Source organism: Lagenorhynchus albirostris, chromosome 13, assembly GCF_949774975.1.
Source record: "Lagenorhynchus albirostris chromosome 13, mLagAlb1.1, whole genome shotgun sequence".
In the NCBI taxonomy this organism is placed as follows: Eukaryota; Metazoa; Chordata; class Mammalia; order Artiodactyla; family Delphinidae; genus Lagenorhynchus; species Lagenorhynchus albirostris.
Genome location: NC_083107.1, coordinates 5,676,610 through 6,253,325, shown reverse-complemented (window position 1 = coordinate 6,253,325; position 576,716 = coordinate 5,676,610). Strand labels below are relative to the sequence as shown.

The 576,716-nt window shown below is 45.8% G+C and overlaps 6 protein-coding genes, 2 long non-coding RNA genes, 1 other non-coding gene and 3 pseudogenes across 23 annotated transcripts; 8 read left to right on the top strand and 4 right to left on the bottom strand.

Moving 5' to 3' along the window:
- Nucleotides 1-121,427: 121,427 nt before the first annotated feature.
- On the top strand, nucleotides 121,428-302,937 carry NPAS2 (neuronal PAS domain protein 2). Of its 6 annotated transcripts, none has more exons than XM_060168867.1 (22): nucleotides 121,486-121,527; nucleotides 168,215-168,491; nucleotides 200,679-200,732; nucleotides 230,484-230,632; nucleotides 238,087-238,178; nucleotides 245,145-245,234; nucleotides 256,520-256,640; nucleotides 257,630-257,743; nucleotides 269,853-269,971; nucleotides 270,717-270,799; nucleotides 271,519-271,625; nucleotides 274,459-274,606; nucleotides 276,961-277,045; nucleotides 280,148-280,289; nucleotides 280,811-280,911; nucleotides 283,596-283,685; nucleotides 288,805-288,951; nucleotides 294,478-294,675; nucleotides 296,482-296,657; nucleotides 297,000-297,092; nucleotides 299,584-299,749; nucleotides 301,604-302,937. In XM_060168867.1, the coding sequence occupies exons 2-22, from the start codon at nucleotides 168,454-168,456 to the stop codon at nucleotides 301,769-301,771; spliced, it is 2,481 nt and encodes an 826-aa protein (XP_060024850.1). In that variant the 5' UTR covers nucleotides 121,486-121,527; nucleotides 168,215-168,453; the 3' UTR covers nucleotides 301,772-302,937. The 6 variants fall into 6 exon arrangements, with proteins under 6 accessions (XP_060024853.1, XP_060024852.1, XP_060024850.1 ...); XM_060168868.1 differs by having other exon boundaries at nucleotides 121,492-121,527; nucleotides 168,321-168,491; XM_060168869.1 differs by lacking the exon at nucleotides 168,215-168,491 and having other exon boundaries at nucleotides 121,434-121,527.
- LOC132531770 (protein Njmu-R1-like) lies at nucleotides 243,502-244,690 on the top strand (annotated as a pseudogene).
- Nucleotides 302,938-303,620: 683 nt separating the features above from the next.
- LOC132531222 (uncharacterized) lies at nucleotides 303,621-305,930 on the top strand. The gene is made up of 3 exons (XR_009544046.1): nucleotides 303,621-303,784; nucleotides 304,496-304,568; nucleotides 305,625-305,930. It is a non-coding gene; the product is annotated as an uncharacterized LOC132531222 (long non-coding RNA).
- A 671-nt stretch (nucleotides 305,931-306,601) lies between these two features.
- Nucleotides 306,602-311,843, top strand: RPL31 (ribosomal protein L31). Its single transcript, XM_060168874.1, has 5 exons — nucleotides 306,602-306,652; nucleotides 307,049-307,155; nucleotides 310,233-310,358; nucleotides 311,332-311,444; nucleotides 311,773-311,843. Exons 2-5 carry the CDS (start codon nucleotides 307,049-307,051, stop codon nucleotides 311,802-311,804), a joined length of 378 nt encoding a protein of 125 aa, XP_060024857.1. The 5' UTR covers nucleotides 306,602-306,652; the 3' UTR covers nucleotides 311,805-311,843.
- Nucleotides 310,181-436,858, bottom strand: TBC1D8 (TBC1 domain family member 8). 9 transcript variants are annotated; one of them, XM_060168859.1, is made up of 22 exons: nucleotides 436,569-436,858; nucleotides 396,008-396,118; nucleotides 370,173-370,238; nucleotides 368,882-369,000; nucleotides 364,420-364,648; nucleotides 361,753-361,993; nucleotides 343,481-343,688; nucleotides 341,967-342,161; nucleotides 340,859-341,035; nucleotides 339,411-339,561; nucleotides 337,569-337,783; nucleotides 336,601-336,718; nucleotides 333,874-334,159; nucleotides 332,973-333,102; nucleotides 332,738-332,836; nucleotides 332,078-332,146; nucleotides 326,311-326,551; nucleotides 325,387-325,452; nucleotides 315,497-315,586; nucleotides 314,982-315,079; nucleotides 313,161-313,670; nucleotides 310,181-312,545 (listed from the first exon to the last, which is right to left on the bottom strand). In XM_060168859.1, exons 1-21 carry the CDS (start codon nucleotides 436,693-436,695, stop codon nucleotides 313,209-313,211), a joined length of 3,498 nt encoding a protein of 1,165 aa, XP_060024842.1. In that variant the 5' UTR covers nucleotides 436,696-436,858; the 3' UTR covers nucleotides 310,181-312,545; nucleotides 313,161-313,208. The 9 variants fall into 9 exon arrangements, with proteins under 9 accessions (XP_060024842.1, XP_060024841.1, XP_060024843.1 ...); XM_060168858.1 differs by lacking the exon at nucleotides 310,181-312,545 and having other exon boundaries at nucleotides 312,577-313,670; XM_060168860.1 differs by lacking the exons at nucleotides 310,181-312,545; nucleotides 370,173-370,238 and having other exon boundaries at nucleotides 312,577-313,670; nucleotides 395,963-396,118.
- On the top strand, nucleotides 353,782-354,253 carry LOC132531220 (small ribosomal subunit protein bS18m). Its single transcript, XM_060168873.1, has one exon. It carries the CDS (start codon nucleotides 353,797-353,799, stop codon nucleotides 354,226-354,228), a length of 432 nt encoding a protein of 143 aa, XP_060024856.1. The 5' UTR covers nucleotides 353,782-353,796; the 3' UTR covers nucleotides 354,229-354,253.
- Nucleotides 436,859-437,017: 159 nt separating the features above from the next.
- LOC132531803 (uncharacterized) lies at nucleotides 437,018-445,428 on the top strand. The gene is made up of 3 exons (XR_009544230.1): nucleotides 437,018-437,921; nucleotides 438,114-438,212; nucleotides 445,336-445,428. It is a non-coding gene; the product is annotated as an uncharacterized LOC132531803 (long non-coding RNA).
- Nucleotides 445,429-496,521: 51,093 nt separating this feature from the next.
- CNOT11 (CCR4-NOT transcription complex subunit 11) lies at nucleotides 496,522-513,657 on the top strand. The gene is made up of 7 exons (XM_060169982.1): nucleotides 496,522-497,477; nucleotides 502,462-502,626; nucleotides 506,260-506,412; nucleotides 510,252-510,454; nucleotides 511,622-511,824; nucleotides 513,161-513,257; nucleotides 513,334-513,657. Exons 1-7 carry the CDS (start codon nucleotides 496,655-496,657, stop codon nucleotides 513,529-513,531), a joined length of 1,842 nt encoding a protein of 613 aa, XP_060025965.1. The 5' UTR covers nucleotides 496,522-496,654; the 3' UTR covers nucleotides 513,532-513,657.
- On the bottom strand, nucleotides 499,477-500,085 carry LOC132531858 (frataxin, mitochondrial-like; annotated as a pseudogene).
- A 3,225-nt stretch (nucleotides 513,658-516,882) lies between the features above and the next one.
- LOC132531998 (small nucleolar RNA SNORD89) lies at nucleotides 516,883-516,996 on the bottom strand. Its single transcript, XR_009544261.1, has one exon. It is a non-coding gene; the product is annotated as a small nucleolar RNA SNORD89 (small nucleolar RNA).
- Nucleotides 516,997-518,096: 1,100 nt separating this feature from the next.
- On the bottom strand, nucleotides 518,097-542,965 carry RNF149 (ring finger protein 149). Of its 2 annotated transcripts, XM_060169984.1 has the most exons (7): nucleotides 542,360-542,965; nucleotides 532,661-532,911; nucleotides 530,298-530,366; nucleotides 527,659-527,741; nucleotides 525,331-525,427; nucleotides 521,891-522,089; nucleotides 518,097-519,226 (listed from the first exon to the last, which is right to left on the bottom strand). In XM_060169984.1, exons 1-7 carry the CDS (start codon nucleotides 542,814-542,816, stop codon nucleotides 519,183-519,185), a joined length of 1,200 nt encoding a protein of 399 aa, XP_060025967.1. In that variant the 5' UTR covers nucleotides 542,817-542,965; the 3' UTR covers nucleotides 518,097-519,182. The 2 variants fall into 2 exon arrangements, with proteins under 2 accessions (XP_060025967.1, XP_060025968.1); XM_060169985.1 differs by lacking the exon at nucleotides 521,891-522,089.
- A 131-nt stretch (nucleotides 542,966-543,096) lies between these two features.
- LOC132531894 (mitochondrial nicotinamide adenine dinucleotide transporter SLC25A51-like) lies at nucleotides 543,097-570,308 on the top strand (annotated as a pseudogene).
- The last annotated feature ends 6,408 nt before the right edge of the window (nucleotides 570,309-576,716 follow it).

The window sequence follows — 576,716 nt, the reverse complement described above, 5'->3', positions numbered from 1 at the left end:
GAGCTGTGGATAATGAAGGCGCTTGCGGACCTGGGCAGAACTCGGGCCCCCCTGCAGATGCACCTGTCTCTTCGCGGGCCTGCTGCCAGGTCCCTCTCCCGTCTCTGCTCACAAAAGCATCTTTGCAGCCCCCTGGGGAAATGTCGCTTCCTTTTTTGCAGTTCTGAAACAAGCTTGTTTGCCACTCAGCAGCTCTCTGATTTATGAACTTCCCAGCTCCGCATCTTGGCATGCTTTGAGATTGTAGAGGATGCTCTTAATGAGGTCAGGAGGGGAGGGGGGCCCCGGGATGGAGTCTGGTGACGGGAATCCTATCCCTGACGCATCCCAAGTCCCTGACCCAAAAATGCCAACCCCGTCGTTGACGCGGGCCCAGACTCCCACCACCACCACCTCCCCAGACAGAGCTGTGCCCACAGTGGAGCCCAGAGGTGTACAGAGGCGGGGGTAAGGTCCTGCCGCTACTCTCTCAGGCCAGAGAGTCTTCGGAAAATTGCTTAAACCCTGAATCTCAGCTTCCTCTCCTAGGATGGGGGTCTTTGAGAGGAATAATTCCGTTAATGCATGTGGGGCATGGCACGGAAGCAGCTCTGGGTAGATTATGACTGGGTTTTTTCTCAGCAGCTCTACTCAGTGTGGTCAGACGCAAGTCACAAATCAATTGTAGGATTATATCTAAGGGTACTTCTGCATCCCCTCCTTCCCCAGCTGCCCCTCACGGAAGCATGTAATAAAGGTAGTAATTATTACTAGTATAAGATCAGCCAACCATGACCTCCCCTTTCATGCTCTAAGCACTTTGTACACCTCGTATCATTTCATCTTCACACCATGTCATTGAATCTTTGCAAGAGTGTATCAATCTCATTCTGTCAGCAAGGGAACAGAGGGCTGGAGACCATGAGTAACTTGTCCAGGGTCACCTAGCTAATATGTGGCTTGAGTCTGAGGCCATCAGTTGTGACCCTGAGCAGGACACCTAAGTTCTCGGAGCCCCAGGCTCCTCGTGCAAACTTTGTAGTGTTGCTGTTTGCACTGAATGGTGCAGCGCACGCGCCTGCTGTGGGCAGGCAGAAGGCGTGACTCTTCTGGCCTTACTTGTACGAGCAGCTCCACTTATAGGCATCAGACACCCCTTTGCCTTGGTCAGCTCGGCAGACATACGTTGCCAGGGCCTGTTGTCAGTGGGAGAAACTGGAGCCAATGCTGGGTGAAGAGAACTTGCTAGAAAGGCTCCTATAGGCCCAGCTCCCTGGCTGTTGGTCCGATTTGTCTAAAACCCCCAGGTCTGACTTTTCTACTCGAGGCTCTTTAAGGCAATGGCTTCTCACCTTTTGGGGGATTATGTGTCCCTAAGGACTGTCTCCCCAGAGCGATGCACGAACATGAACAGTTTCAGGGCTTGGTCACCCCAAAGCTTCCCCATAGCCCAGGCTGACATGGGGTTTTAGAGGGAAGGACGGGAACTTTGACCCCATGACAGGGCTCAGGGGAGGGCTGCCCCAGCCCCTTTCATTTGAGGACCTGCCCTCCCAGAATGGGATTCACGCGAGGCACGCATGTCTCAAAGGCATCCTTCCTCTAATTTTACTTTTTTAAGGGGGGTGTGTTAGCTTTGCAGGACACCATTTCACATTCAGTGTAACTGTGGGGCAGCATCCAGCGGGCCTGCGGCCTCTGCCCGTCCCGGGCCCCATAGCCTCCTGTGCGCCCACACTCCCCCAGGGTTCACGAGGAGCCCGTGCTGGGGCCTGGCCATAGCGCTTTTCAGCACTCCATTCCAGAGCCCTCGCCCACATTGCAATGCAGCCATGCCAGGCAAGGCTCAGACAAGCCTCCGAGACTGCCCCTTCTCCCGATCCTGAGGCAGTTCTCTATAATGTTCCACAGGACTGTGCTTCCTGAAATTCCCACCCAAGAGCCCGTAGCAACAGTGAACCCCGCAGGGTATGCGGAGGTAGGCCAAAGCAGCCCGAACCTCAGAGTTCTTGGAAGTCTTCTGTTTTATATTTGGAAGTGATTCAGTGTTTGCATCTCATCCCATGATATTTCCAAGTTCACTTGAACATTTAAAGAAGTAACACTGATGCTGCAGGATGTGTGCCATGAATCACCTGTAGCTTGTCGACACTTCCTTCCCATATCCTGACTCCCCCCCAAGAACCAGCACCCAGTTAGTAGGAGCTTCTGGCTTGTGGGTGACTATTTATTCATTAGTCTATTCCTCGAATATTGGGGGAGGGTTGCCATGTGGAGGATGGCACAGAAGTTAAGCCCTGGAGTTCTGAGTCAGCTGGACTTGAGTTCAAAAATCTGTTTACTTACTAGCTGTGTGATTTTGGGTAAGTAACTTAACCTCTCTGAGTTCCAGCTGCATTATCTATGGCTATAACTGCATCTGTCACATTGGACTGTTGTGAGAATTAACCGAAATAATGTCTACCAAGCTTTCAGTGCCTTGCAGTACATTGTCCAATGCAATGCTGTTTATGTATTGGACCCCTTATATGTCCAGTACATATAAGGTGGCACCTTATATGGAATTGTTCACATGCAATTGTTAACTGAAGTGTTAAAAGTGTTAAGTCGAGAATCATAAACAAAGATAAAGATATTAAACTTGTGTGTTTTCAACAGCAAAGCTCTTTATTTTCGCATTCATGTTTCATTAATTTGTAAGTATTGAAAGAAATTATGTAAACGTGAGAGCAGGGACCTCCAGCCAGAGTGGGTTTGGGAAGAATCCCCGAGACTCTGGCTGAAGAGCACCACAGCTAGAGCGAGCAGAGGTGGTGGTAGAGGCCCCGTCCCAACACTGTGTGGGTGACATTGAGCTCATGGGTGGCATGAGCACAGATGGAGGCCCACGTGCCATTCTGCTAAACATTTAAAAGTTCTCAGTCAAGCTAACATGAAAGATAGTGGAACTTTCTCTCCTGACAAACGCAAAAGCCAAGTTTTAACATCGAATTCTTGGACTCGGTGTTTCAGCCTGGAGCACGGTGGCCTGAGAGGGCCGGCTTGAGGCCCTGGGACCAGATCTGCCACTGTTATCTTCCCACCCTCACTCCTTACCCACCGAGGGGGCCTGGCCCTGACGGCGCCATTCCAGCTCCATCTGCACCGCCTGCAAACAGTCACCCCTGGGCCACCGTGAGGAAGAAACCCAGAGGAGAGGCCGTGTGGACAGAAGGGCTTTGGAGCCCTGTGGGCAGCGAATGCTGGGTCTCAGGCATGCTAAGCAGGGGTCTAGCCCCGGGGTTGGCAAGTATGTCTGTAAATGCCCATGGGTCTCTATCATAACTGCCACGTCTGTCGTCTTGGGTGAGAACAGCCACAGTCAGTGTGTAAGTGGAAGAACGTGGCTGTGTTCCAGGAAAACTTTACCTACAGACACTGAAATTTGAATCTTATGTAATTTTCACGTCATTCTTCTTTTGATTTTTTTCAACCATTTAAAAATAGAGAAACCATTCTCAGCTCCTGAGTTGTATCCAGACAAGTGACAGGTGCCCTTGGCACTGGTCTAGAAGGTGAGCTGGAGCTCTGGGTGGACACGTCGCATGGAGCCCTGGACCTCTGACCTTGTGGGGTGTGGAGCAGGGCCCTCAGGGCACAGGGCCAAGGCAGGGGCCCCCCTTGCCCAGCATCAGGCTGGCACTGAAGCAGCCCACCCGGCAGGAGCTGTGGCGGTGATTTGCTCAGGTTAATGAGGGAAGCTGGTCGAGGGGAGCTTGTACCGTCGGCAAGAGTGGTTTGATGGTGATGCCGGCCAGGCCTCTTCAGCAGCATCGCCGGGAGCTGTCACGCCATCACTCACCCCTCACTTTTCTCTCTCAGACCCACTATTTCCAATATCCCAGGCCTCCTCAGGGACGTGAAATGTGTATATGTGGGTCCCTCTCTCTGATAAATAGAGCCACATGTCATAAACTCCCTGATCTCTAGAAAACTCATTCTAGAGCCCACTGTGGGTGGAATCGGCTCTCATCTCAACCCCTTTCTCCTGCCCGGGGACACATCCACGCAGGAATCATGGCCGCAGCAGACCCAGTCCTGAGGGCACCTCTGTTCCCTTCTTCCTGCTCAGGCAATGCGCTGACGCCCGTCTGAGGACAGAGCATTACTTTTCATTTCAGTTCAGCTGCTGGATTTCAGCTGTTGTCGCAAATGCTGTTGATGTGTTTGCTGGATAATCTATTTTCCGTTTGCTCACTTACCAGCGATTTCTAAGGCTCTTATGGAAATCATTGTTCGTCATCCCTGTATTTAGCCCTGAGCTGAACCAATCTGCTGGCTTCAAAGCGGGGGGGGGGGGGGGGGGGGGAGGAAGGGAAGGGAGGGAGGGAAGGAGGGAAGGAGGCGGGGAGGAAGAGAGAGAGAGAGAGAAGAAAAGAGAGGATAAAGATGAACTTTTCCACAATTTTCCCTTTTAAAAATAGCAACATACACTCCAGAGGTGGATGTGATTTTTGATAACAGAGGCAGTCAAAGGAAACTATTTAAAATCACATTTTATGTCTAACTGACCATGCGGTGATGAGCTACTTCGCCCACCATTTGACTCAAATTACCATGGGAACAAGCTGCACCTTCAGAGAGGTGCTTTGGGAAAAGGGCTCCGGCAGCCTGTAGCTTCTGCCTCAGCCCTGCCCTCCCCCAGGAAGGTGAGAAAGGGCTCAGCTGAGCCCTTCGTTGAGTTATTCATCCAGGGTCTCAATTCCAGCCCCCGGTGTCTAAAGGTCAGGACACTTTGGGATCCTTTTATCATTTGGTGCAGGGTCCGCAGGAAGATACATCTGATTTTAGTCTTTCTTTTCCTTTGGCACCTAAGAATCCAAGCTTAAAATGGACCATCCTTCCTCCTGCCCCCCAGCCAGCCCCCAGCTGTCCTCTCCCCCTCTTCACAACACTGAACCCCAGACCCTTTCGCCTCAGGATGCCCTCCAGAGGAGCTGGGCCAGCCCGTGCCCCTGACCCCCTGTAACAAGGATCTCCCCGATTAGAGCAGTTTTCGAGTTGACTGCATATGCGATGAACTTTCCATGCTCATGCCCAAGCCACACCTGCAGACCAGATAAAGCAGGACGTCCAAGGGCGGGGACTGGGCCTCAGTTATTTGTAAAGGCTGCCTGGCGACTCGCATTCTGTGGTCCCTGAGGATGACGGCTGCTGTGATGAATGACTCGTACTTAACTCTCACCCCAGCACACCCTGCTCCAGACCTGTGGTCCCTCCCTGCCCGCGTCTCAGTGAAGAGCACAGACATTCCACGAACAAGGCATCTCTCCGGGGCCCTCCTGTTTCCACCTCTGCATCCCTCTCTAGGTGATAAAGTCCACAGGGCCAGGGGCTGTGTTTATTTTGTTCACCCAGCACACCACCTGCCACTTAGCGTTTTTTATTGGTACAAATCATTGAGTGAAGAAGGACTTTGATAAGAAGCCATACTAGTAACCTTGAAGCACTGGATCTTAGAGACCTAGGGTTTCTGGATTCCCAAGTTGAATGGGTCAGCTGCTTGGAACAGAGCCCCTGGGAGGCTCATGTTTGCACGAGCCAGCTGAACAGGACTCTGCTCTCCTGTTCAGGCCTGAGTCTTTGGTTGGAGTCTGTGGTCGCCATGATTGCTCCTTGGCCTGACAGCCATCGGAGGTCCTGGAGGGACCACATCTGGGACTCTCAGAGGTGCTTGCATCCCCCTGGTGTCAGAGCCACTGGGCATTTGCTTTCTCACCTACCGTATCCACTATGTCACCTATGAGGTCCTCTCTACTGTGTCACCCATGAAGGCAGTGGCTCTGAGCTCTGGCCACCCACTGGAATCACCTGGGAGGCTCTGAAACGTCCCGATGCCTGGGCTACTGCAGATCGTTACATGGGAGTCTCTGGGTGGGGCTCAGGCATCTGTAGCTATTAAGCTCATCCAGGTGACTCCAAGGCGCTGCCTAAGGCTGAGGCCTGCTGGGCTAAGATGAGACCCAGACATGGGGACGTTTCAGAGCTCCCCCAGGTTGATGTAACAGCCAGGCAAGGCTGTGAGACTGGCTACAAAGTAAGGGTCCCTGTGTCCTGCTGGTTTCTAGGTAATGCATTTGTTAAGCATTTACTATATGCCAATCACTGCTCACATGTGAATTAACTCATTTAATTTTCACAACTGGAAGGGCTCTGATGTGGGTGCCAGTCCCCGTGCTGCTTCGTACTGGCTATTTAAGCTCTTTGTACCTCAATTTTCTCATCCATAACATGAGAACAATACTACCTACCTTACTGGCCACTGAAATAATTAAATACGTTGATTTATGTCAAGTGCTGGCCAATGGTAGGTCTCGAGTAGATGTTAGTTCCTTTTCCCGGGTTTCAGATATAAAACTAAAGTCTGGATCTCAGAGACTCAACGTGACATGAATTAAGGGAAGATATAAAAGTATAACAAAGTGACCCTTGCCTCAGGAAACAGAAGATAAGGTGGCCCCCAAAGTGCAGTTAGAACCAGAAAACTCAGATCCCAGTTAGAAAATTAGCAACTGTTTTGAGCTATCTTTTTTTTTAATTAATTAATTTATTTATTTATTTATGGCTGTGTTGGGTCTTCGTTTCTGTGCGAGGGCTTTCTCCAGCTGTGGCAAGCAGGGGCCACTCTTCATCGCGGCGCACGGGCCTCTCACTATCGCGGCCTCTCTTGTTGCAGAGCACAGGCTCCGGACGCACAGGCTCAGTAGTTGTGGCTCACGGGCCCAGTTGCTCCGCGGCATGTGGGATCTTCCCAGACCAGGGCTTGAACCCGTGTCCCTTGCATTGGCAGGCGGATTCTTAACCACTGAGCCACTGGGGAAGCCCCTGGGCTTCTTTATTAGAAGGACATTGTCTCTCAGGCCTGAGGGGCTCTGAGTCTGGAGGGGCTGCTGGAATGTGTGGCCTCTGGTAGAGAACAGATCCCCTTTACGGGGCAGGCGATGGGTCTGGGGTCCTGGTGAGCTCAGGCCCCAGGAGGGTCGTAGCCAAGGAGGTCCAAGGGGCTGTATATTGTCATGGTCTAGCACTTGGTCTCTGGTCACGCTGTTTGCGTTCACATTCTCCTTGCACCTTTTCTACTTTGCTTGGCATATACAGTGTGTGTGCCCAAGGAAAGGCAGCTTTTCTGATTACCTGAAGTCAATCCAGGAGTCATGTACGGGCACCTGCTGTGTGTCATGGTCAGGGCACTGGAGACTCAGAAATGGACAGGACAGACACAGTCTCTGCTCTCATGGAAAGTGGCCAGAGCTGGGTGGGGAACACTGGTTAAATAAGTAACTGCAAGGCTGGTGAGCGTTATGACGGGGAAAGAGGTGGATGCTGTGTGTTTTATAGTTCGGGACCCTCTTCCCAGTCTGGCGTCCAGGGCAGACCTCTGGGAGGCAGGGATGTTTGAGAGGAGACGGGAAGGATGGGCTGCACTTGGTACGTCGAGGAGACCGGACCTCCAGGAGCCCACAGCCCCATGCGGGCAGAAGCCGGTGCTGGGCCTGCATTCAGCGGAGGGCAGGGAGGACGGTGGTCCCCAGCAGCAGCAGTTTGGGCCCAGCTGGGGTCTCTGTCCTCAGAAAAGTTCATACCCCACACGGGGCAGTCCCTCCACAGCACCCACACGCTCCATGAGTCTATCATGCCCCTCCTGGCGAGACTGTCAGCTGTCTGTGTTTCCTGCTGTGCCCACGAAGCAAGGGAGTTTTCTTTTTTACGGATAATGGTGTTCCATGCGATGTGGCAGCCCTGGCAGGCACTTTCCTGAGTTTGTGCATTTCTTGTGGGCAGGCTGTCTGCATTTTTATCTTTGAAAAGACTCTTCAGAGAGTTTACTGTCTAGGGGAGGGGCTCGTGGGCCTCGGTTCAGGACGCTCTGAGGGGCCTTCCAGGGGTGTGTGTGTGTGTCTGAGAGAGAGAGAGAAGGAAAACACAGCCAATAGTCGTGCCCGTGCTTGGTCATGGGCACGACCTGCTTTAATTATTGGAGGGTCTGGCATCAGAGGAGATACCCAGAGGCCAATGTCTCTTCAAACGGATGTTGCAGTTCAAAATCATAGCAGCCCTGGGGTCTGGCAGGGCTCCTCCTGCAGTTATTTCCAAGACATTTGATTGAACTGGGCCCATTTCCTCCCTAGCCTGGCGCTGAGACTGCCCAGTGACAATGGACTGGGGTCTGATGCAAAAGAGGGAGCCCCCGAAGACCAAGAGAGACCCAGGAGTGGAGGAGAGGACGCTTTGGACGCCTTCTCTCTGGGCCTCAGTTTCCTCATCTGTAAACAAAAAATAATAGGACCCATCGCAGAGACTTGCTTTTGTTACCGCATTAAGTTGTATGGACCCTGCCAGGCCAAGGCTCTCTGCCTCAGGGCGGGACGGTTCTTTTTTTTTCCTGTTCGGGTTCCAGTAGGCGAATAACAAAACTGAAGCTGAGAGCAACTTGGCACAAGCGGTATTCAGTGGCCAAAGACTGGAGAAGTGGGAGCTAAGTTCAAGATCTTCTCGCCTACATCGGGAGAGGGATTTAATTTTAAAGACAAAAGGCAAAGGGAGAAGGGGTGAGGCTAATGATGGGAAGGCATATGCATTAGTCTACGGGGGAAGGGGCCGGGCTTTTTGGGGAGTGGGGTGCCACCTCCTTTTCATCCTCTTTTTGGTCCTTAATGTGTGGTCAGGGCCACTGGTAGGTATGTCATTTAATATGCTAATGTAATGAAATCAGTGTATAATGAGACTCAAGTTCTGCTGGAGGTCAGATGCATCACCTTCTTGATCCCAGCTGGTTCCATGTGGGTTTTTTGTTTGTTTGTTTCTTTGTTTGTAGTTTCCTTTCTTACCTCTGGACCCTTTAAGATTTATGTTCACTCTTGGCGGTGGGGGGGGGGGAGGTTGATGGGTTTTGCGCAGTGGGGGGGGGAGGTTGACGGGTTTTGCGCAGTGGGGGGGGAGGTTGACGGGTTTTGCGCAGTGGGGGGGGAGGTTGACGGGTTTTGCGCAGTGGGGGGGAGGTTGACGGGTTTTGCGCAGTGGGGGGGGAGGTTGACGGGTTTTGCGCAGTGTGGGGGGAGGTTGACGGGTTTTGCGCAGTGGGGGGGGAGGTTGACGGGTTTTGCGCAGTGGGGGGGAGGTTGACGGGTTTTGCGCAGTGGGGGGGGAGGTTGACGGGTTTTGCGCAGTGGGGGGGGAGGTTGACGGGTTTTGCGCAGTGGAGGGGGGAGGTTGACGGGTTTTGCGCAGTGTGGGGGGAGGTTGACGGGTTTTGCGCAGTGGGGGGGGAGGTTGACGGGTTTTGCGCAGTGGGGGGGAGGTTGACGGGTTTTGCGCAGTGGGGGGGGGAGGTTGACGGGTTTTGCGCAGTGGGGGGGGGAGGTTGACGGGTTTTGCACAAAGACCTGGAGCAGCTGTGGCACCACTTTGAAGATGAAATGAGTTAATACAATAAAGTGCTCAGAAAGGGCAGGCACTCACCAGGGGCTTGATAAGTGCTATTATTATTGCTGTTGCTGCTGTTGTTGTTTTGCTGTAGTTGTCGCCAACTTTTCTATTTCCTCTCCTTGCTATTAATGCTCTCAAGCCTGTGGAGGGTGGTCAGTGGCCTTCATCTGAGCAGGTCCAGCCCTGGAAGGCCAGGTCAGGTGGGGAGGATCCTATAGACTCAGCCCTCTCTGGACCTCTAATGACAACACCACATAGCCTCCAAATCCCTCCAAGCCCAGAACAGAAGCCAGGACCTGTGCGCCCTTGAAGCACATCCCAGAACTCAGCACTCGGGGTGTGTCTGCAGCACCAGGGACCGTCCATCCTCAGGGCGGCAGAGCCAGGGGAGCCCAGGAAACAAGGCCCTTGATGTTGGAGGAGACAGGAGATGAGCTGAATTTACACTTGCGTTTCTAAATTTCTGACGGCAAATTCTGTTTTGATGTATGCACCGGTGCTCTTAGCATCAGATTTAGCTCTCCTACCTAACCCAGAACATTTGTGATTTACTGGTTGGAAAATGGATGGGTTTGCATGCTGAGACAGTCTTACAGCCTCTTCAATAAATTCTTCATCAGTGGCTCTAAGCTCTTAGCCACTTCCCTTGCATTTGGCTGCTCTGTGAATTATAGGTGAGTAAATCATATTTTATAGAGCTCCATTCCTGCGGATACAGTCTGCTCATTTGTCTCTCTGCAAAATACGGGCTTGTGCATTTTGTGAAAATTAGCAGAGGAGTGTGTCATCTCCTTGGCAGGTCAGACTTTCTTGCTGGAATTCCTCCTTCCCCAGGATGCTGGTGCCTCCCCCCACCCAGCCCCTGCCCCATCACTCTGCATCTTGTCCCCTTGAGGCTCCTTCCAGACGGCCTTCCTCTTGCAATGGGTTGCCCTCCTAGCTCCAGCAGAAGCCTGCTTTGCAGCATTTCCTGGGAAGTGAATCCTAGCTTGAAGGGACTTTGCCTTCTGCCTTTGAGATCAGCTGGCTCAGTGGGTAGCCACCTGGGTGCAGAGAGAACTCCCTCTCCTAAATATCTCCCAAGACCCGAACTTCCCAATACACACGAAGGGTAACTCACGCAGGATGTATCAGCTTCCAAGTAGAGGGCAAGAGCCATGCAATCTAGGTACCCCCTGTTCACTGCCTCTGCAAGCTTCCAATAAATAAAGTGCTTTCCCCCCAAGATTTGAAGGCTCCTGTGATTCATCTCCTCAGGCTTGCCAAACAAGATGGGGTGGGGGTGGGTGGCAATGTGGGGAGCCAGGGTCACCAACCTGGCAGGGTGAGATGGGGGTTGCATCTAGAAGTGCCGTTATGGCTACCTCTGCATATAATCACTTCGACCGCTCTTTATTCTGTCTTCTGCCAGAAGTAGTTGTTTAAAGAGTCTCACGTAGGTGCAGTCACTCTAAATGCTGCATTGCTGTAAACAGCTCTGGAATCCTCTGAAAGCTTTAACCTTTCCCTAGACACCAAAATTGCTGTACAGGGAAATGCGTTTGTACTGCACTTAATAACTATAAAGTGTATTGATACGCATTCTCATGTGAGGTAGACAGGGAAGGAACTACTTTTTTTTTTTCCTCATTTCTTCAATGAATTTGTGTTACTTTAATTACTCTCACCCCCTGTGTAATGTACAGATCTCAAGTGCACAGTTAGATGACTTTGGACAAATGCATACAATAGTGTATCCCATACTCCTATCAAGTTCGGGAACACTCATCTCACCCCAGAAAGTCGCCTTGGGTTTCTCTTTGCAGGCAAATGCTCATCTCCCCACCCACAGGAAGCAACATGTATCACTGTAGATTGGTTTTGGCTGTTCCAGAGCTTAATAAAAATGGAATCATACAGGATGTACCCTTTCGTGCCTGGCTTCTTTTGTTCAGGATCATGTTTTTGAGATTCAGGCTTGTTGTTAGGTGTATTAGTTCTTTTTATTGCTGAGTTGTATTCTTTCCTATGGGGATTCTATAATCTGTTTACCCCTTAGATGGCTATTTCTAGTTCTTGGCTATCATGAATAAGCTGTTATAAACATTCTGTGCAGGTGTTTTTTGGTGCACATATGGTTTTTATTTCTCTTGGTATAATACCAAGGAACGGAATGCTGGGTTATAAGAGAGATAGAGGTTTAATTTTCATAAGAAACGCCCAAAGAGCTTTCCAAAGCAACTTCATCATTTTACGCTTCCACTGCTTTCAAATGAAAATTCTCGTTGCTCTACATTCTCATCATATTCTCTCAATATTTGGTGTTGTCAGACTTTTAAAATTACACCCATTTATAGTGGGTAAGTAGTGCCATCTCACTGTGGTTTAATTTTGCATTTCTCTGATTACTAATGATGTTGAACAGTTTTTCATGTGATTATTGACCATTTGTATGTCTTTGTTAAGTATCTGTCCGAATCTGGTTTTTAAAAAAGTGAGTTCGTTTTTTAAAAATATTGAGTCATAAAGATTTTTAGTAGATACTATATATGGTTCATTGTCAGATATATGTGTTGAGAATATTTTCTCCAATCTATGGTACTTTTTTAGGACAAGTTTTTGATTTTGATGTAATTCAATTTTAAAATATCTTTGCTTATTCCCGTGGTCATGATGGTAATCTTCCATGTTTTAGTCTAGAAGTTTTATAGCTTTAGTATTTATACTTGGATCTGCAATCAACTTTGAATTAATTTTTATAAATGTTGTGGGGTAGGGATCAAGGTTCATTTGTTTTTCCTGCATGAATATCCAATTTAGCTCCATTTACTGAAAAAAAGGTCTTTCCCCATTGAGTTGCTTTGGTTCTTTTGTTAAAAAATAAGTTGACCATATGTGTATCTGTCTATTCTTTTGTTGTTGTTGTTTTTAGGCCGCACTGTGCGGCATGCAGGATCTTAGTTCCCCCAACCAGGTATCGAACCTGTGCCCCCTGCATTGAGAGTCCAGAGTCTTAACTATTGGACTTCCAGGGAAGTCCCTGTATCTGTCTATTCTGTTTCATTGATCTATTTGTTGATTTGTATGTAGATATCATACCATTATGATTCTGTAGCTTTATAGTATGTCATGAAATCAGGCAATATGCATCCTCCAACTTGTTCTTTCTAAAAATTGTTTTAGCTATTCTAGGTCCTTTATATTTCCACATAAATTATAGAATAATTTTCTCTTATATTTTCTAGAATAATATTTTATTGATTTCTACAATAAAAGCTCTGTTGGATTAGGGAGAATTGATATCTCAGTAATTTTGAGTCTTCCCACCCATGAGCCTGTTATTTCATTCTGTTTATTTAGGTCTACTCTGTCTCAGTAATGTTTGAAGATTTTAGTGTATAGGTCTTGTGCATCTTTTGTTAAGTTTATGTTGAAGTATTTTTATTTCAACAACTATTGTTAATGAAATTATTTTTCTTAAATTTCGTTTTCAATTGTTTAATGTTAATATATAAAAATAGATTTTTATATATTGACCTTTTATCCTGTGACCTCACTATTGATTTATTCTGGTAGCTTTTCTGAAGATTCCTTTGTATTTTCTATGTACATAATCCTGCTGTCTGCGAAATGAAGACAGTTTAAGTTCCTCCTTTTCAATTTGTATGTCTTTTTTTTTTTTTTTCTGGCTTTATTCCATTAGCTAAGAGATCTCATTCAATACAAGGCTGAATAGAAAAGCAGAGAGCAGATTTCTGGGTTTTTTTACCTGTTTCCAATCTTAGGAGAAGTGTTCAATCTTTCACCAGTAAGTCTGAGGTTAAGCAGAGGTTTTCCACAGATGCTTTGTATCAGGCTAAGGAAGTCCCCTTCTATTCCTAGTTTGCTGAAAGTTTTCTTTTTTCTTTTTTTTCCACCATGAATGGATGTTGAATATTGTCAAATGTTTTTTCTGCAATTATTTAATGAGTGTAGGATTTTTCTTTTATTCTGCTAACATGGTGAATTACATTCTTGATTACGCTAAATTATCATTGAATTTCTATGATAAACCCCACTTGGTCATGAGGTCTTATCATTTTGTATTTGCTAATGTTTTTGTAAAGATCTTGGTCTCTGTTCACATGGACTATTTGGCTGATATTTTTCTTTTATGTAGCACATTTTTCAGGCTTCAGTAGCCACATAAGTTGAGTCAGGAAGTGCTTACTTCTTTATTTTCTGAAAAAGTTTGTGTAACCTTGGTATTATTGCATTCTTAGATGCTTGATATAATTCATCAGTGAAATCACACGGGCATGAACGTTTCTTTGAGGGGAAGTTTTTAGCTACAAGTTCAATTTCTTTAGCAAATAAGGGAAAATTCAGATCTTCTATTCTTATTTCTGTTTAATATTTGTATCTTTCAAGGTATTTCATATAAGAAGTTAAATTTATTGGTATAAAATTTCTATAATTTTTTTTTTTTTTTTTTGCGGTACACGGGCCTCTCACTGTTGCGGCCTCTGCCGTTGCGGAGCACAGGCTCTGGACGCACAGGCCCAGCGGCCATGGCTCACGGGCCCAGCCGCTCTGCGGCATGTGAGATCTTCCCGGACCGGCGCACGAACTCGCGTCCCCTGCATCGGCAGGCGGACTCTCAACCACTGTGCCACCAGGGAAGCCCCCATAATATTCTTTTATTATTATTTTACTGGCTGTGAGGTTTGTAGTGATGACTCTTCTTATATTCATGGGATTGACAATTTCCTTCTCTCTCATTAGTATAGCAATGGAGTCAGCAATTTTATTAATATTTTTAGAAAATCAACTAATTGATTTCCTCTATTTGTTTTCGCTTTCATTATTTTTGTTTCTTATCTTCCTTATCTTTTTCTTTCTACTTTCTTTCTGTTTAATTTGCTCTTCTCCCTAATGCCTTAAGGTGGTATATTATATCGTTGGTCTTAAATCTTTCTTCTTTTGTCACATAATCACTTCATGCTGTATATTAGTATCTCTCTCTAAGAACTTCTTTGGTTGCATTCCACAAATTTTAATATGTAGTAGTTTTATTGTCATTCATTTAAAATATTTCTAATTTCCCTTGTGATTTCTTCTTTGGCTCATAGAATATTTAGAAATATGTAGCTTCATTTCTAAATATTTGGAGATTTCTAAATTTATTGTTACTGATTTCTAATTTAATTCTATTATGGTCAGAGAAGATGCTCCTTCTGATTTCATTATTTTATCATCTATCTTGGTAAATGTCCCATGTATTCTTTAAATGAATGTGTATGGTGTTGGGTATTGTGTCTTTTAAATACCAGTTAAGTTGGTTGATATCCTTTTGCCTACTATTTCTATTGCACGTCTAACTATGATCATGGATTTTTCTATTCCTTTCTTTTTTTCTGAATGTATTTTGAAGCTCTCTTACTAACAACACATACATTGTCAGGTCTTCTTGATGAATTGACCCTTTTATTTATGAAATATATATTCCTCATTATCTCTGGTAATATTCCTTAAAGCCTATCTGGACATTTTAATATAGCTACTTAAACTTTCTTATAGTTAGTGTTTCCCTGGTATATCTTTCCCTTTCTTTTGCTTTTAACTTCTCTGTATCTTTAAAGTGTTTGTCTTATAAACAGCCTATAGTTGAATTTTGTATTTTTATCCTGTCTGACAAGCTCTGCTTTTTAATTGAAATGTTTAGCCAGCTCTGCTATTTGCTTTCTATTTGTCCCATCTGTTCTTTGGTCGTTTGCTCTCCTTTATTCCTTTCTTTTGAATTAATTGAATAATTTTTAGTATTCCAATATAACTGCTCTATTGATTTTGAGTTTTGTAGTGGTTGCTCTAGAGATTAAAATATGTATTCTTAAGTTATTATTTTTAGATGAAATTATACCATGTCGTGTAAAATACAAAAATCCTACAATAATATTCCATTTATTTCCATTCCATCCTTATGCTATTTTTAACTACATCTTAATTCCAGATACATTGGGTTGGCCAAAAAGTTAGTTGGGGTTTTTCTGTAACGTAACCCCAACGAACTTTTTGGCCAACCCAGTATTATAGGCCCTATAATATATTCTTAATATTTTTGTTTTAAAGAGTCAATTGTCTTTAAAGAAATTAAGAAACAAAAAAGTTTACCATTACTTCTCTCTTTGTTCCTTTGTGTAGATTTTGTGATTCCATCTGATTTTATTTACCTTCACCAGATGAACCTCCTTTAATATTTCTGGTAATGCAGTATATTGATGAATTCTTTCAGTCTTTATTTAGTTTGAAAATGTTATAGTTTCACTTTATAAAAAGCATGTATTAACAAAAAATAGAATTCTAAGTTGATAGGTTTTTTTATCAGCATTTTAGAGATAGCATTCTATTTCCCATTATCCTTATTGTTCTCTATCAATGTATCTTTTATATCTTCCCGGTTAAAAAATTTTCTATCATTGGTGTTTAGAAATTTTACTTACCCCAAAATGTAGTCTTCTTTTTGTTTATAATACTCAGGATTTGTTTACCTTGTTGGATTTGAACTTGGGTTGATATATTTCATCAAATTTGGAAAATTTTCCACCATTATATTTTCAGTATTTTTTTGCTCTAATATCTCTTGCCTCTCTTTCTGAGATTACAGTTACCCATGTGTTAGAAATGTGTGTCAATTTCTTTTCTGAACCTCCCATCTGTTTACTTATTATGTCCACATTTTTCTTATAAATCCTTGAACAAATATGCTACAGTTGTTTTAAATTGCTTGTCTGCTAATCCCGTTACTTGTGTCATCTATGTGTCTGTTTCTATGGACTGTTTTTCTCCTGGTATTAGGTCATGTTTCCTGCTTAGGTCATTTTTCCGGTTTTATTTGTCTAGTGAATTTTGAGTGTATGCTGTACATTGTGAATGTGATATTGTTGAGGGCCTGAATTATATTTCCTTCCTTTAAAGAAGCTTGCATATTTTTTTGGCTGACAGTTAATTTACTGACAGTGCAGCTTGATTTTAGGTTTTGGTATGATGGGCAAAAAGTAGATAGGATAAGAAAGAGTAGCCCTTAATAATTTAGGACATAGCTTTTCTGGGGTCTTAACTGAATGCTTAGGGTGTTCAGTGAAGTTTCTCCCCTTTGGAAACTTGGACCTCCAACATTTCCCAGCACTGTGCCATCTCTGGAATCTCCGTTCAGTTCCCAGCTCCCAGTAGTTGTTCTCTGCCAGGTCTTTCAGAGTCTCACCTGTGTATGTGTAGCTTAGCATTTGTCCATAGACTTAAGAGGTCCTTTATGCAGATTTCTGGTGCTTTTTTTCCTGCACAGCTTCCTCTTCTTTGGTATTCTGCCTCTGAAATTCCAGCTGCCTCACCAAGAACAGACTCTAATCTTTTTCCTCCACCCAATGAGAACACTGCTGTCTATTTCAGTTCCACTTCCACACCATGACTTAGAAAGTGTTCCCAGGCAGAAAGCTGGCAAAAATGTGAAGTTATTCCATGTGTTCTTCTTCTCACAGGGTCATAACCCTGCACTGTTTGTTGTGGCTGAAAACATTTATTTAAAAAATCTTTCCAGTTTCATAGTTGCTTATGGTGGAAGATAAATCCAATACCCAATATTGTGTTAAGGCCTGGACCGGAAGCCTCCATGAGCCCCCATTTTACAGATGGGAGTGTGGAGGCTTATAAACTCTATATGTTTTTGCCCCATTAAGGTCACTCAGGCTATGAGTGTCAGAATCCTGAGCAGAGCCCTGATTTCTATGTCTACTTTCAGATCTCTCTGTATCACACCTCACCTGGTGTGAGAACATGGCAGTTCAGGCCATGGGAGCCTCCTGTTCTCACCCCTGGTGTGTTCTGTATTAGTGCTTCAATCTTTTGGAGACTCTGGATAGCAAAGTGTGCGAGGTGGGCTTTGGGTCTGGCAGGCCTGTGGCGGAATCAGAATCTTCACTTACCAAGGGGTTGACTTTAAACAGGTTTCTTCACATACGTACCTTCATTTCCTTATCTGTAAAAAGAGGATAAAAATACTCACCTTGCGAGAGATTTATGATGATCAAATGTTTAGAGCTCAGCATTGTGCCTGGCAAAGACGCATGCTCCGTAAAGGTGGGCCAGGCCCACGCAGACTCTGTGGACTGGGGTTGATCACTAACAAATGCTGCTCTGTCTCTTTCCATGCACGTGGCAAGCCCGAGTTGTTTTGTTTATTCAAGCATTTTAAGGCAATAGCGCTTGGCAAGTCCCAGGTGTTACTAATATCTCTGAATCACTATGTAGTTCTATAAATACCTTTCCTAGATGTTATTGTTTCCCCTTATCTCACTAAAATGTAAGTCAGCAGTGAAGTTATGAATTACCAGCTCCCTTATTCTCTGCTCTGTAATTAAGGAAGTGCTAGGTGAGAGCCCTCGCTGAGGAAAGGGGGGTGGGTTAGTGCAAGCAGGCAGCGTGAATGCAGGAGGCTGCCTGCAACTTAGGCGCTACCTGGAGAGAGAGCGGTGTGGAAACCACTCGACTCAGAGTAGCGGAGCTTGGTACCCAAAGGCTGAAGGGTATACTCAGTCTCAGTCCACGAGCATTCTCCTTGTTGGGCATTAGCCTTGTAAAACCCAGTTTCCCAGCCTGGCAAGCACTTTGTTTTAGGCCTTAGCGTTTCATCAGCATCTCTTTTTGTTTACGCATGCCTACCAGAATCAACCAGCCCATTTCAGTTGTACCCCGTGTTCTTTATTTTAAGTTGGAGAAGGAATATCTTCAGTGAATTTGATCTTTTACAAAAGTCTAATTTCTTAGGACCCAGGGCAGGCAATCTTGTAAAGCTACTCTGCCTCTGATCCCATGGATTTTGAAAGACCTTAAAACATGAAAAATGCTCTTAGGAAGGGGAAAAAACACATAATTTCTGGGAGGGAAAAACATTGCATTTGTTTTCTTTGACCAACAAGATTACTTCTCCCTTAATTACTCCCAGTTCTTAGAAAGAGAGAGAAGTATAACCAGTCAGAATGGCATCATCAAAAAGCCTACAAATAATAAATGCTGAAGAGGGTGCGGAGAAAAGGGAACCCTCCTACACCATTGGTGGGAGTGTGAATTGGTGCAGCCACTATGGAGAACAGTATGCGGGTTCCTTAAAAAACTACAAATAGAGCTACCATATGATCCAGCCATCCCACTCCTGGGCATATATCCAAAAAAGATGAAAACTCTAATTCAAAAAGATACATGTACCCCAGTGTTCATAGCAGCACTATTTACAATAGCCAAGACATAGAAACAAACTAAATGTCCAATGACAGATGAATGGGTAAAGAAGATGTGGTACATATGTACAATGGAATATTACTCAGCCATAAAAAAAGAATGAAATAATGCCATTTGCAGCAACATGGATGGACCTAGAGATGATCATACTAGGTGAAGTAAGTGACACAAAGACAAATAACCTGTGATATCACTTATATGTGGAATCTAAAATTAATACAAACGAACTTATTTAGAAAACAGAAATAGACTCACAGACATAGAAAACAAACTTATGGTTACCAAGGGGAAGGGGTGCCAGGTCCAGAACATGCCTTCATAGGGCCTGTGCATACGAGTTACTTGACTCATCCCATCCCTGACGCTAGCGAGGACCCTTTCTTTACGTGGGAACAGGGTTGTGTTCCAACTTTCAGGAGATTGTCTGAATAAGAAAATAACGCAAAAGGCATGAGCTGGGAACTTCCAAAATGGCAGAGCGAGGAGCTCAGTGGGTCCTCTTCCCAACAAAACCACGTTTAACTGCAGAAAATGGAAAAACAGCAACAGGTATCCAAAAGTGTCTGCAAACCTCCATAAGGACATACAGAAAATGAAAAGGTATTAATTCAAGAAATCCACGAATAGTGGGTCCACTGTTCATGGATTTCTTGGACAGTGGGTGCTTCTTCCTATACCCAGCCTCATCATGCCTCGGGGCCTTCGATTCCAGGGTTCAGACCCTGAACCTCAGCTCCCACGAGTGTGATCACACCCTGGACCTTCTGCTCATCTGGAGCTACTCCTCTGTTACTGAGCCACTGAGCCTTCCTCCTACCAGCCCCACTGAACCTGTCCATCTTGCCACCTTTATCCCTCCTCAACACTGTTAAAGCAAGCACCTTAGAAGAGGAAGCCCTGAGAGGCTGAGGTCCACCTTACAAATCTGGGTTCTGCTTCCCTGGTCAGACATTGCTGCTCACCCACTGCTTCATCCTAGTGTCCACTCGGCCCCTGACCTCAGGCTTGGCCACCCCTCCCCCTTGAATAAGACCACAGATTCCACCTTTTGGCTTGACTGTGATTGGCCTCTCTGTAGAGTTTTTGCATTTACCCCCAGGCTCCATTTTTCCCCACATCCCACTGCTTAACCAGACCCCCCTACTTGGCCCCAGTTCAGCCCTGTGAGTCTGTACAGCTGGCCTCTCTCCACGGCGGGATCAGGCAAATTCTACTCTTTAGTGTCCTGAGACCCTGATCCCCCGACCCCCCCATCTATCAGCGCCCTTAGCGGGTCCTCATTACCTCCCACACCATCCCTAATTATCTTGCTTCCCTGTCCCTTCCAGCTGCCGCTCCACCCTTGACACTTCCTCCCTAACAAGAGATACCTCCCCACTTAACACAGGGGGAAGTGCGTAGCTGCCTCATGATGTGTATTGAGAGAGTGGGAATGCGTGTGTGTCAGAGACTTCTGAGCAGGTCAAAGCATTGTTGTGGAAGGAAGAAGAAGCCCCGCGATGCTCATTTCCGGCAGAAGTTCCATTTCCAGGCCAGGGGCTGAAGAGATGCTACCCTTTCACAGTCCCTGCCACAGGAAGGGGAGCATAGAAGCCTGGAGCTTAAACTCAGCCTAAGACCTTGAAAGCTTCACAAGAGGAATAGAGACCATGGAACCTGGCGAGCAGGGGAGAGGTAGGCTCAGAGGCCAGCAATGTGGCATCTCGTGGACCGTGATTTCTCTTGGTGGACGGATGGGCTCCTGCTGTCAGCATCTTTGGGAATGTGCACGGGCTCCTCTGTTAGCACTGCTCACTACAGGTTTCAGGATCGTTTTCAGGTCAGGTGAGGTACGGATTGGAGGAGAGGGCCGTTCCATTTTCTTGTGCTGAACCTCAGGTCTTCCCGGCACCCGGAGACAGGAGGCTCTGGGAGCATCAGGGAACGTTATTGTCATCCCTGAGGCTGGTGTTCCCGTGCAGGGCAGCAGCAGGGCTCACCCAAGCGGCTGGAGAGATGTAAACCCACCCGAAGGGCAGTAGAATCCAAGAGGAAGAGGTGGCTGCCATCGTGGGATGGGCTTCATCGTTTGTTTTCTCCGGCCTCGCTTTACTCCTTCCATGTTGAACCCTTCCATCCACACACCCACGTAGCCACACACACACGCCACTCACACACGCCGTCCTCAGGGCCCTGCTCCAGTTGTCACCCTCCTCTGGCACCTCCAGACTTTCCCACCCCTCAGCTCCATTGCCTCCCCGCTACAATATAGTCCAGCCTCCCCCATCCAGGGACAACCGCCTGCCAGTATTTTCTTTCCAATGGACCATTGGCCATCCCTCTCCTTCCCTCATCAACACATGTCCTGTAAGAGCCGTCTTCTCTCCTCGTCCTCAACCACTGCAGCCTGAACTTTGACCCTCAGCAAAATCACGCCCAACTCTGAGCTCCCGGATCCAGGGCTCTCTCCTGGGTTTTTGTCATTTCCACATCCTCGGCAGCATTTGACTGACCGCTTCTTGCAGCTCCAGACACCTCCCCCTGGTTCTCTGTTTCCTAACTGCCTTTTCCTTGTCCTCCGCCTGGTCTGCACAGGACGCTCCCCTCCTGACATCCCATAAAGGCCTCTCACCTCTTTTCTCTACAACCTTGACCAGAGAGCTTCCTCCCTCTTGCAGCTTGAAGTCCAATCAGAATCTCCCTTCTCACAAGCAGCTGAGCTCCAGACATCAGATTCCTAACAGCCCTCTGCACACTTCTTCCTGGAGGTTGGGAACCATTCAGGCACCTTCAGCTCAACTTGTTCAAATGGAACTTTTCTGTACGACCCTCCAGTGAAACGATGAGGCAGAGAAGAAGGAACCCCACACCCTCCTCTCTCGCATCTCCAAAACCAGTGTGCCATGTGGGGCTGTAGGTGCATCGAGTGACAACGTCACCCATACCGTTTTCTAAGCACAGGTGAGCCACGGTGCAGACCAGCCAAAATGAGACCAAAATTCTGACTGTAACTTTTATGGAAAACAATTGACCATGGTGAAAGGCTTTCAAACTAGTCTATTCTCTAGGTAATTACACGTTATGTTACTGCTAAATGTCCCAATCATAGAAACAATGCACTGGTTGGGTGAAGTGTTGTCTCTGTTGTATGCCAGCCCCGTTGTACAGCCCTCTTCTCCTCCTCCACAAGCATCAGCAACTTGGCCATCCAAACCCGTCTGGCACCCTTGCCTCTCCGTCCGATTCTGTTTCTGTGCAGCACCCGGGAGCACCCAGTTATTCCACTTTTTACTTTACCGTCCAGGGTGTCAGTCACAGACAGATTACAGGCGAGCCTTCAGCATGGGCGACATTTCTGTTCCTCATCCTCACGGCGAAAGGCATGATTTGACTTTTGCTCTAGTTTTCTTATTGATGTCAGTGCGGGAAGGAGCATAGAAATATATCCATGTTACAAGTCACAGTGCTTCCAGCAAAACACCACTGCAACAACAAAGGAAATTCATTTTCTCACCCTACTCATTGGTGCCTGATTTGTTTACTCATGGAGAGACAAGCACACAGCAGAAAGTGAACGCCTGCAAGCCTGCAAAAGGATTTAAATGGCGTGTATGTTCCCATTAAAATTCAGTCTTAATGTCACAGCAGGAAGGCAAAATCATAGAAGTAAATGATGTTGTTTAGAGATAATAGAGCTGCTGTGGGATGAAAGAAGGATGGACCAGGAAGGGGGAGAAGGAGGGCTTGGGGAGGCGAGAGAAAGATGCTGGAGGGGATGGGGGTTTGTGGACAGATGAGACCTGTGATGCTTACCCAGGCTAGCTTAGCCCCTCTGTGCTGTGTGAGTGCATTCCTGAAAGCCTTACCTTTCCTTTAAGAGAATTTTAAACCTTATGACTATGAAGAGAGAATTGAAAATTGGGGCAGAGATGAGTTCTCTAAATCTGCAGCCCCCTTGAGGTTCTCACAGGATTTCCTAGTGACTCTCTTTCCTGTTCTGTGAAATACAGTTGTAATGAAAAAAAAAGTTTCCTAACCCTCTAGAACACCTTTCCTTATGTGTTTCATCTGTGAGTGGATGCGGAGGTGCCTCCGGTACCTTCAAGTATGTGAACGAGTCCAATGTTGGACGCACAGCTGGCTGACCTGCTGGAGGGGTGCCCAGGGCTCGTGTCAGGGTGGAATCGAAGGTGGTTTGTCCAATTCATAAACTGCTGGGTGTCGACACCACAGTCAGTGCTCCTCTGGTTGCTCCGAAATGAGGGAGCATCATTTAAGTCAAAAGAGTAAGAAAGAGGTAGTGGTCAGCCACGTTCCCACGGGTGCCCAGGGGAGGAGGGACGCCGCGTGGTCAGACGGTCCTGGAGGCTGAGCTGTTCTGTCACCTTGATTCCGGCATCGACTGGTCCTGAGTTCAGTTCCCAGCTCCACCAATGACTGCTTAGCACCTCTCCAGGCCTGTCTCCCCCAGTCTAGGGAATGAGAGTGACAAGGGACACATCTTGTGAGAGCGTTGATAGGACTTTAAAGTGTTGTGTGTATAAAGTGCTTATCTCAGCGTGCCTGATGATGGGCACGTGCTCAGAACAGCAGTGGCTGTTTCCGTGGTCTTTCTGGTCTCCAGTAGAGGCCACCGCTCCTTAGTCTCTGCTTCTTTTCCTTTGCGCATCTTTCCCTCCGTGAGTGGCTCCGCTTTGCTCACCCCAGAGGTGGACACCCGACTAGCCTGGCCAATCAGCACATCCTCCCACTTCGTCACAGACATAGGTCAGGTGGGCTCGGGACCCTCAGGGGCCAACGAGAGCCTTCTTCAGCCATGCCCCTGTCTCTGGACTTATTCTCTGCAGGGTGATGGTCATCTCTGCCTTCCCTCTAGAGACAGTCGGTCTGACAGGGGACAGTCAGAGCTGAGAGATGGAGAGAGAGGATCGACAAGGCCCACGGGGTCCTGCCGAGCCAGCTGGAACAGCCAGCCACTGAAACTTTCCCAGCAGGAGCCAATAGACCCTCCTTTCAGCTTGAGCTACTTTAAGTTGGATTCCTCTCTCAATGCTAAAAAGCCCTGGCTACTGCATCCTGTCCTCCTATGTAGGGCAGAGAATGTAAGCGTGCCCACCTGCACTGTGGTGGTTGTCAACCCTGGTTATGCACCAGGATCACCTGTAGGGCTTTGGAAGCAATGCAGAGTCTAAGTCCCAGCCCTGGAGATCCTGATCCAACTGGAGGGCGTCTGGGCATCCTTCTGTCTTAGTAAAGAAAGAATGAGAAACCAGGCACCTCAAGGAAAATCCAGGGCATCTCAGTTCCTGTGGGGAGAAGGAGGCTGGGCTGTCAACTGAAGTTAGGATACGGGAATCAAAATAGAAAACCCAAAAGTTTTCTTGTAAAGAAGTCAGAGGAGGGCCATCCCGTCGTCGTCTTTGTTTTACCTGGTGACACTCGGGCTCTTTTTGATAAGAATCGTAATCTTCCATTTGATGCGAACAGAGATCTAATTATAGCATCTGAAAAGTAAGAAACCATTTCTACCAACCCTTAATTGAGGGTCATGCTGAGTCTTAGCAGTGGTTACTTTCTCCCACTGGTGTCACCAAATGTCCTTTGTGTGCGGGCACTTCCTGTTCGCAAGCCCCTCCCCCAGCCCCTGGAAGAGACCTGCCAGCCCTTGCTGAGCCGGTGTGTGTTGTCGTTCTCCATCCGGGGGGGATTCTCCCCACCGCCTCCCCTCTCCTCTCCAAAGGGCACTGGCACTCCTGACAGCATCTTTGTTCAGCCAAACCCTTCTCATGTTTGAAGGAGAAAACAGGAAAGTCTTCTTTGCTGTCATCCCGTGTCAGATGAGGAAGGAGGAAGGATTTTGTTTCAGTTCAGGCCTGATTTGATTAGCCAGTGCTTGGAATGAATATCTTAAGGCTCGTTTTCCTTAAAACCAGCCCCAGCCATCCAGCACGTGGGACTCAGCTTCTAAGCTGAAACCCGGGGTCCACTGTTATCATTCTACACCCAGTTCCAGTGTGTGTGGTTTTTCCCCCGCACCAAGTAATTCTCTGACACCAACTGGGTGTTGTACAATTCTACTCAGTTCTGACACTATTTACTGGAAGATGACGTCAGATCCTATAGATCAGGGGTCCCCAACCCCCAGGTCGCGGACTGGTAGTGGTCCTCGGCCTGTTAGGAACCGGGCCGCACAGCAGGAGGTGAGCGGCGGACAAGTGAGCAAAGCTTCTTCTGTATTTACAGCCGTTCCCCATCTCTCGCATTCCCCATCCCGCCAACCCGTCCATGGAAAAATTGTCTTCCACGAAACTGGTCGCTGGTGCCAAAAAGTTTGGGGACCGCTGCTGTAGATTAAGACCTCAGTCCTACAAGACCACCCCCTAACCCCTTCAGATGCCAGTTGCAAATCCAGGTCGTCACCTGTGCTTCTGACTATAGATTGGAGGTTCCAACCACCCCCTCCTTGGGTTCAATTAATTTGCTGGAGCTGCTCACAGAGGTCAGAGAAACATTTTACTAAGCAGGTTACTGGCGTGATATAAAGGGTACAACTTCTACCTGGAACAGACAGAGGGAAGCATTTATGCACAGGGCAAGGTTTGGGGAAGAGGCTCTCCAGTGCCTTCCTCTCCCCAAATCTCCATGTGTTCACCAAGCCGGAAGCTCTCCGCACCCCGACCTTTCGGGTTTTTCTGGAGGCTTCCTTACAGAGACTTGATTGATTCAATCATTGGCCATTGGTGACTGAACTCCAACCCTTCCCCAGAGGTAGGGAGTTGGGACTGAAACTTCCAACCCTCTAATTACATGGTTGGTTCCAGTGACAACCAGCTTGGGTGCTTCCAAAAGTCACCTCATTAACATAACAAAAAACACCTTTAGCACTTAGGAAATTTCCAGGGTTTTAGGAGCTCTGTGCTAGGAAGGGGACAAAGACCAAAAGTATATAATCACCATGTCACAGGGGTCTCGCCCTCACCCCTTCAGCCGTATCCAATCCTATGGTCAGCACCTTCTTGCTCCAAACTCCCAGACTCCTCCACGACTGTGAACTCATGAGTGTAATTTCTAGGCACTGGCTTCAAGGGGAAGTTTCTCAAAATGAGGTCCAGGGACTGTCCACACCCAATCCCTGGAGATGCTTGGTTTGAAAAAAAAAGAAGAAAAAGCCAGATCTGTATTCCTAGACCTCTCCCAGAGCAGTGGAATCAGACCCTCTGTGGAGCAGGGGCTGGGAATCTGCATTCTCTGCAGCCCCCAGGGCATTCCAAGGTGCAAAGTTTGAGCATCTCCATGGTAGCGGGGCCCCTGCCGCTCCTCCTTTCTCCTCTCCTGTGTTAAATACTGGAAATCAGACAGCTGGGCCCTGAGCCGGGCACCGGGAGGAAGCCGGGACCACTGCTGGTCTCCTGGGTGAGTGTCATGTGTTAGGAGACCAGGGCTGAAAGGCAAGAGGGGAAAATGTTCTTCCACTAGGCTTGGCATTTTAGAAAACCCTGTTTCAAACACCATGAATTTCGAGGCCTGAAAATAGTGATTATTTTTGCCCTCATTACCTTCTTTCCCTATTTAAAATGGAATCATTGTCAAAAGAAAACTGCAGCTCTGCACACCCATGCCATAGCCTCACACAATAGACGCTAAAAATAGGGCTCTGCCTCCGAGCTCGGCGAAACTCTGCAAAATGAAATATATATACACAGGCGTATTACCGGAGGTCCGTCCTGTCTTGTCTACTGACATCCATTTTGCCTTCTCTGTCCCCAAAATAGCTTCTCCTTCTTGTCCGGATGACCTCCTTTTCCTGATGTGCACTGGTCAGCGGGCAGTACGGGCCTGGACTGGCCCCCTTGGCCACTCTTCTTGGGTTTTCTATTTGGATTCCTGATCTAGTTAACTGGGGACAGAACCCATCCATCTGGAACCTTCTTGGCAAACATCAGCCTTGCCCACAGCTGTGATGACACCATCCCATTCTGCCCACCCTCACAAGAGCCCGGGAGGTGAAAAGCGCTTGGAGATTGACTTGAACTTGGGCCTGGCCGGTGGCTGCCCAGGGTCAGAGCAGGAGCCAGGTGCTGAGAGGCGGGTGGAAGGGAGTGGGCCGCACAGCGGAGCACCCGGAAAGGCGGATTACTACCTGGGAGCCCCAGATCAAGCCGGTGTCTGGAGAGCGGGAATTTCACTCGGGCAGACATATTGCTGCCTTGGCGTTCCGGCAGATCCTAACACCCGAAATAGCACGACTTCTTTTCGATTCCTCCTGGCATCTGCCCACAGCACCCACACCCAGGAAATGGGGGGTGGGGTCTGTTTGGACCCACTGCAGTGAGCTAGAACCACTTCACTCGCTTGGGCAATGAATGCGGTGCAGCCCAGGGCAGGGCTTTCACGGAATGCGTTCGTTCTCTCGGGCTTTTCCTTCTGTGACGGGGGCCCTGCTGTCGGTGTCCCATGTGCTGTCACACACACCCTGGTGGGGCTCTCCATCCCCCACTAATGTGAACCCGTCCCCATCAGCTCCACAGCTCCTGACCCGGCGTCTAAAAGCTGACGTGTCCCTCTCCCGCTCCCGGGCCAGGGGTCCCGTCACCTCCGCAGCCTCCCCTGCATCTGGACCGGGTTTTCTTTTTTTTTTTTTTTAACATCTTTATTGGGGTATAACTGCTTTACAATGGTGTGTTAGTTTCTGCTTTATAACAAAGTGAATCAGTTATACATATACATATGTTCCCATATCTCTTCCCTCTTGCGTCTCCCTCCCTCCCACCCCTCCAGGCGGTCACCAAGCACCGAGCTGATATCCCTGTGCCATGCGGCTGCTTCCCACTAGCTATCTACCTTACGTTTGTTTTCTTGTCTCTGCAGTACCACCCTGAGCAGCTCTCGTTTGCTCTGTGAAGCGGGCTGAGCAGCCCAGGGCTGACTCCCCTGCGGTGTCTTATTCTGCTGAGAAGCCGAGGTCAGTCATGTTAACCTCAGACTTTTCCAGTATCACCTTCTCTGGGCCCCTCTGGGTGCGCTGTCTCTTGGGCACCAACAGCTGTGTTCCAGAAAAGTGACGTGTGAGAGGGATTTTCTAAATCTGACCTTGTGCTGAAAGCAAATAATGATCTTAATAGTTGCAGAAGTTCCATTTTCGGGCCTAATTCTCTTAAGCTGCAGCTCACCTGCAAATTTTTAGTGGCTTTCCAGAGACCCGCACAGTCACATATACGCGGATTCTCTCAGTTACCCCTGCTGTATGAGAAGCCACTCAGATCTACTGGCTGAAAGTAACCATTTTATTATTTCTCATGACTCAGTGGGTTGACTGGGGCTCCGCTGGAAGTTTCCTCTGCTCGTCTTGCGTGGGGTCTCTCATGGGCTTGCAGTCAGATGGCTGGAACGTCCAGTGTGCCTCTGCTCTGGTGCTTTGCCGGGCCGGCTGGAAGGCTGTGGCCTCTCGTTTAACTCACGTGGTCTTTCCACGTTCCTGGCTTGAGTGTCTTCACAGCATGGTGGCTGGTTCCCAAGGACAAGCCCCACTTTGCAAGCCTCTGCTTTCATCCCTCTTGCTGACGACCCTTTGCCCAAAGCAAGTCACATGGCCAAGCCCAGGGACGTCGTGGACAGTCCCAGTGGGCAGTGATCCCTTGGAGCCAGAAATGTAAACCATCCACCCCACCAGTTATTCCACTGAGGCAGCCCCCTCAGGGATAACCAACTCTGACATACATGCAACACCATAAGCAAATCGTGGTGTCCGCTTTTCACAGAGAGGAAACTGGAACAAATAGAGAGCCATTCAGTGTAGAAGGAGGAGCTGACCAGCTCTCCCTAACAGGCAAATTCTCATTAACGCCAAAGGAAATTGGAGCACTCTTTTGGTCATTTTGGTTTTCCTAACTTTTTAAATTACACTTTAATAAAAAAAAATGCGCAGACATCATGGTTCATTGTTTACAATTCTTCCAGTCACTGGATTTCATTGATAGTAACTACATCACCTCTAGCCCACAATCTTCCTTCACACTTCCTTCCCCTGAGAAACAAGACCACCACGTCGGCTGGCGAATCCCCCGCTTCTCCTGCACATATGTCTCCCCTCAGAGGGATGTGTCTGTCATCAGATGCTGGTCTTGCCCTCTGTGTCCCCAAGACAGAAAACATCTCGTTGTTCCACACGTGCCCTGCCTCGGCCATGAGTATCCGTGATGTCTAGAAACCAGCACTTTAAACACTTAAATCAGGAGGAGGATTTGTTTTGTTTCGTTTTGTTTTGAAGAGACGTGATCCACTGTTTTGGAGACCAGCAGATAATAAGTTTGAACTTCAAAATCTCAAAAAGTAGATTCAAGGGACATTACTTTGAATGATAGTAACAGACAAGAATTCAAGACATGGAGTGTAACATGAAATAGCAACCGGTTTGCAAGGCAGAAATAGACACAGATGTAGAGAACAAATGTATGGACACCAAGGGGAGTTGGCGGTGGGATGAATTGGGAGATTGGGATTGACATATATACACTGATATGTGTAAAATAGATAACTAATAAGAACCTGCTGTATAGCACGGGGAACTCCACTTCGCTGTACAGTAGAAACTAACACAACATTGTAAAACAACCGTAACCCGATTAAAAAGCAAAAAACAAAAACACTAAATAGCACAAGAGCAAGATGGAGCTGAAGAAGTAATTTTTTTAAAAACTTTTTCTTAAGGAAAATTTGAAATATTTATATAAGTAGCAAGAATAGTGTGATAAACTGTCAGGTGCTCGTGATCCAGCTTCAATAATTACCAGTTTGTAGCCAATCTTCGTTCACCTTCACCTCCACCTGCTGTCTCCAGTCAGGTAAGTTTGAGGCACATCCCAGACATCACATCATTACATCTGTAACTGGTTCAGTGAATCTCAGAATAATTATGCTGAGGGAAGGGAGCTAGACAAAAAGAATATGTACTTTATGATTCTATTTATTTAAAATTCTAGAATGTACAAACAAATTTATATTGACAGAAATTAGACCGGTTATTGGGGACAGGAATGGAGAGAAAAGAGGGGGATGATTACAAAAGAACTTCAGAAACTTCTGGGGGTGACGGATGTGCTCATTATCTTGTTTGTGGTGATGGTTTCACAGGTGGCTACCTACGTCACAACTCGCCAAATTTCACATTTTAAATATGTGCTGTTCATTGTACATTAATTGTACCTTCGTAAATCTATCTTATCACATTAGGGTTGAAGGTTGGGTTTAAAAATAAGTGGAGTTTAAAAATTGAGTTAGATGTTTAAAATCATTTGTTTTCTTCTTTCTATTTTTATTAACATAAATATTTAAGGATATACATTTTCCTTTGAGGCTTGCTTCAGTTATAACTCACAGGTTCTGTTGTATAGTTTTTTTTAAATCGTCATTGACCTAATAGATGTTTAGGAGAGAGTTGTTTATCTTTTTTAAAATTTCAGGTAGAAGAATCTCTTCTATTGCTCTATTTTGTAATCGATGTCTAGGGTGAGCAGATGATCAGAGGATTTTGCCCAGTACTGTTCCTGCTTTTGGGAATTAGTTAAGATTTTCAGTATGGCCTATTATGTTATCAGTTTTCACTGACCCTTGAAGAGAAGGTAAATTCTCCATTTTCAGGAGATAGATTCTGACATGTATCAGTCAGATCAACTTTCTTAATTTTTACTTATTTTTGCTACCTGATATAAATTCTGACATGAATTAATAGAGTTGAAAAGTTTCCCGCCACAGTGTGTTTCTGTTCCTCCTTATCTCTCTTCTAACTTCTGCCTCATGGATATTGCTGGTACGTGATTTTACACGTAGATCTTCATTAACTCCTCTGTCTCCATTGTGTGACGTACCCCTTAGTGTCCTCCGCCCCACATAATGATTTTTATCATGAGTTTCCCTTTCTTTGAAGGCAGTCTGACAACACGTGCTTTCTTTTGGTTTGTGCTTGCCCAGTACACCATGTCCATCCTCTTCATTTTGAAACGTTATGTTCACTGTTTTAGATATGTTGTGTTTAAACAGCATAGAATTGGATTGTGCTTTATGATGTAAGCCCATTTATATGAGTTAATCCCATTTATGTCTGTTGATGTGATAGATGAGTTTCGTTATTTTTTTGGCTGCGTTGGGTCTGCATTGCTGTGCGCAGACTTTCTTCAGTCGCGGCGAACTGGGGCTACTCTTTGTTGCGGTGCGCAGGCTTCTCATTGCGGTGCCTTCTCTAGCTGCGGAGCACAGGCTCCAGGAGCGTGGGCTTCAGTAGTTGCAGCATGCAGGCTCAGTAGTTATGGCTCGCAGGCTCTAGAGCACAGGATCAGTAGTTGTGGCGCACGGGCTTAGCTGCTCTGCAGCATGTGGGATCTTCCCGGACCAGGGCTCGAACCCCTGTCCCCTGCATTGGCAGGCGGATTCTTAACCACTGCGCCACCAGGGAAGTCTTGTGATAGATGAGTTTTATCGTATATCTGTCATATTATTTTGTTCCCTGAATATATCGTTTTAAAATATTTCCATATAAGGTCTATTTGTTTCCTGAGGGGTAGCGGGTCAGGGTGAGGAAAAAGAGAGGAGAAGGGGGTGGAGGAGAAAAGGCCTCAAAAGAAGAGAAGTTCTGGTATTTAGAAAGATTTGTAATGTCGTTCTATTGATTATCTTTATAATCACATCATCATATAACCCCCTCGGACATCTGCTTTTTAAACAGTATTGAGCAATGATAAAATTAGTATGTACTTTCTTCCCTTTCTCCTGCCATTCCTCCACTTCCTGACTTTACTCAATAACATTATCTATCAGTTTTTACTTTGGACTCTGTGGGATAGGGAGGGTGGGAGGGAGACACAAGAGGGAGGAGATATGGGGATGTATGTATATGTATAGCTGACTCACTTCGTTATACAGCAGAAACTAACACAACATTGTAAAGCAATTATACTCCAATGAAGATGTTAAAAAAATTTATATGTCTACTATTTGATTCTTTAGTTTTAAATTCTTTCCTTTGTCTCCCTGGTTTTGTAGGTATGGCACTTATCAACTTCCTGTCATCTTTACTCGTTTCCCACCCCAGTTTTTATGATTTGTACTATTTCTGCATTGTCAGAGCACATAACCTTTACATTCTGTGTTGTTACTCTAATCGTCACATTACATTTGCTCTTGGATCTAAATTCAATATAATCAATGCTCACAGTGAGACTTCAGGCTGAAGTTTCTGTAGTTGACTCTCAGTGGGCTGAAGTTCATTTTCTGGTCTTTTCCTCAAGAAGGGCTCATGGGAACCATGTTTTCTGAGTTCTTGAATGTTCAAGTGGTTTGCTCTAGCCTTTAGAATTGTCTAACAGCTTGGATGATATAAACTTTTTGGTTTACACTTTCCTTAAATATCTTCTAAATGTTGCTCTATTCCCTTCTAATGTGAAATGCTGTTTTTGTGAGGTCTGAGTTCCACTTGATTTTTTCACTCCTTGTAAGCGACTTGATTTTTTATGCTTTACTGCCCAAAAGATACCTTCTTTAAGTCCAGTAACTTGAGTAGGCATGTCTTATGGGATAACTGTCCTGAATCAGGTTTCCCTAGTAAGTGTTGGGAACGTTCAATAAGTAGATTCAAGTCTTGTTTTATTTTAGGAAATGTTTTGAGTTATATTTAAAAATATTTGTTACATTGCATTGCTTTGATCTCTTCAGGGACTCCAGTTTTGCATATGTTGGTTTTCCTTAGACTTCCTGCCATCATTGTCATTTTCTCTCTAATCCTTTTAAACTCCTTAACTCTGTTTCATTTAGTTTGCATTTCACATTTCTGTCCTTTATGTCCCTTACAGTGTTTTCTGCAGTGACTCTGCTCCCTTTTTCTCCTTCCAGTTTTGTCTTCATCTGTGTGACGGCTTTATTTTTTTCTACTTCTTTTCTGAGTCTTCTAGCCCTACTTTATCACCTCGCATTGCCTTGTCATCTTTTGAGTTCCTGCTTTTGTGCTTTGTGGTTTTCCTTCAGAGAGAAAATTGTTTTGTTAAGGTTTTTTTTTTTGTTCTGTTTTGCTTCTAATTCATGGTGGAATGTTTGATCGTAATTTTCTGTCTTCCGGGCTGTATTTTTCTGGTGCGTGTTCTTCTGTTGACATGATTTGCTGCTCTTTGTGTCTTATGCTTTATCAAAAGTATTCTGTTTCCTTTTTCATTACATATAGAGCATATGGGTTGAACTTTCCTAAATACAGCTTGTTTTGCAAGAAGTTCTAACCAGAGGTGGGGCAAGAGCAGCTTTCTAGAATTCTTAAACCCAAAGGATCTCTCTTTCTCTGTTTCCACAGAGGTGGACTGCTTTCTGAAAATATTGTGTGACTCTCTGTAGGGTTCTGCCTCTTCAGCTTCTCTGAATCAAACCTGGTCCACAAGGGCTCCTGCTGCCCATCTTAGGACTTCCAGGTCCTTCACCAGCCAGCGCAAACAAGGGAAGATGAGCACCCCACCTTCAGGAAGTGTAGCTGTGCTCGCACTTTCTAAGCCCCACTGCCACGAGCCCCTAGACACTCCTGCACTTCTTCCTGTGAGGTTTCTGCTCTTGGCAGCCCTTACACATGTTTTAGCCCTTACACATCTCTAAATTTCAGTGCAAATTAAACTCCTTGAAGCTGCGTATGATTTCCACGAGGAGGAGTAAGCACCACCATCGTGCTCATTTCCAAATCTGATAATTTGGGGGAGTCAACGCTAAGCTTCCGCGCTCTCCTTCTCGAGGCATTTAGCCAGGTGCTGCTTGAGTCATGATGGGGGTCCAGTCTTCCTCCATCACTCTCCTTCCCCATCTCTGACTCTGGTAGCCCTGTTCCAGCAGGTAATGTGGTAATGTACATTAGTGAGAAGGACGGTCAGTAGGGACAACCAGAAGTGGTGGGAGCTTTAGCAAAGTGGAGAACACACGTGTCATCCAAAAGCCATCCATATCAACTAAGGGGAAACATGCACACACACGCACACACAGAACACACAGAACACATCGGCAGGCCCCTGGTGTGCCACCTGGTCTGGACTGTCTCTAGGGTCCTGCTCTGCTCTCCTGCATTAAGAATCCTCACCATGACCGCATACTGTCTTGGTGGCTTCTCTGCCCCGCACCAACCCCAAGGCCATCCTTCATGCTTACTTTCTCTGGTCACAATGAGTTTGTGAAGACACCTTGTTTTTTCCACCTACCCTACCACCCCACCTTTTGCCCTGCTCCAGTCCCACCTCATTCCCTTTAACAGGTACCTTCCTATCACGCAAGGCCTTAACCCAAGCAGCTCTGTGAAGGCTGGAGTTGTCCTGGGTGCACGCACCACCCCAGGGGCTCTGGTTGATTCCAGAGTTAGACTGTGGCCACCCCGACCTTCCAGTGCCCAGGCCCACATGTGGAGTGAGGAGACATTGGCGTGGGCCAGCCCTGTGCAGAGAGAGAAGGCTGGGTGAGCTTCCAGAAGGGGACAGGGATGCTAACATGACAGAGCGGCCTGGGTGGGCCCGAAGGAGAGCTGAGGACAGGCCCGGGAGAGGAGGCCGGTGCCCCTGCATGTCATCTGGGGCCCTGCACGGGGATTTCCAGGCTGCTGTGAAGCTCCAACAGCTCTGGAACAAAGTTGGAATGTTGCTGGAGAACAGCCTTGTCAGGACTAGGGGCCAAGTGTTCTTGGACACTTACCAGCAATAAACAGACTGCCATGAAATAGATCAAGAATGCTTTCCAATTAGGACAGTTGTGTGGGTTTAAAAAAAATTTTTTTTCCTGAAGTTAAGAAAGGGAACAAAATGCAAAAATCTGTTCTTTTCTTCCAAAAGTCTTTAAGTAGCAAATAAGCAAGGTGTCAGGACTGGGAAAACCTTCTGTCTAGGCTCCGAGTAAATGAACTTGCCTTTTGATAAAGAGCTTGAGTTAAAATTAAACAGATACATATGCATTACTTGCAATAGAATGATCCTGCATGTGGCGCCTTAAAAAGAAATCTGAACATTTTTCTGAGTAGGGCAAGCACAGAGACTCAGACAACAGTCCCTCCTCCAGAAATCCATAAACAGCCCTCTCCATCCACAGCAGAGGAAGTTTCTCAGAGTGCCCACCAAATGTCCTCCTGATCTTAACCAGATGGCCCAGGCCTTTCCCTGGGCGCTTCCAGACAAAGCCACTTAGGCTGCTCCTAGAGACAAAGCCAACCTCCAACAAAGTCAAGTATCTAGGACTGCTGCGCCTACCCCAGGTCCACCCCCATCCCTGGCGGTGTCTTCAAAGTCTGCAGAAACGTCTCCAGTCCTTATACCAATTACCTGTGTTGGGCCCATTTTAATGTAAATTTGAATCCAGTTTCAAATTCCAATTTAGATCCTGTGTTCTCAAGACACAGAATGGTGCCAGGCTCATGGTTCACGCTCAGCATACATCTAGAGATGATAGAGGATGTCGTTATACTTCACGTAGTAGATTCAGGAGAACTATGGAAACTTTGAAAGCATTTCTAACACACATTGCTTGGCTGTGGGAGATGGGTAAAGACAATGAACCATCATTTAGGCCAGTAGTTCTCATTGCTTTTTGGTCTTAGGATTCGTTGATACCGCTAAAAGTTATTAGCAGAAACTAACACACCATTGTAAAGCAATTATACTCCAGTAAAGATGTTAAAAAAAAAAAGTTTATTGAGGACTCCAAAGAGCTTTCGCTTATAAGGGTTACATATATTGCTAATACTGAAAATAAAACTAAGAAGATTCTAAACTAGTCTTAATTTATTTAAAAACGATAATGATAAACTCATTGCATATTAACAGAACATTTTTCCTTAGGAGAAATAAAACCAAAAATAGTGGGAAAAGTGGCATTGTTTTACATTTATCAAAAACAAAAAAGAGGGCTTCCCTGGTGGCGCAGTGGTTGAGAGTCCGCCTGCCGATGCAGGGGACACAGGTTCATGCCCTCCGGGAAGATCTCACATGCTGCGGAGCGGCTGGGCCCGTGAGCCATGGCCGCTGAGCCTGCGCATCCGGGGCCTGTGCTCCGCAACCGGAGAGGCCACAACAGTGAGAGGCCCGTGTACTGCAAAAAAAAAAAAAAAGAATGAAACTCATGCCTTGCTGTTGCGTCCTGTCTTCTAACTTCCTTTCCTTTCCTCTTTCCAACCGTAGTTGACTCTGAAAACCTGATCTCAGGGAGGTCAGCTTTCTCAACATGGCCACAGGTATTGCCCAGCAGAAGGCCATCAACAACCTTAGGGAGGGCTCTTGGGGCGCTTGGGTGACACCCCAGCCCTTCACTGTAGAAGAAAGGGCCCTGTCAGGTTGACTCAAGGGATACTGGCAGATACTAGAAACAGTCTGAGCAACGCAGACTCAGGAAGATAAATCACTTTTGCAGTGAACCCCTCACCGAGGGCAAGCTGTCTAGAAGTACGGTGGCAGGAGGTTGTCCGCCCCTGACCCCTGGATGAGTCACAGGGAGCGGACCACCCCGTGCATTTTTCTTTCACACACTTGCCTGTGTCATGACCGCCGCATTCTTATTCATTGCTTGTCTAAGTAGACAGACCACTTGAACCTCACTGTAGGGTCTGGACTGACTGGGCCCAGGGAAGGGAGGTGTCCTGTAGCATCACACACGGAGGTGAGGAAGAAACCAAGCACCCCAGGGCCACTGGTGCAGAACACAACTTCTTTGTCCCTGAGCAGTGCCATGGAATTGGATTTTCCCCCCGAAACCGCAACTCAGTCAGGCCCCAAAGATAAGACCATCTGCTTGACACATGGACCCCCAGTTCCATATTGTGTGCCTTCTGCCCTTCAGGGGCCCCACCCTGTCCCCAACCCCCTCCCTCCGCCTGGCAGCTTCGCCCTTTAGCATCTGGGTTTTTTTTGTTTGTTTGTTTTGTTTTTGCTCTACGCGGGCCTCTCACTGTTGTGGCCTCTCCCGCTGCGGAGCACAGGCTCCGGACACGCAGGCTCAGCGGCCATGGCTCACGGGCCCAACTGCTCCGCGGCATGTGGGATCTTCCCGGACCGGGGCACGAACCCGTGTCCCCTGCATCAGCAGGCGGATTCTCAACCACTGCGCCACCAGGGAAGCCCGCATCTGGCATTTTTGCCAGTAGAAACGCCCACCAGGTGTCACAGGCACTGGCTATCTTCTCCTACTGGTCCCCCTTCTCAGAAGCACAGTTTGGCTCATTTATACTTTTCCTCTGTGTGCCTCGTGATGACTCCGCCCTCCCCTGACACCATTCTCATCCCTTCCTTGCTACTCGTGCAGGAGTGGCCCATGGGATGGATCTCAACTAGAACCTCTGGTCAACAGTGTGAAAGTCTTCAAGCATAGGGTGGTGCTTCCCGACTAGCCAGAGGCCCTTTTTCAACTGCCCAAGCCTCTCCAAACATCGGTGCAGCTCCCTGGGAAGCAACATTAACTCTTGTTCCTGGAGTACCGCGTGGGAGCTGGGTGGGATGCTGGGAGATGATAGAAAATATATATTTGTCTCTGCCCCCGGTTCCTGGCACAGAGCTCCTAAAACTCTTGTAATTTCCTAAGTGATAAAAACACTAGCATCTTTTGTTCTAATGAGGCAACTCTGAGTGGGCTCCTAGAAGGGGGGCTGGTCCTGGAAAGACCAAGGCATGATTAGAAGCTTGGAGTTTTCAGCCCCACCCCATCCACCAGAGAGGGGGTGGAAATGGAGTTAATGATGGATCATGCCCGCGTGAGGAAGCCTCCATACAATCCCAACAGTAGGGGGTTCAGAGAGCTTCCAGGTTGGCAAATACATCCACACTGGGAGGGTGATACAGCCCCATTTTCCCCCAGACCTCGCCCTGTGTCTCTCTTCATCTGGCTGGTCACCTGTATCCTTTATCATATCCTTTAATAGACTGGTAAACATAAGTAGGCGTTTCCCTGAGTTCTGTGAGCCACTCTAGCAAATTAATTGAACCTGAGGAGGAGGTCATGGGACTCTCCGATTTGTAGCCAAATTGGACAGAAACTGTGAGGAACCTGGAGGCCTGTGACTTGCAACTGGCATCTGAAGTGGGTAGGAACAGTCTCGGGGGCGCTGAGCCCATAACTATGGGATCTGACACTCTCTCCAGGTATTGTGTCAGAACTAAGTTAGATTGTAGGACACCCAGCTGCTGTCACAGAGGATTGTTCAATGTGGGGAAACCCTGCCACCCGCTGCTCTCAGAAGTGTCGTGAGTGTCCTGTGTGAGCAGTAAAGGAGACTCACAGAAAGAGAAACACAGAAGGACGTGGAAAACTGGGATATGCGCTGCAGAGGAGACTTGTTCCTTTCTAGATGCATTTGTGATTTGCGTGATGTGTCCATTTCAGAGAGATCTGCCAGGAATGTTCAGGGGACTTGATTAATTTTGACCCAGTTTGGTATTTGCTTTAAGTTCCATTAAATCTACCACCTCGAAATATAATTTTCTTAATTAGGAATCTGCAGAAGGGTTTTTTTTAATGGGTTTTAGTGCATTTCCAGGATGTTAATAAGGCAAGAGCTCCGAGTGACAGCAGCTGCGGGCTCTTTGTGATGCAGTTATTATTTCCATAGTTAAAACCCCACTCATTGTCGTCATAGGGAGACCATTCAAACCTTGCTGTGAAGGGGACACAGGGTACCACACAGTCCTCCAAGACAGAGCTTCTAAACTTTTATAACGCAGGCCCCTTCTTGTGAATGTACAAATCTCACCCTGTTCCCACCCCACCCTCAAATCCTGAAAGGTCCCCAGCTGAAAATCACTATATATTTGCTACTTCCTTCACCCAAAAAACTTCTCTTGAGCTTTCCTTTGGGTTGTTCACACTGCAAGGACTAATAGCTTTTAAAACCTACTTTGTAATGCTAAATGTTTCTGTAATGTTGACTAGGCTTTTTTCACACCAGCATACATGGCTCCTTCCATGTCCCTGACTGGGGTGAAATCTGCGGGTGGACACCCTCCTCCTAGACAATCTCTGCTCTAAGAAGCAACTTCCTGAGAGCAGAGAGTTAGGGCTTTTCGTGTTGGTTTTGCAGATGTTTAAGCCTGGACCACCACCGCTTTCTGCAGGGACACAGGAGGGTAAGGGAACATCGGGGCTTGACGTGGGGAAGTAGCCGTTGACAACACCATCGAATTTCCTGGAACAGTCGACTTGGGAAAATCATCAGCAAATTAGATACATTAGAATGGGGGCGAGTTACCCAGGGCCGCTGGACCACTCCAGCCCACCCCACTTCTCCCTGCTGCCTGGGTTTTAGTTTCAGAATGAAAGGTTAGAAACATGCTCAGATATTGTGTCATCAGCAACCTTTTCGTTGTCAATGTTCTCATCCGTATTTGCAGGGATCAGCTGTTGCCGCATCACCAACTACCTCAACACTCAATGGCTTAAAGAAATACTGACTTACTGTTACTCACAGCTGAGCAGTCCATACCCTTTATTTACTGATGCTTTGATGTCTGGGGCCTCCTCGCTGACCCTGCAGGGACCGCCCCTCCCAGGTTGGCTAATTCCTAGAGACAGTAGGTGACTCACCTGCACGTGTACCTTTCACATGCAAACCAGCCAATCCAGAGCCCACATCCTAACCACCACCTTTATGGGGCTCCCACACTCTGGGCCACTGTCCTCTGCCCTAACCACCACAGGGCCAGGTACCAGACAACTAGGGACAGCCCTAATGCCCCAGAGTCCGCTGAAATTACTGGAACTAGCAAATCCTAAGCTGGATTACCCCGCCTCGATCATTCCTTCCATGGAAACCACAGTACAGCCTCTTGCTCACGTTCCCCCAACTCCTGAGTGACCCTGGTGCTTTCCCATGTGACCCCACCATAGTGTGGTGGGCCCCCTTCTCTTGGGATCTGTAAGTATAACAAACTTTCTTTTCAATGGCAGTCATCGCCCGCTCTGTTTGCCTCACCATACCTGAACCATAGTACAACCTATATTTTAAATCTACAGTTTACAAGTCAGTGAGGCAGCCCTTCTGGACTCAGTAGAGCACCTGCAGTCAGCCATGGGTCCAGCAGACAGCTCTGCCGGTCTTGACTGCACTGCCATGTTTGTTTGGGGATTAGCTGCTTTCTGGCTGTAAACTTCTAGAATGTCCATGGCTGGGCCAGCTGGGCTCTCCCTCCTAAGGTCTCTCTCCCTCCAGCAGGCCAGCCTGGGCCTGGTCACGGGGCAGTGGCAGGGAGTCAAGGGAGTAGACCGGGCAGGACCTCTTCCAGCCTCACCTTGGAATGGGCACACAGCACTTTCCCTGCATCCTGTTGGCCAAAGCAATCACAAAGCAGCCTAGATTCCAGGGGGAAAGAAATAGACTCTACCGTTTGATGAAGGGGCAGCAGTGTCACATTGAAAATGGCCTGGACACAGTGGAGACATTTGCCAATCACTCCACCACCACGTTCCTCTGCTCAAAAGAACAAAATCTCTAAATACAATTTTCCCTTGTGGACTCAAATAAAGCTATTGACATTTTAAATTAAAAAAGAAAAAAGGAGGAGGCGGCCTGTGTGTGAACAGCTCTTCACTGTTCCATTAGAACTAGAAATCGTCTCAGTGGGTGGAATCACATAAACATGAATGATTGGGACAAAATGTGGGAACCACTTGGAACACTTGTTAAAAATGCAGGTTCCTGGCCTCAAAACATCTAATTCAGTAAAACTCAGGATGAGGTCGAGGAGTCTGTATGCTAACACACACTTCAGGGAACTCAAGGCAGCTGATCCTAAATACATTTGAAAAATGCTGGTGCCAAAAAATGTGTGTGTGTGTGTGTGTGTGTGTGTGTGATAATATCTCCATTTTACAAAAAGGAGACTAAAGGCTCTAAGGCCTAGGCCTATTTAGTGACCTGTCAGGTTCACTTAGAAGATTAACTGCAGAGCTGGGATTAGTACCCAAGTCTCTTGGCCCTTGACCTGTGACGTGTGGTTTGAAGGGTGCAGAGAGCCCCCATTCCCCTTAAAAGCATTTCCTCTTAGGTCTCGCCACAGTGCCTGAGGGTCTCCCATCAGCTATCCCTGGGCTCCTTTTCAGTGTGAGCAGGGTTATTCCCACCCATTTCCAGACCTTGCAGGGGGTCTAGAATGACTTGGGCACTGGGAAGGTGGGGTAACAGGGAAGGCAGACATGTTAAAACCTGCTGCCCTAAAAGTCTCACACCTTAGCTTAAACTGATGTCTTGTATTAGTTGCTAGCTACCAGCTTAGTCCTGGGGGAGCCTTTTTCATCCCTTGAAAGCAAGCAGTGAAAAGAGCAGGAGGGAGAAAGGAGGAGGAAGGAGGACATTTCTCTGATTGGTCCTCTCTCTACACAAGTGATCCTTGTACTCCCATGATGACGGGGCCAGCGCTGTGCCCATTTTACAGATGGAGAAACAAGGATGCACAGAAGCCTACCCATGCTTCCAGATAGAGACTGGACCCCGCCTCTCCTGCCCTCCTCCTGGAAAATGACGATTTGACAAATAGAAATCCCCAAAAGGCTTCGATTTGGTGGTATTCCTCAGGACCCTGGAAGAGGTATTGATGGGTTTCTCTGGAAGGAAAGTGAGGAATCAGCTCAGTTTTAAGATGAACTAGGTCTTCAAGCTTGATGTGGAAAATGACACCCAGGACATACCCCCAGCTGGGAATTTGCGATAATACAGTTCTACCCCGACTGCCCTTAGACGTAGCGCAATGTTGTCAGGAAGACAAAAATGCAGCCCTGCACCCAGTCTGCTCAGAACTGTAAGCAACAGTGTCTGATCACTCCTCAGACTGTTGAAGGAAAACAGTCTTCATCGATTTGGCACTGGCCTCCTCTCTGAGTTGTTCCCCTGGGGCTCTGTGGCCACTTCAGACGGTGTATTAGTCAGGTTCTCAAAGAGGATATCTGTGGATGTTACATTATTACCTCTCAATAGATAGATAGATAGATACATAGGTAGGTAGATAGACAGATAGGTTCAGACGGTGTATTAGTCAGGTTCTCAAAGAGGATATCTGTGGATGTTACATTATTACCTCTCAATAGATAGATAGATAGATACATAGGTACGTAGATAGATAGGTGGATACGTAGGTAGATAGACGGATACATAGGTAGACAGATGGGTACATGGGTAGATAGATAGATGATACATAGGTAGATAGATGGATACATGGGTAGATAGATAGATAGATAGATAGATAGATAGATAGATATAGAGAGATTTATCTTAAGAAATTGGCTCATGCCACTGTGGGGCTGACAAGTCCAAAATCTGCAGGGCAGGCTGGCTGGAGACCAAGGGAAGAGCTGACGTCGCAGTTCAAGCCTGAAGAGCATCAGCTGGCAGAATTCCTTGTCCCCCAGGTACCTCGATATTTTTTCTATTAAGACCTTCAACTGATCGGATGAGGTCCACGCCCATTATGGAGGGTAATGTGGTTTACTCACAGTCTCCCGATATGAATGTGAACCTCATCTAGAAATACCTTCACAGCCACGTCTAGACTGGTGTTTGTCCAAGACCTGGGTCCCATAGCCTAGCCAGGTTGACACATGAAATTAGCTCAGAGCTGGACGGGGAGTAGCGAGATGAGGGTGGGGATCTGTGCTCAGAAACAGGCTTAATGCTGAGCTGGATGTGATGGGAGGAAAACAGCACAGCGGTGCAGCCCCTGCACCTGCACCTCGGCGGACAGGGTCAAGAGCTGGTGTGGCCTCCCACGCAGCGAGCTGATTCCTTCCGACTGTGTTTTGAGCAAACTGGACTCTTGCCGCCGGGATGAGATGGCCTGGCTCCCTTACCCCTCCGCCTCCTTGTGTGTGCTGGACACCCCGTCCTCCCAAAGGTACCCCCAGCACACAGGCGGGAGCACACACACAAACCAGCTCCCAGAGGGACCCACAGAGGGCCTCGGAGTGACAAGAGCCCTGGATTGCTCTGCATGGCGGCTCCTTGATGGTTGTGCATTCGGCCAACCTGGTCCCTGGGAGCCGCGGTCCTAGGAGTGCGACAGAAGAGCTGGGGCAAGTCCAAAGGGGATGCTTTCAAGCAGCGTGAAACCCAGAGAAATGTCAGAGCGTCGGACACAGTAGGAAAGCGCCTCTTTGTTCTAATGAGCTTCTGCCTCAAAGACGGGAGGGGGTGGGGACACCGTGTGGGGAGGTATAGGGGTTGGGCGGGGCTGCCAGCGACGCAGGGGAGGTGGAGGGAGGGGGCAGGGGGAGGGGGGAAGAGCTGGAGAGGAGAAGCGGGGGAGGGCGGTGACCCTCCGCAGCAGAGAGTTCCGGCTCTGGTCTCTATACAAGACAGAGTGAGCTGGGGACACGTCCGTCACCCGGAGCCCCGCGGGATCAGGGCTTAACTAGGGCCACGCTGGATGTCATTACCCGGATATTCCTGGTGACAGTCGGATATGTTTAGCCTCAGTTATCTGAATAACTTACTTGAATATCTCTAACCGGAGGTAAAATTTGATTGGAAAAGTAGAGAAATGTAAAGACCTGGGGAGGGAATTCCGGAAGCAGGGCTGGCCTGATGCAAAATCGGAGCTTGGCGCTTTGTGTCTTTCCCTGGACCCCTGTCTGCAGGTGACCTTCCCACTCTGCGCCCCGTCCCCACTCCTCAAGGACCTCCGTGCACCGGGGTCGCTCACCTGTGACTCCACTTGACCTGCACCAGGGTCAGCTGCAAGGTGATAATGATGCTAACAGTCACTGTGCTCTGACCATGCGCCCCTAACATATAGCATCTCATTGAGGAATTAAAAGTCCCATTTTACAGGTCTGTGACACACATGCTAGTGATTCAGACCTCCCTCCACCTCAGAAGTCCATGTCAGGGCCCCTCTGCAGTTCCCCTCGTGCTGTTTCTGATAAAATACTGAGCTGTCAAAGCCCAGAAGTCCTCAGTGCTCACCCGGTTGACCCCCTTCATTGTACACGAGAGGAAGCTGAGGCCCAGGGAAGTTGAGGGACCTCTGTAAGGCTGCACAGCTGGTTGGCGGCACGGTCAGGACTAGAACGCAGGCGACCGGACTCCTAGGGTTGCCAAGATTCCTGTTTGTGGAGAAGAGCTGATAGACTCATTCACACCGTGATGTTCAGTGATGTTCGTGACTGAGAACAGCTTAATCCCGCCACCCTGCATTTTAATCCCATTCTCTGCATTTTTACTGAGAAAGGAAACTGTCAAACACTGGCCAAGTAGGGCCTAAGAGGCTGGGTTAAAGGAGGTTAAAGTTAGGGGCCGAGGAAACACATTTTGGCTCCTCGGATCGTAACACATGGGCATCGGCTCTGATGCTTACTTAGTGGGCTAGAGCTGCAGAATAATTTACCCACCATCCTGCCTTAGGGTCTGGCTGGAGTGACTGATAAACTCTTAGAAGCTTTGACATGGGAGGGAACTCGGAGACTGTCCGATTGTGGAACGGCAAACGTAGCACCCGACCCATGGACGGCATACCAATCAATCCCAGATCCCCGGCTCCCATCACCGCTGAGAAGGGGCTGGTTCTGAATCCCTTTCACCCAAGAGCTCTAGCAGTTAATGACAGTAGATTCAGGCATTGTAATCAAACTGTGACTTGTGGACCAGCAGCCGTGGCATCACCCCAGAGCTGGTTAGCAATACAGAATCTCGACCTCGCTTCATATCTACCAAATCAGAATCTACCTTTCACAAGCTCCTGGGGGGTCCACATGCACAGTGAGTGTTCAGAAACACTGGGTTGGGATTCCTGCTCTGCTGAAACACAGAGAATATTCTTAGAGTGATGGCACAAACGCACTTTAGAAGTGGTAGCGCAGGGAATGGGAGGGTCAGGAGACTGAAGCCAACCCCGCTGGGGTAACCCATGTCCCTAAGTAGCTGTGTGACTGGAGGAAGGGGAGGAGGAGGAAAAAAATAGATCTAAAAAAGAGACAAAGGCACCTGAGCTATTTGGGGATCTTGCCTGATCCCGTACCTGACGTCTCCCCACACTGCCCGCCTCTTCGAGAGCTCGTCACTGGGTCTCCCCAGGGCTGGAACCCAGCACCACTGTCATCCCACCAGGATGAATTCCCCCTAATGTTTTGGTAAAATACAACTGGCCTCTTGGAATCCCCAGGCAAACCAGCCATGGCTCAGTTTGACAGAAGGTTATTTTACCTGACACAGGAGTGAGGTTCTTAAACGAATATTTGAAAAGTGGCCTTGTACTCTTGTTGAATTCATAGCATAATTTATTGGGAAGATCACAGGAAAACTGAGACCTATAAGAATGGGCACCCCAAATGCATGCTTGCAAAGCTATCTCCCAAGGAGCCTGTTAAACTCAAAACATTTAACAAATAAGCCAGCCAATCAGAATGGATTCCTGGCCATAAATTCTTGGGACTGGGAAGGCAGCCCTGCAGGCTGGGTTTCTATCAGCCCTGCTTAGGGCCCTGAGGTGTGCCTGACATGCTAGTTTCTTGACCACTGGTTCTCCCTTCCTCTGCGAGTCTGTTGATTAAACGTAGCAAAACCAGGATTTTCAGGACCCCTGAAAGTAAAATGACCAAGAATTCTGAGCTGACATGTGTGGTTACAGGGTAGACAAGCACCCATCTCTGGGACCGTATCCTCTCCCCGGCAGTCTAGGGAGTGGGCTGTTCCCATGGTAACCGGATGGTTTATGAGATATGAATTCAATCTTGTTCTTACTATCAGTGCCAGTAGAGTTGTTTTTTCCTTTGCCAGGCCTCTGAGTCCTGGAGAATGTGATGCCCTGGCCAAAGGAGAGAAGGATCCAGCCTTTGATTTCTAAGTCCTACGGGGCTCTTTATCTGAAAAGGGAAAGTTTCTGACGAATGAGTGACACAGGGCAGAAGGTATGGCTCAATCTTGGGGGGTGGGATTAATAAACAGTTTGGTGAGGGGGACGGTCCGCATGTGCTGGAGACCTGAGCCCCAAATATTCAGAGCGCCCATAGGGAAGAATGGCTTCTTGGAGGGCCGAGGGAGCCTGGACTCTAGGGTCTTTTTACCAAAGTGTGGTCCATGAACAGCAATGACCATCACCTGAGGACTCATCAGAAATGCAGAATCTGGGGCCCCTACCAGACCCATTGGATCAAATCTTGTTTAACTAGATGGCCATGTGTCTCATGTACACATTAGAGGGTGAGAACTTCTGTAGGTCCCACTGTTGGGGCCTTGGCAGTGATGCCAAGACAAACTCAGAGCAAAGGAAGAAAATGGGGCTGCATCATCAGAATGCTCCCCACTGGCTTTGGACAGGATACCTTAGAGCAGCAGTCAGAAGCCATCCTCCAGTTTCCCGGGCTGTGAAAGCACTAGTGTCTCCTTACCACCAAAGTGGAGGGGTCCTCCAAGACATGACTGAGATGGAATTTCCCATCAACCCTAAAGGTGATTTAGTGAATTTACACAATGTAAAGACACCTGATGTGCCATCCACCTGGGTGCTGTGGAGTCAGTTTATAGCCTTACGTGGTTAAATGGATTTCCTGACGAGTTGTGTGTGTGAAATACCTCTTCCCGACTATCAATGCATTCAATAGGTTTTCATTCTTTTTGTTGAAAATTCACCAAGATACGTGTAAGTAGTTTTGCTGCATAACAATCTCTAGATCTTCGTGGCTTAAAACAAGTGTTCCTTTCGTTGCTCAGGGGCCTCAGGCTCCCTGGCTCTGCTGGGATCAGCTGGGCTTGACCCCAAGCCACAGGTGGAGCTCAGGTCTACTCCATGTGTCTCCACATGGCCACAGCCATCCAAGGCATGTTCTTTTTATTGCAGATGGCAGAAACCAGGCATCCAAGCAAAACCATAATGCATCTGCTAGCATCACGCTTGTTCACATTTCATTGGCTGAATCAAGTCACATGGCCACGCCCAGGTTAAGTGAGAAAGTCTGCTCCACCCAGTCTATTGAGAAGCAGTGCAACCTCATGGCAAGAGAGGAGAGAAATGGGAACAGAAATCCCATCTTGCACAATATCTTAGCCCATTTCCTGCCTTGGTAAACCTAATGCACCCAAGCAAGGCTGTCTGGAATGCTGAAGGCTCTGAGCAGCCAGGGTCAACCCAGGACCAAGAATGTGGGCAGGAAGAGAAGGCTGCTTTCTCCATAGAATGCTGAGGGTGTCCTTTTAAATACGCCCTGCTCATTTCTTATTAACCTGATTTGAAAGTAGCAAAAAACAAAAAAAAGAAAAACAGTTAACTTTGGGATTAATTTGTGTAGTTCTGGTTAGTCAAGATTTTCCTGATTGAAAGCAAATGGCTTTATTTTCTTTAATATTCAATAATCATGAATTTTAAGGAAAATTTAGTACAAGTTCAGAACATGCTTTCTTGTTTTTTTGTGGTTTTTTTTGCGGTACGCGGGCCTCTCACTGCTGTGGCCTCTCCCATTGCAGAGCACAGGCTCCGGATGCACAGGCTCAGCGGCCATGGCTCATGGGCCCAGCCGCTCCGCGGCATGTGGGATCTTCCCGGACCGGGGCACAAACCCGTGTCCCCTGCATCGGCAGGCAGACTCTCAACCACTGCACCACCAGGGAAGCCCAGAACGTGCTTCCTTATAGAAAAGTTTCAAATAAATAATATATGGTATAATTATAGCAACAAGGATGATGGCAAATTTTATTGAATGCTTACTATGTGCTAGACGTATTTAATCCTCAACCAACCCTATAAGTTATATTATTATCCTCATTTTACAAATGAGGAAACTGAGACTTAATTACTAATTAATTCATTTTCTCAGGGTCAGACAACCAGCCAGAAGCATGAAAAGGCCTTGAAGTGAACATCTCTTAGCCTCATTGTTCTTGTCCATGAAATGAAGATGAGAATCCCCACCCTGATATTATTTGCTATAAAGGTAAAATCTGTAACAGCCAGGTATATTGTAGGCTTTCTATTAATGATGCCTGCTTTAAAGGAACACAGCTGCTTGACCTGTAACAGGAAGGCAATCCCTGCACCCCTTCCTCCCTGTAGGAAACAGGTTTAACTATTCTGATAATCAACTCCCTAGAAGGATTAACAACAGATAACAAAATTATTATTTGCTTCCAAGCTTCTCTCCAAAATGCTAAATAAGGACTTGCAAACAATATTAAGGTAAGATGGAAGAGTTTCTAAGAGAGAAGTACTGTGCATTCATCTCTTTCCTCTGGTAGGAGGGGGAGGTTCAAGACAAGGGTGGAAGAACTGAAAAGAAGTGGTTAAACTCGTATCAGTCTTTTCCTAGGAGCTAGCTGGTGGGATCTCTCCCAGGCTGGGGAATGGGGGCCTGACAGCAGCAAAAAGCCCACATACCAGAGAAATCAGCCATCACCTTATGTTTGGTATCTAGACTAAAGATGCCATTCCTGCTGCAAATCCATTTATAATCCCTAAAGACGTATAAAATCCAAAGACCATAAGAGAATGTCACCAGCAAGTTGAGAAGTCATAAGAAGGAACTTAACATGCCTCTTTGTGGAGTGTGTTTAAAAGAGAATCAACCACAGACCCCATAGCCATTGAAAGGATAAGAAATACTATGAACAAGTCCACATGCATAAGTTCAACAACTTGGATGAAACAGACCACTTCCCTGAAAACCACAAATTATCCAAACTCAACCAAGATGAAATAGACAACCTGAATGGTTCTATAACTATAAAATCAATTAAATGTATAGTTAAAAACCTCCCACAAAAGAAATCTCCAGGCCAAGATAGTTTCACTGGCCAATTCTACCAAACATATAAGAAATAACATTCAACATACACAATCTATTCCAGGGCATAGAAGAGGAAGGAAATGTCCCAACTAATTTTATGAGGCCGGTTTTATCAAAACCAGACAAAGACAATACAAAAAATTAAAACTGTAGACCAATATCTCTCATGAATTTAGGTTCAGGACTACTCAACACAAGATTAGCAAATTGAATTCAGGATTATATAAAAGGGGCTGAGTCAGGAAGAGGGTGTGACTTGGGCAAGACAGAACAAGAGAGTCTTTGGGGTGATGGGATTGTTCTACATCCTGATTGTAGTGGAGGTTTGCAGATCAAAGGTGTGTTTATATTCATGGAACTGTACATACAGAAAAAGTCAATTTTGATGTATCTTAATTTTTATTTTTTATATATTTTTTCAAAATAAAAAGTTTAATTAAAAAATCAATTGGATATAAAATCCACAAAGATTTAATTACATTGAAACACTTACCCAAAGCCCCACCCATCTATTGCACTTGTAAATACCACATTTCCCTGGTCTGGAGAGAAGGAAAGGTGAGAATCATCTGTGTCCTTTAAGCCAGTGCTCCAGTCATACACTTGCTCTCCTTGCTCAGAATTTGGATTCATTTGGGATTCAGTCTCTCTCTCTGCTCTTTCTTCTAGCACTTTAGAAGTAAAAAGAGTTCCTGTGAGTGCATTAATCTTTTGCATAATGTAGTGAAATGGCACTGGATTTCACAGTGATCCCTCGGACCTGTTCATCCTCTCTGCTGTCCATGGACCTTAACTTGCCTGCCAGGCGGCTGGAGGTGATGCCATTGTAGATACAAGACAGTCAGCCAGAGTAGCTTTTCCATGGTCAACATGAGCCAAAACACAGATATTCCCGATGTCAGCCGTGTTTTTCTGGAGTTGAATCATCTTATCCAAACTGTTGAGCACCACGGTCACTTATTTCCTGTGACGGCTGCCGCCGCCCAGCCAGCCCAGCTCGAATCACAGCGCCGACCGCACCACGCGCATCACAAGTGCCCTGACTTCCGCGTCCACCTTACGCCCGCGCGCCGGGGCTATCTTAATTTTTAAACACACTTAAAGTCCTATTTCTTGGGGGAATAGATTTCTTAATCAGAAAAAAATACACACCGTGGTAGGCATGGTTATTGTACCCAAATATCCATGCTCCCTGTCTTCTTTGTGATAACGAGTCCTCTGTGTGAGTGCTGGAAGGGCACACAGCTGCCCAGCTAGAGCCTGGTTCCCACCTCCCGTGCAGCTACGTGCAGCCCTGTAACTAACTAGGTTTTGGCTAGTGAGATATGAGTACCTCCTTGAAAAAGAAGGTAAGTACACCCTCCTTAACCTTCCCCGTCTTCTCCTGGAGGTGGTGCTGGTGAGCTACTCGCAGCCAGAGGATGAGGCCAAGAGGAGCAGGTGCCTTGGGTCAAAGGACAGCCATCTGTTGACGAAGGCAGCCGTGCAGGGCTAGCTGGGAAACCGGATGACTTCACAGAGTGGAGCCCAACCTCCTGTGCTGGACCGGTAACGTGCGATAAAAAGAAACTTTGAACTTGTATAGATTAATGCGTCTTGCCGTCTCTTTGTTAGAGCTGCTTAATCCTTCCCATAATTAATATACATATTCATTGTTGAAAATTTTCAAGGGTAAAATAAAAGTCATCCAGAGTCCTGGACATGGGAGACGGGATATGGGGATAGATTTCCTTTTCAGCCCTTCGATTGAAGTAACCTGCGCAGGAAACACCACTGTCCGGAGATGCCACTGCTAACACACTAATATTTAGCACCAGAGTAAAACCAGGTTTGCAGCCAAGTCCTGTTCAGGCTCTGTTCCTGTACCATCCCTAGTGAAAGGAATTAGTACAATCAAATAGTTAAGAGCTTGGTGTTCGGAGCTGGAAAGCAGTGCGTTCAAGTCCTAGCTCCACTTCTTACTACCTCTGTGACCTTGGGCAGGTGTCTTAATGTCTCAGAATTTCAGTTTCCTCTGCCCTAAAATGGGACTAAACAATAGCACCTTCCTCGTGGAGTTGTTATGAGAATTAAATGTGATGATAGACAGAAAGGTCCTGGCACGTCGTAAGTTCTCAATAAGTGGGAACTATTGAATCATTTTTTCATACGCTGCATGTCAACTAAGTGCCTACTGTGTGCAAGGCACGTTTCTATGCATTGGGCTGCAGAGTGACACAAAAAAGATCCTTGCACCCCTGGAGCTTACCTTCCAGTGGAGGCGACAGACGCCAAACAACATTTTAAAACAATAGATCTGATGAAATGAAGATGGATGGAGAGTGACGTTGTTAGTTGTAATGATAGCTCTGACTTGCATGGGGATGTTTGGATCCAGTATCCTCCCTCGGTCCTGTAGGTCATGCAGAAAGCTGTGCAGGTGGGTGTGGGCAGTGAGGACATTCAGGGACTTGTGCAGGAGAGCCCATGCGGAGCTCCACCCCGTGGCCTGTGCCAGGCACCCTGCTCTGGGTGGTGTGTGCGCCCTCACTGAGTGTGGAGGATGAGCCTGGAATTCTAAGGACAATGGCAGGCGACAGAAGCCTCTGGTACCGCAGCAAGGCTTCAGATCTCCCAGCCCCTCTCCCGGCAGCATAGGTCGATCCCCTTTAGGGACCACTAGCAAACAAAGTTAACTTTTCCGACCTAATGGATGGCAGGCTGTTTTCTTTGAGATGAATTTCTCTATCGATGGATCAAGAACTGAACAGCAGTTCTCAACCCTGTAGTTCATCAGAATCACGTCTAGATCTTTAAAAAGCAGCAACACACAAGCCCTCACATTCCCAGACAGTGTGCTTCGGTGCAGCTCTGGGATGAAGACTGGGCACGCTTGGCAATGTTCCGAAGTGGCTTAGATGTGCCCTCAAGGTTGGGAGCCACCCGCTCTAGATCTGATTTTCGTCCCTAAACCAATCACAGACCACCTGTTGCCCCCAGGCAAGAATGGTCCAGATGCTGTGACTCTGTAGGGCCGTCCTGTCACCCTCCCCACCGAAGTTTAGAGAAAGGTGACCATGATAGAGAAGGAACTAGGAACATTCCCATTGGAGAAGCAGGCTGCTTCCCCGTGGTGAGGAGTCCTTCAGTCATGCTCTCCCTATAGCCTGGGATGTTCTCTCCTCCATTTCTCCACGGCCTCTCCAAGGCCCAACCAAACTGCAGGCTCTCCCCTTCCAAACCTCCTCTCTGGCAACAGCAGCCCCCAAGAGCCTCTGCTTTCTTTGGCCCCTCTCGGTAGTAACTGAGTTTTACAGTTTGTAAAGGATCACTGCATATGTTACGTTATTTAACACTCTCAACACCCTATGAGACAAATGTTACAACCATTTTACAGAGGGAGAAGCCACACATTTAGATGGTTTTAAATGAGTTGCAAAGACCCCTTAACCTGCAACTGGCAGGTCTGGAGCCCAGGTCTTCTGCCTTCAACTGCTCTTAATTTCTACCCTACCTGGCAGATTCCTTTAGGCAGCATCCTACCACTTGACCTCTTAATTTCTGTGGGTGTCAAGGTTGTTAGCTTAACCTTCCCAAGTACTTGATTATAAACTTTGCATTTTGTTTTCCTCCTGTGTTGTCTGTTGTGATAGAATGGTTTATTCACGGTAGTACCAATTCGAATACATTTATTAAATTTATTTATTAAATATATTGTTCACCTAGTGCCTAATTGAAAATGATATTTACCAAAAAAATTATTTTTCATTTTCTTGGAAATATTGACTACACAAAGTAAGGCACACTTTTCTAGCTTTAGTTCTAAGTTCCAGATTTTGAGAACTGACACAGACGTGGGCCAGGCTAAGCTGGTCTTCCTGATTGGTTTACTGTGAGCATAGGAGGCTCAGGGTAATGAGGGTTTGCGTGCTGTTGTATCTTTAACAAGGCTCTTCATGCAGTCACGTTTTCCCCCACATCAGCTTCTATGTAGGCATTCATTTAGTCTAGGTGCCAGAAGGTCTCAAGATAGCAATAAGTCACTTTTTCTGGAAGGCCGGTGGCCTCATCACTTTCACATTTTCTTGCAGGAAAATTGCAAATGATTAACTGAAGGTACAGAGTCATCTGGAAGGGACATTCAAACGATTTGCACATTGAGTAAAAAACATTACCTTCGCCTCATCCTCCGGATGAATTTTTTTTAGGACCCATCACTTTAACATGCATTGATAGAAACGATCAGGTTGCAAATCTTTAAGCAATTGTTAATTTCATTTGAATCCCAAGGATACCAGCACAGAAGGTTTGGCAAAGGGCATTTCCTATTGTCCTCTCACATAGCTCAGATTTCTTCATCTTTCACAGCAATCAAGTGAAGCAGCGCTGTTGGATGTGGAGGGAACTGGTGGGCTGCCAGCTGTGGCATTGTGTGGACCTGGAGATATTTCCAATTAGACGAGAGTAGGAGGCTGCCTCTGAGAGAGATGACTACTCCGTTTGTGCTGTGAAAGGGAAGAGAATTTGACCCTCTGGGGAGAAAGTTCACCGTCGAGAAATAGCTACATTCCCATTAAGTCTCCCACAAGGGATCCATGCAGCAGACTAGACTGTAGACCTTCCCTCTCCACGGCTGAGCTGAAGCTGAGCACGGCGAGACCACACTGGGTCCCTAGTTAACAGAGTTCCCACGGGTGCTTCCCACCTCTGTACTTTTGCACAGTATCTCCTCCTACCCCAGATGGGAATAGCAGTGGACTAGACACCGAAGAAGAAAATATATGAACCTGAAGATGAATGCATAGCAAAATAAACTCTCCAAAATATATATCAGAGAGGGAAAAATAACTTTTAAAAGTTAACTTTTAAAGCCATCAGTGACTTCTGGGACAAATCAGGAAGTCTAACGTACATGCAGTTGGAGTCCCCAAAAAGAGGGAAAGAGGAAGAAGAAAAAAAAATGAAGAAATAATATTTTCAAATTTTATAAGAACTATAAACCCAGAAATCCATGAATAGCTACAAAACTGAAGGAGGATGAACACAAAGAAAACCATACGAAATCACACCACAATCAAATTCCTGAATCCCAATCGTGAAGAGATCATAAAAGAATCCGGACAAAAAAAGACATTTTAAATACAAAAAGAACAAAGATGAGAGTGACTAGATTTTTAGGAAGAAATGGAAAAAACAGAAGAGAGTGGAACAAAATATTTAACATACTAAAACAAAGAAAAGGATCAACCTAGAATTATGTGCCCAGTAAATGTCTTTTAAATAAAGAAAAACGGAGACTTTTCAGACAAACAAAAGCTAAGATATTCTTTATCAGCAGACTTGTACCGTGAAAAGTGGTAAATACAGTTCTTCAAGGTGAAGGAAAATGAAACCTTATGGAAACTTGTATTTATACAAAGAAATAAAGAGCAACAGAAAATTTAAACGTGTGTAAGTATGAAAATTTTTTTAGTTAAAAAATACTCCTTAAAAGATAACTGGCTGTTTAAAGCAAAAATAATAAGAATAGATTGTGGGGTTTATAGTATAGAAATAAAATGCATGACAGTAGCACAAAAGATGGGAGGGGAAATGGAAGTATATTTGTAAGGTTCTTATATGTGAGAAATACCATTAAAGGTAGGCTTTTATTATTATTACTCTTTTTTTTTGCCACACCATGTGGCATGTGAGATCTTAGTATTCCAACCAGGGATTGAACCCATGCCCCCTGCAGTGGAAGCACGGAGTCTTAACCACTGGACTGCCAGGGAAGTCCCAAGTAGGCTTTTATTATTAAAGATGAATATGATAAACTCTAAAACACACAAACACACACACCCTAAAACAAAAGAGATCGCTAATAAGCCAATGGTGGAGATAAAAAAAAAGAAGAAAATATATTCAATACAAAATAAGGAGGAAAGGAGAAAAAAAAGAAACAAAGGAGAGGTGGAAAATATTGTTTAAAAATAGAAAACAAATAAGATGATAAACTTAAACCCAACCATATCAATAATTACATTAAATGTGAATGACCTAAACCTATGTCGTCAATACACTAGCCACATGGGACTCTTTAAATTAATTAAAATTTTAATAAAATGGGGGCTTCCCTGGTGGCGCAGTGGTTGAGAGTCCGCCTGCCATTGCAGGGGACACGGGTTCGTGCCCCGATCCGGGAAGATCCCACATGCCGCGGAGCGGCTGGGCCCGTGAGCCGTGGCCGCTGAGCCCGCGCGTCCGGAGCCTGTGCGCCGCAACGGGAGAGGCCACAATTTTAATAAAATGAACAATTTAGTTCTTCAGTCACACTATCAATATTTCAAGTACTTAATAGCCACCTAGTTAGTGGCTAGCCTATTGGACAGATCATTTATAACATTTCCATCATCACAGAAAGCTCTATCGGAAAAGGCTGGTCTAAATACTCCAGTTAAAAGCAAAGATTATGAGACTGAATTTTTTTTAAAAAGCCATCTTCCAGAAGAAAACACATATATATATGAGGGTGGGGTAGGGTCAAAAGTTAAAAGATATAAGAAGATTTACCATGTAAATACTAACCGTGAGAAAGCTGGAATGGTTCTATTAACGTCAGACAAAGCAGATTTGTGAACAAGGCACATAACCAGAGATAAAGAGGACCCTTTCAAAATGATAAATGGATCATTTTACTTAATCTCTACGATATTACAGAAGACTTAAACATACTAAAGATGTTTGTACCTCATAACAGAGATTCAAAGCCCATGAAACACTGCACTGGACATACCCTCCTGCATGAAACATCATATGAACAAAATACGTGAAACAATGGCTTTCAAGCATTGGACATCAGACAACAGAGGATAGGGAGCCCTGAAGGACAGGAAATGAACGAGGTGAGCCCTGTGATTGCCTCATCTACAGGCCCTGCTGCAGGGATGGGGAACTCAGGTGGAGCCTGGTGGGCTCCCCGAGGGGAGGAGACAGAGCTAGTGGTCCAAGGAGATGAAAGTGGCTGCGGATTACAGGGCAGATGCCAGAGGAAAGAGAGAGACTCCAGAGATGGACAGCACTCCCCATCAGTTAGTAAGCAGTGCACTGAGCAGCGAAAATGTGTAAGCCTGGGGAAAGAGCCACCCAAAAAGATTAGGGGAAACATTATCTGGGGCTGATGCAAAACCAGGAATAGCATCTGCTCACCAGACAGGAAAACCTCATAGTTGAGAGGGCTTTGGATAGAATACTCAAAGGGTCTTGCCTACATAGTGTGCAAAAGCTAACCCTAAATTGATTTCACAGGGCTATACATATGTCAAAACTGATCAGATTGTACACTGATATGTGCACAGTTTACTTCATGTTAATTATAGCTCAAAAAGCCACTTTAAAAAAAAGATATATATGAGTGATTTTATGCCAGTAAATCCAACAATAAGGATAAAATGAACAAATTCCTTGAAAAACATCAAGTACTAAAACTGTCTCAAAAAGAAATAAACAACTGAAGAATTGGATATGTATTTAAGAAATTGAATTCATAACATTATAACATTCTCACAAAGAAAAGTATAGACATAGATGACTTCCCTGACAAGTTTTCTGAAACATTTAAGGAAGGAATACACCAATCCTATTCAAATTCTTTCAGAAATTAGAGAAGGGAACACTTCCCAGCTTATTTCACGGGGCCAGCATTATCCTGATACCAAAACCAATAGGCAAATACATTACAAGAAAAGAAAATTACAGACAAACATCACTCATGAACATAAATTCAAAAATCCTTAAAGAATTTTAGGAAATCAATTCCAACTATATGTAAAAATAATAACACATCATGACCAACTGGGTTTTATCCCAGGAATGCAAGTTTCACTTAACATTGGAAAATTCATCAATGTAACTCACCATACTAGCAAACTAAATAATAATGAAAAACCAATAAGTTTAGGAAAATCATTTGACAAAACTTAAAACCAACTTGCGAAAAAAACTCTCAGCAAACTAGGGATAGAAGAGAATGTCAACCTACTAAAAGGCATCTGTGAGAAACCTACAACTAACATCATAGTAAGAGTAGTGATGAATAAAGAGTACGCTGCCCCCTAAGTTTAGGAATAAGGCAGCGTGTCCATGTTTACGGCTTTTATTCAACATCACACCGGAGATCAAAGCCGGTGTAATAAGGCAAAGAAAAAAAGATATAAAAGGCACACAGATTGGAAAGGAAGAACTTCAGCTGTCGTTATTTGGAGACCGTATATTTGTATACAAAGAAAATCTTTAGAATCTGCAAAAAAGCTATTAGAACTGAATGAGTTTAGCAAGGTCACAGGATAAAATTCACAAATCAGTAAACAAAATTAACTGTACTTCCATATACTAGCAACAATTGGAAATTGACATTTAAAAATAATACTATTTACAGTACCACCAAGACCCAGACATAGTTAGGGATAAATTTACACAAAATATTTCAAAGAAATATACAATGTATACCGTAAAGCACTGCTGACAGAAATGAAAGAACACCTAAATAAATGGATAGTTATATCACGTTCACGGGAAAAAAGACTCTATCATTAAGATAACAATTCTCCTCAAACCGATCTATAGACTTAATACAATCCCTAATTATCAACAGACTTCTTTTGTAAAGTTAGGTAATTCTGAAATTTATATAGAAATGCAAAGAATCTAGAGTATCCCAAGAATTTTGAAAAACAATAAGAAAGTTAGAGTACTATAAAATTTACAGTTATCAAGACAATGTGGTATCAGTGTAAGAACAGATACGTTAACCAATAGAGCCAGAAAAGTGTCTAAATATTATATGCCCACATATCAATTAATTATTAACTAAGGGGCCAAGGTTATTTAATAGGAAAAAGAGAGTCTTTTCAACATATGGTCTATAACAACTGGATATTCATAATGAGAAAAAAAATGAAGTTCAGCCCCTTCCTCCCAGCATAAACAAATAAACTCATAATAAAACTCAAAATGGATCACAGACCTAAATGTAAAAGCTAAAATCATAAGGCTTTTAGAAGAAAATATTGGGGAATATGTTACTGACTTGGGAGCAGAGAATGGTTTCTTAGAAAAGACACAGAAAGCAATAACCATAAAAAGAAAAATTGAGACGTTACATAAAAAATTGAGACATTTAGGGGCTTCCCTGGTGGCACAGTGGTTAAGACTCCATGCTCCCAATGCAGAGGTCCCAGGTTCAATCCCTAGTCAGGGAACTAGACCCACTGGCATGCTGCAACTAAGAGTTCACATGCCACAACTAGGGAGCCCACGTGCCGCAACTAAGACCTGGTACAACCAAACAAATAAATATTTTTTAAATAAATAAATAAAATAAAAAAGATTGATGATACCAAGTGTTGGCAAGGACGTGGAGTGTGGCAGACAGACTTAAAGATGGTACCCAATGACCCCCTCTTCCTGGTGTTTCAGCCCCTGTGTACTCCCCTACCTTTGAGTGTGGATGGGACCTATGACTTGCTTACATCCAGTAGAATATGGCAAAGGTGATGGGGTGTCACTCTCGTGTTTACATTACATAAAATTGTGATTTCCATCTTGATGGCCAGCTCTCCCTAATGACCATCTCCTTTGCTGGGTTTGATGAAGGAAGCCTCCATGGGAAGATGCTCATGGGGCAAATGACTGAGTGTGGCCACTAGCCATCATCGCAGGGAGCAGAAGCCTCACAGCCCACAGGGAAGTGAATCCTGCCCACAACCACATGTGCCTGAAAGTGGATCCTTCCCCAGTCGAGCCTCAGATGAGCCCCAGCCTGCCAACACCTTAATTGCAGCCTCGTGAGAGATCCCCAAACAAAGGACACAGTAAACACTGCCAAAATTCCTGACTTGCACACACTGTGTGATAACAAATGCGTTGTTTTAAGCCTCTAAGTTTGTAGTAACTTGTTAGGCAGCAGTGGATGGAACAAATGGACCCATCATACATTTTGGCGGGAGTGTAAAACGTCACAACCAAGTTTGGAAGAGAGTTTGGCAATTCCTTATAAATATGCATTTACTTGAAGACCCAGCAATTGCACTCTAGGTATCTATCCAAGAAAATTTTTTTATGAACAGCCCCCTGAGGCAGGCTTATAAAAAGGGTACATAAAATAAACCCTTCACATTTTTCTCCCAGCCCATGCTTTCCTGGGAAATCCAAGTGTGGCAAAATAAAGGCAATCTAGCTGCGTTTCCATCCCCACAGCTCCTTACGACTCACCTTGGCCAAGCAAGTGAGCAGCGCTTTGTCAAGCTTACCCCAGGTATTCCTGCAGGTAGGTAAGCAGGTGTGGGAGGCTGAATGTTCAGTCGCCCACAGACCCTAACGTTATAGGTTTGTGGAGAAGCAAGAATTAACAATCTAACGCTTTGTTTCCAATACAACATGAATGTTCAAAATTAGCTTTAAATATTGATCCCTCCTGTGTTTAAAACAGTTCAGTAAGATTTCCATCTACCCTGTTTTCTTGTGATCGCTGAGCAGCGGCCCCATGTAGCTGGTCTGGCCCCTTCCCCATTCTGGGGTGGAAAGCTACTCATCTTTGTATCAGAGACATTGCTCAGTTTTCTTCTTCGGTGTTTCTAGAGCACAGGAAGGAAGAGAAAGCTTGCTGTAGGTCTGTGTGGCTCAACCTGGGAGCAAAAAGACAGCTCAGTGGGGTTGTGAAGGCTGGGGGTAGGGTCGGGGGCCGGGAACAAACACTGCTGTCCTGCTAAAGCTTCCTCTTCCTTCCTTGGGTCATCAGTGGGGACAGACATGGTACAGCCAGGGGCCACACTGCATTCAGTCACGCCTCACACATTTTTTTTTCTTTTTTGCTAGCTGCAAGAAACTTACTTTATCTTTATTTTTTATTGAATTACAGTTGATTTACCATATTGTATTCGTTTCAGGTGTACAGCAAAGTGATTTGGATATATATATATATTTTTTCAGATTCTTTTCCATTAGAGGTTATCCCAAGATATTGAATATAGTTCCCTGTGCTATACAGTAAATCCTTGTTGTTTATCTAACACATTTTTAATAATGCTGCGAATCTCTCCCAAAGCTCAATTCAAGTCAGAATGTGTGTATTCTCATCTACCATAAGGGGTCCTGGACACATCGAAGGGCACAGTGGGCTTTCTCCTGGCCCAAAATGTCTGCATCATATAATTTGTTTTTCTATCGACTTGCTGCTTCACTCCCTTGATCTCCAGCAAGACACATCACACCTTTCTATAACTCAGGACCAAGGAGGGTGTCCCTTGAGGTGCGCAGAGCCGCCGGAAACAGAGAAGCCCTTACTGGGGCCCACGGAGACCCAGCAAGCAGATGGTGAAGCAGCTGGCAAAATCAAAGTCAACTGGCCCTCAGCGATCTCTTTCTCGTCTGGCCCTCACATTTGCTGGGCAGCTCTCCTGGCCCTCACACAGTGCCATCACTGCTGAGACGGCATAGGACAGACAGACGCAGGCCTGCCCCCGGAGGTCGAACACTGGGATTTCAGTTTCAGAATCTGGCCCGCCCCGTTCAGTCCAATCTGACTGCCCCGAGACCAGCCCCTTTCTTCTTGGTTACAACTGCACCCACCCCGCCCCATGGGCCTCTGGAGCTGGCTGCTCTGTTCCCTGGTCCCCAAGTGGCTGCCCCACAAAAATAGCCCAGAACTGAGAGGTTTCCCAGGACGCAGGACTTTTAGTGCTAAATGCAGAGCATCCCGGGCAAACCAGGCTGAGTCGGTCACCCTACTTCAGAATGAAACATTACCTTACAAGGAAGGCAAGGAGGGGTGGAGAAGCTCGGAGCAGCTCCTCACCTGGACCACACGGTGGGTCCATGCACCCCGCACAACTGCACTTCCCTGCAGCGCCTGTGTTCACACACAGACGTGGTGGAGTGGAATTTCACAGGCTGTAGCCCAGAAAAGACAGGCCTCGGTGATGTCTGTAGCCCAAGTGCACAGCGGTCCAGTGGACCCAGACCACAGTGGGTCCCGGTGGCCTGGCCCACACCCGCCCCCCACTCCCTGATTCTGCCCTCAGAGTTACCGCCATTCCACCCTCCACCCACATGTCAGTCCCAGAGCCTGCCGGGTCATCCTGGACCTCTGGACGTTTGTTTAGATGGCTCCCTCTGTGCCCTGCCAGCTCCTCGTGGATGCCCACTTCTTCATTTCTGCCCCTGCCTTGGCCTTCACCCCTTTTCCCATCACTGTGCCCCCTGCCCTGGGAGGCACTAGGGGCAGTGGTTAAGAGCCCCTAGTGGGACTCAGACCCATTTGGGAAACTCAGGGGTTTCCCATATTGCTTCTTTCCGGGGGAAATTGGCCAAATTAGGCTCTTCAAGCCTCAGTTTGCTCATCTGGAAAATGGGAATAACAATGTCTACCTAAGCCCTCAACTGCCGTACACACTCATTTGTTTACAGGCCTTTATCCCTTGGTTCTTATATCCCGAGTGCCTGGCACCGAGATGTCTGTTGAACGAATGAAGTGGGCTGAAAAGATGAGGGTGTGACTTCTTCTAGAACTGGTTCCTGAGAGCTCACCCTCGGTAAACTTTGGAAGCTGTCGAAGTGACAGGTTTTGCCTTCTCAGCTCAGAGGGTGAGTGACCAGGACATTCTCGCACTCCCCGCGTTCAAGGATGGAATCCAGTTTGGCACACACACAGAGAAGAAGCTTTCCAAAGAGTCCATTCGACCATTGCACTTCTAGGAATTTTTGCTAAGGGAATCATCGGAGAGTTATACCAACGTGTCTACACAGGTGGCTAAAATCAGTGCCGTGAATCAGAACGAGGATTATAAATAGCCTAACTAGCCACAGTGGTTGGTAGTTAAATCGATTAAACATGGCGGTGAAGAGGGGCTGCAGCCGGGAGACCGGGAGCCCAGGTCCTGAAGCCGGACTTCCCAGCGTCTGTCCTGCTCCTGCCACGGACCAGCTGTGCCACCCTGGGCAAGTACTTCACATTTCTGTACCTCTATAGCCTCACGGTAGAGTGGAATGCATCAGGCTTTTGCTGTGGCTTAGCTACTTTAATTGTCTTCCTACCATTGAAAGTCCTATTGTAGGAGGTTAATGACATGAGAAAATTTTCACAAATATATTATTAATTTTTCTAAAACAGGATACAAAACTGAATATTTAGCACAAGCCTAACTTAAATGCTAAAATGTAGCTTTTAGAACTAGAGGAATAGGTGTGATAACCATCAATGGTTTTCTCTGGGCAGTAGAGTTACAAGCGACTTTTCTTTTGGTGCTTCTCTGTGTTTTTCGTTTTCTGCAATAAACAGTGTCTGGCCACATTCATGCTAAAATGATACGGTGGGTAGCACGGTGACCACGGGGAACCTTGAGTGGGGAAGGGCGCCCAGGTGTGAGTCCCTGCTCCCCCCAGCATCTGTGGGTCCACATAGCCCTTCCCCTCCCTTGTGGAGTGAAAGAGGGGCAGAGGCAGACCTCCCAAAGCCCCTCCAGCCCCGAGCTCCTCTGAAGGGCACAGTTCCTATGCAGAGATAGGCCAGCTGCTTGTAGAGAGACAGCATGGAGAGCAAGCTGGGTGAAAAAAGTTACCTTTAACTAAATGACGTGGAAGTCATTCTCCACACAAAGGCTGATTCTGACCTCTCTGTTAGTCCAACATGAAGGCCTGGGACGAGCCTCCCGCCCTCACCTAAGGGAGTTTGTAATTGATTGTTGAAGCGTTTCACGAAGGCTGCTTTAACATGCTTGTCAGATGATGCCGACATCTGATTCATCTTGAGGTTGGCGTTAGTTCGCAGTCTTTTCTCACTCAAGTGGAGGTTCTTCTGCTTCTCGGGTGATGTCACAGTGAGTGGTATTCGATTGTGTTCTGGGCATGTTGTCTGCTTGGTTTGGAGATTCTGCTTCCTCGTTAAATCTTTTTTTTTTAAATTTATTTATTTTATTTATTTTTGGCTGCATTGGGTCTTCGTTGCGGTGAGTGGGCTTCTCATTGTGGTGGCTTTTCTTGTTGCAGAGCACGGGCTCCAGGCATGTGGGCTTCAGTAGTTGTGGCTCACAGACTCAGCAGTTGTGGCTCGCTGGCTCGAGAGCACAGGCTCAGTCGTTGTGGCGCACGGGCTTAGTCGCTCCGCGGCATGTGGGATCTTCCCGGACCAGGGATCGAACCCCTGTCCCCTGCATCGGCAGGTGGACTCTCAACCGCTGCGCCACCAGGGGAGCCCTCGTTAAATCTTGTATTTCCGTAGGCGGTCACCTGTTTGCATTTAGCAAGAGGTCCCGGCCTACTTGGAAGGGCTGTGCTTCCAATGGCAGCCTTTTCTGAGCGTTTGGGGTGTTATTTTGGCGCTTGATGTAGTAGGTGCTGCTGCGGCCACCTGGGCTGGGGGTGGTGTGGAGGTGGGTGGAGTGCCTCTGGGTGCAGGACAGAATCTTAGACCTGTGGGGACAGAGAGGCTTCCTGAGCCAGGCTGCTTGTTGTGGTGGGATCCCCCTTGCTGATGTCCCCCAGAGGTCCCCCCATCGTGCTGTGGGCAACTGGAGTCCCAGACCTGATGGGGGTGAATGCCAAGGAGAGGAACTGGAGGTGAAGAAGGGGCGATTCTCAGGAGGATGCTGCAGGCAGACGTGTGGGCAGCCTGCAGGTGTGAGGTTCACAGCAGCTTCCCGCTGAGGACCACTCGCCTAAAAGTGTAGGCAGTGGACCTAGTAGGTGGCAGCTTCTGAAAATGCTGTCGGCTGAGACGGTTGGCAGGAGCTCCCAGGGTTTCTTGGGACTCCCACCAGGTCCCAGGTGAGCTCCTAGAAGTTCTGGCTGCAGAGCTGCAGGCTGAGATCCCCTGCTCTCTGCCCCTCCGGCTGTCCCAGTGACTGCAGAAGTCCCAATTCTGTGCTAAAACTCTGTGCTTCTTCATCTTGAAGCTGTGGCTTCTGCTTTCCTGAACTGTGTTTCCTTTCACCGTATGTTTCTGGTTTGTTTTTTTCTTCTGGGCTCAAGGAAGGAATATATGGCCATGCAATTGGGGTTGACCACTCAAATGTGAGGGAAATTGACACATGACCCTTAGAGGAAGAAGCTGGAAGAGGCACTGCACCATGCACTACGTTCTCTTCCCTCTCCATGCTCTGATGGCGGCTCTGTCATCCAGACCATCACTGGGCGCGTAGCTCGAGTGAGAAGTAAACGTGCCATGTGCTTGAGTTTGTTACAGCAACATAACCTTACCTATCCTGACTGATACAGAAACAATAAATATGGAGATAGGCCAAGACCCTAGTGCAGACACTTCACATCACTGCATGGGTTATACAGTTTGAAGGTGACATATAATTTCAAATTACAGCCTGAATGAGAAATCTGAAGGGGAATCTGCCCATCTGCTAAGAACAACAGCAACGTATAACTGAATCACTTTGCTGTACACCAGAAACTAACACAACATTGTAAATTAACTATACTTCAAAAAAAAAATAAAAACAACAGCAACAAAAACAAAAACACAGTTCCTCAACTGTCTACATTTGGAAGATTGGAAGTTTGGGATTCACGAACCTTTTTTCCCCCAGTCATTCAAAAAGTATTTCTTGTGCAACACCTATGAATCAGGTACAGGGGTGGATGTGAAGAGTAGAAAGATGAATAAATACAGCTCCTGTTCTCCAAGAGCTTGTCATCTAGCTCTGCAGATCGTCTGTAGCCAAGTGGAAGACGTGTGATATGTGGGGAAGGAATCATATTCATCCATTTCTCCAGCATCTGCCGTGCACCAGCTCAGTGTGCGTTGAAGCCTCGCCACAGCCCCGTTCATTGGGGATTATGGTCCCAGTATTAGACTTGAAGGAATCAAGGCTCAGAGTGGGCAAGTAACTCATCTAAGATGACCCAGCGGGTGAGTGGCAGAGCCAGAATTCAAGCACAGATTGGTTTACCTCCTAAGCCTAAGCTCTTTTAACACCCATGGCATGGTAAGTGTTAGAGACATGGCCCCGGTGCCAAGGGAACCGAGACTGGGCCCTCTGCTCTTGTCCTGTGGTTTGGGGAGTGTCAGATCAAAACACTCTGTCCTCAGACCAGCTACAGAAAGCCTTGGCGCAAGAGAAAAGCTTTGCTCCTTAGAATTCCCAGAGGTCCCCAACCCTTCAAAGGTGGGGACCTGGGACACCAGCCCTTCCTGTGGGTCTGTGTGTATCTCGCATGGAGGGAGGCTACAGAAAGTGGACATTCTCTGAGAGCTAATCTTCCACCAGGCTCTCTCCAGCAGCACGGATCTGCCTTCAGTTCACGGATTCCAAATGAAAGTGTCCTTCTAGCACCCAAGGAAGGAAGCATGAAGGCCCTTCGGTGGCCTCCCAGTAAGACACTAGGAAGCTTCCGGAAGCAAAAAAGAGAGCTGGAGGTCAAGACTCTGATGGATCCTGAGCCAGTGGGGCTTGTTGAGTATGTGGGAGGAGCAGCCCTGAGGCTGAGAGCAGAGGCAGGCTCCCCCGCCGCCGCGAGGGTTAGGGAGCCAGCGACGCCAGGCACGTCATGCGGCCCACACTCCTGAGAGGGTTCAAGGGGCACCTTGTCTGCATGGTGCCTCCTAGTGTCCAAAGTGGTCAGGGCGGGCTGGTCATCCTCATTTTGCAACCCAGGAAAGCTTGCCCGGACCAGTTAAGTGGCCCGCCCTGGTCCAAGCCAGAGTCCTTCCTCTGCACCCAGAGATGACCTCTCAGGCTTGAACCAGGGACCTGAACTTCACAGTGAAGTTTCCATGATGGTTCAGACAAAGATGGGGTGTCCTGCGCTGGGCTTCTCGGCTCTCCCGGGTCCTTCAGGCATTATCAACTAACGCTTAGCTAAAGAATCAGAAACGAGTATCAGTTTCCCCAGTGAGAGGGCTACAAGACCCACAGCATCCCATTTTTCAAGCCCTTGGGATCAATTAGTGAGTTGCAATGCCCAGTTTTGCATGGCCCAGACTCTGAGACTCATTAAAGGCCAAAGGGGGAATTTTCATTGTGGAAAAACCCGCTTGTACCTAGCTTGCAAGCGACTCTCAGGGTCCTTGGCACAGAAAAGCCAGCCTTTCAGATACTTGTATGATTCTTGCAGCGTGAGTCCAATGTGGGTAGATTTGCTTAGCGATGCAGTTGCATTTGCTTTATTTCTTGTTTATCCAGAAGGTGAAGAGGAGAACTTTTCTCTACTGACCGTAAGGGTTTCTCCAGAGAGAGTTTGGCAGCCTCTTTTATTCAAACATTATCCATTGATTTTAAAATAAAACAAAATAAACCAAAAACAAACCCGAGTTTGTTAACATTCAGTAGTCACCGATCACCAATCCAAGAGTAGCCTCCCTTTATTTTCCTTGTTCTGGTTTTATAATTTTTCTATTTTTGCTGTGTCCTGTGAAAATAAAACATGCTGGAGTTTTAACAAGACACGGTTTCCAGTAGATAATATTGGTGTGAAGTTAAACTTCATGTTTACTTGTATTTTATTTTTCAAATATTTCTTATAGCACCATAGGGGCTGCATTTATCACCTGCTCTATCCTTTGTCTCTGACTGATTTTCTAATTCATGATCAGCAAGCTCTCCGAAAAAAAAAAAAAAAAAAAGAAATTGTCAAGTTATAAAGGTTTTTCTTTTCAAGTCTATTTTAATTTAGTTAAGTATCATCCTTTCCAGTTTTCTCAGATATTCTCATCTAGGAATTATAAGAAAGGACTAAATGGAGTACAATTTTATATTTGTAGAGTATGTATGTGTGCTTTCAACTGCAATAATAAACTCAACTGTAGATGGCATAAACAATAAAGAAGATTTACACTCTCATATCACAGAAGTCCCAAGATAGGATAACTCCACGTTGGCGAATTCAGCAACTCAGTGACATCAAAGCCATCCTCCCTCTTTGCCGTCCTCAGGTTCCCCATTGCCTTCATAATACGACTGACTCGTTCTCAAGATGACAACGCCCAATAGAGGAAGAGATTGACTCTTCCTCTGCATCTCTTCCTATGAATGAGGAAACCTCTCCAAAAATATCCCAAGCAGATATTCTCTGATATCACATCAGCCAAAATTCATCTCCAAGCCTAGACCCACCACCAGCAAGAGGAAAGGGACAAGCCAATGAGCTTGGCAGTGATCCTGGTCTCCTAAAGTTGAAAGATTACCTGGGCTAAACCAGGAGGAAAAAGAAGGGATGTGAGTGCACACTCAGAGAGAACTGCTACACGTAACTTATTTCATTCAGTCCCCATAACACTCTTATGGGCTACCTATTGTTATCCCTATTTTAGAGATAGGAAACAAAAGCCTAGGAATTTCAAATCATTTACCTGATTACCCACACATAGAGAATATGATGGATCAGGAATTCAAGAATCGTTCTCCCAATGAATTCAGACTCAATTGGAACCATTTCACAACTTAGAGGTTACAGTGCTTCTCTGTTCTGGATCATTAATACAAAATTAGGCATTCAACATGTAAAAAGCTCACAGCGCAAAACCCACAGAATTTTAGAGTTGAGAAGGATCTTTCATATCCCACCTCCTACAGCATTCATCCAAGGGGTTTTGAGCATCCACCCAGTTTGAAGCACCACATTGGGAACAGCTGGATGTGCCAAGATGAATAAGATATGGCCTCTGCCCCCAGGACTCACAGACTAATAAGAAGACTGAGAAAGGCATACAAATAACAATACCATATGGCAGAATATGGTAAGTGCCAGGAGAGTTACCCAAAGGCATTAGGGTACTATTCGGGGGGGAAAAAACGTTGGCCATAAAAGTTATCATGGAAAAGACATGAAGTGGCAAGTTTCCTTGGAGATAACATTTCAACAAGCAAAGATAGGTGGGAGAGAAGTGGATCCCAGGATGGGAGCCATGCAGGAGCAGTAAACTGCAGGTCATGTGAACAAACATCAGGAAGTTAAATTTGACTGGAGGACGGGAAACAAATTACCTTGGAAAGCAAAGCTTGATCTTGAATTGAAGCGTTTATTTTTAGTGTGTGGGACTGAGGGGGGGAAATGAAGGTCTTTGACCAGGTGTGGCATGATCAAAATTGCCTTCTATAAAGATTAACCTGGGAATAGTATATATGGGAAGACGTTCTGTATATCTATTGGGACGCTTGGTCTGCAAGCCAGAGAAAACCCAACGCAACAGAGCTTGAACAACAGGGACATTTATTATCTCGTTTAAAAGATGCCTGGAAAGTTGGCTGGTTACTTCAGCAGCAGCTTTCCATCTGTCCTTCTGCTCCCCCACTCTCAGCGTAGCTCCCCTTGAGAAAGACGTTGCTGCAGTTTCCAAGTCTCTCGGTTGTAATCAGTAGCGTTCAGGGGAACAAGAGACAATCCCTCCCTGTTGTCCCACTCAGGAAGGAGGGAATCGCTCCCAGAAGACTTCCCCTCTCACCTCATTGGCCAGAGTTGAGTCAGATGTCCTGACCTAAACCAATCACTGATAAGGAGAATGGGGCCGCCATGACAGGCTTCATCAATGAATGAACACCCTGAGGAACAGAGAAAAAGAGTAGACTCGTCAACCAAATTAGGAATCGGCGACTATGGAAGAAGAGAGGAATGGATGCTGGAGAGACAGTGACTAGGGCCACTATGTGTTCCATAAGAGGAATCCGAAGCAAAAAGGCCAGCTAGAAGGCTAGGGCGCCAGTCCAACGAAGAAATAACGACTACTTAGACTGAGGTCGCGTCTACAGAAATGGGAAGCTGCTCTGGTTCGCGTATGACAGAATCCCTTGATTCATCATATGCACTGCTTGGTTATCTTCAGTGATGGAGAACGCTCAACCTCCTGGGGCTACCATGTTCCATTATTTAACAGCCATTGGTGTGGAGCTGAAACCCTCAGTCTTTTTTTCATAGGAACAGTTTCCAAACCAAGAATTCCCCATATTTATGCAATTGGGGTTTTTTTTTTTAATCTGAAATGGTCTTTACGTTTATTACCATAAAATGTAGTTTTGCTGGTTCTAGTACAACATTCCAGCCTGACTTTTCAACAACCATTGGTTAACTCTCCATGGTGTGCGGGTATTGTCGTAGGCACTAGGGGTAGACAGAGAATAAGGAGCTCACAGCCTGGTGGGGAAGTGGACACACGGACAAGGAATTATAAATCTAGTGTGACAATGCTATAACATGGAGTGGGTTGTGCAAAGTGTGATTGTGACAATGACTGATGTTGAATTATAAGATTATGACGGATGTTAGAGTAGTCTTGAGAGTGATGAAACAGCATCGTGGCCCCCTGACCCCCACCTCCCAGCCCTTAAATTCCCTTTGGAATTGTATCCCATCAGTGACTGTGACCATAATGTCCTAAGTTTAAGCAGACACAACTGTCAGTGGTTGATTTGATCAGGGTTGAGATGGGCTGAGTCAGGCCCAAATTGAGGAAATTACACTGAGCAACTTAATTTTCACTTTGCTCTGTGTGGAGCAGACAGCACTCAGCTCAAGTGGTTATTTCAACCTGGAGAAGAAAGAGATGGGTTGTGGTGGGGCTGCGGATGGGTTGAGAAAGGGGGTGAGGTGAAGGGGAGCTGAACAAGGGTTATCAAAGGGCCAGAGGACCCTGGAGGGAAGAGTGGTTTTCAAAAGCATGTTTTTCAAAGAAATGGTATTTCAAGCGGCTGCCCTCAAAATTTGTCCCAAGTCTCTGGTTTCTGTCCTTCTAAGCGTTTGTGCTTTATTGGACATTTATATGGGTGGGAACCTGTAAGTCTTCCAGGCAATGAGGAGACTCGTTGTATAATATCTCCTTCAGTATATTATTGTTGATGCAGGTTTAATTGTCTGATCTCTCAGTTCATCTATTCACGGGAGGATGGAGTGGCTGGGTCAGCATCTTGTCAAACAAAGGACTGAAAAATGGAAACACGGACCCGTGAGCCGGGGTTTGTTGTCGGTGGTGTTTGTTTATATGCGTGACTGAAATAATTGGCTGCTTTCTGAGTAAGTGACTCATTATCTTGGCGAGGAAGGCTAGGAAGGCTCCGAAGAGCTGTTGGAGCTTGGTTCCTCTCTCATTTTTAAGACAGAACGACGGCAATGGACGGCCAACAGGTTAAAAAGAAAGTTAAGGAACCAGGAGAGGGGTGAGAATACATGGTGCTCAGAGTAAGTGGTGCAGAGGAGTCCTCCTGATAGAGCTAAAAGATTTATTTAATTCTTTTAATTGAAATATGGTCGATTTACAGTATTGTGTTAGTTTCGGGTGTACAGCAAAGTGATTTGGTTATACATATATACATGTGTATATACTTTTTTTTGATTCTTTTCCATTATGGTTTATTACAAGATATTGAATATGGTAGTAGAAAGACGAGTGATGCTGGGAATATGAGAGGACACGACAGACCATGTTGCCCAAAGCCTCAGTTCAGGTCACTCAACTTCCCTTGACTCTAGAGGCTGCCTCCCCTGTAGCCCAGGAGTGAAATCACCACATTCATATCATAGCATGGTTATAAGAATATGTGTGGGAGCTTTGTAAACTGGAAAGTTCTCTCCATGTGGGAAGGGATCTACTTCCTACGAGGCCTTCTGTGGCGTTGATACATTTCTGAGACTGCCAGAGACTACAGATGGTCCCCCTGCGTCTGCAATGGAAGCACAGACATGGAGGCTTTCCCTGGACCAACCGTTCGATGAAGTGTCCCTATGCTGGCTTGTGGCCTGGGTGGCTAAAGCTAGTTTTACCTTCATGTAAGGGGGGCAAATACAACATGTTGTGCATTCAGTCAATGCATTTCTTGTGTATCTGTCATTGCCACATACGGTGCTCATGTACTTGATCATCTAGTCAGGAAGAGAGACATTATACTCATAATTACCTGTAAGTAGGGTGGCCCTATATCTCAGTCTGCTTGAGACAGTCCTGGTTTACTCCTGGGACTTGGTATAATTATAAAGAGATCTTCCTTTTAGTCTTGAGTATCTAGGCTTGAACAGGAAAATATATGGTCCTCCTACCTATACATCATCAGCGTCTCATCTGATTAACAAACTCTAAGAGTCTAACATGTCTCTAAAACACACATCATTCATTCATTCATTCAGCATACTTTTTTTTTTTTTTTTGCGGTACACGGGCCTCTCACTGTTGTGGCCTCTCCCGTTGCGGAGCACAGGCTCTGGACGCACAGGCTCAGCAGCCATGGCTCACGGGCCCAGCCACTCCGCGGCGCATGGGATCTTCCCGGACCAGGGCACGAACCCGCGTCCCCTGCATCGGCAGGCGGACTCTCAATCACTGCGCCACCAGGGAAGCCCTCAGCATACATTTGGAGTGTCTACTGTGTGCCAGGCATTTGGCACAAGGAGAATCTGGGAAGGCCACCTGGGTGGGGTGAGAGCTGAGCTGACCCTTACGTGGGAAGGAGGAGGAGACAAGCCCCGCAAAGAGCTGGGGGAGGTCCCTCCTGGGGAGGGGGGCGCGCGGTGAGGACAAAGGCCCTGAGATTAAAGGACAGAGAGGTCAGTGTGGCCAGAAACGAGGTCAGAGAGTGACCAGGGGCCAGATAAACCCTGAAGGCCATCTCAAAAGGTTTGGCTTTATTTCCTTTTTTTTATAGTTGATTTACAGAGTCGTGTTAATTTCTGCTATACAGCAAAGTGATTCAGTTATACATATATACATTCTTTTCTAAAATATTTTTTTTTAAATTTAGTTTATTTATTTTTGCCTGCGTTGGGTCTTCGTTGCTGTGCGGGCTTTCTCTAGTTGCGGCGAGCGGGGGCTACTCTTCGTTGTGGTGAGCAGGCTTCTCATTGCAGTGGCTTCTCTTGTGGCGGAGCATGGGCTCTAGGCACGCGGGCTTCAGTAGTTATGGCTTGCGGGCTCTAGAGTGCAGGCTCAGTAGTTGTGGTGCATGGGCTTAGTTGCTCCGCGACATGTGGGATCTTCCAGGACCAGGGCTCGAACCCATGTCCCCTGCATTGGCAGGCGATTCTTAACCACTGCGCCACCAGGGGAGCCCTAAATATTCTTTCCCATTATGATTTATCACAGGATATTGAATCTAGTTCCCTGTGCTGTTATAAGAGCTTCCAGCTGCTAACCCCAACCTTCCACTCCATCCCTCTCCCACCCCCCCTCCCCCCTTGGCAACCACAAGTCTGTCTTCTATATCCGTGATTCTGTTTGTCTTTCGTAGATAGATTCATTTGTGCCGTATTTTAGATTCCACATATAAGTGATATCACGTGGTACCTGTCTTTCTCTTTCTGACTTAACTTCACTTAGTATGATCATCTCTAGTTGCACGTTTGGCTTTAATCATGCTTGCAGTGGAGAGCTATTGGAGTGCTGTGCACAGGCTCTCTGACCGCGGAGTGGAGAGTTGACCGCAGGGATGAGAGTGGCCACAGAGAGGCTGATGTGGTTTTCCAGGTGCCCGATGACACATGGACCAGGACACTAGTGCTGTTGCTTCTCTTTTGTTCAAATGGTAGAGTTCAAATACTTGCATTTCATCTTTCCAGCCCTACCTCCCATGTAAAGGCCACAGAAGTTAGATTTCTAGTTAGCAGTCTGAGTCTCTATGTAACTCAGAAGTGTCAAGGGGCAGGGCGGGGGGGGTGGTCAAGGAAAATCCAACAGAAGGTTCATTTCCATGGAATCAAAAGCAGAGTGTCTGAGGCTCAAAGAGCCGTGGAACGTCCTGGGTGTCATCAATCTTGGCTTCGGACATCTGACGCTGTTTCCCGTGGGTCCTTTTGCAATAAAAGGGTGCAATGTAGTCTGAATAACAGTACAGTGAGGTGGATTCATTACTGGTTGGACTTCTTTACTGGAGGGTATTGATTTACGGTTCTGAGAAGTCTTGGGGGTGGGCATTGCTACCAGTTCATCCTGGTCATCATTCTCCTTAAGGACTTGAGAGGTGTGGGTGTTTGTTTATCCTTTTTGCAGATGCCTTAGGCCAGGAAGGATGAGTCATGTTTGGAAGACAGACTCACCATTCAAAGAGTGCCGGAAGTTCACGTCCTCCTTTGTACCAACCTGTTCCCTCCATGTCTTAGTAGGTATCCAACATAATGTGCATGAGAATCAACCAGAATGAGGTTTTAAACACAGGAGTCTGGATTCCACTGCTAGAATGTCTCGGGAGGACAGGAACATGTGATTTTCACAAGTGCCAACAGGATGCTGAGGAAGGTGGTCTGGAGTCCACAGTCTCCTCACTACCTTTGAGCTCCTTGAAGGCAGAGATAGTCTTTTCCTTTAGCATGTGGTACCTTTAGCATGTGGTACACACAGTAGGTGAGCACTCTGCTTGGCAAGGAATATCCTAACATCCCCAATGAATTCCAAGAGTCTCTGTTCACTGTTTTTCCCAGTGAGCTTCCTGGCAGTATTCTGACATCACCGCACACACCTCCTGCTTGAAGGACCAGCCTCTTGTCTCTGAGGCGCTCTGCTCTCTGGTTCCCCTCCTTCCTCTGGAAATGCTTCTCTTTCCTTCTCCAGCTCTTTCTCTGCCTTTTCCTTGGAAATAAACATTTCCCAAGGTCTCTTTTGCATACCAGTCACCCTACATGCTCATTTCATTCATCGCCCATAGTCTAGAGCAGAGGTCAGCAAACTGCAGCCCACTGGACAAATTTCACCCTCCGCTCCCCTCCCCCCAACTCCCACTCCAACTCCAGTTGTTTAAATAAAGTTTTATTGGGGCATAACCACACCCAACTCATTTGCATATTGTCCGTGACTGCCTTTGCACAGCAGTGACAGAGCTGCCACAGCGACCCTATGGTCCATAAGCCCAGAATATTCACGATCGCCCTTTACGGAAGAACCTTGCCAACGTGTGCTTCTGACTCTTAACAGTGTCCAAACACACTTTGCTCCCTGGTGTTCATTCGCGCATGCACTCCAGACTCTGGACAATGCAGCAGGATCTCCTCCAGCATAGCTAATCCAAGTCCCAAACTGTCTTCCTCCTCAAACCTGTTTCTGCTCTTCTTGGCCATCAATTTTCATCAGTTACCCCATCTGTGACCTACTGTGGTGAAACTAAACCGTTGCAGCCCATCAGTGGCATCAGGACCATGGAGGGACGAAGGGCCCCCAAGTTCAGTCTTTCAATAGTATCCATCATGGACACTGAGCTGGTTTTGCCTGTAAAAATCAGTATGACATCAGCAAAAAAACAAAACCAAACAAAAGACACTTGAATTCAGTTCCTTTTTCCTTGAAATCTGTCTCTAAGTCACAGTGCTGACATACTCACTTTAATGAGGTCCCTTCATGACAAGAGGGGAGGCAAAATTCCATAAACACGATAGTCCTTTCTCTCCATTGACCTAAAGAGCAATCATTCAACATTTAAGTGCTTCCTTCCTAACTTCTAATTGTTTGATTTGCTGCAAGACTGAACTATATATCACTGTAGAAAATGTAAGGACCAACACATAAACAATACCACAGTCCAGTTTGCTGAATAATTTACTTTTTCTGCTTCCCCCAAAGAATGCCCTTCTCAATGTATTCCTTCTCAAGTTATTGGAATGAAATAGAAATTATTTGGCCTATTAAATTCTGCAGAAGTATCGAGTGAACATACCAAGATCGCAGGCAATGGTGGGAGTCCCCTGTGAAAGCTCTTTGAACTTTGCTGGCTTTTTAGCAAAGCGGATTCAGAAGACTTTAAAAGCATTAGCAAAGACAAAGAGCAACTGCTGGCCCTTTGATTTGTCCTTTCATCTGTCAGATTCCCGTGCCTCTGCTGTTTGTTAGACACGCGTGATAGCTGCTGGAGATGCCAGATGACTGACACGGCAGAGCCTCCCTAGAAGACTTACAAGGGCTCAGTGAGCCCTGCTCACTTTGTAAAATCAAATCCACGGGGCCACAGAGCAAGTGATTCATGATATTTATAGAATACATGAATGTAGGAATGACACTCCCTGGTTATGACTTGCCATCAATTACAGAAGGAAGGAGCTGACCATTTTAGTGCCTGTCACGTGACAAGTGCTGTATTATTTCCTCAGTCTGCAGTATAGGCTGGATAAAATCCTGAGCCTTGTCAGAGACTGATGGCAAGTCAAGAAATGGGTTGTAATAATCAGATTTCTGCACACAGGGACTATATCATCCTTTGTTATACGGTGGAAACAGTCTTCGGCGCCAATGAGCTCTTGTTTATATTTGAATGATTGTTGGCAGTTTCAAAGCACTTTAAAATATGCTGTATCTGTATTCCACCCCATAAAGCTGTGGCCTATGTATTTTCATCCCCATTTGGTAACTAAAGAAACTAAGCGTCGGAAAGTTGCAATGGGTTGCCCGCGCACAGCTAGTGAGTAGTGGGTCAGGCGCTGAAGCTAAGCCCCCTGCCTCTGTGTCTGTAAACCTTGTCACCTGAATTCTCCAAAGAGCCACACAGCTCATGAGTGAGCAGGGGACTCACCACCCTCACCTTGGGCCCAAGCTACTTGCCACATTGGACTTGGCACTTTCTCTCTTACTTTTTTTTTTTGCGGTACGCGGACCTCTCACTGTTGTGGCCTCTCCCGTTGCGGAGCACAGGCTCCGGACGCGCAGGCTCAGCGGCCATGGCTCACGGGCCCAGCCGCTCCGCGACATGTGGGATCGTCCCGGACCGGGGCACGAACCCGTGTCCCCTGCATCGGCAGGCGGATTCTTAACCACTGCGCCACCAGGGAAGCCCCCTCTCTTACTTTTAAAGTTTAAATGTAACGTTTGAAAATGAGATCTGTGATCCCATAGCAAATCCCTTCTTCATGGCTAGTGAGTAATAATGAAAAGGAAATGATAAAACAGTTAAGTAACAACCAAAGCTCCAACACTGGGTCCCTTTAGGAGAGAGCTTCCCAAGGGACTGTCGTTTGGGCCCCAGCACATCCCAGCCACAGAGCAAAGAGCAGGGGTCTTTCAGCTTGTACCTCAGGTACCACAGGCCCTAGGGACAATGCAGGCAGCTCCCCCAGCAAAGCAGCCACAGGCCAGGCAGGAGGCCAACGACCTCACACCTGGCTTCCTTTCCCTCGCTCCTCGGAAGCAGTCCATTCTTGGCCAGATTTAATATGCTGTCCTGGAATCCAATCTCTGACTTCCTTGCACGAATAATCAGCGCTCCCTTCCCCACAAAGCGCAGCGAGGACCCTGGGGCCCTGCCCACCTGACGCAGCTACAATCCCCCAAGGTCGGAGATGCTAATGTCAGCTGCCCGGCCGGCCTTCCTGGCTAAAGGTGACTGATCCTCACATAAACTGAGACGCATTCCTGAAAATGGAAAACAACTTCATCAAAGGTAAATAACAAGGAACCTGGTCTTTGTGTCACATCCCCCACTGGAGAGAGGCGAGCAAGCAGTGGTGCCCGTCTCCCGTGGGCAGCCTCCTGGATCTTCCACGCGTACAAATAAGAAGTCTGCTCAATGAACTGGTCACTTAAACAGGCTTTTTCACCTGCCGAGTTTCCATTTAAAACACCGACAAAGCCATCTTTGCAAAATATTCTCTGGTATTTATCTCTTCCAATTCGCTTAAATTAATTGCTCTGCAATTGTTCTCAAAGCTGTGTGATGGCGAGAGTTTCTAAGAATTGAGTTTCTTCTAAGAACATGAGCTCTCTGGCTTATTTGATTTGCCAAACACAGCAAAGGAGCATTTTCTCGACACTTTCCCGAGATTTATTATGGGGCCACTAATTTATTCTCTGTTCAATTGGGCATCTCTAACCTGAGAAAGTTGTTAGAAAATGAATAGAAGAGAGGGACATGTGATCATCCTCTGTGAACAGGGTTCACTTGAATCAATGGAAACTCTTAACACAGTTTCCCCAGAATTTTAGGAGTAACAATGAACAGGTGACGGAGATGGAGCGTGAGATGATACTGCTCCCGAAAGAGTGGTTTCCTCATCTTTACGGACGTGCACTCAGCAAGCTCATTCCACCTTATTACACCCCACCAGGCAGACAGAGAGTCAAGTTCACCAACTCACATGTAAGGAGAAAAGAGAAGGCAAGGTTCTGGCTGCATCGACGCCAGCCACACTGTCAGTGGGTTATAAGAAGAGCAGAGTTGTTGGCTCAAGCCCCCTCCATGGTGGAAAGTGGTTAAGAGCAGGAGCTTGGGAGCCAGATGGACAGGGTTCAGATCTCAGCTCCAGTTTCTCAAAAAACTAAAAATAGACCTACCATATGACCCAGCAATCCCACTCCTGAGTATATATCCATAAAAACCAAAAACACTAATTTGGAAAGATACGTGCACCCCAATGTTCATAGCAGCATCATTTACAATTGCCAAGATATGGAAGCAACCTAAGTGTCCATCAACAGATGAATGGATAAAGAAGATGTGATCCATATATATCCAGTGTGTATACACACACACACACACACACACAGAGACATATATGACATTGAAATACTACTCAGCCATAAAAAAGAAACAAAATTTTGCCATTTGCAGCAACATGGATGGACTTGGAGGACATTATGCTAAGTGAGATAAGTCAGACAGAGAAAGACAAATACTGTATGATATCACTTATATTTGGAATCTAAAAAATACAACAAACTAGTGAAGAAAACCAAAAGAAGCAGACACAAACATAGAGAACAAACTAGTGCTTTCAAGTGAGGGCAGGGAGCGGCAATGTAGGGGTGGGCGAGTGGGAGGTACAAACTACTGGGTGTAAGACAGGCTCCAGGATGTATAGTACAACACAGGGAATATAGCCAATATTTTGTAATAACCATAAATGGAAAAGTAACCTTAAAAAAATTTTTTTAATTAACACCTGAAATACAAAGACTTCATCACTTAAAAAAATAATCCAAGCTACTACTTACTGGGCGGCCCTGAACAAGTTACTCACCTCTTTCTGCTTCAGCTTCCTCCATGGAAAATGAGAATAATAACAGTCCCTGACAGGATAATTGTGAGGACTCCTTGATTAATATGTGTGAAGCTGTTAGAACAGTGGCATAAACCACCATGAGTTTGCTAGTATTCTATGCACGTAGCAACAGAACAAAGATATACAAGTATTGCTAAGAAGGGGTGCTCTGAGACCCCCTTTGATGCATACATCAGGGAGAGGTCATTTTTCACATGCAGACATGACACTGCTGTGGTGGAATTCTGGTGTTTTTTCTTTAAACGTTTAGAAACTCTTTGGAGTTTTTTTGGAATGTATGAAAGTATTTATCACATATTTCTTTGTTTCTTAGCTTTGATGTTTCTCTTTCTTGTTTAATTTTTATTTTATATTGGAGTATAGTTGATTTACAATGTTGTGTTAGTTTCAGGTGTACAGCAAGGTGATTCAGTTATACATATACAATATATCTATTCTTTTCAGATTCTTTTCCCATATAGGTTATTACAGAGTATTGAATACGGTTCCCTGTGCTATACAGTAGGTCCTTGTTGTTTATCTATTTTATATATAGTAGTGTGTATATGTTAATCCCAACCTCCTAATTTATCCCTCCCCCCTACCTTTCCCCTTTGGTAACCATAAGTTTGTTTTCTAAGTCTGTGAGTCTGTTTCTGTTTTGTAAGTAAGTTCATTTGTATCATTTTTTAGATTTCACATATTAATCATATTATATATTTGTCTTTCTCTGTCTGACTTACTTCCCTTGCCTAGTATGATCATCTCTAGGTCCATCCATGTTGCTGCAAATGGCATTATTTCATTCTCTTTTATGGCTGAGTAATATTCCATTGTATATATACACACATCTTCTTTATCCATTCATCTGTTGATGCATATTAAGGTTGCTTCCACGTCTTGGCTATTGTAAACAGAGCTGCCAAAAACACTGGGGTGCATGTATCTTTTCGAATTATGGCTTTCTCCAGATATATGCCCAGGAGCTGGATCTATTTTTAGTTTTTAAGGAAACTTCATACTGTTTTCCATAGTGGCTGCACCAATTTACATTGCCACCAACAGTGCAAGACGGTTCCCTTTTTTCCACACCCTCTTCAGCATTTATTGTTTGTAGACTTTGATGATGGCCATTCTGACTGGTGTGAGGTGAAACCTCACTGTAGAAACTATTTGATATTTAAAGTAGACTAGTATGGAACTGGTTTGGGTGTAAATTTACTTTGGTTTTTTTTGTTTGTTTGTGTTTTGCGGTACACGGGCCTCTCACTGTTGTGGCCCCTCCCGTTGCGGAGCACAGGCTCCCGACACGCAGGCTCAGCGGCCATGGCTCACAGGCCCAGCTGCTCCGCGGCATGTGGGATCTTCCCGGACCGGGGCATGAACTCATGTCCCCTGCATCGGCAGGCGGACTCTCAACCACTGCGCCACCAGGGAAGCCCTAAATTTACTTTGTTAACCCCGTCTCTTCATAGAAAGTGTGAAGAGTCATCACAAGGTTCAAATCACCCAGTTCTGAATAATGAAAATTTTTTTAGATTCCTATTTTACCTGGTTTACATGTAAGAGACGATTTTGAAGCAGAGAAGGGACAGCCTCACTGGACAGCCAGAAATTACCATCTATCCCAGGATATTTTAAAGACACATTAATTTTATTTTCATTAGAACAATAAATATGCCCACTATAGAAAATGTGGGGAACTCAGAAAAGTAGACAGAAAAGAAGAAAAAATTTCTACTACCAGCTTCCAGAACAATTACCACAAATGTTGTGATGTGCTTCCTTCCAGTCTTTTTTCCATACATGGAATGTACAACTTTTGTTGTTTTTACACTGGAACTATGTTAAATAGAAGACTTGTCCTCTTCCCTTTTACCATAAGCATTTTTCCATGTTAGGACCATGCTTCAGATCCCGTCTCATAGCTCAGGATCCCATCTCTGTTTCTACACCAAGACCTCATTGTTCCATTAGAAATAAACAGGCAGCCCAGCTCCATCCTTCTGATGTGTGTGTGGGGAAATATATAGGCTTAGGTATAATAAAACTAGATCAATAAGATGTTATTTTTAGGGTTCCTAGCACTATAAATACATTTATTAGTATTTCAACATAAGAGTTAAATTACCCACAGTAATGCTCTTTTGTAACCAACTGTGGCAGTCCTAGTGTCCCGAGTGGTCAATTCCAGAGGAGATTGTGTTAATTAGCTTGGGTTCCCGTAACAAATTACCACAGGTTGGGGAGCTTAAACAATAGAAATGTATTTCCTCACAGTTCTGGAGGCTAGAAGTCCAAGACCAAGGTGTGGGCAGGGTTGGTTTCTGGGGAGGCCTCTCTCGTTGCCTTGTCGATGGCATCTTCTCCCTGTCTCTGCATGGCCTTCCCTCTGCACATGTCTCTGCCCTAATCTCCTTGTTTTCTAAGAGCTCCGGGTCTGTTGGATTTGGGTCCACCCTAATGACTTCATTTTAACTTAATTACCTCTTGAAAGACCCTATCTCCAAATACAGTCACATCCTGAGGTACTGGAGGTTAGAACTGTACCATATGAATTTGGGGGAGTGGGGGGCAATGCGCAATTCAGCTTATAACAAGATCTGTTAGGCCATGCTACTACAACTATGAGTTTGCATGTTTGATTGTTTCTTTTAACACAGGGATAAAATTCTTTTTAGTGATGTCAACTTCATATCTAGGCATCTGAGAGCTGAGACTGGGTCTGAGGTCGCTCTTGGCTACTCAGATCTCACCATAGTGCCTGGCACTTAACAGGCAACGAAAGAGAGAAGTAAAGGGGGCAGGAGATTTAAGTGCATGGACCCAATGCACGTCATCAGTTTGCTCAGGCCTTCAAAACTAAAAGAGGAGGGAGGCTAAAATACCTTGATTTGTGTTCTAATTCAGCTCCTCACTTTATCCTCAGTCATGAAGATATGCAGTGGCTCATTTGCCCAGAGTTAGGGTGAACTAAAACATACTGTTCTTATTTAGTCTGCGGGAATATTTTCCTCAATTCATGTGTGCCTTCAAAGACTTTTTCTTGTATGTGTTTAGTTTTTACATTGAAAATAAAAAGAGTAAAAAAAAAGAGAGAAAAAAGGAAAGGAAGGCTGGAAAGGAGGGAGGGAGGAAGGAAGGAAGGGAGAGAGAGGGAAAGGAAGGAAGGGAGGGAGGGAAAATTTTTGAAAAACCGAAGAGTCATTGTCTTGTATAAGTTATTTTTTCCCACTCTTGCAGCTATTAAGAACATAAGTATGGAGTTCATACACATTATTTCACCTTATCATCCAAAGTACCCAGTTGAATAGATGTTTTCATCAGCACTTTGCACTAGAGGACCTGAGGCTCAAAAAAGTGAAGGTAATTGAACAAATCACACAATTATTTGTGGCAGAATCAGACCTTAACTTTTGTCTTCCAAACCTAAGCCCAGTGCTTGTTCACCTCTATCCTTGGCTCTCCCTACAAAAATAGAGATTCACATGCTAGGCTCCCACGCCTTTTCTACCTTGAAGAACAGTAGGAAATTAGGGGAGAACCATAAACTAAAGGACATGAAAGTCAGACTCTGCATTACACTGTGTTACTCTGAGCACATTACTTCCTGTTACCCTGGGTTCTCGTCTGAGAGAGGATGCATTGCACACGATCATCTTTAAGGTCCCATTAGTTGTGTAAAGATTTATGGTGAACAGAAAGGAAGTCCACATACTGTTGGGAGGGCAGCGTTCGATAATTCTTGTAGTTAATTTCTAACAGGTATGTGGGCCTTTTGCTATGATCACATCTATCTTATCCCTGCTACAGCCCCAGTGAGAGACACATCAAAGATAAGCTTTGCCTGTTTCACACTTTTGTCTCCATTCTCCTGGATCTTTGTGAAGAAACTCTGTGTAGGATATAGCTGAACCTGTACTTCCTTGGAATTTTCTCCACTGTTAATTTAATAAACATTTATTGGGCACCTGCTACATGCCCATACTTGTCCAGGTAGAGAAGCTAAAACCATGAGTTAGAAATGATTCTCACCTTCAAAATTCTCACCGTTTAGTGGGGAAACATCTATGTAATGGAGAAGTTAGATGGCTTGAATGGCTAATTGAGGAATTGTAAATTTGCCCATCCAACAAAGCAACGAAAGCACTGTCAAAAATGGTCAGGGGCATCCCTGGTGGTGCAGTGGTTGAGAGTCCACCTGCCGATGCAGGGGACACAGGTTCGTGCCCCAGTCCGGGAAGATCCCACATGCTGCAGAGTGGCTGGGCCCGTGAGCCATGGCCGCTGAGCCTGCGCGTCCGGAGCCTGTGCTCCGCAACGGGAGAGGCCACAACAGTGAGAGGCCCGCGTACCACAAAAAAAAAAAAAAAAAGGTCAAAATCAACTATTTTAGAACTACAGATATTAACCAAAGACTTACAACAGTCTGAGAAACATTTGTTGAGGAAAAAAACTGAACCTCTATAAGAATGGCTCAGTGTGTTGTTGACCTACTCCCATTCTTCCCTTGATCTACTCCCATCCTTCCTTCCCTAACTCCATGAAACCTTTGAAAACCAGCAGCCTCACAACCGCAGTGGCTGTGAAAACCAGCAGGCTTGAAGCTACCAGACGGAGCGGATCCTGTTTGAGCACCTCAAGAAGTTTCATTCAGAGCATTGTCTCTATTTGATCTGTTTCTTACATTTCCTGGAAGAGGCCCATTCACAGCGTTTTCTCATTGTTTGGCCCGACTTGCACCTTGTTCTATGGTAAAGAGCCCTACCCTTAAAGCATTTTTTGAAAGTAATCAGCAGCTGCTACCTAACATTGCAGCTGCCTGAGGCTTCTAAGCCACTTGCGGCAAACAAGATCCTGGCTAAAAACTTAAAAGGTAGATCAGGAGCAGGGTGTCTATAGGGGGTATTGAAAAGTTCTGAGGGATGTGAGACATTCTTTCCTGGGGATCTAGAAAGTTGTACCTCTAGTTGGGTCTGTGTACATGCCTAGGAAAGACCTATGAGGGCTCCAGTCTCTCACCATGGGGTGACCCAGAGACCTTGCACAAGCAGGAAGTGAAGGGCAAGGCAGAGAACAATCTAAGTATTGAAGGTATGCCTCAACACACAAAGAGCCCCTTGGCAAGGGGTGGAAGACATAATGGTTCAAAGCATTTAAGGAAATCTCTGATCAGTCATTAGCTGAGCATGAAGCTAAGCAGGCAGAGACTTCAGTGAGCAGACACTAGAGGGAATATAGACTTTAAATAATTAGTCCAGGAAAGTCACTAAAAATACAAACAGGGACAACAAAGCCCGGGAACAGAGGAGATATGATTCCCAGAGTTGCCACATTATATTATCAAAAATGTCCAGTTTCTGGGGAATTTCTTGGTCCAGTGGTTAGGACTATGTGCTTCCACTGCAGGGGGCACGGGTTCGATCCCTGATTGGGGAACTAAGAGCCTGCATGCTGCACGGTGTGGCCAAAAAAAAAAAAAGTCCAGTTTCCAATGAAAGATTATGAAACACAAAATGGAATAGGAGAATATGTACCATGCAGAGGGAAAAAAAAATGCAACCAGTAGAAACTGACCCTGAGGGGGCTCAGATGCTGTACTTGGTAGCCAGAGACTTTAAATCAGCTATTAGAAATATGTCCGAAGAACAAAATGAAACCATGTCTAAAAGAATGAAAGCAAAGTAAGACAATGATGTCCCACCAAATAAAAAATATCAATAAATAGATAGAAATTATCTAATTCTGAAGTTGAAAAGTACAGTAACTGGAAATCGTAAATTCACTAGTCGTGCTCAATAGCACATTTGAGCTGACACAGGGAAGAATCAGTGAATAGAATAAAGATCAATTGAAATTATCCAATCTGAAAAATAGAAAAAATGAATGAATAAAAGTGAGCAGAGCCTCAGAAATGTATGGGACTTTATCAAGTATCCCAATATATGCATAATGGGAGATGAGAGAGAGAGAAAAGGGGGCAGAAGAAATATTTGAAGAAATAATGGCCTAAAACTTCCCAAATATGATGAAAGACATAAATCCACACATCCAGTACATTCAATGAACTCCAAATAGAACAAACTTAAGGAAGTCCACACCTAGACACATAGTCAAACTGTTGAAAGATGAAGACAAAGAGAGAATCTTGAAAACAGCATGAGAAAAATGACTAATTGTGGGAACAAGCGATCCTCAATAAGATGAATAGCTGACTTCTCACTAGAAACCATGCAAGCCTGAAGCAGTGAGATGATGTATTCAGAATGCTGGGGGAGAGAGGAAGGAAGAAAAACTGTGACTCAGAAATTCCATATCCAGAAAAATTATCCTTCAAAACTGAAAAATAATTAAGACATTCTCAGATGAACAAAAACAAAGAAATGTGTTGCTAGCAGACCTATTCTACAAGAAATAGTAAAGGGAGTCCTTCAGGCTGAAATAAAGGATAGTAACCAGTCATTTGAATCCACACAAAGAAATCAAGAGCACTGGTAAGGGTAACTACAAGGTAAATATAAAAGAGAGTATAAAGTTTTTTGTACCTCTTTTCTCCTCTTATGTGATATAAAAGGCAACTCCATAAAGCAATAATTACAGAAATGTGTTTATGAGCTTATAACGTATAATGACGTAATATGTATGACAATAGGGCTTCCCTGGTGGCCCAGTGGTTAAGAATCCGCCTGCCAATGCAGGGGACGTAGGTTCGAGCCCTGGTCCGGGAAGATTCCACATGCCGCAGAGCAACTAAGCCCGTGTGCCACAACTACTGAAGCCTGCGCACCTGTGGCCTGTGCTCCGCAACAAGAGAAGCCACCGCAATGTGAAGCCCGCTCACCACAACGAAGAGTAGCCCCCGCTCGCAGCAACCAGAGAAAGCCCACGCACAGCAACAAAGACCCAATGCAGCCATAAATAAATACATTTATTTAAAAAAAATATATATATATATGACAATAATACCACAACAGTGGAGGAATAGAATGGAGCTGTATCAGAACAAAGCTTCTGTATACTATTGAGATTAAGTTAGTATTAATATGAACGAGATTTTTTTAAGATGCTAATTATAATCTCCTGGGCAACCACTAAGAAAATAATAATAGTAATAGTAATAATAAATAAAAAATAAGTGAATTAAAATGGCATACTAGAAAATATCTAAAAATCTGTTTAACACAAAAGAAGGCTATGTTGTTATGTGTATATATGTGTATAATTGTTTATAATCTTTCTGATTAATTGGCCTTTTTGTCATTATATAATGTCCCTCTTTGTCTTGAGTAACATTTTCTGTGTTAAGGTCTCTTTTATCTGGTATGAGTATTGCCTCTCCAGCTCTCTTAGTTCTCTTTGGTTGCTACTTGCATGTTTTCCATTCTTTTACTTCAGTCTAACTGTGTCTTTGAATCTAAAGTGAGTTTCTTGTAGATAGTGTATAGTTGGATCCTGTTATGTATCCATTCTGCCAATCTGCCTTTTTTTTAAAAGTACTTAAATTTAGTGTAATCACCAATACGCAGAATTTACATCTGCCATTTGCTACTTGTTTTCTTTATTTTTTATGTCTTTGTTTCTCTTTCTTCTTTTTTATCTTATATGTCTACATTTATCCTATTAGTCCTGTTTCTCTGGAGAACCCTAATACGCACTACAATGGAATTAAATTATAAATAAATAAGAGAAGGAAATTTGAGAAGCTCACAAATAATGTGGGAAATAAGCAACACACTCCTGCATATATACCAAAGAGAAAAGTTGAAAAAAAAGTGCCCACACAAAAATTATACATGAATGTTCATAATCGTATTATTTATAATAGCCCAAGGGTGGAAACAACCCAAATGTTCATCGACTGATAAAACTGATGAATAGATAAATAAAACGTGACATATCCATACAATGGAATATTACTCAGCAATAAAAAGGAATGAAGTACTGACACACACTACAACACATACGACCCCTGAAAACATTATGCTAAGTGAAAGAAGGCAGGTACAAAAGACCACATATTGCATGATTCCATTCGTGTGAAATGTCTAGAATAAGCAAACCTATAGAGACACAAAGTAGATTCGTGGCTGTCTAAGCCTGGGGTTGGGGAATGACTGCTGACAGGTATGAGGTTTGGTTTGGTTTGGTTTTGATATAATGAAAATGTTCTAAGATTAAATTGTGGTAATGGTTGCACAACTTTGTGGATATACAAAATCCCTGAAGTTGTACCCTTTAAATGGGTGAATTTATGATACGTAGATTATATCAAAAGAAAGAACAGCAAACTCTGTGATAGGAAAGGAAAGGTGAGAAGAAGGAAGAGATGATATTTGGCTTTCTTCACAGTTTTGCTGGGCCAACTGTATCTCTGTCCCGTGTCTACAGCCCCAGCCTGATGAGTGCTGCGGAGAGAGGAGTGAGTGACACACCCCAGAGGAAAGGGGAAGAAGGAGCTGGTGTTGGAGTTGGGATGTGAGGGATGCCTTGACCTAGGAGGTGGAGAACAGCACGAAGGGTGCTCCAGGTCAAGAAAAGAGCTGCACTGAGGAACGGATGAGGCTGGGAGAGAAACGAGTCTCGGGTGGGGCAGGAGGGACGGGTGGCCAGGACCAGGGAGAGGAGAGCTGAAGGTGTGCTGAAGAGGCTAGATTTTATCCTGGTTTGGAAGAAGCCAGCGACAGTTCTTAACAAGAGCATCAGAGCTGCTCCTTTTTTTTTTTTTAACATGTTTATTGGAGTATAATTGCTTTACAATGGTGTGTTAGTTTCTGCTTTAGAAGATATACAGATTGCCAACAAACACATGAAAGAATGCTCAACATCACTAATCATTAGAGAAATGCAAATCAAAATTGCAATGAGGTATCACCTCACACCAGTCAGAATGGCCATCATCAAAAAATCTACAAACAATAAATGCTGGAGAGGGTATGGAGAAAAGGGAACCCTCTTGCACTGTTGGTGGGAATGTAAATTGATACAGAGTTGCTTCTTGAAAGATCATCTTGGCTTCAGAGTAGATGATGCATTGGAACGGGGGAGGGGTGGAGAGACGGAAATGAGTGAAACTTGCTAGAAGCCCGATGTAACAGCCCCGGAGAGAGAGCGTGGCTGTTCTGTCCTGATCAGAATGCAGCATTAGAAAAATTCATTCTTCTTATTCAGGCATCCATCTGTCATCTGAAAGATTCTAGTTTGGGCTGTCAGAGGGTGGTATTCAATTCTATTACTCAAAGAGAACATCACTCCTCCGATAAAAAGATTTGAGGGCGGAAGCTGTGATGAGAACGTAACAAGCTGAAAGAGAATGCACTTCTACACATCCCCTGCGTCTTCTTTCACTGGATACATTGGAAAATTCTATCACTGAAATAAGTTTCAACTCTATGATGGAAAGAAATGTCATTTTCATCACCGCTTTAATGGGCTCATCTTAGAGGCAGGGAGATACTTAGAAACATGGATGAAGGAGCCTTGTTGTCTCTAATTTGGGGAGGTGGGTATGAATTTTTGCAGGCCCAGTGAATCTGGAAGACTGTGGTCTGTGCTGTTCTTATCGAACTGCTTCATTTCTAAGGCCTCTATTTTTCTAAATGCTAAATAGATCGTGGTCTCTTATCACAAATATTAAGTAGCATGGTGAGAATTAATAAACTTCCATCGGTCAGAAAGAGAGTGTTGGGGCCAACAGATAAAAGACCTCAGCAGACATGACCATCTTTTAGGAAATCTGGCTTCTAGAGAAACTGTCAGTTCACTGAAGGGCCCCTATGGAAATTAATGGAAGCATTCTAACTGCTGTTCAACACAGAAATAGAATTCCAAATGCATTGGAAGAGAGGAAATCAACTGTCAGAAAAATACTGCTAAGTAACTAGACTCATTTTTTCCAGGAGAAGTAGTAGATAGTGGGAGCCGAAGCATTAGGAACTCTGATTTTCCCATAAGAATCCGTCCAAGGGGAAAGGATCGTCCATCACATCCCATGTTTTGATTTGTTATAGCGAGAAACCATCTGAATGACCTCAAGAAACAGAGGAGTTAATTAAAAATATTATAATACTATCTAATATTTTAAAGCCCTTATCATGTTCCAGAAACTGTGCTAAGCCCCTCCTGTATCATTGAGGCCTCACTATAACCCTATGAAGTTGACAATAGTTTTCTCTCTACAATACAGCTGGAGAGATTGAAGTTCAGAGAGGTTAAGGAGCTTGCCTGAGGTCACACAGCTCCCATTAGGCAGAGTCTCCATTCAAGTCAAAGTCTTGGAGACTCTGAGCCCCAAACTCTCAGTGACTTGGTTAGTGCCTCAAATTTTAAGATGCAATGCTGGAGCTGGAGCAAGAAAGCCACCCAGGCCCCAGGCAGGGCTCAGGGATGTCTCTCTGAGCCTTCACACTTCTGTCCACACCTCCTCACCCTGTACACCCCCACTGCTGCTCCCTCACAATGTCGACTCACAAGGGGTCTGGCTCGTCCTGGCCCAGAATCAGCCCCGCAGCACCCTGGCCATTGGAGCCCTGCTGCCAACCAGTGCTGTCTCTCAGGACCCAATGCTAAATTCCTGTGAAAAGAACCTTCCAGGTCCAGCTCATCCTCTCATCCGGTCTCACAGGTCAGAAGCCCCTGGCTGATCTACCCAGTGCTACTCTACCCTCATGTCACCTGGTCCAGTCCATAGGGCAAGGCAGGGTCCAGCCCAAGCGGCAGGAGGTGGGTAGGGCAGATGCCACCCCCCACCCCCAGGGGGAGAGGGTGAAGGGTGGGCAGGGTGGGCAGGGCAGGCAGAGCTCAGAGCTCGAGAGCACACCCGGAGGACGGAGCATTCCTCACCAGGACCTACTCACCGCATCCAGGCTCCTCCTCAAGGAGATGTGAGCCTGAGAAACTACAGGGTCTATTTTTTTTTAAATTTAGATCGGAGTAGAGTTGATTTATGATGTTGTGTTAGTTTCAGGTGTACAGCAAAGTGAATCAGTTATACATATACATATATCTGCTCTTTTTTAGATTCTTTTCCCGTATAGGTCATTACAGAGTATGGAGTAGAGTTCCCTGTGCCGTAGAGTAGGTCCTTACTAGTTATCCTTTTTTTTTTTTTTTTTTTTGCGGTATGCAGCCCTCTCACTGTTGTGGCCTCTCCTGTTGCGGAGCACAGGCTCCGGACGCGCAGGCTCAGCGGCCATGGCTCACGGGCCCAGCCGCTCCGCGGCATGTGGGATCTTCCCAGAATGGGGCACGAACTCTTGTCTCCTGCATGGGCAGGCGGACTCCCAACCACTGCACCACCAGGGAAACCCCCCTTTGTTTATTTTTTTATTGAAGTACAGTTGATTTACAATGTTGTGTGTGTTTCAGGTGTACAGCAAAGAGTTATATATATATAAATCTATTCTTTTTTCATATTCTTTTCTTTATGGTTTTTACTGAATATTCACTATAGTTCCCTGTGTCCAGGAGTAGGTTTTTTGGGTTTTCTTTAACATCTTTATTGGAGTATAATTGCTTTACAGTGTTGTGTTAGTTTCTGCTGTATAACAAAGTGAGTCAGCTATATGCATACATATATCCCCATATCCCCTCCCTCTTGCGTCTCCCTCCCACCCTCCCTATCCCACCGCTCTAGGTGGTCGCAAAGCACCGAGCTGACCTCCCTGCGCCATGCAGCTGGTTTTGATCAACTCCCAGCTGCCCTCTCTTCCTGTGGTTCTTCGGGGTCAGCGTCTTGTCAGATCTAATGACTAATCTGGAACATAAGGAAAATGAGGGGGAAACCTTGCCCAGCTTGTTATCGAGCACTGCAACGTTTGCTTCGCAGTCAGAGCTGGAAACCATTTGACCCCCAGAAACCAAAAAGCAGGTTGAGAAAATAGTAATAACAGGCGTTGTCAAGCCTCCGTCAGGAGCCAGTCACGTGACCTCCGTTTTCTCTAAATTGCATGAAAACCTTGCTACCTGAGGGTTATTGATGCTGCTTATAGATCAGGGGACTGAGGCATGGAGTGTTCACAGACTTGCCCGAGTTCTTAGTCCAGTGTTTCCTTCTGGCTCTGGCCCGGATCCTGGCCTCACGATGGAGGCCGTCTATTAAAATCACACACTCAGGGGCTTCCCTGGTGGCACAGTGGTTGAGAGTCTGCCTGCCGATGCAGGGGACACTGGTTCGTGCCCCGGTCCGGGAGGGTCCCACATGCCGCGGAGCGGCTGGGCCCGTGAGCCATGGCCACTGAGCCTGCGCGTCCGGAGCCTGTGCTCCGCAACGGGAGAGGCCGCAACAGTGAGAGGCCTGCATACCGCAAAAAAATAAAAATAAAAAATAAATCACACACTCAGCCCCTTCTGGTCCTTGAGATAGAAATAACCAGAATAACGAATAACGAACTGTGGCAGTTGATTTCTAACTTTTTGAGTGAGACTCAGCTGAGAGGCCTAGGCCAGGCCTTAGGAGCAGGTGCAACAGCGGGGAAGGTGTTCGCTGGGCGTTTGCTCTGGGTGGGACCCTTGCCCTGCGCACCCAACGGCTATGCTGTCCTGTGGCTGGTGACGCCCGGGACTGTCAATCACGCTGTCCCAGGTACCAGGCCAGGCTGGCTCTGCCCTTGGCCCAGATGTGCCGTGAACTTCATCTAAGCCTCCGCTGCTCTCCCCACAGACTAGGCTGATGACCTTTGCCCCGCCTGTCTCATGGGGCCACTGAGAGGTAGAACGAGGCACCGGAGGTGACAGCACCGCAAAGTGTTCTACCTTCTACTGTGACAGTGCTTTCTGCTGTGACAGTCCTGAAACGATATTGTAATTCATGACTGCAAGGCTCTTCCTTCCGCTTGCTTGTCAGTCTTGCTTGGTTCTGGTTTGAGCCAAGTGCTGTGGGCGTTACAGACCAGCCTCCCGCGTGTTGAACCCCTGGTTTGTGGCAGCCACCTCGACGATCTCATTTAATCAGCACAACAGCTCTATGGCCTGGGGACTCCTGTGACGATCCCTGTTTATCCAGTGAGGAGACTCAGATGCAGAGACTTTATGTCACTTGTTTCTGGTCCCAGAGCTGCGACGGGGCAGTGGGTCAGTCACCCCAGAGCCCACATTGAGCCACCAGGATCCGAGGTCTCGGAAGAAGCAGCTGCCTTAGGACTGGGAGCTGAGGGGCATTTTTAACCCACTGGACACGTCAGCCCTCAGGCAGGCCTGAGCCCCCTTGCCCTGGGTGCTTGCTTGAGAGGAAACCTCCCTGGCAGGAGTGGTTCTCCAAACACAACACCGCAGATGAGCATGGACACCTGGATTTAGTAAAGCAAAACTCACCTTGTTTAGATCTCCTCCCAAACCCCAGGGTTCGGTGTGAACAGTGACCCCCGCTTAGCAACAGAGACACCAAGCCTGCTTGGCTGGCACGACCTTGTTACTCAAAAACTATTCTGTGTGTGACACCTTAGACGTTTGGTTTTGCTTTCAAGCTGAGTACAGTTTGGGGGACAGATTATTTTATACCCTCACAGGTAAATGCCATTTTCCCATTAATGAAAGGTAACCTGCTGCCATCACCGTCCTGCAAGGCTCCTCCCTGTGTGCTGGGTCCCTTCTTCCTGCCTGAATCTGCTCAGCTATAGAAAGATTCCCCCTTGGCTTCGAAAAAAATCAAGTTGATATTTTGCCGAATTTGAATAGCAACCAGAAAAGAAGGTCAAGTTTTAAAAGAAGCAACGGGGGTGGGGGGGATTGTAATTAAATCCACTCTGGGCTGGGTACGGATGATTCATCTCACATAACATTCTGGAAACCACGTGACCGAAGGTATTTTTCTAAATAACCTCAACTGCTAGTCAAGTTATTCTTTAAATTGCATGCCAGCGACATCTCCGAACTGGTATTTTGCTTGGCAGGCGCTGAGCCTCTGCCACAGCCCGGATTTTCCTGCAGGCAGAGGCCGGCCTTGTTTTGACAGTTGTTTCTGCCGCCTTCCACTTCTGCCTGGAAGGATGACACAGCCGCACAGGCCCGGGGAGGGAGGTGCATGCTGGGCTCCAAAAACACAAAGGCACCTCTGCTTGGGTCGGAGGAGCTGGTCAGGGCCCTCAGTGTGGGCAGGATGAAGACTTAGGTCTTTTCCAGAGATGGCACTGCTGAAATTCCTCTTCCAGGAAGCTTCGATTGAAACAGTGAGGAGCCCCCGGGCAACTGTCTGCTCAGAACCTACTCTACCAGCAAGTGACCCCGCCCACCGTACCATTCCTGCCATCCAAAGGGTTCCAGAGGTTTCTCTGGTTAGTATATGGTGATGCCGCTCTAGGTGGGTCCTGGGCTAGCCGCCTGAGCCAAGCTGAGCCCATCAGAATCCTTTCTTTCTTTTTTTTTTAAATTGAAGTATAGTTAATTTACAATGTTGTGTTAGTTTCTGGTGTACAGCAAAATGATTCAGTTATACATCTATATACCTATTCTTTCTCATATTCCTTTCCATTTTGATTTATTACAGGATAGAATATAGTTCCCTGGGCTATAGAGTAGGACCTTGCTGTTTGTCTATTTTACGTATATAGTAGTTTGTATCTGCTAATTCCAAATTCCTAATTTATCCCCCACCGCTTCTTTCCCCTTTGGTAACCATCAGTTCTCTACGTCTGGGAGTATTTTTCTATCTCGTAAGTAAGTTCATTTAGGTCATATTTTAGATTCCACATGTAAGCGATATCATATGATATTTGTCTTTCTCTGTCTGACTTGCTTCAGTTAGTATGATCATCTCTAGCTCCATCCATGTTGCTGCAAATGGCATGATTTCATTCTTTTTTATGGCTGAATAATATTCCATTCTGTATATACACCACATCTTCTTTATCCATTCTTCTGTCAATGGACAGTTAGATTGCTTCCATGTCTTGGCTATTGGGAATAGTGCTGCTGTGAACATAGGGGTACATGTATCTTTTTGAATAGTAGTTTTGTCTGGATATATGCCCTGGAGTGGGATTGCTGGATCACATGGCAATTCCATTTTTAGATTTTTAAGGAACCTCCATACTGTTCTCCGTAGTGGCTGTACCAATTTACATTCCCACCAACAGTGTAGGAGGGTTCACTTTTCTCCACACCCTCTCCAGCATTTGTTATTTATAGACTTTTTAATGTTGGCCATCATGACAGTCCTTTCAAAACCAGGCTCTATCTTGGCCACAAAAGTGGGGAAAGCTGATCTCACGAAGGGGGGGTGTGGGACTTCCCTGGTGGCGCAGTGGTTAAGAATCCACCTGCCAATGCAGGGGACACGGGTTCGAGCCCTGGTCCGGGAAGAGCACACATGCCGTGGAGCAACTAAGCCTGTGAGCCACAACTACTGAAGCCCGCGTGCCTAGAGCCCATGCTCCGCAACAAGGGAAGCTACCACAACGAAGAGTAGCCCCTGCACACCGCAACTAGAGAAAGCCCACGCACAACAATGAAGACCCAATGCAGCCAAAAAAAAAAAAAAAAAGGAGAAGGGGGGTGGGGGTGGATTGATCAAATATGCAGAGAGGAGTGGGACTAAAGCAGAGGGATAGTGTTTGGATGGTGTCTAGGTACCAGGTCCCAATTCTCCCTGAAGCTCAGCTATCCTGAAATCCTGGCAGCAGAATAACCTTAAAATTAATTTCCTTTTCCTTTAGGCTAGTCCAAGTGGAGCTTCTGCACTTGCAACTGAAAGATTCCTCTTGCACTCATGACCTCACTGGGAGGGCCATGAGGGAAGGATGTTGTCTAGTCCTCTTGTAAATGTTGGTCTTCTCCCTGGGCCTCTTCATAGTCTCTTCCTTCTATGTGTGTCTCTGTTCAAATTTCCCCTTTTTATAAGAACACCAGTCATTTTGGATTAGGGCCCCACCCACATGACCTCACTTTGACTTGATTGTCTCTATGAAGACCTTGTCTTCAAATGAGGTCACGTTCTAAGTTACTAGGAGTTAGGACTCCAACGTATCTTTTGGGAGGAAGATACAATGCAACCCATAACCCCATACAATGGAATACTATGCAGTCGGGACAAAGAAGGAGCTGTATCTGCGTGTGCTGAGACCACACATATTATGTGAAAAAGCCAGTCTATATGTCTGTATCTTTTTTTGTTGTTGAAATATAGTTGATTTACAATGTTGTGTCAATTTCTGCTGTACAGCAAAGTGGTTCAATTAAACATATATACATTCTTATTCATATTCTTTTCCATTGTGGTTTATCACAGGATATGAATAGAGTTCCCTGTGCTATACGGTAGGATCCACTAATCCCAAACTCCCACTCCATCCCTTCCCCACCAACCCCCTTGGCAGCCACAATTCTGTTCTCTATATCTGTGAGTCTGTTTCTGTTTCATAGATAGGTTCATTTGTTTCATATTTTAGATTCTACATATAAGTGATATCATATTGTATTTGTCTTTGTCTGGCTTACTTTAATTAGTATGATAATCTCTAGGTCCATCCATGTTGCTGCAAATGGCATGATTTCATTCTTTTTTATGGCTGAATAATATTCCATTCTGTATATACACCACATCTTCTTTATCCATTCCTCTGTTGATGGACATTTGGGTTGTTTCCTTGTCTTGGCTCTTGTGAATAGTGCTGCTATGAACATTGGGGTGCATGTATCTTTTTGAATTAGATCTTTGTCTGGATATATGCCCAGGAGTGGGATTGACAGATCATATGGTAGCTCTCTTTTTAGCTTTTTGAGGAATCTCCACACTGTTTTCCATAGTGGCTGCACCAACTTACATTCCCACCAACAGTGTAGGAGGGTTCCCTTTTCTCCACACCCCCTCCAGCATTTGTTATTTATAGTATGTCTGTATATTTTGACCCCTCTATAAATTGTGTACCTGTGAGTGTGTGAGCACTGACATTAACACTGATACATATAGGTGTATTTCTTTAATTTCTGGAAGGAATCAAGGCAAGTTGACAATAGTTACCTTGTTGAAGAGAGACCTGAAAAAGAAAGGAAAGAGACTTTGACTTTTCCTCCGTATTTTTGACTTTCTATTTCTATATTGTCTGAATCTCATGTAGAGATACACAGATGTGATTTTGTGAGTGTGTATATATACATATATATATATAGACTTCTTTTCTTTCTTATGCTTTTCTGTATTCTATTAACAACGTAAGCTATGTATTGTCTTAAAGATGTGAGTTGATTTATGCATACGTTCTCAGGAATAGGTTTTATATGCCAAGCATAACCTACATTCTGTGTACCTGTCTGTACTTGTCAGCTCTTAAAAGCTTGTGTTTGCTCTTGCCCTCATATGTGGTGCTTAGCATGATCAGCCAGGGAATCAGGTCCTTTCTAGTGTTCTGGAGACGGTGATGGGGAGGGAGTGATGGGGAGGATGATGGTAAAGAAGACAGGTTGGTCATGGCTTAGCGTTTGGCTAGAACTGCTTCCTTGGACGATGAAAGGCTTCCTTTTTAAATACCAGAGATGCATCAGGCAAGGCCTTGGACATACCACAGGCTCTTACTCTATTCTGATACCTGTGGTATTTCTGTAGGTCTGGGAGAAATGTCTTTGGAAGGAATGAGAAGGCTGGGATTCAGCGCATCCTTTTTTCTTTTTAGAGAAGTCTCTTTAGGTCGGTCTTTCTCAACCGCAGTTCCAGGACCCTAAGGTCCTGAGACACCCACTGAGCGTAATCAATTCACTTTTCCCGCAGCTACCTAGAGCGGTTCTAGACGGACACTGCTCTTGGGAACATGAAGGGGACAAGCACTCCCACTGTATTCTTTGGGGTCTGATTCTCCTGCAGAATCCAGTTTTAAAAGGATGCCTTAGCATCTGCCGCCTCCTTGCCGTGATCCCATCCCACAGAATCAAACATCAACTTCCGAGAAGGAGCCAGGACTCACCGTGGCCCGTGTAACAGATAACAGCCCGGCCAGGCCCTCTGGAAGGTTCCAGCCCCATCCAGAAGGCGGGGAACTATCTGGCACCCCCGACGCTGGGACCTAGAATCTAGCCTGTGCTGTTCAAAACGGTAGCCGCTTGGCTACTTGGACTTAAATTCAAAATTCAGTTCCTAAGTCGCACTAGCCCCGTTTCAAGTGTTCAGTGGCTGCCCTATTGAACAGCGCACATTGGAGAACATTTCCACGACCACAGGAAGTTTTACTGGAGAGCCGTGACAGACTGTGATAGTAAGAGGGGCCCAGGACCATACCTCAAGGGAGTCCTTGCTCCAGACTCCACAAGGTCCACACAGGGAATCCCTGAGAACGTCCAAGCCCACAGCATGGAATGAGAGCTCTACCCAGCTGATCCAATAGTTCTAATAATAAATAATGATAACATAATAAGAAGAAGTTAACTTAAGCATAGATGTGAATGCCAGGAATTATAAAAAGTCCTTGGAGAAAAATCAATTGGTATTAACTCCCCGTCTCTGAACCGTGAGTGGGTACGTGGCCCCTGATGGTACTAGCACATTTGTCTCCCCTCATCCCTCTGTCCCCAGTCCAGCAGCTCTTTCCCTTCCTCTCCATCTTCACGGGAAGGACTCTTTTTCATGCACACTTCAGAGAGTCTGTTGGTCTCTTTTTTCCCAATTGCTCAAAGTTATTTTTCTCTCTCCTTCGTTTGTCAAAGAAATCTGGTAAATGTTTTGTAGAAATGCACACACTCTAGCTCTTCCCGAAGACATACGTATTTTTTTCCAATTCTCTTTATTGTGGTAAAATACATCTAACATCAAATTTTACCATTTGGACCATTTTTAAGTGGTATTAGGTACATTCACATTGTTGTGCTACCATCACCATCACCCACCTCCAGGACGCTTTTCATCTTGCAAAACTGAAAGTCTGCACCCATTGAACACTGCCTCCCCCTCCCCTCGTCTCCGCAGCCCCTGGCAACCACCCTTCTACTATCTGATTACTCCAGGGGCCTCCTATGAGTGGAATTGCACAGTATTTGCCCTTTTATATCTGGCTTATTTCATAGCATAGTGTCCTCAAGCTTCATCCATATTATAGCATATGTCAGAATTTCCTTCCTTTTTAAGGCTGAATAATATTTCATTGTATGTATGTGAAAAAGTTTTCTTCTTTTTTTTTTTTTTTGGCGGTATGCAGGCCTCTCACTGTTGTGGCCTCTCCTGTTGCGGAACACAGGCTCTGGACGCACAGGCTCAGCGGCCATGGCTCACGGGCCCACCCGCTCCGCTGCATGTGGGATCTTTCCGGACCGGGGCACGAACCCACGTCTCTTGCATCAGCAGGTGGACTCTTAACCACTGCGCCACCAGGGAAGCCCGGTCAGCCTTCTTGTTACTGATCTGTCTCCACTGTGTTTTACTTACACCTGTCACAGAGCAAATGCACACAGTTCCTGTGTGTTGAATTGATTAATTGAAGTGTAACCATCCCAGTGATTAAGTAGGTTAGTACATTTGCCCCCTTCACGTTCCCCCTTGGGGCTGATGTCTGTAAACACCATCTCCCCTGGAGGCCCTTGCTAGTCAGTCCTCCCAGTCACGGGGCCACCTTTTTCCTCTTGGCCGCCCCAATCCCATCCTTCAGGTAAGTCCCAGAACAAGTCTCAGACAGACCTGGGACCAGGGACCCTCTACTGAAGTGCTTGCACCTGGACAAACTCTCCTCTAGCAACAAAATACAAAGAAACGATAAGGGACTAAAAATAACTGCACTCACGCACAGCTGGGGCAAATTCCAGGCCAAAGGATACAGAAAGATAAAAACAACAAGAAAAACAGCCAACTGCCACTTTTGAAGAGCCAGGAGCACAAACTGGGTGCTGGGAGCAAACGCAGGGTACTGAGCATGCGCCCTGCACACGACACACAACCGAAGCTTGATGAGACTGGTGGCCGAAGTAGCAGCAAAAACAAAGCAAACAGCCTTGCTCACCAAGTCTTCGAAGCGCTAACAAGGTCTTTCTGGTGAAACATGAAATACTTCGGGAAGATAGGGGTGGAAAGCAAAGATATCCATCCATCCATCCATGCATTCCTTTCGGAGCTCAGGTGCACAGGGCTGAGTTAATTACACTTCTCGCCTCAGGGGGCACTGCCATCACAGCCTGGGGGAGGGGCCCCTCGTGTTCAGTTCATTCATTCCCTTTATCCCTTTTCCACACTCCCATCCCCTTCTCCCTCCTAACCTGACATGACCATTCTATTTAAAATGTGTCTGGGCTTCCCTGGTGGCGCAGTGGTTGAGAGTCCGCCTGCCGCTGCAGGGGACACGGGTTCGTGCCCTGGTCCGGGAGGATCCCACATGCCGCGGAGCGGCTGGGCCCGTGAGCCATGGCCGCTGAGCCTGCGCGTCCGGAGCCTGTGCTCCGCAACGGGAGAAGCCACAACAGCGAGAGGCCCATGTACCACAAAAAAAAAAAAAAAAAAAAAAAAAAAAATGTGTGCACTTGTTTGCACGGGCCCTTGAAGGTAGAAGATATGAACGGGTATTGACCCAAGACAGGCCAGGAATCTAAGGCTCACAGAGAGTGGAACTTCCCTGAGGAGGCAAGAATGATTTCAAGAGAAGAAGCGGGTGCCCGAGCTGCATAGCTCCCACGGTTCTCCTCCTCCTGGGACCTGGCCTCCTGGGCACACAACACCAATGCCAGCCTGTCAGGGAACGTGCCTGGGCTGTCGAGCCAGTGGGAGTTTAGGTCAGGTTATTGCATAATTTCTGTCCACTCTTCCTTCTCTCTCCCGGTCATCCTCCTTCCTGCAGAGAATTGTTCAAGCCCCACCATGCCTGTCTCATCCTATTCTTGTCCCATCCTGGATGTGGCCCTTTCCAGGTTTGGGGACAATCCTCCTGGCCCTGCTCTGATTCTGTGTCTGTGTCTCAGGCTTAAAAATCGACTTACTGATTTACCCAGGTGGCCAAGCTCCCCTAGTTCCACTGACTAGCTCCCTCTGCAGTCAACTGAATTACTGTTACCAACATTAGGTGCCCCTACCTAAGAGAAGATCTTCCCTGCTGTGTTGAATACAGGCAGTGCCATGCGACAGTGGCCAGTGAAATGTGGGCCAAAGTGACATGTGCTACCTCAGGGCAGAAGCTGTGAGAGCCACCATGCTCTTTGCCAAGCACTCTTTTCCCTCTGCCCCCATGACCACCAGAGGCTTGGGGTCCAGAATGAAGATGCTGTAGGTAGAGCCACAGCCAACACATGATGCACCTGCCACTGGAGTGAAAAATAGACCTTTGTTATTGTAAGTCACTGAGGTTTGGGGTTGTTTGTTACTGCAGCATATCCTAGTCCAGCCTGACTGATACAACCTCCACACCCAAGTCTTACCTTCATGGCCATGTGAGTGCGACTGAGACTGCTGTTGCTAACAGCTAACATTCACTGAGCACCCACTCTGTCCTTGCCTAGGCCTTTTACATACTTCCTCATGGTCCATGCCATTTCATACTGTGTTGTCATTTTGCAGATGAGGAAACTAAATACCAGCTAATTTAACTATCAATAAATCGTCCAAGGTCACAAACATAGTAGAGCTGGTTTTGGAACACAGATCTGACTCTAGAGAGTCAAATCTGCTGCTTGAATTTCTTCCAAGACTGACCACGTGCCTTCCTGTCACCAGTTTCCATCCAGCATGATACCTTCAACCGTCATCCCAAGCAGCTGATTCATGCCTCCCAGTGGCAGCCACGCCTGGGGTACCAACCCCTGCTTTAACTCAGTTCTCGCAGAGCTGCAGGATACTGAGAACCCCCTGCTCTCCCATCCCCGTCCTCCCTCCCTTTCTGCAGCTGGGGACATCCCCAAGCCCTGTCCTCATGGGGGCCGGGAGAGCTATGTCTGACCTCCAGGACTTGGACACCTTGTTTGGGTTGCTTGCCCCTGGCAGGGCTCTAGCCCAGACACCACTCTTCACCCCATCTCATCCTTCCTCTCCGACCCCCCTTTCCCCACCATCCCCTAAATGTGGACAGTTTCCATTGTTCTGTGCTCAGCCCACTTCTTTTCTCTCCGTGTACAAACTCCCTCAGCAATTTCAGCGGATCTATCCTTTCAACTATTACTTCCATGTGAATGCCTCCCAAACTAGAATTCCATGCTGACCTCCCTCCCGAGCCCTGGTCTTGCTTTTCCCCCTCCTGGAGCCATCTTTCAGGAGACGTGAGATCGGGACCTCCAAAATGAAGCTCACTTCTTCTACCCCTTTCTGGTGCGGTCCGCGTCTCCTGCCGTCTTCATTTCTAGTAAGAGCACCTGCAACTGCGTGCACCGCATTACCACTCATTCATTCACCCAACCTCCCCTGAGCACCCACGTCCTAGGAGGCCACGTTCTGTGACCCCCTTTGTCCCCTCTCCCGCTCTGCCACATCCCGTGGCAGCTCACCACTGTTTGCAGAATACATCCCCTAGTCATCCATCATTCTGTTCCTTTAAAAGGAACTCTCTTCACAACTGCACACAGAAGAACTTCAGCTCTCTCTTTCAGAAAGGAGAAGCTGAAATCAGAAATAGGAGTCTCTACTGAAGAAGGCCATTTGCTTTCAATTAAATGGAAATGATAAAAGAAGTCACTTACATGGGAAAGCACTTCTCTTATTTGGACGCTGCTAAAGTTTCTGTATCTTACTTTTAAGGAAGCTGAATATATAATCTAGTGAAGGAAAGTGCTGTGTTTAGCCAAGTAAGCAGTTGGAAACACGGGACTTTCAATCAGATTAAATGCCCTTCTCACCATCACGAGTGACGGATTTTCCTCCGTTGTTTCTTCCATTCAGTGTCAAGCGATAAGGACGGTCTTGCTAGCAAATTATATTCTACGAGACTATGTTTACCTGCCAGCGTTAATAATCATATTGCTATAGATGTCAAGGTTCTTGAGACGCACTTTAGGCAACTATGGCAACTCCTAAAACGTAATGTATTCATGTTTTGGTTCATCATCACCCATCCCTGAACTTAGAATGAACTCACAGCATATGTTTTCTTTTTCTTGTCTGCGGCTAATACCTCTCATCTTTTTATTCACTAAAATCTCCAGTCTGATTTCCCACGTTTGAAACTGCCCCTTTGCGCTCATCGCTGTGCTTGGACACTCACAAAACTTTCTGTTGAGCTGTGTCCCCCTAAAAAGATATGTTGACATCCTAACCTCCAGGACCTGTGAATGTGACCTTATTTGGAAAGGCGGTCTTTGCAGATGGAATCAAGTTAAAACGAGGTCATACTGGATTAGGATGGGCCTAATCCAGTGGCTGGTGTCTTTTTTTTTTTTTTTTTTTTTTTTGCGGTACGCGGGCCTCTCGTTGTGGCCTCTCCCGTTGCAGAGCACAGGCTCCGGATGTGCAGGCTCAGTGGCCATGGCTCACGGGCCCAGTCGCTCCGCGGCACGTGGGATCTTCCCGGACTGGGGCACGAACCCGTGTCCCCTGCATCGGCAGGGGGACTCTCAACCACTGCGCCACCAGGGAAGCCCAATTTCTGTTTTATTAAGCCACCCAGTTTGTGGTCATTTATTACTTCAGCTCTAGGAAATGAATACAGTTGTTGTTTTCTGAGCGTCTCTAAATGTAAAATACAACATCAAGTGTTTCTTAAAGACTTCAACACTCCCCACCCTACTCTCCAAGCCCCACCTGACTTTGCAGGCTCCACCCCGCACCTGCCTGTTTTCCTGACTGTTGTCGAATTTCGCCTCCTATCTTTGAGCATCAGGGGAATTGCCTACCTCAGTCATTCCCTGGATACCTAACACAGAGGTGAGAGTCTCTTGTGCCCCCTTTTCTTGGTGGTGGGGAGAGATTCACCCTCACATTCCACCTTCGATCAGCAGGGGGTCAGGTCCATGCCACAGGCCCAGGAAACTGTACTTTACACAAGCCAGTGGCCGGAACGTGACCTTCCTCTGACCTACCCTCCCAGGTGCCTCAGAGCCTGGTGTTACCGACCAGGGTTCTTGACCTGCTTAATCAACAGAAACTGACCAGAGGCCAGACAAGAAATTCAGACAAGGCCTGCTTGGGGTCTCTGCTACAGTAGAGGGACTGAGAAAAAGTAACAGTTGCCCTTGCTGCTCTCTGATGGGGGGGCGAGCTGATTCCTTAAGTGGGGTGAGGGTAGGGGTGTGTCCAGGGGTCGGACTGCAGGGGGGGCTTAGGTGGTCTGCCCACCCCTTGGTGGTGCGGTGCACAGGGATGAGGACCCTGCTTTTGCCCCCAGCTCCTCAGAAGTGGCAGCTGGGTTTTTGGTCTTTTTGTATCTTGTGGTCCATAATGTGCCCCAGTTACTTTAGTCCCTTATAGTGTCTTTGTATTCTGTTGCTGGAGGAGACATTTGTCCGGGTGCAAGCACTGCAGCAAAGGGTCCCAGGTCCCAGCCTGTCTCACTGGGATGTGTCCTCCCTCCTCCATGGCTCAATGCCATGGCTTCCTCCTGAGGCCACACACAGAGGACCAGCGGCGAGCGGAAAGCCAGCAGAGAATTTTTGCAGGAGGGTCGGGGGAGGGACACGACACAGGAAGCCACAGCTGCTGGGCACGGGGACTTAGGAGGGCAGCAATCCTCACCTGAAGTGGGCCAGGAAGGGGTGCCGGGTGACATGTCAGGGGGAGGGAACTCCTGGTCACTGCCGGGGAAATAAGACCTTATGTCTCACCTGCAGTGCTTTCACTTTCCTCTCCCTCCCATTAATACAGTCAACTCCTGGCTTGAAACCATCATTATTAAAATAAAGAGTGTTGGGCTTCCCTGGTGGCGCAGTGGTTGAGAGTCCGCCTGCCGATGCAGGGGACACGGGTTCGTGCCCCGGTCTGGGAGGATCCCACATGCCGCGGAGTGGATGCGCCCGTGAGCCATGGCCACTGAGCCTGCGCGTCCGGAGCCTGTGCTCCGCAACGGGAGAGGCCGCAACAGTGAGAGGCCCGCGTACGGCAAAAAAAAAAAGAGTGTTGGTATGCAGGGCAGGAAGCATATGTTTGAGTCTAACTTCTCTGAGCCTTAGACAGTCTCCCTAGGAAATGGTCACGGGCCCACTCCTCTTGCCTTGGGAGATTGTGCCTAAGAAGCCAGGTACTGCAGGTGAAAATGCTTTGGAGGTATAGAATGTTACACACGTGGACCTGTTATTTATTATCGTTGTTGTTATCCATCTGTTAATTAATAGAAGCTCCCCCACAGCAGGAATAGTTGGCTGTGGGTGTGATGCAGGGGGCAGCAGGGTGTCCTGTGTGTCACTGGCACGTGGTATAGAAGGATGCTGCACGAGCGAGTGAATTTTGCCAAGGGTCAGCCTCCCCATGGTCTGCTCCACAGCCTCCCAACATGCCTGCGGAGCCTTCCCTTCCGACTCTGCCCCCTTTTTCCAGGGACCAGCCCTTCTCAGGAAGCCAGGCTGAAGTCCACCCCTCTGGGTCCAGGCAGGACCAGGGAGATCCACCGGGGCTATGCACTCACCAAAGGGCCTTGGGCCAACCTCGCCGTCCCCTTCTTCATTTCATTCACCCATTCCGTGAGGTGACACACAGAAACGCCAAGTCCGGGAATATTCATTCCTGGAGACAGATGTAGCCAAGTCCGGGAATATTCATTCCTGGAGACAAGTCCGGGAATATTCATTCCTGGAGACAGATGCTGCCTGGTGTCTGACCTCGTGGGGGGCTGATCAGCGTTTTCTAGTTCCCTGGACCATCAGCTCTCTACAGGCATCTTGCCAATCCGCCCCACGTGGCAAATAAAAAGCACGTGTCCCATCCTGGCCTGATTCCCCCCGCTACCCTGGCTTTGTTAAGGTAGAACGGGGATAACTATGGTATAAACTGCTGAGTTGTAAGAGCTCAACTGAAAAATGCAACATACTACCTGCCATGCGCTGTAGGTGACATATATACATTTATGTAAAAATTCATAAAATCTGCATGAGCACTTCACACACACAGCACTCACCCCAATACCAAACCTCCCACCTCCACCTGCTCTTGTTCGTATCTTTATGCCAAAAGAGCAAGATATGTGGAAAAAGAACCTCTTCCTTGAGAGTCACCAGACCAGAGTTGCTGTGTTACTTTAAGCAAGTCACTTAACCTCGCTGAACTTCAGTTTTCCCATCTATAAATTGAGGATAATTCAACCTAGCCCACAGGATGGTTATATATATGTATTACAGAAGCACAAGCATAGTAAAAATCTAATGATGTCATTGCTGTTACTTGCCTCTTTCAAATAGATCCATAATTCTCTTAAAACCTTGGGATTTTTATGAAAGCTAAATAAGAAGAAATAAGCAAAGAAAACATAAAAGGAGTAGCTGTACCATCACAGCGCGGCTTTCTGAGGCTGCGTGCGGAAACAAGCAAGTCTGACCTTGTACATTGCACTTGAGACCCTGAGGCAGCACCCGCAGGGGTGCAGCTTGGAGTCGAAGCAGCTGTCACCTTCCCAGAGCCAGGGCCACCCAGGGGGAGGCCTGGGCACAGAGGAGGCAGAGAAGGTGTGGGGGGGCATTCCAGAAGCCCCCAGATCCTTTGGGGGTTGGGGGAGAAGAGTGCTCTCCAGACAGAAGACCCAGGCGCTGAAGCCATCCTCTGGCCTTCCTGCAGCTTTGCTTGGGAAGTGGGCCCGGAGGGGTGCCAGGAGCAGGGGCCAATGCCAGCTTCTCCACCAGCTAGTTTATACCGACCTCCCCAAGCCGGGGAGTGTGAGCTGGCAAACTGAGCTGCAAGTCGTTTCTTTTGGTTCCGCCCCCCGCTCCCCACAGGGTGGTCTGTTTCACACGTGGTAGCTACTGTGAGCTGACTTCAAACTCCATTCCTGTCTCGTTCGAATGTGCCTTCCAGCACGGCGGGAGCTGGAAAGTTTACATTTCCCAGACCTCTTGGCAACTAGGGTTCAGGCTAAGACTTGGGACCTAAGGATCAGATGGAGACCCAGGCAGCTGGATTCTGAACAGCGTTACACGGAGAGAGGGCACAGGTGCCTGTAAGCACCAAATGAGGCACAAGTGACAAGGTGCCGGGCCCAGCGGCCGAGGCAGCGTCTTCCTGGTCAGGAAAGAAGCATCAGCTGCCTTGGCAGCCTGTTCCGTGTGTGATTTTAAATATTATTCCTGTTAGCTTATTGCACAGCATGTCTTCATCCTTCCCAGTGATTCTGAAGGCTACCTTTACCCCTGCGTAGATCTCCTTCCACTCAGAGCGGATTCTGTTATCTGCAACTAAGAGTGTGGACCAATACAGTCAATTGCATTTTGCAGACCCTGAGATAAAACACACGCTTCAGTGTGCCAGGGAAGCTCTTGCTTATGATTTTCTTTAAAAGAAACGTAACCTGGCATCAGCAGATTGATATATTATGCCATGTCTAGTGCCCAGTGTAAATACAGTTAAGTCCCCTACATACGAATGAGTTCCGTTCCGAGAGTGCGTTGGTAAGTCCAATTTGTTTGCAAGTCTGACAAAGTAAGCTAGGTACACAACTAACACAATCAGCTATATAGTACTGTACTATAATAGGTTTATAACACTTTTCACATGAATAATACATAAAAAACAAACACAAAAAATTTTAAAAAACTATTTTTAATCTCACAGTACAGTACCTTGAAAAGTACAGTCGTACAGTACAACAGCTGGCATACAGGGGGGTGGCATTGAGCGAACAGGCAAGAAATAAAGATACTGTACTACTGTACTCTGTACAGTACTGTACAGTACACAAAAGCGCAACCCAGCCTCTTGTAGAGGATGCACGCACGTGACAACGTACGCCAGACACGTGAACTAACTTACGTGATTGGACGTGTGAACGCACGTTCGCATCTTTGAAAGTTCACAACTTGAAGGTTCGTATGTAGGGGACTTACTGTAAATAAAACCAAGACTTCAAAAAAGCATCGTTTGCCTCAGCCGGCAAGTTGAAAATAGTTTAATTCACAGAAGCAAGCGGGAAAGAAAGAAATCACAAAAGTGAAGGGTTGCACAAAATAGCATCTGAAAAGACTGGTTTTCATTTACCTTTTATATTAGGTGGTCATTCAGGCTAGACCTGTAACTTGCCTTTTATAAAAGAGAATTCACAATTCTAATTGGAGAGAGTTGCAAACCATTTAGGCTCTCATGTCAGACATCCAAATTTGCATCATTTCCAGAGCTAGTATCATCTTTACGATCATCTGCCTTATTTCTATTAAGTACACGCACATAGTTTCTTCTGCTGTCAATACCAACCACAGGAGGGAAAACAAGTGATACTAAATAAGTTTTGAAAGAGTCTTCTTTGATATTTTTGGGAAGAAGGCATTTTGAATATTTTAAGTTGTGTGAGACAGCCTGCTGTCGGGTGGGGAAGGGAGCCTTGCTTGCGTGAGATCCATCTCTCCATGGAAAAAAGGGTTCTATCCTCGGCACGGCTGCATCTACCCTGGCAACGCTGACGCACAGAATGTTATTGGAAAAGGTAACCTGAGTAAACTTAGTGTCTGCGTCTCTGCACTGTGAGAATGACACGCCCGTTAGGGAGCCTTTGCATCTGGAACCCTCGGTCTTTGATGAACCCGATGCCACGGATGAAAAGATGAGATGACTCAGACAGAGATGTCTATTCACTAGGAATAAACAGAGAAGAAATAACGACTTCCTCTCTGAAAACTTAACGGGTCTTGCCGATTGAAAACTGGACGAAATTCTGCTGACCGTTCGGAATTTAATATTAAAAATGGCCTCGCCACTAACCATCATAACAGAAAATTACCATATGGAAAAGTTATCGACGTGTCCTTTTTGGAAGCAGGAAATCACTGCAACATGTTCAAGCATCAAAAAAAATCCCATTAAACATGTTTCTGGGCGTTTTTCCTCCCATCAGGGTGAGACTAGCGTTCCCATTAACGACGGAGTGAACTGTTCTTGTTATCAGAATGGGCTGATTGCAGATGAAGGATATGAATTCCGCTCTAGAGCCCAGGCCCAGCTCCCAGGCCCACACAGGCCCGTTCCTGTGGATTCAGGCGCTCAGATGGAGGCATTACTTCTTTATTCCAGAAGCCTTGGTGGGTAGTCCAGGGCCCACACATCAAGGGGCTGGATAACTATAATTTCCCAGCAGTTTCGGTAACCTTCTCCCAGATCCGACTGCAAGTGAGTGGGCGGCGCAGGCAGGCGTGTGGGCGTGCGTCAAGGTGGGCGTGCGTCAAGATGGAGTTCGAGCCTCATGTCTTTAAACTGGCCTTATTTTCTTTCTATGGCGCCGGTGCACTGCAGGTTACTTGGATCTATCTTTTTAACAATCGTAGGGTAAGGGGCAAGGTGTGATACTTAATAATTGCCTAATGGGACATCCATCAGAAGAGAGAGGCCACTGCGGGGAGAGGCTGGGGAATGAATGCACACACGCCAGTCCCCCGAGAGCCCCGGAGCCCAGGGTTGGGGGTGTGTTCCGGGGTTCTCGGGGTGGGGGGGGCAACGTGGCCGTGACGGCCCGTGGCTGCTGTGGGGACGGGCACTCTTCTCATCCTGGGTCCTGCATTGTTCCCCATTTCAGTTCTATTCCAGTGAAAATGTGCGAAATTTCCCTGTTCCTTCCCCCATGGGGCTACAAACGCAGCAGGGAGAGAAGATTGTTGGGGAAATCTGGGGAACAAAGACAGGAGAGGGCCCAGAGCGGGGTTCTGAGTGGAAAAGTTCTCCAGCTGGTAGGTCAGAACAGACGGCAGATAATTGACATCTGATGGCAAAGTCGTGTCCCAAGAGCCAGAGTCCCAACTCCAGGTACCAGCTGGGGACGCTGGGCTCGGAGCCAAGAACAGAGCCTGGGCCGCAATTCACCCCCAAATGCCTCTTCTTGGGGCCGGGCATCCCGGGCTTGCACACCGCCCAAACCTCTGCTGTCCTAAGTCTGTGGTTCCTTAACCGCAGTGCACAGAGATTCTCTGAGCTGGATACAGGCTGTTCTTCGTCCCTTTCTTTCTTTCTGGCGAGAATTCAGAAAGCATTTGATGAAAAAAAATTAAAGAAGAGGAGGGTAGGGGAAGGAAGGAGGAAGAAACAATCTTATTCTAGGAAGTAGGGTATTAAAATGTGCCCAGACCAAAAAAAAAAAAAAATGAAAACACTTGTTGCTGTTACGGGGATAGTAGACACACATACACAGGATGAAGCCGTTGTCTTCTGGGGTAGGAGCTGGAGGCCACTCCCTCCTCGGAGCTCGTCTTGATGCCTCAGTCAGGAGAAACATCCAACCCTATTTTGTGTTTCCTCTCGCCACCGGCACCTGAGCCCTGTCTTCAGGACAGGCTGTCACCTGTACACCTTGGTGATGGACCAGCAGTGACTCCTCTGGTCCCATCACTTCTGAGGAGATGGGGGGATTTCCATCTCTCTGCCCACAGCAATCTCAGGAGGCTGCCACAAAGAAATAAAGGCAACTCAGAGGTGTTTGGCATTAATTTTAAAAATATATGTGCGACACCCACTGGGATGGGTATTATTTAATAACAGTAATAAGCACTGATGAGAATGTGCAGAAATTGGAACCCTTGTGCAATGCTGGTGGGAATGTCAAGGGGTGCAGTGGCTGTGGGAACAGTATGGCAGTTCCTCAAAAAATTAACCCTAGAATTACCTAATGATCCGGCAATTCCACTTCTGGGTCTATATGCAAAAGAAGTGAAGAAAGTCTCTAAGTGATATTTGTACCCCCATGTTGATAGCAGCATTATTCACAAAGCCAAAAGGTGGAAGCACCCCAAGTGTCCGTCAGTGATGAACAGATAAAGAAAATGTGGTCTCTCCACACAATGGACTATTATTCAGCGACTATTCGGCCTCAAAAAGGAAAGAAGTTCTGACACAGGCTGCAACTCGGAGGCACCATGAAGATGTTACGCTAAGTGAAATAAGCCTGTTACAAAAGGACAAATACTGTATGTTTTCACTTCTGTGAGATCCTTAGAACCACCAGATCCACAGAGCAGAATGCAGAATCGTGGTTTCCAGGGGCTTGGGGGAACCCCAGTAGCTCTTGTTTAATGGGGACAGAGTTTCAGTTTGAGAAGATGAAACAGGTTGTGGAGATGGACGGTGGTGACGGTTGTACCATGTGAATGTATTTAATGCCACTGAAACTGTACATTTAAAAATGGCGCAGTGGTTGAGAGTCCGCCTGCCGATGCAAGGGATGCAGGTTCGTGCCCTGGTCCGGGAAGATCCCACATGCCGCGGAGCGGCTGGGCCCATGAGCCATGGCCGCTGAGCCCGCGCGTCCGGAGCCTGTGCTCCACAACGGGAGAAGCCACAACAGTGAGAAGCCCGCGTATCGCAAAAAAAACAAACAAAAAAAAGGTTAAAATGGTATATTTTATGTTATGCATATTTTACTATGATAATATATACGTGTGTGTGTATATATAACATATATATAATATATATATTATCTATATAATATATGTATAATATATATATATAAAACATTTGTACCTGCCTGAAGCCCTTTGCATTTGGACTTGGGTGGTAAGGGATCTTTTAGCTGGGTCACTGACCCCCAATTTGTCCCCCTTCCCGGCTAAGGAGGATTAGAAGGATGCGGGAAGCCACAGGCCTGACAAGTAGGCAATAGGCCCCTGGGCACAGAGGGTCAAGGAGGAACCTCCCATCATCCCTTTTACAGACTCAGAGAAGTTAAGTAACCTGCCTGGCGACCCAGCTACTAAGTGGTGGTATGGTGACAATGGGACCTGGACTGCTTCAAAAGCCCTTGATCTTGCCACGGGCTCTATGCGTCCCCTCCTGCAACGTATATCACCCCCCTCCCAAATCCTCTTGCAGAGTTACCCACTTGCCATCATTTGCATCATCTCCCTAAGGGCTTCCTGAGTCCAAGTGCATTTTTCATGAATCAGTAGTCTGACTACAGGCCCCAAGTTGTGCAGTGCACGACCTGCACAGCTGAACGCTGGACCGTTGATAACACTTTATGTTACCTCAGGAAGGTAATATAATAGTTAACCAATGTTAGCAGCATTCCTTTATTGCAGAAGCTTCTCCTCTGGCAGAAAACCGGGCCTGCCTTAAACGGGATGCCCCATGGCCTCAGTGCCCGCTTTTAGATCTGACATGACACGCCTCAAGCGGCCTCTTGTGCTCCTTTGCTCTACCTCACCCCCACTTGCTTCTCTTTTGCTCAATAACGAGAGCAGGATTTAGGTGCTGCTTCAGGGATTTCTCAGTTCCTTCATTTGATTTCAACACAATTTCCAAAAGTTCTCAGTCTGCGTCTGCCAAAATCCCAGCGTTAGCAACCCTGAACCAGGACAGCCCCCATCTCACCAAATGATTCTGGGGGCAACCTGGGTGGAACCAGACATGGAGGGACCGTGGCTGGACCCCAGCTCCTCTTACAAGGAAAACGAACCTCCCTGGAGACAAATAAGCGGGTCGATGCTCTGTGGAGGTTCTCGGGCTGAGAGCGTCAATTGAGCTGATGCCACCAGGCCCCCCAGTCCCAGGGGCTCCAGGAGGACAGAGGAAGGCAGTGGATGAGCAGCCTGGGGGTGGGATGCTGTTCCCCAGGGAATCAGGGACCAGAACTCGGGGAGGCTGAGTGCATAAGTCACGTACAGCTCCTGACGCCTCCTGGTGTCCTGCGTACGCGGGGGTTAGACTGGGAAATGACTTCACCTCTCTGAGCCTCAGTTTCTCGTCAACAAAAGGAGAAATGCCTACCGCAAGAGGTAGCAGGAGTATTCAGTGAGAATATCCTAACACCTGGCACATAGTAAGAACTCGGGTGTTCTCAAAACAGTCTCTAGGTCTCCTCCAAAAACCAATCACCACGCGTAAAGCGCTCCAGGCCATGGACTAGCCAGGCGGCTCCATAGGAGAGGGAGTCGTGCATGACTCCTCTGACCCTGAGATGCTGGAACAGGCCACTGAAGCTAAACAAACTCTAAAATCCTCAGCTCCGTGTCTGGGATATACAATGAGAGCTCTGGTCTACTGGGAACCCCACGAGAGAGTGTTGGGATGTTTTTTCCCCTCTTGTTCCAACAGAGCATAAATTTTTATAAGAAACGTCCAGAATCTGCTAGCCAGTTCAGGAGAGCTAGAACAGTCCCTACTTAAAAAAAAAAAAAAAAAGAAGCTGTTGAAATAAAATGTTTCGCTCTCAGGCAGGGTACAGCTTACAGCCCAAAGCGCATGAGGTTTAATTTAAGACGAGACATTTCAGTATGAGGTGCAGCAGGAAAGGCTGTGAATTCTGCATCTATTGGATGCCATCCTCCCGCTGCCGAAGTTAGGATTCAGGAAGTTTCCTTCGCCAAGTAGGCAAAGGGGGTAGATAAGCCTGGAGTCACCCACCTGGGAGCCATCGGCCTACGGAGTGGACAGGACTCACAGCCATGAGGCCGTGTGGTGGATACAAGGGAGATGCAAGTTTGGGGAAGCAGAGTTGTTTCTGCTCCTACATCCAAAATAACCCTAATTGATACAACAACTTGAAGGTACTGGGCTATAAAAATTGAATAATACATTCAATTATATATATATACACACATAAAATAAAAAGATAGATATATTAAATACATGTATAATAACATATGCATGAAATATACATGTATGCTTATAAATATTATTTTTTTATGTACCTGAAAATGATCAGTGAGGAAGGAAAAATTCACACCTGGCCAAAGGACTCTAGGATGACTTCTTGATAGCACATGAACAAGACCTTGGGAAAGAGAAAGAATTTCAGCAGAGCAGGGAGGGAAAGGCAAAAGCAGAACTTGATGTGGGGACAGTACACGTCACATAGGTGGAATGCAGTGTAGGGAGTAATGGACAATAGGCTGGAGAGCTGGGCTGTGGTTGGATTCAGGTGGGTCCTGAGGACGCCAAGGAGTGTGGACTTGGTTTGGCGGCCACTGGAAAAGCACCGAAGTTGAGACCAGATGGTTATAGAGTCAGAGCCACGTGACGGCACAGCCACCAGCAGGGTTCTCACCATCACTGTGTGGTGGGGAGTTTCAGGCAGTCCTGGGGGAGCAGCAGGGAGATGGGGGGGCAGTCAGTGGGCTCAGGACGGTGGCTGTTTACCCACGAGCACAGACGTACTTTAGTACATCCACCACTGGCCTGGCTGTACCGGCGTCCACTGGCTCAATACCAGGCTCGTCGCAGGCTCTCTAAACCCGTACCCCGGGGCATGTGTCCATTTCCCCTGAGATGACCTGCTTCCTTAGTTGATGGGTTTCTTTCCAGGCCCTTGGGTGTCATCTTCTCTCGTACAACTCTCTTACAAAATCTCCTGCATGGAGCTCAGGGCACGGAGTTTTGAAGCCCTTCCTCAGGTCACGACTATGTTCCTTTTCTTCCACAATTCACATTCTGTAGTTACTTCTGGCCAGGTGGAATGCTAGCGAGCCCCCCTACTTAGGGCTGAACCACAGAAGAGAGAGACAACGGGCGTGGGAAGGAAGAGGGGAGGGAACGAAACACCAGGAGACGGGCACCTATCAGCCTCAGCGACAGAATGACAAGAGCAGCCGAGAGAGGAAGCGTTTAAAAGCAGAATTCAGCTCTCAAGCGCAGGTAAGTGGAAGAAAAGTCACATCATTCATAGGACTAGGGCAGTTGGGAGAATGAGCTGGGGTGGGGAGAAGAGGGAAAAGGAGAAAACAAACTGGTTTTACACAAGTGAAGTGGGAGACATCCAAATGGAAATATCGGCGGGCAGTTGGCAACACGGGAGGAGAGCTGTCCCAGAACCAGAGAGAAAGATTTGAAAGGCTTTGGAATAAGAACCACGGGACTCGATTCTCCCGAAAAAGAAGGAAAAGAGCCAGAGGCTGAAGGGAGAGCCGCGGGAGCCTGTTCACTTCTGGGGCAGCAGGAAGACGGGATGGAAGAAGGAAGCGGGAGGGGCACGGTGGGGAGAGGAGGTCGGTGAGGACGTTGGTGTGAAAGAGGCAGGATGCCGCACGAGTGGAGGAGGCTTCAAATGGGAAGAGACGGGCAGATATGGTACCCTTAATGGACCTTTTTCATTTTTCTGTTAACATTCTTCTGCCGACGGAACTCACATCCAGTGCAATTAACCCACTTATCGGGTACAACTCAGGGGTTTTTAGTATATTCACAGAGTTATAAAGTCATCACCACAATCAATTTTACAACATTTCATCACCCAAAAAACCCTATACTCTATCCATCACATCCCAAACCTAAATGCCCCCAGCAGTAGGCAACTATAATCTACTTTCCATCTCTATAGACTTGCCAGTTTTGGAGTTTCCTATAAATGAAATCCTCAGTTATTAGTCTTTTTTTAAAAAGTAAATTTATTTATTTTATTTATTAATTTTTGGCTGTGTTGGGTCTTTGTTGCTGCGCGCGGGCTTTCTCTAGTTGAGGGGAGCGGGGGCTACTCTGTTGCGGTGCGTAGGCTTCTCTTGTTGTGCAGCATGGGCTCTAGACATGCGGGCTTCAGTAGTTGTGGCACGTGGGCTCAGAGTTGTGGCTCGCAGGCTCTAGAGTGCAGGCTCAGTAGTTGTGGTGCATGGGCTTAGGTGCTCCGCGGCATGTGGGATCTTCCCGGACCAGGGATCGAACCCATGTCCCCTGCACTGGCAGACAGATTCTTAACCACTGCACCACCAGGGAAGTCCCAAGTTTTTACTGTTGATGAAGTCCAGCTTGCCTTCAGTTGTCTGTACTTTTGGTATCGTATGTAACAATCCTTGGACAAATCCAAGGTCATGAAGATTTACCCCTATGTTTTCTTCTAAGAGTTTTATAGTTTTAACACTTACATGTATGCATTCGATCCATTTCAGGTTAATGTTTCATACAGTGTGAGGTTGGGGTCCAACTTCATTCTTTTGTGTATTGATATCCATTGTCCCAGCACGATTTGTTACGAACACTATTCTTTCCCCGTTGAATTATCTTGGCATCCTCGTCGAAATCCATTGACCATAATTGTGAGGGTTTATTTCTAAGCTCTCAGTTCTGTTTCTTTAACGTTTTATACTTGCCATCCAGGCACTATCCTCACATTTTGATTTTTATGTTAATTTAGAGTACGAATGTCTATTTCTCGACGTGTTGGCTTAGGTCAGTGTCTTAGACCTTAGACCTCCAGCTCCCTGTGAGTTCAAACAACGCCCACGGAACCCACCTTGTACAGCATGGGTACAGCTTGCTGTGTTTACTAAAGCCCCTGGGTAATATGCCTTTTAACTTAATATCCCTCCCTGCCTGCTTTACTTTCTCTGAAGACCAGAGTCAAGCCAACTGGCTCTCAACACAGCCTGAAGTCACCAGATGCTGGCTCAGCTCTGTGCTTTAGACTTGGCCGGGCTGGACTCTGATGAAGAGCTGAATGAGGACAATGTGAAAGATGGGATGTAATATTTCAAAGCAGTTCATTTCCATGGAGGAGGATGAGGGGGGAGGGAGAGAGTGAGAGCAGGAGCAAAGAAATGACCAGAAGATACTGAGAGAAAGAGAAGGAATAAAGAACTAGGAAAATAGGGAGAAGAATTGAGGAAGGGGGCTTATTAAATTCTTATCAGTCACCTGGCCAGGTGTGCCCATGGCCTGCAAAAGTGCAGGGTGGTCAAAGCATCAGCTTGGGCAGCAGAAAGACCCCCGTCTCCATCCTGCCTCTGCTCCCGGCTGGCCCCGTTCCCTGCACCAGTAACGTAACCCCTCCAGATCCCATTCTGTCATCTGTCAAAGGGGATAATAACAAAACCATCCTCAAAGGGTGATTGTGAAGATTGAATAAATGAATCCCAGCTCGCTCTTAACCCAGGGGCTAGCACAGGAACGGCAATAAACTTAGCTCAAACCGTATCATTGTGGAACAGTCCCCTACCTGCGACATCACCAACTGTCTAAATCAGCAGCTCTCAAATGTTACATCCATTAGAATCTCCTGAAAGTCTTCTTGACCCACTTTGCTGGGGCCCATTGCCAGGGTTTCTGATGCAGCAGATCTGGGTGGGGCTTGAGAATTTGTATTTCTAGCAAGTTCCCAGCTGAAGCTGATGCCATTGGCCCGAGGAACACACTTTGAGAACCACTGGTCTGAATCATTCAGGGCCAAGAAAACAAAATGCCACCCACTGGCATCTCAAATTCGCAAGTGAAAACTCTTTAAAGAAAAGCCCTAGTACTCAGTCAATCCCAGACATAGACACTTTGCCTCATCTGAACCTCGCTAGTATCACAAAAAAGGAAAAGTGGCTTTAATTAGAAACTTCTGGAATGCAAAAATACAGTCAAGCCCCGTTGCCATGAGGAAAGCATCTTTCATTTCAGGGCAATCCCTCCTTTGCCTTGAAAGGAAGAAATCTAGAGAGACTTGTAATAGCACATGTTAAGAACATCGAATGAGGTTGTCTTTATTAGAGAATCATGTTCACTGTCAGTGCAAGCGTTAGAACCAAGCCATTGAGAAAAGCTCTTTCTCACCAAAACCTTGTAACAAAGCTTACTGAGAAAATAATGCTTGTCCATACAGGAAATGCATCTCCTCTGCCTACTTAGGAGGGGTTATAAATAGCTCCTTGGAGAACATTTTTCTATCATTAGCTGTTCACTTCAAGTGAACTGTGTGTAATGAATCTTGGATCACTAAATGTTGTTCCTGGGCAAAGTACATGGTAGATTATGCATCTGTTAGTATAGAAACTTAACTATTCGAACAGCATTGCTCCCAAGTCAGAGAATTTTAAAACGAGACAGAAATGGAAACCACTCTGAGAACGAGCTGAACATGCCCATTTTAAACAAACAGACACACATAAATACATTAAATGACCTCTTAGTTGAGTTCAATGGGACATGAGCTGAGAACAGCAAAAGACAACAGCCACTTGTGTGTCAACACAGCTGTCTTTCTGCCCTGCGTTTAAAGGGTGCTTCTTGTGCAGGTTGGAAAAGCGCATGTCTCTGCAGCTGGCCGGTCCCTTCGTGAATGGAGGCTAGGAGCAAATGCCTTACAGAGTGGCAGTGATTTCTTCTATGCTGTATGTGTTTTAGCTCTGACTCTACAATTGCTTCTGAAATCTGCTCAGCTAATCGCAGGAGCTGAGAGACACCCCATCCTCCTGGCACATTTACAGCCCACCCACGTCTGCATCCCAAGGACCTTCCTTCCTCCATCTCTTGGCATCCTGTGCACAAAAGACTTCCTGCGTTCAGTTTTCTGCCTGCTTTGGAGCCACTGTTCCTTCCATATCTCATAGTCTCACCACTTTCTACAGGCTGTGAAAGGTGGGGTTGCCTAAGTACTTCCTGGCAGCAAATCTGAGCTGAGCCAGTGAGAAAGGCTACATCCCCGGCCACTGCCTTCAGCAGAAGGATGGCCAGAGGCAACAGCTGAGCAAGGCGTCCTCCTTGGGCTGGCCCACCCTGGTCCCACTCTCGTGGGCCAAGAGAGGAAAGCTTTACTGTCACCCAAACTTTCCCTTTCACGGGAGGAATTTGCTTCCTTTCCCAACCTGTGACCTAGAGCCGGTTTGAAGATCACAGATGTTGACAAAAGGACACTCCCATCCTGGCCTTCACCAAAGTCCAAACAGTGCCCTTGGCAAGAGGCTGAGATGCCAATAACACACGTATGGACCCAGTGATTTTATTTCCTTCTGTGTTTTATCAGGACTAAGTGTTGCTCTTTTGCCAACCCCAAGCCTTCATTCTGGAATTCTATTTCAAGTACTTGGAAGAGAGCTGATTCAAGAATGGAGTAAAGATATTAATAACTGATGTATTGAGAGGAGAACAAGAGAAAACAGAGACAAGAAATGTGCATACACAGAGCAGCACATGCCTGCTTTGGCGCTAGTTCATTATCCAGCAGGATCTCATGGCGAGTGGATGATGCCATGAATATCTTGGTGCTGGCATCTGACATAGCCGAGTGCTGGATCAGGTGGCAGGGAAGGAGCACAGGAGCAGTGGTCTTCAAGCGAAGATCAAACCTTGGTCTGCCACGCATCCGCCAAGAGACTGACGGTACCTTGAGCCTGAGTCACATTCCTTATCTGTCACCTGGAAATCCTAAATCACTTTTCTTCAGGGACTTCCAAAGATGAAATGAGGTCACGTAAATACCTGGCATGTAAGTGTTAGACAAGTATTACCTGTTATTACTGAAAGCATTACTTACTAAAATATCACTTTAAAAACCCTCTTATCCAGACAACGGAATATTATTCTGTGCTAAAAAGAAATGAGCGCTATGAAAAGACATGGTGAAAACATAAATGCATTTTAATAAGTGAAAGAAGCCAATCTGAAAAGCTAGATACTGTGTGATTCCAATTATATGACATTCTGGAAAAGGCAAAATTATGGAGACAGTAAAAAGATCAGGGATTGCCAGGGTTTAGTGGAGAGGGTGGGATGAAGCCGTGAGCACAGAGGACTTTTAGGGCAGTGAAAATACTCTTGTACGATACGATAACGGCAGATGCGAGTCACTATACTTTTATCCAAACCTATTGAAGTATAACCCTAAGAGTCAACCCTAATGGAAACTAGAGATCTGGGTGATACTGATGTGTCAGTGGAGGTTCATGGACTGTAACAGACGTACCACTCTGGTGGGGCAGGGGGCAGGGAGTATATGGGAACTCAGTACTTTCTGATCAATTTGGTGCTCACCTAAAAGTGCTCTAAAATTAAAGACTATTTTTCTTTGTTTTGGAAACTAAATTAATTATATTGCATATATACAATAAAATACCATGAAGAAAGCAAACACACATATAGTCTTTGGTTGAACCATATACCATTCCAAGTGCTCTAGATTACATATACTATCTCACATAATTGCCCAACAGTACTACTACTATCCCATTTTACAAATGAGACAAGAAGTTAAGTAACATGCCCAAGATGACACACACACACACACACACACACACACATATATATATTTTAAAGATTATCTTAGAAGAGAAATAAATGGGACCTAAAATCAAACTTTATTAGAGAAAAGGTACATGAAGGGACTTCCTCAGGCGGCTTAACTGTAAGGAAAGATTATTCTCAAGTGCCTATATTGTCAATAGTGTTGCCACCTCTTTTTCTGGTGGGTGTGTGTGTGTGTGTGTGTGTGTGTTCCAGAAGCACTGCAATTAACTAGTGGGGATTAGCTGAAGCTTTAAGGCTCTGTCACCTCCAGGCTCCACCAGCCCAGATTTCTCCCTGGGCCCTCCATGCCAGCTTTGTAAGGGAATCTTACTTCATTCTTTGCTTTGCCAGCCACATGATCTAACAGGCACCAATGCCAAGTCCAGCCCTCACTCTCCCAGGCAAGCTGCATGAGGCCTTGATTCTCTCCTGGTGGCATCCTCAGGCCCAGCCTGCTGCAGTGACTGAATCCCTAGCCCGTACTTTTCTCTCGTTATGAAGCTTCTGCAGAACCAAGGCATTCAAATCCTAACCTCAAGTTCTAACCAAAGGCAGGTGGACATTCTTGAACCTTTCTTCTCTCATCAGCCCTGGCCTCTGAGTATTCAGTCTCCAGTTATGGGCTCTGAGGTCTCTTCTTCATCCTTATTCTAACCCAACTTTCCCTTCTGCCTCAGTTGCAACAATTGTCTTCCCTAGTGCGATGTTATTCTACTTGATGATGTATAGAATTGTGGGGATTTTTTCTTTTTAAGCGAAAACCGCTACTCAGAGGTAAGACTCCATAAAAGGACTTCTGGGCATTCGTACAAAAAAGAAAAAAAAAGGCTCTTCTGTCTTAAAATTAGTAAAAAACACGAGATGATGTCATCCGGCATAGAACACTGTCCTTGCTGTTTCTCCTAAAGTGTGTGTTTAATTTACCAACTATACATGCCTAATATGGGGCCCTGAGCTAGTGCTGTAGTTCTTGTAACCATCCACACCTTCCACCTGTGTGTAGCACTATATATGGACACTTCTACTGTACATACTTTGAGAATTTAATTGGCTAAATATTTTTAATTAGGATATGCCACAACTTCTATGAGGGAAAAGAATATCCGATTAGACTGAAAAAACTTTCAGTTGTTTCTCTGCTATCTTCATAGATTGACATAACCGACTAGAGTGAAACAATTTGATCCTCCCCTCCATAAATATTCACTTTTTGAAAAATAGCTGGGGTTCCTGGACATATCACTGCACCATACACTCAATAAAGCCATGTTCTTTTAAAGGACAAACCACGTGAAACTTCAGAATTTCCCCAAATTGGCAATGCAGTTTTGAGATGGTTCCTTTGTTCTATGCCGTACATTTTTAGTAATGCATAGATTTTGATCCAATGAGACTCTGTTATCTGGTCGATGAAAAATTCTAGCAGCAATGTCACCTCCTCCAGAAAGCCCATCCTGATTCTTCTGGCCTCATCTTTATCCCTGCCTTTACATTGTAAACCCTTCTTGTACAGACATAAACTGCTATCAAATTTCCCTCCATCCCACACAGGCCAAGCCCAGCCTGATTCATGACGAGCCTTCAACAAATGCCAATAAAAGGAACTGAACTGCCAAATGCAAAGAATGAACAGGAGGTAAACTTCCCTCTTTGACTCTTGTCTACATTTGGGGAAAGGGCATGATGTGCTCTGGTCCTGACTGGGTTCTCTGCTGCAGACTCCACTCCCCCTTATGGTCAGACAGGTGTCCTACCCCAGTGGAATTAACATTAGGAGATGGGATGGCGTCTGGAATAAGTACAACTACGTATACAACATCTCGTGATCAAAAGGCAGGAACCACACACTTAATAGGATATCCTACCAGGCAACAGGTAAAAACAGACCATAGCAAAAATATTTGTTGCACGTGGAATTACTTGCTGTGTTATTTCTGTAGGCCATTTGTTTCCTAAAAGATCGTTTAACAATTGTTCAACTAGTTCCCAAAAGGGAGAAGGAGGAGGGAGCTGGAATCGTTTTCAAAGCAAGAAAGGAAGGGAGGTGGCTTTAAATTCTGCATTAAATCCGGTTAAAGGCACACAACTTTATCCCTTAGTAGATATTAGTCACGGCCACGCTTTAAGGGCAGGGCAAAACATACTTGGCCGAAGTAAAGGGAGGGGATAAAAGAACAAAGCAAAATAAAGTTTTAAAATGTTCTCCTTTTGGAAAGGGAGGTACTTCAAGACCACAACGTGCCAAACGCGCCCTCCTCCTCCTTGAAAAGCCCTCCAAGTCAGAAGCAAGCCTAAGAATAACAGCTTCTCAGGATGCGCAAGGCTCCTGCAGCTGATTATTTTTCAGGAGGAGAATTAGACAAAAATAATACAAGAGGGAAATAAAGAGAATGACCTACTTTACAGGGGGGAAAAAGGAGCTCTGTGTGAGCGTTTTGATCTAATTGACAGTGCGGCGCTGCATGCCCAAATAAGGCGTTGTGGGTCGGGTCTGCGCGGTACAGGGTTTGTCTTGAACTCGAGCCGGGGGAGAATAAAGCCAGGGCCCTGGAACCGAGTTGGGGGCCCCGTCTAATGTTCAGAGGAAAGGCCCTAGGAGATTCCTTCTGGCCGCAAAACAGGAGTGTGATGGAAAAGGACCGGTGGGGGCGCTTTCCTCTCCAGGGCTACTTGCAGGAATGTGCGAAGGACCCAGGGACATCCAAAAAAAGGCTGCTGGGCGCAGAGCGCTGCGCCAGGCACTGTACCACTGTGATGTCTGGGAAGGGGGACCTCCCGGGGGTAGGAGACCTCGCCCCTCCTTTGGGCTTCTCGCCAGGCGCCTCCACGTGGGGAACGCCGCCGCCGAGGATGGAGTGGGGTCTGCTAGGCTAGGGGAAGCTTGTCACCGATCCGGGCCTCGGCGGGGCGCGGGGTCTCCCCTTCCCACCCGACTGTGTCTCGGAGCCCAGCAGACTATGGAACAGCAGCTCTTGGCTCCTGGGACTATTTATGTGCACGTGTCTGTGTTCGGTGAAAGCCTCCCTGTTTTCCTCGCGCGCGCCGCTCCAGCTTCTCCTTTTCTTGGATTCTCGCCTGTCTCCTCCCACAGAGGGAAAAAAAAAAAAAAAAAAGGTCACGTATGTTTGGAAAAATATGTAGGTCAGTGGAACATTTCCTGCACTGGTGCAAAATGAGAGGAGGGCAGCGGGGGAGGGGAGGGAGCGGCCGCGTGGAGCTCCGGGTGCGCGCTCCTGGCCACGGTCCCCTACCCCTCGAGCCTCTGCTTAGGAGGGGGGCAATGAGCCCGCTCCTTTCCATCCTTGACCCATTTTCCGGACCAGCTATGTTCGCCTTGAAAAAAACAGCGATCATTCCTCCCCAGCAGGCGGTCCTCCGCGAACCAAGCTCGCCGGCGTCTCCCCGGCCCTCGCCGCCTCTCATTGAGAAAGCGCAGTGGTCGGCGCGCAGAGACGCGCCCGGTGCCCTGGCTGGGGCTCCGCGAGCAGGCCCGCCCCGCTAGGACGGCGTGCAGGGGACCGCGGTGGCGCGCTCGTCCCCCAGCGCACGGGACAGCGGGGTGGCCGCGGGCAGGGCGAGGGTCGGCACGGGGCAGGGGAGGAAGATTCCCTGCCACCCCCATTGACAACTTTGACGGGACATCAGCCGGCAGCCCGCATCTGCCGGCCTTCCCTCGGGCCAGTTTCCCTCTAAGCACATCCCCGCCCCCGCCCCGCGCCCAGCCCCGACCCCTCGCCCCCGGCCGGACCCCGCCGCGCGTCCCCGGCAGCCCAGCGGAGGTGGTGGCGGCCTCGGGGCGCGGGTGTCTGCGCCGCCCAGGGAAGCTGGGGGGTCCGGGGGTCCATCTGCCCGTACGGCGCGCAGGGTGCTTGGCCCAGGCTAGGTCGCGGCCAAGGCCCGGCGTGCGGCCAGGAGAGACCCGGCCGGCGGCGGCGGCGTCGGCGGCAGCGGAGGGAAGGAGGAGGCGGAGGTGGAGGAGGAGGAGGAGGACCGAGAGGAGGCGGGAGGAGGGAGGGGGAGGGGGAAGAGGCGGCCGCGGCTCTCCCCGCCGGCGCTGCGTGCGGAAGAGTTTGCCGCGCGAGCAGCGGGCCTCCTGCAGGAGCCAAGGGAACCCGCGGCGGCGGCGGCCCGGGAGCCGCGGCCGCGTAGCTCCGAGACCCGCAGCCGCGGCGGCGGCGGCGGCGGCTGCTAGAGCAGCGCCTCCCGCCGCCGCCCGGGAGGAGCTCGCCGCGCCCGCTCGCCGCCTCGGCTCCCAGCGGCGGCGGCGGGAGGCGCGTCTTCCCGGCCCAGTCCGCGCCCGGCCCCGCAGGGCCGCCCCGGCCCGCTCCGAGGTAAGGGTCGCACCCCGGGACGCGGGTGGCCCGGGTGGAAGGACGTGCGCGCGGGGTCGCGGGACTCCGTCACCTGCTCGCCGGCGCGGTGGACACGCGGGGTGGGGAGGGACGCTTGGGCCCGGGGCTGCGCGGCGCGGGGGTCGGGGGCGCGGGGCGGTTGGGTCCCCACCCCCAGTCCCGAGTCTCGCGGCGGGGACATCGCGTCCTGCGGGACCGCAGCGGCGGCCGGGCGGGTGGGCGCCGGGTGCGTCTCGCCAAAGAGGCAGAGGACGAGACACCCCGAACCTCAGGGTCTGGGGTGCTCTGAGAGTACCTTCGGGGTGGGCGGAGGCCGTGCCCGGGTAGCAGCCTCGAGGGTCGCCCATTGGCCTCCCCGAGCCCCACCGCGCGCCGCTCCCCGGAGCGTAGGGCGTCGCGGACCCCCGGAGAGTGCCGTGCGCGCCCCGGGCACCACCTAGGTCGGAATTGGTTCCGGGCTGGAATGGGTGCCGAGCCTGACCCCTGGACGCCCGGAGAGCGCGTGGCTCAGCCCCTCGCGCCGCCGTGCCACCCGGAGCTCCTCAGGTTGGATGCCAGGGTGTTGTTTTGTGGGGAGGTGTGCCCCCTCCCAGAGGCGAGGAGGGAGGCTTACCTTTGACCTTTCCGTAGAGCGCCGCGGGGTCGGTAACGAGGGTGGTGGTGGTGAAGGGGGGTAGGGACGGGTACCAAGGGGCCAAATTAAAAACCAGCCCCTCTCCTCTGCCTGCCCCTGCTTAACTGCTCAAGGTAAGAAAGTTTGTTTTTAGGCTTGTGGTTCATAAATAATTAGTAACCAGTTTTGTTGATGAAGCAAGATGGAAACCTTAAAAATACGTACGCACTTCCAGAAAGTCTAAAAGCTCCCAAGGTTGTATCCAGGAGGTTTTAGTTCGGAAAGTTAAAAGCCCCTGAGTTCAACAGGTGTTCAGAAGGGGTCCGAAAGGGGAGAGCTTGGCGAGTTTCGTCTTTTTAGTACGTGCACCTTTGATTCATTAAATTGACTGGCCTGTTTCTTTAAGGTAAAATATTGAGTAGTTATTAACTTAATTAGCAGAGACGAACTGGTCATTCTTGGTTATTCAGAACCCAAATCTTCTTTTCCTTAATAGAAGGGTTTTCCCCATTTGGACTTCCCAGATAATTAGCTCTAAGGCAGTTCCTGGCAGGGTTCAGCCCTGTCCATCCCTCTGTCTGTCGGACACTAGCTAACTCAGTCCCTGATCAGTGAATTGACCAACTCATTATGACTTGCATTAAAACACAGCAAGTTTTAATTGCTCTTCCTTGGGAGGTGCTAGTTCAGAATTCAAGGGCAAGTCGTAGCTGTGTCTTTCTTCCCAGAAGATTTCTTGAAGGAGAAGTTTGCCAAAAATAACCCCCAAATGTATTTTAAAATAACTCCCCAATACATATGATGTTTAAATGAGCTATTCAGGCTTGGGCCACTATTTTGCAAAAGCAAAAAATCTGTTTGACTGCAGAGCTGAACCAAGACCGGTAGAAGTATCGGCATTTCTCAGCAGTCTACCTAAAGATTTAGTTAAAAATAAAGTGTGCACCGTAAAGGTTTTCAATAATTGTCTTCTGTCTCACGGAGAGATGTGGAGTGTGGATTAGAAGAATTGTAAATATGCTGTTTTTAGCCATTTTCTTCTTGGAAATCGATGCCTTTGTTTATTTGCTGATCTGTCCCACTGTAGCAGACGTAGAATCAGTTTTATTCTCACTGCTCCCCGTACTGACTCCCATGGAGGCCAGAGAAGGGAATATATTACAGAGGAAATATGTTATTAATAAAACGTCACCCCCCAAAGAGTTAAACATGCCAAGAAAATAACCAAGTGAGGCTTCACTAATTAGTGTGATGAAAAAAATTCCCTGATTGGAGAAGTGAGTGTTCAGATGGTGACTCAAGAATTCATCTTTCTGTAGAAAATGACAATTGTTTTTAAGCTCGTTTGATTCTTGTAAGCGTTTGGACCCCTTTTTACTATTTCTGGCTATTTAATTATGAAAATGATTTAAAAAATAGTTTAAAATGACGACATCATCTGATGTGTGTCGTTATGAAGTTGAACTCATCTTATTTTTGGAACAATCTTTCTTAACTCTTGGTAATCTTTATAGCTGGCTCTTAGCACTGCTACTAGTTTTTAGGTTAAACATTCAAAGTGAGTGATTTCTTTCAGATTAAAATAACAATGCATGCATATGCTCTTTATATCACCACCTTTATAGTAATTTTTCATAAGTTTGGCTTTTGAACCTTAAGCCTCCAGAGGGCTGTCCTTTTTCATAATTTCTAAAACAAGTTCGTATTTTATTCTTTCCGTGAAAAGTCAGTTTTGCCATGGTGATCCAGGCACCGACTGTCCCATGCTGATACCACGCGCAGGGTGGCATCTCTTTCCCAAGTGAGGTCAGGTTATGAGGTGTTGAAAATAGCCCAGTGACACCGTATTCTTGGCTTTCTTACAGCAACCGTGTAATTGGCTGCATCAGAGAAGCATCTAATTGAGTTTTGCATTTAAATAGTGGAAATGATATGCATTATTTGCTAACAGAAATATTTGATTAGCATGTCCCTGATCTTCATTCTGTGTGCAGCAAAGATAGGAGGTCAGGGACCGCCACAGTCATACTCCCCCCAGCATCTCGTCCCTCGGAGGCCTTGCTAATCATCAGTGCTCAGTAATAAGTAGGTGGAGGAAATGAGCTGACTTGTCGATGACAGTTATCCAAAGGGTAGAAATTGCTGAATGCTAATGGGGTACTCAACTCTGAGTAATTCTAGTTTAAATATGAAGATGATTAATAGCACCTTAGAGCACTAAATAAACACTCACTAAATGTGAACATATTTAAAGGGGGAATTCGTTTTTAATGCAGTCTTTATCTAAGGCGCTACTGTTTCTCACGGAATTCTTTGAGATTGGGGTTCACTTGGCATTTTAAGCAAAGTAATCTCTTAGGTAAAGTTCCCCCAGAGATCACTTGAAGTTTTTTGGGCCATAAGACAATGTGTGGTTTCCGTATGATGACTCGGAATGGAAACGAAAGTTTATCTTCTGTGTTGGTGTGAAAAAACAAACAAACAAAGGTATATTAAAAAAAAGTGGAGGGTGTGGAACATCACGTGTCACACTTTATAGCGCTGGCATTGATTGTCTGGGGACCTTGGGTCTGGGTTGGGACCTGAGATTCCGCATTTCTTACAAGATCCCAGGTGCTCCGGAGGCTGTGACACACTAGAAGTTTCTGGAATATTCTTAATTCAGTTCAGCCTGTGTTGACCAAGCATCTATTGCATAGTAGGCCCAGGTGATGGGGGAAGAAAGCACAGGGGTCCAGCCTGCCCTCAAGGAGCTAAAATGAGGAAGGGAGATTCTTTCTAGACTGAAATGAGACCCTGGAACACCACTCTTCAGCCGTGTGGCCAGAGAGGGGCCGAGGAAAGGGGCTTTTTCTGGTAGGGCTCTCACGTTGGTCATCCTGGATCTCTAGTCTTCTTTAGATGGAAAGCTCTGTGACTCGCCAGGAAACAAAATGCAGATATTGAAATCAGACAGACCTGGGGTAGCCTCCCGGCTCAGCTACTGTGTGACTTGGGGCAACTTTTTTTAACCTCCCTGAGGCTCAGTGTCCTGGTCAGAAAAAATAATGGGAAGAATGCTTGCCTCATCAAGTTGGTAGGATGACCAGTGAAGGACACAGGTAAGGCATAACAAAAGGGATTGCTTTTACTACTGCTGATGGCTGCGAGGCAAGGAGGAGAAGAGGGTCCTAAAAATATTTTCGTGCGTGGTTCACCAATTAAGAGATTCCATTTGGTTAATCAGCAAACCCAAGGTCGGCAGTAGAGAACCCCGCCTGGGGATGGAGGGCGGGCAGCTGTGCAAGTTAATGGGATGCACAGTGGAATGATGGGAAGCACCCACATCTCCACTCTTCCCCTGCAGTGTCCTGGCTTCTGGCGAGCCTTGGTGATACTCTTCTAGCAATATGTTTACCTGAGACTGTTCTTGGTACTCACCCTGTAGGTTCTGTTGATCAAGAACGACTGGTGTTTGTGGCAGTCAGGCACGCCTTAAAAATATGTTTTGGAGGGAAGGGCATTGGTGTGTCCCTGGCCAGGCCCTTTTAAGGGTCAGAGCCATCCGTCAGCCCTTAATCTGAGCTCCCTGAAGGCAGTGCGGAGCGGGTGGGAATTCACCACCCAACGCTTTTTTTTTTTTTTTTTGTGGTACGCGGGCCTCTCACTGTTGTGGCCTCTCCCGTTGCGGAGCACAGGCTTCGGACGCGCAGGCTCAGCGGCCATGGCTCACGGACCCAGCCGCTCCGCGGCATGTGGGATCTTCCCGGACCGGGGCACGAACCCGTGTGCCCTGCATCGGCAGGCGGACTCTCAACCATTGCGCCACCAGGGAAGCCCCCACCCAGCGCTTTGTACTTCATGCTCTGAGGCGATTGCTTCCTCCTGACGTCTGGGGAAGATGGATTTTGCAAGGTAGCAGTCTCCTTCACCCTGATTTTAGGAGGGGTAGTCTGGGTAGCACGCTGCTCCTATGTGTATGTTTGAGAGTTCCACTTATTATTTGCAAAGGAGATTTCTCTGCGCCCATTCCTACCCCATGCCCTGCCCAAATAAACCTTGAAAGCCAAGCGCAAGAGAATGTTAACGGCCTGTGTGACCCTGTGATATGCGTGAGGGAAGGACAAGTAGAGCAGTGATTGGAGCCAAAGCAGACCTCGGGGAGGGGGTGTGGTAACAAGGGAGGGAAGGCGGGGCAGGGAGCATCTGATCACTTAAAATGGAGATCACAGCAGAGGCGGGGCCCGAGGGTAGGAGGTGGGACCCAGGGCCCTGACTTTATGCATTTCGCTACTTTGCTGAAGGCAGTGGAGGGTTATGTCCCAGGTCACTGAAAATCGTCTGGGCTTCCCGTGGACACAAGCCCTCCTAAAGGAAGGCAGGTGACAGAGCTGAGCTGCGCGGTACTTCCAGCCTCTTCTGAACCCAAAGTGGCGCTGTGCAATGTCTCGAGGGATATCTGCGCCCCTTTGAAAGTCAAAATACTGAGAACTGGAGAACATTGTAAAAGTTATTTTTCTGTTACGAAAGTATACTTAATTTTTGGCAAATGTAGAAAAGACTGAAGAAAATGAAATTACCCCCAATCTCGAGGTGTTTTCCCTTCAGTCTTTTTTCTATGCATTAGAATTATTTTTTTTAATGTTAGATTTTTAAAAATAATATAATCTTTTAAAATTTTCAAATAATCCACAACTACTTCTTAGTGAAAAGAAAAAGATCCGCTTTGCTGTCTGGTCCTACCTAACCATCACCCCCTTTTTTCTGCTGGGTAGAAACCTGATTTCATTCAGGAATCAACCCTAGTCCACATGTCTCAGGGGTAAATCCTGATTGGCTGAGCAACCAAATCCTGATTGGCTGAGCAACCCAAACAGGGGCGGGGCCTCTTGTCCTCACCAGTGATTGGCTCGAGGTGAGCAGATGGCCCTCATCTTTGCCAATCAAACGTGAGGATGGGTTACTGGCGGGCTTCCCTGACTCTTAAAAAGAGGCGTGGGAGGAAGTGTCAGCTTTTCTTCTTATGGACACAATGCCTGTAAGTGGGGCAGCCGTCAGCCACCAGAGCAGGCTGGGCCAGGTCCCAACTGACCTGGGGAAGAATGCAAAGGTGAAGAATGGGGCCTCCACAGTGCCCTTGACCTTCCGAATTACCCAAGAGGAGTCTCTGATTTAGGACGTTTGGGAGATCCTGAAACCTTCCTGACCCCTTAAAGCAGGTCGAGTTGGGTTTTTTGTTAGTTGTAGCCAAAAGCATCCTAACTGACGCATCCCACAGCTCTCCACCCCTCTCAGGAGGTGATTGCTGTTAGCCACGGGGGTGTAACCTGCTAGTCATTTTCGCTGCATTTACATATATACCCATATCTGTACATTTTCTTTTTAAACCAACAGAACTAATTCTATGCGTTTTATTTAGTGACTTTTTGTGTGTGTGGCATGAGGTGGTTTTTTTTGGTCATTTCTTATATCTATTCTTTTTAAAGGTTCCACAGTAATATTCAAAAGTGTGGCTGACACAATTCATTTAACCCATTCCCTACTGTTAAACATTTATTGTGCTTTGTTTCCACTTCTTGCACACAGTGTTGGTATTAACTTCCTGATCTGTATATCTTCAGCTACATTTCAGATTGTTCTCAGGGACTACCAGTGGAGGATTCCTGGGTAAAGGGGCACACCTCTTGGAAAGATTGATAGATGCTGCTAAGGTATATGGCTAAAACAGTGTGGAAGGGTGCTGTGTCTCCGTGTCTTAACCAAACTCCAATGCATTGAACGTTCCGGGTAAACATGATTTTAATGGCCGTGTAATAGTCCACGCTAATTGTTCTTGGAGTGTCTCAGTGGTTTGTGAGGACACACAAGAGAATATTTGAAATGGAGGCTCTCCGTGAAAACTAACTAGACATGATCAACCTTGCAGTAATCTCCAAAGAGTTCTGAAGGGGTGTTAGGAGACACACCCCTCCAGCGATCTGTTTCCAAGGAGACTTGGAGGAGACAGTCTACCAGACCCTCCTCAATCCAGTCAGACAGTGGGCTGCCCAAGCGTTTCTAAGGAGCTTTGTTGTTTCTGGGATCCACAGAGTTTTTACTCTGACAGACGTTCTATCTGCATATACAGGAGTCAGTTAAACAAAGACTTCGTGCATTTCACGAAGCAGAGCTGAAATATGAGTTTGCTGTATGAAATTTTCCAATTCTGCGAGAGAAGACAGGAAAGCAAATGGGATGGATGAAACACATAAAACATGATCACATTTTTTCGCCTTAATTCAGAGAAGAAAATCTAATGTTTCAAGGAAGTTCCCAGGGACAGGGTAATTCCATTTCGAATCTGGTGCCTAATCATTGATCCTCACTAATAGCCCATTTCGGTGAAATTCAGATTTATCTTTAGTGCTATCTACAGAATGCCAGTATTATTTCAATTTCAGAACTAGAAGGCTTCAATTTTTCCTCTGTTCCGTTTTGCAAGGTTAAGGCCTATTTAGAAAGAGGCAGCATGGGACTTCCCTGGTGGCGCAGTGGTTGGGAGTCCGCCTGCCAATGCAGGGACGCGGGTTCAACCCCTGGTCCTGGAGGATCCCACGTGCCTTGGAACAACCAAGCCCATGCGCCACAACTACTGAGCCTGCGCTCTAGAGCCCGTGAGCCACAACTACTGAGCCCACGTGCCACAATTACTGAAGTCCCCGCGCCTAGAGCCCGTGCTCCGCAACAAGAGAAGCCACCGCAGTGAGAAGCCCACGCACCGCAACGAAGAGTAGCCCCCACTCGCCGCAACTAGAGAAAGCCCGCATGCAGCAGTGAAGACCCAGTGCAGCCAAAAAATTAATTAATTAATTCAAAAAAACCCTGTATGCCCTTAAAAAAAAAAGAAAGAAATAGGCAGCATGATAGATGTACACATCGCAGTGTGAACAGTCAGCCTGCATGTTGTCAGAGTGGGGGAAGGGTTAGACATTGCCTCGCAGCCTGAGAAGTTTTTGGGAGGAGGTGGGTTGGAGTGAGACAGGGAAGAGCCCATCCGGCTGCTGAGTTGATCCAACAAATCATGGATTTTCCACATCAACACCCCCATTTGTACCATCTACAAAAGACATGGCCTGAGGGGAAGGGTCCAGGGGAGGGACAGATTGGGAGTTTGGGATTGACAGGTACACACTACTATATATAAAAATAGATAACCAACGAGGAACTCTGTTTAATATTCTATAATAACCTAAATGGGAAAAGAACTTGAAAAAGAGTAGGTACATGGGGACTTCCCTGGCAGTCCAGTGGTTAAGACTCTGCGCTACCACTGCAGGGGCATGGGTTCAATCCCTGGTCAGGGAACTAGGATCCCGCATGCCAAGCTCCGAAAGAAAAAGAAAAAAAAAAGAATAGCTACATGTATAACTGAATCGCTTTGCTGTGTGCTCGAAACTAACACAACATTGTCAATCAACTCTACTCCAGTATGAAATTGGGAGTATGGTTGGCTTTGGGCTTCTCACCGCGGTGGCTTCTCTTGTTGCAGGAAAAGAAAGGAAACTAAAAAAAAAATAAAAGAATTCCTCAAAAATAAATAAAAAAAAAGAATTAACAAATTAAATAAAAAGACATGGCCTATGGTGTTGTCATCATTTACTACATAAGATGCCTGTTTCCCTGGAGATCGTGTTCTACTAAAACTGTGAAAACAATTTTAAACCCCCAGTATTGGTGTGTGTTTGTGGTGGGGTGGAATATTGCCAAGAGCAAATTGTTGTGTCACTCTGGGCTATCAGTTCCTCCAAAGACGCAAAGCAGAGATTACTCTTGACCTCACCAAGGCGTTCTTAATGGTCAGGGAGGATTTTATTTCTAAAACCCTCCCTTCCCTTTTACGTTGACAGAGAGAGAAACTCATTCACGGCAAATTTGCACAGGGGTTTTGTCGAGGTTTTACTCTCTCTCCAGCTAGAGAACTTTTCTTTTATTGCCGATCCTGTGTAGCCCTTGGCCGATAATAATCACTTGGATTTATGGCTCAAGACAAACTGATTTCATTTGAGGTCAAGAGAGCTTCTGATGTTTGAGCCACTTTTGGGACTTCCCCCCAGTGTGTCCACTCCAGCCTCTGCCTCTCAGCTCTCGACACTGAGGGGCCGAAGCGGCCTCGTTCTGCCTAGTCCTGGGATCCTGGAAGCACTTGTCACCCGCCACAGTCCCTCTTTGGGAGTCTGTCATTCACCTCCACGCACCAGGTTTACCAACATGGGGTGGCAGCTCAGAGAAAACCTCCGCCCTGGGACTGTCACCTTTACTTTCATTGGATCTGGAAAGGCTCCACGTTTGGAGGCTGTGTCCAGGGGAAGCCCAAGACCCCTCAATTTTAGAGTTAAATGCAGGTGGCCTTGATGAGCACAGACCCCTCCCCTGCATCTCACATCCCCGTCCTGACTCCTCCACTAGCTCAGGTGTGCGTTCTCACCTTCTCGGCCTTCACTCACCCCTCAGCAGGCTGACTCTTGGTTCTCAGAGCTCTGAGCCCTTCACTTGCTCTCAGGTGACTTAACAGGATGCTTCCGGGCAGGGCTGCATCCGTGACTCTCTAACAGTTCGGTTTGGACCCGGCGTCCCGGATCATCGCCCTGGTCCACATGTGTGCGTGTCATTCTTGTGCCCAAGCCTGGGCTCAGGCTGGTCTGCGAGCCCCCTTGCACCCCACACCTTGTGCAGGGCCGGCAGGTAGGCGATCACAGGGCTCAGTGGAAGAAACGAGAGTAGACCGTGGACGCTGGTGTAATCAGCTCGGCAGTGTCTGAGGAAGCTCAGTAGCACCTGGCTTCCTGCGCGGGGGCCGCCGGCAACTCAGGCCACCTCCCCACCTGGGGGCAGCTCATCACTCGTCTTCATCCTGGATGTCCAAGCACTTCCTTGGGAGGTTCTCTCGGCTGGATCTGCCCTGGCGGGTCCTCAGCCATTGCCTCTACCTTGGCTGCCCAGGGCCAGGCCACCATCCCCTGTGCTCTGAGAAGACACCCACGTCTGGGCAGTGAGACATCCGCCCAGCTTGTGCCCATTTATCTGGACCTGTGCTGTCGGGTCCATATGGAGTTACTGGGTGGGAGTGGCCTGTTTCTCCCGTCTTACCTCCCCGCCGGCCTCGACTGGTGGCGTTCTCCAAGCACACAGGAGAAGCTGCAGCTAACCAGCTCCAGAGGCTGGGATGGCCCCTTCCTGCAAAGACCTGGGAACCTGTGGGGCATGCCTATATTTTAAAAAGAAGAATAGTTCCCTCTGTGTTCCCAGTTTCTCCAAAACTGTGCTGTGTTTGCACTGGTCAGCTGTTCAGAGTGGCCAGCTGTCTAACCTCTGCTTTGTGGACCAAACCCTGGTTTCCGTCGTGCCACGTGTCTAAGTTCTTGTCTCTGTTAAGCCGCAGAGTCTCATCCCTCAGGTTGTGGGGTGGCATCGTTAGGAGGAACTCACTTGAGGCTGTGTTTGTATTTTCTAAAGTCTCAGGTTGGCAGCTCCAATATGTATATTGCAACCTGTTTATATGAGATACTTGTAAAAGCCTGCAGCCTTTTTCTCCCATGTGGCAGCATTGACCTCTGACCTGATTTTAAATCACAGCATGGGGTGGCCATCGCCATATGGATCAGCAGCATTTTTTTCTTTTTTTATTGAGGTATAGTTGATTTACAATGTCGTATTAGTGTCTGGTGTACAGTGGAGTCATTCAGTTATACATATATATACATTCTTGTTCATATCCTTTTCCATTATGGTTTATCAGAGGATATTGAATAGAGTTCTCTGTGCTCTACAGTAGGACCTTGTTGTTTATCCCTGCTCTGTATACTAGTTTGCATCTGCTAATCCCACACTCCCAATCCATCCTTCCACCATCTCCCTCCCCGCCTTGGCAACCACGGGTCTGTTCTCTGTGTCTGTGAGTCTGTTTCTGTTTCACAGATAAGTTCATTTGTGTCATATGTTAGATTCCACATATAAGTGATATCATATGATATTTGTCTTTCTCTGTCTGACTTACTTCGCTTAGTATGATAATCTCTAGGTCCATCCATGTAGCTGCAGATGGCATGATTTCAGTGTTTTTTATGGTGAGTCAGCAGCATTTGACAGTGACTTAGTGAAGACAGCTTGTGGCCCGCAGCAGAAAGCCCTGACACCCTGCCTGACACGGTCGCTGTGGCCAAGTGACCTCAGCAAGTCACATACACACCCAAACTCAGTCTCTTCATCTTAACAGGGAGGCATTGATACTGAAGGGGGAAAACCAAGAGGAGAGAATGTTCGTGAAGGAGTTCCATAAAACTGAAGAGTTGTAGTACTCTTCTTATCACTTGCTGTCGTGGCCAGCTCGTCATTCAAGCTCCTCCGTACCCAGCTGGGTAAACGCCAGCCCCCAGGTGACTTCTTTCTGAATGAAGTACTTGGTTTTCTCTCACACAAGGTACACGCTAGCAATTAAAAACACAATATAGGCCAGTGTTCTCTTGAAAGCTAACGTCATGGGAAAAAGTGAACTCCTTCAACTATAGAAGCCAAACACTTGGAACATCTTGGCGGTGGCTTGGGCTTGTAGTTTGCTTTCGAAAGCTTTTGCCATTTATAAGAACAAAGTAGCCCGATAACATTTGGTATCTGAAAATTCAAACTAAATCAGATAGACTCAGCATGTTCCCACGAATGCTAAGATCTTATGGGTTGTGTGGGGCATTTCACCACGATGAACGTGATGTGCTATTTCTTGTGACCTTTTGTTTCTTTCTAAAGAGGGTTGGCCTGTGGAATTGGGACTCAGCTCTGACCACCCTGGAAGAATCCTGTGACTTTCCTCCTGTGTCCGAATTCCTTACAGAGCAAGGGTCTCCTGATTTTCAGTGGAACCAGGAGTTTAGTCTTTGGACTGGACACACACAAATATGCCGATTCTGGTTAATAAGTTGGTTTTCATTGTGGAGAACTGTGTGGAGGTTCCTTAAAAAACTAAAAATAGAGCTACCATATGATCCAGCAATCCCACTCCTGGGCATATATCCAGAAAAAACCGTAATTCAAAAAGATACATGCACCCCAATGTTCATAGCAACACTGTTTACAATAGCCAGGACGTGGAAGCAACCTAAACGTCCATTAACAGATGAATGGATAAAGAAGATGTGGTATGTGTATACACACACACACACACACACACACACACACACACACACACACACACACAATGGATTATTACTCTGCCGTTAAAAAGAATGAAATAATGCCATTTGCAGCAACATGGATAGACCTAGAGATTATCCTATTGAGTGAAGTAAATCAGACAGAGAAAGACACATATACGATATCCCTTATATGTGGAATCTTTTCTTCTTGTAAAAGATTTAATTTTATTTATTTTTGGCTGTGTTGGGTCTTTGTTGCTGTGCGGGGGCTTTCTCTAGTTGTGGCGAGCTGGGGTTACTCTTTTGTTGTGGTGCGTGGGCTTCTCATTGCGGTGGCTTCTCATTGAGGAGCATGGGCTCTAGGCACGTGGGCTTCAGTAGTTGTGTGCGGGCTCAGTAGTTGAGGCACGCAGGCTCTAGAGCTCAGGCTCAGTAGTTGTGGTGCACAGGCCTTGTTGCTCTGCAGCATGTGAAATCTTCCCTGACCAGGGATCGAACCCATGTCCCCTGCATTGGCAGGTGGATTCTTATCCACTGCGCCACCAGGGAAGTCCCATGGAATCTTAAAAAGTGGTACAAATGAACTATTTACAAAACAGAAATAGAGTCACAGATGTAGAAAACAAACTTATGGTTACCCAGGGGGAAAGGGAGGGATAAATTGGGAGATTGGGATTGACATATACACTCTACTATATATAAAACAGATAACTAATAAGGACCCACTGTATAGCATAGGGAACTCTACTCATTACTCTGTAATGACCTATATGGGCAAAGAATCTAAAAGAAAAATGGATATATGTATATATGTAACTGATTCATTTTGCTGTACACCTGAAACGAGCACAACATTGTAAATCACCTATACTCCAATAAAAATTAATTGAAAAAATAAGTTGGTTTAGAGATGGAAGGAAAGGACCTACAATGGACTGAATATTTGTGCCTCGTCCAGAGTTCATATGTTGAAACCCTGATCCCAATGTGATGGTGTTTGGATGTGGGACCTTGGGAGGTGATTAGGTCATGTGGGTGGGGCTCTCGTGGATGGGATTAGTACCCCTATAAGAAGAGGCCAGAGAGCTCGGTAGCCCTCCTTCCACAATGTGAGGACACAACAAGGAGGCCGCCACCTGCAGGTGGCAAGTGAATCCTCACCGGAACTGACCACGCTGGCTCCTTGATCTTGGACGTCTGGCCTCCCGAACTGTGAGACATAAATTCTGTCGTTTAAGCCACTCAGTCTCTGGTCATTTGTTAGAGCCGCCAGAATGGACTGAGACAGGACCTCAGAGATCATCCAGCACAAGGCAGCTCACCTTTTCCAGGTGAAAATTAAGAGGTTCAGAAAGCAAAGGGGCCCCTCCCTGCTCCTGGAGCCCCAGGTCCTGCAGCCAGGCAGACCTGCCGACCCTTCCAGGAGGTCCTGTGCTTCCCTTTTTCCCTGAGACCTGAGGATGTTGCTCCTCAGCTGAAATCCAGCCAGTGCAAGGACGAGGCTTTCCCCAGCCTCGGCCAGTACGCTCACGCCCGGAAGTACTGGGAGGGGGAATGCCAGCAGCTGGGACGGGTCAGCCTCCCCCCAGGTCCGTCCTGTCTCTCGGAGCACCACGCGGTCTGCTCTTCAATGTGACAGTCAGGTAAGGGAGCCAGAGTCCCGGGGTTGAGAAGCCACAGCACAGAACTCGCTCACTTGCAGGATGAAGGATGAAACGCCTCTTTATTTGAACCACTTCCCAAAGTGCTTCTCACATCTGGGGGGCCGGGGTCCATGGTAGGGCTTTCCCACCTACGTGTCTTTTATGCCTTAACTTGGTCACCTGTGCCGCTTGGGCCTTGAGACAAGATAAAATATCACCGGGTCTGGGGTCAGGGCTGTGTCCACTGTCACTGTCGCACACGTGAGCGTCTTGGATTCGACAGCAGTCTCTGGAGGGAAGCGCTGTTTTATCCCCGTTTTATGTACAAGACGCCAAGGCTCAGAGAGGTTAAGAGACTATCACAGGGACATTCAGAGCAGGAATTTGGATGCAGCTCTTTAAAGAAGGACCAAAAATAGAACAGCCGGTTTTATTTACTTTTTCTGAAATGCCACTTCTGAGAAGCTAGGATATGTCTAAAACGAATTAAGCATCTTACATGTGACTTTTTTTTTTAAGCGGGTTTTCTTGAGTATGAGGTTATCATGGGGCTGCTGGAGTAGAAAACAACTCCAATCTGGGGTCCGTTTGCAATGCAGCTCTTTGGAGGCGGAGGCCGTGTGCGAGAGGGCACAGAGAGGCAGGCCGGCAGGAAAATCTCTTCTAGGGCAGAGTCATTATTCTGTTCCTTGCCATCTTTTAGTAGCTAACCTGCTTTTCAGAATGGTTTCTTTTGCTGTAATAAGGACTCTTAAATCAGGACACTCCTTCCGCCTCTCCTCGTTTTGTCTGGACTCAGGGACATCTTTCTTTGGCCGAACTCAACATAGAGTCAGCAGGAAAAGGTAGGGGCCGCCTGGTACCACATTTGCGAAAACACTTTCCCGTGAGTCTCATCATCCCGGACCTAGAAAACCAGCAGCTGCCTTATTGACGCACGAGCCTCTTGGAAGTCACCTGGGTTAACCTGAAGTGTGCCCCTCCACCACACACACACACACACACACACACACACACACACACACACACACACACACACACACACACACAGGCACACAGGCACACAGACACACACACGAACCTCAGCACTCAGCAGATGCCAAAAAAAATAGATGCAGGAAAGGTATTAAAGACAGGTCGTTTCTTCTTGATTTGACTCCAGGGGAGGTATCTACAAAGCCGGTCCACCTAACTTACGAAGGGCGGTTCAGAAAACCCCAATCCCACCTCCCTCCAGCTTTGGGCAGCTGTGGGCAGAGGGGCTGGGCTTGCCATGTGGGCTGGGTCAGATCAATTCTGTCCTTGCCTGTTCTCCTGTCCCCACCATTTATGGAAACAGAAGCAAAACCCCGACACAAGCATCTGTACAATAATCCGGTCTGTCCTAGGATTGGCACACGTAGGCACAGGCAAAAGCAAATGTGTTCCAGCCACTTTGCTCGGATTTGTACCACACTCGCTCCAAAGAGGAAGGATTGGCGATCCAGCACCTTCTCAGAGTGAGTGTGTTACCCTACCTGAGACGTTTCTGTTTTTCTCCACGATCCTGTGATAACATCCTTCTGAATTATTCTGGGCTGTGTATCGGTTCAGAGCGTTCTAAAAACAAACTGATTTAGCATTCTTTTTTTTTTTTTTTGTGGGATCTTAGTTTCCTGACCAGGGATCGAACCTGTGCCCCCTGCAGTGGAAGCACAGAGTCTTAACCACTGGACCGCCAGGGAAGTCCCTAAAAACAAACTGATTTAGGAAGGTATTTTGGTGATGGTAGGTTAAACACGTGCCTTGGACGATGAGGATGGAGATGGTGGGCTTGGGATTACTTGCTGTTGGGACCAACCATGAACTAATAGGGCCAGGAGTTAACTCTGATTCAAGGGGTACTGCGTTGTACCAGTTATGCAAAGGGTGGGCTATACCAGGTAAATGCCCTTTTTCATCAGTTCCCCACACACAGAACTTTTGGCATCTTGGTTTCAATGCTTTCCTGCTCCTTTGGTCTTGCCGTTTGCTCCTGTCATGAAGGTGGGTCTCCTACCCCAAGCATGGTGTCAGGGGAAAGAGGTATACGGGGTTTGGAAGGAATGGTTCACCCCAGCTTTCCCAGAGTGTGAAAAGTTTGATCCAAAAGATGAAAAAAAACTTTACAAAGAACATGAGATGAGGTCTGTGAAATGTGGGGCTTCTCTTAGTTCTGGGGCAGATTTTTCAAGATCCAGAATTAAAACCAAGAATACCTTTGAGCCCTTTAGTGTCAGCTTACCTGATGGCAGCCCTTGTGTTGCTATTTCTAGGAAATGATGATGCTTCCAAACACCTGAGTCATTCAGCAGTTGGTCCCCATCCTTCCGGAATTAATTAATGTTCTAGGGCAAACCTAGTATCCCAAAGAGGTTTGTTTTTTTTTTTCCCCAGCCAAAGAAGAAGCTGGAATTCATTTGAATTCAGGCAGAATGAAGAATTCATTCAGATAACTTGAGGCCCATAGTGGATCTATTTTATCTTCTGTCTAAAAGTTAGATTGTAAACTGCCACGTTTATCCTACTGTCCTAATCTCTTTGTTGCCGTTTTTTAAGACAGTTTACATTTTACTTCAGCAATTTCCGCTTTCAGTAACTATCTGGAAACTTCTGGGAAATATCTGGGGTTAGCTTCTCATCTGAGTGAAGATATACTGAATTTCCTTCAAACTGGTCCTTTTCTCCTCTTCAAGCTGAAGTGAAGAAAAATTGGGCGCGTGTAGAGAACATGGTGTGGAAGAGACTTGGATTCTTGCGGCAGAGTCTCCCTGGGAATTTGTCCTCCAGAGAGGAGAGTCGGGGGGCAATAGACCTGGAGGAAACCCCAGAGTCTCAGGCCACCAGCGCCATCATGTCACAGATGGGGAAACTGAGGCAGGACCTGGGCAATGGCGGAGTCCGGCGTGGAAGCAGGTCTCAGCGCCATGTTCTGAGATCATTGTCTGCTTCTCTTCACCTCCCTCCCCTTTCTTGCCCACCTGCCTTTCAGTGTACATGTTGATCATTTTTACAAAAAGGAACAGGATTACAGCTGTGAAAGAAAAGACAAATACGGCCTAGTGTAAGTCCCCAGATCGCCGCCATTGGTTTAGCTCATTTGTATGATTCCCGTAAGTTGGATGGATAACAATAAACATTTTTAATTTGCTTTCTCATGATGGCATGCACTGATTTAACTTCTTTTCCTTGACAATTAATTTGCATACTCAGTGCGCTGAGACAGAAGGCGTAGTGGCCCCAGGGCCAGCAGACCCCTGGTCTAGCACCTTTTACCCGTGGGGAAGTTCGTTATTTCTCTGCATCCTCTGAGAAGTTGAGAATACAAGGCCTACCTTCCGACAGGAAGACAGTCTTAGAACAGTAGTTAAAACAGCTGTTGAATGTTTAAGTAACACTTTTTTCTTCTCTATGGAATTTAGGATTTATTGAGAACTGTGCAGTGTTAGTACATGCAAAGGACGTTAAGGCAAACTGTTCTCGTCTATATCTGGGGTGTCTATATTTTGATATTTTACATGAAAAACAAACGTTAATGGCATTATTTTGGTCACCTCTCCAGACCCCCGGGCCTTTGCCCATACTGTTCCCCCCTCCTGGAACACCCTTCCTGCCTTTATCACCTGCTGACTCCTGTTCACCCTTTTAGACTCAGCTCTGGCCTCCAGGATCCTTCCCTGAGGGGATCTAATGGCTGTGCTCCGGAGTCCTACGAAACCTCTTGCATGTCTTTTTCGTGGCAGTATCTAGATTTTACAGTTTGGAAGTTACCAGCTTCTGTGGCTGTCTCCCCACTAGACTGTAGGTCCCTGGGAGTAGAGATCAGAATTTCCCCTTTGTCTTGCAGGAGCTGCTGTGTAGCAGACATGCTCCATCAGTGTTTATTGAACTGAACCGAAGGACAGAAAACTGTTCATTTGAACTGGGTCATGGGACCCACTTTAATAAAGTTACATCATTTCGTCTGGGGTAGAATGGATACGTGTATATGTATGGCTGGGTCGCTTTGCTGTGCGCCTGAAACTATCACAACATTGTTAATCACTATACTCCAATATAAAATAAAAAGTTAAAACAAATAAATAAAGTGACATCATTTAGCCATTTTAGGTCCTTGAGATCCTGTGTTGTATTCAGTGCTCTCCTCAGCCACAGGCTAATCCACTTGTGTTCACAGGCCCCGGTTCGTCAAAACGCAATCATCCACCTTCTGGTGGGCACTAGACAGTCTTTCCGCTACAGCCTTTCTTCTTGTCTTAATCCTTTTCAGCCCAATCTTCCTGAGGCTTTAGGGTTCAGAATCTGGAATTCCACATCTGATATCTCAGAGAGCGTCAGGTGCCTGTGAAGTCACATGTCCCATCGCGGTGGGGCAAGGAACACTGCGAACCGCATCCGTCGGAGAAGGTCACATAGGCTGGGTGAAAAGAGCGCGTGACAGTGGGTGGTCTGATTCCGTTTTAGTTAGAACATGGGAAAATGAAAGGAGTGATCTCGCTGGCAAACAGAAGTGTGGGCAGGTGGTAGAACACAGTGCTTACAAGTCATGGGGATGGTGTGTAGGCTGCCTGGGTTCAAATCCAGCTCTGCTCCTGGCCAGCTGTGCAACTTAGGAAAGTGGCTTACGCCCAGAACCTCCATGTCTTCCTCTGTCCAATGGGGATATGACGGTGCCTACTCTTTGCTGTTGTTCTGAGGATTAGCTGAGATGCTATATGCAGAGCCCCTAGGATTGTGCTGGCAGTGCAGTTAGTTGTCACTGTTCTGTTCTCTATGTTCTGTTCTCTATTTACCTATGAAAATTTTGGAAAAAGTATGAAATGTTTGGAGAAAGCCAGCCAGCATAATCCCTACCTGTGTGGCGGGCACAGCTACAGGGCTGTGTAGGAGACAGGCCGGACCAGTGACCGATTGCTGTGCCCAGTGACTAAGTCAATAGCCAGACTGACCCTGCAGAATCACACACACACACGCACGCACGCACGCACGCACGCACGCACACGCTCGCGGAGTTAAGCCCCCAGGTGCCAGGAAAACTGGAGTGTAGTCTCCCTGGGTATCTACATGCCCAAAGGGATGAAGCCCAGACTTTGGAAACATCTCAAGGTCATAAAAACCCAGACACAGGAGACTCTGACTTCCACAGATATTTTATTTACCTTCCAAAAGGTCAAGGTAAGAACCCAGGGTCCCTTTCCCTCCCATCTCCAAGGAGCAAAGGTTTCTCTCCTTCCTTTCTCTCCTGCACAAAAGCGGACAGAATCCTTTGTTTTCCATCCCGCGTCTCTGGGGTGTCATCGGCACGTGTAGAAAGTTCCCATCGGCTCTCATCACCACGCCCAGGGATCTGGGTCTGGGGGCCCACACTGCAGGGTCACTCCGGCTGCCTCGTGTTTCTGCAGTGTTCATTTATATAAAGCATGTAACTGTGAGTTGACAACATCTCAGACCCTGCACAATTTGACAGACAGGTCCATATAACTGGGTGTTTCGCTGGCCCAGAGAACCCTGGGTCCCTGTCTGTAGGACATGTCTGAGGACCGAGGGAGCTGGGTCAGCACAGCACCCAGGGTACATCGGCAGGACCAGGTGACTCCAGGTGACCTCACTGGCGTTCCTTCTTTTACCAGAGAGACCCCGTACATCAGTAAACAGCCAATTTTTACAAATTGTAGCTGGATTCTTTAATAGCAAAGTACAGTTCTAAATGAAATGACTCTGCCCCGAGCTGTTCCTGAAAGGAGTGAAAAAATGCTGCAGTCTGGTGTTCCCACTTTTGATTAGCCTCATCTGGGAATGTAATCCATTTTCTGATCAAAGTCCAAAGTCTCTGCTTTGCTGCAGCTTTAATCTTTGGCTATAAAGTGTCCTTCTATTACACACACACACACACACATACACACACACACACACACACACACACACACACACACACACACACACACACACACACACACACACACACACACACGTTACAGCCAAACGGGTTGGAGGGGGCGGGTAGGGAATACATATCTAGGTAAAAGACGTAATCAGTGCCTTCATTATGGGAAGGTGCTTGGACAGTTCAGGTAAATGTTAACAATTTTTTCAATGTTAACTTGTCAGTATGTTTGAGATATTTTATTCTGTATACTGAATTTTGTTCATTGTTGAAATGGTCCTAAGCCATGTTCTGTTATTTTTTGATGTTTATGTCAAGAAAAAGAAGAAAAATAATTTAAATTCAAATGCTTTTTGAACTCCAGTATTTAACTCATTTTTCAAAAATTTTATTCAAATATAGTTGATTTGCAATGTTGTATTAGTTTCAGGTGTACAGCAAAGTGCTTCAGTTATACATATATATAAATATATCTTCTTTTTTCCATTCTCTTCCACTATAGGTTATTACAAGGTATTGATTATAGTTCCCTGTGCTATACAGTAGGTCTTTGTTGGTTATCTATTTGATATATAGTAGTGTGTATATGGTAACCTCAAACTCCTAATTTATCCCTCCCCCACCCCCCTTTCCCCTTTGGTAACCATAGATTGTTTTCTATGTCTGTGAGTGTGTTTCTGTTTTGTAAATAAGCTCATTTGTATCTTTTTTTTTTTTTAGATTCCACTGTAAGTGATATCATATGATGTTTGTCCTTCTCTGTTGGCTCACTTCACTTAATATGACAATCTCTAGGTCCATCCATGTTGTTGCAAATGGCATTATTTCATTCTTTTTTATGGCTGAGTACATATGTACCACATCTTCTTTATCCATTCATCTGTCAGTAGACATTTAGGTTGCTTCCATGTCTTGGCTATTGTAAATAGTGCTGCAATGAACATTGGGGCGCATGTGTCTTTTCAAAGTATGGTTTTCTCTGGATATATATGCAGGAGTGGGATGGCTGGATCATATGGTAGCTCTATTTTTAGTTTTTTAAGGAACGTCCATACTGTTCTCCATAGTGGCTCTACCAATTTACATTCCCACCAACGGCGTAGGAGGGTTCCCTTTTCTCCACATCCTCTTCAGAGTTTATTATTGGTAGACATTTCGATGATGGCCGTTCTGACTGGTGTGAGGTGATACCTCGTGGTAGTTTTGATTTGCATTTCTCTGATAATTAGCGATGCATCATGAACTATTAGAGACATGCTCAACATAAAAACATGCTTAACTTCTTTTCAATTACAAAAAAGAAAGTTTCTGTGTCTGTTAAGGAAATAGATGACATTTATAAAGGAGTCTAAAGGATCCCTTTATCAAGGAAATGGATGGGCTTCTGAAGGGCTCCTGTGTGAATGAAATTGCTCTCAGAACATCCTTTGTCTCACCCATCAATGAATTGTTCAGACAGGTGGCAAGAGGAGGTCCTGTGAAGCCATACCAGAACTAAGCCGGTGCAGCCCCAGTGTCCCACATTCCCCAGAGGGAGACCCAGGTGGACGGTTCAGGAGGTTAGATACCCCAGAATAGAAAAGAGAAGGAGGCCTGCCTGGTCTGGTTCGGCCTGACCCGGCCCTGACATTCACACAGAAGGTCACATCAGCTTCCCTGTCTTGCCAGAGCCTTGGCTTAAAGATAGTTGTTTTTTCTTTAGCTCTGACCTAGTTAACCTATGGTTTGTGTCGTTAGGTCCATAGTCGGTAAAGTGGTTCACCCAACCCACCCAGCGTTTCCCAGGTTCCCACAGCGCCAGGCGCTGCGCTGGTGCTGGGACGCCTCCGAGGATAGGCACCCGGGGGGCTGGGGCGGGGAGCCTTGGTGCTTGGAGGAGCCCGAGGACCCTTTCACCCAGGATGCTTGGAGACTCGGGGGCTCGGATCAGCAAGTATTTTGATAATTTTCCTTAAGCACATACTTCATGATCGGAACACCAGTTTTCAGAGAATTAGAAGCGTTAGGTGTGCACAGACTCTACTGAAAAGCTCAGCCTGTCTTCACTCACTCGATCTCCAGCGGGGCTGAGGACCTAATGATTATGGACCGCGTTCTGCGTGATTTCCCGTCGGCTCTGCAGGTAGAAGTTGTGGGGTACGATACGGATACACTCAGGCCCAAAAGGTGCATTTTGAAACAACTACTTAATATCTTTCCTTTTCATTTAGCTCTCATACTTGATGAGTATAGAGGAGCTTCCAGTGGCTCCAATGCAAATGAGTGAGAATTCACCATTGATGCTGTGTGGGAAAGTCACATACACGACTTGGAAGTGAGGAGAGACTGTCTTATGATTCTCTGTGTTGGTTCTATAGATGCACCATTTTCCAGAGCAGTGGTTGAGCCCTTCGTCGAAATGTATTCATTCTCCTGATGCCGCTCTGATGGGTGAAGGAGATAGGGAGGCAAGGATGGGGAAAGCACGGGAGACCCTGGACTGTGGAAATAAACGAAGACCCGCCAGAGGAAGACCAGCCGAGGCTGTTTACTCAGAGCTGGCAAAGCGAGGCAGGCAGCCGCCATCACTCGTGTTGCGGCAGAGCCTCAGAGGCAGGTGGAGGGGTGGGAAGGATTTAGGGTGGAAAGAAGGCAAGCCTCCGGGGCTGCCCTGGTTAGAGGCTGTTAGGGCAGCTGGAGATGGGCTCAGGAGAAGCTGGGCGCCCTATGTGAACGGCTAGCGGTATGTATTTTATTTTATTTTTTTACTTTTTTGTGGTACGCGGGCCTCTCACTGCTGTGGCCTCTCCCGTTGCGGAGCACAGGCTCTGGACACGCAGGCTCAGCGGCCATGGCTCACGGGCGCAGCCACTCTGCGGCATGTGGGACCCTCCCGGACCGGGGCACGAACCCGCGTCCCCTGCATCGGCAGGTGGACTCTCAACCACTGCGCCACCAGGGAAGCCCTGTATTTTATTTTTTAATTTATTTTATTTTTATTGAAGTATAGTTGATTTACAATGTTGGGCCAATCTCTGCTGTACAATAAAGTGACTCAGTTATATAGACATTCTGTTTTTATATTCTTTTCCATTATGGTTTATCACAGGATATTGAATATAGTCGGCTGTGCTCTACAGTAGGACCTTGTTTTTCCATCCTATGCGTACTAGTTTGCATCTGCTAGTCCCAAACTCCCACTCCATCCCTCTCCCACCCCCTCCCCCTTGGCAACCACAAGTCTGTTCTCTGTGTCTGGGAATCTGTTTCTGTTTTGTAGATAGGTTCATTTGTGCCATGTTTTAGATTCCACATGTAAATGATATCATATGGTATTTGTCTTTCTCTGTCTGACTTACTTTACTTAGTATGATAATCTCTAGATCCATCCATGTTGCTGAAAGTGGCATTATTTCGTTCTTTTTTATGGCTGAGTAATATTCCATTGTATATATGTACCACATTTTCTCTATCCATTCATCTGTCGATGGACATTTAGGTTGTTTCCATGACTTGGCTATTGTGAATAGTGCTTCTATGAACATAGGGGTACATGTATCTTTTTGAATTATAGTTTTGTCTGGGTATATGCCCAGGAGTGGAATTGCTGGATCATATGATAATTCTATTTTTAGTTTTCTGAGGAATCTCCATACTGTTTTCCATAGTGGCTGCACCAACTTACATTCCCACCAACAGTGTAGGAGGGTTCCCTTTTCTCCAGGGGTGTGTATTTTAGCTCTCTCTGGTAGTTCCTAAATTGGAAGTGGGGGGTTGGAAATGAGGGCCACTGTCAGTTATTAATCAAATCCTGGCCATTTGGGGCTGATTGTTATAGGGGTCGTTTGACTTTTTGGGTTTTTGCTAAAGATCATGGTCTGACCTCCTACAAGGGATAGCAGGCTGGCTTCCTGGGCTGGTTACTGTAGATGCTGGGTCAGTTTCTTGGGCAGAGTTCTGTTTTTACATATTGTCTGGCCATTGTTGGTTTGTATATTTAGTAGCTCGGTACCAAACTAATGCTGGCTAAAAATAAGTAAGAGACCCAACGCACCTGTTGGTCCGGGGCTCTCGGGCTGACTAGCTTCCACCAGGTAGCAGCATCTGGACCCCACCAGTGGTCGCTGGATAGGGCCACACTGTGACCACGCTGCGATCAGCCTGGTGAACAGCTGAGTCCTTGATCATGGGGCCATAGACACTGCAGCATTTGCATGCCGTGTCTTAAACTTGGGATTGACATTAGCGAGCTGTTTCTCTGAGGGGCTCACGGTTCATCAGGCAGGGCCAGCCCCATCCCAGCTTTCAGTCCGCTTTGGTAGGGACTGGCTGACTCCCCTGACAATAAAAGATTCTCTCTGTGTCATTTCACTGCTGCTGTCAGCCATGACATGGCAGAGGCTTCTCTGGCCAGGAATGGAGTAGTCCAGATGGCTCTGGAATTTCTTTAGTAATCTCCTTCTTCTTTAGTCAATTTCTTGCCACTCCTGGAAGTTTGGTACCATGGCCTCCCTACTCTGCGTGCTGCGTCTGGCCTGAGGAGGAGGGATGCTGCCCCCAGTGGCTTGGCAGGGTCCATGCCAGCCCTGGGTGCCACCACTCCGTCCTGGCAGACCACGTGGAGTCTTCTAAGGTGGTTCCCCACCCACCCCCCAGTTTTGTTTTGTTTTGTTTTTTCCCAGTTTCCTCTTTTTTTTAACATCTTTATTGGAGTATAATTGCTTTACAATGGTGTGTTAGTTTCTGCTGTACAGCAGAGTGAATCAGCTGTACATATTTTTTTGTTTATATGTTTGGTGTGTGTTTTGCTTAGGCATTTACTGAAAATTCCTAGGTGGTGACATCATGGATAGCCAGTGACGATCCTGGAATCTTTGACTTTTCTAGAATTTAAAGAAAAAAGTGTTCAGAGTTTATAACATTAAGTTTTATATCAAATCTGCCTAAAGTATTTAAGTTTATAAAGAGACTCTAAAAATATTATGTAGGGTTTTGAAAGACATCTGCAAGTTTTGAAGAAGAGATGGTTTTAAAAAGGCATCTTTTCTCTTGCCTTTGTGTGTGTTTGCGCTTTTGCAATTAAACGACATCCTCTGAGTGTAGGAGGTTAGTCAGAGCTGTCAAGTTTTTCTTCTCTCCTAATAACAACTCTTGTGCCATTGGCTACCAAGAATAACAATAAGCCTTTTCTTAAGTTGAAAAAGAGTATTTATTTTTGTCACTGAAAGAACAACAAGTATTCATGTTCTTAAGTTATTTAAAGTATTTTTGTGAATTCTGAGAATAAGTCATTTGGAAGTTCAGCCACACAAAATAAAAATGCTTTAAATATGTAAGTCCTCCACCTGAAATATTTTGGTTGGTGGGTCTTGGCCTTTCAATAATAGTTAGCTATTTAGGGAGGACTAGTGTGTGACATTCACTGTTAGAAATGCTTTAAATATATTAACTCCTCTGCCTCTCATATTATCCTCACTTTATAGCTTGCACACTGAGGCCCAGAGAAGTTCAGCTACTTGCCCGAGGTCACACAGCCACGATTTGGACCTGGGCCATCAGATATCCACGGCAAGCCTGCGTGGACCCTAGAAGGTTCCACCTTCACGCTGTCAAGGCATTTAGTTTCTCTGTGGTTTTCCCCCAAAACATAACCTTAGAAAGGTAAAGAAATATTTACTATGAGTTTATTTAGCTCAGAACCCTTCAAGCTTTTGGAGTTTAAGAAATACTGATCAGTGGACCCTCTCCTGAAATTTGGCCAAACTATTGCATATATGGCTGCTGCTGTTTTGCTGTTCCTAGAGCTAAATCTGAGGAAAGACAAGTGAAAAAAACAGGGAGGATGATGGTGGTAAAAATAATCTATGATCACCTTCTTATCTTGGAGTTCTTTTTTTAAATAAATTTTTAGCAGACTTGCTTTTTTTTTATTGTGGCAAAATACTTAATGCCACTTAACTGTGCACTTAAGATGGTTAAAGTGGTCCATTTATGTTATATATTTTTACCACAGTAAATAAATAAGTAGGTTTAAAAAATTGTTTAATCCAGTGAGCTCATGGGTGACTCCTCAGTAAAGTGTGATGTCTGTAGGTCTCGCAGCTTAGCTTGGCCCGTGTGAGATTTTCCCCAGTATGTTACTGTTGTGCCTTGATCTCACAAGGAAATGAGAAAGCCTTAGTAGGATATGAAGACCTTTAGAAAAAAGCCAAGAATAGTGCAGAAGTGCCTTCTTTTGGAGCAAGAAGTGGCTGATTTAGTAGCTTCAAGAACCACTTTATTTCCTGCTGTGTTTGGAGAGCTGTAAGTGCAAAGACACTGGGGAGACACGTCCTCCTTGTGCTTACAAGAAGGAAAACAAAGGCTTGCTGAAGAAGGGGACCCCTGAGCCAGATCTTTAATCTGGATGGATCTGTCTCTTTAAAAAGTGAACGCCTTTAAGGACTTTCCTCCCCAAGGAAGAAGCACAGGCTCCGGGAGGAAGCCTGTACAGGTGGGGGGCCGCGGTGCCGCCGACAGACCCGGCAGACTCAGCTGGGCTCATGTTCTTACGAGGATTTTTGTCGATTTTGCGAGATTCTAGTTACAAAGCCACATGTGTCCTTAATAGTCTGCTCCAAACCTATTTTTTTCATAAGTCGTGATTTTTCTTCGAGTGCAGTTTTTCAGCATCACATAGATCATGTTCTAGAAGAAACGCGTGCCTCACACTTAGGAAGGTAATGCCCTGAAAAGTTCTTATAGTAACAGGGAATCGTCAAGATCTGAATCAGAGCTTGAGTCGTTGCCATTCTGGGCTCCAAGCGAACTCAACAGACAGTGAAAAGAGAATTTGCAGAGCCTTGAATTCCCCCTCCCACCCTCCAGTTTGGCAAAGAGCTAATAAGTCAGGTCACCTTAACATGGTCACTTCCGTATCTAGAGCATATGCTGTTTCTCAAAAGCATCGTGGCAAACGATAGGCAGGCACACATGCCGTCATGGGTTGAAACAGTGATCCTTTGCTTAAACATGGGGGTGTTTGAGAGAGTTCCTTGCATCATCAGAGACCGTAGATCTGGAGACACTGCAAGAGACAGTTCCCTCTACTCAGTGAGCACGTAGAGCTAGAGCTGGGAATTATTTTTTAGTTTAACATTCACGTGGTCAAGACATGTGCCCATAGGTCCAGTAAGACTTTCTCTACTTAGCTTTAGACTGGATACCGGTAAAAATAATTCAGTTTGGGGAAAAGCTTGTTGTTGTTTGTTCCGAACTGCCTTGACACTCATACTTCTGCCTTGAGCCACTTGGCCACAAGTCCGTGGGCCAGGCAGACGGTCAGCACACAGGGCCATCCGTGGCAGGTCATCTGACAGCCTTTCCCGTGTGTTTGTCTCAGGAATGAGTTTCCTCCCACATTTTAATCTAGGCGCAACCTGAGTTTAGAGACTTACTGGGGAGAGGAACATAGTCAGTTTCCTTCCCCAGTAGCTGTTACATGATGCATGTCTTCTAGGTGGATTCTTCTAGAAGCGTTGCTTCTAGATGCATGTCTTCTAGGTGGATTCTTCTAGAAGCGTTGCTTCTAGATGCATGTCTTCTAGGTGGATTCTTCTAGAAGCGTTGCTTCTAGATGCATGTCTTCTAGGTGGATTCTTCTAGAAGCGTTGCTTCTAGATGCATGTCTTCTAGGTGGATTCTTCTAGAAGCGTTGCTTCTAGATGCATGTCTTCTAGGTGGATTCTTCTAGAAGCGTTGCTTCTAGATGCATGTCTTCTAGGTGGATTCTTCTAGAAGCATTTCTTCTAGACCAATGGGGTGCCTCAGCTGAAAATCAGCTCTCCTTTCTCTGGTTTGGAGGGTAGTTGGGTGTTTTGGTTGTGTGTAGCTGAGAGCCTGAACAAAAGTAATTCAGACACCATAAATAGTGTCTTTAAATAAACTGTCACCTCCTGCTTAATTGTGACCACCAGTAAGTCCTGGAAAGGAGAGGATGATGACGGCGAGTCAGTGGGAGGAACGCAGTCGCAAGCAGAGACCAGCTGCGCATTCCAGCCCTGGCTCCCGTTGGCTGCAGGAATTGGAGCAGCGGATTTTATGTCTCTGGGCACCACTTCCTCATGGGGACTGAGCTACAGGTAGATGATCCCAAGGGTCTCTTCAGCTTAAAAATCTCTGCCTCAACTATAATTCAAATCACAAGATCCTTAGAAAGTGATAAATATGACTTTATAATACCTAATATAACAGAGTGTCTTTAAAAAGCATGATTACGTATTACAATGCATTTCCTAATCATCTGTAGGAAGAAATTAAAATAGTTAAATTCTTAACTTTACTTTAAAGCAAGGTTGCAGAAGGCTTCGGGTACTAGGAGTTTTCTCAAGGCTAACGTGCGGGGAGAAAGAGGTTTTGAAAACCTGGAGAGAGGTAGGGGAGAAGGAGAGAACACAGGGCCTGGTTCTGCCCCCATCCGAGGCCCCACTGTCAGTTTAGGGTAAAGGGAGGATGTAAACTTTAAATTTTGTTTTTCAAAATGTCTAACCACTTTCTCGGACCCACACAGAATAATCCCTCCCTCCCTCAGTGTCTCTTGTTACCTCTTTTTGCCTCCGTCACATTTTTGCTGACAGTAGTTGGACATTTTGAAAATCAAAATTGAAAGTTTACATCCTCCCTTTACCCTAAGTAGCCAATTGAAATTCCAAATAAACAGTGAAGCTTTTTTGAAAAGCAGGAGAAAAAGGAATATTTGCAAAACTCTGAGAGTAAAGAATATCTAAGCTGAGAAGAACAAAAAGAAATCACAAAAGAAAATACTGACAAATTAGACCTAAACTCCCACACTTCATTAAAAAGTGATCCAGATGTAAAGATGGCTACATCTAGAGAGGATATTTGCCGAAAAGAATGAAATCTTCAGTATAAGAAAAGCCCTAGATTTTAAAACTAACCCTCTAATCCAGAATTTTTCCAATTCTGGCCCAAGAAACACTTGCATCAGCACTAATGAAAAACATAGATTCCCGTCATCTGCCAAACGCTTCCAGCAATTTCCAGTGCACTGAAGTAGTCCATTGCCCTGCAGAAAAAGGAACGGCATATGGTTAATGGGAAAACAGTCTCTGAAGAATTGAGGAAGTGCAAATAAAAATGATAAGATCATTTTCCTCAATTAAGTTATCAAAAAAGTACTCAAAGGTGATCCCTAGGGACGTGAAAAGGGCTTCCGTGGCGTTGCTTGTGGAGGTGAATGCAAGGAAAGCCACCCGCAGGAGGTGTCAGGAGCCATTGCCGTCCTCACACTTTGAGCCCCGTAACCCTTCCGGAACCTCTCGTAAGGGAATAAGCCCAACTGAAGAAAAAGCCATGCCCACCACAGTGCGGTTGTGTTAGCAAGAAGTTGGAAACCGAGATGTCTGGAAAGCTGGGTGTGGTTCGGTCAACCCCGAGAAAACACTGGGTGGACTAAAATGCAGCTATTACAAGGACTATTTCTTGCGATGACAGAGTAAGATGGGAAAACGCATATCATGTTAAGTGAGAAAAGGACTCTACCAAGTTATATCCACAGCATGATCTCAACTCCATAAAATGTACCCACACTTAGGAAAGGAAACACAGATTGTTAATAGTGGTTATCGTGGGTCGTGAGTCAGTGGAAGAGTTGAAATTTTTATTTCTCTACTTTTCTGGGTCCTCCAGGTTTTTGAATGAGTATGCTTATTTATGTGGGAGGAGGTGGGAACACCCTCAAAAATGACATTCAGTGAAGGTGAAGAAGTGATGACCTGCTGCCCGCAGGTCAGTGGAGCAGGCAGTTCAGGGGGTCCTGCGTTATCTCGGGTGGTCCTTATGGCAGCTGAACCAGGGAGATATGACTGTGCTCCCACTTTGAAGATGAGAAACTGAGGTTCAGGCAGAGTAGATAACTTGCCTTGGGCTCCTCAGCAAGAAAGCGTTTTGGGATTCCCCCCCCAAGAAGGGATGCCCTTGCCATTTGGAGGAAAGAATTTTTCCCGATGGTCTCTACCCACCAGTGTAAGAACAGAACCCAACTGGACAGATGTTCGCAACTTCAGAGATCTCAGAGCAGCACCGCGTAGCCCATCAGACCCGCAAACCTGTCCTCTTGCTAATGTAGGGAAGCAGGGAGCCTGTGATGGGACAAGGCAGGAGGACATTCAAGCCCCCGAATTGCAGATGCAGTGGGGAGATGGGAGGGCTGCTCCTGGCCTGTGTCTGCCCCACTGTTCACGTCCGAAGGAGGAGGATGTGCAAGACAGAAAGAGCGACCGTTTGTGGCTTCTCCAGAAGCCTCAGACCTGCTTAGCGCTGGTTCCTGGCAGGGGAGTTCAGTGGGGAGAAAAGCGCTAATGGCTCGATATGAATTTCACTCATGATTTTTGCATATCACTTAAAACATTAAGCACACTGAAGCATTCATTAGCTTGTGGAACTTCCTGCAAGGAACAGGAATAATCGGAACCATGGATTTTAACCATCTATCTGTAAACTCCTTCTGCCATGCAGGGTGGAGAGAAGAGACCCCATCTACCTGCCTGTGGACTTCATGGGGCTGGTTCGGATTTCCTAAGACTATGGTGGTAACTGCAGTGAGTAGACTGTTGTTGTCGTGGGAATCCAGTGGCCCAGCGCCTGAAAGGAAGGCCCTCAGCTTTCTCTGAAACTTTCTTGGGAAAAAATAAAACCTAATCCGGAGGGACAGTTAATAAATCCTTAGCTTAGCCATGAAGTCTAGTAGAATTCATCACACTAAAACTCACATAGTAGGTCAACTTAAATTTACATTTCTTAGAATCCTCTCAGTAATTCATTCTCTACAGTGGGGTCAAGGCCAGGCTGGGCTTCATTCCCAGCTTTAGAATAGGCTTCATACAGTTCACGAGGAGGCCAGGGAGATCCTGGCGTGGAGAGGCAAACTCAAGGTACCATTCTGCTTCTCGAGGCGGGATGCACGAAGGGGGACAGGAGGTGAGGCACAGACTCATGGGGGTGCACCAAGGGGAGCACAGGCTTCTGCAGCCAAGCAGGGCGGCTCAGCTGCCTAGCACACCCCTGTGCCCCAGATGGAGGTGTAAGGACAAAACCCAGGTGGTGACCCAGGAAGGGAACAAGAGCTCCAAAGCACTGATGAGGTTTAAAAGATGGAAGTCCACCTCTCAGGTCTGGCCCGTGGGCCCTCTGTGGCCTGGGACGCTGTCTCTGAGACAGCCCTAGATGCATGGCGGGAGAATATGGCAGTGGGCCGGGGTTGTGGCTTGGCCTGAAGCATGACCCTGTCTCATGAGAGTGGCTGAAACACAACTCCAATTAGCAGAAGCAAATGAGAGCAAGTACTGAGAGGATGTGGGGTCGATGCAGAATCCATGAAAGAGAGACCCCAAACCAGGGTCTCAGGGCTGGCTTTCATGGCCCCATCCTGAGACAGGCTTTCCCTGTGATGGGGAGAACCCCCAGATCACACCCCAGCAGCACCAGGGGAGAGAGAAAGCCCTTTTCCCTGGCTTCTGGATACTGGTCCCAGAGAAGATTCTGATTGGCCTGGCTTGGTCATGTGCCCTCCTCTTGGACCATGGCAGCGGCGTGAATTATGATTGGAAAACCAGGGTCATGGGCTCAGTCTGGCAGTCAGGGGTCAGGGATTACTATGAGTTAAGTCTCCTCAAAACCATATGGCAGGAACCCCAAGGAAGTAAGAATAGACCAGAATGACTGAAGCCCCACAACGGGGTGCGCTGCAGACCTGCTTCTTCGGTTGACGCCCACTGTTTCTCCTTTTATCCTTCTGTCCTGCTGGACCTGTGCTGACAGTGCATGGCCGTTAGCCACGTGTGGCTGTTGAGCCCCTAGAATGTGGTGAGTCCAGACTAAGATGTGTTGTGACTGTAAACTACATCCTAGATGTCAAAGGTTTAATAGGACAAAAAGAATATACGTTACCCTATGAATAACTCTTTAAAACTGATTACATGTCGTAATGATAATATTTTGTGTATATTGGGTTAAACAAGGTATATTATCAAAATTACCTCTCTCGCTTTACTTTTCTTTTTTTTTTCCTTTTTTTTTTCCATCTTTATTTCGTGTTACTTTTCTTTAAATTGAGGTACAGTTGTTGTACAATATTACGTAAGTTACAGGTGTATAATATAGTGATTCACAATTTTGAAAGGTTATGTTCCATTTATAGTTATTATAAAATATTGGCTGTATTCCCCGTGTACAATATATCCTTGTCGCTTGTTTTATACCTAATAGTTTGTACCTCTTCCTCCCCTCCCCATGTATTGCCTCTCCCCGCTTCCCTCTTCTCACGGGTAACCACTCGTTTGTTTTCTATGTCTGTGAGTCTGCTTCGTTTTTGTTACATTTACTACTTTGTCGTATTCGTTTTACTTTTTTAACGTGGCTACTAGACGTTTTAAATTACGTAGGTGGCTCGTGTTGTATTTCTCTTGACGGCACTGTTGCTGACTATGTTCCTGTTTCTATCCTGGGGGGGATTCACGTAGCAAAGTAGCAGTTAGTCCTTACATGTACTACCCACGGGGTCATGTGCTTGTATTTTCCTTGAAATCATCTCCTGAAACTTCAGTGTGTGCTCCCTGTTGAAATGTTTGAGGATTTTACTAAGTAAGTCATTGTTTGGCCTGCATGATTTGTAGACAGAAGTCTCCCAAATTGTTTAGGCTGTCTCCCCAAGGCCCAGAATGTAGAAGAAGCTGGGACCGCATCGGATTCAGGGGGAGAGCAGTGACTGACAGATGTCACAACTTATGTGCGGAATCTCATTCTTGGATCCCGTCAGCGAAGGCTTGCATCTCCATTAAACCACTAGCGTTCGGAGTCGCTTTGTTTTTGCTCTTACAGGTTTTTTTATTTTTTAAAACTCCTTTGTTGAGTCATCGTGCATTTAGCCTGTAATCCAGATGTGAGAGAATGTTTCAGAGCTTAATCACAGTGGGAGCTCTCTGCCCACTTGTAGATCTCATTTTTGCCTCCCTGCCTCCCTCCATCCATCCTTCCACCCATGCATTTCTTCGTTCACAAGTAGTCACACCCCTGGTGTGCGCCTAGAGGCTAGGCAGGCTGCTGGCAATACAGCAGTGAGCCAACCAGGCCATTCCCCGCCTCTGTGTTCCTTCACATCTGGTGAATCAGTGGCTCGAAGCCGATTTTCCCCAAAACTCTTGCAGAAAAAGTATAATGTCTGTTATGGAAGGTCTCAGAATAGCTCAGCTTGCATAGGGAAGGTGAGGAAAGGGCAGAGGTCCAGGCCTCTCCCTTCCTAAAGGGCACCTCTGAAAACCCCTGCTCGAAATCACCCTTCTCTCTCCAAGCATGTTTTAGTTATTATGATTATTAGTTATTATGATTATTAGTTATTATTATTATGATTTATAATATATTTTGATTAGATGGATTAGAGCTAAGATCCCTACTTAATCAAGTAAAATTAAGGAGCTTTCCTGAAATTGACATATTGAGAGAAATACATCCCAAAACAAAGAAAAATCGATCCAGGTCTGTCTGGGTTCTTAGGAATCTTTTCTCTACGACAGGCAGTAGATTTCAGGTAATTCTCCCTCTGATTTGTAAATACCCAATAAAAATCAGGTAAGGCTATGAGTTAGGATTTAAGTGACACACAGTTTGTTTTTTGCTTGCTAATTACTCATCTTTCTTCTCCTGAATTAAACACATAGTTAATTTGCTCAAGTGATGATAACTGATGCATTAAGCCGTTGCCTACTTGCTGAGCAAAAGCTCCCAATGCTGTGTGCTCTGCCTGCCTTTCCCACGAGCCCTGGTCAGCTGTGCAGATCCAATCACAGGGCAACCTTTCACCTGCTGCTGGAAGGGGCCTCCTTTGATGAGCATTTAAATACATTCCATTTAGACCTTAATGAAACTAAATTCCTGAAGACTTGGGGTGACGAAAAGAAGGAAAGAAAACATTTTCCCCTTTCTTTCCCTTTAAGACTATCTGAAACTGATTTTTTAAAAATCTAACGTTTTCAAAGAAAAAAATGGAAATAATACTGCTCTGCAGAATTAAGCCCGTTTAGCACGCTCTGATGCAACTCCGTGTATTGTGTCTGCTTAACTACCACGAAATCAGAAGCAACATAGAACGAACCTGTTTTATGTGCCTGGGGAAGGGGTGTCAGAATCGTAATTAATTTGAATCAAAAGGAAGCCTCTGAGGGAGGCGGGTCCATGCTACATGGCAGCTGGACTACTGCACCCTGATCTTTGCGGTTTAGTTATGAGTCATTTAAAAACTTCAGAGCTGGAAGTAAGAAGACACCTGGGTAAATAGGCAGGGCAGGTGCTGGCAGGTGCTGGGGTGCCTTGTTGCTGGAATTAGGACGGCATGGGGTAGAAAGAGCAGGACATCCAAGAACAAGCGTAAGATATTGTCATTTCCTGGGATGCCCCTCAGTTTTCATTCATTGGAGTCATTTGCTAAGCCGTACTGTAGACCAAGTGGCCAGGACATAGACATGAGAAGCTCAGCCTCTGTTCTCAAGGAACGGGCTAGTGGGAGGGGCAGCCGTGTAGACTGTCACTCATGAGACGGCTGCCCTCTGATGTGGCCGCTGGGCTTCCTGGGTCCACGCCTATCAAGGTGAGACAGGACCAAGCCGTCCACCGCAGTGACTTGGTAAACTGCGGACAGGGGCCACGTAGGAGTATGTGCTACCACACACCTGTGTGTGTTCCTGAGCACAGGTGTCTGTTCCAACCTTCACCCTGCAGGTCGGCTCTCCTTGGTCCCCCTGAAACAACCACTTGCGTGTGAGTATCTTGTTCTCTCTATTACATCTTTTCTGGAGAATTCAAGCTGTCCCCCTCCCTGCATTGGAGAACCAGCATGTTGCCCTAATATTGTGTATTTGGCCATTACCTGTTCCAGGTGGGTTGGAAAGTTGGTTCTTTTCTTTAGGAATCTCCAGGAAAAAGTTGGTACTCAAGAAGAGGAAACAATGTAGTTTTTAAAGACGTCATGATTTGCCCGGTGTTAACCCATGTTTGCATTATGGGCAAGAGTAGGGGGATTAAGGCATGGGGACAGGGGGATGGGGCTTGTTTGCTGCCTGTCAGAGCTTTTGCTGCAACTGACAGTACTTCTCACCATAAAAGCCACAGGTCACCGGCCTCGGCCTCTGTCTTCCAGGGCTCAGGGTGCGGTCCACATTTAAAAACCATGACCTAGAGAAAATGAGATCTGGAGAAAGAACGTGATTTTCCAGGCTACCAAAGTGGTGGCAGTCATGAGTCTTGAACTTGGATCTCTTGCCCTTCCGTTTATTGAACACTGTCTTTCTCCCTTGTGTCCTCCCCTTTAGACTTTTGAAAAATGCAGAGAAAACCCACGATTTCCGAAATATGCTCTTGCGTGTATTAATTACCTAGTTTCCTCTCCGAGCAAAGAAAGCATTGTCACACTAAAGTTCTGCTGCGTGGGTAGCTGTTTCCAGTTCTCTGTTTCCCCTTTGTTTACAGGGAAGGCTGGCCTGATGGATGTAGACGGGATGGAAGTGTTAGGCTCAGGGATCAAGGAGTAATTCCAGAGAAGGTGACGGGAGCCCCGAGGATGCACATAAAAATTAATTACAGGAAAATACATCGTTAACGGCAGCTCTCACAGTAGGTCCCAGGGTGACTATTATGTGAAATTAATTAGTGCTTAAGTTTTTTTTAAGTCACCTTTTCTGTACTATGAAAAGAGTCCTAATTACTGACATCGGTTGTTTTAAGTCATTAGGGGTCATCGTTCTACATGTCCCTGTACTCATTCAGTCCTGTTTATTTGGATTTAAAGAACCTCTTCAGCTCTGTGGGCTGGTTTCCCTGTGCCGTAACTTGTTTGGTGGAACGAAGTAAGGCTGGCAAGATCAAGGTCTCAAGAAAACACGGTATAGGAGTCAAATAACAAAAATCCACTCATCTGTTGTTGAGTGGCTCCTTTTCTCCAGACACTGTGCATGGACCCTGGGCAAGGAAGGGGAGGAAAACCAGTAGAACCCAGAGCTTATTGACTGGTGGGGAGTGGGGAGGGGCATTAAACGGACGATCCCTAAAACCAACGTAGGGTATCGCATAGTGATGGAGAACTTGATCCAGTCTAAGGACAGGGAATGGCCTTTCTGAGGAAGTGACGTTTAAACCGAGGCCTGAATGGAGCAGTGAAGCAGAGAAGGGGGCGTTTCCAAGCAGAAAGAACAACGTATATAGAGGCCTGGGGTGGGGGGAGACCGAAATGTGACTTATGGGGCGGTTAGAGTTACGCAGGGACCAGATTACCAACGGCCTGAGGGTGCTTCTTCACCATTCTGTCCTGAGTTTAATGGGGAAGTCATGAAAGTTTGTGTGTTTGAACTTTTTATTCTGAGTAATTTCAAACGTAGAGAAAAGTTGCAAACACCGTCCAGCTAGCTTTCTCAGAGCCTGCGCTAAGAATTCCTGCCAGTGTTTTATCACACCTGCCTTACTGTGCTCTCTACGTACATAGGACTGTTTTTTACTAAAGCATTTGGAGGTGAGTTGCTGATATGGTGCCGAAGGACACATTCCTCTGTGTCCATTGTACAATCATCCAAATAAGGCAATTAACACTGATACAGTAGTGCCCTCAGAGCCTCAGACCCCCGCTGAAATTTTGCAGACCCTCCCACTCATGTCCCTGATGGTCTAGACTCCAGTCCAGGTTCCCATCCTGCATGTACTTGTCTCTTCCATCTGGGACAGTTCCTAAGTCTTCACTTGTTTTCTGTGGCCTAGACGTTTTGGAAGATGACAGCTCGTTTACTTTCTAGAATGACCCTCCATTTGGGTTTGGCAGATGTGTCCTAATGGTCTGATTCAGATGATGTGTTTTTGGCAGGAAAGCACAGAGTGATACAACACAGCAAAAGGCCAGGCCATCCATCAGCCCCATTACTAGTGACATTAACTTTGATCGCTCAGTGAAGGCTGTGTTGCCAGGTTTCTCCACGGAACTCTTTCGTCCTTTTAACTAATAAGTATTAAAAGATATTTTGAGGCTAGCTAAACTTACTGTTTCTTATGAAGGGTTTAGTATCCATTGATTCTTAGGTTTAGTATCCATTGATGCTTCTTGCTCGACACAGTCATTACTAGGGCGGTTGCCAGGTGGTAAGTTTCAAATTCCTTCATCCCTTCTACATGTAGCAGTTGGCAATCTACTTGGAGGAGGAGCTCTCCTTCTCCCTTATTCATTCATTTGTTCGTTCGTCCATTCCTTTGTATCAGTAAGATTTCGTGGATTCCTGCTTTATTCAATAAATTACAATTTGGATGTTCAGACTGCCCCTGGTTTGGTCAGTGAGAGCCCTCTCGAGCTGGTTTTGGACGTGTCCCCATCAGTCTTTGAGTGCGTCTTACTTTCTGACACAGTGAGCTGTTCCAGACCCACCCTGTCCTTTCCCTGCTCTGGTCCTGCAATCAGCCTGCGGCCCTTTAATGAGGAGCATCATACTGAAGGGCTCTGCGCTGGAGAGTGACCTGATCTGATGGGCATTTTTTAAATATTACCGTGGCTGCCTTTGAGGGGTGCCATGAGGCACAGGCAAGAGAATCGGGGAGGCCATGGGGAGGCTGTTTGCTGTCGCTCAGTCCGGTGGCTCGGGCGAGATCGTGACATTGCAGATGGAAAGTGGGGACGGATTGAAGGAAGACTTTAAAGCTAGAACTGACAGGTGGTGGTGGGATGTGGGGAGTGACTGCGGGGGAGAATGGAGGTGTCCTTTCCTGGAATAAGAAAAACGGGGCAGGGTAGGTCACGAGTTCCTGTTTGGGTCTGCGACCCTCGAGAGCTCTGCACATCCAGGCAGCCAGGGAAGGGGGCAGGTGGACACAGGAGCCTGGAACTCAGAAGAGAGACCTGGGCTGGAGCTATGGACCCGGGACTCATGAGGTTTGGCCACATATATGAGGGCCTCATGGGCAGGCTTTGAATCGGGCCTTCCTGGCTGTAACAGCTTCTCCCTCACGCTTGCAAACTGCGTTGTCTTCTTTCTGCAGCTCTTGGCAAGCGCTTGGCATTTTCACAACAGAGTTCAAACCCGGGGGCCTGTTTCCTGAACTCACCTTTGATCCATTTAATCAAGAAAGAGGAGTGTAAACAGATTGCCTCCCTGCATTACTCATGACAACAGATAGAACTGCCATGTGACCCAGCAGTCCCACTACTGGGCATATACCCTGAGCAAACCATAATTCAAAAAGAGACATGTACCACCATGTTCACTGCAGCGCTATTTACAATAGCCAGGACATGGAAGCAACCCAAGTGTCCATCGACAGATGAATGGATAAAGAAGATGTGGCACATATACACAATGGAATATTACTCAGCCATAAAAAGAAACGGAATTGAGTTATTTGTAGTGAGGTGGATGGACCTAGAGTCTGTCATACAGAGTGAAGTAAGTCAGAAAGAGAAAAACAAATACCGTATGCTAACACATATATATGGAATCTAAAAAAAAAAAAATGGTCATGAAGAACCTAGGGGCAGGACAGGAATAAGGCGCAGACCTACTAGAGCATGGACTTGAGGATATGGGGAAGGGTAAGGGTAAGCTGGGAGTGGCATGGACATATATACACTACCAAATGTAAAATAGGTAGCTAGTGGGAAGCAGCCGCATAGCACAGGGAGATCAGCTCGGTGCTTTGTGACCACCTAGAGGGGTGGGATAGGGAGGGTGGGAGGGAGGGAGATGCAAGAGGGAGGAGATATGGGAACATATGTATATGTATAACTGATTCACTTTGTTATAAAACAGAAACTAACACACCATTGTAAAGCAATTATACTCCAATAAAGATGTTTAAAAAAAAAAAAGGAGGAGGAGTGTAAACAGATTGCCTCCCTGCATTACGCGTGACAACCCGACCCCAGCAGACTGGGAAGACCTCAACAGTAATTGTCACACTTTGTGTGTTAGGGATTCTGTACTGAACTGTACATGTGTTAAAATAAACGTGTGTGCACATACGTGTACATACATGTGTAATATGCAGTACCTAAAATGATTGCCGTCAAAAAACACATTTTCTCAAAATTAAGCTTGACGAGGGATTACTGAAAACAGAATGTAGGTAAAGAAGCCCTAATAAGAAGACTTACAATCATGGCTTTCCCACAGCCCATCAGAGGGTGAAAGGAAAATACTGGAAGCAGAACGCCTGCCAACCCCAGAAGGCCGGCGTCAGATCTGCGGCTACGTGGACGCTTAGCACGCAAACACACAGCGGTTGTGTCACCCCAGACCCGCTCCCCAGACAAGCCGTGAGACGGGGCTCCGGCTTTCACTCGCTGAGTTCAGTCGTCGCAGTAGAGGTGGATGTTGTTTGCTTTGGCATTTTTGCCAAAGCAAATGTTTACGGAGTGATTTTTGCCTCTAAATCAGAAACGGCCAGTTTTACTGATGGTCGTGGGGCTGCTTTTAACGTTGGCTTTTGTGTGAAAAGCAAAGTTGAGGACTTGCAGCGCCTCAAGTTAAATTTTATTTAAAAATCAAGGACTGGCATTAACTGTAGCTGGGAAGCTGGGAGGCCAACTGGAAAGCGAGTGCCGTGCCAGGGCTGGTGCCATGGCCAGACGGGGTCCATGTAGAACGCATGGTAGTGGAGGGGGCCCGGGGATGCCGCAGCCCATGGCCCAACACTCCCCATCCCAGTGCTTCCTTATCGTGACCCTCCTGAATCCTTGGGAGACTAGGAAGGCGGGTTTCAGGTTTGGCTCAGAGATTTTACGTTGTCCACAGGCATCCTTTTTTCAGCGAGTCCCAGTCACTGTTCCTGTTCATCATGCCTGAACTGTGTGTAGGGTCTGGTTTCTACGCATCGCCAGTTTGGCTGCAGGTCTGTGGGGAAGGATGTAGACGGCGCTCCGCTTACCCTTAATGAGAGCCTTCCTTTACAGGGGTCACCACGTACAGATCCCGTTTTGTGCCCTCACGACCCGAGGAGAGGTAGCTGTCTGAGACCTGTGTGACTGTCTCCTTACACCGCCTTTTAGCGACATTAGTCACAGCTGCTTGTCTCGAGCTGTTAGTGAAACGGTGTTGTTGGGTCACAAGGGAGAGAGCCCAGCCTTGGGATGGGAGTAGCGCCTGCTCGCCGCAACTGGAGAAAGCCCGCGACCAGCAGCAGCGAAGAGCCAACGCAGCCAAAACTAAATAAATTAAATAAATTAAAACAAACAAAAATCAGTGGCATGTGAAGGACTTTAAATAGCTTTTCTGTCTTTCCTCCTGCAAGTCTAAACGCAGGAATGGGAAATTATGGACGCTAGGGTGTTGCATATTTAAATACAGCTGGACCATTTTCATCCAACAGTGAAGAAACGCTTTTGGTGCACCTATTTTATATCTTTGCCATTTTGCCCATCCTTATGTAAGTCTCTTCCATCTGGGCGCTCTTATAGCTCCTACTAAGTATCTAATTGATACAGAACTCCCTAGATTCCGCTTTGTAATGTGATCATTGCTGTACAGCTCTCTCTCGTAGACTCTACCCTCCCTGAAGGCACACTTCGGCCCTAAAGCACATCTTAATTTGTCACACTCCCTAACCTGAGCTGAACACAGCCCAGCACTGAGGAATTGCAAGAAATGAATGAATGAAAACCTTTCTACTGCATTAAGACTGGTCTTGTGAAAATGCTTTGCTGAGATGTTGTCAAGATGGGATGCGTATTGCACTTGAAATATCAGAAACTAGGTGCTTAGTTGGGAATTTGGTTGACTTACATTATTATGACTTAGCATCATATTTCTTTGGAAGTTATAAATAATTCAGAGCACATGTGGGATTCCTTTTATCTTTTCTGGCTTGTTGATTTGTGGGTAGTTTTTTTAAATTAGTTAATTTTATTTATTTATTTATTTTTGGCTGCGTTGGGTCTTTGTTGCTGCGCACGGACTTTCTCTAGTGGTGGTGAGCGGGGGCTACTCTTTGTTGCGGTGCGCGGGCTTCTCGTTGCAGTGGCTTCTCTTGTTGCGGAGCATGGGTTCTAGGCGTGTGGGCTTCAGTAGCTGTGGCACGCGGGCTCGGTAGTTGTGGCTCGCGGGTTTAGTTACTCTGTGGCATGTGGGATCTTCCTGGACCAGGGATCGAACCCATGTCCCCGGCATTGGCAGGCGGATTCTTAACCACTGTGCCACGAGGGAAGTCCCTTGTGGGTAGTTATTGGGCGAATAAAATATGAAAAGAGGAACGAGGTCTTATCTGAATGTCAGCTCCACATTTTGTGGTTATTGTTTAGTAATTATCAAGTTACCTTAAATCCTAGAGTCAGTGGTCCATCGAGATAAAACATTAGGAGTATATCTGAATTGCTCGTAAACTTCCTTGATATTTTCCAAAATATTGTGATATAATAAGATTCTCTGCCTCTGAAGAAGATATAAATAAAACCTCTACAGCATCTGATGGTGATGAGTTGAGAATGAATTTCCCATATGACCAGCTAGCAGCTCCCTGGAATAAATAATTCCCTGGGAGCCCAGCTTTAGAACATAGGCCAAGCCATTTCTGAGGCAGAGGGAAGATGACATTGAAAAATGGTTGCCGAGTCATTTATATTGTTCATTCATCTACATAACCAAAAAAATGTAGCATAGCACTGCTTTCTGCTGTAAAGAGACTGCTAAGCGTTTCAGGCAACTGTCAAGGCTTGTGAACGGGATTTACAGTGAAGGTAAAGAGCAGACGTTCTCAAAATTATTGATCTTGGGACCCCTTTACACTCCTAAAAACTGTTGAGCGTCCCCCAGTTTTTGTTTATGTGGCTTGTATCCATGGATATTTACCATCTTGGAAATTAAAACTGAGAAACATTTAAAATAATTTTTAATTCATTAAATAATAGTGAACCTGAGAAAACCATAATTCAAAAAAGAGTCATGTACCACAGTGTTCACTGCAGCTCTGTTTACAATAGCCAGGACATGGAAGCAACCCAAGTGTCCGTCGACAGATGAATGGATAAAGAAAATGTGGCAATATATACAATGGAATATTACTCAGCCATAAAAAGAAGTGAAATTGAGTTATTTGTAGTGAGGTGGATGGACCTAGAGACTGTCATACAGAATGAAGTCAGTCAGAAAGAGAAAAACAAATACTGTATGCTAACACATATATATGGAATCTAAAAACAAAAAAAAAGGTTCTGAAGAACCTAGGGGCAGGACATGAGTAAAGATGCAGATGTAGAGAATGGACTTGAGGACACAGGGAGGGGGAAGGGTAAGCTGGGACGAAGTGAGAGAGTGGCATGGACATATATACACTACCAAATGTAAAATAGATAGCTGGTGGGAAGCAGCCGCATAGCACAGGGAGATCAGCTCGGTGCTCTGTGTCCACCTAGAGGGGTGGGATAGGGAGGGTGGGAGGGAGACGCAAGAGGGAGGAGATATGGGGATGTATGTATATGTACAGCTGATTCACTTTGTTATACAGCAGAAACTAGCACACCATTGTAAAGCAATTATACTCCAATAAAGATGTTAAAAAATAAATAGTGAAAAGTGCATTGCATTCTAACATAAAAATACTGTGTTTCCTCAAACAGTATAATTTAGCGAGAACGGTGGCATCGTTTGAATTTTTGCAAATCTTTTTATTGTCACCAGAAGGGAGGTGTCACCTGTTAACATCCTCTGAAAGACTCCACTGCACACTCTTGAGAAAATGAGATTGAAAAAGACAAATAACGTCTATGTATTATTATAAAATAGTTTGGCTCTTCTGAAAAGGTCATGAGCACCCCAGGGGTCACTGGTCCACTCTTTGAAAACTGCTAATGTACAGCAGTTAGTTGAACCAGGATATTCTTGAACGTAAGAACCCTGAACTCAACTAAAAGTCTGTTCTCCGTGCCAAGGTGTTGACAGTCCCTGTGAGGAAGTGTGCTCTGCTGCCTGCCCAAGCTGGTGTGATGCTTGGGCCACCTTCAACCTTCCCTCTGTCCTGGGGACACAGTCTGGCCTCCTGTCTGCTTAGGTGGTGTGAAAGCTCTACTGACCTGCTCTTGTCCTCTGGGCAGCTCACGTGGTTCCCTGACCAGGGGTCACTGACGTGTTCTACTTTGTACGATACCTCTGCTCAACTCGGGCAACCTGGTCACACAGACCACCACCACGACGCCGATTGAAATAAGAAGGTGAGCTCTTGAACAAACAGAACCCTAGTCAAAAACCCAACCCTTTGGCCCTGTGTCAGAGAAGAATTTAGAAAAGGGGCAGCTCCAGGAGCTTGGGGCTGTTCACTGAATCTTCAACCTCGTGCACAAGGTCATGCTTCCGCTTGACTTGGCAACCAAGGGCGCTCTGGATAGGAAGGACAACTGGCATTTGGGGAACAAGGATCTCCTGTTTGGACCAGGACTTTGTAAGTTTTAGAAGGCTGGAACCCGGAGCAATGCTGCAGAGGGAGACCTTGAGCTGACTCCACATAGACCTGTTGACCTTCCCAAGTGCTTGCCTAGACTCTGGCCCTGATAACTGCATATTCCTGACTCTTTACCGACTTTGACTCCAGCCAGTGACCCGACCCCCAGCCTGACTCCCCAGTGTCCCCTCCACCCCCTCATCTGTGTTCACACTCAGCTCTTCCCCTTATGAATGGACTGTTTCTCTCCTCATTGCCTGGCATTGATCCCTGCTGTCTAAACACACAGTCAGCTGGAACGGAGCTGTGCCATCAGTCAGGGCTGGAAGATTGGACCTGGAGTGAGCAGCATGACAAAGGAGTTGAGGCCAGAAAGGATAAAAGAGAACAATCGATCAATGCAAAGGATTCCTGTCTACCTTCTGCTTTTCTCTTTGAATGCTCCTGACACAGTTTGTCATGAGTCACTTGTTTACTCTGTGATTTCATTCCCCTCCCTGGAAAAAGAAATACTAGGGAAGTAGAGCTGAGTTCATTTTCCTCTTATCCAGCCCCCTTTCTGCTTTTTCCAGCAAAGCTTACCCCCATCCGCAGGCCCAGATATTTCCGTCAAGGAACCTCTACGTCCAGCAGCCTCAGAGTTAACCTGGCATGTGGAGATGAACACAGATGCTGGTGCTTTCTCTTTGAAAATCGTGTCTGAACCTGAATGCAGGATGATTAGGCCACTCACTTGCCAAATAGGACATATACCACAAAATGTTCAGAATTATTACAGTGCCCCAAGGAAAGGCAAGAGGACACCTAGTAGTAGGGGTATCATTTTTGTTCATGTGCATCCCATCATTCAAGCATATTTACTGAGTGCTGTAACGTGCCAGACATTGATCTGTCTGTAAACAAGACAGAGATTCTTGCTCTCATTGTACTTACATTCTAGACAGTAACAAGCCATCATCCATCCAATATTCTGGATGAGATAAATCTTTTCTCTAGATTCTCAGTGGTCACTTTGGTGGTTGTAGCTTCTGTACTGTTTCTTGTTTGCCTTGGGGGGAGATGTCCAGGGAGCTGAGTATGAGTGAGGAAAACAGAGCTTGTTCTCTTTGATGATATCAGGCACACTGTTCTAAAGGCAATAGCTTACAGATTAAGTTATTTTGTAACCAGCGTGGTATCTGGTCACCTTACAACTAGTTGACTTTGAAAAGTTGCTCCAAATCCTCTGTTAGGAACACTGAAAAACAGCGTACTCTGACCTAAAAAAGCAACTTTCTAGATGGTCAGTATTTGTTTTCTGTGTGCTTGAAAAGAGTGTTCAGTCTCCCATTATTGGGTGCAATATTTCATGTATGTCCATTAGATCTCTGCCATTCGATGATGTTGTATATATACTAATGGTCGTATTGCCTGATATATCATTTATGAAATGAGATATGTCAAACATGTGAGTGTGATAGAAGAGTTGTCAGTTTCTCCTTATAGTCCATTACTTTTTGCTTTATATATTTTGATGCTCTGTTGTTAGGTGCATATAAGTTTAGGGTTCTTTAATCTTCCAGGTGAATTGAAACTTATAATATTCTCTGACCCTCTCTTATTTCTAGTTGTGCTTATTGCCTTAAAGTCTATCTATCTGATATTAATAGAGGCACACCATATTTATTTTGTTAGTATTTAGCTGGGATTTGTTTTTTCTCCTTTCACTTTTTAGTTCTCTGTTCTTACATTTCAGAAATGTTCTGGTAAACAACATTTCCTGTTTTCTTAATAAGCAAGTCTGATGATCACTTTTTTAAACTGGAGAGAATAGTCCATATCTTTATTATGATTACTGAGATATTTTAATTAATTTATTTTTTAAGAACTCTTTTTTAAAGTATTTATTTCTTTATTTGGCTGCACCGGGTCTTAGTTGAGGCATGCGGGATCTTCGTTGCCGCGTGTGGGATCTTTGCTGCGGCGTGTGGGATCTAGTTCCCTGACCAGGGATCGAACCTGGGCCCCCTGCATTGGGAGTGTGGAGTCTTAGCTACTGGACCACCAGGGAAGTCCCTTTAATTTATTTTTAATCATTTTATAGTATACTTGATATTTGTCCCACTCTTTCTGCTTCCTTTTTTCTCTTTTTCTTCCTCCTTTTGGATTTTTTCTTTTTCACTTCATTACATTTTTCCCTCTAATTTGAATTTATAATGTCTGTGCCTCTGAGTTTAATGATTACTCTAGTATTTTAACATGACTACTTACCAGAGTTCAATATTAATAATAGTTTTCTTCTTCCCACCGAACACAAGGACCTTAGAATGATTTATTACGTACATGCTGTTGTTATCCACCATTTTATTTCCATCTCTTTGCACCCTAAATGGGTCATTATTATTATTATTATTATTATTAGTGTAAAGCACAATATCTTTTCCCACCATTTCTTCTTGCCTCTTAGAACTCCCATCTGGGATAATTTCCCTTTATCTGAAGGATATCATTTAGAATTTAGTTTGGTGAGAGCTTGTTAGTGGAGACTCCTTTTTTTTCCTGCATCTGAAATCTCAATTTTATCTCAATTCTTGAAAGACATTTTTGTTGGGTAAACAACTCTAGAATGATGGTTATGTTCTCTCATCACGTTGAAGTTAATATTTTCTTGTTATCTGGCCTCCACTGTTGGGCTTGCAAAGTCTGGCACCAATCCAGTTGTTGTTCCTTTTTAGGTGTTCAATGTTTTCTCTCTCTGGCTTCACGTAAGATCACCTCTTTGGCTTTGATAGTCTGCAGTTTCATGGTGATTGTCTCTAGGAGTAGATACATTCTTATTTATTCCACTTAGGATCATTGGGCTTCCTGAATCTAAAGATTCATGTTTTTCATAAATTTTGGAAATTTTTCTTTTGAATATTTCCTGTTCACCATTCTCTCCAGTATCTCTTACTAGAACCAGTTTGACATGTATTAGATCTCTGTCTGGCAGACCTCATTGCCCTCTGTAGCTCTTAAATTACCTTTTCTGTCTTCCGTCTTTTTGTCTCTCTATTCTGCAGTCTAGATCATTTCTTCAAATCTGTCTTAAACTTTACTGATTCATGCTCCACCTGTGTCTCAACTTAATTTTAACCAGTCCATTGGGTAATTTAAATGAGTATATTCTTATTCTTTCTTCCTTTGTCAGAATTTCAAAATGTTTTGTCTTCCTTTTTAGTAATTCCTTGTTCCTTGTTTTTATCTTCAGGCCTCTTGTTTATATCTTTATACATAGTAAACATACTCATTTTATAGTTTAGGTGTGATCCCTCCAATACTTGGAATCATTGCAAATCTGATTATGCTCTTTATTGTTTCTGCAGGTGTCCTTTTTCCTTGCACATTTTGTAAATTTTGACTGGGCTCATATCCTTTGGAACTTGATCTGTGAAAATTTTTTGAAGCTTGGGTTAAGGTTACTTTCCTCTACAGAGGATTTGGGTTTGTTCTGCTCTGCACCTGAGTCCTGTCAACCTGAAACCACTTAAATTCTCTTATAGATTTTCAAATCACACAAGTGGAATTTGGGCCTGAAACCTATGTGAAGACCATCTTGTGATTATGACTGTTTGGAAGAGATGATTTTTCTCCTTGGGATTGAAAAATGCAAATTCCTTCCTGTCCCTTCTGTGTAATCCTTCTCATTCCCATCCACACTGATCATAGCCCTCCTTAGCTTTATGCAAGGGTCTCCTATTGGATTCCCAACACGGACAGGCTTTGTCTCTTTCCTTCTGCCTCATTCTACACAGTGTCATATCAAAGGTCAAGGTCACCAGGGTTCGCCTCCTAGGAGAACCTAGCTTCAACCTCATTTACTCCCAGGACCCCTACCTCCACTCTGTGTTTGGCCTGTACAGACTCCTGTTTTCTTATCAGCTCAGCAGTGATTTGGATATTCTTTTTTATCCTTCATTTTTAGTTGACTTCAGCAGAGGGTTGTCCAAAGTATCTGGAATTAGAACCATGTACGGTTAATCCGCGTTCTCTACTGTGAAGGCCAAGGGTCGCCATCTTGTCTCTCGCAGATGCCTCTTCCATCCAGTTGCTCAACCGAAGGGTGGCGTGGACGGGCCCCGTCTTCTTCCACATCCTTGGTCCTTCAACACCCCCAGCCCAGGCATCACTCTAGTGAGAGGGGCTGTACGGACACCAGCAGACATGGATGTGGCAAAGGCTGATGCTGCAGACGCCTCCAGGTGACGATTCCTGCAGGGGCTCGGTGCTTCCTTTTGTGCCTCTGAATTGAGCTGTGTGACCCTTAGTGGCACCTTGGACTTTGGAAGGGTCACGTCCTGTATCACTCAGGCCCGAGATCCATGACTCTTTGCTCTTCGTCACTGCTGTTCTGGCAGCCTCCTCCCAGGAGAGGCTAGTGTCCTGCCACACTGCCCCAGGCATCCTGTCACCCCTTTTCAGCACCCCGCCCCCCGGCTCTAAGGCAGGGGCTGGCATACAGCCTGCAGATGTATCTCACCCACAGCCTGTTTTTGTAAATAAAGTTTTATTGGGACACAGCCATGCCCGTTTGTTTTGCACCGTAATGTCCCACCCACAAAATTGAAAATATTTACTATCTATCCCTTTACGGAAAGCATTTGCTGGCCCTGCTCTGAGGCCTCACTAGGCTACTCTCCCCTCCTTCAGCTCCTCCCTGGAGCATCCTGTATCCAGATGCCCCTTCTGCATTACCTGCACTCACAGCCCCACCAGCTCAAGCCTTGCTCCCCCGATGGCTCCCTCCTCTCCTAAGCCTGGTCCTCATTTGCCCTTTGAAACACTAGAAATGCATCTCTGCTTGTTAAAAGACAGTGCGTGATGTGCCCTGAGAAACCCTCCCTTAATGAAGTTAGACTCTGATGGTTTTTGTGCTCCATCAGGAGCCTTCCTCCACCCTGGAATGGGTCTTCAGTTTCAGACCTTCTGGGGAAGACAGCTATCTTGCCTCCATCTATTTACATATTCATGGCAAATACACGTTTCAAGCAGCAGATATAGTCTTGGAAATAAGACAACAACAAACATGTAAAACACTATTTTAGTGAAGTTAAATAGCACTTAATGGCATTAGAGGAGCTTTTCTTTTAAAGCAAAATCTTGAACAGTGGAGAATTAATTTATACCGAAAACAATGCCTGTTTTGCAGAAGAGGCTCATCTATAGCTGAAGGAACACAGGCTGTTGATGGCCTCATGGCCAGGAGCATGGACTGTGGAGCCAGACCGCTTGGTGGCAGTGCCACTAACTAGCTGGTGACTGTGGACAAGTCACTTAGTCTTTCCGTGCCTCAGTTTCCTCATCTGGGTAAAGGGGTCAGAGGGCCACTAACATGATAAAATGAGATCAAATGTATTAAAGTACCTAGAACAGTACCTGGAACCTAGGAGGCCTTCACGTGTTAGCCACTATCATGTTATTTAATTTTTCTGACCTCGTGTTTCCTCATCTGTAAAATGGACATCACAATAACAAACTTCTGTTTTGTTTGAGGAGTAACCGTGATGGGTTCAAAGCACCAAAACAGGGCAAATAAATGGTAGACAGATACTATTTTTTCAGGTTTCATTAATATTGATAATTGTCCCATATCTCTTTTTCCCTGCTGAGGCTATCTGTAAGTTCCTTTTTTAAAAAAATGGATTCTAGAAACATCCTCAATATGGTGGGCCTTCAGTGACTGCTTTTGGCTTGTTCTGTGGCTGAACACTGCATGAGAAGCCCAGAAAGGTGACTGTTACCTTTTCTACCAACTCTGTTTACCCAGCACTCAGCCACCACCTCCAGGAAGCCATCCCAGATTTCTAAGCCCCACCACCTTGGCGCTTCTGTTACATCACACAATGACTTTATCTGTCTGCAGAGACAGAGACAGAATTATTTGTCTGCATATCTGTTGTGACTGGCAGACTATGTTCCAGTAGGTACCAAAGACCTACTGGTTCTGTGCACAAAAAAAAAATTAACAAATAAACAGATGCCAATTAAAAGTTCTTTGAGAATACACCTATCTTTAAGAATTGTTCAGTATGGCTCATTTTCTCAACACAATTTCAATCTTGCAAGAGTACTCTATGAATAGATGGCTTTTTTTCTACCTGGCTTCAAATTGCAGAGTTAATGGAAATACGCACACAAGATCACCAGTGATACACGCCAGTTCAGCCATGTTGTCCTTTAAGCTTCTGTGTTTTCTTCTATTCTTTACATTTTGTTCAAATGCCACTTCACTTATTAATGTCACCTCTAAATATTTTAGAATTATGTTATTAAGTGTTTAATTTTATAATAATTCAACGGGGATTTGTTTGGTTTACACAATAAGCAGGGTTGCTGGACCCACGTCATGGAAGGTCTGAGTAAACTCATAATCCCAGTCACCACCCTTTATATAGGTGTTGTGTCTTCTCTGTTGCTCCTTGTTGGAACTTTCTACAGCCTTATGGAGCTTCAGAAGTGCTTAAGGACAGAAAGTAGCTTCACAGTTCAGTGAACCTGAAAAATGGGAGGGGCCTCTGGTTGCTTTTTATCAGAGGGCGGTTTTAAATGTGTAATCAAGGCTTGATTGTCCAGCAAGTAGAGAAGAGTAGTGGAATAAAACCTGCACAGTGGAGTGTGACAAAGATTGATTACACTTGAACTTGCCATGTGCTGAGCACCCCACGTTGCCTCACCCAGGCTGGAGGCATGGTTTCTGCTTCAGCAGAGAAACTTGCAATTCTTATATAGCAATTACGATTTTAAGAGATAAAAATAAAGTAAGACATCAGTTTTCTGCAAGCTCTCTTACAGCCCTGCAGTGTGGTAAAGGCAGGGAACGCCCAGAACCCTGGGGCTCTTCACCACAGGCTGGCTGCTAACCTAGAATTTCGGGTGCTCTAATACCAGGTTCCAGGCCACAGCCCCAAGCGGGGTGGATAGACTCTTGTGACCATGTGGTGGGCCTCCTGCTGGATAATTTGTCTGTCAAGTTTGTAGTTATTGAAACTGAGTTTGGAATCCTGGACATGTTGGCAGGTTGAAAAGAGTTCTTTTCATCATTTGCAGAAGCAAAACCGTAAGCACGCATGGCATATACACACACACATGGGAATATTATGCAGCCATGAAAAGGAAGGAAATTCTGACACATGCTGCAACATGGATGAACCATGAAGACATTGTGCATTTTGAATTATGGTTTTCTCAGGGTATATGCCCAGTAGTGGGATTGCTGGGTCATATGGTAGGTCTATTTTTAGTTTTTTAAGGAACCTCCATACTGTTCTCCATAGTGGCTGTATCAATTTACATTCCCACCAACAGTGCAAGAGGGTTCCCTTTTCTCCACACCTCTCCAGCATTTATTGTAGATTTTTTGGTGATAGCCATTTTGACTGGTGTGAGGTGATACCTCATTGTAGTTTTGATTTGCATTTCTCTAACGATTAGTGATGTTGAGCATCTTTTCACGTGCTTCTTGGCCATCTGTATATCTTCTTTGGTGAAATGTCTGTTTAGGTCTTCCACCCATTTTTGGATTGCGTTGTTTGTTTTTTTGATATTGAGCTGCATGAGCTGTTTGTATATTTTGGAGATTGATCCTTTGTCCATTGCTTCATTTGCAAATGTTTTCTCCCATTCTCAGGGTTGTCTTTTCATCTTGTTTATGGTTTCCTTTGCTGTGCAAAAGCTTTTAAGTTTCATTAGGTCCCATTTGCTTACTTTTGTTTTTATTTTCATTACTCTAGGAGATGGGTCATAATTCAAAAAGTCACATGTACCCCAGTGTTCATTGCAGCACTATTTACAATAGCCAGGACATGGGAACAACCTAAGTGTCCATCGACAGATGAATGGATAAAGAAGATGCGGTACATATATATAATGGGATATTACTCAGCCATAAAAAGGAACGAAATTGGGTCATTTGTAGAGATGTGGATGGACCTAGAGTCTGTCATACAGAGTGAAGTAAGTCAGAAAGAGAAAACTATCGTATATTAATGCATATATGTGGAATCTAGAAAAAATGGTACAGGTGAGCCTATTTGCAGGACAGGAATAGAAACACAGCGGTAGAGAACAGACGTGTGGACACGGGGGTGGGAGGGGAGGGTGGGATGCATTGGGAGATTAGTTTTGACATAAATACAGTACTATGTGTAAAATAGCTAGCTAGTGGGAACCTGCTGCATAGCACAGGGAGCTCAGCTCGGTGCTCTGTGATGACCTAGATGGGTGGGATGGGGGGAGTGGGAGGGAGGCCCAAGAGGGAGGGGATATATGTATACACATAGCTGATTCACTTCATTGTACAGCAGAAACTAACACAACATTGTAAAGCAATTATACTCCAAAAAAAAAGACATTGTGCTGAGTGAAAGAAGCCAGGGTTAAAAGGACAGCATTGCACAATCCCACCTGTACAAGGTTCCTAAGGTTTGTCAGGTTCATAAAAACACGAAGTTCCATGGTGGCTGCCAGTGGCCGGCGGGGAGTTAGTGCTTAATGGCTACAGAGTTTCAGTTTGGGGTACTGGAAGAATTCCGGAGATGGATGGCGGTGATGGTTACACAACACTGTGAATGTGTACACTTAAAAAAGGCTAAGATGGGAAATTGTATGTTATGTATAGTTTACCGCAGTTGAAAAAAAAAAAACTTAAGAAGACACACACCCGACACTGGGGGATCACGCAGAGGTGGGTTTGAAGCCTCGTTACTTGGGCTCTCAGAAGGGTGAGAAGGGACAGCTCCTTTCCTGAGGCTGGACAGAATCAGACCTGTGTGGTCCCTGGAAGCATACACTTGTTGAGACCTGAAAGTGTGGGCAGGGCTGTGTTCTGCTGGCTTTGTAGACCGGAGGTGATTTACTTTGGCATTTTTAACAAAGATTTAAAGCTTATGGAATTTGCCAGTCGGCCTGGTCTGAAGGCCCCGGTTAAGCAGCGTGTACTCTTGTACTTAAATACAGAACAATGGCAGACGGCATAAAAGCTTTCCCAGGGCTATTTTCCCCTTGAAGTAACACAAAGGAAGATGGATGAGGCAAAAAACACCCACATGGAATCAAACACTGCGGAAAGCAAATTTCAAACCACATGATGTTAGCACAGAAGGGAAACGGAGACAGGTGAAAACCGTGTGAAGTGCAGAGGGTTCGCAAGTGAGGGCTCTTAAGCTATTTTTAGCACCCACAATGCTATAAATCCTGTTTTTCCGTGACACTCCGGTGAATTGAATTATTTGCGTTTCTCTGCTTTCACCACACTAATTGTTGGGTTTGATGGAATCAGAGCAGGCCTGCCTGAGCGGCAGCCGACCTCAGACAGAGAGGCCTACTTTGGGGTCAGCTGGGCGTTGCTGGTTCGTTGATCTGGTCCTTGTAGTGACACACTGGAGCCATAGATGCACTTTTCAGCATTTCTGCAGGGCAGACAGAACAATTGAAAGTTTTGCACCAAAGCTCGTGGCTGGTACCATTTTGGGGGGCCAGAATGAGCTGCGTGGAGAAATGTGTGGTCCCAGGCCGGCCCCTCGGGGCACCTCCGCTGCTCTGGACATGCGGTCAGCGGGTGTCACTGCCGCGCTCCCTTCTGCTAGGCCCTCAGGGCACGTGAACTCAGGTGTTGGCCTCTTCCTTTGGACCTGGCGCTCTGAGGAGGCTGTGTGTCTGAATCTCTCAGGGGCCCGGCACTCTGTATTTTAGTGGCGCTCCGGCTTAGTTCTGCCGCCCAGGCAGATCTGGGAAGCACAGCTTTTATCAGTTCTCTTCCATCGGTGGTAGCAAATAAAGAGCTTAAATGGGAAGCTGGTGCATGATGGGTGGAGAGGCTGGGAGGGAAGGGCGGTTACTAGGGGCGATGGGCCTGCGTGCTGGTGGCATGGCTCAGCTCTCTTAGGAAAGCCACACGGCGCTGGCATCCGTCTCCTCGGCCGTCTCACCTGTCTGGAACACACAGCCAGACAGGGCACAGGACCACCCCTGCTGAGCTCCTCAGGCCTTGGAGGTGGAGGAGGTCACCTGCTCTCCGGGGCTCAGGGAAGAAGTGCTGTGAAGGTGGGCAGGTGGCCCCAGTGACCAGAGAAGCTGATGGCAGAATAAAGAGGCTTGGCCTTCCAGGTGCACTTGACTTTGTACCTGGTCCCCCGTCAGGAGCCCCTCACCCCGAACATCCCTCATCACCGTCATCTTGATGACCCTGAGCCACCAGGCAGAGGGGACAGTTATGTTCACTTCACTCCGCGGAGGCAGAAGGGAGGTGCGAGATCGCCGTGGGAATTGCTACATCCAACATGGATAATTCATCAGCCTCCCCGCCCCTGGGTGGGCTCTGCAGCCCCACGCCTTCCCCGGGACTCTCATTTGAGAACTGCAGGGACCGTCTCACTATTTCACAGGGCCCTGCATCCGCGTTTCTGACGCTTTTGCACTCTGTGGTCATCGCTCCAACCTCCAGCGGTGACTATGCCACGAGTCTTGGTTCAACACCCTTCCTGACATGTCTTAGGGAGTTCCATCGTCTTCCTAAGATACAGGTTTACCTTCAGTTGGTGAACCCTCCTGATTTTACTCCAGCTTGTAGGAAGCGTACAGTACCAGAGACCAAGGGAAACAGATTTATCAAACAGGGCTGAAACACAGTGGAATACTCTTACAGCCTGGGGACTTCAGAATTTGTAGATTACCGGTGGTAGAGCTGAGCCCAGAACGCTGTGTGTTTGTGGACACTCTGGACTCCGATGCTGATTGCAAAAAGTGGTGATGACTCGGAGTTACCCGGCGTCCGTGGAAGGTTCTTTGGTAGCAGCTGAGATGGGCGGTCGGCAACAGAGGACGGTCTCCAAGGACTGGGTCAGTGCACGTGGCCGTGCAGGGGTCAGTGGCCCCCGGGCTCCAGATGCCAAGGAAGGCTGCGCAGGGGGGAAGAAAGGATCTAGAGGGCTGTCCCAGGAGCTCCGCAAGGAGACGGGAGCAAGATATTTATGCCTAATCAAGACTTCTACGGGCGGAGAGGAGATGGCGTCCCCATAACAAAATAGGCATGCTTTGGAAACAGCTGAGAACCCAGGAAACGAGCGGCCCATCTTTCCAGCGTTGGGTGAAAACATGGGACAGATCCGCAGCCATAAGCTAGGGGAAAACACCTACCTGAACAAAGAAACGAGAGAGAGATGTGGCTGCGTCATTTCTCCTTTGGAAGGATCACCTGGCTTGAGCCGTCAGTGGGAATTACATTAGGCTCAATAGAAATACACGCCTTCAGTGATCTGCCAACAGTATCCAGGTAACAGCCTTGCTTTGTTGCAAGAAATGTTTGCTAATGTTGTTGGTGTTGAGTTTGTCGATTTTCATTGATACCCAGCTCTAAGGGCGCGATGTTTACTTGTCTGAAGTTTATCCGAGTTCAAATAATATAACCTGGGTTTTAAATGCTCACCACTGATTCTTTAAAAAGGTATTGTGGGGCTTCCCTGGTGGCGCAGTGGTTGAGAGTCCGCCTGCCGATGCAGGGGACGCGGGTTCGTGCCCCGGTCCGGGAAGATCCCACATGCCGCGGAGCGGCTGGGCCCGTGAGCCATGGCCGCTAGCCTGCGCGTCCGGAGCCTGTGCTCCGCAACGGGAGAGGTCACAGCAGTGAGAGGCCCGCGTACCGCTAAAAAAAAAAAAAAAAAAAAAGGTATTGTGAATTTTTTAGAGGAAAATGCCCTCTAACCCTTTTCATGGAAGTCAGTAGAAAGTCTGGGGCACGTATGGGTAGATAGGAATAATTTGCTTCTTTGATAATATTGAAATGCTCACGATGTTGTGGACCACATTTTACTTTACGTGATCTTAAAGTGAAGTTAAGTGAATTTCACCTCAGTTTAAATAATCATCTGATCTGAGGGCTGTCGTTCTGTGTAGCCCTTGGACACATGAGAAGAAATGAGTAGAAGGGCCAGGAGGAGGGATGGGGGGACAGGAGGGATGGGGGGACGGTAGCATTCTGGCTCAGTAGGAAGAATTTTCTAGTAAGTTCAACTAACAGGAACTAGAAGAGGCTGCCAGAGAAAGCCATGCGTGCCCTCTCCGTGGAGACGGACCCGTCACTGGCTGGGATGCTGTGGGTGGCATTCAGGCTCCAGAGCAGGGGTTCTCCATTAGCAGTGGTTCTGGGTGGACGGGAGTCACCTGGGGGCATAAAGAGGCTGGGCCCACCCCCAGAGGTGCTAATGCCATTGGTCTAGGACACAGCCTGGGATTCTGATCAAAGGCGCCCGGTGTCCATCTGCTTTAGGTGGAAGCAGGGGACACTTAGCATCCCTCCTGCCACCCATGCCTAGCGATCCTTGTGTACCTGCAGCTTCGTGCACCAGGCGCTGCTTAGAAATGCAGGGTCTCAGCCCCGCCCCAGACCCACCCGCTCAGAATCGAACTGTAACAAGATCCCAAGGTGATTGGTGTGTCCACTGGCGTTTGAAAAACACTGCTGTAGACCTTTATTTGTCAAACACTTTGAACGGTTTCTTCTCATTTTATCTTGTGAAACATTGCGAGGAGCCACCAGGGCAGAGGCCACAGTCACTGTTGCCAGATCAGATGTGTTTGCCCGTGGGGACGTCGAGGCCCCGAGGGCGTCTCTCCCTCCAGGCGGTGCCAATCTCCTGATGCCTAATCCAGGCACACGTCCTGTGATGCCCTGACCTCAGCGCAGGCTGAGTAAATATTTGATGTGCTGAGAAGGAAGAGACAGACAAAGGGTGGAGGAACCTCGGGGCCCCTTCTGTATCAAGGTCTCAGGCCAAAGGCACCTGAGCTTACCCTGAGCCCAGCTGCCTGTTTCCTGATCTCAGTTCTGTGCTCGGGGCTCGGGGCTGTGATGTGAGGGCCCAGCTGAGGGTCCTGGTGAGGCAGAGGATGGGAGTGGATGCACACGGTGCCTCCCTCAGAGGTGAGAAAGGATGCGGGCGCACCCTCGGCCGGGGCTGGAGAGCGTCTTGTTTCTGATGCGCTGGAGTGGGGACCCAAGGCCGCTTTCCAAGTACTGACCCCCCGGTTGGGGAAGGATTGTTACTAGCTGACGTCTAGGAAACATTTTCATGGTAGGTGACCTTCTTAACCCCTCTCTGCTTTGGCTTCCTCGTTGGTAAAATGGTGAGCATTCCATGCAGCCCTCTGGGGCCCAAGACGCAAGGGGAGAAGGCCTGGGGGGCTGGTGGCCAGCCAAGCACCCCCAAATCAAACCAGTTCCTTTCCCTGCAGGAACTCACTGAAGAATCATGGCGGCGCTAGAGGCTGCCCTGCAGGGAAGTGGGAGGGGAAGGGTCACTAGAAGAGAGCCTGGGAGGAGGCCCTGGCGGCCCCGGTGGCCCCGACGGTCACCAGGCTTCTTGTAAGGACTCCTTACGGTGTAAGCCGTTTGCCCTCCACGTGTGAACTTGCAGCAGAGCTGGTTTGCCAAGTTACCCTTTGAAAGTCTGCAGGCTCTGGGGATGTTGTGATGCTCGCTCAAACCAGGATGGGAAGCTCGGTCAGTGGGACAGGCAGTAAAGACCTGGCCGGGCCCCGGATCTTGGGATACGGCCTTTCTCATCCCGGTGTTCACGGCGTCCAGCATCCACAAGCAGAGCGGTAGACGTGGGCATCTCGGTCCTCCCCCCCCGCCCCTCCCCCACTGAGGGGCTCTTGCCTAAAGGAGCTGCAGGATTCTTCCGGGGGCCGAACCTGCTGGAGGAGGGGGCTGGAGGGACAGGGGGACCCTGGCCCAGCCTTGGGGCTCAAAGCTCTGCGGGTCCTCCCTGCTCTTCTTGTCATTTGCTGTTTCCTTCCTTTTTTTTTTCTTAAACTTGTTATTTTGAAATAATAATAGGTTCCTAGGAAGGAACCTATTGTCTAGAGTGTCTAGGAGACAAGGCCAAAGCCAGGAAATGGCACGGGCACAATATGTGTGTATAGTCCTGTCATTTTACCACACGTGTAACGTGGTATGACCACCCCCATTCCCTTGATTTTTTTTTTTTGCGGTACGCGGGCCTCTCACCGTTGTGGCCTCTCCCGTTGCGGAGCACAGGCTCCGGACGCGCAGGCTCAGTGGCCATGGCTCACGGGCCCAGCCGCTCCGCGGCATGTGGGATCTTCCCGGACCGGGGCACGAACCCGTGTCCCCTGCATCGGCAGGCGGACTCTCAACCACTGCGCCACCAGGGAAGCCCTTTTTTTTTTTTTTTAAAGAATAGTTGTGGGATCCTCACAAACTCCAAAAAGACTGATTTCCTGGTGGGGGGAAGGAGCTATGTACATTTCAGATGAAGGAGACACAGTTCACGTTGTATCCTGGAGTTGTGTGGTGCAGCGACCCTCTGCCTGGCCTACGTGAAGTCACTCACGCGCACACGCACTTAGACACGCACACACGCACTATGCGCACACAGATGCGTGCTTTGTCTGTGGAAGACGTGGCTGTGTTGGCAGCCTTTTCCTAAGGCTGCTCCCTCCTTGGAAAGGAGAGGAGCCTGCTCTGTTGACCTGTCTTCCTTTTTAGAGGAGAAATCAGCATGAGGTCAGATAGCGATAGAAATGGAAGTTGCTTTCACGTGGAAGGAAAAACGACCCCACCCCACCATCGGGAAATGACTTAGAATCATTTGTGTCCTACACTTCCAAACACGGACATAGCCCTCGAGGACACGGAGTCTACAGTGAATTGGAATCTAAACTAGAGGAAGCATTTGCACCCAGAAACCATAGAGCAGACAGCCCACAAGTCTTGCCATTTTACCTGTTTAATATTAAATTTCGGATAGAGGGGTTAATTTTGTTTTAACCCCAGTCCAGAAAACAAAGGCTGGGATCCACTGGGGCCAGGTGGTGTCCTCAGTGACGGAGTTTATGCCGGACCATCGGCAAGCTCGGTCACAGGTGGTGCAAATGAGGTCCCGGGGCCACAATGGGTTCATGGTGTAGTCCTTGCCACTGACAGCATCAGTACCTGACAGGAGGCCGGAAGGCAGGTCCTTGACCTACATCTGACTCATCTGTTTGCAGACAGACATGTCAGAGCCACAAACCTGGACTTCAGGCAGCACATGCTCCAGGATACTAAGGATTTACGTGCCCACTGTTAAGAGCAGAGCAGGCTAGCACGAATGGCCCTGATTGCACAATCATGGATGGAGAATGCTCTGTCATGGCCAGGCTTTCCTCATCCTGCCTCCTTGTCACCTGTCTGGACAGCTGGGCAGGTAATTCTCACCCAGAAGAGCACATGGGCTAAATGAGCACCTTCCAATAGAAGACCACGTTTTTTAAACTGAAGTCTAGTTGATTTACAATGTTGTGTTAATTTCTGCTGTACGGCAAAGTGATTGGGTTATATGTATACATTCTTTTTCATATTCTTTTCCATTGTGGTTTATCCCAGAATATTGCATCTAGTTCCCTGTGCTCTACAGTAGGATCTTGTTGTTTATCCATTTTATATATAATAGTTGGCATCTGCTAACCCCAAACTCCCACTCCATCCCTCCCCCAACCCCTCCCCTTGGCAACCACAAGTCTGTTCTCTACGTCTGTGAGTCTGTTTCATAGATAGGTTCATTTGTGTCATATTTTAGATTTCACACATAAGCAATATCATTTGTCTTCGGCTTACTTAGTATGATAATCTCTAGGTCCATCCACATTGCTGCAAATGGCATTATTTCATTCATTCTTTTTATGGCTGAGTAATATTCCAGTGTGTGTGTGTGTGTACACATATATATATATATACACCACATCTTTATCCATCCATCTGTTGATGGACATTTGGGTTGTTTCCATGATCTGTTGATGGACATTTGGGTTGTTTCCATGTAGAAGACGACGTTTTATACAACATTTTAGAGTGTACAGAGTTATTTCTTATTCCACCAAAGGAAGAAACCACAGTCCAAAAAAAGTGGGTGATTCCCCAAGGTCATCCGGCTGCTCAGTGTGCATACCATAGCCCACTGAATCCTCTGATTCCACGTTCCCACGATAGAGGCCCATCCCTCACAGAGCAGTCCTCCTGTTTGGCCCTGGAGCGTGGCACGCAGCCCTGCAGCATTTTGTGAGCTTGTGGGAGATACAGGAGCAGCCCCGGGTTCCACGGGGAGCCCTGCTCTGGACTCTGCTCATCCGGCCCCTTCCGGGCCCCCCGAGGGCAGGCAGGGGCTTGAGAGAACTGGACCCTGGTTCTGGATTCTGGCTTCCAAACCCAGCTCTGGCTGCAGCTCCATGGGGCGTCTGGCAAGATGTTTGCTTTTGAGTAAAACCACGATATTTTTCAGTATTTTCAAGTTTCCTTGAGGCTGTTCTTCCCGAATTCAGTTCCTTCCTCTTTGTCTGAATCCAAGTCATGCTCTCGCCTTCTCCCTATGGCCATATGAGGGTACTTAGGAGCTTATCAGAAAGCAAACAGTACCTTGGGAAGACAGAAAATTCATTCACGGCACTGGTTGCATCTGTTTTTCTGCAACCAAGGTAAGAGACAACAGAAAGAGGAAGGCATATGCTTTGGACGACTCAGCACGATCCCGCCTCTGCTGCGGACGTGTTCTTCCTGCCCCTGGGATTCTTGGCCTCACGGTGGTATAAATCCTACAGTGTTGCTGTCTTACTGTGTTGCCATGCAACACTTACGAGCACGCGGCACACACACACACAACCGTACGTTGTTAAAATCGTAGCTCAGGCTTTGTTGTTTTTCATATAATTTTTCATGACCTCAAAATGTTTGCACGCATAGGGCCAGAGACAGACCACTCCTCGGGTGAGCTGGCCTGGTGTCATTCTGACATAGACATGAACTTAACTTCTACTCTGGAACAAGGCAGAATAAACACTTTAAATCATGTGAAGGAGGAAAGCAACTAGAGTGATTCAGTGAGAGTGTAGGTAAAAAAGAGAACATATTTCTAGAAGAAAGAGTTAGGAAGGACTTAATATTCCTTACTGCCATTTTATTTTTTTACAATAATATATATTAATAAGTATAGGGATGTCCCTGGCGGGCCAGTGGTTGACTTCGCCTTCCATTGTGTGGGGTGTGTGTTCGATCCCCGGTCAGGGAGCTAAGATCCCACATGCCTCGCGGCCAGAAAACCGAAACATAAAACAGAAGCAATAGTGTAACAATTTCAATAAAGACTTTCAAAGTGGTCCACATCAAAAAAATCTTTAATAATTATAAATGATATATATAATAGAGAACTTGACTTTGCCTAATGAAACATGGCCTAAGACCTTGACCTTTTCATTCTGAATGAAAGAAGGAAGAAATTACAATGAATATGTATTGCTTCTCCCTCTGAAAACAGTGAGATAACTTTTTTTTAAGGTTCTGATCCTTTTTATTTTATTTGTTTAACATCTTTATTGGAGTATAATTGCTTTACAATGGTGTTAGTTTCTGTTGTATCACAAAGTGAATCAGCTATACATGTACATATATCCCCATATCTCCTCCCTCTTGTGTCTCCCTCCCACCCTCCCTATCCCACCCGCTCTAGGTGGTCACGAAACACCAAGCTGACCTCCCTGTGCTATGCGGCTGCTTCCCACCAGCTATCTATTTTACGTTTGGTAGTGTATATATGTCCATGCCACTCTCTCACTTTGTCCCAGCTTCCCCTTCCCCCTCCCCATGTCCTCAAGTCCATTCTCTATGTCTGTGTCTTTATTCCTCTCCTGCCCCTAGGTTTTTCAGAACCAATTTTTTTTTTTTTTAGATTCCATATATATGTGTTAGCATACGGTATTTGTTTTTCTCTTTCTGACTTACTTCACTCTGTATAACAGACTCTAGGTCCATCCACCTCACTACAAATAACTCAATTTCGTTTCTTTTTATGGCTGAGTAATATTCCATTGTATATATGTGCCACATCTTCTTTATCCATTCATCTGTCGACGGACACTTGGGTTGCTTCCATGTCCTGGCTATTGTAAACAGAGCTGCAGTGAACACTGTGGTACATGACTCTTTTTGAATTATGGTTTTCTCAGGGTATATGCCCAGTAGTGGGATTGCTGGGTCGCATGGTAGTTCTATTTTTAGTTTTTTAAGGAACCTCCATACTGTTCTCCATAGTGGCTGTATCAATTTACATTCCCACCAACAGTGCAAGAGTGTTCCCTTTTCTCCACACCCTCTCCAGCATTTATTGTTTGTAGATTTTTTGATGATGGCCATTCTGACTGGTGTGAGGTGATATCTCATTGTAGTGTTGATTTGCGTTTCTCTAATGATTAGTGATGTTGAGCATCTTTTCATGTGTTTTTTGGCCATCTGTATATCTTCCTTGGAGAAATGTCTGTTTAGGCCTTCTGCCCATTTTTGGATTGGGTTGTTTGTTTTTTTGATATTGAGCTGCATGAGCTGCTTGTATATTTTGGAGATTAATCCTTTGTCAGTTGCTTCATTTGCAAATATTTTCTCCCATTCTGAGGGTTGTCTTTTGGTCTTGTTTATGTTTTCCTTTGCTGTGCAAAAGCTTTGAAGTTTCATTAGGTCCCATTTGTTTATTTCTGTTTTTATTTCCATTTCTCTAGGAGGTGGGTCAAAAAGGATCTTGCTGTGAGATAACTTTTTAATATTTTCATTTAAACCAGACCATCTCCTTTTGTTTTATTTATTGGTGGGTTTCCTTTTCTTTCAAAGAAGTTTGTGGAAATGAAATGTACTTTTGTTTACGTTCATAACGTCCAAACATCTGAGCGTGGCCATGGAATGATGATTTCATTCTGTCCTAAAGAATCTGATAGCTTTTTCACAGACTCGGGAATTTAGCACATTGTAAGGATTGACGACTGCGTGACTTTTATAGGCGAAGATAAGAATATAACCCCATTATAGGAAAGGAATCTGAAAAAGAATAGATATATAAGTGAATCACTTTGCTGTACACCTGAAGCTAACACAACATTGTAAATCAACTCTACTTCAATATAAAATAAAATTTTTAAATAAACAATGCCTCTAAAAAAAGAATATAACACCATTAAATATACTGAATTGCTTAGTTAAGTAATCAAGTAACTGGAACATGCTTTGAGGTAATGCTGTATTAATTAGTAAATGCATTGAAGAGTAGATTGGACTGACAGTCAACTGCTTTTAACAGCATTTCACGTTCACCTTTGCTAAATTTGGCTAAACATATAAAATTATTTAAAATTAAAAAAAAGAATCCAAACTTCCTCCCATTTTACCTAGAATTTCAAAGTTAAAAAAAAAGTAGCTAGTTGCGGCCTCATGGAAAGCAGGTGTATGAGAGTCTGTTACGCAGACTCATGGGTGGTTGAGGAGCTTTGCTTTGCAGGAGGATCAAGAAGGAGGGTGGGCCGTGAGCCACTCACACATGTAAAGTATGATTCAGTTCCCAGAAATGTTGTTTATCACCAACTCTTCCGGAAAATTCTGTTATGCAAGCTGACGTCCCCTGTACAGGAACCTTTCGGATTGCAAGGGAAGTTTAAAAGGGCTTGCCTTGCAGGCTCCCTGCTTGCTGGTAAACATCTTTGGAATTTGAAAATGAAGCTAATTGACGTCCATGGTTAGCATCTGTTATTGAAATGAGAACCTTGTGAATGGTTCCTGGATTGCTCTAATAATCCCAACCACCTGAGCTAACACTCCTTGAACTTTTGCCCTGTGGCTCACAATCTAGGTGCTTGACAGGTATTATGTCCTGAAATCTCAGCCACCCTGTGAAGGTGAAAGACCGGGCAGAGAGAGGTTCGGTTACTTGCCTGAGGTCACTCAGCTCCTTAAACGACAGAGTCACACTTTGAATGTGTTGGATCCTCCTGGGCCGTTGCCTTTTTGTCAGTGGTGGGGTACCCAGGGCATAACATGTGTGCTGAATAAGCATGTGAACCAAGGCCGGGAGGAGGAGAAAGGAAGGGCTGCTGTCGAGGCCCAGGGATGCCCTGGCCTCTTGCCTTTTCGTTCTTGAAAATGCCAAGGAGAAAACTTTTCAGAGAAGGTCGTGCCTGAAAGAGGTTGGGTGAATGTTCCCAAACTTGTGGGTTTTTAGATCTGAGCACATCTCCATAGTTTATTGTCAAAGCCTTCTGATACCTTTGTTACATAAATGAATACAGGGGAAGCAATGTCCAGCATCTTACACATCCGCGTTTATAGACTCGGTCACTGTGGCCTGGCCAGGGCCACAAGGCCACTGCTCTCTTGGGAGATTTCTGTGGGGCGCCAGGCTGACTTGGGTCTGCTCCAGGGGCACCTGTGAGCTCTTTGAGGGGTTGAGCTAGGGGCCTGGGGGAGCAGGACCTGGGCCCCAGCGTCCCCAGCATCAACCTCCAGGTTTGTGCTGGGCCCTCCTGAGACCTGATGTCAGACGCCGGCTCCGGGAAGTAGGTTAGCTCACTCGGGCCTCGGGGGAGACTCCCTCAAGGTGTCTGGTGCTTTGTTCGACTTCTGAGCCCGAGAGGCCGGAGGGGGTGGGCTTTCCATCTGCACAGCTGCGGTCACACCGAACACAGGCACCGTAGGGACAGTGCGGCAACTTCCCCTCCAGGCCGGGGCCCTGGGATGCGCCAGGCATCTGACTCAAGTCCATCCTTGCCCCAGCAAGCGCCTGGTTATTACCAGTAGTCAAGGGTGGAGGGAGCCTGCGAGCTGGGCAGCAGCTCCAAGGACGGCTTGCAGTATCTGTGCACACTGTCAGGAGGGCACACCTTTGCAAGAGAAGCAGGTGACTTCACTGCCATAAACGCACTAACTGGTTTGTCTTTGAAGACGGGGAAATGGCAGAGGGCGTCTACACTGTTCACTTCCTGCAGTTAGCTTTTTTTTTTAAGAACCATTTACCCACACTTTCTTTGAGTTTTCCTCATTGCCTGGGTCCTCTGTCTGCCCCCGAAGGCTGCCTGAGACCCCCAGGCTGGGCCCAGAGCCTCCGAGGGCCGGAGGGGGGTGGGACGGGGGGGGGCGCGAGAGGGGGCCGCCCCCTCCCCCGGCCGGCCCTGCCTTCACATCATTAGTTCCTCACCGGGGAAGAACCGTGCTGCGGCGCTGACCTACTTCTCCTGTTTGCCCACATCAGGCTAAGCCTGTTTAGCATGGACCAGAGGGGCCGGGCGGAGCGAGGAGCTCTCCGAGTCTACAGATGGCAGTCTTCGGAGGGAACGTGATTTAATCTGGTTGCCCTGTTTTCCATTAGTCTAACGGGTTAGGACCCGGGGCCCGAGGTGACCCAGGGACACCATGCAAGCACAGGGCTGCCCGGCTCCCAGGGCAGCCCCCCCGCCGGGAGCCTGCGTTACGGTGAATGACTGCTGAAGCCGCGGGCCCGGGCTTCTCTCCAAACTTCAGAAACAGATTCCTAAGTGGAAGCTCTCCCACCGGGCATCGTCTCTGCTGGGAATCTGCACTGAGCCCGGAATGTCTGCTGAGACACAGAGGGTGGGCACTGTGCTGGCCTTTGAGGAGGTTACCGTCCAGTCGGGGTGGAGGGTAGACAGCTGAGGCCAAGGCGGCAGAAACAGATGGATGCTGTAATGGGGCGAGAATGGCGGAGGTGGGGCAGGGGGTAGGGCCCAGACCTTGGATGGCGTGGGGAGGGCTGGAGGGATGAAGAGGGTGGTGGTGGCGGTGGCAACAGGAGGGTGTCACGGCAGTGCAGATGTTGGGGGGCGTGGATGGGGGACGACAGGATGGGGTGGGAGCAGCTGAAGTCACAGAGGCAGCTCATCGCTGAGGGCTTTGGATGCGTGCTTGGGGATTCAGGTGGGTCCTGGAAGCCGGGGGGTGCGTACCAGTAAGTGTGCGTGCTACACGCACTTTTATTCTTTTTTTTTTTGCGGTACGCGGGCCTCTCACTGCTGTGGCCTCTCCCGTTGCGGAGCACAGGCTCCGGACGTGCAGGCTCAGCGGCCATGGCTCACGGGCCCAGCCGCTCCGCGGCGTGTGGGATCTTCCCGGACCGGGGCACGAACCCGCGTCCCCTGCATCGGCAGGCGGACTCTCAACCGCCGTGCCACCAGGGAAGCCCTACACACACTTTTTTTCTTTTTTAAAACTTTATTTTGTTGAACTGTACTCGGTTTACAATGTTGTGTTAAGTTCTGTACAGCAAGGTGATTCAGTTACACATATATATACATTCTTTTTCACATTCTTTTCCATTATGGTTTATCACAGGATATTGAATAGCACAGTTCCCTGTGCTCTACAGTAGGACCTTGTTGTTTATCCATTCTGTATATAACTGTTTGTATCTGCTAATCCCAACCTCCCCCTGCATCCCTCCCCCAGCCCCCTCCCACTTAGCAACCACAAGTCTGTTCTCTGTGTCTATGACTCTGTTTCTGTTTTGTAGATAAGTTCACCTGTGTCGTATTTTAGATTCCACATATAAGTGATATCATATGGTATGTCTTTCTCTTTCTGACTTACTTCACTTAGTACGATAATCTCTAGGTCCATCCATGTTGCTACAAATGGCATTATTTCATTCTTTTTTATGGCTGAGTAGTATTCCATTGTGTGTGTGTGTGTGTGTGTGTGTGTGTGTGTGTGTGTGTGTGTACCACATCTTTATCCATTCATCTGTTGTTGATGGACATCTAGGTTGTTTCCATGTCTAGCCATCGTAAATAGTGCTGCAGTGAACTTTGGGTTGCGTGTATCTTTTCGAATTAGAGTTTTTCTCCGGATATATGCCCAGGACTGGGATGGCTGGATCAGATGGTAACTCTAATTTTAGTTTTTTAAGGAACCTTCGTACTGTTCTCCATAGTGGCTGCACCAGCTTCCATTCCCACCAACAGTGTAGGAGGGTTCCCTTTTCTCCACACCCTCTCCGGCATTTGCTATTTGTAGATTTTTTAGTGATGGCCATTCTGACTGGTACACACACTTTTATTCTTAGCTGGATGTCTCTGCATTGCTGCTTGTGGGCGCAGGATAATGTTTGTCAGAGCAGGGAACAGACATAGGGTGAGATAGTCATGATTGAATAAGCAGATATGGGAAAACAGAAGTTGAGCTTTATCTGTAGTTTGTTTCACTAACTGATGTACTGTGTGCCCAGCACATGCCTCCTAGAAGGTGTCCTGGGTCTGCGCTTTCTCGCGTCTTGATGAGGGGTTATGTCTTGCACACTCCCTGACGTCCTGAAGCCTCCACCCGGGCTTCAGAGCTGGCGTAGAAGGGGTGTCGGGCCGGTGGGCGAGTTGTGCATTGATTAGGGTCACGTCAGGATACGTTTGTAGGAGGAGAGAGCTCAGTCTCTTTTTAAAAAGAAAATATACCCTTCTCGCTCCCCTTGGAGTTTCTGCAGCGCTGTCCAGGGGTGGCTGTGAGTGAGGAGAGAGATCTTCTAAGATATCTTTAACTTACACCACGAATATCTGAAGGTACAAAATGGGGCAACTGGACATTCCCAGTCCTGCCGGGTTGACCCTTAAAGGCGTGAAAACCAGACACCTCTGGACCTGCTGACGCTCTGCTTGCTTGATGAACAGGACTGGGTTTCAGTCGGTGGCTTGCTTTCTGCCCGTGGCCGCGTCTTCCTGGTAGAGATGCTTCAAGTCCCCTCTCCTGGGGGAGGGTGCCGGGGGCTTCCTGCCTTACGTGCTGTTTGCGTCTGTTCTGTATCTCATCTCCCCTTTGTGTCCGGAGGGCAGGCCTTTCTTCAGACTTTGTGCGAAGGGTCTGCGAGTGTTTCTTGAGGAGAAAGGCCAGCTTCCGGGACATTTAGGGCCCACCTGCGACCCCCCGTCCTGCAGACCCCAGTGTGCATTTGATAGTGGCAGCCAGGGACGGAGAGACAGAGTACAGGATGCTGCTGGGAAGCCCCAGGGAGACTCGGGCCACTAATGTCCTTACCGTGGGGATGCGTTGAGGGCAGGCATCCGGTGGGAGAGGGGACAACACTCTTCTTGTTGTAAATTGTCCCCTAACCCAAAGCCCATGGCGCATCCCCAAATGTGACCCTGGTTCTGGGGCCTTTGATGGGTCCTTCGTCTCATGAATGCGGTCGTTCACTGGGGGGTGGTACCCCCTCCCTCATCAGGGGCTGCTTCCCGCTGGGTGGGGCTGGGCCCCTCTTTGAGGCCCCTGGGGATAGCACGTTGAGAGCAGCAGTGACCTGGAGCAGAGACACCACTCTGCACGAGGAGCCCACCTCTTTTTTCCAGCACAGATAGGTCCGGGAATCAGTCACCAAGGCCGGTTTCCCAATGATGGGCTCCAGACCAACCCAGACTCTCATGTCATGTGAGGAGGTGTGTCCAGGGAGCTTGGGTGGACCTTCCAGCCTCACCCCACCCCGGGCAGCTCCCGCTTCCCCCAGGGGAGCTGAGCTCAGCTGACTTGTATGTAGGGAGTGGACAGAAGGATTGTAGGATGATCTGACTTCATGGGTACCTGTGAAAAGTAAGCATGGAAAGTTGTGGTACAGTTGGAAGCATTAGGAAGGGTGTTCTGTGGGGCCCCTGCAGCCCCTGAGCTCTGAGCAGAGGTGGTAGGCTGGAGCTCCCTGGCTTTGCGGGGAGGGCCGTGCTCTCTGTTTAAACTGTAAAGAAAAGAAGTGATTGCAATGATGGGAGAAGAGGGAGGGCAATGCTTGGTACCAACCAGGTGTGCAGCAGTAGGTAAGTTACCTGCGACTCTGAAGATGCTGACCTGCTGTCATTCCAAAGTCATGGCTTCTGCTCACTGAACCATAGAAAGGAGGTGGTTCACCTTTCTTGCCCAGCCCGCCCTCTGCTAAGTACTTTACACAGATGAGCTGTCCTGTTGGGTTCTCAGGAGGGTGGTGGAAAGTGGGGATCGTCCCCCATTTACAGATGAGCTCCTCATTCCCCAGGCTCTGTCTGGACCACCGCACTGAGTGAAGGAAAGAGGCAGGAAGACACACAAACCTAGATCTCCTTAGCTTCCAAACTAATTTTGCTGCGTCCCACAGTTAGCAGTTACAGAAGCATCCCACATTTTTATTAAATGTTATTTGAAGCTCTGATATTAAACCACAGACTCCACAGCCTGGGTGTCCGAAACAAACGTGACTTCTCATCTCAAGGACATCTTCTTTTTCGTGTGCTCTCTTTGCAAACTTGAGTCCATTAGGATGAGCGCTCCCACGCCCAGAGGAGCGTTAGGACCAATGGTTAGGTGGCCAGAGATGCCGGGCTGCAGCAGCGTCTTACGGATTCATTCCGGTTTGTCTGTGACAGCTGAACGGTGGCTCCCAACAAAGGCCTGCACTGACGCAGCTCCGAGTATGACTCATAAATCTCCTTCCCCCCCTTGCTGATTTTTATAGGCGTCTGTTGTCCACATCCTGAGCACGCACTGTCACCCATCAGATTCTCTGGTTGACTCGGTTTACACCGTGCAGTCTAAGTTCTTTGGAAAGGGGCCACTAAAAGGAATCGTGATTGGACATAAGTTCCAGAGGTTGCAAGAATCACATGTCACGTTAGATTGACCCATCGATCAGGATATGGTAACGATTTCTATTTTGGAAATTCTTTGCTGACCGAACGATGTCATTGCAAATTTACTTAATACCAAATTTCTAACTTTCTCCTTCCATTCCTTCATTGCTTATGTCACTGTTTCCCTGAGTAGTGAATCATCAGACCCTTGGAAAAAGGAAAGCATGAAGGGGGGGCATCGTGATCATAACAGGCAGACCTTGACCTTGGAGATGCTTGTGAGATAATTCTCATAGGATCACGGAAGTTTGCTGAGTGAGGGTCTCTCTTTGGTTTCTCCTGGGAGTCTGGCTCTGTGAGGCCCCAGCCAGCTGTGGGGGAGGGGGGAGGGGGAGCTTTGGTAAAGCTTCGGTGAAGGATGGACCCGTCCACCTTGACTTTCCCAATTTGCGGAATGTGAGAGAGCATGCTGAGAATTCCCCAGCTGGAGGGGAATTGGGGTTGCAGGAGCGGGCAGCTCTCAGGTTGGCATTCTCCGTCTCCTTTAGAAGAACTGTTATTTTTCCCAGTGAATGAATCATTGCAATCAACATGATGTGCCCCGGAGAGGAAGAATTACAATGTGGAAGTTATTTCCTAGCTTCCCCCAAAGGACAAAGGGAGACAAGTCAGCGCCGTAGCTCATCAGTGACTGTTTCTCAGAGCCTTTTTATTTCTTAAATATAATGAGGAAAAATCATTATCGAGCTCCCACGTGGGAGATCCAGATGCTAATCCAAAGCGACGTGAGGTGCCTTCTCGGGGGGCAGGCTGGGAGGGCAGGAGGCATATTCGCTATTGACGGTAAATAAGCCCCAGCCGACTGGGGAGGTGCCTGTGTGGCGTTGCCCCTTGGATTGCCATTTGCTCTCGTTTGCAGTGTTTTTTTCTTTCTCATGATCGAAAGTCACCAGGTTTGGTCGGTACAGTGAGGAGGAATACTCAGATTTTCCAGCTACCTTGGGGCCTGTGATTCAAACCATTTCTCCACCAATTTTACAAGGTCATGATTTTAGTTTGAAAAAACATGGCCCTTGCAATGCAATAGACTTAGGGTAGTCATTTCAGTCATCAATTCATGATGATGTGGAGTGACCCACTGGGCCTCTTAAGGCTGTACAAAAAGTTCAAAATGAGAAAAGGCACTGGAGAGGAAGGCTGAGCACTGATTCGAGTGATTCTTTCTGGCCCCCATCTTGTTTTTACAAATAAAGTTTTGTTGACACGGACATACACGCTTGCTGACACACCACCTGTGGCTTCTTTCACACCATGATGGCAGAGTTGAGTGGTTACAGCAGAGACTGGATGGCCTGCATCTAGTACTCAGCGGGTGGCCCTTTACAGAAAAGTGTTGCCAGCCCCTGCTTTAGGAGAATGACATACCTTTCCACTCCTGGAGCCCCAGGAGTGAGCGGCCAGTCCCCGGGGGGTCCCTGTCCCCCATAGGATACATTAATCTCTTGTCTCCCTGCTGACACACTGTGCTCCCCAGGGCAGATGTGACATGAGAAAGCGGTCACACTGCCACTTGCTGGTCCCTGTTCAAGGGCCAGAGTTGTGATCCATGGTGTAGTAGGTGCCTGTGAGAGAGAGCCCTTGGGGGCGGAAATTTCACTTAGGCAATGGGGATGTCATTTGCCGACCTCATTTGGGTCCTTCTATTCAATTAGGTCACTAGATGCTCATCGAGGACGTCCTCGGTCATTTCAACCTCTGTTTCTTTCACTTTCTCCTCTCCCTCCCTCCCATCCTCACAAGGACCAAGTTTCTATTATCACTAGATGCTGCAGGCAGCACCCCCTAGGCGTGTGTGTCTGTCTATCTTTCCACCATGCCTACACACACACACACGTTTTCGAGGCTGCCCCTTTTGCGCCAGGGTCAAATGAGTGAGGGACTCCACGGCCCTGCTGGCCGGCAGCCATAGGTGGTCTCTGGAGGTGGGGGTCTCTGGAGCACGTGTCTGGTGCCTCTGCTGGAAAAGCTCCCCCCCCCAAAAAACAGCCCTCTCTTCCCTGCTCAGGAGTGCCCCTCTGAAACCTGAGGTCTGTGGCACCCCGTTCACCCATGGTGACCTTCTCATTGGGCAGAGAGTGTGTGCATTGAAATTTAAGGCAGACAAGGAGAACAGATGAGGCTGGACGCACCTGCCTCCGCGGAGGCTCAGGACCACAGAGGGCATACAGAGGTTAGGGTGGTTACGCAGGGCAGAAGTGGGGTGAACGGGGGCCTCTGTGCTGTAGGGGGGCACCCTGGCCCTCCTTGCACACATGCACCCTGTCACGCCTCACATGCTCTCTGCCTGGTGACCTCATGAAGTCTAAGGGATTTGCTTCAGGTCAAATGGAACAAGTGGGTCGGAATTGAAATCGAAATTGGGCTGCGTCTGAGGTCAGGAGCCCACACGTCCCGAGCAGGCAATGGGTCAGGTCAGCCCGAGGAGATGCAGTCCAGGGTGGGCTCTATCTGCAGAGCCAGGGGTCCCAGGGCAGCTCAGGGGACAATTATTTAGGGGAGGAGACTATGGTCCATTCCACCCACAGAACGGATGGAGAGGAAATGAGATGACGCTCTTCCGGAACACAGCGGTGGCCGAGGGCTGGTGAGGGAGCCACTGGCTTCTCCTGAAGGTACTGCTCAGAGTGCATTTTCCCTTTAGTCAATAGCTCCTGCACACATGGCAATGTTTGTTTTAATTTTTGGTCAGCAGCACGTCACTGTACCTGGATTAACCGTGATCACTGAGGGGTTTGTGGGAGTCGGTATTAGTCCGTATTGTGGGAATTCAGACAGGGCTTTGGTCCTGGCTGGGTCCCCCTCTCTCCCTCCCTCCCTCCCTCCCTTCTCTCCTTCATTCCTCATATGTTCATTGAGCACCTGACACGGGTAAGGAGCTGGGCTAGACGTCATGGCCCGGGTAACGGGTAAAGACGCCTTGTACCTAATCCTTGCCATCCAAATGGGGAACTGGATGTTGAGCGTCTGCCAGGCTTGTGCTGATCCTGTCATACGTGCCGACTTAATTAAGCTCATTTAAAAGTCACGGCTGTCCTCGGAGGTAGGTCTCCATCACTCTTCTGATCCAAACCTGCAGTGCCTTCCCATCTCACTCCGAGCAAAGGCCAGACTCCATCCAGTCTCCCTGGCGTGCTGCCCCCTCTCTAACCCCATCCACCACACTGGCCTCTTGTTTCTGGCTCTTGTTGCTGTCTGTACACTCACGCCCTCTCTTCTCTCAGGCTATGGCTTACATATCACTTATCAGCGAGGCCGGTGGTTCTCCTGAAGCACTCCCTGTTCCCCCAGGTTCTCCCAGACCACGGCCCCAGCCCACCAGAGCACCCCTGTTCCCCCAGGTTCTCCTTTAGCTTTCTCCACACCACTTATAACCAATGACAAGCCGTATGTTTACTTAACGTAAGTGCTTGTGGCTTGCCCTCACCACCTGCCTGCCCCCTACCACCTAAGCACCATGGGAGCGGGGGCGTTGCCCAGGCTCTCGGGGAATATCTATTGAATCATAGAACATCGCATGTGGATGTCATCTTAGTGCTTCGGTGACCACACCTCGGTGTCTCTCCACAGAAAGACAATCCCAATAAACATCACAGCAGGCATTTGTATAGAAATTGACAATGTCAATTCTAAAACTTACTTGGAAATGCAAAAACCTAAAATAGCCAAAAATCTTGAGAAGGAAGAACAAAGTTGGAAGGCTCACACTCCATTGATGTCAAGGATTCCTACAGAACTCCAGGAGTTAAGATAGTGTGGTTCTGGCATAGAGACAGACAAATACAAGATGCCGCAGGATCCACAACATAAGATAACTTTACTTAAACAGCAGGTTCCTTATGTTTTCAAATAAAATGCTCAGTGTGTTTCCAGGTGAAGTACCTCTAAGTTTAAACATAGGTCCAAGTGTTAATTTGATCAGAGTTCAATAATTACATATCAAAGTCTCAAAACACAGGGGAAATCGTGCATTTTGTGTACTTTTTTTGAGACTAATAATTGGACCTGCCATCTTCAGTTTAGAGATTCTTCATCTGAAAACAGGATACTTGGAAGTTGAAGAAAAACACATTGTACATATTACGTGTAAATGTAACTACAGTACGATTTGAAGATAAGTTTATTGCTACTTCAGCAGGTGACCACGGTCAACTTAACAGTGATACAGCCTCTTAATACCCTTGAGATGATGTGATGAGAATGGTACTTGAGGACTTCCCTGGCGGTCCAGTGGTTAAGACTTCGTGCTTCCAATGCAGGGGGTGTAGGTTTGATCCCTGGTCAGGGAACTAAGATCCCACATGCCGCGCGGCCAAAAAAGAAAAAAAAAGAATGATACTTCACCTCTGTGGGCTTTCTCCTAAAAACCCATCTGCCCAATCTGGGAAAAACACCAGACAAACCCACATTGAGGGACAATCTACAAGTATTCCTCAAAATGGTCAAGGTCATAAAAAACAAGGAAAGTCTGAGAAACTGTCATAGCCAAGAGGAGCCTGAGGAGACATGACAGCTAGATGGAGTGTGGTTTCCTGGATGGGATACTGGGACAGAGCAAGGACATTAGATAAAAACTAAGAAAATATAAATGAAGTGTGGACTTTACTTAATGATAATGTATCAGTATCAGTATTGGTTCGTTAATTGTGACAAATACACCATAGTAGTGTAAGGTATTTATAACAGGGGAAACTGGGTGCAGGATATGTGGGAACTCTCAATACTGTCTTTGCATTTTCTATAAATCTAAAATTGTTCTAACAAATAAAGTTTACTTTTAAAAATACGTTTAGGGAATTCCCTGGCAGTACAGCGGTTAGGACTCCGTGCTCTCACTGCCAAGGGCCCAGGTTCAATCCTTGGCTGGGGAACTAAGATTGCATAAGCTGTGCGGCGTGGGAAAAAAAGTCAGTTGTATTTCAGTATACTAGCAATGAATACCCCAAAAATGAAATTAAGAAAAAAAATTGTATTTAAAAAAAATAAGTTTATCCTATGTGTCTGAACTTTAAGGATACCCTATAGATAAATAGAACTGAACAGGGATTCTGTACATACACACGGATATAGGATCACACAAGATATTTGACAAAGTGACAATGCAATTGGGAAAGAAATACCTTTTCATTAAATGATCCTGGAACAGGTGAGTATACAGATGGGGGAAAAAAGGTGATCCTTGACCACTATCTTACACCACACATAAAATTTAATTTGCAATGGAGTGTAAATCAGTGTAAAAGCTAAAATGATAAAGCTTCTACAAGAAAACGTAGCATCATTCTTCATGACACTGAGGTGGCGAAGACTTCTTAGGACACAAAAATAAAAAATATATAAATTACACTTTATCAAAATTAAAAACCGTTCATCAAAAGACGTCATCCAGAAAGTTAAAAGACCAGCCACAGGCTGGCAGAAGATGTTCACAATACGTATATCTGGCACGAAAGAGAGAAGCTTCTACAGATGAGTATGATGAAGATAAACAGCCCAATTTCTTTCAAAAAGAGGAAGAAAAAGAAAGAAGTGGGCAAAACACTTGAACAGACGCATCACAAAAGAAGCTGTCTAGACAGCAAATAAGTCCATGAAAAGATGCTCAACATCATTAATCATCAGGGAGATGCAAAGTCAAATCCCCATGAGATCCCAAAACATACCCACTAGAATGACTAAAATTAAGAAGACATAACCAAGTGTTGGGTGAGAATGTGGAGCCTCTAGAACTCTCGTGTGCTACTGGTGCAAATATAAAAGTGTACAGTCACCTTGGGAAACAGTGGGGCAGTTTCTAACATAGTAAGCATATGGCTATACTGTGATCCAGCAGGTACACTCTTAGTTGTGTATACCCGAAAGAATGAGTGCTTATTTCCACCAAAACACTTGGATATAACTTATCCTGGTGAGGTTAATTTTGACCCCGGGTGAAGGTGGTATCTGCCAATCTTCTCTACTTATAAAGTTACTATTTTTCTTTTATAATTAATAAATGTCTTGAGGGACATACTTTGAACTATGCAAATAACCTGATTCTCCTCAAACTTTTGCCCGTTAATTTCGGCATCCCTCAGTGGATTTTGCCTGCAACAGTTATTACTTTGGTGTACTGACGGTGATCTGTGATTTCCCTTCTTCCTTCTACATTTATTAATTGAAATTCTTCTGTAAGGGAAACCTGTCCCCTCCTCCATTTATTTATTCATTTAATTATTTATTTGTACCAGTGGACCATGAATATTTAGTTTATTCTCTGGGTTACTATCCATCGTTACAGATTTTGTTGTTCCAATAGTTCCAGGCTCTCTTTTCCTCAGCCTCTCATCATTCTCATTGGTTATTATTTCTTGAGTGGTCAGTTAGTAGATGCAGATGCCTGTACTTGAAATTTCGGGAGATGTTACAAGGTGTAAAAAGACTCCAAATAGTTTGTGTTCCAGAAAAAGCCAAGAAACCCAGAACTGGAAGAGCCCCCAAGAAATGAAATGTACTGGGTGGGCGGGGTCTCCTCCCTGTGCCCCTCTACCCGTCCCCACCATCCTGTCTGCCCCGGAGGCTCCCCTGTGAGGATGTCATAAGTAGCCTCCCTCTCTGTCTTCTGGGTTGTGTGGCCAACAGGAGACACAAGTGAGAGACTGGGGAGGGCGGACAAGGAGGTGAGGTATTTATCCCGTCGTCTCCCTTCTTACAAGGTTTCTTCAGGCTGACTGCATCCCTCCACCAAATGCCACCTCTCCTATATGACATACTCCTTCCAGGTCCAGGTAACCAGTTCCCTCTTGTCCCTTGATGCACAGAGGTGTCAACAGCTCTGCTGACACCAACCCTAGGTACCTGCACCATCTCTCCTGGTTTCCCTAGCCACCCCACCTCCACACACCTTTACACACAGCCTCCTTGCAGTTAAGTCCTGTTTCCTATTGGGACTGTGACGAAGAAACCCCTAAATGTCTAGCCCATCTAGGATGTGTGGTTATCTGGAGTAAAAATACAGGCGCTTTCCACCGTTGTTCACTTTGGGGGTTAATCATATCAACAGTTATTTTCTCAGCTCTACACAGAATCTCCTTTGCCTTCATTGCAGCTCATTTTCTCTTCCCTGGCCTTCTGTGGTCATTAAAAAAAAAAAAAAAAAACTGCTGCTCAAAATCCTTTTTAATTGGAAATTCTTTTTTAAAAAAATTTTTTGTTGAAATATAGTTGATTTATAATGTTGTGTTACCTTCAGTTATACAGTAAAGTGATTCAGATATATAGATATATATAGATATATGTATTCTTTTACATTCTCTTCCATTATAGTTATTACAAGACATTGAGTATAGTTCCCTGTGCTATACAGTAGGTCCTTGTTGGTTATCTATTTCATATATAGTAATGTGTGTATTTTAATCCCAAACTCCTAATTTATTCTTCTCCTCTCTTAATTGGAAACTCTTTATACAATTGGGAAAAGTCGCTGTCACCCCTTAAACTTCTCTGTTGTTCCTTTCACCCAACCTCACAGGACTACTTTTCTTCCCCTTTTCCCTCTTTCTTGTGTGCTTTGGGCCCCTCCGCATGATGAATTAAAAGAGTGACTCAAAGATACAAGGGGGGAGGGACACCCATGTTCCTCATAATGGTCCAAAGGTGCAGGCAACCCAGGGTCCATCAACAGAGGATGGGTAAACAAAAGGTGGTCCATACCTACAGTGGAATATGATTCAGCCTCACAAAGGAAGGAGATTCTGACACATGCCAAGACACGATGAACCTTGGGGCGTTATGCTAAATGACACAAACCCATTACAAAAGGACAAATCCTGTATAATTCCACCTCTATGAGGGCCCTAGAGTCGTCAGAATCGTGGAGACAGAAAGTAGAATGGTGGTCATGAGGGGTTGGATGAAGGAAAGTGGGGAGTCAGTGTTTAATGGGGACAGAGTTTCAGTTTTGCAAGATAAAAAGAGCTCTGGAGATGGACGGTGGTGATGGTTGCACCACAGTATGAATATACTTAATGCTACTGAGCTGTAGAGTTTAAAATGGCAAATTTTAAGTTATGTGTACATTACTGCAATTTTTTTTTATGTGCGCTTAACTTTTTAATTTAATTTTTCTTTTATATTGGAGTATAGTTGATTTAAAATGTTGTGTTAATTTTAGGTGTACAACAAAGTGAATCAGTTATACATATACATATATCTGTTCTTTTTCAGATTCTTTTCCCATATAGGTTATTACAGAATATTGAGTAGAGTTTCTTGTGCTATATTGTAGGTCCTGTTGTTTGTCTATTTTATGTATAGTAGTGTGTGTATGTTAATCCCAAACTCCTAATTTATCCCTCCCCCCAACCTTTCCCCTTTGGTAACCATAAGTTTGTTTTTGAAGTCTGCGAGTCTATTTCTATTTTGTAAATAAGTTCATTTGTATCATTTTTTGAGATTCTGCATATAAGTGGTATCATGTGATATTTGTTTTTCTCTGTCTGACTTACTTCACTTAGTATGAGAATCTCTAAGTCCATCCATATTGCTGCAAATGGCATCATTTCGTTCTTTTTTATGGCTGAGTAGTACTCCATTGTATATATGTACCACATCTTCTTTATCCATTCCTCTGTTGATGGACATGAGGAAGGCATGGGAGACAACAGGTGTGACAAAACAGGACATTGGTGTGAAGCTTCTGGGGCAGGTGCTCCTGGGGAGCACAACTCAGGTGTGTTCTCTTCCCTCAGGTGCAGTGGAGCAGAGTGACTTAGGGGTCAAGTGACAGGAATAGGGCAAGGAAATGGGAGGGATGGGAAAGAAGAGAATGTGGGTGTAGAACATCAGGGCTTCATAGATTCAGGAAGTGTTTAAGAACAGAGAGAGAGGAATCAGAGCTGCCGCAGTTGATACAGAGTAGCTCTTAGTCATTTGTAGGTGTTTCTACAACGTTTCATGTATGACAAAGCAGCCCCTGCCATCCAAACAGGATTCCAGATCCTCAGCAAAGCAGACCGAAGCCCACATCCTCCCGTAAACGTGCTCTGTCCAGGGGTACCTGGGAAGGGGCACGGCTTTTACCCTTTTACCATGGCTGGATGCGGGCTCGTGCCCTCAGCACACGGGCAGCCACCGCTTTCCATGGAGTGCAGACCTGGGGTAACACATCATTAAACAAATGGACTGCATTTTTCATGTCTTAAAGCTCTGAACAGATTCCATCTGGGAAACATTAAGCAGATGCCTGTTTGCAGATATGCTAACTCCATTCTAATTATGCCACAGGCCTCAACTGCTGAATGGGGTTTCTTGTGAATCTGTCACTAAAATATGCCTGCTATTAACCGAATGGGGCTTGTAAGTAAACAGGGGCTGTGACTGCAGAATTCCTTTTCCTCTTTGCCTCAGACTCATGCCTGGGCTCACAGCAGACCAAAAACTACGAAACAAAATATCTCAGAGAAAAGATTCATTTGTCCCATTACAAATTTTTACCTAATGTTACAATTTTTTTTTTTTTTTTTTTTTTTGCGGTATGCGGCCCTCTCACTGTTGTGGCCTCTCCCGTTGCGGGGCACAGGCTCCGGACGCGCAGGCTCAGCGGCCATGGCTCACGGGCCCAGCCGCTCCGCGGCATGTGGGATCTTCCCGGACCGGGGCACGAACCTGTGTCCCCTGCATCGGCAGGCGGACTCTCAACCACTGTGCCACCAGGGAAGCCCAAATGTTACAATTTTTATGTGTGGTTCTATTGGATTTGCTGTTTGGTTGAGAATTCTTATATTCATGTTCATGAATGAGATTGACCTAGAATAATTCTTTCTGTTAATATCCTTGTCTACTTTTGTTACAAAATTCATACTGGCCTTTTCATAAAATGAGTTATTTTCATTTAAAAAAAAAAAAACTGTCATCAGGAACTTGGAATTTTGAGCGTAAAGGTTAGTGCATTTGCAAAGTGTTGATTCTGGAGTTCTGATGTCAGGCCCTCCCTCTGTTTAGAGACCAGAAGCGTGTGGGTCATGGTGATTCCATTTCTTCTGTGGTCCCCACCCTTATCTCCACCACACTTCACCTCCAGTTCCCCCAACTCTGGCCTCAGGGACACCCTGAAAGTCTTTCTGCATGGAGGGGCTGGAGGGGGACCTCCCCCAGACAGATGGGACTCTGGGAAACGTGTGAAGGAAGAGTAATCAGGGATGTGGCTCTGAGGGGTGAAGGACCACAGGCCTGTGTGTAGCAGGGGACACCGGGTCAGTCGGCCCAAGAGCCTTTGAGCCAGCGGCCTGGGAGAGTAGAGGCCCAGGTGATGAGGTTTGGGGCTGTGAGAACATTCCTGGATTGTTACTTCCTTTTTCACATCTGTGTACCTTGACTATCTAGGGGGTGTACATGCCTTAAAGAGAGGGGAGCAGTTATACTTTTGGGGGCCCTGATCCCTCCAGGCTGCATAAGAGGAATTTGTGTATTTAAATGAACAGATAAAGAAATGCTCTCCTTTAGAACGTCTCGGGCAGCTTGCAGGTTTGAAATAAACAGATGCTTTGTTGAGCTTGGTCCGGAAAGCAGTTCCCAGAGTGTGATCTAGGGACCCAGGGGGGGTCCTTGAGGTCAAAACAGTTTTCCTAATGTTAACATATCATTTGCCTGTTTACTCTTTTGAGTATACAGTGGTCTTTTCCAGAAGCTCTTGGAGTTCTGTTGATGACATCTCTCTGATGCTTAATGGAATATTGTACATTTAAGATTTCTCAGTTTTCACCCACATACAAAAGAGGTCTTCAGAGTCCTCGGTCATTTTTGAGAGGGTGCAAAGAGTTGCTGGAACCAGAAAGTTTGAGAACCTGTGGATTAAGGCATGTGATTTAGATCAGACCAAAATGATGGCAACCAGAAAGACCTGTGAGAAAGGTCGAGAATCAGAGAGTCATCATTTGTTCTTTTTTTTTTTTTTTTTGCAGGAAAAACTGCCGAGACAATCTAATGGATGAAGATGAGAAAGACAGGGCAAAGAGGTAAGGGGGCGACTTCCCCGCCGCGGCTGTGTCGTGTGTCCGCCGTCTGAACCCCGCTTGTGCTCACTCTACAGCAGAAAGCACGGCCAGGCAGGGGGCTGGGGCACATGTGCTCCTTGAAATACTGCGTCGCTCCGCTGAAAAAATTCAAACCGGTTCCCTCAGTTTTGTTCCTTACCCAGAAATTACTGATCGTTTGGGACTTGCCAAGTGGTTTATAGCTTTCACATGTCCATGTGGTGACCCTGTTGACGGGGGCCTCCTTTCAGAAGCCTCCAGTTACTGCATTTCCAGGATGGACACTGCGTGGCGAGGCAGCCTGATTAGAGCCAGGCCAGGCTGGGTTTAAATCTTGGATGTGCTGTCAGGGAGCTGTTGGCCCTGGACAGTAATTGGAATAATCATCAGCACGCAGTGAACATGGAATAACCATCCTCGCTGGGCTCAGCTCTTCCATATATGGTATCTCAGCTTCCTCGTCGGAAAATGGAACTATCACAGCTGCTTGGCACTGTTGTCGGGTTGACCAGAAAGCCTGGCTTGGTCGCTGGCATGTCAGTGCTGTTAGAACCACGTCCGTGCTTATTCCTTCACTGGACATTTATTGAACACCTACTGTATATGAGGTGGAATCATAAAGTAGATATTTTGTTTTATTTTATTTTATTTTTATTTTTTGGCCTCACCGCGGGGCATGCGGGATCTTAGTTCCCTGACCAGGGATTGATCCCGTGTCCCCTGCATTGGAAGTGTGGAGTCTTAACTACTGGACTGCCAGGGAAGTCCCCCATAAAGTGGATATTTTGAAGGTAGAGGCCAGTCGGATGGTATCTATCTCGTACGATCAGACCGAGTTGGCAGTGACCACACCAGGCTCTGGGGTAATAAAGATGAATGAGAGGCGTGCCCATGGGAGGGCCCAGGTGAATGGTGGTGATGGGTAGGTGACCACGGATCATTAGGTTGCACGGGGACGGGCCCAGCAGTGGTGTCCTATGGCGACACGGGATGTCCTGTCTCAGGAAGGCCTTTACTCAGGCCCGGAGGACTAGCCTCCTTCCTCCAAGCTCTTTGCTCTCTCCTCCTGCCACTGCCTGTGGCTGGCAGGTCCCTCCGCCCTCTGGCAGCCTCTTAAACACCTACAGGGCTGAAGGGTTTGCCCACCTCCCTTCACAGAGCCCACTACCTGGTTGTCACCTACAGAATCCTCCACTTTCGAATGACGGAGCCCTCAGAAGTCGCCCAGTTCAGCAGCCCTGGGGGTGTCTGTCCTGCCACGTCACCTGGTGCGGGGGCAGCCATGAGAACAGTAAGTCCCCAGCCACTCAGACCTCTGAGACCTGAATCTTCCCCTGTGGGGCGCGGGGGAAGTGTGCCTTGGTTGTTAATTTCCCAAACATTTCCTTAAGAACATCAGGGAGCAGGGCAATGCCGGAGGGGTAGGCAAGCTCAGGTTGGGGTGGAGTGAGGGTTGCTGGAGCTGGAGGACCAAGGTAAACCAACAGTAATATGAGGAACTCCCCGGACTATTCTGAACTAACAGGCACATCACTTGGCACTGGGGACCATGGCTGCCTTAGGCCACCACCTACAAGGGCTGTAAAATCCACGTGGGTCCCAGGCAACATGCAAATGAATAGATCACATGAGACCAGACTGGAACGGAGTCCTCATGCCGCCTCTCCCTGGCAGGCGTCCAGCTCTCTGCTCTGGGCATCTCGCCTCTTGGTTGCACGCCAGGTCGCTGTGGAGACAGGGCAGGAGGCAGAGGCCTGAGCTGCATTCCTGGCTGGCGCGGTCCTACCTGATGGATTCCAATAAGCCCCTTCACCTCGCTAAGCCTCCACCTTCCCAGCTGCACCACGAGGCTCATCATTTCTGCCCTGCCCTCCTCGCGGGCTATTTTGGGAACAGCCACAAAATACACCAAGAAGCTTTTTATTTTTTAAGTATTAATCGCTACCTGTATGTGAAGATGCAGGACATTTTCCATGAACACATTTATAAGCTACTCCCATTAGCAATAATGAAAAGGTCAGTGGTGCTGGCCAGTGGTCACTGGGCGTGTCCTGTGTGCCCTGATAACTTTCGGGTGCACGGTACCAGGCTAAGTACTTTTCTATGCATTATCTCATATCAGCTCCTCCACATTCCTTTGAGGTGTGTATCATCCTTATTCCCATTTTACAGCTAAGGAAACTAAGGCCTAATAAGGTTAAGTAACTTGTCAAACCACCCTAAAGCTCTAACAAGTAGCAGAAGTGGAAGATAAATACAGGCTTCCTAAACCTTGGACTCTGTTCTTATTCTCTGACCACACACATATCTCTTCACATGAGAACTAATTTGGTCTGTCTGGCAGGCCCAGACCGTGTCCTGATGTGACTTTGAGTCCATAGCAGTTTGGCTTTTGCCATCATCATCTTTAATGTCACCCCCAGGCCCACAGTCTTAGTCCTGTCTTTTTACTGCATGGCTTACCTCAAAATCAGGAAGAGGTCAAATGCATGTTTAGGCTCTACCATGCTCAGAGATCATCCAATATAGATATTCCAATAAAATCTTGGCTAAAAATTCTTAGAAATCCAATTGTATGCAGTTTCTTTCCATTCATTCCCACCCCCATTTGCTTTGAGCCGTGGGCACCCATGCCACCAAATCTCCTATTTGGAAACCTCCCAGCATAGACACTGGGCAGTGAGGCTGCTGGTCCTTACTCCCCTCTTGTCCTCAGGTGGGGAGACGGGTTTTAGAGTGTTTAGGAATACCCAGATCTCTTCGCCAGAATAGCAGCAATAATGCAGTATTCTTCGTAACACGTGGGGGAAAAAAACCAAGGACAAAACAAAGACAATACTAAGATTGTATCACTTCCAAAGCCTCTAGCTATGTGGGTTTTAGAGCAGCAACGTGGGAGGCCCTTCCCGTAATCCCACCTGGAGGTCTGATATGAATTGTTTTCTCTCCCGGTATTTTTGATGAGATTTAGCTTCAGATCAGATCTCTCGTTGTCTCCAGAACACATGAGCTATATTAGGCAAGGTTTTCAAAGCTTTGGGGAATTCATGGGTTATTTGGATTGTTTGATCAACTATTCTAAACCAGGACACGGATCCACTTTCTGCTGTGAATTTCCATGTAAAGCCAGTGAGCATTGAGCGCCCTATTGTGTGTACAGAACTATGTGCTTTTTCTTTAGGGAAGATGTAAAAACATGGTCCTTGTGCTCAGAAAAGAAACAGTTTGATTGAGAGACATTTGGATCCCTAGATAATGAGGCACAGTTTACCAGTCATAAGCACATTTTTCTAATTCTGATGTGACACTGTTTGGCAGTGTGTGTGTGTGTGTGTGTGTATGTGTGTGTGTCATCCAGGAAGTAGTGTGGTGTGGCAGGAAGTGCATGGGCTTAGAATCAGACAGTCCCAGCTTTGATTCTTGCCACTTTTACTTTCCATCCTTAGACGAGCTTAAAAAAAAATCCTCTCCTAGCCTCAGTTTCCTACCCTGTAAAATGGGGGTGTTAATAGTAGCACGCTCTTCCTAGGGTTATTGCAGGAACTAAATGGAGCTCAGTATAAGACCCTAGCACAGTGCAGGGTACACAGTGCTAATAAGAAAAGCTAACACTTCCGGGGCACACACTGTGTGTCTGCAGCATTTTACATGCATTAACTCTAAACCTCGACGTAGGTTATTTTTAGTCCCATTTTACAGTGGAGAAGCCGGAGGCTGAGGGGTCCCACAGGCAGGCAGGGATTCACATTCAGGCATCAGTTCCTAAAGTCTGGGCTCCTGACAACTTCTCATAACATGATTCACCCACGTGCCCAAGGGGTAGGGACAGAAAGCATTGGAAGAATCATCACTTTCCAAAGAAAGCAAGCTTCTGTAACTGCGCAGTATTGTAAAATACAGCTCATTCCATTTCTTGATAGAACTGAATGCTAAGAAGAAAGTCTTTCATGAGAGCCTCCTTTAATCCAATATTAAATGGTCAGTTCATTGGCATTAACTAAAATTACATTATCTCTTATCAGTGAAGGTCTATTTCCATAACCTCGTGCATTTTCACTGAGGGAGGGAGGATGGGTGGTGAGTTTAGAATTGTGCTGCCCCTTGCAGGACATTTGGTCCTGTCCAGAATGTCCATGAGACACTTGGTCCATAAGATGTTTGGTCCACGCCAAAAGGCCCTTGAAATTTGGTCCTATCCCTAACATCCATGAACATATTTGGTCCATGCTAAATGGTTTTGGACAGGACCAAAATATCAAGGACCTTTTGGCATGGACCAGATGTCTCCCTGGAAGTTTTGGATAGGACCAAATTTCAAGGACATTTTGGTGTGGACCAAGCATCTTATGGACCAGATGACTTATGGACGTTTTGGACAGGACCAAATGTTTGCTAACCATGTCACCTTTTCTTAAAATCAATGTATAGTTGATTTCCAATGTTCTGTTAGTTTCAGGTGTACAGCAAAGTGATTCAGTTATACATACATATATATCCATAATACATACATATTTTTTCAGATTTGTTTCCCATTTTCAGATTCTTTTCCATTTTAGGTATTACAAGATATTGAGTATAATTCCCTGTGCTATACAGTAGATCCAGTTGTTTATCTTTTTTTGTTTGTTTGTTTGCGGTATGTGGGCTTCTCACTGCTGTGGCCTCTCCCATTGTGGAGCGCAGGCTCTGGACGCGCAGGCTCAGCGGCCATGGCTCACGGGCCCAGCCGCTCCGCGGCATGTGGGATCCTCCCGGACTGGGGCACGAGCCCGTGTCCCCTGCATCGGCAGGCGGACTCTCAACCACTGCGCCACCAGGGAAGCCCCTGTTTACCTATCTTATATATAGTAGTTTGTATATGTTAATTCCAAATTCCTAGGTTATCACTCCCCCCACTTCCCCTTTGGTAACCATAGTTTGTTTTCTGTGTGTGAGTCTGTTTCTGTTTTGTAAATAAGTTCATTTATATCATTTTTGAGATGCCACATATAAGTGATATCATATGGTGTTTGTCTTTCTTGTATGACAGACTTCACTTAGTGTGATAACCTCTGACCTTCATCCACGTTGCTGCAAATGGCAAAATATCATTCTTTTTTGTGGCCTTTTGTCAATAAGGATCAGGAGTGTCAGGCAAGAGTAGCTGCTGCTTGGAGTTCTCTGCAGGGCGAGAGCTGGTTCTGAAACACAAGCTAGACCATTATATTATTCTTTGACCCTAATCCTTAGTCTCAACACCAGTGAAATGGTTCAGACAAGAGGGAGGAGTTAAAACACAACAAATAAGAAGCTTATACATTCAGTTTTTTAAAAAAAATTATTTATTTATTTTTGCGGGGGGGCCGCGTTGGGTCTTCGTTGCTGTGCACAGATTTTCTCTAGTTGTGGCGAGCGGGGTCTCTTCTTCAGTGTAGTGTGCAGGTTTCTCATTGTGGTGGCTTCTCTTGTTGGGGAGCACGGGCTTCAGTAGTTGTGGCATGCAGCCTCAGTAGTTGTGGCTCGTGGGCTCTAGAGCGCAGGCTCAGTAGTTGTGGCACACAAGCTTAGCTGCCCCACAGCATGTGGGATCTTCCTGGACCAGGGCTCAAACCCGTGTCCCCTGGATTGGCAGGCGGATTCTTAACCCCTGCGCCACCAGGGAAGAGTCTCTACATGCAGTTTTGCAGAAGCAGGCATTGCAGAAGGAAAAGCTTCAGCACTGGGAGGCTTGTTGTTACTTCCGGTCCCTCCTGGGGGTGTTGGTTGATGTGGACCAATGACAGCTGCCATTCCATCACCCTTGCATCAGGATTGGTTAAGGAAGCATGTGAGCAAGTGGAAGATACAGAAGGGGATACGGAGCATTACCCTGCCCTCCGAGAGCTTGGCAGGTTGGGGGCATCCTCCAAGCATAAAGGGGAAAGAACGTACCCGAGCGGTGTGTTGGGCAGAGCCGGGAGGATGACCAGAATTTGTGGGCCCTGCTTTCTCAGCTGGGTGTCCTTTCGTGGAAAGTAACTTGGTTAAGAGGGGAGACTGACCTCGTTGTTTTATTTCTCTGTTGTAAATTATGTAGGTGTAACAGGAAAGGCCGGCCTGCACCATGAAGGTTGTAGCCCACTTGGAGGACTTCTGCCCTGTGCACACTTGCCGATGCCCCTGTGGCAGGCTCAGTGCGGAGTGAAAAAGCCTTGCCCTGGGCATTGCATGTAGCTGTTCCCAGCTGGAGCCCATCTATCATGCTAATTTTGCTGTGTTTTTCTTCCTTAGGCTCCTGACTGGGTGTTCTGTACATCGTCATAAGCCCACACACAGGGAAAAAACGGCAGTAAAAAATTCGAGGCTCCTTTCTGTCTCTTTTATTTGGTGATTAAGGCAGCAGCAGGCATTGCGAGAACATAGTGGTATCAGGACACACGAGTCATTCCTCTTACCCTGTAGTTTCCAGATGAGTGACTCTGCATTCAAAGCAAAGGGGAGGGTAGCAGTGTACTTGCAGGCAGAATGCTAATTCTTCCTGTGGCCCAGTAAACAGAGACGGGAACGGTGCCTCCTTCTGTTTGGGGCTCTTGGCTTTCACCCTAGTGGGGTCCCTTGGTTGACAAGAAGACTTGTCAGAAGGAGAAATGTTTTCCTGGTAGGCCTAGAAACTTGGGACTGTCCCAGCTCAGGGAGACCTGGCACCTTCCTGGGGGCATCTAAGGCAAAGGGTAGTTTCCTTAACTCCCTTTCAATCATTTCAATACATTTTACTTTTCTAATTTTTATTTTATATTGGAGTAGATTAGCAATGTTCTGTTAGTTTCAGGTGTACAGCAGAGTGATTCAGTTACACATACACATGTATCTACTCTTTTTTTTTTGGGGGGGCTGCATTGGGTCTTGGTCGCTGCGTGTGGGCTTTCTCTAGTTGCAGTGAGCGGGGATTATTCTTCATTGTGGTGCGTGGACTTCTTATTTCGGTGGCTTCTCTTGTTGCAGAGCACAGGCTCTAGGCGCTCGGGCATCGGTAGTTGTGGCATGCAGGCTCAAGAGTTGTGGCTCACGGGCCCTAGAGCACAGGCTCAGTAGTTGTGGCACATGAGCTTAGTTGCTTCATGGCATATGGGATCTTCCCGGACCAGGGATCGAACCCGTGTCCCCTGCACTGGCAGGCAGATTCTTAACCACTGTGCCACCAGGGAAGTCCCGTATCTACTCTTTTTCAAGTTCTTTTCCCATTTAGGTTATTACAGAATATTGAGCAGAGTTCCCTGTGCTATACAGTAGGTTAGGGTTGGTTATCTGTTTTAAATACAGCGGTGTGTACATGTCAACCCCAAACTCCCAGTCTATTTTTTTTGTCTGAATGCTTAATTTTTTTTAAATTGGGGTATAATTGATTTACAACGTTGTCTCAGGTGTACAGCAAAGTGAATCTGTTATAAAAATACATATATCCACTCTTTTTTTAGATTCTTTTCCCATATAGGCCATTACAGAGTATTGAGTAGAGTTCCCTGTGCTATACAATAGGTCCTTATTAGGTATCTATTTCATATATAGTAGTGTGTATGTATCAGTCCCAATCTTCCAATTTATCCATCCCCCCTTCCCTGCTTACCCCCCAGTAACCATAAGTTGGTTTTCTACATCTGTAACTCTGTTTTGGTTTTGTAGATAAGTTCATCTGTAGCCCTTTCTTAGATTCCACATATAAGCAATATCATATAATATTTGTCTTTCTCTGTCTGACTTACTTCACTCACTATGATAATCTCTAGGTCCATCCATGTTGCAGCAAATGGCATTATTTCGTTCTTTTTTATGGCTGTGTAATATTCCATTGTATATACGTACCACTTCTTCTTTATCCATTCCTCTGTTGATGGGCATTTAGGTTGCTTCCATGTCCTGGCTATTGTGAATAGTGCTGCAATGAACACTGGGGTACATGTATCTTTTCGAATTATGGTTTTCTCCTGATATGTGCCCAGGAGTGGAATTGCTGGATCGTATGGTAGCTCTATTTTCAGTTTTTTAAGGAACCTCCATACTGTTCTCCATAGTGGCTGCACCAGTTTACATTCCCACCAACAGTGTTGGAGGGTTCCCTCTTCTCCACACCCTCTCCAGCATTTATCGTTTGTAGAATTTTTGTTGATGGCCATTCTGACTGGTGTGAGGTTATACCTCATTATACTTTTGATTTGCATTTCTCTAATAATTAGTGATGTTGAGCATCTTTTCATGTGCTTTTTAACCATTGTCTTTGGAGAAATGTCTATTTAGATCTTCTGCCCATTTTTTGATTGGGTTGTTTGTTTTTTTTGATATTGAGCTGCATGAGCTGTTCGTATATTTTGGAGATTAATCCCTTGTCAGTTGCTTCGTTTGCAAATATTTTCTCCCATTCTGAGGGTTTTCTTTTCATTTTGTTTATGGTTTCCTTCACTGTGCAAAAGCTTTTAAGTTTAATTGGGTCCCATTTGTTTATTTTTGTTTTCATTTCATTTCTCTAGGAGGTGGATTGAAAAAGATCTTGCTGCGATGTATGTCAGAGAGTATTCTCCCTATGTTTTCCTCTAAAAGTTTTATAGTATCGGCCTTACATTTAGGTCTTCAATCCATGTTGAGTTTATTTTTGTGTATGGTGTTAAGGTGTGTTCTAATTTCATTCTTCTACATGTAGCTGTCCAGTTTTCCCAGCACCACTTATTGAAGACACTGTCTTTTCTCCATTGTATATTCCTGCCTCCTTTGTCATAGATTAGGTGACCATAAGTGTGTGGGTTTCTCCCAACCTATTTTAAATTGAAAAAGGATTTTCGGAAGTCCACCATCTTGAAAATGCAGCTTTCCTTCAGAAAAGTCTAAACATTTCTCTTAGAATTTCGGTAACAAGTTCCTAAGGATTGTGTTCCCGTGAAATCCTCCCCCCAGGTAAACATTAAGTAAGAATCACTAGGAAATGAGGCCAGCTTCCTATTTAAGCCTCAACATTTTCTGATAACTCAGGTTAAGAGTCACGATGTCCCTGTTACATCTCACAAGAGAACAGGCTCAGTGCAGCTCATTTATGCCCCAAATGCTTAGTCGGGGCTGCGCAGTAGAAAACAGACTGAGCTGCCGGATTTTTCTGAGGTGAGAGTGGCACCAGCCTGACCCATCTTGATCCCTGTGGGGTGACTTCCCTTCCCCACCTCCCATACAGATGACGTTCTCTCTCTCTCTCTCTTTTTTTTTTTCTTCTGATGTTCTCTTCTTTTTCTGTTTTTGCGGTACGCAGGCCTCTCACCGCTGGGGCCCCTCCCGCCGCGGAGCACAGGCTCCGGACGCGCAGGCTCAGCAGCCATGGCCCACGGGCCCAGCCGCTCTGCGGCACGTGGGATCCTCCCGGACCGGGGCACGAACCCGCGTCCCCTGCATCAGCAGGCGGACTCCCAACCACTGCGCCACCAGGGAAGCCCCGATGTTCTCTTCTTAAACCAAGTTTCTGAAGGCTCCTGGGCTCCGCGGTGCCCGGAAACCCCGCTGCCTTGGTGTGCAGGGATGCTGCGTGGTTATGGAAATGAGGAGGGGTGAGCCGTACCTTAAATGGACCTTGCTTTATGCGAGAGTTTCCCAAAATGTATTCTAGGAAACTCTAATCCCAGGAAGTGCCCGCAAAAACACGTTTGAGCCACATGCTGTTTACTGTTTCTCCCTTTTGGAAAGTTTCCGGGCTTCTTAGCACGTGATAGGTACTCCTGCTGCGATTAGCACATAAGCATACCAAACTTCGTTCCATTTTATGTCACGCTGCATTGAAAAAAAAATTATCTGGAAAAAATGTTAAAAAATAGTAACAACAAAACAAACTTCTCTGTCTACAGTTCTTCCCCTTTCTCCAAATAATTCTTCATGATTTTCCATGGAAGACCCTTAGCCCAATACTGTCTTATGCAGTAGGCATGTCAATTTTATTCCCATCATTTTGGGTATGTTTTCTTATACATAAACAATACCAAAACAACACTTGAAAAATACTGAAATGTTGGGACTTCCCTGGTGGCACAGTGGCTGAGAATCCATCTACCAATGCAGGGGACACGGGTTCAAGCCCTGGTCTGGGAAGATCTCACATGCCGCGAAGCAACTAAGCCCGTGCGCCACAACTACTGAGCCTGCTCTCTAGAGCCCACAAGCCGCAACTACTGACCCCGCGTGCCACAGCTACTGAAGCACACGTGCCTAGAGCCCGTGCTCTGCAACAAGAGAAGCCACCACAACAAGAAGCCCACGCACCGCAATGAAGAGTAGCCCCCACTCGACACAACTAGAGAAAGCCCGCACACAGCAACAAAGACCCAACACAGCCCAAAATAAATAAATAAATTTATTAAAAAAAAAGGAAAATACTGAAATGTTTGAAGAAGTAAACAAAGTTGATTTATAATCATACCACCTAGAGATACAGACACTGTTAATGTTTTGACATATTTCCCATCATGTTTTTCTACATTTCCATCAAATTCTAACAGGAACACTCTTTAAAATTTATTGAAGTCTAGTTGATTTACAGTGTTGTGTTAATTTCTGCTGTGTAGTAAAGTGACTCACTTACATGTGTATATACATTCTTTTTCATATTCTTTTCCATTATGGTTTATCACCAGATATTGAACATAGTTCCCTGTGTAGGACCTTGCTGTTCATCCATTCTATATATAATAATAGTTGGCATTTGCTAACCCCAAACTCCCACTCCATCCCTCCCCCAACCCCCATCCTCCTTGGCAACCAGCAGTCTGTTCTCTGTCTCTGAGTCTCTTTCTGTTTCACAGATAAGTTCATTTGTGTCATATTTTAGATTCCACATCTAAGTGATATCATATGGTATTTGTCTTTCTCTTTCTGATTTACTTCACTTAGTATGATAATCTCTAGGTCCATCTGTGTTGCTGCAAATGGCATTATTTCATTCTTTTTATAGCTGAGTAATATTCCATTGTATAGGTACCACATCTTCTTTATCCTTTCATCTGTTGATGGACACTTAAGTTGTTTCCATTTCTTGGCTATTGTGAATACTGCTGCTGTGAACATAGGGGTGCATGTATCGTTTTGAATTATAGTTTTGTCTGGATATATGCCCAGGAGTGGGATTGGTGGATCATATGGTAACTCTATTTTCAGCTTTCTGAGTAACTTCCATACTGTTTTCCGTAGTGGCTGCACCAATTTACATAACAGGAATATTCATTTTTTAAATTTTTTTTAAATTTTATTTATTTTTTTTATACAGCAGGTTCTTATTAGTCATCAGTTTTATACACATCAGTGTATACATGTCAATCCCAATCACCCAATTCAGCACACCACCATCCCCACTCCCTGACGGCTTTCCCCCCTTGGTGTCCATACGTTTGTTCTCTACATCTGTGTCTCAACTTCTGCCCTGCAAACCGGTTCATCTGTACCATCTTTCTAGGTTCCACATACATGCGTTAATATACGATATTTGTTTTTCTCTTTCTGACTTACTTTACTCTGTATGACAGTCTCTAGATCCATCCATGTCTCAACAAATGACTCAGTTTCGTTCCTTTGTGTGTGTGTGTGTGTGTGTGTGTGTGTGTTTGTTTCTGCGGTACACGGGCCTCTCACTGTTGTGGCCTCTCCCATTGTGGAGCACAGGCTCCAGACGCGCAGGCTCAGCGGCCATGGCTCACGGGCCCAGCCGCCCCGCAGCATGTGGGATCTTCCTGGACTGGGGCACGAACCCGTGTCCCCTGCATTGGCAGGCGGACTCTCAACCACTGCGCCACCAGGGAAGCCCAGTTTCATTCCTTTTTATGGCTGAGTAATATTCCATTGTATATATGTACCACAACTTCTTTATCCATTCATCTGTCAATGGGCATTTAGGTTGCTTCCATGACCTGGCTATTGTAAATAGTGCTGCCATGAACATTAGGGTGCATGTGTCTTTTTGAATTATGGTTTTCTCTGGGTATATGCCCAGTAGTGGGATTGCTGGATCATATGGTAATTCTATTTTTAGTTTTTTAAGGAACCTCCATACTCTTCTCCATAGTGGCTGTCTCATTCTACATTCCCACCAACAGTGCAAGTGGGTTCCCTTTTCTCCACACCCTCTCCAGCATTTGTTGTTTGTAGATTTTCTTATGATGCCCATTCTAGCTGGTGTGAGGTAATACTTCACTGTAGTTTTGATTTTCATTTCTCTAATATTAGTGATGTTGAGCAGCTTTTCATGTGCTTCTTGGCCATCTGTATGTCTTCTTTAGAAAAATGTCTATTTAAGTCTTCTACCCATTTTTGGATTGGGTTGTTTGTTTCTTTAATATTGAGCTGTTTATATATTTTGGAGATTAATCCTTTGTTAATACATTTGCAAATATTTTCTCCCATTCTGAGGGTTGTCTTTTCGTCTTGTTTATAGTTTCCTTTGCTGTGCAAAAGCTTTGAAGTTTCATTAGGTCCCATTTGTTTATTTTTGTTTTTATTTCCATTACTCTAGGAGGTGGATCAAACAAGATTTTGCTATGATTTACGTCACAGAGTGTTCTTCCTATGTTTTCCTCTAAGAGTTTTATAGTGTCCGGTCTTACATTTAGGTCTCGAATCCATTTTGAGTTTATTTTTGTGTATGGTGTTAGGGAGTGTTCTAATTTCATTCTTTTACATGTAGCTGTCCAGTTTTCCCAGCACCACTTATTGAAGAGACTGTCTTTTCTCCATTGTGTATGCTTGCCTCCTTTGTCATAGATTAGTTGACCATAGGTGCGTGGGTTTGTCTCTGGGCTTTCTATCTTGTTCCATTGATCTATGTTTCTGTTTTTATGCCAGTACTATATTGTCTTGATTACTGTAGCTTTGTAGTATAGTCTGAAGTCAGGGAGTCTGATACCTCCAGCTCCATTTTTTTCCCCTCAAGACTGCTTTGGCTATTCGGGGTCTTTTGTGTTTCCATACAAATTGTGAAATGTTTTGTTCTAGTTCTGTGAAAAATGCCATTGGTAGTTTGATAGGGATTGCATTGAATCTGTAGATTTCTTTGGGTAGTATAGTCATTTTCACAATATTGATTCTTCCAATCCAAGAACATGGTATATCTCTCCATCTGTTGGTATCATCTTTAATTTCTTTCATCAGTGTCTTACAGTTTTCTGCATACAGTTCTTTTGTCTCCCTAGGTAGGTTTATTCCTAGGTATTTTATTCTTTTTGTTGCAATGGTAAATGGGAGCGTTTCCTTAATTTCTCTTTCAGAGTTTTCATCATTAGTGTATAGGAATGCAAGAGATTTCTGTGCATTAATTTTGTATCCTGCTACTTTACCAAATTCATTGTTTAGCTCTAGTAGTTTTCTGGTAGCATGTTTAGGATTCTCTATGTAGAGTATCATGTCATCTGCAAACAGTGACTGCTTTACTTCTTCTTTTCCAGTTTGGATTCCTTTTATTTCTTTTTCTTCTCTGATTGCTGTGGCTAAAACTTCCAAAACTATGTTGAATAAGAGTGGTGAGAGTGGGCAACCTTATCTTGTTCCTGATGTTAGTGGAAATGGTTTCAGTTTTTCACCATTGAGGATGATGTTGGCTGTGGGTTTGTCATATATGGCCTTTATTATGTTGAGGAAAGTTCCCTCTATGCCTACTTTCTGGAGGGTTTTTATCATAAATGGGTGTTGAATTTTGTTGAAAGCTTTCTCTGCATTTATTGAGAGGATCATATGGTTTTTCTCTTTCAGTTTGATAATATAGTGTGTCACGTTGATTGATTTGCATATATTGAAGAATCCTTGCATCCCTGGGATAAACCCCACTTGATCATAGTGTATGATCCTTTTAATGTGCTGTTGGATTCTGTTTGCTAGTATTTTGTTGAGGATTTTTAAATTTATGTTCATCAGTGATATTAGCCTGTAGTTTTTTTTGTGACATCTTTGCCTGATTTTGGTATCAGGGTGATGGTGGCCTCGTAGAATATGTTTGGGAGTGTTCCTCCCTCTGCTATATTTTGGAAGAATTTGAGAAGGATAGGTGTTAGCTCTTCTCTAAATGTTTGATAGAATTCACCTGTGAAGCCATCTGGTCCTGGGCTTTTGTTTGTTGGAAGATTTTTTTTTTCGCAGTACGCAGGCCTCTCACTGTTGTGGCCTCTCCCGTTGCGGAGCACAGGCTCCGGACGCGCAGGCTCAGCGACCATGGCTCACGGGCCCAGCCGTGCCGCGGCATGTGGGATCTTCCAAGACCGGGGCATGAACCCATGTCCCCTGCATCGGCAGGCGGACTCTCAACCACTGCGCCACCAGGGAAACCCTGTTGGAAGATTTTTAATCACAGTTTCAATTTCAGTGCTTGTGATTGGTCTGTTCATATTTTCTGTTTCTTCCTGGTTCAGTCTCGGAAGGTTGTGCATTTCTAAGAATTTGTCCATTTCTTCCAGATTGTTCATTTTAGTGGCATATAGTTGCTTGTAGTAATCTCTCATGATCCTTTGTATTTCTGCAGTGTCAGTTGTTACTTCTCCTTTTTCATTTCTAATTCTATTGAGTCTTCTCCCTTTTTTCTTGATGAGTCTGGCTAATGGTTTATCAATTTTGTTTATCTTCTCAAAGAACCAGCTTTTAGTTTTATTGATCTTTGCTATCGTTTCTTTCATTTATTACTGATCTGATTTTTATGATTTCTTTCCTTCTGCTAACTTTGGGGTTTTTTTGTTCTTCTTTCTCTAATTGCTTCAGGTGCAAGTTTAGGTTGTTTATTCGAGATGTTTCCTGTTTCTTAAGTTAGGATTGTATTGCTATAAACTTCCCTCTTAGAACTGCTTTTCCTGCATCCCATAGGTTTTGGGTCATCGTGTTTTCATTGTCATTTGTTTCTAGGTATTCTTTTATTTCCTCTTTGATGTGTTCAGTGATCTCTTGGTTATTAAGTAGTGTATTGTTTAGCCTCCATGTGTTTGTATTTCTTACAGATTTTTTCCTGTAATTGATATCTAGTTTCATAGTGTTATGGTTGGAAAAGATAGTTGATACAATTTCAGTTTTCTTAAATTTACCAAGGCTTGATTTGTGACCCAAGATATGATCTATCCTGGAGAATGTTCCATGAGCACTTGAGAAGAACGTGTACTCTGTTGTTTTTGGATGGAATGTCCTATAAATATCAGTTAAGTCCATCTTGTTTAATGTAACCTTTAAAGCTTGTGTTTTATTATTTATTTTCATTTTGGATGATCTGTCCATTGGTGAAAGTGGGGTGTTAAAGTCCCCTACTATGATTGTGTTACTGTCAGTTTCCCCTTTTATGGCTGTTAGTATTTGCCTTATGTATTGAGGTGCTTCTATGTTGGGTGCATGAATATTTACAATTGTTATGTCTTCTTCTTGTATTGATCCCTTGATCATTAGGTAGTGTCCTCCTTTGTCTCTTGTAATAGTCTTTATTTTAAAGTCTATTTTGTCTGATATGAGAATTGCTACTCCAGCTCTCTTTTGATTTCCATTTGCATGGAATATCTTTTTCCATCCCCTCACTTTCAGTCTGTATGTGTCCCTAGGTCTGAAGTGGGTCTCTTGTAGACAGCATATATGTGGGTCTTGTTTTTCTGTCCATTCAGCTAGTCTGTGTCTTTTGGTTGGCGCATTTAATCCATTCACGTTTAAGGTAATTATCGATATGTATGTTCCTATGACCATTTTCTTAATCGTTTTGGGTTTGTTTGTTTTTTGCGGTACGCGGGCCTCTCACTGTTGTGGCCTCCCCCATTGCGGAGCACAGGTTCCAGACGTGCAGGCTCAGCGGCCACGGCTCACGGGCCTAGCCGCTCCGTGGCATGTGGGATCTTCCTGGACCAGGGCACGAACCCGTGTCCCGTGCATCAGCAGGCGGACTCTCAACCACTGCGCCACCAGGGAAGCCCTTGGGTTTGTTTTTGTAGGTCCGTTTCTTCTCTTGTGTTTCCCACTTAGAGAAGTTCCTTTAGCATGTGTTGTAAAGCTGGTTTGGTGGTACTGAATTCTCTTAGCTTTTGCTTGTCTGTAAAGCTTTTAATTTCTCTGTCAAATCTGAATGAGATCCTTGCTGGGTAGAGTAATCTTCGTTGTAGGTTTTTCCCCTTCATCACTTTAAATATGTCCTGCCAGTCCCTTCTGGCTTGCAGAGTTTCTGCTGAAAGATCAGCTGTTAACCTTATGGGGATTCCCTTATGTGTTATTTGTTGGTTTTCCCTTGCTGCTTTTAATATTCTTTGTATTTAATTTTTGATAGTTTGATTAATATGTGTGTTGGCATGTTTCTTCTTGGATTTATCCTGTATGGGACTCTCTGTGTTTCCTGGAGTTGATTAACTATTTCCTTTTCCATATTAGGGAAGTTTTCAACTATAATCTCTTCAAATATTTTCTCAGTCCCTTTCTTTTTATCTTCTTCTTCTGGGACCCCTATAATTCGAATGTTGGTGCATTTAATGTTGTCCCAGAGGTCTCTGAGACTATCCTCAATTCTTTTCATTCTTTTTTCTTTATTCTGCTCTGCAGTAGTTATTTCCACTATTTTATCTTACAGGTCACTTATCCGTTCTTCTGCCTCAGTTATTCTGCTATTGATCCGTTTTAGAGAATTTTTAATTTCACTTATTGTGTTGTTCATCACTGTTTGCTTGCTCTTTAGTTCTTCTAGGTCCTTGTTAAATGTTTCTTGCATTTTCTCTATTCTACTTCCAAGATTTTGGATCATCTTTACTGTCATTACTCTGAATTCTTTTTCAGGTAGACTGCCTATTTCCTCTTCATTTGTTAGGTCTGGTGGGTTTTTACTTTACTCCTTCATCTGCTGTGTGTTTCTCTGTCTTCTCATTTTGCTTAACTTACTGTGTTTGGGGTCTCCTTTTCGCAGGCTGCAGGTTCGTAGTTTCCGTTGTTTTTGGTGTCTGCCCCCAGTGGCTAAGGGTTGGTTCAGTGGGTTGTATAGGCTTCCCGGTGGAGGAGACTGGTGCCTGTATTCTGGTGGATGTGGCTGGATCTTGTCTTTCTGGTGGGCAGGTCCACGTCTGGTGGTGTGTTTTGGGGTGTCTGTGAACTTATTATGATTTTAGGCAGCCTCTCTGGTAATGGGTGGGGTTGTGTTCCTGTCTTGTTAGTTGTTTGGCATAGGGTGTCCTGCACTGTAGCTTGCTGGTTGGTGAGTGGAGCTGGGTTTTGGTGTTGAGATGGAGATCTCTGGGAGATTTCCGCCGTTTGATATTATATGGGGCTTGGTGGTCTCTGGTGGACCAGTGCCCTGAACTTGGCTCTCCCACCTCCGTGACAGTCCTGATGCCTGACTGGAGCAGCAAGAACCTGTCCTCCACACGGCTCATAATAAAAGGGAGAAAAAAAAGAAAGGAAGAAGAAGATAAAGTAAAATAAAATGAAGTTATTAAAATAAAAAATAATTATTAAGAAAAATTTTTTTTAAGTAAAAGAATAAAAACGGACAGACAGAACCCTAGGACAAATGGTAAAAGCAAAGCTATAGAGACAAAATCTCACACAGAAGCATACACATACACACTCACAAAAAGAGAAAAATGTACATATATCGTTGCTCCCAAAGTCCACCTCCTCAATTTGGGACGATTTGTTGTCTGTTCCGGTATTCCAGAGATGCTGGGTACATGAAGTTAATTGTGGAGATTTAATCCGCGGCTCCTGAGGCTGCTGGGAGAGATTTCCCTTTCTCTTCTTTGTTCGCACAGCTCCTCTGGTTCAGCTTTGGATTTGGCCCCGCCTCTGCGTGTAGGTCAGCGGAGGGCGTCTGTTCTTCGCTCAGACAGGACGGGCTTAAAGGAGCCGCTGATTCGGGGGCTCTGGCTCACTGAGGCCAGGGGGAGGGAGGGGCGCGGAGTGCGGGGCGAGCCTGCGGCAGCAGAGGCCAGCGTGACGTTGTAGCAGCCTGAGGCACGCCGTGCGTTCTCCCGGGTAGGTTGTCCCTGGATCCCGGGACCCTGGCAGTGGCGGGCTGCACAGGCTCCCCGGAAGGGGGGTGTGGAGAGTGACCTGTGCTCGCACACAGGCTTCTTGGTGGCGGCAGCAGCAGCCCTACTGTCTCATGCCCGTCTCTGGGGTCCGCGCTGTTAGCTGCGGCTCGTGCCCGTCTCTGGAGCTCCTTTAAGCAGCGTTCTTAAGCCCCTCTCCTCGCGCACCAGGAAACAAAGAGGGAAGAAAAAGTCTCTTGCCTCTTTGGCAGGTCCAGACTTTTCCCCGGACTCCCTCCCGTATAGCCATGATGCACTAACCCCCTGCAGGCTGTGTTCACACCGCCAACCCCAGTCCTCTCCCTGCGCTCCGACCGAAGCCCAAGCCTCAGCTCGCAGCCTCGCCCGCCCCGGCGGGTGAGCAGACAAGCCTCTCGGGCTGGTGAGTGCCGGTCGGCACCGATCCTCTGTGCGGGAATCTCTCCGCTTTGCCCCCCGCACCCCTGTTGCTGTGCTCTCCTCCGCGGCTCGGAAGCTCCCCCCTCCGCTTCCCGCAGTCTCCGCCCACGAAGGGGCTTCCTAGTGTGTGGAAACCTTTCCTCCTTCACAGCTCCCTCCCACTGGTGCAGGTCCTGTCTCTATCTATTGTCTCTGTTTATTCTTTTTTCTTTTGCCCTACCCAGGTATGTGGGGAGTTTCTTGCCTTTTGGGAGGTCTGAGGTCTTCTGCCAGCGTTCAGTAGGTGTTCTGTAGGAGTTGTTCCACATGTAGATGTATTTCTGGTGTATTTGTGGGGAGGAAGGTGATCTCCACGTCTTACTCTTCCGCCATCTTGAAGCTCCTCCATTGCACCATGGATTTCTCATCTAGTAGCGGCAGGATATTTTTTAAATGTCAAAAGAGAAGAACCATTAGCCCAGAATTATATATCCAGTGAAAATATCCTTCAGAAATGAAGGTAAATGAAGATATTCTCAAATGCAGGAAACCTAAAAAAGCTTCTTATCAAGAGACCTGCTCTGAAAGAATTGCTAAAGGATTTCTTTTTTAACAGAAAGGCAATGATACCAGATGGAAACATGGGATATGAAATAGGAAGAGTAACAGAAATGGTAAATATCTGCCTAAATATAATATTAATAGATAGTCTGACATTTGGGGAAAAAAGTAATCTGATCTGATTCATCGTATGTAGATCTGATTCAGCGCGTGTACATCTGATTCAGCACGTGTAGATCTGATTCAGCATATGTAGATCTGATTCAGCGTATGTAACATAACTGCAATATAAAGACGGGGAGGGTAAAGGGAATTATTAGGAGTAAAGTTTCCACATTCCACTTGAAATGGCAAAATATTCTAAGTAGGCCCTGAAAAGATGTTTTTCTATTATAATCCTTAATTACTAAAAACTATGCAAAGAAATATAGTAAATAAAAACACAGTAGATATTTATTTTTTTAATTGAGGTATAGTTGATTTATAATGTGTTAATTACTGCTGTACAGCAAAGTGACTCATTTATACATATATATATATATATATATATATATACATTCCTTTTTTTAATATTCTTTTCCATTATGGTGTATCATAGGATATTGTATATAGTTGCCTGTGCTACACAGTAGGACCTTGTGGTTTATCCATCACATATATAAAAGCTTACATCTGCTCACTCCAACCATCCCTCCCCCAACACCTTCCCCCTTGGCAACCACCACTCTGTTCTCTGTGTCTAGGAGTTTGTTTCTGTTTCATAGATGGGTTCATTTGTGTCATATTTTAGATTTCCCATATAAGTGGTATCATATGGTATTTGTCTTTGTCTGACTTACTTCACTTAATATGATAATCTCTAATTGTATCCGTGTTGCTGCAAATGGCATTATTTCATTCTTTTTTATGGCTGAGTGGTATTCCATTGTGTATACGTACCACATCTTCTTTAACCATTCATCTGTCAGTGGACATTTAGGTTGCTTCCATGTCTTGGCTATTGTGAATAGTGCTGCCATGAACATAGGGGTGCATGTATCATTTTGAATTATAGTTTTGTCTGGATATATGCCCTGGAGTGGGATTGCTGGATCATATGGTAATTCTATTTTTAGTTTTCTGAGGAACCCCCATATTGTTTTCCACAGTGGCTGCACCAACTTATATTCCCACCAACAGTGTAGGAGGGTTCCCTTTACTCCACACCTTCTCCAGTATTTGTTATTTGTAGACTTTTTGATGATGGCCACTCTGACTGGTATGAGGTGGTCCCTTGTAGCTTTGATTTGCATTTCTCTAATAATTAGTAATGTTGAGCATCTTTTCATGTGCCTATTGGCGACCTGTATTTCTTCTTTGGAGAAATGTCTATTTAGGTCTTCTGCCTATTTTTTGATTGGGTTGTTTGTTTTTTTTGTTGTAGAGTTGTATGAGCTGTTTGTATATTTTGGAAATTAAGCCCTTGTCAGTTGCATCATTTGCAAATATTTTCTCCCATTCTGTAGGTTGTCTTTGCATCTTCTTTATGGTTTCCTTTGCTGTGCAAAAACTTGTAAGTTTCATTAGGTTCCATTTGTTTTTGTTTTTATTTCTATTGCCTTGGGAGACTGACCTAAGAAATCATTAGCATGATTTATGTCAGAGAATGTTTTGCCTATGATCTCTTCTAGGAGTTTTATGGTGTCATGTTTTATGTTTAAGTCATTAAGCCATTTTGAGTTTATTTTTGTGTATGGTGTGAGGGTTTGTTCTAACTTCATTGATTTACAAGCAGCGGTCCAACTTTCCCAGCACTACTTGCTGAAGAGAATGTTTTTTCCCATTGTGTATTCTTGCCTCCTTTGTCAAAGATTAATTGACTGTAGCTGCATGGGTTAGATAAATTAAAATGGAATAAACCCAAAAGAAGGCAGGAAAGGAGAAACAGGAACAACAAAAAAACAAATGAACAAACAAAAAGTGAAAAAACAGGAAACAGATGGTATACCTAAATCCAAACATATAAATAATACATTAAATGCAATGGCCTAAACATGCCAAGTAAAAGACAGATCTTCAGAATGGATTTTTTAAAATGACATGACATTCACTTTATATATGATGATATAGCTAGGTTAAAAGTAAAATTATGGGGCTTCCCTGGTGGCGCAGTGGTTGGGAGTCCGCCTGCCGATGCGGGGGACACGGGTTCGTGCCCCGGTGTGGGAGGATCCCGCATGCGGCGGAGCGGCTGGGCCCGTGAGCCGGGGCCGCTGGGCCTGCACGTCCGGAGCCTGTGCTCCGCGACGGGAGAGGCCACAGCAGTGGGAGGCCCGCGTACCGCAAAAAAAAACAAAAAAAACAAACAAAAAAAAAAAGTAAAATTATGGAAAATGATATACCACATAAATTAATTAAAAGAAAGCCAGAGTGGCAATAAAATACTATAAAATAAAGTATACTTCATAGCAAAGAAAATTGCCAGGAATAAAGAGTGATATTACATAATGATAAAGAGTCAGTATACTAAGAACACATAACAGTTCTATATGTGTATATACCTAACAACAGGGCTTCGAAATACATAAAGCACAACCTAAAGAACTGTGACAAGAATTTAATATGCCTTTCTCAGTAATAGAGCTAGTATATAGAAATTCAGTAAAGATATAGAAGAATTAAAAAATACTATCAACCAAAAAGATATGCTTGACAATTGTAGAAAACTCCACCCAACAGTAGCAGAATACACATTATTTTCAAGTACACGTTGAACGTTCAATAAGATAAATCAAATCCTTCTTCACAAAACAAATGTAAAAAAGTCTAATGAACTGAAATTAAATTAGAAACAGAAATATAGTGGGGGGGGAGAAAAAGATAGCACTTTTTTGACAATACATTTCTAAGTAATCCAAGGGTCAAAGAGGAAGTCTCAAGGAATATTAGAAAGTATTTTGAACTGAACAAGAGTAAAATTATAACATAGCAAAACCTGTGGGTTGCTTCTAAAGCAGTGCTTAGAGGGAAAGCTATATCATTAAATGTTCCTAATAGAAAAGAGAAAAGGTCTTAAGTCAAGAACTTAAGCTTCTGCTGTAAGAAACTAGAAATGAAAGAGCAGAGTAAGCTCAAAACAAGAAGAAGAATGGAAATTATAGATATAAGAGCAGAAATCAATAAGAGTGAAAACAAAAATAATAGGGAAAAATCAGTGAAACCAAAAGGTGATTTTTAAAAAATCAGTAAAATTGGTAAGCCTATTGCAAGAATGACAAAAAAAAAAAAGACATAAATTACCAATAGCAGGAATTTTATAGAGGAGATGTCACTGCACCACCCTTCAGACATTAAAAGGACCATAAGGGAATTCTTTGAACAACAGAACCTTTATAAGTTCAACAACTTAGATGGGAGGAACCAATTACTCAAAAACTATAAACTACCAAAACTCATACAAGAAGAAATAGAAAGCCTAGAATCCTGTAACTAATAAGGAAATTGAATTTGTAGTTTAAAAGCTTGTGAAAAAGAAATCTCCATACCCACATGGTTCCACTGATGAATTCTGTCAATCATTAAAAGAAGAATTATCACCAATTTTACACAGTCTCCTCCAGGGGAGGAAATACTTCCCAACTTATTTTGTGAGACCAGCGTTACCCAGAAGAAGACAGTACAAGAAAAGAAAACTATGGACCAATATTCTTCATGAACATAGATGCAGAAATCCTCAACCACGCATTAGCAAATCATGTCCATCTGTCTATCTATATCTATCTATCTGCCTATCAAATATATCATGACCAAGCAGAGTTTTATCCAGGGAAAATAAGGCTATACAATATTTGAAAACCAGTCAGTGTATCAGTGTAACCCACCAAGTTTGAAAGCTATGGAAGAAAAACCAAACCACATGATTATATTAATTGATGCAGAAAAGGAATTTGACAAAATTCAACTTCTATTCATGATATAAACTGTCAGCAAACTAGGAGTAGGAGGGAATTTCCTCCTATTTATGCATTTACGTAAAAGGCATAAGGGCATTTACATAAAACCTATGGCTAATATACTTAATGGCAAAAGACTGAATGTTTTCCCCCTAAAATGGTAAACAAGGTAAAATTATCTGCTCTCATGACTTTTCTTCAACATCATGCTTCTAGTTCTAACCAGAGTAATGAGACAGTAAAAGAAATCAAAGGCATATTGACTGGAAAAAAAAGAAACAACACTTTCCTCATTCACAGATGACATGATTGTTTATATAGAACATCCGGAGAGACTTACCAAAAAAAAAAAAAGCTCCTATAACTAATAAGTGAATTTAGCAAGGTCACAGGATACAAAGTTAAAACACACAAATCAATCATCTTTCTATAGGTTAGCTATGAAAACTATTAGAAACTGATATTAAAAACATAATTTATAATCAATCCCCCAAAATGAAATACTTAGGTATAAATCTAATAAAACGTGTGAAATATGTATGTAAAAACTGCAAAATACTCATGACAGAAATCAATGACGACCTCAGTAAATGGAAAGACAATGTATTTATGTATTGGAAGACTCAACAGAGTAAAGATATCAGTTTTCCCCAAATTGGTCCATAGATTTAAAAGAATTCCAATCAAAATCCCAGCAGAACTCTTTGTAGATAAAAACGAGTTCCTTGGGGCTTCCCCGGTGGCGCAGTGGTTGAGAGTCCGCCTGCCGATGCAGGGGACACGGGTTCGTGCCCCGGTCCGGGAAGATCCCACATGCCGCGGAGCGGCTGGGCCCGTGAGCCATGGCTGCTGAGCCTGCGCATCCGGAGCTTGGGCTCTGCAACGGAAGAGGCCACGACAGTGAGAGGCCCGCATAACGCAAAAAAAAAAAACCAAACAAATTCCTTGTAAAATGTAATGGAAAGGCATAGGCACCAGAATGATCAAATTAAAAAAGAATGAAATAGTGCCATTTGCAGCGACATGGATGGACCTAGAGATGATCATACTAAGTGAAGTAAGTCAGACAGAGAAAGACAATATAATATCACTTATATGTGGAAACTGGAAAAAAATGATACAAATGAACTTATTTACAAAATAGAAACAGACTCACAGACTTAGAAAACAAATTTATGGTCACCAAAGGGGAAAGGTGGAGGGGAGGGATAAATTAGGAGATTGGGATTAACATATACACACTCCTATATATAAAATAGATAATCAACATGGACCTATTATATAGCATAGGGAACCCTACTCATTACTCTGCAATATCCTACATGGGAAAAGAATCTGAAAGAGAATAGATATATGTATAACTGAATCACTTTGCTGTACACCTGAAACTAACACAACATTGGAAATCAACCATACTCCAATATAAAATAATTTTTTTTTAATTTAATGGAAAGGCATAAGCACTAGAATGGTCAAAATAATTTTGAAAAAGAATAAAGTTGGAGGAATCACATTATTAATTTTAAGACTTACTATAAAACTACAGTAATTGCGCAGTATGGTACTGGTGGAGGGAAAGCTCCACGTATCCCTGGAACAAACAGAGAATAGATAACCCAGACACTGAATCACATAAAGTTGACCAATTGATTTTTCACAAAGGTGAAAAGGTAATTCAGTGTAGAAATGTCATTTCAAAAAAGTGGAGTTGGAAAAACTGGACAGCCATATGCAAACAAACTTTCACCTAAACCTTACATGTTATAAAAATAACTCAAAATGGATCATAAGTCTAAAGGTAAAATGTGTAAAACTCTTAGAAGAAAACACAGGAGAAAATCTTCGTGGCCTGAGGTTAGGCCAGGGGTTCTTAGATCTGACACCAAAGCACAAGCCATAAAAAGCAAAAAATGGTTAACTTGGGCTTCATCAAAATTTAAAACTTTTACTCCGTGAAAGACACTTCTTAAGAGAATGAAAAGGCAAGCTGGAAAAATATTGACAAATCACATGTCTGACAAAGGATTGTATCAGAATATATAACGAACTCTCAAACCTCAACAGTAAGGAAACAAACAGCCCCATTTTAAAATGCCGAAGGGCATGAACGGATGCTTCACCAAAGAGGATATACAGATGGCATAAAAGTACATGAAAAGATGTTCAACATCATTAGCGATTAGAAAAATGCAAATGAAAGCCCAATGAGATAGCACTGCACATCTCTTAGATGAGCTAAAACAAAAAGTACTGACAATACTAACTCCCCTTGAGGATGTGGAACATCTGGATCACTTCTACATCGCTAGCAAGAGAGAAAAGGGTACCGCCACCCTGGAAAACAGTCTGGCGGTTTCTTAGAAAGTTAAACATACACTTTCCACGTGATCCAGCCATCCTACTCCCAGGTTACTTACTTCAGAGAGCTGACAACTTAGGTTCACACAAAAACCTGTACACAAATGTTTACAGCATCTCTACTTATGAACGAAAATGGGAAACAACCCAAATCTCCTTCAGCAGGTGAATGGATAAGCCAGCTGTGTTACATCCATGCAGTAGAAAACTACTCATCCATGAGAAGGGGAAGGTGTTGGTAGGTGCAGCAACTTGGACGAACCTCAAAGGCATCGTGCTGGGTAGAAGCCAGCTCATAAGTTTACATGCTGTCTGATTCTGTTTATGTGACATTCTCAAGAAGAGAACACAATGATGGAGAATAGAACCGGGGCTTCCAGGGGTTACAGATGTGGAGAGAATGAGGGAGTTGTAGAGGGAGGTGGGAGAGTGCAGTGCTTCATAGCATGGGCACCTGAGTTGGCCTTCTCCACCACTTCGTAGTCCTGTGACGTTGGGAGTTATACAGCCTCTCAGTGCCTCAGCTTCACCTGTGAAATGGGAAGGATAACAGTACCTACCTGCAAGGGTCGTTGTGAGGATTAAAGGAATGAATACATGTAGGGCACTTAAAATAGTGCTGTTACATAGTAAGTGCCCAGCAAGTGTTATCGATGTCACCAGTGTCCCGTGGAGACATCAGAAAAGCTAACCTGGAGCTCTTGGAGCCCTGCATTCAAAGTCAAAGGCTGAGGCTTGTATCAATGGATGTTTAAAACACACACACACACCCCTTCCCTTCCTCCTGGACCTCCTCTCTCTTTTTTTTCTCTCTCTTAAACTCAATAAAAAGAAGACAAACAACCCAATTGAAAAATGGGCAGAAGATTTGAAGAGACACTTCACAGAAGAAGATATACGAAAGAGGGTTAAGCATGTGAAAAGATGCTGACATCACTCATCATGAGAAAAATGCCAATTAAAACCACAATGAGATAATGCTACAGTGGCTAAAGTGAAGAAAGACTGACAATGCCAAGTGTTTGCAAGGATGTGGAGCAACAGGAACTCTCATACGTTGCAGGTGGAAATGCAGAAACAGGACAGCCATTTTGTATAACTGTACGGTACTATGCTACAATGTTAAACATACTCTTATGATATGACCCAGCAGTTTCATACCTTTGTACTTACCCCTGTGTCTACACAAAGACAAGGAAATGAATACTCAGTGTTATTATATTTTTAATTTTTATACAAATTTTAAGGTTACTTTCCATTTACAATTATTCCACAACATTGGCTTTATTCCCCGTGTTGTATAATAAGAGCAGCATTATTCTTAATACCCCCGAAGTAGAAACAGCCCAATTGAATACTAGTCAGCAGTCAAAAGGAATGAAGTATTAATATATACAACAGCATGGATGAATCGCCAAAACTTTATGCTAAATAAAAGTCAAAGATTCTGTGCTGGGCTTCCCTGGCAGCGCAGCGGTTGGGGGTCCGCCTGCCGATACAGGGGACACGGGTTCGTGCCCCGGTCCGGGAAGATCCCACATGCCGCGGAGCGGCTGGGCCCGTGAGCCATGGCCACTGAGCCTGCGCATCTGGAGCCTGTGCTCCGCAACGGGAGAGGCCACAACAGTGTAAGAGGCCCGTGTACCGCAAAAAAAAAAAAGGATTCTGTGCTATCTGATTCCATTTATATGAAATCCTCGAAAAGACACAACTACAGTGACAGCAGACCAGTGGTTTCCCGGGGCTGTGGTCGGGGGAGATCAACAGCGAAGATGCAGGAGAAACCCTTTTAGGATGAGCTACTTTACGGCTCAATTTTGGTGGTGGTTCCAGTTACCAAGATTCATCAAACTATGCGCATAAAATGGATGCGTTTCGCTGAACATAAATAATGCCTTAAAGGAAAAAACAAACCCAAAGGCTGATCGTTTAAGTGTCTTTCAACCTGTTTTCCCAGTGCCTTAGGCGTGGTGGTCTCGGGGCCTGCCGAGCAGACCTCCTTATCAGAAATAAGGTCATTTAAGGCTTTTTTTTTTTCCTTTTTGGCTCAGAGCTGTGGATTCAGCTGACACTGACCAATTTCCACTGGGCACCATCATGTGTCCCAGGCGGAGGCTGACAGAAACAAGCTTGTGTTCCCGTCACTAATGATATAAGCCTTCATCATTGTCTCTGCCAGGCTGTGTTCATTGTCATTATACCCACTGAAGAAGAGAACAGAGTCATAATGAGCTGGGTGTTATCTGCTCACCAATAATTTATAATGGGCAAACTAGGACAGGAACAGAGCTTTTTTTGACTAAGGAGGTTGCATGTCACTCTTCAAATCTAGGCCAAAAAATTATTTATAATGCATAGACAGTCACTCAGAAAGTTAAAAGGTTCCTTTCTTCTCTCCCATGTGTTTGAACACTATGCTTTTCACCTTGGACAGGCACAAAGGCACCTCGGCATCTTACTGCTACACCTGCAGTCAGACTGTGGGAGAGATTGGGAGAGAGTGTACTTGAAGATGGTGACTAGCCTAGGAACGAGGCCTTTGTAGAAATGCCTTGAGGATTTCGGGTCCTCCCAGAAATCCAAGGAGAGAGAGGAAGGAGGGAAAAGTCAGGAAAAGGAAGAGACCCTTAGGTAAGGGTAGCTACCACACGCCTTAGGTGAGCTGTGAAGAATTACCTCAGCTGTTATCAGGAAACCCTCCAAACTGAGACGAAATCAGCAAAAGATGACTTGTATACGGGTGGGTTGAAACCAAGACAGGTCGTGCGCAATTAGGCAGTGACAAGCGGAATGGTTGTGGCCATCACAGCATCAAGGGAAAGGGCGTTAGGCGTGTGTGCCTCTGTTTCTAAGGGCTGTTTGGGGAAGCTGTATCTATGGGGATACTGACATCTGTGGATATTGGTACCTGCCCTGGGGGAGGCGAACCCCTCTGAGGGGAACCTGCTGAGTTGTCACAGGCCACCAGCATCCTGTCCTGACCACGCGTTGGCCAGTGGCCTCCTGGTGGGTGATCTGCTGCTCCAGGCACCTTGACCCCGGGCCCCAGGGGGCCTGGACCAGCAAGTTCAATGGACCCTGCAGCTGTGGCCCTTGCTCTCTCTCGGTGAGCTGACTTTCTGGAACGACTCCATCTGGGGTGAATTTGGGAGGGGTGGGTCAGCTTTGAGTAAGGGGGCTGTTGGCCTGTGGTGTGTCTAAGGATCAAGGCCTCTGGGGTGCCACAGCTTCTCAGACTTCTTCAGGCTATGGGGGGCGGGTTGGTCCCTTGTCTAGTAGAGCAGCCCCTGCAGCCGCGATTTCCTATCCGAGTTCCCGGGATCCCAGGCTGCCTCAGTGCCTCAGTGGCTCAGAGCAGATCCCTTCCCCTCAAACTGAGCAGCTCCACTTTGATCTCTTCTGTAGGCGTGCAGTGTAGTGTGTCGTTTTTAAAAAAAAAATAAACTCTATTTTTAGAGCAGTTTTAAGTTCCCAGAAAAATTGAGTGGAAGGTACAGAGATTTTCCATATGCTCTCTGTCGCTATATATGCACAGCCTCCCCGATTACAAACACCCCACCAACAAGCCTGGTCCGTTTGCTGCAACTGATGAAACTACATTGACACATCACTGTCCCACAAAGACCGTAGTCTAGGGTTCACTCTTGGGGTTGTACATTCTCTGGGTTTGGCCAAATATATGACACACGTCTGCCGTTATAGTATCATATAGACTAGTTTCACAGCCCTGAAAATCCCGTGTCCACCTGTTCATTCCCCCACCACCTCAAGCCCTGGCAGCCGCTGATCTTTTCACTGTCGCCATGGTTTTGTCTTTTCCAGAACATCATAGAGTTGGAGTCCTCGAGTGTGCAGTCGTTGCAGATTAGCTCTTTCACTCAGTAACATGCATTGATGTTTCCACCATGTCATTTTTAAAAGGGTTCAGCAACATTTAGCAGCTTGTCACATGCAGTCCCTGTCACGTTGCCTCTGAACCGTGCGTGGCTTGTAGATGGTTTTGTGTGGGGTGTGCCTGGACTCCCCAACAGGATGATGAGCTCTGGGGCAGTGGGCAGGACGTGTGCCCTGGGTGGCACTGGCTGTCTACTGGACACTCAGGATGCCTGGTTATCCCTCGTGACTTGGCGTCAGGGGCTAGGCGCTCTGGGTTGGAGGGGACCTGGTTTGGGCCTGAGGACAGACTGTCATAGCAAACCCCTCAGGGCTGTTTATCGTGATAATCAGCATGTCATTTGTTCTCTGGAGTCAGAGCATCTGGCCACAGAGCCGATCTGTAAGATTTTGCATCTGAGGCATGACTCACTGATCCTGTCTCTCTTTGTGGCCAGGAGCCTAGCGTAACATCTTTTCTGTCCCTGTTACTCAGCTCGGAAATATGGCGCACGTTTCTTTCCTTGAAAAGTTTTGATTAGATGATCTCAGCAGAACACACTCTGACCAAAAGTGCCTCCGTCCCATAAGGAAGGCTTCCAGAGGTGGAATGTTCCAGTAACCTGTGTATTTTGCGTTGACAGAGCTTCTCGAAACAAGTCTGAGAAGAAGCGTCGGGACCAGTTCAATGTTCTCATCAAAGAGCTCAGCTCCATGCTGCCTGGCAACACGCGGAAGATGGACAAGACCACCGTGCTGGAGAAGGTCATCGGATTCCTGCAGAAACACAATGGTAATGGTTACGCTTCTCTCCGTTTTTACTCTGTTCCTGCCATTTCCGTTTGGCAATGACTTCATCAAGTTGGTCTTGCTGCTTGGTTCTCCCTCCCCAGCAAACCCGATCTCCTCCGTCATAGGTTTCCTCTTTCCAAGGCGCTCCACCCTCTAGAGAAACCCTGTCTCCAGCAGGTTTGGGACAGGACACTCACCTCGCAAACTGCTTTCTCAGCCAGAGGAGGGAATCCAGAGCAGACTCACAGGTCGCACCCAACCCAAGCAGGGCGGCACTAACAATGGAAGCATCTTGATTAAAAATGTCTAGAGCAAGCCTTTTCGTACAGCCCTGCCATGACCAGGTATTCATTTTCCAGTGGATCAGACGGTACTGGTGTCTCCATCCATTGCCGCCACCGCCCCTAAGCTCTTTGGCCTTCTACCAAAGAGTTTAGGTAGAAGGAAAAAATTAATACCATGGGGAAAAAAATACCATGGAAAAATGTAATCAAAAATAATGAATTGACTTAATATCAAATCCATTTTTTAACTGAGGTATAACTCACATAGCATGAAATTGACTACTTTAAAGTTTATAGTTCTCTGGCTTTTAGTATACTCACAGGTTGTGCAACCATAGACACTATCTAATTTTATCATCCCCCAAAGAAACCCTGTACGCCACTAGCAGTCACTTCCCATTTCCACCCTCCCTCCAAGTCTTGGCAACCACTGGTCTATTGAATACTTTCTGTCTCTATAGATTTGCCTGTTCTGGGCATTGCATACAAATGGAATCATACAATGCGTGGTCTTTCGTTTCTGGCTTCTTTCACTTAGCATCCTTATTTTAGCAAGTATCTGTGTTTCATTTCTTTTTATGGCCAAATAATATTCTATTGTGAGGATATACCACTTCACTTATCTGTTTACCAGTTGACAGGTATTTGGGCTATGTTCACTTTTTTGGCTGTTAAATAATGCTGCTGTGAACATTCCTATACAAGGTTTTGAGTAGATATATATTTTCAGTTCTCTTGGGTATACCTAGGAGTGGAATTGCTTGGTCGAATGGTAACTTGGTGTTTAAATGTTTGAGAAACTGCCAGACTGTTTGCCACAGCAGTGGTACCATTTTTACATTCCCAGCAGCAATGGATGAAGATTCCAGTTTCTCCACATCCTCACCAACACTTGTTATTGTCTGACTGTGTGTGTGTGTTTATTATAGCCTTCCTGGTTGATAAGAAGTGATATTTCATTGTGGTTTTGATTCCCATTTCCCTAGTATCTAATGATGTTGAGCTTTTCCTGGGCTTACTGCACATGGCCAATTTGTATGTCTTCTTTAGAGACTGTCTATTCAAATCGTTTGCCCATTTTTAATTGGATTATTTATGTTTTTGCTATTGAGTTGTAAGATTTCTGGATACTAGACCCTTGTCAGATATATAATTTGTAAATACATGCCTCATTCTGTGGGTGGTCTTTTCACTTTCTTAATGATGTCCTTTGACATAGGAAAGTTTTCAGTTTGATGATATCCAACTTATCTTCTTGGTGGTGGTGGCGGTTTCTTGTGCTTTAGGTATCATATCTAAGAAACTGTTGTCGATGAAGGTCATGAAGGTTTAAATCTATATTTTCCTCTAATAGTTTTATAATTTTAAGCTATAATTTAAGCAGTTAGATATAAGCCATAGGTTAAACATTTAGATATTTGATCCACTTTGAGTTAATTTTTTGTATATGGAGTAAAAGTAGGGAGTCAAAATTCATCCTTTTACATGTGACTATCTAGTTATTCCAGCACTCCACTCTTTTTTTAACTTTTCAATACTTTATAAAGGTATAACACTCATACAGAAAATACACAGATCATAACTGTACCGTTGAATTAGTTATGACAGAGTGAATACAGCCAGGAAGCCAACACCCAGGTCACGAAATAGAAGCTTCCTCAATAGTTGCCCCTTCCTATTTACCTCTGCTTTCCCCAAAGGTATTCTCTGGCTGACTTCTAATACCAGAGACTGGTTTCATCTGTTGGGCCCTCACTCAGATGCAATCATACATTATGAACATGATGTTTGTGTGACTAATCTGTATTCTTCCAGCGCAATGGCTAATTCATTTTCATTGGTACCTAGTATTCCATTATACGAACTTATTACTTGAATCCATCCTTGAACTCATGTCTTTCTCAAATCATCCTGTCTCCATTTTACTCTCCTTCCAACCCTTTTACCTCTTAGCACGGCCCACCCTGCACCTGCTCCCCTGTGGATGGTACAAAAAAACTGAAGAGTTAGGGGAGGGTTCAGGAGCTACTAACAAGCAAGAACAGAATTCTTTTTTTTTTTTCCTTAGCCATGACACCAAACATATTAAAGTCAGAAATGTCAGATTACTGAGGAGATAATTACACATCTTCTGTGCTTACTGTGATGCTTCTCCTTCACTGAACATTTCCCTAGACAAGATGATTTCATGGAAGAGGGCACAGCTGGGACACTAGAAAGTTTCATTGTACTTGTTATTCTTTTATTATTTCTGTAATGATTGTGTATACCTATTACAAATGTGACAGTAATGATATATCTCCTTTTTTTACCCCAAGGCTGCCCAGGGGAGAGTAAAGAATATGTTAATTGCTTTTGTTAAAAGTCAGGGAAGAACAGTCAAGCCGGGAACAAGAATAAAGGATTGCAGCAATATTTGATTGCCCCCAATAATTTAAGCAGAATGGTTATATTTCCTAAATGATGATTTAGCTAAATGAAAGGGCAGGTTGGTTTGATTACCAAGATATTGTGTGCAAATTACTCAAACTAGGTCAGTGCCACTGAGAAATAGGACAGCCGAGATCAGGTTCATCAGTGTGACATTTATGTTGGGCTCTGTCCACTGTGGAATTACAGAATTGTCAAATCTGGGACCTGGCAAGGATCCGTCAGCAGAAATGCAGCCTCCTACCACCAGGAGTGCCTGTGTCCATCTCACCTTCTTCTTAAGACTAAGGCCTACTCCACACAGCCCCCTGAAACGCAACCAGAATCAACCCCAGATCTCCCTCATCCTTATTCCACATTCAAAAGAAAATAGAAAATCCAAGACAGATTTTATTGAGAAACATCACGGTTGGACCAAAATTTAGATTAAAGCAAAAAACAAACAATAACGTAACTTATAATCCAGATGGACATGAACTCCACAAGCATCTGCAGTGGAGTGGAGGACAGCATGGTTAGCATTAATTCGGGGCCCACCTGGAGCCAGGCAGGCATTGTTCTAAGGGCCCCATAGAGTAACTCACTGGAGTGTATCTCATCGGAGCCTTACAGTGACCCTTGGGTTGGTACCTTTTCACAGATGAGGCAACCGAGGCACAGAGATGTTCAGCCACTGTTATCAGACAGCCAGGAAGGTGCAGAATCCAAACCAGGCATTCTGTGTCCAGAGCCCAAGGTTTTACCGTTACACCGTACTGCTTCTCCGCAAGACATGATTTATGGGACGCTTACAGATAGAGACGTCATAGCTACACTATAGCTGCTGATTAGTGTGGCCACTTAGACTACTGGCTCTCACCCTTGGCGGCCCCTTAGAATCACCTGAGGAGCTTTTAAAAATACATGGAACTGGGTCACACCTCACAGGCCAACACCTCAGAATTTCTAGGGGTGGAACCCAGGTTGTGAGCTGGAGCGGGCTCAAACCAGCTTGCAAAAGGTGATGGTTAAATTTTCAAGAGTTTTCCAAGCCAGTTGACATCAAGTTGGCAGCTAGAAATCAGCCAGGGTCTGAGAATTTACACCATAAAAACAGGCAAACACTACTGCTGTGGGTGTGCAGAGCCTTTGACCGGCTCACCCCTGGGTCAGGCCTAAGCATCAGTATTTTTAAAGCTGCCCGGGTGATTCCAGCGTGCAGCCAGGGTTGAGAACTGTGGATTTAGATGTACTTTCTGCCTTCACGCTGAAGGTGGACCACGTGATACGTCAGGCATGATGAGGAGGTGCAGGTAGTCGTTATAATTGTTTAGCTCTTTCCTCAATGATCTGTCAAGCATCCCTGTTTTCTCAGCCTGGGAGATACACCTTGATCCTGGAGTGCATACGTTTTCTCTTTGGAGTAATCCAACTCAAAATGAGAATCTGACCGTGTTTCTCTGTAGGGAACTGTTGTGTCATCAGGATCTGTTACAGGAGAGAAACCCCTAAACTATGTGGATAGCAAGGCATATGGGGCAGCCTTATCCACACCCGTGGAAACGTTACTTCTACGAGACCAGGCTGACCTGTGTGCTTTCCTCTGCCTGTGCGAGTCTCAGCTGATTCAGTGTCACTTTCTCCCAACATCAAATTCTAGTCTTCATCCTTACCCCTTCCGTACGTCTGCCTTAGTGAGCGGGGGTGGAGTGGAGATGGCGGCAGAACAAGGAGAAATGTCCCTGTTGGACAGGGTGACAGTTACCCCATCCAGCCTATTTTCTGCCCCATTTTCCAGACGACTCCTTGACCGTATATAACCTAAAATCGTACCTGCTTGTTCATGCGTAGCATGAGCTATTGGGAGGTGAACGTTCTAGGGCACAAGTACAACTTGAACTCTGGTAGACTTCGGGGGTTCAGCTTCTGATTGCAATGTTCCCCTGCAAAATCGCTCCCAGATGGTTGTGCTTCCCTTGCTGTTTAGAAACCACTCTGACGATATTGCTTTGCTAATCCTGCCCTGTCACCTATAGCTTGTAATATTGTTCCCGTAAAATGCCAGTAGAGATGTGATTATAACACTGAATTCGATTTCCCAGTTTAACTTGCTCGGAGGCATTTTATCTATTTTTTAACGTGCTATGGATGGATCCTTAACTTGCAAGGGCTGTAATCAGATTATTGAAAATCAAAGTGAATGAAATGGCAGCTTTCAGTAGTATTATGCTGTTGCTGTGGAAAGTATCTAGTCATACTGAATGAGCTAAAAGAAATGTAAGTTGGATGGTCCTTGTCTATATCAGATTTGGGCTGCCAGAAAGACTCTTCTCCTAGACAAACGATTAACCTACAGTTTCATCCTGATGGTCAGAGGAATTTTACAGAAGAGCGTATGTGTTGGGAAAAGGGGGAGGGTATTTATGGGTTCGTTGATAAGCATAGCCGCAAGTCCATCTCTTTTCTAAGTGGTAAAAGGGTCGCAGTCATTGATCTGAGGAACTGGGAGTTTCACCCTCTCCTCTTGGCTCAGCTGGGACCCAAGAACGATAACTGGCCCAGATGTGTGTGTAGCGCCTGGCCTCTGCTTCCCAGGATGCCTTTCACTGGGCACAGCCTGTGGCCAGGTGGCATCAGCTGAGAGGGGTCCCCACACTGGTCCCCGCTGGTGGCCCTTCAGTGCTGTTGGCTGACTACCTGTCCACCACGGTTTCCTTTCCTGGGTTTCTTCCTGTGTTCTGTGACCAATGGCCGTTAGTGGCTCTTTTGTGCTCCTTTCAAATCATGAAAGACAAAACTTCAGTTGTGTGCAAGAGCAGCAAATATTCTTTCAGAAATCAAGAAGGGAGATCTCTTCCCCGCAGGGAATGCGGGGTGACTGAACTCGGGGAGGTTTACAGAGTCACACGTGTAACTCACCCTTCACAGCATCTTCATTCAGGAGTGACCACTTTCATTCATTCACATCCATTCACTCAGATGTCAGGATGAACTGGCCAAACTCCCTGCGGAGAAACTACCAACAACACAGCGTCAAAGGAGAAGGCCTTTAAATGCCTCTCGTTTAAGTTTATAGATTATCTGCCTGAACAATTTGCATTTTCTAGGAAGTTGTTGAACAGAATATGATTCTCTCTGAGGTAAAGAGATAAATCATAGCTACGTGGGTTTTTCTTAGCACCAAGAAAATAACCCCTAAAGAAACCTCTTACTACATAAAGTGGAGCAAAACATTGGTTAAAGATGGAGGATAAACTGAAGGAAAAACAAATATATTCAGTATAGCATTTGAGCTCCCTGTAATAATCTTATAAGAGATATTTTATTAATAAAGCACCCTCTTTCAAAAAGGCAGAAGCCAGACATGGAAACAACCTAAGTGTTCAACAACACTTGACTGGGTAAAGAGGATATGGTACATATATACAGTGGAATATTACTCAGCCATAAAAAAGAGTGAAATAATGTCATTTGCAGCAATATGGATGGACTTGGAGGGCATTATGCTAAGCGAAATAAGTCAGACAGAGAAAGATAAATACTGTGTGTGCTATCACTTATATGTAGAATCTAAAAAATACAACAAACTAGTGAATATAACAAAAAAGAAGCAGATTCACAGCTATAGAGAACAAACTAGTGGTTACCAGTGGCGGTGGGAGGGGGTAGACAATACAGGGCACAAACTATTGGGTGTAAGATAGGCTCCAGGATGTATTGTACAACACAGGGCATAGAGCCAATATTTTATAAGAACTGTAAATGGAGAGTAACCTTTAAAAATTAGATAAAAATTAAAAAACAAAAAAGAGGTTTGAAGATTAGTCAGTAAACCAAAAAAAAGTGAAATGCCCTGAAATCTTACAGTTTTTATAGGAAAGAAACTTGATTGGTGTTTCCCCGAGCTTGACAAAAATCCTAAGAATTTACATGAAGTTACCGAGTTGTGAAGCAGAAGGAAATTATTCTAAGTCATGAATAGTAAAAACCAATTTCAATCAACTATGATAAAGAAAAGACAAAAGGGCAGGAGAGCTAGAGTGTTTAAGGAGTCCTGTGTAGACCAATGACTATTAAATTTACAAATATGAAAAACGTCTTCCAAACAAGGTAGTTACTTGAAACGGGCAAAGTACAGATTAACCCAAAAAAGTTTTGGGAAGAGTAAATTCTGGCCTTAAAAGCAACTAAGTAACATGTTTTTGTATAGCACATTATACTTCAGGAACTGGAAATGCTGAAAAATACATGACAATCTGCACAGACACAGTAGGTTAGATACTACGCACCTAAGATGTTTCTGGAATTTTGAAAATACCAGCTCACTAAAGCGTTTTGTTTCACCTTGAGCATGAAGAAGCAGCTTAAGGATGTGACCCTCCATCCCTGTCCTTGTTCCTGTTGCCTTGAGAGGTGGCAACCACATAACTCCAACCGCTGATGGGCTCTGTCATGTAGAAATTCAAGGGCATGGTACCACCTGCTAATTGTAGGCACTACACCCAGCGCAGAGGGTGGGCTTCTCTCCTCACAGAAGCCTCATTAAAGGGGTGTGAAAAGGTCAAGAGGTGTTTTTAAGCCCATTGTGTCCAAAGCACCCAGTCCTCAGAAATCAGAGTAACGTATGTCCTTATATCAGCGTCTTTCATTAAACTACACATTTACGCAAAATCACATAGAAATAATGTGTGCTTCATCTATTAATTCCAATTTCTAGGTGCCTTCCCATCTAAAAGCTTGTTTATGCTTTTTTTTTTTTTAGAAGTCTCAGCGCAAACGGAAATCTGTGACATTCAGCAGGACTGGAAGCCTTCATTCCTCAGTAATGAAGAATTCACCCAGCTGATGTTGGAGGTGACATGCACTTTCCAATTAGCTTAACGGGTTGCAAATTAAAATCTAGCTGCTTGCTCCAGATAAGACCCTGTGCCCAAAGTAAACAACCGTTCTTGACCCTGCAAAGAGGGCTGGGAACAGATAGACTCTTGAAAAATCTGCCTGCTCTTGCTTATGTTTTGGCTACCGAGTTGGGCAGTAGAAGCGAGAATCCCCAAACTCAATGCAAGTGTGTACCGTTGCCATGGTGACTGCCAGCCCACTCACATCTCCCAACCAGAGGATACCTCGTTGGGGAGCCAGGCAGGAACAGAGTTGGAGGTAGGGAGAGTGAGGGGATTACGTCTCTGCCTTGTATTTATGTAGAATATGATGCAGAAATTATATATTTTTCCCTTCGTAGGACACATTTTGAAAGTCAGAGTCTTCTTTTAAAATAATGCTTTTAACTTGATCTCCGATTGCATCAACATGACGTGTGGATATCAGCCATACGTGACTGTGTCTCCCCACCCAGCACGTGGTCTCTCTGTGCCAAGAAGGATGCTCACATTTCTTCCTCCGGAAAGTTAAGGGCCCACGCCCATCTGCTGGGCTGGATTTGAGGGAATCTGACCGATCTGAGTGCCTGGCCTTCTTCAACATCATGTTTCTCTATGGGTGAAACTTCTCAGTACAGATGAGGATAAGTCACTGCAAAAACATCTAGATGGTGCTGACTTCTGAACTGGGGATAAGACTGGGAGTGTTCGGATACAATGGTGGACAGAGAGAAAGCCCCAGACGTGGCATGTCTGGGCCCTTGAATTAGAAGAAGAAACCTGGGATGGATGGGTTCAGCCAGAGGAAGTTAGACACTGGCTGTGTCTGTGGTTCCTGGCAGGGTTTTAGAGAATGGCTCTTCGGGAATCTGTCTGTCTAGATCTCATCTTATGTGCCTATATAAGACTGATGTAAACGTTAATTTACATAGATTAACTGTGCAGAAAACAGAAAGTTACTGGAGTAAGAAAATGCCAGAATGAAGATGTCCAAATATTATGAAATATAAAAGCATTAATGTACATTTGCATGAAATGAAAGATACTTAAATCTGCATGTGAACTATATTTAAAGAAAATACAGAACTTTCTCCAGAAGCAATGCATTTTAAGTATGTTAAATTTAGAGGAGCTTGTGAAATATCATGTTGAATTAATGCATCATTATGCTACTTCACAGAAATCATTTTATCTTTTAATTCTTAGGGAAAAGTAATTAAAACACATAACCCTCTAGCATATAACCCTCTTAAAAAGTCTGTAGCACAACTTCCCCCCCGCCGCAAGGAGTTTTAGGGTATCAAAAGTATTTGAGAGAACAGGACGTTTATATTAACAATGTATAATAGTTGCTTGTAGTAGTCTCTTATGGTCATTTGTATTTCTGTAGTGTTGGTTGTAACTTCTCCTTTTTCATTTCTAATTTTACTGATTTGGGCCCTCTCCCTTTTTTACTTGCTGAGTCTGGCTAAAGGCTTATCAATTTTGGTTATCTTTTCAAAATACCAGCTTTTAGTTTTCATTTATCTTTTCTGTTGTTTTCTTAGTCTCTGTTTCATTTATTTCTGCTCTCATCTTTATGATTTCTTTCCTTCTGCTAACTTTGGGTCTTGTTTGTTCTTTCTCTAGTTGCTTTAGGTGTAAGGTTAGGTTGTTTATTTGAGATTTTTCTTGTTTCCTGAGGTAAGCTTGCATCGCTGTAAACTTCCCTCTTAGAACTGCTTTTGCTGCATCCCGTAGGTTTTAGATCATCGTGTTTTCATTTGTCTTTAGGTATTTTTTGATTTCCCCTTTGATTTTTTCAGTGATCCATTGGTTGTTTAGTAGCATATTGTTTAGCCTCCAAAACACATGTTTGTGTTTTTTGCAGTTTTTTTTTTTTCCTTGTAGCTGATTTCTAATCTCATAACGTTATGGTCAGAAAAGATGCTTGATAGGATTTCAGTTTCCTTGAATTTACCGAGGCTTGCTTTGTGGCCCAGCATGTGATCTGACCTGGAGAATGTTCCATGTGCACTTGAAAAGAATGTGTATTCCCTGCTTTCAGATGGAATACTCCGTAAATATCAATTAGGTCCATCTGGTCTAATATGTCATTTAAGGCCTGTGTTTCCTTATTGATTTTCTGTATGGGTGATCTGTTGATGTAAGTGAGGTGTTAAAGTCCCCCGCTATTACTGTGTTACTGTCAATTTCTCCTTTTCTGTCTGTCAGCATTTGCCTTACGTATTGAGGTGCTCCTATGTTGGGTGCATATATGTTTACAGTCGTTGTATCTTCTTGGATTGATTCCTTGATCATTATGTAGTGTCCTTCTTTGCCTCTCATAACAGTCTTTATTTTAAAGACAAAAATTTGGGCTGAACTGAGACTTAGGAGACTGAAATTTCTAGAAAAAGAAGATTTTAGATTTGTATGGATATGCACTTTCCTCTGCTCCCAGTGTAGACTCCCTAAAGCCAGTCTAAAGGAAATCATGCTAGATGAGTGAATTGGACCCCAAAATTAAGCCTATACAACAAGTGGACCTTCTGGGTGAATTGCATCTTTGAGGCATATGGGAAACCCACCGACTAGAACTTTTGACTTATCTCTGACTGTTTTAGCCTCCTCTTCTACCCTCTTGCCCCTCAGTAGACACAGGCCAGGTGATGGGTGACTGGAGCCTCCTGTACCTTCCCCATGATGGTTCCCACAGGATGATGCTCTCATTTCCCAAGATGCAACTTCTCCATAGTGTGTGTCCCATTCCAGCTGCATATCCCCCTCCTTTGTTCAGAGCCATTTCAGGGAGCATGAGGAATCAGATGCCATGTCTTCATAACCAGGAGGTTCCTTTCTAAATGAAGATGAAACCCAGGACAGAACCCATCAGGCCCCAGGGAACTGCACTGCTGGTGCCATCTGGATGTGAATCCCTCCTTCTTCCCTCTTCTCCCAGAAGAGCCCCAAACCAGACTCCATGAGAATTCATACAGTTATGGAATTTGAAAGAACAAAATGACTTGGTCGCAGACCAGCCAAGCTGGTTGAGTGTAAACTGGCCAAGATGGTGACTATAAGCATTGGAACAAGTAAACTCAAAAAAGGGAAAGCTCTTACTGACTGGCAACTAGGAAGTGTGTGGTATTTCTGAATTTTGTTCAGAAAAGCTACAGCCATCTTTTTTCTTAGCCCAGATGTCCCACAGAAGACAAAAAACATTCTATCAGAGCCAGGAATTGGCAGAAAGGGGTGGTTTCGTTTCCTTCTGGTGTGCGGCAGGTATGAAACTCAGGCCATTATGGCATCTCTGGCGTCCCTGAAGCTCCTGCCAAAGGCCCCATTGCAATAAGAGGGGCACATCGCTTTTCAGTCACGTTCTATTGAGTCCCTCTCAAATGCTGCGGATGGGACTTCCACAACCATGGCGAGCATTCTTAAAGCAGTGACTCGGTGTAATTCTTGTGCATTTGATGGAAAACGCCAATGGGCGTTATCTTCCATCTATAAATACCTTCAGCTTTTTAACACCCACTTGCTTTACAACTTCAAGAGGGCATGGGCTCCCTGTGCAAGAAGAGAATTTATGTTGTTCCTGCTTTTCCCGATATTCTAATCTACTTTTTCTAAAATGGTCCAGCTGACGTCATCAACAGTGCCTCCACCTGTTCAAAAAAATTCACTTCCAGGAGCACTGCTACTATGATTTTTTTTTTTAATTTAGAAAAATACATAAGGGAAAAAGAAATAAAGTTCACTAGGATGTACCTCGGTGTTCACCATGAGCCATAAGTCTGATCCCGGATCTCTCCAGCTCAGCACGCTTGGCATTTCGGACCTGATAATTCTTTGTTGTAGGGACATCCTGTGTGTTGTAGATGGGAGGTTTCAAAGCATCCTTGGCCTCTACCCGCTAGATACCAGGAGCACCCACCCCAGAACTGACAAGCAAAAATGTCTCCAGACATTGCCAGATATCCCCAGGGGGGCAAAGTTGCTCCCAGTTGAAAACCACAGATGAATTCCAAGAGGATGAGGTCCACTTAAGAAATGTGCTTTAAGATATTTTTCAGTCTTAAATCCTGCAGTACGTAAGTGTTCAACAGTAAGTGACCCACATGTTAATCTTCCTGGTGAAGAGAACTCCCACTTTGGTGCGTGGTGATGGTGGGTGCCCTTCTCTGCACACTTACTGGACTATTTCCGCTTACTGCTGCCGTGCACTTGGCCACACCCTCGTACCCTGAAGGAATCCGTGCCCTTTGGCTGTGCAGATGCTCAGGAACACCCTAGGAGGATATAGCTGAGTGCATACAAAATGTTTCCAGAACTTTCTAAGCACATATTTCAGTTTGGGGTTTTTTTCCCCCAAAGTGGAAAAATTCCTATATTTGCAGAAGATGCTATTTTAACAGTACAGTCAGTGAGGCAACAGTGACAGTTTACAGGGATGGTCTGCGTGAGCGTATTACGTCCTCAAAAATTTGTTTTTGGGGAGGTGGACTTTGTTTTTAATCTCCTCCATCTCATCACTGTGCCCATAGAGCCAGTTGCCAGGATGACCCCATTCTCTGCTGAATAGAGTCTGAACTTTAGAAATCACCTTTCTCGTGTGTCTCATGAGAGCATCGTGCGCCCCTGATAAGGATCTGAAAACAAAACAGTGAGTCTGTGAGAAAACATGGACGGCCTGTATCTCTTCTCTCACGAGCACCCAGAGCAGTGCATCTAGCATAGAGCAGGCACTCAGTAAAAACGTCTAAACAAATGAATTTTCCGGTTATTTTGAAATACGGTTGACCCTCCGTGTCTGTGGGTTCCGCCTCCGAGGTTGGTCGAATCTGAGAATGTAGAGCCCACGGATATGGGGGCAACTCTCAGGGACTTAAGCATTCGTGGATTTTGGTGTCTGCAGGGGTCCTGGGACCAGTCCCCCACGGATACCGAGGGACAGCTGTTCTCATGGGTCTGGTTGAGTTACACAGCACGTCCCCATCGGTCCTTACCTTTCACTTTGGTGGATTCATGTGAACGCTCTCTACAAACACTTCCTTCAGGAGGTCTTTCTATGGCAATGGATGTAAGCAGAGGTCTACGCCAACCAGCGGGCACAGTTTTTCTTTTTTTTAACACCTCTGTGAGGTCTGCTGTCTTAGTAAGTGTTTACCAGTGAACTCAGAGTGATATTGGGGGTAGGACAAGGACTGTAAAATATCACTGACAGCTTTTAATGGGTCACCGTGATAGTTCTGATTCGGCCCAGAGGTACGCTTATCATTAAAACTACTTAGGTACAGGGCCGTTCACAGGCCGCCGCCATGCTCCCCTCCTTGCAGGAATCGCTGGATGGAGGTGAGGGGGGTGCGAGAGAGCAGCGAGAAGGGCAGCCCCACCGAGGAGCGGAGACTCAAGCCACTGCCCAGCAGCCGCTACTGTGTCTGCAGCTACCGTGGAAACAGATTGGCACAGCAGCGAGCGGACAGTGATGGTGGAAGCCCAAGTGGCACAGATGCAGAAACTCCCTCCGGTGATGATTTCAGCCTCTCCTTGGCGGATACTAATCTACCCTCTGAAGTGGAGGCAGAGCCGCACAGTTTCATCGCTAAGCATCTTTCTAAGGGAGCAGTCTTTGAAGGGCTGGGTAGTGTTGCATGAGTGGAGCTGAGAACTCCAGGTTACAGCATCAGTTGTTACTACTGCCTTTTCCACAAGAAAAACTGCTTCCCTAAACAGCGACGACGGACTCCGAACATAACTCTTGAGTATACGGTCTGCTTTTTAGGAGGGTCTGAAAAAGGACTTGAGCTTTTCAGGCTTGAATTGGACAAGCATATTCAAGGGCTGAAAAATAACAGGAACTGTGAGGAAAGGGGTGGGGAGAACCGCATACAGTCCTACCCGAGCAGCTGTTTTCAGGATGCTGTATGCCCAATCCAAAGGGTGGCTCATCTCTTTCAGAAGAAGCTTACCTTTCTGCTACATGCTGCTCTGAGTTATACTCCTGTTGAGGTTAAAGAATCAGATGAAAAGGCAAAAAGAGACATTCTCAGGCTTCTGAGTGTGGCCAGTCTCCAAGGCCTTATTCACGAAGGCACCATGACGTCTCTGTGCATGGCCACCACGGAGAAGCAGCGTAAGTCCGTGATCATCGACGCTAGTAGCTCCCAGCCTCAGTTCCACGGCGCAGGAAGCAACTGGTCTTGTGAGGATGGAATGCAGGCGTTTTTGAATGGTGCTGACGGAGGTAACCCTTTTCATTTTCGGCAAGTCCTGGAGAACTTTAAACTAAAGGCCATACAAGACGCAGATAATTTGAAGAGATTTCTCTGGCGGGCTGAAATGAATCATTATGCTTTGTTTCAATGTTTCATGTTCCTAAAGAACTGTGGTAGTGGAGATATCCTTTTGGAGATCGTTAAAGTGGAACACTAAGAAATGCCCAAAGCTGAAAGTATGGTAGCTGTCCTCAAAGGATTTATGAAAGAAACTCCTGCCCAAAGTTTTTGATCACATGTTTTGAGATGATTATATTGTGAAGTTATGCAAGCCTTGGTGTTTGAAATTGCAGTTGTTACAACTGTCATAGGATTGCTATTTCAGATTATTTGAAACACATTCTAGATTTTTTTCATTTTGTACTTTTAAGATTAAGCTTAATTAGACATTTAAAAAAAAAAAACTAGTTAGGTAGTTTCCATGGCTAAATTCTGTTTCATGAAACCAGTAGGTCCCGTTTTTCACCAAGCCTTTTTGTGCTTTGCAAGCGGTTTGCCTGGGCTAGATTCTGTGTAAGAAACCGCCTTGTGTGCCGGACAGGAAAACGTGCTGTGAGGTTAGTCGCGAAAATATTTGCAGGGTTACGAAATAAAGTTGGCAACCTAACCCGGGGTCCTTGGCTTCGGTGACCCTCTCGTCCGTGAAAGCATGACCGAGGAGCCTTCACCTGTTGTGTTTTCCGCAGGCATTAGACGGCTTCATCATCGCTGTGACGACGGACGGCAGCATCCTCTACGTTTCTGACAGCATCACGCCTCTCCTTGGGCATTTACCGGTGAGTTTCTGTTCTGATGGCCTTTGCCAGTACGTGTGATCCTCTTTCCTGGAGGACCATTCAGATCTCAGAGCCGGGGCGCTGCAGGTGTGCGGGAATCTGTGTGTAAGGAGGGTCAAGGAGTGCCTTCCACCGGGCCGAGGCCAAGCTCGGAGGCTTCCTGAGGGAGGCAGGTGCAGGCCTGTGTCATCCTGGAACAAGCAAGACCTGGAACGGGGGCTGTGGTGCAGGTCCTCACTCTCCAGTGCCCCAGAAACCGCCCAGGAGCCGTGAGCCTACAGCACAGTTAGCAGAGCTCAGAGCCTTTATGGAGGCTGACAGACACCTGCAAAGAAAGACAAGGTCCCCTGAGAGCTGGTGGAGGGATGTGCACCAGACGGCTGGGAACAGAAGGGGGTTTGGGGGTCGCTGGAGATGTAACTGAGATGCAGTAGGTTGTAACGCTTGCTGGTGGTAAGGGTTCAGTGCCAGGGATGATGGTGGGAGGGGGGAGTGAAATACTCTGGGAAGATGTTGTTGGACCAGGAAGGACTTGAGAAGCAAGGAGGGTCTGGGCAGGAGGGCAGGCTCTGCCGTCGTGTCCCGGGGAGCCAGGTGGGGTACGGAGAAGGGCGAGTGCCGTGTGGTCCCGGGCCCTCGCCCCCATCTACCTCCCTCCCTCCCTCCCCTCCCTCCCCCCTCCCTCCCCCTCCCCCCTCCCTCCCCTCCCTCCCCCCTCCCTCCCCTCCCTCCCCCCTCCCTCCCCTCCCTCCCCCTCCCCCTCCCTCCCCTCCCCCTCCCCTCCCTCCCTCCCCTCCCTCCTCCCTCCCTCCATCCCCCTCCCTCCCTCCCCTCCTCCCCCTCCATCCCCCTCCCTCCCCTCCCTCCCCCTCCCTCCCCTCCCTCCCCCTCCCTCCGCTCCTCCCCCTCCCTCCTCCCCCTCCCTCCCCTCCCTCCCTCCCCTCCCTCCCCCTCCCTCCCCTCCCTCCCTCCCCTCCCTCCCTCCCCCTCCGTCCCTCCCTCCCTCCCCTCCCCCTCCGTCCCTCCCTCCCCCTCCCCCCTCCTCCCCCTCCCCCTTCCCCCTCTCCCTCCCCCCTCCCATCTTCCATCACACTCTCTCCTCTCAGCCTGAGCCTCACGGGCTCCCTGGTCCCCCCGTCAGGATGCTCTGACTCACAGAACAGCACCCGGCTGGTGGAGGGTCCACCTTGGAGGGCCCCTCGGAGGCATCTGGTCAGCCTTCCATTTCCCACCACACCATCGTTTATTCCCACAGAGACCGGTCTGGAAGGAAGCTTGTACCCACCTGTGGGACTGATTGGGCTAAAACGTCCTCTCTTCTCTCTCCTCCCAAAAATCCCCGCCAAACTGCTGAGCCCCCACCCCCGACTCCCACACGTGGGTGGATGCGCGGCCAGGACACATGAGGAGGGTGGTAGCCGCCCTGGGGGCCTGCTCGTAGGGAATCGCTGGCCGCGTGGTGCTGCAGGGCCGTGGTGGCCTCTCCCAAGCCGCACCTGCCCGGGAGCGCTGTGGCCTTGTTGTGTGGGCAGCTCAGCCCCCGCTCCGCCGGTGGTGACGACCCCAGCTTCCCTGATGGCCCAGGATTCCACATCGTCCTGGATCATTGTTTTTCTCAGAAGCCACTCCCGTTGCTGCTGCAGATGATGCTGTGTGTAGATCAGAACCACCGTCCGTGTTTTTCCTTTGTGGGTCACTGTGTGTTGTAGCCCAGAAAAGCATTATTTACGTTGCAAGGCAGATACCTTTGCATTACTCTGAATCCATCTGCCCTTTGTGGTTCAGCCCATTTCCTGGGTGCACGAGGCTGGGGGTTCTCTCCTCTGAGAGCCGTCAGAAGAGGCTGGTTCTCACTCAGCCCTAAGGAGTCGGGAAAGCAGTTTCATCTTGATTTTCGTCTCATGCTGGAGTAGTGATGAGACCCCATCAGATCACAGCTGCTCTGGGCTGATCTGAGGAGGTGGGGCGCTCCTCTGGAGGGGGTTGGGTTTTGTACTGAGTGGACGGGTTAGGGCAGTGCGAGGCGCTGATGAAAAGCAAACAGGTGTCAACCCCGGGATGGCCTGGGGGTGTGGCCAGAGCTGTTTGGGGAAACAGGATTTGCCGTGTTCCGATTTCTCCTCTTGGAATTCCCTGATGACCCGGCTGCCACACGTGGCAGAGCGAACTTAGTAAGTTGGGGACTCCGATTCGAAATTCTGGTGCAACTTAGAATCACCTCTATGAATTGTTTTCTTACGCTGGAAGGGCCAGAGAAATGGCCCTTCCAGCGTAAGAAAATGGCCCCAACTCTCATTTGTCAATGCCCGACCCATCTGAATGCTGATGAAGTGCCTGTCTGTGGACCCAGACACACACCGAGTCAGCCCTCACGCTCCCCAGCGGGGGTGAGGCCAGGACGGACGATCTCCACATTAACTCCTTACTTGTAGCTTTTTGTACTTGTAGCTTTTTGCTTACTTGTAGCTTTTACCCAAACCGTCATCTTCTTCCCTTTTTACTTAGGATTCGCTGTATCCCTGCTAGTGGGTGGACAAGAAACTTCCCTGGTGCCCATCACACAGCTGCCCTGTCACCTCCACTTGACAGAGGATGAGACCAAGGTGTCCCAGCCAGCAAGGAGCAGAGCAGGGCTGAGGCCAGGCCCACTGAGCGCAGAGCCCAGACTCGCCACCACTCTACCTGGCGCTTTTCTGATGCTGAGGATTTGGGTTGCCATTTAGGAATTCTGCTTTCAGTTTAGTTCACTTCAATTCAAACTTGCTTATGTCTCAGTACAAGCCCAGGACGTGTCCACAGACAATGCAGTGATTCAAATGGCCCATATGAGGTTCTTTTTTTTTTTTTAATTTCTATTGGAGTATAGTTATTTCCAATGTTGTGTTAGTTGCAGGTACACAGCAAAGTGAATCAGTTATACATATACATATATCCACTCTTTTTTAGATTCTATCCCCATGCAGATCACCGGGGAGTATTGAGTAGAGTTCCCTGTGCTATACAGCGGGTTCTTATTAGTTATCTATTTTATATATAGTCGTGTGTATATGTCAATCCCAGTCTCCCAATTTATCCCTCTCCCACCCTTTCCCCCTTGGTAACCATAAGTTTGTCTTCTACATCAGTGACTCTATTTCTGTTTTGTAGATAAGTTCATTTGTACCATTTTTTTAGACTCCACATGTAAGTGATATCATATGATATTTGTCTTCTCTGTCAGACTTCAGTCAGTATGACAGTCTCTGGGTCCATCCATGTCACTGCAAATGGCATTATTTCATTCTTTTTTATGACTGAGTAGCGTTGCATTGCATATATACCACATCTTCTTTAACCATTCCTCTGTTGATGGACATTTAAATTGTTTCCAGGTGTTGGTATTGTAGATAGTGGGGCAATGAACTTAGGGATGCATGTATCTTTTCAAATTATAGATTTTTCCAGATGTATACCCAAGAGTGGGATTGCTGGGTCATGTGGTAGCTCTATTTTTAGATTTTTAAGGGTGCCTCCATACCCTTTTCCATAGTGGCTGTATCAATTTAAATTCCCACCAACAGTGTAGGAGGGTTCCTCTTTCTCCACACCCTCTCCAGCATTAATTATTTGTAGACTTTTTGATGATGGCCATTCTGACTGGTGTGAGGTGATACCTCATTGTAGTTTTGATTTGCATTTCTCTAATAATTAGTGATGTTAAGTATCTTTTCATGTGTCTCTTGGCCATCTCTATGTCTTCTTTGGAGAACTGTCTGTTTAGATCTTCCGCCCATTTTTTGATTGGGTTGTTTGTTTTTTTGATATTGAGCTGCATGAGCTGTTTGTATATTTTGGAGATTAATCCCTTGTCAGTCGCTTCAATTGCAAATCCATATGAGATTCTTTAAACCTTAAGGGTTTGCAATTTTGTTGAGAGATTTCATCTGTTAAGCCATTAAAGACTAATAAAAAGGTAGCCAATATTTATTGAGCATTTACTATGTACCAGGCACTATTAAGAGTCCCTTCTATGCATTAATATGGTGAAAGCACTTAGAAGGTCCATTCTCCTTATACTTATTGGTCCTTATGATGACTCTGTGAAATAGGTACTTACTCCTGTTCACAGATGAGTGGACACAGAGCAGCTGAGGTCCCACAGGCAGCACGTGGTGCGGCTGGGATTTGAACTGGGACACTTTGACCCCAGAACTTGGTGCTTACCCACCACTCAGGCATCTGCATGTGACAGTGAAGCTGCTCTCTGGTGGGGTGGGTGTTGAGCAGAGGTGGGGTGAGGACCTGGAAGGCAATGTCCTGTCTCGTGGAAGAGGCAACCGTCAATCGAGGCATGGCCGGCAGAGACAGCCCGCTGGAGGCCAAGGGCCTCACAGTAGCAAGGACGCCCCCTGTTGGCGTCACAGGCTGGCATGCCAGGCGTTGGGTCCCACCGCGCCCCGTGTGGCCAGGGTTTGGGGGACCATTGGCGATTGGGGGGGCGGGGGGAAGAGCAGCAAGAATTCCTTTCTTCTTCTAAGTCTATCAAAAGTCTCAGTATCTCTCTCTGTGTATCCTTCCTGCCACTAGAAACTCAGACACTCCAAAATTCACACGATAGATTTTTGTACAGCAGTGTCCTGATGAAAGATCCTAGAGCTTGCTTTTCCAGTTTGACAGAGAAAAGCTAGAAGAAAATAGCTCAAAGCAGAAAATGATGTTAAGGGAAAGTCACAACTTACCCATGGTGGTGACGCCAGTACATTTTGGCATCCAGAATTAACATAGGCGGTCAAGGCAGAGACCTGCCCGGCAGGTGAGCGTGCTGATGGCAGAGATCCAAGGGGCGGGCGTCACACGCCTTGGACGTAATTGGGAAAGAGCACGGCCGAGGCAGAGCCAGTTGACACCCACAGCGGGCACGGTCTGTGTTTCCTGTTTGGACGTTGATTTTTTAGAACATTTAACTTCCCGGATTGCTTTTCCGATCTGTTAATGAACGCCATGTTGGCCTAAGGAGCTGGATCACACTTCGCTCGTCGGGCACAAGCCCTGTCCCCAGCCCCGAGCTGATACCCACGTGCCCGAATGCTCACTGAATGAGGGACTGGGTTTGCAAGTGGGGCTCCTGCATGGAGAGCAGTTGCAAACAGCTTGGCGCAAGTGGGCAGTGCCTCAGAGTGAGAAATACAGGCGTGGATAGCACAACTTCCCCCCACCCCCCCAAAAAAATCTAAGGCACAGAGTGACTATAAAGTTGGAGAAATCTACTCGCCAAAAAAATACCTCTGTGTAATGCTGTTTCTCCAAGTAGAAGCTCTGGCTGGAAGTACAAGGTCAAAGGGGACAGTGGGCCAGGTTCCTGGGGCAGGGGTCACAGCAGGGAGAAGAGGTCACAGAGGAGGAAGACAGAGCGCCTGGCTTATGACACGGTGAAATGCAGCAGCAAGTCCCTGGCCGCGCAGGGCCTTCCGGGAAGCATCCCTCTGCCCTCCGTCACCCACCTGTCCTCACCTGCTGGGAGAACCCACCTGGTCCAGGTCAGCTTGTTGGAGGCTTCATGTCAGGGCGGACCTGGGTGGATGCTCTGTGCAGGAGGGGCCCCAGTAGGGAAGGCTGGCTGCAGCTCAGGGTTGGTCACAGGTTCAGAGGGTCCAGGTTGCCAGTTAGATTGGTTTGATTTTTATGTGCCTTTTGATCTTTCTGTATCATACCTGCAGAGCCATGTATAGAACGTAGGTTCCATTTTAAAACCAACGATAAGGTGAGCGCAAGCATACATGTAGCTGTCACCGAGGGTATGAAACAGAGCGTGACCAGGCCCGCAGCAGCTCCTGTCTGCTCCTTTCCCATCACACCGCCCCCTTCCGCATAGAGATGACCATTTCCCCATCATCGTGTCCTTGCTTCTCTCTGCAGTTCTGCCAACTTTTAGTTCATCATTAATCCCTGTCATTTAGTACGACCTTTGGCTTAGCTTTATGTAAACAGAGTCGTAGGACGTGTACTCTGGTGCACTCTCCTTCCGCTCAGCTTTGCTAAGGGATTCGTCGTCTCACACCGTCCAGAGTCGCTGTCGTGGGTTTGTCCTCATTGCCGTAGACACATGCTACGATTCCTGCCCCCAGGCCAGTGTGGAACTCTGAGAGGGTGTGTCTGTGGATGTCTGTACGTATTTCCTGATGAACGTTTGCAAGCATCCTCCAGAGAGCTGACTGTGTGTAAGATCGCTGGGTTGTGGGGTAGGAACCCGTCGCGCTTACTAGGTGATACCGCGTTGTTTCCATGGTGATGGTACCACTCCACCATCCAGCAGCGGGGTGGGGAGTTCCAGCTCCTCCATTTCACCAGAACTTGGTGTTGTCAGAACTGTCAGTTTTTGTGCGAAGGCATCTCACGGAGTCTCGATTTGCTTTTCTCCCAGCTGATGGTGTGGCTGAGTGTCTTTGCATAGTTTGTCAGCCGTTTGGATTTCCTTTTTCTGTGAAATGCTCTTTCAGGTATTTTGCCATTTTCCTACTGGATTGTCTGCGTCTTTTGTGTAATGATCTGTAAGCGTTCTTTCCACGCTAGTCCTCTGTCGGGCATGGTTTTAATTGCGTCCTCGTCACTCTGCCCTAGGGTGACAGGGATGGCCAAACACACAACAGCCGATACCAGACAGGTGAGACGGTGTATTAACTGACGGTGTGTTAATCACGTGTACTTACGGCCCCAGGGAGGAGCGTACCGCGTGCCATGCAGGGACGCACGGGGGCTGCACTTGGGAACAGAGTGAACAAGCAGGGGTGGTGTGGTAGTAGCAAGAGGGTGGGGTGCCCCCTGGTTCCCACAGAGGATGTGATTGGCTGGCAGGGCGCTGAAACCCACTTGCAGGATGAACAGTAACGGCGCCTGGTCCTCTCCACCCCCAGCAGTAAGGAGGCTTGCTTAGCCAGGGGACCTTATCAGTGGCAAGAAGGAGCTTGCCGTTACAGTGGGGAGGAGAACTTTGGTTGGTCCAGTCAAGGCCCTCGATTTTGCCAAATGACAAGGCAGCATGTCACACTGACCCTTCCTTCCGGGCTTATACCACAGGTCTGTGTGCCGCAAATAGCTGATCTCGCTCTGTGGTTTGCCTTTCCCCGTCTTCAGGGTCTTTTGATGAACAGAGAGAGTCTTTAGAGTTGGTCCTTCTTCTACCTGAATTCATTCCTCACTCCTCCCGGGTCGAAGCTATTCTCTATGCTGTCTTCGGAAAGCATCCCTCTTTGGCCGTCAGTTTGATTCTGAATCTAAACTGAATCAAAGCAGATGACGTATGCCTCCCATGCCCCGGTCGTTCGGGAGCCCAGGGCCCTCTCTGCTCGCCGAGCCCAGTCCTGCCTCTTCTCAGCATGAGGCTTCTCACCGATCCCCCTTCTAATCGTGGCCGACACAGATCTCCAGTCAGAATTGCCGGGCCCCTTGGGGACATCCTGAACTGGACGTCCACACGGCCCGCTTCCAGCTCAGCCGGCCAGTCTGCGGACTGCTGTGCAGGCTCATTTAACTTTGCTGGTGCGACTGCACCGGTGCTGTGGGTTCAAAAGACAGAGAGAGGAATAGGCTTCCTGTCTGTTCACATCCTCCCCAGGCTGTCCCAGGGCCTCCGGAGAAAAGGTAGGAGAAGTGTTGCTGGGGATTTAGAGCAGGCGTCTAGTGCAAGACTCAGAAAAGGGCCAGGTTCTTGACAAAGTAGCCAAGGGCATAGCAACAAGTTTGGATGCAGAACCTCCCGCCTCCAACAGGTCAGTGATGTTCCTGATAAGGTGATTCAGCTGTGAGGATGGTGCCTTCCCTCCCTTGTCTCTGTAATTGCCATGATTTTAATAAACAGAGCTCAGCGCGTTCAAGGGACAGTTCAGTTGCAGATATAATTTACTCTCCTGTAAGCGCTAGGCTTTAAATTCTCAAAATTTCATTGTTCGTGTTGGTTTCCAGCACATGGAAATGGCCTAATGGGAGTATAATAGCAAAGGCATAGCAAGAGCTTGTTCTTTGCCAAGTGTGTTCTCAGCCCTCCTCGTGTGTCAATTCATAATCCTCATGACCCCCGCCTCCCTCCAGTGTTCGTCTTTATTCTGTGCTGAACTTGTCACCTGAGATGCCCTGTGACCTGCCAACCGTGTCCCACAGGAGCAGCGAGGCCAGGCGGCCCCCCACCCTGCGCTCTGCCACCCCCTCCATCAGGGAAGTGGGCTTCTGACTGGCCCTCCGAGAAAAGACCATGTGGTGACAGAGTTAGCATTTTCAAGTATCTGAAATGTCTTTAAGAAGAGAGAGTACTGTCATGTGTGAGCATTAGTCATGTTCTAAAAAACTAAAGGGATTGGGCTTAAAATAAAGTCAAGAACATCAGAAGGAACTTGGAGAAAAAGCCAGAATGAGAAAATGGTAGCACAGCTAGTGGGGAGGGGGGGGGGATTGCGGAGTATTTGTCCACAGAGATCCAAACAGGTGCCTCCAAGCAGGGAGCCTGGGGACCCCCAGAGCCCCTCCTTCCGCTCCTGCCTGCCCTTCCCCAGCCACCGAGCACATGCTCACGGTCCTGGAAGCGTGGCCGCAGGAGGGGAGGGACCTGCCCCCTTTGCTGCGCTTCCCTCCGGTGCCGGGAGCCGCGGCTGGCGCACGGCACCCTGAGTCGGTGTCAGTCGGATGGTGGTGTTGGCTGAGTCGTCTGGACGCGGCCCCTTCCTCTGTGTCTCCCCTTCCCCGGACCTGTTCAGACTTCGACCACCTCTAGCCTGGCTCCTGTGCCCCCTTCCTCCCCAGGCCACTAGAGGGTCCGAAATACAAGCACAGTCCTGCCCACCTTCCTCCACGCGCCCCAGCGGGTCCCCTGGTACACGAGCTCAGCCTTGACTCCTCTGTGGGCTGCTGGCCCCGAGCCCTACTGCCCTTCCCCACTCCTCCCCCACCCACTGTGCTGTCAGGGCTCCCACCCTCACCCCCATCCCCACTTCTGTGTGGGCTGTGCCCCCGCCTGGAGCACCCGGGCTGCCTGGTGGACACCGCCTTGTCCCCAGACACCACCACCCCCGCCGCAAGGATCCCTCCCCATGGGAACCGTCCCTGGGAGGCTCCCCTACCCTGTCATTTTGGGTTCTGCACCCCATGCTCAGAGTTCTCCAGGCGCCTGGTTTTTGCTTCCATCACAGCACTTGCCATGTTGTTCTTTCAGTTCATCAACATGTTTTTCTTGAAGGCCAAGCACCATCTGATGTCAGGGGTACAGGGGAGAGGCGGGCAGGGGACACACGTTATCATGGGAAAGAACAAGAAAGCCTGGAGTTGTTTCCTACATGGTTACTGAACCCCTATTACGCCTGGCATCTGCCGTGTGCCCTTGTATCGGCCGCTGACTCAAAGCAGCTCGTGTCACCCTCACAGCCTCGTCATCTTCCCGTCAAGCAGAGTGCAGCTTGGAGGGCAGAGCTGGCTCTCACACTCCACCTCCAGGGCTCTCACCTGCCTCGCCGGCCCTCCCAGGGCTTACTGCGTGGTTACAGATGTGCCCTTCCCCAGTGGGTACAGATGACACGGGCGCAGCGGCCAGAGGAGCAGGGGCAGTGATCCTGTTCTGGGTGAGGGGCTGTCAGGGCTGCTTTCTCAGAGGAAGGGACTTCAAGGCCAGGACTTGAAGGCAGCACGGGAGTTCCTGAGCACAAGCAGAGGGTGCAGGATGCTCCAGCCTGAGGGTGCAGCCTGAGGGGCGGCCCAGAGGAAGAGGAAAGCCGGCAGCCCGGAGGAAAGGCAGTTTGGAGGGCTGGAGACGGGCTGGGAGCGGAGGCTGTGCTCTGCTGAGCCCGACTAGTGAACTGGGGAGCTAAGGCTTCATCCCAGGAGCAGCTGGAAGCCCACGAAAGTTTGTTTTTTTTAAATATTTATTTTATATTGGAGTAGAGTTCATTTACAATGTTGTGTTCGTTGGCAAGGTGGTGACTTGGTCTGATACGAGGCTGCTGGCAGAGAGCAAATTGGACAGAGACGAAAGGTGATATGGGAAGGCCAGTTTGGCCAGTTCACTGCCCAGAGGACATGATGGCCTGGACTAGGGTAGAGGCCAGAGGAAAAGGAGTGAATGGATCTGAGGGAGTTCGAGGGAGGAAAATCTCACAGCACTGAGACCCTGTTTGGATGTGAAGACGACAGGGAGAGGTCAAGGATGCCAGCTGGGTGTCGGGTATGGGCAGGTGACCGCTTGACAACACCACACGTGGGGACAGAGAACACAGCGGGGGGAGGAGATAATGAGGACATTGGGGGTGTATGTGGATCTGCGGTCCCCAAGTACATCTGGGAGGCAGATGGGATGTGAAGCCAGGACACCCAAGAGCGAGTTGCCTTGGCGTGCAGATGAAAGGGTGTGCACAGACGGTGTTTGAAGCTGTCGGAGGGGGTGAGTTTACTGAGGGATAGAGAAGCGGCTGTCTCCTCTCCCCGCACCGTGATCTCCAACCTGCACCGTCCAGCATGGGAGCCACCGGCCACATGTGGTGACTTGAATTTCAATTAAAATAATTAAAACAAAATACAATTAAAAATTCTGTCTTCAGGGACTTCCCTGGCCGTCCAGTGGTTAGGACTTGGTGCTTCCACTGTCGGGGCCCAGGTTCAATCCCTGATGGGGGAACTAAGAATCCTACAAGCTGTGCGGTGCGGCAAAAAAAAAAACAAAAACAAAATCCAGTCACACGAGCCCTGCTTCAGGTGCTCGGAAGCCACGTGGCTGGTGGCTTCCCTGACGGCCCGTGCGGGTTACAGACCATTTCCATCATCACAGACCGCTCTGTTGGGTAACACTGAGTCTAGACTCCATTGCATTTATTTTGTGTCCACGGGTGCCCACGTCCTCAGAAAAAAAGTACAATTCCTTTGATTACAGACCTTTAGAAGTAAACAGCCGTTTGCTGGCCTAGAGGTCGGAAAAGGAACCCGTGGGCTCTTCAGGGGCCTCCATGTGCGTGGTTGGCCTCGAGCTGGGGCTCCCCGCCAGCCACGCCGCCCCAGCCGGAACACAGGGGTGTTGTCAGCACACGGGGCTCCGATGCGTGTTTGTCTGGCTTGAGTCTTAGTTCCTTCTCAGGCCCACGGGCAAGAGCACGTTTGCATTTGAACAGGTGAACCCTTTTAGATTACAATTCAAAATTACAGCGTCTTCACAGAAAGTCAGGTCTGGAACTTCTCATTTCAGAAACCAGTTCTGAATTGTCACGAAGTTGCAGCTTTTGCTTTTTATTTTTCGTCTTTGTGGAATGTGTGCCTTGGTTCTTTCTTTTCTTTTCCAGTCGGATGTCACGGATCAGAATTTGTTACGTTTCCTTCCAGAACAAGAACACTCAGAAGTCTACAAAATGCTTTCTTCCCATATGCTTGTGACGGACTCCCCCTCCCCAGAACACTTAAAATGTAAGTTGAACTTCACTGGTTTTACGAGATAGAAAGATGAGGATGTCACTTCTGAAAGGAGGTTAGAATGAATTAAGAAGGGAGGACTAATTTTAAAAATAATTTTCCTTGTGACTCAGAACATTTCCAAGATCCGTAGAGGTATATTTTAAGTTCAAAGCTAAAACCGGAGTTTGGAATATGGAAGACGTTGAACTTTTATGCGGAAAATTTTAAAGCACAGAGCTTAAGAATAATAGCTTGTTTTGCATGTAATACAAGAGATCCCTTTTTTTTCCCCCACATGAGAGCCTTTTAGTAATAAACGGTACAAAAATAAGTGAATAATCTTCTTATTTTGGAGGACACTGTGAGGCTAGATTTGTATTTATGATACTAAGTAACCAACTAAAAACTCAATAATTAGGTCAAAACTCCAAATTCTCTTCTGAGGCTGTCATCTGGTTATTTATATACATTTGCAGGTTTTATGGAATTTTAAAGTTTTGGTCAAAATTGGCGACCTGGATAGAAAGCTGGTCCGGTCACCTAATGAAACGTATTTTGACGGCAGTAGCAAAGGTGCCTTGTACTTATTCAAGCCTTACTCCATTTTCCGTGAATAATGTGTCCCATTGTACATCTGATTTTCCTTCAGAGCAAAGTGGAAAGATTAAATTAAGGAGAGCAGCTCTAAGCAGCTTTATTTTAATATACAGTATGAAAACAACCAGAACTAATTAAGGCCGACAGAACCAACCACAGACATCTGGGAGCAAATTAAGACTAATCGGGTCCGAGTATGGAATGCAAAACATCTATAAACTACAGAGGGGAAAAACCTGTGTTGCAAAGGTTATAAAACCATGTCTGAAAGTCAGTCATAATGAGAGAAATAGCCCGGCCATGTGTTGACCAAACCCTGTGAGTTTCACAAGATGCGGCTTGTTTAGTCTAGAATCACTGTAGAGCTCTCATTCCGTTTCTCCTTTTTTCCTTTAATGGCCCAGCTGACAACGACTTAGAATTTTATTGCCATCTTCTCAGAGGCAGCTTGAACCCAAAGGAATTTCCAACTTATGAATACATAAAATTTGTAGGAAATTTTCGCTCTTACAACAACGGTAAGCGTTCATTGTCGTATGATTGGGGCAGTGGCTTTTCTCATGCAAACGTGCACGTAGGGGCGGGAGGGAGGGGCGCATATGTGCTTTCCATATTTGCATTTGGATTTCTGTGTTCCCAAGATGTGTTTTCTGTGCTCCTAAATGGTACCTCCCATTCAAGAAGAACACGCATCCCCACCTGTTTATGCCAGCACATGAAGTCCCAGTGAGAGGCACCGTATTCATTTATTTATTTTCAGGCTAATGGAATAGTTCTATGCTGTGAGAAACAACTTACGGTTAATAAAGAACGGGCTCGGCCTACACACAGCCAAACAGGGCTTCATTGTGACATGAAGATCCCTAACCTTGGCTTCTGAATTTTTTTTTTTTTTTTTTTTTTTTTTTGTGGTATGCGGGCCTCTCACTGTTGTGGCCTCTCCCGTTGTGGAGCACAGGCTCCGGACGCACAGGCTCAGTGGCCATGGCTCACGGGCCCAGCCGCTCTGCGGCATGTGGGATCTTCCCGGACCGGGGCACGAACCCGTGTCCCCTGCATTGGCCTGCGGACTCTCAACCACTGAGCCACCAGGGAAGCCCATCCGTTTTACTTTTGACCCAGGCAAAATGGGGATGCAGGCCTGATGCCAGAGATTCAGAAACACAAGTCCCAACACGCAGCCCCACTGGGGAGCCCGGCACAGAGTGGCCAGTCCTCAAAACCCAACACAAAACACCTAACTTTGAAAGCTCTAACATTTCATAAAATAGCAAAGATGGGGCAGGGGGAATAGAAGGAAGTGTTGACAGGGAATGGTAGAAAGAGAGAAGAGGGGAGGAGAAAAAATGGCAAAGGGAAACAAATACAGAAAGGTGAGCCACGGGAAGGAGGGGGTGCGCCGGTGGGTGACACGAGGGAGTGGCTGCTGGCCGCTGACTTGCGGCGCTTCGCTTGCTGTTGTTTAACTCTGGACCCACGGTCCAGTCTATTACCCCCGTCGGATGAGTCCCAGAGTTTCCATTAGAAGCAGCCAAAGTAACGGCCCTGAGTCCTAATGACGGTCCCTGTTGTATGTTATTTGCGTGCATGTACATGCTTTGCTTAAGGGGCTCCAACTATTTGCTGAACAGGACGATCCTCCAGGCCCCGTTTCAGGGCTGACGCCTGGATGATGGGCTCCTTGGCTAACTCGGGGCCCTTTGCGGAAGCTCCCCACCTCGGGCTCGGGGTGCCCGAGTGGTTGGGAGTGGTGGCAGGTCAGCCTTCCCAAGGGGGCCCCTAAATCTGGGCAAAGCGGGATGAAGCCGAGACCTGCCCGTGTCTAATCCGACTCATGAGAGGCTTTCCTGAACCTCATGAGACACGTGTGTAATGAACCACATGACTCAGTAAAGAAACCGACCTAAGGGGTACCTCGTGGAAAACTCCACGTGGTTCCAGTCCGGTGCTGTGGTTCCCTGGGTGAGGCAGCCTGTTACCGTGCAGATTCTCAGATGTCCCTGGAAGATTCTAGTTCAGCACACCTGAGGGCATGGCTGGGACTGAGCAGTTGGAAAACAACCTAGGGGTTCTGATGCAAAGGGTCGTGGACTTTGAGAAACACTGCCCCACTGTAACACTACATGGCATTCCGTAGGAATTTTAATGACACTCCTCTTGCTTATGGTGCCAGGCACCTCTATCCTTGAATTAATATAAGCAGTGGTTTGGAATTTGCTTAAAATGTGTACCGTGGCCATAATGCCAGCTGCTGGGGTAGCAGCCTATCCCAGTTGGTCGCATGCAAGGAAGGGTCCCCAGAGTGCCGAGACTGTGGGAATTATGGGATGCTGCTCCCACGTGTCTCCGTGATAACAGCACACGCACTTAATGAAGGGTACTGTGTTGTGATTGGCTGGTGACCAGCGTTATCCTGGGAATGTACATTTCCACGACTCTCATTAAGATGCTACTGGACGTCACTTTGAAGCTTCCTGTCTTTTATCACGTTTTAGAGGATTTCAAGGAAATAGGCAGGCTTCATTGTGAATACCTGAGACTTTTTTTTTTTTAAACCAGCAAGGCTTTATTTTCTCTTCAAGTTGAGACAGTGTTTGTTTGCCTGAAAGAATGTGTGGAAGTTATGTGTGATTGTTTTGTTTTTTTTTTTTTTTGGTGGGGGGAACTGTTACTGCTATAAACACACGGCATTGAAAGTGGAAGTTTTAAAACTTTTAAAACTTTTAAAACTCTTTAAACCAAGAGTTTAAAACCAGAGTGTCTTTGCAGAGCCTGCTAAACAAACCAAAGTTAGGGGAGCTTTCTTGAGACAAGAGTCTCCAAATGTAACTGTGGACAAACTGAACTATAATTCTCACTTGGATTGAAACAGCCAAAAGTGTCAGTCAGATGAGTTTCTAAGATGGAACCCTATGAAGTCACCAACATGCAACCATTTTTGGCTGCTAAAGTAAGGTTTAACATAAGAAATCATTCAGATTTGATTCTGTAGGTTTATTTCTCAATAAACGTGGAATGATGGGATCATAAAAATAGCTCACCTTTTAGGAGTGTTTCCTCAGTGCCAGGCCCTGGGCTCAGTCCTGACACTGGTTGTCTCGTTGAATGCTGGCAGCAATCTCATGAGATGGTCCTAATGGCATCATCCCATCTTTTTTTCTTTTTCTTTAATTGAAGTGTAGTTGATTTACAATGTTGTGTTAGTTTCAGGTGTACAGCATAGTGATTCAGTTTTATGTATATATGTGTATATATATGAATATATATATTTTTCAGATTCTTTTCTCTTATAGGTTATTACAAAATATTGAGTATAGTTCTCTGTGCTGTACAGTAGGTCCTGGTTGGTTATCTATTTTACATACAGTAGTGTATATCTGTTAATCCTGATCTCCTAATTTATCCCTCCCCCAGCCCCCTTTCTCCTTTGGTAACCATAAGTTTGTTTTCCATGTCTGTGAGTCTGTTTCTGTTTTGTAAATAAGTTCATTTGTATCTTTTTTTTTTTAGATTCCACATATAAGTGATATCATATGATATTTGTCTTTCTCTGTTTGACTTACTTCACTCAGTATGAGATCTCTAGGTCCATCCATGTTGCTGCAAATGGCATTATTTCATTCTTTTTTATGGCTGAGTAATATTCCATTGTGTAAATATACCACATCTTTGTTACCTAGTCATCTGTCAGTGGACATTGACGTTGCTTCCATGTCCTGGCTATTGTAAATAGTGCTGCTATGAACATTGGGGTGCATGTATCTTTTCAAATTATAGTTTTCTAGTTTTCTCAAGATATATGGCATCATTCCATTTTCTTTTTGAATTTTATTTTTTATACAGCAGGTTCTTACTAGTTATCCATTTTATACATATTAGTGTATACATCTCAATCCCAATCTCCCAGTTCATCCACGCCCCCCAGCCCCTCCGCTTTCCCGACCTTGGTGTCCATACATTTGTTCTCTACATCTGTATCTCCATTCTGCCCTGCAAACCGGTCCATCTGTACCATTTTTCTAGGTTCCACATATAAGACCTCATTCCATCTTAACAGAGGAGGAAATTGATTCACAAAAGGGTTAAGTCTCAAGTGCACAGGTGGGATGTGAGAGACCCAGATTCAGAGCCATTCTAACCCTGAACTCATACTCTTAACTTCAGGCTTTGCTGCTTCCCACAGATCGAGGTGGCTATTACACATTTAGATGCAGACACAGGCCTCTCCCCAGCGCCTGGCATTCTGTTGGTCCATGATGTCTGTACCTGTGCACATCACGTGTCCTGCGCCCATGTACCAGGCTGTTTTAAGAGTACCCTAGATTTGTTTTAAATCAAATATGGTAAAACAGACATGGAAAGGACTGTGATGAAGGAAGAGGTTTATGCTTACAGATCCCTAGAAACGGTCACAGCACGCCATGCAGGGCCACACACGGGGGCACCAGGATAGGCCAAAAGCAGAGGGAGCTCAGGAAACGTGGGCAGAGGCCTCTATTATGGTTTCTGCAGAAAAGAGCAGGCGAGGCAGAGTAAGCAGGCTTGGGCTTGGCTGGTTTGAATAATGACAGCAGGCTGTCGGGTGTAAGGGCTGCCGCTGGTTGTCTGGCCCTGGGTGGGGAGCGGGGGCGGGGATTAGGGCAGGTGGGTAGTGGCTCAGAGTGTGAGAGCCTGATAGAGGAGAGGGTGTGGGGTGTGAGCTCCGGATGGGTTGGTTTTGCCTCTGAAACGTACACTGGAAGTGAGTTTTTTACTATCTCTAGGAGTTGTCTGACCCTGAGAGGAGCGGTCCCTGTAGGGTCAGCACGGCCCCAAATGTCAAAGCATCAAATCCAGAAACATGATTATTACACGAGCCACCGCCTGCGGCTTCCCCAAGGTCCCAGGCAGGCACAGGGTAAGGAGCAGTATGTAAAGGATAGAAAGTATGACCGTGAACATCAGTTTTATTTTCTTTTTTTAAGACTATTTTTTATACAGCAGGTTCTTAGTAGTTATCTGTTTTATACATATTAGTGTATACATGTCAGTCCCAATCTCCCAGTTCATCCCACCACCACCCACCCCCGCCTTCCCCCCTTGGTGTCCATACGTTTGTTCTCTACATCTGTGTCTCTATTTCTGCCTTGCAAATCAGTTTTATTTTCATAAAATACCTGCTCATACTTCAAAGAACTATGCAGAAAACCCTACTTTGGTCCATTACCGTGAAAAGTCCTATCATTTCTGTAGGGCTGATGAGTTTGAGGAGTGTTGTCTGATGTCTTCTTGTTTGATGCCTGTCAAGAGGAAATAGTGGATTGGAAAGGATGGGGAGCTTTACTCACCTGTGGACTCATTGCACCCCTTCCTGGGCCCACACGGTCTGTGCCTGGCATATAAATAAGTGCCCAGTGGACTCAGGTTGACCTACACTGAGGCTCAGTCCTCAGCCCTGGATGCACAGGTGGAAGGGGGCAGATCCAGGGTTCAGGCCAAAGACTTCTGACTTGTGGGGAAATAACGCCCTTCCCTGGGAGCTGAGGATGGAGCATGCCTTAGCTGAGCCCAGAGCACACTCCAGGGAAGGGGCAGCAGCTTCCCGGAGGGCTCCCGCCACTTCTTTGTCCCTAAATCCAAAGCGAAGATGAAATCCACTTTCGTACACACTGGGTAAACTGGAGTGTGTTACTTTCTGTTGCCCTGTGAACTGTCTGCACTGGCAGGCCTCTGGAGCAGTGCTGAGTGCTCAGAGAAGTTGACCCCTGGCCTCCATTCACTCCCCACTGACCCCCTCCCACCTGGGGTCTCGGGGTGCTGGGAGGCCAGTGGCCCCCCTTCTGATGTCTTTCCCAGGCCCCTCGGGAGCCCCCCCAGAACTGTCGTTGACACCCTCTTCCGGCCTAGAGCTCATCTCAGCGACCCATCTGATAGATAGATGGGAACCCAGGCTGATAAGTGCTGGCTGCTACCCCAAACTTACATCCACAGGAACCCTTGGGCCTTAAGCTGAAAGGCCCCAAGTTAAATGTGTAGGCTGCAGGGCAGGGAAGAGAGGGTGGGACGGAGCCAGAGAGGAGGCGCTTACACCACGTAGATGAAGATGCCATCGGCTTCACCTGCACAGATCCGTCTGGCCCTATGACCCTGGGAGGCCGGGGCGGGGGAGGACAAAACACCTTTGCCCTTGTTGACGGGCTTAAACTCTCTAATTGGATGTTTCCAGATTCACCCATCAGTTGTGCCACCTTATCTCCCCCCCACACACACTCCTGGGCACTGGGACAAACGCACCAACCATTGCCTAAATACTTGAGCAAAATGGAATTTCCCTACATCTGTATCCTTACGTCTTGGTCACTCCTTAGGCTTCCATCATTTGCCACAGATGTTCTAGGGGACGGGAGGGCAGACAGGACTTCCCATCTTTAACCTAGATTTTTAATCAGTGTGAAGACGTACGTGTCAGGAAATGGGATGAGAAAGTAGTTTTCTTCGAGTTGTTTCACTTCGGGACAGTTTCTGTCCTGCTCTGTGAGAAGCTTCCTGTAGGAATCTAAGCTGGGATGTAGAATCACATGTCTCATCCTGTCCCCATAAAAAAGCCCGCTCTGACCCCAGCCATGTGGCCTGGAGCCCCCGGGTGGACCACTGGTCAGAGCAGCCCCTGGGCCACCTCTGCTCTGCCCACTGTTTCCAGAATAGAGTTGAAACAAAATTACTTTATTTGGGGCTATGTTTGTCTGCTAACAGATTTTTTTTTTTTTGGAGCTTTCGAATAAATACACCTCCAACCCAAGTCAGGTAGCCCCAGCCCTACAGTCTGATCGGGAAGGAACCGTCCAGATGATGTTCACAGGCATAATGAACAGTCCTAAGAAGGGGCAGCTTGAAGGGGTCCTAAGAAGCAGGTCCCCGTTCCTCAAAGAACTTGGTGTCTGGAAGCAGGCTGTCCTCTCTGTGAGCCGACCTCCGCCCCACGACTTGGATTTAAGCGCGCATCTGACTGAAATCCAGAAAGCAGTATTTCAAAAGTGGCTGGTGTGCTTCCAAGTAGGTCACCCTCGGCAAACATGCTGCTCTGGGCTTTCCAGAAACCACACACCAGAGGATAAAAGTTTCCCTGCCCTCACTTTACCTACTCACCTCTAACCACGCAACCAGATTTGAAATGCTGGCAGAAGCGGACGCTTTCCAGCTATCAACCTTGATGTCCTGTGGGATTGCCGTAGGTTGCCTCACTTTACGGCTTTGGCGTTTTTGGTTTTTTTTTTTCCTGAGCTGAACTAATGGAGACGTCTCAGTGAAGGGAACCAACCGCACGCCCACCAGACCTCACTGGGAGTGGGGACGTGAGTTTCACCCAGAAGGACAGCTTCATGGAAGGAAGTCTGATCTGTCTGTCCCAGGCCCCCGAGAGTAAGAAGCAGAGTGTCCCTGCCACCCAGACGGGGATGCGCGGCGTCCTTCTCCAGCAACGGTCATTGCTGCCGGATTAGATTGCAGAGGAATCACGATCACAGTCAAGAACGAATTGGTACCCAAGGGCATCGTTCCGCATGAGCATCTATTAAAATGGAGGGGTGAGGAACCGTCAGACCTTTATCAACCCCATCTTCCTGCTTGTTTCAGCCCGGGAGCAGGGAACTTTTGTCCGGGTTGTCCGATAATTGTGATAAAAATGTGCACAAGATATCCACTTGGAGGAGGGGACAAGGGCCTGTAGGAAGTTCAGTCTCCTGAGGATCCAGTAGTCAGGCCCTGTGGACCAACCGTCTGGGGGAGATCTTATCCCCTCACAAGCTCCTGGCCCCGACAAATACTCATTTTAATTGATGAATGCCAGGGCAAAGAAGAAATTCAAGTAAGACATGTATTTTCCCATTAGGGTGATTTTTTTTTTTCTTCAGTCCAGCCCATTGCAAACCCCCAGCTCCCTCGTGTGGCTCTCAGCCTTTCTCCGCATTGTTTTTTCCGAATGCCAAACAGAACTGGCAGAAAGAAAAGAAGAAGCGTGTATTACCCCAGCAAGATGGGTGGTGGCCCAGGCTAAAAACTGCACGGGATTATCTTGCTGCCACTCTCCTAAGAGCCCAGTCACCCGGCTGGCTTTTCACAACACACTGGGGGAAGGATACCGTGAAGAGAGAGAAAGAGAGTCTGGAAAGAGTGCGTAATTAGAGATGATTTCTCATGAAGGTGCAGAAAATTACTTTTCCCTCCACATTCTAACACTCCATCCCAAACATTTTGGACATTTATCACAAATGAAATTCAGGGACTTCATTCTTCCTTTACAAACCTCCTCATCAACTGTTTCACGTCTTCCCAGACACCTACCGGATTTGTTTTTTGTTTGTTCCAAGAAGGGCAGAGAAAGCTATTTGTCTCTCTCCTTGTGGACTGTTAGTGTGTTTTCCTACAGCTGTTGCGACTAATTTATCAGCAGGCCATCTCTGATCAGAATACTCCATTGTGTGGGCCTGATGGCTGAACCGATGCTGAGGAGAAAAAGTTACCTCTTTCTCCATTTATTCCCAGTTTGTGCTGTTGGTTGACCTTCCCTGTCACCATCCCTGCCTCTCCCTCCTTCTTTCCTATCCCTTTGGAAGCCCGTCCTCATACCCCCTGGGGTCTCCCTGCCCCCATGGTATCCTTATCTCCTCGTCATGACTGATGTGGGAGCGCACCTCTGTCATCAGGCAGACTTGGAAGCCAGCCCCGGATGCCAAGTGAGACACACCTCATCCTTCTTATCCTCCAGAGAACCTCTGGGATCTCTTGGTTTGGGCCCAAGAATGCCAGCCCACGCAAAGTTCTTTCGGGATCTCTGCAATCAGAGGCTTCAGTGATGAACGATCTGGGAGTAAAGAAGGGACTCCGTAACCCCTAGACCCTTTTAACATCCTGCATCTCCCCAAGCACGAGGCCCACGACGGGCGCTTGACTGTCTTCCACGGAGTGCTTTGCAGCTGGTTCACATCCCATCTCGCCCAGGCGTCCTTCTGACCGGTGTTAATGCATCAGGGGGCAGTGAGTCAGCCTGAGCCTCTGGAACCAGAACCGTGTCCGTGGGCCACCTTCCCACTGCGCGCCAGCCACCGGCAGTACCAGGCTGGGCTGTGGAAGGGAAGCCACCTTGGGATCTTAAGGTCTGCCTGTTGGTTGCTGGCCAGGATCAGAAGGTCTCTTCCCGAACTAGGCTTTAAGCCGTGAGGTGGAAGGTCATCTCGTGAGAGCATCGTTCAATAAACACATGTTGGACGCCTGCTGTGGGGAAGACGCCCACTCAGAGCTGGAGACAGATGCCTCGCCCCTGTTCCCGCGTGGGGAAGGCGAGTTCTTTAGCTTTGGGAAGGACAAGGTTGCTTCTTCTTTTGGATACTATAAAAGCTATGTCTTCACTCTACACAGAACATGTAAATCACTAAAAAGTATAGTTTGGTGAACGTTTTCTCCATTCCAGAACATACTAGATCAGTCGGGAATAACGGCTCTCTGTCTGCCTCGAAATAATCTAATTATGGCTCCCAGAGTCTCCTTTACATCTGACGCAAAGTAAACTACTTATTCTGGGGATTGTGTCCTCATATGTGTTTGAGGAGGGCAGAGGTAACAATTAAATATATCTCTAGTGTCTTGCAGTCCCTGCACGATAAATCAGTTTATTACAGATTAAAACAGATAGTTTTTCATTATTTGTATTAATGGGATGCAAACACATACTGGATCCTTTTACATGGCAAATAACCGCAAAATTACTTATCTTTGATAGTATATTGGGTTTTATAATTACACAAGATATAAATGTTGTAAAATAGTTATGAATAATACACCTCAAACAAAACAGTGAGGCTGCACTGTAATGATTCACTAGATTGTGCTCAGATCACTTTTGAGTGACTCTGGGGGGCGGGGCTGGGAAGTGTATCAATAGCAAGCATTCATCACTTTTGTTGGTTGTGTGTGTGTGTGTGTGTGTGCGCGCGCGCACACACACACGCACGTGTGCACACGCATGCCTGTTGGGTGGCGGGGAAAGGAAAAGTCTGGAAGCAGCCAGAGATCTGATAAGATGGGGCTGTGCTGCAATGAGTGGTTAATCCTTCTGAGAGGCTAGGGAGGCCAGTTGTAATTAGATCTATTTTTTTCTATGACTTAAATAGAAACAACTAATTAAATCCTTAATTAATGTTTTTAAACCACCTTGGGATAAGAAGTACCAGAGAAGTTACTCTAAGTATTCCCTGTTACCAGGAGGTCCCGGGGCACAGCCTGCTCTCGTTGACTCTAGAATTTGTGAGAAGGCTTCTGCTGAGAGGACAAGTCATTTCAGGTGCAACTGGCCAAAGGTTGAAAGCGTCCTCCTCCCCCTGGTTTTCCCCCAAGGTTTTCCCCTTGCCCTCTGTTACAGCTTTCAGCTTTGATTCACATTCGCCTTTGATCAGGCTTCATCTGCTTCGGGTTTTGTGAAGGGAGAAGCTTGTTTAGAAGGAATTTGCTCAGTTCCAGGCCCCTCTGTAAAAGATCTGGCTTATCAAGTGCAGACTCCAGGCAATCTTGAAATTTCCCTCCTGGGAAATTTCCATCTCTAAAGCCTTCGAAGTTATAAAAGGACTCTGGTAAAACCACCTTGGGAGACACCCAGGCCAATGGCAAGGTCTGCAAAACACCCACTTAATTTCCACGATCTGAGGCTCTGCCCCTTGAAGAAGTGGTCGGAGGCTGGTGTTCCCAACCTTGTCCCCCTCGCTGTAAATCGCTGAGGAAGGCGCTTACTGACAGCACGTGAATTTAGCAGCCGAAAGGATCAAACCAGCTCATGGTTTAGAGACAGATTAAAGAGACTTTCTCTTAAATGCCTGGGAAGTCCTCAGATGTTCACTTGGAAGGTCTTGCTATCCTGAAAGAGAATTTTATTAGGTTGTTTTCTGGCGGGAGATGTCTGATAGATTCAAGCAGAGAGGATATTTCACATCTGGGGAATTTTAAATGTCTTTTTATTATGCAGATGTTCACATCTGCAGGCCCTTCCCTTGTGTGGACTTATTTTCCTTTCTCTTGATGACTTCCTTGGCTCACCCTACAAATTGTGGAGGCCAACAACGGACAGATGTAAACTCTCTCAGGCCCACGATTTTTTATTTTACCCACTTTATATTCATGTTTGGAAACCTTTATTAGTATTTATGTGAATGCATTCAGAGACTATGTTTGGTAAAAGGAATTTATTCATGTTAGTGAGTAGAAGACCACTATAGATAGAAGACCCATTATAGATAGAAGACCCATTATAGATAGAATCACTTAGAAACCTGTAAGCATGGAAAACAAAGGATTCCCGGAAAGCCAAAATCCAAAGAGAGTCGCTCAGATTTCATTTTAGAACGCAGTTAGTTTTCTGACGCTTCCTATGTTCTCAGATTGGAAAACATAACTCTTTCTTAATCTGCAAGTTCAGAAATGTACAAGATATAATCAAATACATTTTAAAAAGAAAGAGGTGGTATAGTTTATCTCGAATAATTATCCTCAACCCTGGCTGCACGTTAGTAAATCTGGGGGGCTTTGAAAAGTGCGGGTACCTGGGCTTTACCCCGAGTTTCTGAATTAGCTGACCTGGGATGGGGGCAATCATGTAGAAGGTTCTGGGGAATCTGGAGAGAATTCAGTGAGTTTTCTCATATTGAACAGGGCTCTTCTTCCCACCTAGCAAACTCCACCTAAAATAGCAGAATTTGTCTCTGGCCTGGAGGGTAAAGCAGTTTTTCACAGGCACCATGAAGACAGGTATTCGGCTCCCAGGTCTCTGGGGGCCTGGTCTCAGCAACATGGTAGGCAGGAGCCCAGAAGAGCCCCCTCTTGGGAGTCCCAAGACCTGGGTGGAGGCCCGGCTGCATCATTTCCACTCTGAGTCACCTCAGTTAATATGCACAAGCTTCCTGGACCTCTCAGCATCCTCATTTGTAGAATAAGGGAAGTCACACCTTCCCGGACTTGTAAGAATGCATAAGACACAGTGAGCAGGTTTTGTCACCTGTGCAGGGAGTTTTCTCGTGGACACTGCATACCTGTTGGGGCCACCCTGAGTCCTGAGTCCATCTCCTCAGTGAAGCCGCTGCATCAGCATGGGCTCCTGGGGGTGGGTAGATGGGGGGTTTCAGGACAGAAGCCCTTGAATCCCAAGTGGGCCGCTCCAGGGCCAGGGGCAGAGGTGGGGTCACCGTGTGTCAAGACCTGCTACTTCCCCTGAGCCCATCAGTATCAGAAACACCGCCTGACGATGCAGCTTATCCTTTAGGACACTGGCTGATGTGCGCACCCAGGCCCTGCTGCAGCGTGGGGCCGGCTGCTTAGGTGGCAGAGAATTTTTCCCGGCACAGTAACCGCCGTGGCTGCAGGACTGTGGCGGGGGGGGGGGTGCAGAGCACTGTGTTGCTCACTCGAATTCCAGCTCTGTTTGGCCTCGTGCGAGTTGCTTCCCCGTCTGAGCCTCGGTTTCCTGTGCAGGGGGGATGAGAGTAGCACCTAGGTCCCCGAGTTGTGAAAATGAGGCAGTTGATGGACCTGAGGCCTCTCAGTTAGTGCCTGGTGGGGCTTGGCTCTGCACCAGCCGGGGCTGACCTGTGTCTCTTCCCCTCTGCCCAGCGCCCAGCCCCTCCTGTAACGGCTTTGACAGCGCCCTTTCGAGGCCCTGCCGAATGCCCCTGGGAAAGGAGGTCTGCTTCATTGCCACCGTTCGCCTGGCAACACCGCAATTCTTAAAGGCAAGTACCCGGAGAGGATTTATCATGCGGAGCGAGTACCACTGAGTCACACTGAGTGCTGGGTAATTCATTGTCTTTCTGGGAAAGAATAAGATTTCGATGAGCTCGTCACCGACTCTGAGAACGTTAAATGTCTGATTTCTGTACGGTGACAGCCCCGCAAGCTCTTTCCCCGAACTTTGGTGGCCTGCGAGCCATTTTGTTGGAAGGCAGCATGAATTGCTGGTCATCCTGCAGAGATGCTCTTCTAGAACTCTGTAAGCCTCCCTACCCTTCACATCCATGTTGACACCACTCAGGGCAGGTGGAGGTAAAAACTGAGTCAAATCGAGGGCTGGCCTGTGGTCTCTTATGTGTGATTGCTTTCGCATCAGAATTTAACGTCATGAACTCAACATGAATTGCATGAATTCAGCATTGCAGATTCAACGTTGCATGAATGTTGAGTTAAATCAGTCATTCAAATTCAGATGAAAAGCCATTTTCCACATGTTTACCACACGTCTAGATAATAGGAAGGGAGTGGTGTGACATTTTGGTTCTTAGGTATTTTTCCGCAGCTTGTGAAATAAATTTAGCATCATCTAATACCAAAATTAGCTACAGATGCGGAGTTGCAGTCCAAGACAACTTGGAGACTTGCTCCAAACGATTTTAACTTCTGTTGCCGACCGCGCATTCTTGAACTAACCGGCGGGGGGAGCATCTGGCACCCCGAGTAATAGCTTTCTCCCTCTTAATACAGGAAATGTGCATCGTTGACAAACCTTTAGAGGAATTCACTTCAAGACATAGCTTGGAATGGAAATTTTTATTTCTGGATCACAGGTTTGTGAAAAGAAAAACATATTTGGGTTGGGTGCTTTGCGAGTGCTTGTTTCCATGAGCCAGGCTCTCCTTGGGGGAGGAAAGTCAGGCCTGGTCTCTGCAAGAAGGGCTCTCTGGCAGTGGGGAAAGTGCTTCCCAGCCGGGGGCAGGAGGTTTCCCTCCACTGCATTTGCCCCCTCTGAGGATATGTCCTGGGTTTGGGTCAGAGCATCTCAGGAGAGCCAGGCATCGCAGCCTGGGACATCTTCGGGATACCCTCACCCGCCACCCGACTCGGGACCCTCTTCAGCTCCCATCAGGCAGGACCAGATGGGAAGGAAACTCTCATCTTATTTCTTTCACCACCCTTCTGTCCCTTTAACCCAATCTTCTTACTTTCTTTCGTGACATTTTTCACAGTTTAAGAACAAGAAATCTCCCCTTCCCACCCTTTGATTTTCTATTACACTTTGAGGTTGGGCTGAGCCAAGCTATAGCTGTTTTTAATTATTCAGTAGTGACCACATTTATGATTATCGGGGCCAGGTCAGGCCAAGGGAACTGAGTATCTAAATGCCAAAAAAATTTTGAGCACTTTGGAAAACACAGCCTCTCTGGCTTTGACCATTGCAAAATTATTTTCCTGCTCTTATTCTCGGGAAATGAGGCCCCCAGTTGATCATTACGCAAGCCCTGCGGTACTTCCTCTCTGATGAATGACCCCCCACTGTGCTCGGCAGAGCTCCTCCCATCATAGGATACCTGCCTTTTGAAGTTCTGGGAACCTCGGGCTATGACTACTACCACGTGGACGATCTGGAACTCCTGGCCAGGTGCCACCAGCACCGTGAGTACCTCACACCAGCCCCGGCCGAAGCCCCCCCCCCCCCCGCACCCCCGCTCTCTCCCCGGAGCCCTGACAGCAGGACTCTTAGGCTTTGGAAGTCAACTTAGTACTTGGTTTCTTCTGAGGTGGAGGGCTTGGTCTTCTCTGAGATGATCTAGGAGTAGGTGGAGGTCCCTATCCGGATCCCCCCGTGTTTTGCGTTCACCCGGAATTGACTTTGGTCTGTCTGCTTCCACCTCCAGCCCCTTCCCAGCACTCCTGACATATGCAGGCTCTTTGATCTTAAGAAGCTAAGGTGATGCTGGTCCGTGGTTTTTTTCTAAGTTACGCAGTAACGTTTCAAAGACAAAATACCGAATTCACGTAACTCTTCTTTAGTCAGCAGACATGTGTGGGTCACAAGCAACAGGTCAGATACTGAGCGAGGCCCACAGCAGAAAGATGACCGGAATCCCCTTGCTGCCCTGCAGGAGGAAGGTTTGCTGGAAAAGCAGTGACTTGACGGGATGTTGGTGTCTGGAAGGGGCTGTGCACAGGATATCGAGGGGCTCAGGGGAGGGTCCCTCACCCCGCTGGGGGACGGGGTCAGGGAAGGCGCTGTGCCACAGACGAGGGGAACACACTGGCGAAGGGATGGGGGGCGAGGCTCATGGTGTGACGGAGGGGAAACCACAAGCACATCTGGGTTCTCACTTAGCGAGAGGGGTCGAGAATTCACCATTTAAAGCCATATTTTTGGCGCCAGGTTCTACCTTTGAGCAGGAACATTTGTAGTAATACTGACCTACGGTTCCTGCTACACGGCTTGACCGCCAGCACTGCATTTTGCCGGATGCCCGTCTGTCTGACCCATCGTAATCTCGTTGACACGAGAACAGGCGTGAATTCCATCAGGAGCCGCCCTTAGGTGTTAATAAGCCTCACCTTTAACACGTTAACCCCTTGCTTCTCGCTCGAAGGTGGTCCTCGAGCAGAGCGCGGGTGTCAGAAGGAGTTTGTTAGACGTATAGATCCTCAGGTTCCCCGCCGCCAGGCCTGTGGAATCAGAGCATCCGTTTTAACAGGATCCCCTAGCGCTCCGGGGGCCCGTGAAATGTGAGAAGCACGGCTACTTCAAGCCGTTGGCCGCTTCTGACTCTTCCAAGGGAGAAAGGCCACCCTGGGTGTAGAACTACCTTTAGCGTCTGAAGGAGCGGGCAAGACACTCTCAGTCTGTTGGGCCTCTACCCTGACCCGCCCCGCCTTTTGAAGTTCCCTCCTTTTTTTTTAAGCTTTAGAACATTTGATTAACAATTATGATGATCAGGCCTTTTAAAATGACCTCAAGATATTAGTCTCCTAGGGAAACAGAACAGAGGTTTTTGATAAGGACAAACTGTCCATTGAAGAGGTTTTTCTAGACACCCTGGAAGACAGTAAACGGTATGATTCCTGTAAAGTATCAGGAAAGTGTTTTCTGAGCACTCTGGGATGTATTTTAGGTAGTCGAGAAGGTCCCTCCTCCTTTTGTGTTGAGGAGAGGCTGACGGCATCTTGAGTTTATAATCCAGTTGGATCTTCCTGTGAGTAACTTAGTTGTCCACCTGCGTCTCCAGCTGTCCCCTTAGCAGTGTGTTGGTACAATCTTCACTTAATCATGTCTCAGGCTCAAAGAATTTATTACAAATATTACTTTATTGGTAGATGCAGTGCCTCCTTTTCACTTGAGTCTCCTAGTTGGTTTTCTCTTGATCGTTTGCATGAATAGGAGCTAAATTCCAGGCACTGAGGCAATAAAACCCATCGGCTCTGCATAGCACGGGGAGATCAGCGCAGTGCTTTGCCACCACCTAGAGGGGTGCGATAGGGAGGGTGGGAGGCAGACGCAAGAGGGAGGAGATATGGGAACATATGTATAACTGATTCACTTTGTTATACAGCAGAAACTAACACACCATTGTAAAGCAATTATACTCCAATAAAGATGTTAAAAAAAAAAAAATACCCAACTGCTGGGACTTCCCTGGTGGCGCAGTGGAGAAGACTCCACGCTCCCAATGCAGGGGACCCGGGTTCGATCCCTGGGCAGGGAACTAGATCCCACGTGCATGCCGCAACTAAGAGTTCCCATGCTGCAACTAAGGAGCCCGCCTGCCGCAACTAAGACCTGGCGCGACCAAATAAATAAATAAAAATAAAGCCCAGCTGCTCCTCTTCCTGGGACCCGTGGCCCAGCTTTCTGCCCTGCCCCAGGCTTAAACCAGCAGCATCCGTGTGTGCTGGGCGCCCCCAGGGAAGCCAGAAGAGACTTAACCGTAGGGGCTCCACGCAGCCCTGCACGGTGGAGCCGCGGTGGAAGGCACCTGTGGCCGATTCTCTATTTAGAACCGCGTAGAAGGAGGATGCACAGCAGACTGGCAGCCGCAGGATCTGTCCAGAGGCTGCTGGCTGGCATGTCTATTTTCAGTCTAGTTCTCCCAGCGTCTGAATTGTCTTTCCCACGCTGGGCTCCCGCAGCTCCAAAGACGGCTCCACCTGCAGCAGGAGGATGAGCCCCAGGAAAGCCAGGGCCTCTCTTTAATTAAATTCCAGTTGGAGAATCTGCCCTGATTTAAGGCTCTCTTAAGCCTTTGAGCATTTGGGAAAGCAGACGAATCATTCCTCCGTCGTTTCAGAATATTCGTTATCATTTACCGTGACCTCGATAATGACTTAAAATCCATCACAACTGGGGAAGTGACCAATGTGTGGCGCTGTCTTTTTGAAAGCTGGTGTTTTTAACAGTAACTTTGGGGCCAAAGGACCATTTTCGTCTTAACGTTGGTGATGTGCAGACTCCACCTTCTGTTCACAGTGATGCAGTTCGGCAAAGGGAAGTCGTGTTGCTACCGGTTTCTGACGAAAGGGCAGCAGTGGATTTGGCTGCAGACTCACTACTACATCACCTACCACCAGTGGAACTCCAAGCCCGAGTTCATCGTGTGCACGCACTCAGTGGTCAGGTGCGGGCAGGGGGCTGGGAGGGTGGGCCAGGCCCGCGGCAGCTCCGTCAGAGCCCCATCATCCTCAGTGGACCCCGTTTCTGAGGAGTGAGCCCCGGGCTTGAATTCTTCAGCGGGGCCTGGGCCGTGCTCTGCAGTGAACAGGATAGTCCGCAGAGCTCAGATCCCTTCCGGCTCCACACCCAGCCCTGTGCTCCCAGGGCTGAGGCTTCCTCCCAGCGTCCCGTCAGGCCCCTCTGAAAGCCTCATTGAGCTCTTCCAGGCGGCCAGGATGTTCCTGAGTAAGTTACTGCTTCAGTGACCTACTTACATATTTTCCCCTCATCTCCACCCGGCCCCCAGCCTTCCCTTGTTGCTGTTTGGAGAAGAAGATTAAAATTTTGCCTCTAAATAACTCAGAGACATAGTCCCCTTTTTGAACACTTTAAAAAAACCCTGCTGGCAACCGAGGCAGGGTTGGTACAAGAGCCAGGCTGCCAGTGGGTTCCTGGCCGTCCCGTGGCCTCGGGGGCGCCCCCAGCCCAGCGTGGGTGGGCGGGGCTTCCAAGGGAGGCAGCACACCGGGATTCCCTGGACGTGGCTGTGCGGGTCACAGTCCCTCCCAAAGGTAAAGGAGAGGTGCTATTTGGGGGTTTCCCAACTATACAAATTTTAAGAACATAAATCGGTTTTAAACTGGTCTAGAGGAGAGCATTGGAGGAGAGCAAAGAAAGAAGGACTGCATTTTGTATATGTACATAACAGATAGATGATAGATAACAGATGATAGGTGGAGAGATACATACCTACTGCGTTATATACATGTACATAAGAGGTGGATGATTGATAGCATGTAATGGGTAGGTAGGTAGGTGGAGAGATGGATGGGTAGATAATAGATAAATAGATAATGGATGGCTAGATAGATAATATATGGATAGATAGATAATGGATGGATGGATAGATACATAGGTAATAGATGGATAGATAATAGATGATGGATGGATAGATAATAGATGATGGATGGATGATAGATAATAGATGGATAAATAGGTAGATAATAGATACATGGATAGATAATAGATGATGGGTGGGTGGATAGACAATAGATGGATAGATGATGGATGGATAGATAATAGATGATGGATGGATGGATAGATGGATAGATAATGGATAGACAGGTAGATAAATAATAGATACGTGAATGGATAGATAATAGATGATGGATGGATAGATAATGGATAGATGATGGATGGATAGATAATAGATGATGGATGGATAGATAGATGGATAGATAGATAATAGATAGATGATAGATGGATGGATAGATATAGGTAGGTAGATAGATAATGGATGGATAGACAACACACACACACACACACACACACAAGCACAAGTAAATCCCTCGTCTTTAGTAGGTGGGGAAGGAGGAGAGATAAGAAACACAGGTATTTCTTGGCCAGTGGCCGTGATCAGCACATTGCACACCCACTCTCAGGGACCTGACCCTGGCCTCCCAGCCTACCCTGGGCACGTCAGCAGCCAGTGGTTTCTGATTCCATGGCCAGTCCCCCGTCTCTGCCTGGGCCTTTGCCAGAGAAGCCCTGTGCCCCCAGGGGAGGTGGACATCATCAGCTCCTTCCTCCTCAGATCTGACCTGGACCCTGTTCTTCCTCTGCGTCTTCTATCTCCCAGATCCCAGATTTTCAGAGAAAGTAGGGAGTGACCTATTGAGTAAACGAGGTCACAAGCATTCTATAGGCCCAAGACCCCTCGCCCAGCCTGCGTCTCCACACACGAGGCAGAAGCCACAGCTGAGTCACTCAGCCATCCCCACGTTGAACTGATTTACCCGCGCTATTCAAAAAGTGGGTCCATAGACTAATCGACAGTCTGGGTCTGGTTAGTTCTAGGTTTGGTCGAAAGAAAGCTTCCGGCAGTTTCATAGTCTGTTATTACTAAAAAAAAAACCTTATGTGTCACTTCCTCCTGTGCATAGTCCAAACTGAGTAGGTCTTAAGAAAGTCTTCTAATTATTTGAAGGCTGAGGCTCATTCTGTAGAGGAAAGTAGGTTTCTAAAGGCAATTATGTTTGGGGGTTTCGGGCTGAGGGTAGAGATCAGTAAAGGAGAAGGAAATAAAAACATCCTGGAAAGGGAGGTAATTATGAATGTCCCAGTGGAAGTGACTGCAGTGGAATTAAGGCCCAGAAAGAAACTCCATCCTCAGATGAGTAACAGGGCTAACCTCCTTGCCGGTGGCTGTTCTGGGAGGGGTATCACACCGGGAACCTGGACCTGTCACACTAGCCCTCTTTGCTGGTGTCGTCCTGGAATATACCCCCTCCAGCTGTGGTCTCTTGATTTCCTGAGCAGTTACGCGGAGGTCCGGGTGGAAAGAAGGCAAGAGCTGGCCCTGGAGGACCCACTTCTGGAGACCGTCCACCCTTCGGCACTGAAGGTATCCTGATGCCCAGCAGAGGGTAAAGGCAAAGTGTGGTTAAGTAGAATCTTCCGTGAGTTGTGATCATACAAACGGTCATACTAAACATGGCGGGTCGTATTTATTGAGCTCTTGCTATGTTCCCAGTACTATTCAGTGTAATTTTGGGGTATTTGCCTATTTGCCTCTTGTGAGGTTCCTGTGAGGTGGGCACTGTTACTGTCCTTCTTCAGGTGAGACAGCAGCACACAGAGGATGTAGCTAACGTACCCAAAGCCGCCGAGGCCGGGAACTCACAGAGCTGTGCGAGAAGCAGCCTCTGGACTCAGAGCAGGGCTGGGCGCTTCCCAGCCTTAGAGAATGGCCGTGCAGACACCCCTCAGAGATGCTGTGGGTTCCAGACCACCGCAGTAAAGCGAAGGTCGCAGTAAAGCGAGTCACACACATTTTTTTTTGGTTTCCCAGTGCATATAAAAGATCTGTTTACACTCTACTGTAGCCTATTAAGTGTGCAATGGTATTAGGCTTTTTTAAATTGTACCTACCTTAATTTAAAAATACTTCATTGCTGAAAAAGTGCTAAGTACCATCTGGCAAGGCAGGGATGCCACAAACCTTCCATTTGTACAAAATCGCGCTCCCTGCGAAGTGTGATAAAGTGGAACGTGATAAATGAGGTCTGCCTGTAGCACGTCCACTTGGTGTGTGTCCCACGGGTGAAAAGTTGGGGGTTACTCCGTCGTCCCATCGAGGCAGGGAATAGTCTGTGTGCCCTGCCCTCCCCTTAGCCTAAGGCCTCTGCCTACAAAAGAGCGTCCCACAAGCACGCTGCCCCTCGCACACCCTCGTGGCTTCACTGGCAGGGTACTTTCCATTTCTGTGTCTGGGGCTCTGAGCTGACAGCCTTGTTGGAGCCAGCTTTGCATCAGGGAGCTCCGAGAGGTGCTGGAGAGGTATTTCTCTTCCCAAAGCCCAGACCTCCTTCCTCGCCCAGCCTGAACCCCCTGGACCCTCTGGCCAGGCTGCCCCCGTCTCTGCTCCTGGCGTGTCAGACACCTGGAAGGGAACTTGGAAGTAGACGAGAGCTCTTTCTCAAAGGTCATTCTTCAAGCAAACACAAATGTTGGGAGAAAAAGAGAGAAAGCAAGAAAGGGAGTGTTGTATTTCATCAAAGCTAAGAAGCCATCAGTTGTAAGGTCTACCATTATTTTATCTCGACTGAGAAAGAGAAGATGCTGCCAATCTGTGCAGTCAGGATTTCTTATCATTAGTTGAAGGACACATCCCAATTTCAGATATGTCAAAACGTGAGAGGGAAAGGGCCTCGTAGAACTGATGAGACAGGGTTCACGTTCCAGCCTGCCCGTGACCTAGAATCCAGTCTCTGGCCGGAAACTGACGCAGCAGCAGTGGTCCAACAAAAGCATCTCTGATCCATTGAGAACTCAGTTGGGAAGAGGGAGAAATCCCCTTTAAAGACCAGACAGCGGTCGCATCTTTGCTGAGCCTCCCCTGCTGGCGGGCTACGTGGTGACGTGTTGTACGGTGATTCATAACCAGCTCACTGATGAGACACCCCTGTCATCGTTTATGGATGTGTTACCCGGCTCTGTCCATTCATGCATCGTGTAGCATGTCCAAGGGTGGAATTAAGCTGTTAATAGGCAGGTGTTAGACACACCATACGCCACAGCTGAAGATCGCGCCGAGTGTATATCGTCCAGTCGGAAACGGATTATTGAGGTTTCCAATCCTTTGGGAATATTAGAGCCCAACGGAACTTCTCATCGACCTGCACTTATGTATAAGCACACAAATATGATCTCAGGCTGCCAGGTTAAGCAGCCCCTTTTAAAGGAAAAGCTCCAGGACCGTGCTTTTCAAACTCTCAGCGGTAAGGGACCATTTGGTTTTTTAATTTCAAACCTGTCACTGACGCAGGCTTTTTTAGAATGCAAATTCCCCTGCTTGGATGGGATGTGTGGCTACGTCAAACGGCTACAAAAGCTTCTCAGCTCCTGCTCTCACTTCCTGTACTTACTTCTCTGCTGACCAGGAGCATACAATTCGCCAACGGCCATGGGCCAGGGACCCCACTCTGAGGGGTGTGATCTGGGAGACACTGACCAAGCAACAGGACCTCAAAATGAACATTTAGCACAGCAAACCCAGGCACGTCCTGCGCTTCTGTTTTGCACAAAGGCCCGTAGGTCTCGCAGCAATCATTTCAGCCGTACGCGGGCTCACGCAGTGTCCACCCTCACTGGAGCCACGACTCAAAATACAGAACAGCCACGTAGCGTCACACACGGAGATTTAAGAACTGAGACCAGGAGACGTCAAGCAGCCCAGGAATCTCATCATCCTTCTGAGACCAGGTAGAAGCCTAGCCCAGGAGAGTAAGCATTACGTTCCTTCTTTAGCTTGAAAATCATTATAATCCCTGTTTTCTTAGGCTTATGACACCTACACCAATGCAGGACGGCGTTGCAAAGTCACAGCTGCTTTCTCACCCTTCTGTGCTCAAGGCAGAGGCATCCGGGGGGCCCAGCATCAGTTGGGATCCAGGGGTCAAGAATTGGAGACCATTGGCCCTTTTTCTGTTCTCCAGTCGGGGGCCCTGAGATTGCAGAGGAAGTGCATTGGGGAGATAGTGTCCAGAAGGGTCCAAAGGCGTTCGTTTCATGGGAGCATTAATAATCCAGTACCGCCACCAACCTTATGTCTAGACCCGGCCTCTCCGCCTGCTTCTGGGAAAGCCAAGATTCTGGGCATGAGGTGACAGTTTTAAGGAAAAAACAAAATGCCGAATCCCTTATGAAAATCTAAACTATCAAACTACAGGGTAAGAAAGTATAATAAACACTGCTTACAGGCTACCAGCCTCTCGAAGATGCTAGATTACATCTTTGTATAAATAGTCCACCCGAATGTGTTTGGAATTATCTCCAAACCGTTATAGTATTTCTCTCCATACCCTTCAAAGTTTCCTAAATATTTAGAGAACAACTGAAGTCACCTAATTCATTGCCGTGATCTCGATGCTGAAATGTGGAACTCAGTGTGCGTGTGTGCGTGCGTGCGTGCGTGCGTGCCTGTCTGTGTGTGTGTGTGTTTCAGCACAAGGGCTCCAGCCTGGAAGCTCAGCAGCACTTTAATGCGCTCGACGTGGGCACCTCGGGCCTTAACACCAGCCACTCACCATCGGCGTCCTCAAGAAGTTCCCACAAATCCTCGCGCACGGCTGTGTCCGAACCCACCTGTGAGTGTGACACCGCGGAGGGAAGGGGTGGGCGCCTGTTGGGCTGGGGTGGTGGTGGGTATACAGAGAGTCCCACGAGGGACCCCCGAACTTGAGGAGAAGCGGGGCAGTCCGTGGTCTGCAGCAGAAGTTGCCATTCGGTTGCCGTGCCTTCCCTTCTATCCCGCTGGTCTCTTCCCCCCACCCCCGCCCCGGCTCCACACTCTGGTTCCTCCACTGGCTCACGCAGCCGACATAAAGCAGGCGACGTGCAGACCCGGTGAGGTGTGTGATCAGGCAGCTGACTGGACCATGTGGACAGAAAGCTCGTGGATGCTCTGCTGTCATCCACCTGCTCCCAGGGGATGCTGGAGGCAGGCAGAGCCTCTGTGGTTCTCAAAACCACCTCCACTTCCGCTGGGCTTCCTTTATCAGATTCCAACCAGGCCCGTGTTGCATGCACACCGTGGTCACTGTTCCCCTCTTTTGATAAGGAAGCTGTTAAGCGTGTGCAAGTCTGAAAGGCGATGTGTTTCTTGCAGCTACTCCAGGCAAGCTGAGGGCAGAGGCCGGCACCACGGCTTTGCCAAGATCGGCTCAAGAGCTCCCCGTGCTGGGGCTCAGCCAGGCAGCCACGATGCCGGTACGTGAGTGACCCCAAACTTCTCACCCAGCCTGTGCTATGGCATTGCGGGGGCCTGCAGGGCCACAGGACCGCGTGCTGCATCTTCGCAGAGAACCAGCTGTACTTAGAGATTGCTGGTGGCAAGTGGGGGTGGGAAGTTAAGATGTTTAATTGGCAGCAAATTTGAAACATTTTTATTCCAAAATTAACATGGATGTATATCCATAGAATTCAAAATCCAAAAGAGTTTTAAAGATAAAGTTCAAAACTTCAAATTTGGGGTTACACCCCCAGAGCCTCTGGGGGTACGTGATTAGGACCCTCCTATTTTAGATCCCATTTCACTCCAGTGTAAATGTCTGAGAAGCTTGATGTCAACAAGAAGGTCCCCCTGCATATATCAGGCAGTGTCCCTCATATATGCCAGGCCTTTCCAGAACATCAGGGAACGTGTGGCCTCCTAGAAAGCACGCTGGCTGGATGCAAGGTCACTGAGGTACCTACCACACTCCCGTTATCCATCACCATGGAACAAACCACACCAAACTCAGTGGCATAAAGCAACAGTCATGGGGCTTCCCTGGTGGCACAGTGGTTAAGAATCCACCTGCCAGTGCAGGGGACACGGGTTTGAGCCCTGGTCTGGGAAGATCCCACATGCCGCGGAGCAACTAAGGCCGTGTGCCACAACTACTGAGTGTGCGTTCTAGAGCCCGTGAGCCACAACTACCGAGCCTGCGTGCCGCAACTACTGAAGCCTGTGTGCCTAGAGCCCGTGCTCCGCAACAAGAGAAGCCACCGCAATGAGAAGCCCGCGCACTGCAAAGAAGACTAGTCCCTGCTCGCTGCAACTAGAGAAAGCCCGCGCACAGCAACAAAGACCCAACGCAGCTAAAAATAAATAAGTTAAAAAACACGAAAAAAAAGAAAGAAAGCAACAGTCGTTTTCCACGTTCATGGATTCTGCATCAGGAATTCAGAAAAGGCACAGTGGGAGTGACTCCTCTTTGCCGCCTGGTGTCGGAAGCCTCCCCAATCAGGGCCGGGAGGTCCACACCGCTGGTGTGTCTGCATCCCAGCTGATGGCTGGGCCCAGCTCAGAGCATGCTCTATTGACTTGCGGGGACCTCTCCATGCCATCCTCCCGACATGCTCCTGGGTTCCAAGAGGAAATATCTGGAGAGGGACTTCCACGAGAGCCAGGTGGAACTGCGTGGCTTTCTGTGACCTTGCCTTAAAAGTCCCACAAGGGCTTCCCTGGTGGCGCAGTGGTTGAGAGTCCGCCTGCCAATGCAGGGGACACGAGTTTGTGCCCCGGTCCGGGAAGATCCCACATGCCGCGGAGCGGCTGGGCCCGTGAGCCATGGCCGCTGAGCCTGCGCGCCCGGAGCCTGAGCTCCGCAACGGGAGAGGCCACAACAGTGAGAGGCCCGCGTACTGCAGAAGTCCCACAATGTCACCTCTACCATCCCTCTCGGGCAGAGCAGTCCCAAGCTCACCCACAGAGGGACACAGAGCTCGCTCTCAATGGGAAGGGTGCCCCCAGATTTTAGGGGCCACATCCACGTAGTGGCCAAGTACCTCCCACTCATCCCTCGCTGACCTTTTTCAGGATGGGAGTGAAGTGTCCCCTTCCTTCTTGCTGTCCCCATGGAAATTATGCCCACCCTGCTGAAAAGCTTGGGCAACGTGTTTCATTTTCAAGCAGAACATGACAAAGACCGCCTTCTTTGTCCCCAACCACCTTTTGATGAGCTTGTGAGCTATGATGGCCGCTCTTCTGATGTTGGCTGTCCATGCAACCCTCTCTGCCTCTGTTGGTGACAGTTCTGTCCCAGCTGTGCAAGGGAACAAAGCTGGGGGAACCAGAGCCAGTCCCTGGGCTTCTCACTCAAAACAGGTCTCCTGCTGCCTCTGCTTCTGATCTTGTTCTGGGGACAGCTTTCCGGCTTTTTGTAGTCCCCAGGGCCTGGGGCAGCTTTGGGATAACCTCAGAAGAAGCTTTTTTCTTTTCTTTTTAAAGCTCTCAAGAGCCTCGTGAGGCTGACGGTTGCATTTCTTGTTTCCACACGGTGTCCCACCCCACCCCTGCTCCTCTGCCCACCTGAGCGATCAGGGCACAGAGGCTGGGACGCCGCTGACCTTGCAGGACTCTCTCCACCAGATTGCAGGCAGAGTCTGGCGAAACTGCAGCCGCATTCGCTGCCTGGGCGGGTCAGCGGGTAGAGACGTGCAGGGGCCTGTCCATCTGCATTAGTGTTGAGCAGGAGGGCCAAGGTGTCGTCCTTCTGCTGGACAACACCGCTAAGAAAGTATTGATCTGGGAAAAGAGCGACCAAATCCGCCAAGAACGGAGCCTAGAACAGGAGGCGAGGCAGGGTGGGGTGGAGATGCCCAGCTCCGGCCGGTAGCAGCGGCTCTGCAGAGCACACCGTGATGGAAGGCATCGGGCCCGAGTGCCCCCAGTACCCCCCACCCTTCACCAACCGCGTGTCACCGCGGACTCCGTGCCCTGCAAGGGCAGCAACCTGTGACCCCACCTTTCCTGGGGAACATATGCCTTCCAGAAGTAAGCCGTCCACTCTAGGGCAGAAGGGCCTCCCTGAGGCCAGAGAACCCAGCTGGCTGAGGGACGGCACCCGGCCCTTTCTGTAGCGGCCCAGAAGCTGCATTTGACAGCAAGGCCCCTCTCCTTTCCCCAGGCTCCCCTGCCTGCCCCGGCGTCCTGTGACGTCACACAGCAGCTCCTGCCTCAGGCCATCTTGCAAAGCCCACCTGCCCCCGTGACACAGGTGAGTCTGGGACTCAGGGCAGGGGAAACTCGGGGCAGCACTTCCCCGAGACGGGGTGCTGGGGTCCTCTGGAGGGTGTGGGTGCGGGTGCCCTGGTGCTGACCTACAGGCTCCACACCAAGGCCCCCCGGACGGGACTGTTTCTCCCCACGTGCAGGTGGGGCGTGTGGAGCTGTGGACGCTGCCCCTCCCCCGGCTTCATCTCCATCCGTCCTCCCGCTGATCTTCTCTGGCGTCTGTTTCTCAATCCTTTTAGCGATCTTTCTTCATCTCTCCGCCACTTTTCCATGTTCCTCTCATTTTTCACGACTCTTAATCGGTCACGATATTTTAGAAAAGGTCTGAAGGAAGCCAAATGTTACAGGAAGACTTTGCAAGGGTTTAAAAGCTCTGAGTCCAGTATTATAAATACCACATTTTTAAAATAAAGGATCAGGGCTTGGCTGAGTGATTCCTCCTATGTTGCAAGAGCATTCAGCGAGTTACTGTTTGGGTGAGTCAGGAAGTGAGTGTGAAGGACGCAAAGATGCTTGTGGCGCAGCCCTCGCTCTTGGACTTGGAGTTCAAGGGCAAGATGGGCATATAAACAGAGAAACCGGGCTTCCCTGGTGGCGCAGTGGTTGAGAGTCCGCCTGCCGATGCAGGGGACCCGGGTTCGTGCTCCGGTCCGGGAGGATCCCACGTGCCGCCGAGCGGCTGGGCCCGTGAGCCATGGCCGCTGAGCCTGCGCGTCCGGAGCCTGTGCTCCGCAACGGCAGAAGCCATGACAGTGAGAGGCCCGCGTACCACAAAAAAAAAGAAAAAAAAAAAAAACGGAAACCGCCACGGCAGGGCATGTGTTTTTATAGAACCAGTAAGAAAATACTCTGTCTACGGAAGTCCAAGGGCAGTTGAGCTGACGGGTCAGACCTCTGATTTCCATTCCTTTATGAGATATTGAGCTCTGGCCACAAGGGGGTCCCGGGGGGCAGTTCACCAAGATGTGTCCCTGGCCACACACTTGCCAAAGTGTGGACGTCTGTCTTGGTGCCAATCCGTCACCACTGGTGAAAACTCTTTCAGAACATACATCCTTCCCACGAACAGTGGCCTCACATGTTTTCCTGGAATAAGAAAGACACGTGCTGCTAGCATGTGCTCCTTGCCAGAGTTAGGCTCAAGTAAGGATATAAAACCTACCCAGCCAGAGTTGACTAATGCAAATGATCTATATTCATCCTCATTAGGAAAAAAGAGAAAAAGAAGAATTTTTTTTCTCTTCAAATTTCCAAGGCACATTTGGTGTGAAATGAGTAACTTCTTCAGTCCAAAGGCCCATGAAGTGAGAATCCCTTCATCTTGTGGGCCTTGCATTGTAAGAAGTCATGGTGTGATAAAGGCCCCTTTGGAATTCTAGTTTTTCATATATTGATCTTCATTTTAATTAACAGTAACAGTTCTTAGTCTCTTAGGCAGGTTATACTTAATAATAACCATATTTTTTTATTGGAGTACAGTTGCTTTACAATGTTGTGTTAGTCTGTGCTGTACAGCAAAGTGAATCAGCTATACGTATACATATATCCCCTCTTTTTTTGGATTTCCTTCCCATTTAAGTCACCGCAGAGCATTGAGTAGAGCTCCCTGTGCCATACAGTAGGTTCTCATTAGTTATCTATTTTATACTTAGTACCAATATATGTGTATATTTGTCAATATATATATGTCTCTCTCTCTCTCTATACACACACACACACACACACACACACACACACACACATATACGTGTATATATGTCAATCCCCATCTCCCAATTCATCCCACACCCCCCTTCCCCCTTGGTATCCATACGTTTGTGCTCTATGTCTGTGTCTGTATTCCTGCTTTGCAAGTAAGATCATCTATACCAATTTTTAGATTCCACATATATGCGTTAGTATATGATATTTGTTTTTCTCTTTCTGACTTACTTCACTCTGTATGACAGTCTCTAGGTCCATCCACCTCACTACAAATAACTCAATTTCGTTTCTTTTTATGGCTGAGTAATATTCCATTGTATATACATACCACACCTTCTTTATCCATTCCTCTGTTGATGGACATTAAGGTTGCTTCCACGTCCTGGCTATTGTATATAGTGCTGCAATGACCAGTAACCGTATTCCTTAAGACGTTCTTGTGTGATGCTGGCCTTTCAAATCAGATAGTTCTCATACCTACTCACGTGAAATAACGAGATTCTACAATTTTCTCTCTTTCCCCTCACTGATGGTATCACTGTGGTACCCTATCGAGGGAAAGGGGAAAAAAAAAATCCAAAATCTGGGAAACAGTCATCTGGCTAAGTGATGATTTTGCTTCATAGTGTGTTGCTAATGTGTCTCTAAGTTAGGGGAGATCTCTTTATCAATAAGGCCACAATCAAGAATATAACAAGAGACTCATGCTTGGGTGTCCTGGAACGCCTTGGGAAAATAAGAATAAATAAATAGAGTAACTAACACTCCAGCTCGGTCTGCCACCTTGCCAACCACCGGCCCCCTCACTGTTTCCCTTGGGAGCCATCTACCCCTGGATGTGGATGTTGTAGCCTGAACTGTCTCCAGACTTTGTAGAACCCAGCACAGATGCTTTTGTCTTTTGTTATTTTAATTGAATACCTGATACAGCTTTTCTTTCTCAGTCGAATTCTCTTTCAGAATCCCAGCTGGTGGTTTTTTTTTTTTTTTGCGGTACACGGGCCTCTCACTGTCGTGGCCTCTCCCGTTGCGGAGCACAGGCTCCGGACGCGCAGGCTCAGCGGCCATGGCCCACGGGCCCAGCCGCTCCGCGGCTTGTGGGATCTTCCCGGACCGGGGCACGAACACGTGTCCCCTGCATCGGCAGGTGGACTCCCAACCACTGCGCCACCAGGGAAGCCCCCAGCTGGTGCTTTGATGAGTGAGATTCTGACTGAGACTTCTGTGATACAGTCTGGTGTAGGTATTTTTAAGCCCGTGTTCAGCAGCAGGATTTTTCAGTGAAGTCTGAGGTCAAAGCCGCTCTGATTGGGGTGGAATTGGGGGGTGGGGAGCTGTCATTGGCAAAGTCTCTTGGCCTCTCCCACCTCCTGAGACTCTGGGTTCACACTGCGGCCGCCCCCGACCTTGCTGTGGACCTGGGGCCAGTCACAACCTCTCTGCGTGGCGTGGGCGTGTTGCAAGGAGGTACAGGGTCCTGCTTTGCTGGCCTGGCAAGGGCAGGTCTCCACAAGTGGTGGCACTTGCCACTATTATTCTTCCTGGTTCTTTTTCTTATTATTCTGCTGCTCCAAAACCATCCTCTGGTTTATCCTGCCTGTATTCTAACCTCTCCCAGGCTCCCTGCGTTTCCATGGATGGGAGGGCAAAGGGCAAAAGAAAAGAGACAATCTCTGGAGGTGTTTGCAAAAGACAACGGGCAAGAAACAGACTCAGGAGGTTGTCGGAGACAGAGATTGAGGGAATGCAGATTAAGTCACTGTAAAAAAAAAAAAAAAAGGGGGTGGTGGTGGGGGACAAACTAAAGAACAGAAGCGTCAGCCTGGCAAACTCACTTTCCTCAGTAAGCAGGAGTCACCGACAGCCCCAGATTGCCCAGAGCAGGGCGGGCAGCCCAGGGAGCGTCAGCTTCACCTCCCGTCTCATGACCTCCCCCCTCCACATTTCCTGCAAGGAAAGAACCTTGTGTCAAGTCAGACAGGGGACACAGGGCAGAGATCACCTGGGAAATCTTCCTAAAGCCAGCCTCCATCCCAGGAAGGAGGCAGGAGGAAGGGGACGCTTGGGCTCTTGCACACAGCAGACGTCAGTGCTCGTGCACAGTCACCTCCACCAGCGGTACCCCCGGGGTGCACAGAAGGCGATTGTACTGTTTGTCTCCTTAGCTCTTTTTCACACAGATTTCCAAGAAGTGCAGGGACAGCCTGCAAGTGAGCCTGGGGAAGTGAGGGAGGGCGATGAGGCTTCCATGGCCCCAGGAGGGTTTAGAGTACCATCAAATCCAAGCTTGGGCATTCCCTGGCCGTCCAGTGGTTGGGGCTCCATGCTTCCACTGCAGTGGGGCACAGGTTCAACCCCTGGTCAGGGAACTAGGATCCCGCATGCTGCATGGTGCGGCCAAAAAAAAAAAAAAAAAATCCAAGCTTGTTTGTGAATTGTTCCAGAAGAGCCCTGCTCTCCAGCATCAGTTTTAGGATAATGATAGGATCCAAAATTGCATGTGAAGCTGTCACATGCAAATCGTCATGCCCTAGATGAGAGATAAAAGGGAAGGGGGCTCTCTGATGCCTTGCTTTTCTTTTTTTTGAGATATAGTTGCTGAACAATATTGTATAAGTTACAGGTGTACAACACAGTGATTCACAATTTTTAAAGGTTACACTCTATAGTTATTATAAAATATTGGCTCTATTGCCTTTGCTGTACAATATATCGTTGTAGCTTATTTTATTTTATACTGTGATAGCTTATACCACTTAATCCCCTACTCCTGTCTTGCCCCTCCCCTTTTCCCTCTCGCCAGTGGTCACCACTAGTTTGTTCCCTATATCTGAGTCTGTTGCCTTTTTGCTGTAATCACTGTTTGTTTTATTTTTTAGATTGCACATATAAATGACCTCATACAGTATTTGTCTTTCTCTAACTGACTCTAATACTGACTGACTTAGCATAATGCCCTCCACGTCCATCCATGATGTTGCACATTCTCGTGCCCTGCTTTTGACATTCCTCTCCAAAACCATGTGTCCGTCTAACCGAATTTAGAATATGAGTTTGTAAGCACTGCACTGCTTACAAAATCATGTCCCGATTCTGTGGCCCTCCCAGACTCCAGTGCAATAAATGAGACCTACAGGTTCCCTAAGAAAAGCTCACGGGGGGTTGGGGGTGGGGTGGGCAGGGGGCCCTGGGCCACCCAGCCCTCAGCCAGAACCCCTGCTCCCCAGTGAGCTCCTCAGGTGGGTCGCTCATTGCAGCAGTGGGTCAGAGATGCTGCAAAGGGTGGGTAAAGGGCCAGAAGTGAAAGTGTGCAGGGCCGCTCAGATGAGCAGCAACATCTGTCTGCAAGGCTGAAATAACTCTTTCATCGGGTTCTGTGTTTTGACCCCGCCTTCAAGTTTTCAGCACAGCTCAGCATGTTCCAGACCATCAAAGACCAGCTGGAGCAGAGGACGAGGATCCTGCAAGCCAACATCCGGTGGCAGCAGGAAGAGCTCCACAAGATCCAGGAGCAGCTCTGCCTGGTCCAGGACTCCAGCGTCCAGGTGATGCCCCTTCCTGGGCCAGTGGTGCGCTGAGCTCTGTCCTCCCCCCCCCCCCCCCCCCGCTCTGTGATGTGTCCTCATCCACCCTTGCAGGCAGGACTTCCTCCAAAGTCCTCTGTGCTGCCTTACTGAGCTCTGCCTCCTAAACAAATTGAAACCTCCACCAATGAAGTGCGAGGAATGAATCCCACCTCCTCCATCCCCAGCTCCAGGCCAAACCTGAAATTCACATGACATCCTCTTCACTCACTCCTCACTCTGTTGGGCACATGTTTCCTGCATCACATGCACTTTCTTTCACGTGTTTGGTGGTTGGTCGCCCTGCCCTGACTCTGGCCTCCCTCCTATGGGGTTTCAAACTCCCAGCACATGTGTAACTACTTCCTGAACACCAGCGCAGGCTGCTGACAGAGAGATGGAAGCAGGTTTGCTCTTCCCTCTCATCCAAAGCATGAATGCAGGGAGATATGGGAAATGATCTGTGCTGTGCACCCTGCACCCTGCGGGGAGCGGCAAAGGAGGTGGGAGCTGGAGGTCAGTACCCTGGCACCCCCGGGCCACCCCACTGCAGCATAGCGATTGGGGCATCATTCTGCATGCTCTGAGAGCGGCTGCTTTCAACCGTGACCCCACCCCACCCCCAGATGTCACATCTTTGAAGCCTTTCGAGAGATTCTTTCTGGAGGAAAAACTTTATATATTGGATCTCTTTCAAGGATAAATTATTTTCACTTAAATTAGTCCAGGACTGTTTTTCTTCCCAAGTGCATGCCCTTGGTTGTAAATGTCGCCAACCTTGGAGTCTGCCCTGAGAGAGGTAAGCATTGGCAGCCACTTGGGGAGACAGAAGGAAGAAGAAGACACCCCTGGGGGAAACAGCTGGAGCACTGGCCCTGCTGCCCCCTGCCCCAGCATCCACACGGCCCTGCGTGTGGACACAATAACACCCCAACGGGCACAACCCTGAGCGGAGATGAACGCAGGATAGTGCAGAGGTGTTAGGCAGCCTGGAGACGCCTACAGCCGGCCATCCTGCCTCCCTGGGCCCCCATAGGCGCTCCCGGCGGGCTCTCCAGAAGCTCAGGGACCCCAAGCAGCCTTCTCTGTCCAGCGGGGCCCCTCCCCCCACCCAAGGCAGGGGAGCCCAGTCAGGTGCACCTGCGCAGAGCCCTGGGCACCAAGCCCCGCCCACAGCCCTGCTCCCGGCCCACAGCCCCTCACCCCACCCACCTCCTCAGCGACACCCCCAAACTGCCTAGGGACAAGACTGCAGCATTTAGGTGAAAACGCATGGAGTCATCAAGGTGTCAGTCCCTTGTTACTTATTTGTTCCCAGCAGTCTTATTTTCTCACTGATCCAGGGTCCGATGGCTGGAACTCCCAACTCCAATTACTTGAATGGAATTTTTACACTGACAGGGAGGGGGCCTTGCGTTAGAAGCTGCTGAAAGCAAGGTAGGCGGATAAACAGCCGCCTCACAGCCCGAACTTTTCTATTTTCAACTTTAAAGCTGAACTCTTAAATAACCAGGACACAAAGCTATCTCTTTCACTCCTTGACATGAAGGGTTATTGCTTTTCTTTGTCCTGATAGTGCATTTTGTTGACCCCCGCCAACGTCTAGCACCTGAGCTTTGTAAGGGATGACGTGGAAACCAAGCCTCCTGCGTTTACCTCTCCTGGTTTCTTCCCTGTGACCTTATCTTTGCAGTGGAATTTTCCAGTGAACTTGGAAATCCACAGATAGTCAAACCAGAGAACGATTCCTCAAGGACTGTTTCTTCATGTATTTTTGCAAGTCTAAGGATTTAAAGAAATACGTTCTGAAATGTTCAGCCAGAATGTGACGTTTAAAAAAAAAAAATACGTGAGTCAAGCATAAAGGATAAGCAAGTAAAAATTACTCCACTCCTCCCCCCCGAGAAAAGTGGGGGGATAGATTAAGAGCAAAACGTTGATAATTGCTGAAGTCTAGTTATGATACGTGGGACTTCATTATACAATATCTATCTTCTGTACTTCTGAAATGTTTTGTAATAATAAGTATTTGTAAAGCTAAGCATATAAGAACAATGACAAACCATATGTGAGCGTAGGATTGGTTTGTTCTGGAAAATGAGAAGTATGTTTTTCCTCTAATGACTTTTTCCACTTGAATTAGGGAACTGTTTCTCTCGTGCTTTCTCTAAAACTGACCCCAGAGCCTAGTTAAGAAGTCATCTTCTTAAGCTATAAATTCTCCTTTATTGTCGCTAAAGCAGAGGCAGGTATGTGTACCCAGTAGCAATCCCCCTCGCCCCTCCCCCCCACCCAAGTCCTTTATCCCAAGTTCAGCGGACTTTCCTACCTCGTCCATTGGCTCGGAGCTTTCATTGAGACTATACTATGTGTGCCTGAGATGCTTGCTAAGTATGATTTTTTTTCCAAAAAAGATTGGGTTATGAGGGAGAGGTTCTCAGGGTGTTGTGTTTGCACCTAGATGGGGTCATGAAGGGCGCTACATAGATTGCTGTTCTGTTGAAAAGTTGTCACCCCTTGCGTCCGTGGGAGGCCGCTTCTTAATTTATTTTTGAGAGAGCATTCGCGCCCTCTACTGGCGGTTGAAAGAAATACCGAGAAAGACACCTGTGACAATGGTGTCTTTGGTTCTTTAATCCATCCTTCCACCTTTCCTTCCATCCCTCTATTCATTCACCATCCATCCATCCACACACCCATACACCCACACACACCCCCACCCCTCCATCCTTCCATCCATCCACCCATCTGGCAGACACCCAGTATGTACCAGGCCCTTGATTAGGTGCTGTGGGGATACAGAGACACTCAGGACAGGGTTTCTGCCCTCAGAGAGCATACATCAGTGGGACAGAGTAGCAGACCAAGCAATCTCTGCCATAACGCAAGCATAAACAGTTTCCCTTTGAGCAAAAGCTTAATCTGTTTGTTGATTCATTTATTTGTTCTGTTCATTCCTCAGATCGTTTTTATATGCCCAGAGAGGCAAAGGAGCTCCTTTTCTATTTTAGTGTTATTGTTATTAGCTAACGTTTATTGAGCACTTAGTGCTATGCCTCAGCATAAGTCCCATTTAATCTTTATGAGGTATGTGCTGTTAATGTCACTGTTTTATTAGTGAGGAAACCAACAGTGACTTTGAAAAGTTTTGAAAAGGGCCCAAGGTCATACCACTAGTACATAGCGGGGTTGGAATTTGAACTAAAGTCTGTCTGATTTAAGCTAGATTATACTGCCTGTCATGCATAAAGGTTGCATTTATTTGAACTCTAATTAGACGGTAAATTGTATCCCACCAGAAAAATGCATGTTATTTAGTTTGAATATTGGGTTTTTGCTGAAGTGTAAATTACCCTGTGTGCTCTAAACAAGCCAGGTCACTGAGATTGCGTAAAGCACTAATCCTAAAGGTTTGGGTGTTGAATCTGAGAGGCTGAAGACCCAGAACATTCTTCTTCACTTCTAAAGTGACAAAGAGCCCTCATTCAAAACTGCAGGCTTTTCTGGTAGGGGTGGGGTATGAAGGAAAGTAGGGAGACCTGGTGGTGTGGCAGGAAGGGCACTAGATGGGAACCTCGCGCGGGTCTCTGGGAGATGACTTGACACCCCCTACGGAGCGGATGCTTGAACTAACTAAGTGTCTGCCTGGCGTGATTTCACATCTGTTGTTCCAAAACCCCTCTGTCACTCAGGAAATGTCGGCATGTCAGTTCCATACTGGGTATGAGGTTATGCTACACAGAGTACAGGAATCGGGGTTGAAGGAGAGAGCCTTAGCCGTCAAAGCTAAGGGCCTAAAATGGAGTGCAACACTGCTTGTCAAGAATCTGATACAGACAAAGTGAGAGAGTGGCACGGACATACATACACTACCAAACGTGAAGTAGATAGCTAGTGGGAAGCAGCCGCATAGCACAGGGAGATCAGCTCGGGGCTTTGTGACCACCTAGAAGGGTGGGATAGGGAGGGTGGGAGGGAGACGCAAAAGGGAAGGGATATGGGGATATATGTATATGTATAGCTGATTCACTTTGTTATACAGCAGAAACTAGCACACCTTGGTAAAGCAATTACACTCCAATAAAGATGAAAAAAAAAAAGAATCTGATACAGATAATACCAGTTTTTAATGCCCAAGAGGAGCTTTTGTTAAAAGAGCTACAGGTCTTAGGTTTAAATTATTATTGAAATTACTGAAGTTGTTTTTCTTAAGCCTTTAGCGTCAATTCACAGATTATATTTTATTTCCAAATCTACTGATTTGGCTGAAAATAGCAATGCTTTTACTTGTGTTTGTTCACGTTCAATCAGTTTATAAATTTAACAAATGGTAAATAGTCAACATTCTCTACCAAAGCCATTAACTTACAAATTTAATATATCTGAACCTTTCAAACATTTCATGTACCTAACAAGGCAGACTTATAAACCTAAGAAGTAAAATCTTTCTGGGCACTTAAGGAATTCTTTTAAATTGAATACGCCAAACTTATAAACGAGGTGTATCAAGGTTCTCAGAACCACTTAAACACTCTTTATAAACTTCATTAAATTGTCTTAAACCTTTCCCATTAAAACAACCAGGCTGATATATTGCAGCCTATTGAATGTCTGAGACATCTTAGGTAACAAATAGAGATTAGCATGGTGATTGTAAAACGTGTTCTTTTTTTTTTTTTTGCGGTACACGGGCCTCTCACTGCTGTGGCCTCTCCCGCTGCGGAGCACAGGCTCCGGACGCGCAGGCTCAGCGGCCATGGCTCACGGGCCCAGCCGCTCCGCGGCATGTGGGATCTTCCTGGACCGGGGCACGAACCCGCGTCCCCTGCATCGGCAGGCGGACTCTCAACCACTGCGCCACCAGGGAAGCCCCAAAACCTATTCTTAAACATCATTTTAAAGTGCATGGACTTGATGTTATGTCACCCTTTGGATTTATTTGCTTTCCTGGGAATGCAGAGGCAACTAATTAACCAGAGCAGATCTGCCCTCTCAGCTGGAAGCTGGGGTGGAAGATGCTAATCGCAGGATGGGTACAGACCATGGTCACGGTCAGAGGTTCAAAACCAGGCACAGGTCCTACTGCCGGGACGATGCGCCCCACACCACTGGTCAGCCAACCCTCCTCTGCCACTGTGATTGCATCATTCCCTCCATTCACAAGATGTTTTTCCTTCTAATAAGAAATGGATAAGCCAACCCAGACTAAACAAGCATATCAAATGACATATCTGGGTCTCAGCATCTTTCACACTGTTAGAACCCCAGTCGCTCAACCGGAACCTTCTTGAGGGCAGGGTCAGCATCCGTCTGACCCACTTCCCCTCTCCGGGCCGTGCACTCTTCTGGTGGCATCCCAGGCACTCAGTCCAGTGGGTGAACCTCCCCAGGCAGGTCAGAGGGAGTGAGAAAGCTGCCGTCTTGCCAGGGACAGGCCATACAAAGAAGGTGCAGGCCTGTGAAGGCACTGTGATCCCAGCCTAAAAAGGGCTTTGCTTCTGCTTCCAGATGTTTCTGCAGCAGCCAGACGTATCCCTGAGCTTCAGCAGTGCCCAGCGGCCCGGGGCTCAGCAGCAGCTCCAGCAGAGATCGGGCCCAGGCCCCCAGCCCCAGCTCGTGGCCAGCCCTCAGCTTCTGGGGCAGGTGGCCTCTGCCCAGGTCACAAGCCAGCACCTGCTCAGAGACTCGAGTGCGATATCAACCCAGGTAAACATGCTTGTCTCCAGACTCAGTCCTTGCCACCAGCAGACCAGGAACCTACCTCCCCTGTGACCCGAGCTGGATGATGATGGTGGGGTTTTTCTTTTCTTTATTTTGTCACTTTGAAGCCCCAAGTTCCATTGGTTTCCTTCTCTGTTTTATCAGTATATTAACATACCTTAAAGGTATCATGCAGGGAATTCCCTGGCAGTCCAGTGGTTAGTACTCCACGCTTTCGCGCTTTCACTGCCGAGGGTGCAGGTTCGATCCCTGGTCGGGGAACTAAGATCGCGCAAGCCGTGCGGTGCAGGGGGAATAAATAAATAAAAGGAACAACTTTATTAGAAAAAAAAAAAAAGAAGAGGTGTCATGCAGCTGAAACTTTCAGCTCTGATCCTGAGCTGGGCTGGAGGTGGATATGGCCATCCCAGACATGCATGCCGAAAGCCACACGTCCCCACATGCATGTCCTTGGTGCCCATCACCGACTGCTGGTTTTAGCCATTACCAGTGTGAGAGCACAGTTATCCACTTCTGTTCGTCATCCCTTTCCCCAGGGCCACCAAGCTTCTCCCGGTCCCCCAGATTCCCTGTTGAGCCCCATCCTCACAGCCATTACCACTTACTACAAGCCACCAGTGACCTTGCAGTCTGACAGGGTCACCCATCAGTCAATGGCACTGAATCCAATGGAATCGAGAAGTTCTGAGCCCTCGTTTCCAGATGATCACAGCTTGGAAGGCGGGAGACAGCCTCTCCTGAAGCCTCTTATATTCACATGGATTCAGTGACATCTGCTGGGCTCCCAGGGGAACAAAGATAAATGAGCCCTGTCCTTGACCCCAGGGAGTTTCTAGTCTAGCAGGAGTTCTGGGACATAAACATTGATGTACGATAAAATATGGAGAAGTCTGTGTATAGGAGAGTGTCTCCATCTTCACCCAGATTTAAGGGTTTTACTTTAAAATGCAGCCTTTGGGTTCTAAAGGTTAACAGGAAAATTAATGGATGAGACTAGCCAAGAACATTCTGGAGAAGAAAAAAACTGAGGTAGGATTTACACCATGTTCAAAGATTTTGTAAAAGCCTGAGAATATGGTGGTACCATCATATTAATGGTGTCAGTGAAACAGAGTGGAAAACCCAAAAAGCAAAAGGACATGCAAGCTCATTCCCTCATTCATTTACAATTTCACTCAACAAATGCGTGCCAGGCACTAAGTCCTGAGCACTGAGGGGCGGCAGTGAACAAAAGAGAAAAGGAAAAAAATCTCTGATCCAAGTGGGGAGAGAGAAACAAACAAGTGACAATTAACAGTGTCACAATTGGTGATGTGAGACGGCTGGGGAAGGCGGGCGAGGGGCTGGAGGTTCACTGAGAAGGTAATATGTGAGTGAAGAACTGAGCCTGTGAGAGAAGGAGGCATACTGGTACCAAGAAGAAGAGCATTCCACGTAGAGGAAGTGCAAAGGCCCTGGGGCAGGGGTGGGCCTGGCGATTTAGAGAGTCAGCAAGGAGATCCATGAGTCGGGAGTGGAATCTATGAAGCAGAAAGTAGTTCCTAGTTCCATTCAATGCACGTTGGTTGCTTGTCTGCCGCAAGCCCGGCACTGTCCTTGCCCCAAAGGATTTAAAGAATCCTTGAGATGCTGACAATCCAACGGGAAAGACAAGTTCACAACAGCTCAGTCAATAGTCATTGGGTCCTAAGCGAGTGCAAAGGCCAAAGTGGGTGAAAGACAGAGGTTCTGGGGAGGTGATACCCGAGTTGACTTGAAGGTTTACCTTTCTCACCGCAATGGCTGCTCCAGGGTCCAAAGCCATTGAGAAGCCCGCAGATGATGCAGGGGAACAGCCTGACGCCCCAGTTCAGCAGCACGTCTGCTGTGCTCCCGCCGGCTCTGAGCCTGACCACGCCTGCTTCCGCCTCCCAGGAGGCCAGCCAGGGCCAGCCCAGCCCGGACTTCAGCCACGATCGGCAGCTCAGGTGCGGACCCTGTCCTTGTTGGAAAGATGACTGAGACGTAGTTTTATACCGTCCCTTTCTGGTCTTCTTTCTGCCGGAGATGGAGGCAAAGTTCAGACCGTTAGGCTCTAAGGCCTCTGCAGCTGATCTCAGCTCAGGAAGCGGCAGGACAGGGCGAGGGTCTTGATGGCCAGAGGAAGTGACCTGCTGCCTCAAGGACCCTCTGAGGACGGAGCAGGCCCCGTGGGGATCCGGGTCAGCCAGAAAGGGTGCAGGCAGGCTGGGCAGGCGCTGGGTCGGCCGGTGGGCCTGCAGCGTGGGCACTGATCGAAGCCGCCCGTTTATCTCTTCCTCTGCTCGAAGGCTGCTGCTGAGTCAGCCCATCCAGCCCATGATGCCCGGGCCCTGCGACGCGAGGCGGCCCTCAGAGGTCGGCAGGCCTGGACGGCAAGTCAGGTAGGTGGCCCGGGGGCGGGGGGAGGAGGAGCCACACCGACGGTCTCAGGCTGCCGGGGTTTCACCTGCCTGGACCAGCTGCACCCCTTGTGAGTCTGGCACCACAGGCAGGGTCCAGGTGTGCCAACACCCTTCGAAAGGACTCTTCTCAGCTCTTCTTTCTCCATTCCCCGTGGCGGGAGAGAAAACTGTGTCGGCGTCCCATGCCGAGAACAGGACCCAAAGGAAACTATTAGTTATACGTCAAGTTTGTCACCACCTTCCGATCTTCGCAGGTCTAAGTGGTAACATCCCAGGTAAATGGAGCCTTCCCCGCCTTCCCGAGGGCACACCCGGCTCGCCTGCTCTGTGGTTCCGGTGCCGTGCCGGGGGCTGGAAACCCCTGCAGATGTGGGACTCTCCTGCCCTCCCAGACACGCACGCTTCTCTCTCTCTCTCTCTCTCTTCTCCCCCGGGCTCTTTGCTTGCAACCCCCGGGACCCGAAGAAGCAGCTTTGCTTTGCCGTTGAATTATTAGGGACAGAGGTTACTGAAGACAGAGGGAATACTTGAAAAGCTACTGGAAAATAGTTTCTAGCCCTTGGAGATGAAGCAGACACCATTGTCGTATACAACACTGGTTTAATTTGTGTCAGAAGTTCACGAGGACAGTGCTAGCTGATGAGGCCTGCCACACCCCCATGCGGGGGCCTTGCAGCCATCCCTGGGGCCATCCCCTCCGCTTCCTTCCTCCTGTGTCCTCCTTCAGCCAGTAATAATAGTAACATCGGGTGGTTACTGCGTATTCTGAGGGTTGGGGCCTGTACCTACATCCGTGAAACCCCTATGATGGTAGAGGCGGGCAGGGGCTGGGCACTGCGGGGAAACCACCTTCAGATTCTCTGATGATGCTCTCAATCAGGCAGGGGGTGCGGGGAGTGTTGGGTTTGGTTTCTGACCTCTCCAAGTGATCCAAATAAGTGGAAACAAAAATGTCGCTGTCCAGAGATGCTTAAAATGCAGTGAACTAGGCAAAACTGGAAATTCTTTCCTCTGGGAACTCTAGAGGAAAGCTGCCATTTTCGGTCAACCCAATTATTTATACCGTCCCCACCTTCCCCACCTTCTCTTCCAGACATGACCTAACACTCCATCTTCTAGGGCGGGTCAGGGTCTGCCTGCCACACACAGAGGCCCCTTCAGGGGAATCTTGGAATCCCCAATGCCTGTTACTAAATGACCCATACAGCGATATAACATTTCTAAAAATATAATGCTAAATGGACTTCTCTGTAGTGTCTTTAAATATCTGTTCTTGGTCTGGGCCCCTCCAGAGCTTTCCCAAGCAGCCTTCCCTTTGTTATTGGACCGTTTTCATTAACTACTCTTTCTTTAAAAATATATATATGTATATTCTTCATAACATGAAATTTACCATTTTATCTAATTTTGAGTGTACAGTTCAGTGGCATTAGTACATGCACATTGTTGTGCAACCATCTTAAGATGTTGTGCATCTTAAGAACTTTTTCATCATCTCAAACTGAAGCTCTGTCCCCATTAAACCCTAATTCCCTATTCGCTTTTCCCCCAGCACCTGGCACCCGCCCTTCTGCCTTCTGTCTCTCTGAATTTGTCTCCTCTAGGTACCTCATCTAAGTGGAATCGTACAGTATTTGTATTTTGTGATGGGCTTATTTCACTCAGCATAACGTCCTCAAGGCTCACCCATGTCGTAGCATGTGACAGAATTTCCTTCCTTTCTAAGGCTGAGTAATAGTCCGCTGTCTGTATAGACCACGTTTTGTTTATCCTTCATCCATCGACAGACACTTGGGTTGCTTCCACTTTTTGGTTATTGTAAAAAATGCTGCTATGATCATGCATGTACAAATATCTGTTTTAGTCCCTACTTTCACTTTTGGGGGGCATACACCCAGAAGTGGAATTGCTGGATCAGATGGTAATGCTAAGTTTAACTTGTTGAGGAAACTTCGTACTGTTTTGCACAGCAGCTGTACCATTTTACACTCCGACCAACAGTGCACAAGGGTTCCAGTTTCTCCACATCCTTGCCAACACTGTTACGTTCTGGTTTTTCTCATAATAGCATTGTAATGGGTGTGAAGTGGTGTCTCATTGTGGTTTTGATTTCCATTTCCCTAATGACGAATGGTATTGAACATCTCTTCACGTGCTTATTGGCCATTTGTAGCTTTTCTTTACGGCGATGTCTGTTCCAGCCCTTTGCCCATCTTTTAATCAGGTTGCTTGCATTTGTTGTGATGGCTGAGTTGTAGGAATTGTATTTATAGCCTGGATGTCAGTCTCTTGTTAGATATATGATTTGCAAAGGATTTTCCAGCAGCCTTTTCCCTGCATGGATAGGGTGACGCACACAGGTCTTTGTGATGAAGTGCAGTCTGTCTCTTTTTCCTCTTGTTGCCCATGTTCTTGGTGTCGTGTCAATAGCTTTTTTTTTTAAAGGTCTTTCTTACGTGTCACCAAACAGGTATCCACAGAGCCAGGCCGCGTGTCCAAACCCAGACGTGCACACCACCACCAGCAGCGCCTCGACCCCTGTCCTGTTGATGGGGCTCCACCCCCACTTCCCCACCTCCCAGCCGTCGCCCCTGAAGCCTGCGCAGACCCAGCAGCAGCCTCCGTGCTTCCTGCAGGTGGGGCCGGGCTGCACCTGGGCGGGGGAGACAGGGCCGAGCCCCCAGCCCAGGCCTGACAGGCCCTCCCTCCCGGGCTTTCCGTAGGGCTCTGGTCCTCAGTATCAAAATAAGCCCCAGACAGATTCATAGTTGAATCTTCACAGTTTCTAAAGTTTATAATGCTCGAAGTTGGTAAAGTCTACGTATATACAGTGTGAGAAATTTAGAAGCAGCTCTTATGCCTCATGTGGTTATGTGCTAAAAAGGTCCTTTTTTTTAAAGTAATTTTTATTATGGTGTCTGGAGTTTTTAGAGCAAAAATCAGACACTGATTGCTATGTTTGTTGGACTTGTTAGTGTGTTTATATTGCAGTCTCATACAAATATAAAATTAAATCATGTTTAAAGATTCATCAAACTTCCTTTAAATGAATGAGATGGCGTTGCATGGAATTGGGGCTGTCCAGGAAGATGGGGGGCATGTTTCCTTGTGGTCACTTCTTACTTCCAGCAAGTACCACGTGCACTGGAAGGAAGGAGGGGAGAGCAAGTGGCTGGGGGCTCAGATGGGACAGAAGTGTCTGCTGGGGCTCTGGCCTTCCCTCCCGCACCTGCCCGGGTGCCCCTTCCTGCCCCAGCCCGACCCTGTCATGTGGGGCCTCCAGCCCCTAACCGCACCCCACCCCCGGCTTGGGCCCCTTCAAAGCCAGAGGGGGCTGAGCAAGGTGACTGCGGTGCAGAGTCTTCCTTGAGGTCTAGAATGTAATTGAATTCCAGAGCTGCTCAACTGTGGTATAGTGTTCAAATCTCCCTGACTCCAGGCCTAGTGGGAGTCAACCCAAGACGTCAGCTTTGCCTGTCCCGTCAGCCCGCAGGACCCCCGAGGGATCTGGGCTGGGAAATGATGGGCTGTGAGAAGGCAGGGAGCGTCTGGCGGCGAGTTAGAGGCCACCCATATATTCCTTCATCCGGAGTGACAGACGTGTTGGCAGGGCTCAGGGTACAAAGGGCGCTCAGGGGCCTTGAGCACAGGGAGACAGGGGACATCGCAGAGGGCACCCAGGCCTGGGTCTGTGTGGGTGGAGTGCTGTGGCTAGGTGGCCTGGCGGTCCAGTGGTTACGATTCCGCGCTGCCACTGCCCAGGGCACAGGTTCAGTCCCTGCTTGGGGAACTAAGATCCCCGCATGACATGCTGCCGGCTTGGCCAAAAAAAGGGGGGGTGGTGCGGGGAGAGGCCCTGGTGGAGAAGGGACGGGGACGGCAGAGTGGGGGCGAAGGGGACAGTGTTCCAGCAGGTGAGGCAGCCTGAGCCAGAGCGGGGGAGCAGCCATGCCTGGGTGGCGTGGGGAGCAGGGCAGACCGGATTGCCTGGCGGAGGAGGTTTCATGGATGGGGACCGTGGGAGGTGAGATGGAGGGATCCAGAGCTAACGTTTGACCAGTTGAAGGTTCTGAGCTGTAAATTAGGATGCTTCCTGGTGGATGCCGGCCGGTGATAGTACTTGGAAGTAGTTCTGGAATCAGGGGCCACCGGTGAAAAGTAGGCAGACGGCACGCAGGCGCGGATGCTGCCCCATCCATTATGTGTGTGTGGTCTCAGGTTCCGACATCCCAAAGCCCACCGGCGACGTGCAGCACGTGCTCAGGAAACCGTGCCCCGGCCGCCGGGCCAGGAGGTACCCCTAGCGCTGGCAGAGAGCTGGGCTTTAGAATTCGCACCCTTCTGGCAGAGCCTCGGCTTCCTCTCTCCCGGCCTGGCGCTCCCCCAGGCCCCGGCCGGGAGGAGGGTCTTTATTCTGACCACATCACCGCCCCAGCCGTTCAGGGGAGGAGTCCCTGAAGCGCAGAAAGAGCCATTTCCTTTCTTTCCAGGTGCAGGCACCAACCTCTTTGCACAGTGACCAGCAGGACTCGCTCCGCCTCTCCACCTACTCGCAGCAGCCAGGGACCCTGGGCTACCCTCCTCCCGCACCCTCGCGCCCTCCCCGAAGGCTCAGCAGCCTGTCTGAGTCCTCAGGCCTCCAGCAGCTACCCCGGTAGTGCCCTGGCGCCTCAGTTGGGTCTCATCAGCTTTAACCAATGGACGGTCGAGGGGGGGATGGCCAGGGAGTTGGGGAGAAGAGTTTAAAGGACATCCCGGCTTTCGTGCGCACCGCATCCGTTTCGGAGCTCCTGAATGGTGACAACGTCTGAGCACAGCGGCCGGCCCGTGGAAGTGGGCAGGGACACTGGCCGTGTTTCCCTGACCCTGCACTTTACGGCCACAGTCTACAGCCATACCTGGAAGGGACCGCGGTCCCCACGGGAGTGCATCACTTAGTTCACCTTAGTGACGGCTCATCTCGCTGCATCCTGCCCCCGCCCCTGGAGCGCGCCGGTCACTCCCACTGCTGCCGCCCGTGCGCACGTGCTCATTGGCCTGCGCTCTCTTGACTCTCTTTCCTCTGCGTTGGAGAAGCACCGGGTCAGGGATTTGTTGAAGAGAGAGAATAAAGAGATGATTTTTTTCGTTATTTCTAGATGATTGCTTCTGTTTTAATTTGCACAGCTGCACAAGGAGATAACTTAGGCACCTTCCTTTCTTAAAAATACTGTCTCCTCTCATGACTTCATTTGGAGACCCCAGTAACAAAAACAGCCCACCAATCAGATGGCAAAGCTGGTGGTCAGTCACCGGGCTGCAGCGCCACACCCTCCGGCCTGACCCTAATGGAATAAGGCTTTTCACCCCACACCGTTCCGGTGGGGTTTGGTTTGGATTGGTTTGGTTTGGGGTGTTTTTTTTGCCCCCGAATATAACACTGGACTGTTTCCTGTTTACTTCGGCGATTACAACCACGAAGGCGGACTCAAAGCAAAGCACAATCCCGTAGCTGACGTTCTGGAATTCTCGTTGAGGACTTGAGGACTGGGAAGGTTTTACCCGCCAGACGGGTCCGTGGAGCGGCAGGTCCCCAGGAAGCCCCATCACGTGCTGGCCCTTGGAATGAGAATGCTGCATCTTTCTACATATCTTTCCTGATAAGACCGAGGATTGGATTTTCCTTTTCAAAATGCACTTTGCTTTTTTTGTATGTTTTGTTATGTTGAGATGTTTCTAAAGAAAAGATTTTATGTAATTATAAGATGATGTGTAGTGAATTGTACAGCTGTTGTAATAAGGACCTATTTCTATATAAAATAAAATTGTATGGATTATGTGTAAATTATTTTGTATCTGAGACACCAGTTCCTTTCCCAAATATAAGAGGATAAAAGTTTTCTTGTGTATTTCTGTGAGTGGACATTTTGTAATAAATTAACAAATTTGTATGATTTCCTTCGGAGGCAGTTTCTGTCCCTTTTTCTAGATGCACGCATACATCTTTTCATCAATAAACTTCTTTTTTTTTAATTTCAAGATGTTTTTAAGGATAATCGAAGATACGGAAAAGGCGGGAGCCAGCAACAAGTAAGCCGGGTGATGGCCTTAGGACCTTTGACTTCAGCATGCGCTTCGGCCTGTCGGGACCCTGATCTTCATCTGAGAGATTGTGCCAGAAGGAAACAACCGCTCACTGTGGAAATGGCAGCGCAACAAAGTGACAAAGCCAGAAGCTCCTGGAAACACCCCCGCCTTAGGGACACAGGTAGTCCACGGAGGTGGCCACGCTGTCATCCCCCAAAGCAGGCATAGCCCGTAGTTAAACTCACCTGGGCTGGAGTTGCATGGGCTCTGCCTGCTAGCACTTGCGCAGGGTTTGTGTGTCTGTGTGGGAGATGTGCGCCCGCGTCACGTGGGCGGGGGAGGTACAGCAATAGCAGACAATCCCCCCTTCCCCGTGAGGCTTCAGCACGCTGCAGTGAGGGTGCCTGGCACACCGTGATTGAGAGTCACTGACGTGGCCATGCTCAGCAGAGCCCTTTCTGCAAGCATTGGCCCGAGAGAACTGAGTTCCTTTCCTTGCTCCATCACTGGAGTTCTGTGCTTCTACCTGCTTCCCTGCAAAACAGGGGAAACTCCTCTCCGTTCTCTGGCCAGGATCAGTTTTCAGTGGCATCAGAGGCTGCCAGGTAAATACATCAAAAGGAGTTTTATTATTCACACAACTGCAATATTCCTGAAAACAGGTAAGTCTAAATATTTTGCATATATTAGGATCATTTACTCTTTAAAGGAACCCTCGTTTTAAAACAAAAAGTCTGTGTGACACTGGATTACCTATTTTGTAATTTAACTGTTTTGTAAATTCAAAGGTTTACAGATCTGATTTTTCTGTAAAAGAATTTGTATTTTAATTGGCTGTCAGAATCTGCACTTCTAAGTAGAACAACTTTTTTAATGGAAACAGCATATTTGTTTTCCTAGGATTTTCTAGCTGGAAGCCATTAGAAAAGGGTGGAGTACGTCACGCTACTAATTTAATTTAGTATTGCTTAAACCTTACACATGTTCAGAGTCTGGATAAACTCAGAAAACTCTTATTGGGTAATAATTCTTTAAACCCACATAACATCAGGGGAAGTTTAATCCCTTAGCTTTTGATTCATTTAATTTTGCTCATTAAAAGACCGTTTTGCAATCCTGTTCTGTTTCGAGAAAAGCCATGACCTTTCTATTTGGAAAACTGTAACGTCTTGGCTCTTGAGAAGTGACTGAAATGTGAACTCTGGAATACACCAAGTTTTAGAATATTTTAAACTAACTCAGTTAAAATGTAGTATCTTCTGTCTCTAATGGCAACTAACATCCATTAAATTAATTTAAAATTTTTGTTTATACAGGCAACACGGTGAACTGATCAACTATGAGATCATTCTAAGTCATGACATGTTGGACTCTTGCCAAAATTATCTGGTAAAATGTGGGTGTTGGGTAGAAAATTGCTTCAGTTTCTCTCTTCACTTTATGTGAAGCCTGAAGGTTTTAAAGTCATCCCTTAATAACCTAGACAAATAACTAATTTGGATCCTCCAGAGACATGACATATGTGGCTTTTTGGACACAGACGTATGAATTTCATACAATGCCTATGTGCGATCGTACAAACGACAGCATACTTCTGTATGCATAACATGGTTGACTAAATAGCTGAAATATACAGCCTTATGGTATCTGTGAAGCAGCTTTATTTTTCCAGGTGAAAAAAGCTCATCAGAAAGAAAAAAATTTTTCCTTTAGGATTATTCCCTAACCAGCCAACGTCCAGTTACGGGAGAAGCAGGGTAACCCATCAGCACAGGCCTTAAAATATATACTCCAATATTGGGTTACCACTTTATACACCCTTAAAAGGTCCTGAATTTAATTCAGTATGTGACTCAACTTCCTTTAAAACCATCTGCCCCTCCCGAAGTCCCCACCTCTTTCAGTGGAGGCACGACCCCACCCATCGACATAAACTGAAAAACTTTATCCTCCATGCTGGTAAATTCCTTTCTGTCAGAGGGGATTTTGTACGTGGAAAGATAGTCACCACTAACTGTAAGTCATTTAATGTCCAACTGACTAATCTTATAAATTTATCGATTAGCATTCTTTTAACCATTAAATAGTCAACATTTCCCTTATTAATCACATGCTACTTAAACAACAAATGAGTCAATATTTAGGAATTTACCCCCAAAATTTCCCCAATTATGAAAAGAGATTACAAATAACCCTTGTAAGAATTAAAATCTCAAGTCTGATACAGAAGCTTTCTTAAAAGTTCTAAAAGGATCCACAAAATATAACTATATATATATATATCTTTACATCTAAACTGGTTGCAAAATGTGAATATCACAGATTTAACGCGTCTGTATTTTACAACATGCTCATTCTCACACCTTCTCAGCGCTCCAGTTTTAACATACCATACCGTTCTAGGGTTTCAATAACTCACCCAGTAAAGTTTTTACACCTCCCTAGGTTTAAGGATCTTATCATGCCCTCGCCCCCTCCAAAAGAGAACGCAATTTCTGATCAGCAGACTGAAGGTCCAGAGTTGTGAACCCGTGGGTTTGGCCTGGGGACGCGGGACTTGGCTCTGTAGTCTGTCAACTCACACCCGACCTCCTGGCGTCAGGTTCCTCCCTTTTCATTCTCAAGGTACGTATCTTACATCAGGTGTTGGATAAAAGTGCTGCTTCTATTGCTATTATTGGGCCATTTTGTTGTGACAGAGCGAAAAATAGGTATTTCTTTAAGGTCATGAAATCATATTGATTTCTCCAATGTAATAGCTTGTATAGTATTTTACTCTCCCTTTCTAAGGTGATTTTGTCAACTACTAACAGTCTCCTAAATTGACACTTCATATAGTCAGTTACAAACTGGCGATTTTGATTTCGAAACACTTCTTGTGCAGGCCTCTGCTCTGCCCCCCTCCTCGCCCCTAGCCCAGGTCCCACTGCGGCTGATCGCGGCCCCCCACCCAACCCCGAGAGGCTCCCCGGTCCGGGCAGCGAGGACGCCCTTCTCGCGAGCCCGCTCTGCCCGACCGGAGCCCCTCCAGGGCGGCAGCCGCGTCAGTCATCTCCGGGCCTCCAGCCGGGAACACAGGGTCAGACACCGCTGGCCGAATCACGGAGCGAGTGGGAAAAACAGAAGAGCGACTACCCTCTCCGCGACGCCCTCCTCCACCTGGGGACCAAGGTCCGGTTTCCTCTGAAGAGTAAGCCGGAGGCGCAAGTCCCTCCCACGCTCGGTCGCGCGCAGGAGGCGGGGTCGCGCGGCAGGAAGCAGGCGCAGAGAGCGCGACGCTCCAGGTCCCGCGCCCGAGGCCCTCTAGATTTTTCCCTCCCGGCGCGCGCCGCTTACGTCACAGCCTCGCCTCTTCCCTCCTCTCACCCGCCCCCTCCACCCGCCTCCAGGTGACCCGGAAGTTGTATTTGCGACCCTGCTTTCCTTCTCCCACAATCCCTCCCGGTCTTCCTTTCTAACCCCGGACGAGCAAGGTGAGTGTGTGCGCTCGGTGCCGGCTGCAGGAATCCGGCGGCATCCTCGCCCCGGATTGTGTCGACTAGGACAGCGGGCTCTCTCCTGACCCGGCCCGGGGCCCCGCGTTCCGACGGCACGGGAATCTGCGCTGCATTTAAGTGCTCCCGGAGACTGGGGGAGAGAGTGGCCAACCTTAGGGGAACCCGGGCCGCGGGGGTTTCCGGGGCGGGGGCACCTAAGGGGCGCGTATGCTTGGGCTGCGCGGGGTGGCCGGCTTGGCTTTGTCCAGACCTGGGGCTTCAGGGGCCTCGCCGGACCCGCTCCGAGGGCGGCTGCGTGAGGCCGAGCCGGGAGGGAGGACTTGGCTTGGGTTTGTCCCACTCGCTCTGAGCCTCGTTGTTGCCTGGGCTTAGATGGCTCCCGCAAAGAAGGGCGGCGAGAAGAAGAAGGGCCGGTCCGCCATCAACGAGGTGGTGACCAGAGAATACACCATCAACATTCACAAGCGCATCCATGGAGTGTGAGTACCCCTGCGGTCGTCTGTGCCTTGCTGATGGGGGCTCCCGAGATGGGGGTCTGGTTGTCCCTGGGGTCAGTCTAGTCGTCTGGATGCTGTGTGGTCTAGAAATTACGCATTTCTTCAAAAGCTCGTCTGTATTCCGTGGACCCTGTTTAAGGCTTACAGGGGTTAAAGCGTAATGCTCAGAGGTTAATACCTAGACAGATTAGGTTTCTGGGAGAGCCAACTTGGAGAAATACGGTAACGATAAAATCATTTCACTCTGTTTCGCAGTTACACCTTGGCAGGCCTGAAGGGTGAAAGATGTGTATATGAGGGGAAGCGAGCTTTTTCGATGTGCCTAGGCCTTAGTAAAGGTAACCAGTTAGCTAAAGCCGTGCCCGGCCCAGAATACGAACACTCCGATGGGCTTCCTTTAGTTCGCTGACCTCCGCAGATGCGTAGTAACATCGGTAAAGCTGTAATGCCGCAAGTGCAGCTGCTGGAGGGACCAGAAAAGAGCGTATCGGTGGGGTTATAGGGCCGTGTTTGTGCCGGCGACACCTGGAGGTTGTGGATTAGTGAGGTGCAAGCATATTGGGAACGATTTGGAACGTGCTAGTTCTTGGTTTTCGTCTCTGGGGGTTGGTTTTTTCCTGTTCTCAAGCTTAGCGAGGCCTCCCCTTTTTTCTGCACATGGTGCTTACTAGTGACAATGGAGACCAAACCTTCTTGAATACTGTTACTTGGGGTATTTTTGATAGCACATGTTGCACTGCAGAATACTCTATTCGGGCACCAGTCCGTGCAGCAGAATTGCCTGCGCTTGCTCGGGCAGTCTCGTATCCGGACGGCCCGTTTTGTGAGGGAGCTCAGTGTGCAGCAGCGTCCGCGTAGGGCCCGGCGTTTCCGGCCAGGCGTTGACCGTGTGTAAGCCAAGGAGTGTCGTGTACGTGGGGTCTCGAGGCTTTTGGGGCAAAAGTCCCGTGCCTCTTTTGTGCATAGATGCTGCTGGTAACCACGTTCTCTTCCCCTCACCCCTTAATTTGAGGGGCGTGCGTATATTCATTTGGGGAGCATATTAGGCACTTACTGTGTCTTGGGCTCTGTGGATTCAACAGGGAACCAGAGAGCCTGCCTTCCTAGTTTACTTAGTAGGGGAAGTTAGACAAGCATCCAGATACAAAACGGTGAAAAGTTGCAGGTGGAAAGTAAGTCTCAAGGTGGAAGGGGTGGTGTTTTAAAGACCACACAGTTAGCGGCCATTAGAAGAGTGGGTGTGAGGCATTGTGGGTGGGCAGGTTTTCCAGGCAGTCTGTGCTTTGTCATAAGAGCCCTAAGTGAAGACCTCACGGAACTAAAACCTTCGGTCATACTTGATGGGCAGCAATTCATTCTTCGCTTTACTTCCAAAGATCCCACAGTGGTGGTTTTCGTGCTTCCGCAGCTGCTGCCCCTCCCCAGTCTAGTCTGTTGTTACTCACAGCCCGTCCTCTTAACGTTGAGTCCAGGGCTCAGCCCCTCTCTACCTATGCTTGGTAACAGCGGCTAGCTTTAGGGTCTCGCATATCCAGCTGCTATTAACCTGTATACTTGGGTGTTTAAATGGGTGTCTCAAAAATTTTACATGGCCCCACACCAAACTGCTGGCGTCCATCTCCACCCCCGACCTTCCCATTTCCCTGTGGCCTTCGCGGCAAGTGAGTGTGTCTTCTTGGCTTGGCCTTCCCCAGGCTGATCGCACTGGTCCCACCAGTGTTCTCTTGATGGTTGCAGTTAGCGGCTCCAGCTCCTGGCTCCCTCTTCCAGCCCCAGACACCCGGGCTGTTCTCAAGGCCCCCATTGGCTTCCCATCTTAACTCAGATGAGAAGCCAAAGTTCTTGCTATGATTCCACATGGGTTGGCCACTTTCTTTCCTAATCAAAGCAGGCAAGTACCTGATTCAAGCTCACAGTTTGGGTTTAGTTTTACCTTTTTTCCCCTGCCGTAATGCTTTTTCTATTAGGTAGATAAATAGTTGCCCTCATCATCTTTGGGTCTGGACTTCAGTGTCTCAGTGGCCATCTTACTTGAAACCTGCAGCCCCCTTCCTTCCCTAATGCTCCCTCTTTTCCCTGGTCTGTTTTTCTCTGTGGCGCTTGATACCATCTGACATACTCCATGTGTCAACTACGAAAGCTACGTGGGAAACAGGCTTTTGTCTGTTTAAACCTACTGCTGTTATCTCTAGTGCCTTTTATTTCTAGTCGGTTAAATATTTAAGTGAACGAAGCGACCTTGCTTGATGGATTCAAGGAGGCTGGTGAGGGGTAGAGCAAAGGGAGCAAGGGGGACATGGTAATTGACAGTCACAGTCCTGGGGCGGGGGAGGACAGCCTTTAAGCTTCGGTCTCTGCCCCACTTGGAATAACCTTTGCTTGCCCAAATGCTTGACCATTTCAGCCGGTAGTAAACTTTGGCTTTTTCACGTTTTGTATTTAACTGAAAGCATGAAATTCAAAGGAATTTACGTATCCTCATCTAAACAACAGGTTAATGGTGCCTAACACATGCCGAGAGATCCGGAGCATTAACTGTTGCCCTCATCGTGTTTCTTGAGAGGGAATTGGTACATTTCAGGCCCCTGCTCTTTAAGCATAGACCAAGTTAATAATGAACCGTTAAATCCCATGTCTTAAGATGTGGCAAATAATTTAATAATATTGTGACCCGAGGACACGGTATTTACTTCTGTGTTCTTTATGTTCAAGCGTATTCTAACATCGTTCTTAGATTATACTCTCCCTGGCAGATGGTATTAGACCTTGGGGGTGTTTTTGTTTTATCGTCAGGAAAGGGTTGGCCAGTGTGTATATTAGCATCTCTTAAGGATCGTATACAGAGTCCTTGTTCTATGTGACTGAAAGTAGATTGTGTGTCTTCTGTGTCCCAAGTATTATAGTAGTTGCTGGGCATTACATAGTGGTGGAGGAAAGAATTGTTCCTGCCTTGTTCAAGGTTCAGTTTAGATTTGTTTTATGAAAATAGGACATGGTATATTGTGTATTTCATTTAATTTTGTACTTAATTGATTTATTTACTTATGTTTGAACCTCAGGGGTTTCAAGAAACGTGCCCCTCGGGCACTCAAAGAAATACGGAAATTTGCCATGAAGGAGATGGGAACTCCGGATGTACGCATTGACACCAGGCTCAACAAAGCTGTCTGGGCCAAAGGAATAAGGTACTCAAGTTGTCTGTGTTATAAGATGAACTTTCACAATTCCACGAGCTAATGCACATGGAGGTATAAAGAAAATAACTGACTCAGAGAGTGGGGTAGTATCTGCAGGGAAGCCCTTTGACCTGAGACCCAAATGACGTAGGAGCCAGCAGTGTGCGGGTCAGGTAAGAGCATCACGCAAAGCGAGAACAAACTTCAGTGACTTGGGGACAGAGGTTGGTGAAGGTGGAGCAGGTTGTACGGCTTGAGAACAGTGGGGATGGAGAGTTAGGCAGGGGACAGATCTTGTAGGTGGTGGCACAGAGTTTGGATTTCTGTCTGGACGTATACTGGGAAGCCGCTGGAGCAGAGTTCCTGGGGGACGGGGGCGTTTTGGTTGTCAGTAGTGGGGGGGTGGTCACGGGCCAAACATTGTACCGCGCACAAGGCAGGCCACCCAAATACACACAAAAGCAAGTATCCAGCCCAAGTATCAGTAGTGCCGAGGTTAAGACCTGCTTATAAGCAGGGGGCTGGTTTTGCTGTGGAGGACGGTGGAAGTGGGACCGGCCACGGGGCGTGGAGCTGGCGGGGACTAGGTGATGTGTAAGATGAGTGGGGGGGGGGGGCGGGGGTGTCTTAACATTGGAGTCCGATGCGGTGACAGGGATCTGAGATTCAGCCCTGCAGTGGGCTGGCATTGGTGCCTGTGAGCTCCCTTGAGATAGGGGAGGAGTGGTATGGCATGAGCCGAGAGAAGTTTCAGGACACCTTCTGTCCTTGGATCAAGAAAAGGTGGGGATGCAGTCGCCTGCGATGCTGCTGAGAGGTTGGCCGAGCCCCGAGGAGGAGTTGTGTGGGAGGCGGGGAGCTGAACCTTCAACAGTTGCACGTGCTCGGTATAGCCTGCAGGGTCAGTGCTGCCCCAGCGTGGCAGTGGTGGCTGCCTACTGACACTAGTATGTCCTGACACCAGCGTTCTCTTATTTTTCAGGAATGTCCCATACCGTATCCGTGTGCGGTTGTCCAGAAAACGGAATGAAGATGAAGATTCACCAAACAAGCTCTATACGTTGGTTACCTATGTACCTGTCACCACTTTCAAAAGTAAGTTCTACTTCATCCCACAAAGCTGTTTAAGTCCTCAGCCTTTTTATAACCTGAATTCATTTGTTCAAATACTGTGCACCTATATCCCTGGCATCCTTCCAGTAGGGATATAAGTTACAGGCATAATCGGTAAACCTTTTTTACATTGTGTCATGGTGTGGGGAAATGCAAAAGGATACAGAAGAATAGGTCTGTTTTCTGGGTTGTGAAAGGGCACGTGGAATAGTAACATTTACCTAAACCCTTGAAGAAAAGGTTCTTGGGGGGTGAAAGTATGGGACGGGGTGTGTGGGTGTGGAAGGTGACGGGCTGTCTTCTTTTGCAGATCTACAGACAGTTAATGTGGATGAGAACTAACTGCTGATTATCCAATAAAGTTACAGAGCTGCCTTCGCATCTTGATTTTCCTTTTCTAGTTGCAGGTAAAATAGGCTTGTCTATTTGAAAGCAGTTCCCAGTTACAGGAGCATTTTGAGAGTGTTTCCTAACTACTGTGCCTGGGCCCCTTCTCCCCATTCCCTGGAGTTTCTGAATATTTGCACAGGGCCTAGGCAGGTGTTCTAAGGTGCTTTTGAAATGCATCCCTGGCTTGGTAATGGCTGTTCAGGTGGTTGGGACATTGGGGGTATGATGTTGTTAATGCTTTTTACAGGTGTGTTTTGTGAATTCTAAGATAACATTTTTCCAGGCACTGGCATGTAGAGCTTAATTGCCACTTTTAACTTGCTAAAATGGTACACTTTGGATATCTTAGATTTAATGAAGTATGTACAGTTCCTTTTTAGCTCACTTACTTGTGGTGGCCCCGTGAGGTGTTTTTAGTCCTGGTTTACATGGAGTTAAAAGCTCAGGGGTAACCTTTCTTAAAAGGTTGCTAAATTCAGCCTGAAAGCAGGGTGTTGCAGGGATCATATTTCATCAGTGCCTGTACCACTGATATGAATAAAATGCCAGAACGAGGTCCCCTTTTGAAGCCCGGGTGATGACAGTAGTGGGGTTGGGGGCTACCTGCAGTGTAGTGTACTATCCGCCGGGAACATGGTGGGGCAGAGGAATCTCCAGGTTATCCAGTCACTGGCACGGCCCAGACCTCAGACACTGAAGTAAGTAAAGATACAAACAGACCAAGTCAATACAAAAATTTCTTATTAAAAAAACTTGGAGGCCAACATTGAAAGCGTGGTTTGTACACATTTTTTGGAAGGACACAAAGTGAATACAACAAATATATTAAAATGGTTTCAATTACCAGCATTGAAACGAAATTAGTGCAAAAAAAGCCAAATACAATTGCACAGATAGTGGCTCTTAAATCTTGAAAGTGAACTTGATTCTCAATCCCGCCCATGTGAAGTGAAGGATGAGTGCTTGGGCTTTCCTCCTCTCTCTCTGGGTTAGTATCATACATTTGACTTTCTTATATTCCATCTGAGAACAAAATACTAGCATCACAGCAGAAGTGCCCTTTACAGCAAATCTGGTAACAGTGAAGTTGCAAGTCATAGCATCAAGGGAACTGATGTGAGACACTCTAGCAATGAGTGTCCAACTGAATTCTCTTAAAGAACAGACAGAAACGCTGGAGGGTTGCATCAGTTCCCCACCCCCCACCCCCGTTGTGGCTGTCAGGTTGCTTATCCAGACGCCCAGCTTGTAAAGTGTACTCACGATGAACTAGACAAACCTAGATTTATGGGCTGACAGCCCACAAACCTGGCCTGCGCTTTGGTATGGAGGCTGGTCTCAGCCACCGCTGTCCTGCTATGGGCTGCTCAGCTTGAGTTCAGGCTGTGACTGGCGGTTCATTTCACACGTTTTGAGGCTGTACTGATTGATCTTGGCATTTTCAAGTTTGGATTTAATGTCCAGTGGCTTTTCAAAAAAGTTGACTAGTGACTGTTCAGTCAGAAGTGAAGCTAAAATATGTTCAAGGGAGACAGTCCAGTCCCCCTGTGCCGCTTCAGGAAATGCCTGGGACTCTCGGGGGCTCTTCCCATTGTGGGTGTCGGCAAACACCGAGTCCTGCTCAGGAGAAGGAACCAGAGCCTGCGGCTCCTCCCCTGCTTCCTGGGAGCAGCTTCCAGAGCTGCTGCCCCGCTGCCCCACTTCCCCGATCTGCAGCAGCAAAGTGGTTACCGTGGCGATGGCTTGATACAGATCATTTTCTTCTGGATCTTCATGGAACATACTGTACAGTGTTTTACAGAACTGGATAAATTCTCTCTGGAATTGAGAAAAAACAAGTCTGCATGTAGTAGTGTAACAAGAATAGAAGCGTATCGTGGGCTTTTTTCAAACTTAATACCTAGTTCTTTGAAAAAAACCACATAGTACTTTTTGAAGCAGAAAATAAGAGGTATTCTCTGCCCTTCCATCATACTGAAGACACACCGTTAATAGTCCAGGGGACTTCAGCACACATGTAGACTTGTGCTGTCTATACAGAAGTGTTAGACCCTTTAACCCAGCAAGACAACTAATGTATTCAAAAGCTGTGCACAGAGATTTGTTTATAAGGATGTTTAGGCTAGGGTTTATTATAGCAAAAGGTTGGAAACGGCCTAAATATTAAGATTGAATGAGATTATGATTTGGTAATCTGCTGGGAATGCCAAGCAGCAACTAAAGGCCATTAAATGAAGCAGAACAGTGATGCCTGATGCTTTGTCAAGCTACACACATACTCCTGCCCAAACAGAACCTTTATGTTGTGTGACAGAGGTACCGCAGGTGGAACTTAGCTGCACAGTTACTCCAGGAATAGGAAAAAGGTTGAGCTACTAATTTAGTGTTTAATGACCTGGGAGAAATATCCATGATTGTTAACTGAGGTATGACTGACAACACTGAGATTTAACTGACTTTATATCCAAAGAGTAGAATATTTGAAAGCAACTCAACAGAGTTGAGCAACACTTCTTTGTTTTGTGGGGAAAAAAAACAAAACAAAATAACCCTGCTAAAGGGGTTTGAGTCCTATAATAAAGGGACGTTTTCAACTTGAAGCCTTATCAGGACAGTATAATATGCAGTCAGTGATGAATGCTGTGTACACGCTCCCCCAAATAGCTTCCATCGCTCTAGGGCATAAATCTGCATCACAACCTGGTAAATGAATTTGATATAAAAACTTCAGGGACTCCCCTGGCGGTCCAGTGCAGGAGGTCCCTGAAGAGACTCCACGCTCCCAGTGCAGGGGGCCCAGGTTCGATCCCTGGTCAGGGAACCAGATCCCACGTGCAGCCAAATATTTTTTTAATTCTCTTATTAAAAATAAAAACTCTTCAAAGAATGAAGTGTGTGGCAGCCTCCTGAAGAGCTCTGGGTATCTGGACAGCTGAATGGATCACAGTTTAAATGTTTCCCATTTAAACATCACAGTGTTCAGCTCCCAGAAGTTACAAGGTCTTTGGTCTTTCTTTGATTATAGCTCTGGAGGTAACGGGGGAGGGGGTGCAGCTGAATTAAAAAGCCTACGTCTGAACCGGTCACTCGGCACAATGGTGAATCCTCTGCACAGAATACAGTCCATACCTGGCTCATTTTGGGCAACTCCTTCTCAGTTTTGTCTTTCTCTTTGGCTAAATCTTTAATCATCTGCTTCAGCTGTTTCTGATAATCAACTGTATCACCTTGAGACAAAGGAAACACAATACATACTTTAGTCTAAGTAAATTCCATGAAAGCAAAAGGAAACTAGGTAGAAAGGAATGGTGAGGGGATGAGGAATTCCACTAAGCAAATGCCGTATATACAAACTGAAAAGCAGAGACCAGAAGTCTTGTTTTACAGAAAGTGGCCACAAATAGATGATGGTAGCCGAGTTACCTCTTGCTCCAAGAGGAGCCCTGAAAGATGAAGAGGAATAAAGTGGTGGTGGCGTTGAAGGCAGTTTGGAAGGTTTCTGGCCTCTGAAAGCAGTGGTCTAAGTGTTAACTCCCAGGCGGGAGGGAATAGATTAGTCTGCTTCTAAGAAGAGCCGTGAAATCCGTTGCCCTTAACCATTGCAGTGGTGTGCCTGACGGAAGATAATGAAAAGAGGTATGTACCATTGGACTTGCCAAAAACCAGGGGTCTTGACGTCGACAACAGAGGATTCTTCAATGGTGACTGGCTGTCTCGGTCATTTTCAGTGAGTGCTTTTTAAAAAAAAAAAAAAAAAATTTTTTAAATTAAATTGAGGAAATTGTGTCTTAACCAAAACTGACAGAGTAATTTAGCTTTTAAGGTAAGAAAACTAAAGGTGAAGCTAGGAGCCCCCCGCCTGATGGCCGCAGGGTCTTCCCAGGGTCTGTGAACCCTGTGTACTTCAAGAAAACATCACACGCCAGTAACGCCTTTTCCCAGATGTCTGTAAATGTTGTAATGATACACAGGTTCACAGGACACTGCTGATGCTGACCTAGAAAAGGGTATGTGTGGTAAAATCCCATTTTGTCAAACTAAGTATAAGGATGTACATGCACACGTGGAGTTCCAGAAATAAACACACTTCGATTTCTGCATGGTGAGTTAACAAGTAATTGCTTTAAACTGAGGGTATTTTTTTTCCAGTAATTAGCACATACTGCTATACTTACATAACTTCTAACAAAAATTAGAAAAAGCTTAACTGAAAGCAGCATGTTACCATTGCGAGTGTTCTTGAAATATACAAAAATACAATTATATCAGAACCCTCACACACTGCTGGTGGGGATATAAAATGGTACAGCCATTTTGGAAAAGTCTTGCGGATCATCAAAAAGTCGCCATTTTTACCTAGAAATTCCACTCCTAGGTATATATCAAAGGGAAATGAAAACATATCCACTCAGAACCTGTACACAAATGTTCACAGCAGTTCCAAAGAGCCAAGAAAGTGAAAACAAACCCAAATGTTCATCAAGTGATGAATGAATGAATTGGGGGATGCCCACCGGGGTATCACTTCGGCTGTAATAAAAGGAGTAAGCACCGACATGCCACACGACGGGCGAGACCCGAAGACATACTAAGAGAAAGCAGTGAGACACAAAAGGACACGTACGGCATGACTTCATACGGTATGAAAAGTCCAGAATAGGCGTATCTGCAGACAGGAAGCAGGGGCGGGAAATGTGTGGATCGGGGACAGGAGCTAAAGGGCACAGGCTTGCTTTTTGGTGTGAAAATGTTCTAAAATTGCGATGGTGGTTGTGTAACTGGATATACTAAAAACCATTAGACTGTACACTTTGAAATGTATGGTGTGTGGATTACAGATCAGTAAAGCTGTTACCAAAATTATAAAAGGGATTGCAGATGAAGGATCCTCATTTTTAAAAGGCTGAAACTTAATAGCCATTCACTGAGAATAAATCAAAGGCAAAATTCTGTTGTGATCCAACAAATGTCCACAAGATGGCACCAAAGCCTTGATTAATCTACCCTCCTTTCTACTTGGGAAGCAGGTTCCTGGGGTTTGGAAGGTGGGAGGCTGTTTGGGGTGGTTTCTTTTGTTTTTTCTGTTGGTCATTTTTCTTTTCTTTTCTTTTCTTTTTTATTTAACAAAGTTATTGAGTCATTTTTTTCCAACTTTACCCAAAACAAATGTGAGAATCCACTCAAACTGAATAGGAGGAAAATTACAAACCCTGGATGGTACGTGGGGCAGTCACGATAGAAATGGCTTCCCCAGTAATAGCCGCTGGGATGTCTAGCGGATACTGGGTCCCTATCCTCAAAGAGCTCAGCGTATCAAACAGAAACGTGTACACCAGTCACTCTAAGAAGATGCCCTAACAGAAGAACCAATACACACAAATATCATGAGAGCACAGAGAGGAACGATTAATTCAAGGGGTGGGTGAGTGTCCAGAAAGGAGCCAGGTCAAGTGCCAACAGTGACAAGGAGCCAGAAAGGCCAGCCAACCTCTCTCCAGTCCCTGCACACAGAAAGCACCAGCATCCGGACTGGACACGGGACAGTGGAGTCTTGGCGCTCACTGGAAAACACTCATGCTGCTATCTATTCCTATCAGAAATGTAAGATACAGTGCATAAGGAAAAACAGTAAACACTGAGTGTATACCACCTTTAAAAATGTACTTTCAGCCTTTTAAAATGAGATACTTGAGCTTTTATAAATGTAAGATTTTTACATTCCAGTATATGTGTAATTCATAATTCAAGACTATAAGTGGATTGAGAGACAGTTCTATTAAAGCTTTCACCGTGTCTCACTTCAAATTCTGCACGTGTTAAGACTGGATGAAGGATCTGTATTTGGTTATCTTGAAGCTCCCGATCTCACATGTCTGTGTGACTGGTGGGTAAGTACATCGCTTCAACAGACACAAGCACGACACCCTCCTTACGGCTTCAAGCACTTTCATTAGTTGGTGCGCATACTCATTCCCTGTAACACTGTCGTCATCACCGCTATCTCAGCACTTTCTAAATGGGATGCTTGTGGAGGGGAAAAAGCCAGTTCCACTGAAAGTTGCTTCTCTCTGGCAGAAGAGTACATAGACTGCTTTCAACACAATTTGGCCTTCATACACAGTTGACACCACAGTCATCAAAATAATACCATTTTCCAATATATTTTCTTCTTGGAAAAGCCATACAGTGCCCCCCTTCGACCCCTCCATGTAGGCTAGAAACAGCAATCAATTTCTAAGGGAATAGACTTGCATTTGGATTAATTAGGAATTCCAGTATAACCAAGTCATTGATAGGAAAAGCAAACGAAGTATCCAACTTGTGTCTCATATCTACTATAAGAAAATCACCTGAGCTGCAACAAGTACTGGATGCTGGGACCATAAATCCCATTTTAGTGGCTTAACGATACTAGGGATCTTAAGCACCTAGCTTTTCTCTTTTAAAAAGCTCAGTGCAAAAAAAAAAAAAGCTCAGTGCAATCTTTTTAATTTCACAAAACGCTTCTCAGGAGGTTTATATTCTACACTTCTCATATTTTGCAAAACCCTCAAGTGACATTTTCAACTCAGGATCCCAATACAAAGAACAGACTTTCATCTAGCCTAAGCTGTCTTTCACCAAATCAAATGTGCCTGGTATCACTTCTGATGTAGCTGACATCAGTACTGCCTAAGTTATTAGATGTAAACTATCATTTTTGGATCCTGTGATAAGTTGACCTTTGTTTGGACTTTATTGGATTCAGCATTTTAAGAACGTCAGTTAACGTGGATCCAGACCAGCAGGGACGCCTTTTGGGGAGCTGCTCTGCAAGTCCAACAACGTACTTCCTGAATCGCAGAGTTTCCAGGAGGAGCAGAACTGTGCTATCAGCTCCGCTCACAGTGTGCTGTCTTTACAGGAAGCCTCCGATGCCTCATTCGTTTGTGTTAATTTACCAATTCTGACATGTCATTCTTGGTAGCTTGTTTTGATGCTTCTTCCTAATGAATCTAATGTTCTTCCAGGAAATGGTCTTCTGGATGTCCAATTAGTGTAATTAGCTGAGTGAAATGACCAATACTTACAGATTTAGCAATTTTCAGTGAAAACTCCTGATTCAGTAATCTAGAATACTGTTCATCCCTCCATCACCTAATTTGGTATCAAATCATCTGGAATATTTCTCTTCTATTTGCTAAACAGTGTTGTAGTCACCATGGGGCCAATGAACTGAGCTCTTCAAAAACTGTGAGGCCTTGGGCTTAGGGCTTCTTTGCTTCCCGAGATGCATCACCTTTGTAAGTGACCTGACAAAGCCCTCTGCCTCCTGTTTGACCCTGCAGAGCTCCAGCGCCTCTCTGCACAAGGCGGGTGTTTGAGGCCAGAGGCTGGCGTGCTTTGTTTGGTTTTCCACCTCCCATCAGGGCAATAAGACATCACTCTTTGCGCACACAAATTCAAACCTGTAATCCTCAGTATACTTCCTAATTAGTGAGTTAAGCTTTTTTCCCCACGAGTGTGTTTGTTCCACCTTTAATCAAAATGTTATTCATGAGGGTGGAAAATAAATATTTGTTAAAATCAAATCTATTTAAATGAAAAGTGCCTAAATGTATTGTGGCTCTTCATGGCCCTGTCAAACTGATGCATTTAAATAGAGGTTTTAGGTTGTCTGCATTCTTAAGACTTTTTTTTTTAACTGCATCAAAAATTCAAATATTAAATACAGGTAAGCAAGGGAATGTAAATTGCTAGAGTCACTATGGAGGTTCCTTAACCTAAAACTAGAGTTACCACATGATCCAGCAGTCCTACCCTTGGCATATATATCTGGAAGAGACAAAAATTATAATTCGAAAAGATACATGCAACCCCAATGTTCATAGCACCACTATTTACAATAGCCAAGAAGACATGGAAGTAACCTAAATGTCCATCAGTAGAATGGATAAAGAAGACGTGTGTATGTATGTGTGTGTGTGTGTACACACACACGCACTGGAATATTAGCCATAAAGAAGAATGAAATACCATTTGCAGCAACATGGATGGACCTAGAGTTTATCATACTAAGTGAAGTAAGTCAGAGACAAATATGATATCACTTATATGTGGAATCTCAAAAAATAATACAAATGAACTTATTTATAGAACAGAAACAGACTCACAGACATAGAAGACAAACTTGCGGTTCCAAAAGGGAAAGGAGGGGGAGGGATGAATTGAGATTCTGGGATTAACAGATACACACCACTACAGTATATATAAAATAGATAAACAACAGTGATTTACTGTAGAGCGCAGGGAACTGTATTCAATATCTTGCAATAACCTATAATGGAAAAGAATCTGAAAAAGAGTGTGTGTGTGTGTGTATGCAAATTAAGTGAAAAACAAAACTCAATGAAAGGCAAGGCACTTTATGATGCTCAACCATCTGTACTAAAGCAATGAGTCCATGGGAGAGCAGAGCAGGAGCTGTGTGTGGCTGTGTGGCTGCCAGAGGGTGTTTCCATAAGCATCACGTGCACAACAGATGCCAACTCCGTAATGGCTGAGCTCAGGAAGTGTACTCAGGAAGCCCACAAGTAACGTCCACACGCGTTTTCAACTACCGTATAGGTGTGAGTTTTAAAAGCCACCTGGATCTTGTGGACCTGGAAACCTCACAGCTCGCCGCCTCCCCAGGGTCCCTTGTTAGAAAGTTCTATCAGAGAAACCGTCCAACACCAGAACCGTGGCACTGGGGTCCAGAGACCCTCTGGGATTCCTAATCTACCTCTGTCAGTTTCAGAGATCCAAGGAATACCTTAAGGGAAATGCCAAGCCTGATCTCACAGGTTTCAAAGCTGCTTTCTTTGTGTCTGGTTACCACTGCTTAAATTTGGAGGAAGCACAGTCTTAACACGCTGGACAAATGACATGTTCCTTCAAAACCAGTAGCTGGGGCTGCCGAGGAGCCAGAAACCGTGTCATGTCCGCACAAAACCAGGTCACAGAGCTTGAACCTACTCAGATTGGGGGTGGGGGTGGGGGCAATCCAAGATGGCAGCATAGAAAGTTCCTGGACCCACCTCCCCCCATGGACTCACCAAAACTACAGCTACATATAGAACGAGCGCTGCTGAAAAAGAACAGCAGTAGCTGAGCAGCTTCTCCACAACAAGAGGTAAAAGGGCCACACGGAGATGCGTAGGAGAGGCAGACACAGAGTCTCACCAAAATCCCCACCCCCGGCCAGGCGACCCTCAACAGGGAGGAGTCTCAAAGGTCCAGAGCTATTCCCTGAGGAGCGAGAGGTTTGAGCCTCACATCAGGCACCCCAGACCTTGGGATCAGCACCAGAGAAACGAGGCCCCCAAACTGTCTGGCTTTGGAAACCAAGGGGGGCTTATGTCCCAGGGACCTGGGGAGTGTAGGGATCTGAGATACTCCTACTGAGGGTCTCACTGGTCCTAGGACCCAGCGCAGAGGCAGCAGTTTAAGTAGTACCTGGACTGCATGTGAAGGAGACCCGTTTGCTAATTTTTTTTTTTTTTTTTTTTTTTTTTTTTTGCGGTACGCGGGCCTCTCACTGTTGTGGCCTCTCCCATTGCGGAGCACAGGCTCCGGACGCGCAGGCTCAGCGGCCATGGCTCACGGGCCCAGCCGCTCCGCGGCATGTGGGATCTTCCCGGACCGGGGCACGAACCCGCGTCCCCTGCGTCGGCAGACGGGCTCCCAACCACTGCGCCACCAGGGAAGCCCCCCATTTGCTAGTCTTAAAGCCTCTGCTGGAGGGGCAGAGACAGGTGGGACTTTCTTTGGGAACGAAGCGCCATTCTCCCCTTTGTTCACTCTACCTATACCTTGCTAGTGGAGGTGGGCGCACAGTCTCACTGAAGTCACAAGAGTGCCCCGCCCCAGGGCTCTTCACCTGCATCACTAAAGCTGCAGGTGTGTCCCATACTCAACCCTCTCTCCTGCAGCCTTGCAAAAGCCAGCAGATGAACGTGGTCCACACAGGGGCTATCCCTTGATCCCCTGGCCCGGGAGGCCATGAGTCCTGAGGCCCCACAGGACTGTAACAATCAGAAAGACGGTTCTGGGCAGGCTACCACACCCAGGGCACTGCACAGACAACAGACTGGAACACACCCCCAGCCCACCTGCACAAAAGGGCCCATTTACTTGTCCTAGGGCTTCAACTTGAGGGACGGGCTTAGATTTGCCACACACCTAGAGGCTACAGAGGCGCACTTGGAATGTAGGCAGGGAGGCATAACCCTTGCACCCTCTCTTAGCCTCACCACAGCTCTCTGGTACCTTCCAAGGGGCTTATACACTCATCTGAAGTCATGATTTTTGTAACTGTTGCCTGGGGAGCACCTCCAGATCTCCTGGTCTGGAGGTCAGCACAGTTTACAATTACAGTCCCATGGGACTCTCCCACAGCCCAGAGAGTTCCAAATACAATGAACCCAGAGAGACACACACCAAGACACACTATAACTAAAATGATAAAAGTTACAGATAAAGAGAGAATCTTAAAAGCAGCAAGAAAAAAACAACTTGTTATGCACAATGGAACCCCCATAAGACTATCAGCTGATTTTTCAACAGAAGCTGCAGGCCAGAAGGGAGTGGCGCAATACATTCAAAGTGCTAAAAGGAAAAACTTCCAACCAAGAATACTCTACCCAGCAAGGTTAATCAGAATTGAAGGAGACTGGGCTTCCCTGGTGGCACGGTGGTTGAGACTGGTCCAGGAAGATCCCACATGCCGCGGAGCAACTAAGCCCATCTGTTGCAGCTACTGCACCTGCACTCTAGAGCCCACAAGCCACAACTACTGAGCCCGCACACCACAACTACTGAAGCTTGCATGCCTAGAGCCCATGCTCCGTGACAAGAGAAGCCACCACAATGAGAAGCCCGCGCACCGCAATGAAGAGTAGCCCCCACTCGCCGCAACTAGAGAAAGCCCACGCACAGCAACGAAGACCCAATGCAGCCAAAAAATAAATTAAATAAATTAAAAATAAATAAATACAAAGGAAAGAACATTTGAATAGTCCTGTGTCAACTGAAATGAATTTTTAAAAAAGAAAACAATTGAAGGAAAGATAAAAGAGTTTTCAAACAAGCAAAAGCTAAAGGCGTTTATCACCACTGAACCAGCCTTACAGGAATGTTAAATGGACTTCTTTAAGAGAAAAAGAAAAACCCCTAGCTAGCAACAAGAAAACATGAAAGTCAAAATGTCATTGATAAAGGCAATATAAAGGTAAAGCCAGATCAACCACTTACAAAGCTAATATAAAGGTTAAAAGACAAAAGTATTGGGTTGGCCAAAAAGTTCGTTTGGAGTTTTCTGCAACATCTTTCAGAAGAACCTGAATGAACTTTTTGGCCAATCCAATAGTACAATTAGCTACACCAGATTTGATTAAGGGATATACAAAATAGAAATATGTAAAATATCACATCAAAAACAAAACGTAGGGGGAGGGAATAAAAATACAGAGTTTTTAGAATACACTTAAACTTAAGTTGCTATCAACTTAAAATAGACTGTTATATATATAGGCTGTCATATAGTGAACCTTGTGATTAACTACATAGCAAAAACCTACACAAAAGATAATGAGAAAGGAATCTAAATATAACACTGAAGAATGTCATCAAACCACAAGGGAAGCGAAAAAAGAGAAAAAGAGCCGAGAGGAACTACAAAAAACAATTAACAAAATAGCAATAAGTGTATACCTCTCAATAATTTAAGTGTAAATAGACTAAATTCTCCAATCAAAAGACAGAGTGGCGGAATAGATGAAAAAACCAAGACTCATCTACATGCTGCCTACAAGAGACTCACTTCAGATGGAAGGACACAAACTGAAAGTGAAGGGATGGAAAAGACAGTCCCTGCAAATGAAAGCAAAAAGAAATCTGGGGTGGCTATACTTTCATTGGGCAAAATAGACTTTAAAACAAAAACTGTAATCAAAGACAAAGAAGAGCATTACATATTGATAAAAGGATCAATCCAACAAGAAGATATAACATTTGTAAATATTTATACACCCAAGAGAGGCACACCTAAATAAATAAAGCAAATATTAACTGACCTAAAGGGATAAATTGACAGCAATACAGTACTAGTAGGGGACTTTAAGACCCCACTTACATTAATGGATAGAACATCCAGACAGAAAATCAATAATGAAGCAGCAGCCTTAAACCACATATATATACAAAACATTCCATCCAAAAGTAGCAGAATTTTTAAATTTTTGAAGTTAAAGCAGGGTTTTTAAAAATTTAATTCAACAATACATTAAATGGATTATATACCATGACCGAGTGGGATTTATTACAGGGATGTAAGGATGGTTCAGCATCCACAAATCAACATGATACACCACATTAACAAAATGAAGGATAAAAAACACACAACTGTCTCAATAGATGCAGAAAAAGCATCTGACAAAATTCAACATCCACTTATGATTAAAAACTCTCATCAAAGTGGTTATTTAGGGACCATACCTCAACGTAATAAAGGCCATATGACAAACTCACAGCTAACATTATAATCAATGGTGACAAGCTAAAAGCTTTTCCCCTAAGATCAGGAACAAGACAAGGATGCCTACTCTTGCCACTTTTATTCAACACAGTATCGGAAGTGTTAGCCCAACAATTAGGCAAGAAAAAGAAATAAAAGGGAAGGAAGAAGTAAAACTGTCAGATACCATATATATAGCAAACCTTAAAGGCTCCACCAAAAATTCTTGGAATAAATGAATTCAGTAAAGCTGCACACACACATACACACACACACAATGGAATACTACTCAGCCATGAAAAAGAAGGAAATCTTGTCGTTTGCAACAATACACATGGACCTTGAGGGCATTATGCTAAGCAAAATAAGTCAGAGAAAAACAAATACTGTATGATTTCAGTCATATATGCAATCTAAAAAAATGAAGCAAATGAATAAAACAACACCCATCGACTGTTGGTTACCAGAGGGGACAGGGGTTGGGGGGGTGGGCAAAATGGGTGAAGGGGGTCAATTTTATGGGGACAAATGGTAATCAGCTTTACTGTGGTGATCACTTTGTAGTGTATACAAAGACTGAACTATCATGCTTTACACCTGAAACTAGTATAATACCAATTTTACCTCAATTTTTCAAAAAACAGTAAGCTAAGATAACCATCTGTAAGGCAACCAGGGTTTGTCTTCCCGCACATTCCACAGGCCCGTGGTTCTCAAAGTGTGGTCCTCAGACCTAGTGGATCAGAAACCGGGGTGGGCCAGGTATCCTGTTTTATAACAAGCCACCCAGATGATTCTGATGTACGCTCGAGTTTGGGAACCCCTGCCATAGGCCATACAATGTGGTCCTCAAAATCTGCCATCAGCCACCCCACACTAGAAACATCTGTTGCCTCAAGTCTAAATAAATTTAGAAAGAGAAGAACCTCAAGGTCATGCACAAAGCTGATTTACGTCAAGGCAGAACAGAGCCTAACTTTTCTACTTGGAATTTCTTACCTGGAGGGATATGAAGCCTATATAACAGTTTAATTTTCTCATTCATTTCTCCATTATACATAATATCTGCAAAATCCAAAAAGAGAGAGAGAGACTGAGTACATGCAAATGGTTTAAGTACATGTGTCAGGACACAAAGTCACTGTAGAGAGAACGTAGTAAGGTCAGTGTCTGTTGACCTGACACTTCACCTACTGCTACCCAGACAGTGTGTACCTGAAAGGAAAATGTGAAGGGTAGTGACTGGTGACTGCTGAGCGGCAACATAACCTCAGGAATTTTGTCTGGCCTCATACCTTCTGAAAGATTTTAATTTTAGCTGCAAGAGTTAGGAATGTGCGGGGCGGGGGGGATAAATTAGGAGGCTAGGATTAACATATACACACTACTATGCATAAAATAGACAACCAACAAGGACCTACTGTATAGGACAAGGAACTATACTCAATAGTGTGTAATAACCTATAAGGGAAAAGAATCTGAAAAAGAATATATATATGTATATATATATACACACAACACACACACATATGTATGTATAACTGAATCTCTGTGCTGTGCGCCTGAAACTTACACGATATTGTAAATCAACTATACTTCAATTTTAAATTTATTTTTTTTTAAAAAATGTGTCTCAGGACACATTCCTAACAAGACACCACCACACCCTGGGTGCCCAGGAGAACAAGGTCAACAACCATGTATGTTGAGAGCCTGGGCTGCCCTCCCACCACCCGCTTAGGAAACATAAAAGTGGTCACGAGAGGAGCCTGCAGAGGGACTTTTAAAATCCCCAAATCACGGCAGGCGACTCCCAAGCCCATTTCACTGAGTGGATGTGCCTGCGTGACAGTCTACTTGTCTTGTGTTCACAGACGCACGTCCCAAATGAACTCACTGCAGGAAAGAGCCCCAGAGTCATACCGAGACAGCTCACGAACGCTTTGAATTCGATCAGATGGTCCATGTTTTCATCCAGGAGCCTGAAAGCCCTTTCAGCGAGGATTTCTGTGTGGGCCCCGCAGGTCCACGGCGAGACGAGCTGAAACAGGCGTGCAAACTGCCGGGCGTCTATGCGGTACTGCTCCGCGTAGGGCCTGCTGGGGTCATGGCGCAGGGCCACGGGCCTGGGCTGCTCCCAGTAGCAGCTCATCATGTGTTCTCTCTAACAGGGGAGCGAGAGGGGTCTGTGAGGGGCGGCGGCCCCCATGGGAGGCCGCACACGTAAAGGCCAAAGCCAACACAGCCTTCTCTCCTGACTTGCTTTGCCTCGTAAAATTCAGTATTGAATAAGCAACATTATAAAACAAACAAATGAAAAAATTAACTCACAATCTCACCACTCCAACCAGAAATGTAGTTACAGGTAACCCTGTAGTAACAAGCAAAAACTTTTTCCTTTTTATTAAGGTTTCTTTTTTCATTGTAGCAGAATATACATAACAAAATTTACCATTTTAACAATTTTTAAATGTACAGTTCAGCTGCCATAGTTCTGTTTTGTTTAATTTTGGCCACACTGCACAGCTTATGGGATCTTAGTTCCCCGACCAGGGAATTGAACCTGGACCCACAGCAGTGAGAGCACAGAGTCCTAACCACTGGACCGCCAGGGAACTCCCCTGCCATAGTTTTAATTATTGAAATCATACAATTTTTATTCTGGTATTTTTTCTTAAATCATATTATTTGAAAGTCAGAAAGTACTAGACAAATCTATAGGATACAGAAGAAACTATTTACCCTGGTAACCTGTGAGGATGGAAAACGGGGGCAGGGACCCAGATGGAGAAGCAAGCTTTTCTATATGTTCTGAATTTTCAACCACATGAATATATGAACAATTCAAAAAATTAAAAGTAAAAACAGCAAAGGCAATTTGAAGTCTTGGGAATAGACTGAAAACTAAAGCGATCAAAACTGGCCCTGTCGCCTAGGACCAGGTTAGCCTCTTTAGAATGTTTCTTTTACGCCTGTACTAAATCACCTCTTGGGACATCTCAACTCACTTGAAATAGTTCCCAATGACTGCAGGGTTCTTCACGATTTCAATGCCCTCTGCCCATAAGGATGGCACAGAAACAAGTACAGATGCTATAATATCCAAGTGCCTATCCTTGGATGGAAACCAAAATGCCATTTATAATTTTACTGCATATTCTCTGGAGCCATGTTCCTTAAGTAGCCTTTGCAGAATCAGGAAAAGTACCATAAGAATGTTCAAGTGTGAAACAAAGGTCTGATAAATTCCCATTCCTCAAACCCAAGACACACTGTGAATTTGCGTGTATATTTGCCACCCTGTGATGCTAGAGGCCCTCAGAATCCTACCCAGAAGAAAACAGTTATAAAGGCCAAGGACTAGTACAACCAGTTTACACAGAATCCTACAGAAAAACAAGTCAATATAAAAACAGGCAAAGGATATGAAGAGATGATACAAGAAAGTATATGATTAGCCAATAAACTTATGAAAGGGTACTCAACCTCACTAATGAGTAAACAAATGTTAAGTTAAAATGAAATGCAATTTTCTACACAACTAGTAAAATTTTAAAAGATCCATAATGTTAAATGCTGGGTGAGTGGGGAACATAGGAAATGAGCACCCTTAGGCATCATCAGTAGAACTGAAATTTGAAAAATCTAAAACGCTTTAGCAATAGTGACTAAAACTTGGTTTGTGCATCCCTAAGGAACCCATCCTACAGAAACGGCAGCACAGGTGTCCCAAGAAAGGCACAAGCATGCTTGATACAGCACTGTTTATAAAGCAGAAAAAAATGGAAATGAGATAAATGTCCCTCAGCAGGTGAATGGTTAATAAAGTATGGTTACGCCCTACCATCAAATCCTGCAGCCATTAAAAAAGAACGAGAAAAGATCTGTAGATACTGAATCTACAAAAATGTCACAGGCACTGTTTCAGGTCCTGAGTATTTCCAAAAGTAGTCAATGACATCAAGTGTGTATTATATTGTTCCCATCTTACTTGAAGAGAGAAGACTAATGAAGCTGTTTTCAATTTCAGAGGATAAGGGACAGACATCGCAAATCTAAATTTACGTAATTTAAAACATTGTTTTATAACCTGGACGGACCTCGAGGACATTACGGTAAGTGAAATAAGTCAGAGAAATACTATATGATCTCATATGTGGAATCTAAAAAAAAAAAAAAAAAAAAAAAAGCAACATGGGCTTCCCTGGTGGCGCAGTGGTTAAGAATCCACCTGCCAATGCAGAGGACACGGGTTCGAGCCCTGGTCCGGGAAGAACTCACATGCTGCAGAGCAACTAAGCCTGTGCGCCACAACTACTGAGCCTGTGCTCTAGAGCCCACGAGCCACAACTACTGAGCCGCGTGCCACAACTACTGAAGCCCACACGCCTAGAGCCCATGCTCCACAACAAGAGAAGCCACCGCAATGAGAAGCCTGCACACCGCAACGAAGAGTAGCTCCCATTCGCTGCAACTAAAGAAAGCCCCCGTGCAGCAACAAAGACCCAACGCAGCCAAAAATAAATTCAAACAAACAAACAAACAAACCCAAAGTCATAGAAAAGGATCAGATTCGTGGTTACCAGAGGCTGGGGCTGGCCGTGGGTGCGGGTTATAGAACGGGGTGAAGGGGGTCAAAAGGTACAAATCTCCAGTTATAAGATAAATAAGTCCTGGGATGTATGTACAACACGACAACTATAGTTATCACTGCTGTACGGTATATTTGAAAGTTGCTGAGAGAGTAGATCCTAAAAGTTCTCGTCACAAGAAAAAAATCATTTTTGTTCTTTTTTTTCGTATCTATAAATACATGACATGATGGATGTTAACTTACTGCGCATCATTTCGCAATACATGTAAGTCATTATGCTGTACACCTTAAACTTAGTGCTGTAGGTCAATTATACCTCAATAAAACTGAAAGAAAAGAAAGAACTGCATTAAGGCATAAAAGAAAGATTGCTTTCCATTCAGAATAAAAATAGATTTCATTACGTACACACTGTTCATCTTTAATAGGAAAGAGTATGTAAAGGAGACAGAGCAGGCTATTCCTTGTTAACATAGAGAATGGTCACACCTGTACGTTCCAGGCTTCGGGAAGGAGGCAGTGAAGTTAAGGAATGGACTCCTTAATAAGACCCTATCACATATTTATACAACAATGTAAGGGTACCTCTATGTGGCCCTTTCCCTTGGGAAAACGAATTTCTGATTCGAGAGACAAGAGATGCATGTAAGACCCAACTAGGGACCATTATACCTCACAGTACTTAAAGAAGCATTAAAATATAAGAGGCCAGATTATGAAAGCCAAGGGAATTCAGGGAAGGTCAGCAGCAAGGCGGGCAGTGGGAGCGGGGGAGGACAGCCTGAGGGGGGTTCCGTGGCGGTGAGGATGGCTCTGGGCACATAAAGGAGGTACCTCAGGCTGTATGACGGAATTAGACACCATGATGATGACGCTACTGTCCTGGAATTTCTTTTGGAAGTGCATTTTGAAATTGGTCTTGTATTTATAGTTGAAGTTTATATTCATAGTTAGTCCTACACAAATGAAAGGCCTGCAGAGCTAAAAAAAAAAAAAATACGAAAATAAATTTCACCCACATTGTTCACAGAAAAGATAGAAATAGGACACAGGAAAGAGCTGTCTGTCTTCTTTAAATACTCCTTGTATGAAAGATTAATGATACAGTTAGTACTTAATGAAACTTATTTTTATGATGAATTTAAGGCAGTCTCTTAAGTCATATAAATTCAAATGTGAGACGTCTTATTCTCTCAAATTGAGAAGTTAGCCCTAAATAAATCAAAGATGTTTTATGCTAAACAACACGTTTGTTAACCTGCTTTTGTGTTTCTAGTACTCCCTGTTTTTCCTCCTTCAAAGTCAAAGAGAGGTGGCGGTGTGGGACACTAAGTCACCTCTGGCTTCGTATTTTCTCTTCATGCAACAGAGGAAACTATAAAACTTGAAACCCGGTGATGTTTACAGGAGACGTAGCCTGAGGACTCATCACGCATCCTGCTGACCAGGCGTGAGGAGTGCCGGGAACCTACTAAGCCAGCCACCATGGCAGTGACCACAGGGAGATGTGACACGACAGCCCCAGGAAGGGTCAGACAATATCTGCGGCTCTGCTCAGGAGACCTAAGTGCTGCTTAAGATTATCTTGAGCGCGCGGCCATTTGAGTGCAGAAGTGCTGGCGGCTCAGAGGCCCCACCAGGACAGCTCCGGTGGCCGACTCCTCCGGGCTGGCCTGCTTTCTGCGGCTGTCTTCTCCCCGCTTCACTGCCAGGCTGTAGGGAGTGGGTCCACTGTCTGCCTCTCTTCCCCATTTTTACTGACTGTTTCGAGCAAGAGAAAAGGCACCTGAAAATGGTCTTTGCAGGGTGATTTAAATCAGCAAGTCTTCCACCTAAATATCCAAATAGTCGAAATACAGTTTAGCATGGTAAGTATCACCAACATGACAGGTTTTAAATGATTTAAAAATGAGTAAGACCATAGGGCAATGTGAAAAAGTGTTAATGACAGCATCAGGGGAAAACAGAACATAAAGTAGCAGGCAGACCAGCCACACAAACACAAGAATATGTACACACGTCATGTGGGTGAGAGGTTATGATTAAAAAGTATTTGAGGTGATACAGGGAATTGTATTCAATATCTTGTAAAAACCTATAATGAAGAAGAATATACGTATGGGACTTCCCTGGTGGTCCAGTGGCTAAGACTCCACGCTCCCCATGCAGGGGGCCCGGTTCGATCCCCTGCTCAGGGAACTAGATCCCACGTGCATGCCGCAACTAAAGATCCCGCATGCGGCAACTAAAAAATGAAAAAGATCCCGCATGCTGTAACGAAGACCCCGCACACGGCAACAACAAAGATCCTGCCTGCCACAACTAAGACCAGCCACAGCCGAACAAATAAATATTTTTTAAGAAAAGAATATATATACGTATAACTGAATCACTGTGCTGTATACCAGAAGCTAACACAACATTGTGAATCAACTATACTTCAATTTTAAAAAATAATAATAGAAAAAAGTATACGAGGTGATAATTTCAATAAGGGTCACTGTTGCATCCACTATTTTTTTTTGTATTTTTTTAAATAAATCTATTTATTTTTGGCTGCATTGGGTCTTTGTTGCTGTGCGAGGGCTTTCTCTAGTCGCGGTGAGCGGGGGCTACTCTTCATTGTGGTGCGCAGGCTTCTCTTGTTACGGAGCACGGGCTCTAGGCGCACGGGCTTCAGTAGTTGTGGCACGTGGGCTCAGTAGTTGTGGCTCACAGGCTTAGTTGCTCCGCAGCATGTGGGATCTTCCCGGACCAGGGATCGAACCCAGGTCCCCTGCACTGGCAGGCGGATTCTTAACCACTGCCCCACCAGGGAAGTCCCTGAATCCACTACTGACTGGGGACTCGGCCTAGGGCAGTGAAGGACGTGTCCCCAGCACCGAGGGCCTATCAGCCGAGCGCAACAGCATCCGTGCTCGGGCCCAGGAGGCACGGCCAAGCCAGAGCTGGCCGGGGGGCCGCTCCAGCCTCGCTGCCACCCAACAGGCACATGCCGACCCCTCCAGCCTCTGCACCCTCCCGCAGGCAGGCGATGACATCAGCTGGGGTCTGGCTCAGGGCCTGTCACTCCCTCATCCTCCCAGATTTTCCTACCTTGAATAAATCGTAGAGTTCCTCTAGGTCTTCTGGAAGGACTGAGACTTCGGGGATAACGACTCGCAGCTTGAGGAAAGAACAAACGGTCATGGAGTGAACTCTGCCTGCCCCTGGGAGGACCAGAGGCCGAGAGGGCGCGTCCCGCTGGGGTGGACGCCAGGCGCCCAGCTCCTCCCGGGACAGAGTCTGTTCCCATCACAGAGATCACTTTATGGCCGCTCTCTCAGGGCTTTTTATCCTCATCTTTTCTGATTCACACGTCCGCGACTCAGGACAAGCATTGTAAGTCCTAATGGGAGTAAACAGTAGCAAGGCTACAGCTTGGGCAGGAAGTTCCTCCTGCACAGCCATCAACACTGCAGGCCCTCGGTGCCGGGCATGCGCTATACTGTCCCTCATTTAAGCCTACACGGTGGTTAGTATTATCCTCATTTTACAATCGGGGAGACCGAGGCTCACAGTAGTTAGTTTGCTCACAATCTGTCTGACTCTCAAACTAAACCCACGCTCTTTCTCCACCAGCTCACCCTGTCAAGTTGTTAATTCAATGCAAAAAAAAAAAAGCTGGCTTTCTCCTGTTAGGAGACCAGCAGGGCACCCAGCCCAGGTCAGCACCTGGCCGCCAGGAGCAGTGGTTCCCAGGAGGCCTCTACTCACCACATTCTGCTTTGTGGTGTCTTCGTGGCCCTGCAGGACCCGGATCCTGTGCTTGCAGCGCATGTGCTCGATCTGAGCCACAGACTGGTCTCCGAATTTCTGCAGGGAAGGAAGGGTCCACTCACTCACAGAATCCCTTATGCGTCCATACAGGAAACAGAAGTAGCCTGGAAAACCTCCCTGGAAGTCCATCTCCCAAGAGAGCTGGGGTGGGGCAGGGATGGGGCCCAGGTACCTCGTAGGAGTCCCGGATCAGGTCGGCAATGTCGGTCATAGGACAGGGCTCCTGGTCATCCGAGAAAAAGGCATGGTGGCTGCCTAGCGGGGGTCCAGGGCTATCCTCGTTCTTGATGTGATCCAGAAACCTGGGCACACCACCCACCGGAAAAGCACAGGTTTACCCTCCCCTGGGCACCATGCGACACCTGCCTTCACAGGGGCCCCTGGACACGTGGCAGCAACTGTCAAACCAGCTCGTCTGCCTCCAAACGGTGGGAGGAGTGCCAGGCAGCAACTGCTACACTCATTTTAGAGAAAACGAGAGACGTGCGTGAAGCCAGACTTGTGGACCTGGGCACTACGGGAAGGTTTCCCGGGGTCTGTGACCCTCCAGTGACATAAATACAAAATCCTGTGCATACTGCAATTTTAAGCTTCCACAGTATTCTGAAAAGGAGCTTTTCATTTGTCATCCAACTTGCCCTCAGCTCCAAGGGACCCGGGTTCCCGTCCTCAGCTTCGCGGGACTTTGCCTTCCCTACAACGCACCATCCCCTATGCACAAAATGTCCAAATCCTCCAGCTGGCGGCCTGAGGCCCACGTTTTCCCGTGTCCGCCTGCCCGCCCCCGTTCAAGGCCACCATGAGTCCCTCTCGACTAAGGACACTTGAACCTGCTCAGAGAAAGGCACCGATACCCTCGCCCCTCCTGCCTCTCACTTGGCGGACAGGAGCGAGGGAAGGCAGACTCCTCACCGCACACGGGTGACGGGGCTGCCTGATGGCCTGGCCCTGGGGGCACATGGGGTGACAAGTGGTAGAGTGGAAGAACTCCCACAGCGACAGCCCGGCTGCCTGGACCTGCCGCCTGGCTCCTGGAGCCCCGCTGCTGCCCCTCCACCCCAGGCGGTCCCCACCTGCTGAGGACCATCAAGGCCTGGCTGTCGTCCTTGCTGCTGCACAGGTCCTCGGCGTTGGCCTCCAGCACGGCCAGCCCCAGCTGGAAGATGGCCTTGATGCCATCGTAGAAGAAGCAGTCGACCACGTTCACCGCGCTCTCCAGGGGCATGATGCTGAGGAACAGCGTCAGGAACCAGGAGAGGGAGATGGACGCCAGGGCCGAGAGGTCGTGCATGTGCTCCGCCAGCTCAGGGAGCTGCTCCTTGATGAGCTCCTCGAAGACCGATTGGTCCACCTGGGCCCCTGGGAAAGGAGGCCACAGAGATGGGGGAGAGAGTCACTCCCTCCAAAGTCAGCCCCAAATTAAAACGACTCTGAGATACGCACAACGATGAAACGGGACTGGAGGCCAGAAAAGGACTTACACTTAGTTAGTTCACTGGTTTTTGATGTTTTGACCAAGGTAATTCTATGGGGAAAGGACAGTATTTTCAAAAAATAGTTGTGAATTGGGACTTCCCTAGCGGTCCAGTGGTTAGGACTCGGCGCTTTCACTGCTGTGGGCCCGGGTCCAAACCCTGGTCAGGGAACTCAGATCCTGCAAGCCACACAGCATGGACCAAAAAAAAAAAAAAAAAAAAAAAAAGTGCCGAATCCAGTGGATATCTGCATGGCGTGGGGAAGACAGGAAAAAGGCAAAATTTCTTAGGACACAAAAGCATTAACCATAGAAAAAAATTACAAATTGGACTTCACCAAGATTAACGACTGGTGTTCTTCAAAAGAGACCATTAATGAAATGAAAATGCAAACTTCAAACTTGGAGAAAATATTTGCGATACATATACCTGACAGAGGTTTCATAATCACAATAAAGAACTGATGCAACTTAGTTGTAAGAAATCAATGACCAAATCTTTTTCTAAAAAGAGGTAAAATTTGGACACTTCAAAAGTGATGATAAATAAATGGCCAGTAGGCACAGAAAAACAGGTGCAACATCATTAACAATTATCAGAGAAATGCAAATTAAAACCATCAGGACATTCCATTTCTTACCCACTAGGATGGCTAAAATTAAAAAGCCAATTTCAAGTGCTAACAGGGATGCAGAGCAACTGGAACTCTCACACATTGCTGGTGTGAGATAATATGAAGGCATTTCATCCACTTTGGAAAACTGACAGTTTCTTATAAAGTTAAGCATTCATCTAACTATGACCCAGGAATTCTACTCCTGGGTAAAGACAAAGAAAACTGACAATATACATTCCAAAAAGACTCATACATGAATGTTCATTGCAACTCTACTTATAATAGAAGAAACTGGAAACTCAAATGTCTATCAACAGGTGACTGGTATGAATGTACAGTGAAATACTACTCAGCAATGAAAAGGAACTGCTGACGCGCCAACAACGTCGTGTTATGCGAAGGAAGCCAGAACATTCTCTATTATTATGTTTATTCCAAGTTCAAAAATAGGCCAAGTTCATCTGTGGTGACAGAAGTCAGTACCAAGCGTTGCATGTGGCAGGGAAGAGGCAGAAGGGAACTTTGTGGATTATGGAAATGTTCCAAATGTTCTACCCTGTATTGCGGTGGTGGTCACATTATCATGGAGGGTCTACTGATCACTGTTGAGTACCATCTGCCCCATAGCAACACTCCTCACCCAATGAGGGCTTGGACAACATGCTTCCCAATGACCGCGAGGTTCTGGTTACTCCTTGCTGCTCTGTACAACATTAAATACCTCGCGTGATATGAGGTGAAAAGGGAAGGAAACCAATTAACCACTCAGGCACAGGAGGGGGCAGAGGAAGACAGTCAGAGGTCACCAAAAGGCCGCCTCCTTCCCAGCCAAGCCCCACCCCACCTTCCTCCGAGTGGTCATCGCACTCCCTTGGTCCTTAGACTTCAGCCTTCAAGCATCTTCTTCCTGCCTTGTCCCTACATCCACTCCTTTGCCAAATTCCATCTCGAATTGGTTCTTTTGTTTCTGTTCCCATGGCTGCCGCCCTAATTTTAGGCCATCTCCATCTCTCATTCTGGATTACTAAAAAGTGTCCCTAAGAGTATCACCAGGCCAGAGCAATTTTCATGTCCTTTTCCCCACAAGGAGGTTGCTGGACCACAGAGAGGATGCAAATTCCAATCTCAACCGCACAAAGGACAGCAGCTCAAGTGCTTGAGCACTGATGGGTCAAACACAGGTTTGCCCAGAGCCCAGGCAGCCATAAATGTGCTTTCTTACAATCAAGCTGTAAGCGAGGCATTTTCCTCCTCTGCCCTTCACGTCGGCCCTCAAGGGTCTCCAGTATTGCTCTACTCCCCTCCTCTCCTGTCTGTACAAACTCCCTGGGTACCAGGAGCAGACCCCCTCCCTTTCCAGGCCTCAGCATCAGTGAAAAATCTCTTTGGTTTTCACTTTTTGATTTGCTTTTTGCGCCTAGGTTTTTCTTTCCTGAAGTTCAGTTATCCACATAATTCGTTTGTTCTTTATCCAAAACCTGTAAGAGTTTGTGGCAAGAGAGCAATCAGGTTGCCACATTCCACTCTTTTGCCAAAACTGTGCAGAGAATTACACTAGTTAGTTTTGCAAATTCAAGAGTCAAAACGGTGTTTGTGCAGAGACTAGCTGAGTGGCACAGGGGACTTTATAACCGGGACTGGTGATCAACATCTCTGCCCTGGCTCGGTCACTACCCCTGGGTACAGAGGGGGAGGAAGGAGGCAGTTACCAATGACTCGATGGTTGAAGTAGTCGGGCAGCATCCGCTCACACACAGCAACCAGCAACCAGAAGGCTTCCTCCTCCTCGGCGTATAGCAGCAGAAGGGAGGTCAGGATGTTCATGGACTGCTCAGGGGGTTCGCAGGGGAGGGGACAGTTACTGACGAGGCCACACAGTGCCACAGAGACATTCAATAACACACAAGCCCAAGTGATCCGCAGAAGTCAAGACTGCACGATGAGAGACCCAGTGTACCCACCCACAGCGACGCCGAGCTGGAACGACCACGGTGTCACCGTAGCCTCACAAGACACACCGGGCTGAGCGACCAGCCACCGCTCCACCCCTGAGCCCACAGTGTGATGCTGGACTGGGCTGTGGAGCACGCCTCAGGCTCAGATCCCACCCAGCTGTCTCTGTGTCTACGTTCGGACAGAGACACACACACACACACACACACTCACCCACTAATTTCGCTTATGCACAGGAGACAAAGTTTAAAATCCTCTGTTTTTAAGGGTCAGTAGCTTCTCTCACCCAGCCTCGTGCCGGGGTTTTATTTTGTGCTTGCTTACCACTCGGAGGGTGTCTTGCCTCCACTCGTGCATCCTGGAGGAAAGCGATCCACCCCAAACAGCTTTTTCCTCCCCAAATAGCATTTAAAAAAGAATCCCTACGACTTCTGTACGCTCTGGAGGGAGAAAGCTCCCACGGCAGCTTCATGGATACCGTCCTGCAGTGGAGGCCCGGAGACCGTGAAGACTGCACGGCCTCCCGTGGACAGAGGCCCAGCCTGTGCAACGCTCTCCCCGGGCACTGGGTAACGTTGCTCCTTCTGCATCATCAGCCTGACTACACGAGGTTGATTCCCTCCACACGACAGTCCTCGGTACAGACGGCTGAAACACAGACCCGAGGCCTGGGTGGTAGCCCAGGATGGGGGCTATGACCTCCAACCCGCAGCGCACAGCTCACCTGGCAGTACCCGATTCTGGGGTTCCGGTGGGCATAAGCCGTCAGGACTCTCCTCAAAGCAGCGATCCCCGTTTCGTTTTGGAAGGCGGGGTGCTCCGGTAAGGAGCGATGCAGGTCCCGTTCTATCTCCTCTGTCACCAGGCAACACTTTCCCATGGACTCCTCCACCAGGTTGCCATAGTAACCGGGATGCGAGGCGAGGTCAGTGACGGCATCTGATGATTTAAAAGTAACGTTTCAAGGGCAACTGATTACCAGGAGAGAGTCCACATGGGGAGGGGCCTGTCCGGTCAGAGGACCTCAGTGGGGTCCTGCGACCTGAGGGACATAAAAAATAGTTTGAGACCACACACAACCAAAAGGAACTTCAGTTCTGCTAAGAAGAAAAGAGAAAAAAAGAAATAACATGGCTTTTCTAAGAATAACCTTATAGAGAGGGGGGAAGAGCTCACACTAGAAATAGCTTTATTACTATGCTTTTAGTAAGTTGTATTCCCTGGTAACAGAAGTGTGTGTGTGTGTGTGTGTGTGTGTGTGTGTGTGTGTGTGTGTGTGTGTGTGTGTGTGTGTGTGTGTGTGTGTGTGTGTGTGTGTGTGTGTGTGTGTGTGTGTGTGTGTGTGTGTGTGTGTGTACTTTAGGTGGTGGGATTTCGAGCCGTGTCACTCTCTTTGCTTGCTGCTCCATACGAATATGGACTCTTTTTATTAAACACAAAAATACTGGGAGGATGCTTTCTGTAAGTCCCCTGTATTTTATTAAATACAAAAATACCCTCATCTGACAGAGGAAGGGTTTCACGGGCATGCTGTTGGTGGGCAGTGGGAGAGACAGGCCGGGAGGCAGCGGGGAGACTCGGCCTGTGGAACAAGGTGAGCGCTGGGAGGAGAGGGACCAGTAGACACCCGCTCAGCAGCCCCAGCGCCCAGGAGCCAGCCAGCATCGGGTCTGGGTCTGGGCCTCTCGGGCAGCAGAGGAGAGGGGCTGGGCGACTTCGGGGAGAGACGGGGAAGAGGGAGGAGAGAGGTGACCAAGGAGGAGGCCGACTGAGGGAGGAACAGGGACAGGGCGCGGGGAGGACGGGTCCCCAGGCCTAGCCTCCGGGAGAGCACAGCAGGGTCCCCGGGGCAGGCGGAGCCCTGGCCACCCCACCCCTAGCACCCCGAAAGGGTCAGCAGTCACACTGTCCTGGACCACAGGGCCTTCTCTTCCTGCTGGCAGGGCCCCAGCCGCTCCACCGCGTGGCACCAAACGGCTGACAGAGAAATGCCTGCTCGGAACGCCTCTGGGGACCGCGGCCCCAGTCTCAGCTCCTCCGTCAGCGAGTGTCCTGATGAGAGATGCCCAAGAGCAGCAGCAGGAGAGTCCCCGGTCCAGCGGTGCAGCAGGAGGACGCAGGCGGGAGAGAAAACCCTGCGGCTCTGCCTCGCGGGGACGCTGTGTGCCCCCCACAGAGGAGCGAGCAAGAGGAAGCGCGCAAGAGGAAGCGCGCACTGAGGGATTCGCTACAACACACGCAACTCAACACCTTCTGAAGATGTTTTCGTTTCCTCTACTTCAGGACTCACGTCCTAGAAAGACGCTGCACGTCAAGGGCGTCCTGAACAGAATTCTGGGGACAACGAAGAGACTCATAGTCATTTCTAAAGGAGACGCGATCCCTTGGCCAGACCCTGCACTGACCCAGGACATCACAGCCAACGTGGGAAGGTCCTGAGGTCCCCGGTCGGACACGTCACAGGCAGAGGGGACCCCTCTGCACACACACACTGCCCAGGTCGGGGCCTTTGTCCCGTGTCCGCTCCAGAAATAAAAGTTGGCCTGGAGACCCCAGAAACGCTCACCAGAGAAAAGGAGCCAGAGTTTGCCACGTAACGACTCGGGGATCCCCATGGCCACCAGCTTCCGGATCTTCTCCGTACGGAACATGCACACGGTCCTGCCGTACTCTACGAAGTGGTCGTTCCACAGTCTCATCTTGATCTGTTCTCTGGGCTGCAAGTGGAAACATGCTGCATGTACAAAGAAGGTCGTCTGCACCCTCCACAGCCCGTCACAGGGAGAGGCTCCTTCTGCTGACGGAGGGACCAACGGTGACAGGCAATTCGCTCAGCAGATACCTATGAACCTCCACCAGGCACAGGGCATGTAAAGGGCACCAGCCCTTCAGGGGTTCAGGGCCCAGTGGGAGCACTGACACAAATATTGATAAAACGCCCAAAGCAGATGGGAGGGTGGGGTAGGGCTGGGTGGGGAAGCCTCTCCGGATACTGACACCAAGCCAGTTGCCGAGACAGGTCAGCTCAGAGGGCAAAGCGGAGCAAGGGGCTCTCGTGATTTCCCTGGAACTTCCTGACAGCCAGGGGAAAAACCGCCAACCCAAAAAACTTACATTGTTCTCACTAGCAGAGATGAAAAAGACACAATGTCTCTAGGTGCCTGAAAATCCTTTAAAATTATGGATTTTTAAAATCCTTTAGAATTCCTAGCTGGAAGGAATTTCTAGTGCCTTTTAAACAAGATGTTTACATATGCTTTTAATTATCTGTATTCTCTAGTAATAGTTTACAGAATACTGACGTTACATACACTCACTATTCTTACGTGTTTCATCGAGCATTCATTGAGCATCTCTGTGAAGTACATCAGAAGGCTCAGTTCTGAATGAAAAAAGCTAACGATCTATGATACACGAGCCATTAAGCGGCCAAGGGGCAGCAATCGTGTTCACGGCCACCCTGGTACTCATGGTCCCGACACAGCACCCCTCGTGCCAGGGCACCATCTCAGAGCATGATTCCTAGTCTATTTACCACACAGGCATTGCCCTCAGTCTCTCCCTACAGAGGAGAAAACTATATAAATGTGGCAAAAATATTTTTAGTTCAGTAAAACGAGAAGACAGCCCGGGTACAAAAAAGAAACACTGCACCAGAGAGCCACACAGACACCACCGGATAAAAGGAGACAGACTTGCTCTGCACCCGGAAACCCCACAAGGGACGGCATGCACGGACGCCACCCGAGGGGCAGGTGGGGAGAGCCATGGCCCTCGGACGTCCCACCACACCCTTCACCCGCCGGGACGCACTCTCAGGCCACTAGCACCACTGACCACTTCCCTTTTTTGCCAATGAGGAAAAGAGGGAGGCAAAGGGGGCGCATCACGTGTCCCCAGGTTGCCTGGTAACCTGTGCCGCGCCAGGCCCACCCTCCAAGGCCCGCGGGAAGCCACGCCCCTGACACCTCCGCCTGCGCCCAGTGGTGGCGAGGGCGGCCCCGCATCACCCACCAGTCTCGAGTCGGGGCTCTGGCTGCCCGACCGCCGGAAGCCGGCGACCAGGGCCTCGGGGTGCAGCTGCGGGCTCATCTCTTTCTCCCTTTCCTCGCTGTTTTGAGAAGACACCATCTCAATACGCCCAAACCTGTGGTCACCGCACATGCTTGCTGAATGAAACACAGACGAAGTCTGCATGGGGAGAAAAAAAAAAAAAAAATGAGAGAGAAGTCACTGCCTTCATCATAAGACAGTCTTTGTTTTGCCTTTGGATGCAGGAGCCTATTAACAAACTTAAACACGCCTCTCTGTTTAGGACTTCCGGGAAAAACAGACTAACGCTAGAACCAAGAGATCTGATCCTCGGCAAGGTACGTGGTCCACACGGCGCCTTCCCGGCGAGGCTGCTCACAGCACACAGGGCACAGCCCCAGTGGGGCTGGGGAAGCACCATCGCGCCCTCAGCTTCCAGAACCGAGGATGGCCATCTCGAGAAGACTGCTCTCAGGTACTGAGAGACGTTCCCTCCCTTCCTCCTGTCACTACTTGGATGAAAAGAAAGAAGGGGGACGGGTGTGAAAGAATTCGGGACTGGGTCCCAGCAGATCCGGGTCTATATTTGCAGCTGTCCCATCTTAACGACAGTGCAACATCTCTTTCAGCAAAACTTATATCCGCCCCCAAATAACATCATCCCCTCCAACCTCGGGGGGATGGCGGGGGCACTGACCTCTCTAACCAGTAAAGAGGGTGTCCCCTCACCTGTGGGTTGATTCCCCACCAAACCCTCCAACCTCTGAGGGGGTGGCCTGTCGATCCCTCTGACACATGGGTATACCCCATCTTTCCCTGTATCCTGTCAGGGGGCCATCCTCTGGGCATCCTCCAGCCTGTGGGTGAGTCTCCATCAACCCTCCAACCCTGCCACACCCACTCAGGACACCAGTGCCGTCAGAGATGATACCACGCTGCCTGCTCCACGGACCCAATCATTGCTTACATTTCTCTGGTACCCAAGTGGATCATCGTTACGTGCACACCCCTTTGGAGACCCCTGGCCTCGAGGTGCTGAAAAAAAAGGGATTTTCAATTTACGGGATCCCACAGTTTCCAAGGATCATACCAGGTCCTCATCCCGCGTCGTGTCATAGTGCACGGGGTGGTCGGCGTGCACCTGCTTCAGCCTCGCCAGCAGACTCTCCACCAGGCTGTCGCGATCCGTGAGCTCGATGAACTGGAAGGCCATCTTGCTCCTGACGCTGACGATGATGGGGTTCGGCAGCAGACTCGTGTCCTCCATTTTCTCAATGCTCACGACCTGTTACAAACAGTCACGCGCACAGAGGCACGGCAAGAGAGGAGACGGGCAGGCGTTTAATTGCACATTCGGGAAACATCCCGAGAGAAGGCAAAACCCGGTAACTGCGATAAGGAACCGGTACGAAGTCAGGAAGTATGGAATGCGGCATATGCACCACGGCACGAAGTGGGAGCGGCTCCAGTGCCCCTGGCTGGGTGAGCCGAAACGTGGGCTCTGCCTCCAATGGAGTGTTATTCAGCCTTAAAAGGGATGGATATTCTCGCAGGTGCTACAGTCTGGATTCACCTTGAGGACGTTATGCTAAGTGACATAAGCCAATCACAAAAGGGCAAATACTGTAGGATTTCACTGATATGAGGGGCCTAAAGGAGTCAGATTCATAGAGACAGAAAGCAGAGCGGTGGGTCCCCAGGGCTGGGGGAGGGGAACAGGAAGCTACTGTTGAATGGGGATAGTGTTTCAGTTTGGAAAGATGAAAAAATTCTCGTGATGGTTGCACAACAGTGTGAATGTACCTGGTACCAGGGAACTCTAACAGTTAAAAATGGTTAAAATGGTAAATGTTATGTATACGCGACCACAGTTAAAAAAAAACTACATAAGGCAATCCAGGATTTCTTGCTCCACTCATAAGTAGGAATATTTGTAAAATGAAGACACCTGCTGCAGAAAAATGGAGGTCAATCACATGAATGAAAAAATTGAGTTTTTCTGAACAGTACTTAGTTCCTATGTTATAATAGCAAGAATCTGGAAGTCTTGACATGTGACAGAGCCGTGGGTCCTGTCACAGCCGACATGCCCTGAAACCACAGGACTGAGCTCATCAGCTGTGGAAGCAGACTCCATTTCCAAGAACAGAACTGTAGAATTTTACAGTTGAAAGGAAGCATGTTTCTAAATTTTTACCTAAAGTTCCAGGAGGGTATAAAAACCAAGCAATTTGACATTTATTTTCAAAAGATGATGCTTTTTGTAAGTCCCCTTTTTTTTCTTTTCCCTTTTGTGGGTGAAAGGGAAGGATTCATCCCTAAGGGCTGCTGGAAAAGCTTTCATTGCTAAGCAGGTACTTTATAATAACAGCTTTATCGATAATGCGGAGGCCAGGGTGCCCTGTTCTCACCATTCAGGTCTATGCAAATTTCAGGTTGCCAGGCAACAACAGAACAAGCAAAGGCCCCTGGTCAATTCAGGCCATGCATCTCTCCAGCCCCGCCCATCCTCGGTGGCAGAGCCTTGCAGCGTGAGCAGCCATCCCCGCCAACGCCCCGTCTCACGGCAACCACGGCTCCCCGACAGGAGGAAGACAGGTCTACCTCTCGGAACGGGAGGATAACTTTGCAGCAGCCAGCTTCCTTGCTGGCAAAGCAGATGTAACTGTCGGAGGCGAACATCCGCCCGGCCGTGTGACAGCGGCCGAACGGGGTCCAGAGGGAGCAGTCCAGGACGGCGTGCAGCTTCTCCCGCCTCGGCAGCCTGAAGAAGGCCCGGAAGAACTCGTTCTGTGCCCTGGCTTCCAGGTCCCTGGCGAAGGAGGGAGGGGAGAGAGAGAGGCAGGAACAGTGACTGAACGCACTAGATTGTGGAGGAAAACACGCTTAACCCCTCGGCACAACCCGACATAGAAGGGGATGCAGAAAGGTCCTCCCCAGGGCACGCCCCCATACCCTGAATCTTGGCTCTCAAACCCAATCAAGCAACAAGGAAGCCAAATCACAACATTTAAAAATACCAGTGAATTTATGTCATAACCCAGAATTTCAGGAGGAAAAATTCCAAAGAACAGCAGTAAAAACTTGTCTTTGCCACATGAAATAAGCGTTCTAGGTTGATCTGATAGAATTAGACTTTGCTCAGAGTCAAAATATGACCTTGTAGCTACCTTATTAACTGTGCACCCCTGGATGACACTTGGTGTCTCATCCTGACATCTGTAAAATGGAAATAACACCTAAACTTTCTGCTTCAGGGGATCCCTGTGAATATATATATATTTTTGTGTGTGTGTGTGTGGTACGCGGGCCTCGCAATGCCATGGCCTCTCCTGCTATGGAGCACAGGCTCCGGACGCGCAGGCTCAGCGGCCATGGCTCACGGGCCCCGCCGCTCCGCGGCACGTGGGATCCTCCCAGACCGGGGCACGAACCCGCGTCCCCTGCATCGGCAGGCAGACTCAACCACTGCGCCACCAGGGCAGCCCTCCCTGTGAATATAAAATGATGTCCACAGTATTGTGAAAGAGAAAAAGCAGGTTAGAAATAGCATCTACGGTATGATCCCATTTACATAAATTCTAGAAAATTTGCAGAAAGTGACACGTAGAAAGACTTTCCCTAAAATGTTAACAGTGGCTATCTCCGCATAGTGGGATTTCTGGTTTCCATTCTGATTCTGCTTAAATTTTCCACCTGACCACATATTAGCTTAAAAAAAAAATTAAGGTATTTTCTTCTAGGAAAAGAACAAATCTTCAAATGTTGCGTAAATGCAAGATATTGAACTCCACACCCTGGACTCCGCACGGAGGCCCAAGTGACTTTTTAGACACAATCTGGTTGTGGAGCCCCTGAGATGGGACCTCACCTCCTTCCCACACAGATGCCTATTCCGCCCTAGCTCTCATTTCCAACCCAGACCTCATTTCAGACCCTCGCGCAAGTGTCTTCCCAGGAGACATCATACAGAGATGCGGCAGTCCACGGAATTTACTCTCCAAGGCTCACAAAGAGAAGATACGCACACGTCCAGAAAGCCCTCTGGGCGTAGAGAGAAATGATACAAATTCCACAGATCGAGGTGGCCCCAGTCACAGTGCTCCGAAACTGCAGCTCCTTAAATACCTGCTACAACGCGGATGGCTGTTTCCAAGGGGGCCTGAGAGGTGATGGATGAGTTAAAGAACTTGACTGTGATAATTATTTCACAGTGTATGCAAGTATCAAATCTTCGTGTTTCTAACTTAAATATATGCATTTTTATTTGCAACTCAGAGCTCAATAAAGCAGGAAGAAAAAGAAAAAACTTCAGAACTTCTGACTCAATCTATAAATAGCTTAAGAAAAAACCCCTATCTTTTAGCTTAAAAAAAAACTTCTATATGAAAAACTGGAAGATAATCTTTGTGAATTGGTTTACACAAATACTTCCCAGTAGAACCTGAAACACAAACAAAAAAATTCAAAATTGAATTGCATCAAAAATTAAATTTCTGGGCTTCACTGGTGGCGCAGTGGTTGAGAGTCCACCTGCCGATGCATGGGACGCGGGTTCATGCCTCGGTCCGGGAGGATCCCACATGCCGCAGAGCGGCTGGGCCCGTGAGCCATGGCCGCTCAGCCTGCGCGTCCAGAGCCTGTGCTCTGCAACGGGAGAGGCCACAACAGCAAGAGGCCCGTGTACCACAAAAAAATAATAATTAAATTTCTGCTTTTGAAAAGTGATGTTAAGATAATGAAAAGACAAGCCACAGGCCATAAAAACTATTGTCAAGGGCTTCCCTGGTGGCACAGTGGTTGAGAGTCCGCCTGCCAATGCAGGGGACGCGGGTTCGTGCCCCAGTCCGGGAAGATTCCACATGCCGCGGAGCGGCTGGGCCCGTGAGCCATGGCCGCTGAGCCTGCGCGTCCGGAGCCTGTGCTCCGCAGTGGGAGAGGCCACAACAGTGAGAGGCCCGCGTACAGCAAAAAAAAAAAAAAAAAAAAAAAAAACTATTGTCAAAAGACATATCTGGAAAAATGACTTGTATCTAGAATATATCAAGATCTTTTACGATTCAATAGAAAGTGGGCAAACAATTCAGTTTTTTTTTAAATGGACAGAAGACGTGAACAGATATGACACCCCAAAAAAAGAGATACAACAAATAAGCAAATGTGTTCAATACCATTAAGAAAAAAGAGGAGGAGGGGGTGGCCTGAGCATCTTCCAGAGAGGAGCTGGGAGAACACAGGAAACTGCCGTGGTTGCCCTAGAAGTTCGCGCTCTGGGAGAATGGGAGGCAAGGCCCCTCCAGGTGAGCCCCGACCCCTGAGAGCAGACCTACGTCCGGCACGTTGGACTGGAGAACTTACATCTTTGTCCTCAGAGTATATGCGGCTCCGGTGGAAGCGAGGCCAGTGCTCTCACCCGCACACGTCTGACACATGTGGCTGCACCACTGCCAAACCCAGCCGCTGGCTCTTCCTTCTGGAAGCACATCCCCGCCTCCTGGGGAGACGGCTGGAGCCGAGGTGAGAACAGGGCAAGGAACACGGGTCACAGCAGCTTGGGCGGAGCTACAGGGAGGGTCGGGGGACTTACATGTATATTTACATCGTGCCCAAGCCTTCAGACTAAGACTAAGGTGTTCAGTTATCTGAGGCGGATTGAAAACAATCTTTTCTGTTCAGTGCACCTGCTGCGCCAGCCGTCAGCTCGGTTCAGCCCCCTTCTCTGCGGCCTCGGCGCAGCTACGCGCGGTGTCTGTCCTCCTTTCAGGGCTGTTCTCCCTGCCCTGTAGAGGTCTGTCTCTCCCACACTCCGCAGCCAGAGCCCAGTGACCTCAAGTTACCAAAAGGAAAGCAGCAGCGGGGTTGTGGGGGGGGGGGGCGACGACTTTCCTAAATTATCTTCCTTCCTCCCCACTAGAAAGCTCTCTTCCAATCCCGCCTTGAAATATGAGTTATACGTGATATTTAACGTTCTAACGTAGCTGAGATGACAACACGACACCTTGAGAGATGGGGGACCCACAAGCCCCTGGGGAAGCCCGCATCCCTCCAGCCTTGAGGGCCCTTTCCCAGCGGGTGGTCATTTTGACGCTAAATATATCATGTCCTCTTTCTGAACAGCATAGAAACAAAGCCCACTGGTCACAACTGGCCCTTCGGACCTTCCAACGCTCAGTAAATATCTCCACTGTTCCTCCATACAGACCACCAGACGCGGGTCATGACCTTACCCTCAGAAAGTGGCAGCCAATCCCAGGCTTGTGGCCCCGGCGGAAGCGCCCTGCGATGATGGAGTGAGCCAAGCCATCAGCCCCAGAGACACGGCCCGCCCACGGTGCTCACCGCTGGGGCGGTGGGCACAGGCCACAGAACAGCAGGGGAAGGGGCCACGAGTCATCCAACCTGGATACATGCTGTTTTAGGAACCAGCAACCACGTGGGTTGACCAGAATACAGAGCAGTGGACACCAAGTTTGCTGTCGAAGATGAAACTAACGTGCAATCAGACATGACAACTATGCAGAAAATTCTAGGCTATACGCACACATTTTAAAAATTCAGGGCACTTCCCTGGTGGCGCAGCAGTTAAGACTCTGCACTCCCAATGCAGGCAGCCGGGTTCAATCCCTGGTCTGGGAACTAGATCCCACACGCGTGCCGCAATTAAGCGTTCGCATGCCACAACTAAGGAGCCCATGTGCCGCAACTAGGAAGCCGGCCTGTCACAACTAAGACCCGATGCAACCAAATAAATAAATAAATAGATTTTCTTTTTTAAATTTCAGGTTCCAGTCCTAAGACCTCAGACCCGAGAAATTAAGCAGTAGGTAGTTCTTTTGTTTCTCTGCATAACTTAGAATGAGATTTTTCTTTCCTGGATTAGGTAAAGATGGATCAGAAACAGGTGTGGCTCTCTCTCTCCCCCCTCATAACCTCTTCTGGGAGAAGAATTGTGTCAGGCCTCACACCAACTCTCACTCCCTCACATCATTTACCCCACAAAGACAAACCTATGTGAGTCTGCAGACCTACAGCTGCTTCAAGGCCCCATGCTTCCCCAAACTCAGGCTAAGAGACGGGCTGGGGAGGCGTGCAAGGACATCCCATCCCTGGAGCCGCCTCCTGCCGTTCTGGAACACTCAGGCCTCTGCAGCCAGGCTGCCTCATGAAGAAACACAGAGACTGCAGAGGCTCTCAGTTACGTGCCTGCTGGTGCATTTCAAACTCTGGGAACTACCAAGGACCAGCAATGTAGAAACAAGGCAGAGAGGCCAGACACGTGCTTCTCCTTCCCACCCAAGTCTGCACGGAAAACACTGCCTTTCTCAAATGTGTGTTTATTCAAAACATCTTTCCCCTGTGATGCCCCACGAGCACCAATGAAATGACGGCAGCCGTTGCCACGCGGCATCTTGCACAGAGCACACGGCAGCCCAGGACCTCAGGGGACGGGAGGCCAGCCTGGCCCTCAGACAACGGGCAGCTGTGTGAAGGACTCAGCTGGCTCCACAGTCCCCCCATTTTCCCTTGAAAATCCACCCCTGGGGCCCTGACAGACCAGAACTCAACAGGCCTGGACATCTATGAGGCTCTTCCAGCTGAGAAGAGTCTCCTGCCGCCATCCTCCGCTCTCCGTCCTGTCCCAGAGAGAGCCAGCGCCCCCCGCCAAGCCCGGAGCAGCAAGGGCCCTGCAGGGAGCGGGGCGCGGACTTCCCCCCGGAACGCGGGCTGGGCGCTCTGGGGCTGCAGGAGCCCCTGGAGAGGACTCTGAGCCAGAATCAGGATGCGAAGTCAACTACATCACCCCTGCAAGCCTGGGCCTTCCCAGAGCGAAGGAGAAGAGGAGGCAAAGGGGTGGATCTGGGTGGGAAAGGCCCCAGAGGGTCTGAAAAGCCAGTCCGGAGAGTGAAGGGTCAGCCAGGCGACGGGGAGGAGGGCTTTCCACTGAGGACATCAGCCCCCAAGGCCACCACGGTTCACCTTTAGATACTGACAGCGTGGGAAATGGAGGCCAGTTACTGCACTGCCTTGAGTCTCCCTGTAGCATTCTCAGCCCGTCGAAATGAATTTCAATGAAGATGTTATTTAATTTAGACTCAGGGAAGCCCATCACCTCTCCCTTCTCACCCCCCTAAAATAGTGGGCTACACTCTTCTCACCCTATGCTTCACACCTTCAGAATCGATATTTCCTGGCTGAAGTATCAGGGCCAATCAATCTGTTCCCTCATTCCCTCCAGTCTCCCTCCAGGAAACCCCCTCCCCGGCCTCAGTCCCCCTGCCCCCCTGGATCCTGTAGCTGCACCTGGAGGGTCCCTGGTCCAGGGCGTCCTCTGGGGAGTCCCGCCAGCACTAACGTGTCTGCTGGACCGCGGTGCGCATGCCCTGGACCATCATCCCTGCTCTCCCGGGAGGTCTGAGCTCGGTCTGCTCTGTGCCCCTAAGTCCCAGGGGAGCGACCAAGCTGCAGGCATAACTAATCCATAATCAGACCCCAAGGCACCTTTTAAAAGCAGTTATCTGAGACTTCCCTGGTGGCAGAGTGGTTAAGAATCCGCCTGCCAATGCAGGGGACACAGGTTCGATCCCTGGTCTAGGAAGAACCCACATGCCACAGGGCAACTAAGCCCATGCGCCACAACTACTGAGCCTGCACTCTAGAGCCCGCAAGCCACAACTACGGAGCCCGCGTGCAACAACTACTGAAGCCCGCGCGCCACAACTACTAAAGCCCGTGTGCCTAGAGCCCGTGCTCTACAACAAGAAAAGCCACCGCAATGAGAAATCCACGCACCACAACGAAGAGTAGCCCCAGCTCACCGCAACTAGAGAAAGCCTGCACACAGCAACGAAGATCCAACGCAGCCATAAATAAATAAATAAATTTATTTTTTTTAAAAAAGCGGTTATCTGGGAAGGGAAGTAAAAATACATCAACAAAAGGGGGCCAGAGGAGCATTCCAGACCCTGTGATTGTACCCTTAGCATGAAGAGACTGTTTTCCTCAACGTTCAACCTGGGCTGTCTTGGCAGGATGTCAAGTTGACTGAGTCATTACCTGTTTATGTCCACAGGCCAATGTCTCCAGGACAGAAAGCTTCAAGCGAGAACCCGCCAGGAACTAGCGGGAATGGCACGCCTTTCACTTGTGGAGGAAGTCACTCAAAGTGCCGTGACCAGTAAAACATGCCATGGACCAGGACTCTGCCATCCGTCTTGGGGCCCCGGGCACCCATGGGCCAGGCAGCTCCACCACTGGCCATCACTGGGGTCCTTTTTGCCCTTTCTCTCCTCCCCTCTCGACAAGTTTCCAGGGCTTGGGGGGGGCGGGGCGGACAGCCTTGTAGAATTCACCTGTTTCTGGAAGAGTCCCAACACCGCTGAGTTTTCTTCCAAAATGGATGACTTTTCCCAAAGGGTCTTAAGTGCTCTAGACCTTCCACTTTCCTCTCCTTTCCTCATTTCTATCCCAAATTAAAAATGCCACATCTGGAAGTACAGCCGTGCTAGAACATCAGGAAATTTGTGAAGAAGCACCTGAGATCCCAAAGCCCAGGGGACTGACCAGAACACAACAGCTCCGAGCTGGCCTCCCCTCCCAAACACCACCTGGTTACAATTCCCTCACCTGCACATCTACGTGCAAACGTGCTGAAGGAAGTCCAAGCTCTAACTGGTAGTTTCCATGAGCCCTTTTAACAAACTATACAATGGAGATGGGTTTCTTCATCTTTAACAGGTCATTGTAAGCTGGACGAAAAGCACTGAGGTACCAAACTATATAGAGGAGTTGAAGAAATACGGGCAAGAGTGGCTCCCTTGTCTTCTTGAGGCAGGAAAGAGCTGGGCCCCAGGCTGAGCAGCTGGAGTTGCCCCCTGTGGACAGATACTCCAAACTAGCAGGATCAAGAGAAGAGCTGAGCCCTGCCCAGATAAGAGTTCAAGAGACCACACATTCCTCATTCTCACAGTCAAGGAGACCTTCCTGACTACACATGTGCAGAAAGGCTCTTTGGAAGTCAAAAAGGGAGTGATGTCAACCCACCCAGAGGCCTCTTTGCTAGAATCCACCTTGGCTAAGAGATGCGCACACACAGATGGGAGGACCCTGAGATAAACAAAATATGGACTCAGAATCAAGCAAAGCAAGATGACTGGCCAAAGGAAACCTGGAAGAAACGCCCTATAAAAGCGATTCAAACTACCACGGGGGCAAGACTCTCTCTCTGGGCCCAGCCGTGTGTCGAGCCACATGTACCCTTTTTCCTCCTAATAAACACTTCACTTGTTTCACTACTTTCCGTCTCTTTGCGGGAATTCATTTCTGCAAAGCTGAAGGACCAGGGCCTTGCCACTGGTCTAGTGGCTAGGATTCAGCGCTCCCACTGCCGTGGCCTGACTTCAATCTCTGGCTGGGAACCGAAAGCCTGCTTCAAGCCACTGCGGGCCAAGGGCACCCGAGATCATTCCCGGCCCTGAGATGAAGCCAGAGACAGTGATGGGAAGCCTGGGGCCGGAGGTACAGGGAGGAGCTGGGCACGGGGAGTCGTAAGACCAAAGGCGGCGCTGGCCCCAGGGCCCCCGCTCACAGGAGTGCTGGGCAGCAGCCCCACCCTACAAAGGAACTCTCAGATTACAGAGATGACGCAAAACCAAGCGAAATTCAGTGGCGTTTTACCCCAAACTCCACTTGTATACATGATCGATTTAAAATATACACACACAGCAGGAAGGGTCTTTGAATTCTTTCTGAACGCATGAAAACTCTTAGACACTGCCATTCAGAGACCACTAGTTAGAAAGACACACATTCCCCTAAATGTTCAGAGAAGGCAGTAGACATGTTTAAGGAAAAATAGGAATGGTAAAATAGATGAATGATTAAAAAAAAAAAGTTTTAATGACTAGTGGTTCCTAAAACCTTAAACTAGAAATACCACATGGTCCAGCAATTCTACTTCCGGGCATGTGACCAAAAGAACTGAAAGCAGAGTCTTAAAGAGATATTTGCACACCCACGTTCACAGCACCATTATTCACAACAGCCAAAGGTAGAAGGAACACAGTGTCCACTGATGGATACACAGGTAAGCAAAATGCAGTATAAACATACATCGGAATATTATTCAGTCTTAAAAAGGAGGGAGATTCTGACAATCTACAGCGTGGGAGAACCTTGAGGACATCAGGTTAAGCAAAGTAGGCCAGGCACAAAAAAGACAAATACTGTAGGATTTCACTAGAGGAGGCAGATTCCAAGAGACAGAAAGCAGCAGGGTGGGTGCCAGAGGCTGGGGAAGCAGTGGGGAGTTAGTGTTAATGCAGACAGAGTTTCAGTTTTGAAAGATAAGAGCTCTAAAGATGGATGGTGGTGATGGTTACACAACAACATGAATGCATGTACTTAATACCACCAAACTGTAGGCTTAAAAATGATTGCTAATCATTGGGAAAATGCAAATCAAAACCACAATGAGATATCACCTCGCACATGTCAGAATGGCCATGATCAAAAAGTCTACAAATGATAAACGCTGGAGAGGGTGTGGAGAAAAGGGAACCCTCATACCTACCCTCCTACGCTGTTAGTGGGAATGTAAATTGCTGCAGCCAATATGGAAAACAGTATGGAGATTCCTCAAAAAACTAAAAACAGAAGGACCATATGACCTAGCAATTCCACTCCTGGGTATATATCTGAAAAAAAAAAACAGAAACACTAACTCGAAAAGATACGTGCACCCCAATGTTCATAGCAGTGTTATTTACAATTTCCAAGATACGGAAACAACCTAAGTGTCCATCAACAGATGCGTGGATAAAGATGTGGTGTATGTATACAAGGGAATACTGCTCAGCCATTTAAAAGAGTGAAATTTCAGCTCGCCCTCCACACGGCACAGGCCACAGGGGAACCTGCAGCACCACCCTCCTCCTGGGGGGTGCCTTCTCCCTCCAGTGTGACTGTCCACTCCATTTCACCACCCGGTTCTCTGAACTAGCCATGTGGCTGACACGGTCTTTGTGCTCCAGCCAGGTTGCAGGCCTGAGCTTCTGAGGTGGGAAAGCCAAGTTCAGGACACTGGACCACCAGAGACCTCCCAGCCCCACGTAATATCAATCGGCGAAAGCTCTCTCAGAGATCTCCATCTCAAGGCTAAGACCCAGCTCCACACAATGACCAGCAAGCTACAGTGCTGGACATCCTATGCCAAACAACTAGCAAGACAGTAACACAACCCCACCCATTACCAGAGAGGCTGCCTAAAATCATAATAAGTTCACAGACACCCCAAAACACACCACCAGACGTGGACCTGCCCACCAGAAAGACAAGATACAGCCTCATCCACCAGAACACAGGCACCAGTCCCCTCCACCAGGAAGCCTACACAACCCACTGAACCAACCTCACCCACTGGGGGCAGACACCAAAAACAATGGGAACTATGAACCTGCAGCCTGCGAAAAGGAGACCCCAAACACAGAAAGTTAAACAAAATGAGAAGACAGAGAAATACACAGCAGATGAAGGAGCAAGGCAAAAACCCACCAGACCAAACAAATGAAGAGGAAATAGGCAGTCTGCCTGAAAAAGAATTCAGAATAATGATAGTAAAGATGATCCAAAATCTTGGAAACAGAAGGAGAAAATACAAGAAACATTTAACAAGGACCCAGAAGAACTAAAGAGCAAACAAACAATGATGAACAACACAATAAATGAAATTTAAAATTATCTAAAAGGAATCAATAGCAGAATAACTGAGGGAGAAGAATGGATAAGTGACCTGGAAGATAAAATAGTGGAAATAACTACTGCAGAACAGAATAAAGAAAAAAGAATGAAAAGAATTGAGGACACTCTCAGAGACCTCTGAAACAATATTAAATGCACCAACAGAAGAGGAGGAGCAACGAACCATGGCAGCTATGGTAGCCCTTTGCAGTGGGCTAGGAAGGAGAGCGTTAAAGCACTTCGTAACGGCTGCTGTCTGCCTCACAGATTCTGGGGCTCATGCAGTGCTGTGGAGAAGTTGTTCACAATATAAACAGGTAACCAGCAATGAGGACTTGCCTGTTCCAATGGAAAATCCTTATAAGGAGCCTCTGAAAAAATGTATCTTGTGTGGAAAACGTGTAGATTATAAGAATGTACAGCTTTTATCCCAGTTTATTTCTCCATTTACTGGATGCATTTATGGAAGGCACATAACAGGTCTTTGTGGGAAGAAACAAAAAGAAATCACAAAAGCAATTAAGAGAGCTCAAATAATGGGGTTTATGCCAGTTACATACAAGGATCCTGCATATCTCAAAGACCCTAAAGTTTGTAACATCAAATACAGGGAATAAATTCTATAAAGTTATCATCAATAAATTTATTTTATAGTTGTGTGGTATTAATACTGGCTCAAACTGTAAGATTTAATAACCTTTGAGTAGAGAACTGATAGGCTAAATCTTATCAAACTATGAAGTATTATGTTTTTAATTCTTAATAATTTGAAATTATATGAGGAAAAAGTGAAAAAAAAAAAAATGCACCAACATTCAAATTATAGGGGTCCCAGAAAAAGAAGAGAAAAAGAAAGGGTCTGAGAAAATACTTAAAGAGATTATAGTTAAAAACTTCCCTAACATGGGGAAAGAAATAGTCAATCAAGTCCAGGAAGCGCAGAGAGTCCAATACAGGATAAATCCAAGGAGAAACACGCCAAGACACATATTAGTCAAACTATCAAAAATTAAATACAAAGAAAAAATATTAAAAGCAGTAAGGGAAAAACAACAAATAACATACAAGGGAATCCCCATAAGGTTAATAGCTGATCTTTCAGCAGAAACTCTGCAAGCCAGAAGGGAGTGGCAGGACATATTTAAAGTGATGAAAGGGAAAAACCTACAACCAAGATTACTCTGCCCAACAAGGATCTCATTGATTTGATGTAGAAATTAAAACCTTTACAGACAAGCAAAAGTTAAGAGAATTCAGCAAGACCAAACCAGCTTTACAGCAAATTCTAAAGGAACTTCTCTAGGCAGGAAACACGAAAAAAGATCTACAAAAACAAACACAAAACAATTAAGAAAATGGTAATAGGAACATACATATCAATAATTACCTTAAATATAAATGGATTAAATGCTCCCACCAAAAGACACAGACTGGCTGAATGGATACAAAAACAAGACCCATATATATGCTGTCTACAAGAGACCCACTTCAGATCTCGGGACACATACAAACTGAAAGTAAGGGGATGGAAAAAGATATTCCATGCAAATCGAAATCAAAATAAAGAAGCTGGAGTAGCAATTCTCATATCAGACAAAATAGACTTTAAAATAAAGACTATTAGAAGAGACACAGAAGGACACTGCATAATGATCAAGGGATCGATCCAAGAAGTAGATATAACAATTGCAAATATTTATGCACCCAACATAGGAGCACCTCAATACATAGGGCAAATGCTAACAGCCATAAAAGGGGAAATTGACAGTAACACAATATAGTAGGGGACGTTAACACCCCACTTTCACCAATGGACAGATCATCCAAATTGAAAATAAATAAGGAAACACAAGCTTTAAATGACATATTAAACAAGATGGACTTAACTGATATTTACAGGACATTCCATCCAAAACCAACAGAATACACTTTCTTCTCAAGTGCTCATGGAACATTCTCCAGGATAGATCATATCTTGGGTCACAAATCAGGCCTTGGTAAATTTAAGAAAACTGAAATCATATCAAGTATCTTTTCTGACCACAACACTATGAGACTAGATATAAATTACAGGAAAAAAACCTGTAAAAACTACAAACACATGGAGGCTAAACAATACTACTTAATAACCAAGGGATCACTGAAGAAATCAAAGAGGAAATCAAAAAATACCTAGAAACAAATGACAATGAAAACACGACGACCCAAAACCTATGGGATGCAGCAAAAGCAGTTCTAAGAGGGAAGTTTAGAGCAATACAATCCTACCTCAAGAAACAGGAAACATCTCAAATAAACAACCTAACCTTACAACTAAAGCAATTAGGGAAAGAAGAACAAAAAAACCCCAAAGTTAGCAGAAGGAAAGAAATCATAAAGATCAGATCAGAAATAAATGAAAAAGAAATGAAGGAACCAATACCAAAGATCAATAAAACCTAATGCTGGTTCTTTGAGAAGATAAACAAAATTGATAAACCATTAGCCAGACTCATCAAGAAAAAAAGGGAAAAGACTCAAATCAATAGAATTAGAAATGAAAAAGGAGAAGTAACAACTGACACTGCAGAAATACAAAGGATCATGAGAGATTACTACAAGCAGCTCTATGCCAATAAAATGGACAACCTGGAAGAAATGGACAAATTCTTAGGAAAGCACAACCTTCTGAGACTGAACCAGGAAGAAACAAAATATAAACAGACCAATCACAAGCACTGAAATTGAAACTGCGACGAAAAATCTTCCAACAAACAAATGCCCAGGACCAGATGGCTTCACAGGCAAATTCTATCAAATATTTAAAGAGCTAACACCCATCCTTCTCAAACTCCTCCAAAATATAGCAGACGAAGGAACCCTCCCGAACTCATTCTACGAGGCCACCATCACCCTGATACCAAACCACACAAAGATGTCACAGAAAAAGAAAACTACAGGCCAATATCACTGATGAACATAAATGAAAAAATCCTCAACAAAATACTAGCAAACAGAATCCAACAGCACATTAAAAGGATCATACACCATGATCAAGTGGGCTTTATCCCAGGAATGCAAGGATTCTTCAATATACACAAATGAATCAATGTGATACACCATATTAACAAATTGAAGGATAAAAACCATATGATCATCTCAATAGATGCAGAAAAAGCTTTCACAAAAATTCAACACATATTTATGATAAAAACTCTCCAGAAAGTAGGCACAGAGGGAACCTACCTGTTGGCTGTGACAAACCCACAGCCAACATCGTTCTCAGTGGTGAAAAACTGAAACCATTTCCTCTAAGATCAAGAACAAGACAAGGTTGCCCATGCTCACCACTATTATTCAACATAGTTTTGAAAGTTTTAGCCACAGAAATCAGAGAAGAAAAAGAAATAAAAGGAATCCAAATCGGAAAAGAAGCAGCAAAGCTGTCACTGTTTGCAGATGACATGATACTACACATAGAGAATCCTCAAGATGCTACCAGAAAACTACCAGAGCTAATCAATGAATCTGGTAAAGTTGCAGGATATAAAATTAATGCACAGAAATGTCTTGCATTCCTATACACTAACAATGAAAAATATGAAAGAGAAATTAAGGAAACACTCCCACTTACCACTGCAACAAACAGAATAAAATACCTAGGAATAAACCTACCTAAGGAGACAAAAGACCTGTATGCACAAAACTATAAGACACTGATGAAAGAAATCAAAGACGATACAAACAGATGGAGAGATATACCATGTTCTTAGATTGGAAGAATCAATGTTGTGAAAATGACTACACTACCCAAAGCAATCTACAGATTCAATGCAATCCCTATCAAACTACCAATGGCATTTTTCACAGAACTAGAGCAAAAAATTTCACAATTTGTATGGCAACACAAAAGACCCCAAATAGCCAAAGCAATCTTGAGAAAGAAAAACGGAGCTGGAGGAATCAGGCTCCCAGACTTCAGACGACACTACAAAGCTACAGTAATCAAGACAGTATGGTACTGGCACAAAAACAGAAAGATAGATCAATGGAACAGGATAGAAAGCCCAGAGATAAACCCACGCACATATGGTCACCTTATCTTTGATAAAGGAGGCAAGAATATACACTAGAGAAAAGACAGCCTCTTCAATAAGTGGTGCTGGGAAAACTGGACAGCTACATGTAAAAGAATGAAATTAGAACACTCCCTAACACCGTATACAAAAATAAACTCAAAGTGGATTAAAGGCCTAAATGTAAGGCCAGACTCTACAAAACTCTTAGAGGAAAACATAGGCAGAACCCTCTATGACGTAAATCACAGCAAGATCCTTTCTGACCCACCTCCTAGAGGAATGGAAATAAAAACAAAAATACACAAATGGCATCTAATGAAACTTAAAAGCTTTTTCACAGCAAAGGAAACCATAAACAAGAGGAAAAAACAACCCTCAGAATGGGAGAAAATATTTGCAAATGAAGCAACCAACAAAGGATTAATCTCCAAAATATACAAGCAGCTCATGCAGCTCAATCTCAAAAAAACAAACAACCCAATCCAAAAATGGGCAGAAGACCTAAACAGACATTTCTCCAAAGAAGATATACAGCTTGCCAACAAACACATGAAAGAATGCTCAACATCATTAATCATTAGAGAATTGCAAATCAAAACTACAATGAGGTATCACCTCACATGGGTCAGAATGGCCATCATCAAAAAATCTACAAACAATAAATGCTGGAGAGGGTGTGGAGAAAAGGGAACACTCTTGCACTGTTGGTGGGAATGTAAATTGATACAGCCACTATGGAGAACAACAGTATGCAAGTTCCTTACAAAACTAAAAATAGAACTACCATACGACCCAGCAATCCCACTACTAGGCATATACCCTGAGAAAACCATAGTTCAAAAAGAGTCATGTACTACAATGTTCATTGTAGCTCCATTTACAATAGCCAGGACATGGAAGCAACCTAAGTGTCCATCGACAAATGAATGGATAAAGAAGATGTGGCACATATATACAATGGAATATTAGCCATAAAAAGAAACGATATTGAGTTATTTGTAGTGAGGTGCATGGACCTAGAGTCTGTCCTACAGAGTGAAGTAAGTCAGAGAAAAACAAATACCATATGCTAACACATATATATGGTATCTAAAAAGAAAAAGGTACTGAAGAACCTAGGGGCAGAACAGGAATAAAGACGCAGACGTAGAGAAGGGAACTGAGGACACACGGAGTGGGAAGGGTAAGCTGGGATGAAGTGAGAGCGTGGCACGGACATATAAACACTACCAAATGTAAAATAGATAGTTAGTGGGGAGCAGCTGCATAGCACAGGGAGATCAGCTCGGTGCTTTGTGACCACATAGAGGTGTGGGATAGGGAGGGTGGGAGGGAGACGCAAGAGGGAGGGGATATGGGGATATATGTATATGTACAGCTGATTCACTTTGCTATAAAGCAGAAACTAACACACCATTGTAAAGCAATTATATTCCGATAAAGATGTTTAAAAAAAAAAAAGAGTCATGTACCACAATGTTCATTGCAGCTCTATTTACAACAGCCAGGACATGGAAGCAACCTAAGTGTCCATCAACAGATGAATGGATAAAGAAGATGTGGCACATAAATACAATGGAATATTACTCAGCCATAAAAAGAAACGAAATTGAGTTATTTGTAGTGAGGTGGATGGACCTAGAGTCTGTCATACAAAGTGAAGTAAGTCAGAAAGAGAAAAACAAATAACATATGCTAATACACATATATGGAACCTAAAAAAAAAAATGGTTCTGATGAACCTAGGGGCAGGACAAGAGTAAAGACGCAGACATAGAGAATGGACTTGAGGACACGGGGAGGAGGAAGGGGAAGCTGGGACGAAGTGAGAGAGTGGCATGGACATATATACACTACCAAATGTAAAACAGATAGCTAGGGGCTTCCCTAGTGGCGCAGTGGTTGAGAGTCCGCCTGCCGATGCAGGGGACACGGGTTCGTGCCCCGGTCCGGGAAGATCCCACATGCCGCGGAGCGGCTGGGCCCGTGAGCCATGGCCACTGAGCCTGCGCATCCGGAGCCTGTGCTCCGCAACGGGAGAGGCCACAGCAGTGAGAGGCCCGCGTACCGCAAAAAAAAGAAAAAAAAAACAGATAGCTAGTAGGACGCAGCCTCAAAGCACAGGGAGATCAGCTCGGTGCTTTGTGACCACCTAGAAGGGTGGGATGGGGAGGGAGGGAGACGCAAGAGGGAGGGGATATGGGGATATATGTACATGTATTGCTGATTCACTTTGTTATAAAGCAGAAACTAACACAGCATTGTAAAGCAATTATACTCCAATAAAGATGTAAAAAATAAATAAATAGAAAATAAAAGAGTGAAATTTTGCCATTTGCAGCAACAAGGATGCCTTGGAGGGCATTATGCTAAGTCAGACAGAGAAAGACGAATACCATATGATATCACTTATATGTGGAATCTAAAAAATACAACAAACTAGTGAATAAAACAAAAAAGAAGCAGACTCAGAGAACAAACTACTGGTTACCAGTGGGGAGAGGGATAGGGAGAGGGGCAATATAGAAGTAAGGGATTTTAAAGAAGGGTTATTGTGGGATTATATGAAATCATGTGTGTGAAGCTTTTGAAAATTGTAAAGCACTATAGAATTTAAAGAATCTTTCATTCAATTAAAAAAGTTTTTAAAAAATGGTTAAGATGGCAAATCTTATGTTTTGTGTATTTTACCACCAAAAAAAAGTTTTTTAATGACAAGTAGTGTGCAGATAGCAGTGGTGATTCTGTAACTACATCAGAAACATCCAGCCAGGGCAGCACTTCATGGATAAAGTGTTTTTCAAAGGATGCAAAGGTGAACTTTTACAAAGGCATCAACTCTGCAGTCACCCAGTGTGAACCACGAAGCCAGAAATCAGAGTCAAGCTCAAACACCACAGTTTGAATTTTAGGTAATAAAATCGAACTGCTTTAAATTGGCAAATAATTCAAGCAACGACCTCATAAGTCCCCATGACCAGTATCAATTGGGGGCAAATAACAAAGAATGCTGGCTTACTATCAGTAAGGCACATTTCTTGTGACAAATTGGTACCAAAAATATATCCAGTGCTCCTGAAAAAGTCTTCTACAAAGTAATGTGATATGAAAAAAACAACATTTCTTAATGTGCACTAATAAAGCCCCATGCTGAATAGAATTCTATCATGAGGCTACCTGTATTGTATTTTCTGAAAGTTTGGGTTTGCTTGGCCACACTGCACGGCTTGTGGGATCTTCGTTCCCCGACCAGGGATCAAACCCAGGGCCATGGCAGTGAAAGCATGGAGTCCTAACCACTGGACCACCAGGGAATTTCCTGGAAGAATTTTTTTTTTTTTAATGAAAATCAATTTTGAAATACTTTCTGGAAAAAAAGGGGAAATTGGATCCAGGAATCAAAGCCTACTGCATAAAGGAAATGAATAACCATCATTGCCAATTATTATCTCTCTGTCATGATTAACGACATAGGAAAATTTGGATTACGCCACGAGGGAAATTTCAAACTAATACAATGAGGTTAACAAAGCACATGTCCGGAACTTCCCTGGTGGTCCAGTGGGTAAGATTCCATGCTCCCAGTGCAGGGGGCCTGGGTTCGATCCCGGGTTGGGGAACTAGATCCCACACGCATGCCACAACTAAGAGTTTGCACGCCTTAACTAAGAAGTCCGTATGCCTCAACTAAAGATCCTACATGCCACAACTAAGACCAGCGCAGCCAAAATAAATAAATATGTTTTAAAAATATACTTATAGGGCTTCCCTGGTGGCGCAGTGGTTGAGAGTCCACCTGCCGATGCAGGGGACACGGGTTCGTGCCCCGGTCCGGGAAGATCCCACATGCCGCGGAGCAGCTGGGCCCGTGAGCCATGGCCGCTGAGCCTGCGCGTCCGGAGCCTGTGCTCCGCAACGGGAGAGGCCACAACAGTGAGAGGCCCGCGTACCGCAAAAACAAAACAGAACAAAACAAAAATATACTTATAAAAACAAAGAAAACCAAAACACATGTCCATGAAGGTGGCACACGGGCTGTGGTCCCCTGTGAGGTTAGGGACACCTGTGTATGGAGGTTCCTACCTCTTGGTGATCTGGCTGGGCTCCTGCAGACCTGGGTCCAGGTCAAAGCCCTCATTATCCAGCAGCCTTCGGAGTGTCACGTCAGCCAGCTGCTCCATGATCTTGAACACCTCATCTAGGTTCAGAAACATGGAGAAGTCCCGCTCCTTATTCTGTGTGGTGATGCGGATGGTATCCGTCAGAAAGACGTTGGATGTCCTCTCCAACTTCTGGATGTCAACCCAAGGGACTACAAGTTTAACTAGAAAAGAAAAAAGGGCAAATACAGATTTTACCCTCAAATGTAACCCAAACTTGAATGCACCAGCAACAGTGCAAAGCTTTTCCTGCAGCTGAAATGCAAATAGCTTTCAAACCAGAGTAGGAAAGAGGAGACACAGGAACTGCTTCACAGCTGTTCGTTAGAACCCAACCCACCGTTCTAACAATCATCTTGAAGATTTAAGTAAAACTTCCCAAGTTGCGGGCTACCGCACACATACAAGGGACATCATTCTGCCATACCAAGTTAACAACGTGAAAACTTTCCCCCAAATAGTTAAACTTCAATATTTGCAAAATACGCAGATGTTTCTTGATCCACGTAAATTCTGGTTTCAGTAGCAGCATTCATGGCATAAGCTATGAAAAACAGAGGTCAAAAGAGGATTCACGATCTGGTTTAGAGGCACAGGCCTAACACTTAGATGATGTCAAGTGACAGCTGCTCAAATCTTCGAAAACAGAGCACAAGTAGTTTTCACTGAAGTACTACGGTACTAACTGCACAGTTTATAAACTAGCACTCTGCTCTCAGAAGTGCTTCCAGGGCAGTGGTAATTAGGCTAGCGAGCTGATGCAGAGCAAATGGGGAGGGACATACGTAACAAGTCAAAATGATAAATATTATCAAATACTAGGAATCATTTCTTTTTTCCAAGTTTTATCAACTTAACAAAATCAGGTTTAGTGACGGTGACTGATAAATATCAGAAAATAACTCATTTTCCTTTTCAAGTGAAAATGGGAATGCTGAACTGCTTTTATTTCTATCATGTCTCTCCATTTACTTTGCGATAATGTTTTCATTATCATTTTTTGTTTTCATAATCATAATGTTTTCATAATCATTTAAAAGTCCACTTTTCTACATGAGGCATGAGAATAAGCTTCTTCAGCTACCTCTAGTTGCTTTTATATAGTTCTTTTCACACACACCGACACACTCCATCTATGCTATCAGCTTTCTCTCGTTAAGCATCTACTTTGTGAAGAGCCCTGCACTTAAGAAGCGCGTTCAAGTAGGAATAACAGACACGTAAACAAAGAAGCAACCAGGGACCCGACAGGACCCAAAACAGATGCAAACAGAGGACAAATTACAAGGGGACCAGGGAAGGCTCCCTGGAGATGAAAAAATGTGAACTGAATTTTAAAGGATGAACGAGAGATCCCAAATGGGCCTAAGAATGGGGAAGGCCAGGAGAGACAGGGTGTTCATTTTGAGAAGCATTTCAGAAAGCAGAAGAGCAAGGATGGCAAGGGTTAGGTAAGAGCACATCCCAAGGGTGAGGAAGGCTGTGCACACAGGGGGCACGTACTGGGGTGTCTGAGCCCAGGCTGGTGGCACAGGGAAAGACAAGGTGTGACCACGGGCAGGATGCTGGCCACAGCAGAGTGCAAGAGGAGCCCCGCACACTGGTTCCACGTGAAATATAAACAAACGCAGGAAGAAAAAAATATATACTTAAATATATAAATATAGATACAGCACATACACCACCCTGCGTGGGTCCTTGAAACAATATTTGTTACGGGAACAAGTTTCAATGGTAATGACTTTGAACGTTCCAATATACAATTGACCCTGTGGCTTCCCTTTTTCAGCCTGGAATCCCATTGCCCAGAACGATGACAGTGGGTGGAAAAATGATTGAGAAGTGAATCCCTGCCTGGATCTCAGGGGGTCCCACGTGAGGAACCCCCTTCTAGGAACAACTGCTAGTCTCCCAGGAGCAGTCGTGACCTTCAGGCCTGGGAATTCTCTAAATGGCCCCCCTGGATTCAGAAGCACAACCTGTCCCATTCCTTTAGAACTCCTGCGCCATCAGTTACAACACTGTTTTCAAAGTAATAGATAATATAGTAGCAAAAACCCTTCCGTACGGTTTTTGCATGAAGGGAGCTACACAGAAAGGATCCTTAAGGCAGGACAAGAAATGAACTCCCGCAAAACCAAACCTCCTTAGATTGGGACTGACATGTACACGCTCCAATATATGAAATGGATAACTAATAAGGACCTACTGTATAGCACAGGGAACTCTACTCAATACTCTGCAATGACCTCTATGGGAAAAGAATCTAAAAAGGAGGGGATATATGTATATGTATAACTGATTCACTTTGCTGTAGAGCAGAAACTAGCACAACATTGTAAATCAACTATACTCCAATAAAAATTTTAAAAAGAAAATCAAACCTGCTTCGTGGTCGTCCTGTATGTAATACAATATGATTGTCTGCAGAGGGCATTTGGAAATTAATCGTGTGTGACCTGTTATGTCTCAACCGCTTATTTAAATCTTTTGTCGTCTAACTAGTCACGTAACGAGTGGTCTCGGGACCAGCGCTGAGCATCCCAGGGGCCAGGTCCACCTGGGAGGGACCCAATCGCCCCTCACTTACGCTCCTTGCCCAGGAAGAAGGAATAGAAGCAGAGGTGGTTGATGCTGAGATAGAGCCAGCCTTGACGGGGCACCCTGCCCTTCCAGCAGCAGCACGAGTAATAGGTGACCAGCTTCTCGGCCTCCGGGAAGTTGAACCTGGCCTCGAACTTCACCAGGGCCTCTCGGAACTTCTCAGGCTCCTCCTCCTGTTCGGCCAGCCTGCTGCTTGTCTCCTCGGCGATCAGAGCCTGACGCACAGAGAGAAGGGTCCCCAGGTCAGGAGACGGGCAAGGACAACCGCGCATGCGCAGCCGGGGAGCCGGCCCCGCTCAGACAGACCCACAGGGTGGATGAGGACCCCGTGCACCCCCCAGAAACACGTCCCCGTGGGGAGAAAGCAAGTTGGGGGGGAACCCCAGCACCAGTCTCTCTCTTGGCCGCTCTCCAGCCATCAGGCTTTGGAAATCTCTGACTCCCAAGCTCCAGTTCTCAAACATGTTACTATTTTATAATCTCTCCCTGCTCCTGCCTCCAGAGACACGAGTCAGAGAGAGTCAAGCGACTATCCCGGGTGTGTGAACTCAATGCATCAACCCTGAAGAACCACCCAAGCTGGAATTTAAAAGTTGGTCTTTTTACAGAAATGAACCCATCTACGAAACAGAAACAGAATCATGGACGTAGAGAACAGACTGGGGGATGGCAAGGGGGAGGAGGGTGGGAGAGGGATGGAGTGGGAATTTGGGGTTAGCAGATGAAAACCATTACATATAGGATGGATAAACAACAAGGTCCTACTGGAGAGCACAGGGAACTATATGTTCAAGATCCGTGATACACCATAATGGAAAAGAATATTTTTTAAAAATGTACATATAATTATAGAATCATTTTGCCGTACAGCAGAAATTAACACAACATTCTAAATCAACTATACTTCAATAAAAATAAGTATATAAATACATAAGTATTGGTCTTTAAAAAAAAACAACTCACGAATGTCTTCCTCATTGGGTTCAAAAACTGGGTGTAAAGCCAATAATGCCTGCCTGTGTGACACCTGATACATTCCACCACCACTGTATCACCTCTAGTCTTCTAAGGTAGAAAAGGGGCAGGGGGGCTGAGGTTCCTGAGGTTGTCAATACCTCCAGAGCACCTCGGTATACGGGGAGGCAAGATGGGAAAGAAGAATCTGAATCTACAATTGTTTTGTTGATGACAAACAATGGTGAGGATCCTCTCTAAATCTGGGGCGAGGGGGTAGACGTGCCTAGAATGTAAGCTGTGGCCTGATCCTAAGGGTGACAGCACACTGACAGCATCAGAATTCTGATTCCCGTTCCTGAGAGCTCACTGTACATTTTTTTTTCACCCAGAATTTCTTCTGTTCAAGAACTCCCCGGCCTCAGGCCTTACATATGCTACTCGATTTTAAAAATACACTGTAATTCTACCTTTTTATTTATTTTTATTAGCACCTTCCTTCCCTTCTATTCTTGTATGGGTGGTTTCACAAAAGGCTAATAAGATAAGGCCACTTTTGGGGGAACTGCTGCCCAATCTGCATTGCACAAGCGGTTTTAGAAAATATCCTGGGCATTACCATTAAAATAAAAATGTAATTTAAAATTACTTTAAAAGTCAATCTGAAATTTCAAGTGATTTGCATTTCCCTCATTATGTTTTTCTTTCTTTTCCAAATTTTATTTAACAAGACATTATAAAATATAAATGTTATAATTAAGAGAGGTATTTTTTTTAAAGCGTGTCTAATATATAATAAATGCTCTGCACCTTGAAACGTGAAGGGGATTTTTTCTTTTTAATTTTTATCTCATTTTTTCACTGCACCACACAGCATGTGGGATCTGAGTGCCCCAACCATGGATCTAACTCGCACCCCCTGCATTGGAAGCATGCAGTCTTGACCACTGGACCGCCAGGGAAGTCCCTGAAGGGGATTTTTTAAGAAGCCTCTACAGCAAGCAGTCACGGCTCCAGACAAGGGTGGCCACACAGACTGCTGGCTTCCTTGTCTGCTGGGTCTGGTTACAGCACAGCTCAAAGCAGAGGGATTCCTTTCCTGGTGGTGCAGTGGTTGAGAGTCCACCTGCCGATGCAGGGGACGCGGGTTCGTGCCCTGGTCCAGGAAGATCCCACATGCCGCGGAGTGGCTGGGCCCGTGAGCCATGGCCGCTGAGCCTGTGCGTCCGGAGCCTGTGCTCTGCAAAGGTAGAGGCCACAACAGTGAGAGGCCCGCGTACCGGAAAACAAAAAAAAACAAAAACAAAAACCCTCCATAGAGCAGTCGATGGTCAGGTTTTGAGTAGGAAAGCCCCAATCCCCAGATCCTTCAAATCTGCCCAGGGCAGAGGGAGAACCACCACCACATGGTGGCCCCAAAGGCTCGACCAGCCTCCGACCTGCCAGACCCCTCAATCCCCGGCCCCTGCTCCAGGCCAGCAGCCTCCCTGGGAAATAGAAGGCATGTTCACCATGAAGTGTTAAGGGATCAGAATATGCCACTCTGGCATAAGAATTATTTTGAGCTAAAGACACTTGACAAACAGCAGATGCCAGAAAAGCTCTCTGCCCTCCCCCACTATTTACCCAAAAACAGGACACGAATTCCCATTTCTAAAGGTGTCTCCCAGTCCTGTGCCAGAAAGAGGAGAGCAGCTCTTAGACCCTGAGCCACCAGAGACAACTCTGGACTCTGACCAACTCCAGAGGCACCAGCAGGAACCTACAGGATGAACCCGACTGGAGCAGTCAGTCTCACTCCAGTACCCAGCGTCCGGCAGTTTGCTGCCCTAAAAGGCCGCACTCCTGTTCCTCTGACTCCTCACTTCTCTACAGATGCACTGTGCTTCATTACGATGCTGCCCAAGCCCCAGGTCCTAAGCACCCCTTTGAGTGACTCATCACAGAGTTTCTCCTACCTGTCTGTGGGCCGCAGAGGCTGATAAACTGTTTTTCTCATTAATCTGTCTTCTGTCAGTTTAATTTCCAGGCCCCTGGCACAGAACCTAAGAGGGTAAAGGAAAAGTTTTTCCCTCCCCTACAGAAGCTTTCTAAAAGCCACTGCAGCAGAAATGCATTTCCTCGTTCCCAACTAAGAGGAGAAACACCTAAATCAAAGAACCACCACAACCCATGTGAGACCAAGAAAAGGGGTCAATGTGAAAAATACCTGTGAACCGGGTATTTCTGCTGCTAAGCCCCAGTGCAGCCTGACCCAAGGAACCAAGTTGGACCAGGCTGTGGTGGTAACACATGAGATGGACAAGACCCGCCAGGGCTTGCGCCCACCTGCTAATCCCCACCAGACAACACTGTCATTCCACCTGGACTCAGAAGACTGGTCTTCTACCTGATCCCACAAGTATCCCCAATCCCCAAATGAAAAAGGTGCTCTTGTTTTGTCCTTTCAAATTTGAGAATTCACTCTCAGACCCTTTACTAAAAGCCAAAGCACATGGGGTGCTGGAAAGGCACACTTTTGGGAAGAAAAAACAACACTCTAGGATGAAAACTGTATTACAGGCTAATGTGTTAAAGTGTTTAGTAAGACAGTTAAATTTAGAATGAGAAACCGTCTCTCCCTGCCAGAGAGGATTTTTTTTTTTGATAAAACATTTTATTTTATTTTTTTTAACATCTTTATTGGGGTATAATTGCTTTACAATGATGTGTTAGTTTCTGGGCAGTCTACCTGAAAAAGAATTCAGAATAATGATAGTAAGGATGATCCAAAATCTTGGAAATAGAATGGACAAAATGCAAGAAACATTTAACAAGGACCTAGAAGAACTAAAGATGAAACAAGCAACGACGAACAACACTGAGAGGGTTTTTAAAGCACCGGTTACCAATCATGCTTTTGCAGTGAGACCTGTTAACATAAGACATAGCTCACAGCAGGTATGGAGAGAGACCTCCCCAAATAGTCCTCTCTTTTCTCAAAACTTATTTTGTTTTAATTCTTCACTTAACATATTTTAAGAATAAATATCCACTTTCAGAAGGAGGCAAGTGCTAGGTCCAACAAAATAAAAGACGGACAAGGTGTCACAGCTGCAAAAAAAAAGTTGGGAGTAACTAGCTTCAGGGGTCAAATAACATTGTTGCTGTGCAAAAACACGAATCTTAGCATTTTTTTTTTTTCCCTGAGATAAAAAAGGACCTTCACTTCTGTAAAGGGTAACGAAACCTCAGGCCTGAGAATGAGGCTTTTGTTGGGGTTTTTTTGGGTTTTTTTTTTCGGGTGAATTTTGTCAGACCGACTCTGCAAAATTTGACTGATGACAAGTCAAACTCATTTTGCTTTAGGTAGTAAGCCAAGCAGTTCAATTATCACGGAGAACACTGTTAAGGGAAAAGAAAATGATGAAAAATGCTGTAGCGTCTAGAAGGCTGTAAGGACGTGATAAGAAAGATGGGGAAACGGGGAGAGACATCACAGTCCAGGGACCTACCTTCACCTTCCCTTTGACAAAACTGGCAATGTCATCTTTATTATCAAAGACGGACAAGGTGTGGAGCAGATTTTGCTCCAGCCAGTCCCAGTGCTGGTTTATTTCCTCTAACGTGGCACCTGGGTTAGAACAGAAAAAGACACAGAGATTAAGAGACAAAAGCAATTCTTAGAATATGAACTCGCTTTCCAAATACGAGTCCTGCATTTATGTTACTAAAACGTTCCGGCTTCTCACATCCCAGTTTGCTGGCTGACAAGGCAGGCACCCTCCACTGGGGCCCTGGTCCCAGTCACCGCAGCATTGGGGTTTGGGAACACCCATCCCTCTGCCACACGGATGGGCCAGCCAACCAGACGAGTCATCCCCGGGACCTCTCTGTGGGCGTCCTACCAGTCTCACTAACGCGTGGAATTCTGACCACCTCCACTCAAGTGACAGAAACATCTATAATTATACAGCCATTCCAGGGGAAACAAGCCCCAGGGTGACCAATTCTGAACATTCTCACAGAATTTACCCTGTAAGAATGAGGGTCCCTCAAAAGGGACCTCAGCCCAAGTTCACAGAGAGAAGACCTCTTGAGATGGCTCTGCCAGTGGCCCAAGGGCATTGCCACTAGGACACTTCCAGGTTTATCAATCTGTACTTCATATCTTTTATTAAAAAATCCCTTAAAACAGATATAAAAAGAGGTTTTATTGTACATGTTAAAACAAAACCACAGAAACATTAAATCGTACCTAGTAAGTTAATTTCTTTCAAAGGCAACTAAAAACACAACCAACCTATTAGTGAAGCATTAAGCAACATTGTTACCAAAAAGCTTAGACATCTTAGTTGTCATTATTTCCTCCTAGACCTCCCCACTGGACGTGGGCACCTTGGCACGGGGACCGTGCCAGCTCCAAGTGGTGGGACAGAGGTTTGATCAAGTCCATGACCTGAAGCAAGCACGGTCCTGCACAAGAGGAGGCATGTGTACATTGGGTATGTCTAGTGTGGAAATAGGTGAACGCCTGGCTAGGAGGGCCGGGTTTCCCAAGTGGGAAGCCGAAGATACTCTAACCTCAAAGGGCTGGCAGACAAGCAACAGTGCAGAATAATCTAGCCAACGTGAGAGGCATAACGACCAACAGAGTCATGTACCACTTACGGAGAAGCCAGACATGCATTATGCTACCTCTGAGCTTTCTCTCTCTCTGTTACCCGCAGCATTGCTCTCCCCAGAGTGTGAGCGTATGTGAGGACCTTATAAATACCCCCCACATAGAAATGCCAGAGAACTCACCTTGGACCTGTGGATTTGGGGTGAGTATGGAGAACATCCATACTAGGACTATTGTTCTGATGGGCACTTTGGGAAGGAGTAAAAAGAAGAATCTAAGAGAACTCTCATTTTTCCTCATAAGGAAAAATGAGAGTTTAAACCAATGGTATTTATTTCCCTGTATTCTCCCATTTTTAGGCATGGCATTGCCAAAGCAATGTCCTTTGGTCATCACTAGAGCAGACTTCTCGTCCTTCTGATAAGGGCACTAATCCCAACAGGGCGGCCCCACCCTCATGACCTCATCTGAACCTAATCACCTCCCAAAGGTCCCACCTCCAAATACCACCACACTGGGGGTGAGGGCTTCAACATTTGAATTTGGGGAGTTGAGGGGGACACCATTCAGCCCATAACAACCAGTGACCCTACCCAGCTCTCTATGAGTCCTACCTCCCGTCTTGCTCTTTTGGGATCATAAACCCAAGACGCAACCCACTTGGGGTAAGTGGCCACGAACTCTATCTACTTCCCATCCACCTAGGAGGCCCCTGCAGGCTCAGGAAGCCCCTGGCCCTTCAGGCTCCCTACCCCTCTTATGGGAGGGAGAGATCATTTTGAAACAACAGCCTCACACCACAAGTTTCCAGGCTCCACAGCAGGGCTCTCTTGAAGTTTCCAAACAATGTCCCCCTGAACTGAGGACCCACACCGTCTGCTCCTCACATTCAGCACTGATGTGGCTGAGGTGGGCATCTAATTTACCTGCCTCTGGCTTAATTCTCCTTGCACGTTCAGTGTCCTCGGGTGGCAGCTACATAAGTGTCAGTCACCAGGACACCCCCTAAATCTCGTTGGTCAGCAATGGTTTCTTTGCAGGGTGGGTGGAGGGACAGCACATCACACGATTCATCTCAGGAGAGAGTCTCTGGGCCACTGAAGCCAATAAATTTGCACAGGCTCCTTGGGCTGGGCAGCTCTCTGCTCTTCTCTGGCACTTTAAGGTTTCCTCTCTCTAGATCTTTTTTTTTTAATTTAACTTTTATTTTATATTGGAGTATAGTTGATTTACAATGTTGTGTTAGTTTCAGGTATACAGCAAAGGGATTCAGTTATACATATACATATATCCATTCTTTTTCAGATCCTTTTCTCATACAGGTTATACAGAGTATTTAGTAGAGTTCCCTGTGCTGTACAGTAGGTCCTTGTTGATTATCTATTTTATATATAGTAGTGTGTATATGTTAATCCCAAACTCCTAATTTATCCCTCCCCCATCCATAGATCGTTATCCTTTATTATGCATCATAATAAAACCAACTGGTCAGAATTTTTTTAAAAAAAAAAAGGGCAAGGAATACATGGAAAAAAGAATATCTGTACTGGCCTTCAATCTTTTGCCATATGTTTTCATATACTTCCTAATTTACCAAAAAAAGAAAAAAAAAGACTTGGAGGACTGAGGAGGAACAGAGAGGGGACAGGACTCACTCTGTGACCTTTCTGTCCCAGGCGTGGTCTCACTGATGTGAAATGAAGGCTGAGTGAGGAAGGGGGCCTCAGATACATCTCCAAGGTCACTTGTATCGAGTAAAAGGCAAACCAGGGTGTGAGCTCATTCTCTATGACCTTGAAGTGCCCTGGGGTCCTCCCACAGAAGCTGCATTTCAATTTTCAAGTAACACTTACATAATCCAGTCCAGTAGTTCCTAGGGCTTGACACTAAAAAAGCTACTTTGTGCTTGCACGTAGAGCACGCACTCTCCCCGCCATCACATTTTCCTGAGGGTGTCTTCCTGGATGACATGAGACAGCTTTTCATTGATCCTGTTCCTAAGCTCATAGGGCCAACAGTTAGCTGTGAAACCACGTGTGTCTTCTCCACCTGCTAACTACAGATGCTGTGAATAAAATTCCAACTGAGCCCCACCACAGTATATCATGTGGAATTAAGACCTGAGATCACGTCATCCAAAAACTTGACTTTTATCCTTTAAGAAATTCTTCTACCTCCTGGGGAGGAGCCTTAAAATAGGGGAAAACCATTCTAGAACAAAAGTAAGCTCACACCTTGAGAGAGAAGATCAACACACGTGTAAAATCGATCACTGAGCCGCAGTTAGGGGAGGTTGTAATGAAACCCGTCACCCTGTCCTGAATCTGACACGGCTGTGTGCCTCTCCCAGCAAAGACAATCACCGTGATGGAACTTTCCCACTCGACTGTCTTCTACTTCCTACGAAAGTTGCCAAATGGCAGGGAAATTTTCCGAACTATAATTTCCTCTGCAGGGAAGTCTTATGATGGGCTTCAAAAATACCATGAATCAGGGCAAGCCGACAGCACACCAATGACTCAAAGGACTAGAAAGGAAAGTCACGTAATATATAGGACACATTGAAGCTCTGAACCCACATGGCAGCCATGTTTCTCAGCTACATGAAGTAGCCCACCAGAAAACAGCTGTTTTTTAAAATATGAAATATTTAGAAAATACATGCCACTTTATAAGGGCAATGACTGACTCATTAAATATTTGTTAGAATTATGCACACACTCAAATATATTTCTGTCTGTGGGTCACAGTCAAAATGTTTGAAAGCCACATCACAGACATATAAGTGGTGAAAAATGTAAAGAGGAGGAAATAAGAAAGTGAGAATTTGTCATCCATTGAAGGGACAGAATGATAAAAAGGCTACACATTGACTCAACACTATAGCAATATTCCCACTGCTTCTGCTGTGGGCGTTCCAAAGCCAAGATGGAGGAGAACTGTTATGGCCTGAGTTGGGTCCCCCCAAATTCGTATGATGAAGCCCTAACCCCCAACGTGACCATATTTGAAGATTAGGGCCTCTAAGGAAGTAACTAAGGTTAAATTAGGTCATGGGGCAGGGATCATTATAAGGACTGGTGTCCCTGTAAGAAGCGGAAGAAACACCAGGGATGCATCATGTGAGGACCCAGCAAGAGGGCAGCCGTCTGCACACCAAGGAGAGAGGCCTCAGGAGAGACCAACCCTACTGGCACCTTGATCTTAGACTTCCAGACTCCAGAACTGTGAGAAGATAAATTTCTGTTCTTTAAGCCATCTAGTCTGCTGTACTTTGTTAAGGCAGCCCTAGCAGGTTAATACAGCTTTCTAAAACCAAAATGTACAGGCTTACTGTGGATTGTAACAGAAGTCCAATTAGCAAAATTACATCGATACTTTGTTTCATTAAGGCCCCTAATTTTTGCTGAAAAAGACTTCTCTCTTTTCTAAGAAAATTCAAGTTCGGTGGATCTTACACATTACCCACACAAGAAGTCAAAAATCAAATTTGTAAACGGCAATGCAAGACTAAAATACAGTATTAGAAACATCAGTTACGACCACAAGACAAACCACACTGCTGGATTTATAAATAACCAACTTGATGGTCTAAGAAAGAACTGCACCAGAGGTGTAGGCACAGGACACTTTCTGAAGCCAGGCATCTTGTTAGGTATGTTGTACACTTAACCTTGTTCATCTTCATGAAAAGCATCACAAGATAGGTATTGTTATTTCCACCTCCTAGGTGAGAAATCTAAAGTGCAGACAAGAGCCTACCGTGAGGCCTGTTCTTCTGGCTCTTTCTGTAACGCACGGTGGAGACTGGAGCCTGGGGAGTAGGGTGGGGCGGGGGGGCAGCTCCCAACAGCTGAGTCACTTTGAAACTCACACACAGTATTTATTATCTTAGGTTTGCCCCAGAGGTATTTTCAGGAAATAAAACAAGCATCTCATTGTCTATACTTACAGCTTCTGCACGGAAAACAGTCATACATAACTTGATCCCAGCTTCAGTTTTAAAAAGCAACTGTTTCTTTCTGCATAGTAAATATCCAATTGAATTAAGTATCTTCTCCAGATACCTAGATCCTACTTTACAATGACATGGGCATTGCATGTGCATCCTTCAGATCTGTTCCTTTGCAGTAGTCAACGTTTCTCTACTGTCCAAACACTAAAAGGCTTCTGTCTAAATGCCTGGACTAAAAGCCACACAGACCACAAAAGGACTAATTAAAAGTTTAACAGTCAAGGCAGTGTCATTCCTAAATTCCACTCAACACTCATCCTACACAGAGAAACACTGAGGCAAAGAATCTAGTAAAAATTACAAATGACAGGGGAAAGGGTTGGACAAAAGCTTTGATTTTCAGAAATCTCGCATTCTTCAAGTGGATACTCTAACATCTCATCTATATTGTCTGAAGCAGTATCTTTACAGGAACATGTAAAGGTTGAATATCAACATCACATCATCATGCTTTTTTTTAAAACCTGTGTATACTTCTCACTATATAGCTTAAGAAAATAAGTTCTAAACCTTTCTTTTTACATAATTTATCCTTTTTTGCCTTCAAATTAGAATGAGTCCCTAAAATTATTTGCGGTAAGTGAAAAACAAACTCAACTTCCTTGACACTGAAAGTAAAATAGATTTTTAATTTATAATTGAAATAGTCATTAAAATGTCCTTGTTCTAGTGCCATTAGAAACACTTCTCAGAAATAGAAGCAGGGATGGTAGCAGAGATGTAGGAAAGTTTGACCTACGTAAACAAAACAAAAATCAATCAACAGAAACAGAATCAGATATGAAGCAGATAAAAAGACAAAGACATACAACAGCTGTTATAAATATACCCCATGTGTTCAAAAAGTGGAGGAAAGCAAGAGGATGGTGAGGAACTAAATGGAAGACATTAAAAAAATTCCAAATCAAACTTTTAGGGATGAAAAACTGTCTGAAATCAAAAATATACTGATACGATTAAAAGGAAATTGGACATTGCAGAGAAAAGGGCACTTGATAGCGACAAAAACTCTGAAATGAAAAACAGAAGAAACAGGATGAACAAAACAGAAAGGACAGAGCATCAGTGAACTGTGGGACAATAACAAGCAGCTTGAAATCTGTGTAACTGAGGTCCCAGGAAAAGCAGGGTAGGGGAACCAGAGAGCAGGAAAAAAATGTTGTTTAAGTATATGTGCTACCAAAGTGAGAACAGAAAAAATTTTTTTGAAGAAATAATGGTTGAAATTGTTTTCAAGTTTGATGAACACTATAAACCCACAGATTCAAGATTCTCAACGAACACCAAGTGGAAAAACCTTTAAAGAAAATTACAGAAAATCACACCACAAGCAAACTAGTGAAAACCAGTGATAAAGAAGGAAAAAAACCACAATATTTACAGTGGAACAAAGATAAGAATGATAGTAGACTTCCTATCAGAAACAATGCAAGCCAGAAGACAGGGAACAGCAGTTTTAAAGTACTGAAAGAAAATTAATTTACAAGTAATTGAAGAAAACATGAGTGGATTCCTGAGTAGCTCAGGAATGAGAAAACCTTCCAACCATAACTCAAAATCACAAAGTATAAAAGAGAGGCATGCTAAATCCCACTACATGACAAACTGGGGAAAGATTTTGTAATTTCACACCTCAAATAAAGGGCTAAAATTCCTAATATACAGACAGCACCTAAAAATTGAGGAGAAAAAAGAAGCACCCAATAAAAAACTAGGCAAATGATAGGAATAAAGAGTTTCTGAAGATGGTCCTTAAACATGAAAGATGTTCAAATTCCTCAAAACAAAAGGAATGCAAATTAAAACTACGGAAATACACCATGTCTTACCTATCAGGTTGGCAAAAATCCAAAAATTTGATAATAGGTCTGATGACAAGTCTGGGAAAACAGGCATTTTCATCCATTGCTGATTGGAACTTTAAAAAATAATACAATGCCAATGGAGAGAAGGGAATTTAATAATATCTAATTAACACTTTGATGCAACAATCCCACTTCTAGGAATCTACCAGGTTATTCATTCGGGCATTTTTGTCATGGTAAAGTCTGAAAACAACAGAAATACCCATCAGTATAGAATAGGTTAAATAAACTATGGTACTTCTAGGCAATGAAAGAAAAAAAACGAAAGAGCGGGAGAAAGAAAAAAAGGAGGAGGAAGAATACCTCTCCTCTCTGATGTGGAATGATTTCCAGGATATGATGATACATAAAAAAGGCAAGGCACAGAGCAGAATATATGTGACCTTTGTGAAAAAGAAAGTGGGCGTGGGGGGGAAGGATGGCTTCTCTACAAATATTTTGTTTTTATAGATTTTATAAATTTGATTAATCATGAAAGTGTTTTGTACTTTTTGAGTCAAATCAATAAGGGAAAAAATATCCTTAACAATTAAAAATTAACTTTATTAGGCTATTAAAATAATTACCAACATAATTACAAAGAGAAAATAACTGTTTTAAACAGTGTTTTGACTATACCTCCATAGTTAAATATATTCTAAGGCCAAATAGAGCTGCAAAAACTTTACTCTCTTTCACTACTCATTCTTTTTTTAGATCATTTTTTGTTTAATCTTTTGGCTGCACCACACATCATGGGGGACCTTAGTTCCCCAACCAGGGATCGAACCCAAGCCCCCCTGCATTGGAAGCACAGAGTGTTAACCACTGGACCACCAGGGAAGTCCACTACTCTTACTCTTAATAGCAGTATTGATATTATTTAGAGACAATATGTTTGCATGCATGTACAATAGAGAACAATTACGTGAATATTGTTAGAAACCAAGATTGTCAGTGAATAAGAGGAGATAAACAAATATAATATCAAAGTTAAATTATAACTACGTAGTTTTACAGCCGAATTAGAAAGCTAAGTATGAACTCATGATTTATTTTTCTTTTTCATACCTCTTTTTTCTTTTCTTTCACATACTTCTTAGCTCATACCTATTGGAAGAGCCTTAGAGGCAATGACAGCCCAGTAACAATGAGCAACCCCACACCCCAGACTGTGGTCCCTAAATACCATGACCCACACAAAGGAACCAGGGCTACTTGGAGGAATGGCTGATTCCAGATAGGAGGCAGGAAGTGCACAAGATGAGCACTTAGCATCTTATTGGCCGAGAGCAAGGAATCACTCAAAGATGAATGAAAGTGAGACAAAGTCACAGAAGGCACAGGGAGGGATTCTTGTAGGCAGAAGGTGGCATGACCTGAGTATCAAAAAGGACAGCAATTAACTGAAACACAGTGAACGTATAAACACCCCGGCCTTAGAGTGTTCACTGTACAATCCTTTCAACTTCTCTGCATGTTTGGAAAATTTCATAATAAAGTGTTGGGAGTGGGGAACAGGGACTCTGAAATGATACTGAAAAGGGAGGGAGGAAGGAAAAGAGAAAAGAAAACTAAAACAAGACCAAAAATAACTCACTTGTCACCACTGCAGACAACCAGGGCACCAACTACTTACGTAAACCACAGGCAACTAAAAGGCAAAAGTGAGCATTCTTTCCCTCCCTTTCCTAAATGTTCTCAGGGTGACCAGACAGCCCTAGGTGATAAGGTAAAGTTCTTTACAGACAAGCTCAAGGTGACAGCTGTGAAAGTACTTATCAAATTAGAAAATCACCACTTTGCAGTATGTAGAGAAAAATTATTCAGGCAATATCGAAATGGGTAAAACCATTAGATGAAAGGTTGACAGGGGGAGAATGCAATGGAAGCTGTCACCTGAGCTTATCAACTAATATAAGCATCACTAAGAGTCAGACACCAGAGGATACATGACCCCCAGGCAGGATATAGGCCAACCACCTGTTCAGTATTCTTCTTTACAAACCTGGAATCAACTGAACCTTTGTCATTACTGCCCAGTTTTCAGGAAATATGAGGAACCAAGTAATGGGTGAGATGATACCTTGAGGAAGGAAACAGACAAGTGTACCAGCGGGACATTCTGCATAAAAACTGACCCGCTTTCTTCACCAAGTCAATGACTTGGGGGAAAACAGTAGGGTGGGAGTGGAAGGATGGAGACTTTCTTGACTAAAAAAGACATAAGCCACACACAATCAAATGAGTGGTGTGTTTCTGGTTGAACGTGGATGAAAACAACCAGGTCCATGAAGGATCTTGAAGCAGCCAGAAGCCCATGTCTGCACCAAGTGCAAGTGACAGCAAGGAGGCCGGTTACCTCTAGCAGTTTAATGATGCTACTGCAGTGACAAAGAACGGCCCTGGATTCAGAGATGTTCACTAAAATATGTAGGGGCGAAATATCGTAATTCCTAGGATTTGCTTTAAAATATATTAGTGGAGGAAAAAAGACTCAGAGTAAGCGATAAAGCAAGGTGGGCAAAAACTTGATCCTAACGTACCTGCGTAAGGACCCAGGAGGATTTCGTTACACCGTCCTCACTACTTTGAGGTACGTTTGAAAATCTTCATAGTGAAAAAAATTTTTTAATGTTCTTAACGGAAAAGGCATAGCAGAATACTTAAATAGACATTTCTCCAAAGAAGACATACAGAAGGCCAACAGGCACATGAAAAGATGCTCACCATTGCTAACTATTAGAGAAATGCAAATGAAAACTACAACGAGGTACCACCTCACACTGGTCAGAATGGACATCATCAAAAAGTCTACAAATAATAATGCTGGAGAGAGTGTGGAAAAAAGGGAACCGTCCTACATTGTTGGTGGAAATGTAAATTGCTGAAGCCGCTATGGAAAACAGTATAGGGGTTCCTTAAAAAACTAAAAGAACTACCATACGACCCAGCAATCCCACTCCTGGGCATATATCCAGAGAAAACCATAATCCAAAAAGATACATGCACCCCTATGTTCATAGCAGCACTACTTACAATAGCCAAGACATGGAAACAATCTAAGCGTCCATCAACAGATGAATGGATAAAGAAGATGTGGTGTATATACAGAATGGAATACTACTAAGCCATAAAAAAGAATGGAATGATACCATTTGCAGCAACATGGGTGGATCTAGAGATTATCATTCTAAGTGAAGTAAGTCAGAGAAAGACAAATATCCTATGTTAACACTTATATGTGGAATCTAAAAAAATGATACAAATGAACTTATTTACAAAACAGAAACAGACTCACAGACATAGAAAACAAACTTACAGTTACCAAAAGGGGAAGGCAGGGGAGGTAAATTAGGAATTTGGGGTTAGTAGATACACACTACTACGTATAAAACAGATAAGCAACAAGGACCTACTGTACAGCACAGGGAACTATATTCAATATCTTGTAATAACCTATAATGGAAAAGAATCTGAAAAAGAATATATATATATATGTATTAACTGAATGACTCTGCTGTACACCCGAATCCCTGTAAATCAACTATACTTCGATTTTTTTAAAAAGGCATAAACCTGGATAATTAACCTCCACCTATGTGAACATGTTGTAAAGTCAGAAGTGAAAGCAGGATAAGAACATGGGGCAGAGAATTTCACACTCCCTGAATTTCCTTCTTATTTTTAGTTTTTTTTTTTTTTTTTTTTTGCGGTACGCGGGCCTCTCACTGCTGTGGCCTCTCCCATTGCGGAGCACAGGCTCCGGACGCGCAGGCTCAGCGGCCTTGGCTCACGGGCCCAGCCGCTCCGCGGCATGTGGGATCTTCCCGGACCAGGGCACGAACCCGTGTCCCCTGCATCGGCAGGCGGACTCTCAACCACTGCGCCACCAGGGAAGCCCTCCTTCTTCTTATTTTTTAAATACAGATCACTCCCCAGCCCAGGGCCACTCGAGCATGCAAGGTTCTAACAGATGTCAGAGAAGTGAGGGACGGCGACAGTTTCAGTCATGGAAGTCAGCATGACCTGAGGATGAGGACACACCCACACCCGCAAGTCCAGCAGGGAAGGAGGGCTCTGGACACCACGTGAGTCAGGACGCTTCCACTCTGACGCTCTGCCTTCATCCACTGACGGCTAAGGAGTCAATCAGTAAAAAGTCACTGTTCTGAAACCCAGCTGCGTTAGTCACTCTCACCTTCTAAAATGGAAGGGACGGAACCGGATGTTTGCTAAGATCCCCTCCAGATGGTTTCTTTTGTCAAAGAAGCCATGCTCTGTGCAGAAGTGAGGCAACCCGTAAGATACTAGAGAAAAGTTTGATTCCCAGCTTTCAAACTTTATGTTTTTGTTTAGGTCATATTTATTCTGAAGCATGTCAAATTAAAAAAAAAACAAATCGGGATCTGTAAGGTAAGGAGAGACTTTATGCAAAAGGATTATTACAAGAGGGAGAAAAGGGGCGATTTTTTTCCTCCCAGTTTTATTGAGATATAACTGACATAAAGCACTGTATAAACTTAAGGTGCACAGCAATAATGATTTGACTTACATACGTCATGAAATGATTATCACAATGAGTTTAGTGAACATCCTTCATCTCACACAGACACAAAATTAAAGAAATAGAAAAAAAATTTTTTTCCTTTTAATGAGAACTCAGGATTTACTGTCTTAAAAACTTTCATCTATTTATAAATTTTATATACATTTCATATATTATCATATATAATGATATTTCATATATAACATACAGTAATGTTAATTATATTTATCACGTTGTACGTTACATCCCTAGTTATTTATCTTATAACTGGAAGTTTGTACTTTTTGACCCCCTTCATCCAATTCCCTCTCCTGTCCACCTCCCCCCACCTTCGATAACCACAAATCTGGTCTCTTTTTCCATGAGTCTCTTTGTTTTTGAAGTATAACTGACCTACAACACTGTTAGTTCCTATCACACAACACAGTGATTTGCTATTTCTCTATGTTTCAGAAAAGGGACTACTGCAACAGAGAAAACTCAGACCTTGGGGTCTTCAACGATCTCCCCAGTTTAAAAGCATTTTACAAAAATGACTTTTGACCTTCAGATTCACTAAGTATGAAAGTTAGACTCAGCACTTGCCTGCTTTTTAAGTAACTATAAGCACCATCGCTAGTGCAAGAACACCTTCAGTGAGTTTAATTATTGTAAAATTACTTTATTGAAAACAGTTAAGAGCCTGGTGATGGAAACATCCTAATAGAAAAGAAACGTCAACCACGGTCCCCCTCCGTAACTTCCAAGTGTAAATCCACGTAGAAAATGCCAGCCAGTGTTGTTCCGACGAATCCCAAGCAACTCATACTGCGTGACCTTAGGAAGTGCTCACAAAGACGTTCTAACTTTCCTCCTGCAGGGCTGCCTCCCAGACTCTCCCTGAAGTGCACAGCAAGTTCTGTTCTTGAAAAAGGATCTGGCTGGTACTTCCTTTGCTGCCCTGGCACAAAGGTCACCAAGACAATAATCTGATCCGCCCTGGAACATTTCCTCCCGTAAGAAAACTCTCTCTCCAAAGACAAAGCAAACAGTGATGCAGAAAACAAGAAACTAAAGCACCCGCCACGGTCAAGGACAGAGATAAGGGATGACACAGCAGAAAGAACAGTCTGACAGAACGTTCTGTAAGAACCCTCACCTGGGCCACCGGGGAGGTCCCCCTGACGCAAGAAGTGCCCCTGGCAAGTCATGAGGAACCTGTACGTTGCTTCTTCCCTCTCCAGGGCCAATAATTACTTACACATTGCTGGGAGGCTCAGACAAGGAAAGTACAGGAAAGGAAGGGATGTTTTAAACTGGAAAGCATAACTCCTGTGATTCTCACTTTTTAAAAAACATATCCCACACGTTGTTAGCAAAACTATCACAGCTTCCTTCGGCGACCCTTGAAATTTCAAAATCATGTTTTTTCATTTTCCAAATCTAAAATATTAACAAAGTTTTATTCGAACTACACACATACCTGCTCCCAAGATGCAGATGTGCTTCTGCCCGTCCAGGCTGTATCTCCCCCTGGTCCGCAGGAAATCCACACTCCGCTGCCGGGGAGGGCTGTCACGGCATCACTCTCACCTGCTACCATTTGGCTCTTTTTTTTTTTTTTTTTTTCTGTTTTCCTGCTCTCCCTCATTTCACTCAAGACCAGGGACAGACCTTGCTAGGAACACTAAAACCTTGCATGACACTGTCATAAACAGTCACAAAACTAGCCGGGCAAAATGACTCTGGAGTCCAAACGCAGGCCATAAGGACATGAGCATTATTAAAAGGCCACCTGGATAAAGATGTTATGAGCTTGGGCTTCCCTGGTGGTGCAGAAGAGTAACCGCCACTCACCGCAACCAGAGAAAGGCCGCGCACAGCAACAAAGACCCAATGCAGCCAAAAATAAATAAATAAATTTATTTAAAAAAAAAAGAAAATATATATATATATATATATGCGCTTCTTTAAAAAAAAGATTTATTGATCTTCTCCTGAAGCTTCTGCTCTCTTGGCCACGTTCTTTGCAGGACACCACCCTGGTTGCCTCTAAGCACGGCAAGTCCTCTGTCTGTAACCAGAAAAGACAGCCCACCCCCCATCTCAATGAACTGACGTGACAAGGACTCAAATTACTGCATGATGAATTCAACTCCTGCAATAGTCCAGGCAGATAATCCAGAGTCTCGCCTCAGTATTCTCTGCTCCCTAAAAGCAGGCAAAGAAAAAACAACTAGCTCACTGTCTGGGGCCACGGTCAAGAATAAAATGTATGTGTGGATAACAGAGCAATAGCTGTGAGAATCCCCTACCAGTAGGAACACGAAATAACACATCAGTAACTCGCAGCGTGGCACAGCCTGGACTCGACTGCAGGCCAAAGCTGAGGCCACCAGACACAGAGAAACGGCGACAGCGTCCTGTTCCTCCAGGGCCCCAAAGAGCTCTTTGCAGCCTAGGTGTCAACTCGGTCAAAGGCCGAGCCCCCTGCAGGCTGGAGCCCCATCCCTGATCCCCTCTCCCTGCTGTTTTCTCCTCCCCTCCTGTCCCTGACTAGGGGCTGCCTCCCAGGAGTCTCCTTTCCTGGTTCTACACACCGTGCACTTGGTTCCTACTCGTGCACCAATCACTGCCTATCTGATTTCAAAAAGAAAGCAGACACACATTATTCAGCCTTAAAAGGAAAGAAATTCTGACACACGCCATGACATGGATGAATCTTTTTTTTTTTGAACTTTTTAATCATTTGCATATTATTTCCTAATTTGTCTCCAGCTTCTGACATGGATGAACCTTGAGGACGTTATGCTAAGTGAGATAAGCCAGCCGCAAGAGGGCGAACACTGCAAGATTCCACTTACAGGAGGCTCTTAAGGTCATCAAGGTCAGAGAGACAGAAGCAGAGAGTGGTTTTCAGGGTCTGGGGGAGGGAGGAATGAGGAGTTAGTGTTTAACGGGTACAGAGTTTCCATGTGTGAAGGTGAAAATTCCAGAGATGGATGGTGGCGATGGTAGCACAACAGTGTGAACGTGCTTAATGCCTCTGAACTGTACACTTAAAAATGGTTAAGCTGGACTATTCACAGTAGCCAAGACATGGAAGCCACCTAAGTGTCCATTGACAGATGAATGGATAAAGATGTGGTATATTTATACAATGGAATATTACTCAGCCATAAACAAATTTGCAATAGTGCCATTTGCAGCAACATGGATGGACCTAGAGATTATCATACTAAGTGAGGTAAGCCAAAGAAAGACAAATATCATATAGTGCTTGTATGTGGAGTCTAACAAAACGATAAAAATGAACTTACTTACAAAACAGAAGCAGACTCACAGACACAGAGAGCAGACTTGTGGTTGCCAAGGGTGAGGAGGGTAGAGGAGGGATGGATCAGGAGTCTGGGATTAGCAGATAAACAACAAGGTTCTACTGTATAACACAGGGACTTATATTCAATATCCTATAGTAAACCGTAATGGAAAAGAAAAAGAAAGAAAAAAATGGTTAACCTGGTCAATCTTATATTTCACCACAATAAAAAAATTTTTTATTTTATTTTTTTTAAAGAAAGCAAATAAGGCTCGGTGCTTTGTGACCGCCTGGAGGGGTGGGATAGGGAGGGTGGGAGGGAGGGAGACGCAAGAGGGAAGAGATATGGGAACATATGTATATGTATAACTGATTCACTTTGTTATAAAGCAGAAACTAACACACCATTGTAAAGCAATTATACCCCAATAAAGATGTTAAAAACAAAAAAAACAAAAAAAATAAAATAAAATAAAAAAAGAAAGCAAGCAAGACCCCGGTTTTGCAAGTTCTTCTACTGTTCAGTGGTCCTGGTGGCTGGTTACAGAGCTCAGACTCGGATAGCCCTGGGCTATCCCTGGCCCTGGTTTCTCAGAAGGGCCCATGAAGTCTTATCTGTGATTACACGCACCACCTTCCTTCCCTTTCCTACAAACAGGAGTCTTGACTGCTGAGCCCTTGACCTTCTCTTGCATACTTTACCCCTCATTCACCCACTGCTATTTACTGAGCTGACCACACTACAGGCTCTGCCCTGGGCACTGGAGGGTCAGTAGTGAGCACGACTCTGAGAAAACTTTGATTTTCATGAGGCAGGTAAGCATTTAAATAAAAGGGAAACCTTCAAACAGCCTCCTTCGTTCCGGCCCTTGAGTCCTTCCAGTACTCAGCTCTACTAATGTTTCCCTTTTATAAAGCCTTGGGATTCTTTGATCCATGTAAGTTAACAGAATACTAGTAATAGCAACTTCTCTCTCCTTCCCACCACAGCCACCCACAGATCTCTGTTGCCAAATAATAATAATGTTCACCCACGAAATTATCTCCCCAGCTCTTCCACCTCTGCTTAAAAAGAAACAGAAAAAGTTATCATGGAAATTCTCCCCATACTGCCGCGTGAGCAGCCAGAGACAAGTGAAGATATAAATCATTCCCATGGGCCACGCTTCCTGTTCCTACCACGTCCTGGTGCCGCCCAGGGCTTTCCTACAGCTCCTGTTTGTGCTTTATCTGAGACGCAAAACCCTGGGCAGGGAGCCTTTCTCAATGCTCAAGACACAATAAAATATTAAATGTGGTGAGTCAGTATCACTGTGCAAGATGCCCAAGTGACTCCCAGAAGAGGGCTAAGTACCTAAATCAATACCACAAGCCTGAGTCACAAATCCCTTTCCCATCCTCTCTTCCCTAACCCAAGAAAAGAGGCACTGGAACGAACAACTGCCTACTCGGACCTTCTGTGGGCAAAAGGACAGAGGAAAATGAAGCATCTGCAGACCTGCCATGGGTCACGTCCAAGGCAAGCACCTACTCAAGTGGAAACCAAAGGAAGCAGATCTTTTTAATTTATTTTCTAAGTGGAGTCTAGTTGACTTACAATGTTGTGTTAATTTCAAGTATACAGCAAAGTGATCCAGTTATACACATATGTATGTATCTATTCTTTTCAGATTCTTTTCCCTTATAGGTTATTACAAGATATTGAATGTAGTTCCCTGTGTATTACAGTAGGCCCTTGTTGCTTATCTATTTTATATATAGTAGTGTGTATATGTTAATCCCAAACTCCCAATTTATCCCTCCCAACCCCCCTTTCCCCCTTGGTAACCATAAGTTTGTTTTCTATGTCTGTGAGTCTGTTTCTGTTTTGTAAATAAGTTCATTTGTATCATTTTTTTAGATTCCACATGTAAGCAATATCATATATTTGTCTTTGTATGGCTTACTGCATTTAGTATGATAATCTCTAGGTCCATCCATGTTGATGCAAGTGGCTTTATTTCATTCTTTTTACGGTTCAAGGAAGCAGATCTTGGTTCAACAGAAAGAATGGCCCAAGAATTAAATCTGCTGAGAACAACGACACTGCCAGGGGTGGTGGGGATTCAGCGTAAGCTGCTGCAGCCTTTACAGAAGGCAGTTGGGAAATATACATATCAAAGGTCTTATAAATGTACATCCATTGGATGCAACAATTCCTTATTACAGGCACACCCCAGAGATGCGGTGGGCTGGGTTCAGAGCACTGCAATAAAGCAGATAGCACAATAAAGTGAGTCGAAAAATTTTTTGATTTTCCGGGGCCTATAAAAGTTACGTTTACACTATCCTATAGTCTGTTAAGTGTGCAATAGCATTACGTCTAAATAAACAATGGATATTGGTTCAAGATGGCAGAGTAGGACGTGTGCTCACTCCCTCTTGCAAGAGCACCGTAATCACAACTAACTGCTTAACAATTATCAACAGGAAGACACTGGAACTCACCAAAAAAGATACCCCACATCCAAAGACAAAGGAGACGCCGCAATGAGACGGTAGGAGGGGTGCAATCACAATAAAATCAAATCCCACAACCGCTAGGTGGGTGACTCACAAACTGGAGAACACTTATACCACAGAAGACCACCCACTGGAGTGAACGTTCTTAAGTGAACGTCAGGCTTCCCAACCTGGGGTTCCGGCAACGGGAGGAGGAATTCCCAGAGAATCAGACTTTGAAGGCTAGCGGGATTTGACTGCAGGACTTCAACAGGACTGGGGGAAACAGAGACTCCACTCCTGGAGGGCACACACAAAGTACTGTACACATCAGGACCCAGGGGAAGGGAGCAGTGATGCCATAGGAGACTGAACCCGACCTACCTGCTAGTGTTGGAGGGTCTCCTGCAGAGGCGGGAGGTGGCTGTGGCTCACCGTGGGGACAAGGACACTGGCAGCAGAAGTTCTGGGAAGTACTCCTTGGTGTGAGCCCTCCGGGCGTCGCCATTAGCCCCACCAAAGAGCTGGGTAGGCTCCAGTGCTGGGTCACCTCAGGCCAAACAACCAACAGGGAGGGAACTCAGCCCCACCCATCAGCAGACAAGCCTATTAAAGTTTTACTGAACTCTGCCCACCAGAGCAACACCCAGCTCTACCCACCACCAGTCCCTCCCAGCAGGAAGCTTGCACAAGCCTCTTAGATAGCCTCATCCACCAGAGGACAGACAGCAGAAGCAAGAAGAACTACAATCCTGCAGCCTGTGGAAGCAAAACCACATGCACAGAAAGATAAACAAGATGAAAAGGCAGAGGATTATGTACCGGATGAAGGAACAAGATAAAACACCAGAAAAACAACTAAATGAAGTGGAGATAGGCAACCTTCCAGAAAAAGAATTCAGAATAATGATAGTGAAGATGAACCAGGACCTCAGAAAAAGAATGGAGGCAAAGATCGAGAAGATGCAAGAAATGTTTAACAAAGACCTAGAAGAATTAAAGAACAAACAAACAGAGATGACCAATGCAGTAACTGAAATGAAAACGACACTAGAAGGAATCAATAGCAGAATAACTGAGGCAGAAGAACGGATAAGTGACCTGGAAAACAGAATGGTGGAAATCACTGCCGTGGAACAAAATAGAGAAAAAAGAAATGAAGACAGCCTAAGAGAGCTCTGGGATGACATTAAATGCACCAACATTCGCATTACAGGGGTCCTGGAAGGAGAAGAGAGAGGGAAAGGACCTGAGAAAATATTTGAAGAGATTATAGTTGAAAACGTCCCTAACATGGAAAAGGAAATAGCCACCCAAGTGAAGGAAGTGCAGAGAGTACCAGGCAGGATAAACCCAAGGAGAAACACGCCGAGACACATAGTAATCAAACTGACAAAAATTAAAGACAAAGAAAAGTTATTAAAAGCAACAAGGGAAAAACAACAAATAACATACAAGGGAACTCCCATAGGGTTAACAGCTGATTTCTCAGCAGAAACTCTACAAGCCAGAAGGGAGAGGTACGATATATTTAAAGTGATGAAAGGGAAGAATCTACAACCAAGATGACTCTACCCGGCAAGGACCTCATTCAGATTCAATGGAGAAATCAAAAGCTTTACAGACAAGCAAAAGCTAGGAGAATTCAGAACCACCAAACCAGCTCTACAACAAATGCTAAAGGAACTTCTCTAAGTTGGAAACACAAGAGAAGAAAAGGACCTACAAAAACAAACCCAAAACAATTAAGAAAATGGTAATAGGAACATACATATCAATAATTACCTTAAATGTAAATGGATTAAGTGCTCCAACCAAAAGACAAAGGCTCGCTGAATGGATACAAAAACAAGACCCATATATATGCTGTCTACAAGAGACCCACTTCAGACCTAGGGACACATTCAGACTGAAAGTGAGGGGATGGAAAAAGATATTCCATGCAAATGGAAATCAAAAGAAAGCTGGAGCAGCAATACTCATATCAGATAAAATAGACTTTAAAATAAAGAATGTTACAAGAGAAAAGGAAGAACACTACATAATGATCAAGAGATCAATCCAAGAAGAAGATATAACAATTATAAATATATATGCACCCAACACAGGAACACCTCAATATATAAGGCAAATGGTACAGCTATAAAAGAGAAAATCGACAGTAACATAATAATAGAAAGGAATTTTAACACCTCACTTACACCAACGGACAGATCAACCAGACAGAAAATTAATAAGGAAACACAGCTTTAAATGACACAACAGACCAGATAGATTTAATTGATATTTACAGGACATTCCATCCGAAAACAGCAGATTTCTTCTCCAGTGCACATAGAACATTCTCCAGGATAGATCACATCTTGGGTCACAAATCAAGCCTCAGTAAATTTAAGAAGACTGAAATCATATCAAGCATCTTTCCCGACCACAAAGCTATGAGATTAGAAATCAATTACAGGGGAAAAAACGTAAAAAACGCAAACACATGGAGGCTAAACAATATGTTACTAAATAACCAAGAGATTACTGAAGAAATCAAAGAGGAAAACAGAAAATACCAGGAGACAAATGACAAAGAAAATACTATGATCCAAAACCTATGGGATGCAGCAAAAGCAATTCTAAGAGGGAAGTTTATAGCAATACAATCCTACCTCAAGAAACAAGAAAAATCTCAAACAATCTAACCTTAGACCTAAAGGAACTAGAAAAAGAAGAACAAACAAAACCTAAAGTTAGTAGAAGGAAAGATATCATAAAGATCAGAGCAGAAATAAATGAAATAGAAACAAAGAAATAATAGTAAAGATCGATAAAACTAAAAGCTGGTTCTTTGAAAGGATAAACAAAATTGATAAACCTTTAGCCAGACTCATCAACAAAAAGAGGGAGAGGACTCAAATCAATAAAATTAGAAATGAAAAAGGAGAAGTTACAACAGACACTGCAGAAATACAAAGCATAATAAGAGACTACTACAAGCAACTCTATGCCAATAAAATGGACAACCTGGAAGCAATGGACAAATGCTTAGAAATGTATCACCTTCCAAGACTGAACCAGGAAGAAACAGAAAATATGAACAGACCAATCACAAGTAATGAAACTGAAACTGTGATTAAAACGCTTCCAACAAACAAAGGTCCAGGACCAGATGGCTTCACAGGTGAATTCTATCAAACATTTAGAGAAAAGCTAACACCCATCCTTCTCAAACCCTTCCAAAAAATTGCAGAGGAAGGAACACTCCCAAACTCATTCTATGAGGCCACCATCACCCTGATACCAAACCAGACAAAGATACTACAAAAAAAGAAAATTACAGACCAATATCACTGATGAATATAGATGTAAAAATCTTCAACAAAATACTAGCAAACAGAATCCAACAACACATTAAAAGGATCATACACCATGATCAAGTGGGATTTATCCCTGGGATGCAAGGATTCTTCAATATATGCAAATCAATCAATGTGATACACCATATTACCCAACTGAAGGATAAAAACCATATGATCATCTCAATAGATGCAGAAAAAGCTTTTGACAAAATTCAACACCCATTTATGATAAAAACTCTCCAGAATGTGGGCATAGAGGGAGCCTACCTCGACATAATAAAGGCCATACATGACAAACCCACAGCAAACATCATTATCAATGGTGAAAAACTGAAAGCATTTCCTCTAAGATCAGGAACAAGACAAGGATGTCCACTCTCACCACTATTATTCAACATAGCTTTGGAAGTCCCAGCCACGGCAATCAGAGAAGAAAAATAAAAGGAATACAAATTGGAAAAGAAGAAGTAAAACTGTCACTGTTTGCAGATGACATGATACTATACATAGAGAATCCTAAAGATGTCACCAGAAAACTACTAGAGCTAATCAATGAATTTGGTAAAGTTGCAGGATACAAAATTAATGCACAGAAATCTCTTGCATTGCTATACACGAACAATGAAAAATCTGAAAGAGAAATTAAGGAAACAATCCCATTCCCCACTACAACAAAAAGAATAAAATACCTAGGAATAAACCTACCTAAGGAGGTAAAAGACCTGTACTCAGAAAACTATAAGACACTGATAAAAGAACTCAACGATGACATGAACAGATGGAGAGATATACCATGTTCTTGGATTAGAAAAATCAATACGGTGAAAATGACTATACTACCCAAAGCAATCTACAGATTCAGTGCAATCCCTATCAAATTACCAATGGCATTTTTTACAGAACTAGAACAAAAAAATCTTAAAATTTGTATAGAGACACAAAAGACCCCAAATAGCCAAAGCAATCTTGAGGGAAAGAAAGGGAGCTGGAGGAATCAGACTCCCTGACTTCAGACTATACTACAAAGCCTACAACAGAAATATAATAGAAATAATACTACAGAAATAATACTACAACAGAAATACAGATCAGTGGAACAGGATAGAAAGCCCAGAGATAAACCCATGCACCTATGGTCAACTAATCTATCACAAAGGAGGCAAGGATATAAAATGGAGAAAAGACAGTCTCTTCAATAAGTGGTGCTGGGAAAACAGGACAGCTACATGTAAAAGAATGAAATTAGAACACTCCCTAACACCATACACGAAAATAAACTCAAAATGGATTAAAGATCTAGGGACTTCCCGGGTGGCGCAGTGGTTAAGAATCTGCCTGCCAATGCAGGGGACATGGGTTTGAGCCCTGGTCCGGGAAGATCCCACATGCCACGGAGTAACTAAGCCCATGCACCACAACTACTGAGTCTGTGCTCTAGAGCCCACGAGCCACAGCTACTGAGCCTGTGTGTCACAACTACTGAAGCCCACATGCCTAGAGCCCATGCTCCACAACAAGAGAAGCCACCGCAATGAGAAGCCTGTGCAATGCAACGAAGAGTGGCCTCCGCTTGCCGTAACTAAAGAAAGCCCATGTGCAGCAGCAAAGACCCAACGCAGCCAAAATAAATAAATAAATAAATAAGTTTATTACCAAAAAAAAGTGGATTAAAGACCTAAATGTAAGACGAAATACTATAAAACTCTTAGAGGAAAATATAGGGAGAACACTCTTTGACATAAATCACAGCAAGACCTTTTTTGACTCACCTCCTAGAGTAATGGAAATAGAAACAAAAATAAACAAATGGGACCTAATGAAACTTAAAAGCATTTGCACAGCAAACGAAACTATAAACAAGATGAAATGACAACCCTCAGAATGGGAGAAAATATTTGCAAATGAATTAGCAGACAAAGGATTAATCTCCAAAATATATAAACAGCTCATGCAGCTCAATATTAAAAAAAACAAACAACCCAATCAAAAAGTGAGCAGAAAACCTAAATAGACATTTCTCCAAAGAAAACATACAGGTGGCCACGAAGCACATGAAAAGCTGCTCAACATCGCTAATCATTAGAGAAATGCAAATCAAAACTACGGTGAGGTATCACCTCACACCAGTCAGAATGGGCATCTTCAGAAAATCTACAAACAACAAATGCTGGAGAGGGTGTGGAGAAAAGGGAACCCTCTTGCACTGTTGGTGGGAATGTTAAGTGATACAGCCACTATGGAGAACAGTATGGAGGTTCCTTAAAAAACTAAAAACAGAATTACCATATGACCCAGCAATCCCACTACTAGGCATATACCCTGAGAAAACCATAATTCAAAAAGATACATGGGCTTCCCTGGTGGCGCAGTGGTTGAGAGTCCGCCTGCCGATGCAGTGGACACGGGTTCGTGCCCCGGTCCGGGAAGATCCCACATGCTGCGGAGCAGCTGGGCCTGTGAGCCATGGCCGCTGAGCCTGCGCGTCCGGAGCCTGTGCTCCGCAACGGGAGAGGCCACAGCAGTGAGAGGCCCGCATACCAAAAAAAAAAAACAAAAAACAAAAAAACAAAACAACAACAACAAAAAGATACATGCACCCCAATGTTCATTGCAGCACTATTTACACTAGCCAGATCATGGAAGCAACCTAAATGCCCATCAACAGAAGAATGGACAAAGAAGATGTAGTACATATATACAATTATTACTCAGCCATAAAAAGGAACGAAACTGGGTCATTTGTAGAGACATGGATGGACCTAGAGACTGTCATACAGAGTGAAGTAAGTCAGAAATAGAATAGAAAAACAAATATCGTGTGTTAATGCATACATGTGGAATCTAGAAAAATGGTACAGATTAAACTGTTTGCAAGGCAGAAATAGAGACACAGATGTAGAGAACATCTACATGTTCTCTAAAAGCGGGGGAAGTGGGGGATGAATTAGGAGATGGGATTGACATATATATATGTCAATATGTCAACTGACATATATATATACACTAATATGTATAAAATAGATAATTAATTTAAAAAGAAGACCTATTTAAGTAATAGAAGACATGAGGAGATGAAAAAATAAATAACAAACCATGTACATGCCTTAATTTAAAAAAACACCATATTGGGCTTCCCTGGGGAGCAGTGGTTGAGAATCTGCCTGCTAATGCAGGGGACACGGGTTCGAGCCCTGGTCTGGGAGGATCCCACATGCTGCGGAGCAACTGGGCCCATGAGCCACAACTACTGAGCCTGCATGTCTGGAGCCTGTGCTCCGCAGTAAGAGAGGCCACAACAGTGAGAGGCCCATGTACCGCAAAAAAAAACAAAAAACAAAAAACAAATAAAAAACAAACAAACAAAAAGAACGTTTCCTTAAGTGATTAAAGAAATCAATCTGGGGCTTCCCTGGTGGCGCAGTGGTTAAGAATCCGCCTGCCAATGCAGAGGACACGGGTTCAAGCTCTGGTCTGGGAAGATCCCACATGCCGCGGAGCAACTAAGCCCGTGTGCCACAACTACTGAGCCTAGGCTCTAGAGCCCGTGAGCCACAACTACAGAGCCCGCGTGCCACAACTACTGAAGCCCGCATGACTAGAGCCCATGCTCCACAACAAGAGAAGCCACCGCAATGAGAAGCCCATGCACCGCAAAGAAGAGAAGCCCCCGCTCGCCGCAATTAGAGAAAGCCCACGCACAGCAATGAAGACCCAACGCAGCCAAAAATAAAAAAAAGAGAAATCAATCTGTGTCCTGGAAGAGCACGTGGAGTTGCAGAAAAATGTAACATGGTATATGCTCAAGGGAGTAACAGGTTATAACCAAGTTCCTAAAGGGACTAATGCTACTGAACTTCAGTGATAAAAGAGTTATCCCCACAAAAAGCACATCACCCACAATGGCGGAGGCAAGAATCAGACCAGCCTGAGATTTCTCCCTTTGCCACTTAAATACTGAAAGACCCCGAAGTGATGGCCACCAAGCTCCACAGTCTGGCCAGAGCCCATCAGACCCAGCCAAGGTGTCATTCGAGTTCAAAAGCAAGGCACAAACACTTGCAAATGTGAGATGTTATTAGGAGAAGAAAACAGGAATATAGCCAATTAAGACAGGAACCAAAATAAAGACTCTGTGCTGGGAAAGCTGTACCTGATGGAAGCATTAAATCAATTTACATAGAGAACTGAGCCAAATAATGGTGGAAAGTGTGGTTACAGAAGAGAATGGAAATTACCACGTACAATGAATAGTAAGACTTTTAAAAATGAGAGCCTAATGGACATGTATACACCACCAAATGTACAATAGCTAGCTAGTGGGAAGCAGCCGCATAGCACAGGGAGATCAGCTCGGTGCTCTGTGACCACCTAGAGGGGTGGGATAGGGAGGGTGGGAGGGAGATGCAAGAGGGAGGGGATATGGGGATATAAGTATACGTATAGCTGATTCATTTTGTTATACAGCAGAAACTAACACACCATTGTAAAGCAATTATACTGCAATAAAGATGTTAGAAAAAATAAAAAATGAGAGCCTGGGGAAGCAGGGGAGGGATGAGAACGCTGACATCCCTGTCCTTCAGGAGGGGAGTCAATGAACATTGCCAGAACGGAAACACTGTCTTCAAAAGCCACAATTCTGACCTTGTCATGCTTTTAAACATCTCTCCCCTTGACCTTAAATGAACCTTTTAGAAAGTAAGTGCTCGGTGTTTATTTGAAGTTTAACAGTTCTTTCGTTTCACTTCAGCATCTTTCCTTTTATTGAAATCCACAAAAAACAATATTTTTATCATAAACTAGCACTGTCAGACAAGCTGCATTTTTATAAAGCACGTCTATCCTTCTTCATAACTATCCCTGGACTCGTCTAAATGCATTAGAAAGTTGTGTTGGGAATTCTCTGGCGGTCCAGTGGTTAGGACTCAACGCTTTCACTGCCGTGGTCCCAGGTGTAATCCCTGGTCAGGGAACTAATATCCCCAAGCCACGCAGTGTGGCCAAAAAAATACAAAGAAAAAAAAAAAAGTTGTCTGGATGATGTGACCCCAGTGTCACTGGAGGTTCCCTTGGGTGCCTAGGATGTGGGGCAAGATATATTTTCTTATCTGTACTTTCCAGTATTAACTAATTATATTGAGCATGCATCATTTCATCACTTAATGCAAATAGAGAATGATTTGTTCAAAAAAAAAAAAAAGACTGGAAAAACATGCCAAGATGTGAACAGCTGTTAGTAATGGTGGATATGGAGATATGGATGACAATTTTCTTCTTTAAACTTTCCTGTATTTTTTCCAGGAAAAAAAAAAAAATTCATCCAATGTTGTTCAAGAATGTGAGGTGACAATGAAAGTTTATGGTAATTAGTAAAATGTTAAGAGGAAAAAAACACAACTAAAAACCTCTGTGGAGAGGCACACATGCAGACACAAGAGTGATTAGCACCAGATAAAAGGTTATAGGTGATTTCTTTCTCCTCCTTTCTTACCTATTTTCTAATTTCTGAAGGATGAACATTTATTACTTGTGTAATTAAAAAGACACATCTTGGTTTTTTTTAATATACATTATTTTATTTTTATTTATTTTATTTATTTATTTTTGGCTGCATCGGGTCTTCGTTGCTGCGCGCAGGCTTTCTCTAACTGCGGCACGCGGGCTTCTCACTGCAGTGGCTTCTCTTGTTGCAGAGGACGGACTCTAGGCGTACAGGCTTCAGTCGTTGTGTCATGCAGGCTCAGTAGCTGTGGCTCACGGGCTCTAGCGCTCAGGCTCAGTCGTTGTGGTGCACGGGCTTACTTGCTCCGCGGCATGTGGGATCCTCCTGGACCGGGGCACGAACCCGTGTCCCCTGCATCGGCAGGCGGACTCTCAACCACTGTGCCACCAGAGAAGCCCCGGTTTTGTTTTTTAATATAAGTGGCTTCTCAGGGTGCAACGATTCGCAGCCCCAGAGCAGCTGGAGTGACGAGGCGGAGTATTGGACAGTGCATGCAGGAGGAACTGAAGCTCAGCTGGAGAGGATGCGAAGGTGATTTCTAAATTCCCGTAGGGCTCAGCAGTCAGTGATTCAGTGCACACGTGGAACAAGGGTGAAGGCTGGCATAAGACAGACCCAGCCCCAGACGCCTCCCCTGCCGTTACGGTATATGCACACGCCCCGGACTCGTGTGTTATGTCAGACACAAGATGAAGAAAACAGCTGGATTCACAGCCCCCTGGACCAACACGCCACTCGAAAGCCTGGATGCCCAAGCTTAGAGCCTCTACACGCTTCCAATGGTTGGAAAAGAAAAACAAAACAAGAAAGGAAGAACAAAGAGCTCATGGCAGCAGATGAGGTTCTAGAAGGAGTTACCTTCTAGCGTCACGACCATGCAGATACTCATGCCCAGACCTCAAGGTGGGGAACACTCCACCTGGAACAAAACTCACCCGTGGCCACGGCCCAGTAAACGTCCGATCCACTCAGTAACTCACCACATGCTATGGGAGAATACACCTGGGAGCCGGGGACCTGGAGGAGAATTCGAAACGGAGCAACCCGGGCGTTGGAATCCAGCACTGCGTCCAGGGCCCCCACCAGGCGACCTTCAAGAGACAAGAGGACAACACACGTGTGAGCACAGGAACAGACAGGCCAGCAGCCCACGTGCAGCCACCCGCTCCCCGCGCACGTGCCCTGCATCTAGGCTCGACCCCGGGCAGCAGGCCTGGTGTCCAGCTCGTGAAGCCCGGAGATCTAGCTGCCTTGTCCCGTTTCAGAGCATCTGGAACAGAGCCCGTCATTTGCGGCCACTCAGCGCAGATTTGCAGAATCAATGAGTAAGTGAACAAGGGGCCCCCGACAAGCCACCCAAGCGAGCTGAGTCTTTGGTTCCCCCAGCGGCACGGTACAGGAGGCCACAGCATGCAGTAAATAAAGGTTAGGGATCCAGAGTCTGACGGCCTGACTTGAATTGTGGCTCCACTACTTTCCAGCTGTGTGACCTTGGGCAAGGTGTTTAACTTCTCTGTGCCCCAGTTTCCCCATTTGTAAAATGGACTAACCACAGTGTATCTTCCTCACAAGGTAACTGTGAGAATTAAACCAGTTAATGTATGCAGCATTCAGAGGGCTCAGACTATCACCTGGCCATGAGAAGTATTACCTAAATGTTGCCCTTTATTATTATTATTATTATTATATCATCATCGCAAAGGTGGAAGACTAATCCAGCAGGGAACTGTGAGAAGCAAATAAGAAAACATACTGAGGGACTTCCCAGGTGGTGCAGTGGCTAAGACTCCACGTTCCCAGTGCAGGGGGCCCAGGTTCCATCCCTGGTCAGGGAACTAGATTCCGCATGCATGCTGCAACTAAGAGTCTGCATGCAGCAACTAAGGAGCCTGCCTGCTACAACAAAGACCTGGCACAGCCAAATAAATAAATAAAATTAATATTAAAAAAAAAAAAAGAGGGCTTCCCTGGTGGCGCAGTGGTTGAGAGTCCGCCTGCCGATGCAGGGGACACGGTTTCGTGCCCCGATCCGGGAAGATCCCACATGCCGCGGAGCGGCTGGGCCCGTGAGCCATGGCCGCTGGGCCTGCGCGTCCGGAGCCTGTGCTCCGCAGCGGGAGAGGCCACAACAGTGAGAGGCCCGCGTACCGCAAAAAAAAAAGGAAACATATCGAAGTCCTTCACACACCATGAAGCACACAACACAAAAGTTTACCATCCTGTTGTCATGAAAAGCACCATGAATCGACAGCAGAGGGAAAAAATGACACCACCTGCTCCTGCCCCATCTTCTACTGCCTGGAACTCAAGATGGTTGAGAGGATTAAGACCCTCCAATTCTTACGTAACAGGCCCTGAGGAAGGGCCACAAGTTTCTGCAGAATGTCCCATAGTTTGGTTTTGTCTGATGCTTCATCATAATTAGAGCATAATTAGATTCAGGTTATACATCTTTGCAATGAGTCACAGAAGTGGTGTTGTATCCCTTTTACCCCATCCTATCAGGTGCAAGGCGATTTGTTTTGTCCCATTACTGGTAACACTCCTTTGACCAGTGGATGAAGAGCGTCTGCCAAGCTTCCGTCTGTGCGGTGTCCCCTTTCTCTTTGTCATTAACAAGCACTCCGTGGAGAATTACTTTGAAACTCTGTTCCTCATTAACTTTTCAACTTATTCTTTTGGCCCTATCAGTCTGGGTTCACCTTTTCCTACTTTATCCAACGGGTTTGAGGCAGGAGGGAAGGGGGCAGGGCACAACCCTTAAAGAATGACACAATCCTTGAGAAAAACTGGATACGACACAAACTGGTTGCTACCACTGTCCCCTTCCTGGCAGATGCCCCCCTCAACCTATCCAGGCTCTGACTGCCCACGCACCCCACCCCTACACTCACCGCGATCTGTCCCACGTAATGGCTTTAGGGGAAGAGGGGAGAAAGGGTGTGTGGGTTTTTAGAGCAATTATTCCTTAGGCTGCCCACAATTTTTGCCTCCTTACTGGCTGGCTGCTGACTTACAGATAACTGAGAGGCCTGAAAGCTCTCTGCTTTAATGTAGAATGTAAGCAGCAGCTTAGGGGAGCTCTGATAAAACACACCGGTTGGGGGGAAGGGAGCAGAGTGTGGAGTTAAGGTTGCATTTGTGTAAGACTGATGAAACACGTTTGCCTATCAAAAAAGGGGGTGTAATAAGGAGGCCGACGGAGACTAGCAAAGGACTAAAGACTCTCACCCACCCCACACATGTACACCTGGCACTCCCACCAGAACTCAGAGCTCCGTTTGGTAAAACCCTGAGCAACCAAAGACGGAAGTGGGCAGGCTGGGCAGTAACTCAGAGCAGAAGCAGTCTTTTTTTTTTTTTTTTAATTTTACTGAAGTATAGTTGATTTATTATGTTGTGTTAATTTCTGCTGTACAGCAAAGTGATTCGGTTTATATATATATATATATATATGTATATAATATATTCTTTTTCATATTCTTTTCCATGATGGTTTATCACAGGATACTGAGTATAGTTCCCTGTGCTTACAGTAGGACCCTGTTGTTTATCCAGCCTATATATACTAGTTTGCATCTGCTAATCCCACACTCCCAGTCCATCCTCCCCCACCCGCCCTCCCCCTTGGCAACCACAAGTCTGTTCTCTATGTCTATGAGTTTGCTTCTGTTACGTAGATATGTTTATTCAGATTCCACATGTAAGTGACATCATATGGTATTTGTCTTTCTCTTTCTGACCTACTTTACTTAGTACTGATGCCAAAAACCTGGCCTCTGTGCACTGGTGCTGAATCGAATCTCAGAGACAGAGTTCTGGGTGAAGTAGAAAAGAATAGCTTTATTGCTTTGCCAGCCAAAGGGGGATACAGCGAGCTCGTGCCCCTTGAAGACTTCAGGTGGTAAAATTGTCCATTACCACAATATCAACAGGCTCTAGTGTGACAGCAGATGACATCTGAAAGAACAGCAAGACCCCATCTGGGGAGGAGCCCAAAGACAAGAGGTCAAAACCAGGACACCTGAGGAACCTGAAACCTGAGGCACCTACTGCTGTAGCTATAGGCACCTACAGCAAACCTTAAACACAGCCCAAGTCATAGTAAGAATAACATACAATTCACAATAAAGAACCACTCTTCAGTTCTTACTACCCGACACATCATGTCTGGCTTTCAACAAAGAATACTGAAAGGCAAGAAAAAACATGATCTGAAGAGCTAGCAAGCATCAGAATGGGCATCATACGTGGCACAGATCTTGGAATTATCACACAAGGAATTTAAAATAACTGTGATTAATAGGTTAAGGGCTCCAATGCAAAGGCAGACAATATGCAAGAACAGATACCTAATGTAGCAGAGAAATGGAGACCCTAAGAACTAGTCAAAAAGAAATGCTAGAAAGCAAAAACACACTAAAAGAATGAAGACTGTGTTTGGTGGGCTCATCAGTAGACTGGACACAGCCAAGATGAGCTTGAAGATAAGTAAATAGAAATCTCCCAAACTGAAATACAAAGAGGAAAAAAAGATGAAAAGACAAAAAAGAGCATCCAAGAACTGTGGAGCAACTTTAAAAGGTTTAAGATATACATAAACGGAATACCAGAAGAAGAAAGAGAAAACTGTTTGAAGTTATAATGGCTGAGAATTTCCTAGAACTAATTACAGACACCAAGATAATTACAAATACAGGAAGCTCAGACAACATCTAACAGGTTAAATACCAAAAAATACACGCGTAGGCATATCATATTCAAATTGCAGAAACCAAAGACAAAGGGAAAATCAGAATGGAAAAAAACAGCTTACCCGTAGAGGAACGAAGAATTACAGCAGACTTCTTGTTAAAAACCATACAAGCAAGAGTGTGGAATGAAATATTTAAAGCATTGAAAGAAAAAAACACCAGCCTAGAATTCTATACCCAGTGAAACTATTCATCAAAAGTAAAGGAGAAATAAAGAATTTTTTAAGCAAACAAAAACTGAAAGAATACATTTCCAGTAGACCAAACCGGTAATAAATGTTAAAAGAAGTTCTTCAGAGAGAAATAAAAATGGTATGTCAGAACTAAGGCCTTCATAAAGAAAGCAAGTGGTGTGCTGGAGAAGAAAAAAAAGCAAACTAAAATATTTTCTTTTTCTTATTTGTAATTGATCTAAAAGATAACTGTTAAAGTAATAATAGTGAAAATGCACTGGGTGATCACAGCACATGGAAGAAGTGGATAGCAGCAATGTCAAAGGATCAGAGGGAAGACTTGAAAACACAGTTATAAGACAGTGTTATTTGAAGGCAGACTTAGATTAGTTTGAAATGTATATTGCAAACTCTAGGGCAACTCCTACAAAATTTTTTTAAAGAAGTATAACTGATATCCTAAGAGGAGAGAAAACGGAATCATAAAATATTCCATTGAAACCAAACAAGGCAGAGACTTTTTTTAATGTAATGAAAACAAATATGGTGGGTATTAATCCAACTACAGTTCACCCTTGAACAACACAGATGTGAACTGCACAGGTCCACATAACACATGAATATTTTTCAATAGTACATACTACAGTGCTACATGAGCCACGGTTGTTGAATCCCTGGTTGGTCGAATCCACGGATACGGAGGAACCACAGACCTGGAGGAATCATGGTATTTGGAGCGCTAGCTATAAGTTATACACAGATTTCTGACTGCATAGAGGGTCGGGACCCCTAACCCCTGCACTGTTCAAGGGTCAACTGTATATTATGATCACTTTCAATGTGAATGGTCTGAACACACTATGAAAAGACTGAGATTTCAGAGTGGATTAAAAAAAATTTCTTTTAAATCTCAGTTGTATGCTGTCCCCAAGAAACCCACTTTATTAAGAGTCAGATTAAAGGAAAAGGGATTGGGGGAGGAGGGGGAGACACAGTAAAGAAATGGAGGGCTTCCCTGGTGGCGCAGTGGTTGAGAGTCAGCCTGCCGACGCAGGGGACACGGGTTCGTGCCCCGTCTGGAAGGATCCCACATGCCGCAGAGCGGCTGGGCCCGTGAGCCATGGCCGCTGAGCCTGCACGTCCGGAGCCTGTGCTCCGCAACGGGAGAGGGGCGGCAACAGTGAGAGGCCCACGTACCGCAAAAAAAAAAAAAAAAAAAGAAGAAATGGAGAAAGATATACCATGCTAACATTAATGAAAAGAAAGATGGAGCAGCTATATTAATTTTCAGACAGAGTAGACTTCAGAACAAGAAAAATAAAGGGGGGCATTACATAATGATAAAGGGGTAAACTGTGCAAGAAGACGTAGCAATCCTTGTGTGCATCTAACAGAGCATCAAAATACATGTAGCAAAAACTGAGAACTGTAAGGAGAAATAGATTAATATACTACTATAGTTGGGGATTTCAATACCCACCTTGCAGTAACTGATAGATCAAGCAGGTAGAAACTCAGTAAGGATCCATCAACTGGATCTAAATGACATGGATAGAACATTCCATTCAACCACAATAGAATACACGTTCTTCAAGCTTGCATGGAATATTCACCAAGGTAGAACATAGTCTGGGCCATAAAACATACCTTGACAAATTTAAACAGAATATAAAATCACATAAAGTGCATTCTCAAATTACAGTGGAATTAAACTAGAAATCAGTAACAGAAAGATAGCTGGAAAATCCCCGAATATATGGAGATTAAACACACTTGCAAATTAACACATGGGTCAAAGAAGAGGTCTTACGTTTTCAAATATTTGAACTAAATAAAAATGAAAACACAACTTAGAAAAAAATGTACAATGTAGCAAAAGCAGTGCTTAGAGAGAAATTTATAGCAGTAAATGCATAAATTAGAAATGAGGAAAAAACTGAAAATCAATCATCTAAGCTCCTCCTTTAGGAAACTACAGAAAGAAGAGCAACATGATCCTAAAGAAAGCAGAAGAAAATAATAAAAATTGAGCAAAAAAAAAACAACAAAATTCAAAATAAAAAAACAACAGCAAAAAATCAATAAAGCCAAAATCTGATTCTTTGAAAAGATCAATAAAAGTGATAAGCCTCTAGCTGGTCTAAGGAAGGAAAAAGGAGGGAAGATATCAATACAAATTACCAATATCAGAAATGAAAGAGGTTGTCACCACTGGTCCCTTTGATATTAAAAGGATACTAAAGGAATACCATGAACAGCTCTATACTCACAAATCTGACAACTTACATGAAATGTACCAATTCCTTGAAAGACACAAGTTATCAAAACTCACACAAAGAGAACTAAATCATTTGAATAGGCCTATATTTATTAAAGAAATTGAATCAATAATTTAAAACCTGCCCAATAAAAGTAAATACCAGGTCCAGATGGTTTCACTGGTGAATCTACTAAATGTTAAGGAAGACGTGATAATAATCCTTCACAATCTCTTTCAAAAAAACAAAAGCAGAGGGAACACTCCCCGCCTCATTCTCTGAGGCCAGCATTATCCTAATACCAAAACCAGATAAAGATTTTACAATAAAGGAAAACTACAGACCAGAATCTCCCATGCAAAAATCCTCAAAAAAAATTAGCAAATCAAATCCAACAATGTATGAAGAGAATTAGGTGCCATAAACAAGTGGGACTTAATCCAGGTATACAAGGCTGGTTCAACATTTGCAAATCAATCAGTGTAATACACCACGTCAACCAACTAAAGAAGAAAAATCATATGATTATATCGATCGATGCAGAAAAAGATTTGACAAAAATCCAACATCCATTCACGGTTAAAATCAAACCAACCATCTTTGGGCAAACTAGGAATCAAGAACCTCTTTCGTGTGATAAGGAGTATCTACAAAACACTTACAACTAACACCATAATGGTGAGAAACTGGATGCTTTCCTGCAAAGATGAGGAACGAGGCAAGGATGTCTCCTCTCACTACTACTCAACATCATACTAAAAGTTGTAGCTACTGTAATAAGACAAGAAGAGTACATAAAAGGTATACAGATAGGGAAGGAAGAAATGAAACTATCTTTGCTCACAGATGACATGCTTGTTTTTATAGAAAAATCCCAAAGAATCAATAAACAGACAAACAAAAACTTACAGAATAAGCAAATATAGAAAGGCTGCAGGACAGAAGGTTAATATGACAAGTGCTTTCCTAAATACCAGCAATAAACAACTGGAATTTTAAAAATGTAAATACCACTGACAACAGCAAAAGGTGTTTTTATTAGGTAGAAATCTAACAAAATATGCACAGGATCTATATGCAGAAAACTACAAAACTCGATGCAAGAATTCAAAGAAGACCTAAACACATGGAGAGATAGTCCACGTTCATGGATTGAAAGATTCAATACTGTTAAGATGTCAATTCATCCCAACCTGATCTACAGATTCAGTGCAATACAATAAAAATCCTGGCAAGCTATTTTGTAGATATTGACAAATCGATTATAAAGTTTACTTGAAAAGGCAAAGACCTAGAAGAGCCAATAACAATACTGAAGAAGAAGAAAGTTGGAGGACTCATGCTATACAATTTCAAGACTTAACTACAAAGCTACAGTAATCAAGACAATGTGGTATTGGCAATAGGATACACAGGTTAATGGAAAAGAATCAGATCATATCTCAGAAACATATCCTACAAATACAGTCAACTGATCTTTGACAAAGGAGCAAAGGTATTCAGTGAAGGATAGTCTTTTCAACAAATGGTTCTGGAATAATTGGACATCCATATGGAAAAAATTAATTAACCTAAGACATCGACCTTCCACCTTTCAAATATTAACCCAAAATGAATCACATACCAAGTGCTGACAAGGATGCCAGCAACAGGAGCTCATTCATTGCTGATGGGAATGCTGATGGTACAGCCACTGTGGAAGACAGTTTGGTAGTTCTTGCTGAGCTAATCATATAGTCTTACACCATCCAGAAATCACACTCTTAAGTATTCATCCAACTGTTTTGAAAATTCATGTCCACACAAAAACCTGCATACAAATATTTATAGAAGCTGTATTCATAACTGCCCCAAGCTGGAGGCAACCAAGCTGTCCTTCAACAGGTGAATGGATAATCAAACTGTGGTACATTATTCAATGGAGTATTATTCAGTGATAAAAAGAAGCAAACTATCAAGCCAAGAAAATGGAAGAGAGAGAGAACTTAAATGCATATTGCTAAGTGAAAGAAGCCCTCCTGAAAAGACTGCATTCTGTATGATTCCAACCATTCTGGCAAAATGAAAAGGGAAAACTACAGCAAGGGTAGAAAAATCAGCGATTGCCAAGAAGAAGCTGAATTAGGCAAACATAGGGGAATTTTAGGGTGATGAAACTGCTCTGCATGATACTGTAATTGTGTATACATGACACTATGGCTTTGTCAAAATCCACAGATGTTTCCAGCATAAAGAGTGAAACTTAATGTCTGCAAATTTTGGAAAAAAAAAATCATTTAGGAGGTCCGGGGGTTCCCGAGTGAATGCAGAATATGACCAAAAAAACTCTAACTGTATTACAAATGTATGAAACAAGGGAGTGAAGGCGGTAAAGGGAAACGGTGTTGATTTAAGTAACTTTGGAAATGAACAGTCTTTAGGAAGTAAGGCCAAAGGAACATACATAAGTTCTGTACTCCATGGAGTCTGGTATACTAGAAATGAGCAAATAAGAAAAAGGATGATGGAAGGTGTAAGCCAGGCTCCTAACTGGAGTGGGAGTTTACAGATAGGGAAGAATAATCTATACAGTAATGAATCAGAGTCAAAGGCACAGGTATAAACTGATGTTTAGTTTACTATAGATACAAATGGCTACATATAGAGACACTTACTGATGTGTATATATACAAGGGTAATATATATAATTCCTTTCTCTGTCAGCTGAGAGGGCCCAGACGCCATGAGCACACCCAGCACCCAGATCTTGGTTTCTAATACCAACCTCCAGAAAAAGGGGATTAGTGCTCTTTGGAAAAATGGTTGATTCCAGGACTGGAGCAGGAAATATACAAGATGATCCTGGAGCATCTTGTAGTGGCTGAAACATAAGAAAGTGCTCCCAAAAAAAAAACAAAAAAGTCCCACAGTACGGGAAGTGGAGGGAGTATAACTTTTCAGTGGAGAAACCTGACAAGCACCACCTTGGCCAGGTGATCAAGGTCAACATGTCATAAATCACGCTAACAGCATGCACTCTTGATATGATGCAATAAGAGTAGCATTTTATCCCTGTTCTTCCTCCCAAACACCCTTAACCCCACTCTAATCATGAGGAAAACTTCAAATTCCAATTAAGGAACATTCTACAAAATACCTGGCCAGTACTCCTCAAAATTGTCATGGTCATTTCAAAACAAGGAAAGTCTGAGAAACTGTCACAGCCCAAATGACAACTAAAGGTTAACATAGTATCCTGAATGGGATTCTGGAGCAGAAAAAGACCAAGGAAATCTGAACAAAAGATGGACTTTGGTTAATAATCATATTAGTGTTCTACTGCTGCTGTGACAAGTTACCACATAGTAGCTTAACATAAAACAAACGTATTATCTCACAGTTCTGTAGATCAGAAGTCTGATACGGATCTCACTGAGCGTTAATCAAGGTGTCAACACATGCACTCCTTCCTGGAGGCTCTGGGTGAGAGTCCACTTGCCTGTCTCGTCCAGCTTTAAGAAACCACTCCCTTTACGTGGCTCATGGCCCCTGGTCTCATCTAAAGCCAGAAACACCAGGATGAGTTCCCCACGCTGCCATCTCTCTGGTTCTCTCTTCAGAGTCCCTCTTCCAGCTTTAACAACCCTTGTGATTCCATTGCACCCACCTGGATAATCTCCCTGTTTAAGGTCCACTGATGAGCAACCGTAATTCCACCTGTGCTCTTAACCCCCTTTGCCGTGTAACCTAACATAGTCCCAGGTTTCAGTCATTATTAGGCCTATCACGGTAACTGATCAGTATCAGTTGGTTAATTGCAAGGGTAGTACATGTATTTCCTTACTAACATACTAACATGTCCATAATAGGACACACTGGGTGAGGGTAGATGAGAACTCTCTCTACTATCTTCCCAATTTTTCTCTAAACCTAAAACTGTTCTAAAAATAAAGCTTATTAAAAAGAAAAGGACAAGGAGAGTCAGCCCAGTCAGTGCCCACCTGCAGACAAGTGTGTGGGGTGGGGGGGTGACCCCCCTGTCTGTGCAAATGCAAACTCTCCTGCAGGAACCCCAGGAGGGGGCAGGGGCACTGAATGGGGGAGGGGAGGGGTAAGCCAGAGCACTCAGGGCGGAACCAAAAGCAGCACAGAGACAAAAGAAATAAGGAGACAAGAGGCCAGGACCGCAGAGAAGATGCAAAGCTGGGAGGAAGGGCAGCGAGAGTTCTCAGCAGGAACACCAAAGGGAGAAGTGAAAACTCCGGAAGAGAAAATTATCCTTCAACTCCTGTTGTTGCACAGGTGCAATAAAGAGGTTAACATGGCAAAGAAATCCTTCAAAGTTATTAGAAAATAGAGTAAAATGTCTGCAAATTCAAATGGGTCAAAGACAAAAACACATACCCATAAACAGAGCAAATATACGGGGCAATGTTTAGGCACGGCTCCTAACGGCAGGGTACACAGCCCTGTTTGTTCTGCCCTTTTATAAAGAAGCTGAAGAGAACTCACATGGACGTCTTTTACGCAATATCTATTAGCCAGGCGCAGGCTCATTAAAAAATATATACAGGGAAGTTGTACAGTACTGCGTCTGTTTTCTCATGAATCGTCACAAAATCCTCACAGAAATGCACCGTCACCCACAAAGCTGCACCTCTACCTGCATTCACACTGAACGCAGAGCTGTCCCTGTTCCTCCAGAAACAGCCCCCCAGAGGCAGGGCAGCGGGCGTGGAGTTTTCTGGTTTCCCTTCCGAGGCACCATATGGCTTGTCTGGCGCTCCAGGGAAACCCTCCTGGTGCCCCGGGAGCGCAACACTCCTATTTTTAACCGATTAGAATAACAACTCAGGCTGAGATAGCTGTCGAGTGACATGTTTTATAATTAGGGCCCGAAGAGGGACCTAGGAATACTTTGCTCCTAAGAGAGAAAGCTGTAATTCTTTCATCCTGGCTGCATTTCATGCATGTGGATGGAACCAAATTTAAGATGAAATGACAGCTACTGACCTGGGAACAAGCGAGGATGCTAGAAGAAGCCTTCCCACTGTAACCGAGCGGGACCCTATGGGGCCTTCCCGGGACAGGCCCCCCGCCCCCATATCCTCTGCTTCAGCTCCTCTCTGAAGTACCTAGATAACAGCATCTGATGCACATTTCCTAAGCTGTTTTGCAGATGTGAAACCCACCTCCCCACCAAATGGGAGATGTTAACTACTTGATGACCCTGAGCACACAGCCCCAGGCCTCCTGGAGCCTAAAGACTGATAATGTAAACCCCTGTGACTCCACCCAGTTACCCAACATCGGAGAATTGTGCGCGAGCTGATCACACACCCTGTGACACCCCTCCCTCACCTGGCTTTTTAAAATGCTTTGCAGAAACCCTTCAGGGAGGTCGGGCTTTTCAGGGCGTGAGCCACCCATCTCCTTGCACGGCCCTGCAATAAACCTTTCTCTGCTCCAAACTCTGACATTTTGGTATGTTGGGCCTCTCTGTGCGTTGGATACACAAACTTGCGCTAACACCACTGCCTCCTGGCTCTTATAACCTCTATGCTGGGCCTGGAAACTCACCACGGGCAGCAGTGGCAGTTCTCCAGTCTTAACAGTAATAGCACCAGAGTGTAATGAAACCCATTTTGAAAACCAGCAACACCCATCCCCCACGAAAAGCATTTTAATGGAAGTCAGTGAACCAGAAAGCCTGAAGTCTTTTTTTTCCCTCTTGCATTAAAGAAAGCAGGTCCTCCTAATGGCCTTGGGCTTAGAAACAGTATACCTACGCAGCCCCACGACAAAAACTTCTGCTTCTCCAGTAAAGGCCTTCTCATCACAGCTCACAGGCATCAGTGTGACAGTGCATTCACAGGCACCAGCTCAGCATCATAAACCCCATCGGGGAAGCCAGTTTGGGCTACATCTCTGTCTTCATGTTAGGGCTGTGTGGTTCGGCTATTGTCTCTGTTTTGGAGGCTCAGGGGGAAAAGCAAATAAAGGACCAGAATAAATGCGAAAACTTGTAGTTGTGAAAAGTAACAAATAACCAAAAAGGATCACATGAAGTCCTTTCTACTGACTATCAAAGAGAGAAGATAATGGTTAGGGTATTTGCATTCTCAACATGAGAATGTTGACAGTTCCCCTATTCAAAATATATAAAATTCATAACCCGAATTACTAAATTGCGAGTTCCTTTTCACAAAGAATTTGATAGAATTCGATATATCTTTTCGTGGGATTCCCTTATGAGTTCCACACATCTCCACCAAACCAGGAGTTGCCTGTGCTATTTTCAGAGAACGCAGCAGCTTGGTGGGCAAAGCCACAGGGTAACCAGTCACGCAGTGGGTAACATGGGCAGTCACGTGCCCATCACGGCGGCAGGACGAGCATGCCGAGTCCACAACACGGGCCCACGAGCAAGTGACGGTCCAGAGACGAGGGCTCCAAGGGCCTCGCAAGAGAGGGATTCCAGGGACGTCCCTGGCGGTCCAGTGGTTAGGACTCCTCACTTCCACTGCAGGGAGCCTGGGTTCGATCCCTGGTGGGGGAACTAAGATCCCACATGCCACATTACGTGGCCAAAAAATAAATTAAAAATAACAAAAAAAGAAAAAGGGAGAGAGAAGGATTCCAGCCCCGTTCTCGAGAACAGGAGAGGCAGCCACCCAGCCCTCACCTGCTCACTGTGTCCCAGATACATGGGAACAAGGACAGCCACACAATGACCCCTGGTTTCTCAGGAAACCAAGAGACAGCAGACAGAGCGTACAGCTGCTAGCTCTGATGAGCCAGGGGGACTCGCACTGCCAGACTGGCTGTCCTGTTCACGCTGGAATTAAAGGAGAGATTTTTTTTTTTTTTGTCTTCAGTCCAAAACTGTGAAAATTCTTTATTGGGTACAGAGTTTCAGTTTTCTAAGATGCAAAGAGCTCTAGAGATGGGCAGTGGTGATGGTTGCATAACAATGTGAATGTACTTAACACCACTGAACTGTACACTTAAAAACAGTTAAGGCGGTCGATTTTATGTTATGTGTTTTTTACCACAATTTTCTTTAAACTGTGAAAATTCTAATGGTCAGAAATTTCTGCAGTTGGGCTCCTAAGTAAGTACAAAAACTTTTCCTAACCCCATCCCCCAACTGACTAATCATAAATGCATCTGAACATAAATGTCCACGCTGCTGAACCCTGGCATGTTCTTCTAGAAGCTCCATAAATAACCCTTGGATGGGGACCAAGCCGTCTGCTTTGGCTCACACTTAACGTACGGATCCTGCCATCGTGAACCTCCAAGCAGGGTGATGAAATACTCAAAATATGTGACAGCAAGAATCCTGCACTGAAACGCCATCGTGACAGCCAGTTCCAAAACAGGGGCTGCCCTGCCTTACAGACACATGTTCCTGTGGGTATGACGAAACGCTCTTCTGAAAATTGCCCAGAATGTCTATCCACTTGGTCGTCCATTTACCTGGTCTTCCGGTATGATGCTTATGTATAGCAATTAGCACTCAATTCTTGTAGAACAGAGATGATTCAAGGATATGAAATGAAAGGGCAAGGGATATCACGAAAGAAGGAAAACCAAGACTCAACAAAGGGCTTGGCTTTAAGATCTGAAACACCAGCCGCCAGAGCATCTGGGGCAGACAGGGATGGATACTTGGTCCACCTCCACCGCCAAGCCCAGCGCAATCCAGGGGCACCCAGAGCTCTTCCCTGGATACAGACTATGAAATGAACCTCTATGAAATGTGGCCTGACTGCTCCAGAACTGCCCACTCACCCGCCTGATGGGTCCACCCCCGTGCTAATCCACCCTTGCCATTCTGCTTGGCTCTATCCAGAAACCTCACTGTCACACTCTTTTTTTTAACATACAAAAAGCCCTACATAATTAACATATACAACTTAAGGGTTTTGAAGATAAGTATACACCCATGAAACCATCACCATAATCTATGCCATACACATTGTCCATCACCTCTAAAAGTTTCCTCTCGGCCTTTTATTAATATGTATATCTATAATGTGATAAGAACATTTAAGATCTACCCTCTTAACAAATGTTTAAGTATACAGTATTGTTAACTATGGCTGTTACATGCTGTGCAGTAGACCTCTAGGACGTATTCACCTTGTATAACCAAAACTTTGTGCCCTTTGACTAACACCTCCCCATTTTCCCCTCCCCCAGCCCCCGGCAACCACCATTCCACTCTCTGCTTCTCTGAGTTTGATGATTTTAGATTCATCACATATGTGGTATTATGTGGTATGAGTCCTTCTGTAACTGGCTTGTCTCACTTAGCATGATGTCCTCAAGGTTTATCCATGTTGTCGCAAATGGTTGGATCTCCTTCTTTTTTAAGGCACGGTCACCCATTTTAATCCTGGACTTTCCTTCCTTATATTCCCTAACCTATGAAGATCTCCTAACCCCTGAAGACTAGACCATACCTAACCCATGAAGCCTACAAAAACAAGTCGCAAAATTACATCATACCGACCGTGTTGCAATCAAATACAGCAGAAGAGGCTGTATTCCCTTGCCAGTTTCTGCTACTTCAAAACAACCAAAGTCCTTTGGCAAAACATTTCTGATCTCTCAATTCTGTGAGAAACTGTCTTGGGTCAAGTATTTTAATGGCCTGATGCATGTGGTACCTACAGGTTGTGAAAGGAGACTTTCCTTTTTTTTTTTTTTTGGCCACACCTCTAGGCATACGGGCGGGATCTTAGTTCCCTGACCACGGATGAACCCACATCCCCTTCAGTGGAAGCACAGAGTCCTAACCACTGGAACGCCAGGGGGGAGACTTCCCATTTGAGATGGAATAATTTATCATTTTTGATGTCACATGGTTAATAAGCCCAACAGGTATCACCTGTATCCCCCAAATCACACAAAGTTTATAAAGAACAGCTTTTCCAAAAATCTTCCCTGAAAAAATAAGACCCAGTCTCAATTTGTCCTCCTAACGCAGTCTGTTTTTTGGTTTTGATTTTCTTGGTTAAGAAATCAACACATTTTTGCTGTAGAAATTTGGGGAAATACATAAAAGCACAACGGAGAAAATTAAACTTATCTCACATCTTGCCACCTGACAATAGCCCTTGGTATATGTCCTCATGGAGTCGTTTCTAACTAGGCACAGATTTAGACGATCAAGTTCCCACACTGGGGATATCGCGGCTTGGAAGTTAAAAAAAAAAACGACTGAACCTGAAACGCAAAGAAGTCTCCTTTCATGCTGGGAGACGGTTGCAGAAAGGCAGGTCAACTTGCTCAACAAGACTTCTAGGTGCTGCACAAACCAGTTTTACCAGCCAAATCTAATCGTAAGTACAGCCTGCCAGCACCTGGAGCTGCTACAACCACGAGATGACCTGCAACTCACAAACCTCACTTTTGCTTAATGGCCCTGTACATAATTAAAGGCAGGAAAGGGAGCTTAGCTGCAGGCAAGGAGCACAGAGAAATAAATAAGATAAAGCAACAGTGCCTCCTTTGCAAAATGGAAATCAAGAGGAGGGTCCAAAAGGTCAGTGGAGCAAGACAGTTCCATCGGCTCAAGTTCAAAGTAAAAGACAGTACCCGGTGGATTCCAGCGCCTCACGTTGTAAACACAGCCCCTAACTCCCACCCGACCCCCACTCCCACCCGGCTGCCCCAGGGGAGCCTGTAAAACAGCAAACAAGTCTTTAAAAGGGATGAGTCCGCCTGTTTCATCAGGCTTACCGATACAGCAGCTCGTGCACAATTTTTAAAACACACTTTTATTGACCGCCTACTACATGCCAGCGTTGTCCGTGTTTGTAAACTGCAGCCCGTGAGGCCACAGCAGGTTCCATTCAGCTGGGAAGTGAAGGGTGCAGGCGTGTGGACCAAGAGAGGTCAAGCTTAGCACATCGGTGTTTGCAACAACTGTCTTCCACAACCCCTTGTGACCTTCGCAATCAAGCCCATACTTACTTTTGACTTTCATTTTGACACCTGTGTCCTTGACCATAACAGAGTCTTTTCAGGCATCAAATTATAGCTGATTCGCTACAACTAAGTGTTGGATGGTTACAACCCCTAGGAGCCCTCTTACTCTAAGTGCATGTTTAAGGGGATATAAGGGGGCGGGGCAGACACCCTGCGTCAGCTCCCAACACCTGGCGCACCTGGCTCCTCTCGTGCCCTTAAGAAACATCTGCTGAATGAGTCCTTTGAATAAAATCAAATCAGAGAACACGGTTCTTTAAGCTCACTTGGGGGACACTGTCTCCATATGCCACAAGTAGCTGGAGTTTTGTTCTCTGTGGATTCTGATCTTGAAATCTGATTACTCAAAGCCGGCCATCTGTCACCCCCTTTCAGTGACTCGCAGGCTCTGTTACAGAACTCCACTAATCTTATCTTGGGCTAAAGCAGAAGATAAGCGTTTCGGTAACTAAATTTATCGCAGGGATTAAGTAGGTTTTCTCGTTTTCTGTTTTTTGTTTTGCCTGCCCTCAATGTGTACTGAGAAATGCCAAGCCTTCCATTCTCTAGGGTCCTACAGATTCAGATTAATGAACCATTAATTCAGGAAAGCAGAACACAGGAGGAGAGAGCAGGGGGGTAAGGAGAATATACTCCTTCCCCAAGGAAATAAAGAAATGGATTTATCCCCATCACCCATGGTCGGCCTTCCCCTAGGGTGACACTGTTGCAGACCTGGTCTGTAGCCAGCGTCTTCAGGTCCTGAGAAAGCCGTGGACCAGGCTCAGCCATGTGTGGGTCATAAGTGGTTCTGTGGCAGAAACAGGAGGAAAGGGAGAGAGGGTTAAGACAGCGGCTTGGCCCCCGCTCTAAGGCCATCATACATCATGGGAACAGGGGTTCCCTCGCCTGTCTTTAGAAAATCTTTCTTTCTGGACCCAAGATGCACATCTGCCCACAGGCATGGGCAGAGACCCTGTGGGAAAAGCAAACTTGGAGCCAGTAATCAGAAAAAAATCAAACTAAAATTTAATAAGTCAGAATGGGGGAGACTTAGCAGGAGCAACTGACGTCCTCAGACTCACGGATGTCTCTTTATTCCAAGGAGTTTTCCACTGGGAATTCTGATCCTGAAACCTGCCTGTTCAAAGTCTGCCATTGCCGAAGTCACCGCAGCCTTCAAGGCTCTGGGTCCCGACAACAAGCCAGTGCAGGGCACTTGCTGGCAAAACGCTCTGACATTTACTCTGCAGATGCACGCCCAGCAGTAACCACGGAGGCAGGCCATCTCACGGCCGGGGGCCCTTCCGTTCTGAGCACTTTTATGCTGCAGAGGCCACTACCCAGCAGAAACCGGGTCAAGCCCATGTCACGTAAGGCTGATGACATACGAGGACCCCAAGAGACAAGCAACTTTCAGCCGGGTGTGGGTTAGCCAAGCTCTAAAAAGCTCTCTTTATACAGTCAAGACAAGTTTAAATTGTTAAAGTAATGAGAATGGAAATGGAAATAAAAATAAACACAATCCGGGCTTGCCTGGTGGCGCAGTGGTTAAGAATCCGCCTGCCAATCCAGGGGTTCAAGCCCTGGTCCGGGAAGATCTCACATGCCGCGGAGCTACTAAGCCCGTGCGCCACAACTCCTGAGCCTGCGCTCTAGAGGCCGTGAGCCACAACTACTGAGCCCGCGCTCTAGAGGCCGTGAGCCACAACTACTGAGCCCATGTGCCACAACTACCGAAGCCTGCACACCTAGAGCCCGTGCTCCGCAACAAGAGAAGCCACCGCAATGAGAAGTCCACGCACTGCAACAAAGAGTAGCCCCTGCTCTCTGCAACTAGAGAAAGCCCACGCACAGCAGTGAAGACCCAGCCACAAATAAATAAATAATTTTTTTCAAAAAGAACTTTTAGGGCTTCCCTGGTGGCGCAGTAGTTGACAGTCCACCTGCCAACGCAGGGGACGCGGGTTTGTGCCCCTGTCCGGGAAGATCCCACATGCCGTGGAGCAGCTAGGCCCGTGAGCCATGGCCGCTGAGCCTGTGCGTCCAGAGCCTGTGCTCCTCAATGGGAGAGGCCACGACAGCGAGAGGCCCGCGTACCGCAAAAAAAAAAAAAAGAACTTTTAAAAAAATCTAAAAAATAAACACAATCCTACCACCCACTCAATCCTACCACCTCAACAAATCAAACGAACGTCTTGTTTCCACGTTTCCTTCTATTAAATGGGTGGTACCTATTTCATTCAGAAAGGCAAGGAGGGCAGGAAAGTGGTACCTTAGTACTTAGAGCTTAGTACTGAGATCTTAGTGCTTAGTACTTAGAGCTGCGTAATGTCTCCAATGCCCTGAGAAGGCCCAGAAGACGTATGGACTCCATTCCACTGGATACCCCAAAGAACCAACAGTCAGTCTAAATCAGGGAAGTCGTATGTTGTTCCAGACTCACAAAGTCCTGGGTTCAAATCCTGACTCTGTCCCATGTTAGCTGTGGGCCTTAGTGTCCTGTCCAGTAAGGTCTGTATGGATGTTGAAACATGTACAGAGCACCTGGACCACACATGTTTTGTGTATCCCCCCAAAAAAGATGCTGAAGTACTTTAGGGTGTGACCTTATTAAAATAGGGTCATTGCAGGTGTAATTATTAGTTAAAATGAGCTTATACTGGTATAGGGTAGGTGCCCCTAACCTACTCTGACTGGTGACCCTGTGAGAAGATGGCCACGTGAAGACAGACACAGAGGGAGAAGGCCTTATGACGATGAAGGCAGTGAATGGAGCAACGCAGCTGCAAGGGAGCCCAAAGATTCCCAGCCACCACCAGAAGTGAGGAAGAGGCAAGAAAGGATTCCCCTAGAAGGGTCAGGGAGCCTGGCCTGCTAACCTCTTGATCTTGGACTTCTAGACCCCAGAACTGTTGTTCTTTTAAGCAACTCGGTTTGCGGGTCTTTGTTACAACAGCTCTAGGAAACGAATACACTGCCCAACTAGGGAGACTTCCTGGCAGTCCCTGCACATCCACACAGAAAGTAGGACGGCTTCAAACGTGCAACAACAGGGCCTCCGCAAGCTCCCACAGCAGACCGACCATCGCACCCAACGATCTTTCTGGACCCAAAACGGACTTCATAACTAATCTTTACTGACTGGTTGTTAACGTTATTTATTTCACCCATCGCCCTGACTTGTCAATAATCTAAATCCAGCAAAAGGCAAACTCAGGGAGGAGGTGCCCATGCATTCAAAGCCTTTAGCAGAGGCTGCCCTGGTGGCGCAGTGGTTAAGAATCCACCTGCCAATGCAGGGGACACGGGTTCAAGCCCTGGTCCGGGAAGATCCCACATGCCATGGAGCAACTAAGGCCATGTACCACAACTACTGAGCCCACGTGCCACAACTACTGAAGCCCACATGCCTAGAGCCCGTGCTCCGCAACAAGAGAAGCCACCACGCTGAGAAGCCCGCGCACCGCGACGAAGAGTGGCCCCCGTTCACCGCAACTAGAGAAAGCCCGCCCGTAGCCACGAAGACCCAACGCAGCCATAGGCTGGGTCTTTCTCTCTAACTGGATGACGGTGAGCAAGTCGTTGTCTTAACAGGTTGGCACAATCTAACCCTAAGTGTCAGGGAAAGCCGAGATGCAGGCAGTGGCACAGAACACCTCTCCGGTCCCAAGATCCTAGTCCAAAACACGAGGGTCTCACCCATTCACAGACAAGCCTGAGCTAGGGCTCAGAAATGTTCTTCAATGCCGACGCTGACATGACGCCACTGTGTCGGGGTCCCCAGGCAGCCTGGGGGGTGAGGCAGCACGTCAGGGGCACGCACAGGAGGTAGATGCCAATGCAGGGCTCAGGTGAGAGGCTGCAAATCATGACACAAACCCACAAAATGCACGGGTGGCACATCTTCCAATGCTGTCATTCCGTTAAGTGAAAAACCAAGATACAAACCTGCATATACACTATGAACTCGATAATATCAACAAAATTCACAGATAAAGCTGGAAAATCAGTACAAAAAGGTTAACTGTGGGATTAAGAGCTGTTTCTTTTTCCTCTCTTTTTCCGATTTTCTACCATTAGCATTGATTTATAAGATCATGGGAGAAAGCATCATTACAAAAGAAATGTTTCTAGTGTTTTGTTTTCTAACTTACAGAACTAAATCATGACGGGAAATGGTCTTTTTAATACTACTCTACTGACTGTTTTATGACATTTTCCTTCCAAGGAGAGCCAGCTCTTGTGATAGTGTATTACATAATCGCTCGTGGAACGAAGATGAGCTACCAGACCAGTCAAGATTCTAATTGTTCAAGGCTTTAAAACCAGTATTTAAATAAAATAGTACCCCCAAGTTTCGAAGATGGGTCCACCTGTGTTTTCAGCCAGTGTGTTGTCACACCAGCCTGTCACAAGCCCTTCCCAGCGGGTCTGAACACTGGTCAGTGTGTAATGTGTTTTGCTACAGCCAGGAATGTATACATACTTATATGGTGGCATTTGTCAGACAAGCCATCAGGCCGAGCAGGTCATGCAGCAATGCGCGCTGGGTAGTTATGGCTACAAATAAAAGGGTAGGGGGACTTCCCTGGAAGTCCAGTGGTTAGGATTCCACGCTTCCATTGCAGGGGACGTGGGTTCGGATCCCCGGTTGGGGAACTAAGATCCCACATGCCACACGGTGCAGCTAAAAAAGGAAAAAAAGGTTGAGGGGCACAGGAGAATGTCAAGGCAGCACCTGTGTCCACCAAAACACATGAGGTCAAGGCCTTAAGAAGCCATAAAACAAGAACAGGAGAGTCAAAGACTGACACAAGGTACAAAGGGCACGCGAGCCAACAGTGTGTGACCCTAAAACAGGGATCCGGCTGTCCCCGGGTCTGATGTGGTCAGCTACATTCCAGCCGTGTCCAAAGTCTGCATGACCCCAAAGATGCTGGGGAGCCGGTGCTCTGGACGGGGTTCTCTCAAGCATGCAAAAGCCTGGTAAGTTACGTCCCTCGGTCTCAATCTGTCCTGTAACAATCTGTGACAGCTCTGTGGTGCTGAGCTGCTTTTCATGCTGTGATTCTAACCCCTGTTCCTAAGAGAGAACACATTGCCCTTCCCGTGTGGTATTATTATACCGTCCCCGCTGCCACTCTACCTTATAAAGGAGAGGAGGGTTCACTGGCTTAACAGACAGCTCGTTGTTTAGGTTCGGCCAGGTGCTCGCGGAGTTAGCCCTGAAGTGTTAAGCCCTCCACAAGCCAGAGAAAACCTTCCCCTCCACAGCCAAGGCCCCCTCTCCTTCTAGAACCTGACAAACGTACCTTCCGAAGCTGCCAGAAACAGCAGGAGAGAAGCAGGGGAGGATTCTCTGCAAAGCAATCTCCAAGAAGAGCAGTACGATTCAAACCTTCTTCCTTTCTTTACACACATTTTTAAAAGTATTTTCATCGTTACCTAAATACAGCTTGTAAGTGCTGTGTGTCTAAGGAAAGTTCATTTGCTATTTCAAGGCTCTATGAGCAATGCTTTCAAATTTCCTAAAAACAATTTCTAGAGAGTCCTAGAAGGGTTGTTTGCAGGCTAACCGAGGTAAAAAACTACCATATTTCTATTCCCCAAATCCAAAACTACATTAAAAAACAACTCTTCAAATTTAAGGAAAAACTTCATGTTAATTTGATATATATTAGGTTGGTGCAAGTGAGTGAATAGATTTGGCCAGGGTTTTAAGTGATCGGTGGATAGGAGGTGAGCTAGGGTTATTCCCCAAGAGAACTCACCAAAGGCAAGACTGAATTTGAGGCCCAGCCTCAATGTAACTTTTTTCCCCCAACCTTCTTGAGGACATGGTCCCTTTTTTGGTACACAGCCTAGACCTACCAGCTGCCAGGAGTACTCGCAGATTATTACTGAGGAAGCCTGGTGGCAGGAGGGGCGGGGAGGGGGGGCGGATCCAGAGCGTCACGAAGGGCTGAGTGGGCAAGAGTCCTCTTCCAAGCCCTTGGAGACATGCTACAGCTTCCCCACAGCAGCAGGACAGGACGCATACTCCCCCAAATGGGCTTGTGAGCAGACTCAGAGCCCTTGTCTCGAGTGCCTTAGAACTAAGCCCCTCAATCTGCAAACCGTCTCATGGACAAACAATACGAGATCACCAAGGAACAGGTTCATGACATGCGTGTGCGAATTCATTTCCTCTGAGCAAATGATATTTTTATGCCTATTTAAAAGACAAGCACTCTCCCATGACAGATGCATTCATTATCCAACAATCCAGAAGCCTTCCGACCACTCCTCTGGCCAGCATCTCTCCCTGTCAACAAGTGCAGTTGGCAACCCAGCGCCTCCGGAGCCCCCCCACACCGGGCGCCCGGGGCCAGAGTTCAGATTCTGAAAACACAGCCCCGCATTCCTGAACCTGCTATTCACAGCCGCTCCCTGCCAGGAGTAGTCAAGACAGCCGTTCAAGAGACACTGTAGAAAACACTCCATTTCCCGTGTCCTTTGCATCCAGACCTGAACACTACCGTTTTGACAGATTTATTAAACACTTGCGAAGTCAGGAACTTGAGGAAATATACACACATTCAAAAAAGAACAGAAACAAAGCTTCCTTCCAGAAGTTTTCTTTCCATACATCCTGGTAGATGCTAATCTAGTCCAGTTTCATTTATTTTAAAAATCCTTATTTCTGTTGCAAAGCAAGTCCTGGGTCGGCCCACGCCTTTACTTCCAGAGATCAACCGCCCAAACCACAAGCCCTCAAGATTAGAAATAAGTCTAGATAAACAGCCAGGTCCTACTGTATAGCACAGGGAACTATATTCACTATCTTGTAATAAACTATAATGGAAAAGAATCTGAAAAAGAATATAACTGAATCACTTTACTGTATACCTGAAATATTGCAAATCAACTATACTTCAATTTTAAAAATGAGGAGAAAAAGATTAGAAATAAGTCATGTTAGGCAATGTTTCCTGTCTTTACCCTAATAATACTGTGAAATGGCTTGCAGAGATAAGCTATAGAAGCTTTCATGATGGACAGCCCAGAGGTTTAAGGGTATCTAAACCCATTGTTTAAAAACTGTCCCCTTTCCCTAATACCAGGGAAGAGAACCAGTACTAGAGTATTCAATTAAGAGACATCCCCAAACTATGAATTCATAGCTCTTCCTCCACTCATCAGACATTTTAATTACTGGCCTTAATTACATTACATAAATAACTACATTAATTACAGGTAACAGACTGGAACTCCATCCTCTTCCCCTTAAGACCCTATCAGGTCATAATGCCTTGAAGGTAAGAATTCTCTAACACAGCATCTCCGCTGGGCACATACGGACTTTCCATAAATACTTCTCAAGTGTTGCTGACTAATCAGCTTCATAAAAAGAAAAGACAAGGTGCCAGGGCTCTGCTACCAATAGCTGGGCAAATCAGATGGCCACACCCACTTCAGTTTGCAACCTGAGGATGTCAAGCGGCCTGGACAAATCTTTATGTACACATTCAATGAGGTAAAGTCGCTGAAAAGTGCAATACAGTACACAAAAATACTGCAGTATTATTACTGAGCTGATAAGCAATTTTTTTTTTTTTTAAATAGGAAGATGGGAAGAAAAAGGCATTACCAGCTGCTGTTCTTTCTTGGAGAAAATGAAGACTGATAACCGTTAAGTAATACAGACAGACGAGGGCAACTGCAGACAATGGCCAAGTCTTGAAGTGGGCAGAGCGAGAGAGCTCCCCTGTCCAATTCCTCGAAGACAGCTTCACTCTCCTTCTGAGCAAGGGAAAATTATATCCACAACCCCTTCTACCTTCTCCCCATCCCTTTTCTTTCTCTCCTCTCCCTGCTGGGAAGGACTCCCCCATTCCCTTGCTACATGTGGCCAGCCCCAGGGACACGGGCCCAGGGGTTAACTCTTCACAGGTATTTGGAATTCTGGGCTAGAGCCAGAAACCTGGCACCCAAGCTGCTAACAGGAAATTCTGGATCCCCCCACCCCCACCCCCGCTGGCCCCGAAGCAGCAGAGCTTGAAATGCCAGAAATTCTCAGCTTACTTCACACCGCCCACCCCCCCCAGGGGATATGTCCACCAACTACAGAGAACGGACTTGATTTTGTAGAAAAGAAAAAACTCTGCCGTCAGGAGAAGACTAGGCAGGGTGTGGGGGGCAAGGGGTGAAATAGGTGAAGGGGGTCAAAGGTTCACACTTCCTGTTATAGAATAAATAAGTCCTGGGGATGTGACTACAGTTAATAAGTCCTGGTGACTACAGTTAATAAGACTGTATTGCATGTTTGAAAGCTGCAAAGAGAGTAGATCTTAGAAGTTCTCATCACGGGCTTCCCTGGTGGCGCGGTGGTTGAGAGTCCGCCTGCCGATGCAGGGGACACGGGTTCGTGTCCCGGTCCGGGAAGATCCCACATGCCGCAGGGGACACGGGTTCATGTCCCGGTCCGGGAAGATCCCACATGCCGCGGAGCGGCTGGGTCCGTGAGCCATGGCCGCTGAGCCTGTGCGTCCAGAGCCTGTGCTCCGCAACAGGAGAGGCCACAACAGTGAGAGGCCTGCGTACCGCAAAAAAAAAAAAAAATATATATATATATATATATACACACACACACAAATATAAAAATATATAAAAACTGAATCACTTTGCTGTACACCTGAAACTCACATAATGCTGTAAATCGACTATACTTCAAAAAAAAAAAGTTGACGACCACCACACCCCCCCACATACAGCTTCCAGTTATTCCACGATAACAAGCAGGAGAGGACAGACTAATACTGACTAAGTCCAGTAGCTGTCAAGCAGTGTCCTAGTACTTCAGATGCATTTTTCCCCAATTACTATTATAATTACAACAAGCTGTGTTAGGTAGGTAGCATTAGCCCATTTTACAGAAGACTAAACTAAGGCCCAAGGTCATACAAGGAATAAGAACAAGACTTCTTTCCTTTCCTACCTCCTCATAGTCCTATTCTTTTTGCCAACAATGACGAAGGAAATGAGATATAGATGTAATTGAGGACATATTAGAACAAACCATCAAAACCAAATTAACTTTAACTGTTCCACTCTATGGCTTAGTTATAAAACACAAAAGGACATGAAATCCAAAACAAACAATCAAACAATAAACGTGAAGATGTCCCGAAGCCAAATTCTAATTCTTCTTCCTCAAGGGACTGCCATGTTCCTCTAAACTAGCTTCAGTTCTCTTCAGTTCTCCCCTCAACCTTAACGGGAAGAGAAGCGAGGGTCTCTAAAACCAGGCTGAGGGTGCTCAGGAAGCTGGGGACCCCAGGAAACTGAGCATGGTCCAGCCATACAGTCAAGTCCACAGAGGCCCAGAGAGACAGAGAATCAGATGCAAAAATCGTGTCTCCTCCAAAAATTAAATATAGAATTACCATATGACCCAGCAATTCCACTTCTGGGTATACACCCAGAACTAAAAGCAGGGACTTGAACAAATATTTGCACACCTATGTTCCCAGCAGAATTATTCACGGCAGGCAAAAGGCAGAAGCAGCTTCATGTCCTTCGATGGATGAACAGGTAAGCCAGACGTGGTCCGTACACCCAATGGAATATTATTCAGCCTTCAAAGGGAAGGAAACTGACACAGGCTGCAATGTGGATGAACCCTGAGGACATTATGCTCAGTGAAATTAGCCAGTCACGAAAAGACAAATACTGCATGGTTTCACTTACATGAGGAAACTAGAAAAGTCGGATTCGTACAGACAGAAAGCAGAATGCTGGTGCCAGGGGCTGGGGGAGGGGGAATGGGAGTCAGTGTTAATGGAGACAGAGTTTCAGTCTGGGAAGAAGAAAATTCCAGAGCCACACAGTGGTGACGGTTGCACAACAATGTGAATGTCCTTAAGGCCACTTAACTGTACACTTAAGAATCACTGAAATGCAAAGCTTTATGTTATGCATATTCTACCACAATTTTTTTTTTTTAATTCTGTTACTTAAACCATTTTTAAAGGAACAAAGCAAAGCAAGGGTCTTGAGAGACACCAGCCCAGCCCAAGAGGAGGGGAGCAGGTCTGGAGGAGCTGAGCCGGGGGAAGGTGGGAACTGAGTCTCAGGGGCCACCTAATCTTTCTAGAAAGGGCTAAACTCAGTCAAGTGACAACAGACCCAGAGCATCTCTGCCTCGGATCAGACAGCTCCTGATCTGTAGTAAAGGAATGCGGGCCGGTAGTCTCCGAAATCCCGTCCCACCATCGCCCCCCTGTGACCCTCCGGGTCCGACCAGCAGGTGTCCCAGCAGAGAGATAAGGTCATCCTCTTGATGGGAAGACTTGAACCCACAGCTGCGGAGGTTATTCTTACTTTATTATTATTATATTTTTAGCACTTTTTTTTCTATTTTTTTTTTTGGCTGCATTGGATCTTCGTTGCTGCGCACGGGTTTCTCTAGTGGCGGCGAGCGGGGGCTACTCTTTGTTGTGGTGTGCAGGCTTCTCATTGCGGTGGCTTCTCTTATTGCAGAGCACGGGCTCTAGGCGCACAGGCTGCAGCAGTTGTGGCTCAAGGGCTCTACAGCGCAGGCTCAGTAGTTGTGGCACACGGGCTTAGTTGCTCCGCGGCATGTGGGATCTTCCCGGACCAGGGCTCGAATCCGTGTCCCCAGCATTGGCAGGAGGATTCTTAACCACTGCGCCCCCAGGGAAGCCCGGAGGTTATTTTTAAATAGGAAAATGAGTCCATTTCATCCCAGGCCAGCTGTGCTCACAGTAGGTCCTCCACCTGCCGGTCCCCAGTGAGGAGAAGGAGGCAGAAAGACTTCAAGGCGGCAGGAGCTACTTCAAGTCTTTTGGCCCCAACACAGAGCTTATAAATAATGTGCCCAAAGCAGGCAAGAACCTCAAAGATTTGGTTCAAAGGCCCTAACTGCCTGGACTAAATATTTCCGTTTTTAAGGGCAAAGGCCACAGAAGCCAACCTCTCACGGTGTGGTAGAAACATCACAAAACGTCTTCATGAAGTAAGTTTAAAATGACGCCCAGGCTGACACATTCAAAGGGATTTGCGTGCACACTTGAGAATTCCAGTCCTAGGTTAATTACTAGAGTAAGAAAGTAATTACGAGAGCAGAGTTGTTCTAGATTGATTGCTAGAGTAGTCACGAGAGCAGAGTCGTTCTAGGTTAATTGCTAGACTAAGTAATCACTGGAGTAGAGCTGCTCTAGATTAATTACAAGAGTGGAGTACATTCTCATGTTCACCGCCTGGAAGAGAGCTAGGCGCCCAGAAGCCCAGTAAATACCTAGTCAATGAACTTGTTTTCCAAGAGCTTCACGCTCTTAAAATTCAACTGTTTGCTGACCACAACCAAGGCCTGACCTAACACTGAAACACGCACACACGATATTAAAAAGTCCTGTGTCAAAGTCACTTCAAGCTTCGGGTGGTGCGGAATCCCGACCCCCTGTCCTGCTGCACCCGGCAACCGGGACCCCAAGAAACCGCAACTCTTTAGAAACCAGTGGACAAAAATGGTTGTTTCAATGAGAAAAGCAGAGGGTGGTTAGTTCGCACTACAACAAAGTTATTTTTCCTGCAGAAATTTCCTAAATAAAGGTTTTTTTTTAAGTTCTACTTTATATTTTGTTATTGCAGGCTCAAAATACCTCAATCAAAGTGGACGAGTACTTCCGGGCTGACACTTAAACGTATTTGTTTATTTAACTTTTTATTTGGAAATAACTGCAAGCTTAAGGAAAAGCTTCAGGAATTAAAATAGGACCAAGAACACCCATATACCCTTTGCCTAGAAACAGATTCACCAACTGTTAACAGCTCACCCCATCTGCTCTAACACCCTCCCTTTTTCTCATGAGATATGATATGCGATGACCAATATGATGTGATATGGTGCGCTATGCTATATGACATAATGTGACGTGCTATGGTATGATGTCATGTGATGTGATACGATATTGAATACGGATATTCTCTTAACACAATAGCCTAGTTGCCAATGTCACTCAATTTAACACATGCTATGCTTTTATCTACTCTTTGTATTCCAGTTGTGTTATGTTACCCAATAACAAACACCCATTAGAGCATTTTCCCCTCCAGCCCAGGACCCTCTCTAGGGCTGGGTATCACATTTAGTTATCATGTACTGCTCAGTTTCCTTTAATCCACAGCCCTCCTTTGTCTTTTAGGGTTGATGTTTTAAAGACAGAAGTCCCCATCTCCCTTTTTTTGTTTTTGACAGTTTTGATCCAAGAAGTTGTTTTTAGCTTGTAATAAAAATATTCTGACATCTGAAATACTACAATCTGATTCAAATTTATAGATTTTTCTATACATCTTTAATAATTTACTCTGTTCTTAAAATGGAGATCTCTCTGAGGCTTAAGTAATGGGGAAACTGTCTAATTTATACAAGTCTGATTCTAAATAAAACTTTTCAGGAATGCATATCACAATATTATACATGTAGCATATTAGAGCACGTCTTCCCAAAGCTTCTGCGATTAGGATCTCTTTTTGTGTGAGCACATCAGCCATTTAAGTCTCTCTCTGAGGTTCTCCCTCCCTCTCCTTCTCTCTCCCCCTCCTGTCTTCCCGTCTTCCCGTCTTCCCATCTTCCCGTCTTCCCTCCCTCCCCCCCACACACAGACTTTCTAATGATCTTTCTGCTATAAAGGGACGCTCACCTATGGAGCCTATGATCTTCAGTCTTAGTAGGATTTCAGGCACCATCAATACAATCAAATCTCTGGCTTTGCCTACAGTGTGGGTTTCTGTAGATTTTAATTCAAAAAAAATAAATACGCTTACCATTATATGACTCTAACCTAACTTTTGGCTATTAATATACAGTGCTCAAATCCAGCCTTCCAGGTCACGCAGAAAGTTAAAAACCAAAAAAGGAAAGCAGCTCTTACAGTGGGACACACATCCCATCAAAGAAAACCTTGCAGTTCCACAAGAGGCTTTCCAACCTCTCTCCTCCTCAAATCTCAATGTTTTATTTGGATAAATGAAGACAAGCAAGAGACTGAAAGACAAAACAACACCCGCTTAATGCAGACCTTTTCACAGCAAAGCCACCTGAGCATCAGACTTCAGAACTGTAGCCCTCGGACACGCCACCATCAACCTCACCTAACAGCAACTCCCAGGTTAATACGCTACGCTGTAGCGCCATCTCTTATCAGCCTCACCTGGCCACGGAGCTGGCTCAGGAACTTGACTTCAACCAGCAAGTGGTGGTACAGCAGACACGCATCTCACTCTAATTTATCAAATTCAACCGCAAAAAAAAAACAAACAAAAAAAAACAGTGAGAGGCAAAACGTGGACCAAAACGCAGAGGGGACAATAAAGTCACCTGGACAGCCCACAACTCCAGGAACACATGCGCTGGTGTGAGCCCCAGGGGGGCTGGAATCTCCCAGCTCCACTGAGGCCTCCACCTCGAAGAAACTCATTGTACCAGGAGCAGATTACCAAGACAGGTGACGCTGCTGGTTTCAGGGTAAGTTTAACCGCAAGCAATTTCTGTCCTTCATGTTGATTTCGGAACCTAATCCCCACATTAAGAGACAGCTCTATTATATGGGGATGAAAAACACAGGCACACGTATGTACACACACACACACACACACACACACACACACACACACAGTTTTGTTACACTGGGTTTACCCAAATCTAGTCTCTCCAGCCAAATCCTTGCTGCGACTGAATCCTTGACAGATGCAAGATCATGAGCTATCTATTCTGAAAGTAATCTTAAGGCCTTGCTTACATTTTACATTTATTTTTAATTATAACAGCAAAACAGCAACATAACAGAAACTCAGAACCCACCTTGGCTCTCTGCTCCTGTAGCAGATGAAATATCTAATCTCTAAGGGGCACTAACCTTTTCTGCCTTTTTTTTTTTAAACGAAGAGTTTCTGTCATGTAAATACTGCTTCTCAAGTGAGAAACTCCAGAGGTTCCTTCCACACCTTGCATCACTAGGCCCATCCCATTTTTAAAATGTTACCAAATTTCCTCATGAAAACATTCCTACACCCCATCATTGGGCCACAATTTAGAACCCTGTTAGATGGACTCAATCATTCAGGGCAGCCAAACTTCCTGGGGAGCCTTTGTAGTTCACTGAAATAATCTGCATTTTCCATCTAGCAATAAATTCTATTTTTTGAATCCTGATAACATGATTTACAACAAAAGACTATTTAGCTTTATGAATCTGAGAAATAAAGTCTGGTCAAAACACTTAGTGAAGCCAGATCAGATTCCCACCAGCACTTACCCCCACAAGAGGGTACAAGGGGCGTGGCACCAAATGCCAAACAAGTAACATTACTCAATTTGTAAGTTGCCACGGCCTCCTCAAAGGGTTTCTTTTGCCAGGTGAAGCAATCACTGTCCAGGGCTAAGCCAGCATCCTTGGGTTCCATCGAAATTAGTTAAATTCTCTTGGTGGTCAGTTACAGATCCTTTGAGGCATTTTTGTTGTTGTTGTTCAGTCCTGAGTGCATAACCTCATTTCCAAAACAAAATTCCTTGGGAAATGCTCCTGAGGTCTCCCTCCCCTGGATGCCTTACCTACTTCTTTGACCTCTTCAAATTCTACCCACTGCCCATCTCAAGGCCCAGCTGCCCTTCCGCAAGCCCACAAGACCTACAGATCCATCATTCAGCAGACACTCTGTTGACAAATAATAAATTTGTAACAGTGACAACAACAAAAACCAACCAAACTCCACCTTGACCAAGCTGTACCCACACGCGGTCCCTACTTCCTCACCACCCACCAGCAGCCTCCAGCCCACCCCTACGCCACGCCAACCGGCACCCAAACTGCTCTCGCTGAGGCTGCCAACGTCTTACAAGCCTGTTCCACATGACGTTGCACAGTTGATCCCTCTTCCCTCCCTCCTTCTTAAATACACTCTTCTCTTGCCTTCTAGAAAAATCCACTCTGCTGATTTGCTCCCCTCCCCAGCCACTCCTCACCCCCCTCTGTGGTTTCCTCCTCTGTCCAGGCCTTACTGGACAGCTCACAGCCCGTCAAAGCTAACTTATCCAAAGCAGGCTCTCAGAGGCCACAGGGCTTTTGCACATGCTGTTTCTTCCACGCGGAAGGCTCTTTCTCTCACTCTGCAGCAGGCTAGCACCATCCTATACACCCTGCAGGTCTCAGCTGAGATCACAGGTCCTCAGAGAAATGCTCCCTGATACCTCAAGCTAAATTAGCTTCCGTGTTATTCCCTCTTACACCCCCTATACTTACCACCATTGATAATTCTGTATTTCATGGTTTAATACTGCCCCCCACCAACCACAAGCACCTTGCCCCCTCCAGACCGTACGCTTCATGAAAACAAAGGGCCTGGCATTGTTGGATGCAATATTCTTTGGGCTTTTTCTTCTTCTTTACATACAAATAATTAAGTGGATTTTGCCAACGTGTCTATAAAATATAACAGTTGGAAATATAAACACTTCCACAAAGCAAAAACTGCTGTTGTTGTTATATTATCACTGTTTTGCAGGTTAAGGAACTGAGACCCCAGAAGGAATGGGATCCAGTTATAGTACCCTACCTATAGGAAAGGGACAAAAATTATAAATGTATTATAAGTGTATAACTCTAACCTGATTTCTTCTCTGGAGGAAAACAATCACCCAGAATAGATATATTTTAATTTCAAATAAAAGTACCTGTGGTTAGAGTAGATGCATTTCTGAAAATAGGTTTTAAGCCTCTGTGAAACTGACATACCCCACATATTTGATACACTTTGAAGGCTAAATATAGTTTACTGAGAGGACAAATATGTGAAGCAGGGCAGTTCAGGAATCACGGCCATGAAGCACTAATACGACTGCTTCAATGCCTCTCCTGACCCCGTTACCCACAGGATCCCCATTACCCAGAAAAAACGCCAAGCTCTCCCAAAGTCTGCATTCTGTATTTTATCCAGTTTACATGTGCATGGAAAGGAGCATCTAACTGGACAAGGCCCATGAGAAACCCAGCAGCCCCTTCCTGCTCCCACTTCCCGGCTCCCCGAGGGCAACCACTCCCAGCTCTTTACTAGTTTTTTTCCCATTTACCTCCACTTCTCCGGGAACATGCTGGTACGATTACTTCTTCAATTTTCCATATGGGCATCGGCTGGCAACTTCCAGAAGTGGAGGATGTATCTCCCCGTTCACTCAGCAACCCCACCTGCCACTCACTCCTCAATTAGGCAACAGCCTGGGTTAGACCCGGAGTCGATATTTACATTATTGTAACGATGTAAACATTAGTGCAAGCTGAGCTTTGTAGTAAAAGGATGAAACCTTTCCTAACCTACACAGCTTTTTATGTTCCCTGGAGCTGACAACTGTCCTGGAATTCTTGGCTCATTCAGCTTTCTATGTGTCAAGAATTCATCCACAAGCTCTCCCCTGGTGAGCGCATGCTCCTCCAACACGTGCAAGCGCAGGCGTATCCATGCTCTATCAGTTTCTCTTCTCCTAGGAGTTGTCCTGGAGCCTCCGCCCTGCTCCTATCTGGACTGAGGACCAGACTCTCATTTAAGGCTCTCCCTTCACCATCATCACAGAGATCCCCTTCTACAGATTTCTTCTTAAACAAGTAACAAAAAGCACAAACTATTAGAGGACAAGAATGGTACATCTGGCTGCATGAAAATTAAGAATTTGGTCCTTTCAAAGACCCACAACAGGGCTTCCCTGGTGGCGCAGTGGTTGAGAGTCAGCATGCCGATGCAGGGGACACGGGTTCGTGCCCCGGTCCGGGAAGATCCCACATGCCACGGAGCCGCTGGGCCCGTGAGCCATGGCCGCTGAGCCTGCGCGTCCGGAGCCTGTGCTCCGCAACGGGAGAGGCCACAACAGTGAGAGGCCCGCGTACCACAAAAAAAAAAAAAAGAAAAAGACCCACAACAAAAATACAAAGCCCAAGCATGGAGTGAGATTTTTCAATACATATAATTGACAAAGAATACAGAACACATAGACACATGTGCATGCACACATACAAAGACACACACACACAGCTCCTAAGATAAGAAAAAGACACAAACCTTTCTCAAAAGGCAAAACAAATACTTAATAAACACATAAAAAGATTCTTATCCCTATGAGGGAAACACCATCTCGGTGGTTCTCAAATACTATTTTAATACCTACTAGATTGGCCAAAAGTAACATCTCTGACCATGTTCACAGCAGCACTATTTGTAATAGCAAAACAACAGCAACTAGAAACCCAAATATCAACTGACAGGAGAATGAACGAATAAATCAATCAACAATGGTATATTCATTCAATGGGTCACTACCCAGCAATGAAAAGAAATAAACATGGTTACATGCATCAGCATGGTTCAATGTTAGAGAAACATAATTATACATATAAAACTGGAACTATAATGGGGGAGGGGGGCAGAAAAATAAGCTTCGGAAAAAATACATAAAGTGTGATCCCCCTTGTAAAGAGTTTAAGAAAAAAACATACAAAATGAAACAATGTGTTGATTAGGGATACATGTAAATGTGTCAAAACTATAAATAAAAGCAAGGGAGTATTAACACATAATTCAGGATATTAACGCCCACAAGATTTCATAATTTAAAACTTCAGGCAAACTATCATCCCATTATATTTGAATATCCATTCTCTACTAGTAAGTATTTATTCAGAATAAAACCAATCACACAGTACCTTTTCCTAAGGAGACCTTACTGGGGGCTGTTTATTTTGTTGATTTCTCTTTCCCTTTTTTTAAAGTTAAAAAAAAAAAGGAGGGGCTTCCCTGGTGGCGCAGTGGTTGGGAGTCCGCCTGCCAATGCAGGGGACACGGGTTCGTGCCCCGGTCCGGGAAGATCCCACATGCCGCGGAGCGGCTGGGCCCGTGAGCCATGGCCACTGAGCCTGTGCTCCGCAATGGGAGAGGCCACAACAGTGAGAGGCCCATGTACCGCAAAAAAAAAAAAAAAAAAAAAAAGGAAGCAGAAAAATAATAAAATCTAATGGTTACAACACACCCACCAAATGTTCAAGCATATTAATGACTCAGATTCGTAGAGCTGTGTAAGTTGGCTGGTGATGTGCTGGGAAAATCATTCTGGGTCTGTACAGGATCATTTCCATAAAGGTTACCAACAGGGAGTTCTAACAGCTGGGCTGGCGCAGCTGACAAACAACCACTAATCCTTACAAGCACATAGGGCGGGTGTGTGAAATGGCAATAACAACCCTCTGTATTATTTATTCCGAAGGTTTTCTTCGTAACCTCCATTTTCAGGATCATGCGAAACACTTCTCCACCTCAAAGGCTCCCAGCTATCAATTCTACGTGGGCGTCCGTGTATTCACTAAATACATATCAACAGCGCTCCAGCCACAGTGACAGCAAGGATTCCAGTGCAGGCAGCACAGTGGTGAGGGACGCAGACCTGGGACCTCCCTTCTGGAGCTCAAGGTCTGGTTTGCTCGAAACACATAAAGCCACAAAGAGCCACATCACAACAAACAGTGGTCAGTGTTATAAAGGAAAAGTAGAGGGTGGGACAAGAGGATGGGGGCAGCGGGGTCCATGTCCAAGCAGGGAAGCTTAGGCTGAGACGGGAAGGGGAGGTGTGAGCACCCCAGGCAGAGGGGACAGCCCGTGAAGGCCCAGGAGAGGAAAGTGCCCGACACTGGAGGGTCTTTGCTCGAGAGCAGAAGGCAGAGGAGAAAGAGCCTTAGAGGTGGTGCAGGGGTAGCTCACGCGAGACCCCAGGAACCGTGAAAATATGTTCAGGGCTGCTTTTGAATGCAATTGACTAAAGCTTTACAAAATAAGAGGGGAAAAAACCTGTGCTGGAAATACGATCAGATTTACTACTTTCATTTTAAATAAATCCCTCCTTGATCCAATGCTGCCAGAATATGGCTCAAGTAGATGAATTCTTTAAACGTTCCAAGCCTCCCAATCATTTCCAGCTCTTCCTAAAGAGCCCCAATTAGGCTGAAACAGCCTTCACTACCCACACATTTGTACCTCGTATTATTTCCTGGAGTGACACAGCCCAAGCCTTGTTTGATTATCTGATTACAAATGCATGGCCCTTATTATGTTCTCATTAAATGCATCTGTTGGGAACCCCAAGGCTTTTGTTAATGGCTTATCAGCCCTTAGAGATAACACCAGTAACTTTACTTATATAAACCTTCTGATTTATGCTCCTGGAATCAAAGTACTTCTGCTGTTTGTGATTCCTTCCTTGTTGTGCTTCTGGAAAACAAGACCGAAGTATGGAAGACTCTAGAGCCAATATGTGGGGAGTCTGCACAATGCAACGGCCGCCCTGTTGAGCCAAAGGGGTTTTGCTGGTGGCGGGGACGAAATCCACCACCAACCTCAGCTACCTGAGCAGGACTCAGCTGACGTCAGGCGGGCTACATGAAAGGCCACACTGGTGCTGGGCTTCACCATTCCAGCCATGGCACAGAGTCATTCTGAGCAAGCTCTGGGAGCCCCACGGGAATCCCTAGATGAAACTCCCCCAGTCACGGGGACACTGTTCCAAAGGCAGGAGACGATTCACCCTGGGTACAGCCGGCCACTCACCCAGTTCCCTTTATGTACTAGGATTTAATGTGGTCAAAGACCCCCGTATCCAAATCCTGCTGGCACAAATTGCTATTTAAATATTTAAGCTTCTAATTACACTTAGTAAATCCTGCGCTAATAGATAAACGTCGCTTACATCCTTCACTACTATGCAAACTATTTTACGACACTTCTGTTCTAAGAAGCGCTCTTGTTCTTCGGTTTTTTTAAATGTTACTTTGCTTTGCTTTTCTTCAAACCTACCAGGTGACGAGCACAACTAAGCCCTTCATGTATGTTGTTTATTTTCATTCTAACCCTTATTATAATCGGAAGCCTTGTGCATTGCTGATGGGAAAGTAAGATGGGGTAGCCATGGTGGAAAACAGCTTCTAACACTCTAAAGTTAGTTTTTGTTCGTGCCTTAAGGCAGAGTTATAACGAAGGCTCAAAGAAGCCAAATAAACTGGCCCAGATCTGTACCCAACAAACTTATCTTGACTCCAAAGCCCATATTTTCCACTCCCACTCCATACTTCCTCCCTTGACCCTGTTAGGAAATCGGTTACCCCATAACTGCTACAAATGCGGTGACAGGAACAGGGGCCAAAGAGAAACACTCTGAAAAGTAGAAAACATCAATATGTGATTCAAATTATAACTTTTAAACTGCCAGCCTCTTTGGGGAAAGAAATGCAAGATTATACAGGAATGTGCGTAATAAAACACTGAAAAATAAATAAAATCCTTCAGAGGGGCACATCTGGGTGGTGATATTCGGTCTTTATTTTTGTTGTTGTTGTTGTTAATTTATTTTTAGCTGCATTGCGTCTTCGTTGCTGTGCACGGGCTTTCTCTAGTTGTGGCAAGCGGGGGCTTCTCACTGCAGTGGCTTCTCTTGTCACGGAGCACGGGCTCTAGGCGCACGGACTTCAGTATTTGTGGTGCACGCGGCTCGCAGGCTCTAGAGCGCAGTCTCAGTAGTTGTGGCGCACAGGCTTAGTTGCTCTGCGCAGGTGAGATCTTCCTGGACCAGGGCCCGAACCTGTGTCCCCTGCATTGGCAGGCGGATTCTTAACCACTGCACCACCAGGGAAGCCCATCGGTCTTTAAAGTTTCATTCATGCTGCTCATTTTAAGGGCATCAGAGACCCCCGGGGGCGGGGGGTGGGGGTGGGCAGTGATGCTGGGTGTCCTTCTGCCCACCACCTCCCAAAGGCTAACTGCTCCCACTCTGTTCTCCCAGAGCTGCACTTTTATAAGAAATATTCCCGCAGGCTGGAGACCGTATCCAAGGGAACACTGTATAACTTCACTTCCTCCCTTCCAGGGCAGCAAAAATCACTGTGTCAGGGGAGTTGTGGAAACATCTTACAATACTGTGTTCAGCCACACCATGTTCACACTGGAAGCGAAGGTCACTGCCTTCCACCACCACCTGCCCCCTCCCCAGCCCAGGATCTCCTTCTCGAAGCGGGTCCCTGGGGCTGGTAATTGAAGTCACCTGAGAGGCTGGTGCCCTGCTCCTTTACCCTCAAAGGAGAAGCTACAAAAATAGACAGGAGGTTTCAATTCCCACCCACTCTCTCCAGCTTTTGGGTGGGTCAGCCTGCAGGTACACAGGAAGCCGAGGAGAGAGAGGGCATGTTTCCTGGCCCATGTGATCAGCTCAGTCTGAAAGCTGAGCCTCCACACCCAACCAACTTTTGAGAAAAAAAAAGTGGGCTCCGTCATTCATGCATGGACTCAACCATCTATTCATCCTACAAATGTTAACTGAGCATATACGCAGGACTAGGCACCATCACAGGTAAAATACCTGCCCTCATAGACCAGACAATTTAGTAAGGGAAACAATGAACAAAATAAATATTTTGTATATTAGAAAGGGCTGTGGAGAAAATAAACCTGGAGATGTGTATAGGGAGTGTGTGTGTGTGTGTGTGTGTGTAAGCAGGAGGACGAATTACAATCCTCCAATGAAACAAAGCCTTCTATTTCTGAGGGTGGGCAAGTTTTCAACATGTCAGATTACTTTAAACGCCAATGGAGACCTCACATTTTTAAGCCCCTACTACCTAATCTCAAACTCAGCATCGCAATACAAGAAGAGACACTTCCTTTTACTGCTCCTTTACATTTTATCTCCAGCCCTCTTAATCATCCTCTACTCGCTTCTCTCCAAAGAAAAGCCTAAAACCAGTCAGAATGCACACCCATTGATTTCAGAGATAAACTCAGTTTAACCTTTAAATCTTTGAAATAAATTGCTAAATATCTGACAAATTAGAATTCTATGTTTTCTGACAACCGCCACCAACATGCAGCTGGCCTCTGTGTCACGTGTTTTGATTTTACAACATTCATAAGAGCCCCAGTAAGACCAGCCATCGGAGGATGTGGTAACAGGGTTGCCTAACTGGTACAGCCACTGGCTCCCCGGCTAAATGTCCAAAGGCGGAGTGTTCAGCTGCCGTAGGGGATGCCACCCTTTCACAATCACCAGGAGGTTCTGAGTCTCCAAGAAATAAAGCAAAGTGCCAGGGGTCTTTTTGTGGGGAATTTTCCTCCCTTTTTTGGCCAATCTTACTGCCTTCAAGAATAAGAAAATTGGGGGCTTCCCTGGTGGTGCAGTGGTTAAGAATCCGCCTGCCAATGCAGGGGACACAGGTTCAAGCCCTGGTCCGGGAAGATCCCACATGCCGTGGAGCAATTAAGCCCGTGCGCCACAACTACTGAGACTGCGCTCTAGAGCCCGCGAGCCACAACTACTGAGCGCATGTGCCTAGAGCCCGTGCTCCGCAACAAGAGAAGCCACTGCAAGGAGAAGCCCCCGTTCACCGCAACTAGAGAAAGCCTGGGCACAGCAACGAAGACCCAACACAGCCAAAAAATAAATTAAAAAAATAAAGAAAGAATAAGAAAATTGTGCATACTCACAGCAAACCCAAACCAAAGTAAAGCCCAAAGGCACAGGTGCTACAGCCCTGCTTGATTTTGGAATGCAGCAGGAGTGAGAGCATCATTTTGAGTTCATCTCAGACAGACTGGACCTCAAAGCAGGCTCTCCAGCAGGGAAGGCATCCTGAACCTCCATCAGGCACGGGATCTGAGGCTTTGCCCTCCAGGTCTGGACCCACCTCCCCTGCTGGATGGTGAATAACCTGAAGTCCTTCCCAAAGTAGCCACAGGAGGAGCATCCCACAGTCAGTGTGTGCCGAACTAAGTCAATGAACGTTTGCTGGACCGACGTTCCTATGTTTGCTGTCACAAATCTTCAAGCCCTGTCCTCACCCTCTACTAAAGGAGACCATTTATAGCCCAGGTGCTGTGTTTAACGCACCAATGATTAAGATACACAGCCTTCAAAGGACTGGGGAGATGAACCCCTCCTCTGGCCTCTTCGCCTCTGATGAGCCCCACAGGGCGCCACCAGCCTCCGTTTCCCGAGAGCCCAGGCACTAAGTGTCACTGTGCTGCCCAGGGGCCCAGGAGGCCCACCCAACCTCCTACGCTAACTCCCCCACTCAGAGCTTCACAGAGCTCGCAGAGCAGGCCCACCTGCTGCCCACCACGACCACAGGTCACCCCACTGCCCCTTCCATCCAGAAATCCCACCAACTCCGGCTGACTCCTTGAGGCTCAGTGAAGTCTACCCTCCCTACCGAATCCAACTGCCTGCTTTCCGGCCTCCCCGGCCTAAAGTGTGGGAAGGGTAATGCCCTGGTTCTGCCCTTTCAGGACGTATGAATCGCATTTCCCCGTAGCCTTTACTCCAGGAGGGCCTCCCCCAGAATAAACAAGCAGCAGTCACCAACAATGGGCCCAGGGATCCAAGCTCGTCCCCTTGACTGCCCTCTCCCCCGCCCTGGTCTCCTCCTTGGCATAAGGAGGGACAAAATGGGAAGATCTAAAGTCCCTCTTATTTCAGATTCCAAAATCTGAAATTCCATATAGCTTCCCTAGATACAACTGGAAAAGCCTCATATTGTTCCTCTGTTGACCTTTTAAACAGGTGTCCCAGCTAATGCAAGTTATCCAAAGGCCTGATTTTCAAGGAGTTTTGGACCATAACTTTTAGAGGAAAAAAAATGTTTTTTTTTTAAATAAATTTTACAAGCCTGAGTTTTTTTCCTCCTTTCATTCCTAGGAGGAAAGTGAAGGGATGGGGGCGGGGAACTGACCTGCTCAGTTCTGCTATTAAGATCACGAGCTCGCGATTCGTACCACCTGCGTTCCTCCTCCGGGCGTGGAGACCGTCCCAGGCCCGCCCGGCCCGCCTCGTTCACCCGCCCGACAGTCCCGGATTGCCAGAGCCTCCCGAGCTGCGCCCCACCGTGGGCCGGCCGTGTGTCCCCAGCCGCGACACCACCTGGAGCCTCGGGCGCGTCCAGATGGCCGGGGCGCACCCGCTGTCACCTGGCCCCGCACGACGGCCCCGCTCCTCCCCGGGCGGCCCTCGCTCCAGCCGGCGTCTCTCCTTCGCTTCCCGAGCCAAGTCTGGCCTCCGGGCGGTCACCGGGCCAGGCGGCGAAGGCACCTGCCCCGCCCGGGAAAATGAACGAGCCCGCAAGTCCCTTCTGCCACCACCTCGACGGGAGTTTGCAGGAGAGAGGCAGGAGAAAGGAAAACAAGCCCGAGGCAGGGCCGGCCCGGCGTCTCCCACAAAACCGCCACCTGCGCCGCAGCCCCGGACTGGGGCCGCAGGCCTGGCGGGGAGCGAGGTCCGGGCCCGGCCGTTGCGCCCACCCGCCCCGGCGCGCCCCTTACCCGTGAGCCGGCCGCCCCCCTCGCCGTGGCCGCGGCGCCGCTGCAGGATGAAGTAGCAGCTGCTCTTCTGAGTCACCCAGAGCTTCAAGGCGTTCTTCAGCAACACCTCCTCGGGCTTGAGCCACATCGCGGAGGTCCGGCCGCGCCCGCGGGCCCCGGCTCACATCGCCCTGGCCGCCGGGCCGAGCCCACTCGGGAGGAGGAGGAGGCGGCGGCGGAGGGGAGCGCAGCCAGCCGGCGCCCTGCGCTCGTGAGTCCGGGCAGCGCGGCGGGCGCAGCTCGCCGCTCGCGGCCCGCGCAGAAAAGCGCGCAGGCCCCGCCCCGGCCCCGCCCACGGGTCGCTTCGCCCCGCCCACCGGCCGCGCCCCGCCCACCCCGCCGGCTCCTGCGGCGCCGCCAGGGTTTCCGAGTCCCGGCGGCTCCAGCGCAGTTCCGGAGTGGAGGGAGGAAGTCCAATCCCGGCTGCCGGGCTCCCCGCCTCTCCCTCTACGCTCGCGGCGGGCGCCGCGGCCCCTCTTCTCTCCAACGCCCCTGCGGGGAGACAGCCCGGAGAGCAGCAGGAGGAAGAGGAGGCGATGGTGAAAAAGACATCTTGTTGTCCCAGCTGCAGTTTGCCGAGCTAGGGCATTTACCTTAGGAGGGACAGAATGCACCCCAGGAAATCCACGTGTGTTTGGAATAACACGGCACTTAAAATAACAAGAAATGTTTTTACAAATAACCAAAAAACAGCGTTAAAAGCTAAAAATTATTTTCCGAATTTTTTAAACGCTGAGCGTACGTTTTCCGTGATCTCACGAGGGATCCCTCGGAGCTGCTGAAGAAGCGGCGATGTTGTAGGACCCTGCGGCAAGGTTCACACCAAACTCAACACCGGACGCCCCTCGTGGGCACAGAAGATGCCGATATTAGGGCTCCCCTGCAGGTCCCCTACCCAGGAACGAAACCAGGCACGCTGGTTCTCAGAGAATTGAAAAGCTGAGAAGTATGGAGTAGGTGATAGTAAAGAAAAGCTATAGCGAATATGCAGGTAGGGCTTTAAAAGTATTTCCTCAAAGCGTGGTAGAAATAGACACGTGGACGCTGGCCTTGAACAGCTGAGGGGGACTCCGAGGCGTCTCCTCAAGGAAGCAGTTAAATCCAACATCCTAGAAAGAGAGGGAAAGAAACTCCAACATGACCCTCGGGTTTTGACAAAGGGACCCCTGACAACATGTGACTTCATTAGGACAAAACTGAAGTAAAGCTCCCACAAGATTCCTGGGAACTGAGTAGAACTGCTTCACTGGAGGCCAAGGAATCTGTCTGTAGAGGATCAGAAACCCATATCTGACCCAGCACGTGAGAAGCCAGGTAAGAGCCCTGTGCCCAGGACAAACGGGACCGCCCACCCAGGGGGCAGGGGCAGCTGTGGTCCAGAAGTGCAGGCCATGGACAAATATCCCCTGAGCACAACTGAGGGAGGGAGTCAGCTGTTCTCAGGGGGACTTGGGTGCCGCAGAGCGCTCAGGGTGGGCAGGGATGACTAGAAAATATTCCTTCCAGGAATAGTTGCCGGCACCCACCCCCGACGGTCAGATGCGCTGCCAGGCCCTGGAACTGCGGACATGAGTGGAACAGGGTTCCCTGCCCTGAAGGACTCAGGTAGGAAAGCAGGCACAAAGTGTCATGGGCGTCATGCTGGGGACAGTGGGGTGCACAGAATGAAGGGTCAGTTCCTCTGGGAGGGGACTGAGAAAACCCCGCAGAACAGCCGTGGTTTGACTGGGGCTTGGAAAATGAACGTGTTTGGCGCAAGGTCAAGTCGGGAGGGCAGGTCTAGTGAGCAGATCAGCACATATGTCTTTGTGGTTTAGGGCATACCTCTAGGGACAGACTGCCCTAGATCAAATCCCATTCCTGCTACTAGTTCACTGTGCAGCCTTGACCTTGGGCAAGATAGGAAACTCAGGGAGTCTCAGTCTACTCAGCTCTAAAATTGGGATAATCATAGCACCTCCTTTATAGGTACTATCCAGTGTATAATATATTCAAGTGCTTAGAACACACATAATAAATGTCAGCTATTATTACTAAGTGTACAGAAGTTCTTGGAAGTGCAACAATCCACATATACACTCACCCATATTTTAAACATTATTAAGCTCTTAATATCTGCCAAATAGTAAATATAAACTATATGACATTAAATCACGGAAAGTGATCTGTGAAAGCAGCTGGGAGAGGATGGGAAGGGTCCTGTGGGGTACGGTGCACTGACCTCTCTCTCCTCCCACCCACGAGGCTCCTGCCTGTGCCCATTAGCCAAGTCAAATAGAAGCCAAAAGGCAAGGGAGCCCAGGCGATGCCATCTGTAGAGATCGGGCTCCTGGGCACAGGGCAAGGTGAAGGTTGGAGAGGGGAACTGGAGGGGGCAGTGGAGAGTATCCAGCACAGGTGGTAACAGCTTCCCACTGTCACTCATCTCTGGGCACTCAAGGTTGGTGTTAGGGGTGTCCCCCAAAACACTCATACGTTGAAGTCCTAATCCCTAGTATCTCAGAATGTGACCTTATTTGGAAATGGGGTCATTGAAGGTGTAATTAAGTTACAATGAGCTCGTTAGGGTGGACCCTAATCCAGTATGACTGGTGTCCTTATAAAATGGGAAATTTGGACACAGACAGGCACAAAGGGAGAACAGCATGTGAAGATTACATGTGAAGATTGGAGTTAGACTATCACAAGCCAAAGAACTACCAGAAGCTAGGAGAGAGGCCTGGAACAGATCCTTCCCTCAGAAGGAACCAACCTTGATCTCGGATTTCCAGAAGTGTGAGACAATGTCTGTTGTTAAGCCACATACTTCGTGGTACTTTCTTATGGCAGCCCTAGCAAACTCATACAGGTGGCTTCCTAATCTTGCCCATGCCTGTTCAGTAGCAGGTCTCTTGAGTTGGGTTCTGTTTCCTGCCAGGACCTTGACTGACGCCAGGAAGGCCCCCAGCACACACAGTTCCTCAATATGGAATTCTGGCTGGGCTACTCACATATTTGTGCATGCATTGGGAGCAAAAGGGGTGTGGTAATCTATGACATAGAGCGGCCACAGGATTACTCAAGTGAGCCCTGGTGGTAGTGTGATGGGCAGATAGGGGACAAGGCGTGCAGGGCCGTTGCTGCTGTTACACTGATTGCTATGATAATGATGATAATTACAAAGAGTGTAGAGTGAGATGGCTGTTTCTGACTGCCCTGAAGAGTTTTTTTTTTAAATAAGCATGAAGTTTTAAATTTCAATCTCAATATAAAGATATGGTGGCATTCAAAGAATCCTTTATAGGGTACAGCTGCAGGACACACAGGGGTCATCCTCAGATCCTAAATATAATTGTTCAGGTTACAAAGTTGTTGCAAAGTTGCCGGGGGGGGGGGGGGGGGTGGTTTACTGAAGTATAGTTGATTTACGATATTGTATTAGTTTCAGGTGTACAGCACAGTGATTCAGATAGATAGTTATGTCCATTCTCTTTCAGATTCTTTTCCCTTTACTGCAAAGTTTAAGTGTTCAACCTCAGCAAATTCTCTTGCTAAGATTAGGACATTGACCACGAAGGAGCAGGACCATAGATTGTGATGGGAATATTTGGGTGGACACAGAAAAAGTGATAATTATGTGATGCCATAGAGGTGTTAGCTAACACTACAATGGCCATCATATTGCAGTATAAATGTATCAGATCAGTATGTTGTACACCATAAGCTTACACAGCATTTTATGTCAATTATATCTCAATTTTTTAAAAAGTTGAATGCAGAAACTCAAAGAAATGAAGAGGAGACAGAGAACAACAGAATTAGAACATATATTGACAAAATTATCCAAAACATTATCAACAAAATTTATTAAAACAAATGTGTAATAGAGGGACTTCCACGGTGGTACAGTGGGTAAAATTCTGCACTCCCAACGCAGGGGGCCTGGGTTCGATCCCTGGTCAGGGAACTAGATCCCGCGTGCATGCCGCAACTAAGAGTTCACATGACGCAACTAAGTAGTCCTCATGCCGCAACTAAAAGATCCCACATGCCACAAGTAAAGATCCTGCATGCTGCAACAAAGATCCTGCATGCCTCAATGAAGATCCAACATGCCGCAACTAAGACCTGGTGCAGCCTAAATAAATAAATAAATAATAGAGAAAACAGATAAACCCAAAAGTTGGATATTGAAAAATTAATACACTCTTTAGAAAGACTGATCAATAGAAAGAGAAAGAAAGAGGGAGGGGGGGGAAGATTCAAAATAGAGCTTCATAAATGCAAATAAAAAACATAATTGTAGATTCTAGAGATGCTGAACAAACAATACTAATATATTATTAAATTTTTTTAAAAAGCTGAGCTCCCGAACCCCAAGCCTCCCCTGCCTACAGAAGCAGCCCCTCTTCCCCTGTTTAAGGAAATTAGCAATCACTCACAAGAAGACCTTTCACCTGGGGCCTTTGTCTCCCATCTGGATGCCCGTTCTCAAAACCTGCCCACACTGCACCTCATTGACTCCAGGCCCATAGCAAGAATAAACTCCCCACTGAGCCCAGAAGAAAACCGCAAGGTCTGCTGGGGATGAGGTGGAGGTAGATTATACACCAAGGAAGTTGGAATATCTTGCCCATGTGTATTGAGAGGAAGCTGAGGGTCATGTATGGGAATGGAATCTACAGTGTTACACCAAGAGGGATGAAATGTAAGGTTGGAATCAGCAAGATTTACAAACGTACATACACTCACTCGGGACTCCTCATGTAATGTGTTATATTCAGCACATCTGAGTGGCTCTAAGGTTTGATTCCTTGGTTTATTGAAGCCTGGATTTAATAATGGCCTAAATTCAATGAGGATGAGATGCTAAAACTTCTCTGGCATATTGTAGACTAAGGAAAGGGTTTGAAGGCTTAGGAGATTAGAATGTTTGAGTTGATATATTATATGCAACCTACTCAACCAACACCCCACAAGCATACCATACCCCTGGCCATCAAGACCACCACCCTACAACCACAACATGCATCTTCATCAAGACATTGAGAAATGTGGGAAACTTCTTCTAGTAATGGCAGTTAAAGACCAATCCTCCCGCCAAAAACCACCATAAAAGCTGGACAAAGTATTGTTTTTAAATCTGTTTCTTCAAGTCATGAGAGAACTACTGTGGCAGCAAGGACTTGAGGCGGCAAGAATCTGAGGAGGTGAGCCAGACATAGGATCAAGTTCTTCCCCTCTAAGTATTTGCAGATTCCAAGTGGCAGCTCGGAGACTAAGAAGCCAAGCACACCTTCTGGACATTTACAGGGCCAGAGAGATAAAAACTGGAGTTAGGATCCCCAAAGCGTTACTTCCTCAGAGTAGAGAAGACCCAGAAGAAGACAAGCCTTCACAAAGACTAGACCTGCCAAGCCCACAAGCATCCCAATGCCTGATTCAAATGCTTCCCCCAACCTTAATGACCCACCAGGAGCAAAAGTAAATTCTCCCAATAGATGATAACACCATCCAAAGACTCACTTTTTTTCCATGGTCTTTCATACTCCATATTCAGCATCAATACATTACCAGGCATAAGAGGAAACAAGACCACATGACTAAAAATCAAGAGAAAAGAACAAAACCTATTAGTAACAAATTCATGAAATAGCCAGATATTGGAGTTACCAGATACAGAGTAGAATATATGTAAATAATAAGTTCAAGAATTGCAATGAAAATATAGAGAATTTCAGCAAAGAAGTGGAGATATATATATATATATATGTGTGTGTGTGTGTGTGTACACACACACACACACACACACACACACACACACAGGTCAAATAGAAATCCTAGAATGGAACAATACAATACCTGAAACTAAGAACTCCACACATAGGTATAACAGTAAATCACACAAAGTGCATTGGTGAACTGGAATATTAAAAGAAAATAGCCAGAGATTTCTCCCAAGAAGATATGCAAATAGACAATAAGCACATGAAAAGATGCTCACCATCATTAGCCATCAGGGAAATGCACATCAAAGCTACAGTGAGATACCGCATTGCACTCACGAGGGTGGCTGTAATTAAAAGAAGAAAAAACATGGACACTAACAAGTGTTGGTGACACTGGAACTGTCACACATTGCTGTTGGAAATGTAAATGGTGTAGCCACTTTGAGAAACAGTTTGAAAGTTCTTCAAAAAGTTAAACATGAAGTTACTATTGACCCAGCAATTCTACTCCTAGGTATATATACCCAAGAGAATGAAAACATTGAAGACCTATGTTCTGGATTCCCTGGGTGGTCCAGTAGTTAAGAATCCATCTTGCAATGCAGGGGACGCCAGTTCAATCCCTGGTTGGGGAACTAAGATCCCACACGCCACAGGGTATTACTAATCCCGCACACCACAACTACTGAGCCCGTGCTCTGGAGCCCACACACCACAACTAGAGAGAAGCCTGCGCATCACAATGAAGAGCCCACTAAGACCCAACGCAGCTAATAAATAAATAATTTTTAAAAAGGAAAGAAAACCTATGTTCACACAAAAATTTACATGAAGGTTCATAGCAACATTACTCGTAATAGTTAAAAAGTGGCAACAACACAAATGTCCAACAACATGTACACAACATCTGTTATATCCAAACAACAGAGTATTATTCAGCCATGAATGAAGTACTGGCATATGCCCCAATGCAACATGGATGAATCTTGAAACCCACTATACCAAACGGAAACCAGACATGAAGAAGCACATATTATATGATTCCATTTATATGAAATGTCCGGAATAGGCAAATCCATAGAAGTGGAAAGTAGATTAGTGGCTGCTATGGGCTGAGGGGAGGAATGAATGGGAGAAATTAAGGGTAACTGCTTTATGGGTACAGGGTTTCCTTTGGAGTGATGAAAATGTTTTGGAAAATGGGGTGATGCTGGCCTAACATTGTGAAGATACTGAAAACCACTGAATCGTACACTTTAAAAGATAACGTGTAGGGCTTCCCTGGTGGTGCAGTGGTTGGGAGTCCGCCTGCCGATGCAGGGGACACGGGTTCGTGCCCCGGTCCAGGAAGATCCCACATGCCGCGGAGCGGCTGGGCCCGTGAGCCATGGCCGCTGCGCCTGCGCGTCCGGAGCCTGTGCTCCGCAACGGGAGAGGCCACAACAGTGAGAGGCCCGCGTACCGCCAAAAAAAAAAAAAAAAAAAAAAATGAAATGAAAGCACGCCACTCATCAAAACTTCATCACCACCATTTGCTTAGATTTAGGGTCAGGTTACGGTTAGAGCTAGGGTTTTGTCAGGTGGCTGACCAAATTGGCCACAGGTTTGTTAAGAAACACTAAAAGCCTCTTCTCCGGGAGTGGAGGGAAGCTGCATGTACAAGTCCGTCTGTGTCATCATTGCTTCTACTTGGGGTTGGCTCTGGGCTGGGAATCCTCTCTAGACCCCCAGCCCTGACTCCTATGTCCCTGCCAAGACTGCCATGTCAGTTTCCTTCTCACCTCCTCTCTTGCCCCTTGATCTTCCCTTCACACATGCAATGGATAAAAACTGAAAACGAAAGAGGAATTGGAAATGAAAAACTGAATATTTCAGGACTTAGACCTGAAGCGCTGAGGAAATCCTAAGAGAACATGTTTGGTTTCTGTTCACAACCATGCTATTTAATTCTTAATAAAATTGTCAGTTTTGTTATCTATAACCCTCCATTAGTTTCCAATTAGATACTAAATGTAATAGTTTAAAATTTTTAATCCTAAACAATATATGTTTGTGAAATTACTGGTTTTCTTTTTTTCTTTTTTTTTTTTTTTGCGGTACGTGGGCCTCTCACTGTTGTGGCCTCTCCCGTTGAGGAGTACAGGCTCCAGACGCACAGGCTCAGCGGCCATGGCTCACAGGCCCAGCCGCTCCGCGGCATGTTGGATCTTCCCGGACCAGGGCACGAACCCGCGTCCCCTGCATCGGCAGGCGGACTCTCAACCACTGCGCCACCAGGGAAGCCCCTGGTTTTCTTTCGAACAGTACTTCTGGTCCTCCTATTTGACTTGACTGTCGGCTCACATATTTAGCTTTATGACTTCTCCAAATCGCGACTTTGTTTCCTCTTAGATCAGGAATCCTGTGAAGGGTGGCCCTGTCCTTTAGGGCATGGATGGTATTTCCACTCCTGACTGCCCATTTGATCTTAACATGCAGTGAAAGCCCCCCTGTGCTTGTCCGCATATTCCTATAACACTGCCTTCTGCCCCGTGGGCTCAAAGCCCTGCTCACAGTCAGTCACAGAATACGTTCTAGATCAGTTAAGTCAAAGAACATTCAGTGAGAATGTTCAACAGGCTAGCGCTGTCTGAAATTCCTGGGATGCAAAGATGAATGAATTTAATATCTGCCTCCATATCTTACCAAGGGGACATTCCCCCAAGGGCGAAAGCACACAGGAGGACCGCTATGCATTAAGTACAGTGCTTGCTGTATTTCCAATGTCACTCATTTTTCACAATACATTTGAAAAGAAAGTAAAATGAGTCCCACTTTACAGATGAGGAAACTCAGGCCCATAGAAAAATTTAGTACTTGCTAATAGCACGTATCTGGTAGGTGGCAGAACCAGCATTTGTTCCTAGGCTTTTCTGAATCACAAACTAACACTTTCTCCGTTAATGTGCACTTAGTTGATTTCAGTCTGATTCATAGAAGAGTAACATCACTTTTTTTCCTTACCATTACTTTCGATGAAGATTAGATCCATCACCCAAGTTCCATGGGCTTCAAAGAAGGCAGACCTGGATTCCAAATGCTGCTTCCCCATTTCCCAGCCGTGAGACCACAGGCAAGTTCCTTAACCTCTTACGGTTTCCATTTCTTGATTGGAATATGCACGTCTCACTGAGATGTTACAAGGCCTAAATAAGGTAAGCTAAGTCTCACACCTACCACAGGGCTTGCCCCACATACATCTTCCAAATGGCAACTGTTATAATCACCTCTGGGTTAATCCCACCCTGGCCCTGGCCACACGTGCGACATCTCTTTTCTCTGCCGGCAGTTCTGAAGGTGCTTTCAGGTGGTGAAGACATTCTCTCAAGCACAGGGGAGCATAGAACAGCAGAGGCCACTGGACTCATTTTTCACTTTTTTTTTTTTTTTTTTGGCAGTACGCGGGCCTCTCACTGCCGTGGCCTCTCCCGCCGCAGAGCACAGGCTCCGGACGCGCAGGCTCAGCGGCCACGGCTCACGGGCCCAGCCGCTCTGCCGCATGTGGGATCTTCCCGGACCGGGGCACGAACCCACGTCCCCCGCATCAGCAGGCAGGCTCCCAACCACTGCGCCACCAGGGAAGCCCCATTTTTCACTTTTAAATCCAGGAAAGGAGGTTAGTAAGTCACAAATCATGACCTAACCACATGAACCACTATTGAAAACAGACCTTAGTCAGTGTGGTCATACGTAGCTGGTAGATTCTTTTTTGGTAAATGTCAGTACTCACCACTGGTTTGAGATAAGTCAGGGCTGAGGGTCCCCCCACCCCACCCCCAGCCCCATACACTTAACAAAAGGTAATTTGTTTGAATGGAAGCAAGTCACAGACCAAACGCAAACATGTATTGAACATAAAAAGAAAGCCCAATATAGTCCTACACCGTGTTTTGGGTTTTTTTTTTTTTCTGAGATTTTTTGGCTGTGTTGGGTCTTCGTTGCTGTGCGCGGGCTTTCTCTAGTTGTGGCGAGTGAGGGCTACTCTTCGTTGCGGTGCGTGGGCTTCTCATTGCGGTGGCTTCTGTTGTTGCGGAGCACAGGCTCTAGGCGCGCTGGCTTCAGTAGTTGTGGCACACGGGCTCAGTAGTTGTGGCTCGCGGGCTCTAGAGCGCAGACCCAGTCATTGTGGCCCACGGGCTTAGTTGCTCCACGGCATGTGGGATCTTCCCGGACCAGAGCTCGAACCCGTGTCCCCCGCATTGGCAGGCGGATTCTTAACCACTGCGCCACCAGGGAAGCCCCTACACTGTGTTTTTTAAGCTCCCTAAGTCTCAGGTCTCACCGCACCTGGCATTATATGTTAATGTCAAGACAAAACCACAACCATGTCCCAGAAGTAATTCCCTGGTTGGCATCAGTCAACCAGAATCCTCTGAGTCAGAAGTTGGACATAGGACCATTCAGTTCAAGCCTTAGATACCATTCCAGGGATGAGAGGTGAAGGGCTTGCTAAATTTTAGCCCACCTATCTCTCAAACGAAACGAATGTCAACAATAAAATCACTTTTCTAACACCCATTGGACCAGTTAACAAATTCTCTGTTGTGGATTAGAGAGAAAGACAGCTGGAGTGTGGGCATTTGATTATATGCTCCCTAGCCACCCCTGGCGTGTGTATCTGTGCTTAGCATTAGGGTGTCTGATGCTGTATCTAGAGTGAGGATTAAAATATACATATATATATATTTTTTCAAGGTAAGTTACTGCCAACACTACAACCACTGTCTGCCCTCCTAGGATCACAGGACTCTACGGATCTGTGGCTTAGTTAGAATACAGCCATCACGACTTCACTGGCGGTCCAGGGGTTAAGACTCCATGCTTCCACTGCAGGGGGCTTGGGTTCGATCCCTGGTCAGGGCACTAAGATCCCTCATGCTGCGCTGCGTGGCCAAAAAAATAAATAAATAAATAACATAAAATAAAAGCAGCAGTTTAAAAAAAAAAAAAGAATGTAGCCATTAAAAGCACCCTCTTCAGGGACTGGTGCAGCGGGAGGGTCCTGGCATCCCCTTCTAGACTGTAGGACAGTTCATCTAACCTCTGCTTGCATTTTCCCCCCTATGTCTGTACTTACATAAAGAATGTCAACATGTTTGGAAAGAGTCCAACCAAATACAGTTCACGTCCATCTCCTTAGAAATTCCCCTCGTAGGGACTATGCAGCCTCAACCAGATCAGACTCTTCTCCCTGGAAAACTAAGGCACAAGAATGAGGCCAAAAGAGACAGGAGAACTAGGGAGGGAGGGAAAAGTAAATCTTATGTTCTTAGCGTGTTTTGCATTTCAAAAAAAAGTTATAATCGGAGACATTGTATCAAATGGCAGTGCTTGTGAGTCTGCACGTGTGCCAATGAAAATTACACAGTTAGGAAATGTACAAAGGAGCCATGTCCTGTTCCAGATTCTTTCCCTGCTTTGCAACTGGTTTGTTTCATTTCCTTATGAGACAGAGAACCTATACTAATAACCCCCACAAAATAAATGGTCCTTTCATTTACACCACAATAGTATTAAATCAAAGGACAAAGCCTTGAAACACTCTAATGAGCTCTGAAAGATTGCTGATCTACATCTGATACATACTCTGCCTTCTATTTCAAGAATAAGCTTCTTCGTAGAAAGAGGATTCTGATAAATTAGAAGAATCTCCGTAAACTAGAATCCTCCCAAGGTACAAATTATACTGTTCTTGCTGAGTCCCCATGATTTGGCTTAAAAATGTTTTCTTTGCCTATTCATCCACCACTGGACCAATAAGAGTAGGGGTCCTCCTCTTATCCTGGCATGATTTCTGATTGTTACTCACTAGATTACATTTCGAATCCCCCTCTTTCACTTCATCACCACTATTGATGTTTACAAGGCCCCACTTTCAATGAAAGCTAAAATTTAAGGATTCCATTGAAAGGGTATAGCCCCACAAGCAAAAAAAGACCTTTGCTGAGGCACATCATCCTGCTATTTCAGAGGACCCAGGGTAAAAATAAGACCCTAAAACCTTCCAAGGAGGAGAAACAGATCACAAACAAAAGAGGAGGAATCAGAGCAACATTACACTCCTCAACCACAACACTGGAAGCTGGCAGACAGTGGAACAAGACCTTCAGAAATCTGAGAGAATGATCTTAGACTAGGAATATTATACCCAGCCAAACTATGAATCCAGTATAGTGTGTTAATCCAGTAAAGACAAGCTCAAATATTTCAAAAGCTTTGCTTGCCACATATACTTGATCAGGAAATACTGAAAATTGTGAAAAGAGGGAGGAAATGGGAGCCAGGAAGTAGAAAACTCAAGAGAGGGGAGTCAAAGGGAACTCTCCGGACAAGGGTCAAGGTGGTCCCAGCACAGCAGTCCTGCATGGTGCAGGCAGCCCGAGGCAGCAGGACACTTAAGAACCTAAGGACCATCATCTGATTGAAAGGAACTGGGTTGAGAGGAGCTTGATGGCTCCGACAGAGGGTTTGAGAAAGAATTTACATTGAACACCTAGAAAACTAAGCCAATTTTTTAAAGTTAATTGTTTTTGGAGTATAGTTGCTTTACAATGTTGTGTTAGTTTCTACTGTGCAGCAAAATGAATCAGCTATACATATACATATATCCCCTTTTTATTGGATTTCCTTCCCATTTAGGTCACCATGGTGTGTTAGGTAGAGTTCCCTGTGCTATGCAGCAGGTTCTCATTAGTTATCTATGTTATACATAGTATCAATAGTGTATATGTGCCAATCCCAATCTCCCAATTCCTCCCACCCCCCCTTTTCCCCTTAGGCTAACTTTTAAAATGAAGAAATGTTTAACACAAGGGGGATTAAATTTTACAAAGAGAGAGAGGTAATCATATATAATTATGGCTTGGCTGTGATTAATTAAAATAACATACTTATATTATTGTATATAATAATATATAATATATATGATTAATATATGCTTGATTATATATTAAAATAACATGCTTATATTATACTTTAGTATTAATTTAATCAAAATAACATAATCACTGAGTGTTGATTTTAATGAAATATAATATGGCTGTGGTGGGAGGATGTGGGGCCAGTGTAGAGTTTCGTGGAAAGGGAAGGGTAGAAGAACTTCTCATCTTTCATGATAGGAAGTGAATTGATAATATATACATTAAAAATAAAGAATTAGCAGTATAAGCCTATTATTTAAAAATAGGGATGTAAATAGCAGAAGTGCAAAAAGAGTTGAAAGAGGTTGTCTCTGGGGAGTAGCCATGACGGGTGGGGGGGATGGAGCATAGGGGGATGTTGTTATAAGTTTAAAGAAAGATATGTCTTATAAAATTATGTATTCTGTTAAATATAGGTTTTTTTAATTTTAAGGAATGAGCAGGAGTTAGAGAACGGGTAGAATGAATTTAGGAAAATCACCTTTAGAGATAGGAATGATTAATTTAATTCCTGATGGCCGAGGCCAATAATTTCCTCAGTTTACCAAGACAAATAGCCAACCTCAAATGATCTATTTCCATTGCTGAGAACGTGGGAAGATAGGCAACCAAAATCCACAGACTCCTCCCCGTCACCTAGCAACTCCAAGGAAGCACTTCTGGCAGCACTGATTCCCATTTCTTAGGTTAGTGCACCCAAACCCTATCCCAAGGGACTGGGCATTGTTTTAGATGCTTGGAAATGAGCCAAAGAGATTACCAGGGGTTCCTTTTCAGCACACTAGCCTTGGCATTTCCTTGTTTTATAAGTCCATAGGAACAGAGGTTAACTTGTAGATTTTTCTCTAGTGGAAATGCAAATTAATTTCTCTCCCATGGAACAGACAACCCCAAAGGCTTTGAAAGGCTTATGGCCCTGTTGGACATTATCCAGTTCTGTGTCCAAACTAGCAATGTATTAAATTGCCGATATAGCCCGAGTTTGGCAAATGCTTGTAGCATCTGATTAGTCACAACGTCTTAATTGTTCCCTCATTAACTGAGTTGACTAAATCTTTGACATTTTCATTTTATATTTGCATGAGAGTAATGATGTTACCTTTTGGAAAATTATACTATAGCAAAGACTAAAATGAAACCTGTAGAAACATTTTAAAAGCTCCTCTTCTGAAATTATAAAGGATTAAGACACATGTTAAAAGACGCTCAATTTATTAGTAAAAAAGTGAAACGCAAATTAACTTGACATGTTTATTCCCATCAGATTGGCAAACATTCACATGTGTCAACGTCAAGTGTAGGGATATAGGTCCTCTCATACATAGCTGGTGAGATTACAAATGGATGACGTCACTTTGGAGACCAATTTGGCAATATCTATTAAAATTTAATATGGGAAAAATAAATAGATAAAAAATAAAATTCCTATTCCTGGAACGAGCCCTTCAAACCCATACTTAGAAAAATCAAGACATTTCTTTTAAAAGCAATTAAGTAGATGGAACTGATGGGGTTTTATCTTCTTTGGTCTTCTGATTGGAGGTAACTGCTAGACTCAGTCAACCAAAAACAAGTATTTCCAGGGAGAGCCTTCTAGACTCATAGGGTGGGCCCAGTCTTCACAGACATGACAAAATAAATGGGACTAAGACAAAATCTTTTTCAAAATGAAGCTTGGAGGCAGCGACTTCTCTTAGAGTCTAGAGGAAAACAAAATTATGCTCTGGTTGGTAGGAAAAGCTTTTCCCCAAGCAGGTGCCCCTGGAGCTGGGACTTTGAAAGGCAGGACGGGGAGAGGAAAGCACAGAGTGGACAGAGCCAGGAGGCCTGGCTGAGGAAGGCCTGTGGAGGAGGGAGAGCTTGAGGGCAGGAGAAGGGGATGGCTATTCCTCCATCCACTCACCTGCTAACTGACAATGTATTTCCTCATTTCGTTCATTCATTATCTTTTCGTGTATCTCAGTCTGTTCGGGCTGCTCTAACAAAAATACCATAGACTGGGTGGCTAATTAACAACAGAAACATATTTCTCACAGCTCTGGAGGCTGGGCAGTCCAAGATGATGATGCCTACAGATTCGGAGGATTGGAGTCCTGCTTCGTGGATGGCAGTCTTTTCACTGTGTTCTCACTTGGCAGAAAGAGCAAGGGGGTTTCCTGGGGTCTCTTTTGTAAGGTCACTAATCCCATTCATGAGGGCTCTACCTTCATGACCTGCTCACCTCCCAAAAGCCCCACCTCCTAAAAGCAACACATTGGGGAATAGGTGTCAACATATGAACAGGGGGGTGGGGGGCAACAGAAACATTCAGTCTATAGCATTGTGTTTTTGAATTAGATTGCAAGTTCCTTTGTATTACCGTGATTATTCTTATGGGATAAACAAAGATCGAAAAAACATACAAAGTGTCCTGCTTTGCTACGGCTGCCATAACAAGATACCACAGACGGGTGGCTTTGACACAGGAGCGAAGGGGTCAGAACACAACCTTTAAAACAATGACATAGCCCTTGAGGATACAGCAAAAACTGGTTAGAACCAACTAGGTCCAAGATGGCGGAAGGTTCGCCTTCCAGTAGATTATGAGCCTCACTGTGAGCTCACTCTAATATTATACGTTAGCTAAATGACACACCCACAGGTGCCATGACAGTTCTGAGGCCGACCATAAAAGGCCAAAAAGTGGGCGGTGGCCCAATTCCCGGAAATCCCCACCCCTTCCCCGAAATAGTTGGAATAATCCCCCCACTCATTAGCCTATGAAATTACCCAGCCCATAAAAACTAACCACCCCATATTTCAGGGACTCTCGCCTTCTGAGACAGACCGCATTCTGTCTCTGGCATGTGTCTCTCTCTAAAGAAATCCACTTCTTACCTATCACTTTGTCTCTCACTGAATTCTTTCTGCAGTGAAACATAAAGAACCTGAGCTTCATTAAGTCCTGAGGCCAGGTGTGCGATCTCAATGAAAAGACAGTGGGTTCAGGTCCCAATCTGGGTTCTGGCCAGGTTTGAGTCCCGGCCCATGGGTTCAAGTCACAATCTGAGTTGTGCGGTTTCAGCTTAACCAACATAAATTTTTTTCTCATGGTTTTGGGGCTGGAAGTCCAAGGTCAAGGTGCTTGGAAGTTTGGTTTCTGGTGAGATTTCTCCCTTGACTTGCAGGTGGCCGCCTTCCCGCTCTGTCCTCAAACGGCCCCTTCCCTGTGGGATCGCATCCCTGGTGTCCCTTCCTTTTCTCATAAGGACGCCAGTAATATTGGGTTAGGGCCCAACCATATGATGTCATTTAACCTTAATTACCTCTTTAAAAGTGTTGTCTCCAAATACAGTCCCATTCTGAGGTGTAGCAGGGGTCAGGACTTCAACATATGAATTTTGGGGGTACACACTTCCATCCATAACACATGGTAAAAACAGTACAAAAGGATACACATTGAAAACTACATCTCGCATCCACCCTGCTTTCAGTCCTGTGTCCTCAAATGCACGTTATCATTCAGATTTTACATGCCTCTGAATGTAAGGCTTTTTGTTTGGTTTTTTGTATTTTTTTTTTTTGGCTACGTTGAGTCTTCGTTGCGGTGCGTGGGCTTTCTCTAGTTGCGGCGAGCAGGGGCTACTCTTCGTTGCGGTGCTCGGGCTTCTCATTGCGGTGGCTTCTCTTGTTGTGGAGCACAGGCTCTAGGTGCACGTGCTTCAGTAGTTGTGGCACATGGGCTCAGTAGTTGTGGTGCACAAGCTTAGTTGCTCCACAGCATGTGCGATCTTCCCCAACCAGGGATCAAACTGTGTCTCCTGCGTTGGCAGGCGGATTGTTAACCACTGCGCCACCAGGGAAGCCCCTGAATGTGAGTTCTTTGAAGGCTGAGACCATGTGATGTAATCTCTACAAAAAGCAGCAGTGGGCCACATGCTCAGGCCTGCAGACGGAGGTGAGCATCAGACCTTATAGGCCAGCACCGCGCTCTGACCTCTGCCCTCTTCAGAACGCATGGAGGAGGGGAAAGAGGAGCACATGCTGTTTGCTGAGAACACACCTCTGGGTGCAGTTCTAGACAAAGGAGAAAACTGGGAAGGAACCATCATCCTACAGAACTCACAGGGAAGGGGGAGAAAGACCAGGGAAACAAAAACAACAACAACAACAAAAACAAAAACGAGGGCTTCCCTGGTGGCGCAGTGGTTGAGAGTCCGCCTGCCGATGCAGGGGACACGGGTTCATGCCCCGGTCTGGGAGGATCCCGCATGCCGTGGAGCGGCTGGGCCCGTGAGCCACGGCTGCTGAGCCTGCGAATCCGGAGCCTGTGCTCCGCAGCGGGAGAGGCCACAACAGTGAGAGGCCTGCGTACCACAAAAAAAAAAAAAATTAAATTAAATTAAATTAACTGGCCTGGAGATTTTCCAAAGTATTTTAACCTGGACAAAATAATATGTTGGCTATTGTATTTACATTTTGAAAATTCCTTTAATTTATATGTCTGCATAAATGTTTTTAGTTTTTTAATAACAGCTTTATGAGATGTAATTCACACATCATAAAATTTACCTGTTAAAGTATACAATCCAGGGACTTCTCTAGTGGTCCAGTGGTTAAGACTCCACACTCCCAATGCAGGGGGCCTCGGTTTGATCCCTGGTTAGTGAACTAGAACGAAGATCCCACGTGCCACTACTAAGACCCGGCGCAGCCAAATAAATAAATAAATGATTTTAAAAGTATACAATCCAGGGGACTTCCCTGGTGGCGCAGTGGTTAGGAATCTGCCTGCTAATGCAGGGGACACAGGTTTGATCCCTGGTCCAGGAAGATCCCACATGCCACGGAGCAACTAAGCCCATGTGCCACAACTACTGAGCCTGAGCTGTAGAGCTCACGAGCCACAACTACTGAAGCCCGCGCGCCTAGAGCCCGTGCTCCGCAGCAAAGAGAAGCCACCGCAATGAGAAGCCTGCTCGCCGCAACTAGGGAAAGCCCGCGCTCAGCAACGAAGACCCAATGCAGCCAAAAAATTTAAAAATAATAAATAAAATTAAATTTAAAAAAAAAGTATACAATCCAGGGACTTCCCTGGGTCCAGTGGTTAAGACTCCATGCTTCCACTGCACAGGTTCAACCCCTGGTCAGGGAACTAAGATCCCACATGCTGTGTGGTGTGGCCAAAAACAAAAAAAAATTTTTAATGTACAATCCAGTGGTTTTTAGTAGATTCACAAGGTTGTACAACCTTCAGTGCTATCTAATTCCAGAACATTTTAATCAGATATGCTAAAAGAAAACCAGTACCCATTAGAGTAATTCCCAGTCCCCATTCCTCCCAGCCCCTGGCAAACACCAATCTGCTTTCTATAGATTTGCTTATTCCAGACATTTCATAAAAATGGAATCATACAATATGATGCCTTTTGTGTCTGGCTTCTTTCAATTAGCGTGATGTTTCCAAGACTCATCCACATTGCAGCACGTGTCAGTACTTCATTCCTTTCTATGGCTGAATGTTATTCCATCATATGGATTGAGCACATTTTGTTTATCCATTCATCAGTTTATGGACATTTGGGTTGTTTCCCCTTTTTAGCTATCAGGAATAGTGCTTCTATGCACATTCACGTACAAGTTTTTTTCGTGGACATATGTTTTCAGTTCTGTTGGTACATACCTAGGAGTAGAATTGCTGGGTCAAATGGAAACTGTTTAACTTTTTCAGGAACTGCCAGACTGCTCAGCCGCATTATTTTACATCTCCACCAACAGTGTATGACTGTTCCAGTTTCTCTGCATCTAACACTTATTGTCTTTTTCTTTTTAACATGTTTACTGGAGTATAATTGCCTTACAATGTTTTGTTAGTTTCTGCTGTATAACAAAGTGAATCAGCTATATGTATACATATATCCCCATATCCCCTCCCTCTTGCGTCTCCCTCCCACCATCCCTATCCCACCCCTCGTGGTCACACAGCACCGAGCTGATCTCCCTGTGCAATGCAGCTGCTTCCCACTAGCTACCTATTTTTTTTTAACATCTTTATTGGAGTATAATTGCTTTACAATGGTGTGTTAATTTCTGCTTTATAACAAAGTGAATCAGTTATACATATACATATGTTTCCATATCTCCTCCCTCTTGCGTCTCCCTCCCTCCCACCCTCCCTATCCCACCCCTCTAGGTGGTCACAAAGCACCGAGCTGATCTCCCTGTGCTATGCGGCTGCTTCCCACTAGCTATCTATTTTACGTTTGGTAGTGTACATATGTCCATGCCACTCTCTCACTTTGTCACAGCTTAACCTTCCCCCTCCCCATATCCTCAAGTCCATTCCCTAGTAGGTCTGTGTCTTTATTCCCGTCTTACCCTAGGTTCTTCATGACATTTTTTTCTCTTATATTCCTTATATATGTGTTAGCATATGGTATTTGTCTTTCTGACTTACTTCACTCTGTATGACAGACTCTAGGTCCATCCACCTCACTACCCCACTAGCTATCTATTTTATTGTCTTTTTGATTGTAGCTATCCTAGTCATTGTGAAGTGGTATCTCCTGGTTTTGATTTACATTTTCCTAATGGCTAATGAGGTTGAGCCTCTTTTCAAGTGCTTCTTGGTCATTTGTATATTTTCTTTAGACAACTATCTATTCAGAACCATTGCCCATTTTTAAATTAGGTTGTCTTTTTATTTCTTCTTTTTTTTTTTGATGTGGACCTTTTTTTTTTTAAGTCTTTATTGAATTTGTTACAATATTGCTTCTGTTTTATGTTTTGGTTTTTTGGCCCCAAGGCATGTGGGATCTTATCTCCCCAACCAGGGATCGAACCCGCAACCCCTGCATTGGAAGGTGAAGTCTTAACCACTCACCGCCAGGGAAGTCCCTGTCTTTATATTTGAGTTGTAATCGTTCTATATACTCTAGGTCGAAGTCTGTTTTAGTCTGCTCAGGCGGCCAAAACAGGATACCATAAAATGGGTGGCTTAAACAATAGGAATTTATTTTCTCACAGTTCTGGAGGCTGGGTGTCCAAGATAAAGATGCCAGCCGGGTTGGTTTCTGGTGAGACCTCTCTCCTTGGCTTGCAGACAGTGTCCTCACATGGCCTTTATTCTGTGGATACACATCTCTGGTGTTTCTTCCTCTTCTTATGAAGACATCAATCATGCTTGATTAGGTCCCACCCTTCTGATCTCATTTAACCTTAATTACCTCTTTAAAGGCCCCATCTCAAATACAGTCACATTGGGGGTTTGGGCTTCAAAATACGAATTTTTGTGCGAGTTTGAGATTAGCAGAGGCAAACTATTATATGTAGGATGGATAAACAACAAGGTCCTACTGTATATCACAGGGAACTATATCCTGTGATAAACCATAATTGAAAAGAATAAGAAAAAGTGTATATATATGTAGAACTGAGTCACCTTGCTGAACAGCACAAATTAAACACAACATTGTAAATCAACTACGCTTTTTTTAAAATAAAAATTTTAAAAATATATGAAGTATTGGAGAACACAATTCAGTCCATGACAAAGTCCCTTATCAGAGGTATGATTTGCAAAAGTTTTCTCCCATGGTGAGTGTCTTTTCACTTTTTTCATGATGTCCTTTGAAGGACAAAAGTTTTTTGGGGATTCTTTAATGAATTTTTATTATGTCCAGCTTATCTATTTTCTCTTTTTTATTGCTTATACTATTGGTGTCATATATAAGAAACCACTGCCTAATCAAAGGTCATAAAGATTTATACCTATGTGGGCTTCTAAGAGTTCTATAATTTTAACACTTAGATTTATGGTTTCGCTCCATTTTTAGTTAATTTTTGCATACGGTGTGGGTTAGGCGTCCAGCTTCATTCTTTTGCATGTAGATATCCAATTGTCCCAGAACTAGTGGTGGTAAAGACTATTCTTTCCCCATTGAATTGTCTTGATACACTTGTTGAAAATCAATTGACCATAAAAGTAAGAGTTTATTTTTGGACTTTCCGTTCTATTCCATGAATTTATATGGTTACTTTTGCACGAGTACTACACAGTCTTGATCATTGTAGGTATGTAGTAGATCTTGAAATAGGGAAGTGTGAGTCCTCCAACTTTACTCTTTTATTTTTAAGATTGTTTTCGCTACTTTGGGTCTCTTGCATTTATGAAGGAATTTGAGATCAGCTTGTCAATTTCTGCAAAAAAACAGCTGGGATTTTGATAGGGATTGCCTTGAATCAGTAGGTCACTTTGGATACTATTGCCATGTTAATAGTAAGTCTTCCAATCCATGAACATGAGATGTCCTTCCCCTTATTTCCATCTTTAACTTCTTTGAACAATCTTTGTAGTTTTCAGTATACAAATCTTGCACTTCTTTTGTGAAACTTATTCCTAAGTATTTTATTGTTTTAGATGCTATCCTAAATGGAATTTGCATAAACATTTTTAAAGGGAGTTATATTGCTGAATGCTTATGAGAAACAGTTACAGTTTTAAAAGAAAAATAGTTCCCCTATAGTGGTGATCATTAAAACTTCCCTACCAAATCTCCGCATTAGCTTTTCATCACTTCACTTTCATTTTCCTTTCCTTTCTGCCCACACCTTTGCCTGAATACCTTACTCAAGACACGTATAAACAAGCTCGAACCAACCTCTCGAAAGTGAACAAAAGACAAGGGAAATGGAATAAAGAAGAAGACCAGCTGTCTGTTCGCTTAACCACTGCTTCCAGTGGAGGCCTTTCCCCTTAGCTCTGTGCACACCAACTGCACCATCTATTATGTTGCATCCCAAGCTTCTTTCTGTAAAAAAAGATGATGGGAAAAATATTGCCTAAACACAGAAACATGCTTGCAGAAGTCAAGGACTTTCTGGGATTTGCACTAACGCTGGATTGTCCTGGTGATTGTTAGTAACAGCCGAGGCTGACCTCAGGCATAGGAGAGAAGGCTGCCATCCGTGTAGCCCGTTTTCAAGGACTTAAAGCGGGGCTCCCCGACCCTCGGGCCACAGACCACTACCAGTCCGTGGCCTGTTAGGAACGGGGCTGCACAGCAGGAGGTGAGCGACGGTGAGTGAGCGAAGCTTCATCTGTGTTTACAGCCGCTCCCCATCGCTCGCATTACCGCCTGAGCTCCGCCTCCTGTCAGCATTACGGTGAGTTGTATAATTATTTCATTATATGCTACAATGTAATAGTAATAGAAATAAAGTGCACAATAAATGTAATGCGCTTGAATCATCCCGAAACCATTCCCCCCCTACCCCAGGTCCATGGAAAAATTGTCTTCCATGAAACTGGTCTGTGGTGCCAAAAATGTTGGGGACCACTGACTTAAAAGACTCCCTCCTTGGTCATTTATACCCTTTCCCTGATAGAACTTGCTACATTCAGACCCCAACTTCTGGAATAAGGGGTTCATTCTTTTTGGCTTGAGACATTAGGGTTATAAAGCTATTACCTCAGGGATGGGTCATTTACTAAGTGCTCTATGCCCATGTGTATTTGCCCCTCACATCAGGTCTCTAGAGCGTGATCTGATAGAGAGAAGGGCAGGAGTTATCCAACAGTGAGCAGGGCAAGGTGCACCGTGATAGAGCAAAAGCTCTCGTTTCCTCTGAAACCCCTGTCTGATGCTGGCTGTAACTCATGTATCAGATCAGGCTTGAGGTCCAGAGGGCAGCGCAAGGCCTCGACTTAAATCATTGGATCCAGCCTCCTCATCCTCATAATTCACTATTGATGAACAACACTTCTAACCAGAGCTGAGCATCTGCAGTGTGGCCTTTCTTGGTCCCCATCCCTACCCCAGGTGTGTTGATAACAAAGAAACCACAAAACGTCCTAACAAGGAGAGAGGAGAGAAACAAAGTTAGACAATCCACAACCTGGGCTTTCTTCTGATATATGAGGGCTTATAAGAGTCAGACTGGATTTACTGGAGTTTTATATTGGATCCCAGGTGTCGGTACTATCTATGCAGCCACTCACCCATATTCTAAACTGAAAGGTCACATGCCCCTCAATAATGTGCAATTTGGAAATAACATCTAGACGTGACCCCATGCCTGTCCAAGGTGTCATTATTTTGATACATTCACCAAAATTTTGGCACTCAAAATCTATCCCCAACCACTTTCCTTCAGGAAAAGTCCAGGCAAGCTTGTGGGTAAGGGAAAAGCAGAAACTCCCTTAAAAAAAAAATGCTCTAGGCTTGAAGTGTCAAGATTTTTTCCTAGTGCTACCTCAGATGAGATGTATGTGTTGGTCTTGTCCCCTGGCCCATCCATCTAAGGAGTCCTGCCCAGGATGTTCCTGGGAACTCTTGTGTAGCGAGTATATTTGTAGTTTTCATTACCACGAGGATGGGCATTGTCTTCTTGGACAATCGCAAAAATAACATTTTAGTATTACTCATGGGAAAGCTGTTGAGTGTTGTTTCTTTAACTGGACATCTAGCAAAATTGATCCCAACACCCTCACAGAAGAAGTACGTGGCTTTAAAAGCAGAGCCACAGGGCTTCCCTGGTGGCACAGTGGTTAAGAATCCACCTGCCAATGCAGGGGACATGGGTTCAATCCCTGGTCCGGGAAGGTCCCACATACCACGGAGCAACTAATCCCATGTGCCCCAACTACCGAGCCTGCGCTGTAGAGCCCGTGAGCCACAACTAGTGAAGCCTAGAGCCTGTGCTCCACAACAAGAGAAGCCATCACAATGAGAAGCCTGTGCACCGCAGCGAAGAGTAGCCCCCACTACTCGCCACAACTAAAGAAAGCCCACGTGCAGCAACGAAGACCCAACGCAGCCAAAAATAAATAAATAAAATAATTATTTTAAAAAATAAATAAAAGTAGAGCCACAGACATATACCCAGAGAAAACTCTAATTGGAAAAGATAAATGCACCCCAATGTTCATAGCGGCACTATTTACAATAGCCAAGACATGGAAGCAACGTAGATATCCCTCAACGGATGAATGGATAAAGAAGATGTGATATATATACAGTGGAATATTACTCAGCCATAAAAGAAGAAGGAAATAATGCCATTTGCAGCAACGTGGGTAGACCTAGAAATTATCATACTAACTGAAGTCAGAGAAAGATAAATATCATATGATATCACTTATATGTGGAATCTTAAAAAAATGATATAAATGAACTTATTTACAGAACAGAAACAGACATAGAAAACAAACTTATGGTTATCAAAGGGGAAAGGGGGGTGGGGGAGGGATAAATTAGGTGCTTGGAATTAACAGATACACACTGCTATATATAAGATAGATTAACAACAAGAACCTACTGTATAGCACAGGCAGCTATACAGTATATATACTGTATACATATGTATATATGTACATCTGTATATGTATGTACATATATATATGTATAACTGAATCACTGTGCTGTATACCTAACACGATGTTGTACATCAACTGTATTTCAATTAAAAAAAAAAAAAAAGAGCCACAGGGAGCTCACAGGTGATCCAAAGAAATAACTTCAAACACGGCCCCAGAGCTTTGATTCACTGCTCTAGCATCCCTGGGAGATGAGGCAGGGGCCGTCCTCCTGGAGGTAAAGTCTGGTCCTCTAGGGAGGCTTGAGGAATCTGAGGGGTCCTGGACATGTGGGAGGTGAGCTGAACGCTGGGACCCGGTTTTCCTCTCGGATGTCCCCATTTTTCAAGCCGTCATCATCGCCAGGGGCAGAGACTGTTGGCTGTCCACCAAAATCCAGTCTTCTTTCCTCCTGGACTCAAGGCTAGAGCCCCTTTCTCAGCCTCCCGCGTAGCCTGGAGTGGCCACGAAACAGCAGAACTGAGAAGAAGTGACAGCGCTGCCCAGGCCTGGTCTGTAAAGCCGCCGTGAGCTCTTCTCCATGCCCTTTGCCCCCTGACCTCTAGCTGGATGGTACCACCCAGGGCCTCTTTGGAAGCCAGGTGGAAGTGGCAGGCGACCTCAGCCCAGGCTCCTGAGTGAGGCAGAGCCCCTGCTGACCCTGTGTAGGACTATTAGAGAGAAAGGTGTTTCTCCTCTGATCCACGGCATGTTAGGGCCCCTTGGTTACAGCAGGTTAGCCTTTTAGTCAAGGGCATCCTACTCGTCGCTCATTTCCGCGGTTTACCCTCCTCCTTCACCCCCTCCCCCCTCTGCCATGTGAGGCCCTCGTCCCTTCTTGTCTGGACTGTCACGGCAGCCTTCTCACTGGGAGGTAAAGGCTGTGTGGAGGCCACACCGGGACGCGGAGGCCTGCACACACGTGCCCGGCCGGCCCTCACCCTGCGGCTTCCTCAGCCAGAAATGCCCATCTCTCCCCAGCTGTGGCCAGAGCTGCTCCAGGTGTTTCCTCAAAACCCTCCACACCCCACGCCCCACCCCTGTAGCAGGAGTGAACATAAACCTTTAAGTTAAAGGGTCCAGAGATAAGAAAGGAAGCTACAAACAAAAAACCAGATGGAAGCAGCTGGGACCAAGACGGTGATGAATCTGACCTCCAACAGACCCTGAGTCTCATTATACGCTGACTTTACCATATTTGCGTATTAAATGACACACCCGCCAGCGGCCAGGACCAGACATTAAGGACCAAGAAAGGATAAAAAGAGGGTGACACCCCACTCCCTCGGGAGAAGCCCCGCCCCTTCCCCATAGACTAATGCATAGGCCTCCCCACCATCAGCCTCACTCCTCCTCTCTGTCTTTAAAATTAAATCCCTCTCCGCACATGGGAGAGAAACTGATCTGGGAACTTAGTTCCCGCTTCTCCAGTCTCTGGCCACTGAATGCAGCTCGTGCTGTGCTGATCTCAGCTTCGGCTTCGTTCCTGGCTGCTCGAAGCCGAATGGAACAGGAACCAGAAAGCCTGGCCAGGCTGGGGGCCAGGCCGGGTCCATAGGACTTAATTTGGTAACACAACCTTCATCTCCTCTACGTCTGGCGAACTCCTACTCATCCTCGCGTTGTGGACGCCTTCCCAGGTATCCCATAACTCTGCCACGTGGCTCTCGCTGTCCTGGCAGCCCCAGAAGGCAGGTCTGTGTGCTGGACACTCCTCTCCCCGGTGCCTTGCCCGGTGGCCACCCACTGCGGGTGTTTGACAGATGAACCAGTGAATGAGTGACAGTTTCTAAGCCCCCTGGGGCCCTTCTCTCCCCCTACTGGATGCTGCCATCTGAAAAGCCAAGGCTCTTTCCCCCAGGGTCAAGTGCTCAGACATTGGGGCACAAGCAATAGGATTAGGAAAGCTTCACGGTCAGGGCTGTCAGGCCACCAAGTTCCCCCTGGGCGTCCCCCTCACTTCCCCCCTCTGGTCTCAGTTCCTTTGGTGCCTCGTGCACTTGGAGAAACAGGAGGGAGGGAAGGGCAGAGGTCTGAAACATGGGGTACTTTCCAGTCTGTCAAGGGTGGTGGTCTCCCTCTGTAGGAAGCCATCAACTGTCAGGATGTCCCTCCTGTCCAACTGAAACAGGAGGGAAGGGGGCAGGGCACAACCTTTAAAAGATTGACATAGCTGTTGAGGACACAACAAATACTGGTTAGAACCTGCCAGGCCCAAGATGGCAGACGGTTTGGCATCCAGTAGACTTTGAGCCTCATTATATGCTCATTGTAATACATTAGCTAGGGGGCTGCCCTGGTGGTGCAGTGGTTAAGAATCCACCTGCCAATGCAGGGGACACGAGTTCGAGCCCCGGTCCGGAAAGATCCCACATGCCGCGGAGCAACTAAGCCCATGTGCCACAACTACTGAGCCTGCGCTCTAGAGCCCACGAGCCACAACTACTGAGCCTGCGAGCCACAACTACTGAGCCCGTGTGCACAACTACTGAAGCCCGTGCGCCACAACTACTGACCCTGTGCTCTAGAGCCCTCAAGCCACTCCTCCTGAGCCCGTGTGCCACAACTACTGAAGCCCGTGCACCACAACTACTGAGCCCGTGTGCCTAGAGCCCATGCTCTGCAACAAGAGAAGCCACCGCAAAGAGAAGCCCACACACCACAACAAAGAGTAGCCCCTGCTCACCGCAACTAGAGAAAGCCCGTGTGCAGCGACAAAGACCCAACGCAGCCAAAAAAAAAAGAGAAATACATTAGCTAAATGACACACCCACAGGTGCCATGACAGTTCTGAGGCCGACCATAAAAGGCCAAAAAGTGGGCGGTGGCTCAATTCCTGGAAATCTCCGCCCCTTCCCCAAAATAGTTGGAATAATCCCCCCACTCATTAGCCTACGAAATTACCCAGCCCATAAAAACTAGCCACCCCATGTTTCAGGGCCTCTCGCCTTCTGAGATGGCCCACACTCTGCCTGAGGAGTGTGTTTCTCCCAGGGCCCCTCTCTCTTTCCGAGATGACCCCATGCCCTGGGGCTACTTTCGCCTTTTGAGGCGGTCTGCATTCTGTCTATGCAATGTGTATCTCTCTAAATAAATCCGCTTCTTTTTTAAAAATTTATTTTGGCTGCACCAGGTGTTAGTTGCAGCATATGGGATCTTTAGCTGTGGCATGTGGGCTTCTTAATTGTGGCATGCTTGTGGGATCTAGTTCCCTGACCAGGGATCGACCCCAGCCCCTGCACTGGGAGCACAGAGTCTTACCCAGTGGACCACCAGGGAATCCCCTAAATAAATCCACTTCTTACCCATCACTTTGCCTCGTGCTGAATTCCTTCTGGGCTGAGACATCAAGAACCTGAACTTCATTAAGTCCTGAGACCAGGTGTGTGGTCTTAAAGACAGTGGGTTCAAGTCCCAGCCTGAGCTGTTCGGTTGCACTGCTGTTCAGCCCCACGGGCACAGGTGGGGCAGGTAGTTCTCCAGCTCCGCCTCCAGCCTCTGCGGAGGTAACAGTACTGTGAGCTGAGGGGCTGCCATGGTGACCAGGAGTCTGAGAAGAGCCCCGTGGTCCTGAAGCCTCCTGTCTCTCGGGGGTCCTCACCACTGCACCTGTACGGGTGGCCACAGTGACAGGCTGCTGGGGCCGAGGAAGAACCAGAACCACCTTATTCCGGCAGCATCCCCCATGCTGAGCGGAGAAACTCCTGACCCCAGAGTCTCCACTCTGGGGAGGATGCTTAGTGATGGCTTCATCTGGGAGAGGAGGTGGCACGAACTGACCTGCTCAGGAAAGCAGTGGAGAGAAACAGGGAAGGCAGACATTTCACGTGGCTCCAACCTACTGACCTACTTGTTAGAAACGCCCCCTCCAGTATCATTGAGAGATGGAGGCCGTTCTCTCTTCTTTGACCTCACGGACGTTTTTTTCTGTTCTATAATAGCAAGACGTTTTTATGATGTGAAGCTGCCCATAAGTCATTTTTCCCAGGTCCCGTGGTTATGCTGACCATTTGTGGGCTTGCAACAAATGACCAGAAAGAAGTAGTTCAACAAACACAACTCACTGAACGTAAGCTTTTCTTTTATGGCAAAGAAATACAGCAAAATCTAAGCACTAGCTTTCTAAACTATCCATGTGAGCGAGTTATTTACAAACATGACTCAGATGGTAGAAATGACCTAGAGTTTTCCCCAGTGAGTCAGCTTATGTTTATGTAAAGGGTGGGAGGGGCAGACTCGGGGCTGGGAATCCAGAAACGTGGGCTCCAGCTCAGCGCAGCTCTGCCACCTGTTCTGACTACACGGAGGCTGTGTCTTCTGTCAGGTTGTTTGCTTCTCTGTTTATCTAGGGCCCTTTGGGTTCTGCAGCCTGTGTTGTCCCCTTGCAGGAGATGTGGGACTCCAGCCCAGTTGCGTAAAGAAGGATGCATCCCGCGGTGCTGTCCAGTGTCTTAAAATTCCTGTCATAATGCGTTTAAATTCTTTGGGGGAGAAATATTTCTAACACCTGGTCTTTGCACTCTGATTTCTTGTGAAAGTACTCCTGGACCTCCTTTCCCCATCTCCTGACCTTTAAGTATTTCAGTAGTTTCCCCAGCTCTCCTTTCCTCCGGAATTTTTCTGAAAAGTCTTCAATTTGAACGTCACGGTCAGTTTAAGGTTATGTGCAGGATTATCTTACGGCCTTTCTTCGGCTGGTACTTAATTCTGTTTTGGAGGAAAATTACCCTTCCCCGTTGCCCCCGCTGCACAACACGGCAGACAAAAGACATTTGCAGAATCATCAACTTCTAATGATTCTGCTGAAATGGGCCTCGTCAGAGGCTGCGATAATGGTGAATGTGTGTCTGCTTTGAGATTCCCAGCCGGGCCCCAAGGCGGCTCGGGTTCTTACCTGTCCCCTTTATCAAATCTGGCCATCAGATACCATCGGATTGATTTCACCTGGGGCCCTCGGACGCAGGAAGCAATCAGGACGGCTTGGCTCAGGGTTTAGGGTGAGCTGTGGGGGGCAGGGCCTGCATGCGCTCCCAGGGCCATTGAAATGGTTTGAGTCCTAGAAAGAAATGTTAGGAGCTCCAAACTGTGAAGAGAAAATGACGCAGTCAAATCGATATTAACGTTTCTAACACCAAATCGTAAAGCCTTTAACATTTTTTGTAGCAACGTGAACTTAGCGTGGAATATGGGCTACCCGACAGAATGTTCCTGATGTGGTGTGGCGGAGGGAACCCCTGCCTGGGCAGTGGGAAGGCAGCCAGGGCTCACACACTAGACCAAGGTCTTCCTCCTGGATGTGGCCCTGCTCTTGCACGAACCTGGTTGCCTCCTACGAGCGTGCACCCCAGGCACCCCCATCTCAGTCCTGGGTCAGCTTGGGCTTCCGTGACACACGCCTGGATCCTTGGTATAAAGTCCCCCTTTGTGCTTAATCCCGCTTGAATTGGTTTTTGTTACTTGTAAACGAAACTCTGAAGGCAAGAATCCAGGGCCCCTTGGCCACCCCCCTTTCCCTTTCCACAACAGGGCAATCTAGTTCGTTGATTAAAGAGAGCAATAAAATATCAAAGCCTTTAAACCGACCTCCACAGGTTTAGGGTATCTACTTGAAGAGCGCTTTTGCTGTAATTATCCAAGTAAGTCATTTGTTGCCTATTATGTAAGTTTGTAGTTATCATGTTTGTCATTTAGGGTCTGTCTCTTTCTGCTGGGTTCCATGCAAGGTAGGGTAGGGATCTTTGTTTTCATCACTGTTCTATCAAGTGTCTGGTAGGGGCTCTATATATCTCAGAAGAATGATAAGCGCAGTCTTGCTGCAAACACCCTTAACAGGAGTCCTACTATTAGAAATAACCCTGCTAGGTCACTATCAATTCAATTCTTTACCTTACCTCCAAAGGGATGGATGAGGAAAAGCTAGGATGGATGAGGAAAAGAGGCTTCACACGTCATTTGATCTGGTGTCATTTTATAGTTGAAGGAAAACAGGCCCAATGGCCTGTCCCAAGTCTCACAACCACAGAGCAACAGCCCAGGATTAGAGCTTGGGTCTCCCTGCTCGGCTATCTTTCTGCTACAGCAAATACTCTCTCATTCTTGGTCCTTGTGGGTGAGACATCGGACAAGGGCTGCCTTTCCCTCTACTTCCTAATGATGAGAATGGCACAGGACACAAAGGTAACCAGATGGGAGAGGGTTTAGCCTTCCTGCCCCCAAAGCACCAGCGACACAGAAGCTGCAGACCCAAGAACTGTGGCAATCCGTTATCTTTCTACTCTAACCTTTAGAACAGGGGTTATTGGACTAGCCCGAAGTTGTATCTTGGACCCGAGAAGAGGGGACAGCCCAGGCAGTTTCTAAGATGAGTCACACTGTTTTTCTGAGCCCTGATTTTCCAGATTCAACCACTTCCTTGATGAAGTAGTCAACCTCCAAATTGCTTTGCCCTGGCCATCAAGATAGCGCCCAGGAGAAAATCAGATCCCCTTTTGACAGATAACAGAATAAATGGCCATGAATATTCACAGCATGCTGAAACCCCTGTGGTTTAGCACAGGGAAAAATAAAAACAAATCCAGGAAATGCTGGTGGTGTGTGTCCAACTCCTGAGGCTGCCCAGCGGATAGATCATTGGGAAGAATTCAGGAATGGAGTGGTTAGGTGAATGTATCAGGACAATTTAGCCGTATGTCTCATTAACAGACCAAAGAGCGAGTCTGTTCACCAAGGCTGCAGTGAGAAAGTGCAATGCGCTGCTGAACTGTGATCATCTCAGAGTATTTCCCTTTTATTTCTCACCCATGATTCATAATAGCTTAAAGCAGAGCGATGTACATATGGTGGTCAAGGTATAAAAAGAAGTTAGAAAAACAAGTTAGAAATAAGATGTAGCAATAAGATGAAAACTCTGATAATCTGGCATGAAATTAATTCTATACATGTATTTTTTTCTTAATATCCAAAAACTGGGGAAAGCTAGTTGCTTGGCATTTGGAGAGCTCTGGAAATGGAGAAGAACCAGTCCCAGATGCCAGAAGACGGATGGTTACTCTGGAAATGTACAACTGGGGTACACTTGGAGAGGTTTTGCTTCGAAAAACAAAAACTCCCTTGATTTATCACCACCAGGGGGTGAATTTTCTTTCACAGAAGTCCGTTCTACAGTCCTTGTTATCTGAGATAGCTAGTCAAGACAGACGCTAGCTGTGGTTACCCTTGGCTGGCGAATAATTTGGCATCCCATCAAACTGACATTCTTTAAATATTTTTTCAACATTTTCTTAGTTGGGGCAGAAAGAACAGATTGTCTACTAAGGAAAACTGTATACCTCTTTCTTTATGTTCGGAATAAAGGATTTATTCTATGCCTGTGAAAGACAAAAACGCACCGGATAATTAAGGAGATGATTTTATTTGGGCTATTGAAGAGGAAGAACATAATTAATGAGGAACAACGTCTCGATGTAAAGGGAGGGGGCCTGGTTTTATAGAGGCAGGAGGACCAGGTTATCTAAATCAAATGGAGAAGACAGGTTCTTTGCAATTAAGGTCAGCTGTTTCCCAGAGCACAAGAAAGTGGGGTGGGGGAGATTTCGGGATGCAAAGGGGTGGGGTTTTTTTTCCATTGCTTTTTTTCCAGGAGCACAGGGTTCTTCTGGTCAAGCCAAACATCACCATGCCCTAAACGACAACATCTGAATTTTTCTAGAATTGTCTTTCATGTCACCGTTTTCCCTGATATTTATAACTGGGCAGCATAAATCACTCACACAAAGACCTGCTCAAATCATCTTCTGGCTTGTGTGTGGCCAACCCTGCCCTACTTTTCTGAACTTCTTGTTCCCCAGTTTTCTTTTGCTATTTTCTCAATCTGGCAGTTGTGTGGCGAAACCATTCAAGAGTTTACAACGTAGATAATAAAAGGAATCACTCGCGTCCAGTTACCAGCAGTGGACATTAGGCATTATCTTAGGTGACCATCATCCGGTTGGTCTGAGGTTCAGGGCTGGGTCTGTGCAGGTCTGTTCAGGACGATTGTATACAGCACGGTACCAAAGTGCTCTGTAGAAGTATGTTGGCACTGCTGAGGAATGGTGGCTGCTTGATTGAGTTTTTTTGTTTGCTTTTTCCCCCAGTGAGGGTATGTTACATTTTGCCAGTTATGTGAAGAGTCCTCTGTGCAAGCTGGCCTTGATGGGCACCCTACTTCCCATTTATTCTAATGATTTCTTAAATTATTATTGAGATGTAACTCACCAATCCTAAAATTCACCCTTCTAAAGTGTATAATTGAATGATTTGTTGTATATTCACAGGGCTGTACAACTACCACTACCATCTAATTCCAGAAGATTTAAAAATACCTCAAAAAAAACAAAAAATAAAATAAAAATACCTCAAAAAGAAGCCCATGCCCATTTTTTTTAATATTTACTTATTTATTTAGGCTGCGCCGGGTCTTAGTCGCAGCATGCGGAATCCTTAGTTGCAGCATGTGGGATCTAGTTGCCCGACCAGGGATCGAACCCGGGCCCCTTGCATTGGGAGCGCAGAGTCTTACCCACTGGACCACCAGGGAAGTCCTGAAGCCCATAGCCATTTACAGCCATTTCCCATTGCTCCCCGTCCCCAGCTCCTGGCAACCTTTAATCTATTTTCTGTCTCTATCGATTTGCCTCTTCTGGACATTTCATGTGAATGCAGTCATAGAATATACGGCTTCTTTTTGTGTGTGTGACTTCTTTCACTTGCCATAACATTTCAAGGTTCATCCGCGTTGTGGCATGTATCAGTACTTCATTTCTTTTTATTGCTAAGTAATATTTCACTGTATGGATATACCACATTTTCTTTATCTATTCATTGGTTGATGGACATTTGGATTGTTTCCAACGTTTGACTATTATGAATAAGACTGTTATGAACATTTCTGTACAAGTGTTGGCTTAGACATACGTTTTCATTTCTCCTGGGTGTATACCTAGGAGTAGCATGTCTGAGTCATGTGGTAATTCTGTGGTTAGCTTTTTGAGGAAGTGCTAGCCTGTTTCCCAAAGCGGCTCTACTGTTTTACATTCCCGCCAGCAATGTAGCAGGGCTCTGATTTCTCCACATCCTTGCTGACACTTGTCACCGTACATCCTCCTTAGCACAGACACCCTAGTGTGTGTGAAGTGGCATCTCACTGTGGGTTTGATTTGCGTTTCCTCATGACTCATCCCTTGAGCATCTTCTTCTGTGCTTCTCGGCCATTTGTATATCTTCTCTGGAGACAAACGATTCTCATTTCTTACTTGGGTTATCTTTTGACTGCTGAGTTATAAGAGTTCTTTATGTATTCTGGATACTAATCCCTTATCAGATAGAAAACTCACAAATACTTTCTCTCACGCTGTGGGTTGTCTTTTCACTTTCTTGATAGTGTTCTTTGAAGCACAATAGATTTTCATTTGGATGAATTTCGGTTTATTTTTTGCTTTTCTTGCTTGTGCTTCAGACGATATTTTAGTACCACTTAGAGCTTCTTGCCCCAGGCAGCTGGCTGACTTGATCTGCTCCAGGCTAGGGCCTTGAAAACTTTAGAAAACACCATTGTGCGATGTATATTGCTATAATTACAGTGATTCTCCTCAAAGATGGCATTGGCGACAGCATCCAAATCCCTGAGCGTCAGCGCAGAAACCTCCAAAGACACACACCGTGGGGCAAAGTGGTACCAACTCTTCCTGTTTGAAATTTCCAAAGACCTTCACCCTTTTCAATTCTCTAATTCAGTATTTCCCCAAGTGAATTTTTTGGAAAGTTCTTCCCACAAGACACCTGCAGAAAAAGGGCCCTAGGGTCCAAGAGGGCTTGCCGAGCTCTCTGGAAGATTCACAATACGTGTTAGGATACTAAAGTCTCTGAGAAGTTCGGCAATGAATAAACAGGTCTAAACCAACGTTCCTCAAATTCTTTGAGCAAGGAACTGTTACAGACAAGGAACTTAACACGTTTTTGAACAAGTGCACATTTGAATTGTCAGGAAAGGATAGGCTATCAGAGGGAACTCCTAATGACCTAACACAACGCAAGTCTATTAGTAGTCCTGTCAGAGTGCAATGTGGATCCCAGGGTCCTCCACCGCACTCTAGCCACACCATCTGGAACACGTGGCCTCCAAAATATTCGGGGAAGAGAGAGAGTGTAGAAGCTGAGCAGGAGATGTTTATGGGCTCGACCTAGACGTCACCCACACTCCCTTGGCCAGGATAGTCTCATTTCTCAAGATGCATTCTGGCCTCTCTGTGCACTTAGAAGGAAAAGTTTAGTGACACATCGTGTGGTACTGGCCACACACGCTTTTGAGGCACTGCTTAACTGGCCTATGTGGCCTTAGGATGGGCATAATGTCGGTTGAGGGCACAAACCTCAAAAGCCCCGAGGGCACTTTGCCCTTCACTCCTGGACCAGCTCCATCTTGCCTCTGAGCTCTGCCCTCTTTGCAGAGCCAGAGGAGCATCACCTACTCCCTCCCTGCACTTCCGCTGCCATCATTCATGTGTACTTCTAGAAAAAACCGAGGGATGTTTGGAAGATCGCATGCCAAAAACATTTTACATTTTTATTTCATCAGAAACATTTGACAGTAGCCATTGAACTGATGACTCTAGAAGGCTCCACTGAGAACCAGGTCAGCGGGTTACTAACATGGGCATCTGGGTCACGAACAGACCAGATGGGGTCCTGAAAAACTGACCCAGCTGGTGCATGAACACTGCCCACCTATAGCCTTTATCATTTAGACAGGCAATAAAAAGGAGGAGGGGGAGGGGAGGGGATGCTACAGGTAAATATTTGATGTTTTCCCAGAAAACAATCCTAGGTCTTGGTGTGGCATCAGGAGACATCCTGAGCTCTGCGGTCTAAGGACATAAATAGCCTGAAAGACACGTTAATATTTTACACCAAAAAATCAATACCTCCCTACTGAGCGCATAGGATGCTATTATGCCTCATCAAAGTGTATTTAAAGTCTTTCCAACATCAAGTGGTGTGGCAAAGGCGAGTAAAACCCGCTGGGTGTGAGGCGATGAAAAACGAACCCGGGAATAGGTTGATAAACTGGTTTAGAAAGATGCTGTGTGCGCCTGGCACCTGCGGTGCTCCGGAAGGCCTCCCAGGTGGGAAGCAGGCCTGGCGCAGCCTGTCTGTCCATCTGTCCGTCCGAGGCGGCTCGGCCTGCCCCGTGCCCCAGGCAGTGGCCAAGACCAGCCTGGGTCCTGCCCGACAGTGGGGGCTCCGGAGGGTGGACCCCCAAGGCTGGGTGGTCCTTGGTGCCCAGACATGAGGCAAAGCTGGTTTGGGATGCAGTGTGGTAACTAGCAAAGAGCACCGGCTTGGGAGCCAAAACCTGGTTTTGCCGCTGTGTGACCCTGTACAAGTCGCCTACTTCCCCTACCCCATTCCGCAGGCTCCCCGCCCCCCGCAGGGCTGTTTCCTCCCCTGGGCCCAGGATGGCGGTGCCGCTGTCTGCCGGTCCTTCGCTTTCTCTCTGAGCATCCTCATCTCTTTCTGCCGGTCCTCGCTGCCCCGCGCTCCAGCCACGGCGTCAGGGGCGGCGCTGTTTCTCTCCGGGCCCCACCTTTGAGCAACGGGGCAGCCTCTTCCTCATCGGTCTCCACGGTTCCGCCCACTCACCTGAGAGCGAGAAGCATCTCGTTTTCCACCCACCCGAGCGGTTGGGAGGATGAAGCGTGGTCATGCACGTAAGTGTGAACGCGCTGCTGGCCACAAGCAGACGCTCACAACATACCAAGGATTGGTGTTCGTTACTCATGTAACCGGTGGTCCCAAGGCAAACAGAAGAGGGAGCTTCCAAGAGCTCGTGGTGGGGATTGTGTTCAGAGTTATGAGGAAGGAGAGAAAACACGTATCCCATGGCACTGGTTAGTGCGGAAGGTATTCTGTCTACAGCAGAGGGCAGCTTCAGGACAGAAGGTGGCCCTTCCATATGCTTCTTTTCTCCCACAAGTATTTCCCAAATAGCCCCTCATTTGTTGCAGATACTCGTTTCCTTGTTAGAGGCTGAGCCGTCTTTTCCGGAGTGTCTGCTCAGCGACCTGGTATTCCCCTATCACTGCACAGTAGGATACTTCTGGGGTTCCAAAATTAATACTGTAACCCGATCTGACCAGTTCGGCTGTCACCCTATACCCTGAGGCCAAGGCTGTACAGCTGTACCTTTGTAAAAACCCCAAACCCACTGAAAAGCGTCCACAAATAATGTGGATAAATTTCAAGGAGAGGAAAAGGCAAAGGTTCCACTTACATCACACCAGAAAACATCAGAAAAATCAGCTGTTCACATCTCTCACCCAAAGTTCCACTTCCTAAGGCGGGCACGTATCTCTTCTGGTCCAGCTCCTCCCCTCCCTTTCTGCACACTCCTTGCCCCACTCCACCCACAGGCTCTCTCTATACCCTCTGCTCATTTGCATCCTTGCTCAGAAAAACAAAGTTTCTGCTTTGGGTTATACCCACAGGAAAGCAGAAAAGGAGAAATTAATCAAGGGGTGATATTTTCCTAGTCACAAGGAAAATGTAAATTCATCTTTAATAGTTTTTAGTTTTTATATGCTAAGATTTATTTTTCTCCCTTCTAGTAGCAAAATAGCAAGAAATGAAAGTCTCCGGTCTGGTTAGGGAAATGTAATTTACTTACTGTTTCTCTCCTGTAAGTTCCTAGTCTGGAGAAAATACTCTCAGAATGTCTAAAGTGAAATTTAGTTTTTAACTTCGCTTTGAGGCTAAGCCCACATGCCTAGAGCCCGTGCTCCACAACAAGAGAAGCCACAACAATGAGAAATCCGTGCGCGGCAATGAAGAGTATCCCCCGCTCACCACAACTAGAGAAAGCCTGCGTGCAGCAACGAAGACCCAACATGGTCGAAAAATAAATAACACTTAAAAAAAAATCATTTAAGGCCTTCTCTGGTGGCGCAGTGGTTGAGAGTCCGCCTGCCGATGCAGGGGATGCGGGTTCGTGCCTTGGTCCGGGAAGATCCCACATGCCGCGGAGCAGCTGGGCCCGTGAGCCATGGCTGCTGAGCCTGCGCGTCCGGAGCCTGTGCTCCGCAATGGGAGAGGCCACAACAGTGAGAGGCCCGCGAACCCAAAAAAAAAAAAAATCATTTAAAACGCACATAATTCAGAACTAATAATAGAGGGTATTTTTTTTTTTTTTTTTTTTTTTTTGTGGTATGCAGGCCTCTCACTGTTGTGGCCTCTCCTGCTGCGGAGCACAGGCTCCGGACGCGCAGGCTCAGCGGTCATGGCTCACGGGCCCAGCCGCTCCGCAGCATGTGGGATCTTCCCGGACCGGGGCACGAACCCGTGTCTCCTGAATCGGCAGGCGGATTCTCAACCACTGCGCCACCAGGGAAGCCCCTAGAGGGTATTTTTATTTAGCAGCTGAAGTATGACACTTCCCCCCGAATCTTGTAGAGCAAGGCACCGACTACCTTTGTTCTGGGTCATCTTTCCAAGAATCTGAGTATAATGAACAGCAAGGGGAAAGGGTCGGTGTGACTAAAGCTGTCCCTCTCTGTAATAAAGGTCAGATACGCTTGTTGTCTGTTATAAAGCATGTGGTTTTTCCATGAGCTCGGGGGCCTTCTCCTGCAGTGTAACCCACTGTGGTACAGGGGTCACCTGGCCGTCTCTGTGTGGCCCTGGGAGCTGGGGCTCTGGGAACCGGCACAGATGCTGCTGCTGTTGCCGTGCGTGGCAAACCGTCCTCCAGTTCTGACCCAGGAGTCCCCTTCTCCACCAGAGCCATGAAACAGCGGGAGCTACCTTGTAAGGCAAAACCTCAGGCCCTTCACGGCTCTTGATGAGGTGATGCTCTCCCAGGGAAACTCGAGTAAACATGGTTCATGGTTCACCAGGCTCACCAGCTTGGGAATGGTGTGTCTGAGGTCCCCTCCCACCTGGACTCAGCGGCAGGGTCTCTGCCAGACACACAGTCAATGATGGGCCATCTCCAGGCTGCAGTGGGTGCACTCGGAGCTGCTGTCGGCAACTTTGATGGACATTAGCACTGCTTTTGTTTACTGTATTTTGAAGGCCAGTGGGCTGGTCTCTATTACATTCGGTACATTTTTCTGTTAAAAGAAATTCTGTGACTTAAATTTTCTCTACCTGAGGGCAGAAATGCATATCATTGTCTGCAGACGAGTTAGCTTGCTGAGGGCCTTCATTCCCAGAGTGATGGAAGGAAGGAGAACAAGAGGGATGGCATTAAGCCTCTTACGATGGGAAACCTAAGATGCAGAGCTTGCTCTCCAGGAAGTACGGGGTTGCTCTGCCTTCCTCTGGCCCTTTCTGGCATTTTCCATGTAGGAAGATGAGAACTAGACAAACACTGGGGAAAAATAAGACTTGAAAAATTGTTTTAAAATTAAAATAATAGACACACCATTTGTGAAACTTTCAAACAATATAGAACCTTATTAAGCATTACCATTGAAGTTCTCCCCAGCTCCCAACAGCTTGCTAGCTGTTCCTTCAGGCCTTTTTCTTTGCCCGTCTGGGGATGGAGAAAAAGTGTGTGTGAGGAAGGAGATTGATGGCTCGCCAGGAAAGCCATGGAAGCAGGTGGGAACTTCACACATGGTCAGTTTAGAGGGAGTCCGAGAACGTCTCTGAAGAGAGCCCAGAGCCCCTTATAGAAAGTAGACCCTAAAAGAGAAGGATTCCATAAGCAACAGTGTTAACTTGTACAGTTGAAGTGGGTGAATTGTAAGGCATGTGAATTATATCTCAAACTGTTATTTAAAAAAAAGGATTTCAGGGCTTCCCTGGTGGCGCAGTGGTTGAGGGTCCGCCTGCAGATGCAGGGGACGCGGGTTCGTGCCCCGGTCCGGGAAGATCCCACATGCCACGGAGTGGCTGGGCCCATGAGCCATGGCCTCTGAGCCTGCGCGTCCGGAGCCTGTGCTCCTCAACGGGAGAGGCCACAACAGTGAGAGGCCCGCGTACTGCAAAAAAAAAAAAAAAAAAAATTAAAAAGATTTCAAATCAAGTCAGGTTACTTGTACACTGTTGGTGGTGTTACCAAATCAAACTTGGGTCCACTTGCTCAAGCACAGCAAAGCCAATGTACTGACACCAGGTCGTGGTAAAGAAAAGTGCAGCATTTATAGCAGGGCCAAGCAAGGAGTAAAGGACGCTAGTACTTGAAAGACCCAAACTCTCTGAAGGCTTTCAGGGAAAGGGTTTTAAAGACAAGATGAGAAAGGGGTTGTCATGGGGTGTGTGATCAGCTCGTGGACACTCTTCTGATTGGCTGGTGGTGAGGTCATCGGGAGTCAGCATCACCAACCTTCTGGTTCCAATCAGTCCAGGGTCTGTGTGCTTGTGGGCAGCAGAGAGTTAACTTCTCCCACCTGGTGGAGGTTTCAGTCTCTGCAAAACAGCTGAAAGGACATGGCTCAGAATATTTCCTGGAGCCCTTGAGGAGGAACTAAAGGCGCTTGACTGTGTTTAATGGCTAAACTATTAGGATTTGTCTTGCTTGCCTGGTTTCCTTTCTTTCTGCATGTTCTCACCTCTCTGATTAAATCTGTTCTTTGACTAAAGTTTTTCTACAGACAAAAGGCAGGCGAGGACACAGGAGGGTTGGGTCCTGTTCTGGGAAGGCCCCCTAGGGTCCTGCTCGGTCACAGTGGGGATGGAAGTTGGTGCAGCCTCTGTGGAGAACAGTATGGAGGGTCCTCAGAAAACTAAAAGTAGAGCTACCATATGACCCAGCACTCCCACTCCTGGGTATTTATCCGAAAAATACAACACCAATTTGAAAAGATACATGCACCCCAATGTTCATAGCAACATTATTTACAGTTGCCAACATATGGAAGCAACCTAAGTGTCCATCAACAGGTGAATGAATAAAGAAGATGTGGGGGGCTTCCCTGGTGGTGCAGTGGTTGAGAGTCCGCCTGCCGATGCAGGGGACACGGGTTCGTGCCCCGGTCCGGGAAGATCCCACATGCCGCAGAGCAGCTGGGCCCGTGAGCCGTGGCCGCTGAGCCTGTGCGTCCGGAGCCTGTGCTCCGCAACGGGAGAGGCCACAACAGTGAGAGGCCCGCGTACCACAAAAAAAAAAAAAAAAGACGATATGGGCTGTGTGTGTGTGTGTGTGTGTGTGTGTGTGTGTGTGTATATATACATATATACAATGGAATACTACTCAGCCATAAAAAAGGACAAAATTTTGCCATTTGCAGCAACGTAGATGGACTTGGAGGACATTATGCTAAGTCAGACAGACAAAGACAAATACTGTAATGATATCACTTATATGTGTAATCTAAAAAATACAACAAACTAGTGAATATAACAAAAATGAAGCAGACTCACAGATACAGAGGTTACCAGTGGGGAGAGGGAAGGGGGAAGGGGGAAGATACAGATAGGGGAGTAAGAGGTACAAACTATTATGTATAAAGTAATCTACAAGGATACATACAGGGAATATAGCCAATAGTTTATAATAACTGTAAATGAAATATAACCTTAAAAAATTGTGAATTGCTACATTGTACACCTGTAACTTACATAATATTGTACATCAATTATACTTCAATAACATTTTTTTAAAAATCAAGTCAGGTTAGTAAAAAGAGAAGAGAGAGTCTTTCAAAACCTAGATATAGGCTTACATTTTTTTGCTGTGTCTATGGCACTGAGATATCCTATGGATATATGAGCTTATTCATAAATTTAACATGAATAGGAGAGGTGAGGTAGGGAAAGAAGAAACATACCCTGGGGGTGATAATTGTATTTATTTCTGATTTCTTAGCCTGGGTGACAGGCATATAGGTACAGAATATGGTAATGTTGTATAATTCTTTGTATGCCTGAAGTGTTTTATTTTTTTAAGGGAAAGTGATGAGAAATAGTTAAAATTCATTCAGAGAAATAATTTTACATACCATAGATTTATGTTTGTTTCATCAGACTGGGGTTGGTGTTTATATTGGGAGTAATTCCATAACTCTTAATTGAAGCGGATCTTCTGGTAGTTTGCTTCATTTTAAAATAAAAGGAAGTGAAATAATGGGTTCATCTAGCAAAGGGCCTGGGCTTTAGGGCTTGGTTGGTGACATCTGAACGGTTTCTGATGCCATCTAGTGGAAAGGACATGTACTGCTTCAGTCATGACTGCTTTGGGAGCAGCAGCGACAGCGGTGGAAACACTCCAGGAACTTTTTAAAAAAATACTGATGCCTGGGCCCCACCCCCAGAGATTCTGACTTGATTGGGTCTTGGGTGCGGCTTGGGCATCAGGACTTTTTAAAAGCTCCTCGGGTGATTCTACTGCAAAGCCAAGATTGAGAACCACCAACCTAAAATGAATGAAACGTTTAACTCCTCGAGTGCTGTACTGACAGGTGCTGTTCATTCCTTCCTTTCGTCACTCAGCAAATATTTATTGAGCACGTATTATATGCCAGATAGTTTTCTAGGTCCTAGGAAAATAAAGTAATTAAGACAATCAAAATCCCTGTTCTCATGGAACATATACTCTCTTGAGAGGAGAAAGGCATGAACCAATAAATAAACAGTGGAGAACGCTATCAGGAATGATGAGTACCATGCACAGAATTAAAAGAGGTGATGGTATGGAAACTGGTGAGGTGGCTGCTTTCCTCGGGGCCGGAGAAATCTCTGGGGAGAAGCTGAGGATGAAAGGACAAGATGGAGCTAGTGCAAAGGCCCTGCGGTTGGAGTGAGTTTGGACACAGAACATTGCCAACCAGGCACCTCGCATTTATTACCAAAAGTAATAAGTCCAAGAGGGGCAGTATAAATGTATTATCTAGAAAGATAAGAGGTTACCAAATACTAGAAGGAACAGCTAAAATAGTTGAACGTGGTTGTTTCTGGGAAGAACCTGTGGGAAGGAGCCAGCCAGGAGACTGCTGTCCTTCATGATGAGCCTGTTACAACTGTCAGGCCTCTTGTGCAGCTATCAGTTTGGTAAAACGAAAGGTAACTAGTGTTTTAAAAAATCAAAAAGAGGGCTGTAAAAAGAAAACGTATTCATGTTTTTAAACATAGTAAAAGGCTGGTAAAAATAAATATTTTTTACTGTGTAAAATTTTTAAGAGGAAATGGAAGGTACATCAACTGTACCACAAATTTTATTTTATTTTATTTATTTTATTCTATTCTATTCTGTTCTGTTGTATTCTATTCTATTCTATTCATTTGCCATTCTATTCTATTCTATCCTATACTATTCTATTCATTTGCCATTCTATTCTATTCTATTCTATTCTATTCTATTCTATTCTATTCTGTTTTATTCATTTGCCATGTGGCGCAGCTTGATCTGAGTTCCCTGACCAGGGATTGAACCCAGGCCCTCGGCAGTGAAAGCATCTCTAACCACTGGACTGCCAGGGAATTCCCTCAATTTTTTTAAAAAAGAAGAAAGGATGGGAGATGAAAGATATCCAGAAAATGTTCTAGGAAGGAAAAAACGACAAATGAAACAAATAGCATTTATTTATCTGACACAGAAGATTTTGGATTCTTTTGAGTGCTGTTTTTTAAACGTTATTTCTACGGACTTGTAAAAGCTACACGGCTTTTCCTAGGTTCATTTGCAACAACAGTCCCCTCACTTTTTTGTAAAAGGCAGTGGGTTTCAACTTGTATTCCTCAGAGCCTGTGGGATTATGGGGAGGCACCTGCAGGGCACCTGGAGCTTCGTCCAGAGGACGCAACGTGAACAGGGCTCTGGGTGCCCCTACTTCAACAAGAATCTCTCTCCTTCGGTCTGGTTTACGTGATGATGTTCTCTAAGAAAGGGATCCTCTGCTGCTAAAACGAAGGCTGCAAACCATGCCAGAGTCTTAGGTCCCGCGAGGGTCTTGGGTCTGAGGAAGGATTCCATACTTAAGTTCAGAAATATCTCAGGCCACAGCATCTAGGCACTGAGCTCTGTATTTGGACAAGGGGTGCTAGGATTGGAGAAGGGGTTGGGGGTCTGGTCGCTCAGCACTGGCTCAGGTGCTGGAAGCTGTGGTGTTGGTGGGGTCCTGTGTTGGCAGGTTCAGGTGATTAAGTTACAGGTGAGTGATTCTCTCACTCACTCACCTGAAGACCCTACAGAGCTTGAGCTCCTTGACTCTGCAGGGCCTCCTGGTCATAACATAGGGACTTTCCTGCATTCTTTGTCAGCAGACCTTTACTGAACCCGACATCGGGCCGGGCACTGGGTAAGAGCTTGGATCCAGCAGTGAAGAAGGGCGGGCCCCTGGCTTCATGGTGGATGGTCTAGTTGATGACACAGGCAATTGCAGGACATTGTTGGACCACTCATTTAGCATCTGTACCCCTAGAGCCGCTCTCCACATTCCTGTACCACAGGAGGATGGTTATAGCCTCCCGTGGACCACATAACAGGCTCCCTAGGCCCCTGGCTTCCAACTGGGTTTGCCATTGGGTAGCTCCAGCAGGAGATCTGAGTGGCAGGAGACTGGGGTGTTGAGGGTAGTTCTTTCCCTAGCTCTGATGAAGGTCGCTGATCCTATATGACTCTTTCCTTCCAGGTTCTGACAATTCCTCCCTTCATTTGTCTCTTTGTGCTTAGAGGTGATAACTGCCCCACTAGGTTATTACACTAATCCTGTGACTGCCCACATCCACCCGTAGAGTTATATAATTTAACTGTGGCATGTTTCCTGTTGACCAGAGCAACTCTGACAAGTGCGATGTTAGGACAGACACAGAGCCGAGCCCTGAGTGGGGTGTAGCTTGTTACGAGGATGTGGGGAAGGAGTTGGGTGGGCAGGAATGGTGGGGTAACTTTTGTTGTGCCCTGATCTGATTGGCTACCATCTTGTGGTTTAAAAATCATAATAAACAGTTTGGATTGTCTAAAGCAGGGGTCAGTAAATTACTACCTGGGCCAAATCCGTCTGTGTTTGTAAATAAAGTTTTATTGGAACCTAGCCACACCCCTTCATTTACATGTTGTCTCCAGTTGCTTTGGTGTTACAGCAGCAGTGTTACTGACCCAGGTCTTTGTACTCTTCCATCAATAGAGATTGATAAGGGACCAAAGAGAAATTCAGGCAAGGCTTTACTGGGGCTCGTGCTGCGGCACCAGGGAACAAAAGCAAGTAACGGTGCCCTTGCTCGCTCCATGAGCAGGCGTGAGCTGGTCCCTAAGATGGGGTGAGGATGGGGGCGGGTCTGTGGGTTGGGCAGAAGGAGTGGCTTAGGTGATCTGCCCACCCCCTTGGTGATGCTGTATGCAGGGAGCACGTGCGGGACACTGCTTTTGTGTCCGGCACCTCAGAAATAGCAGTTGGTTTGTGGCCTTTTTGTATCTTGTTCATAATTGCCCTGACTGTGCATGTGTGTGGTTATTTTTAGTCCCTTATAGTTTCTTGGTATTCTGTTGCTCTAGGAGACATTTGTCCAGGTGCAAGTGCAAGCATTCCGGTAGAGGGTCCCAGGTCCCAGCCTATCTCAGCAGGGCTGAGTAATCATGACAGGTACCATGTGGCTCACGACACCTAAAATATGTACTATCTGGCTGATACAGAAAGAAGGTTGTTGATCCTTGATCTCAGGCAGCAGTTCTCAAAGTGTGGTCCGTGGAAACTCGGAGGGTACCTGAGACACTTTCAGGAGTTTGGTGAGGTCCAAATTATTTTCATAAAATGTGTAAGACCTTTGCCTTTAAAAAAATTTTTTTTTTATTGCATTGACATTCGCACTGATGGTGCGATAGCGATGCCGGGTAAACTTGCTGGTCCTTTAGCAGGAAGCAAGGCAGCAGCACTAAGATGTTCTATCAATCACATTCTTCACTGCTATGTAGGCCCAGTTAAAAAGGAATAACGGTCAGTCTCACTGAAGAATGTGCTTGATGAAGCGATAAACGTCATTGATTTTATTAACTCTAATCCCTTGAGCACATGCCTTTTTTTTTTTTTTTTTTGCGGTACGCAGGCCTCTCACAGTCGTGGCCTCTCCCGTTGCGGAGCACAGGCTCCGGGCGCGCAGGCTCAGCGGTCATGGCTCACGGGCCCAGCCGCTCCGCGGCATGTGGAATCTTCCCGGACCGGGGCGCGAACCCATGTCCCCTGCATCGGCAGGCGGACTGTCAACCACTGCGCCACCAGGGAAGCCCTAGCACATGCCTTTTTAATCCTCTGTCTGACAGAATGAGAAGTACCCATAAGGCACTCACGCTGCATCCATGGTTGTCTCCAAGAAAAGCACGTTGGCGACTGTTTGAATCATGAGCTGAATTAGCCACTTTTTTTTCGCGGAACACCATTTTTACTTGAAAGGATGATTAGCAGATAGACTGTAGTCGTTCAGGTTCAGGTACTTGGCAAACGTTTTCTTGAAAATGAACAAGGTGAACCTGTGACTTCAAGGGTAGTGTTCGTTGCCCATGATAAAATTGGAGCATTTGCATGAAAATTAGAGTTTTGGAAAACTTGTATCTGCCACTGTGAGCTTCACAGCTTCTCGATACTTAAAATACTTGTCTGTTGAAATCAGTGAGGATATTAATACATTTGATTCTTATAAGGTATAATGAAATGTATCAACATTTGGAAGATCTGCATATTGCTGTGAACAATATTTTTCCAAATAACTAATGTATGATAATCTTAAAATCATCCCTGGTAAAATGTGCAAGATAGACCAATGGACTTGAATGTAATGGACTATGAAAATTCGTTAGTATGGTTTCAATTTCACATCATAAAGAACCTTCAAGAGACTTCACTTGTTGAGTGTTGGTGTTGTATCAAAGAATTGCCACAATTATGTAAAAAGGCTATTAAAATACCCCTCCCTTTTCTTTTCAACTCAATATCTGAGTGAGGGGCTTCCCTGGTGGCGCAGTGGTTGATTCAGGGGACGCGGGTTCGTGCCCCGGTCCGGGAAGATCCCACATGCCGCGGAGCGGCTGGGCCCATGAGCCATGGCCGCTGAGCCTGCGCGTCCGGAGCCTGTGCTCCGCAGCGGGAGAGGCCACAGCAGTGAGACGCCTGCGTACCGGAAAAAAAAAAAAAAAACCTGAATGAGGCTGGATTGTCTACATATATATCAACCAAAGGAACGTGTTCCAACAGATTAAGTACAGAAGTAAATATGAGTATGTTTTGAGCTTTCTTCCACTAAGCCAGACGTTAAGACACCTGTAAAAACATAATGCTACTCTTTTCACGAAATGTGTTTTATTTGAGAATATGTAGCCATTTTCATTGCTGTTTTTAAGAGAATAAATATTTTAACGTTTTAGCAGTTTTAATTTGTAATATGGTAAATCTCGATAGGTATAACCCATATAGACAAAAGCTCTTTGGGGTCCTCAATAATTTTTTTGTTTTAATAAATTTTATTTATTTATTTATTTATTTTTGGCTGCGTTGGGTCTTCGTTGCTGCGTGCGGGCTGTCTCTAGTTGCAGCGAGCGGGGGCTACTCTTCGTTGTGGTGCGCGGGCTTCTTATTGCATCGGCTTCTCTTGTTGCGGAGCACGGGCTCTAGGCGCGCGGGCTTCAGTAGTTGTGGCACGCGTGCTCTAGAGCGCAGGCTCAGTAGTTGTGGCGCACGGGCTTAGTTGCTCCACGACATGTGGCATCTTCCCAGACCACGGCTGGAACCCGTGTCCCCTGCATTGGCAGACGTATTCTTAACCACTGTGCCACCACGGAAGCCCCTGAATAACTTTTAAGAGTATAAAGTGTCCTTGAGACCAATAAATTTTAGAACTTCTGGTCTGTGAAAGGGAAATCTGGAAGTCCCTTGACAGTGAGGCAGCGTTTGGAAGACGGAGGTGCTGGGCAGTCTACAAACCCCAGGGTCTGGATGGACATAATTTTGAATATCACGAAAGCCAGGGTTTTGTGTGCTGGGCCTTTATAGTCATTAACTTGTTTACAACAACTTTCTGAAGTTGGTGCTGTTTGACCTGTCACTTACAAAAGAGGAAACCGAGACACAAATCTCAGTGCACAAAGCTGGTAACTGGAGTGAGGACTCAGACCCAGCCAGCTGACTTCAGGCTCCGTGTTCTTACCTGCGACACCATGTGCCCTGGACACAAGTCTCTTTTGCTTCTGTTCCTTTCCCAATAAACTGAAACGGTTCATGAAAACCCTGTCTCACTATTTACCACCCTGCCAATACCAAGGGACATGCGCTGTAGCTCTTACCAAATTACCTTTAGTCCCGCTGAATGAGTTCCAGCACAGTTAAATGAAGAAAGAGGCAGTCAAAGAGTCCAAAATTATATTCAATGGGGAAATGAAAACAATAAGCACTTACTTCTTCATTTGTTTCCCCTCATGAGTTCTTACACAATCTACAGCTTGGAGCTGTTTTCAATTCTCTTCATGACATTAGTGAGCTAAAGGCACCCCCGGTTCTCTTCGGGTGGATCATTTCTAGCTGCATGAACAAAAGGGGAGTTCAAAGTCACTACATTCACAGGTTTGGTCTTTTTCATGGGAAGGATTTAGAAATCCTTGAAATTAATTTCATGTCAGATATGTTGAAATAATCTAAAGGCTGAAATAAAAGTTTTATTGAAGGAGGCGAACAGTAAGGCCAGTTTTATGCTTAAAAATCCAAAAAGAAAGATTAGTTTAAAAAAGTAATAAACCACGCAACTCTTTCTCCTCTTTTAGGTATTTGAGGCAGGGATAGCCCAAGAGAGTGGCTCCCTTCCTGTGGACCTCCTGTTGCCAGAAGGGAAGCCTGAGGCCCAGAGGGCTCCAGATGTGCCCAAAGTTACAAAGCAGGGGATGCTAAGCTCCTCCTCGTGCAGCCCAAAGGCTCCTCAGGGGCAGGGATGGGTCTCATCCACGTTGTCCCCCCCAGCTCATGCTCGGGAGGTGTTTGCTGAGCTGCACGCAAGGCGCAGACCAGGTAAGCCTGCTTCTGAAGCTCTGCTTACCTTCCTGGTTCACTCCTATTCTGGCTGAGTTGGTCAAGTCCTTTGGATGCCCTGAATCGAGGAGAATAAACCCCAGTGATTGGTGACTACACGGCATCTAGAAGGGCTTTGGGGAGAGTTGGAGAAACGGAAAGAGCTTTCTGATGCTAACATACTCGCAGGCGGTGACGATTCATCTGATGGACAGAAAATCAAAGGTTTCCACTGAAGCTGCCTCCGTCTTTTTTGTCTTTCCTGGTTTTTCTGAAAGAGCCACTTGGGAGGGATAAGAAATAAACCAACCGCAAGCACTCCTAGGTGGCACCACGGGGAGACTCGTACTGTTCTGCTGTGTGTTTCATAGTGTTCCATGTGGAACGTGGCTCGAAGCTGCTGTCACCCCAGGAAGGAGCAGGTGGAGTCTCAGGAGGCAAAAGAGAAGAAACACCTGCCACTCCTTTCAGCTGGGGATGGGGACGACTTCAGAAAGGACTCATAGGCAGACGTCTGAGGAAATGGAACAGATTCCAATCTTACACTTACAAGGGATGTTTCCTGTCTCTCAGTACAATTTTTAAAAATTTATTTATTTATTTATGTATTTATTTATCCTTGGCTGCGTTGGGTCTTCGTTGCTGCGCGCGGGCTTTCTCTAGTTGGCGGTGAGCGGGGGCTACTCTTCGTTGCAGTGCGCGGGCTTCTCATTGCAGTGGCTTCTCTTGTTGCGGAGCACGGGCTCTAGGCGCGCGGGCTTCAGTAGTTGTGGCACGCGGGCTCTAGAGCGCAAACTCAGTAGTTGTGATGCACGGGCTTAGTTGCTCCGCGGCATGTGGGATCTTCCCGGACCAGGGCTCGAACCCATGTCCCCTGAATTGGCAGGCGGATTCTAAACCACTGCGCCACCAGGGAAGCCCTCTGAATACAATTTTTTCCATCCTAAAAGTAATACATTTTATTTAGAAGTCACATGGATGTAAAAAGAACAAAATAACCTAGAGATCATCAAAGACAAATATGGTACGATATCACTTATATGTGGGATCTAAAAAAATGATATAAATGAACTTGTTTACACAACAGAAGTAGACTCGCAGACGTAGAAAACAAACTTACGGCTACCAGAGGGGAAAGGGTGGGGAAGGGATAAATTAGGAGTTTGGGATTAACATATACACACTCCTATATATAAAATAAACAAACAACAAGGACCTACTATATAGCTCAGGGAAATATATTCAATATCATGTAATAACCTATAATGGAAATCTGAAAAAGAATATATGTATACATATATATATATGTATAAAACTAAATCACTTTTCTGTACACCTGAAACTAACACAACATTGTAAATTAACTATACTTCAATAAAAAAATTAAGAAAGGAAAAAGAAAAAGGTAAATATCTAAAGACAACCAATGTTTACAGCTTTAAGTGTACACACACACACACACACAGAGCACATTTATTTTGCTTTTTGCATTTAGCATTATGCCATAGGGAATGTTGCTATATTTTTAAAAACTTTTTATTTTGAAATAACTGCAGATTCACAGGAAATTGCAAAACAATGTAGGGAGAGTTCCCATGTACTCTTCACCTAGTTTCCCTCAATGGTAGCATCCTGGGTAACTCTAGTACACAATCAAGATTGGGAAACAAGCAGTGTTACAATGTATGTGTATAGTTCTATGCAATTTTATCACATGTACACATGTGTGTGGCCACCATCACAGTTAAGATACAGAACTGTACCATCACACAAAGCTCCTCATGCCACCCTTCTAGAGTCATACCCACCTCTCTGCCCCCCCATCCCTAATCTCTGCAAACCATTAATCTATTTTTCATCTCCAAAATTTTGTCTTTTCAAAATGTTATATAAATGGAATCAGAAGTATGTGATCTTTTGAGACTGGCTTTTTCTTTTCACCCAGTGTAGTTTCCTTGAGATCCATCCAAAATGTAACATGTATCAATAGTCCATTCATTAGTAATTGCTGAGAAGTAGTCCATGTATGGACTTACCATATACAGTTGACCCTTGAACAACAACATGGGTTTGAACTGCACTGGTCTGCTTCTATGTGAGTGTTTTTTTAATAACTATAGTACCTATATTTTCATTTTATAGATCTACACAGTGCGAGAAAAAGTGTTTTTTTTTTAAAGTTTGTGTTTGATTAGAGATCACAGTATGTGAAATCAAAAGAACTAGGATCTGAGTCCTGATTCTACCCAAATGTTTCAGCTTCCTGCCCTTGGGTGAGTCATTTATCAATTCCTTTGTTTCTGAGGCAGAGATAGCAGTGCCTGGATTTTTAAAAAAATATTTATTTATTTATTTGGTTGCACTGGCTCTTAGTTGTGTCAGGCAGGCTCCTTAGTTGCGGCTCATGGGCTCCTTAGTTGCGGCTCATGGGCTCCTTAGTTGCAGCAGTTGGGCTCCTTAGTTGCAGCATGGGAACTCTTAGTAGTGGCATGCATGTGGGATCTAGTTCCCTGACCAGGGATCGAACCCAGCTCCCCTGCATTGGGAGCATGGAGTCTTATCCACTGTGCCACCAGGGAAGTCCCCAGTGCCTGGATTTTCAACTGTGTGTGGGGCTGACGCCCCTCACCTACGTTGTTCAAGGGTCAACTGTAATTTTAAATGGTTGGTAAACAACGTTTACAATGACTGATATAATATTCCTACTGGTAGAGATGCAGTAGATTTCCTAGCAATTCCCTTACTGTTGAACACTTAGGTGTTCCTGATGAAAATAAATGCTACTGACTATCTTGCCCAAAAAGGTTTTCCTGATTCTGATTTCTTTAAGATAGACTTTCAGAAGTGGAATTATTTACACAAAGGATATTAATGTTTTTCAGACTCTTAATGCATGTTACCAAATTACTTCTCCAAAAGGTGTACTTGTCTGTATAGCTCCCCCATAGCCTTTTAGAGATTAACATAAGAGGGTTTCCTAAATTACAGGCTGAATAATAAATGTGTAACTTGCTTTCTGCTGAAGCCAACTCAGTGTTCATAGGAGAAGCTAATGAGCCCTGTTATGTCCGAGATGTACTTAGTTTGGTATGTGTGATCTAAACTTATCTTGGCATCATGCTGCCCACTGTGATCAACATGACTAGAGGCAAAATGTTGCACCCATGCTGCGTCCAACAGTGGCCAGGAGGCCTGTGTGTGCTTTGATCTGTGCCTCCTCTGGAGTTTTGTTAGCTACCTCAGAGAGGCTGATCCCTGAAGAAGTAAAAGTGAGAGAATCAAAAAAGCTCAGGGCTTCCCTGGTGGCGCAGTGGCTGAGAGTCTGCCCGCCGAGGCAGGGGACACGGGTTCGTGCCTCGGCCCGGGAAGATCCCACATGCCACGGAGCGGCTAGGCCCATGAGCCATGGCCGCTGAGCCTGTGCGTCTGGAGTCTGTGCTCTGCAATGGGAGAGGCCACAACAGTGAGAGGCCCACGTACCACAAAAAAAAAAAAAAAAAAAAAAGCTCAAATATATGGGATTTCCCTGGTGGTCCAGTGGTTAAGACTCTGCACTCCCAATGCAGGGAGCCTGGGTTCGATTCCTAGTTAGGGAACTAGATCCTGCATGCCGCAAATAAAAGATCCCACATGCCACAACTAAGATCCCACACACGGCAATGAAGATCCTGAATGCTGCAACTAAGACCCAGCGCAGCCAAAATTTAAAAAAAAAAAAAAAGCTCAGATCTAAAAAGATAAAGCTGGAGGTATCACACACCCTGATTTCAAACTATGCTACAAAGCTATACTAATCAAAAGAGTGTGGTGTTGGCATAAAAACAGACACCTAGATAAATGGAACAGAATAGAGAGTCCAGAAATAAACCCACATATATATGGTCAATTAATTTATGACAAAGGAGCCAAGAATATACAGTAGGGAAAGGACAGTCTCTTCAATAAATGGTGTTGGGAAAACTGGACAGCCATGTGAAAGAAGAAACTAGACCACTATCTTACACTATACACACAAATTAACTCAAAATAGATTAAAGCCTTGAATATAAGACATGAAACCATAAAACTCCTAGAAGAAAATACAGGCAGTAAGCTCCTTGACATTGGTCTTGGCACTGAATTTTTGGATCTGGCACCAAAAGCAAAGGCAACAAAAGCAGAAACAAACAAGTGGGACTACATCAAACTAAAAAGCTTCTGCACAGCAAAGGAAACCATCAACAAAATGAACAGGCAACCTACAGAATGGGAGAAAATATTTGCATATCATATATCTGATAAAGGGTTAATATAATATCCAAATTATATAAAGAACTCAACTCAATAGCGAAACAAACAAAGAAACAAATGAAAATGATTAAGAGTGGGCAGAAGGGGCTTCCCTGGTGGCTCAGTGGTTGAGAATCTGCCTGCCAATGCAGGGGACACGGGTTCGAGCCCTGGTCTGGGAAGACCCCACATGCCGTGGAGTAACTAGGCCCGTGAGCCATGGCTACTGAGCCTGCGCGTCTGGAGCTTGTGCTCCGCAACAAGAGAGGCCACAATAGTGAGAGGCCCGCGCACCGCGATGAAGAGTGGCCCCCGCTCGCCGCAACTAGAGAAAGCCCTTGCACAGAAACGAAGACCCAACACAGCCAAAAAGGAAGAAAGAAAGAAAGAAAGAAAGAAAGAAAGAAAGAAAGAAAGAAAGAAAGAAAGAAGCTTTCATTTTTTTAAAAACAAAAAAGAGTGGGCAGAAGATCTAAAAAGACATTTTTCCAAAGAAGACATACAGATGGCTGACAGGCGCATGAGAAGGTGTTTAACATCACTAGTTATCAGGAAAATGCAAATCAAAACCATAATGAGATATCACCGCACACCTGTTAGAATGGCTATTATCAAAAAAGACAAGAAATAACAAGTGTTGGCAAGGATGTGAAGAAAAGGGAACTCTTGTAAACTGTTGGTGGGAATGTAAATTGGTGCAGCCACTATGGGAAACAGTACAGAGGTCCCTCAAAAAATTAAAAATAGAACTACCATATGATCCAGCTATTCTACTTCTGGGTATTCATCCATAGAAAATCAAAACACTAATTTGAAATGAAAACACTAATTTGAAAAGATGTACCACCCACCCCCAGCCATGTTCATTGCAGTATTATTTACAATAGTCAAGGTATGGAAACAACCTAAATGTCCATTGATAGATTAATGGATAAAGAAGATCTAATATATATGTTATACATTGTATAATATATATATATTATATTATATTATATATATATATTTATATATGCAATAGAATACTACTCAGCCATAACAAAGGAAATCTTGCCATTGTGACACCATGGATGAACCTTGAAGGTGTGTGCTAAGTGAAATAAGTCAGACAAATACCATATGATTTTATTTATATGGAAATTTAAAAAACAAAACAAAACTCAAATGCAGAGAACAGACTGATGGTTATCAGAGGGGAAGGGGGTTGGGGGAGTGAATGAAACAGGTGAAGGGGGTTAATTATATGATGACGGATGGTTACTAGGCTTACTGTGGGGATCACTTGTAGTGTATACAAAGATCAAGTTTTTATGTTGTACACCTGAAACTAATGTTACACAACAGTTTTACCTCAATTTTAAGAAAAGCTCAGATCAGAGAGGACAAGTGAGGACAAGTGACTGGCATGGATGTACATGCGACTGACATGTTGAGATCATCAAGGGCAACAACCAGCTGGGAGCTTCATCTTCAGGACTGACCTGCTGTTTGAATTAAATCAACTGATTTGGGACCCTTGTTGTACCATTAGTGATATGAATCAGCTAACCTCATGAGTGAAAATTGATTCCTAAAGCCACCTCATCCACGTAATACAGACATCTCTGAAATACTGACATTCTTTGCATATAAACAATTGAAAAGTTTTGGTTAAAGATGCTACTGTCTTACCTTCCTGTGTTCAGTGCTGTAAGACGCCCCACCCTCATCACAGGACATACTGATAGCTCTAGTCCAGGGAACTGTAATAAGCTCTGACCTGCCAGGAATCTGGAGCCAGCGGGGGATGACTGACCACTGCTACAGGGAACTTTAGTCCAGAGCCAAGCCTGGGGGAACCTGGCAAACTCATGTCAGGGCCCCTTATCAGGACCCGGCACACCATCTCTGCTTAGAGAAGGCAATGGCTCTCAACAGAGTTGGGTGTCTTCCTTGTCAACCTAAGAGATCCATTTGGACCCAGAAAGGGAAAATTGGAACTAAGGCATTAGGGTTTATGGTTCAGCTCGTGTAAGTTACTGCAACGGGCTTCACGGAAGGTCAGCTGGATTGCAGTGAGAGAAGGTTACAGCCAACATATGCGGCCACCTTGATCTCCTCTCCCCTGACTTTAAGGTGTGTAGCTGCAGAAGTCAGCAGCTAGACGTGCTCAGCATTGCTTGGACCACACTCGGGACTGAGGTGGGCCTAGTGCTCCCGAAGTAGCTGGGTTTTATACCATGTTACAAACATCTTATAAAGTCCTGTGTGTGTTGGTACCACAGATTTGGCAACAAGAATTCAGGAACTTAGTCATAGGAAACACTTATAAGTAAAAAGCAATCACAGAGTGGGAGAAAATATTCATAATACTTGTATCTGACAGGGGACTCATATACCAAATATACAAAGAGCTCCTACAAATCAATATGAAAAAGTCAGGCAACTGAATGCAAAAATGGGCCAAAGGCTTTAATGGGAACACTACAACAGAGAACACCAAATGTCCAATAGCAAAGGAAGAAGTGCTGAACTTCCTTAGTCATCAGGGAAGTGAGAATTAAGAGAACGATGTGATACCACCACACTCCCACGGGAAGGGCTAGAAAAAAGAAGGAAAATATTGATTGTTGGTGTAAGGAAAATCTCATTCACTGAATTCTCCTGTACTCCAAATGGGGAGCTTTTCTCCTCACCAAGCAATTCTCCAGCTCCCTGGCAGACACCAGCTGGGTGTCCTACAATTTAAATCAGTTCTGACACTCTCTACCTGGAGTTAGCATCAAACCCCACTGGTTAAGGGCTCAGTCCCATGAGACTGTTCCCCACCCCCGCCTCCCCAAACTACACACATTAAATGCAGGTCTTGGTTGTCACCCAAGCTTTTGACCAACTGGCTGTAAATCAGAGGTTCCTATGACCCCGTTTTTTGGTTCAGTAATTTGCTAGGATGGCTCACACAACTCAGGAAAGCAGTTTACTTACTACTTCTGATTTATTACGAAGGATATTTCAAAGGACACAAATGAACAGCCAGATGGAAGAGGTGCTTAGGACATAGGATGAAGGAAGGGGCACGGAGCTCCTGTGCTCTCTGCAGGGGTGCTATACTTCCAGCACCTTCCCGCGTTGCACCAACGTGGAAGCTCTCTGACATCTGTGCTTTTGGGTTTTTATGGTGGCTTCATTACGTAGGCATCATTGATTAAATCATTGGCCATTTGGTGGTAATTCAACCTCCAGTCCCTCTCCCCTCCCCTGAGCTTGGGGTGGGGGCTGAACGTTCCAACCCTCCAATCACCTGGTAAGTTCCCTTGGCAACAAACCCCACCTTTCCGGGCTTTCCAAAAGTCAGCTCATTAGCATAAACGCGGGTGTGGTTGTATTCCAAGGGTTTTAGGAGCTCTGTGCCAGGAATGAGGACAAAGACCAAATAAATATTTCTCATTATAAGTTGCCGTATCACACTTGGTGGCCATGTCATAGACAGCTGAGGGAGACACAAGCTGGTACAATCCACTTTGGAAAACTGTTTGGCAGAATTCACTGAAACTGAACGTGCACATAGACTGTGACCCAGGAATTCTACTCCTGGGTGTGCAGTCAAGAAAAGTCAGCGTAAGGCCGACTGGCCCGAGGCAGGGGAACACAAGCAGATTCACAGGTTGCATCAGAACGAAATTCTCCGGACCACCCAGTTCCAGAAACTGCCCTGGAGACATTCCGGACCACCCAGTTCCAGGAACGGACCTGGGGACTTTGAACCCAGCCCAGCCTTCCCGCCTTTCGAGGGGCGGGACTAACGGCCCCCCAGGATACCCAAAAAGACCACCAAATAAGGAATACCCTGCGCCCTCCCAGATTCACCACACCCCTTTCCCTTCTTCCCCTATAAAATCTTGCCCAACCCTCGCCCGGGCGCGACTTCTCTGGCCCCTTTCTCTCGGACCAGTGAACCTCGCCCGGGAGCGCTCCCTAATAAAGCTCACTTGAAGCTTTCCTCTGTTTCGCGGTGCCGTTTGTTAAGATCCGACCTTACGGTCAGTGCTTATACCCACAGCGTGAATGGTCATAGATGCTCTATTCATTATAGTTTCCCAAAATGGAAACTACCTACATGCCCACCAACAATAGAATCGGTAAAGAAATTCTTGTATAATATAGTCACACGATAGACTATTGTATTAATTGTACCACAAACTGGGTGGCTTAAAAGAACCCAGAAATTTATTTCCCCAGTTTTGGAAGCTAGATGTCTGAAACGAAGATATTACCCGAAAACTGGGTTCACCTCTTGGTAGGTGTTGAGCCAAAAGCTACAACCGAGCCAAAGATGGGGAGAAGGAAGCATTTATTACTTGCCACAAGTAAGGAGAACACCGGGGACCTTTCCCCAAGCAGTGTCTCCCCTAACAGCAAAATTGGGGACGTTTTAAGCTAAGGCACATGCATATTCATGAAGGGGCTTGAGCAGAGGAGAACTCAGCATAGAATTAGGGCAAAGGTCGACGGAGTCCAGGCTTTAGTTGGTTGAAGTCAAGAGGGTCAAAGTCATCCTTCCATCCTCCACCAGGGGATGGAGGGGGGCTTAGTTCTTGCAGAACTCAGAGACTGTATCAGATTGTTACGTATATTCCTTGAGGAGGAACTAGGACTCAGTTTTATCGCTAAACTATTGTTTCTTGACTGCTTTCCCTCTGTCCCTGTGTTCCCTCACTTTCCTTAAGATCAATGATTATTGAGACCTGTTACAAACATCTTATAAAGGGCAAGCATGGTGGCCGGGCTTATAAGGATCACCAAGTGGCTTAGACCAAAATGGCTTTTCTTATGTCAAGAAAGCCATGCCTGGTTCTCTTTCTCCGGGGACCCCCTGCCTTATCTGCTGACAAAGGCTTTGGCAGGGTCAGGCTCCAGGATGCTTCCTTGCCTCTTCCAGCTTCTGGTGGCTCCAGATGTTCTCAGCTTGTGGCAACATCACTCCAGTCTCTGCCTCTCTCCTCCCTTGTGTAACTTTGGTGGGAGCCACCTATTCAGTTTTCTCCCTTTTGTTTTGAGCTTCCTGGGATTCTTGCAGCCAACAAAGAGACAATGAAACATTTCCTTGCCTCATGCCAAAGTTACTGCTCCCTCTTTGTCACAGGTTGTGGTGTTGTCCCCTGCCTCCGCCTCCCTGCCCCCCAAATTCCTATGTTGAGTTGTAACCCCCAGTTAGAAAGTGACTGTATTTGTATAGGGTCTTTAAAGAAGTAATTGAGTTCAAGTGAGGTCATTAGGGTGGGCCCTAATCCACTATGATTGGTGTCTTTTACGAGGGCTTCCCTGGCAGTCCAGCTGAAACTGTGCAACCCAGATTGGGACTTGAACCCACGTTCTTTTAACTGAGCTCACACACCTGGTCTCAGGACTTAATGAAGGTCAGGTTCTTGATGTCTCACGTAGAAAGAATTCAGTGAGAGACAAAGTGATAGGTAAGAAGCGGATTAATTTAGAGAGAAACACACCCCACAGACCTGTGGGCCATGTCAGAAAGCAAGAGCAGCCCCAGGGTATGGGGGTTGTCGGTTTTTATAGGGGTGGGTAATTTCATAGGCTAATGAGTGGGAGGAGTATTCCAGCTATTTTGGGGAAGGGGTGGGGATTTCCAGAAATTGGGCACCGCCCACTTTTTGACGTCATGGTCGGCCTTGGACGGTGTGTATGACTGGATGTACGCCCAGGAGAGCTTTGGGTCTCTACTGGTGGAATGGTGTCTCCTCAAAACTCATGTCCACCTCAGAATGTGACCTTATTTGGAAATGGGGTTTTTGCAGATGCAGTTAGTTAAGATGAGGACATACTAGATTAGGGTGGGCCCTAAACCCAATGACTGGTGTCCCCATAAGAAAGCCACATGAAGCACGGACACACGGGAAAGAAGGCCACATGACTGCAGAGGCAGAGATGGGAATGGTGCAGCATAAGCCAAGGGACGCCAGAGACCGCTGGGCATCACGGGAAGCTAGGAGGAGACCAGGAAGGATTCTTCCCCAGAGCCTTTAGAGGGAGTCTGGCTCTGCTGACACTCTTATTTTGGACTTTTAGCCTCCAGAACTGTGAGAGGACAGATTTCTGTTTGTGGTTATTTGTTACCAGGGCCTGAGAGTTGTTTTCGGGGAACACGTAGGAAACCCTGGATTACCATTGTTAAATAACGAAAAGTCAACTGTGTACATTTTAAAGATTTAATTGGGTTTATTGAGCAGTTCATGAGTCGGGCAGCATCCCATCTAGCAAGTAGAGAGGAGCTCCCAAGGGCTACAGAAAAGAAAAGGTTTTCAAAGGCAAGACAAAGAAGTCTAAGCAAGGAAGATTTATTTCAGGCATAGGTAACCTACTTACGGGGGATGGAAGAAGTCTTTGTGACAGGTTACTTCATTTTCCTTTGGGGCATGGTGACCGATTAGCTCATTGGTGCTGACCAGAAAATTCCTGGTTAAGACTACATTTCTGGGGGAGGGTGAAGCTTCAGTTAGGTTAGTAGTGTGACCTAGCATAAGTGACTCCATCTGGGGCCTCTGGTTTTCTTTTTAACACCAACCTAATTTTGAAAATGCTCTTACAGAAAGAAAAATATTTAGTTTTTTGGGGTGGTGGGGCACATAATGTTCACATATTTTGAAACAACTTAAAAAAAACCCACAGCAAAACCTATGCAGGTAAGCTCATTGCTGTAACAGACATCCCAAACACAATAAAGTTTATTTACTATAGTAAATAAATAAAATGAGCGTACTTTCAAGATAATTCGAATCAGTTTCCCAGGAGTCCAAGCGTTACCAAGTTATATCTGCTACTGTTAGTTAACTGGCAGGACCCTTCTACAGGGATATCTAATAGTCGAGTGAAGAGGCCTTCAGAATATGCATGCCCCTTGACCCAGCAGTTTCTCTTCCTTCAATTATACTTTAGAATTAAGGTGGCGCGCAACTAGATAATTCTCGAGCTACTAGCATGAGTTAGCGCAGACTGTATCTCCCAAACTTGCCTGCTGGGAATCGCTGGTGGAATCCCTGTAGGGTTTTGTAGGTCTAAGGGAGGAACTGGGGAAGTCTGGAACACACCCCTCGGTGATTCCCAACCCAGAGTACACACTAGGTACCTGGGCAGGTGTTTTTGCTTTCTGTTTGTTAATACCTGGCCACCAGGACCAGGCACTAACATTTTTGAAGGCTCTTGGGGAACTTCCAATGCACAGCTAAGGCCCAGAATCAGCGCCCTTGGGCAGGCTGCGGTAAAAAGTTGTACAATTTTGTAGACGAATGTTTATTGGAAACATTTTACGAAAATCTTGTTAAAGTAATCGTGTACAAAATCGTGTACAAAAATCGTGTGCGTATGATTCCATTTCCTCAAATAGGAGTGTAAGACTGGAAATTAACTTTGGTAATGAGAAATGCGTGGTCTTCATAGCTATTAGCACTAAAAAAGGTTTCACCATGAACAGCCAGGTGTGTTATATTAAGAAAACTTCAGTTTTATTTTTTTTTGCTGCATTGGGTCTTCATTGTCGCGCTTGGGCTCAATAGTTGTGGCTCGCGGGCTCTAGAGCGCAGGCTCAGTAGTTGTGGCACGTGGGCTTAGCTGATCCACAGCATAAGGTATCTTCTCGGACCAGGGCGCGAACCCATGTCCCCTGCCTTAGCAGGCAGATTCCTAACCACTGTGTCACTAGGGAAGCCCGCAACTTTTCAGATTATAAGATGCATGTTTCCAGACAATAACGTCACCCAAATTTCTTGGGACCTTCTTTGCCTGGTACAACCCTCGGGGTGCCTCTGGGGGCGGACGTAGCTCGCCCATGCGCAGACTGCACCACAGCGTGGTGCTGTGGCACCGCGAGACTTCCGCAGTTCCCCCACAGGCCCCACCCCCATTTCCGGCTTTTCGCTCCGCCCACTCGGCGTCTCGGGATCCTCTCCCTGGCCCGGCTCCAGAAGCCTCGCTCTGGGTCCGCGCCACACTCTCCTCTGCGGGCGGCTGGCTTCCCGGCGGGTTTTGTTTGCGACGCTGTCGTGCCACAGCGCGCTTTACGGCCGCGGGGACGGAGCGAGCCGGTGCCAGGGCCCCTCCGGCCCGGAAACAGGACTGGCGAGCGAGGTTGATGCCCGGCGGCGGGGCGAGCGCGGCGTGTGGCCGTTTTCTTACCGCCGCGGAGCAAAGGAGGGCCCGGGAAGCGGCGGGGTCGGTGTCTAGGAGCGGGCCAGGAGGCTCCGGCTCCGGCGGCGGCAGAGGCGGAGCGGGTGGCCCCGGGCCGGGTTGTGGAGGCCCGGGGGGCCCCGCGTGCAGGATGAGCCTGACCCCGAAGGAGCTTTCGAGCCTGCTGAGCATCATCTCGGAGGAGGCGGGCGGCGGCAGCACCTTCGAGGGCCTGTCCACCGCCTTCCACCACTACTTCAGCAAGGCCGACCACTTCCGCCTGGGCTCTGTGCTCGTCATGCTGCTGCAGCAGCCGGACCTTCTGCCCAGCGCGGCGCAGCGCCTCACGGCGCTCTACCTGCTCTGGGAGATGTACCGCACCGAGCCGCTCGCCGCCAACCCCTTCGCCGCCAGCTTCGCGCACCTGCTTAACCCCGCGCCGCCCGCCCGCGGCGGCCAGGAGCCCGACCGGCCGCCGCTCTCAGGTAAGCCCGGGTCCTCCCGCCGGGAGCCCGCTGTGCGGCGCGGAGGGTGAGATTCGGCAGCTGCTGGGCCTTCACCCACACGTGAAATGGATTGTGTCCTTTTGAAATCCCTTCCGCACCCCCTCCACCGAGTAGGGACAAGTGGCAGCTTCACGGCACCGAAAATTACTCCTCCCAACAGTACGGGCCGTGAAACCGTGCCGCTTAGTGTTGGGCTTGACGCTTTAGTGCCTCATGATGCAGTTCGTGCTCGTCACGCGCGTCTGAGGTGTGTGTAGTTGTAAGTAATGTCACACAGGATCTGCCCTCCTACACCCCGGCTTTAAGTCTCAGGAGTCACCGAGAAGTCGTTCAGAACCCGAATACTTGTTGAGCGGAAATGCATATTCAGCAGCGTTTCAGGACTTTACAGCCGCCTTCTTGCTGTTAGGTGTCCTTGGTTAACGCTATGGGGGCAGAGGATAGAAAGTAGTCTCAATTCACGGCCTAGACTGGAAGACGCAAGACTGCTGCACATTATGTAAAATGCATGCTCGTGCACCTTTAGTGAGATCACTGGGTTGGATGCGAGGCCTCTTTTGCTATTTCTGTGTGTTTGTTTGGCTTATAAACAGAAATTTATTTCTCATCGTTCTGGAGGCTGGGAAGTCCAAGGTCAAGGCCCCAGCAGACTGGGCGTCTGGTGAAGGCCTGCTTCCTGGTTCATAGACAGCTGTCTTCACACTGTGTCCTCACATGGTGAAAGGGATGAGGGATCCCTCTGGGGTCTCTCTTCCCAGGGCACTAATCACACTTACGAGGGCTGTGATTGGGGGTTAGGATCAACACTTTAACATTCAGCCTACAGCCCAGGCTTAGCACGGTAATGGCACAATAAAGGATGATTATTTGAACCTGAATTCAACTGAAATTCAAGTAGAGCAAAACCCAAAACCATATACTTACTCTATAGTTTTAAAAAAACTGTTCACTGTCATCTCCTCTACTAGAGGGAATTAAAGCTGGCCTGATAAGTTGCCTGACGGGACCACTAATTGTCTAAATTGGGAATCGACTAAATTCTATCCAGTTTAACCCTCTCTGTTAACACGGGGAAACAGAGGTCCAGAGAGTTCGAGAAACTTGCCCAGACACAGACAACTACTTTTGGGCTGGGCCAAGTGTAAGACCGGGGTTCCTTTCATTAACACCAACATCTTTTCATTTATGTGGCCTTTCACAGTTTACCAAGCACCTCTCAGCTCCATGACCTCATTTATTGTACTATATCCATGAGCGTACAGAGGTGGCTTTTGGGAGATTTTTTTGCATCCTCAGACCAGTATTGCAATAGCTTATTCTATACTGACCCTTAAATTAAAAAAATATATATGTACACACACATGTAAATGTGTGTGTACCTATATATGGACATATGGAAGACACAGCACCACATCTCCCTGTGTCACCCCATGCGGGCCACACCCTGGCAGTCACAAAGCACAAAGAGAAAATGGTCTTCGGTTTGAGAATTCCTGAGTTGCCACTGATGCTTCAATACTAAAGGGCTTAGAAGTGTTTACACTTTCAAGAGGAGTAGGAACGTTTTAGGCTTCCCTTTAATGAGTCTCATTTTGAGACAGGATGGCAAGGTTGGCCAGCCGCTCTTCGTGCAGTTTTTGTAGTAAGTCTTTCAAAGAATGAATGGTGAAGCCAATTCATTTCTCCTCCTGGAATTTGTCCTCTTCTTTTTCTTTGTTGTGAGGTTATATATTAAAGGTATGGGCATACAGACATTACAAAAGATAAGGGCTGTCACGTGAGGGAGGAAGTCAGACAACAAATGCAAAGAAACCTGTGGAAATTAAAAATCTGAACTCACAGGCAGGGAGGGAGGCGACACGGTCTTTTCACAGAGCCGTACACATAATGCAACTGTCCTCAAAAGCAGGAATGGAGAAGACTAGCCATTCAGCTGCAGAGCGAAGCTGGGGTCTTGGCTTTAGCGCTTTTTATGTCTTCAGCATTCGGCTGGGCAGCAAGTGCCTTTTCCAGAGTAGGCCAGGGAACATGAGTCCAGTTTGGTTTTTAAGGCTTGAGTCAGCTCTGTGGCCAGCAGCTCGTGGAGGGACACACCGTCGTGGGAGTACACCCCGTTTCTCCCAGTCCAGTCGTAACGCTTGGGGCCACTGGATGGTGAAGATAACTAGATTTGCTTGTTTGGGGTCTGCTTGTTGACCACGTACGTTCCTAGATCTCCACCCAGTTTAATTGTTAAAACACCATATTCCCAAAGGAGGCATCATAGCCTTCAAGTGTGTAAGGTTTGTCTGCAAGGTCTTGAGAAAACTCTGCTAAGGAATCCAGCGTCTCCTCGTCCAGATGGCCAGCGTCACCCAGAGTACCCATTGTCCTCAGATTCATCAAGCAGACGCCCTGCTTTTTGACATTCAGGATCTAGTTGAGGCAGCAGAGGCTCAGACTGGGGCTGGCTGCCTGTGCAGGCCCTGGCAGCTGTAGAGCTGGGCGTCCTTCGTGGGCCGTGGGGCCCCGGCGTGGGCCTGGACATAGCCCAGGGGTGCCGAGCGGAGCAGAGGCTGGCAGCTGCGTGGTGCTCCAGCATCCACATCTGTTTGTTTTTTAAACTCAAGAGATGCTTTCTGAGACTTGATTTTGGGAGAAGACCTGAAGCCAGGAGAGGAGAAGGGCACAGAGGAGATGGTGATGAGTGATAAGGGTACCTGGAAGACTTGGAGGAGGACAGCGGTAGGGGGCGGAGCAGGTGGTGACAGGTGGGAAACAGTTTGATCTTACAGTCCTTAAGCAGTGAGGAAACAGGCGAGTGACCCCTTAAGGCAGGGACTGCTATTCAGGGAGCCAGAAGGTAAAGGCAGCAGATTTTGAGGTCAGGCCGGAGAACTTCTTGCAGGGGAGGGCGTCTATGTTTAAGCTGGTCATGGTTCCTGCTGGCAACTCCTCTGGATCTAAAGCATCTTCTCGTGGATTTCCTGCACTGCCCTTACCTAAGAGGGGCAACCTGTGCATTCCATGAGATGTCTTTAGGGTACAGGTACTGAACCTGGTTTTCAGGAAGTTTGAGAATGCTGAGAAAGTCGCTGCAACGTGTACGTGCGTGTGTGTGTGTGTGTGTGTGTGTGTGTGTGTGTGTGTGTGTGTGTGTGTGTGTGTGTGTGTGTGTGTGTGTTGAAACCCAGCACCGAGATGGATGGGGCAGTGTGGGATTTGGGTCGGAGAGCCCTTTGAATTCTGTAGGATGGGTTAGGCAAAGGAACCATAACTTACATAATGTCACTCTTGAATGCGATGAGTTTAAACCTAGATGTAGGCCATAGACTGCATTGTAAACAGATTTGCCAGGGAAATCCACGGATTGGTTATTTTGCCTCTCTCTGCCTCAATTTCCGTGTCTGAAAATTGCAGATAATTATGAGAAACAAAAGTATTTACAATAAGCTTTATACATTACTATCGTCACTAGGTAGGGGTGGTGCTTAAATATACAACAGGGAATGTCAGTGTCAAGGCTTATTATACTGTGCGTCAAGGGGAGCATCTAATGGGTATATGTTTTGAAAGTTTTTCGGATGATTCTGCTGCAGAGCCAACGTTGAGAATATATCTGGAAGTAAGTAGGATGGCTTCCTTGCACTCAAGAAGCTGCAGTCTGGTTGAAGAGACATAAACCTGATTGTAACCCAGTGTGGTTAAGGGCCGTACTAGATGTCACATGCACAGCACCTCGTAGCACAGGAACTACAGCTGTGTAGCTGGAGGAACTTTGAGAGGGGGTGATGTTTTTGCTGGATATTGATTAGAGATGGTGGGGAGAGAAGGGTGTGGCCCTGTCACGTATTCTTAAAGAGCTGCGTGTATTGGTTGTTTTGAAATCAGGAGTCAGAGAAAGTGAGAGATTTTATGCAACAGGAGTGTAGAACACATGGATTGGAGGGGGGTCAGGAGATGGGATTAGGAAAGTGGGTCAGGACCACGTTAGGAAGGTCTTATGAATGGTGCAGAAGTTTGGGGTTAATTCTGTGTAAACAGAATTAAAAATCTGTGAGCAGATTTGTACCTAGAAATATAACTCATTGGTAAGTGGGCGTGTGGACTGTGGGCGGTGAGTGGGTAGGAGTCCCAGCTGGGAGCTGGAACAGGGTCTGGCCACAGTGCGGTGCTGTGGTAGGATGGCCGCCGCCGGGTAAGCGGGCGGCTCTGGGATGAAAGGGAAGCATCAATGTCCAGCACTCTGGGAATTGTAGCCGTGCTGTGGACTGAAACAGGTGTGTGAAGTGTATTTGCGGAGCTAGTGATTGCTTCCTTGTCTCTTTAACTTTTACACAGTTGCTGGTAGCAGTAGAGAAGAAAAGCATTTCTGAGCATTGTAGCTTTTTTTGTTGTTGTTTTTGTCTGCATATGTAAGCTTCAGCCTTTGCAGGAATTGAAGCATGTTAGAAAACAAAGTTGATTTTTTTGTTTTGTTTTGTTTTGGTGGTGCTGTGCGGCTCGCGGGATCTTAGTTCCCCTACCACCAGGGATCAAACCCGGGCCCCAGCAGTGAGAGCGCCGGGTCCTAACCACTTCCAGAGAATCCCCCAAAACAAAGTTAATAGTTACAAAAACCTTAAGTTTCGTTGCCACAAATCATAGAATTTCAGTTGACATACAGTTAATCTAGAGATTATTTGAAGTATAAGGGAGGATGTGTGTAGGGTACATGCAAATACTACACCATTTTGTATAAGGGACCCAAGCATCCTTGGATTTTAGTATACGCAGGGTGTCCTGGAACCAGTCCTTCTCAGGGACACTATTTAATTACATTTTGATGAATGTATCTATTTGGTTAAATGAATCTTCAATTGTAAGTTTGTCTTTAAAGGTACATGAGTTGAGGTGACAAGTAGCAAATGCTAATTTTACCAGACTCAAGATAATTTTTAAAAATAACCGTTAGAGAAACTGCTGTACGTTCTTTTGTTTACAGGATTTTTGCCTCCTATAACTCCGCCAGAGAAGTTTTTCCTTTCCCAGCTGATGCTGGCCCCTCCACGGGAACTCTTCAAAAAGACACCGCGACAGATTGCCTTGATGGACGTCGGAAACATGGGCCAGTCTGTGGACATTAGCGGGCTTCAGCTAGCCCTGGCCGGTAAGGAGGGATCCCGCTTCAGGCATCTTTGTGTGCTAGCATTAGGCCTTTTTTCTTGAGGTACTCCATTTAAATGAAGGTCTTTGTAACTGTACTAAAAAGTTAGTATTTTCTGTGAAAAACATAGCTTCAGTACTGGATCCTTGCTATTATGGAATATAAATTTCCTTTTGAGTTTTCACTTGAATTGATTGCTTTTCCAGTTTAAGAAGAATGCTGAGTAAAACTTGGTCCGTTTAAAATTTTCCTGATGTCACTTCTACTCAAAGCGATCTACAAATTCAATGCAATTCTTATCAAAATCCCAACAATGTGTTTTGCAGAAATAGAAAATTCATATGGAATCTCAAGGGACCCAGAATAGCTGAAACAGTGTCGTCTTGGCGCCTTTATTGAAAATCATTTGAATATATATATGGGAAGGTTTATTTCTGGGCTCTGTATTCCACGTCATTGGTCTGTTTGTCTTTTGTTTTTAATTTTTATTTATTTATATTTTTGGCTGCGTTGGGTCTTGGTTGCTGCACGCGGGCTTTCTCTGGTTGCGGCCAGCGGGGGCTACTCTTCGTTGCAGTGTGTGGGCTTCTCATTGCGGTGGCTTCTCTTCATTGCGGAGCATGGGCTCTAGGCATGCGGGCTTCAGTAGTTGTGGCATGTGGGCTCAGTAGTTGTGGCTCGCCGGCTCTAGAGCACAGGCTTAGTTGCTCTGCGGCATGTGGGATCTTCCCGGACCACGACTCAAACCCGTGTCCCCTGCATTGGCAGGCAGATTCTTAACCACTGCGCCACCAGGGAAGCCCGGTCTATTTGTCCTTATTCTAGTACCACCCTTTTGATTAGGGTGGCTTTTTTTCCCCAAATAAAAAGGGTTTTATTTGCAGGGGAGCAGGACACTAATCCAAGTCATACAGTAGCTTTTGTGAAATTGAGAGGTGTGAGACCTCCACCCTGTTCTTCTGTTTCAAGATTATTTGGGCACCTTCTGTTACACGTATAAGCAGATGAATGGGTGGTCTTGAAGCAAACTCCTGTAGTGATAGAAAATAAGGAGACCTTGAACAGGGTGGTCAGGGAGAGCCTCTCCGTGTAAGGATAAAGAGCAGCTTTTGCTAACCTGCTCTAAGCAGAAGTGCAGATGCATGGGTCTCATCACCTGAGAGCAATTCATTAGGGAAATTATAATCTGTAGCCAGATTTGTGAACCCTTGACCTCGTGATTAAGTGAGCTGCAGGGTTAATTTGATAGTGCCTCATCCTTAGACTTCATGCCCTGTGACATTTGGCATCTTGTATAAGGTGACATCTAATCTTCTCTTTCCTTGGGGCATTCTGAACCTTATTTATTTATTTATTTTAATTTAATTAATTTATTTTTTAAATTTTTGGCTGCACTGTGTCTTCGTTGCTGTGCGCAGGCTTTCTCTCGTTGCGGCGAGCAGGGGCTACTCTTGGTTGCGGTGTGCGGGCTTCTCACTGCAGTGGCTTCTCCTATTGCAGAGCACAGGCTTCAGGCGCGCAGGCTTCAGTAGTTGTGGCACGCGGGCTTAGTAGTTGTGGCTCGCGGGCTCCAGAGCGCAGGCTTAGCAGTTGTGGCGCACGGGCTTAGTTTCTCTGCGGCACGTGGGATCCTCCCAGACCAGGGCTCGAACCCGTGTCCCCTGCATTGGCAGGTGGATCCCCAACCACTGTGCCAGCAAGGAAGCCCTGAACCTTATTATTATTTTTTTCTAAGTATTTTGTTATTTATTTATTTATTTATTTTTGGCTGTGTTGGGTCTTCGTTTCTGTGCGAGGGCTTTCTCTAGTTGTGGCAAGCGGGGGCCCCTCTTCATCGCAGTGCGCGGGCCTCTCACTATCACGGCCTCTCTTGTTGCGGAGCACAGGCTCCAGACGCGCAGGCTCTGTAATTGTGGCTCACGGGCCCAGCTGCTCCGCGGCATGTGGGATCTTCCCAGACCAGGGCTTGAACCCGTGTCCCCTGCATCGGCAGGTAGATTCTCAACCACTGCGCCACCAGGGAAGCCCTGAACCTTATTTTTAAAGTACTAAATATTAACAATATAACAATGGTTATTTTCTGAAACTAAGAGAACTCTTTTTCAGACTTTTAAGATTGAAGGTACACAAAAGTACTTGTTAGCTACTACTGCCAGATGCAATCTATTAACAGAAATAAAATAATTATTTTCTTAACCAAAGACACTATGAAAACTGGTTGCCGAGGTGATGGGCAATTTCAGTCACCTTACCTTTAGAAGTGACGTATATTCTGAGGTTTCTAGCTTTGTATTCAATAAAGTAAGAATCAAATCTAATTTCCTTTTCAACTTGTGATGACTTGAATCAGCCCATGAGAAAATTTTAAAGTACATCAAGCTCAGGGACTTCCCTGGTGGTGCAGTGGTTAAGAATCCGCCTGCCAATGTAGGGGACACAGGTTCAAGCCCTGGTCTGGGAAGATCCCACATGCCGCAGAGCAATTAAGCCCGTGCGCCACAACTACTGAGCCTGTGCTCTAGAGCCTGTGTGCCACAACTACTGAACCCACGCTCCACAACTCCACAACAAGAGAAGCCACCACAATGAGAAGCCCACGCACCACAATGAAGAGTAGCCCCCGCTCGCTGCAACTAGGGAAAACCTGGGCACAGCAACAAAGACCCAACACAGCCAACAATAAATAAATAAAATAAATTTATAAAGTACGTCAAGCTCAGAAAGGAATATATGACTAGATTTAGGATTGAGAGGCTTGGCACAGTGGCTAAGCTGGCTGTCCCCTAGAGCTGTTTGCTGTCCTCTGCCCAGACTGAAGATGTCTTAATCATTTTCACAAGTGCTTAAGAAAAAAAGGGAAGTACACCTATCTTCTCTGGAGCTAGCCACACAGATCATCTGTACGGAGGCTGGCCTGAAATTCAGATGTCTTTACAGTGGGATCCAGGGACCAAAGGTGTACTTATGGATGATGCAGTTGCATTTTCCTAACTTTAAGAAAACAAGCAGACAAGTTAAACATCAGTAACCACAAGGGGCAGTTATAACTACAGTGTGTGTGCAATAGTATCTCGTTTTAACAGATTTTCCCCTGGTTCCTAATGGGATTGAATATCTTTTCAGATGTTTATTGGCCATACAAGCTTTTTAAAAAATATTTATTTATTTGTTTTTATTTTTGGCTGTGTTGGGTCTTCGTTGCTGCACATGGGCTTTCTCTAGTTGCATCGAGCGGGGGCTACTCTTGCTTGCAGTGCGCGGGCTTCTCATTGTCGTGGCTTTTCTTGTTGCAGAGCACAGGCTGTAGAGCACAGGCTCAGTAGTTGTGGCACACGGGCTTAGTTGCTTCGCGGCATGTGGGATCTTCCTGGGCCAGGGATCGAACCCATGTCCCCTGCATTGACAGGCGGATTCGTAACCACCGTTCCACCAGGGAAGCCTCAGGCTTTTTAAAAATAAAACACTTGTTGGAAGTCATTAGCCCATTTTTTCCTATTTTTTAAAATTGATAATCTATCCTGAATCTGGCCCTTTGTTTATGTGTTGTAGATCACTTTCTCCATTTAGTAGCTTCTCTTTTCACTCTCCTTGTGGTGCCCTCAGTTTTGAAGTGTTTCCTATTTTAATCTATTTCAGAACGCCAGTCTGAATTGCCAACTCAAAGTAAGGCCAGCTTCCCTAGCATTCTCAGCGACCCAGACCCGGATTCTTCTAATTCTGGATTTGACAGCTCCGTTGCCTCTCAGATCACGGAAGCTTTAGTCAGTGGACCAAAGCCACCTATTGAAAGTAGGTATATCTAATTTTGTATTCTTGGTTTTATGTTATCAGCGTCCCCCTGAGACTTTCTGGTTTTCTGAAACATCATGTTGTTTTCGTTGATACTTAAACGTGAATTTTTTGTGTGTGTGTGTGTGTGCGGTACGCGGGCCTCTCACTGCTGTGGCCTCTCCCATTGCGGAGCACAGGCTCCGGACGCGCAGGCTTAGCGGCCATGGCTCACGGGCCCAGCCGCTCCGCGGCATGTGGGACCCTCCTGGACCGGGGCACGAACCTGTGTCCCCTGCATCGGCAGGCGGACTGTCAACCACTGCGCCACCAGGGAAGCCCTTAAATGTGAATTTTTAAAAATTTATTTTATTGAAGTACAGTTGATTTACAGTGTTGTGTTAATTTCTGCTGCACAGCAGAGTGATTCGGTTATACGGATATATATACATATATGTACATTCTTTTTCATATTCTTTTCCATTTTGGTTTATTACAGGATATTAAATACAGTTCTCTGTGCTATACAGTAGGACCTTGTTGTTTATCCATTCTCTATATAATAGTTTGCATCTGCTAATCCCAAACTCCCAATCCATCCCTCCCCAATCCCCTCTTCCCCTTGGCAACCACAAGTCTGTCCTCTATGTCTGTGAGTCTGTTTCTGTTTCATGGATAAGTTCATGTGTGTCACATTTTAGACTCCACGTATAAGTGATATCATATGATATTTGTCTTTCTCTGTCTGACTTCACATAGTATGATAATCTCTAGGTGAATCCATATTGCTGCAAATGGCATTATTTCATTCTTTTTTATGGCCTAATAATATTCCATTGTATAAATATACCACATCTTCTTTATCGTTTCATCTGGTGATGGACCTTTAGGTTGTTTCCATGTCTTGCCTATTGTCAATAGTGCTGCTGTGAACATAGGGGTGCATGTATCTTTTTGACTTAGAGTTTGGATATATGCACAGGAGTGGGATTGCTGGATCAGAAGGTAACTTTGGAACCTCCATACTGTTTTCTATAGTGGCTGAACCAATTTACATTCCCGTCCATAATGTAGGAGGGTTCTCTTTTCTCCACACCCTCTCCAGCATGTTATTTGTAGATTTTTTAATGATGGCCATTCTGACTGGTGTGTGGTGGTATCTCACTGAAGTTTTAATTTGATCTGCATTTCTCTAATGATGAGCAATGATGAGCATCTTTTCATGTGCCTGTTGGTGATCTGTGTGTCTTCTTTGAAGAAATGTCTCTTTAGGTCTGCTCATTTTTTGATTGGGTTGTTTTTTTCTGTTGTTGAGTTGTATGAGCTGTTTGTATGTTTTGGAAATTAAACCCTTGTTGGTCTTACCATTTGCATATGTTTTTTCCCAGTCTGTAGGTTGTCTTTTCATTTTGTTTATGGTTTCCTTTGCTGTATAAAAGCTTGTAAGTTTGATTAGGTCCTATTTGTTTATTTTTGCTTTTATTTCTATTGCCTGGGAGAATGACCTAAGAAAACATTGGTAGGATTTATGTCAGAGAATGTTAAACATGAATTTAGTGAGAAACTTCCTAGTATAGTGTCTGGAACATAGTAGAGATGCTCAATAAAAGTTAGTTTCTTGGGCTTCCCTGGTGGCGCAGTGGTTAAGAATCCGCCTGCCAGTGCAGGGGGACACGGGTTCAAGCCCTGGTCTGGAAAGATCCCACATGCCGCGGAGCAACTAAGCCCGTGCGCAACAACTACTGAACCTGCGCCCTAGAGCCCATGAGTCACAACTACTGAGCCCACACGCCTAGAGCCTGTGCTCCATAGCAAGAGAAGCCACCGCAATGAGAAGCCCGTGCACAGCAACGAAGAGTAGCCCCTGCTCACAACAACTAGAGAAAGCCTGCACGTCAACAAAGACCCAATGCAGCCAAAAATAAATTTTCAAAACTTCAAAAAAAAAGTTAGTTTCTTTTTTAATAAAAATACCAAGGTTTTGGGAATTCCCTGGTGGTCCAGTGGTTAGGATGCCATGCTTCCACTGCAGGGGGTGCAGGTTCCATCCCTGGTCAGGGAACTAAGATCCCACATGCTATATGATACAGCCAAAAAAATCCCAAGTATTTTTTATTACATACCTATCATCAGCATATCTAAGGATATAAATTCTCTGATTTTACTGAAATGAGTTTATTTTTGTAGTTTATTACCTTTTTGTTTTATACTTCATTAATCTTATCATTTTCCATTGAAGTTTTACTTATCTTATAGCTCTTAATTCAAAGAAAACTCCTATTGAACTTGAAATAATAGAGCATTTTTTAAAAATTAATTTATTTATTTTTGGCTGTGTTGGGTCTTTGTTGCTGCGCGCGGGCTTTCTCGTTGCGGTGAGCGGGGGCTACTCTTCGTTGCAGTGCATGCACTTATTGCAGTGGCTTCTCTTGTTGCGGAGCACGGGCTCTAGGCATGCAGCCTCAGTTGCCCCACGGCATGTGGGATCTTCCCAGACCAGGGCTTGAACCTGTGTCCCCTGCATTGGCAGGCGGATTCTTAACCACTGTGCCACCAGGGAGTCCTGCATTTTTTGGTTTTATACGATTCTGTGTGGTTTTAGTGATGAAGGCATGCTTTCTGCTTAGGGATAAGAACATGTTCTCCAGACTATAGTGTCACCTTGAGTTTAAAACTTACACTGTGACTTTTAATGCCATCTACAGTAGGTCTTTGGAATAAATAAGGCTCAGCTAGTCACAGTGTGTGGGAAGGTCCAAGGCACAGATGGGTGGTATTTAATACTTGCTCGGGCACATCTCTGGCTTGAATGGGCCACTGGAAAGGTGTGTAAGAAGCAAGTCAATCAGATATTAGGTCTGAGTCTAGCTGAACACCAGGCATCCTTGCCTCATGGGAACTTTCTCTTTATCACATAGGTATAACTTCTCGTGAAACGTTAAAAACTTTCTTTTTGTAAATGGGCTGCAGAGATTCAGGTGCTAGTTCTGGCGATATATGTGAAGAGATGGTGTAGTTTAAGACAAAGGGATGATTCTTAGCCAGACACAGACATTTTCAGTAAACCGGGGGACCTAGTAATCTCAAATTTGGCCGGGGCTCGGTCCATGAGGAGTTAGTTAGCCATCTTAGACCCTACGTGGGAACCAAAGTGAGGGGTGAAATTTGCTGAGAAGTCCCAGACAGCATTTCTTTTAGTGGGTTTGTAACTTAGGGATCAATCTTGTTTTGTAAAATAGTTGAGGTATTAAATTGAGTGACTTCACTGTTCTGTTGTATTTTTACTGTTTTAAGAAAATGATACAGCATTTGTGAATTTAGGGGTTTATGAAAGTCCAGATTCATTTGAGCATGTCAATAGTCAACCGTACCTTTCCCCTACCATTTCATCTCCACATAATTTGCTACTTCAGGGTTATAAGATGCAAAAACAAAACCAGTACACATCATATGGTCTCTGAATAAAATTGTGCTGAGAATAGGATGAGTGAGATCAACTAGTGTTTTATTTTTCCCATCCAGACTTACCCATGGAGTAAGTTGTGTCCTTCTGCGATTGAGTGGTGATCATGCTTGAACTAGGACTTGTCAGGTGGTGGTAATGTTTTCCTCTCCTCCCCCAAAATAGATTTGGTCTCTGGCATCATAATGTTATGTCAGTGTTTCAGTTTCTTGTGTTCTGAATAAAACCCTGCCTTTATGTCCTTTCTGCTTCTAATTTTCAAGTCAGAGTGTTGCTGTGTTGTCCTTATTAAGAGGTGTCACTGCACTTCACTAAGCGGAATCTGTGAGGTTTATACACACATGTTGCGGGGTCAGCCGAGTGACAGAAGCAGTCAGACACGCTACTTTGATTACAGGCCATTTTCGGCCGGAGTTTATCCGTCCACCACCTCCGCTCCACGTGTGTGAGGATGAGCTGGCTTGGCTCAATCCAACCGAGCCCGACCACGCGGTTCAGTGGGACAAGTCGATGTGTGTGAAGAACAGCACTGGCGTAGAGATCAAGCGAATAATGGCCAAAGCCTTCAAAAGCCCCTTATCTTCTCCTCAGCAGACACAGGTATGGATTTATTGTAAACATTTTCCTGTATTTAATTCACCAGGTGTTTTCGTTTTTCATAAAGTGATAAATGACCAGTAACGTGATGTTGGCAGCGTGAGCCAGCAGCAGGAGGCGTGGCTCTGAAGCTCTGTTCTGCCCCCCCGCCCCCTCGGCTCACTTCACTCTGGTGGGGCTCGAAGCCTGGTGCCCGAAAACCTAGCGACTTTTGTGTGGGATGAGTTTGACTCTGGAGCGTAGGATGGCGCGCACTCCTGCTCTGCGCTGCCGGGCGCTTTATGTACATTGTTACTAAGCTGGACAGGACTCCAGGAGGGTAAGCGGAATCATTAACATTTAACCAGGAAGGTAAACTAGCACCCATCACACAGCTGGTTAATGGTGGATTCAGAATAGCGCCCCCGCACCCAACTGTGACGCTTCCCGCAGGGGAAAGACAGAACACCGTGGGTGGTTCCGGTTGGTGAGCTTTATTCTTCAGTTGGTACACTTTCACATTAGAACCTGCCAGGAGCTACATTTCCAGCGTAGTTCATTTTGCTTACCAGGCCATCATGCAACAGTGCATGTGTACATACACGGAGACAGGGCAAGGAGCACAGAACATTAAGAATGTACCAATTTGGCAGAAGAAACTGTCTTTGAGGACACCTATTTGAGTGAGCGTGTGCAGTGTGCCGGGCAGACAGCCCCTCCCCCCTGCCCGTCCCCCCCTCAGGCATCTGTTCCCCTCGGCGCTGGGTGGGGCTTTGATTCCTGATGTTCCCCGATGATCTCTGTGATCTGTGCTTTTTCGGAGAACTAGTCGGTAAGATTATTTTTAACAAATGACATGGAAAAAAAACCTACAAAGGACTTAAGGATGATATTGTTAAAATCCACACAGTATTCAAACAATACTGATTCTGGTTTAATGCCCGGGATGCATTAGTGTCGTTTATAAACTGTTGTGAAGGTGCCTGGTTTTAGTATCTGACATTTAAAATATCAAAGAATGATGATCATGGATTTGAAGGAAGACATTTATAAAGTTGGTTCAGTGCAGATAATTTTATAACTTTTCTTTATAAAAATACTTTGTTTTTTTGTACACATGCAGGAAAGACAATTCCTCATTTGACTCAGGAACCTCTGTTTTTCTCTTTCTAAAAATTTGATTATATTTAGCTCCTTGGAGAGTTGGAAAAGGACCCCAAACTTGTTTATCATATTGGCCTCACTCCAGCCAAGCTTCCTGACCTAGTGGAAAACAACCCTCTAGTCGCTATAGAAATGTTGCTGAAGTTAATGCAGTCAAGCCAGATCACTGAGTATTTTTCGGTTCTGGTCAATATGGACATGTCATTACATTCAATGGAAGTTGTAAACCGGTAAGTTTCTATGCGCGATCAAATGCGGACAGGGGTGTGTATATAGATCCGGATTAAATGATTAGAAGGGAAAAATGAAGTTATAATCAGCTGGTGGGAAAAGCCTGGCTGGAAGCCGAGGGATCCCAAGCGTGTGTGTAGGAGCGCAGATTTGTGGGAGGGAAGCACGAGGTAGTCACCTTTAACTTTCTGTGCCGGCAAAACCGGCTGGCCGCTTGCTGACCTGCGGCTTCATTTCTGCGCTCTCCTCCAGGCCTTCGGCCGTCCCCTGTTACTGAGACTCACTCCTCTTTGGGGGCTGCCTCCTGCTCGGGGCCTCTGGGCCGACCATGCTCTAAGTGCCCGCTTACTGTCTAAACCAGCCGTTAGGCACTTAGTCCGAGAATACCCGCACCTTTTTATCAGTGGTGCAGAAGTAATTTCAAGGACAGGGTCTGCTCTGCGTGCGCCACCCCCATCATGGTGCATCACCCACAGGTGGTGTTTCCTTGGAGCACGGGTTCCTCAGCCTTGTGGAAAAAAGTTCTATAATCAAATAAGTTTAGAAAACTTTTGGAAATTCATACTGTATAGTTAGCATAGCACACACCTTTATCTGAGCATGAAATTCCTACTTTTACCCTCCGCCCACCCCACCTTAAAACATTTCACAGAATCCTTTGGAAAACACCAGCCGCCCCTTGAAGGCTCTAGACCAAGGTGCCTTTTGCTACCTTCCAGCCAGGGCTTTCCCACCAGCTCCTGAGTGTGCCACGCCCGTCCCCGATTCCACAGTTCACTCAGATTATCCACTTAGCTGGAAGGACACCACTTCTCTCCTTGGGTTTCCATTTAAGTCATTTGCTCTGTTGACTTTTCCCGAGTCTTTCACTTACATCACTCTTTGTGCAAACGCCACATGTTAGCACTTAGTTATACACTGTGCTGTTCAGTTACTACCACGCCTTTCTTCACATGCGTTCCTTGCATAGCACTTGTCTGTAATCAGGTTAGTAAGCGGTACTTACGTGGACAGAATAACTGCCCGGGTTGTTAGAGCTTGGACGATAACTATGAATTCTGATTCAGCCAGGAACACACAGGGACATGGTGCTCAATGTGTATTGCACGTGTAATGCTAAGTGTAGACCTGAGAAAAGGAAGTGTCACTTATTAGCGGCAGTGGGGGGGGGGGTCCGAGGTTTACTTGCATAAACTTCTTTAAAACTAGGTAACTAGATTATATATCAGAATTTTTCACTAATGACCAAAGGAAATTTTAGATTTTATGGTGAACGGTGTTTTAAAATGTTATTAGCAAATAAAATTAACAGCCCTTTCTAACTTTATGAAACAGACTAACTACAGCTGTTGATCTACCTCCTGAATTTATTCACCTTTATATATCAAATTGCATTTCTACCTGTGAACAAATTAAAGATAAATATATGCAGGTAAGTAAGAGAAATTTTTGTAAATTTTATAAATACCTGCCCAGAAAACTCACACTAAAATTAGTTTCTTTTTCAGAATCGTCTGGTGCGTCTCGTGTGTGTCTTTCTCCAGTCCTTGATCCGTAACAAAATCATCAACGTGCAGGACTTGTTTATAGAAGTGCAGGCCTTCTGTATTGAGTTCAGCAGGATACGAGAAGCTGCAGGCCTCTTCCGGTTGTTGAAGACCTTGGACACTGGGGAGACACCTTCTGAGACCAAGATGTCCAAGTGATAGCTCGTCGGGACCACCTGTTCATCGTTCAGCTATGCTGTGCTTTTCATTTTTAAAAGTGTTCAGACCCTGAGTGATTGCTTGGCTTTAATGCGTATAAACACCAGTTTATCCACTTAAAGCAAAGTTTTGCTCTCCTGGATGACTTTTTCTTTAGATGAATTTTTGGTAAGAACTTGGACGAATGTGTCTTGTAGGTGTCTCGCTGATGATTATCCATTGGGGCTGTCATCCCAAACGAAGTCACTGCACAAAGTAGATGAGGTCTTCAGCTGAAGAGCAAGGTGCCTGTTTTTGCTTAAGATGTAAGTCACGGGCTTCAGATAAGGCAAGAATACCGTTTTCCTGAGGTTCCAACGTTGAAAGTGTTTAGTGAGAGTAAATTGAAGACACTCTCAAGAACCTGCCTTACTGCCCCTGAGGTCTTGAGTCATCATCACATGACGGTATTCTGACCCTTGAACTTCTCACAGGGTGCAGTGTGAGCCTCGGACACCCATGTACCTTATCCTTTCTTGTCATGGGGACCTAAGAGACAACAGCGGGCTGCCTACAGACGTGGGAATTCTTATTTTCTGGGCCTTCTCTCCTGTTAACAGTCTAAAAGAGCGTCGGTACTTCAGGAGGAAGGACGGCACCGGGGGCCGTGCTGCACGGCTGCTCACCGAGTGGGCTTTGTGCCCTCCCCGTGGCGTCCTGTGGGCTGTTTAACCCCTCATTTAACTCTGGACAGCAGTGCCTTACATTAAAGTTTTCTATGAACTCTATTATCTGATGTATTTTTCACTCAAAGACATCATGAAAAATTCCCCATCTGCTGAGGTACTTTCAAAGCGTATTCTTCATAGGAACAGGAATCACCTCCTTAGCAAAAGTTAAAGGATACCAAGCCGAGGGGTTTTAAGATGAGTACAGATTCCCACCTTGTAATATTGGCAAAACAGTACTCTTAGATTTATGAGAAATTTTAGCTTCGTTATTCTTGCGAAGGGTAGTGATTTATAAATATACTTGCTTCAAGGAAATAAGGACCCAAACTGATATAACAGGTGCACCTTCAGACATCTAAATGATGGCAACAGTTGACTTCTCTCAACACCTAATGGCTGGCATCACCGTTTTGCATGTTACCACTGGGCAAAGAAACAGTTCATTATTCACATACTCTCTGGAATGGCGAAGTGTCGACCGCGCCTCGCCGCAAGCCTCCCAACCTCAGGCTCCAGGCCCTGCCGATTCCTGGTCACGCTGAGCCTCCTGGCTGGCAGCCCCGGGACGCACGCACGTCGCTGCCTAACGCGAGTTTTCTCAGCGAGGTACCTCACCAGCGCTCAGGAGCAGCAGCCAGGGCGACAACACTGTGCCTGGGGTCCGTTCCAAACTGAAATCACCAACGAGAAGCACAACATTTCGGACATGTGGGACTACACAGAGCGCAAAAGGACACCTGCTGACAGTCTGCGCTGAAACTAGAAGACAGCACCCCCCGCCCAGCCTCACCTGGTAGGGCGCGCCAGCAGCTCAGCAGGGCCACCGCCCCCGGGGTGTGCACGAGCCACCGCAGATGCGCTACACGCGCTGGATTGGCGCTGCAAGTGTGCTTCCGTGGCACACCTGCAGACGCGGCCTGAGACGGAAGACAGACCACTGTGCATCGTTTGCAGATTACAGTACTGGTGTTTACTTGACAGAGGAAAGGTTTTCAAATTTATTTTAAATAAACAGCTTACAAAGAATAGTAAGTATATTTAGAGAACAGTAAAAAAAAAAACAGTCAAGATACAGTTACAGCACCAGCAAGCACCAGCAAAAAGTTCTTCATTAAACATTTAGAAGTAGAAGAAAGTTTACCTGAAATAAGAGAAACAGTAATCCTGGGATTCAATAAACTGCAGTCAACTTTTAAGTGTCATCAGACGAGTTCAGTTTAACTGTCATGTTTTTTAAAAACCACACCTTGAATTCTCTGGACTTTTAGTTCCAATCTGTTGTAGCTTTAGTATCTTCAAATTACCTGTTAAAAAGAAGACGGCAAGGAGACCTGTTAAGAAGATGACATCTTAGGGTAGAAAGTTCAAAAAAGCATTTGCAATCCTAAAATTTAACTATTTCAAATACCTCTCTTTAACAGTATTATTTCGTTAAGTAACTTTAAGGAAATGGTATCACTCGATTTTTATTCTTATAGAATACAGATATACTTTCATAAATTTTAAGTAGCGTGTACTACTGTATTATGCATTTTGTGATGATTCACATTCCCGTGGTGAACAGTGGATCACACATCTATTTTAAATGCTATTAGGGTGATATCCCTAAAATATTTTGAGGGTTAAAATGGAAAATTAACGCATGGGAAGAACTTTTTACATACTTGTTAAAATTCCTGCACCCTGTACCAAGAGATTTTGCTAGTTTCCTTTTGTACCTGGTCTTTTCTTTTTATGCAGTCACTACTGTTCTTATGAGGAAAATCCTTGAGGAAAGGACTTCCATAATCCTGGGATTCAGTAACTGTAATCAGCCCAACAGAAAGTACTAGTGTCCCAAGTTCCTCTTTAGCCCTTAATACACAAGCCTACAACTCATCAAAAAGAATGGATTGACTTTTCTTGTACTCATTTTAAACAAATGTAATGCAAATATTTTTTTTGATTTACAACTTATTTTATATTTATACTTTGCTGTTAGAACAAGGGCAGATCTCTAGCTGCATGGCTGATGATGACACTGTAGACGTTTCACTTTCATAACCAGTAATACAAGTACTAGTATTTTTGATGAATGAAATGCTTATAAGTGTTTTTAAAACTTCAAAAACGAAATTAACTGGGAAAAGCGTAGGTGGCTTTTCTGGCTGGTTGTTGCGTCACAGAAGCACAGCGTGCGCCACACAAGACGAGCTCTGGTTCAGGCCAACGTCCCGTGCTCTGTAAATCTCAAAGCAGGGCTTACAGTGAGCCCAAAGAAACTGACGAAAACATGTCATTACCTCAGGTTCTAGTTAGTGATATCTGCATGCTCACTTAACCTCAGCCCTCACTGATCACATCAACTTTAATGTGCTCAAAGGGAGACAACAGCCAAACGAAGCCATCTTACTGGGGAATCTGGGTACGCTGGGTATTGTGTCCAAGTAAAAACATACCCGGTTCCTGAAGGTCTATTACTGTTGTTATTGTTTTCATGAGTCTAGTAGTCTTTGATTCAGCAAGTATATCCTAAAGCATGTAGAGAGGTACTTACTGCATGTTCAAGCCCTGAAGTTGCCCCGAGGTTCACTGATTATCTTTTCTTAAAAATATCTGAGCTCGCTGGAAAGGCCTATCTTGGAAATCTTGCCCTGACATTACTGAGGTCAGACCAGAGGTTCGCTTCAGGAGGTTTTGTCATCGTGCGCCCACAGAGAGCCAACTGCTGAGGGACACACTGCAATTCGGCCTTTTAGTGTCATCATTCCTCAGTAACTACAGGGAGGGAGCAGTCTTTCAGGAAAGGCCCTGCGGATTCAACATCCCTAAAAGGACAGCATGCAAAGAGCTATTACCTGCTCCAGGTGCTGTGTGTACGCCTCCCCTCTGGGCGTCGTGGCTTTCTGATGGGAAGCCCGGAAGCAGCATGGCAGACAATAGCCTGCGGGGTGTTCACATCCATGGGTACACTGCCCTCCTCCACAGGCTGCCTGAGGCTCTCAGTTAAAAAGAAAAAATACTGTCTCTACATTATTTGTGAAGAAATGGTCTTCATGACAACTGTCAGAAGGAAATCGATTACTGCCATAAATAATATAACCTTAACTACAGCTCTCATTTACTAATCTTTCTTCATTGACATTCCCCAGATTCCCAGCATTTTATCAAGTTTCTATTTCAGCAAAAATTCTAGTAATATTTGACCCTTTATCATGTTTATTTCCACCTAAGAAAAGCGTATCAAAGGAAACATTTTCCTTTCGAAGTACTGAAGTTTTGTCTTCTCTTGCTAATTTCTTTATCTGCTGTTAAAGACTTGTGTTTCTAGAAATAAGAGCACTATAATTTTTCCAATCTCTTCTATTTATAACTTAGGGTTCAAACTTCTGAATTAAGGAAAGCTCTAGCTGACAGCCACTGATTAAGAACTCACACTTCCATAATCATCAAAAACAATTTACCTTGATCTGTCACAGTATTCTTTTTAAAAGTCAGCTTCATTGGCTACTGGGAAGAATTAAAGCATCTTTCCCTACTGTGTGTGTTAAAATACAAAGAGCAAACAGTCTACTCAGTATAAAATCAAGGACATATTTTCCTATCCACAATGCACCACAGAAGGCGGATTTCAAAGATAATTGCTATTATGGAAACCTACTGAGGCTGTCTGTTGAAATGAGAGCTCAAAGTAAGACAACTTCTATTCCAATAGCTCCTCACATGGAAACTGGCCTCAGTTTACTTCCACTGTTTACTCACCTAGTATTTCACTGAGTGGCTGGAATCAAAGTGTAGTAAATAGTTTGAAAAAAATAAGCTATATAAACTTCACACTTAGATACAGCTATAAAAATAAATTATTTAAATTTAAAAAATTATGTATTCTTAATAAACATGTATTTTTACCCACACAGATACACACAGTAACTAGTTTGGAAACGAAAAAGGGCTACAATTTCAAGTTCTAAAAAAATCTCTTCCTCATCCTTGACTTCCACCTCTAAGAAGTGAGGACAGTGTATGTGTCTGTTTAATCGCTTTATCAATTTAGAAAGCAGCCCCCGAAAGCTTGAACAGCCCACTCCCTCCACCTCCACTGCCAAGGAAGAACAGCAAACAAGAGTAGAGAGAAGAGATGATTAAACAAGGTCACCGCCATTAAGTCTGCTTTAAAATTAATCAAGGAAACCGGTTACTTGTTTATTTTCTTACAACAGCAATGGAAAGTCCCCATCTACCACGCTTTATAATTGTAGAGATTAAACTGCAGTTGGAATCGGTATATTCACCATTTACCCCCAAAAACGCCACATCAGAGTCCATCAGAGTCTGTCTACTCCATTTCTTTAACAAGCAATGAAGAACTTCATGCTCGTGCGCAGTACGGAATCGTAGCTTTTTTTATTTGTATAGAAAAAAATGGACAAAACTTTCCTCCCCATTAAGGTTGTTAGAAATTAGGTAACGAGAGGGAGAAATGCAAATCCTAAAGTCAACCAGTGCTTTTCCCATAACTCCAAATAAAAAACAATGAAAGTGCTCTAAGGTTTGGAAATCTCTCTATAGTACAGAGGTGCAAGGAAGCGATAGATTTCTCTCATCACATTTACAAGTTTCATGTTCTAAAGTTTTTCCTCCAGGAAAACTCATGTGATCAACTACTGAATATAATCACACAACTCCATTTTAACTAGTCTGAATTCAATGTGCTTAGTCTAGAACCATCCTTGAGAAGAAAGAATCTTATGGTACATTTTAGTAGATAAATATATGAAGACTAATCAAAAATTCTCTTTAAGAATAAAGTATCTTAGCCCTTTGTATATCAAATCAGAACCTGAAAGGTAAAAGAATGTACATTATTTTCACATATACAAACTATGTGCTAAAGTAAAAAAAATAAAATGTCCTTTAATTCAAGCCCAAGCTCTGTCCGTGACACCGCCGGCAGGTTATATGCTAGGAGACGGGTCCTTCACGCTGAGGGTCACTCCTGCTTGTCTCTGCAACAGAACAACAAAAGCCAGCACTAGTTGGTATATTCTGAACTTTAATTACATAAACACTGTTAGATTTGGAGATCATAGTTCAAGAAACAAATTACGGAAAATTTTAAATAAAATTTACATGGAAAAACGACAACCTATTCCAGACACTCAAGGAAATATATAAACACCCTCCTCACATACAGCATGAGAGGTTTTCTGGCATTAGCCTAATGAGTATTTATGTGGTCAGCACGGTGCTATAGAAAAGACACAGGCTGCGCTGGTGGGATTAATTAGAGTGTGTTTTCAAACACATAGCAATGGTGTCACCACCCATGACAACAGTAGCTAGCATTTACCGGGCAATATAGACCCTATGAGCTAGAGACAAGTATTGTATTATCCCCAATCTAAAGACTGGAAACTGAGGCACAGAGAGGTTCAAACCAGCCTTCGAATCCAGTTGGATGTTACTAGGAAGAGGAGTAAAAGATAATTTCAGCACAAAAGGTTTCTTACAGTGACAGGATACTTCCTCAATCAGACCTGAGGTCAAGCAGACAAAAGAGGAGCCCCCTCGGGCAGACGCGTCCTCCAGGGAGTGGGCTACCGTTAATAACCCCCGCATCCATTTCCTAGGCGCTCCTGAGCAAATGTTAGCTCAGCTAGGAGTAAAGCTACATTGCACTAATTATACTAATATAAGCAGACATTATACTAAAGTACTAACACTACACTAAAGTACTAATGTCTGCTTAAAAGAATTGATCTTTTCCAATAGTTCTCAAACGATCCAATTATAGGGTAGAAAGAACATTGACATATAAATTACCTGTCAAATTACCTGAGTGAATTATGAATTACCTGAACAAATACTTGGAAATTTAGTTGAGGATACGAGTTTTACCTGTCCTGAAATATCTCAAGGGTAGTCAAGTACTAAAGGAAACAAATTTCATTTCCTTTCTGGAGCCTGAAGGCAACGGTAAAAAAAAAATAACAATGGTGTGCACTTAGGCACAAAGCAATGGAATTCCTAAAAACAAGAAGCATTTATAAACATTTATAAATGGAACTCTCTGCCTCACAAGGCAGAGTCCCAGCAGGAGAGCTGCTTAGGAGAACTCCTACACAATCCACCTTTCCACTTCCTCATTCTCTGAAATTCATTCTCCCTTTTTCTTACACAATGCATTCTTTCTTCTTCTGGTACTGGTTTAAAACTTAAGTTCTCATATTTCTGTCTTTGCCTCCCAGATTCTAAAAATGGACAAAAAAGACAAACCGATTCAGTTTGAATACTACCGATTTGGGAAAATATGCTTCCTCTTCCAGGATGGCAAAATTCAAAATTAGAAGCATCAATTCTTCCCAGTTAAAATAACCTGTAAATTAATTCAACTATAATAAAAATTCTCATGGGAGTTTCTTACACATGGCAAGTTGATTTTAAGATTAATCTTAAAAAATGAAGAACAGTTCAGAATTCTTTTTTTAAAAAGAATACAGATGAAGGAATTTGCCTTGCCTTTCAAATATCAAAACTTATTCACAAGTCATTATCACTAAACAATGGACAAGTGGTTAAACATTTGGGAAAAATAGGTTAGTTAAATCTCCCCTTAAACAATGCGGATTAAAGATTTAAACGTAAAATACAAAGCCACAAATGTCAGTAAAATTTAAATAAATAACCCTCAGATGAGACAGATTTTCCTAAGTTAGCGTGCTGTCAAAGGCAGAAAGAATCATGAAAGAATGAGAAGCTAGACTAGATAAAAATCAAAAACCAAGAGCTCTTAGAATCAGTATGAAAAATTAGTTTCTCCATAGAAAAAGAAGCTAAGGATGAAATAATGGGCAACTCAGAAAAGAAATATAAATAACCAACAAATATGAAAAGAAGATAATTGCATTAGTAATTTAAAACAATGCAATTCATTATTTTACAGAGAGGTGGTAAATGTATACACAAAATGATTTCAGTGTTACTGATGACAAAAGTCCATCAGCAGGATGTGGTTTACAGGAATTACAGTGAATCCAAAATGTAATACTACGCAGCTGTACCAAATCATGTGTCCTGTCTACTGATACAGAAAGAGCTTCACACATTAAGAGGAAAAAACAGGTCACCTGGGCTTCCCTGGTGGCACAGTGGTTAGGAATCCGCCTGCCAATGCAGGGGACACGGGTTCGAGCCCTGGTCCCGGAAGATCCCACATGCCATGGAACAACTAAGCCCGCATGCCACAACTACTGAGCCCGCATGCCACAACTACTGAGCCCGCGTGCCACAACTACTGAAGCCCACGCAACTAGAGCCCGTGCTCTGCAACAAGAGAAGCCACTGCAAAGAGAAGCCTGCACACTGCACGTAAGAGTAGCCCCCGCTCGCCGCAACCTGAGTAAAGCCCGCGCACAGCAACAAAGATCCAAGGCAGCCAAAAATTAAAAAAAAACAACAGGTCACCTAACGGCACATGAATGATATTCTCCCCATCCTTAAACACAGAAAAAGCATCTGAAGTATATTTATGGAAATGTTAAAATGGTATTTGCAGGTGTGAGGTCATGGTTATCATTCTTCCTTTATGCTTTTCTGCACCTTATGTATTTCTTCACCTTCTTTCAACCACCGATAACATCATTTTGTTTGAGAACCCGCAAAAGACTCACCCAGCAAGGCCGTGTTTTCACCTGCATCCTCTTTAAAACTGGCCTCGCAAGGTGGGGCGGAGTCGCTGGTGGTGGGCAGTGCTGAGCTGCCCGCGTCACTTCTGTCACCATCTGGTAAAGTAAGACTCAGATCTGCAGTCGAAACGCCCCCGGGGGGCGATTCTGGGGCAGGCGTCTCCTGCACGTCCTCAAGCTCTCCCTTGAGAGTTAGAGCAAAGAAAATACCTTTTCTCAGTAACACGATCAGGCTTATCTATCATCTTTTGCTCCTAATTCATACAAAATATTTACTTTTATACATGAACATGGCAAAAAAGCTCAACAGTGTCTTATTTATTTAGCATCACCAGAAAACGAGCACTCTTCAATAAGCAGCTTTTCAAGACCTAAATCCTTTTCCTCTAAAAACCATTTTTCCCCTCGATGCAAACGATGCTACCGTTTAAACTATTTATTGACAGAAAGCGGAGCTTCGTCACAAATGCACTTTGCTGCCTTTCTGAGCAGCCTGGCTGGGCGCTCATCACTGAGGCTGGAGCCCTGAGCTCGAATGACTGCCCTAATGGCTGCCAGGTGCCAGGGCTTCGGAGACAAGCAGGCTTCTGAACAGCAGAGGGCTGCAGGCTGTGCCTGCGTCCACCTGAAGATAACCGACTCTGCTCCTTCCTTCCAGAAAGGGTGTCTACCCGCCGCCACTTTGCCTCGCTTCCCCATTTGCTGCTTCAAAGAAGAAAAGGAGATCATGAAAGTCAGGGCGGGAGACTCTACAAGCGTCACTACGTCCGAGTCTCGAAATTCAGGGGCCATCCAGAACCCTTTCCTGATTCACGCCGGGGTCAAAGCTGTGTCGTGATGGCCGAAGCCGCTGCCGAGTGACCGACCGAAGGTGCGTGCGTTGGGGGGGTGTCCCTGCGAGCCCTGGCTCAGCCCTGCCGCCCGCTCCTGGGGCCCTCGGGGCCAGGGGCCCTGCCGCCCGCACGGCTGGCTCCACACGTGTTCTGGAACCCTCTCCTCACTCCCGGGCTCCCTGCCTTCTCACAGGCAACCGAACACCTGCAGAACAGACTCGTGACGCACCAACCGACAGATCCTGTCGAGCTGCTGTAGCATCCGGACTGCGCACAGCCCACCCTAGTCTGTTCTTCCAGGTACTTGTCTAAATACCTGCCAAACTGAACTACCTGCCCGTCCCAAACCCCACCTGGTCACTCCCTGCGATACACAACCCTTGAACACGCAGCTCAGACGTGCCTCTAAAAAGCCCTCCCTGTCCCTTCCCACATGCAGCTGGCAGGGTCAAGGCCGCCTTCCTCTGTGCCCACACTCTTCAAACAGGCCTCCCTGGCCAGCGGGGTGGGCCACAGGCCCGGCTCCCACCCACCAGTCCAGAAAGCGGAGCCCCCCAGGAGCCTGCGGGCAGGAGGCCTGAGTCTTGTCCCTTCATCTCCCTGGAGCCAAGTTCAGACCCAGCACCTTACGCATCACTCCCCTGATGAATGCCTGCGCCCCACAAGCCAACAAACACAACAGGGACAAGAGGCACTTCAAAGCCGCTCTCACCTGCTCATTTTCTTGGAAATGAGAACTAGTTACCATATGAGAGTCATAACTATCTCTACAATCCAACGCAGGAGGGGCCAATGGGCCCAGAGACAATGGCAGGTTTGTCAAGGGATTAAAAAAAAAAGTTAAAGGCAAGACAAATTAATTTCTTAAATTTGATTTAAAGTTACTGTAGGTTTCTTCAAAAAAGCAAGCAAGCTTTCTGGGGACACATATTCTAGCTTTCTGAAATTGAACATTCTGAAAGCAATCCAACCTGATATAAAATGAAGAGTCTTGATTTTTAACACATGAAATATATATTTTGAAAAGCAAAACTCGCGAGGATTAAAGTCTCAACGCTAAGGTCAGTGAAATGCCTTTTGCACAAAGGTTTAGAAATGAAAAGAGGTTTAAAATGACTGACTGACGAAGAAAAGAAAAGAAGCTTCAGAGCGTATCTACGAGAGGAAAAGACGAAGAAGGAAAACTGCCAAGAAAACACCCGTCTCGCTCCCTGGGTTCTACTGTTCCAAATGTGGTCCCAGGAAGGCGTGAGGCAGTCGGGGGTGAGCCTCCACGCTGGGGAGAGCCGCCAGTTACCAAGACTACGCAGCAACGAATGTTAGAAATTCTACAGCAAAGGCTCATCTTCCAGACATCCAGGCGGATGACTTTCCAGCAAGACAGTCCTGCTGCCTCCCTCTCCGTGTACCTACGGTGAGGCCTCTGGAACTCACACTTGAAAATTATAACTCACAGAAAATCACACTGGTTATTAAGGCAGTGCGTGGTTCCTCAGCTCTCTTTTGAAGATACGCTGAACTAGAAAATGAAAAATACTCCAAAGGGGGCCTGCAGCCTTGAAGGCTGTTATGGCTTTAAGTCACATAAAATCATTATCATAATAAAAAACCTCTTTGTAGTTTCTACCTCTGTAATAAACGCTGCCCAAACCTCTGTTTAGCAACAAGAAAAATATATTTGATACTTAAATTCCTTCTTTCAAAGATCTCTGTTTCAAAACTATTTATATTTAATCAAGAATATCTTGAGACATTAATAGATTATAGGACGACTCTAAAAATATAACAATCTAGGAAGATCTGGGCTTTTTCCCCCATCTATGTCCCTCCCCTCTTTTGGGTAGGAGGGTAGTTTAGAGCTTGGACACTGGAATTAAGCAAGCCTGCACCTGCAAGCTGATTCCCTATTACCTCACCATGTGACCTTAGGGGAGCTACTTCTCTCTGAGCTCGAGTTTCTAGTTAGTAAAATGAGGAGAGTCACAGCGCTTCCCTCCCATAGGGGCTGGAAGAGTCAGTGTAATAACTCGTGTAAGGCATCAGTGCGTGGCTACCACGACGCGCTCTCTTTCACTCTGCCCTCCCGTCTCTATTTTCTGAGGAAGGTCTAGGACCATCTCAGTATCACAAAGTGATGGAGCACGTTGGGTGCAGGATAAATCTCCCCGCAGCATCTTGACTCTGAAACCCAAGCATCGGGAGAGCTGGTGTTAAGAGGTTTGCGTTTTAGCTTCCTCGTGTGGTGCACGAGGCTCCTTCCGTTTCAAACATTTTACAGTCATTCCTGTTTATATGACACTGACTAGCACCTATACACCCTGCAGCGTCACACCGACATCTATCAAAGGTACCACTCTAAGTACGAACTCTAAGGAAACACCTAGCACATTATTCTGTAATCACAAATTTAGTTCCCTGATTTTGGGGAATGTCTTAAGAATTCACTTCTAATAAAGAGGAAACTTTCTTCAGGAACCACCAGGATGCTAGAAGGAGCATTTAGTCCACTCCTGCCTCTGGTCAGGAACAGAATCCAATCACTCAGGGAGAACGGGGGTGCAGAGATTGAATATAAACAAAAATGTAACAAACCCAATATCCCAGGGCTTTGATGACATCAAGTTTACACATTGGACACGTTCGGTGATCCAAAAGCCATGGGTCAATGCATATTCTATGAAAAATATGCCTAAAAAAATTAAGTATGTGTTAATGTTTTAAAATAAATGTTTATATCTTATAAAGGAAACAACACATTCCACCAACTCATCTGCTCATTACAAGTTAAATGCTATCAAATCAACATTCCAGTCTATCCGTTCACCCTAGGGAGCCATCTATGCTATTTCTCCACGTTAAACAGAACCTGGCGTGTGGAGGGAAATACCCCCTTCGCTGCACAAAAATAACATGGTTTATTTTCACATCATGCTAGGATGTATTTTTATTTGGGAATAAACGCGGCCTAAGTAACCCAAGAGTAAACTAATAGTAACAAAGTAATACTAAACTGATAGTATCTGATATAAGTCTATAAGATGACTCCAATGGAAATACAACAAAATATTAACAAGTCATCTTCGGCTTGCAGGCTAAAAAAACACTTATTTTTTGGTCTTATGTATTTTTGCAGCATCTGCATTTTTCTAGAATGAACATATCGCTTTCAGAATCAAAAAAAGAAAAACCACATATGAATTTTCTTCTTTTACTGACTGTCCTCATTGGCTGACTTCCCCTCCCTCTGTGATGAACCTACATTCTCTACCTGTACTGCAGGTAAGCAGCTGTGGGTATCAGAGCCACACAGATGAGGCTCAGACACCAGCTGTGCGTCCTGATGCTGTGACTTTGAACTAGATCCTGAGGCCACTCTGCACCTACCCTGCAGCTGTTCTGAGGAGCAAACGTGTGATGTGGTTACAAGGGTGCTGGGCACAATAAATCCTCAGTAATTTTTCATTATTATTACTGTCGTCACTGTCTGAAGACCTTTCCTTCAAAGGGAAATCTGCCAGTGCAGTTAAAAATCACAGCATGTAAGGACAGAACATGGTCCAGTCCAGCTTGTCTTGTGACCTTTCCATCCTCAAACTGAAACTGACCCACTGGAATCATTGTGAAAAAACAAAACCAACACGTGGGCTTTATTCGGAAATTTGCTGATATAAATCATAGGAGGAAACGGGGATGGACGGAATAAAACCCCATGAAGGAGACCAGGATAAGCGCACACGTAAACTCGTCTGTTTGTGAAGCTCCAGTGCAAATCCCAGCTCCGCCTTCAGGAGTATCTGGATTTCCTATAAAAGGAAATCGGCCTCAGGCTGCTCACTGTGTGGCATCCAGGTCACAAAGACGTGCCCTAAAGCCCACCTAGAGTAAAAATTCTCTATCTTAATAATTTTCTACAGGACACCATCACCCGACACTAACCCCAATTCACTAAGTATCCACCACACCCACCCATATAAATGCCTGGAGATTTAAGTTCACCATCTTCATGCAGGGAAATTAATTTTGGTATTCTGATCTTCATGCCTTCATTTCCTCTACAGAACTCCTGAGAACTTAATCCCCTATAAAGTACTGGGATATACACAAAAACACTTTGCAAACATAAAGCAAGACATAATTATATTTTAGCGTGTGACCTGCTTCGAATAGGTGGGAAGTATAATTAAAACTGACCAGCTTTAAAACATAATCTTTGTACACCTTTCTGCTAACAAAGCGATTTTTTAAAAAAGTTAACAAAGTATCTCATTATTAAAAAGGAAACATAACTTCCTGTTGCTAAAGAAAATAAATTAATGAAATAAGGGAGGAATATTTATTTCACACAACCCCCAAAAGAACCCGAACCCAGGGTGCCAATAACAGCAGAGCCGAATCTAAGAAAAAAGACATCTCGGTAGAAAATAGTAGACAAAGATACATAACCAGGAAATGTCTTTAAAAATAACATTTCTAATAAATGTCTGGGAAAATGCTCACTAGTTCAAAACATTAAGTATTAAAATATTTAAAAGTAAAAAACCCAGCAAAGCCGGAGGCACATCTGCGGGCTGCTCCTGGCCCTAACCCCCAGGGCCTTCACCTACCTGAATAGCTCAATGGATAGTATAGATTCCCAGGACCCTAAAGAAGCCTTGCTTAAAAGACTAAAAAGCCAATCTATGACAAAAGGACATAATGGGTCTTAATGGTCACCTAAAGTCTCCAAGCAAAGCAATTCTAAAGTAAAACAATACAGGAGGCGCCTTGAAGACTTCGAGCTTCTTTTCTAAAAGGTGAGATGATCACAAGATATCACCTGATAGCAAGGTCTTCATATCATGAAAAACATGTTCACTCTTTGGTCAGAAACCTGAAACTTGTCAGTAATTTTTTAACATCTCAGGAAGTAAGAGAACGTACTTGCATGGCAGGATTCTGATAACATCCTTTCCTTTAAAATTTTCAATACACACTGGACAACTTTCAGCATCAACATCAATTCCCTGTAGAAAGAAGAGGAAAAAATCTACTATATCCTTAGTATACAGTATACGCTTGGTAAAACTCACTACAACAACAAAAACAAAACAAAACCAAAACTCACTACAACCTGGGTAAAACGATGAATTCTACTCTACATTGGTACATCCTGAATTTACACACAGATAATTTCTACTTGGTATTTATTTTTACCATTATCAAGGGATTTTTTTTTAAAAGAATTTGGCTGAAAAAGAAAAAATTTCATCATCTACCTAATCAGACACGAATTATGTTTAAATTCTAGGCTACTGTTCATTTTTTTAAGTGATCATATTTTAAGGGCTGTAGAAATGCAAATGCCTGCTTTATTATAATAAAATAAATTATTTTTCAAACGTAAAACAAAGAATGAATATCTAATTAGCTACTTGTTTTCTGGAATCATTAAAAACACAAAACAAAAGCACTTTCATTAGAATTTGTGAAAGAACAGAGTTATAACTTACAGATGAGAAAATGCAAATAGCTAAATATCTGAATGTATTCACCTCACTAGCAAAAAAAGAACCATAAATTAAAAGAAGTTCCTTTTTTCATATATCAAGTTAATAAAGGTAAAAAGAAACAAAAACTGCTGGGGAAGAAGCAGTCTTGTGACAAAATTTCAACTTCTGAGAATCTGTGGGTCACAGACCTTTTTGGTGGTGTCAGCCCTTCCCCCACTTCCCTGGGTACCCCCTGGACATACCCACCTGGCTTCAGCCCATCTACCAAAGTAGGCATGGCCAGCCTGATCACCTGACCCAAAACAGGCCAATGAGATTCTCTCTCCCAGGACTCTGGGATGGGGATTCAGGAGCTACCAATCAGTGCCTGCAACTTTAGCAAGTTAATTTTATGGGACACAGCTTCACAGTCATCACGGAATTCTTTAAAAATATCTTTAGCCACGTAGGTCACATGTTAACAAGCAAGCAGTAAAAACTGATTTTACATGTAGATACTGCTATCAAAGACTGTATTAAAATTAACTTTGTAACAGCACTTACAATTATATGTTGCAACTACACATTATCACCTTTTTTTCACATGCCATGCAAGGATGATGAAATAATTATTTCCCTAATGGTTTACAAGCTTACACATTACTGTGATCAAGTTCACAAGAAAAGAAAAATTAGAAAATACAGTCTCCAGAACTGGACAAGATGCAGATTTAAGAAAAAACACAGTATTTTTCTGTACAAGTTTAAAATGTAAAATTGTCAGAAAATCCACCTGTGTACCTCATGGACCATTTATGAATCCCTTTTTTTTTTAACCATTATTGCTGACAACTTTCAAAAAACAGTCCATAGAAGCCTATTTTCAAAAATGTTCTGTACACGAAGAGGATATCAATTAATTTATGTTCTCAAAGACTCCATGCAGTAAATTAGACACACATAAATCTATGTCTTCTCATATTTAAGGACAGATTTCCTGCCACAGAGAGTAGAAGACACATTTCAAGAGGAACATAAAACTCCATGCTTGTCACGGAACTGCCAGCCGAATGCAGTTTGTCCCAGGCATTTGCTGGAGTCTCTCCCCAGGGACCCTCGTGATTTGTAAATGAGATGTTAATCTTCCCATGAGACGGGAATTTCTTTCTTTCTTTCTTTTTTTTTTTTTAACACTTCTCCTGTTTAATACATCTACATGGAAAGAAAGCACGACCTTGCGCCAACTATGAAAATTCACTGTTATTATAATGTAAGGCATTCGGGCAAGAATGAAGCAGACAGTACAATTCCAAGAGTAGAATATGTTACATATTCCACATGAACCATTAATATCAGATTCCAAAGTTTTAAAGTCAAAGGTCTATAGGTTTAATGAGTGTTATTCTGAAGCTTTAATCCTTTAAGTAGGTCAGAGGAGGAGATGTGGACCCAAATGCACTTACAGGGGAGTGGAGACTGGGGGATCGGCATGGACTAGATCTCAACAACTCAGGGAGATAAAACGAAAGTGGAAACAGTGGAACCAACGCATAGCTATCTATGTCAACACAGCCATCAACATTTCCCAGCACAGTAAACGGACCATTAGGAGAATAACTATTCCTGCGTTAGCAACTGTTTTCCTTTAAGGAATCTATCCTCTAAGAACCTGAGGTTCCGAGATTTCGTTAGGATTTGTCCTATTCCAAAATGCTTCTGAACTCTGGTACGATTTTGGCCTTTTAAACGTCTCAGGTTGGCCATGTGAAACGTTTCTTTTTTAAAAAGTTTTAAAAATATCTTTTCTCCCCTTCTCCACAAATCCCTGTGTTTTCTCCCTGTAATTAAAGGAGTCTCAGAGAGAATGGACAGAGAGTGTGAGATTTAATGGAGATGGATTTAAGCTTCAGGGCCTCCGGTAGAGACCAGAGCTTCTTCAGAGTTACCTGTGTCTGACCGACAGGTGGAGGATGGACGTGTGGGCACTGTCCAGCCAGTGTGGCCACCTGAGCATCTGACATATAGCCAGTGTGACTGAGGAACTGAGTATTCAGTTTAATTCAAACAAACAAAAAACTATGAAAATATTACCTTTTCTCCATGCTTTACAGTATGAAGAGGAAGCTGCCCAATAAGTTTCTTTGTTTCTTTTCTATGGCTCTTAGGGAGGAAAAACATTCTTATTATTGAAAAATTTAAGTCACTATTTAAAAAATTCATATATTATAATATAAGCAATGTGGAAAAATTTCATTTAAAAAGCAAAGTTAGATGACTACAATGAAACTAATTTTAAGAAATTACCACTGAAGGGCTTCCCTGCTGGCGCAGTGCTTAAGAATCCGCCTGCCAATGCAGGGGACACGGGTTCGAGGCCTGGTCCTGGAACACCCCACATGCCCTGGAGCCACTAAGCCCGTGCACCACAACTACTGAGCCTGCGCTCTAGAGCCCGCGCGCCTAGAGACCATGCTCTGCAATAAGAGAAGCCACCGCAATGAGAAGCCCGCGCACCACAACCAGGAGTAGCCGCCACTCGCCACAACTAGAGAAAGTCCACGCGCAGCAGCAAAGACCCAATGCAGCCAAAAATAAATAAATAAATTTAAAAAGAAGAAATTACCACTGAAGTCCTAATGTACACAATAGCCACATGTTAACTTAAGAGCTGTTTTGTTGCTAAAGAATACTTATTTCAACTCCATGTCTGAAGAAGAAACCTTTTTTTTAACATCTTTATTGGAGTGTAATTGCTTTACAATTGTGTGTTAGTTTCTGCTTTATAACAAAGTGAATCAGCTATACATATACATATATCCCCATATCTCCTCCGTCTTGTGTCTCCCTCCCTCCCACCCTCCCTATCCCACCCCTCTAGGTGGTCACAAAGCACTGAGCTGATCTCCCTGTGCTACACAGCTGCTTCCCACTAGCTACCTATTTTACATTTGGTAGTGTATATATGTCCATGCCACTCTCTCACTTCGTCCCAGCTTACCCTTCCCTCTCCCCGTGTCCTCAAGTCCATTCCCTATGTCTGCATCTTTATTCCTTTCCTGCCCTTAGGTTCTTCAAAACCATTTATTTTAAGATTCCATATATATGTGTTAGCATACAGTATTTGTTTTTCTCTTTCTGACTTACTTCACTCTGTATGACAGACTCTAGGTCCATCCACCTCACTACAAATAACTCAATTTCGTTTCTTTTTATGGCTGAGTAATATTCCATTGTATCTATTTGCCACGTCTTCTTTATCCATTCATCTGTCGACGGACACTGAGGTTGCTTCCATGTCCTGGCTATTGTAAATAGAGCTGCAATGAACATTGTGGTACATGACTCTTTCTGAATTATGGTTTTCTCAGGGTATATGCCCAGTAGTGGGATTGCTGGGTTGTATGGCAGTTCTATTTTTAGTTTTTTAAGGAACCTCCATACTGTTCTCCATAGTGGCTGTATCAGTTTACATTCCCACCAACAGTGCAAGAGGCGTCCCTTTTAGAAGAAACCAATCTTATGTTTAATTACTGGTAAGAACGTCATCAGCTGCGGAAGGGGCTCCATACACTCATCTGCTAACGTCCCTAAAAGGGCAGAGGCTTCCGAGTCGGAGGTGGAAGATGACCCAGAAATGACCATCTACTGCCTGCAGAGCCAGGAAGGGGGCGGTTCTCAAGACAACAGGTGAGTGGGGAACCCAGAGGGCCCTTGTCTCCCCGGTTACTGAACCAGTCTCTGCAGATAAATGGCTCTGAACGTGGCTCCACCATGGAGACAGGGAAGCCCATTCTCTTTCAAAACACAGAACCAGGTCCCCCCCACCTCATGCCTTGTTTTCTTGTCATCTCTTTACATCTGGGAAGGATAGAGGGTCTCTGCAGGAGTGAAACATGACCCAATTTCCCACAGAACAGAAAGTTTAATATATTCTAATTTAAAACTTATTTCAACCCCCCCCCCGGGGCTTCCCTGGTGTGGTGGCGCAGTGGTTAAGAATCCGCCTGCCAATGCAGGGGACACGGGTTCAAGCCCTGGTCCGGGAAGATCCCACATGCCGCGGAGAAACTAAGCCTGTGCACCACAACTACTGAGCCTGAACTCTAGAGCTCGCAAGCCACAACTACTGAGCCCGCCCGCCACAACTACTGAAGCCCGCGCACCTAGTGCCCGTGCTCCTTCAACAAGAGAAGCCACCGCAATGAGAAGCCCGCGCACCACAACAAAGAGTAGCCCCCGCTCGCCGCAACTAGAGAAAGCCTGCGCGCAGCAACGAAAACCCAACGCAGCCAAAAATAAATAAAAATAAATTTATATTTCAAAAAACCCCATATTAATACTTAAATATTGTGAGTGATAATGAAATTAAGAATATTGTCCAATAATTTCAAGCAATATATACAGGAAATATTTACAAACTATCTTTTAAAAAGCAAAGTTAAAGAGACAATTACCTGACTTCCAAACTGTGAGCCAGTGTATAGGAAGCGCTGTATATAGTAAAATATTAGCCAGGCTAGTGAGATAATCATCATGGTGATGAAGGCGATGGCCACAAACACCACGGACTGACCGCTGATGAACTCCTGTACGTGCCGGGTGCCGAGCCCTATGGTCATTGTGACCGGAATGTCTTTCTGCACCAGATCCACAATTTCTCTTCCTTTGGGGTAGCTAACCATAATGACTACTATACTTCCTGTTCCTGCAGGAAAGAACAAAGGAACAAATATGAAGAACACAAAATAAGACACAGAGAAAGTATGGCTCCATGCACATACAACCAAAACTGTGATAAAATGGATAACTTTCTAGGAAAACCCAAGTTACCAACATTGGTCTCCAAGGAGAAAACACTGATTGCATAAGAAGTAGAATAAATCACTAAGAACTACCCCCTAGAAAGCAAGAGCCGTCCCCACCCCCCCCGTTCAGTTTCACAGGTGAGTTCTACCCCCAAACCTTTAAAGAGCAAGTAACATTAATGACATTTAAAGTGCTCCACAGCAGATTGAAAAAAATAAAAAGAAGCCTTAAAATTATTTCTAAGGTAACAGAACCAAGCATGGTAGCAAAAAACCAACATAAGAACCACACAGACCAATTTCAACTTGTGACTATTAATACGAATGCCTAAGCACACCCACTAACTCAGGGAGGCAGTCGGAGAAGTTCCACTGTGCTCGATATTATTTCATCTTGTTCTGAGGACACCAGCAGACATAAGACAAAAAAATAAGAGAAATAAAAAAGGGATAAAATGGCCAATTTTACACGAATCTATAAATTAATTTTTTTAATTATCAATGGGATTTTAAAAACCTTAAAAATTCTGCTTCTAAAGCTCATTTAGGGGAAAAATAATAAAGAACAATCAGGAAAGCTTTGTAAACAGTAAAACCTGGACTAGCCTTTGTTGTCAAAGTAATTAGAACAGTGTGGTAGTAGCATATGAAGACAACCAGAATGGTGCAGAATAAGAAGCCCAGAAACTAGACCCAAATACATAAAAGAATTCAGTAAACGATAAAAGTGGAATTTCACATCAATGGGGTAAAATGGATTATTTTTTAAAAAAACAGTGTGGGTGCCACTGAGTATCACCTGAGACTAAAAAAGCTGCATCCCTTCTTTGCAACTTAAGCCAAAACAAATTCTAACCAAATCCAAGATTTAAATATATAAAAAAGAGAAAACATAAAAGAGCCAGAAGAAACATGGGAATTAAAAAATAAGTAATATTGGGGCTTCCCTGGTGGCGCAGTGGTTGAGAGTCCGCCTGCCGACGCAGGGGACACGGGTTCGTGCCCCGGTCTGGGAAGATCCCACATGCCGCGGAGCGGCTAGGCCCGTGAGCCACGGCCGCTGAGCCTGCGCGTCCGGAGCCTGTGCTCCGCAACGGGAGAGGCCACAACAGTGAGAGGCCCGTGTACCGCAAAAAAAAAAAAAAAAAAGTAATATTGAAGGAAAACCTTTCCAAGTGTGAAAAAATCACCTCGAAACTTCTTAAAAAAAAAGATTTGAGCAACTAACCAATTATATAAAAACAAAAATTTTCTGCACTGGCTAAAAGAGAGGAAAATTAAGGACTCAAGATCAAAAGAGCAACTGGTCAATGGGGAAAAAAATACATGGAACGTAACAAAGACTAAAAGCTAATTTCCTATAAGAAAAAGAGCAACAGAAAGAAAATTAAGTCAGTTTGCAGAAAACACAAATGGGTTTAAAAAAAAAACAGCATCTTTAGTGACATATAATTCACATGCCATAAAATTCATTCTTTTAAATAAGTGTACAATTCAATGGTTTTTAGTACATTCACAAAGGCTGGGCAACCATCACCACTACCTAATTCCATAACACTTTCATCACCCCCAAAAGAAATCCAGTACATATTAGCAATCACTCCTCCCAGAAAGGATTTAAACATATGAAAAATCATGGTACAAATGAAAACACACCTAAAAGATTGGCAAACATCAAAAAGTCCGATACGCCATATCAGCAAGAGCAAGTATAAACGGGCACTCTTCCTGGGGGAGTGAATTATTACAACCTGGCATGGAGAGCAACAGCTACTAAAAGTTTTTAAACGCACACGTTTCCCTGACCCGGCAATTCCAGATCCAAGAAACTAATTCCAAAGGTATACTTATGTATGTACACAGGAGGAATCCATAGATATTTATTGCCAGTGTTTTTTCTAAAATTTTGCTATCACAGCCTAAATGTACATCAATGGGACTTCCCTGGTGGTGCAGTGGTTAAGAACCCGTCTGCCAATGCAGGGGACACGGGTTCAAGCTCTGGTCCAGGAAGATCCCACATGCCGCGGAGCAACTAAGCCCGTGCGCCACAACTACTGAGCCTGCGCTCTAGAGCCCGCGAGCCACAACTACTGAAGCCCGAGTGCCTAGAGCCCGTGCTCCGCAACAAGAGAAGCCACTGCAATGAGAAACCGTGCACTGCAACGAAGAGTAGCCCCCGCTCGCCGCAACTAGAGAAAGGCTGCTCGCAGCAACGAAGACCCAATGCAGCCGAAAATAAATAAATTAAAAAAATAAAAATATAAATGCCCATCAATAATAGTTATGTAACTTACAGTACGTGTACACAGTCTGAGGCAGCAGCTCTGTTAATAGTGACGGTAGTCAAGACACAAGAGGAAAAAAGCCGCACGTAAAACTGTGTGGACAAGAGGTCTACGTGGCGGTATCAGTACAGATCCCCCTGAAGGCTACCCCAGAGACCGGGGAACCTGACTGCCTCCAGGCGGGGGGAGAGCTGGACACAGGAAAAATTCTCTATCAGGTGTACATATTACCTATTCAAAAACTAACTTACAAAATACATTTAAAGACTGTTCTCTGGCAGTACAGTGAAACCACATTCTCACACTATTTTATTATAGAGAGAAATTTAATCTGTAGCAAATCCGCCCTGGGCCGTGGGGATTTAGTTACTGAAAACCCAGAAGGGCACCCTTCTCAGGTGGCTGCTGTCTGGAGGCCGATCCTATGACCCAGCCCTAAAAGTGCTCCTTGGCAAGTAACCCAGTTGTCTGAGCACTCACACAATCTACTACATCATCACTGGGGAGACTTAATAAGGAGCAAGGCATTTCCTGCGTTCAGGGAAATAAACATCTCCTAGCTGAGAAAGACAAATACAGAAACCATTAGGATACTTATACCACTTATGATTACGTGGTGCTTTATACGCTGAAAGCCCTTTCCATAAATTAAGAAAAGTTTCCTTTCGTGGAAAATTTCAAGCACGTGCTAAAGTAGAAAGGAGAGTATAATGAACCCCAGGTACCTGTCTCTCTTTTATACAGAAAACAAAATGTTGCTATGCTACAGTTACAGTTACAGTTTCTGGTACTGATGATAGAATGACCTTTGTGTGTTAATGGGGAAAACCAACTCTGAAGCACTTTCACTCTGTCTCACACTTGAGGCAGAAAGAGTCGAGTAATCATTTTACAGACGAGGGCTAAATACACTACCATGTGTAAAATAGCTAGCTCGTGGGAACCTGCTGTACGGCACAGGGAGCTCTCAGCTCGGTGCTCTGTGATGACCTAGATGGGTGGGATGGGGGGAGGGAGGTCCAAGAGGGAGGGGTATATGTATACACATAGCTGATTCACTTCATCGTACAGCAGAAACTAACACAACACTGTTAAGCAATTATACTCCAATTAAAAAAAAAAAAGAGTTGCTCAATGTCACACACCACCTGGAAAAGCCCGTTCCAGGGCCTGAAGCCCCAGCTCCTACGTGTGCCTCTGCCCTGCCTCCTCATTCGGGGGGACTCAGGCTCCAGGGCCAGCCAGGCTCACATCTCCCTCGGACAACCACTGCCTGGGTGCTCTGAAAGTATTTGTTCAGCTGTAAAATGGGGATGAGAATTTTTCTATTTGGGGCTGTCGCTTATCTAATGAGAACGTAGAATAACAGAAAACTGCGGAAATGAACTGATCATTTTGTCTGGGGTGGGAGGGAACTTTTTCCCAGGGAAGTCAGTGCATCTTGACGGACTGGAAAAGTTCCCCAAGCAAAAGAAGGGAGATTTCTGGGCTGTGAAACCATCATATAAGAGCATATTTGGAATGGTGACTGGCCCAGTTCGGTTAGTGACTAAATACACATAAATGTATCCAGCTTATCTCATTACCCCAGTGGCTCATGTAGAACCTGGCACGTAGTAACTATTTAATAAATATTTGTTGTCTAAATGAGTGAGAGATGGGGGATGAGCAGAGAACACCCGAAACCTCAAGGCAGGGGCTGCAGACAAGCAGTGATTATCAGGACAGCTGGGACGGAAAACACCTCCAGTATCAATCTGAAATTTTTCACCTAGGAAACTCTTAGTTCATTAAGTTACAAGAAATTGAAAAAAAAAAAATACTGAGTGCTAAATTTTGCTACACTCTAATTATAGCAGCAAGATTGCTTCTGGGAACTACTTTAGATTTAAAAACTCGGAATGAAGACTTCTTCGATCCCGTGACTGGCTCTTCTGGGGCACGTGTGGGATGAACTGGAGGCAGGGCAGTTGAGTAAACATGCACTAGCTCAGGGTCACTGGGCGCACAACCCCAAGGGGTGCCGAGCACAGGCCCCGCGTCTGGCCCTGCCCTCCCCTCCGGATGTACCGGGGGCCAGTCCTAGAGAGCCCTAGTGGCACAAGAGCGCAAGTCACGGCTGATTGCCAAAGCAAACGTTTTGCCTGTGCTTTCTCCAGACACAGACGCGCAGAGTCTTGGGACAAGGGGAGAAAAAGCCCTTTGAATGTGTTTCTTCCCCAGGCCTCAGTGCTACCAATCACACTAGACCGAAAAAGGTCACCCTGTGCAATGCACGGCCTTCCCCAAAAGAACCTACAGACCTCACCGCTAAACTCCTTGAAGGCAGTCTGTTGGATTTCTGTCTTACACATCGGCGTCGCATAAGGTCTCAAACAGAGCACACCATCATAAACCTACTTGAGAAATAACAGTTCCCCTTACCACCTTGTCAAAAACAAACAAAAAATGTAAAAAGAAAATCTGTTTTGGTCAATAGCTTCAACATTCTGGAGGGTCACCTTTGAGTCTAGTGTACCATTCCTCCTCCCTAGGAAACTATTTAAAGTAGATTTCAACACTCTCTTGAAGGAGATGGGAACTGCTAAAATATTTAAAGTAGTGGCTTAGATTTCTGTTCTAGATGCAGGCAGCGAGAAATACATTTTAAATCTCCTAGAGAATCCCATGACCTTTCAGGTTTTCTTTTTTCCAATAACTTAACTTCCATATTCTCTCCATCCCTCCCACCCCCCTCCCCAAACCTGGAGAATTCCTGGTCAAATCTTTTAAGATGCAGCAATGCCTCTGAAGTACACCTCTTTCCACCCTCCTGCTAGAATGTCTTCCTGGGCCCCGCCCCCTCACTAGACAAGGACTACAGTTCTTATTTATTAGTTTTTGCGCTCAGCATCACACAGTGATGGCCCAACAGAAGGGTTTCTGTACAAATGAATCAACCTGAAAAACTGGTTTATCTTCCGGTATTATCCTTGAACTGACCCAATAAGGAGAATTATCAGAGACTCCCTGTGCAGGGGAAACAGTACACCAAATATGAGCGGAAACGTCTCCAAAATGGGAAGCCGTCATGCGAACAGAAATGTCTTTCTGGTTGGCTAGGATGAGTTTTGCTTTGCATAACCCGGCCTGCTCAAGGATATTCTGCGTTTGCTGAGTACAGCACTCAACAATCTTCCTGCGATCTCCTTGCAGCTTCCCAGAACGCCTCACTTTGTCGCCTCAGGCCTGCAGTCCTCTCCGAGGCCACTCCCTTCACCCAGAAGGTTCTACAGCCCCACTCCACCCCGCGTACCAGACACACACTCAGATGCCTTCATCAGCTTAAGCTGTGCTTCAGCACTCCATCTGGCTGGGAACTGAGTTAATCCCACCTGCTAGGAGGCTGGGAGGTACCATCTCTTCCTAGGGCACCGAAACACATTCTACTCTCAAATCTAAACGTCTAGGTCATTTGCGACAGGGCAGCATTCAAGATCATCGGGCTTCATTCACTCATAAGAGACTATTCACCGTGCTCTGCAAACACAAAACGCACATCTTTCCTGAGGTAAGGATTTCGCATCACCTGTGTCATCTCCCTCCACCCCAACTCCGGCCCCTTCCCCAAACACACCTCTAAGCCCTGCCGGTCCTTGGCACTCAGTAAACTGCTGACAGCACTAAAGGGCCAGTCTAAACAGCCACTCAAGATGTCAGCTAAAGGAGCAGCCTGCTGTTAACTAACAATCACCACGTCGAGGCCGACCCTCTCCAAAAGCTTTCATTTCAATGGTCTGACTTACATCAATTTTTACTTTTCTTGGTCAAACTGACTTCTAATCATCTTTGCACTATCTCTGCATCGGATGCCCTTCCCTTATGCTTTCTAAGTACCTGTGCATATAATTCTGTCGAGGTCCAAACCACATTGCCTGGAAAGGTCTGTTTATCGCTCCCACTAGGCTGGGAATTCCTCAAAGTCCCGGCACACGTCTTAGGCGTTTCTACCCCCAAGCAGGCACCATACTTGGCCCAGACCGGCCGCTGTATATCCATCTGCCGAAGTAAAGGGAACCAACCTTGGGCGTTAGGGTAACGGTCCTTACAGATGTCCTGATAGAATATTATCTTAAAGTCACGATTTATTTTAGAACCACAATAAAATACTGATTTAAATCCAAAATACCTTGTACTGGATTCTAGTCAAGCAACAGGTCTAAGAAAAACTGGTGAAATTCTGAGACTTGGGAGGAGACTATCATGATTGGAGTTTACAGGCAGCCACCTCGACCTATTCTGTGGAGCCCCAGCACAGAACCGCCGATCAGTGCTTTACACTGGCCCTGTCCACACTCTCAGAAAACACGAGAAAGCAAAGTCTGAGCTGCCGTCAACGTTCTGTGTAACGTTTCAAATTCTAGTCCATCAAAGCTGTCTCCTCTTCTGACTTAATTCCACTCACTCCATTCTTAATTCTAGTCCATTCTCAAAACGCCATGAAACAGCTGTACCCTTGTCCCCAGTGGGGCCACCTTCTGAGAATGAGGGTCATGCCTTTCCATTTCTAGTGACCACTACAGTATAGGCTCTCACACTTCTACCTGGACTAGACACTGGTCTAAGTGGATTCCCTGTTTCCAGCGTCTCCTCTGTGTAACCCATTGGTCACACTACACCAAATTCACCTCCTTTTAAGTCAGTGGTTCAAAACATTGGATGCTACTGTCATCCCCTCTGCCCCCGGACATCTGGCAATATCTGGAGACATTTTTGGTTGACGCAACTGGAATCTCGTGAGTAGAGGCCAGGAAAGGCCCCTGCAACAAAGAATGATCTGGCCATAGATCACCGTGTTACCATGGGCCAGGCATTTAAATTCTTTGGTCATCGGTTTCCTCATCTGTAAAACGGGGTTAAAGTACCCACCTCGAAGGGCTGTCGGGAGGAAGAAGCGGAGAATACCGACTCTGCACTGGGAACTTTCATACATTAAAAAAAAAAATTCCTAATGCTGTTACTTTTGTCTTTTTTCTCAAACAGAATTATTCTCACAGTAAAAAGGCTAGAATAGACACTGATAATGGCAACAGAAGCTCACAGGAAGAAGATGTAAAATAAATACCAATTCGGTGTTTTCTGGGCCTGGAGAGATTATATGTCAATAATGAGTGGAAGCTCTTTCCCAGGGCATTCTGGGCCTGGGTGTTTTCTGGGCCTGGATAGATTGTATGTCAATAATGTAAGCAAGCAAGGTTACTGAACCATGGTTAGAACAAGTGTAATTAGCCTGGAAGGACGTGAATGTCACTACGAAAAAATGCAGTAAACAGATTTAGAAAACCATAGGCTGATGGGCCTGCCATGGAAAAGAAAAAGTCCCCATTACGATATCATTCAGAAGGGACTGCAAGGCCCCAGCACCAGAGAACCCTCACACACTGCCCTCTTTTCTTTGGCAGGTGTCCACAGGATGCATCTGGAACGCTGTGTGAACTCTGACAGAACTTCTCACGAGAGGTTGGTAGAGATGTGACTTGGGTACGGTGACAACTGGAATAATTGCACCAAAGGTGGTACATCGCCCAGTGCCACCACGGGGACATCTGCTCCCGTTTCCTCCCCAAACCCACTTCCTCTCTGTTGCAACAGAGGAATTTCCCCTCTCCTATCTGAGGACAACCCCTCCACGAGTATCCTGGACCCAGCCGCTGTCCTTCTCAAAAACCTGACTCTTTCTGTTACCTCTTCTCCAACCTACACCTCTACCAGATCACTCCATCCAACTTCAATATGCGTGGCTGCCATCCAGCCCACCCTTCCCTGCCCTATGGGTTTCCACCCACTTTTTAGCACCTCCCCAGCCCTGGCCGTCAACATCTCGAAAGCGTGGTTCTAACAGTCTCACTTCCTCACGTCTCAACAGAATTATGTTCCCTCGTTCTGCTAAAGTAGGCCAAATGCAAAGTCACTCTCCTGTCCTCATTGTACAGGTATTCTGAACTTGCATTCAAGAAGCCAAAACAGAACAAAAACCAAAAGCACAGGAAAAAGGATGTCTGACTTGCAGCAGCAGCAGAAACTCTCTAAAGAGATTTTAATCCCAGTAAGTTCAGAATAAGTCGTGTTCTTCGAAGGCCTTCCGACTCTGCTGTGTATTGGTAGACTATCACTTGGAATTCAGTCCTAAGGATGATAACCTTGCAAAATGCACCTTTTAAACTTTCATGACTGCTTGACGATGCAACCCGTTGCCCCAGAGAACAGTGTGTGGGAAGGGTCACCCGGCAAAGAGTAAAATTTCTTTTTTTTTGACCAAGCCATGTGTCTTGTGGGATCCTGGTTTCCTGACTAGGGATCGAACCCGTGCCCTCTACAGCGGAAGGGCAGAGTCTTAACCACTGGACCACGAGGGAAGTCCCAAGAGCAAGATCTTTTCCTGTATGATCACAACTTTAAAATTTTCAACTAAACTCAAGTGTCAAGCGATCTGATTAGCAGGTGAGCCAGTATTATAACCTTCTATTTAGCAAGTGAGAAAACATACCCCAACTTAAGGCCAGGTTTTCTGACTCAGTTGAATCCAGACTGTCCCACTCAAAAGTTCAGAATATTGACATGTTTTATGAAAGTGAAGACACCAGAGTGTCACCAAGCCACCACCTTACATGGTGAAGGGAGAGCCAGACCCTGGAATGCCCTGGGAAAGAGCTTCCACTCCTGCGCCACCTGACTTTGGGGAACGCCGAATGGCAAGGATCCATGATTAGGAATCATGAGACTTTCCGCCGGCGAGAACCACAATCCTCCTCCTGCGGGTTTTAATTTCTTCCGTTCTCCCCATCACCCTCCTGCACAGCGCAACTCCCTCCACTTGGAGACGATCTAATCTTGTCCTTAGGCTCGCCTCCCTCCTAAGAGCCCCCGGGGATCACACCGAGCCAACCTAGCGCTTCCCTCGTAGTTCCCTTCGGCCAGAGCCCATCGCCGCCGCCCCTCGCGGTCCCGCCGGAGGACCCGGCGGTCGGCCGGGACCGCGGCGCACGGACGCCCAGCCAGTCCCCGCGCCCCGGCGGCTCACCCGCGTGGGACATAGGCGCGGTGAGGTTCCCGTGGCGCTCCTCGTTGTACAGGACCACGGCCGAGGCGTTCCGCCGAGCCGCCGCCAACACCTTGTCCTTGAAGGTGCAGCCCCCGCGCGCCACCAGCGCGACCCAGGGCGCGGCTCCCCGGCCGCCGGGCACGAGGAAGCGCGTGCGGGGCGCGCAGCCCTCGGGGTCCCGGTCCTCGGCGCGCGGGACGCCCACCAGGCCCCGCGCGCCCTCCTTGGGTGAGCTCTCGCCGAAGCGGCCGCTCTCCGAGACGCTCCGCACGCTCCGGTTGGTCTGCGGGTCCACGTACTCGGTGCTCACCACGGCCGAGTACCACTCGAGCGCCCGGCCCCGGGCCCCGGGCGCACACAGGGCCAGCGCTAGCAGCGCCAGCGCGCCGCGGGCCCCGCTGCGGGCCTCGGGCCGCCGCCGCCGCCGCCACGCCATGGCCCCGCCGCCGGGCTGACCGGGAGAGGGCCGGGCGGGAGCCGAAGGGCGCTGGCGTGCCAGGCCGCCGAAAAGCGCAGAGATAATCGACACCAGCTGCCGAGCCCGGGAAGACCCAGTCCCGGTGGCGGGAGGGGCCGCGGCGCACGCGCACCTGAAGGAGCGGCGGGCGGGGCGGGGCGGGGCCGGAGGGCGGGGCCGTGGCGCACGCGCACCTGGCGGGGCGGCGGGGGAGCGGCCTCGGCTGGCCCCGCCCCCCGCGCAGAGCCCGGCGCCACGCATGCGGGCTCGGGACCACCGAGTGCTTTATGGAGTGTCGCCAGATTCCTGCGGCCCGGTGGTCCCGGGGCCCCAGGACCCTGCGGGCCGAGGCGGGGGTATGGGAAGTGACAGCCCGAGAAACGGGAAACTTCTCCGTGAGCCGGCCAAGAGGCGCGGGAACCTGGTTGTGTAAAATCGCTGAACGGATGTTTGTGAAGCATTCACTGTGCAAGGCACGTGGCAAAGGCCTTGCTTGTCTAAAACATTGGAAAACAGCTTAAAAATTCCAAAGCTGCACAGATTTTCCAGATACTTTTTGTTACCGATTTTGTAATGCTAATTGATTTTGGTATTTTGTGTATAGTCTGTAACATTGAAGTGAGTACATCTAACTACTTGTATAGATGAGCATTGGAATGGTACAGCAATAAACATATAAAAAGAGAAAATGTATTGTTTGGAAATAAAAACTGGGTGACAGTCCATATGAAACTGCCTTGGAAAGGAAGCCTTACTGCTACAGGAAAAGAAGTTTAGAACACTGATTTCTGAGTGATTCATCTTCCTTCTTTGCAGGAAGTAGGTTGCTGTCACTCACACCAGGCGTTTTGTTGGGCCTGACACCCTCTTCTGTGTCCTCTTTGTTATAAGTCTTTCTTGGACGGCATTTTAAAGCTCTGCTCCAAAGTGCAGCCCACAGCCCATAAGTTCTCCCTGAAGTTGGATCTCCTCTCCCTTTTCCATTAGGAAACTAATTTTAAAAGGCTGAAAGGATCCCAAGGCTTGAGGCCTTCCCCTTGTCCCAAGCCTAGAATAAAGGAGATAAGTTACGGTGGTCATGGCAGGCTAGGGGACAGGTCCTAGGACCCGCCCCCCCCCCCCCCCCGCATGATATGCTCTACAAGCAGTTCCCAGGTGTCTGCCCTTTCATGCTATGTCTTGCGCATTGATTTCCTTCTTCCTGAGATTCTCCTGCTCCTAGCTCTTGCCTGGCAAATTCCATCTTCGCCTTCAAGGTTTAATTCAAAAGCTATTTCTTCTGTGGAACCTTCCCTGGTTCCTAAAAGCAAACTCGGGTGCCCCTAATTTCCCTGCTGCTTGTGTATGTTTTGCTTACACATCAATGTTGTACCAGCAATACTGCTTTCCAAATACAGTTTTTTGTCTTCTTATAATACTGCGAGTTTCCTGAGAGCCAGGATTGTGTCTTTGCTGGTTTCATGAGCCTGCCTCAGCTAACACAGCATCATGTGTGTAATCCATGTTTGTTAAATAAGCAAAATCTCTCTTTTGTACTGTTTGAGTTAAAACTCTTATGATTCCTTACAGGTTTGTTGCTCAGAGGAGTTCACAGACTAATAGGAACAGGCTTGCAGCTGTTGAGCCCTTAGACCCACCTCAGCTTTTTGGTTTTAATTTTCTCTCTACCAGCTTCAGGCCTCAGCTAGTTCCCACCCCCAACCCCTAACCCCCAGCCCCGTCCGAAGCTGCAACCACTGGCAGCACCGGACATTTAGGTTATTATCAATCTTGTCATTACAAACAATTTGGCACATATGCCAGTTTGCACATTTATCTATAGGATAGATTTCTAGAAGTAGAATTGGTGAGTGCAAAGGTCAGTACATTTGCAATTTTGGTAGATATTACCAAAATGCTCCTCCACAGAGGTTTTACCGAACTCCGTTCCACTAGCAGTGTCTGAGAGTACCCTTCGATGTAGTGTGTTAGCAAACTTTTTGAACTTTGCCAATATGACAGGTAAATAATATAATGGTTGTGTTTGGGTATGCATCTTTTTACTGCTTTTTATTCAAATTGACACCCTGCTCCCTTTTTATTTTGCTGTTGATCATTACTGAGAATCAGAGGAGGAATTAAAAAAAATAACAATCATGAGAAAGTTCTCAGTTATTTTGTTCCTGATTCCTGGTTAAGTCAGTCGTTCTCAGCTTGGCTATACCTATGAATCTCCTGGGGTGTTTTTTTAAAAGAAATACTGGGACTTCCCTGGTGGTCCAGTGGGTAAGAGTCCATGCTCCCAATGCAGGGGGCCTGGGTTCGATCCCTGGTCAGGAAACTAGATCCCACATGCATACCACAACTAAGACCTGGTACAGCCTAAATAGATAAATAAATAAAAATTAAAAAAACTTAAAAATACCAGAGCTGAAACCATTGTATGTGATACTGCAATGGCGGATATGTGACATTACACAATTGGCAAAACCATAGAACGTACAACACAGAGTGAACCCTAATGTACACTAATGACTTTAGTTAATAATAACATATCACCAACAAGAAACTGTCAAACTGTAAAAAAATAAAAGAATAACGTATCAGTAGTCATCAATCATCAGTTGTAACAAATATACCACACCGATGCAAGGTGTTACTACTAGGGGAATGGTGCAGGATGGGGGAACGAGTATATGGGAACTCTTTGGACCTTCTGTTTAATTTTTCTGTAAACATACAAGTGCTATTAATTAAAAACAAAAACAAAACTCCAGGCCCACTTTCCTTGGAGATTCTGATCATTGGGAGTGGAGCCAGGCCGAGGTAATCGTTTAAGAAACTCTCAGGTGTTGCAAATACCCAGCATGGAGCCACTGCCTTAAAATGATAATTGAAGCTCCAAAAGCTTTTATCCAGGTCCCAGCCCAGACCAGTTAAATCAGATTCTCCAGAAATGGGGCCGAGGCATCCTTAGCTTACAAAAAGGTCCCTAGATGACTGTAATGTGCAGTCAGTTCTAGTTTGAAAGCAGCTGGGCAATGGTTCAACCCTGGCTTGAGCCCAGAAGACCTTTGAGGGGGGCAGGTACTTCCTCTTTGCAAGTACATAGGTCAAGGCAAGCAACAGAGGGTAGCCACAGTTGGTTCTAGTGGTTATCAAAGGTGGTCCTGGGACCAGCATTATTGGCGTCACCTGAGAATTTGTTAGAACTGCAAAGTTCAGTAGGCTCCACCAACTGAATCCTAAACTGGGGAGTGGAGGGCGGTGAGCAAACAGGGCCCAACTGTCTGTGTTTGGATAAGCCCTCCAGGTAACTGATGCACACCCACATTTGAGGACCACTTCCCTAATGTCATAAAACAGTTTTTTCTGGTACCTGGATTTTGACCTTGCCCCTTGGGAAATGATAAGCGGTAGCGTTATCCTTATACTATATGACATCCTTTCCAAGAGCCCCCATGTTAGCTGTAATATTATTCTTAATAGAGTTCCAACTATAAAGTTGTAATTAAGAAACACTTATTTAAGTGTGTAATATACCAAACTTAACTTTATTCATACCAGAGACTTTAGTCGTGTTACCTCGATAGCTCTTTTTTTTTTTTTTGGCCTGTATCTGGATAAAGATTTTTTCACCTCTACAGATATTTTAACTTTTTCAAAATAGTATTAATCAGGAAAGTTGTAATTCTGCATAGGCCCCACTCAAGTAACGCTGTATAAATGAACCTAGTACTACCTATCAGTGTGATTGAAGATTTTCTTGTTCAAAGTGTGCAAAAAAAATCCCTAATAAAGAAATACCTTAGAGGGTGAGGTTGATGAAAGACAGAAAGTGTCAATCATTACCCCCATTAAAGAATTTTGCATTCACTGAGATGGTTCTTTTTCTCATTTTTCGACTTTATAATACATGTAGGGGGGAAGTATCTCAGTTTACAATTTTACAATCTCAGGTATGCAAGAATTCTTCAGTTCTTTGTTCTTTTGGGTGGTGGTCTAATTAAACAATTGCTTGTCTAATTGCTCTAGCTAGGACTTCCAAATACTATGTTGGCTAAAAGTGGCAAGAGTGGGCATCCTTGTCTTGTTTCTGATTTTAGAGGTAAAGCTTTCAGCTTTTCACCTTTCAGTATGATGTTAGCTGTGGGCTTGCCATATATGGCCTTCACTGTGTTGAGGTATGTTCCCTCTATGCCTGTTTTGTTGAGAGTTTTTATTAATGAATGTTGAATTTTGTCAAAAGCTATTTCTGCATCTCTTAAGACGATTATATGATTTTTAGGCTTCATTTTGTTAATGCGGTGTGTCACACTGCCTGATTTGTGGATGTTAAAACAGCCTTGCATCCCCGGAATAAATGCCACTTGATCCTTTAATGTAATGTTGAATTTGGTTTGCTAAATTTTTTTTTTTTTTTTTTTTGGCTGCATTGGGTCTTCGTTGCTGTGCGTGGCCTTTCTCTAGTTGCAGCGAGTCGGGGCTACCCTTTGTTGAGGTGCACGGGCTTCTCATTGCGGTGGCTTCTCTTGTTGCGGAGCATGGGCTCTGGGCACACGGGCTCAGTAGTTGTGGCGCATGGGCTTAGTTGCTCCGTGGCATGTGGGATCTTCCCTGACCAGGGCTCGAACCCGTATCCCCTGCATTGGCAGACGGATTCTTAACCACTGCACCACAAGGGAAGCCCCTGGTTTGCTAATGTTTGCTAATGTTTGCTAATGTGCATTTATGTTCATCAGGGTTATTGGCCTGTAATTTTCTTTTTTCTTAATGGAGTCCTTGTGTGGTTTTGGTGTCAGGATAATGCTGGCCTTGTAAATGAGTTTGGAAGAGTTCCCTTCTCTTCTATTTTTTGGAAGAGTTTGAGAAAGATTGGTATTAATTCTTCTTTGAGTGTTGGACAGAATTCACCAGTGAAGCCGACTGGCCCTGGACTTTTGTTTGTTGCGAGAGGTTTGATTACTGATTCAATCTCCTTGGTAGGAATTGGTCTGTTCGAATTTTTTATTTCTTCATGATTCACTCTTGGTAGGTCATATGTTTTTAGGAATGCATTCATTTCTTCTAGGTTGTTCAATTGTTGGTGTATAACTGTTCCTGGTAGTCTCTTATGATCCTTTGTATTTCTGTGGTATCAGTTGTAATATCTTCTCTTTCATAGAAAACCCTAAAGACTCCATCCATCAAAAAACTTACAACTAGGGCTTCCCTGGTGGCGCAGTGGTTGAGAGTTCACCTGCCGATGCAGGGGACACGGGTTCGTGCCCCGGTCCGGGAAGATCCCACATGCCACGGAGCTGCTAGGCCCGTGAGCCATGGCCACTGAGCCTGCGTGTCCGGAGGCTGTGCTCCGCAACAGGAGAGGCCACAACAGTGAGAGGCCCGTGTACCGCAAAAAAAAACCCAAAAAACCTTACAACTAATAAATGGATTCAGTAATGTTGTGGGATACAAAATAAATGCACAAAAAAACAGTGCATTTCTAAAAATTAATAATGATCTATAAGAAAAAGTAATTAAGAAAAAAATTCCATTTACAATTGCATCAAACAGAATACAATTCCTAGGAGTAAATTTAAGCAAGGAGGTAAAAGATCTATATATTGAAAGCTAGAAGACATTAAGGAAAGAAACTGAAGAAGACACACAAAAAAGGAAAGATATTCATGCTCATGGATTGGAAGAATTAATATTGCTAAAATGTCCATACTACCCAAAGCAGTCTACACATTCAATGCAATCCCTATCAAAATACCAATGACATTTTCCACAGAACTAGAACAAAAGTTGTATGGAATCACAAAAGACAAATAGCCAAAACAATACTGAGAAAGAAGAAAAAAGCTGGAGGTATCCTGCTCCCTGACTTCAGACTATATTACAAAGATACACTAACGGTATGGTATTGGCACTAAAACACATGGTTCAATGGAACAGAATAGAGAGCCCAGAAATAAACCCACACACTTATGGTCAATTAATGTGCAACAAAGAAGGCAAGAATATACAATGGGGAAAGGACAGTTTCTTCAATAAATGGTGTTGGGAGAACTGGACAGCCACATGCAAAACAGAGAAACTGGACCACTATCTTATACCATACACAAAAATTAATTCAAGATGGGTTCAAGACTTGAACGTAAGACCTGAAACCTTAAAAATCCTAGAAGAAAACGTAAGTGGTGAGCTCTTTTACATAGGTCTTGGTGATTTTTTCGACTCTGATACCAAAAGTAAAAGCAACAAAAGCAAAAATAAACAAGTACGATTACATCAAACGAAAAAGCTTGTATCCAGCAAAGGAAACCATCAACAAAATGAAAAAGCAACCTATGGAATGGGAGAAAGTATTTGCAAATCATATATCTGATAAGGTTAATATCTAATATATATGAAGAATGTATATAGCTCAATAGAAAAACAATCGGATTAAGAAAAAATTCCGAAGTTTTGAACAGACATTTTCCCGAAGAAGACATATAGATGGCCAACACGTACATGAAAAGATGCTCAACATCACTACTTATCTGGGAAATGCAAATCAAAATCACAATGAAATATCACCTCACACCTGTTAGAATAGCTATTACCAAAAAGACAACAAATAACAAGTTTTGGAGAGGATATGGAGAAGAGGGAAAACTTGTGCACTGTTGGTGCGAATGTAAATTGGTGGAGCCACTATGGAAAATTGTATGGAGGTTCCTCAAAAAATTAAAAATAAAGCTACCATATGATCCAGCAATTCCACTTCTGGGTATTTATCCAAATAAAACAAAAATACTAATTTGAAAACATACAAGCACTCCTATGTTCATTGCCGCACTATTCACAATAGCTGGGATATAGAGACAACCTAAGTGTCCATTGATAGATGAATGGATAAAGAAGTCATGGTGTACATACACGATGGAATACTATTTAGCCATAAAAAAGGAAATCTTGCCATTTGCAGCAACACTGATGCACCTTGAGGGCATTATGCTAAGTGAGATAAGGCAGACAGAGAAAAATGCCTTTCTTGTATGACCTCTCCTATATGTGGAATCTAAAAACAAACAGACAAAAAAAAACCAAGCTCATAGATACAGAGAACAGATAGACTGGGGCTGCAGGGGTGAGGAGAGGTGGCAGTCCGGGGTGGGAAAGATGGGTGAAGGAGTCAAAAGGTTAAATAAAATGTTAAAACAAATTATAAATGTACCTACTCAGCTTTCACTCAGTACCGCTTCTAGGTATTTATCCTGCAGGTAAACCTCCATGTGGGTGAAGGGACCAAAAGAGAAAAGAGAGAGAAAAAATAAAAGCTCATCTCAAGGCTTCAGGGCAAGCAACCTAAGCCTTGCATTTTCTCTGCACTCTCAAGTTATAAATTTAGTGACTTCACATTTTCAACCTCGCCACCCCTGTTACTTGGCCCACCCTGAAAGTATCTGAGTCTGTGGCCCCTACTTTGGGCGTTCTCTCTTGTTAGGGGAAAGCCCCGAGCCAGCCCTGTGGTTGGAGACCCTCGAAAGGGAAATTTTGAGCCGCGTCAGAGGGACCCGTTAAGGGGCAGGAACACAGAGGGGCCCCGCCCCTTCCTCGTCGCTTTCCCCACGTCCTCCCCAAACCCCAATTCTGCTTTCAGGTTGGACCCTAGGCAGGAGATGTGGCTCCTGGAGCCCGAGCGCAGTTTTCCAAAGTGAGTCACAGCCATCAGTCAATCAGCCTGTGGGCTCGGTCCCAGGATGGGGGTCTCAGTCTGCACAGGCGCCCAGCAAAATGCAGCGGGCTCCGATGGGGTCCAGAATCCAGGGCTGCACTGAGTAGGAGCCCCGATGAGCAGTCCACTGTGGACACACTGACCCTCACTGTCAAGGTCTGCTGGTGCCTTGAAGTCCGTTCACACACCGCTTCCCTGCCTATCACGGAGGGTAGGGAGGCTTGGCCGGCAGGGAACCCAAGGCCACCTCACCTAAGTCTCAAAGTCTTCCTGGGTTCAGCCCTGGAGGCTGTTCCCTGCCTTCCGCCTTCCTCTCCTCTGCCTCTGGAAACTTCCTCTAACCGCTGGCTCTCTCACCGTACTGTGTGCTCATCGCCTGAGGAAGCTGTTGCAAGAATTTCCTGGGTCTCACCCTCAAAGACCCTGATTCCAGAGACCAGGTGGGACCCATGGATTCACATTTCTAGCAAGCACACAGCTCCTCAGGGACCACTCTTTGTGTAACACTGGTGAGGACCGCTTCAAAGGGTGGAAGAGCCTTAGAACAGCTTCTGTTGTCTGTTCTGCAAAGCTTTCTGAGGCAAAGGAAAACCAAGCCCTGGACCTGCTTGAGCTGAGGAGGGTGTGGGGTGATGTGGGCATAGAGAGGAGAACAAACAAACTAGTATTTCAAAATAGATATTGGCAATTTGAAATTAGGTTCTGCGACTAAAGCACCACTTATGGGGGGGGGTGGGATGTATTGGGAGGTTGGGATTGACATATAGACACTATTGATACTAGGTATAAAATAGATAACTAATGAGAACCTGCTGTATAGCACAGGGAACTCTACTCAATGCTCTGTGGTGACCTAAATGGGAAGGAAATCCAAAAAAGAGGGGATATATATATACGTATAACTGATTCACTTTGCTGTACAGTAGACACTAATACAACATTGTAAAGCAACTGTACTCCAATAAAAATTAAAAAAAGAAAGCATCACTTATCTGATTTCTGTGTGATTATATACATATTGGAATTCTGTTGAGATTCAAAAAAAAAGTTTCTAAAGAAGCTTAAAACCCCTTTTCCTAGACAAAGGACCTTCTTGACGGCAAGGGCTGTGGCTTTTAGATTTGTATACCCAGATAATCATGATGATGGATGAATGAATGAATAAATAATAGCTTACTAAAAATTTAAAAGACATATTCACTTTGACACAACCCAAGTATGTCTAAAAAAGGACTTGAATGGAAATCACATCATTGTTAATAGTAGTTGTTTTTGTGGTCGGTACTACTGTAAGTGAATTTTCTAAATTTAGATTGATTTCACTATGATTTTTAAAACTCTGTCCTCTATTTTAGACATTTTCTTTAATGCACTTGCTTGACTTTATTGGTAGTAAAGTAAATATTACAGGCTTAAATGAAACCTGGGTTGCCACGTCTGCAAAGTCTTTCTGGTTCGGTTTGGGGTGTGTAGGAGTGTATGGAGGAAGGAGCACAGGGCTTGACCCCTGGAGGAACAAAGGACAGAGCTTTGCTAGGCTCCCTGGGGCGTGTGTCAAAGGCTCTGCCTGACTGACCCCAGGTGGGTGGTAGAGGCCCTGGAGGCGCCTGCCCCAGGGCGAACTTCTATGGGATGCTACTCAAAGCAGAAAATCCCAGGTGGCTCCTGAGAAGAAGAGATCTCTCTAGGCTCCTCTGAGTCTAAATCTATAAGCCACAGTGGCTCCGGAATGGCTCTCATATGGGTCAGGGGGGCCTTGGGACCTTTCTCCACTCGTCAATCACTATTTGAAATAAGTGATTGAATGAAATGAAAAAGCCCATAAATATGGCACTGAAGCATCGAGGCAGGTAATCGGGCAAAGTTGGTCATTAGGCCACTGACTAGAACATTATCAAACATCCTTTCCAGGGACTGACTCAAATTATAATTAGATCCAGGCCTGGGCATCCTTTATACAGTAGCCTGGTTTGTTTGTTTGTGTGTTTGTTTTTTAACCTACTAACTACCTCTTCAGTCTTCTGAACGCTGCCAGCATTAAGAGATGATGCATAGGGCTTCCCTGGTGGCGCAGTGGTTGAAGAGTCCGCCTGCCGACGCAGGGGACGTGGGTTCGTGCCCCGGTCCGGGAGGATCCCACATGCCGCGGAGCGGCTGGGCCCGTGAGCCATGGCCGCTGAGCCTGCGTGTCCGGAGCCTGTGCTCCACAGCGGGAGAGGCCACAACAGTGAGAGGCCCGCTTACTGAAAAAAAAAAAAAAAAAAAGAGATGACGGATAAAACCTGACTCCATTCTCCAAAAGATTTCTGTGATGAATTTTCAGGAAGATTTCTGCAGGCATTTCTGGGGTTCTTGCTATCTGTGATGTTAATTTCAGCCTTCTCCCTTTGGAAATGTCAAGTTGTCTGTAACACATTAGGTCTTCACTGTCCAGAAAAAAAATTCAGTGTGAGTCACGCACGTAAATTTGAATGTTTTTCATAGCCACATTTAAAAAGTAAAAAGAAACAGGTGAAATTAATTTTAATAATATATTTTACTCAGCCTAATACACTAACAATGTTTCAACATATAATCAATATTAAAATAACTGAGATTGTTTACATCTTTCTGGTACTAAGTCTTTGGAATACAGTGTGTGTTTTATACTTCTACCCCATCTTAATTAGGACTAGCCACATTTCAAGTGCTCAGTAGCTAAATGTGGCTCATGGCTATTTTATTGGGCTGTGTAGGACCAGGTAAATACAAATAGATTTCCTGAGACATTGCTATTGTGTCCAGCAAGAACATGGTATTTGGTGCTTGTTGATGGGCTCCAAACACAACTGTGTCTTAATGACTCACACGGGGTCTTAAAAGGTCTTTCCTGACATTTGCTCAATCAAGGTTCTTTCTCAAGTACCAAGGATCTTAGTTCTCAGGAATTTTATGTACCTAGTAGCTCCTGCTTTCAAACTATACTTCAATAAATTAAAAAAAAAGATTCTCTAATAAATATTCCTAAATGGATCAATAGAAACTTTGCCTTACTACCATCTGAAAATTTAGCACCAGTATATGAAACAGTTTACCAGATGATGAAAAATTATGAGGTTGGATATTTACCAAACAATTGTATAAACCTTTTTTACCCTACTGAAAAAAGCAGGCTACAGCATCCCACAAACTTAATAAATACACAGATTTGTAAATGGTTGCTAAAAGCTCATAAACAGGGGTGTGTGTAAGGCTTTGCCTGCTGGTGCAGGCTGTAATTTGTAAGTTCTTAAGTGCATACCTAGTACTGGGTCATCCAGTAATTACAGCTTGTGTTAGCAGAGCCTGTTATACAATGTCATAGCTCATCATGGTGAGAAAGTCTTCCATTTCCTCAAGTTTGTGGGTTGCACTGCTCTTCTGGAAACAAATAATACATTTGTTCATTTATACTTATATAATGAGGGGTCCTTTTGAGGACATTTAAAAGAAGAGGCAAGGTTCTTCGACTCTCCTTCATTAATCCTATTTAGATAATCACTTGTACGTTTAGAGGGGAACCTAAGAACAAAATAAAGAAATAAAAGAAGGCATATGACAGACTCACTCACCAAAATTCAAAATGTTCTATCTCCTTCCTTAATTTTCAGTTTGTCTTTGGAAATATGTATTTTTGGACAGGCAAATAAATATAGCACCATTTTGTTGATAACTGTTATATTCGTCTTTCTAAGAATTTTTCTGTTTCATTTAGTTATCTATGTTGACATATAATTGTTCATAATATTCTCTTATAATTCCTTTTATTTCTGTAAGGTCAGCAATAATGTCCCCTCTCATTCCTGATTTAGTAATTTTGAGCTCTTTTGTCAGTCTAACTGAAGGTCTGTCAATTTTCTTTGTCTTTTCAAAAAGCCAATTTTTGGTTGCATTGATTTTCTCTATTATTTTTTCTATTCTCTATCTCATTTATTTCTGCTCTAAGGTCCATTACATACTACTTTCTGCTTGCTTTGGGTTTAGTTTGCTCATTTTTTCTAGTTTAGGTTATTGCTTTGAGATTTAGGTTTAGGTTATTGCTTTGAGATCATTCTTCTTTTTAATAAAGGCACTTACAGCTATAAATTTCCCTCTAGGCACTGCTCTACCTGCATCCTGTAAGTTTGAGTATGTTTTATTTTTCATTTTCATTCATTTCAAAGTATTTTCTACTTTTTCCTTGTTTTTTTATTCTTTGACCCATAGGTTATTTAGAAGTGAGTTGCCTAATTTCCACATATTTGTGAATTTCCCAAATTTACTTCTTTTTTTTTAAAATTCAAACAACACTTTTTTTTAAAATTAATTAATTAATTAATTTTGGCTGTGTTGGGTCTTTGTTGCTGCGCATGGGCTTTCTCGGGTTGTGGCGAGTGGGGGTTACTCTTTGTTGCGGTGCGCGGGCTTCTCATTGCGGTGGCTTCTCTTGCTGTGGAGCATGGGCTCTAGGCGCACAGGCTTCAGTAGTTGCAGCACGTGGGCTCAGCAGTTGTGGCTCGCATGCTCTAGAGCGCAGGCTCAGTAGTTGTGGCACATGGGCTTAGTTGCTCCTCGGCATGTGGGATCTTCCCGGACCAGGGCTTGAACCCATGTACCCTGTGTTGGCAGGCGGATTCTTAACCACTGCGCCACCAGGGAAGCCCCCAAATTTACTTCTGTTACGATTTCTAATTTAATTCCACTGTGTGTGGGGAACATACTTTATATGATTTCAATTAAGTTTAAACTTAAACTTATTGAGAAGTTTAAAACAAAAGTGTTCTTTCATTTCAGTCTAAAGGACCCTCTTCAAATTTCTTGTAAAGCAGGTTTGCTGAAAAATGCATTCTCCTAATTTTTTGTTTGTTTATCTGGGAATGTCTTAATTGCTCCTACATTTTTTTTTTTTTTTTTTTTGTGCGGTACACGGGCCTCTCACTGTTGTGGCCTCTCCCGTTGCGGAGCACAGGCTCCGGACGCGCCGGCTCAGCGGCCATGGCTCACGGGCCCAGCGGCTCCGTGGCATGTGGGATCTTCCCGGACCGGGGCACGAACCCGTGTCCCCTGCATTGGCAGGCGGCCTCTCAACCACTGCGCCACCAGGGAAGCCCTGCTCCTACATTTCTTTGAAGTATAGTTTTTCTGATTACGGAATCCTTGGTCTGTTGATGACTGGTCTGAGATTCTCTTAAGTGCCTTGAACCATTAAGTCTCCTAGCTTTGCTAAAGGGCTCTGTGTGCACATCAGGGCATGTTTTCAATGTTCCAGAAGGCCGTTTACAATTCTGCCTTAATTTTCCCTTCTGGGTTGTACAGAGCCTCAAGGTCTCATACGTGAGAGATCAGGGCCTTCTCGGTCTTTCCTGAGCATGCACACGGTTCTGCACAGGCCTATGCCTTTAGATTCCCAAGACTATTTTGGAGGTTTTCAAAGTCCCTATGGACATTTCATTATTCAGCTTTTCAAGTTTCTTGGTCAGCTTCTCATTTGCCCCAGCTATTAGTACTACTTCAGGCAGCTGACAAATTTTAAAATGGCTGGTTATTTTCAATAAATGCCCCTGGGGAAAGGCTATTCTCACTGAACAAGCTCTGAATTAGGTCAAATAAAGATAAACTCTTGTGAGTGTTTCCAGGGAACTTCCAGACAGGTCAAATAATGCAGTTCCCTGGGAATGGGGCATTACTGGGGGCTCTGAGCCCATTATGATAGACTGGGTTGGTTGCCAGACTACTGGTTTTCATGGTTAACACAATTGCAAGGCTGTTGGTTTTAAAGGCTGCTGTGGAGCTGGAAAGAGGTGGGTGGAGGAAGGGCAGTTAAAACACCGCAAAGCTTGCTGTTCTCACCGAGATTCAGCCGTTTTTCTTGAATTAATGCTTCTTGGATTGTTGCAAGCCTTCGCTTAAATTCCAGAGGTCTGAAAAGTTGATTTTGACCATTTTCTGGCGGTGTTTTTATTGCTTTTGTGGAGATGCAGGTTTGCAGAGGTCCTTAATCTGCTAATCCAGAAGTTTTCTTTCTCTGTGTATTATATTTGATATACTTATCTTCATGTTAACTTGCCAAGGTGAAAAATTCTATATCAAGAAGCAATGAAAAAAATTACAGGAAACTAATACAGATAGATAGGAACTAGCAGGTGACACTAAGTGAAAAGTATTTAGTGCATCAATAAGATTACTGGTAATGACTTTTAATAGAGAAGAGTAAGACTGCCCAGTGACCAGAGTACTTATTCATTTAAAATATGTATTGGAAGGTACTGTGACCCCGGGCAGTACTACCAGAAGTGTGGTCTGTGGTCTGGTGCCAGTCAGTGAACTGTTTGTTGATGGTCTGCCACAGGACAAGGGACTTCTTCCAGAGGGTAAATCAATCTACTGTTCCCTTTAACAAAAAAAAGTCTTGGGGGCTTCCCTGGTGGCGCAGTGGTTGAGAGTCCACCTGCCAATGCAGGGGACACGGGTTCGTGCCCTGGTTCGGGAAGATCCCACATGCCGCGGAGCGGCTGGGCCCGTGAGCCATGGCCGCTGAGCCTGTGCGTCCGGAGCCTGTGCTCCATAACGGGAGAGGCCACAACAGTGAGAGGCCCGCGTACTGCAGCCAATGCAGGGCACGTGGGTTTGAGCCCTGGTCTGGGAAGATCCCACATGTTGCGGAGCAACTAAGCCCGTACACCACAGCTACTGAGCCTGTGTTCTAGAGCCCACGAGCCACAACTACTGAATCTTCAAACCACAACTACTGAAGCCCAAGAACCCTAGAGCCCATGCTCAGCAACAAGAGAAGCCTCCGCAATGAGAAGCCCATGCACCACAACGAAGAGTAGCCCTCACTCGTCACGACTAGAGAAAGCTTGCATGCAGCAATGAAGGCCAACGCAGTCCAAAAAAAAAAAAAAAGTCTTGATATAGAAAGAAAAAATTCAGCTGAACTGAGCAGTGTTCTTAGTGATGGGAACCATACTTTGTATGAGGCACTGTATGGGGAGATGCAAAGATAGGTCAAACATAAGCCTACTTACAATTGAGGAGCAGAGGTAAGCGCACATTTTTCTATATCTTGTTACTAGGTAAATTGTAATAGGTTCCAGAGAAGCTCCAAACAAGAAGAGAGCTTCCTAATGGAAAAATCTGGCAATGCTTCAAGGAAGCAGTGAATATGAACTAAAATTTGAATGATGGTGAAAAAAATTTTTAGGGAGAAAAATAATTTTTCCAGCTTTATTGAGGCATAAGTGACAAGTCAAAACTGATATACATAAGGTGTATAGCATGATGATTCAATATACATTGTGAAATAATTACCATGGTCAAGTCAGAACATCAGTCATCTCACATAAGTACCATTTTATTATTATTTTATTATTTTTTAATATAAATTTATTTATTTTTATTTTTGGCTGCATTTGGGTCTTCATTGGTACATGTGGGCTTTTCTCTAGTTGTGGCGAGCGAGAGCTACTCTTTGTTGTGGTGCATGGGCTTCTCATTGTAGTGGCTTCCCTTGCTGCGGAGCACAGGCTGAAGGTGCACAGGCTTCAGTAGTTGTGGCACGTGGGCTCAGTAGCTGCGGTGCACAGGCTTAGCTGCTCCACGGCACGTGGGATCTTCCCAGACCAGGGCTCGAACCCATGTCCCCAGCGTTGACAGGTGGATTCCTAACCACTGTGCCACCAGGGAAGCCCCAAGTACCATTTTAAAAGCAATTTTCAAGAATACAATACAGTATTATTAACTATTTTCACCATGTTGTACATTAGATCCCCAGAACTTATTTACTTTATAACTGAGAGTTTGTACTCTTGGACCAACATCTCCCCATTCCCCCACCCCTCAGCCCCTAGCAACCACCATACTCCTCTCTGCTTGCATGAGATCAACTTTTTTACATTTCAAATATAAGTGATACCATATAGTTTGTCTTTCAGTACCTGGTTTATTTTACTTATCATAATGTCCTCCAGCTTCATCTGTGTTGTCACAAGTGGCAAGATTTTCTTCTTTTTTAATGGATGAACTACATGTATTCCTTATCCATTCACCTATTGACAGACACTTAGGTTGTATCCATATCTTAGTTATTGTGAGTAGTGTTGAATGTGATGAAGCTATCTCTTCAAGGTATGGATTTCATTTCCTTTGGGTATATAACCAGAAAGGGGATTGCTAGATTGTATGATAGTTCTATTTTCAATTTTTTGAGGAACCTCCATAATATTTTCCATAGTGGCTGTACCAGTTTACATTCCCACCAACAGGGTTCTCTTTTCTCCACATCCTTCCCATCACTTATCTCTTGCCTTTTTTTTTTTTTTTCTGCCTTGCCCTGTGGCATGCAGGATCTTAGTTTCCCCACCAGGGACTGAACGCGTGCCCACTGCGGTGGAAGTGCGGAGTCCTAACCACTGGACCACCATGGAATTCCCTTGCCTTTTTAAAAAAAAATTATTTTATTTCTTTATTTTTGGCTGTGTTGGGTCTTTGTTGCTGCATGAAGGCTTTCTCTAGTTGTGGTGAGCAAGGGCTACTCTTTGTTGCAGTGCGCGGGCTTCTCATTGCTGTGGCTTCTCTTGTTGCGGAGCACAGGCTCTAGGCACATGGGCTTCAGTAGTTGTGGCTCGTGGGCTCTACAGCACAGGCTCAGTAGTTGTGGTGCACGGGCTTAGTTGCTCCACAGCATGTGGGATCTTTCTGGACCAGGGCTCGAACCCACGTCCCCTGCATTGGCAGGCAGATTCTTAACCACTGCGCCACCAGGGAAGCCCCTCCCTTCTCTTTTTGATAATAGTAATTCTAACAGGTGTGAGGTAATATTTCACTGTGGTTTTGACTTGCATTTCCCTGATGATTAATCTTTTCACGCACCTATTGACCATTTGTATGTCTTCTTGGAAAAATGTCTGTTTGGGTCCTCTGCCATTGTTTAATTGGGTTATGAACGATGATTAAGATTTTGATGGGCTTGATAGGGTAAAACGATAAGACATTTGAGGTAGGACACAGTATAAGCAAAGGTTTGGAGTCCAGTAAGTAGTCAGTTTTGAATGGAAAATAGGGTATAGAAGTTAGAATGAGGTAAGGTCAGAAAGTATTTGAAGCCATATTAGAAAGGACTTGGATTCCATACCATGGAGTTTATCCTTCACTTGGTGGACAATAGGGACCTACTGATATTTTTTGGACCAGGAAGTGACATGATTCTGCCTTGATTTAAAAGATTAACTTCATCTCTTTGGAGGAACGGGCGTCTTAAAAGGAAGAGACTAGTCTGGAGCCTGTGCTCCGCAACAAGAGAGGCCATGATAGTGAGAGGCCCACGCACCGCGATGAAGAGTGGCCCCCGCTTGCCACAACTGGAGAAAGCCCTCACACAGAAACGAAGACCCAACACAGCCAAAATAAATAAATAAATAATTTAAAAAAAAAAAAAAAAGGAAGAGACTAGAGTGAGGGAGACTAGCTAGGATGCTATTTAAATAATGAGACCACTATGATGGACTGAACAACGGTGTTGGCACTGGGATCTGAGAGGAATGACAGCGTATAACAAGTTATGATTGAGGCAGCATTTATAGGTCTTAAAAACTGCTCAAATATGAACAACAAGGGAAAGAAAGGGTGCTTGGAAGGACGACGGTGTCAAACCAAGGTAAAGAAAGCAGCAGGAAGAACTGGTTTGGTGGGACAATGATGAATTGTCTTGGATTGAGTTGAAGGTGCTTGGCAAGCCATTCAAGTAGAAATGTGCACTGGCAATGTAGGTCAGCAGCTAGAGAGAGAGGTGAGGTCTAGCAATCCTAATCTGAGAAGTGACAGCACAAAGATGATTAGGGAGCCATGAGGTTTGAGATGCCCAGCGAAGGAAACTATTTCAAGAGAGAAGGTAGAGAACCTCGGGGGAAGAAGGAGTAGTGGTTGGGAAGGGCAAGAGAATGAGAAACATTGAAAGGAAGAAGACCCCAAGGATACTACTGACTGAAATACTGGGGGCTTGTAAGTATATACCACTTTAAATCATTTGAGGAGAAGCAAGACTGGTAATGCTAAGGAGTAGTAGGATTGAGGGAAGCATTTTCTTTCTTGGGGTGGGGTAGATGGGAATGTTTGTAGACTGAGGAGAAGGAACCAGGGATAAGTATAGATTGAGGATGGAGGTTAGAAGGAGTGGTTGATGGATCAAGTCTGCAAAAAGTCACAAAAAGGATGGGGTTGAAGTAGAGGAGGAACCTTAGAAGAAAGGAGGTATATGTCTTTCCTCAACACAGGGGAGAAGGATGAAATGGGAAGTGTGGATACAGAGACATTTTGATGCACACAGGCAGGAAGCTGAAGGCATTCTCAGTGGGCAGCTCACACTTCTCAAGAGAATAGAAAGTGGGGTCACCAGACACCAGGATGGGGCAGGTGTTGGGTTTTGAGAATAAGGGAAAGGATTGAAGTAGCTGCTGGGGAATGAGGTACAGAGTCCACCAGACATGGGTAAATAGATTTCTGAAGACCACTGGGAGCCCAATGGCATCTAAATCCAAGAATGTGTGGTAGAACCAGTTGGCATGATCATCCATGTGGGGGTCCCTGGAGGGCGAAGTAAAGAGAGCAGAGAGTGGGGTCTTCTAGAGATATAATCTAGCCCATTTTCTATGTATTTTACATTATCACTGCAGGTGAAGAGCAGGTTCATGCCTTACTCAGCACTGTAGTCCTAATACCCAGTGCAATTACCATGCTCATACTTCATAAATATTTATTGAACAAATAAGTGCAACAAGATAAAAATTCTTATTAAATGGCTACCATACAGCGGAAGGAGAGAAGCAGTGTTATTACTAAGGCTGAGTCAGTGCCCTGTCAGCAGCTGTCCTATCTCCACTTGCCAGAGAGAAGACGACAGAACCTCGGCTTCCTTTCCTCTACAGAAACTTCCCATGCCTGCTTATGGCATCACAGAGATCCAGAAAATTCCCTCACCCTCCTTTCTTTTGTCCTCAGGCTTACCTTGCAGTATTGCTCTCTAATTTGGCTTCTCCAGATCTAATAGTTCTAATATCAAGACCACGATCATGGTTTACTACAAATATTTTATCTTCTTTTAACATTAATAAATTAGCATGATGGCTTACAAACCAGTCTTGTGTGAATGCAATGCATGGGAAACATATTAATTCATGGATGAGTTAATAAAACAAGTTCTAAAGCTGCAACGCTGGGCATCAACATCAGCATCAGAGGCAATTTATTGTAATTAAACTTCTTCCAGAAAAAACTTTTTATGCTGCTGAGACTGAAGTCAGGAAATATAGAATTTAGGAGGAGATTGACTAAGAAGGCAGAGTAGAAAGACCCTGAGCTCACCTCCTCTCACGAGCACAACAAAATCATAACCATCTGCAAAATAACCATCGATGAAATCGACCAGAACCTACCAGAAAAGATCTTCTGCAACTAAAGACATAAAGAAGGAACCACAACCAGATGGGTAAGAGGAGCAGACTTGTGATATAATCAAGTCCCATACCCCCAGGTTGGTGGCCCATAAATGGAGAACAGTTATATTGCAGGGGTTCCCCCACAAGAGTGGGAGTCCTGAGCCCCAGGTCTGGCTCCCCAGCCCAGGGCTCCTGCAATGGGGAAGACGAGCCCCCAGAGCATTCAGCTTTGAAGGCCAGTGGGGCTTAATTTCAGGAGTCCAAAAGCACTGGGGGAAGACTTCACTCCTAAAGGGCGCACACAAAATCCTATACACACTGGGACCCAGGGGAAAAGCGGTAATTTGATAGAAGCCTGGGCCAGACCTACCTGCTGGTCTTGGAGAGTCTCCTGGAGAGGCGAGGAGTGGCTGTGACTCATTCTGGGGACATAGACACTGGTGGAAGCCATATTTGGGAGCTGGTGGCTACCATCTTGGGATCTTCACTCTAGCTCATTAGCCCAAGACCTGGCTCCCCCAACAGCCTACAGTCGCCAGTGCTGGGATACCTCAGGCCAAACAACTAACTGGGTGGGGACACAGCCCCACCCATCAGCAGACACACTGCCCTAAATCTTCCTTAGCCCACAGCCACCTCTAGACATGGCCCTGCCAACTAGAAGGCCAAGGCCCAGCTCCACCCACCAGTGGGTTGGCACCTGCCCTGCCCTCCAGGAAGCCTGCACAAGCCTCCAGTCTAGCCTCACCCACCAGGGGGCAGACACCAGATACAAGAAAACCACAATCCCAGCCTGCGGACCCAGCCAGCCTGCAGCAGGCCAGACCCTACCCTAGGACCAGCTGGGCCCCAGCCCAGTTCACTAGGAGGCCAACACAACCTTCAGGACACTCCAGACCCCATGCCCACCTGGGTCAGGAACCGGCCCCCTCACCAAAACTGATACGACACCAGCTCTGAGGTCCCTGAGTCCTGCAGCGAGACTCAGGACTTGGCTCTGCCCGCCAATAGTCCGGCAGTGACCTCAGGTGCCGACTCACCCACCAGTGGGAGGGCAACAGGCCTGGAGTCTTCTGGTCCCTGACTCCGCCCTCCAGGGAGCCAGCACTAGCCCTGGGCCCCACCTGGGGCTCTGCAGTCATCTGCTTCGTGACCAAGCCCTGCTAAACAGCAGCCAGCAGTGTCTGCACAAGGCAGGGCCTGACAAGCAACTGGGCTAGGGGCAAACCAAGACTACACGACCACCCACACAGTCAGCCCACCACAACAGAAGGACCCACACATCCCTCTGAGGGGAGATCCCTAGAGCAAACAGCTTGGGTGATGAGAGGGGAGTGCGACGTTGGGACGCATAGGATGTCTCCTATAGGAGGCCACTTCTCCAAGGATGAGAAGCATTACTAACTCTACTACATACAGAAAAGTACAAATAGCAACTTAGACAAAATGAGGTGGCTGAGGAACATGTTCCAGATAAAGGAACAAGATAAAACCCCAGAAGAACTAAGTGAAGTGGAGATAGGCAATCTACGCAAGAAAGGGTTCAGAGTAATGATTGTAAAGATGATCAAACAGCTCGAGAGAAGAATGGATGCCCAGTGTGAGAAGTTAGAAGTTTTTTTTTTTTTTTTTGGGACGTGGGCCTCTCACTGCTGTGGCCTCTCCCATCGCGGAGCACAGGCTCCGGACGCGCAGGCTCAGCGGCCATGGCTCATGGGCCCAGCTGCTCTGCGGCATGTGGGATCCTCCCAGACCGGGGCATGAACCCGTGTCTCCTGCATCGGCAGGTGGACTCTCAACCACTGCGCCACCAGGGAAGCCCAGAAGTTAGAAGTTTTAAACAAAAGCTTAGAAAACATAAAGAACAACCAAACAGAGATGTAGAATACAATAACTGAAATGAAAAATACACTAGAAGGAATAACAGTAGACTAAATGATACAGAACAGATCAGTGAGCTCAAGACAGAGTAGTGGAAATCACTGCTGATGAACAGAAAAAAGAAAAAAGAATGAAAAGAAAGGAGGACAGTTTAAGAAACCTCTGGGACAACATCAAGCACACCAATATTCACATTTTAGGGGTCCCAGAAGGAGGAGAGGGAGAGAAAGGGGCTGAGAACACATTTTAAGACATAATAGCTGAAAACTTTCCTAACCTGGGAAAGGAAACAGTCACCCAAGTCCAGAAAGCACAGAGAATCCCATACAGGATTAACTCAAAGAGGAACACACCAAGACACATTGTAATTAAAATGACAAAAATTAAAGATAAAGAGAGAATATTAAAAGTAGCAGGGGAAAAACAACAAATAACATATAAGGGAACTCCCATAAGTCTGTCAGCTGATTTTTCAGCAGAAACTCTGCAGGACAGAAGGGAGTGGCACACTACTTTTAAAGTGATGAAAGGGAAAAACCTACAATCAAGAATACTCTACCCAGCAAGGCTCTCCTTCAGATTTGATGGAGTGATGAAAAGTTTTAAAGTAAAGCAAAACTAAAAGAGTTCAGCACCATGAAACTAGCTTTACAACAAATGTTAAAGGAACTTCTCTACGTAAAAGAGAAAAGGCCAGAAATAGAAATAAGAAAATTATGAAATGAAAAAGCTCACCAGAAAAAGCAAACATACCATAAAGGGAGGAAATCATCCACACACAAAACTAATAGGGAGGTTAAAAGACAAAAGTAAAATCACCTATATCCACAATAAGCAGTTAAGGGATACACAAAACAATTAAGTGTAAAATGTGATATTAAAAACAGTAATCGTGGGGCTTCCCTGGTAGCTCAGTGGTTGAGAGTCCACCTGCCAATGCAGGGGACACGGGTTCATGCCCCGGTCCGGGGAGATCCCCCATGCCGCGGAGCGGCTGGGCCCGTGAGCCATGGCTGCTGAGCCTGCACGTCTGGAGCCTGTGCTCTGCAACGGGAGAGGCCACAACAGGGAGAGGCCCGTGTACCGCAAAAGAAAAAAACAAACCCAAAAAACAAACAAACGAAACACACACACACAAAAAAAACAGTAATTGTGAAGGGAGGAGAGTAAAAATGAAGGGTTTTTAAAGTGCATTTGAACTTAAGAAATCAGCAACTTAAAATAATCATGTATATATTATATATAGACTGCTATACAAAAACCTCATGGTAACTGCAAACCAAAAATCTATAATCAATATACACATAAAAAAGAAAAAGCAATCCAAACATAACACTAAAGATAGTCATCAAATCACAAGAGAACAAAAGAAGAAAGAAAAAAAGATCTACAAAAACAAATCCAAAACGATTAACAAAATGGCAATAACAACATACATATCAATAATTACCGTAAATGTAAGTAGACTAAATGCTACAACCAAAAGACATAGAGTGGCCGAATGGATACAAAAACAAGACCCGTATATATGCTGTCTACAAGAGACCCACTTCAGACCTAGGGACACATACAGACTGAAAGTGAAGGGATGGAAAATAGATATTCCATGCAAATGGAAGTCAAAAGAAAGCCAGAATAACAGTACTTATTTCAGACAAAATAGACTTTAAAATAAAGACTGTAACAAGAAGGACACTGCATAAGGATGAAGAGATCAATCCAAGAAGATATAACAATTGTAAATATATATGCACCCAACATAGGAGCACCTAAATACATAAGGCAACGACAGTAACACAGTAATAGTGGGGGACTTTAACACCCCATTTACATCAGTTGACAGATCATACAGAAATAAGAAAACATTGGCCTTAAATGGCACATTAGACCAGACGAACTCAATTGATATATATAGAGCATTCCATCCAAAAGCAGCAGAATACATATTCTTTTCAAGTGCACATGTAACATTCTCCAGGATAGATCACATGCTAGGTCACGAGACAAGCCTCGGTAAATTTTAGAGAGTTGAAATTATATCAATCATCTTCTTTGACCACAACACTGAGACTAGAAATCAACTACCCCAAACCAAAAACCAACCAAACAAAAAACCTGCGAAAAACACAAACGTGGAGGCTAAACAATATGCTAGTATACAACAAATGGATCACTTAAGAAATAAAAGAGGAAATCAAATAATACCTAGAGGCAAATGAAAACAAAAACACAATGATCCAAAACCTATGGGATGCAGCAAAAGCAGTTCTAGGAGGGAAGTTTATAGCAATACAAGCTTACCTCAGGAACACAAGAAAAGTCTCAAATAAACAACCTAACCTTACACTTAGAGTGAACAGAGAAAGAACAAGCAAAACCCAAAGTTAGTAGATTGAGATAAATCATAAAGATCAGAGCAGAAGTAAATGAGATAGAGACTAAACAAATAGAAAAGATCAATGAAACTAAAAGCTGGTTCTTTGAACAGATAAACAAGATTGATAAACCTTTAGCTAGACTCATCAAGAAAAAAAGGGAGAGGGCCTAAATCAATAAAATCAGAAATGAAAAAGATGTTACAGCCAACACCGCAGAAATACAAAGGATCATAAGAGACTATTATGAACAACCATATACCAATAAAATGGACAACCTAGAAGAAATGGAAAAGCTCTTAGAAATGTACAATCTCCCAGGATTGAACCGGGAAGAAATAGAAAATATGAACAGACCAATTACCAGTATGAAATTGAATCAGTAATTTAAAAACTCCTAACAAACGTAAGTCCAGGACCAGACGGCTTCACAGGTGAATTCTACTAAATGTTTAGAGAAGAGTTAATGCTTATCCTTCTCAAAGTATTCCAAAAAACTGCAGAGAAAGGAACGTCCAAACTCATTGTATGAGGCCCGCACCACCCTGATACCAAAACCAGACAAAGCTATTACAAAAAAAAGAAAATTATAGGCCTATATCACTGATGAACATAGATGCAAAAATCCTCAACAAAATACTAACAAATTGAATACAATTCAACACTGTATTTAAAGGATCATACACCCTGATCAAGTGCAATTTATCCCAGGGATGCAAGGATCTTTCAATATCTGTAAATCAATCAGTGTGGTATACCACATTAACAAATTGAATAAAAACTATATGATCATCTCAATAGATGCAGAAAAAGCTTTTGATAAATTCAATATCCATTTATGATAAAAACTCTCCAGAAAGTGGGCATAGAGGGAAAATACATAATAAAGGCCATATATGGCCCATAGCTAATACAATATTCAACAGTGAAAAGCTGAAAGCATTACCCCTAAGATCAGGAACAAGACAAGGATGCCCACTCTCACCACTCTTATTCAACATAGTTTTGGAAGTCCTAGCCACAGCAATCAGACAAGAAAAATAAATAAAAAGAATCCAAACTGGAAAGGAAGAAGTACAACTGTCACTGTTTGCAGATGACATGATACTATACATAGAAAATCCTAAAGATGCCACCAGAAAACTACTAGAGCTCCTCAATGAATTTTGTAAAATTTTGCAGGAGACAAAATTAATACACAGAAATCTCTCGCATTTCTATACACTAACAATGAATTATCAGGAAGAGAAATTAATGAAACAATTCCATTTACCAACACATCAAAAAGAATAAAATACCTAGGAATAAACCTACCTATGGAGGCAAAATACCTGTACTCAGAATGCTGTAAGACACTGATGAAAGAAACTGAAGATGACACAAACAGATGGAAAGATATACCATGTTCTTGGATTGGAAGAATCAATATTGTTAAAATGACCATAGTATCCAAGGCAATCTGCAGATTCAGTGCAATTCCTATCAGAATACCAGTGGCATTTTTCACAGAACTAGAACAAATAATTTAAAAATTTGTATGCAAACACAAAAGACCCCAAATAGCCAAAACAGTATTGAGAAAGAAGCACAGAGCTGGAGGAATCATGCTCCCTGACTTTGGACTATACTACAAAGCTACAGGCATCAAAACAGTATGGTGCCAGCACAAAAACAGACATATAGATCAATGGGGCAGGATAGAGAGCCCAGAAATAAACCCACACACTTATGGTCAATTAATCTATGACAAAGGAGGCAAGAATGCACAATGGAGAAAAGACAGTCTCTTCAGTAATTGGTGCTGGGAAAGCTGGACAGCTACATGCAAAAGAATGAACTTAGAACATTGTCTAACACCATGTACCTAAATAAACTCAAAATGGATTAAAGACTTATATGTAAGACCGGATACTATAAAACTCCTAGAAGAAAACATAGAACACTCTCTGATGTAAATCACAGCAATATGTTTTTGGATCTGTCTCCTAAAGCAAAGGAAATAAAAGCAAAAATAAACAAATGGGACCTAACTAAACTTGACAGCTTTTGCACAGCAAAGGAAACCATCTGCAAAATGAAAAGAAAACCTACTGATGGGAGAAAATATTTGCAAATGATATGACCAATAAGGGATTACTATCCAACATATAAAAACAGCACATACAACACAATATCAAAAAAACAAACAACCCAAATAAAAAATGGGCAGAAGAACTGAATAGACATTTTTCCAAGGAGGAAATGCAGATGGCCCACAGGCACATGAAAAGATGCTCAACACCATCAATCATCATGGAAATGCAAATCAAAACCATAATGAGATAACAGCTCACACCTGTCAGAATGGCTATCATCATAAAGTACAAATACAATAGAATACTACTCAGCCATAAATATGAATGAAATTTTGCCATTTGCAGCATGGATGGACTTGCAGGGCATTATGCTAAGTGAAATTAGACAGAGAAAGACAAATAGTGTATGATATCACTTATATATGGAATCTAAAAAATACAACAAACTAATGAATATAACAAAAAAGAAGCAAACTCACAGATACGTAGAACAAACTAGTGGTTATCAGTGGGTAGAGGGAAGGGGAGAGGACCAATATAGGGGTAGGGGATTAAGAGGTACAAATTACTAGGCATAAAACAAGCTATATGGATATATTGTTCAACGTGTGGAATACAGCCAATATTTTAGAACTAAAAGAGTAAAATCTTTAAAAATTGCGAATCACTAGATTGCACACTGTTAACTTACACAATATTGTACAGCAACAAATGTTTATTTTTCAATAAAAAAAATAAGTTACCAGTGATAGTAAGTTGCCAACGTACCACACAGGGGGAAAAATATAGAATTTAGAGCTCTCTTCGATTAGAAGTGTGTAATATCAAGCAAGCAGAACCCTAGAGCCTGACAACAGGTGTGATGGGTGACCCTACACCTGCCCTGTGGCGCCGAACCGCTGCCAGGAGTTGGCCGGTGTCACCTGACCCTCCGCGGGTTTAGGGAGAGGGGGCGCGGAGGCATTGAGCGCGTCACGCTCCGCCCTGAGCTCTGGGGTTGGTCAAGGTCTGCGCCTGCGCCGAAATCCAGTTATCAAAGTTGACTCCAGAAGAGAGAACCTAACAGACCAGTAACAATGGAAGAAATTGAGAAAGTTATCATGGTGTTTCAGGTTAAAAAAAAATCCTTCCTGAAGAAGATCTTAAGCAACACGATGGATTCAGAAGCTCATGAAAAGAGGTCACAAATCCTAACATCTTCAAAGCAAGATATATCACCTCATATTGCAAATGTTAGCGAAATGAAGCATTACTTGTGTGGCAGCCGTGCAGCTCTCAACCATATAGCAATCACATTTCCCATTCAGCTCTTTCGGCAACGGCTGTATGGAATCAAAATCTGGGATTCAGTACTTCAGTTGAGGAGGGATGGATTTCGAACCTTGTATGGTGGACTCCTTCCCCCATTAATGCAGAAAACGACTACACCGGCTGGTCTGTATAAGGATCTAGCTTGCCTTCTCTGTAAGCATATCAGTACCCCGGAGTCTGCAACCCTAGCATGGCTGCAGTACTTGCAGGGACAACAGAAGCAATTTTCAGTCCATTGGAAAGCGTTCAAACATTGCTTTGAGCCCACAGCATCATGACAAATTTACAAACACTAATCGGGCTTTCAAGGTACTGAAATGCCATGGAATTAGTATTATCGAGGCTTGGTGCCCGTTCTTTTCCGTAATGGATTCAGCAATATCCTTTTTCTTGGACTTCGATGTCCCATCAAGGAGCACCTGCCTACAGCAACGACTCACAGTGCTCCTTTGGTCAATGATTTTATCTGCAGAGGCCTGTTGGGTGCCATGTTGGGAATCTTGTTTTTTCCAGTTAATGTTGCAAAAACTCGCATGCGATCTCAGGTTGGTGGGGAATTTCAGTCTCTCCCTAAGGTTTTACAAAAAATATGGCTACAATGGGACAGGAAACTGACAAACCTTTTCAGAGGTGCCCATCTGAATTACCATCGGTCCCCCAGCTCTTGGGGCATAATTAATGAGACTTCTGAGTTCTTGTTAAAGATTATATGAAAGAAATCAGTTAAGTGCCCTTTATCAACTGAATAGATCTAAGAAGAATGCAGTTTGGCCTTGTTTCTAATCGGCCAAATACAAATTGGTGTCATAAATCCAGGGCACAATGAATTATGGGCAAAGCTGTTTTCTTTAAGCAGCAACAAATCCAGAATAAAAGATTTCAGTAGGAAAATGTAAGGTGTTTTCGTTTTTGTTTTGTTTTGTTTTTGGGGGTGGGTCTGTTTCTATTTTTTTAAATCATTATCTGAGAACTTTAGGCTAATTGCCTGGTTAATAGCTGTCTATCTGATGGCTTTTGACAAGGAAACTAACGGCCAAGGTATGATTCTATTTTTCCAACTCTTCCATATTGAAACGTAAGTGGCCATGACCAGGCAGAGAAAAGGCTCTTAGCGTTCCATGAATTCTCAGGCTTACTTCTATTACTCCATTTCTTGCTTCTCTGCTTTTAGGAGGAGTTGCAAAGGGTAGTTTCTGTTAACTTATACATGGTAGGACAAAGGAGCAGAACAGAGAAGAAAAACAGCTTATTACGTGTAGGTTTTTCATGATAAATTGCTTGTATTCGTTTTGAAACTAAGCACCTGTTGGGATGGTCATTATCCGAATTATTTCTCTTTAGACGTGGTAGACTAAAGCAACTAATGACATCTCCCATTTTGCTTTCTAGGATGAAAGTTTTCTCTGTAGTTCTCAATGTGACCTTAAACCTTTCCAAAATATTTTTATATTAATTTCACTTATTTCATTGCCAAAAGATGTGCAGACTTAACTTTTGTTAATGGTGTTTCATCCCATTAAGAAGTTTCATATTACAGGCATCACCCCCCTTTTCTTCATGCCACTTCGCTTTTACAAAAGACCTCCATTAGTACCTGTTTTCACTAACTGAAAGAAATACGAGGATGATTTGTGCTTTCACAAAAAAAGGTAATTGCTTCTTCACTCTATGCCATTTGGGCTTACGAAAGGTTCCACAGGAATGTGGGGAAACTTGTAATTGCATTAGAGATACAATTCTGTTTAGCTCAGCTTCTTTGAATTGTTGTTGCCAATTTAGTGAAGAGCTTTGGAGTTTTGGTTTTCTTTCCCTTGAGTAGTAGTTTGTCACAGTCAAATCTCCTGTTCTCTTGAAACTCCCATTAAAAACAACAACAGAAATGCTTCCATAAAATTTTATTTTGGACCTCAGATTTTTTTTTCTGGTTTTTAAGTGTTCCAGGGAAGGGGAAAAAAAAGAAACCTCAGGATAGCTTTCACCCCACAGTGTTAAGCTGTCTTTTTTACTTTACTCTTAGAAATAGAGACTTCTATTAGGATCTTTGCATTTTGGGAACCCAATTTTACCATTTTATCATTTAAACAGTAAGACAGTTTGAGAGGATAAGACCTAAATAAAGATATTTCACGGGTTAGTTTTAAATTCTAGAAGTTGGTGATAGGTGGATAGCATACTTATCCCTTACTTAACAGACAAAACCTTACTTGTCAAAGGAATCAGATTTTAACATACTTTTTGCCAAATAAATAAGGCAAAGTGACTCATACACCAATTGAATAACTAATAAAACAAGCGAAGGGCTTCCCTGGTGGCGCAGTGGTTGAGAGTCCGCCTGCCGATGCAGGAGACGCGGGTTCGTGCCCCGGTCCGGGAGGATCCCACATGCCGCAGAGCAGCTGGGCCCGTGAGCCATGGCCGCTGAGCCTGCGTGTCCAGAGCCTGTGCTCCACAACGGGAGAGGCCACAACAGTGAGAGGCCCGTGTAACGCAAAAAAAAAAAAAAAAAAAAAAAAAGCTTTTGAGAATTGGGAGGCTGATGGTATAAATTGTGGTCTGAGTCCAAAGACCGTGAAAACCACAAACACCAATGTTCAGAGGCAGGGGAAGAGGAATGTCCCAGCTCAAGAAAAGAGAGAAATTTCACCCCCTCCCCCTTTTTGTCCTATTCAGACCTCCAGTGGCTTGCAGGATGCCCACTTGCATCCGCGAGGGCGCTCTTCTTTACTCAGTCTATGAATTCAAATGCTAATCTCTTCTGGAAACACTGTCACAAACACTCAGAAACAATGCTTACCTAGCTGTCTAGTCACCTTTTAACCCAATCAAGTTGACGCATTAAATTAACCATGACATGCAGGTTTCCTCTTCGTCATTTAACTGATGAGGAGACAAAGGGACTGTCTCAGCGAATTAAGATTTGATTGGGGGGGGCATATCCCTGACTAGGCCACTGAGCCAAGTGTAGTGGACATCTGTCGGGTGCGCCTGCCCAGGGCCCACTTCCTGTTCTTCTGCCAGGAGCACCACCATTTTTTTGTGGAACTAGCCTTTTATTCTGGACACAGTCTTGATTGGAATGTCACTCGAGATGCTTCCCCTCTCTCACTCAAGGGTTGGTAAGGAATTCAACTTAGTCCAAAAGGGGGCTCTCTCCCAGAACCTGAATTGGAAGAGCACAAAGCTGGAAAGGGTTGGAGAACATTTGTTCAGAGGCCAGGACTCTGAAGAGACCTTCCCTTGGCGCCTGCACCAGACTTGCAGCTGCTCTGCGTCCATCCTTCAGAAGCCAGCAACTTTGACTTCCTTCCAAGTCTGTGGCCACCCCTGAAGCTTACCAACTCTTTCCTTTGCTGAAGCTAAGCAGAAGTGGTTTCCACTGATTCCACTGTATTCTATCTTTCAGGAGATTCCCTTAAAAACAAAATCAGAAAGGGCGGCAAGGAAACACTGAAGTTTATCCCCACACAAGTGGAGCACACCGTTCTCTTTAAAAGCACAGTCGGACTTCCCTGGTGGTTAAGAATCTGCCTGCCCATAGGGAACTTTCCTCAACATAATAAAGGCCATATATGACAAACCACAGCCAACATCGTCCTCAATGGTGAAAAACTGAAAGCATTTCCACTAAGATCAGGAACAAGACAAGGTTGCCCACTCTCACCACTCTTATTCAACACAGTTTTGGAAGTTTTAGCCACAGCAATCAGAGAAGAAAAGGAAATAAAATGAATCCAAATCGGAAAAGAAGAAGTAAAGCTGTCACTGTTTGCAGATGACATGATACTATACATAGAGAATCCTAAAGATGCTACCAGAAAACTACTAGAGCTAATCAATGAATTTGGTAAAGTAGCAGGTTACAAAATTAATGCACAGAAATCTCTGACATTCCTATACACTAATGATGAAAAATCTGAAAGTGAAATCAAGAAAACACTCCCATTTACCACTGCAACAAAAAGAATAAAATATCTAGGAATAAACCTACATAAGGAGACAAAAGACCTGTATGCAGAAAATTATAAGACACTGATAAAAGAAATTAAAGATGATACAAATAGATGGAGAGATATACCATGTTCTTGGATTGGAAGAATCAACATTGAGAAAATGACTCTACTACCCAAAGCAATCTACAGATTCAATGCAATCCCTATCAAACTACCACTGGCATTTTTCACAGAACTAGAAAAAAAATTTTCACAATTTGTATGGAAACATAAAAGACCCCGAATAGCCAAAGCAATCTTGAGAACGAAAAATGGAGCTGGAGGAATGAGGCTTCCTGACCTCAGACTATACTACAAAGCTACAGTCATCAAGACAGCATGGTACTGGCACAAAAACAGAAATATAGATCAATGGAACAGGATAGAAAGCCCAGAGATAAACCCATGCACATATGGTCACCTTATCTTTGATAAAGGAGGCAGGAATGTACAGTGGAGAAAGGACAGCCTCTTCAATAACTGGTTCTGGGAAAACTGGACAGGTACATGTAAAAGTATGAGATTAGATCACTCCCTAACACCATACACAAAAATAAGCTCAAAATGGATTAAAGACCTAAATGTAAGGCCAGAAACTATCAAACTCTTAGAGGAAAACATAGGCAGAACACTCTATGACAGAAATCACAGCAAGATCCTTTTTGACCCACCTCCCAGAGAAATGAAAATAAAAACAAAAAGAAACAGATGGGAGCTAATGAAACTTCAAAGCTTTTGCACACCAAAGGAAACCATAAACAAGACCAAAAGACAACCCTCAGAATGGGAGAAAATATTTGCAAGTGAAGCAACTGACAAAGGATTCAGCTCCAAAATTTACAAGCAGCTCATGCAGCTCAATAACAAAAAAACAAACAACCCAATCCAAAAATGGGCAGAAGACCTAAATAGACATTTCTCCAAAGAAGATATACAGAGTGCCAACAAACACATGAAAGAATGCTCAACATCATTAATCATTGGAGAAATGCAAATCAAAACTACAATGAGGTATCAACTCACACCAGTCAGAATGGCCATCATCAAAAAATCTAGAAACAATAAATGCTGGAGAGGGTGTGGAGAAAAGGGAACACTCTTGCACTGCTGGTGGGAATGTGAATTGGTACAGCCACTATGGAGAACAGTATGGAGGTTCCTTAAAAAACTACAGATAGAACTACCATACAACCCAGCAATCCCACTACTGGGCATATACCCTGAGAAAACCATAATTCAAAAAGAGTCATGTACCAAAATGTTCACTTCAGCTCTATTTACAATAGCCAGGAGATGGAAACAACCTAAGTGTCCATCATCGGATGAATGGATAAAGAAGATGTGGCACATATATACAATGGAATATTACTCAGCCATAAAAAGAAACGAAATTGAGCTATTTGTAATGAGGTGGATGGACCTAGAGTCTGTCATACAGAGTGAAGTAAGTCAGAAAGAGAAAGACAAATACCGTATGCTAACACATATATATGGAATTTAAGAAAAAAAAATGTCATGAAGAACCTAGGGGTAAGACAGGAATAAAGACACAGACCTACTAGAGAATGGACTTGAGGATATGGGGAGGGGGAAGGGTAAGCTGTGACAAAGTGAGAGAGAGGCATGGACATATATACACAACCAAACGTAAGGTAGATAGCTAGTGGGAAGCAGCCGCATAGCACAGGGAGATCAGCTCAGGGCTTTGTGACCAGCTAGAGGGGTGGGATAGGGAGGGTGGGAGGGACGGAGACACAAGAGGGAAGAGATATGGCAACATATGTATATGTATAACTGATTCACTTTGTTATAAAGCAGAAACTAAAACACCATTGTAAAGCAATTATACTCCAATAAAGATGTAAAAAAAAAAAAAAAAGAATCTGCCTGCCAATGCACGGGACAAAGGTTCGAGCTCTGGTCTGGGAAGATCCCGAATGTCACGGAGCAACTAAACCCGTGCGCCACAACTACTGAGCCTGCGCTCTAGAGCCCATGAGCCACAACTACTGAGCCCGCGTGCCACAACTACTGAAGCCGGCGCACCTAGACCCTGTGCTCCGCAACAAGAGAAGCCCCCGCAATGAGAAACCCGTGCACCTCAACAAAGAGTAGCCGACGCTCGCTGCAACTAGAGAAAGCCTGCGCACAGCAACAAAGACCCAACACAGACAAAAATAAAGAAATAAATACATTAAAAAAGTAAAACTAAAACACTTGGCTTCCTTAAAAAATAAATAAATAAAATAAAAGCACTGTCACTTTTGGTGTCTCAGTGGAACTTCTCAAAATCTTCCTCTTCTTCCTCATGGGTAAACAGAGTCTGCTCAGGGTTGTGTAATTAGGGAGTGATGGAGTTGGCACCTATATTCGGTTGTCTGACTCAGTAATGTTGTGCTGGGATCTCTCAAATCACTCCTAGGGGTGTTCATCCTGGTCTCAGGTTGTGATTTGGGTGCCACCACTTATACCCTGTGGGATCCGGGAGGGCCTCCTCTGGGCCTCTATTTTCCAAGTCTGTAACATGGAGATTGTTAGGCTGTATATATGTCTATATGTTTGCCTAATTATCCACAATGGGAGAAAACTAATCAGACAAGCTCAGAGGCATGTCAATGGAGAAACATTTTAGAGGCTATACATTTTATCAGTTACACCAAATTGTTACACAAATATTGTACACGTGCTTTTAGCTGTGGACTTAAAGCAAGCATTGTTATACAGCAGTTATTCTCGGCGACAAGTTCACTAGAGAATTCTCTTTGTATCCTGAACATTGGGGGCAACAGTACCCTTAGAAGTAAAACAATAATTTTCAATATTGATAGCAAGAAAGAGTTCAATTAAATTAGTAGGATGGGCCTTACAGGTCTGGTCTGTTGCTTGCCACTGTTGTCATCTTTTTCTCATCCTGGATGTCATTTGGGGATATATTAAGTAAATATATATACTTAGTATATATTAAGTCCTTTCTTAATATAAAAGGCAACAGCCAGCCCACAGCTGCAGCTACTACCTTATTGTCTAGCTTCTTTTTTCACTATAATGGCAGCCAACAGCTCCACAACACACTTAGGGGTGTCTGTGAGTTCTCTGTACTCTCCTGGTGGCCTCCATGCATCAAGAACAGCC

Bases quoted from the DNA above. Each gene is read 5' to 3' on its own strand.
- NPAS2 (XM_060168867.1), top strand. From the start codon at position 168,454: ATGGATGTGGCAAAGGCTGATGCTGCAGACGCCTCCAG. The intron at 256,641-257,629 runs GTAAGTTGAACT...TTAATGGCCCAG, and splicing joins CTCCCCAGAACACTTAAAAT to CTGACAACGACTTAGAATTT. The intron at 270,800-271,518 runs GTTTGTGAAAAG...TGTGCTCGGCAG, and splicing joins TTTTTATTTCTGGATCACAG to AGCTCCTCCCATCATAGGAT.
- RPL31 (XM_060168874.1), top strand. From the start codon at position 307,049: ATGGCTCCCGCAAAGAAGGGCGGCGAGAAGAAGAAGGGCCGGTCCGCC. The intron at 307,156-310,232 runs GTGAGTACCCCT...TTTGAACCTCAG, and splicing joins CACAAGCGCATCCATGGAGT to GGGTTTCAAGAAACGTGCCC. The intron at 310,359-311,331 runs GTACTCAAGTTG...CTTATTTTTCAG, and splicing joins GTCTGGGCCAAAGGAATAAG to GAATGTCCCATACCGTATCC.
- LOC132531220 (XM_060168873.1), top strand. From the start codon at position 353,797: ATGGCAGCTATGGTAGCCCTTTGCAGTGGGCTAGGAAGGAGAGCGTTA.
- TBC1D8 (XM_060168859.1), bottom strand. From the start codon at position 436,695: ATGTGGCTCAAGCCCGAGGAGGTGTTGCTGAAGAACGCCTTGAAGCTC. The intron at 361,994-364,419 runs GTAAGTGAGGGG...TTTCTTTTCTAG, and splicing joins CTTCTTCCTGGGCAAGGAGC to TTAAACTTGTAGTCCCTTGG. The intron at 337,784-339,410 runs GTGAGCGTTTCT...TTAAATCATCAG, and splicing joins ACTCTGGCTCCTTTTCTCTG to ATGCCGTCACTGACCTCGCC.
- CNOT11 (XM_060169982.1), top strand. From the start codon at position 496,655: ATGCGCAGACTGCACCACAGCGTGGTGCTGTGGCACCGCGAGACTTCC. The intron at 506,413-510,251 runs GTAGGTATATCT...CTTTGATTACAG, and splicing joins ACCAAAGCCACCTATTGAAA to GCCATTTTCGGCCGGAGTTT. The intron at 513,258-513,333 runs GTAAGTAAGAGA...TTTCTTTTTCAG, and splicing joins TTAAAGATAAATATATGCAG to AATCGTCTGGTGCGTCTCGT.
- RNF149 (XM_060169984.1), bottom strand. From the start codon at position 542,816: ATGGCGTGGCGGCGGCGGCGGCGGCCCGAGGCCCGCAGCGGGGCCCGC. The intron at 522,090-525,330 runs GTTTGTTACATT...CTAACTCTCAAG, and splicing joins TCAAAGCCCTGGGATATTGG to GGAGAGCTTGAGGACGTGCA. The intron at 519,227-521,890 runs GTGAGTCTTTTG...GTTCTGTTGCAG, and splicing joins TGAAAACACGGCCTTGCTGG to AGACAAGCAGGAGTGACCCT.